General features: G+C 50.2%; 35 protein-coding genes, 2 long non-coding RNA genes, 6 other non-coding genes and 3 pseudogenes across 76 annotated transcripts; 29 read left to right on the forward strand and 17 right to left on the reverse strand.

Moving 5' to 3' along the window:
* Positions 1-2,883: 2,883 nt before the first annotated feature.
* NFIX (nuclear factor I X) lies at positions 2,884-3,968 on the reverse strand. The gene is made up of 2 exons (XM_075998384.1): positions 3,886-3,968; positions 2,884-3,510 (listed from the first exon to the last, which is right to left on the reverse strand). The coding sequence occupies exons 1-2, from the start codon at positions 3,934-3,936 to the stop codon at positions 2,884-2,886; spliced, it is 678 nt and encodes a 225-aa protein (XP_075854499.1). The 5' UTR covers positions 3,937-3,968.
* Positions 3,969-18,591: 14,623 nt separating this feature from the next.
* Positions 18,592-165,218, forward strand: PRDX2 (peroxiredoxin 2). Of its 2 annotated transcripts, none has more exons than XM_012790481.3 (7): positions 18,592-18,598; positions 162,234-162,295; positions 162,766-162,874; positions 162,967-163,120; positions 163,718-163,840; positions 163,934-164,064; positions 164,911-165,218. In XM_012790481.3, the coding sequence occupies exons 1-7, from the start codon at positions 18,592-18,594 to the stop codon at positions 164,994-164,996; spliced, it is 672 nt and encodes a 223-aa protein (XP_012645935.2). In that variant the 3' UTR covers positions 164,997-165,218. The 2 variants fall into 2 exon arrangements, with proteins under 2 accessions (XP_012645935.2, XP_075854208.1); XM_075998093.1 differs by having other exon boundaries at positions 18,592-18,595.
* DAND5 (DAN domain BMP antagonist family member 5) lies at positions 46,476-49,603 on the reverse strand. The gene is made up of 2 exons (XM_012790468.2): positions 49,292-49,603; positions 46,476-47,450 (listed from the first exon to the last, which is right to left on the reverse strand). Exons 1-2 carry the CDS (start codon positions 49,601-49,603, stop codon positions 47,199-47,201), a joined length of 564 nt encoding a protein of 187 aa, XP_012645922.2. The 3' UTR covers positions 46,476-47,198.
* GADD45GIP1 (GADD45G interacting protein 1) lies at positions 55,144-57,646 on the forward strand. The gene is made up of 2 exons (XM_012790479.2): positions 55,144-55,527; positions 57,272-57,646. The coding sequence occupies exons 1-2, from the start codon at positions 55,178-55,180 to the stop codon at positions 57,606-57,608; spliced, it is 687 nt and encodes a 228-aa protein (XP_012645933.1). The 5' UTR covers positions 55,144-55,177; the 3' UTR covers positions 57,609-57,646.
* Positions 58,652-63,970, reverse strand: RAD23A (RAD23 nucleotide excision repair protein A). Of its 2 annotated transcripts, none has more exons than XM_012790442.2 (9): positions 63,771-63,970; positions 61,636-61,797; positions 61,286-61,467; positions 61,092-61,147; positions 60,831-60,958; positions 60,488-60,566; positions 60,247-60,380; positions 58,939-59,103; positions 58,652-58,844 (listed from the first exon to the last, which is right to left on the reverse strand). In XM_012790442.2, the coding sequence occupies exons 1-9, from the start codon at positions 63,840-63,842 to the stop codon at positions 58,731-58,733; spliced, it is 1,092 nt and encodes a 363-aa protein (XP_012645896.1). In that variant the 5' UTR covers positions 63,843-63,970; the 3' UTR covers positions 58,652-58,730. The 2 variants fall into 2 exon arrangements, with proteins under 2 accessions (XP_012645896.1, XP_012645897.1); XM_012790443.2 differs by having other exon boundaries at positions 60,247-60,377; positions 63,771-63,968.
* CALR (calreticulin) lies at positions 66,698-70,880 on the reverse strand. The gene is made up of 9 exons (XM_012790438.2): positions 70,699-70,880; positions 70,235-70,336; positions 69,839-70,042; positions 69,301-69,395; positions 69,004-69,213; positions 68,810-68,923; positions 68,571-68,714; positions 67,539-67,631; positions 66,698-67,456 (listed from the first exon to the last, which is right to left on the reverse strand). Exons 1-9 carry the CDS (start codon positions 70,787-70,789, stop codon positions 67,256-67,258), a joined length of 1,254 nt encoding a protein of 417 aa, XP_012645892.1. The 5' UTR covers positions 70,790-70,880; the 3' UTR covers positions 66,698-67,255.
* FARSA (phenylalanyl-tRNA synthetase subunit alpha) lies at positions 74,181-81,585 on the forward strand. Its single transcript, XM_012790437.3, has 13 exons — positions 74,181-74,385; positions 76,537-76,674; positions 76,749-76,847; positions 76,922-77,040; positions 77,750-77,842; positions 77,937-78,065; positions 78,140-78,255; positions 79,634-79,718; positions 79,809-79,908; positions 80,007-80,175; positions 80,278-80,355; positions 80,495-80,609; positions 81,161-81,585. Exons 1-13 carry the CDS (start codon positions 74,239-74,241, stop codon positions 81,297-81,299), a joined length of 1,527 nt encoding a protein of 508 aa, XP_012645891.1. The 5' UTR covers positions 74,181-74,238; the 3' UTR covers positions 81,300-81,585.
* SYCE2 (synaptonemal complex central element protein 2) lies at positions 84,795-98,955 on the forward strand. Of its 3 annotated transcripts, none has more exons than XM_075998094.1 (5): positions 84,795-84,865; positions 85,468-85,583; positions 95,683-95,893; positions 97,448-97,636; positions 98,675-98,955. In XM_075998094.1, exons 1-5 carry the CDS (start codon positions 84,851-84,853, stop codon positions 98,717-98,719), a joined length of 576 nt encoding a protein of 191 aa, XP_075854209.1. In that variant the 5' UTR covers positions 84,795-84,850; the 3' UTR covers positions 98,720-98,955. The 3 variants fall into 3 exon arrangements, with proteins under 3 accessions (XP_075854209.1, XP_075854210.1, XP_075854211.1); XM_075998095.1 differs by having other exon boundaries at positions 95,686-95,893; XM_075998096.1 differs by lacking the exon at positions 84,795-84,865 and adding an exon at positions 84,878-85,373.
* Positions 96,958-97,061, forward strand: LOC142864975 (small nucleolar RNA U13). The gene has a single exon (XR_012915265.1). It is a non-coding gene; the product is annotated as a small nucleolar RNA U13 (small nucleolar RNA).
* GCDH (glutaryl-CoA dehydrogenase) lies at positions 97,893-115,501 on the reverse strand. Of its 2 annotated transcripts, none has more exons than XM_012790434.3 (12): positions 115,448-115,501; positions 104,025-104,153; positions 103,901-103,936; positions 103,469-103,612; positions 103,237-103,299; positions 102,808-102,978; positions 101,962-102,091; positions 101,661-101,877; positions 101,107-101,210; positions 100,731-100,856; positions 100,298-100,458; positions 97,893-98,590 (listed from the first exon to the last, which is right to left on the reverse strand). In XM_012790434.3, the coding sequence occupies exons 2-12, from the start codon at positions 104,113-104,115 to the stop codon at positions 98,517-98,519; spliced, it is 1,317 nt and encodes a 438-aa protein (XP_012645888.1). In that variant the 5' UTR covers positions 104,116-104,153; positions 115,448-115,501; the 3' UTR covers positions 97,893-98,516. The 2 variants fall into 2 exon arrangements, with proteins under 2 accessions (XP_012645888.1, XP_012645886.1); XM_012790432.3 differs by lacking the exon at positions 115,448-115,501 and adding an exon at positions 104,222-104,399.
* KLF1 (KLF transcription factor 1) lies at positions 108,911-112,278 on the forward strand. Its single transcript, XM_012790439.3, has 3 exons — positions 108,911-108,997; positions 109,679-110,510; positions 111,674-112,278. Exons 1-3 carry the CDS (start codon positions 108,911-108,913, stop codon positions 111,847-111,849), a joined length of 1,095 nt encoding a protein of 364 aa, XP_012645893.2. The 3' UTR covers positions 111,850-112,278.
* Positions 112,975-115,436, forward strand: DNASE2 (deoxyribonuclease 2, lysosomal). The gene is made up of 6 exons (XM_012790444.3): positions 112,975-113,256; positions 113,397-113,577; positions 113,655-113,733; positions 114,009-114,173; positions 114,288-114,485; positions 114,888-115,436. The coding sequence occupies exons 1-6, from the start codon at positions 113,171-113,173 to the stop codon at positions 115,265-115,267; spliced, it is 1,089 nt and encodes a 362-aa protein (XP_012645898.2). The 5' UTR covers positions 112,975-113,170; the 3' UTR covers positions 115,268-115,436.
* On the reverse strand, positions 115,729-144,921 carry MAST1 (microtubule associated serine/threonine kinase 1). 2 transcript variants are annotated; one of them, XM_075998085.1, is made up of 27 exons: positions 144,847-144,921; positions 141,027-141,058; positions 138,971-139,059; positions 138,539-138,614; positions 136,763-136,841; positions 133,996-134,156; positions 133,823-133,898; positions 133,466-133,675; positions 130,913-131,014; positions 130,682-130,814; positions 130,532-130,599; positions 126,821-126,903; positions 126,523-126,731; positions 122,859-122,997; positions 122,617-122,749; positions 122,314-122,479; positions 122,108-122,209; positions 121,867-121,989; positions 121,252-121,361; positions 120,432-120,610; positions 120,106-120,356; positions 119,553-119,759; positions 119,106-119,335; positions 118,685-118,807; positions 118,459-118,595; positions 117,133-117,320; positions 115,729-117,039 (listed from the first exon to the last, which is right to left on the reverse strand). In XM_075998085.1, the coding sequence occupies exons 1-27, from the start codon at positions 144,883-144,885 to the stop codon at positions 115,781-115,783; spliced, it is 4,704 nt and encodes a 1,567-aa protein (XP_075854200.1). In that variant the 5' UTR covers positions 144,886-144,921; the 3' UTR covers positions 115,729-115,780. The 2 variants fall into 2 exon arrangements, with proteins under 2 accessions (XP_075854200.1, XP_075854199.1); XM_075998084.1 differs by lacking the exons at positions 141,027-141,058; positions 144,847-144,921 and adding an exon at positions 140,682-140,821 and having other exon boundaries at positions 115,730-117,039.
* Positions 145,157-152,065, forward strand: RTBDN (retbindin). 5 transcript variants are annotated; one of them, XM_075998090.1, is made up of 7 exons: positions 145,157-145,206; positions 148,208-148,276; positions 148,893-149,067; positions 149,582-149,741; positions 149,838-149,948; positions 151,106-151,202; positions 151,634-152,065. In XM_075998090.1, exons 3-7 carry the CDS (start codon positions 148,899-148,901, stop codon positions 151,859-151,861), a joined length of 765 nt encoding a protein of 254 aa, XP_075854205.1. In that variant the 5' UTR covers positions 145,157-145,206; positions 148,208-148,276; positions 148,893-148,898; the 3' UTR covers positions 151,862-152,065. The 5 variants fall into 5 exon arrangements, with proteins under 5 accessions (XP_075854205.1, XP_075854207.1, XP_012645919.2 ...); XM_075998092.1 differs by lacking the exon at positions 145,157-145,206 and having other exon boundaries at positions 148,184-148,276; positions 149,657-149,741; XM_012790465.3 differs by lacking the exon at positions 145,157-145,206 and having other exon boundaries at positions 148,185-148,276.
* Positions 154,175-162,704, reverse strand: LOC105885513 (ribonuclease H2 subunit A). 7 transcript variants are annotated; one of them, XM_075998086.1, is made up of 10 exons: positions 162,544-162,691; positions 160,612-160,745; positions 159,025-159,174; positions 158,759-158,830; positions 158,500-158,626; positions 158,311-158,398; positions 155,974-156,111; positions 155,774-155,861; positions 155,236-155,359; positions 154,175-155,119 (listed from the first exon to the last, which is right to left on the reverse strand). In XM_075998086.1, exons 3-10 carry the CDS (start codon positions 159,149-159,151, stop codon positions 154,981-154,983), a joined length of 903 nt encoding a protein of 300 aa, XP_075854201.1. In that variant the 5' UTR covers positions 159,152-159,174; positions 160,612-160,745; positions 162,544-162,691; the 3' UTR covers positions 154,175-154,980. The 7 variants fall into 7 exon arrangements, with proteins under 7 accessions (XP_075854201.1, XP_020139622.2, XP_020139621.1 ...); XM_020284033.2 differs by having other exon boundaries at positions 160,540-160,745; positions 162,363-162,688; XM_020284032.2 differs by lacking the exon at positions 162,544-162,691 and adding an exon at positions 161,870-162,055 and having other exon boundaries at positions 155,236-155,300; positions 160,540-160,803.
* A 2,091-nt stretch (positions 165,219-167,309) lies between the features above and the next one.
* JUNB (JunB proto-oncogene, AP-1 transcription factor subunit) lies at positions 167,310-169,185 on the reverse strand. 2 transcript variants are annotated; one of them, XM_075998195.1, is made up of 2 exons: positions 167,974-169,185; positions 167,310-167,555 (listed from the first exon to the last, which is right to left on the reverse strand). In XM_075998195.1, the coding sequence occupies exons 1-2, from the start codon at positions 168,868-168,870 to the stop codon at positions 167,397-167,399; spliced, it is 1,056 nt and encodes a 351-aa protein (XP_075854310.1). In that variant the 5' UTR covers positions 168,871-169,185; the 3' UTR covers positions 167,310-167,396. The 2 variants fall into 2 exon arrangements, with proteins under 2 accessions (XP_075854310.1, XP_012645904.1); XM_012790450.3 differs by having other exon boundaries at positions 167,310-169,185.
* Positions 169,186-179,507: 10,322 nt separating this feature from the next.
* Positions 179,508-193,298, forward strand: HOOK2 (hook microtubule tethering protein 2). 3 transcript variants are annotated; one of them, XM_075998197.1, is made up of 24 exons: positions 179,508-179,781; positions 180,115-180,187; positions 180,817-180,883; positions 181,155-181,240; positions 181,316-181,388; positions 182,396-182,446; positions 182,536-182,668; positions 182,781-182,848; positions 183,223-183,285; positions 183,593-183,673; positions 183,780-183,940; positions 184,033-184,173; positions 184,962-185,163; positions 186,838-186,948; positions 187,033-187,120; positions 187,465-187,534; positions 188,214-188,351; positions 188,437-188,524; positions 188,719-188,753; positions 191,702-191,784; positions 191,869-191,969; positions 192,222-192,332; positions 192,401-192,472; positions 192,550-193,298. In XM_075998197.1, exons 2-24 carry the CDS (start codon positions 180,168-180,170, stop codon positions 192,697-192,699), a joined length of 2,193 nt encoding a protein of 730 aa, XP_075854312.1. In that variant the 5' UTR covers positions 179,508-179,781; positions 180,115-180,167; the 3' UTR covers positions 192,700-193,298. The 3 variants fall into 3 exon arrangements, with proteins under 3 accessions (XP_075854312.1, XP_075854311.1, XP_012645858.2); XM_075998196.1 differs by having other exon boundaries at positions 179,509-179,781; positions 191,866-191,969; XM_012790404.2 differs by lacking the exons at positions 179,508-179,781; positions 180,115-180,187; positions 180,817-180,883 and adding an exon at positions 180,496-180,649 and having other exon boundaries at positions 191,866-191,969.
* A 1,343-nt stretch (positions 193,299-194,641) lies between these two features.
* On the reverse strand, positions 194,642-199,326 carry BEST2 (bestrophin 2). The gene is made up of 9 exons (XM_012790436.2): positions 199,158-199,326; positions 198,647-198,741; positions 197,495-197,728; positions 197,270-197,424; positions 196,876-196,953; positions 196,217-196,369; positions 196,047-196,127; positions 195,694-195,848; positions 194,642-195,258 (listed from the first exon to the last, which is right to left on the reverse strand). The coding sequence occupies exons 1-9, from the start codon at positions 199,307-199,309 to the stop codon at positions 194,823-194,825; spliced, it is 1,539 nt and encodes a 512-aa protein (XP_012645890.2). The 5' UTR covers positions 199,310-199,326; the 3' UTR covers positions 194,642-194,822.
* A 3,653-nt stretch (positions 199,327-202,979) lies between these two features.
* GET3 (guided entry of tail-anchored proteins factor 3, ATPase) lies at positions 202,980-210,960 on the reverse strand. Its single transcript, XM_020284036.2, has 8 exons — positions 210,874-210,960; positions 209,330-209,537; positions 208,310-208,457; positions 205,047-205,195; positions 204,816-204,966; positions 203,946-204,053; positions 203,658-203,855; positions 202,980-203,335 (listed from the first exon to the last, which is right to left on the reverse strand). Exons 2-8 carry the CDS (start codon positions 209,488-209,490, stop codon positions 203,204-203,206), a joined length of 1,047 nt encoding a protein of 348 aa, XP_020139625.1. The 5' UTR covers positions 209,491-209,537; positions 210,874-210,960; the 3' UTR covers positions 202,980-203,203.
* On the forward strand, positions 210,953-214,067 carry TRIR (telomerase RNA component interacting RNase). The gene is made up of 3 exons (XM_012790487.2): positions 210,953-211,323; positions 213,279-213,356; positions 213,634-214,067. Exons 1-3 carry the CDS (start codon positions 210,976-210,978, stop codon positions 213,739-213,741), a joined length of 534 nt encoding a protein of 177 aa, XP_012645941.1. The 5' UTR covers positions 210,953-210,975; the 3' UTR covers positions 213,742-214,067.
* Positions 214,068-218,604: 4,537 nt separating this feature from the next.
* Positions 218,605-236,157, forward strand: TNPO2 (transportin 2). 6 transcript variants are annotated; one of them, XM_012790494.3, is made up of 25 exons: positions 218,605-218,721; positions 220,989-221,100; positions 221,999-222,074; positions 222,156-222,305; positions 224,052-224,158; positions 224,257-224,390; positions 224,478-224,559; positions 224,644-224,766; positions 224,870-224,988; positions 226,066-226,126; positions 226,218-226,383; positions 226,580-226,732; positions 229,655-229,880; positions 230,086-230,257; positions 230,668-230,754; positions 230,838-230,945; positions 231,050-231,208; positions 231,869-231,956; positions 232,145-232,243; positions 232,774-232,869; positions 233,193-233,268; positions 233,485-233,584; positions 233,664-233,738; positions 233,889-234,016; positions 234,103-236,157. In XM_012790494.3, exons 2-24 carry the CDS (start codon positions 221,002-221,004, stop codon positions 233,994-233,996), a joined length of 2,664 nt encoding a protein of 887 aa, XP_012645948.1. In that variant the 5' UTR covers positions 218,605-218,721; positions 220,989-221,001; the 3' UTR covers positions 233,997-234,016; positions 234,103-236,157. The 6 variants fall into 6 exon arrangements, with proteins under 6 accessions (XP_012645948.1, XP_012645946.1, XP_075854291.1 ...); XM_012790492.3 differs by lacking the exon at positions 218,605-218,721 and adding an exon at positions 219,411-219,494; XM_075998176.1 differs by lacking the exon at positions 218,605-218,721 and adding an exon at positions 219,412-219,494 and having other exon boundaries at positions 233,889-233,990.
* On the forward strand, positions 229,932-230,001 carry LOC142864973 (small nucleolar RNA SNORD41). The gene has a single exon (XR_012915263.1). It is a non-coding gene; the product is annotated as a small nucleolar RNA SNORD41 (small nucleolar RNA).
* LOC142864984 (small nucleolar RNA ZL2) lies at positions 231,998-232,072 on the forward strand. The gene has a single exon (XR_012915272.1). It is a non-coding gene; the product is annotated as a small nucleolar RNA ZL2 (small nucleolar RNA).
* Positions 236,158-236,716: 559 nt separating the features above from the next.
* Positions 236,717-236,820, reverse strand: LOC142864977 (small nucleolar RNA U13). Its single transcript, XR_012915267.1, has one exon. It is a non-coding gene; the product is annotated as a small nucleolar RNA U13 (small nucleolar RNA).
* An 892-nt stretch (positions 236,821-237,712) lies between these two features.
* On the forward strand, positions 237,713-243,596 carry FBXW9 (F-box and WD repeat domain containing 9). The gene is made up of 10 exons (XM_012790496.3): positions 237,713-238,206; positions 239,575-239,714; positions 239,792-239,920; positions 241,338-241,450; positions 241,529-241,620; positions 242,416-242,564; positions 242,650-242,763; positions 242,893-242,982; positions 243,080-243,145; positions 243,219-243,596. Exons 1-10 carry the CDS (start codon positions 237,798-237,800, stop codon positions 243,291-243,293), a joined length of 1,377 nt encoding a protein of 458 aa, XP_012645950.2. The 5' UTR covers positions 237,713-237,797; the 3' UTR covers positions 243,294-243,596.
* A 106-nt stretch (positions 243,597-243,702) lies between these two features.
* Positions 243,703-246,787, reverse strand: GNG14 (G protein subunit gamma 14). Its single transcript, XM_020284038.2, is given in 3 exon segments — positions 243,703-244,290; positions 244,293-244,389; positions 245,215-246,787. Coding segments are annotated over 2 exon segments (309 nt in total). The 5' UTR covers positions 245,215-246,787; the 3' UTR covers positions 243,703-244,078.
* Positions 246,788-248,015: 1,228 nt separating this feature from the next.
* On the forward strand, positions 248,016-252,029 carry DHPS (deoxyhypusine synthase). The gene is made up of 9 exons (XM_012790497.3): positions 248,016-248,390; positions 248,931-249,095; positions 249,647-249,768; positions 249,847-249,943; positions 250,028-250,114; positions 250,650-250,755; positions 250,840-250,943; positions 251,612-251,737; positions 251,816-252,029. Exons 1-9 carry the CDS (start codon positions 248,184-248,186, stop codon positions 251,909-251,911), a joined length of 1,110 nt encoding a protein of 369 aa, XP_012645951.1. The 5' UTR covers positions 248,016-248,183; the 3' UTR covers positions 251,912-252,029.
* On the reverse strand, positions 251,917-256,072 carry WDR83 (WD repeat domain 83). Its single transcript, XM_012790498.3, has 9 exons — positions 255,835-256,072; positions 255,631-255,751; positions 255,443-255,548; positions 255,090-255,138; positions 254,880-255,006; positions 253,729-253,796; positions 253,529-253,637; positions 253,323-253,437; positions 251,917-252,221 (listed from the first exon to the last, which is right to left on the reverse strand). Exons 1-9 carry the CDS (start codon positions 255,935-255,937, stop codon positions 252,072-252,074), a joined length of 948 nt encoding a protein of 315 aa, XP_012645952.1. The 5' UTR covers positions 255,938-256,072; the 3' UTR covers positions 251,917-252,071.
* Positions 256,073-256,163: 91 nt separating this feature from the next.
* WDR83OS (WD repeat domain 83 opposite strand) lies at positions 256,164-258,507 on the forward strand. The gene is made up of 4 exons (XM_012790499.3): positions 256,164-256,360; positions 256,448-256,553; positions 257,925-258,022; positions 258,116-258,507. Exons 1-4 carry the CDS (start codon positions 256,311-256,313, stop codon positions 258,180-258,182), a joined length of 321 nt encoding a protein of 106 aa, XP_012645953.1. The 5' UTR covers positions 256,164-256,310; the 3' UTR covers positions 258,183-258,507.
* A 2,002-nt stretch (positions 258,508-260,509) lies between these two features.
* On the forward strand, positions 260,510-276,273 carry MAN2B1 (mannosidase alpha class 2B member 1). The gene is made up of 24 exons (XM_012790488.3): positions 260,510-260,723; positions 261,839-261,941; positions 262,071-262,244; positions 263,081-263,274; positions 264,665-264,797; positions 265,045-265,190; positions 265,387-265,503; positions 267,674-267,756; positions 267,840-267,960; positions 268,042-268,120; positions 268,299-268,408; positions 268,737-268,844; positions 269,171-269,287; positions 270,220-270,402; positions 271,513-271,610; positions 271,687-271,804; positions 273,196-273,314; positions 273,408-273,509; positions 273,675-273,762; positions 273,882-273,962; positions 274,363-274,590; positions 275,212-275,367; positions 275,533-275,635; positions 276,059-276,273. The coding sequence occupies exons 1-24, from the start codon at positions 260,562-260,564 to the stop codon at positions 276,166-276,168; spliced, it is 3,033 nt and encodes a 1,010-aa protein (XP_012645942.2). The 5' UTR covers positions 260,510-260,561; the 3' UTR covers positions 276,169-276,273.
* Positions 276,274-278,853: 2,580 nt separating this feature from the next.
* Positions 278,854-282,144, forward strand: LOC105885433 (AP-4 complex subunit beta-1-like; annotated as a pseudogene).
* A 5,165-nt stretch (positions 282,145-287,309) lies between these two features.
* ZNF791 (zinc finger protein 791) lies at positions 287,310-297,232 on the reverse strand. Its single transcript, XM_075998004.1, has 4 exons — positions 297,089-297,232; positions 291,735-291,861; positions 291,125-291,185; positions 287,310-290,722 (listed from the first exon to the last, which is right to left on the reverse strand). Exons 1-4 carry the CDS (start codon positions 297,230-297,232, stop codon positions 289,183-289,185), a joined length of 1,872 nt encoding a protein of 623 aa, XP_075854119.1. The 3' UTR covers positions 287,310-289,182.
* A 6,595-nt stretch (positions 297,233-303,827) lies between these two features.
* On the forward strand, positions 303,828-315,185 carry ZNF490 (zinc finger protein 490). Its single transcript, XM_020283916.2, has 4 exons — positions 303,828-304,011; positions 308,713-308,839; positions 309,034-309,094; positions 309,694-315,185. The coding sequence occupies exons 1-4, from the start codon at positions 304,009-304,011 to the stop codon at positions 311,021-311,023; spliced, it is 1,521 nt and encodes a 506-aa protein (XP_020139505.1). The 5' UTR covers positions 303,828-304,008; the 3' UTR covers positions 311,024-315,185.
* Positions 315,186-326,631: 11,446 nt separating this feature from the next.
* ZNF564 (zinc finger protein 564) lies at positions 326,632-347,272 on the forward strand. 2 transcript variants are annotated; one of them, XM_012790510.3, is made up of 4 exons: positions 326,632-326,792; positions 344,294-344,420; positions 344,623-344,683; positions 345,131-347,272. In XM_012790510.3, the coding sequence occupies exons 1-4, from the start codon at positions 326,790-326,792 to the stop codon at positions 346,590-346,592; spliced, it is 1,653 nt and encodes a 550-aa protein (XP_012645964.1). In that variant the 5' UTR covers positions 326,632-326,789; the 3' UTR covers positions 346,593-347,272. The 2 variants fall into 2 exon arrangements, with proteins under 2 accessions (XP_012645964.1, XP_012645966.1); XM_012790512.3 differs by lacking the exon at positions 326,632-326,792 and adding an exon at positions 336,957-337,394.
* A 5,305-nt stretch (positions 347,273-352,577) lies between these two features.
* On the forward strand, positions 352,578-370,551 carry ZNF709 (zinc finger protein 709). Its single transcript, XM_020283912.2, is given in 4 exon segments — positions 352,578-352,733; positions 365,205-365,331; positions 365,536-365,596; positions 365,971-370,551. Coding segments are annotated over 4 exon segments (1,983 nt in total). The 5' UTR covers positions 352,578-352,730; the 3' UTR covers positions 367,763-370,551.
* A 2,378-nt stretch (positions 370,552-372,929) lies between these two features.
* LOC105885530 (uncharacterized) lies at positions 372,930-399,303 on the forward strand. The gene is made up of 4 exons (XM_012790508.3): positions 372,930-375,627; positions 393,140-393,266; positions 393,463-393,523; positions 394,241-399,303. The coding sequence occupies exons 1-4, from the start codon at positions 375,589-375,591 to the stop codon at positions 395,808-395,810; spliced, it is 1,797 nt and encodes a 598-aa protein (XP_012645962.2). The 5' UTR covers positions 372,930-375,588; the 3' UTR covers positions 395,811-399,303.
* Positions 399,304-405,515: 6,212 nt separating this feature from the next.
* Positions 405,516-411,579, forward strand: LOC105885546 (uncharacterized). Of its 3 annotated transcripts, none has more exons than XR_001160713.3 (5): positions 405,516-405,636; positions 408,783-408,843; positions 409,506-409,658; positions 409,905-409,996; positions 410,831-411,579. It is a non-coding gene; the product is annotated as an uncharacterized LOC105885546 (long non-coding RNA). The 3 variants fall into 3 exon arrangements; XR_012915172.1 differs by having other exon boundaries at positions 409,533-409,658; XR_012915173.1 differs by lacking the exon at positions 408,783-408,843.
* A 14,841-nt stretch (positions 411,580-426,420) lies between these two features.
* Positions 426,421-450,479, reverse strand: LOC105885534 (uncharacterized). 2 transcript variants are annotated; one of them, XM_075997991.1, is made up of 4 exons: positions 450,341-450,479; positions 429,828-429,954; positions 429,561-429,621; positions 426,421-429,165 (listed from the first exon to the last, which is right to left on the reverse strand). In XM_075997991.1, exons 1-4 carry the CDS (start codon positions 450,341-450,343, stop codon positions 427,764-427,766), a joined length of 1,593 nt encoding a protein of 530 aa, XP_075854106.1. In that variant the 5' UTR covers positions 450,344-450,479; the 3' UTR covers positions 426,421-427,763. The 2 variants fall into 2 exon arrangements, with proteins under 2 accessions (XP_075854106.1, XP_012645968.1); XM_012790514.3 differs by having other exon boundaries at positions 426,421-429,168.
* Positions 450,480-452,130: 1,651 nt separating this feature from the next.
* LOC105885537 (uncharacterized) lies at positions 452,131-475,257 on the reverse strand. 2 transcript variants are annotated; one of them, XM_012790526.3, is made up of 5 exons: positions 474,291-475,257; positions 470,346-470,409; positions 459,217-459,343; positions 458,968-459,028; positions 452,131-458,497 (listed from the first exon to the last, which is right to left on the reverse strand). In XM_012790526.3, the coding sequence occupies exons 3-5, from the start codon at positions 459,248-459,250 to the stop codon at positions 457,261-457,263; spliced, it is 1,332 nt and encodes a 443-aa protein (XP_012645980.2). In that variant the 5' UTR covers positions 459,251-459,343; positions 470,346-470,409; positions 474,291-475,257; the 3' UTR covers positions 452,131-457,260. The 2 variants fall into 2 exon arrangements, with proteins under 2 accessions (XP_012645980.2, XP_012645979.2); XM_012790525.3 differs by lacking the exon at positions 470,346-470,409.
* Positions 461,456-461,555, forward strand: LOC142864954 (uncharacterized; annotated as a pseudogene).
* On the forward strand, positions 463,521-472,180 carry LOC142864834 (uncharacterized). Its single transcript, XR_012915135.1, has 3 exons — positions 463,521-463,567; positions 468,702-468,791; positions 472,111-472,180. It is a non-coding gene; the product is annotated as an uncharacterized LOC142864834 (long non-coding RNA).
* Positions 474,491-476,806, forward strand: LOC142864877 (BAG family molecular chaperone regulator 1-like; annotated as a pseudogene).
* Positions 476,807-505,474: 28,668 nt separating this feature from the next.
* LOC105885538 (uncharacterized) lies at positions 505,475-532,197 on the reverse strand. Of its 3 annotated transcripts, XM_075998194.1 has the most exons (5): positions 531,944-532,197; positions 527,733-527,859; positions 527,418-527,478; positions 525,592-526,712; positions 505,475-507,405 (listed from the first exon to the last, which is right to left on the reverse strand). In XM_075998194.1, exons 1-5 carry the CDS (start codon positions 531,944-531,946, stop codon positions 506,621-506,623), a joined length of 2,097 nt encoding a protein of 698 aa, XP_075854309.1. In that variant the 5' UTR covers positions 531,947-532,197; the 3' UTR covers positions 505,475-506,620. The 3 variants fall into 3 exon arrangements, with proteins under 3 accessions (XP_075854309.1, XP_020139507.2, XP_075854308.1); XM_020283918.2 differs by lacking the exons at positions 525,592-526,712; positions 527,418-527,478; positions 527,733-527,859; positions 531,944-532,197 and adding exons at positions 508,171-508,231; positions 508,431-508,557; positions 516,739-516,944 and having other exon boundaries at positions 505,475-507,773; XM_075998193.1 differs by lacking the exons at positions 525,592-526,712; positions 527,418-527,478; positions 527,733-527,859; positions 531,944-532,197 and adding exons at positions 508,171-508,231; positions 508,431-508,686; positions 516,739-516,944 and having other exon boundaries at positions 505,475-507,773.
* LOC142864978 (small nucleolar RNA U13) lies at positions 509,114-509,217 on the forward strand. Its single transcript, XR_012915268.1, has one exon. It is a non-coding gene; the product is annotated as a small nucleolar RNA U13 (small nucleolar RNA).
* LOC142864976 (small nucleolar RNA U13) lies at positions 510,923-511,024 on the forward strand. The gene has a single exon (XR_012915266.1). It is a non-coding gene; the product is annotated as a small nucleolar RNA U13 (small nucleolar RNA).
* Positions 532,198-539,300: 7,103 nt separating the features above from the next.
* Positions 539,301-550,339, forward strand: LOC105885527 (uncharacterized). Of its 3 annotated transcripts, XM_012790502.3 has the most exons (4): positions 539,301-539,553; positions 546,590-546,716; positions 546,921-546,981; positions 547,719-550,339. In XM_012790502.3, the coding sequence occupies exons 1-4, from the start codon at positions 539,551-539,553 to the stop codon at positions 549,286-549,288; spliced, it is 1,761 nt and encodes a 586-aa protein (XP_012645956.2). In that variant the 5' UTR covers positions 539,301-539,550; the 3' UTR covers positions 549,289-550,339. The 3 variants fall into 3 exon arrangements, with proteins under 3 accessions (XP_012645956.2, XP_075854266.1, XP_075854267.1); XM_075998151.1 differs by lacking the exon at positions 539,301-539,553 and having other exon boundaries at positions 546,581-546,716; XM_075998152.1 differs by lacking the exons at positions 539,301-539,553; positions 546,921-546,981 and having other exon boundaries at positions 546,608-546,716.
* Positions 550,340-554,166: the final 3,827 nt, after the last annotated feature.

The following is a 554,166-nucleotide window of genomic DNA, read 5'->3' on the forward strand; positions in this document are numbered from 1 at the left end:
TTATTCCCTCTCAAACATGCCACCTCTTGATGCTTCATCTGGGGCATAACAAGGGCCCCTGAGGGCCATGGGTGACGATGGCACCTGAGACCAAAGCCACACCCCCCACACTTGACCTCAGATCAATTTTACTGTCATCAAACCTGGGGCTACTGGATCAGCCCAGATCTGACTCTTCAACCCAGTTTTAAGGGAAAGAAAACCATGTCTTTCAGAGTCCAAACAACTCTTATCTGAGCCCTTGCCACCTCGGCCCCTGCCTTCCCCTTATTATCCTGGGAGCAAGGAAAACCTGGCAACTCTGCTGCGTGTCACCAGGCAGGCATGGGGAAGGTGGTGCCCGTGGATTGATGCTGTTTGGTGGCTCAGCCACTGAAGACATTTTCTAGCAAACTGGGGCAGCTTGAGGAGGAAGCTGTGTCCACTCTGTGCCATCTCAGGACCACCAACCCAACTCCAAAGAGGAATAAGCAACGAGGCCACTGGTGGCCCAGGCCACACCAACTCGCCCAACTGTCTTCAGGAAGGCACGCTCAAACTAAAGCAATTCCAGCAAGAAAAATCCCACCTTCATTGAAACTATCTGGAGTCTAGGGCCTGAATGATAGAAAACACATCCTTAGTTCTCTATTCCACTTTTGCAGAGGAAATTCGGCCCTATCCCAGACAGAGGTGGCCTCAGCTACATGTGACGGGCTATGAATTCACTCATATTCCTGGGCAAATGATCTCACGAGCTGGGAGGGTTGGGGAGGAGGGGGGCCTTGCTTCTGGCCAGAAAACAGTCTCCTTACTCACACACTCCTCATCCTACCTTAGCCCCATGCTGGCAGCAGTCAAGAATTGGGTCTAAAATAAGAGGCCAGGGAAACAACTTGGCTGCAAGGATCCAGCCAGAGAGCAGCATTGAAGGAAGCCAGCTCAGGAGGAAGACTGAGTGTTGATTTTCTTCTTAGATGCTCTTAGGACCCTAGTTCTCAAATCGGAAGGTACAGAATCCTCTTGTGGAGGAGCCATCTGATGGCCACACGGGCAATCTCGAAGCTCCAAATCTCCTGCAGGCCACTAGCCACCTCCAATACCACCAGGTCATACCCTCCCCACTCTGGTGTGCTGTACAGATTGAAAAAGAAGGCATAACTTTTTTCCCTCTTAGTCTGTTTTCCAAAAAGAAAAACATAGAGGAGAAAAAAACTCAAGCTGAAGGGAAAAAGAAGGACTGGCGGCTGGCCACTCTGCATGAGGGGTTGTGATGGTCACACAGGGCTGGGTGCAGGCCTAGAAAGATCTATAGAGGTAGTGGGGCCTGACATGGGTGTGGGAGCGGTATGGTATCTACTGCCTCCAACCAGTTGCCAAAGACACCTCTCAGAACAAGAGAGAACTACCAAGAAGAGAGACCCCAAATACCACCTTCTCTTCCCCACAGTTCCCCAACATATAAACTCTCAGTACTCACTGAGGTTACGTTCCTGACGCAGTGCTGGAAGCGCCCCCACCCCGAATTTTATTTCGGGATCCAGTGTTATCATTCCTCCCAACTTCCCATGCAGGCAAGGGGGTGACCACAGCAGTTTCTGAGTAGCTTTTCAATTCTTTGTGAATGAACAGGAAGGAAGACACAGAGACACACACTTGCGGGGAGAAAGAACCTTCCCTAGAGTTGAAGTCAAGCCACATTCTCTCACATTCGCATAAAGAGAGGAAGAAGGGAAATGAAGGGGAAAAAAATACTGGAATGGTGGAAAGGAAAACACACACACACACACACACACACACACACACAGAGAAAGGTTTGGTAGCCCTCTCATTACAAGTTGGTTAGGCATAATGTAAACACACTTCTGCCTTGCTTAATCACAGAGTGCCGCCCGTTTAGGTTTCAAAGGCGGCAGTAAATTGGGCGTAGCTGAGTGGAGGCTAAAAATTAACCAGCCATCTCTGTTTCAATTTGTAAGAAAACAAAAGCGGAAAGAAATTATAAAAAGGGAAAGAGTAAGAGAAAAAAAAGAAAAAAAAAAGGACCAGGGGAGGAGAACTTAAACCACTCTGACCCAAAATGCAGGGTAAGACTGGAAAAGCGAAGAAGAAAACCAGAATTACTTGGAACACAAAAGGAAAAGGAGATTTTACAGAGTTTGTCTGGTTGTTGTTGTTTGTTTGTTTGTTTAAGACCTCTTCCACAGCAACACTGCTCCCTGCGTGCCTGAGCCCTGGGAAAGCCTCTCTGCCCACCCCCGGCAGAGGTGCCAGGGCTGCGGGCAGCCAGCCTGGGGCCTCGCCACTTCAACGGAAACAAGGTGAAGGCGAAGAGCTCAAGGAACCTCCTGCTAGTTTTCGCTCTCTATGAAATCAAATTACTTTCATACCCCCTGACAGCCAAATCCCAGCCAAAACAGCTCCCGCCTGGGCATCTAGGCCCCAGGATCTGCCCACCGAGCCTTCTTTCCTCTCTTCTATTCATTCGGTCTCATATCCAAGGCTTTCGCATGCCCCCTCTCTCCACCGAACTGCTGCCCACCCCGCTTGTGCCAAATCCAGCTTTTCCTGGGACTTGAAGTGAAGCAAAAGGAAGGCTAGCACCTGCCCCCCAATACTTCTTCTGACTCATTTTAATAAGAGCAACCGACTGATTGTGGTAGTTGTTATTCATCTTAAACTCTCACCATCATGGATAATTCCGGGGGCATCCTGGCCCCGGTCCTAAGACTTGTAGCATCTTTCTGACCCGTTGAGTCCTCACAAGGTGGCGAGGCACAGAGTCAGTAACACCGCCAGGGAGCAGAGGGGAAGAATGGAGCAGGTAGGGGGAAACAGAAAGAGGGGGAAAAGGAAAAGGACACATAGAATGTGATGCAGGCCGTGGCAGGACAGGCGTACCAGTTAGGCCTGTGGTGTGTTATCGATTGGAACAATAAACAGAACAAATGCCAGCAAATAAAATGAAATGGGGGGAAAAAAGGTTGATAGCAACCTACCCGGAGTGTGGACAAAGTAAGCCAGATAAAGATCCAGTTCTTTGATTGTGACTCCAATGTGATGTGGCTGGACGCACAGGCCGGGGTTCGAGCACTGAGGCGACTTGTAGAGCCGCTCCCCATCAGTACTTTCCAGGGGGATCCCCTTAAACAAAATCACCATGACCAGGTCCAGCCGCCACACCTTGTCAGCCTGGCGCAGGCAGTCAATCCGCCGGATCTTGCCCTTCTGGTCGGGGTTGGAGAGCACGCAGCAGGGCGGCTTCTTGCCCGTGATGGTCAGCACAAAGTCCTCGCGGAACTCGGGCCGGATGTCTTTGCGCAGCTTGGCCAGCAGCCGGGATGCCCACTTCTGCTTGATCTCGGGCTTCTCGCCCAGCAGCTCGTCCTTCACCGCCCGCTCCTCGTCCTTCGACATCCGCTTCTCGTGCTTCTTGAAGTACTTGCGCTTCCGCGCCTGCAGGTTGAACCAGGTGTAGGAGAAGGCGCGGACGTGAGGCAGCAGCGCCTCGATGAACGGGTGGAACTCATCCTGCAGGCGGCAAGCCGGGAGCATGCGGGGCGAGGGAGGACGGGAGGAGGGGAAGACGGGATGAGGGGGAAAGAGAGAAGGAGAAAAACAGTGTTAGAAGGGGGGGTGCAAGGAAAACCGCCTTCTCCTCCTCCTCCCTCCTCCCCTAACAATTTTCCTCTTGCGATTGTTCTACGAAAGTGTGGTTTGAAGCCACCACCAGCTTCGCCAGCCACTTGCTCCCATCTCAGCCTCAGCAGCCAGACAGAGGCACCGGGAGCCTGTGCACACACCTATTCTCTCTCTCTCTCTCTCTCTCTCTCTCTCTCTCTCTCTCTCTCTCTCCCGCACTCACTCACACACACGCGCGCACAGACAACGTTGCGGTCCACACACACACGCTGCTGGTATCCCCGCCAGGCTCTGTCGCGCCCATGACATCTCCATGTTCTCTCGCGGCCGCGAACTCCTGTCCGCTCGCCCCGGCGCGGGGTCCGTCTGCACAGGCGCCCGGGGACGCACGGGCGGGGGCGTGCGGGGCCGCCTCTCATTCCTGACACCGGTCGATTTTCCGGCCACCCCCGAGAAAAGAGAAAATGACAACCACGGAGCGAGCGAGTGAGGAAAACGGATCTGGCTTCCCTCTCCCCAGGCTGTTTTCATTTTCTTTTCTCCTGATCCAGTTGGAACATTCACCCCAGCATTTTTTTAATCAGATCTACATCCCAAATATGTGATTTCAGCTTTGTTATCCACACCGATACTAATGTTAATCACAGTAATAAGGAACAAAACACTCCTTGTTAGCACAAATAAGGTGGTTGTCTCGGCCACATTAGGGTTAAAAGCTACATGGGTCTTCTTGACCCCTTCCCGAGCCTCCCACGACCCCCTTCACCCTCTTTCCCACTCAGTCAGGTGACAGAGGGCTGGGCTCTCTCGGTTTTGTTTGGTTTTTTTTTTTTTTTTTTTTGCTTGTTTGCTTGTTTGAAGTTTAAATAATAATTGATTTCTGTTTACAAAAATAAAACTGGAAAAAATTAAATAATTACCATTGATCTGAAGCACCCGGCAAAGCCCAACGCCCGATTCTGAGATTCTGGACTCAACAGAGTTGTGAGTTGGGGGCGGGTGGGGGGAGGGGGGAGGAGGAGGAGCAGGGGAGGAAGGTAAATGTTTTAAAGGGGGTTATTATTGGTGTTCTGGGGAATAGGGGCCGGGCTTGGGTGGATTCTCAAACCCTTCCCCCTCCTCCCCCCCCATGCTCCATTGCACAGAAGGGGGAAATTAATATTTTTTTTGAAAAGGAGCAAAAAGAAAGAAAGGTCAGGGATAGCAAGCAGAGAGGAGGAGAGAGCTGGTTGCCACACTCGCCAGGTAAACAAAAGCCAACAAAAAAAATTTTTTTTTCAATTTCTCCCCCTGTGCATCCTCTCCCAATTAAAAAAAAAAAAAAAGAAAACAAAAATATGTAAAATTTAAAAATTAAAACCAGCCTTCCACCATTTCCCCCCCAACACACACAGCAACACACCCCACTCCACCCCCGTGCAAAACAAAAACAAAAACAAAAACCAGGAGGGAAAAAGCGGCAGTTGAAGAAAAAGGCTTTCAGCTTTGGCAGCGGCACAGGGGTGTAAACTTCAAGCTGCCTCCCTCCGCCTGATCGGAGGAAAAGGGGGAGCTCGCAGATTCCCGGGGAAGAGGACGAGTTCTGACCGGCTGCAGACCGTTGCTGGCAGACACGAGCAAAAGAGAGAGAGGGAGTGAGGGAGGGAGGGAAGGAAGAAAGGGGGAAGGGAGAGATCGAGGATCGAGGGAGGACGTGGATGGGATGGGGCGATGTGTGTGTGTGTGTGTGTGTGTGTGTGTGTGTGTGTGTGTGTGTGAACGCTGGTTGGGGTTTTTTTTTTTTGCTCCTTTTCTCCTCTCAACTCCCTCGTTCTCTCTCCTTTCATGCTCAATCCCCATCCATTTGCTTGTGCCAAGCCAGTAAAAAGCGGGGGGAAGAGAGAGAAGAGAGAGAGAAAGAGAGAGAGAGGGAGAGAGAGAAGGATCCACCTATTTGGCAAAGAGACATCCACGAGCAGCCAATGGCTGCATCCAAGGGGAGGAGGGAACCGGGCGAGTCGGGAGGGTGGGGAGAGCCCCCGGCAGTTGGAGACCAAAAACAATTTGCCCAATCGACAAGTTCACGTCTAATGAACAAGCAAAGTCCAGCAGTTATGAATTTTTCATTCCAGGCTCCCACTCGGGTCCATTTGGCAGCAGCTACCCAGCAAATTTGGGGGTGGGGTGGGGCGGTGGGGCGGGAGGGACTGGGATTGAGGAAGACGCGGAATTTTTTTTTTTTTTAGCCAGAAAAATAAATAAATAAAGGCCTGACTCGGGCGGGCTGGCGGGCCGGGAGCCCCAGAAGGCCTTGGGGAAGCAGCTGCGCCTTCTCTCTCTGTTTTGGTTTCAGTCTTTCTCTGGGGCCCACACACTCTCTCTTTTTCTGGTTCTATTTCTTTTTTTTTTTTCATTATTATTATTATTATTATTTATGGAGCACACAGGGGCGAGTGGAAGTTTTCCTCCTCTACCATACACACGAGCCTGCCTGCAGTGCTATGAATAGAAATACGAAGAAAGAGAGCTCGGAAAGTGTCCATGCCAGCAGCACTTCCAGGGCAGGGACCCGCTGTCCAGGGTGTAGCCACCCCGCAGGCCCTCAAGTCTGGCTGCTGCAGGAGCACGCCCAGAGGAGGCAGGGCCCCCAGAACCCCGTGCCTCCTCCCCTTCACCCCCAGCCCCCAGCGAGCTCAGAGCTCAGCCGCCTTCCTCGGCCCACACCCAGCCACGCACGCTCCATTAGCGGTGACGAGGGATGCCAACGCAACGCAGCTCGGCTTGAGAAACTGCAACAGTTTATTAAAATAGCCTCCTGTCACAGCACTCCGCTGACAAGCTCTACAAGCAGCCACAAACACAACAGCCAGCCCCAGGGAGAAGTGACAAAGGTGGAAAGATGGACACTACCTCTGAACAGAGGCCCTGAGTCTGACCAGTGCCCACCCACCACCCAGACGTTTAATTCTTCATTTTCTCCAGATCTGCTCTCTTCAGTTGGTCTAAGATTACTTTTCTTAATTGTTCCCCCAAATCAATTCAGACTAAAGGGCCCAAACCCTACAAGTACAAGGTACAAAAGCATAAAATGAGAAACTCAAATGAAAGGGAGAAACATAAGAAAAGACACAACAAGACACAAAGCAAAGGGCCCTATCAGGAAGAGTGGGCGCCTGGAGGAAATCAAGTCACAGAGAAAAGGAGAGACCCACCAGGGGAGCCCCTGTTTCTGGTCCCCTGCAGGCAGGGAGGCTGAGCACTGGGGAGAGGGAGTCCCACCTCTGCAGGGGGGCTTTCCAGTTAGGGCTATGGAGTAGCCATGCTGTAAGCCTCCCAAAAGCAGTAAGGAAAGGGAAATGAAGTGAGAGGAAAAGCAGAGGAGAAAGGATGAGGACACACAGGGAGAGAGTGCTCAGATTCTGCGGGAACCCCACACTACAGCCGCCCTCTCCCCAGACAAGGCTCAGCCCTCAGCTGGCAAGAGGGGGGGAAGGTCACTGCTCACTGGAGCCCTTTCTTCCCCAACTGAAACCCTGTGCTCTATGGCCTTTATGTGGCCTTTATGTTAGGCAAAAAGGTTCCCAGAAGAGCGCCTGGGGTGTGCCAAAACAAAATATCCAGGCCTGGGCTGGCACTGAACCCTGACAATGGGAGAGTGGCCGCCCAACACCTGGGACCCCAGTCTGTGCCCTGAATGGTCTTTTTCAAGTGAATCGAGCTCAAGGCTGACCCCCAAGAGAAACAGTTATAGGTGAGAGTGCAGCAGGCAGGTGCCACCAGGGACAGGCCTCTTAGGGTGGTTGTTCAATAATTCACATCATGTTAATAATCAGCTTCAGTGCATCTAATCAGCCAAAGATGTTAGTGACATAAGGTACCAAATGCAGCCTCTCCACCTTGAGGAAACAATTTTACTTTCTAAAGTCAAAATGAAGCCATAAAAACTACAAGCGAGTTTATAGTTGGCACGGAGATGTTTTTCTGGTAAGTCTGATTTATACTAAATATTAGATACTGAACAGAAAACGGCCAACACGAGCTTCCTGGAGAGTCCTGGCATGTTCCATTTCACAGACCGCATTGCTGGTGAAGAGCTGTGCATGGGCTGAATCTGAATCTGGTGGTACAACTGGGTCAGGGGTGGGGGTGGGGGAGCAGCAGTCCCACAGCCAGGAGATGAGATGGAAGGATCCCCATAGAGGTTAGGGAGACAGGCTGAGATAGATCCGTGATTCACTCCTGGAGGGAGGACGGTCCAAAGTTGATGGAGTGCCAGAGAGATTTGACAAAGAAGTGGCAAAGGAGGGACGACAGAGGAGTGAAGCCTCGGGTTCCCATGCAGAGCCCAAGTGCCCCCTCAAGGCTCTCCTAAGGAGAAGGAGAAGCAGTAGGCCCTTCCCAGGGGAGAAACTAGAAGGGAGAACAATCGTCAATTGTCCTTCTCTTGCCTGTGGCCATAACCTTGAAGGTGGGCAGAGGATTCTCAGCCAACTCTTTACTTTCTTCTCACCCTGTCCCCTGCAGGGGCTACTGGCTCCCAGCGGGGAGGCTGTGCAGGAAGAGTGGTCAGGGTATTCTGAATGCTTCCTAAGGGAGAGTGGAAGGTCTCAGTGTCTCTGTATCTCTCTTTGTCTTTCCCCCCCAATGGGTGCACACAGAGAAGAATTGCTAAGGTTCCATTAGAAACATTTCAGCACACCCCCCTCCCGCCCCCCACTCCCGCTTGCCACTGGTAGCAGTCCAGACACGCCCCTCAAGAGCCCCAGACAAAAGGAGACTGTCCCCCTTTTGTTAAGAGAGTTGAGGCTCCTGTTGGTAAGATTACCTGTCCCCAGCCCAGCCTCCTTCCCTTCTCCCCTCCAGTCCCTGGGGCGGGTGGGAGATCAGACCGCTCTGCGCCCTGCGCCAGGACCTGAGCCAAGACAAAAATCCCTCAATGATTCCAGGCTTCTCTAGGTCTGAGTCACTGGCAAGTGCAAGGGTTCAGGCAATGGAGGGAGCGGGCATGCAGGAGAGGGCAGGGGGAAAAAGGGAAAGGGGGAAAAAGGTAATGAGAGAGAAAAGAACCAAGGGAAAAAAGAAGTCAGTGATGATGCTGGTCAGAGTGAGCAAAAACAAAACAAACAAAAAACAAAATTAAAGACAACAAGGGGAAAAAATAAAAGAGAGGCAGGGAAAATTTTGGGAAAGGGTATTTTCCCCATTTGAGAATTAAATTAAGAAGATGGAAATGAGACTTTTAAAATTCACTTGGGTTTTGGTTGCTGGAAAGGAATTTGCTGCTTTGTGGAAGAAAGACCTCACTCTTACATTGCTGAATATATAGAATTTGGTAAAAACAGCAACAGTTTTCACTGAAACATTTCTAAAATAAATTCTCATGCCGGCTTCAGCCGTCACTGGGAAAAATGTCCCCCCAGAAGAGAAAGACTGAACAGGCCACAGAGAAAGAGACATAGAGAGAAAGGAAATAGTGAAAGGGAAAGAGAAAAAACAGCCAGACCTGGAGAGGGAGCACCAAGCTGGGCCCAAAACTGCAAAGACAGAGAAGGACAACAATGGAGAGGAAGAGGACAGAGCAGAGAAGGAAAAAATAAGCAAGGATAAAAGGCAGAAACGGGCCCTGAGACAGAGGCCGGAAAAGAAAAACTAGCTAAGGAAAAATTCCCGCTTTCACTAGAGAGACGATGAAATGCGTTTGCAAAAATTCTACACGACACAGTCCAGTCCACTGAGGCCTTGTGGATTATTTGAGGGAAAATAAGAAAACATGTACAGCACTTCATTCACGTATACGGTACTAAAAATTCTTCAAGGAAACACAATAATCTTCCCAGCCTGATAATAGGTTTTGCAACCAGCCCGCACCTACCAATGGTGAAACATCTAGAAGCACAAGAAGTTGTATCTTTTAAGACAGGGACACTGTTAGGAGGTATCTTTATCTTAAAAAAAAAAAAATCTTATTTGTCCCTGTCCTGCTGGCTTTAAGGCCCAGATTTAGTCTTTCACATCCTGGACACATAGGCCCATGCTGATTCGGATAACTATACGCAGTCAGTGCAACTAACGGACAAAACTTCATAGAAATTACCAGATATTTCAGTAACCATTTTACTACTGCATATCTACAGTCTGGGTGAGAAAGGACACAGGATATTAAAAAGGCCACAAATAGAGCCCCAATTAGTTTGCCCAATTGCTGGCATTTTATAATTCACTCTTGGTCTGAACCGAAAGAAGCTGACTTCATATCCCCAAGATCCCCCATCGTGTTCCACAGATCTCTGCTTCATGGAAGGCCACAAAAAGGCACTGGCCAGACTCATGGGCAGAGACAGGAAGGGAACTGCGGACAGGACCGCAGCAGCCCTGGCAGCCCCGGGCAGCGGGCAGCGGCAGACAGCCGGCAGAGAAGGGAAGGGGCCCTGCTGCTTATCCTAGAGGAGGGTAGGGCCTCACCGCTCCAGAGGGCCAGTGGGAAGGGGCTGTGCAGCCAGAGCAAAATCATCCAAGAGTCTCAAAACGCCAAGAATGGAAACCGGAAAATGCACTTTGCGAGGAAGCTCGGATAATTTGGACAAAGCGGGTTTTTGGCTGACTTGGGCCTGTTTTCCTCGGCTCGGGGAAAGGCGGCCGTGCTTCCTAGCGGTGTCTTTCCAGGGTCCTCACGCTGGCTGAATGGATCCGCCCCACACCCTGGTGCTGGATCTAGGACAGGGTCTGCCTCACAGCCAGGCCACACACTTCTCTCCTCTAAACCGTACCCCCCTTCCCTTCCTTTTCTCCTGACTACAAACCAGGAGCGGTGGCCTGGGACTGGGCCAACAGGCAGCCTCGTTCTGGCTGCAAACGCTCCCCTGCTCCAGGCACATCTCCCTCACCCTCTTGGCACCGAATAAAATAGGGTAGGAATGGGGATATTGGGGAAGACAATCTATTCTCTCTAGGGCAACTGGAAATTGTTTACTTTCAGCTCATCCTCTACGGGGAATGGGAAACAAAAACCCTAGTCTTTAATTCATTATTTAGCTCAAAAGTTCCTTGTGTCACCAAACAGAAGTAAAAAAAAAAAAAAACCTGGGAAGGCCAAAGCCCTCTCCTCCTGCCTGCAGGCTGCATGGGACGGGACCCTCTAAGTGTACAGGACAGATGACCACTGAGGACTCTGGGGGACAAAGGCAGTGCGGAGCCTCACTGGAAAGTGTCACTCCACAGTGGCCAAGGGACCAGAAAGAGGGAAGAACCACCCCACAGGCCAGCTTCACAACTTTCTCTAAAGAAGAGGTGAAAAACTGACAAAAGGCAAGGGAAGGAGAGACCAGCCTGGTGAAGATAAGGTCTGCCCTGCAGGCAGTGAAAATATCTGGAGGGCAAGAGACAAGGCCAGAGTAAACAGCAAAATGGTGAAAACACACCCTACCTCCCCGCCTCCAGCAAATCCCCTCCTTTGGGGGGCTCAGGACATAGAAAGGTGACAAACCCAAAAGCCTGTGACCTTCCCAGCCCCTCTGCAAGAGCTCCATCAGGATCATCCAGACACCCCCCTCATCTCACCGGTTAGTTTCCCCTGATATTGGAGACAGATGAAAACAGAAGGAGGAGAGGTTTCTCCTAGCCCCCTGCCCCAAGCCTGGCCTGCACTCCTGGCACCCTCAGCCCTGAAGGAGCCTCTTCCTTGCAGTTGCTGCAGCAACAGGCAGTGCCCTGAGCCCCAAAATGTACAATTTTTGGAGTTGGAAGGAGGTCATTTTTCAATCTCTCAAAATGCAGCAGGCAGTGCCCAGAGCCCCAAAATGTACAATTTTTGGAGTTGGAAGGAGGTAATTTTTCAATCTCTCAAAATGTTTTGCTCCCCCAACTATTTTATTATCAGGATCATTGCCAAGGAAACCCAAGAATCCTCATTTCCCCCGTGTCTGGCCTCCGCAGAGGCTGGCCATGGGGTGCCTGGAGGAGCTCGGACTGTGCCCACCCCTCAGCCAGCCATGCTCCATCCCTCCCCGGCTCCCTTTCTTTCTCACCCTCTCTCCCCCTCTGCGTCCTCCAGCTCCAACACAAACTGTTTGCACGGGAAGTCTCCCTCCATGACCCGATTCAGCATACACAAGAGAAAACTGTGGGCGACAGACCCAACGTCCTAACGAACTTGAGTTAATTAATGCTAAGGAAGAAAAGAGGCGCCCTCGCTCTGTTGAATCACGGTTCACTAGCCCTTTCAGTTTGCTGTGGGTGGAGGAAAAAAAAGAGAGGCTTTTTGGTTCAAATATTTTTGGGGGGCGAAGAGAAAACAAAAACACCGCAGAAGGGCCGTGCAGGGCGAAGCTGTCAGTACCTGCCCAGAGGAGCAGAGGCGAAAGGACTGAGCTGGCAGAGGCGGCCCAGAGTCCTCCCCCGAGCTCCTGGCTGAGCCGTTTGGGGAAGACAGACAGGGGGGAAGCAAATGGAAGGATTATCAATGGCTCCTGGGCCTGTTCAAATAAATCGCTCCAAAAAATATACTGTCAGACTGTAAGATACATTTAAAAAAATAAAAATAAAAAAGCCCAAACCCAACAACCCAATTTGAACAGAGCTGTGGAAAGGTTTCATCAGTGCAGAAAACTGAAGTATGGATGGCAGGCATACAAAAAATGTAAGTGTGCAGGAAAAAAAGAAGAGGTGGCAATGGTGGAGGGGCAGGGAAAACAGCTGCAATTTTGCTTTCCAGATGTTGACAGAAAAATGTTAATTGGCAAGTTAACTTACTCCTTACAATGTCTTATCCTTTGGTCCCAAGATGTTAAAATCCTACATCTATGCCTAAGTCTGCAGGTAGTTTCCAGACACTTCACACTTGTGACTAGACAGGTCAGGACACCTCATGGACTACCAGTCTGTAATCTTTTTTATCAGCCCACTAATTTTTATAAGCCCTCCCACTATTCCTAGCGGGAAAGACCAAGCAAAGCAGGCTGGAGGACACGTTCATTTAAATTTTTATTATTATTTTGTAACGCACGGCTTTTTCTTTACCTTTGAGGCTGGGGCTTCCTTTTTTTTTAAATAAACTTTTTAACTGCAGCCAGGCATGTATAAAAAGAAGAGTGCACACATTGTAAGTATGCTGCTTGATACATTTTCACAAAGTGAACACACCCATGTCACTCCACCCAGATTAAGAAATAAACATTTTCAGCACCACTGAACAGGCCTTAAAATTTTAAACTATAGGCCAGGCTAGGCTTGGTGGCTCACGCCTGTACTCCTAGCACTCTAGGAGGCCGAGGCAGGCGGATTGCTTGAGGTCAGGAGTTTGAAACCAGCCTGAGCAAGAGCGAGACCCCGTCTCTACTATAAATAGAAAGAAATTAATTGGCAAACTAATGTATATAGAAAAAATTAGCCAGGCATGGTGGCACATGCCTGTAGTCCGAGCTACTTGGGAGGGTGAGGCAGCAGGATTGCTTGAGCCCAGGAGTTCGAGGTTGCTGTAAGCTAGGCTGATGCCGCAGCACTCATTTTAACCTGGGCAACAAAGTGAGACTCTGTCTCAAAAACAAAATTTTTTTTAAACTATAGAGTTCTCATAATTGATAGGGCTCACATCAGTAGCATCAAATGCGAGAACACCTATATGCATACACGTGGTGTTAGAGAGCAGAGGGTACTATTCATGTAACCACAAAAATGTGTGGCAAATAGAAGCTCCACTCATCCTCACGCTACAGAGGGTTTCTGTGTATCTCTGTGTGTGCATCTGTCTCTCTTCTCTCTCTCTGTGCCGGCCCAACTCTGATCCCATCAACAGGGCAACCAACTGTGCAGCAGGTTTAGCAGACTAGCAGGGCATGTATGGGGGACAAACAGGACCCACCGAGTTGAAAGCCAAACAGCCTTAGTGACTAAGGGAAGCAGGGTCCCCTCCTCTTGCCCTGCCTGCCTGGCAGGGACTGGGGGACCATAGTATGCAGGTCATGAGGGAAAGTGACTCTGCAGAGCCAGAGGTTCCTGAAGGGAGAACTGGCACCCATCAGAGCAGGCTGCCCCCAGCCCTGTCCACAAGAGTCCCACAGGGAGGTGAGGGGAAGGAGATGGCATTGAGAGAGAGGAGCAGAGAGAGTGAGCGGGCAGCTGCAGGCTGGGCCTGGAGTCCTGGGGCGGGGGCTGGGACTGCCGCTGAGGGAAAGGAGGGAGAACCCTGCCTCTGTCTACCCCTTCCCTGGCTCTAGCCCCAGCTGGTTCCCCCTTCACTTTCACTAGCACTAAATTTACTTTATAATTTTAAAATTAAATTTTAAAAAAAGCAGGAAAGAGAAAGCACTGAAGGCAAAATACCTCCCACAATATCTCTCCAAGGGGGGGGGGAGTTTCTGCTTATGTAAAAAGACGAATGCAAGGGATTGCTGAAAAGTCTAAGCACCGAATAAAAAAGAAAATAAAGAGAAATGCATTTAATTAAAAACACCTGAAGCAAATAACTAACTCCCTCTGCAACTCAAAGGCACTGTGTAGCCACTGCTGCCTGTGGGCACAAGCCCCTGCCCTCATTCTTTGCCACTTTTTCCTTTCCTTTCTCACTGGGAGCTGAGTCTTCCTGGGTTTAGAAACCACTTTTCTATCCCAGTGATGCAGCCACACCTGGGGGAAGGCCCATGGTGGGGAAGGCCACTTCACCGACCACCAGCCCAGTGCAAGCCTCTGCAGCCTGAGCCCCTTTCCCAATTCTTGCATCTTTGCAGGCCATCCCCAGCCACTGGCCCTGGACCCTGGTCTTCCTCCCCAAACCCAGGCCCTGTGGGCAGTGGCACAGGCACTACCCTGGCACTGGATGCCAGGCCCAGCCCAAGTGGGCAGCTCTCTCCCCTACCAAGCGCATGGGGCTGCCAAGGCAGGCTCTCCAGGACCCAATTTTCTTTTCCTATTGCATATGGAGCTGGGAAAAAAGAACTGTTCAGCTTAATTTAAAATATGACAAGGGATCCGAGCCCTCTGAGCCGGCAATCTTTAGAATTACTTGATCCTTTTGGGGGCGAGAAGGATGCCAGAGAAAGCGGTGAAGCTGCTTCCCCACACCCGGGTTTGACTCTCCCACCAGCCGGCCGCCAGGGAAACGCGCCCTCGGCTGGCATCAGGGTACCAGAGCTCGGCTTCTTTCTTCTTTTCTTTCTTTTTTAAACAGCTCTAGCGCAAACCAGGCAGTGGGTCAGGGCCCAGGGGCGGTGGAGGGAAGAGGAGAGGGCTGTCTCCAACTCGGGAAGAAGAACGGCCGGCCAGCCGCAAGTTTCCCGGCTTGTGCCAGTTTGGGGATTTGCGAATCAGACCGGAGCGGAGGGAAAGGCGGGTGAGAAAAAAAGCCCACATTAAAACTAACCAGCTCTGCCGAAAAGCGAGCTTTCCGCCCTTAAACAAGACAATGCCGAATGGAGAGGAGAGAAGAGAGAGTTATTTCTCACTCTTTAATTATTCCAATGCTTAGCATTATTTAAAAAAAAAAAAACCACACACATTAGCCAATGATATATTCTAACCCTCAACAAAGCTGGTATTTTTCTCTGATTACAGACTTTGCCGTGGCAAACCCGGGCTCCGACGACAGAGGCAGGGCAGAAGCGCGCTCCTAAATGAGACAATTTTATTAAAATCATAATAATTCCTCGCATTTCTATAGCGCCTTTTCTGCAGCGGAGATCCCAGATGCCCCATGCCGGGGTCTACTAGGGAATCGGTGACTGCAAGCTGGGGCTCAGGGCAGGCGAGGCTAGCTAGTTCTACGGAGCGTCACGGGCACGTATTTTTCTTTCCTTTTTTAACAGCCTGTTTCTACAGTTCAGCCACTGCCTCACACGCTTAAAAGAAAAGTAATAAAACTCCTTTAAATTAAAAGAATATATATTTTTAGAAAAGAAGGAAAAGACCCGAAGAGTAAGGGGGGAAAAAAGGAGATAAGTGCTGGTCTGGGAGCTTGGGGAGGGGAGTGATGCTGGGATAGGCTGCCTCTGGGTCCAGGGTGCAGAGCTCAGGGTCAAGCTGCCGCCCCGGGGTCATTTCCCCAGCGGGGCAGCTGGGACGGGCTGAGTCATGTGCACGTGGAAAAGGGAAAGGACCTAACACCATCAGAGCGCATTTAAGTAATTCAGGTGGTGAGGAGTCGGGTTTATGACCTGCTTCCGAGGGAACGGGAGGGCCCCTGGGCGCTTTTTCTGAGTGCCCGGGGGCTGCTCTGGTTCCTGGAGTGGGTTGGAGGACTTCAGCCTGACACCAGCTTCCTCCTCCAACAGGTTAAATCGGCCCGCTTGCTTGGGGCACACTTTAATTTTCCCACTTTTCCATCCTCTCCCCCAGCCAGACAAGGAAGTGCTGCAAGAGGGCTGGTAGCAATGGGTGTTAGAGGCCTTAACGCCCCAAATTCAAAAAACGTCAGCCTCGAGAGCGAAAGCCGTGTTGATCTAAGGGACCTGGGAGAAATTTTAAAAAAAGACTTTTAGAGGCTGCGCAACTCTTGCGGCCTGAAGGCAGAAGAGAGGGAAAGAGAAAACGCATTTTCTAACACTTAGTCACATTTCTTCCCCTTGCTCGGTAGAGGCCAAACGCCCCCAAACTCGGCCAACCCTGGAAACAAACAAAAAATCTCCCCTAGTAAATTTCCCTGTCCCTACTCCCCAAAAAGAGGCGGCTTGGGGATAGATACGGAGGCTCCTCGGAGGCTTCGGGGCTAGAGGTGGCTGTGCGGAGAAGAGACTCTCTCCGGAGTGACGCCCCAAAAGCTGCCAAAGTTAAGCCCCAAACTCTCCCAAACAGCCAAAGAACAACCGCAGTCGTCAACATCGCGCTCATATCCAAAGCCCTGGCGCGCATTATCCCCTCTCCGATCTTCGGACGGGTGCAGGAGAAGGGAAACTGAGGCAAAGGTGGCCCTGAGCACCACTCCCCACGCGCGCGCTCCCGCTCCCAGGACCGGAGCAGCCTTGAGGCAAAAATGCCCACATCTGCGCTCCTTCTGGTGGCAGCCTTTGAAGCTCCAAATGGTAGCCGCCCAGAGTGCGAACCCGGCACGGGGTCACTTTTTGGGGGGCCACTGTGAGGGGTTAGGCCGCGCCCTGTCAGGACCGAGCCGCGCCTGAGGAATGCAGGGCCTCAGGGAGGCACCAGGGACCCCCACGCACAAGAGGGCCTACTGTTGCCAACAAGGATTATTCTGGGACCTCGCGTGGCACAAAGGGTCGAAGGCCTCACCTGGGCTCCCAGTTTCGGCTCACCTGTCCACAGTTCCCACTCCCCATTCAACAGACAGCGCGGTTCGGGTCTGAGCCACCCCGACGCGCACCACAGGCGCTTTCCACATCCGGGCCTCGAAGCACGGTTTCCCGCCTTTTCATCCCCGCGCACGCGCGCAAGGCACGCCGCCGGGCTTTGCGCTCACGTCCCGCGCGCGTGGCCCTGAGGATCCCCAGCGCTCCAGGGTCAGGGACTTCTGAGCGAGCTTCCGTGAGGTATGCCGTCCTCCCCTCCCACCCCGCGGGGCGCAGTGCCCGGGACCGCGACGGTCAGCACCCATTTAACGTGGCGCGGAAAGCACATGGCCTTCCTCTCGCCTGGGCCCGCGGGAGGCCTCCCCACCCACCCGCAGGTGCCCCTCCCCCCAGCAGCCTCGAGCCGGTGGCGGCCGGTCCGGGAAACGCCGCGAGCTAAGAGAACCCCTGGGCATGGGGGAGGGGAGAGAGAGAGAAAATAAAAGAGAACCCCTGGGGTGCTGCAATGAAAGAAGTCTGTGGGTGGCAGCCGGCACTAGTTGAGGGGTCCACCCTGGGGCTAGGGTAGGCACAGGCACTCCACAGAGTGCGCAGCACCGGGACTTGGGGTGGGGTTCGCCCGATTTAGATTCAGGGAACGGACCAGCTCCTCCCCTGGGGGACCCGGAGGGAGGTGAAGCGATAGCCCCGTCTAACATTCTTCAGAGGGGTGGGGACATCGAGGCCCTGTGGTTGGGCACTGGGGTGTCTGGGGAGTCTTGGGACACCCCTCTGCGTGTGCGTCTATTTTAAGACATCTCCCCCTCCTCCAAAACCCCATGCGCATTCACTCCTGCGGTGCGGTCCGCGGCGCGCAGGGAGCCCACGCCCACGCCCGGGCGCACCTGAAGGGAAGGCCGGGAGGGCTGTAGCGCACTGCGCGGCCCCCGCGGCCACGCTGGACTCCAGACAAGTGGAGGTTTTGCCCGAGGTTGGGGGACAGTAAATGGCCTCTTTGTGGAGAATTGCGGGCCGTCACTCAGGGTTAATTTAAGCAGCAACAGCAAACACACACCAAAAAGCAACGTCTCGCCGCCGCCGCCAGCACCCACCCCCGCGATTGTGTGTCTTGTGTTTCGGGGGCTGCGGGGATTCGGGCGACGCAGTCCTTCCAGCCCTTCCTTCGGGGGAGGGGGTCCCTAGTCTTTAGGAACGTGGGACGTCCGCAATGGAAAGGGGGAGGGCTGCCGCTGCCTCGCCCCACGTCCCTGCCTGGCGAAATGGTTTTTTCAGGTCTGGGACGAAGCCTAGTGGGGGTGGTAAAATCCAAGTACAAACGTGGAGCGGGAAGAGGGGGGAGCGGTTCTTACATATAAAAAGTATATATAAAGGTACAAATTTTAAATGTAAATATAGCACATGCAGGGGCGCCACTGGGCAGCAGCAGTTCTGGGGCGTCTCACCTGTGCCCCCCAGGGACATTTGGGGAGGCGGGTGTTCTGAGAGAGGTGGGGGAGATGCGAATTAGGCCTCTTTTCCCAGCCCCCTCCCCCAACAGCCTGAATGCGGTTTTGGAGCCAGGTGCCCTGGGCGGCCTGGCAGGTGTGTGGCTCACGTGAAACTCGCGTGTGCAGGCTGGGAAGGTGTGGGCCTGGAGGCACGTGCGTGGGCACCAAGGACTCCAGCAGGCTCACGGACCCACTGGAGCCCCAGGACCCTCATGGGGGCGCTGGGCAGTACGTGTGCTCAGAATCCCCATCCAGCAAGAGCAGGGGAGTACATGGGTGTGTTCGAGACTCCCACCTGGTGCCGGAAGCTTCGTTTATGCGGCCGGGCAGTCTCGTTGGGGTGTCAGGCCTGGGAGTACATATAACCTTTCAGTGTGTCGGATCCCGGTTGGACTCGGGGCAATGACGAGCTCCGGACCCTACCCGGGTCAGAGCAATAGTGAGGGAGCGCGCTTATGTGCGTGTGCTTGCCTGAGCGCCCTGCTGGGGTGTCTGACATGGGAGTGTGAGAGTCAGGGTTCCCCCACGGAGCCTCAGGGAAGGGGTATGTGTTGGTGCTTGCAGCCTGCGCCCTAGGAGTGGCCACGTGCACGGGGCCGCCGTCTGGACTCCCCAGAGCCAGAATCTGGCCCCTGAGTGGACAATGGGGCAGGGCCTGCTGCCCTGCGGGGCCAAGGCGGGATATCGTTGGAGCCCTGTTGGTTTTGGCCCAGGCAACTCTAATGGGGGAAGCCCCGAGAATCATGGAGAATTGGCCAGGGGTAGAACAAAGAAGGGGAAAGCAAGGGGAGGCTAGCTGGAGAGGAGGAAGCGCCTGGGAGCACAGAGGGCCCCAGGGAATAGGAGTGCAAGATGCCTCCCTCCCCCATCCCACACTGGATCCTGGCCTGGGCCAAGGTGCTTTTGGAAGACCCGGAGTCCACAGTGGCCACTCTACCAGTGTGGACAGGGACAGGAGGTTTGAAGTCCTAGGTCTTCTCTTTTCTGTCTTCCAAGACCCCTGGCCTCATCCAACCACACTGAATCACCTGCAGGACCACAGGCTGCTGCCCGTCCCCAGCTCTCCCCACCAGACATCCGCACAGCAGACATTCAAACCTGGTGCCCACCGCACATGTATCACCCCTCGGATAGCGCTGCACTGCCCAGTGGGTTTGTAGTGCCCACGAGCGCCCACTTAGAGCCAGGTAGCTTTGCAGGGCATGGCTTGAATTTCCCCCAGCCAAACGCAGAGGGTTTGAGCACCCTTAATAGCAGGGCCAGCAGGCCCCTTCCTGTTTCTTGGCCTGGGCTTCAGTTTTCCCCACCTAGGGAATGGGAAGGGAATTCCCAGGGAAAGGGTGGGAAGGAGGAGCCTCAGGTGGGCTGGAGGGGGTTGAAAAGGTGGAGTGACCTGTTTTAAGTCTTGCTTGCCCCTGGGGACCTGGCTGAGTAATTCCCACTACTCCACTTCTAGCCCCATGACCTTGGCACTTGACCTTGTGGCCTTTGTTTCCTCATCTGTAAAACAGGTTACTCATCCCCGCCTCTCATCGGGAGGGTCACAGGAGGTCACACGCATGCCCGCCCTCCCACTCCCCACCCACCCGCTGCCCGGGCATAATTGCTCTGGAGTCGGTAGCTGTTATTTTTATTGTGAGGAATCTATGGCTGTGACAAGCTGTGACGCTTGGTGTGATCGCGTGAGGCTGGCTGTGTGTGCGACTGTGCCGCTGTGTGTGTGTGCGTGTGTGTGACAGGTTGTGTGTGAGACTGTGCGTGGACGACAGATTGTGCCGGTGTGCGGCGGTGCTTGTGACAGGCTGTCACTGCGCGACAGACTGCGGGTGGCGGGGTGTTGCGGGCGTTGACTGTGAGTGGAGATGAGGCAGTGTGTGGGACTGGGTTGGGGGGACCCCGCAAACCTACCTCGGTGGGGATCTGGCTGAACAGGATGGGGAGGCTCTTCTCTAGTGTCCCCTTGGGCCTTGGTTTTTCCTTTGAGTTCATTGAGGCCCCAGTTGTTTGCAAACCTCAGAGGTGACAGGTTAGAGGACCATGTGACAGAGCCTGCTCTGCACCCATTGTGTCAGCTCAAGTGCCCAGCTCCCAGCTTCTTGCTAGGGTTTGGGGGACCCTAGGCAGGTTTTCAGGGAGCTCGGGGTATAAGGGACCGTAGGCCTGGCTGGCTTCAGGGAGGAATGCACACCTGCCCTGTTTCCCACATTTTCCCTGAGCTCCAGGCCAGGGCAAGGCTGGTGGAGATGGGAGAAGGAAGAAGAGGGGTTTGGGGAAAGATCAAGAAAAGCTGGGAGGCCGGGTGTGGCTTGTAATCCTAGCACTTTGGGAGGCCAAGGTGGGAGGATCACTTGAGGCCAGGAGTTCCAGACCAGCCTGAGCAAGAGCGAGACCCCGTCTCTACTAAGAATAGAAAAATTAGCCAGGCGTCATGGCATGTGTCTGTAGTCCCAGCTACTCAGGAGGCTGAGGCAGGAGGATCGCTTGAGCCCAAGAGTCTGAGGTTGCTGTGAGCTGTGATGATGCCACTGCACTCTACCCGCGGCGACAGAGTGAGACTCTGTCCCAGAAAAAAAAAAAAAAAAAAAAACCTGGGAGAAAAAGGGAGGAAGAAACTAAGAGAACCAGAGAGAAGAAAAAGCAGAGGGAGAGAGGGATGAGGAAGAGAAGTCAGCGTGGGCTCTTCCCAGGACATGGAGAACCTGGAGCTGCCTGGGGTCAGGGCCTCCAGTCAGGGTTGACACGTACCGGGTTTACAGGGTAATTGCCCGCAGACACTTACGAGCATCGCTTGTACGCCAGGCCCTATTCTCAGAGCACACTTTTAGGGACGCAATGCTGCCAGAGGGACGAGAAAACCCAGGCTTAGCCAAAAAGCAGTCGGGCCACAGTTCCAACCCAGGCGTTCTCACCAGCATGGGAGGACCCATCCAAGCATCCCCTAGAGACTCGAGAATACAGGACCCCGACAATCAAAGTCGTATGCTTTCTCCAACGTGGCAACAGAATCCAGCTGAAAGAATCCTGCGGCTCGTGGGGGCGGGCAGCACCCTGTGACACCCCTCCTGCCTTCTTGGCGTGTCAGTATGCGTGTGTTATATGTGTTCTGTATGCCACGCTCCATGGCTGTCCCGCAGCCGTCTCTGGTGTGCAGGCCTTCGCATGACATGCGTGTCTTTCCGTGCATGCAGGCCTGTGTGTGTCTGCCCTGTGTGTCCATGTGTCCGTTCGGGGCCAGTCCCTGCCACAAAGAGGGGAAAGGCGTCGAAGCACCCCCACCCCACTCCCCCGAAAGTGTGTCTTTGATACTTGCAGCCTCGGCAGCGAAAAACAAGTTTCCACAGGGCCGCCTTGGGTTGAGGCCAGGCCGTCCTCAAATAACATTTGAAGTTACTTAGCAAACTTTGTTTAGTGCCGAGAGAGGCGCGGGCAGCGGGCTTGGTGGGGGAGGAGGGCAGTAAACCGGTTCCTCCGAAGTCCCTTGCCCCTCTGGGGGCACAAGTGCCCAAGGTGGGGCTTGGCTCCCCCACCTGAGGTCTGGAAAGGGGAAATAGGAATCTTGGAGCCCTGCGGGGGGACTTAGGGGAGGAAGGTTCCGGGCACCCCATGGATAAAGCCTTGCTTTTGCCAATCTAGGGCCTGGGCTTGGGCACAGATGCCCACCCTGGTTTCCCGGTGGCCTAGAGGCCAACCCCAGGCCTGGGGGATCGTCAGAAACGGGAGGGTCCCCACTTTTGCTGCAATCCAGCTCTAACAACCTTGAGGCAGAACGAAAAGAGGCAGGTTGAGCTAGCTGGCTTAGAGCTTGTGCCCCCCCCCCCGGCCCCAGACACACACATAAGCACCCAGAAGGGCCCTGGTACCCATGTACCCCGCACCCACCCTCCCCAAACTCCCATTTCCAGGTCCCAGCCCCAGGAAGGCCCAAGAGCCAGCAATGGTGGCGGGTTTGGAAGTGAGGTTGGCGCCTATGGGAGGGGGAGGGGGAGGAGATGCCAAAAATGGTGCGCCATTACAGGCACGCAGGCGAGAGGGAGGAGGGGAGGGAACAGTGGAGAAGATGGAAGCCAGGCGGGCGGGCATCCTCGCCGAGCTCCAGGCTGGGAAGGGGCAGCAGTGGGAAACGCACGCAGGCCGGACCCTTCCAGGGCACGGGCATGGGGGATGAGCCCCAGGTGGCATGGGACAGGCAGAGGGCCCTGAGGCGCCCAGCACTCCTCCACCCCCACCCCCAGCTTCGAAATGGAGATTGGCAGCAGCAGCCGCTCGGCTCTGCCCGGGCACGGGGTGGGGGTGGCGGGCAGGCAGGGCGCCAAACCAAATGCCACCAGGCTGGGCACAGTGGTTGCCAGCCTGAGGTGCCGACCCCACCAGCTCCCCGACCCAGAGCCCCGAAGCCTGGAGCTTTGGAGGCAGAGAGAGTCTGGAGCCCAGTAGGAGTTGGGGGACCCAGCGGGCAAAGCCAGGTCTCCCCCAAGCTGTGGGCAGGTCCCCAAGACCCTGCAAAGATGGCGCAGCCTGGTACTGCCAGGGTGACAGGCTGGGGTAAAAATAAACTGGGCCCGCCCCGGGAAAGCTAAATCGAGGGGCCCAGGTGGAAGTGCCACTCTGGGCCACCAGCTGCCCCCGCCCCATCCCCCAGCTCAGAGTGGCAGGGTTGAGAATACCCAGTGCCCATCAAGACCTGGTTTCTCTATGGGAAAGGCCTCGGCCATCTTGTCCCCAGGTCTTGGGCGGGCACCACATGGCGTATCCACAAGTGGATAATGGGCAAGCTCAGACTGAAGCAACGGCGGGCCCCGTGTTCCGGGCAAATGGTGGGCAAGACCATGCTAAACCACCTGCCCTTGACCTCCGGATGGTGCCTGTGAGAGGGCACGGGGCCCACAGGCTGCGCTGGAGCTGTAGCAGGGCACCACTAGCCCCAGCACCTCACTGTGATGCCCCCTGACCACCTCCGATAAAAGCACAGCTGCCCGGCACCTCCAAGGTCCCCGCCCGCTCCCTTTCCCCCACAGCACCTAGCGCTGTCCCGGGGACGGGACCCTCCCTTGTTTATCAGGTTCAGTGTCTGCCCTCCCACCAGGGCTGGCACCTTTGCCGGTTTTGCTCCCTGCCGAGCCCCCAGGGCCTAAAACAGGGCCTGGCACCCAGGAGGTGCTTGGTAAATATTTGCCGAAAGAATGCACAGGCCCCTGGCTGCACCCCCAGCATGTGGGCTCCGGCTGGGTGCCCAGCAAGGTGTGGGAGAGGGCACCCAGCCCTGCTGGGGTGAGGGCACAAAGCCTGGCCACTGGGAGTGCAGAGGGGGTGAGACCACCATCCACCCTTATTCTGAGCCCTGGACAGAAGAAGATCCAAAGGTCAGAGTGGTAAGGAGGATTCGAGGGCTGACAGCTGGGTCACACTTCAAGTGGGGGCATTAGAGTATGCAGGCCAGCTCCAAAATTTGGTAAAGGCCACAGAACAAGCTGCAATTCTGTTCCATCAGCAGGATTTAGGGTGGTGTCGATCAGAGAAGGGGCTCAGGCTCCACCTAGCCCTTGACCCTCTAGCACTGGGTCTAGGTTGTTCGTCTATAAAACCAAGCACTTACTTGACATCAAGCACAGTTTTCAAAACACTTTCTGTGAACCAGCTCCTCAGATCCTTATCAAAATCCTGCTTGCTAGATGCAGAAATTGAGACCCAGAGAGGTTAAGTGACTTGCCCAAAATCACACAGCTAGTGAGTGGTGGAGCCGGGACTTGAACCCAGGAAGCTGGCCCCAGAGGCCCTACTCTCCTAATGACAGCATCTGCCTCACGAAGAAGGAGTCAAGGAGACAAGCTGGGGAGGTGCTTTGCAGAGGGCATGACACAGCAAACACGCAGTACCAGTTAGCCACGAAGAATTTTAGGACAAACATTCATTTCGCCATTATCCCGTCTCCTTCTACTGTTCTGCCAACCACTTTTCTTCTTCCTTTCTCCTTTTTCTCCAGAGTCAGAAATGGGGAGTTGCAGCCCGGTGTAGTGGCTCACACCTGTAATCCTAGCACCCTAGGAGGCTGAGGCAGGAGGGTGGCTTGAGCTCAGGAGTTTGAGACCAGTCTGAGCAAGAGCGAGACCCTGTCTCTACTAAAAATAGAAAAAAACAACTGAGCATGGCGGTGCACACCTGTAGTCCCAGCTACTCTGGACACTGAGGCAGGAGGATCGCTTGAGCCCAGGAGTTGGAGGCTGCAGTGAGCTATGATGACACCATTGCACTCTAGCCAGGGCAACAGAGCAAGACCCTATCTCAAAAACAAAAAAAGAAGAAAGAAGAAATGGGGAGCTAACGGCCAAAGGGTCAGTGAGGCAGCCCACAGAGGACACGAGTCTCAGAGTTTAACGTCATCACCGCCCTTCTCTCCGTGGCTGCCAGGGGCAGGCCAGTGAGAGTGGGGCCCTCGGCCACTGGGTGCAGAAGGCCAGGGGTGTCCTGGGCAGGGGTGGGCATGTGGCATCCCAGGCTCGCCTCCACCCTAGGCTTCTACAAACCAGGGCAGGGATTTGGGGCTCCCAATTCTATCCGGAGAGGTTAGGGTGGCTGCCGCTGCTGCTCAGAGACAGCCGGCGGGCTGGCAGGCAGAGAGGAGGTGCCATCGGGCAGGTCTCATCCATCTCTCGGGTGCCATTTCCAACCAGGGCCAGGTGTGGCCCAGGTGCGAATGCATGTGTGGGTGTGACTCTCGTCCCCACGTGGTGGGGAAACACGGGACTGTGTGCATGCCACGCCACTTATCCCTGGGTTTGTTGGGGGAGAGTTGCCTGTGAGACAATGCCTGGGTCCTGGGGAGCAGAACCGTATGTGACGTGTCAGCTGGCCTCTTGTCCGAGAGTGATACGTGCGTGTGTGTATGACAGGTGTCAAGGGTTAGCTGTGCTCCTGTGTTACTGTGTGTCTGAGTGTGCAGGACAGGCTTTCCACGAGAGTATTTTGTATGTTTTTGAGACAGGCTCTCACTCTGTCACCCAGGCTGGAGTGCAGTGGTGTCATCATAGCTCACTGCAACCTGGAATTCATGGGCTCAGGCGATCCTCCTGCCTCAGCCTCCTGAGTAGCTGGGACTACAGATGCACCACCACACTCGGCTAATTTTTTAAATTTTTTTGTAGAGATGGGGTCTTGCTATGTTGCCCAGGCTGGTCTCCAACTCCTGGCCTCAAGACAATTCTCCTGTCTCGGCCTCCTAAAGCATTGGGATTACAGGCATGAGCCACTGTGTCCAGCCCCAAGCTGGGCACTACTGACATTTGGGGCTGGATTGTTTTCTGTGGCAGGCGGGGGGGTTCCTGTGCATTGTAGGACACTGAGCAGCATCCCTGGCCACCCCCCCACCTCCGATGTGACAGCAAAAATGTTTCCAGACCTTCCCCAACAGGCAAAATCACCACTGGTGGCACAGGGCTAGGGTGCGTATGTGTCTGGGTGTGTTATCACGCATGTGCTCGCGTGTGTTCCGTGTGTCTGGTGGTGTGTGCAGGCGTATTGGTGCTCCATGAGCCTTTGGGTGTCTGACACTGTCACCCCGTGCGCACCCTGTGTGTTTCCCGCTGTCTGTGGGTTCCACATACTCCCCTGAGTTTGACGGTGGCGGCGGTGCCTGTGTGCTGTGTGTTTCACGGCATGTGACCGTGTGACTGTGTGTCTCCCGTGTCTCTGCTCTGCGTGTGTAATGCTGCGTGGTCGCTGTGCTTGGGTGTGGCCAAGCGCCTCTAGGTGTCTGTGTGTGAGGGCAGCCTTCTTTGTGTGGGGACGCCTGTGTCTGTGTGACTGAGGGAGGTGCAGTGTGCCCGTGTGTGGCAGCGTGATTCTTTGTACCCGAATGTGCCAGTGAGAGTGTGTGACTGTGTGTGAGATGGACCTGGAATAAACCCCCCACCCCCCAGATGATTCAGCCGAGGCTGATACTGGGACGGAACCACCTGGATGTTTTGGCCCCGGCCCCAGCCCCCAGCTCCTGCTTGCTGTGGACAAAGGTTGGGGGGTGTATGGGTGCACCTCTGTGCCGCCCCTGCCTCCAGCCTGGCTCCTGCAGATTCAGGTGGGGACAGACAGACTCCCGCTCTCGTCCGATCTGTGCCAGGAAGGTTGGCACCAGGCTTCGGCTGAGGGGGCAGGGTCCTCGGTGGTGGCGGTGGGCACTGCCCCCTGCCTGTGCTGGCCACCACCCCGGCTCCCCTCAGGGTGGGGCCCAGTGGGGGGAGAGCTCCCCAGCGCAACTCTGGCTTCTGATTGGCTGCAGAGCGCCGCAGTGCCCGCTACCCGCCTCCCCTCCCCGGCTGGCGCAGCCACATCGGTAGTGGTGGCAAACGCAACTCAGAGTTCTGGGCACAGCTGCGCCTCACAGAGGCCTGCCAGCCCCACCAGAAGCCAGACACCCCAGCTCTGTGCCCCCGACCCCTCCCTGCCCACACGCCCGCCCAGCTGGGCAGCATGGTCACCCTGCCCACCACCCCCCTCCGGCCGCCAGGCCCTGTCCACACTGCCCCCTCGCCCACCAGGCCTGTGCCCCCCTGGCCAAGCCTGCTCGGGGGCCCAGGCCCCTGCACGAGGCCACTCCCGCCCTCAGAGGGGCTCCTCGGGAGGGGGAGGCGGTGAGGAAGGGGGTAGGGGGTGGGGAGCTAGCCCTTCTTCCTTTAGTGAACGCGCCCAGAGCTGGAGCCAAAAATCGAGGAGGAGAGATATTCAGACAGAGCCAAGACGCGTTTGGCAGGAGGAGAGAGGGAGAGAGGGAGCGGGAGGAGGGAGGAGGGGAGGAGAGAGGGAGGAAAGAGAGAGAGAAAGGGGGAGAGAAAGGGGGGCCTCAGTTTCCAAACTGGCGCCCTCAGAGGCTTGGAGGGACAGCGGGTGGCTCAGGGGTGTGGGACCCAGGACAGGCGGGACTGTGGGGGCGGTGGGGACGGCAGGGATGGTGGGCTCAGGCCTACAGAGACAGCCGGACACCCAGCTGGCCAGGCTAGAACGGACACAGGCAGAAGCCAAGATCAATGTGCGCCGGGCAGACAGAGGGAGGCCTGTGGGCGGCCCAAACACACACACCCGCACCTTGCCGCGCACAACGGGCTTCTGTCCGGGCCGGGCTGGGGGCACGGGTGGGGCCCCGGCAAGGCCACAGTGCAGCCTGCGCCCAGCCGCTCGCCCGGCCGCCATAGCGGGCATCACGCATGCTGCCAGGGAGAGGGGCCCGTGAGGTGAGACACACAATGACAGTGACAGGGACAGGCCTAGCACACAATGATATGGGGGCAGGCTACACCTGGAGACGTGCATTGACACACACACGGACACAGGGTGACATGGAAAGGTGAACACATGTGTGAGGCACACCAATACACTCCTTGCCGTGACATGTGGACGCCCAGAAAAACACACTGCCACAGATGTGACGCATGTCACTGGGACACTGTCACCCCAGAGACAAAGCGCAGAGACAAAGATGGCGACAGGTACACCGACACGCATTGCCGCACACAGTGACATGCCGCATTGGCGCCATGACACAAAGACCGCATCAGGCACACTGAGACTCGTGGTGACACACTCCCCAGCACCCCCACCACCGAACACACAAGAGACGGCGCGTGCAATGATCTTTGGAGTCACATGCAGGTAGTGCCCGGTGACAGACACTCGGAGACATGTGGAAAGGGCCACACGGCCACCCGGATACCTGCGGGAATACGGTGGCTCTGAGGCCAGACGAGACAACTAACACGCAGGCAGATCTGGGAGAACCCAGATAGCCGCTCACAGCGGTCCCCCTGCGTCCCGTCCCCACATCCAGGGCTTTAGTGGCAGGAAAGCGAATATACCCCCTCCTTCCCCTACCCCAGCTGAGGGGGACGGACAGAAGCCTGGTCCTCTGCACCGTGTTGGAGGAAGGGGCAGGTGCCCCCCCCTCGCCTTCCTTGGTCCGGCTGGTGGAATAAGCTAGACCCCAAATTCAAGCATCACGAGCAGGGGACAGGATCCCCACGGGTTGGATGCATAGGCTGGCGGTCAGACACTGACCACCAGGAGATTTCACCGGCAGCCACGGCACCACAGCTGCACGCCCGGCCCCTGCACCCACCCCACACTGCCCCTTGATCCATCTGGCCCACACGTGCATCCTGTCCCCATGGTGTATCCAGGTGACAATGCCCAGGTGCAGATGCAGAAGCAGCTCCAGAGCTTTGGGAACATCCCTGAAGCCACCATCGGCACATAGCTGGTCTCCAGGCTCTGCCCCACTCATATTTGGATACGTGTGTGCACACGTACTCCTGTACCAACACTCAGAGCCCCCAAGAAGGACCCCTGATCCCCACGGGACAGTGAAGACCTTGTCTCTCCCCTCCTGTCCCCTGCCCCACCCCACCATCACCTTTCTCTACCCTCTGCTTGGCCCACAGGACCCCACGTAAGAGAAAGAAGCCCAGCCATCAGTTAGCCCACATCGTTCCAGACTCTTCTCTTGCCTCCTCCTTTAGGCGCTCCGTTTGGATTTCTAGGGTTAGGAGGTGCTCGAACCTGTCTTCTACCCCTCAGAAGCATCCTTCTAAAAAAAAAAAAAAACAAAACAAAAAAGAAGAAGAAGCATCCTTCTTCCAGTTGGGAGGGGCTGAGAGGATGACAATACAAACAAAATGACAATAACTACCATTTCTCGAGCACACACTATGCCCTGTGCCAGGCACTATTCGGAGCCTAATCATGGCCCAAGAGATAGACACCGTTGGTGCCCATTTTACGGACCAGGAAAACCCTGTGCTGCAAGTCATGGGGTTAGAAGATGCGCGGCTGCAGCTCAAACCCGGTGCTGCCTTGCGGCAGAGCCTAGTCCTTGACCTCAGCTCGCACAGCCTGTGTCTGGGAGCCCTCGAGGCTACACAAGACGTCCCAGCCCCCAGCAGAGCCCTGGGCTCCCAACTCTGCCTGGCCCCGCATCCAGACGTCTCCTGGAGTCCCAACCCAGCCCCAACTGTGGCCTACCCCATCCCGGCTCACGCCCACGCAACCCCCAGCGCAGCGGTGTGCACCGGGTGGGCAGGGCCAGAGCTGGAGAGAAAATGCGCCATTAAAAGGGGGCACCAACCAGGCTGGCGCAGGGACAGAGGGGTGACCACAGTGACCCAGAGAGAAAGCGGGCAACCGAGAGGCCCTGGCCATGCTCCTCCCCTGGAAGGAGTTTGGGCAGGGGACCGTGCACAAACAAGAGTACACAAACATCCCGCTGTTTGTGCGGCAGGGTCGGCGTGGGTAGGTGTGTGTCTGAGGGTGAGTGTATCTGCATACGTGCCCATGTATGTCTTTGCATGTGGCAGCACAGGTCCGCATGTTTGTGTGTCGATGAGGGGGGAACATGCATTGGTGTGCCGTGTGTGTGTGTGTGTGTGTGCTGAGAAGGTATCTGCACACACACCTGGACAAACCAACAGCACTGCATCTCTTCTGTGTCCACCCCTCTGCCCGTCCTTGAGCGTGTGTTTTGGGGTGAACCCACGTTTGAGTCTGCCTGTGTCCGAGTGTGCGTTGAGGGCTCTGCTGTCTGGGAGTTGTCGCTGTCTCCATAAGCCTACATCAATGTTTGTGTCCTGTTGTGTGTGTCTATGTGTGTGTCGGGGGTGGTTGTGAACATGGGTCCACCGTTTCCTGTGCTCAAATATGTGTCCGTAGCCGTGTGTCTGGGAGGTATTGCGGTGTCTCTGAGTCTACATCGGTACGCACGTCCCATCGCAAGGCGTGCGTATATGTTAAGGGTGTGTGTGTTGTCTCGGGTGAACAAAATTCCATGGTTTCCTGTGTCCGCAGGTCCATAGGCTCGTCGATGGTCCTGTGTCTGGACATCTGTATGAGCAACACCTTTTTGTCCCCATCTTGGTACTGGCGGTGGTGTGTGCATGTGTCCACATCCTAGCGTGTGTCTGTTTGTTGGGGGGTCCCCTCCATCCACCTTTCTTTCTCTCTGCCTAGGACCCAGGCCTGTGGCTGCAATGGGCTCGAGTAGCTCCAGCAACCACCCCGCCCGGACGCCCTGGATTTCGATGCTTTTTCTAGAAGGAGATTTTCCCCCCACCCTTCCCCCTCGCCCACAGTGCCTTTCCCCGCCAGGGCCCCGCTGCTCCAAGCTCGTTCCTGCTCAATCATTTATTGACTTTAAAATCGAAGCCAATTCTGGTTTGAAAAAAAAGAAAAGGGAGAGAGAGGGAGAGAGCGCCAGGCCAGAGAGAGAGAGAGTCCGAGACGCCAGGGGAGGGGGGAGCAGCGACGGGGCAGAACCAGAGAGAGATAGAAGCCCAGAGATGGAGAAAGAGAGACCGAAAAGGGTCAACAACGAGCCAGAGATGGAGAGAAACAGAGAAAAAGACAGTGAACGAAAGAGGTTGTCAGAAAAACAGAGACCAGCCGGGCAAGCTATGGAAGCAGAAAGATTTGTAAAAACAGAGATATGGCTGTCGGGAAGGGGCAAGCCAGACCCTGCTGACCGGCTGACAGCAGCCGCCTGCCCAGAGCCGAGGGGTTTCCCTGCCCACCGCGCAGGGCTGGCAGCCTGGCGAGACTGTGCCCACTCCTCTCCGCAGCCACCCTGGCACACTCGAGCTGTCGTAGCCTGGATCTGCGGCGCACACAGATCCGAGCCCTTACTCCCTTTTGGGGTGTCACATAGCCAAGCCCCGCAGCCATCACCCTGGTCTAGGGACCACCTTGGCCTCTTCCTAGCCTTGTCACCAGTGTATTGGCTGGCTGTATTCTCTCCCAGGGTGCTGCGAAATCCAAGGGGCGGTTGTCTCGCCCAAGCCACGGGAGAGCAGGCCCAGATGTCTGGCGTGGTTGCCTGGGGAGCCAGGCTGGCAGCCTGGTGGGCAAGGCGCTGCTCGAGCACGGGGTCTAGGCCCCAAACGCTGGCCGTGCAGGCCAGCCCGGGCTAGCCCCAAAGGCAGCTGCAGCTCAAACCCAGTTGAGTGGACAGGGTCATCATGGGGGGGCCCAACACAGTCATGGAGCTGGAGGCACAGCTATGGGGTTCTCCCACACTATGCCATGCGGTCATAGTGCCTGCTCACACCTGCATGCACACTGCGACACGGCACGCATCTGCGCCCTCACCAACACACACTCAGGGCCGCTTTCTACAGGAAAACCCACTCCCTGGGCCACACACACAGCCATGCCGCGCGGGCCTGCCCACGGCTGACCCGCAGGGGCCACATGCAGACTCCAGACTGACTCACACGCACATACATTCACACCTGTGCGTACGAGAGTGTGGTGTGGCCACAGCTGACACACACTGGACAAACCCTCCGGCGCCTTGACACCCATGCGTGCTTCAGGCCCACCGCAGCCTGAGCAGCAGCCGTTTCCATGTGGACTTCCACTCTGAGCTGCGGGCACAGTTGGCACATGGCTGGCAGGGCTCGGGTTGGGCAGAGGGGACAGTTAGGTCCTGCCCTGGAGAACCTCCACATGCAGGCCTGGCTGGCATGAGGGTTAAGCAAACCCCAGGTGTCCCCTCTATGGAAACTGTGTTACCAGCTGTGGCGTGGCCCTGCGGGCAGCACTGCCAGGGCCACTATGGGATTCTGGGCAGCTACTGTGCCCTCTAAGATCCTCAGACCGTGGCCCACAGAGAGTGGGGTGGCAGGACAGGCATCCTCCCGGCTTTTGCCGCCGCTGCGCGCAGCGCAGGGAACTTCGCTGGAGGCGGGACGCGCTCTAGCAGCGCGCCAAGGTCGGCGCTGTTGTGCCCGCGGCTGACCCGACGGCGTGGCCGAAGCAAGATCGGCAGTGTCCACAGCTGCCTCCTGCCCCTCCCGCCTCTGGGCGGCGGGACGGGATTCCCCAGGCCTGCTGGGTCCACTCTGCAGCAGCCCGGGTCGCTGGGGCCAGAAAGTTTGCGCCGAGAAAAGTTTGTTGGGGGGCTACCCACAGCTAGGACGTCCAGGGTCGGAGAGGCGCGGCCAGGCTGGCAGCGCGCCCGCCCCTCTCTCCCCTCCCCTGCCCCTCCGAAATTTGGGAGCCCCGCCATTTTCTTAGCCCCGCTCCCATGCGAGGCCTGAACAAAGACTTTGGGGAGACGCCCGGGCCGCTCGGCCCGCCCCAGGTACCCCAGTCGCACGCAAGGATCGCCGCCAGGCACGCTGGCCACTGCCACCCTTAGGAACTGCTGCGCCCGCCACAGGGAGCGCCGCGGGACCCAGTGTCCCCTCTGTGCCCTCGGGACCACCCTCCTGCCACTCTGTCACCCTCGCAAACACTGCCAGCGGCCACACTGCTCGGGTGCATGCTACAGTCGCCCACTGGTCGACCGGAGTCCCCGCTGCCCACCGCACCCCAGTCAAGCGCTCACACACACACACACACACACAGTCGCACTGGCAATCGCACTCCCGCCTGCGCTCCAGGGGCAGCGCCACGACGCAGCTGGCCACCCCCGGATCCCCCACCAGGAGTCCGCCCGGTGACCAGGGTCGCACGCGCATGGTGACGCCCGCACGCGTGCCCGGACTCCCTGCCGCACAGCTTGCACCCCTCGGTGGCCCACGGGCTCACTCCCCCGGGCGCAGCGCGCCCCCTCCGCCCGCCCGCGCCACCGGCCGGCCTCCCGCGCCCGCTCCCCTCCCCCGATCGCGCGGGGGCGGCGGCCGGTACCTGGGTGAGGCAGTACGGGGAGTACATAGCTGGGCGCCCGGGCGGGAGCGCGGCGGCCGGCCGCGGCGAGGGGAGGCCCGGCAGGCGGCGGCCGCGCTGGGGCTCCGGCTCCGGCTCGGCTGCTCCGGCCTCCGCCGCGCTGCGCCCGCCCGGCCCGCGGCCCCGCGCTCGGCCCGGCGCCGCTCCGCGCTCGCCGCTCGCAGGCTAGGCCCCGCGGGCTCCGGGGCCGCTGCAGCCGCCGCCGCCGCCGCGCTCGCCGCTGCCTCTCGCGTCCGCCGCCGCCGCCGCCGCCGCCGCCGCTGCCGCCGCGCGTCTACTCCATGCCGCCGCCGCTCGGCCGGTCACCCTCGCCCGCCGCCGCCGCCGCAGCCGCCGCGCTGTGAAAGTGAAAGTTTAGACAAAGTTTGGAAGCGGCGCACTCCGGGGAGAGGGAGCGGGCGGGCGGCGCGGGCGGGAGGAGGGGCGCGGGGAGGGGCGGGCAGGGCGGGGGAGCAGCGGCCGGCGCACACACGCACACACATGCACACACACACGAACGCATGCACACGCGCGCGCGGGGGCGCACACCGACGCGGCCGCCCCGACACGTGCTGGCCCGCGTTCCAACGCAGACACACGCTGACACGCGGCGGGGCTCAGACCCCGCCACACATGTCACGTACAGAACGCATGGCCACGCGTTCCACGCTCGACAACAAAGCACACTCAGACAACGCACACAAAGCACAAGACACACGTCCTGACACCCAACCCCTACACACACGTGCTGACATACACACCAAGTCTGGGAAGCCACCCATGACCCACACACCGACATGCACCATCACATGATGGTGCCCACGCACACGACAACGAGCTGCATATAGACACACAGAGACCCACTGACACACGACAACACAGACCTCACATACACACACTGATACACCAAGACACACCAGTGCATGATGACACATACAGATTCACACTGAAGCACATACACTGACTGACACGTGCTCCTACGGGACACTGACACACACGATCACACAACCACACCCTGACACATTCCAGACACACAACTCCTACACACAGACACACATATGGAGTCACACCAAAATATATTGGCAGTTGTGGCAATATATCCCGACACACACAATGACACTGATAAAAGGAAGATGCATTGTCACACACACACACCATCAAACACCTTGGATGTACTTGCCAAACAACATAGGGAGGACCGTGATACAAAGAGATGTGAAGTGTCACGGATACAAACCAACATGGGCTGTCACAGCGCAACACACAAGCACATCCATCACACACTGTGTTGCCCGGATGTACCCCCAGGCCTTGGGCACACTGACCAACTGTGCTGATACCCAGGTAGCTGACAGCCCCCTGGGAGAATCACCCCACCATGCACACAACTAACACACACACCCAGGCCCCTTGCGTGCCCCCCCAACACACACACTTGTAACATGGCCCTGGTCATGGGCATACACAAATACAGCAGGGGACACAGCTTTGCTCTCAGGGACGGAAATGGGCAGGGGGGTCCCAGGTACATGCATACCACTGTGGTGAGCTTCCCACCCCTCTTGCAGGCCCCTGACTCCTATTTCCAGAGCGGAAAGGAGTGGGGGGAGAAGTAGTGCTGGGGACCCCGGAGGGGTACAGGGGAGCCCTTGGGTGACCCCCTGGGTAGGCAAAAAGGCAGTGCCCTCAGCCCCAGGCAGCTCCTAAGACACAACTCCTGCCTGCTGCCAGGTGCAGCCAGCGCCTTCTTTGCCTTCCCAGCTACACATTATCTGTTGGACGGAGTGTCGGTGCCCAGGAGTGTGTGTGTGCGTGTGTGTGTGTGCGGTAACCACTGTGGCAATGCCCACTGGGCTCCTGCAAGCCGGCACAGAAGTGTGTGTGTGTGTGTCCCTAAGAGGGTGCACTCCCGCTCACAATACCTCACTGAGGCAGAGCAGCAGGCACTGTGCCCATGGGTGTCTGGGTGGGTCTGGACTTCCTCTGGGGACACCCAGTAGATGCAGATCAGCGTGCTTGCAGGAGTCCTTCTGTGCCTGTGTGTTGTGGTGGTGACTGGGGCTGGCTGTGTACCTGGGGGTGTCTGTGAGGCAGACAAGGTGTCTGCCAGGCCCTGTGCCAGGCACTGGGGACATGGCAGGGAAGAAGACAAAAGACCATGCCCTTGAGGGCTGACATTCCAGGGGTGTCAGGTGTAGAGAGGTCAGTTGATGGCAGTCTGGGCCCAATGGGAAGTGCTGGAGGTGGGGTACCAGGGTGGTGTGTGCGTCAGCCCCGAGGGGCTTGTTGTCATGAGGTGGCACTGTGTGTGCTGTGTCTGCTCGGTGGCAGGCAGACAGGTGTCTCCATGTGTCTCAGGGTGGGTGTGATCATGGGGTGAGTGTTCGAGGGTCCCAGTGGGTCTGTCTGTGATCAGGGTCTATGGGGCAGAAAGTGCCAATGGGTGTCGCCAGTTGTGTGCTTCTCTCGGTGGGTCTGGGGCAGTGACGAGGGCCTGTCTGTACCAGAGTGTGTGTACGCAGGTGTGTGCTGTGGTGTCGGGAGGGGGCTCTGCATCTGTGTTGGGGGTGCGTGCCTTTGTGTTTCAGGCCGTGTGTGTGTGACCAAATGTGTGTGTGTATATGGGTGTCAGGAAGGGGCCTCTGTGTGTGTGTGTGTGTGTGTGTGTGTGTGTGTGTGTGTGTGTGTGTCAGGCCTCGTCAGTCTGCCTGTGCCTGGGTGTGTGTGACACTCAGGGAGGGGGTCTCTGCGTGCCTGAGGCTGTGCCTTGGGACACGTGTGTCTGTCATTCCGCGCTTGGGGGCCTCTGTGCCTGGGATCCCACCGGTCCAACCGCGCCCCTCCCCTGCGCCCCTCTCCGCCCCCCCTCCCCCGTGCCTGCAGCCGCCGCCGCCACCGAGGCAAGGCCGCGGCAGAGGGAATCGATACGTCCTTAAAAATTCAAGGGCTTCTCGTAAACAGAAACTTTTAACACCGTTTAAAGTTTCAGGGCTGCTGCTGCGGCCGCCTCCACGCCACCGCTGCCCCAGAAGGGGGAGGGGGCTCCCGGGGAGGGGCACGGGAGGGCTTGGAAGGGGAGGGGCACAAGGGAGGGGGCGGGGTCACATGCGGGCTGGGGGCGGGGCTGCAGGAAGGGGCCAGAAAGGGGCTGGGGCTGGCGCTGGAGGGGGCTGGGGGCCTGGCTGGCTCCCGGGAAGGTGGCGGTAGGTTGGGTCCAGGGCGGGGGGCGGACACTGGAAGAGGCAGGGGGATGTGTGTCAAAGGGTCTGGGGGCCTTCGAGGTGCCGAGAGAGGCTGAGACGTCTGGGAGAAGGAGCTGGGGACCTGTGAGCCCAGGAGGGGACTGGGGGGTGGAGGGGTTGGGGGCCTTGGATGGCTGGGGGAGGGACAAAGAATGTTTTTGGGGGGCCTGTGGGGCCTGGGTGAAGGGGGTCGATAGGGGGCTTACCAGGGAGCTGTGGGAAAAGGCTGGAAGGGGAAGAAATGATGGAGGGCCTCAGGGATGTCTGGGACGTCTGGAGCTGGGAGCTTGGGGGATCCTGCTTCTCTGCAAGGGGCTGTGAGGGGGACAGTGCTCAGAAAGCCCCAACCCTGGCGGTCCCCCAGACCTGAGCACCCCACCAGCCAGGCCCAGTCCTGGCTGGGGTGCTCCCTCCCCACACTCCTGTCCTGTCTCCCCCCTCCTGTCCTATCTCCCCCCTCCTGTCCTGTCTCCCCCCTCCTGCCCTGTCTCCCCCCTCCTGTCCTGTCTCCCCCCTCCTGTCCTGTCTCCCCCCTCCTGCCCTGTCTCCCCCCTCCTGTCCTGTCTCCCCCCTCCTGTCCTGTCTCCCCCCTCCTGCCCTGTCTCCCCCCTCCTGCCCTGTCTCCCCCCTCCTGTCCTGTCTCCCCCCTCCTGCCCTGTCTCCCCCCTCCTGCCCTGTCTCCCCCCTCCTGTCCTGTCTCCCCCCTCCTGTCCTGTCTCCCCCTCCTATCCCGTCTCCCCCCTCCTGTCCTGTCTTCCCCCTCCTGTCCTGTTTCCCCCCTCCTGTCCTGTCTCCCCCTCCTGTCCTGTCTTCCCCCTCCTGTCCTGTCTCCTCCCTCCTGTCCTGTCTTCTCCCTCCTGTCCTGTCTCCTCCCTCCTGTCCTGTCTCCCCACATTCCTGTCCTGTCTCCCCCCTCCTGTCCTGTCTTTTCCCTCCTGTCCTGTCTTTTCCCTCCTGTCCTGTCTCCCCCCTCCTGTCCTGTCTCCCCCCTCCTGTCTTGTCTCCCCCCTCCTATCCTGTCTCCCCCCTCCTGTCCTGTCTCTTCCCTCCTGTCCTGTCTCCCCCCTCCTGTCCTGTCTCCCCCCTCCTGTCCTGTCTCCTCCCCCCTGTCCTGTCTCCCCTCTCCTGTCCTGTCTCCCCCCTCCTGTCCTGTCTCCCCCCTCCTGTCCTGTCTCTCCCCCTTCCTGTCCTGTCTCCCCCCTCCTGTCCTGTCTCCTCCCCCCTGTCCTGTCTCCCCTCTCCTGTCCTGTCTCCCCCCTCCTGTCCTGTCTCCCCCCTCCTGTCTCTCCCCCCTCCTGTCCTGTCTCCCCCCTCCTGTCCTGTCTCCCCCTCCTGTCCTGTCTCTCCCCTCCTGTCCTGTCTCCCCCCTCCTGTCCTGTCTCCCCCGCTCCTGTCCCATCTGCCCCTCCTGTCCTGTCTCTCCCCCTCCTGTCCTGTCTCCCCCCTCCTGTCCTGTCTCCCCCTCCTGTCCTGTCTCCCCCTCCTGTCCTGTCTCCCCCCATCCTGTCCTGTTTCCCCCGCTCCTGTCCCATCTGCCCCTCCTGTCCTGTCTCTCCCCCTCCTGTCCTGTCTCCCCCCTCCTGTCCTGTCTCCCCCTCCTGTCCTGTCTCCCCTCTCCTGTCCTGTCTCCCCCCTCCTGTCCTGTCTCCCCCCTCCTGTCCTGTCTCCCCCCTCCTGTCCTGTTTCTCCCCCCTCCTGTCCTGTCTCCCCCTCTCCTGTCCTGGTTGGGTCGGACCGGGCTCTGCTGGAACCAGCATCCCAGACCCACTCACATGGGACACCCAGCCTTCATTTATACACACACACACACACACACACACACACACACGACACCCAGCCTTCGTGTATACACACACACACAATACGCAGCCTTCATGTATACACACACACACACAATACCCAGCCTTCGTGTACACACACAGACAGACACACACACACACACACAGCACCCAGCCTTCATTTATACACACATACACACACACACACATGACACCCAGCCTTCGTGTACACACACACACACACAATATGCAGCCTTCATGTATACACACACACACACAATACCCAGCCTTCGTGTACACACACACACACACACACACACGGCACCCAGCCTTCATTTATACACACATACACAACACACAGCCTCAGGCACACACACAACACCCATCCTTCATGTGCACATGCAACACCCAGCCTCTCGTTTATACACACACAACGCTGCCCTTCACTCACACACACAGCCACGTCACACCTGTTCTTGTTTTTATTCACATGCACGGCAGCACTCATGCCCCCTTTCTCTGTCACACTCACACTTCCACTCAACACGTGCTCACACTCTTCCTTACATCCGCACACACTCACGGGCCACATCCACCCCCGCGCGCAGACAGGACACTGGCCCTCTAGTCACACACGTCCACACTCCACTCCTTCCCCACACCAGACCCCCTCCTCTGCGCCCCTGCACGCGCACACACACGCACACATGCACACACACATGCACTCTGCTCCCCCTCCACAGCTGCCAGCTGGGAAGAATTTATGGGGAGCGGAGGGGCTGCTCTGGAGGACACCCCAGCCACTCCCTGTCTCCCCCAGAGCCCAGGTCTTGGGGCACACCGGGCCTTCCACAGATCTCAAGGGAGGAGGGTGCTGCCAGGGGGCTGGGCACAGCTGGAATGCCACAGCTGGAATCCCCACATTCCTCCCTGCCGGGCTGCCCACCTGGCTGCAGCTGGCAGCAGGTGTGTTCTTCCCTCGCAGGTGTGTGGGGGGAGGGGGAGGAGGAGGGACGGGAACCAGGCCCATGGCACTACCTGGCCAGGATGCGGGGGGAGCGGGGTGGAGGGTGAAGACTGAAACATCTGGGCTCTGGCAGCCACATCCTGGGCCACAGAAGGTGGGGCCAGGCAATGCCGGGCTCCAGGGCTGCTTGGCAGCCTAGCAGGCCTCTCGGGGGAGGTGGGCAAACATCTGGCACATAGGATAGGCAGGGAGCCAGGCCATGGGTGCTGCCAGGCTGGGAGAAGAGGGTGCTCTAAGCCCTCCTGATAGGACTGGGATCCCCACACCCCAAGAGAGTCTGGTGCCTCCCTGCCCAGCCTGGTGGGCACAGTGTGTGCCCCGGGCTGGGAACCCCCAGTAGGGACCGAGCCTGGGAGTTACAGGTCCTCGCTCCTAAGGCACACCTGGTGGGACACCCATGACCATATGCAGATGCAGGCACCAGACTCCCACTATCACAGTAACACAGGGTCACCAAAACACACACGCACAGAGACCCTCCTCCCCCTCTTGCCTTCCCCTCCTCCCTCCTCCCTCCTCCCTCCTCTTCTTTCTTCTCCCCTTCTCCCTCCTCCTCCTCTGTGAGGCCATACAAAACCCCGAATCACACACAGTCACCCGGATGCCATCACACACCCTTCGCCCTTCCAGACCATCACACAGACACACACAGCACACAGGACATCCCACATTGCCCCTCCTAGAGCCACCCGCAGAGTGACACAAATGTCGCCAGGTCACACACACAGAGACTGAGCTTCAGCATCACACAGATCCCCTGAGAGACGCGGATCATACGCCCAGTCGCAAGGACACACACAGACACGGTGACACAGAGTCCCAGAACCACACACCAAACCCAGCCACACGGATACACACAGAGTCACACAGGACACAACTGTCTCACACAGGACTACACAAGATGCTCCCAGAAATCATCCAAAAAGTCACACAAAGACATCCAGAACACGCACGCCCACAAGGAAGCACAGGCACGCACGCACACTTGCCCGGGCCGCACAGCCGGCCAGGCCCCCGCGGCCATCGCTCGTGGGCAGGCGCAGACGGAGGGGAAGGAGTTGGGGAAACGTTTCATTTGCAGCCGGCGGGGACCCACCCGCCCTGGAAACCTGGCCCCGGCTCCTGAATGGGGCCTCTGTGCACGGCCGCTGGGGCCGCCAGCATTGCGGAGCCGTCCCAGGGTGTGGGTATCTGAGGCGGTGAGGCTGGCCACACCGAGTTCCTGGGCAGGCCACATATGCTGGGGCCTGGGGCCTCGGGGCCACCCAGCCACAGGCCAGAGTCCCCCAGGCTGGAGGAGCAAACCCTGCCCCATCCCCCACTGGCCCCTGCTGCAGCTGGAGGCTACTCCCCAGAGCCAGCCAGGGAGGGGAGGCAGAGGGGTGAGGCTCTGTGCCCCAGCTGGAGTTGGGTCTCCAAGTGTCCCCGTCTCAGGCTGATGTGCGTCCCCCCGCTGGGTGGCTGCCAGTCCCACGCCAAGAGGCACCCAGCTCCCTGGGCAGCCTGGGGGTGGGGATGGGGCAGTCCTGGCCTTTCTCCTCCTGTCCTCAGACATAACCACTGTCACACCTTCAGCCACACACAGAGCCACACAGTCACTGCCGCAGTGTCACCTGCACAGTGACACCGTCACACCCTGGGCCATGCTGTCACTCACAAAAACACCATCACACCCTTGACAATTCTGGTGATGTGCCTTCAGCTGCACAGTCGCCCTGACACTCCGACCCTCACACGGCACCCGCGTCACACCGGCCGGCAGAGGCACACCGACATTCTAGCTCTGTGTGCCCCTGCAGCTGTGCCAGCCACATGGCCACACAGAGTCACTGTCCCACTTGGTCACAAGGAAGAGAAGCAGCTCCGACCATTGCGTCCCCAGGGTGTGGCCCACAGCTGCCCTTCCATCAGGGCTCCGACCAGCCCGGCGGCTCCAATAGCACAGCGACACGCTCTCGCTGTCACAGCGTCACAGAGCAGGCAGCCGGCAGGTACAGCGCCCTGCTCATAGTCACTCCGGCAGCACACACTCACAACCCCCCTGTTGCAGGTGACAGGTACGCATCTCACTCGCAGTGACACACAACGCCCACAGTCCCCAGACTGCGCTTCAACGCAACAGTGGGTGACATCCGCACCACGGTTATAGGGACAACCTGTCACACAACAGTCGCTCTCCCAGTGCCTGTCACAACATTGAGACAGCCCCTTAGCTGTCCACACAAGCAGCCAGGCATGCTGATTCGGCCCCCACAATTGTCCCTAGGACACACCCATCTTTGAGTTTTGGAGACAGGGACAGACAGGGACAGACCCACAGCGACACCCCCTCCCCTCCAAGTGGAGCAGAGAGGGGGACTAATGGACTCGCAGCTGTTGGCAGTGGGTGCCAGCCCCCCCACCTCATGAATATTCATCAGCTGGGGCTCTCCTGAACCTATGGGGAGTCGGAGGTCCCAGGCAGCTGGGCACCCCCTTCTGTGCCAGGAGGCCGGGGGAGGGGCGGGGAGGCTTGGCCGGGCCCCTGCAGTCCTCATAATCCACACCCACGTCCACGATAAGCTCACATGGGTTTGTGAACGTGGGCCCCAGACACACAAACAACATTCAAACAAACTCACAATCACACCTAACGACACAGCCAGCCAGCCACCATCACGCATCCACACACAGCCACACACAGCCACGTGAACTCACAGCCACGCGACCACACCCAAACCAGACACCCACCACACACACACACACACACACAGAGTCTCCAGACTTGCAGACATGGGACACACACTCGGTCTCAGCCACAAACACACAGACACACCATCACACCCAAATGACACGGACTGCCTGCCGCCATCACACACACACATGCAAATACCAACAGACACACCTTTCCAAACACACGGGGATGCCATCACCCCCAAAGTACAAGCAGCTCCTCGTAAAGCACCCACACAAGCGTGTGAACACGGACCCACAAATTCACACACGTATGCAGCCCCACTGACTCGCAAAGGCAAACTCACAGACACACAACGACCCCCAACGACATTTTACAGATGGGGAAACTGAGGCACTGAGCCACTCCACTGAAGGCCCCTTGCAGGAAGACCCCGCAGTCCTGACTCCGGGCAGGCGCTGCAGCCAGGCGCCCCCTGCTGGCCCGGGCCCTGCAAGCGCGTGCGGGGCGGCGGCGCGCGGGGCGGGCACGCGCCTGACGTAACCATGGCATCCTCTTGGCACGCGCGGCCCGCGCGCGGGGAGGGCGGGGCGGGCGCGTTGCCATGGCGCCGGCGGGCCGCGTGAATGGGGCATTGTTCGCTCCGGCGCCCGGGCCGGGCTGTCCCGGACACACCCGGACCCACCCGGGCCGGCAGAGACGGAGATGGGAGAGACAGAGAGAGACGGGGAGAAAAGAAGCCATGAGAGACAGGGAGAGACCAGAGACGGGGAGAGACAGAGATCTGAGATGCGGGGAGACAGAGATGGCGAGGGACAGGGAGAGCCGGGGAGACTGAGAGATGAGAAAAGGAACAGATGGCAGAAACTAGAGATGAAGAGACTGAGGGAGACAGGGAGACTGGGTGGGGAGAGACAGAGATGGAGGAGAGAGACAGAGAGACGAGGAGAGACAGAGATAAAGGGAGAGATGGGGAGAGATGAGAAGATGGAGAAAAGGGGAGAGAGAGATGGAGAGAGACTGGGAGAGATAGGAAGAGACAGAGATAAAGAGAGACATGGGGAGAGACTGGGAGAGATGGGGAGAGACTGGGAGAGATGGAGAGAGACTGGGAGAGACAGGGAGACTGGGTGGGGAGAGACAGATGAAGGAGAGAGACTGAGAGAGATGAGGAGAGACAGAAATAAAGGGAGATATGGGGAGAGACTGGGAGAGATGGAGAGAGACAGAGATGGAGATATATGGAGAGAGACACAAGTAGGAAGAGTCTGGCCAGCGAGTCAGGGGCGAGAGGAGACGGAGGGGGAGAACTGAGACACAGACCGGCAAAAAGGCAGAGAGACACAGCAGAGACAGAGACAGAGACAGAGGAGGGCAAAGACAGACATGGGGAATCCAAGAGGGAGAAACAGCGACACGGCAGGGAGCTGCAACTCGGACACAGACAACCGAGGAAGGGCAGGCCGAGGAAGAGGACCAGAGAGAGGCAGAGCCGGGGCCGAGGCGGAAGAGGGTGCGCTGCGGCGGGAGACCTGGGCAGGACCAGTCAGCAAGACCCACGGAGCCCACTGCGCCTGGCAGTGGACAAGGACCCCCTGACAGAGAAAACCAGAGTGGTGGGAGGGGACTGGGCCATGGAGAGACACAGCGGGATGGAATGAAGGAGAGAAACGTGGAGACAGGACCCCAGCTCCCTGCTCTGAGGGTCTTTGGTCCCACCCGCCTCTGGCTTGACACTCCCAGAAGGCAAATCCTCTGTCCTACGATTTTTTTTTTTTTTTTTTTTTGAGACAAGGTCTCACTCTGTTGTCAGCCAGGCTAGAGTACAGGGGTGCCATCATAGCTCACAGCAACCTCAAACTCCTGGGCTCAAGTGATCCTCCTGCCTCAGCCTCCCAAGTAGCTGGGACTACAGGCCTGCGCCACCACACCCGGCTAATTTTTATTTATTTATTTATTTTTGCAGAGACAGGGTCTTGCTCTTGCTCAGGCTGGTCTCAGACTTCTGGGTTCCAGCGATCTTCCTGCCTCGGCCTCCCAGAGTGCTACGGTTACAGGCATGAGCCACCACGCCCAGCCTGTTCTAGACATCTTCACACACGTGCTGAGAAGATGCCATCGCCATAGAGACCCAGCCTTTGGGGACACCTTCACCCAGAGACTCACACTGTCATGGAAGACACAGTGACAGCTCACCCATACAGTCACAGTCACAGCTATAGACACACCCCTAGACGCCCAGTGACATAACCGTGGACACAGACACATGCCTATGAGAGGGACTCATACAGGGACTCTTACCCCGCACCAGAGTGACACTACTACAGGTGCAGTCTCAGGAGGACTGGGTCACAGTCAGCTGTGGCCACACGCCATCACACAGGCTCACGCTGCCCCAGAGTGCTGTCATATGCAGCCACCCCAGAGCACGGGGCGCCCGCACCCTTGCACCGGGGCACATGTTTTCGGACACACGTTGACAACCTCACAGACACATGCACCTTCAACCCTGCATCTGACACGCTGACTGGGCAGGCGCCACATGCCACGGTCCTGCTCGGGGCTCGGCCGGGACGCTGGGTCCAGGTCTCCACATCCGAGTCAGCGCGGGCTGACAGACACCAGTCCCCAGCAGAGACTGGGATGCCCAAGGAGATGGGTGAAGCCCCACCCCTAGTCCCCTTCAAAGCCCTGGGTCAGGCTGGGCCAGGTGGTCCCCTGGCTCCGCCTGGTCTAGGACCAAACCTAGGCCAAGGGTGGCCTCTGGTGGCCATATGTGGTCTCTGCACCCATCCGTTGGGGGAATGACAGGCAAGCTAAGTTGCAGAGCCAGAAAGTGGTGGGGCAGAGTTGACAGGCCCTTCTGGGCGCACAGAGCCCAGAGACTGGAATCCAGAAGTGGGAGTCAGACCCAGAATCCAGAGCCGGTAATCCAGATTCCAGGATCCAGCATCACAACCTAGATCCCCACGGGACCAAGATCTAGAGTCCAGATCCAGGAAATCAGAACCCGGAGTCTAAAATCCAGGTGCAACGACCCATAATCCAGACCCAAGACCCCATATGCCAGAGTCCAGAAATCTAGATCCTGTTATTCAGAACTAGAGTCCGGACCCGGAATCCAGTTCCAAGAACCCCGAATGTAGAATCTAGGCCACCCTACAAAGCCCAGAGCCCTGAGCCCTCCTCGGAGACCTGCAGATGAGAGCTGGCAGCAGGGTTGGGGAGGTCTGGGACAAATCAGAGGAGCAGGACGGGAGCCTGGGAATGACCACACACAGCCCTGCCCTGCTGCTGTCCTTGTCCTGGGTCCCTTTACCCACACACACAAGGACACAGACACCCCAAAAGGAAACCACACAGAGATCCAGCCCCAGACACACAGCCTGTGACTGTCAGATGTACAGCGTCGCTCACTCTCAGATATACACACACACAATTACACACACAGGGTCACCCATACGCACACTTACAGCCTTACACACCATCACCCGAAGACACACCACCGCACGCTCCTCAGATGCAGAGGCGCACATCTGTGCACCCGCGTAATCTCAGAGCCCCGTCCCCGGCCGTCCCGCCAAACTTGGAGACGCACAACCACCCCACACAGACACACAAAACCCACAACTTGCAGCCCCAGACACAACACTGTGGAGGCTGAGATGAGCGTGCGCGCACACACACACACACACACACACACACACTCCCCCAAGCACGGAGAAGCCCCATGCCTTGGCAGCCACACAGCCTCTGGGAACGGGACCCCAGGGACGGGGCTCGCTGTGCACCTCCTTGCCCACCCCAGCCCTCCCCCGCCTGGCCGGCGGGCGGGCTTTAATACAGATGCCAAACTCATAATTGTAACTGAGGGTGACAGGGTCACCTTGAGCCCCAGATGCTCGCGCGGTGACAGATGGCGTTGGCAAACCTGATTAGCGGCCCCCGTGCCAGCGCCTGTGGCACCTGCATCCCCGCCCCTCCCCCGCTCCCCAGCGCTCATTACCCACCCATTACTGGGCCTGGAGGGCGGGGGTGGGGGCCGGCTGGCACTGCCCGGGAGGGGGCAGGGACTCCGGGGCCCCCCTGGCATTTAGGTTCCCAGCTGGCTCCCCCGGCTGGCAGGAGGTGGGCACAGCTGAGGGGGGGAGCAGACGCCTCGTGCCCGCCAGAGAGGAGGGGTGCCCGCGGTGCCAGGGCCGGGCTGCCCACTCGGACGCTGCCTGGGGTTTGGCAAAGAACCCTGGAGGCAGTAGGGAGGGGTGCCCCCAGGGCCCTTCGTGGCCCTCCCTTCCAGGGCCCTGCTCGTGGGGCCTTGGGAGCTGCCCGCCTGGCCCGTTCCCACCCCCTGGTGCCGGTCGTCGGGGTCAGGGGTCTCAGGCTCCCACGCCCAGCCGGGCCATCTGTTTCCTCGGGTCCCTCCGGCTCCCCTCACCTGGGGCCTTCCTTCCTGAAGCAGGAAGAGGGCTGAGAAGGGCCCGGCCGCCCCCCCCCACGCTCCGGGGGGCATTTGGAGGCAACACTGACAGCGCCACATGTCCCTGCGTCTCTGCCAGACGGGCCCATCTGCCAGGGCCCTGGTTCCAGCCGCCCCAAGCCAGGCCGCCCTCGCCTGCCGCAGACCCTGCACCCCAGCTGGGGAGGGAGCCCCCAGTGCCCCCGCACCCCATCCTGGGGCCACCCACTTCCAGAGAGCCCCAGTTGGAGGCGCACACACACACGCGCACGCGCAGAGCTGGGCTGGGCCAACGTTTATGGTTCCCGTGGCATGCCGTGCTGCGCGCAGGCCGGGGGGCGCCGGGGTGGGCTGGGAGCGTGGCAGCCGCCACTGCCAAGGCCAGAGGCAGCTGGGAACACGCGGGGCCTGCCTCCGTCTCGGGGACCCCAGGTTTTCCCCGGCAGCTGCGTCTGCCTGCCTGCTTTGGGCTTTTGGTGTCCCTAGGACGGGGTCATCGCTGCATGTCCTGGTCCGGGCAGGGCCATCTGTCCTCCCTGTGGCTGGGAGTGTGTCTGTGCCTCGTTACCTGGGAGGCAGTTCAGCCTGGTGGTCAAGACTGGGTGCCGCCCTGCCTCGGACCTGAATCCTCGGGGGTGCCACTGACTGCTGTGTGACCCCGGGTGGGTGACCCTGCCTCTCTGGGCCTCGGTTTCCTCATCTGTAAAATGGGGCGGCGTTACCTACTGTCTCCTTGGGCTGCTGCGAGGATTACACAAGTTAGTACCCACCCAAGGCTCAGCACAGGGCCTGGCAAACAGGAGGCGGCTAATAAGAGAGCGCTATAACTATCAGTGGTCCAACCCCGTGACTGGGGCTGTGTCTACTGTGCCTGGGAGCAGGGTGGGGACTCTGGGGACTGTCCTGTCCACTTATCCCTGCATCCCTGGTCTGTTGGCCCACGGAGGGCACTCGGGCGTCTTTCTTGGTGCGTCTCCCGCCGCCCCTCCCCAGCCCTCCCGCGCGGCGTCTCGGTGCCCGCGCTCAGGCCTCCGGGCCGCACCGGCACCCCTCGACCAGCTCCGCGGAGATCTTCACCCGCCGCCCGGCGGCCGGGCTGCCGCTGCGACACCACAGGAGCACGGGGGCCCGGCGCCGGCGGGAGGGCCCACAGCGGCTGCAGAGGACTGTGGGCGCGGGCGCGGCGACCGAGCTGGGGACGTACAGGGAGGAGCAGCGGCCGAAGCACAGGTGGTTGCGGACGCGGGCGGCCGTGCAGCCTGGTCGGGAGAGGACCTGCGGCCAGAGGGGGGGACACCGGTCAGGGCAGCGGAGTCTGGGGCCTCCCACTTCCATCCACCCCACCGCGGGAGGCGCAGGTGCTGGAGCTGGGCTGCTTGAGTTCGGGTCCCGACTCTGCCCTCTCTCTTGGCTGTGTGGCCTGGGGCAAATTACTCAACCTCTCTGGACCTCTGTTTCCTCACCTGTAAAAATCACTGAAGTTCAACTAGGAAAAGAACAAATCACTCTCCGGGCGTCCTCAAACTACCGCCCTGGCCCGCCAAGGACATTTATCTGGGTATTTTCGCCGCCACTGCCTGTCCTGCTTAGCAGCCGGCTCGTCCGGGGCCCACAGTGCGCATGTGCGGAATGTGCGCTGCACCATCCAACGGCCAGTGGTCTGAGGGACAGTGAACTGGCCCCTGTTTAAAAAGTTTGAGGACCCCTGCTCTAGGCCTTTCATCGGAGAGGATTCATTCAGGGACTTTGCAACCCAGGGGAGAGAAAGGCTGAAACACCAAGCAAGAGGTGGTGACAAGGTGGGCTAAGGGTTGGCACCAGTAGGAACCCGCTACCACCCCTAAGGCTGAGGGATAGCAGTATCGCAGGAGCCCACTGCCTGGCACACAGTTGGTGCTCAATAAATGTTCTCTCTGTCTAGACATGATGGCTCACTCCTGTAATCCCAGCACTTTGCAAGTCCTAAGACAGGAGGCTCACTTGGAGTCAGGAGTTCGAGACCAGCCTGGGCAACATAGCAAGACCCCATCTCTGCAAAAATATTTTAAAAATTAGCTGGGCATGGCGGTGTGTACCTGTAGTCCCAGCTACTTGGGAGGGAGGCTGAGGCAGGAGGATCCCTTGAGTCCAGAGTTGGAGGCTGCAGTGACCTATGATATGATTGCAACCCTGGGTGGCAGAGCAAGACTCTGTCTCTAGAAAAACCAAAACCAAAACCGGATTCAGTGAAGGTTTGCTGAGCAAGGATTGAGCCAGGGGGTCTTAGGGACTGATGCCGTGGCCCTGCCGGGCAGGGTCTCAAGCACTTTGCATGAATCTTCCACTATTATTAACTCCTTTTGAGACCCAGAGAAGGGAAGGTGACTGGCCCACCCTGAGTCACCCAGAAATCAGCCATGAAGGCAGGATTTGAACTCAGATACACCTGGTCTTGAACCCCTGGCCTCAAGCGATCCTCCCGCCTCCACCTCCCAAAGTGCTAGGATTACAGGCATGCGCCATCATGCCCGGCCCACATTTTGAAACAGATGACATTTGAGTAAAAATCTGCAGGAAATGAGAGAAGGGGCCATGCGCTGTCTGGCTGGAAGAAGAGCGCTGAGGCATAAGGCACAGCCAGTGCAAATGTCCTGGGGTGGATAGAAAGTTGGCATGTCTGAGGAAAGGGAGGCTGGTGTGTTAGGGGTGAAGGAAGTGAGGGAGAGAAGGGGGAAGAGGTGAAATCAGTGGGGAAACAGAGTCTGAGAGGGCAGGACCTTGTGGGCTATGAGGAGGACTTGGGCTTTTATTCTGAGTCAGATGGGAGCCATGGAGGGTTCTGAGGGGAGGAGAGGTGTGGCCCAACTCGGGTGTTCAAGGCGCCCTCTGGCGGCAGAATGGAAAAATAGACTTGAGGGGGGGGAGGTGATGGCAGAAGCCAGAGGCTAGCATGGAGGCAACGGCACCCACCCCAATGGGAGAGGCTTGTGCCCTACTTCACAAGGGAGGAAACTGAGGCTCAGAGACATTTAGGAGGCAGATACAGAACTTGACCTCTAATCTGTCCGGGCACACAGCCTGTGCCCTCTGCCAAGGCTGAGCCCCAGCCCTGTCCTTTGCCCCATGCCACTGCTCACCTGAATGAAGGGCACAGCCTTACACGTCTCCTGGGTGGCTTCCTGCGGGTCCAGCGGCAGAGACAGGGCAGTGGCCACCTCCTGCCTGCGCTGCAGGGCGTCTGTCTCCTGCCGCCTGGTTTTCTGCAGCCCCAAGAAGGCCTTCCAGCTGCCAAGGGCAGGGGCCGGCACCTGGGGGGCCGGGGCCCCTCGGTCCAGAGCCGGGGTCTCATTGGCTGCAGCCCAGGGCTGGAATCCAGGCCCCCCGGAGCCCCTGGGCAGCGGGACCCCACTAAGCAGGCTCAGGAGAGCGGCTAGCCAGCCAAGGGGCATCTGCCTGTCCGTGCGTCCGTCTGTCAGTCTGGGCCTGGGCTCAGGGTCCTGGGCAGTTGACCCTGCTGTCTGGAGAGTGGAGTCTGGGTGCTCCGACCAGCTTTTAATCACTTCCCCCATCCGGGCAGCCTGGGCGGTGGCTCTGTGAACCCACAGCAGGGGAGAAAAGAGTAAACCCAAACCTGCTGGGTTCCCACACCTCCTCCCAGGCCGGTGGGGGACACGGGGGCTGGGCCTGCGGTGTGTGAGCTGTGGGGACCAGGAAACACAGGTCTGGGGACAGGGGCACAATGCCTGAAGCCTTGGGTGGCTGCTCTTCCAGCCCTGGGCCCCCATTCAGCTGTTTAGCAAAATCACACTGTGCAGCTGGGCTTCCTGGATTTCCAACCCAGCGCTGCGACTTCCTGGCTGTGCAACCTCAGGCAAGTCCCTTAACTACTCCGGGCCTCGGCTTCCTCAGTTCTTATCTTATAGGGCTGCTCTGAGGACTCAAGGACATAATTTATATAAGGAGCTTAAAACAGACTGATGCACAGTAGCACCATGAATCACTATGATTAACATTACAGGTGGGGTGGCTCACGCCTGTAATCCTAGCACTTTGGGGGTCCCAGGTGGAAAGATCACTTGAGCCCAGGAGTTCAAGACCAGCCTTGGTGACATAGCGAGACCCTGTAGTCCCAGCTACTTGGGAGGCTGAGGCAGGAGGATCACTTGAGCCCAGGAGTTGGAGGCTGCAGCCAGCTATGCTTACACTCCAGCCCGGGCGACAGAGCAAGACCCTGTCTCAATTAAAACAAAGAAACAAAGTTATTGCTGCCGTTGTTTTTTTTTTTTTTCTTTAACACCTAATATAGACCAAAAGTAAGTCCTCCCCTTGGATTTTGCATTGTGCAGAAACAGACAATAAAAGACAATTAAGTTGATTTCACAGCCTTGTGTTAACAAGATATTAAAATGGGGTGTGCCTCACGTGGGGGGCGGGGCGGGGGCTCCTGTGTCCAGGGTGGTCAGGGAAGGCCTCCGGGAGGAAGTGACATATTTGCAGGCACCTGAGATGGTGGGAACAGCCAGGTGGGGGGTGGAGGTTGGAGGGCTGGAAGTACATAAAGTGGGTGGGAGCCGCGTCCCAGCCTTTGGGGCCCCCCGAGGAGCCGCCCGGGGGTGGGGGGTCCTGGCACCTCGGCGACCCCCATCTCACACCCAGGTGAGGAGCCGCGAGGCGGCCGCGGGCCGTGAGAAGCGGCGGGGCCGGCCCTTCCCGCGCCCTCCCCTCGCGGAGCGGCGGGCCGCGCTCGCCCTCTGGCGGCGCCTCCCGGGACTGCGCGGCGGCGGGGCCCGAGCACCTGCCGCGCGGCCGCCCCACCTGGAGGCGCGTGGGTGGCTCCCTCTCGGCGCCCGCGCCCCGCCCGAGCTGCTGGCTGTCCCCCAGCGTGTCCTTCCGCTGCCCTCCAGTCCCAGCTAACGGCAGCCCCGTCCCGCCAGGTGCTCAGGTCTCAAACTTTGGAGTATCCTTGACCCCTCTCTTCCTGACTCCTCCCCTCCGCCCCCAATCTTAATGTGACCGCAAGTTTGGTCCACTTCAGAACCTACCCGCAATCCGCCCGCTTCTCCCCGTCCCCTGGATCAGTGCAGTCTCCTCCCGGGTCTGCCGGCGCCCGCCCTCGCCCCCCACATTCTATTCCTCCAGCAGCGGCCAGAGGGCGCCGGGAGCCCCTGAGTGCGGTCACGTCCCTCCTGTGCTCAGAACCCTCCAGGGCTCCCATCTCCGTGGAGACAGACGCCAAAGTCCTTCTCCAGGCCCACCAAGCCCTGCACGACCAGCCCCCATCACCGCCCCAATCCTCATCGCCCCACACCCTCTCCCCTTTTCACACTCCCTCCACCTGCACTCCTTTATTCTTATTTTCTATACTCCCTAGGCACAATCTCATAATACTATGCAGCTATGCAAGACTGAAGAAGCTCTTTAAGCTTGAGCATGGAAAGATGTTTTTTAAAAAAAAAAAAAAAAGATACACAGAATTGTTCTGTGTGTTTTAAACTTAATAGACATGGTATCATCATGTATGCATCTTTATAACTATCATCTCTCCTCCATGTCATGTTCCTTTTCACTGCTGAAGACTATTCCTCTGTACGTACATACCGAAGTTTATTTCTCCATAACCAATTTCTTTCTTTTCTGAGACGAAGTCTCATACTATGTTGTTCAGGTTGGTCACGAACTCCTGGGCTCAAGCGATCCTCCTACCTCAGCCTCCCAAGTAGCTGGGACTATAGGCACTTGCCACCATGCCTGGCTAAATTAGTTAATTTTATCTTGTGTGAAATTTACTTTAATTTAAGGCCTGCCCTCAGAAATCCCCTTTTCCAGCACCAGTTGGTACCTGCTGTATGCAGAGCCCTGGGCAATAGCTGAAACTCAACCCAGGCTGGTTTGACATCAGAATGCCGCCAGGGGTGGGGGAACCTGCAGCCTTCTGATTTCAAGATTGTTCTTTCTTAAGCACCAAAGGAGGCAAGAAAAATTTCATCTTTCTCTGCTGCACCCCTTTTAATAAAAGGATTTGTGGCATTTTATTTTGCTCTATTTATTTATTTGAAGACAGCGTCTCGCTCTATTGTCTGGGCTACAGTGCAGTGGTGTTATTATAGCCCACTGCAACCTCAAACTCCTGGGCTCAAGTGATCCTCCTGCCTCAGCCTCCCAAGTAGCTTGGACTATAGGTGTGCACCACCACACCCAGCTAATTTTTCTATTTTTGGTAGAGACAGGGTCTTGCTCTTGCTTTTGACCTCAAGTGATCCTCAGCCTCCCAGAATATTAGGATTACACGAGTGAATCACCTCGCCTGGCCCCCTTCCACTTCTTTTTTTTTTTTTTTGAGACAGAGTCTCGCTTTGTTGCCCAGGCTAGAGTGAGTGCCGTGGCGTCAGCCTCGCTCACAGCAACCTCAAACTCCTGGGCTCAGGCAATCCTCCTGCCTCAGCCTCCAGAGTAGCTGGGACTACAGGCATGCGCCACCATGCCCGGCTAATGTTTTCTATATATATATTAGTTTGCCAATTAATTTCTTTCTATTTATAGTAGAAACAGGGTTCTTGCTCTTGCTCAGGCTGGTTTCGAACTCCTGATCTCGAGCAATCCGCCGGCCTCGGGCTCCCAGAGTGCTAGGATTACAGGCGTGAACCACCGCCCCCGGCCGCCCTTCCACTTTGTTGCCCAGGCTAGAGTGAGTGCCGTGGCATCAGCCTAGATCACAGCAACCTCAATCTCCTGGGCTCAAGCAATCCTTCTGCCTCAGCCTCCCGAGTAGCTGGGACTACAGGCATGTGCCACCATGCCCAGCTAATTTTTTTCTATATATATTAGTTGGCCAATTAATTTTTTTCTATTTATAGTAGAGACGGGGTCTTGCTCTTGCTCAGGCTGGTTTCGAACTCCTGATCTCGAGCAATTCGCCCGCCTCGGCCTCCCAGAGAGCTAGGATTACAGGCGTGAGCTACCTCGCCAGGCCTCCTTGCACTTCTTAATGGTTTTTCCTGCCTCTACATATAGACCCACTCAATGTCTTTCCCGTTCAGCAGCCAGAGAAGAATTGTAAACCACATCCATCTGTCCTCACTCAAAGACCTCCTATGGCTCTCTACTGCCTTAGAATAAAACTGAAACCCCTCACCATGGCCTATAAGGCCTGCATGGGTGGCCCCTGCCTAAAGCTCTTCATTTCACCTCCCCCCCTCAATCCCCTCCATTCATTGGCCCTTACATACACTGGCTATCTGGGCCTCAGCAAACCCTGGGAAGAGACTTGCATTTATTGAGCATGCGCCCCAGGGAAACCTCCTCATACCCACATTGAGACAGGGAGATTCACTGCAGCATCATTTCTGCAATCAAGAAAAACTGGAAACAACTTAAATGCCTATTAAGACAGCCTGATGGAATAATTATAGTTTATTCATACCATGGGCAATATCAAGCAGAGATTTTTTTTCAATTTTTTTCCCCACTACTAAATACAATAAGAAAATATATTTTACACTGTGGACCAGTGACAGCAGATTGTATTTTCCAAAGAGGCTTCAGGCCGGGCGCTGTGGCTCACGCCTGTAATCCTAGCTCTTGGGAGGCCGAGGCGGGCGGATTGCTCGAGGTCAGGAGTTCAAAACCAGCCTGAGCAAGAGCGAGACCCCGTCTCTACTATAAATAGAAAGAAATTAATTGGCCAACTGATATATATATAAAAAATTAGCCGGGCATGGTGGCGCATGCCTGTAGTCCCAGCTACTCGGGGGGCTGAGGCAGAAGGATCACTCAAGCCCAGGAGTTTGAGGTTGCTGTGAGCTAGGCTGACGCCACGGCACTCACTCTAGCCTGGACAACAAAGTGAGACTCTGTCTCAAAAAAAAAAATAAATAAATAAATAAAATAAAATAAAATAAAAATAAAAACAAAGAGGCTTCAGCTATGTCTCTTCAGTGGTGAGTGGTGGCCCATGCCTGTAATCCCAGCACTTTAGGAGGCCAAAGCAGGAGGATCACTTGAGGCCAGGTGTTTGAGATCAGCCTGGGCAACATGGCAAGACTCCATCTCTAAAAAAAAATTTTTTTAAATGCGCTGGGTGTGCTGGTGTACATCTGTAGTCCCAGCTACTGGGGAGGCTGAGGCAGGAGGATCACTTGAGCACAGGAGTTCAAGGGTGAAAGTGAACTATGATCATGCCACTGCACTCCAACCTGGGCAACAGAGTGAGACCCTTTCTCAAAAAAAATTAAAAAAAAAAAAAGTTCTGGAGATGAATGGTGGTGCTGATTGCACAATAATGTGAATGAAATTAATGCCATGAAATTCTACACTTAAAAATGTGTAAGATATTAGGTGAATGTGGTGGTGGCTCACACCAGTAATCCCAGCTGCTTGGGGAGGCTGAGGCAGGAGGATCACTTTGAGCTCAGGAGTCTGAGGCTGCAGCGAGCTACGATGATGATGCGACCGCACTCCAGCCCGGGCAACAGAGTGAGACCCTGTGTCAAAAAAAAAAGAAAAAAAAGAGGAAAAGTAATAAAATATGAATGTTCTAACAAACATCTATAATGGATTTTATTTTATTTTTGCTGCCTCAGCCTCCCGAGTAGCTGGGACTACAGGCATGCGCCACCATGCCCGGCTCATTTTTTTCTATATACGTTTTTAGCTGTCCAGGTCATTTCTTTCTATATTTTTTAGTAGAAACGAGGAGGTCTCGCTCTTGCTCAGGCTGCTCTCGAACTCCTGAGCTGAAATGATCCTCCCGCCTCGGCCTCCGCGGGTCCTGGGATTGCAGGCGGGAGCCACCGCGCCTGGCCCTAAATGCTATTTTAGATGTCTAAAATTAAACTTACGTGTTTAATAAACACCTGCGTAAAGGAAATGTGAAGCTACACTCGAAGACGCCTGAGCTGTCCCCGGTCCCCGCGTCCCCGCGCCCCCAGGCGGCAGGGACGCCCTCGCCCAGCCCGGCCCGCACGGCGCGCTCAGGCGCTGCCGCGGGCAGCCCGGCCGGCCCGCGAGGACCCCGCACGGCCAAGATGGCGGCGCCCGCGAGGCCAGCGCGCGGCCTGCTCCGGCTGGCGGCGGCCCTGCGCCCGGGCCCCCGCGGCTACCGGGCGCCGCCGCCCCCGCGCCGCTCGCCGGGGCCCTGGTGGCCAGACCCGGAGGACATGCTGACTCCGCGCTGGCAGCGGGGGCCGCGCTACGCGGCCAAGCAGTTCGGGCGTCACGGCGACGCCTCCGGGGTGGCCCCCGGTTCGCTGTGGCCGTCGCGGGAGCAGCTGCGCGAGCTGGAGGCCGAGGAGCGCGAGTGGCACCCGAGCCTGGCGGCCATGCAGGAGTCGCTGCGAGCGAAGCAGCTGGCCGAGGAACAGAAGCGTCGGGACAGGTGCGTGTGCGCGGGCAGCCGTGGGGGCTGCGCTCTGCCGGCTTTCGTGCGCACTCCCCCGGCCGCAAAACAGACTCTGAATGAGTCCACTTAATCGTTCACTAGCAGGTCTTTTTTTTTTTTTGAGGTAGAGTCTCGCTTTGTTGCCCAGGCTAGAGTGAGTGCCGTGGCGTCAGCCTCGCTCACAGCAACCTCAAACTCCGGGCTCAGGCGATCCTGCTGCCTCAGCCTCCCAAGTAGCTGGGACTACAGGCATGCGCCACCACGCCCGGCTCATTTTTTACATATATATTAGTTGGCCAATTAATTTCTTTCTATTTATAGTAGAGACGGGGTCTCGCTCTTGCTCAGGCTGGTTTCGAACTCCTGACCTCGAGCAATTCGCCTGCCTCGGCCTCCCAGAGAGCTAGGATGACAGGCGTGAGCCGCCGTGCCCCGCCCACCAGCAGATCTTTGCTGAGGCTTACAGTATGCAATGCCTTGTCCCAGAAGGGAACGAAAACAGGCAAGATAATTTCAGAGGGCGACAGAGGACCACCAGGAAGATATTAATAAAACAGGGTGAGGAGTGCGTGCTTGAGGGCAACTTGCAGTTCTCAGGCCTCTCTGAGGAGGTGATGAGTAAGCAGAGAACTGAGTAACCCAGACATAGCCTCGGGGAGATCCTGAGGAGAACTTTGCTGGTAGAGGGAACTGCCAGTGCAGGGGCCCTAAGTAGGACGTGCCTTAAGGAACAGCCAGGAGACCTGTGTGGCTGGGAAAAGTGGGAAGTGAGGGCAGGGAGGTGATGGGGCCTGGAACTGAGCAGAGAGCTTGGATTTGGAGGCAGATCTGAAGGATTACATTGGGGGAAGAAGACCAAGGTCATCTAGAGGGTGCCACTTTTGCGGAGAGAGAGCAGCCCAAGTATGTTCCTGGTGTTTAAACTTCTTGTCTTTCCAACGCCTTAAAAGGAAGAGGGATTGCCCTCATTTTATTTTTTATTTCAGCATATTGCCAGGGTTTAGGTTACATATATTGCCTTTGCCCCAGGCAAGTCAGAGCTTCAAGTATGTCCATCCCCCAGATGGTATGCACTGTACCCAATGAGTGCCCTCATTTTAGACCTGAGAAAACAGGCCTGGGGAGGTGGAATCACTCAGGCAGTGCAAGGTGAAGCAGGATTTCTCATCTACCCTTCCCCAGCTGGGTGACCCTGTCATAGGGTTTAATTCTTCCACCTTCATTTTTTTTTTCCCATTCACACCTGAGAGCTTCACTTTTCTCATCCTTAAAAATGGGGCTGTGACTGGTACCTACCAACTCATAGGGTTGGAGGGAAATGTCTATTTCTTGCTTTCATTCCTGTACCTAGAATTGGACGTGGCATACAGTAGGTGCTCAGTGAGGTTATCTATAGGTTATCTCAGGTTATCTCTAGGAGTGGCCCAGCATGGTGTGTGGCATTCAGGTGGCTCAGTAAAATGTTGAATTGACTTGGCCTTGGCCTCTGAGAACTTAACCCACCCTGTGATGAAGTTTATGCACAAGTAACTTTATCTCTGCGTCTTTTCCTGTTTCTTTACTTGTCAGAGACCTTTCCTGACAGTGAGTGGCAATGATTAGTCTTCTTCCACCTCCCCCCCTCCTTTTTTTAATCTCCTCGGGGGAGTTGGGAGAGGTGGCTGCGGGCAGGATGCTGGTGGATGCGCTCTGCCCCGGCTGAATGTGGCTGTCCTCAGGGCCCACCTTCCTTCCCCTGCAGGGAGCAGCGCATTGCAGAGAGCATGGCCAAGATGCCACAGATGATTGAGAACTGGCGGCAGCAGCAGCGGGAGCGCTGGGAGAAGGCGCAGGCGGACAAGGAGAGGAGGGCCCGGCTGCAGGCTGAGGCCCAGGAGCGCCTGGGCTACCACGTGGACACAAGGAGCGCCCGCTTCCAGGAGCTGTTACAGGACCTAGAGAAGCAGCAACGCAAGCGCCTCAAGGAGGAAAAACAAAGAAAGAAGAAGGAGGCAAGAGCTGCTGCGATGGAAGCTGCTGCGGCCCAGGAAGCCACTGAGGCCCAGGACCCAGCAGCCTCTGGGGCACCCAGCTCCTGAGCTCTGTCCTTCCCAATAAAGGCTGCCGCCTGACCATCTCTGGAAGCACTCTGCTTCCTGCCCCAGCACCTGGGGCTGCGCAGCCCCACTCAGCTCTGCTCACACGGGGACTCTAGGCCATGGGGACTGACTGGGGCTTTCTGGGGAGAAAAAGGGGATACGATGGGCAAATAATGGAGGAGCAGATGGCAGAAGAGAAGAAGGCTTCTGTTTACCAACATTAATCTCCAGTAATTAGCCAATTACCAGGGGGGAAGTGTAGCCAAAACAGACTGTGGTGAGGATGGTGGAGGTGGGGAAAAGCAGCCCTTGCAAGGCTGAACTAGGGCTGGGGCACACTGCCTGGGAATGTGACAGCTTCCAGGGGGGAGGCGGCACTGGGAGCCCCAATCTGCAGGGGCTAACAGACCCCTCTCCCCCTTCTCTGCATTCCCATATTGCCTGTGCCCAACTAGCCCCCAGACCCAGGCAAGCTGGCGTGGGACGCCCCAGCAGGCATAGATCATAGGGCTGGTTTTTAAAACTTTATTCATTTTAAAACCTTTATCAGAGACACGGTTCTGTTCTAGGGTGCAGGTGGCCTTGACACTGAACTGATGTTACCCCTTCTCCAGGCTGGAGGCCAAGGCAAAAGTGGGGAGGAGGCCTTGGGACTTTCAGGGCTCACCCCAGATGGAAAGATTTGGGCCACTCCAATGGAGGATTGAAGTTTGGGGCTCCAGCTTTCCCTCATCCTGGAAGGGGGCGGGCCAGGGGGTCCTCAGGGGCTCGTCCAGGATGGAGAAGCAAGCAGCCGCCTCTCCATCTGGCTGCAGGGAGCTGGGACAGAGGCCAAGAGGGGCCCATCTGTCGCCTCCTGGTCCTGCCAGCTCCTTTGAGTAGGCTGGGCTGGGGAGGAGGACAGGGACAGCTGTCTGGCCCAGGTCTTCTTAGACTGAGATGGGAATGAAGGCCACTCTAGGAGGGTGGGAAGCTGGGGTGTTTGGTTTTTTTTTTTTTAAGGTTTTTGATTTTTTTCCATTTCTTAAATAAACATGAATATATATATATATTTTTTCTTTTATAAAACTTTCATGGAGTGGGGGTGGGGTGGAGGGCAGTGGGCGGCCTGGCCTCCCGGCATCACTCATCATCAAAGTTCTGACTCAGGAGAAAGTTGGCAGCCAAGTTCTCGTTTTTTTCACACGCGAAGTAGGCCTGGATCACCAGGCTCTCCGGGAAGCCCAGGGCCTTCAACTGTGGGAAGACACGGCGGGCAGGTATGAGCGGGTGGGGTGGGGTGGGCGTACCGCACCCACCCGTGCAGTCACCCCTTGGCCAGGCCTCTTACCCTCTCTATAGCTTCTTTCTCCTGCGGCGTCACCTGGATGTAGTTCATCTGTGGAGCCTCCTCGCCTATGGCGCCCACCTCACCCTCCACGTCTGAGACGTCCGCCAGCTCCCCGGGGGGTTCATTCAGCATCTGGATGAACTGCTCCTGGTGCCGGCTAATTTGCTGTGGGAGAAAAAGGGGAAGGGATGGCGACCCATAGCCCTTGCCGCCTCTCCCCAGGTCGCCGTCGCAGCCCTATTTTCATTCAGTCAGCAAATATTCAGAGGTGCCACCAACCCCGGCCGGAGCTGATGGGCTCTAAGTGAGCAAATAGACGGACCAGACAACTGCAGGAGCTGGGCCAGAAAGACGCTGAGGGCCATGGAGAGGAACGGTTCCTCCAGGTAGCACAAACAGCAAGTGCAAAGGCTGGGAGCGGATGCATTTGGCAAATCCCAAAAACAGAAGACTCAGGCGGCAAGAACAAACAAGGGGGGAGGGGCCGAAGATGAGACCAGAGAAGAAGGCCAGAGCCAGACCCACTCTGCCCTGGTGCAACGGGAAGCCATGGTGGGGACAGTTAAGTGCGGAAAAGACACGATCTGTGTATCTTTTCGGGAGGTTGACGTATCCAGGTGTTGGGTATCTGGAGGCTGTACTACAACCCTGTCTACTTTCATCTGCATCAAGCAAGAAAGTGCTTTTTCAGTCACCTGGTCCTATGTCTGGCCTAAAAGGCACTTTCACAGAGATGTGAAGTTGGCTACAGGTGAGCGTGGCATCCAGAGAGGCCCAGGCTGCTCGCACAGGTCTGGGAGTCACTGCACGGACTGAGGCCCCAGGAGGAGCACCGAGCGCAGATGAAGAGGAGAGGTGGGCAGGAGACAGCACGAGGAACTGAGACTCGAGGGGAGGGGGAACGTGCTACACTTCTCTGGTCAAGGGCAGGATGGAACCTCGCTGAGCACAGTGGTCCTGGAGCCAACTGGGACACAGCGGTCCTGGTGCTGCCACGGAACCTTACAGACATCTACGCAGTGCCAGCTGTATGTGGAGCTGGAGCCAGAGCCCTGGCCCAGGACCCGGACACACTCCACCAGCTGCACGACCCTGGGCATGACAGGCTGCCCGGAGCCTCTGGTGCCCTCTGCGGTGCATGCTAGTGACAGCACCCACACCTCACGGGGGTGGGTTGCAAACAGGTCACGAGAAGCATGGGCGGTGGGAGTCTGTCCTGCCATAGCACTGTATGTACACTGCGGGCTGTGGCGCCTGCAGGGTGGGGAATCGGTGCCCGCCCTGGCCCCTCTGCCCCTGGAACCACACCTGCAAAAGCTGAGGGTTCTCCTGGCCCAGCTGCTGGAGCAGAGCAGGCAGCAGCGCCGGGTTCTGCTGGATCACTTGCCGCATGTTCTGGAACTGAGGCTGGTCACGCAGGAACTCCAGGGGGTTCTCTCCTGCTAGCAGCAGGAAGGGGTGTGGTCAGACACCATGCTAGGCTCCCAGGGGCTGGGGAGTTGGGTGCCTTCAGAGCAGACACCCCCATGCACGGCTCCAGCTCGCTCACCTGCTTCTGTAGCCGGCTGCTCGGACACCTGGCTCTCCTGGACAGAAGCGTGTTCTGGCTCGGGGCTTCCAGGAATTCCCTGTCGGGAGTCGTATTCAGCTCTAATGCACAGACTTCCCACTACCTCCCTCCACGCTCTAGCAGGAGACAGGGGAAGCCTTGGCCTTGCCCTTCATCGGCCCACCCCCCACGCATGGCCAGCCTCCTGCAGGAAGCCTTTAGTGGCTGGAGCCACCACCCAAAGGCTTTTCAGGGCAGCTTTTGCCTCCCCGAGTGCCCAGCAGGGCAGTGAGGCCCATGGACTCCCTCAAGGCCTCCCCAGGAGGCAGCGGCCCCACCTCACCGTGAGTAGGTACTCCACGGCTCGGTGGGGGTTGTTGTAGCTGGCTCTCAGGGCGGCCACGACCCGCTCCCGCTCGTAGCCCATGGACATGATCTCCGTCAGCATCGTCTCATACTCTGAGCCAGTCACTGTGGAAGGAGCAGCAAGACCTGGGTCACCAGGAAGAGGGAAGGGCAGCTCCCAGGCCCTCCCGCACACAGACAAGGCCCAGCTGATGGCTGGAGCACCCAGTTGCCTCTGCCCTGGGGACCACCCACCCACCTAGCGTGGAGGCCGCGTCTTCCTCTCGCCCGCTGCTACCTGAAGAGGGAACAGAGCTGCAAATTCAAGAGAGAGAAATCGGACCCTGGCTTCTGGTGGCTTGCCCTCCCTCCAGGTGTGTGGGACCACGTGTGTGGGCGCTGGAATGTGCTGGGACGCCAGGGCCCAAGCTGAGGCTGCTGCCCTTGCCTTACCCTGACACAGACTCTGGGGACGTCGTAGGAGCTGATTCCTCTGATGGACTCTTGTCCTCTCTTGCGGTAGGTGAGGGATGGGACATGCCTGAGGCAGGGGCCGGCGGGAAGGAAGTGGAGGTCTCCAAGGTAGCAGTTGGTGAAGCCTCTGGGGGTGCTGAGGTACCCTGGCCAGCTTTGGCCTGTGACACCAAGGAAAATGGAGCTGGTGTCAATACCCCTATCAGACCCCAACATCCCGCCTTGCTGAGGCCCCGCCTTGCTCATAGCTAATCTTTCCTGGGCACGCAGGCTCTCTGCCAGCTGCCCGGCTAATCCGCCCACCCTCCCAGCCAGCACATGTCACCCACCTTGGTCACCATGACAACCACAAAGTTCTTCTCATCGATGCGATAGTCCCTAATGGGGACATCATCGCTAAGGATCTTGCCGGCATAGATGAGCTTCTGTCCAGCCACAGGGAAAGCATCACGACCCTTCTCAGCTTCTATCTTCTCCTTTAACACCTTCACCTGAATGGAGGGGGACACACAATCATTGCAAACCCCAAATTCTCTTCCCTTCTAGTTTAGGGGACAGAGCCTGCAAGCCCCAATGGCAAGGAGGCAAAGCGTCGTAGTCAAACAGGCTAGATTTGAATTTGTTCAATTATCGTGCCATTCACTAGAGTATTTTCTGAGCATTTATTAAGTGCCAGGTGCTGTTTAAAGCACTGAGACTGTTTTAGAGATGGAGGCCACAGCAAGGAACAAAATATAAGTCTATGTTCTCAGAGAGAGAACACTAATGTGAGAAGAAAAGCAAGTAAGTAACTTAGGTGGTGTAAAGTATGATGAGAAATAAAGGGGAGAAAGGAGGGCCCACCCATTTCTACATTGGTGACCTTGGACAGTAATGATAATCAATATTTACTAAGGGCATTCTAAATTGATAGTTAGCTACAGTAAATGTATATATATACTTCTTAAGCTTCATAATACTATAAAATAGATATCATTGGCCCCATTTTATATTTGAGAAAACTGAGAAACAGAGAGGTTAGATAACTTATTCAAAGTCAAACAGTTGAGCTGATCAAAAAATGTTTCCTTTTCTACAAAGAGTGCACTTAAAGGCCAGGCACGGTGGCTTATGCCTGTAATCAACACTTTGGGAGGCCACCAAGAGTTTGAGACCAGAATGAACGGCATGGCCGGACCTCATCTCTATGAAAAATAGAAAAATTAGCCAGGCACGGTGGTGTGCACCTGTAGTCCCACCTACTCCAGAGGCTGAGACAGTAGGACTGCTTGAGCCCAGTAATTTTTTTTTTTTTAGAGACAGTCTCACTCTGTTGCCTGGGCTAGAGTGCAGTGGCATCATCATAGCTCCCTGCAACCTCAAACTCCTGGGCTCAAGTGATCCTCCTGCCTCAGTCTTACAAGTAGCTGGAACTACAGGCACGTGCCACCATGCCCGACTAACTTTTCTCTGTTTTGTAAAGACAGAGTCTCACACTTGCCCAGGCTGGTTTCAAACTCCTGACCTCAAGCGATCCTCCCAGCCTAAGCTTCCCAAAGTGCTAGGATTACAGGTGTGAGCCACTGCACCCAGCCTAAGCCCAAGAATTTGAGGTTATAGTGAGCTATGATCAGAGCACAGCACTCCAGCCTGAACAACAGAGGGACACTGTCTCAAAAAAAAAGTAGACTTCAATGTCTTTCTCATGGGGTAGGTGTGCAAAAAGTGCCAAGTATACAAACTGATATTCAATATGGTTGAATTAAGTCCTAATTCTCCTCTCAGCTAAAAAGCTGCACAATGTTTAGACTTCGGGCTCTCACATGAGGCAGAACCGAATTTGAATACCAGCTCTGCCATTCCATGTTTTATGTGACCGTGGCAAAGTTCTTTAACCCCTAGGTTTCCATATCTGTAAAATTCGAAGAGTCAGAGTTCCCAAATGACAACCCCATTTTGCACATCAGCAAAACACTAACACGCTCAGTGACTGATAAGGAATAAACGGCCAACAAACACAGACCACCAAAACTATTAAGACTGAGACCGTTTATTATCACTATTATCGCCGTTGCCGTCACCGTTCAGCATCTCCCGGTCATTACTCCCAGATACGCCCACCAACGGGAGACGCCTGCAAAGCTGGGAACGCGGAGCCCCAGTCCCGGAGAGCTTGGCCTGGCCGGGAATCTGAGCCTGTGGCTCCCGCGTCCCGCGAGAGCGCTGACATCGGAGCCGGGGCCTGGCGGGCGCCCCAGGGGTGGGGCCTCGCCCGGAGAGCTGCCCAAGAGCGCCGCCCGAGCCGCCGGGGGCTGGGCCAGGGACCAGGGTGGGGGGTCCAGGAAAGTCCCACAGGCTGGGGGGACGGGCAGGGCTGGGCCCGAGCCATCCTCCCTACCCCTCCCGTTGGGATTCCGGCCTCCCCGCCCCCACCCCACCCCCGGCACCCGTCGCTCCCGCCCCCGGGCTCCGGCCCGGCCCGCACCGTCTCGTCAGGCTCCATGCGGATCTTGAAGGTCTGCTGCTGCAGCGTTTTGAGCGTGATGGTGACGGCCATGGCGGGGCCCGAGCGACGCGGCGGCCCCAAGAACCTCTCACAACATGCAACTCACGCCGCCGCCATCTTAGCGCTCAGCCGCGCTGCGCGCCGACCGCTTCCGGGGCAGGCGATGCGCGCGCTGACCACCGACGCACGTGACCTGCGCGAGCCCTCTTGGCATTTTTGGACATGCGCACGAGAGCCCGCTGTGGCCACGCATGCGCAGACCAAACTCTGCTTTGCAGGAGGGGAGGGGCCTCTTGCTCGGCCCGCATATGTCACGTCCTGGGTGACGCCATGCCGGTTGCGGTGACGTCATGTGGCCGCAAAATGGTTCCAGTGTCTCCACTTCCACGCCCAAATGAGTTTTTTAATTGACGGTGAACAAAATTTTTCATGTACCTGTATTTGTTATATAGACGTTTGTGTTTCTTCCATAAAGATCTTTTCCCATGACTTTTACCTTTTCAAATGATTTTTATTCTGGACTGACCACCCTGGCTGTAACCTGCTAGAACACTGAAAGTGAAAGTTACTCAGGACTAGAAAGGATCCCGGAAAGGTCACCAAAAATTACTGAAAAAATGTTTTTAGTGTTTGTTTGTTTTTTAAAGAAGTAGGGGTCTCTGTTGCCCAGGCTGGAGTGCAAGAGGGAGCACTTTGTAGCTTCCTTCATTCTTGATCCAGATTTTTGAAATGAACCTACAGTTCTAGTTCTCAACTCCTACTGATTTGTTAACCCCCTATCCACAGTCCGACCCCAAAAGTAGTTAATGAAGATGTTCAGTTTCAATGTCTCCTTATGTTGAATACATAATTCCCATGAATCCACCCTAGATGCACCAATACTTCCCAGTATTGGTGGGAAGCCTCCCAATACTTCTGAGGCTTCCCAGAGGGGTTGGGCTGGGCCACAGGAACAGTCTAAGCCAGGGGTCCTCAAACTTTTTAAACAGGGGGCTAGTTCACTGTCCCTCAGACCGTTGGAGGGCTGGGCTACAGTTTAAAAAAAAACTGAACAAATTTCTATGCACACTCCACATATCTTATTTTGAAGTAAAAAAACAAACAGGCAAAAACGCCCACATGTAGCCTGTGGGCCATAGTTTGAGGGCGCCTGGTCTAAGTGGAATAGGGAGAGTTGGAGGGGAGGGCTAGTTTGCCTGAACTGAAAGGCGCTTTAGGGCAGCAGTCCCCAACCTTTTTGGGACCAAGGACTGGTTTCATGGAAGACAATTTTTCCACAGATGGGGAGGCCACAGGGGTTGGGGACTGCAGCTTTAGACAACTGGATGGAGGTGAGGCTTGGCTTGTTCTCCCAGTAAGGAGCTGGTGTGTGGAGGTGGCGATTGGTTGCAGAGACCAGAGAGGCTGGGGCAACATTCCCATGTTCTGAACTGGCCATTACCCTCCAGACATGCTCTTTTCAGCACACTCCTCCACTCCCCCAAGCCAGGCAGTCACCTGACACCTCACCCATTGCCCAATTGTAACTCCTGCTGTTTTTCCCCTCCACTGCATGCCCAAGCTTCCACGAGTCAGCCAGGGCCAACGGAGAGCTTCTTAACTCTCTGCTGCAACAAGGGACAGATAATTCCCCTCATTCTCCTACTCATTCAATGGACTTTAAGTAGCAGCCTCGAGAACCCCAACAGAGGTGGGCCTGGTAGTCCAGTAGTCTATTAATCCAGGCCCTCAAACTCTGCTCCCTTCCTTGGGTCCGCCTCTTTCCCAACTTGTCCTTAAAGACCATGAGTCCCTGGGCAAGTTACATACCATCTCTGAATCTATTTCCTTGATTATAAAAAGAATATCTTTGAACACCCCTGGCTGGCATAAAAATGTTTGAAATTGTACAATTATGCTATGTAATCTTGCTTTAAGAGACAGGCGTCTGGCCAGGCGCGGTGGCTCACGCCTGTAATCCTAGCACTCTGGGAGGCCGAGGCGGGTGGATTGCTCCAGGTCAGGAGTTTGAAACTAGCCTGAACAAGAGCAAGACCCAGTCTCTACTATAAATAGAAATTAATTGGCCAACTAATATATATAGAAAAAATTAGCCAGCCATGGTGGTGCATGCCTGTAGTCCCAACTACTCGGGAGGCTGAGGCAGGAGGATCGCTTGAGCCCAGGAGTTTGAGGTTGCTGTGAGCTAGGCTGACGCCATGGCACTCACTCTAGCCTGGGCAACAAAGTGAGACTGTCTCCAAAAAAAAAAAAAAAAAAAGACGGGCGTCTTTGATGTCACCCAGGGTGGAGTGTGGTGGGGTAATCATAGCTCACACGGAGCCTTGAATTCCTGGGCTCCAGCGATCCTCCCGCTTTAACCTACCAAGTAGCTGGGACTACAGATGCACACTGGCTAAACTATTTTTTGTAGGGACAGGGTGTTGCTATGTTGCAGAGGCGTGTGTTGATCTGCAGTCCTCAAGGTAATCCTCCTGCCGGGCCTCCCAAAGTGCTGGGACTGCAGGCATGAGCCACTGTGCCCAGCCAGTCTTGATCTTTAATATGCAAGAGGTACATATGGCTCTGTAAAGTGTACAAGTATGCAATGGTGGCCAAGATGTGAGTTCGAATCCCAGCCCCCAACCCCTAAGTTGAGGACCTTAGTCGTCTTAATCAAACTGGTACAAGAACTAAAACTTACCAGCTAGATGCAAGGACTCAGTAAGTTATACATGGAGTATTTACAGCAGCAGTCATTCTCTCATTGCTTTTGGGGTTACCGGGTAAATAAAGGCCCCTATAATCTTGTAGAACACTCAGCCATCCTTTTAGCAGCAATTGGGAAATGAGCCTTACTCAGGAGTCATCCCTGAGCCACCAGGATCCCTGGACATCTGCCCTCCCCCAGAAGGAGACGCAGGGAGGGAGACACAAAACTTAATTTAATAGAAATTTTGTTTGTAATTCTTACATTCTCAGTGTGAGCCCAGCTGGAACCTGCTGCCCCACCTAGAAGTGGCCCAGTCCTGGGGGCAGCGGAAGATAAAGGGAGGGGAGGAATGGGAAGAGCCCCAATTCTTTCTCAGTGCTGGGGGACTGGAGATGCCACCCCCTTCTCCTGCCCCCCTCTGGGCTCCAGGAAGGAGAGAAGGTGGAATCTCAGGCCTGTGGCTTCTCCTCCACACCGCTGCCCCCCGGGTTGGAGAGAGGCTAAAGGATCCGGGGAGAGACGGGCACAGAGGCAGGAAAAGATGTCACTCAAGAAAGAAGAAAGAAGGAAGTAAGGGGTGAAAGAGAATCCAAGACAAAACACTAGTTTAAAAAAAAAGGGAGGGACAGAACCAAAAATTCACCCCAAAGCTGAACCCGCCTGGAAAAAATGAAAGTTCTCGAGTCTCATAGAGACATTATTTGGCGCGGCCGGCTCTGCGGCGGGGAGCGCTCGGGCCTCAGTCCAGCCCCGGAGGCGGGTGGCGCGGCCTCTACAGCTCGTCCTTGGCCTGGCCGAGGGCGTCTTCATCTTCGTCGTCTTCCTTGTCGTCTTCATCTTCTTCATCCTCGTCTTTGTCCTCATCGTCTTCCTTGTCCTCGGCCTCCTCTTCCTCCTTGCGCTTTTTGTCCTCCTCCTCCTCTTTGAGCCTCTGCTCCTCGTCCTGTTTGTCCTTCATTTGCTTCTCTGCTGCCTGCACGGATAGACCACACCCCTCAGTGCCTGGTGCCCCTGCCAGCCCTGCCCGCCCCCCAAAAATCGGGAGCAGGCCCCACCTTTGTGACACCCCATGTCTCGTTGCCAAACTCCTCGGCATATGCCTCGTCGTTGGTGATGAGGAAGTTGTCAAAGATGGTGCCAGACTTGACCTGGGAGGGACGAATGGAGGTGGTCAGAGGTGACACCCCCTAGCCCTGGCTTTGGACAAGGCTACCACCCACGTTCCTATAACCACTACACACTGCTGCCTGCCATCTGCTTCTGCCAAGAAGGGTGTTAACATCCCCAGCATTGAAGCCAGAAAGATGGAGGTTGTGGGGCCACACTGCCTGGGTTCAAACCCCAGCTCTGCTGTTTCCTGCCTATGTGACCTTGTGACTTCATTTCTCTGCAGCCCAGTTTCCTTATCTGGGACTCCATACCGCTTAGTCAATTACTATTCAAGTACCTGCTACCTGCCAGGATCTGTCCTAGGCACAGAAGGTACTGCAGTGCCCAAAACAGACAAAACAATTCAGTCCCAGCCAATTTTATGCCTTTTTTCTGTTTGTTTAAGAGGCAGGGTCTTGCTCTGTCGCCCAGGCTGGAGTGCAGTGGCATGATCATAGCTTGAAGCTTAGAACTCCTGGGCTCAAATGATCTTCCTGAGTAGCTGGGACTACCAATGGGTGTCACCATGGCACAGCTAATTTTTGTATTTTTTGTAAAGACGCAGTCTGGCTATGTCACAGAGGCTAGTCTCCTACCCCTGGCCTCCAGCAATCCTCCCACCTCAACCTCCCAAAATGCTAGGATTACAGGTGTGAGCCACCATGCCCAGCCCCAGCTAACTTTCTAACTGAGTTACCTGACCACCTTCTAGATCATTAAGGGTAATTAAATAAATTCATTTGCAGGAACATTCCAGGAATTACTTGACACATAATAAGAACTCAAAAGGGAACAGATCTGAAAATACTTCCAAAAAAACCCCACCATTTTTGAGTCAGATCTATCTGGGGTTGAATCCTACCTTGTGTCCCTTCCTCTCGGGTGACTCTGAGCACTTAAGGTCCCCTAAGGATCCTCCTCTTCCCTCCGTGTCTCACCTGCCAGAGATCGAGGCCCAGCACAGCAAAACTGTCATAGGCGTAAATGTTGTCATCAGGGGAGTACTCAGGGTTGTCGATTTCTGGGTGGATCCAAGTGCCCTTGTAATCTGGGTTGTCGATCTGCCGGGGCTTCCACTCGCCCTGTGGAAGGAAAAGGGAATCAGAGGGCGAATGGATGAGTGAGGTGCACCCCTCCCCACCGTGAGCCCAGCCCTGCTGACAGCCCCCAGGCCCACCTTGTACTCGGGGTTCTGAATGACTGGTGGCTCCCATTCTCCATCCATCTCTTCATCCCAGTCCTCAGGCTTCTTAGCATCGGGGTCAGGAATGTGCTCAGGTTTGTCCCAGTCCTGGGGAGACATGAAGAGGTCAGACATGGCCCAGTTGTCTTCCACACTCTCTAAGGGAGAGACCCTACCCAAGCACCAACCTCGGGCTTAGAGTCTGTGGGGTCATCGATCTTGGCCCGCTCATCCCAGTCTTCCGGTTTGGAAGCATCAGGATCCTTTATCTTCTTGGGTGGCAGGAAGTCCCAATCGTCCTCCAAGGAGCCGGACTCCACCTGGCTGTTATCGATCTTCACCACATACGTGTTGTCTGGCCGCACGATCAGCGTGTACAGGTGTGTAAACTCATCGTCCTGAGGAGGGCAGGAGGTGAGTGGCCCACCTCACCAAGCTGGCCTCGGAGCCTCCCAACAGCCACTTGCAACCACCCCCAGGCACACCTTGCAACGGATGTCCTTGTTGATCAACACGTTCTTGCCCTTGTAGTTGAAGATGACATGAACCTTCTTGGTGCCAGGGCCACAGATGTCGGGGCCTAGGCGAGCAGCAGATCAAGTTAAAAAAAAAAAAAAAAAAAGACTGCCCACCATTTCCAGGCCCTTACAAAAGGAAAACTCAGTTCTTAAACTCAGGTCTGTCAAGGTGAAAAGATGAGGTTTAGAACCTAACTCTGCCCTGATGGGGCTGTGGGCAGAGCCTTAAGTAAAATTTAAAAAAAGCAGTGCTCTAGAACTCAACATCCTCATTTTTATATTTGGGAGATACCTATTTATAATCACACAAACAGAACAGATCCACAATCACAATGCATTAAATGGCTAACTGTGACCTGTCCCTTTAGCTCCTCCAGAGGAAAAAAACTAATTATTCAAGTGCTTTCTATGCTCACATCACCTTCCTGGGTTGTAAGAAATTCACAGGTCCCAGTTTCCCTCCAACTAAAGGAACAGAGGCCAGCACCAGGGCACAACCCCTCACCAAACATGATGTTGTATTCCGAATCTCCGTGCATGTCCGTCTGGTCCAAACCATCCGGAAACAGTTTCACGTAACCGCCCCCACAGTCGATGTTCTGCTCGTGTTTCACAGTGAACTGCACCACCAGCGTCTGGCCCTTGTTGCTGAAGGGTTCAAATCTGGCCGACAGAGCGTAAAAGCGGGCATCCTGGCTAGTCTGCAACCCTGAGATGAGACGACAGTGAGGTCACTGTTGGACCCTGAACCCCCAAGGACCCTAACACCTCGTAGGTACAGACGACACCCTCCTTCTTCCACCTGCCCTGCTCCTGGGAGATTGTCCTGACTTGCGTGCTGACTACAGCTTCTGCTGAGAAGTCCTCCAGGATCTGAGTACCCATTCCCAGGCTCTCTTACCTTTATCTTTCTCCTGGTCACCGTAGAACTTGCCAGAATTGAGGACGAATTTGCCAAAATCTGACTTGTGTTTGGATTCAATCCAGCGGTGGGTCCACGAATCTAGGGGGTCAGAGGGTTAAGTCAGCTCTGCCGGGCCAGTACGCCCCCCCCAACCAAACATCTGCGGGGAGCCACAAGCTGCTGGGGGCAGGGAAGGAGATCCCCCGACTCTCCCCAGCCCAGTGTCTAGTTTCACAACTCCAGTGGCTTAAGAGATCATCAGGCGAACCCCAACTCCCGCCGCGGAAGGCCGCCGCGCCCTCCGCGCTCCCCCGGGACACAGAAGAGGGATCGCCCGCGGCTGGAGTCCCCAGGGGCCACCGTGTTGGCCCTCTGAGTGGTAATTACAGACGACAACGCAGATCCAGGCTGGGGGGCCAGCCGCGTCGTCTGGGCGGCTTCGGCGCGGGACCAGGCGTTACCTCCGTCCAAAAACTGCTCCTTGAAATAGACTGAGGGCTTGGCGGCGGCCAGGCCGAGGAGGCCGAGCAGCAGCGGCACGGATAGCAGCATGGCGGGCCGAGGGGGCGGCGGCACGTGGGCCCTTTAAAACGATCCTCCAGCAGCGGCTCTGCGGTACAGACCGACGCCGCCGCCCGCCTGGCGCCTTTATACACGCCCGCCTCTCAAACCAACCTGACCCGGCCCTTGAGCCCGCCCCCTACGCCTTATCATTGGTCCGAGGCTACGGCCCTTCCTTTCCATTGGACCCTCCTTGGCTCAGCAGGTTCGGCTGTGCCTCGGAACGCTGGGTTCCCAGATGGCCGATTTCTATTGGCCGCACGACCGGCCAATGAGGGTCGACCACGCGTTGTGGGGGACACCCACTGGTGGGGTGGGGGCCGTCAGCCGCTCAGTGCAGGTCATGTGACCAGACTGGAGCCCAACCCCGCCCTCGGCCGCGCGCGTCGCCCCGCTTCTGGGCGTTTAAAGAACCGCGCGAGCGCAGGTGTGTCCGCGCGGGGCCGGGACCCTTCCCCAGCTTCGCCCTCTCCCATTCCCTCTTCGTGGAAGGGGCGGGCGAGGCTTTCCTGGCCACTTCTTCCCCTGCACTTGGGGAACCCCCGCCTCAACGCTCCCGCTCTCTCCACCTAGGATGGGGCAGAGTCAGGGAGGGGCTGGGGCTGTGGGGCTTGGCTGCCCCCCACAGCTGCCACCGCCGTGCGGGCCGGGGGAGGGGCGGGGGCCCTTGCCGGCCCTTGCCGGGTCTCTCTTACTTCCGCCCCCTAGCGCCCCGGCAGCCTGCTGGACTCCTGCTGTGTGACCTGGGGCAAGTCATTTAGCCTCCCTGAAGGGGCAGGCGCGTCTGAGTGGCCAGGAGGGGCTACCCTGGCCAGATGCCACCCGGCAGAAATGCTTTTAAAGTTTTTAGAGCTGTCTCAGGACAGAGGGGAAGCAGCGTAGAAGGCTCAGGGATGTGATCGTAGGCTGTGGCTCCTAGGGTGGGGGTAGGGTTATTACCCTGTCGCGGCCGCCCCTTTACTGTCCTCTCAGCGGTAAATGAAAGGGGTCGCTACCTTGTGGTCTCCCACAAACTGCCTGGCTTTTGCAATTAAACGGCTATAGGCCAGAGAGTAGGGGGTTCCGTTTAGGGAGGAAAAGAAAACACAGATGGCCCAGAAGATAACGTCGTAGGAGAGGTGGGCAGGACCCCTGGGTCTGGAGTCGTCTTCTGAATCCAGAGGCACGTGACTGACGCCAGCACCCTGCCCTCCTGCTATGAAAGGAGGAAGGAGAGCTTGGGGGTTTCCAAACTCTGAGCAAATGGGCGCTGGGCTTGGGGACCCTGGAGTGGATTGTGGAAGGGGGTAAGGGAGGAATCCCAACAAAAGAGTGGGGAGGGGGTGTGCCTCGCTAGTGGTGGCGACTCAGAAAGGGAAAGAATTAAAAAAAATTACTTGGAAAGGGCCTTTGGTTAAAAATAGAAGAAAAGGGAGAAATGTAGAGTAATGAGGAAGTTGGGTTCTGTCCCTTCTCCCAGGCAGTATCCAGTATTGCCTAGCCTGCCCCCACCCCCGCAAGAGGCTGCCAGAATCTTTGGTGACCACCCTTAGGCTTGCCACTGACCCTCCCACCTTCCCTCCAGTCCTGTGTAATAATGCACACCTGGGCTTGGTGCTTCCTGCCCAGGGCTAGACACTGCCTGTCCTGTTCCCCTCACTACCCCCCCCCAAGTGTCTCCTGCAGCACCTGGCACAGAACAGGCTTAAAAACTAATTGCTGGGTGACTTGAGGGACACATCCTGAATATAGGACCTTACTGTACCGTCAGAAATGGGGGATATCAGTAACCTCATATTACAGGCTCAAATAACAATTGTGATGTTAAACGAATAAATGTTTTGTGCCTAACACATGGTCCATGCACAATTTAGTATTAACAAGTGCTGGGTGTATGTGTGGGCACTGTATCACTTCATTCTCACAATAACCTGGGCTCATATCTACCAGCCGGGCAAGAAGCTGAGGCACAGAAAGATTCCATGATTTGGCTGAATGACATAAATGGCAGCTCTGGGATTAGAATCTACCTGTAATGTCTAACATGGTTGCCACTGGCCACATGTGACCGCTGACTATTTGAAATGTGGCCGGTCTGAACTGAGATGTGCTGTAAGTGTAAAATACACATCACATTCTGAAGGCTTCATATGAAAAAAAAGCATAAAATATTTCACTAGTAATCTTTTTTTAAAATTTCAGCATATTATGGGGGTACAAATGTTAAGGTTACGTATATTGTATATTGCCCATTCCCCCACCCACCCCCCTTTTTTTTTGAGACAGGGGTCTCGTTGTTCTGTTAGCCTGGGCTAAAGTGCATCACAGTTCACTGCAATCTCAAACTCCTGGGCTCAAGCTATCCTCTTGCCTCAGCCTCCCGAGTAGCTAGGACCACAGGCACAAAACACCACAGCCTTCCTTTGTAAGTTACCTGCTGCTTTCGCCAAAAAAAGAGAAGAGAAAAATTTAAAATTAAGAAAAGAAAAAAAAAAAGACACCACACCTGGGTAATTTTTTAGTCTTTTTTTTTGAGACAGCGTCTCACTATGTTGCTCAGGCCGGTCTTGAACTCCTAGCCTTAAGCAATCCTCCCACTTTGGCCTCCCAAAGTGCTAGGATTATAGGTGTGAGCCACTGTGCCCGGCCAGGAAATTTAAAATTACATTTGTGTCTCAGGTTATATTTCTATAGGACAGCACTAATATAGACTATAAGTTATTGCCCTGACATACATGGGAGTGGACCTGGAGGGTTATAATTCTGACCCAATTTCTGCCAAGTCCCTGTAGAACCTTGGGCAAATCATTATTACCCTCTGAGCCTCAGTTTCTTCATCTGTGAAATGGGGGGTTATATCAGTATCGACATCATAAAGTTTTGGGGAGAAATGAAATAATATACCTGAAGTACTTAACACTGGGCTGGGCACATAGGAGTAGTCCATACAAGTTAGCTGCCACCTTACTATTAATATTACTAAGTGAGTCCTTTTCCCCCCTATAAATGGGGAATGGTCCCTACCCAGCCTCCCATTGAAAATTTCAAAGCAGTTTACATGGAAAATGACCATCTTCAGAGCCTACCAGCTACTGCCCTCTCCCAGGGCAAAGGAGAATCTCAGAAAAGCAGAGGGCTCCCAGGCTCAGAGAGGGTGAAGTACAAGGTCACACAGCCCGCTGGAGGTGAGGCTAGTTGAAATTCAAAAGAGAACTGTGCTTCTGACCTTGAGGTCACCTATTTTACCTCTTTGGTCAACCAGAAGCCAGTGGCTGAGCCAGGGTGGAGGTGGGCACCGAGTTCTTTGCACGTCTTGCAGCTCTTTAGCCACACCCAAGATGGCGACACACTAAGTCCAACAGTTGCGTTGGCCACACTCAAGATGGCGGAACCAACCCCCGGGTTCCGGTTCCGGTTGCTCAGGCTGAGGCCCGTACACGCCGCGCGCGCTGGGAGCAGCCATGGCGGATGGTCCGGTGGCGGAGCTGCTGCTGCGGCGGCTGGAGGCGGCCGATGGCGGCCTGGACAGCGCGGAGCTGGCGGCCGAACTCGGCGTGGAGCACCAAGCGGTGGTGGGGGCCGTGAAGAGCCTGCAGGCGCTGGGCGAGGTGAGCCGGGCCCCTGATGCCGGGCACCTGGCTTTTGCACCTACAGTCCTTTTGCCGCACGGGCTCTACTTCCAGGCCAGACTCGCTCAGGCTTGGTTGGGGGTGGGGGTATTGTACGTGTTTCCGCGCCGGGATACGCTGGAGGAGAGTCTGGAACGAGCGAGGGCCCGGACGTACGGGTGTTCCTAATGCAGTAAACATCCATTGAGGAATGAATGATCAGCCTGGGGGTGGCGGCGTACGATGGTGGATAAGGAAGACGCGGTTGCTGCCCCGATGTAGGTGGTGATCTCATAGGGAGGTGCTCAAGTGACCAGAGTAATGCTAGAAGCACAGGGAACCCAGCGGTGACAGCTGACCCAGCCTTGGGGGTCAGGGAGGGCGCCCTGATGGAAGTGACAGCTGAGTCAGGTCTCTGAACCGTGGAGGAAAGCCATGGCACTTGAGGAATCAAGGGCTGGAAGTTTGGGGGGGGGGTGACGGATGGTGAGAGAGAACAGCACAGCCAGAATTGCAAGGCCCTGTAGGTCTTTACGTCACAGGGGTATTGGGGAAGCCATTGCAGGAATTAGAGCTGGTGGGATGTGCCATCTACACCACCTTGGAAAGAATCGGCAGGTGCAAGACTGGAATCAGATTGGATGAGAGCAAAAGCTGACACATACCCAAGCTAGAGGGCATCATGTCTGGCTGTGGGTAGGGAGCTGAAATAGGGAGTGGGCACTGCCTGAGATTCAGGACAAGGCTTGGCGGGGGAACAAGGATGAAGCCCAGCCTTCCAACTTGGGCAGATGGAGGGTGATGGAGTCACAGGAGGAGCGTGCTAAGGGGCCAATGGGCCACCCAGGAGGATATTAGATCCATGAGGCCAGGATCTGAGCTGTTGATTCATCAAACTCATGTTGTGTGCCCCACTGTGGTCTCAGCTTGTCCAATCCTTGCCATAATCCTAAGCTGATGGCACTGTTATCCCGTTTTGCAGATGAGACAACTGATGTTCAACATTGGTCAGTAACTTGATCGGTGTCACTAAAAAGGGCTGGCAAATCCAGATTTGAAATTAGGCACTCAGGCTGTAGAGCCCAAGGTCCTCAGTGCAGAGGCGAGGTTGCAGCTATGGTGCGTGGGGTGACAATACCTCCATCAATATGACATTGCCATGTGGGTAGATCACAGAAGGTTAAATAATGCCAATTTAATGTGGTTCAACCTAATGACGATAATGGCAATAACAGCAACAATAATATATTAGTTAGAATTCATGCAATACTTGACACACATTAAGAACTCTGCATTCAGCATGAGCAACAGCAAGACCCCGTCTCTACAAAAAAATAGAAAAATTACCTGGGTGTGGTGGTGCGTGCCTATAATCCTAGCTCCTTGGGAGGCTGAGGCAGGAGGATCGCTTGAGCCCTGCAGTGTGAGGTTGTAGTGAGCTATGATGATACCACTGCACTATAGCCTGGGCAACACAGCAAGACCCTGTCTCCAGGGCGGGGGAGAAAAACTCTACATTCTTTCAATGTATTATGTTAATTCATTTACATTGAAATCCTCTGAAGTAGAGCCCAGCACACACTTATCTTGTGGATGAGAAAAGTCACTCAGAGAGGTAAAGCAACTTCCCCGAGGTCACACAGTGAGTGAGGAGCAAAGCTGAGATTAGAACAAAGGGTCTAAAGGGTCCCACCTAGCCTTGTTCCTGTCTGTGTGACCATGGACCTGTCCTCATCCGGGCTCCTCAGGCTTCTGTTTGTAATGTGGGCCTCCGGGGCCCTTCTCTGATACTCCCGGCACTAGGATGCAAACACGAACACATACACGTGGACACAAATCTGTTTACTAGAGACCTTAAAATCTGTCACAAGTTCAAAAGGGATAGTAAGAGTTTGTCCTCTGCCAGGTGGCATGGGTAGTACTTTACCTCGCCCTGGGAGGGGCGGTGAATCTTTATGAAGTACCTGTGTACGTAACGGAAGTAGGCTCAGCAAGAGGAACTCCTCTTAATGTCACTTGCCTGAAGAGTGGCACGGGTGGGGTCTGAAGTCAGGTTCAGAGGCTGTGACTTGAACCTCAGCCCCAGTGCTATGGTGAGGGGGTACCTGGCTCTGAACTGTCCCCCTGCCTGGGCCCCCCATTTCCCTGCAGGTCATCGAAGCTGAACTTCGCTCCACCAAGCGCTGGGAGCTTACTGCCGAGGGCGAGGACATCGCCCGGGAGGGCAGCCACGAGGCCCGAGTGTTTCGCAGTGTCCCTCCCGAAGGCCTGGCCCAGAGCGAGCTCATGGTAGGGACTTGAGGGGCAGCAGATAGGGTGGAGGTGGCTCTTGTGCCCCACTGACAGCATCCTGTTTCCTCCAGCGACTGCCCAGTGGCAAAGTGGGCTTCAGCAAGGCCATGTCCAACAAGTGGATCCGTGTGGACAAGAGCGCGGCCGACGGGCCCCGGGTGTTCCGAGTGGTGCGTCCCTGCGGGCGGGCGGGCGGGTGGATGGGCAGGTGGGCCCCTGGCCCTCACACCTGCTGTCGCTGCAGGTGGACAGCATGGAGGACGAGGTGCAGCGGCGGCTCCAGCTGGTCCAGGGGGGACAGGCCGAGAAGCTGGGCGAGAAGGAGAAGAGCGAGCTGAGGAAGAGGAAGCTGCTGACTGAAGTGTGCGTGGGCGCTGCCCCGGCTCACCTGCGTGGCCCCGAGGGGCCACAGGAGCCATCAGCCTCCTCCCAGCTCCCTTGGCACCCTGGTTGTCCAGCCCAGGCTCATGCCACCATGCGGCCTTTGCCCATGCGGCACCTTCTGCCGAGAATCGAAGTCAACCCGGTGCCCACTGGCCAGGCTCCTGGGACCTGGCCAGGCTGGCGGCTCTGCTGTCACAGGGCAGACGTCCCCTGTGAGCAGACACAGTGGCAGAGAGGACACAGACTGGAGCTGGGCAACCTGATTGAAGTCTGGCCTCTGCCACTTACTAGTTTGTGACTTTGGCCAAGTCACCTGGGGGTTCCCGGCCTTGGTTTCCTTATCTGTAAAGCAGCCCCTTCTCACGGGACTGTGGGGGGCTTCCGTGCAACAGGATAACCCTGCTAGACTTTGCCTAAATTGTTGCCCCCAGCTGTGTGTGCTTAGCACCTTTAAGAGGACCCTGGCGCACGTTCTTTTCTCCATAAGTGTTTGTTGAATGAATAAGTGAGTGAACACAGGGAGATAATCGGTGGCCACATTGGAGGATTTCAGGTGACAATAAATGTCAGGAAGAAAATAAAGCAGAGTGACTTGGTGGGTAGCATCGGGATTCACATCAGATGGGAGATCAAGGAAAGCCTCTTGGAGGAGGTGACGGCAGCGTCCCCTTCCCTCCTCTGGCTGCAGGACCCTGAAGACCTACTGGGTGAGCAAAGGCAGCGCCTTCAGCACCAGCATCTCCAAGCAGGAGACGGAGCTGAGCCCAGAGATGATCTCCAGGTGCGGGTGGCCCCTTGTGAGGGGTAGGTGCGGCCGTGGCAGGGGGTGGGGACAGGCAGCCCTCACCAGCCCGTGCACCCACATCCCCCCACAGCGGCTCCTGGCGGGACCGGCCCTTCAAGTCCTATAACTTCGCGGCCCGAGGCGTCCTCCCTGACAGCGGCCACCTGCACCCCCTGCTCAAGGTCCGCTCCCAGTTCCGCCAGATCTTCCTGGAGATGGGGTGAGCACCGGGCCGGGGGCGGGCTGCTCAGCCGCCGCGCACGGGCGGTGCAGTGAGGCCCCGTCTCCCGCCAGGTTCACCGAGATGCCCACCGACAACTTCATCGAGAGCTCCTTCTGGAACTTTGATGCCCTCTTCCAGCCCCAGCAGCACCCAGCGCGTGACCAGCACGACACCTTCTTCCTTCAAGGTGGGTCGGCCCCACCTTTTCCAGTCAGAGGCTTGCTCTGTTGCCTGGGCTAGAGTGCAGCGGCGTCAGCCCAGCTCACGCAACCTCAGACTCCTGGGCTCTAGCGATCCTCCTTCCTCAGCCTCCCAAGTAGCTGGGACTATTGCCATGTGCCACCACGCCCGGCTACTTTTTGTATTTTTAATAGAGATGGGGTCTCACTCTTGCTTAGTCTGATCTAGAACTCCTGACCTCAAGCGATCCTCCCACTTTGGCCTCCCAAAGAACTGGGATTACAGGCGTGAGCCACCATGCCAGCCTCACATTTCACCGTCTCTATACTGTCTAAAATAGAATGACTTCCCACAACGGGTAGTTATCTCTCCCCAGGAGGGCAGGCCAGGTCACTGGGTGCCGATTACCTGACTAGGAGTAGCAATGCCGTGTTATTGTCATTGTCATGCATCCCCAAACTTACTAAGCACTCTTTACACACTAGTCACTGTGCACATCTTCCTACCAACTACAGGAAGTACTACTGTCAGCCCCCTTTTACAAATGAGGCGACTGAGGCCCAGAGAGGGAACACCACTTGCCTGGGGTCACACAGCTCATAAATGCTGGAGCCAGGATTCGATTTCAGGCTTTTCAAGAGCACCAAAATTGTGTCCCCGGAAGGGGATCTGAAGAATTTTCACGTCCACGCAACACATGTTGTCTGAGGCCCTCTTGTGTGCCACCGTCTCTTTAACCTGTGGGTCGCAGCTGTGAATGAGACAGAAATCCCTGCTCCGGGAGACCTGCGAGCTACTGTAGGAGACGTGGGTTAAGTCCCAAGCAGGCTATGTGATGGGACAGGTGACGGTGAAAGCAGCAGGGGAAACTGGCGTGTGTTTGTGCGCACACATACGTGCACACACGTGCACGTGTGGCAGACAGTGAAGGGGTGGCTGTCAGATTATTTTTTATTTTCGCTGTTGTTATTCTTCTGTGGCTATTTAAATTAAAATCTTTGCTCAGGCGAAGATACCTAAGCAGGTGAGCCACAGTTGGGGAAGGAAAGTTCTAGGCAGAGGGAATGGCCAGTGCAAAGGCCCTGAGGCCGGAGCGTGCCTGGTGAGCTCACAGGTCAGCTGCAGGGGATGATCAAGTACAAGTAGGAGCAGAAGGAGACGAGGGCAGGGAGGTGACCAGGCAGAGCCCGGGGAAGACCTGGGTTTTCTCTGGGTGAGTGGGAGCCATGGAGGGTTCTGGGTAGAGGAGGCACGTGACTGACTCAGGTGTCCCAGGCTGTGGCGGGGGCAGGGGCGGGAGCTGTACGTGTCACCCTCTGTCTCCTGTGCCGTGGCTATTTGACAAACGCTGGTTGACTGACCGGATGCCCCTCTGCTCTGCCTAGACCCAGCTGAGGCCCTGCAGCTCCCCATGGACTACGTCCAGCGGGTCAAGCGGACCCACTCTCAGGGCGGCTATGGCTCACAGGGGTGAGGCACGACCCGGACTTTGAGGCTGTGGAGGGGAAGGAGGCTGGAGTCCCGAGGGCACACGTGGACTTCCGGCCTTTCATCCCGAAGGTACAAGTACAACTGGAAGCTGGACGAGGCCCGGAAAAACCTGCTGCGCACGCACACCACCTCGGCCAGCGCGCGCGCCCTCTACCGCCTTGCCCAGAAGGTGCGGCGCGCGCCAGGCTGCCGCCGGGGTGGGAAAAGGGTGCCGTCTTGGGGACCTTCTGACCCATGCCTGGGCCTGGCCCGGCTGTCACCCCCTAGAAGCCCTTCACGCCAGCCAAGTACTTCTCCATCGACCGCGTATTCCGGAATGAGACCCTGGATGCCACGCACCTGGCGGAGTTCCACCAGATCGAGGGCGTCGTGGCTGACCATGGCCTCACCCTGGGCCACCTCATGGGTGTGCTTCGGGAGTTCTTCACCAAGCTGGGTGAGCGGGCGGGCGGGGTGGGCAGTGCTGGCGGTGCAGTGGGCGGCTGCCTTGGTCACCAACCTTATCCTGCCCCCTGCTGCCTGCCACCACCCCCTCCAGGTATCACTCAACTGCGCTTTAAGCCGGCCTACAACCCATACACGGAGCCCAGCATGGAGGTGTTCAGCTACCACCAAGGTCAGGGGGCGCCTGGTGCTGGGGCGAGGGAGGTCTCAGGCTGCCCACAGCCGGCCCGGGTCCCCCAGCTCCCAAGCTCACCACCAGGCCCAGAACTACCCCCACACACTGTCCCGTCCTCCCCTTCCTGCCCCCACAGGCCTGAAGAAGTGGGTGGAGGTCGGGAACTCTGGGATCTTCCGCCCGGAGATGCTTTTGCCCATGGGGCTTCCTGAGAATGTGTCCGTCATTGCCTGGGGCCTCTCGCTGGAGCGGTAAGTGCCCAGGCAGGAACTCAGGGCGTCTGGCTGCCTGGATCAGGTATGGCTTCGGCACCATCCATCCGCTGGGGGCCCAGTGGGGCGAGAAGGATGATGAAGAGCAAGATAAATAGGTGCATTTAACAAATAAAGTCTAGAGCACGTCCAAGAGCAGTAAGTAAGGAGACCAGGTGATCAGGGAAGGCCTCACGGGGGAGGTGGCAGCTGAGCAAAGACTGGAGGTGGATGAAAGGGCGAGCATGAGAATATCTTGGGAAGGGTGTTCTAGGCAGTGGCCACAGCCAGTGCAAAGGCCCTGCGGTAGGCACGAGGCTTGTGTGTTTGGGGAACAGCGAGGAGGCCACTGTGGCTGGAGAGAGTGATCGAGGTGGGACAGAATAGCAGGATGTGTAAGGGGAGGGAGGTGACAGGGCAAATGGTGCCGGGCCTTGTGAGTCATACGAATAACTTTGGCTTTTCCCCTAAGGAAGGTGGAACCCATGGAAAAGTGAGCAGGGGAGAGCATGACCCGACCTAATGTTAAACTCTCTTCCCTCTCCCCAAAGCCCAACAATGATCAAATACGGCATCAACAACATCCGGGAGCTGGTGGGCCACAAGGTGAACCTGCAGATGGTGTATGACAGTCCCCTGTGCCGCCTGGATACTGAGCCGAGGCCCGCTCAGACACAGGTGGCTGCGTGACATGGGCTGCCCCAGGATAGCCTCGCCGCCACCCTCCCCAAGTCCCTGCTGCTGAGCTCCTCTGCATCCCCCGCAGTGACCCCTCGTATTTATGAGGCCTCCGTGAGGCCAGCCCCCGCCTCCCCTTGATGTCTGCTCTTGCCCACCATCCCAGCACCAGGATCCCAGGGGCAGACTGGTGGTGGCAGGTTCCCTCTGTCGTCCTGTGGGCTGTCCGATGATGCGTGTGAGTCACGGGGAGCCCTGTGGGCCAGCTTTTGTCTAATAAAGTGGGCAGTTGCCCTCATATGGTGCCTTTTGTTAGGGATGAGGGGGTCCTGTCAGGTCCCCGCAGCTCAACGTGCAGCCTGATGGGGAAAAACTGGGTGCTGGAGCCCCGGGTACAAGAGGTGGTGAGTTCAGGGTCTTGGATACTCAGAGATGGTGGCCAGCCTCAGCCAGACCACCTGGGGACGACTAACTCCATCAAGCATTTACTAATCACCTACTGGTGCCAGGCTCTGTTTAGGCAAATGTAACCGAAACCCCTCCCTCCCCCTGTAGAGGGGACATTTGGGAGTCAGAAGCCAAGGTGGCTACTGGGGCCTCAGAAGCCAGGATTCCCCCTAACTGGTGGGAGCAAGTATGTGTGTGGTGGGGGTAGCTGCTCTCTTTTTTTTGTTTGTTTTTTTCCTTGGAGATAGGGTCTTGCAGTCTCACCCAGGTAGGAGTGCAGTGTTGTCATCACAGGTCACAGCAGCCTCAAACTCCTGGGCTCAAGCAATCCTCTTGCCCCAGCCTCCTGACTAGCTGGGACTACAGGCATGTGCCACCATCCCTGGCTAATTTTTCTATTTTTAGTAGAGATGGGGTCTCGAACTCCTTACCTCAAGCGATCCCCCTGCCTTGGCCTCCCACAGTGTTAGGATTACAGGTGTGAGCCACCACGCCCAGCCTAGATGATTTCTTTATGGCCAGTTTTTACATAGAAAGGCGGGGTCAAGGAACGTGGGAAGTTAGAATAACATTTTTAGTTCTTTTTGGCTGACTTTGGGGAAAAGAGATTCTGGTTTCTATGTCCTGCCTTGGAGAAGAGGGATTCTAGTTTCTGTGGCTATCCTCAGGAAGAGAATGGAGGGCAGGAGATCAGAGAGACCTGCTTCTGAAGCCTTCGTTTTGAGGTATTGTTCTCTGAGACCCTACAGCTGTATTTGCTTTGGACATTTCACTTTTTAGGTCTATGTGACTGAAAAACTTAAGCAAACTTGCCACTTGATGGGTGCCAAAACTGTTGTGCCCAGATCAGCTGTAGAGAAGACCAGAGGTTTCAATGGAAATTTTAAACAAATACAATTGGGATCCTGAAGCATTACTTTAAGGAATTGTAACTGGAGTGGAACCATGGCTTTAACAGTACAATCCTGAAGACAAGGCACAATCAAAGCAATGGCTACCAAGAGGTGGGCGTGGTCCAGTAGAGGACTGGTCTAGAGCAAAGGTCATGGCAACAGTTTTTTGAATGCTCAAGGCATTTTGATTGTTGACTTTCTAGAAGACCAAACAATGAAAACATCTGCTTATTATGAGAGTGTTTTGAGAAAGTTAGCCAAAGCTTTAGCAGAAAAATGCAGGAAAGTTTCAGCAGAGTGATGTCCACCTACTTGGCTCTGTGACTTCCTTTTGTTTCTTAATCTTAAAACATCTTTAGAGGGCATCCATTTTTCTTTAGTTAATAATGTAAAAAAGACTTCACTGACATGGTTAAATTCCCAGAACCCTCAGTTCTTTAGGGTTGGAATAAATAGCTGGTATCATCACTTAACAAACATGTCTTGCATTTGATGGAGTTTATGTTGACAGTTTATATATATATATTTTTTATTTTTATTTTTATTTTTTTGAGACAGAGTCTTGCTTTGTTGCCTAGGCTAGAGTGAGTGCCATGGCATCAGCCTAGCTCACAGCAACCTCAAACTCCTGGGCTCAAGTGATCCTACTGCCTCAGCCTCCCAAGTAGCTACGACTACAGGCATGCACCACCATGCCCGGCTAATTTTTTCTATATATGTTTTAGTTGGCCAATTAATTTCTTTCTATTTTCAGTAGAGACAGGTCTTGCTCTTGCTCAGGCTGGTTTCAAACTGCTGACCTTGAGCGGTCTTCCCACCTCAGCCTCCCAGAGTGCTAGGATTATAGGCATGAGCCACTGAGCCCAGCCAGTTTTTATTTTTTCATTTCATTTTTCCATGTGCTTTTCGAAGTCCCCTTGCATGTTACTTTAACAAGACATGATTTCATTTTGCATGTTTTCAAAAATTATGCAAAATGCCAAATACTAATGTTACTATTTATTGTACCATTGTTATGTGCTTATCCCTGAAACCCTTATAACAGCTTGATATTTTAGATTTTTATCACCTGGGTAATAGATGAGGCTGGGTTTTGAGTATGAGTGGCCATTTATGATTGCCCCTGCTGGTAAGAGGCAGAATGCAGATTCAAACCCACCTATGTTCTCCAGAATGTGTTAAGATGTGTGTCCTAGTTAAGTGTGTGGCTGGGGACAGAGCCTGGCACAGAAGGGTTGAGCAACGTGAGTGGATTCCTGTTACCTCCCTCCCTCACATGGACACTGGGACAGGTGTCTCAGAGAGGAGTTCCACCCCCTTCCTAGTCATTTGGAATAAAATCTGAAACCATCACCTTGGTCCTGGGCTGAGCAGCCCAGGCCTTGTTCATCTATACATCCCCCACCCTCAGCCTATCCTCTCCTGCTGTTCTGCCACAGAAGGCCTCCTGGCTGGTCCTGACACTGAGCTGCTCCCACCGCAGGGCCTTTGCACATCCCTACTCAGATCTTATGCCCATTTTGTAATTGGATTGTTTGCCTTCTTATTGAGTTGCAAAAGTTCCCAGTAAATGTAGCACACACGTTCTTAGATATATATTTTGCAAGTATTTTCTCCCTGTCTGGCTCTTCTTGTGCCAATTATTGTTGTTACTATTCTATGAAGTGATTATTGTTATCACTACGATTAATGTAATTATTAAGGGACACTACTCTGTAAGGACCTATCTGTAAGGGCAGACCTCGCCACGTTTTCAAGGAGCTTCTAGTGCTGGACTGCACAGGTGACTGAGTCGAGATGGTAAATGCATAAACTTTTATATAAGGACGACAGAAAGCCATAGGTCGTAATCAGGGTCACAATTTCTTGTTGGAAGGATTTCCCAAGGCAGAGCGGATGAACTGAGACGTCCAGAGTGTACACAGAACTCTTCCGGATCGCCCCAACCAGGACGCGGTGCTGGACCCTGGAGCCTCACACATGCGCACACGCGCGCTCCGAGCCCTCGCGCTTATTCCCCCGGCGGTGCCGGCTGCGCGCGCAGCCCCGGGACTCCCAAACCGCCGCTTAACGGCCGGCCCCGCCCCGCTGCGCGCGCAAGTTCTCAGAGAAGGCGGGGCCAGCAGCGCGCGCGGCCCGCACGTGCGCGGAGGCGGGGGGCGGGGCCGGGGCGGGGCCTACGCGTGCGCGGAGATCGCGTGGCTGAAGGCGGGAAAAGACCGGATGGAGCGACAGGGAGTAAGCGGCTCCTCTTTCCTTCGCGCGGGCGGCGGGCGGACGGGCAGGGAACGACGGCCATCCCGGGCCTCCCCAGCGGACCCGAGTCGGGCCACTTGTCTCCTCCCCTCGGGGCCTCCTCTCACACCAGCCCCGGCCCCAATTTCCTGACTGACCGACCGGGCCCTGACTGACCCGCTGACGGTCTGGGCGGGAAGGACAGACTTCCAGGCGTGGCGCGTGGCAGGAGCCGGGCAGAGAGAGCCACAGACGCCCACGCGCCACACCTGTTCCTCGTCGTCTTCCACCGCTCCCCTTTCCTGGAATGACTGCAGCCGGCACTCACACCACTGAGGAGCCCAGGCCCTCTCCCAGAGCCCGGCCCTCTCCTTGGCCCCTCACATCTCTGCGCCCGGCGTCCCTCCGGGACAGGGAGTCCTCCCACCGCGCGCCCCCGTCCCGGTGGCGCCCACCCGAGCTGCGCCGGTCTCGGCAGTAGGTCCCCACCACGCCGCTGGGCCACATCCAGGTGCCCGGGGTCGAAGGGGTGGGAGCAGAGCGATCCGACCGACCGCTCCTCGCCCTCCATCCTGCGGCCTCTCAAGCGCTGGCTGTGCTCGCAGGTGGACATGCCCCACGTCGAGTGCAAGGACCAGGAGCTGCTGCCGGTGGGGGAGAGCAAGGAGCATCAGCAGTGTGAGGAGAACCGCGAGGAGGAAGCTGGCGGAGGGCCTGCGAGGTGAGGAAGAACCCCGCCCAGCAGGGCCACGCAGGCCCCTGAGTCCCTCTCGTTCACCCTGTCCTTCCACAAGGCTCCGTCCAGTGTCTGCTCCTGGTTCACCTGTTGCAAAACTGATGGCGCATCTCCATGTGCCAGGCACGGGTTCTAGGTGCTGGGGACACACAGCAAGGGAGCTGACGCTATGGAGGAGGAGACAGAAAGTAAAGTCCTAGGGATGCTTCATGCTAGAGAGGAAAATGGGGAGTGATGGGTGGCAGGTTTGCTTTATTATTTTTTTAATTTTTGTGAGACAGGGTCTCACTCTGTTACCCAAGCTAGAGTGCAGTGGCAGGATCATAGCTCACTGCAGCCTTGAACTCCTGGGCTCAAGTGATCCTCCTGCCTCAGCCTCCTGAGTAGCTGGGACTACAGTGCACACCACCACAGCTGGCTAATTTTTTTGTTTCTTGTAGAGACGGGATCTTGCTATGTTGTCTAGGCCGGTCTGAAACTCAAGCAATCCTCACACTTCAGCCTCCCAAAGCACTGGGATTATAGGTGTGAGCCACCTTGCCTGCCCTGAGTGGTTAGTTTGTTTATTTATTAATTAGAGAGTCTCGCTCTATTGCCCGGGCTATGGTGCCATGGCATCAGCCTAGCTCACAGCAACCTCAAACTCCTGGGCTTGAGAGATCCTCCTGCCTCAGTCTCCTGAGTAGCTGGGACTACAGGCATGCACCACCCCACCCAGCTAATTTTTTTTCTATTTTTAGTAGAGACTGGGTCTCACTCTTGCTGAGGCTGGTCTCGAACTCCTGACCTCAAGAAGTCCTCCTGCCTTGGCCTCCCAGAGTGTTAGGATTGCAGGTGTGAGCCACCATGCTCAGCCTGAGTGGCTAGTTTAGATTAGAGGTCAGGGATAGCTTCACAGAGGAGGTGACAAGTGAGCCATATGGGTAGGGAACTCCAAGCAGAGGAACAGCAGCTGCAAGGGCCCAGAGGGAGAATGTGCTGGAGCAGTGTGAGTAGGAGGGAGATAATGAAAGATGTACTCAGGAAATGGGACTTTGGATGTTAATTACCCACAAGAGGGTTTGGAATAAAGGAGCGACATGATGCCATTACAATAGGACTTGTTAGATTATTGTTAATAAAGTTTTATTGGAGCACAGCCATGATCATTCCTTTGCATATCAGCTGTGGCCACTTCCACAAAGTTGAGTTTTTGCAACATGACCGGCAAAACTCCTTTATGGGAGTTTACCATCCTATAAAGATTCAAGTATCAATAAGCTCCCTCTGCCTGCCTCGTTAGAAAATAGATTGTAGAAGCAGGGAGACCAGTGGGGAGGCAATTGGAATAGTCTAGATGACTGTGACTTAGCCCATGGCGGATCTCCAGAGGTGTGAGAAGTGGTCAGATTCTGGATATACTTAAAGAAGATAGAACTGACAGAAATTGTTAAGGGAATAGATGTTGGGTTGAGAAAGAGACATCAGGAATGACTTTTTAAAAAAATTTTGGGCTGGGCAAGGTTGCTCATGCCAATAATCCCAGCACATTGGGAGGCCAAGGTAGGAGAAGCACTTGACCCAGGAGTTCGAGACCACCCTGGGCAACATAGCAAGACTTTGGCTCTATAAAAAAATTTTAAAATTAGCTGTGTGTGGTGGCAGTTGCCTGTTGTCCCAGCTACTCAGAAGGCTGAGACAGGAGGATCATTGCTTGAGCCCAGGAGTTTGAAGTTACAGTGAGGTATGATCATGCCACCTCACTCCAGCCTGGGTGACATAGTAAGACCCTGTGGTCTGCCAGACAGACATGCTTGTAACCCTCCTGGTGTTTCCATCTGACTGGGGAGTCAGATACTGAACAAATGCCATCACAGGGTACTGGGAGACCCTTTCCCTGTGGGCAGCCAGCCTGGAGCAGGGAGCCAGGGAAGGTGTCCTTGAAGAGGCAGTTCTGAAGCAGAAGGTAAGGGCAAGTTGGTGCCAAGTGGGCAAAGGGGTGGAAGGTTGAACTGAGAGAGAAGAGCTTGTGCAAAGTCCCTGCACGTGGCATTCAGGGACTGAAGGAAGGCCAGAGCAGCTGGGTGGGGGCAGGGGAGAGTGAGAGGGCCCAGTAGGGGCCAGGTCAGGGGGCATTTTCTAGGCTATGAACTTTATCCTGAAGATTTTGGGGGGGTAACAACTTTATTGAAATATTATTCCTGTACCATACAATTCACCTTCTTGAAGTGTACAGTTAAATTGCTTTTAGTGTATTCACAGAGCTGGACAATCTTCTCCACAGTTAACTGTAAACCATGTTTATCACTCCAAAAAGAAACCTCACATCCCTTAGCTGTCTGCCACCCCTAGTCCCTGCATCCTCTTCAGCCCCTGGCAGCCACTAATCTGCTTTTAGCCTCCATGGATTTGCCTATTCTGAACATTTCATGTAAATGGAATTATACACTATGTAGTCCTTTGTAATGGACTTTTTTCACTGAGCATGTTTTCTTTTCTTTTTTTAAAAAAAAAGATAGGGGCTGGGCGCGGTGGCTCACGCCTGTAATCCTAGCACTCTGGGAGGCCGAGGCGGGCGGATTGCTCAAGGTCAGGAGTTCAAAACCAGCCTGAGCGAGACCCCGTCTCTACCATAAAAATAGAAAGAAATTAATTGGCCAACCAATATATATATATAAAAATCAGCCGAGCATGGTGGCTCGTGCCTGTAGTCCCAGCTACTTGGGAGGCTGAGGCAGGAGGATTGCTTGAGCCCAGGAGTTTGAGGTTGCTGTGAGCTAGGCTGACGCCACGGCACTCACTCTAGCCTAGGCAAGAAAGCGAGACTCTGTCTCAAAAAAAAAAAAAGATAGGGAGATGTGTCACCCAGGCCGAAGCACAGTGGCATCATCACAGCTCACTGCAGACTCAAACTCCCAGGCTCAAATGATCTTCCAGCCTCAGCCTCCTGAGTGGCTGGGACTGCGTACCACCATGTGAGGCTAATTTTTAAATTTTTGTAGAGATGGGGTCTGTTGCCCCGGCTGGTCTTGAACTCCTGGGCTCAAGTGATCCTCCCATTTCGGCCTCCCAAAGCTTAGATTACAGGTGTGAGCCACTGCCCCCAGCCCTTAGCATGTTTTCAAGGTTCGTCCATGTTATAGCATGGATCAGAACTTGATTTCTTTTTATGGTTCATTAATATTCCATACAAATCTACCACATTTTATTTACCAAATGATGGAACAAATGTTTGCCAGTTGATGGACCTTTGTGTGGTTTCTACTTTTGGGCTATTATGAGTAACACTGCTGCAGGCGTCCATGTACAAGTTTTTGTGTGGACAGATGTTTTCATTGCTCCTGGGTAGACGTATACCTTGGCAGGAGAAGTACCAGCTCAAAGAAATGACATGCTCAGGTTCCTGTTATAAAAAGATACAGGCTACTTTGTGCCGAATGGTGGGAGATCAGATGGGAGGCTCCTGTGGGGGCAGCATCTAGCAGGGCAGATGGAGAGAAGCTCTTTGTGCCCTGCAGCACGAGGATAGGGATGAACGAGGGTGTCTCCTGGCCATGGTGTGCTGGAGCCAGCTTCTGACAGCTTGCAAGAGCCGATTCTACACATCTCTTCCTGACTTGGCATTTAGTGGCTTCATGTTGGTAGCTTGAAACCGGCTATGGTGGGGGATTCTTTGCACCATGGAAATTGGCAAACGCTACCAATCAGGGCTTCCTTCTCCTCCCCCAACCCCAGAGCCAGTTGCTAAGCGCTTACCAGCACACCACTGCTCCCTACCTTCCTGCAGGCGCTGGCTTCTCTGGCCAAGGCAAGAACACCAGTTCCATGTTCCTTGGCTTTTTTTCAGGCATTTGAGGTGGCCAGGGACATCCACATGAACATGGCCTGGATACAATTGGACTTCCTGACCCGGAACTCAGGGTGGGATAAAGGGCTGGAGCCCGCTCCATGGGAGTCACTATTTCAGCAGCAGCTGTGAAATGAATGAGCTCACCTGGGGAAAGAGTGAAAGAGGCCCAGGACAGCACCCTGAGGACTGCAGGCATAAAGCCAGCTTCCCTTTGCTTCCCACATTCTTTGGTTTTAAAAAGCAGGCCGCAGGGTGGAATGGTCTTTAGGTGTGTGCTGTCCACTGGAGACCAGAAAAAGGGAGGCAACAGCTGAAGTCGTTTGTTTGATAATATCTCACTGCAGCACAGCATGTTTAGACCAGGGTCTATATGGTGAAGAGACACAGGCCATTGCAAATCATTTAGAGACTTCAAGGAGCTCCACAAGAGCATTTGGCAAAAAAATATGTATTAAAACCAGTGCAGGAGCCAGTGAATAGATCCAGCAGCAGATATGCAGAAACATGATTAAAATATTAACATGTTTCCAGGAGAGAAAAGGTAGAGGTTGAGGAACCGGCTCATCAGCTTCCATTCAAACCTTCCCCCTTCCTGGCTATACTTCAGCAAAACATCGTTTTGCCCAAGCGCCAGAGCTTCTGCTGTGTTCCCCGCTGAATGTTTGATTAGCTTGCTTCCCCTCCTGGGACCACCGCCTGCGGTGGTCTTAAGTGGCTGGCGGATTGTTTACTTGTATATCTGTTAGAGGCCATGGAGGGAGGGCCCCACCAGCAGGGGGGCTCTGGCTCACTCGCCTGCCAATCACAGCTTTACCTGGAGCGAACAGATGGTCTCTGAGCTTAGACCATTTCCTCTGCAGTTCCCGGGCCCCCTGCCAGCCTGGGCCCTGTTTGGGAACTATGTCCTAATCCTCCCAGCCAAATTAGGGACTCCTTAGAAGGACAGACCATAATAGATGAGCTCAGTGATGTGTTCACAGCCCCCACCCCACTGCCCAAGCCCAGCGCAGGCCATGCACACCCGGCGTACTGCGCTGGGCCAACTTCCACCGCCTGGCCTCTGTCCAGGGTTCGGCAACAGAAGCTGGCCCAGGAACGGGGCAAGCCAGTGGAGAGGACACTGCACATTTTGTTTATTAAAGTTAATTGGTGAATCCAGGCCCAGGGAAGCCTATGATTCATTAGTATCCTGATTAATATGCAGCTGCTGAGTATTAAGAAAAATGAAATAGAAAGGAATAAATCCCCAAAGGAGAGGTTGGAAAAATAAAGAAGCTCTCAGCAGACATCTGATGCAGGCCTTTGTCCCACGGCAAAATTTGCATTTGCTGAATTTGAGTGATTTTTTACCATTTGCTCAGCTGCCATGAAAACCCGTGGGCCTCATCCATGGAGCCTTAGAAAGGAGCAACTCTGTGTATTGTTATAAAAAAAAAAAAAAAAAAAAAAAAAAAAAAAAAGAAAGGAGCAACTCTGAACCATCAGCAGCTGAAGCAGGTTGTGAACAAGTCCGCAAAAAGAAACACCTGGTGATACCATTGGTTTTAATGTCAGGGTCCTGAAACTTTAGATGATCCAGTAGAGGTTGAGAGAACATGGCGAGCTGTGGGTACATGGAGGTGTGAGGGCGGAGTGTAGAACCACCTCCATCAGTGGTGCATTTATTTAGGTATTCAGCAAGCATTTATGAAGGCTTTGAGGCCTGGCGTGGCTCACGCCTGTAATCCTAGCAGTCTGGGAGGCTGAGGCGGGTGGATTGCTCAAGGTCAGGAGTTCAAAACCAGCCTGAGCAAGAGCAAGACGGTGTCTCTACTATAAATAGAAAGAAATTAATTGGTCAACTAATATATATATATAGGAAAAACAAATTAGCCAGTCATGGTGGCGCATGCCTGTAGTCCCAGCTACTCGGGAGACTGAGGCAGTAGGATTGCTTGAGCCCAGTAGTTTGAGGCTGCTGTGAGCTAGGCTGACGCCATGGCACTCACTCTAGCCTGGGCAACAAAGTGAGATTCTGTCTCAAAAATAAATAAATAAATGAAGGCTTTGAGGTACTGAAAAACACAGATGAGTAGAATGCAGTCCCCGGCCTCAGGCACTGGAGGGGACCCATGTGCATAAACTATGGTGCCTTTGTGACCAGTAGCACCAAGGTGCAGTGGGAGCGGAATCTCTGAATGTAGCTTCAAGAAGGAAGCAGATAGGGAAAGTCATTCCAAGCAAAGACTGGTGGGGTCAGGTAAATCATGGAAGGTCCCAGATTGCTGCAAATGGAGGGCATAGTACAAAGCAGGCTAGACAGGCCAGGTGCGGTGGCTCACACCTGTAATCCTAGCATGGTGGGAGGATTGCTTGAGCTCAGGAGTTTGAGATCAGCCTGAGTAAGAGCCAGAGCCTGTACCTACTAAAAATAGAAAAAAATAGCCAGGCATGGTGGTGCACACCTACAGTCTCAGCTACGTGGTAGGCTGAGGCAGGAGGATCACTTGAGCCCAGGAGTTTGAGTTTTCACTGAGCTGTGATGATGCCACTGCACCCTATCCAGGGCAATAGAGTGAGACTATCTCAAAAAACAAAAACAGGCTAGACAGAGGGTAGAGGCCACGACCCTGGAAGCCCTTGTATGCTGTGCTAAGGAATTTAGACTTGATCCTGTGGTTGGGGGTGGGTGGCTGTTGTAGGCTGTGAAGCAGGGATAGGAAATTGGATTGCAGTATAGAAGGTCACTAGGGCCAGGTGAGAAATGACAGTTACAGGGCTGCACATGATGATAGATTTGAGAGAGATTAGGAGGTGGAAATGAGGATTTTGAAATAGGATTATAGAGGGGCAGAGAGAAACTGGACTCCAGGCTGACTGCTAAGTTTCCAGCTTGGGGACCAGGTGGCCTTTTGTGTCATTCAGAGGGAGGATGCAGTCGGGTTGATGCTCTTGGTATACAGGTACAGAGTCTGAGATGCCTTTGGGGCAGCCAAGTGGGGAGGCCTCGAAGTTGTCGAGTACATTGTTGGGAGCTCAAGAAGGAGGCATGGGTTGGGGTGATAAAAGTTGGGGGTCACTGAAGTGCAGATGGTAGTTAAAGTACTCTTGAGTCCTTCATTTATTTGAAGCACATTTATTGCTTCTCCCATGAGAGAGAGGATTTGAAGATGAATGAGACAATGTCCTGGCCCTCCAGGAGACTAGAGGGGGAGGCCGAGGTACAGGCAGTGACACCGTAGGTGCTGTGTGCACATAACCCAGCCAAGGAGAACCTTCTTGAGGAGGCAGTACTTAGGTGGGCAAGAGGACTGTCCAGGCACCCCAGGCTGCAAGGACACCTTCAGAGAATGACAGGCCACTGAAGGCCACGCATTGTAGAGTGGAGAGCGGGAGAGCAGCTGCAGAGGCCAACAGGGAAGAGGCGTGGAGAGCCTCACTGCAGCACAGGATGTGAAGGAGGGTGCGTCAGGTTTCACTGTGCTTGTATTCTGAGCCCAAATGTAGAGCCACGGTGGTCAGGAGACTAAAACCTCAAAAAGAGTATAATGGAGAAAACATCCAAAATCAATGTGCATTTTTCTAAGTAATCAGTGTCTGGCTTGCAGGCAGGGCCGGCTTTATGGTTTTGTGTGGCCTACTGTGTTCAGGAACTGCTCTGTTCTCACTGCCAAAGCTTAGCCAACAGCTGAAAGGACCTCAGAGGGCAGTGCGGAAACTGAGGGTCCAGGAGTGGCAACCCAGCATCTCAGTGGGCAGAGGACACTGGCTGGGGAGTCAGGCCCACTGACTGTCACACCCAGCTCTGCCACAGACTGGCCGCCACCTTGAGAGGATGGCGTAAGCACGCTAACTCAGCCAGTGTCCCCAGCCATAAGGTACAGATGACAAATGGATGACCCCAGAGCTTGGTCATGAGGAAGCAGCAAGAGGTGTGGCTTAACTTGGTGCCTGGCACACGGAAAGTGCTGAAGAAATGTTAGCTGTGGCTCTTACAGTGGCAGGTCTACTTGGCCAGAAACTGTAACTGATCAGATATCAAAGAGATCAGATACAGCAGAAAATCAGAAGAAAAAAATATACATATATGTCTTAGTTTAAAGTACCAGTGAGTTAGCTGATCAGATCACAACTTTTTTTCATAAACTCATCACAGTGTATTATAATTTGTAATTTTGTTTTTAACCACGTCTGTACGGTGCTCACCGGCTGCGAAACCTCACCCACAGCCAGCACTCGTAGTCCACACGATAGTTTGCGCTGTGCATTGACAACGAATCAGTTTTGCTCCTGTGTGATGAGGAAACCTTTAAAGCACTGAAAGCTTGTTTTACTTTACAGGCAGCTTTACCTGTAAATCAGAATAGGTAACATATACATATATGTTTTCATTACGTTATTTTTAAATGTTCACAATTTTATTTTGATAAATGAAAAATTAGAAAAGTCATATATCACGGCTGTCGCTAAAGTCGCTGTGTGCGTTTATCTGTGGCTGTTGACTATAGTCGACGCTGGTACCGAAGTGGTTAAAGCACAGTGCAAACTTACAGGTCCTAACAAATGAAGATCTATGCAGAATCCTTCCAGATTTTTTTTTTTTTTAAGATGAGGTCTCGATATGCTGCCCAGGCTGGATTCAGAGGCTTGATCATAGCCCACTACAGCACCAAACTCCTAGCCTCAGGTGATCCTCCCAAATAGTTGGGATCACAGGGACACACCACCATGCCAAGCTAGATTTTTTTTTTTTTTTAGCATTGCAGACAGCTGTCACTTTTATGCCCCGATTTCACTGGCTAACAATATATAATTGAATTACATAATTACAGTCATGAGTACAGTGTGGGACAAACATCACTTTGAGTATGTGTGTGTGTGTGTGTGAAAACTTTTGGCCAGGCGCTGTGGCTCACACCTGTAATCCTAGCACTCTGGGAGGCCGAGGCTGGTGGATTGCTCGAGGTCAGGAGATCAAAATCAGCCTGAGCAGGAGCGAGACCCCATCTCCACTATAAATAGAAAGAAATTAATTGGCCAACTAATATATGTAGAAAAAATTAGCTGGGCATGGTGGTGCATGCCTGTAGTCCCAGCTACTCGGGAGGCTGAGGCAGGAGGATCGCTTGAGCCCAGAAGTTTGAGGTTGCTGTGAGCTAGGCTGACACCACAGCACTCACTCTAGCATGGGCAACAGAGTGAGACTCTGCCTCAAAAAAAAAAAAAAAAAGTTTTTAAAGCCAGGTAAGGTGGCTCATACCTATAATCCTAGCACTCTGGAAGGCCAAGGCGGGAGGATTGCTCAAGGTCAGGAGTTGCAAACCAGCCTCAGAGCAAGACCCCGTCTCTACTAAAAAATAGAAAGAAATTAATTGGCCAACTAAAAATATATAGAAAAACTTAGCCGGGCACAGTGTCGCATGCCTGTAGTCCCAGCTACTTGGGAGGCTGAGTTAGGAGGATCACTTGAGCCCAGGAGTTTGAGGTTGCTGTGAGCCGGGCTGATGCCACGATACGCTAGCCCGGGCAACAGAGTGAGACTCTCTCAAAAAAAAAAGTTTTTAAGTATAACTTTTTTTTTTTTTTTTTTTTTACTACTTCTTAGAACTTAGAAAAAGTATAACTTTTTTTTGAGAGAGAGTGTCTTGCTCTGTCACCTGAGCTAGAGTGCCATGGTGTCAGCCTAGCTCACAGCAACCTCAAACTCCTGGGCTCAAGTGATCCTCCTGCCTCAGCCTCCCGAGTAGCTGGGACTACAGGCATGCACATCCGGCTAATTTTTCCATTTTTAGTAGAGAGGGCATCTCATGCTTGCTCAGGCTGGTCTTGAACTCCTGACCTCAAGCAATCCTCCTGCTTTTACCTTCCAGAGTGCTAGGATTTACAGGTGTGAGCCACTGAGCCTGGCCTAAGTATAACTCTTGATAGGCAGTTCCCTCACCTGGTGGGAGCAGGGAGGTGCAGGTATACGAGCCCCAGATGGTCCGTGCACTGTGGACATCAGCCAGCAGGCTGGGAAATGGATATGGCATGTTAGTGACACAGAAGTCATTTAAGAAAGCATCTATGGGCCGGGCACGGTGGCTCAGGCCTGTAATCCTAGCACTTTGGGAGGTCCAGGCGGGAGGATCACTTGAGTGTGTGAATGAAAAAGCCTAGGAAACGTGCCAAGAGTCACCCATGGGAGGCAAGCACACAGGTCCCCTCCCACCACACAGCTCATTCATACTGGCTGCTCTGGGGAGGCTGGTGCTGATCTGTTTCCTGTGCTTTCAGAAGTCAGGGTTCCAGCCCTTGTACTGCCACCTCCGGTGCCAGTCGCCAGCTGACGGTGCTGGAAGGGAAGTCAGTCCCCTACTTCTCCTCCCTGGATTCCAGCATCGACACCCTGAAGAAGAGAGCCCAGGAACTGATCGAGAACATCAATGAGAGCAGGCAGAAGGACCATGCGTTCATGACCAACTTCAGGGACAGCCTCAAGATCAAGGTGACAGATTCCCCCCAGCAGGCACAGGTGGTATTCCTTATGTAAAAGGGGAGGGAGTGAACTGCTGATGGGCATCTGTTATATTCCAGGCATAGTGCTAGACAATTCACACACAGTACATGTGCTGCTCAACTCATAATGGGGTTAAATCCTGATAAACTCATTGTGTAAGCCAAAACTATCTACTTTCTTCCTGAGACAACATCTGGCTTATGCCTGTAATCCTAGCACTCTGGGAGGCTGAAGCGGGGGGGTCACTTGAAGCCAGGAGTTTGAGACTAGCCTGAGCAAGAGCAAGACCCCATCTCTACAAAAAATAGAAAAATTAGCCAGGCATTTTGGCACACACCTGTAGTTCCAGCTACTTGGGAGGCTGAGGCAGGAGGATTGCTTGAGCCCAGGAGTTTGAGGCCGCAGTGAACCATGATGATGTCACTGTACTTCAGCCTGGGCAACAGAGCAAGTCTCTGTCTCAAAAAAAAAAAAAAACCTATTCCTTTGATACCACCACCCAGAGGCCACTTTGTTGCATGTTTCTTCTAGTCCCCAGTCTGCATAATTTCTTCCTAACCTGGTTGAGCATATTCTATATACAGTCATGCATCACTTAACTGGGATAGTCCTGAGAAATGTGTCCTTAGGTGATTTTGTCATCATGTGGACATCCATAGAGTGTGCTATAGACTGTTGCTCCTAGGCTACAAATCCATACAGCATATTACGGTACTAAACACAATCATAGGCCGGGCATGGTGGCTCAGGCCTGTAATCCTAGCACTCTGGGAGGCCAAGGCGGGCGGATTGCTTGAGGTCAGGAGTTCGAGACCAGCCTGAGCAAGAGCAAGACCCCCCCGTCTCTACTATAAATAGAAAGAAATTAATTGGCCAACTAATATATATATAGAAAAAATTAGCCGGGCATGGTGGCGCATGCCTGTAATCCCAGCTACTCAGGAGGCTGAGGCAGCAGGATTGCTTGAGCCCAGGAGTTTGAGGTTGCTGTGAGCTAGGCTGATGCCACGGCACTCACTCTAGCCTGGGCAACAAAGCAAGACTCTGTCTCGATCCTTTTGTAGTTCATAAGCGTGATGATTGGGTTTTCACGCGCATGCGTGAGATGTGCCTCCCTCAAACCTTGTTACGACATCGGCACATTACCCGTCTGACGTGAAAAAAAAAAAGACTCTGTCTCAAAAAAAACCCACAATTGTCAGCCATTGTAACACAACAGTAAGTATTTGTGTATCTAAACATATCTGAACATAGCGAAGGAATACTAAAAATATAGTATTATAATCTTACAGGACCACTGTTGTATATATATGGTCTGTCACTGACCTAAATGTTGTTATGTAGCACATGACTGTATATAGTTTTGCCTCTTGCTTTAAAAAAATAAATAAAATTTAACAGATAGGCCATTTCATCCCCAGTCACTGCACTGGGGTTGTTTTTACTGTTTTTATAAGATCAATTGCAGACATCTAAGAGATCCCCTTAGAACAAATGTCTGCTAATGCCTCTTCTTTGGTTTTCCATCGTATTCTTGAAAAGGTTTCGGATCTGGCAGAGAAGTTAGAGGAGAGGATGTACCAAATTTATAATCACCACAACAAGATCATTCAGGAAAAGCTCCAACAATTCACCCAGAAGATGGCAAAAATCAGCCATTTGGAGACAGAGCTCAAACAAGTCTGCCACACCGTGGAGACCGTGTACAAAGACCTGTACGTCCAGCCTGAGGTATGACAAACTCTCTCGGGGGTGGTTCTGGAGGGCGGGGGTCGTGATGGCCCAGCTGAGAGTAGGCGTGAACAGAACCCCGGCACCCAGCCCGCAGCCACAGGGCCACAATCACCGCAAAGCCCTCGGCACTCTTGCCAAGAAGCAGGGCTGTTGTCATTCCCTGATGTTGTGTGGTCAGAAAAGACACAGTGCCCTGCACCCCTGCCAGTCAGTTTCCCGCCAACAGCCCTAGGATGTGCCCCCCAGGCCTGGGCAGTGCCTAATCCAGGTTTATTTATTATGGCAGAGTTTAAGACTCAGACATGGCCAGACCTCTGTAGGGGGAGCTCCCCACCACGTCCAAACATGCTCGCTGCTCCTGTGGCTGTGACACTACTTCTCAGGTCGTTACCAGTAAATGTGGCCCGACACCGTGGGGTCAGACGTGCAGATTCTTTATTTTCCTCTCCTGTGTCCTGCCAACGTCCAGCATAAGGCACTGCCCCCAGATGGGAGGGTCAGAGGGCACACAATGAACCCTTGGCGTGACAGGAGACTGGTCGGTCAGACACCAGGGTGGTCTTGAGGAAGCTGCTGCAGGGTCACTCTCCTTTCCTCGAGAGAAGCTGCTGTGTTCCAGGTTAAATGGAGTTTGTTCCCATCCATGGTTAAAAGTGGGATTAAGAAACTTTCCAGAGAATTCCATCTTCTTTTTAAAGAGCACACCGCAACAACTTCAGAAGGGAATTGATATTTTAAAATCTGTCTCTCACTTCCCGTCATAAATGTTGGCTCCATCCGCCACCTCCCTTAAGCTCAGAGCACAGCATTCCCAGGGGCCAGCCAGGCGTCCCTCTGAGAAGGGGCCTCAGAGCATCGGGCCCCTGGTGAAGCAGGTTCACTTGCCAGCCTTGAACGCCTGAATTCCCGTGATAGCTCTGCCGAGGATCAGAGCATGAATGTCATGTGTACCTGGACAAGATTCATACGGTCAGTGTAGAGTCTTAACAGATCACAAATTCCCCGTAACATCAGTCTTCATGTCCCCCCCCCCAGGCCACTACTTCAGAAGAACAGGCCCACAGAGATAGTGAATGCTGACAGCTGCTCGGAGACCCACGCCTTAGTGACAGCCACCAAGAGAAGGCTCAGAGGCCACCGTTTGGGCCATGCTGAAAAAATTTCTTTTCATAGTTTTGTAATACATCTTGGCAAAAGAAAAAGAGAAAAAAAAACAACCCAAAATGCAGTAAGTCTGGCCCCTGTGTGGCCCCAGCCTGAGCGCTCCCCACACTTGGCAAGTCCCCCACTCCCACCCTGCTCAGTTGATTAAATGTTTGACTTTCCAACCCAGCCAAGCTTCCTTCCCACAGAGGCCGAGGGCCCGTTAGCTAGGTGGAAACGTGGCAAGTCCTTTCTTACCCACGGGAGGGACGGGAAAGCAAACACATCACAGAAACGATCACTTGTACGGCTGATCTCCCCCCACCTGAAGCTGCACATCCCAGAGCCCCCACAGCCCATCCCTCGCGCCCGCCCTTGCTCTTCCCAGGGTCCAGGGACAGGAGGCAGGTCATGGCTTCCCTTTCAGAGAGGAAAATAGTTGTTTACTTTCTAAAGTGCAAATCTGACCTGTCCCCCCTTCTGCTTGTCCTAAGGGCCATTCCCATGCCTGTAGGATCACTCAGTTCTCCAGCCCTCCCTCATGCTGTTTCTGGAATGTCCCGGCCAAATGCCTGATGGAAGCAGGATTTGGGGCTGTGGGACCCCCTCCTTGGTTCAGTTCTCTTGTTGCTGGAAGAGTGTAGGGAAGGCACTTCTGCAAATGCTGTCTTCTCTATCTAGAAGCTTCTCTGCCCAGGGAGCTCCTATCTCCCTCTTTCTGCACAGCTCATACTGGTTTCCCCTTTTTTTCTTAATTATATTTTTCCACATCTGTCTTCTCACCAAGCAAGGGGCTCCCTCAGCCCCCATGTGAGTCACCACTAGTTTTAGGGTGCATACACCACAGTCTGCAGATAACTTTTTTCTTTTTCTCTTTTTAATTTTTAAAAATTTTCTTAGAGATATAGTGTCTTACTCTGTTACCCAGGCTGGTGTGTAGTGACATGATCCTAGCTCACTGTAACCTTGAACTTCTGGGCTCAAGCGATACTCAGCCACCCAAGTAGCTGGGACTATAGGCATGCACTACCACACCTGGCTAATTTTAAAATTTTTTGTAGAGATGGGGTCTTACTATGTTGCCCAGGCTGGTCCTGACCTCCTAGGCTCAAATGATCTTCCCGCCTCAAAGGCCTTCCCTTTTCTCTTAACAAAATCAAGTGGTGATTCCTGTGTGTAGCTTCACTCTCACCCCCTTCCGTCCACCAGCTCGCTGGGGAGTGTGCCTCACTCCAGGGATGCCCTTGGAGGCTGCCCCTCAGCCTTAGGAATGTCCCTCCTTCCGAACATCTGGGACAAAGGGCTGGGAGGTCCTCGCATGGCCTGATCGTGGCCTTTGTTTGGTGCATGAAGCACTTTACTTCCACAGTCCCATGTGAGCAACTCCAGATGAGGGACACCCAGCTGTGACTTGCCCCAGGTCACACTGTCACTTGGTGGAGTAGGACTCGGGCCTATCCCTGCCCCAGACACTGAGGCCACTGTGACCCCCACCACCACGGGTCTAGCTCCTACCTTCATAGGTGTTCACGGCCTCCAGGTTCATGGCGTGCCGGATCACGTGAAACTCGTCAGAAATCCCGTTCCCGCCCAGCATGTCCCGGGCCTGGCGAGCGATGTCCAGGGCTTTCCCACAGTTATTCCTCTTCAGCAGGGAGACCATTTCTGGGGTGGCCCTGGGAGTGGCACATGCACATAACAAGCATTGGGCGTCCAGGCGTCCCAATGCTGGGGGGGGGGGCAAACCTAATAGGGGGCGGGAATTCCCCTAATGCAGCCACTGAGCTCCCAGTGACAGACCAGTGGGGCTGTCCCTGGCCAGGCCCATCAAGGCCAAGAGGCAGGAGAGAAAGGACAGGTTCCCCGGGCCACCATGTGGAAGGACCTTTTTCCCCGGGAAGAGCACAAAGGCTCTGGCCGCAGCTGCCCCCCCATGTGCAGCCCCTACTTGTCCTGATCCTTCAAGCGGCCGAGCTGCAGACAGGCATGGAGGCCCAGCGTGATCTCAGTGAGCATGTCAGCCAGCTTCTTCTGAATCAGCTGGTTCCTGGCCAGTGGGACACCAAACTGGATCCTAGACGGGCAAGGGCAGGTAAGGGCAGTCACCGTCCTAGGGCTCCTGCTCCAGGAAGCCTCCCCAGGGCTCACCCTGGCCCTGTTGTTCACTCAGCCCTTCCCTGCTCAGGAGGACTCCACTGGCCACTTCACAGAGCAGGGAACTTAGGCGTGGTGGGCAGGGTCTGGCGAGTCATTGCTGGGTAGGGTAGTGGATGGAACCCAAGCCACCCCATACCCCGTGACATCTCATGGCAGCCCCCACACACCTGTCCAGGGCATACTGCCGGGCCGTGTGCAAACAGAACTCGGCGGCTCCAAGCACGCCCCAGGTGATGCCATACCGGGCGTTGTTCAGGCAGCCAAAGGGACCCTGTAGGGTTGAGAAGGGGCCTCAGCCCCACCCAGGGGACACTGAGAGGGCCTGTGCAGAACTGACTCTGAAGCAGGGGAAAGCTCCCTCCCCAGACACCCCAGAAAAGGGGGCCTGGCACCGAAGCGCCGTGCCTGCTCACTCTTGGTTTGCACACCACTCTGCCCAGCCCCCCATCTGGGTTCCGTGCTCAGGACACAGGAAGGTGCACGTGAGTCAAAGATTAAGGCGGTCCAGGCCCATGTGTGTCCCGGGCAAAGCCAGCATGAGCAAGATGGTCACTAAACGGGCATCTTTTAGTACATCTGTGAGTTGGGCAGAGCCTCCCAGAATCACTGTGTGAGCTCCACAGGCAGAGGGAGCTTGTCAGTGTGGTCCCCAGCACGCCTGCCTGAGAAAGCTGACCCGGCAAGTGACCCTACACCATTTCCCAAGGTGGCCGCTGCTCACCCCCAGGCCGGACGCGTTGGGCAGCACGTTCTCCTCGGGCACCTCCACGCCATCCATGATGATCATGCCCGTGGCCGAGGCCCGCAGGGAGAACTTGCCCTCGATCTTGGGGGCTGAGAGGCCCCGCATCCCCTTCTCCAGCAGGAAGCCCCGGATGCAGCCATCTTCACACCGAGCCCACACTACAAACAGGTCGGCCACAGGCGAATTGGTGATCCTGGCGGTGGGACAGTATGTGAAGGGTCTGGCCACCACCCACCTGCTCCTGTCCACTCACCCACTTGCTGCCCAGACCCCTCACCAGGTCTTGGTCCCATTGAGGGTGTAGCTCTTGTTGGATGGGTTGTGGTGGGCTCTGGTCTCCATGCTGCTGGGATCACTCCCACAGTTGGGCTCCGTGAGCCCGAAGCAACCCAGCAGCTCCCCCTTGGCTGCAGACACAAGACATGGTCATGGGGCCACCTGGCCTCTTAATCCATTCCAATAACCAAAAACTGTCACCCCTGCCAATGAGCCAGGCCTCATAACCAAGGCCCTACTTTCACAGCATTCCCAGGGGTGTGGGAGACAGGTGCCTCCCGGCCAGAATCTCAATGCCATAATGTGGAAGACGCCCCAGGGAGTCAGGAAGGAGCTGGCCAAACTGTTTGGAAGGGCAGGAGTTGTTAGGCAGAAAGGTGTGGGAGAAGCGGTCCTGGCAGAGGGAACAGAACATGCAAAGGCCTGACGGTACATTTGGGGAATTTCAAGTAGCTGAGTCTGGGAGCTGGGGAGGACCAGTCCAGAGTGGCCAGAGACGAGGTGGAAAGGCCAGTAGAGGCCTGGTCACGTGGGGCCTTGTGGACCTGGTTAAGAAGTTCAGACTTTGAACTTCGGGCTCGGATGGGGGGGGGGGCAAAGAAAGTGAACCAGGAGGGAAATGATAGTGGTGACAGAGGAGTAGAGTTGAGAGACACCTAGGAGTGGACAGTTAGGGCTGGCATGGGATCAGATGTGCAGGTGAGGACCAGGACCTGGCAGAGGGTCTGAGTGACCACTGGTGCTATGTTTGAGATAGGGACAGAGGATGGGCTCAGGGGACAGTCCCACCCTTGAGCTCCAGACCTTGGGGACTACCTTCCACCAGGCCCCACAGGCAGCTGCTCACCCAGCCGGGGCAGGTACTTCTGCCGTTGCTCCTCACTGCCGTAGGCATAGATAGGATGCATGACGAGGGATGACTGGACACTCATTGCTGACCTGTAGCCGCTGTCCACCCGCTCCAGCTCTCGGGCCAAAAGCCCGTAGGCCACAGATGAGACCCCAGCACAGCCATACCCTGGTGGTAGAGGAGGAGAAGGTAGGACAACAGAGGACAAAGCCCTGCCCACACTGGGACCAGGGACCCCTGGGGTCCAAGAGACAGGGGCACACAAGGAGGCAGGCATCGAGCCGAAGGTTATGCATCTCCTCACAGCCACTGTCAGAAGGATAATAGCCCCACTCTACAGACTAGGAAACCATGGCTCAGGGAAAGAAGGGGGCTTTTCAGGACACTGGGGGGGGGCACAGAATGCAAAGAGAAACTTATCCCTACCTTTAATGGTAGGGCCCAGCACACCCAGCTCCCCCATCTCCGAGATGATCTCCCGATGAAAAACTGCAAAGGGACACATGCCAAGTTCAGGTCCAACCCTAGCCTGCTGCAGGCTCCAGCCCCAGGGACAGAGGGGCCCCGAGGCTAGGACAGGCAGAGCTGGTGTGAATGACGGAGGGTGAGGCTCCAGTGGGATGAGCAGCCCCAAAGCACCCACCGCCCACCCGGGCACCTTCGTTGCGATTGGCCAGCAGGATGCGAGGCATGAGTCGCTCCTGGCAGTAGCTGCGGAAGGTGTCCCTGATGAGGGTCTCATCTGCCGTCAGCTGCTGCTCCAGCAGCAGCGGGTCCTGCCAGTCAAACTGGGGATGCGAGGCTGGGGAGGGGACCAGAGGTGGCCTAAGTCCGCCCGCCCGCCCACCCACCACGCCCTCCTCTCCACCCCTCCACCCTGATCTGGCTCCCTGCTGAAGCGGGCTGCAAACAGGACCGGAAAGGTGACCTTTCTCTGACCCCACAGGGACAAGACACTCATACCTCAGCGCCTCTGACCCTGCGCACGACCCTGCCACCCCGCCCGGGCAGCTCTCGGATTCTGGGACACAGTCCGCCCGGGGCAGGCAGACAGGGGCTGAAGACGCACGGCGCGACCAGGGGTCCTTACACTTGGCCAGTCGGCTCTGAGTCCTCCCGCCTTTCTCTACAAACACAGGACGGGAAAGTCACCCCAGGGAAGTCCCCGAGCCCCCAGCCCTCCCTCTGCACCCCATCCCCGGGCCGGCACTGACCGGTCTGCGCCGCCGTAGAGACCCACGCGCGCAGGACGCGCAGGCCGGGCCCGCGGCTCAGCAGCCGCGCGGAGACGCCTCTCAGGGCCATGCGGGCAGCGGACGGGCGAGCGGAGCAACGACGGCGACCTGCGAGAGCGGGGCCGTCAGCGCCGAGCGGTTCCCGGCTGCGGCCCCGGCTCCCGCGCCCTCCTCACCTGCGGCCTCCCAGCCCACGGAGCGCAACTGCCGGAGGCCTTTGACCTCCGCCGGGCCGGTGGAGCGGAGGCCGAGCGAAGCTTCTCGTTGGTTCCGCCTAAGACCCGGTTCCCCCGCAGCTCTGCCTTTTAAAGGCACCGAGGCAGACCTGCCCGTGAAGAAGCCAGGCGCGCCAAGCCCGGGCATATTAGCCCCTTTAAGAAGCAGAAGCGGGAAGGGGCGGAAATCGAGTGCCCCGACCTGATTGGCCAGCTGTATTTCCGCTCTCATTGGCCATAGGAGGGGGCTCGGCCCAGTCCTGATTGGTTATTTGCAGGAGGCGTATGCTGAGGGATCCAAGAATTAAATAAGGAAACTGAGGCATGAGAAAAAAATGAGTCCTGGAACCCGAGAGGCCAGACTTCTAAGTCTCCTCTAATGGGGTGCTGGTGGGGGGAAAGATGGGCTCCGAGTGGGCGATTTTATAATAGCAAACCTGCCTGACAGTCGGTCCCAGGAAGCACGTGTAGCTGTGTGTGTGTGTGTGTGTGTGATTCTGTGGGTCTATGCTGTGATTGTGCCTGAGTGTGCATCTGTGTGGGGGCGGGACTGTGTGCCTGTGACTTCGTGGGGCTGTTATGGGGCATCTTTGTGGTTGTATTTGTTGAATTTTACCTGATTGTGTGTTTCTGTGGGGCTGTGTTTCTCTGGAATGTGTGATACTGAAACCCTGTGTGTGTGTGTGTGTGTGTGTGTGTGTGATTATTTCTACGTAGGTGTATGTCCTGTTTTGTGGTGGTTTTTTTGTTTGTTTTTGTTTTTGAGATGGAGTCTCACTTTGTTGTCCAGGCTAGAGTGAGTGCCGTGGCGTCAGCCTAGCTCACAGCAACCTCAGACTCCTGGGCTCAAGCGATCCTCCTGCCTCAGCCTCCCAAGTAGCTGGGACTACAGGCATGTGCCACCATGCCCGGCTAATTTTTTCTATATATCAGTTGGCCAATTAATTTCTATTTATAGGAGAGACGGGATCTGTCTCTTGCTCAGGCTGGTTTTGAACTCCGGACCTCGAGCAATCCGCCCGCCTCAGCCTCCCAGAGTGCTAGGATTACAGGCGTGAGCCACCACGCCCCGCCTGTTTTGTGGTGTTGATTGTGTGTTTCTATGATGTTATATGACTCTGATTGTGTTCTGTAGTTGTGATTGGAACTGTGTATTTATTTAAGGCTGTTAATAGTTTTAAGTGTTGCCCTGGCTGGGCGTTCATGCCTGTAACCCCAGCAGCTTTGTGATTCGAGGCGGGAGGATCTCTTGAGGACGGGGGTTCGAGACCTGCTTGGGCAACATGGCGACCTTGTTTCTATAAAAATAGAACAGCCAGCTTGGTGTGGTGGTGCCTGCTTGTAGCCCTAGCTACTGCAGAGGCAGAAGGGAGCTATGATCACACCACTGCACCCTAGCTTGAGTGACAGAGGCAGACCCTGTCTCTAAAATAATAAAAAGTTATGTCTTTATGAGTATGTCTGTAGTAATGTTCTATATTTGCATAAAATTGTGTCTGTGCACATGTGCTTCTTAGATGATTAGTATCTGTGTATGATTGTGTCTGTGGTGGCAGGAGTGCTTGTGTTGTGGCTATTTGTTTTTCTTTTTCCTTGCTTTTTTCTTTGAGACAAAGTCTTGCTCTGTCGCCCCAGCTAGAGTGCCGTGGCATCAGCCTAGCTCACATCAACCTCAAACTCCTGGGCACAAGCGATCCTCCTCCCTCAGCCTCCCAAATTGCTGGGACTACAGGTGTGTGCCACAACGCCCGGCTAATTTTTTTATTTTTCATAAAGACAGGTTCTCACTCTTGCTCAGGCTGGTCTCGAACTCCTGACCTCAAGTGATCCTCCCGCCTTGACCTCCCAGTGTGCTAGTATTACAGGCATGAACCACTGTGCCCAGCGTCATGCCCAGATATTTTTTAAAATTCTTTTGTAGAGATGGGGGTCTCAACATGTTGTCCAGGTCAACAGTTCTTGCCACGTCAACCCTCTGTGTAGTTTTAGATGTAACATGCTCTGCTCCCATCCCTAAATGCTTGGGACCTGGGTGTCCCTGGACCCTCCCACCTTCTGGGCCCTTCTTACCATTAATCTCCAAACAAAATGGTTTGAACCCTCCTCCTCACACAGAGGGAGTTCGTCGATACCCAGAAATGTCTGGGATTCTACATAGTACTTGTTCTGGTTACCTCTGTCCTGCAGACAGTGGCCTCTCTCCTTCCTTCCTTCCTTTCCCCAAAGCTTTCTGCCCTGGAGCTGCTGTGGGTGTAGCAGCTCTCCAATTCTCAGGTGATATCAGAGGGACATGACAATTTACACACTTAAAAACCCAAATTGTGTGGCCGGGCACAGTGGCTCACGCCTGTAATCCTAGCACTCTGGGAGGCTGAGGCGGGAAGATCGCTCGAGGTGGGGAGTTCAAAACCAGCCTGAGCAAGAGCGAGACCCCGTCTCTACTATAAATAGAAAGAAATTAATTGGCCAACTAACATATAGAAAAAATTAGCCGGGCATGGTGGCGCATGCCTGTAGTCCCAGCTACTCGGGAGGCTGAGGCAGGAGGATCGCTTGAGCCCAGGAGTTTGAGGTTGCTGTGAGCGAGGCTGACGCCACGGCAGTCGCTCTAGCCTGGGCAACAAAGCGAGACTCTGTCTCAAAAATAAATAAATAACCCAAATTGTGGCTCAGACCTTACTACCCTGGGAAGTGCATCAACCCTCCTGGCCATACTTCTGGGGCCCTTGTCCCCAGCCAAATGCCTCCCTCTTCTCTCTTGGGACTCTTGTCCTCTTGCCTCACCTTTCAGAGCCAGACATGCCTGTGTAGTGCTTGATCCTAAACCAGGGAGATCTTTCCCCAAGAGAAACTCTTGTTTTCCTTGCTGGAAAACCACTCCAATTCCAGCCATTCTGTTTAATTGAGGTGAAATTCACACACATAAAATGAACCTTTTTTTTTCTTTTTTTTTTGAGACAGAGTCTCACTCTGTTGCCCAAGCTGGAGTGCCGTGGCGTCAGCCTAGCTCACAGCAAGCTCCAATTCCTGGGCTTAAGCAATCCTCCTGCCTCAGCCTCCCGAGTAGCTGGGACTACAGGCATGTGCCACCATGCGCTGCTAATTTTTTATATAAATGTTTTTAGTTGGCCAATTAATTTCTTTCTATTTATAGTAGAGAGAGGTCTCGCTCTTGCTCAGGCTGGTTTTGATCTCCTGACCTCAAGCAATCCTCCCGCCTCGGCCTCCCAGAGTGCTAGGATTGCAGGCGTGAGCCACCGCGCCCGGCCTAACCATTTTTTTTAACGAGATGAGATCTCACTCTGTCACCCAAGGTGGAGTGCATTGCTGTGATCACTGCAGCCTTCAACTCCTGGGCTCAAGTGATCCTCCTGCCTCAGCCTCCCCAAATGCTGGGATTACAGGTGTGAACCATGACACCCAGCTCACGTTTTGTGTGTTAGTGTCTGAGGTTACATCTGTGTTTTATCAGCTTGTGGGACTGCGTTCTCCAATATTTCTGTACAACACCTTCAGGAATCCCTGTGTGTCTGGTGGCTTGTGACTAAATTGTGTCAGTGGGATTGTGGAATTTTGCCTGATTGGTCTATATGCATGCACAGACACACAACTACATGTGCAGGTATGACCAAGGGACCAGGAGATTGTGTCACTATGTAATTGCATGGCTGTATGACTATACATGATGTGTCTGTGATGTGTGTCCATGTCCCCTACCCAGGCTCCCAGGGCACCGGAGTGGAGGTCTCTGTTGTGGAACCTCAGATCTTGGCCCCATGTTTGGCAAAAATCAAGCAGCAGCTAGGGGCAGAGCCACCGTATGGGTCTGCTGCAGTTCAGGTACAGCCTGTGGCATGATCCAGCAGTCCCAGCCTCCCTCCCGGCCCGCGTTGCACTGGAGCAGCTGTAACTGCACCGGCCTCAGCTGCCTCCACGGTCCTATGCAGTGACAACTGAGGGCCCATGGCAGACACTGGCGGGCTGCTTGGCAAGGGGCTCCCTCCTGCCACAGTGCTCAGATGCTAGGAGCTCCCAACCCAGGCGATTTAAGCCATGTTTATTTGAAGACCCAATCCCCCAACCCCCCCATTCACCAGGGGACAGAGCTCTGGCTGGTCTGGGCCCCCACCTGATAGCAGCCTCCAGCATCTGGGGTGTCTGATAATGCTTGGCAGGGAGTTCGTGCCAAGTCCCGCCATCAGCATGGCTGTTGCTGTTTATTGGGGAGGGGGACGGTTGCAGAGCCCTGCTTGGGGGACAGGGGGTCCCACAGACTGTTCCCAGCATACCTATGCTACCTGTCACCCCTTCTCCAGGAAGGTAAACAGAGACCAGGCCCCCAAGTCTCTCCTTCTTTGGGGATCCAGTGCCTTTCTTTGTACCTGAACCCCCAACCACTGAGCCCCCAGCCCCTGATGTCTGACGTGGCCTTGGATGCAGGGTCAGTATTCAAGGCCCAGCCACAAACAGGCTGAAGCGAGATCTGTTCCCCAGAAACAGTGACCCCCCGCCTTGTCTGCCCCTTATCAGGGGCTGCAGCCAATCAGCTGAGGGCAGAGAGGAGCCCTCCAAGAGGCCATCAGAGCCTCAGAGCCCACGAGGCAGCCAAGGGAGAGGAGGCCTGAGGCCCAGGGTGGGCGCCAGCCAGCCATGGCCGCAGCAGAGACCGCCTTGCCCTCTATCGGCACACTCACCGCCCTGGGCCCTTTCCCGGAGGCGCAGGAGGACTTCCTCAAGGTAGGGCCAGGCGAGGTCTGGGTGGGGTGGCTGGGACCCAGGGCCACAGCCACAGAGCATGGGGGCCAGGCCTGTACCTTGTCCTGGAATCAAGAGACCTGGCCAGGACTGAGGTCCCTGCGGCCCGGGGCAGGGATCTAAGCTTGGTCTGGGGGAGGGTGGTCTAGGGGGCTGAGGCTCTGGGTAGGGCTTGTTTCTGTATTAGCAAACTGAGGCTCTGAGCCGAACACCCACATGGGTCTAGGCTGAGAGAGACAACCCCTGCACGTTGGTGGAGAACGGTGAATATGCCTGGGGACACCCAACATTTGGTAATTAATCTTGCTGGGAGACAGGGAAGGAGAGAGAGGTTCAGGGGGGGAAACTGAGTCAACAACTGGGGCCCTCCCAGCCTTTCATCTCTAGCTCTGCTACCCCTTCCCCCATCTCTGAGTGTGGTTCCAGATAATGGAAGTCTTATCTTCTGTCCCCAGCCAGACCTGATCCTCCTCTGTCCCTGGGGCTGAGGGGCTTGGGGGGGGGCAGCGTGGGGGAGTGGGATAGACTGACAACGGACAGGAAAAGACCCTTTTCCAAAGCCTCTGGCCAGGCTGTCCCCATCAGGGCGCCCAGCCCTTGCTGTCCCCACTTGGGGTCCCTTCGTGTCCACCGAAGCCTCAAACCGCCCGCTCCCTCCTGCAGTGGTGGCGCTCTGAAGAGGAGCAGGATATGGGCCCGGGTCCCCCCGCCCCCATGGGGCAGCCCCCCCACGTGAAGCTGGAGTTGGAGGACCCGCCCAGGGAGGACGAAGACAATGACAGGGACGCAGATGTCACCTGGGACCTGGATCTCCTGCTCACCAACTTCTCCGTCCCGGAGCAGGGTGGCGTGCCCCGAACCTGCGCTCTGGCGCCCGGCGAGGGGCCTGGGGCGCAATACCCGCCGCCGCCGCCGCCCGAGACTCGGGGCGCGTATGCGGCCGGCCCGGGGTCGGTGGCTGGGCTCTTGGGTCCCGAGGAGCCCCTGGGCTGGGCGCGCCCTGTCCTGCGAGCCCCGACCCCGGACGCCTTCGTGGGCCCAGCCCTGGCCCCGGCCCCCGAGCCCAAGGCGCTGCAGCTGCAGACGGTGTACCCCGCGCCGGGCGCCGGCTCCTCCGGTAGCTACTTCCCCAGGACCGGGTTTTCAGTGCCCACGGCGCCGGGCGCCCCCTACGGGCTGCTGTCCGGGTACCCCGCGCTGTACCCGACGCCGCAGTACCAAGGGCACTTCCAGCTCTTCCGCGGGCTCCCAGCGCCCGCGCCCGGCCCCGCCACGCGCCCCTCTTTCCTGAGTTGCCTGGGACCCGGGACGGCGGGCGCCGGACTCGGAGGGACCGCAGGAGACCCAGGCGCGACCGCCGAAGCCGCACAGTCCAAGCGCAGCCGGCGCTCGTGGGCGCGCAAGAGGCAGGCGGCGCACACGTGCGCGCACCCGGGCTGCGGCAAGAGCTACACCAAGAGCTCGCACCTGAAGGCGCATCTGCGCACGCACACCGGTGAGTGGGCGGGGCCCGGGCCTGGGGGCGGGGCTGGAGGCGGGGCCCGGGAGTCCAGCGCGACCGGGAAGCCGAAATCCAGGAGCAAGGGGTGGAGCTAGAGGCAGAGACCCGGCGCAAGTGGCGGGACTGGAAGGCCGGAGGCGGGGCTAAAGGCAGGGTCCTGGAGCAAGGGCGGGGCAGAGGCGGCAGGGGGCGGGCCCGGAAGTTCAGGCAGGGGCAGAGGACCCAGGCAGCGGTCTAGAAAACGGGTAGGGGCAAAGAGAGGGTGGGGAGCTGACGGCTAAGACCTGGGCCACAGATGAGCGGAGGAGCGGAAAGCAGGACGGGGCTAGAGTGGGGAAGCTTCTGAGAGTGGACAAGCTTGGAATGCCAGGGTCTCAGGAGCCATGGTATTCCCAGGCACGTGGCTGCTTGGCAAGGAGGCGCCACCAGACGTGTACGCAGTGTGGCTGGGGCCCCGGGGTGAGACAGGGGCAGAATCAGTTTCAGGGGCGGCTCACAAAGGAAGGGCCCAGATGTGGAGGCAGGTCTAGGACAGTGGAAACAGCTGGGAAACAGAAGAGGGGCGTAGGCATAGGAGGTGAAGCTGGATCCCAAGGAGTGGAAGACAGGGGCGGGGCCATGGAACAGAGGAGGGGGGAGGCCTATGCCTAAGGGGGTCCAGACAACTGTACAGACCTGTCCCTGGGGAGCAGGAGGGCAGGGCCATGTCTAGCAGGGACAGAGAGTAATCACTGGGGACAGGGCCTGGAACGCGAGTAGATTTCAGGGCTCAAGAGACCAAGATCTAGGGCAAGGTTGGGCAGCAGCTGCAAGGTCCCGTGGTGCATGGAAGCTGGAACACAAGCAGCAGGACCAAAGGATGGCAGTGAGACAGTATTGTGCAGGGACAGGGTGCCAGAGCACAAGAAGTGGAGCCAGTGGAGTAGGGGACGGGCTTGGGCCCAGGAAATGAGAAAGGGCGTGGTGCTAGCCACTGGTGCAGAGGAAGGTTCAGGGTTGCAGAGGGTGAGACCTGGGTGCAGATGCTGGATGGCCCCTAAATTTTGCCGCGTAGGTGCTTCCCTTGCCTCGCCCTAGTCCCAGCCAGACTGAGTAAAGGGCAGGGGACCAGGGGGTGGACAACGGCGCTCACAGTTTCCTCGCACCCCCGCCCCCAGGAGAGAAGCCATACGCCTGCACTTGGGACGGCTGCGGGTGGAGGTTTGCACGCTCGGACGAGCTGACCCGCCACTACCGGAAGCACACAGGACAGCGCCCCTTCCGCTGCCAGCTCTGCTCGCGCGCTTTTTCGCGCTCCGACCACCTGGCCTTGCACATGAAGCGCCACCTTTGAGCCCTGCCCCGGCACAGGGCAGGGCCTGTGGGACTGGGGATGGAAGAACAGGAGTGGATCCACACAGGGCGGTTTTCCCAAAGACGGACCCTCGCTGGATTGGCGGCCCCACAGACCCACTGAGGCATCAAGGACTGACCCGTAGACCTGGGGGAGCCTCCAGCGGAAGTTCTCGCATGTCCAGAGTCACACAGAGAGAGACGAGAAACGGTCACGCAGACCCAGCGAGACAGACCAAATACACGGACTCAGACGGACACTCAGATCAGCTCACAGGAGGCCCTGGACAGCGGGAAGAGGAGGGGGTGAGGCTTCCCAGAGACCCTGGGTCTGGAGGGGGCTTCACTCCGCGACTCTTCCTGACGCCCACGTGGTGGCTGGCATGAGCTGTGAATGGTTCTGGGTCTATAAAAATGTTCCCCCCATAAAGCTTCAGTGTTGGCTTGAGTCTGTGGGTTTTGGGGGGCTGGAAGGTGGGAGGAGGCTGTACCTCCAGAGGTGATCGTAAGGAGCCATACACACCCGCATCTCCCAAACCTCAGTGACACCCGTCACCTCTGACAACCCCCCCTTGGGCCCTGCAGGCCTTGCTGCCCTCTCATCTCCCCCAAGATCAGGCTACACTGTCCCGTCTCGTGCCTGGAACCCCGGGAACACTCACAGCAACCGTCCCCCTCCACTTAAGAGCCCTCAGCCGGGCCCCAGAGCCCTACCACCCTGCCGCCATCCAAAGTGACCCCTTGGCTAGCATGGGAAGCCCCCTCCCCCCGGCCTCCCGCAGGGGAAAACGTGCAGAACGAAAAGGGGGTTGGATCCGGAGCACAAACTCCCTCCCCTTAAGAGAGCAAAAGTTGTAGGGCTGGAAAGGAAAAAAATCCAAACCTGCGCCTGATCAGGAAGCCAGGGCGGGAGCGGGGTGGGACGGAAGAACGCGGGCTGAGATTGGCCACCAGGGGCAGAGCGGAGGCGGGGCTCGGGGAGGTGCAATCGGACGCGGGACCTCCGGGCCCGCCGTGGGCGTGGCCTGAGCAGAGCCGGGGGCGGAGCCTATCGGGGATCGAGTCCGCGGGAGGCAGGACGCGGCCTCCGCCCCGCCCCGTCGGGGGCGGGGCCTGCAGGGAGGGACGGCCCAGAGAAAGCCGGCCCCCAGAGGACCCATCTGGTCTCCGGGCGGAATCTCGGTTCTCGTGACCGCCCCGAGGCCGAGTTCCCGGGCGAGTTTGGGCAAGTCAGAGGCTCGAGGAGCTGCCCCTGGCCCTGCGCGTGACCCAGGGCCCCACAGTCCCGACACAGATTTCTCGATCCCAGCCACAGAGCTGCGATGAGCCCGCTGCTGCTGGCCGCGCTGCTGTGGGTCCCAGCCGGGGCCCTGACCTGCTACGGGGACTCGGGGCAGCCCGTGGACTGGTGAGTGCGCGGGCGCCGGCCATCCCCCCGAGGTTAAGCGTGGGCGCCGCGCCGGGGGACACCCCTCGGGATGGCTTCGCTCCTCGGTGATCCTTCTCTCCCCCCTCCTCCTCCGTCTCTGTGAACTCCCCGCCCTCCAGGTTCGTGGTGTACAAGCTGCCGATCAATAGCGGGTCCCAGGATGCGTCGCAGAGCGGGCTGCGGTACAAGTACTTGGACCCGGACTCAGGGGGCTGGCGCGACGGCGCTGGGCTCATCGACAGCTCGGCGGGGGCGGTGGGCCGCAGCCTGCAGCCGCTGTACCGGAGCAACGCCAGCCAGGTGAGGGGGCGCCCGCTGACCCTGGGCTGCGAGTCCGTGCCGGGAACTTCAGGTTGCCTTTGCCCACCCCTTTGCAGCTCGCCTTCCTTCTCTACAATGACCAGCCGCCTAAGGCCAGCAGGGATCAGCACTCTTCCAGGCGTGGACACACGAAGGGTGACACCTGGATTGGGGGCTGGGGGGAGTGGGGATATGCTTTCCCTACACCTTTTCCCAAGCTAAGCTCTGACCTTTGTGGGGGGTGGGGTGCCTGCCCAATCGGACTCTGGGCTTGTTTCCTCGTCCTAGCATTGCTCTGGACTAAGAGAATTTACACTTGACCCTGCTGCACGGTCTCCAAGCCCCCCTGCCAACTGAGTGTGTTCCAGGTTGCAGGTGGGCTTGCTGGGATGCCCTGAGCAGGCCCCACTGACTGCCTTCTTCTGGTCTAGGTGTCTTGCTCATGGGCCAAGATGGGGGCTTGTGGCTGGTCCACAGTGTGCCACGCTTCCCTCCACACCCCTCCCCTGCTGGATACAGATGGCCTTACAATGCCCGTGTCAACGGGCAGACCCTGCTCTGTGTGTCCTTCCCCCTTACCCAGTTCCTGAAGATTGGTGAGTAGAGGAAGAGCAGAGCCAGGGCTGGGGGCGGGGTGAGGCAGGACAATTCCCAGATTCCAAGGCAGAACCTGGAAAGTTCTCACATCTCCTCCTCCCCTTGTCCTCCAGGCAAGCAGCTCACCTACACCTACCCCCTGGTCTACGACCACCAGCTGGAAGGGGTCTTCGCCCAGAAATTCCCTGACCTGGAGGAGGTGATCAAGGGCCACCACATTCGCGACAAACCCTGGAACAGCAGTGTGACGCTCACGTCACAGGCAGGAGCTACTTTCCAGAGCTTTGTCAAATCTGCACAATTCGGAGATGGTGAGCCCTGAGGCAGGGGGCGGGGAGAGCTCGTTCTCTGCAGAGGGGTGTCTCCTGTGCCCATGGCCCAGGACAAGCCAGGGATGGAGACCGATCTCTCTGGGAAACTTAATCACACGAGAGGTAAACAGTTCCCAGTTTGAATATTGGTTTCTGGCTGTCTGATGTGTATTTAACCTAAGCCTCAGTTTACTCATCTGAAAAGTGAGGATAACGGTGCCCACCTTAAAAAATTGATGTGAATGCATACGAGACATTTGGGAATGGCTAGTAATGTTACTGTTGTCCTTCTTGGAGTTGTTGAAAATTGACAACTGAGCTCAGGAAAGAGAAAGACTGAGTTCAGAATGGGGAAGTGGCCTAGCCATGACCCTGACCCTGACCCCTTTCCTTCCTCTGCAGACCTGTACTCCGGCTGGTTGGCGGGAGCCCTTGGTAGCAACCTGCAGGTCCAGTTCTGGCCAAACTCTCGAGGCATCCTGCCCTCCAACTGCTCGGGGACCTGGAAAGTTCTGGATGTGACCCGGACAGCATTCCCTGGGCCAGCTGGGCCAACCTTCAGTGCCACAGAGGACCATTCCAAATGGTGTGTGGCCCCGGAAGGGCCCTGGGCCTGTGTGGGAGACATGAATCGGAACCAAGGAGAGGAGCACCGGGGTGGGGGCATGCTGTGTGCCCAGCTGCCAGCTCTCTGGAAGGCCTTCCAGCCCCTGGTGAAGGCCTGGGAGCCCTGTAGGGACGAAAGCTGGGCCAGGAAGCCCCACAGAGCCCATGAGAGCTGAGGCTCAGGAACCCATTTGGACTCGACTCTGAATCCCAGTTCAGCCGCCTAACTGTATGATCTTAATTGTGTGCCTTAACCTCCCTGTGACTCAGTCTGATCACCTGCAAAATGAGAACCATAACACATACCACTCAGGGTTGTTGAGGAATAAAAGGAAATGGGCAGATGAGGCTGTTACCTTTTCTTCAGGTGGGCACCGGGTCACAGAACAACGTTGCAGCACCTCTTCTAAGGGTTTGGGGGCAGATGGTGCGTAGGTGAGACCGGAAGTGGCAACACCGGAAGTAGGAACACCGGAAGGGTCCATCCAAATCTACCTCCTCTCTCCAAGGTAACAGGACTGGAGTTCCGGCCCCCACAAGCACCCGGTCATGGGGGTGAAGACACATGTCTCCCCTTGCCAGGGGAGAAGGGGTGACCCCAGAAAACTCACGCAGCACGGACGCGTTTTATTTATATGTGTACATATGTATACAGGCGGCTGTACAGCGCAGGGCCACGGCCCCCTCGGCTATGGGCCTGAGGGTGCGGGGCTGGATGCCCCTTTTTTGGTCAGGCCTGTTGGGGGCACAGCTTCAGCAGGACACCGGGAGGTCAGCCCGACTTCAGGCTTGGTGCCTGGGACCAGGAGGGAGGCGGGCGGGGCTGGGGTTGCTGCGCTGCCTGGCGCACTCTTCGCCAGGGCTGGGGACGGGGCCTGGGGGTCTGGGGAGAGCTTGGGGGAGGCGGGCTTGGAGCGAGGCCCGCTCAGCGTGGTCCGCTCCTCCACCACCTCCAGCACCCAGCGCTCTCGGCCCCGGGGGGCCTCGGCCCCGGGAGGGACCAGGGGCGCGGATTCCTGCAACCCCTTGGAGTCCACGGCCGGAGGCTCGGGCGCCTCAGCCTTAGCCCCGGGCCGCGCAGGCTCTACGACAATGGGCACCGGGGGCGTGCCCGCCTCGCCGGAGCTGCTGCGCCGGCCTGTCTCGTGTTCCTGCACGGGGCTCAGCGCCGCCTTGGCCACAGCCCTGGCCACCCCGCCTGTGCCTTCCTCCGTCTGCACGCTCTGGTGCCGCGTGCAGCTGGAGTCCCGCTCCAGAGTCCGGCCCCCAGGGGTGGTGGCGCGGGGCGGGGTGCAGGCCTCGGCGCCCCCCGGGGACTCCTTCTCCCTGCTGGACGCTGGCGGCCTGGGGGCGCCCTCCGGCACCAATGGGTCCGCGCCCAGGCTCAGGGGCGACTCCTGGCGGCCCAGGCGGCGGACGGCGACCTGCCTGGGTGCGCCAGGGCCCTCCACAGGGGGTGTCTCGCCGTCGGACTCGGCAAGGCTGTGCAGGGCCAGTTCGCCATGGAAGTCCTTGCGGAAATCCGGGTGGCCCACCTCGAGGCTGTGTTTGCGCAGCGCGCCCTTCTTGTCGGCGCCCAGCGAGGCGCCCAGCTTCTCTGCCGACTGCACGCGCTTCAGGAGCGGCGAGCGCGGGGGCTCAGCACTCTTGGGGCGCGGGCGCACGACGGGTGGCGAGGAATGCAGCTTGGCCGGGAAGCTCTGCGTCGTGTGCGAGCTGCCCACCGTGTGACCCGGCAGGGGCGGGGGCGACGCCTGCGTAGGGGACGGCGTGTGTGCCAGCGGCGACAGGGGGATGTTTCCTGCCGACTTGCAGCGCGCAGAGCGGTACTGGCGGTGGAGCTTTGGCGACAGGCCGTGCAGCGTGCTGGGCCGGATGTGGTGAGACGCCGACGACGCTGGCGAGTTGGGCGTGCTCGAGGCTGGGGAGCTGCTCTGGGACGAGGCGCCTGCGGGCGAGAGGAGGTGCAGCCGGCAATGAGTCCCGCCCGGCACCAGCCAGGCCACCCCGTCTGCTCCACCAGGCCCAGGCCCAGGTGTACCTAGGTAGGCGGAGTCGGGCGTGGAGCGGTAGCTGTGCGTGGGTGAGCGGGCCGGCAGCCCGTGCGTGGGCGAGCCCGGGAGACTGTCGCTGGACGACAGTGAGCGGTTCAGCGATGACAGCGAGCGACTAGTGTGCAGAAGGTTCGACTGCTTCGTGATCTTCCGGAAGAGAGAGCTGCGCTTCTTGCTGCAGGACAGAGAGGGGCCACCTAGCCTGGATCCAGATGCCCGAGCTCCTGGCCCCTCCCACTTCAGGACACCTGTAACCGCCCAGCCCTTCTGGACCCGCCCTCTCCAGCTATAATCCACCTATCAAGACAAAGAACTTCCAGTCCAAGCTAGAAACATCCAAACAAAACCAATCTCTTCTGGCCCCGCCCACCTCTCTAACCCCGCCCTCTCCCACTGCAATCCGCCTATCAGGACGGGAAGAAATTCACTCACTCAGCCTGTCTGGCTCCCCTGACTCACTCAAATCCCATCCCAGCTCCTTGTCTGGGCCAAACCCATTAATCAAAACAACACTCTTGGCCGGGCGCGGTGGCTCACGCCTGTAATCCTAGCACTCTGGGAGGCCGAGGCGGGCGGATTGCTCCAGGTCAGGAGTTTGAAACCAGCCTGAGCAAGAGCGAGACCCCGTCTCCACTATAAATAGAAAGAAATTAATTGGCCAACTAATATATATAGAAAAAATTAGCCAGGCATGGTGGTGCATGCCTGTAGTGCCAGCTACTAGGGAGGCTGAGGCAGGAGGATCGCTTGAGCCCAGGAGTTTGAGGTTGCTGTGAGCTAGGCTGACGCCACGGCACTCACTCTAGCCTGGGCAACAAAGTGAGACTCTGTCTCAAAAAAAAAACATTCTTCTCTGGCCCCACCCACCTCTCTCCTAGGTCTTCCCATCTCTATAAGGGAAAAAATTATTTTAGTTGTCACAGTCTTGCCTGGCATGCTCATTCCAGATAGAAATTTTAACCTAGCCTCTTCTAGTGCAGTTTAAACACATCTAACAGGACAGAACCATCTCCTGGACCATCTCCTAGACCCTTCCTTCTCCAAACAGTGCCCTCTCCAGGTCACATCCGCTGGCACTGCCCATCTGCCCAAGACCCTCCCACGGTGCTTCTCCTCCAGCCTAGAAACCTGGTACAGCTTCCTTTCCCGGCCCCTCCAATTTTCCCAGCCCCTCTTAACTTGTATGTCCTCTTGTCTGCTCTTCTGTCATTGGTTCCAGCCGCCTTTCCTGTGCACTTCGGTCCTCACCTCCGCCCCGCCAGCCTCAGCCCCGCCCACTGCTCAAAAACTGCGCAGTCTATAGCTCCGCCCACCTCTCCTGGCCCTCCTTGGCAGAGGGCCGCTTGTTCCTCCGAGCCATTTTGGCCTTGTAGCTGCTGCGTCTTGCGGGGCCAATGCGGATAGAGGTATTTTCGAAGGGCGTTGTGGTCACTGCCACCTTGTTGCCACTCTGGAGGAAGAATGGAGGAGGAGAGCCCTGTTGGCGGCCGCTCGGGCCTCCCCTACCCTCCACCAGCGCACCCCCTCCCCTGCACTCACCTTAAGGATCAGCTCCACGACCTCAGGATGCACCATGCCATGCACCGGCTCCCCATTCACGTGGGTGATAAGATCCCCTGCACAGAGCCCTGCCTCTTGGGCTGGGCCCCCTTCTTCCACATGCTAGGGGCAGAGCAGCACACGGGGGCAGCATTAATGAAATTGGTAACAAGGAAGGCTCCTAAGCTTATGTGCCAGACACCTAGCTCTGCATGCACCATAATCCTCATAACACCACGTGAAACAGTGCATTTTGCAGATGAAGAAACTGAGGCTTGGAGAGGGAAGTGACACAGGGGGTCACGGAGGACTCTCGCCCAGACGAACTGGCTGCAGAGTTCCAAAGGTCCATCATTTCTGGGGGCCCATGTCTCCCCTCAGCCCCCTCCCTTGGATACAGATCGCACACGTGAGTGCTCACCCAGACAATGTGGTGCACGCTGTAGACATCTGAATCACCCATGTAGACGCGGATGGCTCGTAGTGTGAAGCCATACTTCTTGCCTGAGCGTTGGATAGTGATGGGGGAGCGGAGCCCAGTGACAGCTGGTGAGTAGTCCCGGCTGGGTGAGGAGTCCCGTGAGGATGGGTTGGAGGAGAGAGATCGTGGGGACATGGGGCTGGCAAGGGGTGAGCTTCCATGTGGGTCCACTGCAGACACAGAACCATGGTCAGAGGTCAGAGCCAACAAGACATAGATCTCCCTGTATCTGCTCCTCCCTCCGCCCAAGTCAAAGTCCCAGAGCAGCCTCTCATTGGTCCATCTTGGAGCCAATCACTGTGGACAGGGAAAATGCAGTATTTTCATTGGTCTGTCCCAGCTGGAATGCTGACAGCCCCTCCCCTGGCAGGCGGGGCCCGGCATTACCTGCAGGAATCATGACAGACAAAGCAGTGGCCGAGGCTGACTTGATGACTTTGCCCCCAGTACGAGAAGGCCTTTTCTCTACCACCGGATCCCCTGACAGCTGCTGGTGCCGTGCCCGGCGCAGAACCAGGTCGCTCGTGGCCCTAGCACCTGATGGGTCCCCATCCTTCAAGGGTGGGCAGAGGTCACCTGGGCGTGGACGGTCAGCTGCAATAGAAAGCATGCTGGTTAGGGGTCAGTCCAAGGCCAGGGGCTTTCTCACATGCTGTTTCCTCTGCCCTGAATGCTCTTCCCACTTTTCTCCCGTTGCCCGATTGTGAGTGTTATCAGAGCAGTAACATGCGTCCGGCACTGCCCCTAATGAAGAAGAGTACCCTGTGTCAGTCTGTATCACTGACTGGGCATGGCAGCGGGGTATTCTTGATGTTAAGAATCTCAGGTTGCAGAGTGAATAAATAGTACATGAGATCTTGCATAAGCAGTACCAGGCTCATCGAATGCTCAATATATGGCCACTGGGGAATTGGGAAAGGTAGCAGAAGAGGGCACTCACTGGCCTCGGGGTCCCCGGCGCTCGGGGTACCTTCCCCTTGAACCGCCTCTTTGGGGGCCCGTGCATCCAGCGAGCCTGGAGGGTCGGAGCTGGGCCGGGGAGGCCTGCGCAGCCGGACTTCATCCTCGTCCTCTTGGGGGGCGCTGAAGCGGCTCGGCTCCAGCAGTGCCGAAAAACGGCGACGCGCGCCCAACGGGGGACTGGCCTCCCCTTCCAGGAAACTGGCCTCCGAGGCGGAGAAACGCTTGCTACTGCAAGAAGGGGGCGTGGTCAGAGGAGACACGCCCCTCGATCCCGCCCCCAAACCCAGTAGTTCCTCTGCTCACATCTCCGGGGAGCCCCCTCTCCAGGTCTTCTCACGGAGGGTCAGGCCGCCCAGCCCCTCCCGCTTGCCGGCCACCTTCTCCTCCGGACCCTTGGCACTCGGCTCCCGCTTGCTGCCTCCTGCTGACGCTACGGGGGTCTTGGGCTCATGCTGCGACAGCTGCTCCATGCTGCTGTACACCTGCAAGGGGGTAGGATGTGGTGGGAGGCAAGTAAAGTCCTCCCAACGCCCCCACCTCCGGTGCCAGCTTCGCTCCCGAGCTAATCAGCTTCCTGCCACTGAATCCGCCCAAACTGCGCTCCATTCTCCGCGGCCAGGGCCCCCCAGCAACCTACAATTCCTCAGCTCGGGCCCCGCCCCATAAAATTAGGGCCTCGATTCTCTGCTAGGCTCCGTCCCTACAATGCCCTGATCAATCAGGTCTCCACCCAGCCCCATCTTCCCAGGGCACCCGTCAGAATTTGTCTACCCTCGCCAGGGCTGGGTGCCGCTCACCAATGCAAATCGTTACTCAAAGCAAGACCTTGTTTGACTTAGGCCCGCCCCCGCGGTCACGTCATCTGCACGCTGACCCCGCCCCCAGGCCTAGCCCCGCCCCACTGTGGGCCTCATCTGCACGACCCTAACAGTTCGCGTTACATTCTGCTCAACGCCAAAGACGCGTCCCTCCTGCCTTCCCGCTGCCCTTGCCACTCCCAGACCCCCCCAGTAACTCCCAGCTCCTGAGACCTCGGGCACCTGGGGCCTTGCCCCCTCCCACAGCCTCTCAAGGCCCCGCCCCCCAGGGGGTCTTGCCTGTCCCAAGCCAGGCCTCGGCCCACCTTGCTGAAGCGCGGCGAGCAGGAGGAGAACTGGCGGATCTCCACGGGCTCCTCCTCGGTGGTGTCATCCTCGTCGTAGGAGTTTACGTGGTGATACCTGTCTGAGCGGGCTGGAGAGGGGCCGGGGCGTGACTGCGGGCACAGGTCCGCTCAGGTCACATCCCCGCGGGAGCCCAGTCCCGGCTCAAGCCAGGCCAGCCGGTCAGGCCACGCCTCTGCCTTATTCTCCAATCGGATTCAGGCCCCGCCCCCAGGCTGGGGCCTGCCCCATTCTCAGAGGCTCCGTGTAGCCCCGCCTCCAGAGTGGCCACGCCCCCAGTCCCGCCCACAGCGCGCTGCGCCTCCGGCCAGCCCAAGTCCCGCCTCTTCTCAGCCCTGGCACCGCCCCCCGGCCCGGACCCAGGCCCAGCCCCTGTCGCCGCCGCACGTCTATCCCAACCCCAGTTTCTTACCTAGCGCTTGGCCTGAGCCCCGCCCCCATGCCAGCCCCGCCCCAGGCTGCCACGCCCCCGAGCGGCCCCCGCCCGGTCCACCACTCCAGCCCTGGCATACCTGGTCCAGCCCCAGCCCGGGATGCCACCCTCCACCCAGGCCCTGCCTCGTGTCCCCGCTCACTGTCGAAGTAGCTAGTGTCATCTTCCGACTCTAGGTGGGGGATGAACTCGGCCTTCTGCCTCAGCAGCCCTGTCCAGTCTAGGTCTCGAAAGAAACTGTGCTGCTTCACCTCAAAGGCACCGCCTGCAAGAGGAGGCATTGCAGCGACAGCCGGCGGCCAGCCCAGCAGCCCAGCCCCCCACGCTCTGCCTTCCGCCCCGGGTCTGCCTCCCGCCAGCCGGCTGCTCGGCGCACCCCTTACCTGCCCCAAGTCGGACGAGGGGATTGGTCTGCAGCAGACTGGATATCAGGAGTTGGGCGTCTGTGGGCAGGGCCTCATCCCCCTCGGGCCACAGGATGTCATCTGCAAAGCAAAGCGGGCCCAGGGGTCGCTTTTGGAGTCCAGGGGGCCCTGGGCTGGCTCCCCATGCACCCCGCCTCCTGCCCGTCCGCTGCAGAGACGCGTACCGCTGATGACCTGTCCAAAGAGCTCTTCCGGCGTGTCCCCGAAGAAAGGCACGCAGCCCACCAGGAACTCGTAGAGGATGATGCCCATGGCCCACCAGTCCACCGGCTTGCCGTAGCCCTGGCGCAGGATGACCTCGGGTGCGATGTACTCTGGGGTCCCACACACCTGGGGGCAGGCTGTCAGCCCGCGCCCTGGCCACAGGAGGGGCCTCGGGGGAGAGCGGCGCCCCCCCCCAGGCCCTGGGACCCCGAGGGCCTGCCGGGTCACTCCACCCGCAGCGACCCCCATGCCCGCACACACACCTGTTTGTCCAGGAACTCCCGGGCGTCCTTCTCGATGTGGCCTTCGTACAAGTTGGTGGTTAGGCTCATGAGTCCCATCTTGGAGAGGCCGAAATCCGTGAGCTTGATGTGACCCATGGAGGTGATGAGGAGGCTGCAGACACGTCGAGGAGGGGTCTCAGAGGCGAGCCCCCCACCCCCCGATTTACCCCTGGGTCTCCCAAGGGGGCAGGGACGCAGTGATGGGAAAGGCGAAAGCTCACTTGTCGGGCTTGAGGTCGCGGTGCACGATGCCGTAGTTGTGCAGGTACTCGAGCGCCAGCACCGTCTCGGCGAAGTACATGCGGGCCATCTCCACAGGCAGCGCCCCGATGTTCTTCAGCAGGGTTGCACAGTCGCCACCTGCAGGCAGGGGAGCCGACCCGCGAGAAGAGGGTGGTAGGTAACCCCAGGCCAGAGCCGAGCACTTGGAGGCGCACCATAGCACCAAGCCCTCACGTTACATTGCACCCATTTTTCAGATAAGGAACACTGAGGCCCAGAGAGGGGCCTCCCTCTCCCCAGGTCACATAAGGAATTGTCTTCTACTAGATTTTTCTTGTCCTCTTAGCTGATCTCCAAAGTTGGTATAATTAGCCTTTTTTTTTTTTTTTTTTAGACGGTGTCTTTGTTTGTCTCTCAGGCTGGAGTGCAGTGGTGCAATCATAGCTCACTGCAGCCCTGAACTCCTAGGTTCAAGTTACCCTTCTGCCTCAGCCTCCAGAGTAGCTGGGACGACAGGTGCATGCCACTATGCCCAACTAATGTTTGTTTGTTTTTTAGAGATGGGGTCTTGCTATGTTGCCTAGGCTGGTCTCAATCTCCTGGCCTCAAGCGAGCCTCCCAAAGTGCTGGGATTAGAGACATGAGCCACCGTTTGAGAGCTGATGAGCCCATGTTGTACACGAAGGGATGGAGCCTCAGAGACAGGTTGGGTCATGCAGGGAGCTGCTGCTGAAGGTGAGGTGTGGTTGGGACCAAAGTCTGTCTGCTTATCCACCCCATCTGGGGGCCACAGCCCTTGGTCTCCTGGCATCTGAACTTTGAGGGTCAAGGGGCCTGAAAATGCAGATTTTTTGGCCTCCACCAGATTTAACATAACTAACGTTGGTATTTTAGGTTTCCCGATATCCATTCCCCATTTTTCTTATGAAGGCTAGATTTCCTTCTGGGTGCAGGGACTGGGTCGGTGTGTAACCCAAGTTGCTCCAGTGACTCAACCCTCCGAATTTTCCCTTTATCTGTAAGGACTACTAAGCCCGTAGGATGTAAGCTGAGCTCTGCCAGATGGCAACCTTTCTATATCAGGGCTTGTCTGGAGGGAAGCCCACACATGGAAGAGCAGAGCCAAGAGATGGAGCAATCCCTGATGATATGGTGTGAGCACCTTGATACAGCCATTCCTGAAGGTGACCTTGATTTTTCAATCACGTGAGCCAATTCATTTATTTCTTTCCTTTTCCCGTGCCCTTTTCCACCAGGTTTAGGTGGGTTTTGGAAGGTGACAAACCAGACTCTCTGAGGATGGGGCCTGGGTATCTGCATTTGAGCACACCTATTGTGTACTTGACTTCCCACAGAGATCTTGATTCTGTTCCCTTCTCTCTTCCTTCACCATGACCCTGGACTAGAGCAGTCACCTCCCCTCTGGTATCCCTTCTTCTGCCTTGCCCACAGCAACAAAACGGAATTTCTTAAAACATAAATCAAACCATGTCAACCCTCCTTAAAGTGGCCCAGTGGCTTCCGATTGCACTGAGAATGGAATCTGCCATGCCAGGCTCTGGAAGGCCCTGCACGCCCAGCCCCACCAGCCTCCTCCCTTCTCGCCTCCTCTCCCTTGCTCACTGGGCACCGGCTCCACTGGTCTCCTTGCAGTCCCTCCAAATCCAAACACATTGTCACCTAAGACACTCTGCACTAAGGAGTCACTTTTCGTGGTATATTGCAGGCCTCAGAGAAGCCCCCTGCCCGCCTGCATCTGCACGGCTTCCTCTAGCCTGATGGTCCTCGCAGCCTTACTATGTGAAATGTCTTCGTCTCCTTCGGCTTGCTTTCCTTGCTGTCTGTCAATGCAGACTAGAATGTAACCCCCATGAAACAGAGGTGAGTCTGTCTAGGCCCCCACTATGCCACCAGTGCCCAGCACGGCACGTGGCATCAGGGAGATGATGACGGGACATTTGCTGAGTGACGAGAAGGATTGCAGGTGGCATAACTGTGGCCCTCTGAGATCACCTGTGTGTTCTAATAACCCAGAATGTCTGTGTTTGGCCAATGGATGCAGTAATCTTTGGGTGGCTACACATGCAAGGACGGATGAGTGAAAACTAATACATACATGATTGACAGTTGGATAGATGGATAAACCGATGGTTAAATTGTAGACAAATTGATAGAGCTAGCTGTCTAGCTGACTAGAGATAGATAAGGTGACTGCTGGAATGAAGATTTAGATAAATGAATAAAATAGTAATGGATGGACGGATGATGAATTAATAAATAGATAAATAGGGCCAGAGTGGTGGCTCATGCCTGTAATCCCAGCACTTTGAGAGGCTACGATGGGAGGATTGCTTGAGCTCAGGAATTCAAGACTCTGTATCTACAAAAATAAAAATAAAAATGAATTAGCCAGGCATGGTGGCATGCAACTGTAGTCCCAGCTACTTGGGAGGCTGAGGCAGGAGGATCGCTTGAGCCAAAGAGTTTGAGGCTGCAGTGAGCTATGATTGTGCCACTGCACTCCAGCCTGGGGAACAGAGTGAGACCCCATCTAAAAAAAAAAAAGAAACATAAATATTAATAGATGCTGGCAGACTGGTGGTGGATCATGAATGAATGGATGGAGAAGTAGATGAATGAATGAAGGGATACATATATAAAAATATGGATGAATGGAAAATAGGTGTATAATACAAAGAATGAACCCTAATGTAAACTATGCACTTCGGTTAGGAATAATGTATCAGGATTGGTTTATCAATTGTAACAAATTTACCACACTAACACAAGATGGCAATAATAGGGAAAGAAGGGAGGGGTAGGTGGGAATTCTCTGTACTTTCTGATCAATTTTCCTGTAAACCTAAAACTCCTCTTAAAAAAGGGAAGTCCGAGCCGGGCGCGGTGGCTCACGCCTGTAATCCTAGCTCTTGGGAGGCTGAGGCGGGCGGATTGCTCAAGGTCAGGAGTTCAAAACCAGCCTGAGCAAGAGTGAGACCCCGTCTCTACTATAAATACAAAGAAATTAATTGGCCAACTGATATGTATATAAAAAATTAATCTAGCAATCCTCTTGAATATAAAAAAAAAAAAAAAATTAGCCGGGCATGGTGGCGCATGCCTGTAGTCCCAGCCACTCGGGAGGCTGAGGCAGGAGGATCGCTTGAGCCCAGGAGTCTGAGGTTGCTGTGAGCGAGGCTGACGCCACGGCACTCACTCTAGCCTGGGCAACAAACCGAGACTCTGTCTCAAAAAAAAAAAAAAAAAAAGGGAAGTCCGTTAATTTTAAAAAATAGACAATGGATATATGGGTGGACGAATGGATGGATAATCACAAAGACAAATAAATGGATGGAGAGATGGACTTATAAACAGGTGCACGGGTGTGTGGATGGAAAACCAGACTGATTAGCAAATGAATAGATGGAAGGACGGATGGGTGAATAATGGGGGGATAATAGATGGCTGAACGGATGTCTCTGTATTGAATGGAATGAAAAACAGGCAGACACAGCGATAGATGGCTGGAAACGTGCAGAGGTGAGATGGAGAAGGAGGCGGGTAAGCACACAGGCAGAGAGCCGGCACGCGCCGGTGGCCCTGGCCGCAGCCCTGGCCGGCGTGCGTCTCCCCGTCCCCCTGCAGCCCCGCAGGCGGCCGCACCTTCCACGTACTCCATGACCATGCAGAGGTGGCGGCGCGTCTCGAAGGAGCAGAACATGCCCACCACGAAGGGGTTCTCGGCGAAGGTGAGGATGTCGCGCTCCACGAAGGCCTGCTGGATCTGGTTGCGAAGGATCAGGTTCTGCTTGTTGATCTTCTTCATGGCGAAGCGCTGTCGCGTGTCGCGGTGCCGCACCAGGTAGACGGCCCTGCAGGGGGAGAGAGCGAGGACCGGCCATCACCTCCGAGACACCCGGCCTCCGCCACCCTCCCCCCGCCAGAGCCCCGGGTGGCTCACCCGTAGGCGCCATTGCTTATGAGCTTGATGGTGTCAAAGTCATTCTCCCCCGGTGGCTTCTTGGCCTTGGTGCTGCTGCGGCCCTTCAGGGGAAACATGGAGACCATTGCCATCGTCGTCATGAAAGTGGGACTCTCGTTACTCTACCTTACACGTGGGGAAACTGAGGCACAGATAGGGTGAGTGCCACAATGAGGGAGAAACAAAGTCAAGCCTTGAATCCAAGACTGACTCTGAAGACATATTCCCTGACTTCTTCCATTAGGGAAGATAGCAGAAAACCTACAAAATGGATCCTAACATGTAAATATATAAAGAGTTGCTAGAAATCAATAACAAGACCTAATAATCGAAGAGAAGAAAAGTGGACAAATGTATGTGAACTAGAGTTAGATTACTCAATCTCACACATAATGACAGGAAGGCAAGTTATCATTACCACAAAGTACCATTTTTTACCTAGTAGGTGGGCAAAAAAAAAAATCCAAAAGGCTAACACACTCTGTAGGCAAAGATGTTGGGGAAACAGGCACTTTTATACCCTGCTGTTGGGAGCATAAATTAGTACAACTCCCATAGAAGGTACTTTGGTATATATCAGAATTACAATTACAAATGCATGTTCCCTTTGGCTCGGCAATTTCGTTTCTGAATTTATGCTACCCTATGCTTGCACATGTGAACAATAACATATGTGTGATCTTGCTCATTGCAAGACTGGAAACACCGTATGCCCATCTACAGGAAATTGGTTAAATAAACACATGAGCACATGAGGGGCATCTATATAAAGAAATATTGTGCTACTGATTTTTAAAAAATGAGAAATCTTTCTGTACACGGATTCAGAAAGTTCTCCAAAGTGGAGTGAACTTTGGACTGGAAAAACACAATGAACAATATGTACTGTATGTTTTTGTCTAAAAAAAAAAGTGGCAAAACAGAACTCAGAAGTATGTGATGTAATTAAACAAATTATTGGATAACCTCTACAACTAAAGATAGGGGAACTCTGAACAAAAAAAGTGGCCAAATGAAACTATATAATCATATTTTGGAGATATAAGGCAATGGAGGACAAAGGTGGAAGTAAGATTTTTCATGGTATATCTTCCTTGATAATTATTTTGATTTTTCTTAGGGACAAAGAGATTTATTATATAGATGTTACACAAAAATATCTATGCTGAATAAAAATATTGAGCTTATATGCTCCTAGGTGTGTAGCCTTAAAAAAATCTGACACACAAAAAAATTGACATAATTACAAGGCGAATTTGCTTAAAAGAAGGGTTTAACACATATCTCTCAGAAACTATTAATCAGGCAAAAAATATGAATAGGGAGATGGAAGATTTGAATCACTCAATTAACAAATTTGATTGAATGGAATAATGTAGAATCCTACAAACAACAATTAGAGATAAATACCTTTTTTAGAGTTTTAGACTTTTGAGTGATGTCATTCCATTACCTATTCGAAAAATTAAACAAATGGCATGCACAGTGAGATTCTTTTAAAATATATATATAAAAGAAAGATGTGTGTGTATATGTGTGTGAATGCGTAGACACGATTTATTTTATTTTATTTTATTTGAGACAGAGTCTCGCTTTGTTGCCCAGGCTAGAGTGAGTGCCATGGCGTCAGCCTAGCTCACAGCAACCTCAGACTCCTGGGCTCAAGCCATCCTCCTGCCTCAGCCTCCCGAGTAGCTGGGAATACAGGCATGCACCACCATGCCTGGCTAATTTTTTCCATATATATTAGTTGGCCAATTAATTTCTTTCTATTTATAGTAGAGACGGGGGTCTTGCTCTTGCTCAGGCTGTTTTCAAACTCCTGACCTCGAGCAATCCTCCCGCCTCAGCCTCCCAGAGTGCTAGGATTACAGGCGTGAGCCACCGCGCCTGGCCTGTAGACACGATTTAAAACACAGGTCACAGCCACAGGCCCCTGCAGGGCCAGGTAGGCCAGGGGGAGGCCATGGGTGCCAGGGAAGCAGGTTCTCAGTATCACAGAGCAGCCTCCACTTGGTGACAGCGGGCTCCACCACCGTGCTGTCAAACTCCTGATTTTCCAAGAGAAGGCCCAAACCCAGATTTTGAGGCAAAATCTTCTGATTTTTATATTTTGCTTCAAATTTTTTAAAAACACTAGGCCGTTCAGAGAAAATACACATGTGGCCACCAGGGCAGGCACAGAGTCTTGCTCTGTTGTCCAGGCTAGAATGCCATGGTGTCAGCCCAGCTCACAGCAGCCTCCAACTCCTGGGCTCAAGCCATCCTCCTGCCTCAGCCTCCCAAGTAGCTGGGGCTACAGGCATGCACCAGTACACTCGGCTACTTTTTCTTCTATTTTTAGTTGCCCAGCTAATTTCTATTTTTTTTTTTTTATCAGCCTCGCTCTTGCTGAGGCTGGTCTTGAACTCCTGACCTCAAGCGATACTACCACCTCGGCCTTCCAGAGTGCTAGGATTACAGGTGTGAGCCACCATGCCCAGCCCCTCAATAAGTTAAACATAGTGTCATCATATGACCCAGCAATTCCATTCCTAGGCATATACCCAAAATAATTGAAAACAGTTGTTTAAACAAATACTTGTACACAAATGTTCATGGCAGCACTATTCACAATAGACAAAAGATGGACAAACCAATGTCTACCGATGGATGAATGGATAAACAAAGATTTTTCATGGCATATCTTTCTTGAAAATTATTTTGATTTTTCTTAGGGACAAAGAGATGTATTACGTAGATATTGACACAAACATATCTATGCTGAATAAATGTGGTCTATCCACACCATGGAATAATATTCATCCATAAAAAGGAATTTAGCTCTAGCCCATGCCGCAATGTGCGTGAACCTCAAAAACTTTATGCTGGGCGAAATGAGCTAGACACAAAAATCCACGGAGTGAATAATTCCCTTTATATCAAATGTCCGGAATAGGCAAATCCATCAAGAGAGAAAGTAGATCGGTGCTGGCCAGGGGCTGGGGAGGGGGGGGAGTGGGGAGTGACTGTTTAATGGGTGTGAGATTTCTTTGTGGGGGATTTTTAAAAAGTCCTGGGACTAGACAGTTGTCACGGTCGTAAAACATTGTGAATGCACTAAATGCCACTGAATTGTTAATTTTTAAATGGTTCAAACGGTGAATTAAACTTTACATTGTGAGTATTTTATCATGAAAAGGAAAAAGGCCATAGAACAAGAGCTATTATTATTATTATTTTTTTTTTGAGATACAGTCTTACTTTGTTGCCCAGGCTAGAGTGAGTGCCATGGCGTCAGCCTAGCTCACAGCAACCTCCAACTCCTGGGCTCAAGCGATCCTCCTGCCTCAGCCTCCCGAGTAGCTGGGACTACAGGCATGTGCCACCATGCCCGGCTAATTTTTTCTATATATCTATTAGCTGGCCAATTAATTTCTTTCTATTTATAGTAGAGACGGGGTCTCGCTCTTGCTCAGGCTGGTTTCGAACTCCTGACCTCGAGCGATCCTCCCGCCTCGGCCTCCCAGAGTGCTGGGATTACAGGCGTGAGCCACCGCGCCCGGCCAAGAGCTCTTATGAATCCCATTTTACAGACGGGGAAACCGAGGCTCAGAGTGCAGGACCGAGAGATCCACAGGGCCTGAGGGCAAAGCCCTGGCCTGCCCACCCACGGACCGGGGTGCCGACTTCAGGGCCACGGGGCCTTACCTCCGAGAGGTCGTCCTGCTCAGGGGTGTTGGAGCCGCCGCTGTCTTGCTCCTCCAGGTGCACCACGTCTGGGGAGGGACGGAGAGTGAGCGCGCGCCGGGGCCGGGCCCCCTGCGCGCGCCTGGCCACCCTGCGCCCGCCAGCTGGCACCTGGGAAGGGGTCGCGCGTGAGGCCGAGCTGGCGGATGATGTAGCGCGGGATGTCCGTTTTCACGAGGTGGCCCTCCTTGGCGTGGCCCTCGGCCGCCTCCAGCAGGTGGTAGAACTCCTCGGGGTTGAATTCCTGAGCGAGGGCAGGAACCGGCTCGGCTCTCTGCAGGCTCGGAGGGGACCCCACCCCCGCGCTGTCCCCACCCACCCACCCACACCCAGCCCCCTCACCAGGCACTCCAGCAGCCTCGCGGGCCGGGAGATGATAATGAGCAACTTCTTCACCAGCTGGGTGACAAAGGCCACCTCCAGGCTCTCGGAGCGTTCATAGGCCTAGGGGAGAAGGGCACAGGGGGTGGCTGTTCACAGGCACCCCGGCCTCAGCCAGGCCCCTGTCCCGGACCCACGGGCCAGGCGCAGCTGCTGTTGTCCCATTTTACAGGTGAGAAAACCGATGCCCAGGCCACACATTAAACATAATGATAAAGAGCAGTTAAACATTTGAAGCTGTTGAGAAAAAAAATAATAATGAAATAAAATAATAATTAAATTAAAAAGTTAAAAAAATTTAAAAAAATAATGAGGATAATTATTATGATAATGATGACCAATTATAATGATTAGAGCAAACAGAGTCCTAAAACCTTCACTCATTCAATTTATCTTCAGAATAGCACTAGTCCTTGCCATAGTCCCAACCCTGATGCCTAATGTTTATCCAGGCTGAGTTAGAATCTGTCTGCCTGGCATGCTCTCCCTCTGAATCCCTGCATGGCTCCTCCTTTCTCCTCCTTCAAGTCTCTGCTCAGCTGTTACCTCCTCAGGGAGGCCTACCGTAAGCACTCCCTCATCTGATCTAAAAATCTCCCTATGCCTCTTGGCAGCATCCTCAGACAACATTAAGCTGCTTTTATTTTATTTTTATTTTTTTAAGGGACAGGGTCTTGGGCCAGGCATAGTGACTCGCTCCTGTAATCCTAGCACTTTGGGAGACCAAGGCAGGAGGATCGCTTGAGGCCAGAAGTTTGAGACCAGCCTGGGCAACATAGCAAGACTCTATCTCTGCAAAAAATAGAAAAATTAGCTAGATATGTTGGTGCTTACCTGTAGTCCCAGCTACTCAGGAGGCTGAGGCAGGAGGATCTCTCGAGCCCATGAGTTTAACTCAGGTAGCTGGGACTACAGGTGCATGCCACCACATCCAGCATGAATCCCATGGCTGTAGCAGAACTGAGGCACAGAAGGGTTGAGTGTTGTAGCAAAGGCTGCACAGCAAGGAAGTGATGAGCTAGCTGGGAGCCTAGCCTGCCTGGAGTGTGTGCTCTCAACTCCTAGGGACCTAGCAGCAAAATCCAGACTCAAACCCAGATGTGGAGCCAGCCGTGGTGGCAGAAATGCACCTCTAGTCTCTGCTGCTTGGGAGCCTGAGGCAGGAGGATCCTTTGAGCCCAGGAGTTCAAGCCCAACTTGGGCAACATAGCAAAACCCTGTCTCTTAAAAAAGTAAATTTTGTTTGTTTTAGTCCAGCAAAAAAAAATAAATAAATAAATAATAAAAGTAAAAAAAAAGTAAATAAATAAACCACCAGACCTGACACCAAAGCCCATAGTGACACTAACATGCTGCCTGTCAGGTCTGGGCTGGGGGTCTGGAGCCCAGCGCCCCATATTCCGGTCCCTGTGCCCTTCTCCAACCTCATCTCACAACACTAGTGTCCCTTGGCTTCTGTGCTCCCGAAATTTCCCCAGACTCCTTTCCCACCTCAGGGCCTTTGCACATGCTCCTCCCTCTGCTCAACACACGTTGCCCGGCTCTTCTCCTGGCTGCCACCTACTTATTATTCTTGTCCCGATAGCAATGCCACATCCTCCAGGGAGGCCTCCCTGGTCTTTACAAGGGAGCTTTGACACTCCATCCTGTTGCCCGTTGTATTGCTTCATGGCCCTGAGTGTCCCCAGAAATCATCACAGCCCCTGATTGGCTGGTTTCTCGTGTCTCTCACACTAGAACATCAGCCCCATAGGGCCCAGAATATCTGTCTGGTTTGTTCACTGCCATGTCCCCAGTGCCCAGCACATGGTAGTTGCTCAACAAATCATATCCGTCACCATTAAGTTGAATGGGGACATTCTCTTGCTTACTTTCATTCATTCATTCATTTTTTTCTTTTTAGAGAAGGGTCTCATCTGTAACCCAGGCTGGAGTGCAGTGGCAGGACCACAGCTCACCGCAGCCTTGAACTCCTGGGCTCCAGCGATCCTCCAGCCTCAGCCTCAGCAGTTGCTGGGACTGCAGGCAGGTGCCACCGTGCCCGGCCACGCATCTAGTCGTTTAACCAACATTCACCGGGCACGGACGGTGCTCTGGGCACTGTGCCAGACACCAGGGACACAGCAGTGAACGGGACGAGTCCCCCTCCCCCACGTGTGGGGCTGACATTGGACAAAGGGGAGACAAGAAATAAAATAAGCAAAAATCTGCAGTTTGGTGCTAAGCGTTCAGGAGAAATTACAGAGCAAGTGGGTGGGGGGTGTGAGCGGAGTTTAAATTTTTTAATGGGCGGGGGCGGGTCTAGGAAGCCCCCCCACCCCCCAAGAAGGTGACATCTGAGTAAGGACCCGAAGGAAGTAAGGGAGGTTAACCCCCTGCCTCCGCCGTCCGACCTCCAAGCGCTCCCCGCAGCGCCGTGGGGGGAGGGAGGGGGTGGGGGGCACTGGGCGTGATTGGGGGTGCGGAGCCTGAGGCCCGGCCGGGCCCCGCGTGCACGCGCGCGCGCGCACTCACGTCCTGCAGCAGCTTCTCCAGGTTTTCCTGCAGCTCGTAGAAGTACACGGTGGTGATGAGGCCGTCGCGGGACTTGGTGAGGCAGTCCCTGGCCAGCTCGATGATCTGGTGGTGGATGAAGCTGAGCACGCCGTCGGCCAGCGGCAGCACGCTGTCGGGCTCGTAGGCGCGGGTGAAGTCGCGCAGCTTCTCCTCCATCTGCGCCGTGGCCTGCGGGAGGCGGAGGCGGGAGGCTGGGCCGGGAGGCTGAGCGGGGAGGCTGTCGCCGCCGGGGGGAGCCCGCGCTGCGCGCGCCGGCCGCCAGGGGGCGCGCGGGGGCTCCGACGGCGACGGTGCCCCGGGCCACCCCGGGCTCACCTTGGGGAACCTCTCCTTGTAGACGTGGTTCATCATCACGATCTCGTTGTCGCAGGAGGAGGGCGAGCGCCCGGGGCTGCGGGGAGAGAAGCCCGGCCTGCGTCCAGCGCCCGCCGCCGGCCCTGTCCCCGCCCCGTCCCCGCCCTGTCCCCGTCCCCGCCGCGCCCGCACACCTGAGGCTCCGCGAGCGCGGCCGCACGGCGGGGGAGCGGCGGCCGCCATCCTCGTCCGTGATGCTCTCGGTGCTGCCGAAGTGCTTGGACAGGAAGCGGAGCTCGTCCACCGTGGGCTGGTAGGGCAGCTGGTGCAGGCGCTCCTGGGAGGAGCAGGACGACTGCGGGCAGGGCGGCCGCGTCAGCGCCACCGCGCGGCGGCGTGGGGTCCCCCGCGCCCGCAGTTCGAGGGGACTCCGGGGGCGGGTGGGCCGGTCGGCACAACGAGGATCGGGACCTGACTTAAGATCCCCAGGTCCCCGGGGCCCTGGTTGGAAGTCCTGGCTGGGAGTCACGGTCGCCGACAGGTGGGTAGCGACAGACACGGATGGGGACGCGGATGCAGCCGAGGATGTGTGTTAAAACTTCAGGCAAGTCGTGGCCCTCCTCTGTATAGAACCCTCCATGGCTCCCACCTTGCTCAGGGTGAACAGCCCAGTCCTCCCACCCCAAGGTCCTGCTCCATCTGGCCCTGCCTCCCCGGACCCTCTTTCCCCCCACCTCGACCGCGCTGCTCTGGCTGCACCGGCCTCCTTGGGGGGCCCTTCAACAAGCCGGGCAAGCTCCTGCCTCAGGGCCTTTGCACTGGCTTTCCCCTCTGCTTGCAACACATCTACTAGACATTATTTCTTCTCCTCCTTCAGATTTTTGCTTACATGTCACCCCTCAGAGAAGCCACCTCTGAACACACCCTCATCATTCCTTATCCTTACCCTATATTGTTCCCTCCTGCTTTATTTATCTCTTGACTGACGTACATCTTTTTTTTTTTTTTTTGAGACAGAGTCTCGCTTTGTTGTCCAGGCTAGAGTGAGTGCCGTGGCGTCAGCCTAGCTCACAGCAACCTCAAACTCCTGGGCTCAAGCGATCCTCCTGCCTCAGCCTCCCGAGTAGCTGGGACTACAGGCATGCACCACCATGCCCGGCTAATTTTTTTTTTATATATATATAGATATCAGTTGGCCAATTAATTTCTTTCTATTTATAGTAGAGACGGGGTCTCGCTCTTGCTCAGGCTGGTTTTGAACTCCTGACCTTGAGCAATCCGCCCACCTCGGCCTCCCAGAGAGCTAGGATTACAGGCGTGAGCCACCGCGCCCGGCCTTTTTTTTTTTTTTTTTTAAGTGGCAGGGTCCCCCTCTGTCACCCAGGCTGAAGAGCAGTGATTTGGTCACAGCTCACTGCAGCCTCAAAATCCTGCACTCAAGCAATCCCTCTGCCTCAGCCTCCAGAGCAGATGGGACTACAGGGTTGTGGCACCATACCTGGCTACATTTTTTAAAAAATATTTTTAGAGATGGGGTCTTGCTATGTTGCCCAGGCAGGTCTCTTTTATTTTTCCAATTCTTTTGGAGCTGGGGGAGGTGCTGCAATCCACTCTGACATTGCAGCGCCCAGGCTGGTCTCAAACTCCTAGCTTCAAGCAATCCTCCTGCCTCCACGCCTGGCCCATTCTTAAATTTTATTTTAATGAACATTGTATGTGGCCCATAGAATCACAGTTTCAAATAGTTCAAAAGTGTTTTTTTTTTTCAAAAGTTTTAACATAATTTAACGTAAGGCAATGAAGCCATTCTCTGGCTCCCCTCCCTGCCTCGGCCGATAACCCCGAGATGATCAGGGTCGCTGCCTGCATCGCCTCTCCTCCTCCCCAACCAACCCAAAGCTCCAGCTGCACAGGGCTCCTGTCAGCTTTTCAAATGCAGCGAGTTCTCTGTAGCCTCTGGGAGTTTGCTTATGCTGTTCCCCTTTCCTGGAACACCTTCTCTGCCTCTTCCACCTGCCAAACTCCTACTGATCCTTTGTCATGGCTGAAATGTCGCCTCCTCCGGGAAGCCTTCCTTGATTTCTCCCAGCTGAGTCACGTGCCTCTCCTCTGCCGCCACCTCGCCTTGTGCTACTCCCACCAAAACTCTGACCACCCTATGTTGTAAATGCCTTCTTAATGGCCTGTCATCCCCCACGAGGGCTGCGGGAATCGCTGGACGTTGACTCAGGCTATAGAGTCCAGCCACCACATGGCAGTCTCATCATAAATGGCTGCTGAACGTCATCCCAGGGGACGAATGAATGTGCTAAGGACATGGGTAGAAAAGAAGGCAGATGGAGGGGGACTTTGGGCATTGCATCGGGTAAGCAAGTGAGCTCTGGGTGAAAGCCGGGGCCTGTCCCTGGCCAGCTGCTGACACCTGGACAAATGGTTTAACTCGCTGAGCCTTAATGTCGTCACGTGTAAATGAGTCGCACACGTGTAGGACCCTACAAATGTGTGTTGAGGGCAGAGAACAGGGCGTGGGGGGGCGGGGGCTGTAACTCACCCTCGAATGGCAGAGGGACCCAATCGGTCGTTAAGTCCAGCCTGGACTGCTGGCTTGGGTGCGGGCCTTCCAGTGGGGGGGTCCCCTGCAGCTCCACCCGCCTGCCCGCCCCCTGCCCGCCCCCTGTCCCCCCCCCCCGCCCGCCTGCCCGCCCCCTGCCCGCCCCCTGCCCGCCCCCTGTCCCCCCCTGCCCGCCCCCTGTCCCCCCGCCCCCTGCCCGCCCCCTGTCCCCCCCCTGCCCGCCCCCTGCCCCCCCTGCCCGCCCCCTGCCCACCCCCTGTCCCCCCCCCGCCCCCTGCCCGCCCCCTGCCCACCCCCTGCCCGCCCCCTGCCCCCCCCCGCCCGCCCCCTGCCCACCCCCTGCCCGCCCCCTGTCCCCCCCCCCCCCCCCGCCCGCCTGCCACACTCACCGAGACGGTGGAGCTGGGCGTGTTGGTGCCATAGCCAGACGAAGGGAGCGAGGCCAGAGACCAACGGCGTCCGTCCGCCCTGGAACCCAGCCAAGGTGCTCAGAGGCCACCATGTCCCCAGCCGCCCCACTCCTCGGGGTGTGGGAGAAGCCAGTGGGCATGGCCAGGGCGCGGCTGGGGGAGTTTGTCTGTCCTCTGAGACTCCTCTATGCCCTCAGAGTCAAGGGGGGAAAGGAAGTCTTCCAGCCGGGCACAGGGGACTTGGAGGAAGGATCCCACTCCCTTGTCATCCCACGCCGAACGAGCCCTCCAGAGTGGACACCCCCCCCCCGAGAAAGCTCTCAGACTGAGACCCCTTGGGACTTCTCAGGGAACAAATGTCCCTCCCTCCAACACACACACACGCTGACACACGCTCCAGTGGCCTTACAGCCTCGGGCACACGGGCACACTCTGTCTCGCAGCCACGCCCACTAGTGCTGGTGTGACTGCGGGAGTCAGGCTCACACCCTGACGTGCACACGTCCACACCTCACACAACCCCCCAGCACACTCGCTCGCACTCACTGTCCCCTCTGCGGACCCGAACATCACACTCTCACAGCAGCGAACAGTCGCACGCACAAAAGCAGACCCACACTCACGTGCAGACCATACACTTAACTGAGACCCAATATTCGCACTGTGACACGCGCACATACTCGCCCGCACAAGCTGTCACGTCGCACGGATGCGCATTCCAGACACCCTCACTCGTAGCCGTACGCTCACCGACGCCCGCGCGGGTGCACAGGTGTGTCCGCACACATGTGCCACACACGTTCACACTCCTGCAGACACGCGCGTCCGCACGCACACACTGACGCGCATTCCCGTGCGTGGCTGTGCAGGCACGGGCCCCTCGCGCGCTCGCAGGCTCGCACACTCACATCTGTCCGCACCCGCACGCAGACTGCACCGTCACGTGGCCCACCGCACACCCAGGCAGTGTGCTAGCCCAGCCCTCCCTCCGTGCAGATGAACGCTTCGGCCCGAGCCCAGAGCCCTGTCCTGGCTTGCCCTTGCCCTCGGCTAAATTCCACGGTCGAGGGGAGCTTCCCTCCCCTCCCCAGGAGTCAGCCTTTGTCCCCACAGTGCCCCGTGACTCCCACCCCCCACCCACCCTCAGCCTTTGCAATGATGCCCATTCTCTGCCCTGCCTGTCCCAGAAAGTTTCTCCAAAAATCATCAGAGGAACCCCTCTGCTTCCCCCAGTTTCGCCAAAGACCTCCAGGAAATTCATTTAAGGACACTCCAGAAACCCTCAGAGACCCTAGGAAGAAAACCTGAGATTCCTCCTCTTGGACCATTGAGAAATAGCCCTGGCCGCCCTCCCCCACCTCGGGGACCAAGAGTCAGTCCCGAGATGGGCATCGCGCAGTCTGCGCTTGCGCACCTCATCTTGGCTACCCTGTCCTGTTGCTATGGAAACAGCCGGCCAGGAGCGCAAGGCTCCGGGAGACCTAGACCCTGGGCCCAGAGCGCACGCGCTCTCGCGCCTCCTCAAAGGAAGCCCCGCCCCTTCCCCATTCCAGGTCAGCGATTGGCCCCGCCTTCTTATAGGCTCCTCCCCAATGGCTGGGCGCTTTTCCCCGCTGGGACCTTGGGGCACTAGCGGTCCCCTCAGGCCCCAGCTCGAGTGCAATTAGGAGGAGAACAGATGGCGGCCCAGACGGTGGGTGGGGAGGGTCTGGCCAGGGTTCTGGGGCCCTGGGGCCCTGGGGGACAGGGACTCACCTTCTGGAGGAGGCAAACGAGAAGTGGGCGGGGGTGTTGGGGGAGAAGTTGCGGGGACTGTCCAGGGGACTGCTACCTGTGGCGGAAAGGGGGGGCGCTTTAGACCTAGGGTGGGGAGCAGTCTCATCAGACCTCGTGATCCCTAAAGTGGGTTGCAAACAGAAGCTCGCCCTGTCTTCAGCCTACGTCTGCTCTTGTAGAGTAGGCCACGCCCCCTTGCCTGTGGCCACGCCTCTCCAAACTTTCTGGTCCCCGCCCACCAATACGCATCAGTGTGTGGTCCGACCACGCCCTCACAAGGATGGTCCCGCCTCTTATCCATTCAGGGCCCGCCTCTACCCAGACTCCGCCCCCTTCCTGCGGCAAGACCACGCCCCTCGCTCGTGGCGCCCGCCTCCCGCGGTCTCATCCGCACCCATCAGCTGGTCTCACCTAGGTGGCCCGGCAGCGGGGAGTGGGGTCTCGGCAGTGTGGGCGAAGTGCTGGTCAGGATGAGGCTTTTCCGGTTACTGGTGCGGCAGCTGCAAGGAAGGCGAGGCAGGGGGGCCGGGCCAGGCCGCAGCCCAGTGAGTGCTTGAGCCCAGCTCCCATCTCAGATCCCCCCCCCCCTCCCCATCCCAGTGTGCTTGGAGGCGCCCCCCGGAGGACTTCTCGGAGGAGGAGGTGGTGGAAGGCGTGGCAGGACTGTGTTTAGCAGGTCTAAACACACGTGCGACATGTGTGTGAGAGACTACCGCGTGGATCGTGTGTGGGCACAGAGTCAGTCATAGTGTGACAGTCTCAGTGTCTAGGCGACAGCATCGGTAACAACGAGCGTCCGCGTGTCCGTCCTTTGGTGTATGCTGACATTCACTGCATGCATCCACCTGTGGCATCCGCTGCGTGAATTCAACACTGTGGGACACTAAGTGCATCCCAGTGTGATGTCACTTGGGACACTTCCTGGGTTTGCCTTACATAACGCAGCGTGTGCATTTGTGTGTCTATGTGACACAGTGTGAAACGCCACTGGTCCAGGACTCTGTGTCCTGTAACGTGTGCATGATGTGTATGATATCTGCAACAGGTATCTATGTGAAGCATTCCGAGTCTGTGTGAGATGCTGTCCTTGTGCCTGTGTGTGACACCCACCATGTGCGTCCATGTGTGGCATGTACTGTGTGAATTTAACACCCGGTGGCACTGGGCATGTCCGAGCTTGCCACCATGTATGCCGTTCCCTTGCAGGTGATGACGTGTGGTTCTGTGTGTTTCTCTGTCTCTGCAAAATTCCCTGTGTCTGACACAATATGTGACATGCCTAGATAAGACATCATACGTTTGTCACACAGATGTGTCATTGCCACACAGGGCGTCTGTGTGCATCTCAGATGGCATGATTGTGCGTGTGTATCCCCGCGCATGTGACACCTCACCAGGAGTACACGACGCCGTGCCTGTGGGTGTACGTGTCTGTGTGGCACTGGGGGTGCCCCTGCGCGCCCGTGCGTGGCTCTGACCCGTGGCGGCTGCATGGCTGGGTATGCGCGGCGCCTCCCAGTGTATCTGGGCCACTAGGGCTGTTGTGTGTGTATGTGTGTGACATCATGTCCTGCGTGACGCTGCGTGTCACTATTTTCAGTGTGGGGCTGTGTTCTTGAGGGGGGGTCTTAGCTATGATAAAAAGCGCCCCCCTTTTTCTGACCCTCAGGTTGCCAGTCTCCCTCCCAAAGAGGGAGCCCCCAGCCACTCTGTCTGTCCCCTCGCCCTTAGCCGCAGTGACTGAGCATATTGGCGCTTCCAGGAGCACGAGGCATGGGGGTGGGGGAGCCCAGGCTGCGGCTATTGTTCTGAGGGTGCCAGGCCCCCCACCGTCCCCTTCTTCCCCTACCCCCACCAGGCTGCCAGGGCCCGCAGCGCCAGCAGACAAAGGCGCCCTGACCCCCACCCGGCGCGGCCCCCTCCCCCCGCGTCTGTCCTTTCCGGCACCCCCGACTCGGCCCGCACGGCCCCCCATTCAGCCCTGTCCGCGGCGGGAAGGCTCAGCGCGGGCACCTCTGGCGCAGCTGGACCGGACGCAGCATCCCGGCCCCGCCCTGCGGCGGCACCCGGAGGGGCGGCATTGGGGGCAGGGCCGGGACAGGGTCGGGGCATGGGGGTCTACCTCTTGGTGCGGCGGAACATACTGCCGCCGGGGAAGGAGGGCATCGAGAAATTGGAAAGCGCGGTCCAGAGGGAGTCAGACATGACCCGGCGGCGGCGACATGGTGGCAGGTGCCGCAGCGGCGGCAGCAGCGGCGCGAGGAGCAAGCGCGCGGGGCGGAGGCTGGAGCCGCAGCGGGCAGGGGAGGGGCGGGGAGGGGAGGGCCCTGCGGCTGCAGTCCCGGCCCGCCGGGAGGGGGCGCTGCGGCGTGCCCGCGCGCCAGACCCCGCCCGCGCGCGCGCCTGGCGCCCCCACCCGGGCCCGAGCAGGGGCGGCCAGCCCCGCGCGTCTCTCCCCGAGGCTCACCTGCTGCTTTTCCGGGGCAGGGGCAGATCCTTCTGGAAGGCAAAGGGGCAAAAGGACGGAGGTCAGCGTGGAGCTGCAGCCGCTGCCGCAAGCCCGCTCAGTGCCCTGCAGGAGCAGAAGCAGGGCGGACAGACCTCTCTTTCGCATCATCACCTTCACCCTTGGCCACCACTGAGGGCCGAGCTCCTCCTCGCAGGAGAGGGTCTCAGGGGGATTCCTCTCCCCACCCCAGAGACCAGCGCACGGCCAAGTGCGCAGGAGGGACCCGGTAGAGGGCACGTGAGTTGGCATCTCAGTGTTCCGTGCAAGTGAAACAGGAGTCTGTATTTGAAAAATATTTCTTGAGCACCTACTGTATACCAGGCTCTAAACTAGGCCCTGGGGACACAGCAGGGAATAAAATAAAAGTTCCTGCCCTTTTGGGGACTAGCATTAGAGGGAGAAGCAGACACTAAACACAATTAATGTAGAAGTTAATGAGATCAACTTAGACGGTAATATGTGTTATGAATAAACTTAAACAGGGTGATGTAATGGACAGTGGCTGGGACAGGGAAACATGGTCAGAGAGGGTGACCTGTGGAGGTGACTTTTAAGTTGGTTGCTGAAAGATAAGAGCCAGCCATGGGAGGGTCTGTGGGGAGAGCATTCTATGTAGTGAGAGCCGCAAAGGCAAAGGTCTGGAGGCAGGAATGAGCTTAGCATGTTCAAGCACAAAAGGTTGAATGAATGAATGAGTGAATGAATGAATGACTACTCTACACCCCAACGGATCTGCTCCACTCCCAGCCAGATTCACAGAGTCCGGGAGTGGTAGGTAGTTAGGCCAAACTGACAGGTGGTCAGGTGGCCTTTTTCATTAATGGCAACGCTAATAACTGGTGGCTATTAACTTTACTTATATCCACATTTGAAGAAGATCGTGTTCCATTTGTCAAGCACTCAGGAAGTCATTACAGGGCTCAGGAGTTAGAGGGTCTTGGCCGAGGACTTGTCCTTCTCCGAGGACAGCAATGAGGACAAAAGGCACCACCTTCCAGCCAGTTGTGTATCCACAGGCTGAGGTTGGGTGCGGCTGCAGGTGGAAAGATTTATTTATTTATTTATTTATTCATTTTTAATATTTTTTTCTTATTTTTAATATAGAGATGGGGGCCTCGCTCTTGCTCAGGCTGGTCTTGAACTCCTGACCTCAAGTGATCCTCCCGCCTCGGCCTCCCAGAGTGCTAGGATTACAGAGGTGAGCCACCGCACCTGCCCAAGTGGAAAGATTTAGGGGAGAGTTTCAAAAGGTCTTTGGAGGGGACTCCAAACAGGGAAACAGGATGTTCTAGATCCTTTCCAGGATCTCCGAAAGCCCTGGGTTCAAATCTCAATTTTGCCTTTTACGACCTTGGCAAATGCCCTTCCAATAGTCCCGGGTCTCCTAGAGGATTCTGTGACATGATGCAGGTGCCCAGCACCTTAGCGTGGTGCCTAGCATACAGTAAGCACTCAGTAAATACTAAATCATGGGAACAGGAATTATTATGGAGGGACATGCTGTATGGAAGAGAATGGGCCAGAGTGTCCTCCCACTCCCATGTGCAAAGGACAGACGTATGGGTGGGGCCAAAGGGCAGCCTTGTCATCCCGAGCCACGGGTGACCGGAAATCCACGCCAGGTTTTCCCTCTGTCTTTGCAGGATCGCGGTGAATGAGCTGCAGCTCGGGCCGGCTAACCGCGCGGCGCGTCCGCAATGGCCCAAGAGAAACCAAGACCTGGATTTCCGGGCACAGAACCCGGGAGCCCCAGTCCCGGGTAACCCAGCCTTCGAGGGTAAGTCCCTGGGAGACATTTAAGCACCACCCAGAGAAGTCCTCGAACCCAGCCCCATCCGCTGGCGCCTCCAAACATTCTAGGGTCGAACAAAGGGACAAATTGGAGCGGCAGAAGTTCGGATCCTGGGCGGCAGTGTAGACAGACGCCACTTTCAGCCCCAGCTGCAGAGCCGCTCTGCGGAGATGCTCCTTCTCCCTCCCCGGATTAATGGATGGCACTGCGGACAGGGCATTCGAACCAGGGAGGCTGTCTGTGTCTAGGATCCCAACTGCACACAGGGGATCCTCAGGCGCGCAAGGGTGATGGGACAGTTCCTAAGGGGGTCGCGCCGGAGGTTGTGGGCGTATCCGGGCAGCGAAGTGGTTAACCCTGCCAGAAGGGAAGAGGTGGGGACAGGACTGCTACCGGGGTCTCCAGCCTAGAGCTCGCCCCCCGCGTTGGGTAAGTCGGGTGGGTGGAAGCCTCCTTGGTTGGGGGTGGGGCCTTCAACCGGAATCTGAAGTCCCGCGTGGCGCTAAGCCAATGGGAGTCGACGCTGGCCCGGAGGGCGGGGACACACCTCAAGCAGGCCACGCCCCTTTCCCCGTTTCCCAGGGACCCGATGGCGCGGACCCTGTCTGCCTGCTACAGGACTTGTTCTAGCTTTGCCAAAGAAGCTTCCTCCCTTTTCTCGGAACCCGACCCTGGGAGGGGGAGAGAACCCGTGGAGAGGCCTAAATTCCTAGATCCGGCCGTGTGGACTCTGTTTGGAAGCAAATCAGCTTTCCAACCTATGTCTGGCTCCAGGATTATCCATGTGCCTGGGAAGTCCTTCCTGCGTCTGACCACCGTTTTTCCTGCTGCACTGACCAATCGCCTCTCCCCCTGGTCTCCAACCTCGGGAATGGGGGATTGGGGGACTCCAGAAACGCACCAGGCCCTACGTGAGGGTTTGTGTTCTCTTTTCCCACGCTCCAGGCTGGGGAGGTAGCCTGAGGCTGGGAGCACTCTTAGTTTTACCTAAACTCCAGATTACCAAGCCCAGGGCTGAGCTCCAAGGAAGCTCAGAAGGGCCAGACCCCAGGCAGGCCTTGGGGCAAAGCCTTCATCACTTTCCCCTCTGGGGTCCGTTTGGGGACAACACCGAACCTCCAGATTAACGCCTCAGAAGCGCAGCCAAAGACGCGAGCAGGCGACCCTCATCAGCTCCGGAGTCCTTCCCTCACCCCTGAGAGGTGGGAGCTCCTGACGCCTGGGTTTGTCCCCGCCTTCCCCACACTGGACAACAGTCCTCAGTGTCCCACTCCGTGCAGTGGACCCACGCCTCCTGCGCCTGCGCAGCCTCGCGACCAGCATCTTCTGAGGCTGCAAGGAGCTAAAAATCGCTCCCGCCCACCCACAAGCTGGGCTGGACTTGGGGATCGCGGCGGGGAAGGGGGGTGCGTTGTAGTGGAGGGGGCAGAATGAAGAGGGAGGAGGCTGTCTAGGTGCCTGTCCAATTGGGGCAGTAGGAAGAATCCCGGTGCCCGGGCGGGTGCATGGAGGGAGCAGGGCACCCCATGCTCGCTAAGGGGCTCCTGGGTGGTGAGTGGCGAGGCTGCCGCACAAACATGTTTACTGCCGCGGCGGCGCCGGCGGCCCCGAGGGGCGCGAGCCCTGGGGCAATAACTTTGCTCCGCGCCCCCTCGCCCCCAGCTTGGCCGGGCGCCAGGACGATGACTTCGGCCTCAGCCCTCTGCCCTGGGGCGGGCCAGGCGCCCCTCAGGCTGCCCTCGAGGGGCAGCGCTGGGCTGCACCCCCTCCCTCCATCAGCTCCGGGATCGCCGGGCGGAGGCGCCGGAGGGGCGGGGTCCCTAGCGCCGCGGGACGCGCGGCCACCGCGTTCCCCGCAGGGAGCGTCCCGAGGCCGTGGGAGGGGCGCCCGCGCCGACCCCAGCGCAAGTTCTCCCGCCTCCTGCCCAGCCCCGCCCCGGGGCGCCGACTCCGTCCCCTCCGCCCGGGGCCCCGGCTGCCGGGTACCTGCAGCCTCCGGCGGCGGATCAGGCCCGAATCGTCCATGGCGGCGGCGGCGGCGGCGGCGGCTTCGGCCCCGGGGAGGGAGGAGGGAGGCGGCGGCGGCAGCGGCGGCGGGAGGAGGGAGAAGGGAGGGAGGGAGAAGCCGCGGGGACCGCGGCGGCGGCGGCGGCTGGGGGGGGTGGCGGGGGCGGAGCGAAGTGGGGCGGGCCCCGCGCCGTCACTGCGTCTGGGCGCCCGCCCGGCCTCGGCCACCGCGGCCCGCGCTGGGGGGGAGGGGGAGGGGCGGGCGGGGGTGGGGCCTCCAGGTGCCCCCGTGGGAGCCGGGCTACCGAGGGACCCCTATGAAGAGAGACATGCTCACGGGTAGGCCCCCAACTCCAGCAACACCCCAAGGGAGACATTCTCCCTGAGATACACCCCTATGCAGACGCCGCCCTGGAGACCCCCTGGAGGAGACACATTCCCAGGGGAGACAGCTTCAGCAGCTCCAATCAAGAACCCCTACCCTGAAAATCATTCCTGAGAGAGATGATCTCTGGGAGGTGACATTTATTCTCAAACGCCCTTCCCCTATGGGAAGAGGCATTCTCCCAGAGAAAGATCCCATGGGTGACATTTCACATGGAGACCCCAGGGGAGATACCCCCAATGAGAGACCTCTAAGAAACATAGTCTCTGTGGGGAATTGTCCCCACCCACAAGACCTCCACATGCCAAGAGGAACATTTTTACAGAGGGACATTTTCACTGAGGACACCCATCCTTCGGGTCTCCTGAGGGACACGCGCCCTCAGAAAATCATCTACATGAGTATACATGCATATCACACACACACGCGCACACACACACACACACACTGTCCCCGCCTCCCCCCAGAAATCAGCCTCCTTTGGGAACCCTGCAGCCCCTCTAGCGACCCCTCCTTCACGGTCAGGATTAAGGAGCCAGGCCAGGCCGGCTGTATTTATAGGAGCGATTAGTTGGTGGTTAGAGAGGGGGGCAGTCGAAGCGATTTTCAGGCCCCCCCTCGCCCCCCAGCGTCTACACAGGTAAGGCCAAACCGACCAAACTTCCCGGAGTTGGAGAGGAGAGTGTCCGAGGCCCCCCCACTCCAAGTCTGGGGGGGGGAGGGGAGGGGCTGGAAACAGCGCAGGACTTCCCAAGGGTCGCGGCCCCAAGGCCCTGGAGGGCGCGGTCGCTGGGCGAGAGCGACCCCTGCTGGGCGATGGGACTGCAGAGACCGAGTCTGGGTTTTCCCTGAGAGCTTGTCGCCTCATCTCTGCACCTTTGCCAGTCATCTCCTCGGTCTCTGTCTCTCTATACACGTTTGTCTGTATGCTTCCGTGGCCATCTCGCTCAGCGACTTGCTCGAACTTCTCGCGGTCCGTGGTCGGACTCCGCTCGCGTAGACCGGTCTGGCGTCGACTCCGCGGGAGCTCTCCGTGGTGCTGGTCTCGTGCGCTCCTGTCCGCGGTGCTGAAATCCAAGCGCAGGGTTGGGGGCTGAGGTCAGGGGAGGAGAGGAAGGGGTGTGCAGGGTCTGGCGGGAGGCACAGCCCAGAGGTTGAACAGATCTGACCCACAAACACCCTGGAGCACCTCAAGATGGACCAGGAGAAGGCTAGGTCCAACAGGTTTTGTTTACTGTCACCGCCAAGGACATGGCTGGGTGTCCACAGAGGGACCCAGAGACAGTATCTACTGATTCATTCACTTACTCACCACTTATTGAGGAACTACAGTGTGCAGTGTAGTGCTTTGGAATCTTGGGGCACAGCAAAGAAAGAGATAGACAAAACCCTGCCATATCCTGAGATGAGAGGGAGACAGATTTGTGGTCCTGGTCACTGCTCACAAAATCACATATGCACACTCTACAAGCACAGCCACGTGCACACATTGCAAACACATGAACACAGACACACAAACATATATATACTCAGCAGACACACAATATCACATATTCAAACACATTCGGCATACACATACTCCCAAAACATGGACCCACACATTCTGCAAATACACACACATACAAACACATACTCAACACAGACTCACCCAAAAACCTATGTACACATTTGCAAATACTTGGCAAACACAGACACACACAAACACATATGTACATAAACTCACGCTCTGCAAAGCTCATACTTAGGAAACACATACATACATTCATACACACACAAACACATACATTCAACTATCCTAGGCACACCTACATGACCCAAAACCAAGGGATGCCTAGTTGCACACAAATTCTGACCCAACACACAGACACATTATTCTCTCAACACAACACATGGACTCACACCCACATACCCACGGCAGGAGTATTTTTCTCATCTGATTCTCTCCCTAGAATGTCAGCTGTCTGAAGGTTGAGATTTCCGCATCTTGTTCACCACTGCATCCCCAGAACCCAGCACACAGTAGGTGCTCAATAAATGTTTGTTAAATGAATGGATGAATTGAGGGACTGTTCACAAGGGGTACATATTCCAGAAAATGAGGAAGGACACAGAAGCGTGCACATGCACATACACACTCTGTTCAGCACATGACAACACCCCTTGTTCACTCATGGTCAACACTCATGGTCAACTACCTTTTTTTTTGTTTTTTGAGACAGAGTCTCACTCTGTTCCTGGGCTAGAGTGATGTGGCGTCAGCCTAATTCACAGCAACCTCAAACTCCTGGGCTCAAGCGATCCTCCTGCATCAGCCTCCCGAGTAGCTGGGACTACACGCATGCACCACCATGCCTGGCTAATTTTTTCTACATATTTTTAGTTGGCCAATTGATTTCTTTCTATTTTCAGTAGAGACGGGGTCTCACTCTTGCTCAGGCTGGTTTCAAACTCCTGACCTTGAGTGATCCTCCCGCCTCGGCCTTCCAGAGTGCTAGGTCAACTATCTTTGATCACTAACTTCCCCGCTGCATTTTCTCAGGGACAGCTACCCAGATCATACATCCCCCCCCCCACATTTATTATGACTCTTAGTTTTACTCAATTGCACACACGTAGCATCGTTCTCCTTATCCAGATGTGAACACACACACAAACACACACACCCAACCGAGAGCACATAAACATACCCTCAAACAACACACATACATAGCCACAAAAACAAAAGACGCACAGGTGCACCTAACACACACAGGCCACACAAACACACCCTGGTGTGTACACACACGCACACTTCCCACACATACAGACACAGAGCTTAAGCCACAAGCTCAACAAACACAAGAGCAAGCACCTGGATATATGCACCACAGCCCCACTTCCACCGGCCTTTGATCAGCAGGAGTGTGGGCGGGACGGTGGAAGTCCCGCCCCTACATCAAACCACGCCCCTTTCAGCTGCCACCGTATCCTGAACTTGATCCTGAGGAGTTTCTGCAGCCCCTAGACGCCCAGTTCAGCAAACAGGTGAGGGGCAGGGGGCAGGTGGGAAGCGGATAGTTTTGTCTCCACAAATCCCAAGCTTCCCCTGCCCTGGGGCTTTTGGACCCCGGGTGACAGAACCTGAATCCTGCCATACCAAGCTTGGTCCCACAGGCCCAGCTCTGGGTAGCAGTCCCTAAGCCGATTGTGGGCAGAGAGAAGGTGACCGTGAGAGGGGCCAGCAGGGATCGTGAGGGAGGGAGGAGACTGGGTAGAAGAGAGGGAGGAATTACTGCACAGGAGAGGGGGACTGGAAGGGACCAGGCGGTCCCCTTGTTTCCGAGGAAAGAAGTCCCTTGAAGGCTAACAAGGTGGGAGATCCTGCGGGATGGGAGACGGGAGGGCCACCAGGGTCTCAGCTAAGGGGGTGGCACCTGAGCCTGAAGGGATGGAGGGGCATGGGTCTGAAGGGAGGAGGGCTCCTGGGTCAGAGGCAGGCCCTGGTGGCCCCCTGGGATTTGAAAGTCCTTGGCCATTGCTGCCCCACCCCTACTCTGTCTGGCACTGCTTCCTGGGGATGCATCAGGGAAGGTGCCACCCTGAGCTCCCAGAAAGGTACAGCTGAGCCTCACCACCACACTCCAGCTGGCTCTCATCTCAGGTGGACATGGCCTGCCGGGGCCACATTCAACCCAATGGCTTGGCCTGGGCCTTGCAACTGACTGTGGCATGGACGCTACTGGAAGCCTGTGTAGGAAGCCACCCACTCCAAGCTAAGTCCTGGGGACACCATGGGCTGGCAGCTGATCTGGGCACAGGCCAGCTGCACCTGGCAGGTGAGCACCTCAGACCCTGTCTAACCCCGAAGACACAGGAACTCCCGCCCTACCATGGCAATGCCAGAAATTCCTTATGAGAGGGACTTAGTGTGGCCACCAAGGTAGGGAGTCAGGGCTAGTGCTCAAGAATAGTGATTTACAGTCAGACTACCTGGGTTTGAATCCCAACTCTGCCACTTCGTAGTTGTGTGACTCTGGGCAAGTCACTTAACCTCTCTGGGACTCATGTAGGCCACTGAAAAAGGGAGATATAACAGACATATCTCACAAAGGAGGGAAGATTAAGCACATGAACACTTACACCACTACCAGGCACATGACAAATAATAAGCTGATTACTGATATATGATTATTGTGTGTGTGTGTATATATATACACAATATATATATAATGTATTGACACATGCTATATGATTATTATTACTTAAAGCTGCATTTGCATCTCAAGTGAATGTCTTTACTTAAATTTTATATTTGGGAGGAGAGATGTAACCAGAGTCTCCCTTGTTCAGGGGACCCCCAGGCCTCGGTTCCCAAACCGTACCTGAGGATCCAAGACCCCGGCTTACAGGAGGCCCCTTTGCCAGGAACTTGTTGTCCTTCAGAGATGAACACGCCAGAGGCAACGGGCCCTGGGATCTTTCCAGAGCGCTGTGGGGCTTCCAGCCCCGGGTGAGTACAGCATACCCTGCCAGCCCAGTGTTTTCTGCGTACATTGTCCCAGTTGCAGATCCTGACTCATCTGGCCCTGTTTCTCCCAATGTCCAGGTGTGAATCCTTCCTGGGACACCTCCAACTTGCCCTCCGCAGTCGCTTCCGCCTGCTGCTATTGGGGGTTCGCCAGGCACAGCCGCTCTGCGCGGAGCTCTGCGAGGCCTGGTAGGAGAGGCGGGACGCGAGGGGCGGGGCCTATTCTTTGGGCGGGGCCGAGGGCGGGGCCTGAGGCTTTGCTTGGCCTTGCGTGAAGGGGCGTGGCCTCCAACAGGGCCTCATCTAAGGGATGAGGCCTAGCATTTAGAGGCCAGCCAGAAAGGGACGGGGCCTGCTGAGACTCCAGCTTTTAAGACAGGGGTCCTCAAACAGGGGGCCAGTTCACTGTCCCTCAGACCGTTGGAGGGCTGGACTATAGTTTTAAAAAAACTATGAACAAATTCCTATGCACACTGCACATATCTTATTTTGAAGTAAAAAATTAAATCCGCAAAAATACCCGCATGTGGCCTGCTGGCAGTAGTTGGAGGACGTCTGTTTTCAGATCTCAGTATGGGGGTGTGGCCTTTCGTGGTCAGGGTTTTAAAGGGGCGGGGTCTGGCCAGCTCGGTGGCTCACACCTGTAATCCTAGCACTCTGGGAGCAAGAGCCAGAAACCAGCCTGAGCAAGTGAGACCCCGTCTCTACTAGAAATAGAAAGAAATTTGGGAGGCTGAGGCGGGAGGATTGCTCAAGGTCAGGAGTTCAAAATCACCCTGAGCAAGAGCGAGACCCCGTCTCTACTAAAGATAGAAAGAAATTAATTGGCCAACTGATATATATAGAAAAAATTAGCCGGGCATGGTGGTGCATGCCTGTAGTCCCACCTACTCGGGAGGCTGGGGCAGAAGGATTGCTTGAGGCCAGGAGTTTGAAGTTGTTGTGAGCTAGGCTGATGCCACGGCACTCACTCTAGCCTGGACAACAAAGTGAGACTCTGTCTCAAAAATAAATAAATAAATAAATAAATAAAGGGGCGGGGTCTTTTCATTGAAAAACAGGAGCCAACAGGGTGGGAAAATGTAAGGGGCTGGCCTGGAACAGATGGTCTGACATCTGCAGGGTTGAGGCCAGTTGTGATGACACCGCCAGAGTTTAGCTGGAAAGATCTGATGGCATATGGGGCAGGTGAAATCTGGAGGAACGGCGTTTGTAGGGGAATGGTCCTAAGAGGCAGGGTCTGGACCTAAGGGCAGGGCTTATATGGAATCGGGCCTTGTAGAGCCAGAGACCCACTAGAATGCTGCTGCAGAGCCTTTACTCACCTCTCGACACACCACGCCCAGGTTTGCCGCCTGCGAAAATGATGTCACCTGCGGCCCGACTTGGCTCCCACTCCCAGAAAAAAGAAGCTGTGAACCCAGCTGCCATACCTATGGGCAGGTGAGTGTGGAGCAGAGGGCGAGACAGTCCGGACTGGCTCTCCCAAGGTCCCTGCTCTCACTTTCTCCCCTTCCGGAGTCCAACCTGCATACCAAAATATGCCCACGTGGCCTCCCGAAGGCCCATTGAGCCCAGATTTGCCCTTCTCTGCTCTGGGCCCGTCCACAGTTCACCCTGGAGGACCCAAAGGCCCAATTATCTTCTTCAAGGCCCTAGCCTCGATCTGGCCTTCCCCTGCACCGTCCCCCTCCCCCGTCTAGCCTCTGGGATCAAGTACAGGCGCCCTCCCCAAGGCCCTGTCCCCGTCCTCAGAGGAACTCTCAGACCCTCCCTTCCGGAGGCCACGCCCCTAGCCACGCCCCCGGCCAGAAGGCCCGCCCCCAGCGTGTGTGACTGCGCCGGCTCCGCCCCTAACTCCACCCCTTTCCCAGACCTTCGCCGACGGGGCGGACCTTTGTCGCTCGGTTCTGGGCCACACTCTGCCAGTGGCCGCTCCCGGCGCCCGTCACTGCCTCAACATTTCCACCTCGGCCCTGCCGCGCCCCAGACCGCGACGGCGGGCCCGCGAACCTACCTCCCCGCGCTCCCGCCGCTCTCCCACTTCCATCCTGGACGCAGCGGGCAGCGGCAGCGGCAGCGGGAGCGGCAGCGGCCCCTAGCGGGCGTCCGCGGCAGACGCAGCCCTTCCCCGGCCCCGCCCCGCGGGGCACCCAGAGCCCCGCCCCTCCCCCTCTGCAGTTGCTAGTTTCCAGCCCCTCCCTGGGCTCCTCACACTCGCCCCTCTCCGGGTTGTCAGAGATACCATCCGACTCTCTCGCTGATTTTTCCCTCTCGCCCCTGAATAAAGTCGCCAGCTAAGAGCACGTGATGTCGCTGCTTCTTGGGGAAATGGGTAAGGAAAACTGCAAGAAAGTGACAGGTGTCTCACTTCTAATCCTCAGGTCTTAGGGTTAGCGACTGATTCATACTAGAGTGTACATGACGGATTGCCCATACCACCCTGGAGCATTCATCATAACTCAGAATACCCAGGTGTCAGAAATGGGGGAGGGGTGTGCCCTCCTACTGAGCCACCAGGCCTGCCAAGAAGCTGCCTGACTTATATACACTTCAAGACACACTCATGGCGTTCCCTTCTGAGTAAGCAGGTCCAAAGACGTCTGACAGAAGGTACCCCCTTCCTTCCTTCCTCCCTCTCTTCCTCTTCTCCCACACCCCACTCCAAGACCTAACGCACCTAATGCAAAGAACTGGACTCAGATTCAGGACTTGTTATGCACACTGCTCTTAATCCTTCTTCTGTCCACAGGCCCCAGGAGGGTCTCAGTTTCCCCACCTGTAAAACAGAACCAATGTCCCTTTCAGTTCTGTTCAATAGAGCAAGGTGTCTCCTGTGTCTCATGCATGACATGGAGATAAACAGATCAGGCCCATTCCCTGTCCTCAGGGAAGATGGAACTGCGTAAGAAGTGCTGCACTGGGGGAGTCACAGTCTTCTCTTAGCTGCCAGAGAAAAGCCCAGTTCAAAGTGCCTTTAGCCAGAACAGTGACCAAGCTTCAGGAATGGCTGTATCTAGGTGCTTGTATGATGTTAGAAATCCGTTTCTTTTTATTGCTATACTCTGGGATAGTATATCCCCACAGTAGCAAAGATAGACTAGTAAATCCATGATTCCAGCAGTTAAAATGTGCCCATTTACCCCCAAAGGCAGCAAAGGTTCCAGGTTGGCCTGGTGGGAGTCCCTCACCCCCACCCCAGGAAAGTTAGGTGTTGAAACCAGTGGAGGGGTATGAGTACCAGGCAGGAAATCAAAGATAAACAGAGATGTGGCCTGGGAATGGTGGCTCATGCTTGTAATCCTGGCACTCTGGGAGGCTGTCTCACTTTGTCTCCCTGGGTAGAGTGCAGTGGCATCATCACAGCTCATTGCAACCTCAAACTCCTGGGCTCAAGTGATCCCCCTGCCTCAGTCTTCCAAGTAGCCAGGACTACAAGCACATGCCACCACACCTGGCTTATTTTCCTATTTTTATTAGAGATTGCGTCTCGCACTTGCTTAAGCTGGTCTAGAACTCCTGAGCTCAAGCAATCCTCCTGCCTCGGCCTCCCAGAATGCCAGGATTACAGGCATGAGCCACGGTGCTCAGCTGGCACTAGTTGTTACCTTGAACTTCAGCTAGGGCTACTGGCCAGAATGACTAATGTGGCCTCTCCTTCCTCACAATATAGCAGCTGGCTTCCAAAGGAAGTATCCTAAGAGAGCAGGCCAGGTTTAAGTTCTCTCACCTCTGATGACTTAACCTTGGCAGTCAGTGTCACATCTCTGCTTTCTATGCACTACAGTGAGTCACCAAAGCCAGCTCACATTCAAGGGGAGAAACTGTAGACTCCTCTTCATGGGAGGGATGTCAGATAAAATGCTTAGAGAGCATGGCACATCATTAACACTCACTGATCATTAATACGCGTAGACACCATCCATTGTTTGTTGTGGACGATGTTACGTTCTGTATTACTGATGTCATAGACTGTGTTGTTGTGACAAGGAGAAGCAGTCAAGGAAGAAAAGTGAGGCAAGTTATTTGAAGGCTCTCCAGACAGATGATCAAGTTGTGGCCAAGTAGAGATTTTCATGTTTGGGGAACTCCAAGCTGCCCAGCAAGCCTGGGGCTGAGCTTGGGAAATGGGGTCTGATCATGGAAGACCTTGGACCCCCAGGTGAAGGCACCTGAACTTGGGGATAAGGAGTGTGAGAGCCACGGAGGGGTATAAGCGAGGAGAGGTCCATCCCCCTGACACTCTTGCCTGCCTCTTGGGAACAGGACTCGGAACGCGAGATTGGAGGTAAGGTGCTCCCGGGAGACAGGACCAGCAGGTGGGCAGAGAGGAATGAATCAGAGACATTTGGAAGAATCGCCCCTCTCCAGGGCTGTTCTGAGAGCAGAAGTGAACGTTTGAAACCCTCAATAAGCAGGTTTTATTTATTTTATTTTATTTTTTTGAGACAGAGTCTCACTTTGTTGCCCAGGCTAGAGTGAGCGTCGTGGCGTCAGCCTGGCTCACAGCAACCTCAAACTCCTGGTCTCAAGCGATCCTCCTGCCTCAGCCTCCCGGGTAGTTGGGACTACAGGCATGCGCCACCATGCCTGGCTAATTTTTTCTATATATATTTTAGTTGGCCAATTAATTTCTTTTTTTTTAATTTATAGTAGAGACAGGGTCTCGCTCTTGCTCAGGCTGGTTTCAAACTCCTGACCTTGAGCGACCCGCCTGCCTCGGCCTCCCAGAGTGCTGGTTTTATTTATTTTAGAAAGGAGTCTCCCTCTGTCGCCCAGGCTGGAGTGCAGTGATGCGATCATAGCTCACTGTAGCCTCAAACTCCTGGGCTCAAGTGATCCTCCTACCTCAGCCTCCGAAGTAGCTGGGACTACACTCTCATGCCACCATGCCCGGCTAATGTTTAAAAATTTTTTGTACGAGACAGGGTAAGGGTCTCACTATGTTGCCCAGCTGGTCTTGAACTTCTAGCCTCAACTGATCCTCCCATCTCTCTAATGTTGTGCCATATAAATATGTCACATATTTCAAAAAGCAAACCAAATCAAATCACTTAACCAATGCCCACTCTGTTTAGGTTCCAAAAGGCAGTAGCTGGGTCCAGGTGCAGAGCGTGCTCCCATCCCACCTCTGCCCCCAAGTACAGCTTCTATTTTTGGTTCTCCTGAAACACCTTTAATCACCTGCAGGGGGGCAGGTGGAGGGAGTACAGGCTGGCTCCTAGAGGGTGGTGGCTGGCTCCAGGCCACGCTCCAGGAAATATCGGTGGGGAGCATGGTGGCGGGTTCTGGGACCTTCACTGAGGAAGTAGGAGGTGATCCTCCCAGTGCCCTCCTGATCCCCTGCTGTGGAGTCCTCCCTGTGGAAAAGAACCGACATTGACCAGGACACTGCCACTTCCGGTGGGTGAGGCCCTCCCAGGCAGGGCGGAGCCCCGGCCTCCCTCCCTCCCCACGGCACCCTCGGGACACCTACCACGTAACACTTTCTGCCTCCTTCTCCAGGATGGCCTGGGCTGTGCGCCAACTGAACCGGACAAACTGCGGGAAGCCGAAGACAGGTTCCACGTGTTTCCTCAACCACGCTTTTGTCTTGGGATCTGGGGTGGGGTGGGCAATGGTGACAGCCCCTGAACCACACCATAACCCCCAAGCTCCTCACCACACTTCTCCTGAGTACTCGAGATACTTCCTGCTGTCTGAGGCACCTTCCTGCCCCAGGACCTTTGCACAAGCAGGTCCCTCCCACTCTTCACCTGGCCAACAGTTGCTCAAAGTGCAGCTGAAGGAGACTGCCTCTGAGCTGAGGCCACCAGATGCCAGTGAGTGCCTTTCATTCCTGCCCCCTTCCCCTTAACAAATGGACAGATGCCCGCCTTGGCTTTCAGTCCCTTGCTGTGACCAGAACAAGTCTGAAAACCTCAGAAGTGAGCTCAGCCCTGGCCACGTCAATGTTATCACCACGGTCTGTCTCAGGGCAGCTCCCCAGGCAGGCGGGACTGCCCGCCGCTCACCATTGGGGTAGCCTGAGCCATAATCCGCATCGAAGTCCTGCAGTGTTTCCAGAAACTGCCAGTTCCTCACGGCCTGGTCTCGGGCCACCTGGGGGCAGGATGGGCACTTGGAGTCTCCCTCCTCCACGGCAGCCACGTCTGTCCCCTGCCCAGGGGGATGCAGGGAGCTGGCGGTGGCCAGAGGGAAGAAAAGGGCTGACCTTGGCACAGATGCTGGCGGCACTGACCACGGGGTAGAGGGCGTCTGCTTTGGCCTTGACTGTCACCGTGATTCCAGGAAAGCGCTGCTGCAGCCGGTCCTGGTATGTTTCTGGCATCCCCACGGTGTCCACAAACACCTGCCACAGGGACAAACATATCCATTCAACAAACATCTAGAGAAACAACTGTGCCACGCTCTGGGAGGCCGAGGCGGGCAGATTGCTCGAGGTCAGGAGTTCAAAACCAGCCTGAGCAAGAGCGAGACCCCGTCTCTACTATAAATAGAAAGAAATTAATTGGCCAACTAATACATATAGGAAAATTAGCCGGGCGTGGTGGCGCATGCCTGTAGTCCCAGCTACTCGGGAGGCTGAGGCAGGAGGATCGCTTGAGCCCAGGAGTTTGAGGTTGCTGTGAGCTAGGCTGACGCCATGGCACTCTAACCTGGGCAACAAAGTGAGAATCTGTCTCAAAAAAAAAGAGAGAGAGAGAGAGAGAGAGAAACAACTGTGCCAATGATCTGGGCTCACAGGTTTGGCACTTGTTACCTGGAATGCTCTTCCCACAGCTCGGGCCCAGGCTGGATCCTTCTATCAAAGGTCTCAGCTCATATGTCACCTCCCACAGAGGCTTTCCCTGGTCATCCTGCATCCATTCTACACTTATTCAGCACGTCCTGCATGCCAGATGCCACTCTAGGTGCCAAGGACAAGACAGCAAACACACCAGACAAAAATGCCTGCCATCATGCGTGGAGTGGAAACCTTGGTGAGGTCCCAGCCAAGAAAAAGGATCAGAAAGAATAGGGTGGAACTGGGAGGCGTTCTAATTTTATTTCATTTTATTTATTTATATCAAGAGACAGGGTCTCCCCTCTGTCACCCAGGCTGGAGTGCAGTGGCATGATCATAGCTCACTGCAGCCTTGAACTCCTGGGTTGAAGCAATCCTCCCGCTTCAGTCTCCTGGTAGCTGGGACTACAGATGTGAGCCACAGTGCCTGGCTCCTAATTTTAAACAGTGCTGACGAAGGTTCAGGTAAGGTCTCTGTGAGGTGGTGACATTTGAATAAAGGCTTGAAAGAGGTGAGGAAATGAACCGTATGGAGGAGAGCTGGGATAGGGTGCTCCATGCAGGGGGGACAGCCAGTACAAAGCCCCTGAGTGGGGACTACAGTGACGATGCTGGACAGAAGTACAAAGGCCCAAGGCTGGAGCAGAGAAATGAGGTCAAGGAACTGCTGGGGCCAAGTGGTGTCTCTACAACAGTTACTGTTTTCAGAAATCACCTTTTTTGGCTGGGCACGGTGGCTCACGCCTGTAATCCTAGCACTCTGGGAGGCCCAGGTGGGCGGATTGATTGAGGTCAGGAGTTCGAAACCAGCCTGAGCAAGAGCCAGACCCCATCTCTACTATAAATAGAAAGAAATTAATTGGCCAACTAATATATTTAGAAAAAATGAGCCGGGTATGGTGGCGCATGCTTGTAGTCCCAGCTACTTGGGAGGCTGAGGCAGAAGGATTGCTTGAGCCCAGGAGTTTGAGGTTGCTGTGAGCTAGGCTGATGCCACGCCACTCACTCTAGCCTAGGCAACAAAGTGAGACCCTGTCTCAAAAAAAAAAAAAAAAAAAGAAATCACCTTTTTGTTTACCAGCAAGGTGGGGGCCCTTGTCTGTCTGCTCCAGTTACCATGTCACCAACTCTACATCCAAGCCTGGGCCTCGGCCACCTCCTCAAAAAGGCCGCCTCTGCTGCAATCCTATCTCAAGTTTATGTCTCCTCCTCTCTCAATACGTCCTGTTCTTTGCCTCTGAGCACAGGATGCAACATGGATTTATGTTTTCCTCTGGTAATTTAATCTCGTTCTCACCCATCTAACTGCGAATCTTCCCAATTTAATTTCCACTGTGAAAATCTGCCGTGATTGGAAAATTAAATGTCAAGATTTACATTTCAAAAAGACGACTGTCTGCTGCTGAGTGTGGAACAGATTGAGGGGAGGGGACTGGAGGTGGGGGACAAGCCAGGAAGCTGAGAAGGCATCCAGGGAGGGGCAGGAGGGGGCCCTGGGCTAGGACAGAGGTTGTGGTCAAGTGGACAGATGAGAGATTTGTTCACGACACTGAGCTTTAGGATAAGGAGATTAGATGGAGATGGGGCTGGGGGCTGCACCATAGTCCTGGGTGGGCCTCATATTCAGGACAAGAACAGGAGTTGGAAGTCAACAGCAGCAATGAATATGTGTCCAGAGGAATCTCAGTCTGAATCTGCTCATTACATATTTTGGCCATTTTATCCTGAGGTGATCAAATGGGGGCAACCCAACAGTAAGCTCACCTGGGAGATTTTCACGCCCTGGTCCAACGCATACTGTATCAGCCCTGTGGCTGTATCATGGGACAGGGAGTTTAGGTTGTATTTGACCCTGTGGTGGGGAACAAAGCCCAGTTAACCCCATTGGAAGCACAGAGCCTGACAAGCCCATGCTGGCTGCCCCTCCCCCCAGCCCCTTCAGGGACCCCTCACCGCCCAAGCATGCTGGTAGAGATGAGGTTCGGAGACAGCACGTCCAGTGCCCAGCCCACAAAGTCCCCGTCCTCCTCCATTTTCGCAAAGAGCCTGTCCCGCTCGCTCTCCGACAGGGTCTTTGAGTCTGGGAGGAGGGTTGGGAGAGAAGGAAGGGGTGCAAGCTAGTTCTCCCGACTCCTGCCCTGCCCCCTCCAGCTCTCACCGGCCCATGCACATGCCCAGGAACCCCTTGCCCAGACGTACACCCCGGGCTCACCTGCCACCTTCAGGGCCTCCAGATCTGCCAGGCGGGACAGGGGGCAGTAACAGATGGCGTAGACCATGGGTCCTGGAGAGGAGGGGTGTCAAATTTCCGGGGGTGGGGGTTTAACCAGGTAAGCTCATAACAGCTGCCATCCCTGAAGCCATGGCCATCACCACTAACTCCCCGCCCCCCGGGTCCGGTGCAATCCTGCCTCTCCCGCCAGTGCAGCCTGCATCCCCCTTACCACGCCCCGCCCCCTCCCCGGCCGGGGGACGCACCCAGCACCGGGCCCCGGCCCGCTTCGTCGACGCCCAGGACGCAAGGCTCCTTGCGGCACACCGCGGGCACAGGCGAGCTCAGGCGACACCGGCCTGTATTGTCTCTCTCCAGCTCGCTGAGATCCATGCCTCCTCCGCCGCCGCCACCAGCTGCAGGAACAAGGGCCGCAAGAGCAGGACGCCGGACGCGTTTTCCGCGGGCCCCGCGGCGGCGCCCGCTCCCAACCAATCAGCGGGCGGGACACGCCCCCGACGCTCCCGGCGCCCTCGTCGTTTGCGCAGCCGACGCCGACGCTGCTGCCGCGCGGCCTCCTGGGACCTGTAGTCCGTAGGGGCTGCCGCCGAAGGCCGCCTCTGCGCAACCGGGTGGGCGGGGTCGTCCTGCAAGCTCCACCCCGGGGCCTCTGGGGCCCCGCCCGCCGAGGCTGGTGGGAAGAGAGGATATTAAAGGGGAAACTGAGGGTTAGCCCTCCAAGATCCAGCAGCTCTAGGGGGAGCCTAGAAGGTCAAATATCACTACACTCCCAGAACACTGGTCCCCGCATCACTGGGTCCCCGTTGGCCACCTGGATTTCAGGCCCTTTACTCGCGGTCCCTGTCCCTCCACACATTCCAAGCCCCCTGGACTAGGTATCCCCGCTTCCACTGGGCTCAGGGCCCCAACTCCCTCCCCTGGCCGCTCCCTGGGAGCCCCCAGCCCCACCAGGATCACCGCTTCCTACCCTCTCTCTCATTTGGGCCAAGCCTCCCCCACCCCCAGTGGTCTTCACTCACCACGCAGCTCATTCCTGTCATCTCAAGTTTCATGTCCCCATCCCCACCCCTACGCCCTTCTCCCACTGTCCCCTATCTTCCCGGTGCTCACGCCTCCTAGGCGCTTCCACTACTCTGTCGCACCTCTCCTATTCCCTGGATTCAGAGGGGCCCAAGTTCCAGCCTTTGGGTTCCAGCCACTCACCAGACTCATGCCCCCTCCCTCAGGGTCCCGGTTCTTCTCATTTCCTCCTCCCTCCTTCTCGCTTTGTTGCCAGGACTAGAGTGCCGAGGCGTCAGCCTAGCTCACAGCAACCTCAAACTCCTGGGCTTAAGCAATCTTTCTGCCTCAGCCTCCCCAGTAGCTGGGACTACAGGCATGCACCAGCACCATGCCCAGCTAGTATTTTTCTATATTTTAGTTGTCCAGCTAATTTCTTTCTATTTTTAGTAGAGATGGGGTCTCGCTCTTGTTCAGGCTGGTCTTGAACTCCTGACCTCGAGCGATCCTCCGGCCTCGGTCTCCCAGAGTGCTGGGATTACAGGCGTGAGCCACCAAACCCAGCCACCTGCCCCCTCCTTTATCCCCAGATATCAGAGGGGCTCACCTCTCCTGACTCAGTCTCCCCCACCAACACCAGTCTCAACTCCTAGACTTAGAGCCCCAGTTCTCCCTTTCCCATACCTACCCCATACCCATCCCCACCCCTTGGCCCCAGAGGTGCCAGCCTGCCCGGCCCTGCCTACTCTGCACCCCCTCACCTGGCCTCAGAGCCTCCAGCCGCAGTCGACTGGCTTGCAGGATGGACAGTCTCGTTGCCGACAGGGCCGTACCTGGACCAGGTTCTCGTGCTCCATGAACACCGGGTCCGGCGCTGTGCCCAGCACCTCCCGGCTGCGCTCCTGCTTGCCCAGGTAACAGAGACAGCGCCACTTTCCCCACGGGCCAAGGATGGATTCCTCCACGTCTAGGAATAGAGAGCCTAGAGGAAGATCCACATGGAGGGGACCCTACCTCCCCTTCCTCTAAGGGAGAGAAAAAGACAAAGTTACTAACAAATAACCGCAGCTCATATTGGCTCAACTTTGCCTCTGTACCAAGCACACTGCCATAAATTATCCCATTTAATCTTTTCCTTACTCTCAGGTGGGGAAACCGATCTAGAGAAAGCAAGGCACCCTTCCACCGCCACACGTCTGGTGCGTGGCCCAGAGGGACTGCAAACTGACACTTCTAATCTATGCCAGCCTGCCCAGTCGGGAGTGGGGTACAGCACCCTTGGTGCCCACCATCCGAAGTAGTCTCCTGCCTTCGGGGGCGTGGCCATGGGCCTATCCGGCAGACACGGAGCCATCTGACCAGCAGGGCCAAATGACAAGATTAACATAATGAAGGTACTGAAATCCTCTAGCGCAGTGCTAGCATGTAGAACAAAAGCAATTATTAGGATCACTTTTGAAGCAGCTACAACTTATTGAGCGCTTATTGGAGGCCCTACCCAGAGCTCTTTTGAATCTCTCCTATTTCCCGATGGGACAAGTCTTATCCTAACTCCGTGGTCCTCATAAATCACTGACACCTGACACCCTACTTCTTCAGGTGTCCACCACACCTCACTGGTTTTATTCCATTCCTCTGTCGAGCCTTTTGGCCTTGGCACTTGCTGTTCTCTCTCCCTGGGACGCTGTCTCCCCAGATCTTTTCATTTGGGCATTTTGCTTGTCATTCCTGCTGCACCGGTTACCTATCTTCTCTGGCCTGGCCTCTCCCACTTTGCAAGCTCACCTCTCCCCTTCTTGCTGTCTCTGCCCTTCCTAGCATCTGTTCGTGAGTTTATGGATATGTCCCCTGCGGTGTTTATTGCGGGCCCACGCCCCCTGTCCCCCCAACCCCCGTGAGCAGCTTAAAGGCAGAGTGTTTTTCAGTTTATAGATGAGTAATAAATTGAGCCTAAGAGAAAAGGAACCAGCCCAAGGGGGGGCCGCGCAGTGCGGAGCTGGGCGGAGATTTGAAGTCCCCCTAGAGGAGGATCTGTTTCCAGCCAGCTGGGGAAGCCAGGCACCGAGCGCCTTCCCCGCCACTTGCGGTTACCCTTTTGATGCTGCTGCCCCAGCTGCTCCCAGGTGTCGCCCTCGCCCCGCGGGCCGAAGTACTGGTAGTCCGTGGAGACCTGGGCTGCGGTCTCCAGCAGCAGGAGCAACGGAGGCAGCAGCAGCCCCGCCGCCTGGCCCCGGGCCATGCCCGACTCCAACCGCCCCCAACGCGCTCCAGGGCAAAGTCGCGCGGCGCCCGCGCAACACCCCCGGGCCGGTGCCGTGGTCGCGGCCCGCAGCTGTGCGTCTCCCCCCGCCGCCCGCAGACGCATGGACCCGGCCGCTCCGCTTCCCCTCCCCCCCGCGCCCTGCGCGTCTTGGTTCGGGCCGCGCATAAAAGCCTGGGCGGCCCAGGGCGCACTGGGCGCTGAGAACGCGGGTCCACGCGTCTGGTCGTCCGTGCGTCAGGCCTTTACCCACGCAGGTATGGACACCCCCGGTGCACTTGGCTGGGGGGACCGCCCTTCGAGCAGTTCCAGCCCTATCCTGACCTCATCGCTGGCCGCCTTTGTTTTCCATCCGCCGCAGTGGCCTCCTTTGTCCTTCAGGGGGAAACCGAGGCCAGCGCCTGAGCGCACAGGCCTGATCGCCCGGCTCCCCGCCCCCTGCTCGCGGGGGCCCTCGCTCTCTCCCGGACTGGGGGCTTGCGCCACCACGCTCCCGCCGACTCACTAATGGGATGCCGGTGGCAGCGGCTGGGTCACTGGTGCTCTGTGCAGGAGGGCGGGTCTCTGGCGGCCTCTGGGCCGCGCAGACCTGGTACCCGGGAGGGTGAGGGTTAGTGGTGTCGCCTCCGCCATTCTGCCTCAGTAACCAGGCCCGTTACGCAGCGTGACCTTGGGAAGGGAGAACAAAAGGTCTTTGCTCCCCGCACTGACCGGGCGGGGGTCTCAGCTTCCAGTTATGACCTGCAAAGCGCAAATCGGCAAGCGCGCCCCTGACTTCAAAGCCACCGCCGTGGTGGATGGCGCCTTTAAGGAGGTGAAGCTCTCGGACTACGAAGGTGAGGGCGGCCCGGAGGGGGCCCAGGTGAGGGCGGGGCCCACGAGCCAGAGGGGCTGGGTCCTACCTACTGCTCCATTCCCCTCTCCCCAGGGAAGTACGTGGTCCTCTTTTTCTACCCGCTGGACTTCACTTTTGTGTGCCCCACGGAGATCATCGCTTTCAGCGATCACGCTGAGGACTTCCACAAGCTGGGCTGCGAAGTGCTGGGGGTCTCTGTGGACTCCCAGTTCACCCACCTGGCTTGGTATGAGGAGGGCCCAGGGAGGGAGGGAATTAGGGAAGGAGCAGCTAAGTCCTCCTCCGTGGGGTCTGAGCTGTGTGGCCTGGAGGCCAGCCACTGCTCCACCTCTGGGCCTCCCTCCCTCGGCTCGAAAATAATGGAAACACTGACACCCGAGTCCCAACCATAATGACAGTAATTAGCATTTGGTAACTATGTTGCTTGGCCATAGAGTTGCAGTTGCTTTATCTTACTTGGTTCCCAGGGCAGTGTCGCCCTACTTGACAGAGGCAGAAACTCTGGTTCGTGGTCATGAAGGGCTGGGCCCCAGGAGGCAGCTAGATGAGGATGGGGAGCCTAACGCAGCCGCCTCCTGAGTGATCCTGGTGGTCACCAGCGCCTGTGAAGCTCCTTACTTAGCTGGAGCGTTAGCTCTCAAGATTAGCCTTCCCAGCTGCGGGGAAACAGCCCCTGCACCCACCCCAGGGTGGGGCTTCCAGAGCCCTACTAGGAAGAGCCTATCTCTCGCCTCCAGTCCTTATCATACTCGGGCCTGCAAGGGGAAAAACCCTGCGGAGCCAGGCATCTCTGAAGTCCCAACCCAGTCTCCCCCACCACCAGGATCAACACCCCCCGGAAGGAGGGAGGCCTGGGCCCCCTGAACATCCCCCTGCTTGCTGATGTGTCTAGAAGCTTGTCTCACGACTACGGCGTACTGAAAGATGATGAAGGCATTGCCTACAGGTACTGTGGGGCCCCGGCCCTGTGGCTGGCGGTGGGTGGTTGGTGCTCCCTTGCCTGGCTCCCAGCTCCTCATGCGAATGCTCACCTCTTCAGGGGTCTCTTCATTATCGACGGCAAGGGTGTCCTTCGTCAGATCACTATTAACGATCTGCCTGTGGGGCGCTCCGTGGACGAGGCCCTGCGGCTGGTCCAGGCCTTCCAATACACCGACGAGCATGGGGAAGGTGAGCAGATCCATGCGTTCACGAGGGTTCACACAGACACACACTCTGTTGCTAATGGGGACAGTCACTGCCTGCCACTACTACCCGGGGTGGGTGTCAGGGCCCCAAGGAAGACTCAGCTCAGAGCCTTGACTGCAGGAAGTTTCTGGTCTGGTGGGGGGAGATACCCCAACGCAAGGGTTGGGGAGCTGGGAGGGAACAAGAGATCCAAAGAAGCCATCTGAGATGTCATGTCCCAAGTCAGGCTTGAATAATGTTAGTCTGGTCAGGATATGTTCTCATGTTGGGGAGAGAGCCTAACCGCGCTCTCAGAGTCCAGCAGGGCTGGGGGTGAGGGAGAAAGGCAGGATTAAAGGATCCAAAAAGAAACTGAAGGATCGTGGGGCACAGTGGCTCACACCTGTAGTCTCAGCACTTTGGGAGACCAAGGAAGGAGGATCACTTGAAGCCAGGAGTTCAAGTCCAAGCCTGGACAATATAGGGAGACCCCATTTCTACAAAAATGAGAAAAATTAGCTGGGCGTGGTGGCATGAACCTGTAGTCCCAGCTACGCAGGAGGCTGAGGCAGGAGGATCCAGGGGTTTGAGGTTGCAGTGAGCTATGATGACACCACTGCACAGTAGCCCAGGCAAAAGAGAGATAGATCCTGTCTCAAAAATAAATAAATAAATAAAAGAAGAAAGAAAAAATTGAAGGAATACTACAGCTAGGCTTAGAAGCTTCTTTCAATATGCAAGTTCTTGGGCCTGGACCACTTGCTCGCAGCTTTCTCTTCTGCAACTCAGGCTCTTGTTTTCCCTCTGTTCATCCCCTCACCTTGACTTTGGGGCTGTGTCTTCCCACAGTCTGTCCCGCTGGCTGGAAGCCTGGCAGCGACACGATCAAGCCCAACGTGGATGACAGCAAGGAGTACTTCTCCAAACACAACTAGGCTGGTAGACGGATAGTGGTCTTGTGCTCTCGGCCCCCAGGTGTGCCCCTACCTGGGTGCCCTGTGCTGACCCAGGAAAGGCCAGACCTGACCCTCCAAATTCCACAATCCCTGGAGGGCTAGGCCAAGGTCTTCTCATGCCCCTACCTAGGAGCAGGGGAATAGTGACTCCACCCAGCCTGGCACAGACCTAAAGGTAACCAATAAAGTATTAGGAACAAATGTGAGTCTGTGTCTGCGTGCTCTGTCCTGGCATCCTCCCCGACTCCTAGCTCCGGCTTGGGAAACTGATCCTGTTAGTTACATATCTTCGCCACAAGGTGGCGGCCTTGCCCCGTGCTCACTGCTTCCTCTTCTCATGCCTGAGCGAGGTTTCCAAGGGAAGGGGTGCTGTTTGCCCCTTGCAGGGAGCAAGTCCCAGGATGTCTTACATCTTGAAGCCTGGCCGTGCAAGGTAGCGCCCACATCTTGCCATCGGCCAGCCCGGGTTCCAGTGCCATTTAAGACCTGTGGATCATCCACGGATCTCTGCAACGGTAAAATGGGAATAGATTACAAACCCTCAAGATCACCATGCAAGTTAAAGGAGATAAAGTATGCGAGGTTCGGGGCCCAGCCCCTGTAGGTCCGCAGTTACTAGGATGGCTTCCTGGGGCTGGAAGGAACCCAGCTGAGTCCAGTCTTACAGGGAAGAGGGTGGAAACCCAGCCCCTAAGCAGGATCAGAGGGGGTGTGAGCTACGTGCATAGTCCCTGTTGTGAGCACTGCCCCACCCCAGGCTGGAAGGGCCGCCTGTCTGCCCCTGGGGTGCGAGGGTTAGGCTGGGAGGCAGGTGTCCAGAGCAAGGCAGGGGTCCCAGGGGTGCAGTTTGATACTATATCTGTCCAGGCAAGTGGCTTTGCCACTCTGAATCCTACTTCCTTCCCCAGTCGGGGCTCCTATGCTCATTTAATCCACAAGACCCCTCCCCCCATTAATACTCCCACCCAACCTAATACCCCCTAACCTCACTCATCTCCCTCGGAATTTAATGTACACTCCTCCCCGAGGCCCCCGCGTGGTCTCTGGTGACCTCATCCACCCGGGTGTGGTTCACTCCCTTTCCAGGCACACTGGCTCCTTGCTGTTCTTTCCCAGGTAGATCTTGTTCTGGCCACAGGAACCCTGCAGGTGCCCTTCCCGCAGCCAGAACGCGGCTACCAGGATTTTCTTAAGGCCCCGCTCCTCCAAGGCTGTCGGAAAGCCAGCGGCCTCCGTCGCAGACGTAGGTCCCAGGCCGCTCTGCAGGGCAGCCTGCCCCCCGCCCCGTCACTACCACCTCCGCTTGCTTGAGAGTCACGTCTGCTGCTCAGCGTCTGTCCGCCTGGCCGGGGCTGCGTCTCCAGGGCCTGGGAGCTCAGTATCTTATAAGTGTCTGTTCCACCCGCCGCCGCGGCCTGGCATCCCCGCCTGCTTTTCCCCGCCGCTCCCTCCGAGGGCTCCCCGCGCCCCAGCTCCGGGGAGGGGGCCCGCGCGAGGGCGGCGGCGGCGCCCGGCGGCTGCCCCAGCAGGACCAGACCTGGCAGCCGCCCCGCTCTCGGCCTGGCCTGGCACCCGGGAGGGAAACTTGGCAGGCGGGCGCCGCCCTTCCTGGCGGGGGCTGGGGGGACGGCGTCGCCGGCAACGACGCGGAGGCAGCCGCCACCCTCCTCCCCGGCCGGGCAGACGGAGGGGGCGTGGGCGCGGCGGGCCCGGGCGCCAGCCCGTTGGGGGCGGCAGGGGGTGGCTCCCGGGGCCCAGGAGCGCGGCCCGCCCACCTCGGGCGCTCTGGACCCAGGCCTGGGGCTTTCCGGGCCCGGGCAGCCGCCCGCCCGGGAAAATCCCAACCCCCTTCCCGGCGCCGCGGCCCTGCCCGGCAGAGCGGGGGAGGGGATTCCCGGAATCTGCCCAGAGACCGCGGGCGCGTCACTGGGCAGAATCGGCCCATATAAGGGCAGCGCTTCCGCTGCGTCAGCGGGGAAAGCCCCTGCGCGCGCGGCGGGGCGGGGCCGCGCCTGCGCACTCGCGCCTCGCCCCGGGCACCCTGCTCGCCCCTCGCCCCCGGTTACTGAGCGGCTGGACCCGGTCCCGCGCGGGGACCTTCCAACCCGGGAGACCGGGGGACACGGGGAGGGTTGGACTCCCGGGCTGGGGCCAGGAGATGCCTAGGCAGAGCTGGCGAGGGTGGGGGACAGGGGACACGCACAGGAGGGAGCCACCAACAGCAGTGAGGTGGGGGTAGCCTGGGGCTCTCCTCCCTCCGCCCTCCCGGCTTGGAAAAAAAGACAACAGAAATTAATAAAGAACCATTTTTTTTTTTTTACTTAAATAGATTCAATAAAAAGTCAGAACAACAAACACACACACACACACAAACACATCTTAAAATAAACTCTTTAGAGACCAAGTGCGTGTTTCTTCTCCACAGTACGGTGCAGAGGGGGAGGGCAGGGGGCGGGGGTCCCCTCCCCAATGTCCCCGCGGGCTTGAGTACCAGGGCGGCGGGGCCAGCTCCGCCGCGATCGCCCCCTCCTCCTCTCCCTGTTAAATACACAAATATATTATATTCAATATGAATCTAGTCTGTTTCCAGCAGAAAAAAAAAAAAAACATACAAAAAAACGTGGGACGGGGGACTTGTAAACGTCGAGGTGGAAGGACTGGGCGCAGAGCGGACGGGCCGGAGTCCAGTGTGGTTTGCGGCGCCCCCAGGCCCCGGGGCGGGTGCCCGCCGCCTGCCCCCTCGCCCCCAGTGGGAGGCGTGCGCCCAGCCGTCCAGGCTGGGGGTGTCCGTCAGGGCGGGGGTAGGCGCTCAGAAGGCATGTCCCTTGACCGCGAGCAGCAGCTGGCAGCCGTTGCTGACGTGGGTCATGACCTTCTGTTTGAGCTGGGCCACCTGCTCCCGGAGGAGGCCGGCAGTACTCGACAGCCCGGCGTTCTCGGCCTTGAGCGTCTTCACCTTGTCCTCCAGGCGCGCGATGCGCTCCAGCTTCCGCTTCCGGCACTTAGTGGCCGCCAGCCGGTTCCGCAGCCGCTTGCGCTCCACTTTGATGCGCTCCTGGTCTTCCATGTTGATGGGGGACACGGGCGGCGTGGCGTCGCGACTGCGCGCCTCTGGCACCGTCTGCGGTTCCTCCTTGAAGGCGGAGGCGCTGCGGCCCAAGCCCAGCTGCGCCGGGTGGCCGCCGGCGAAGGGCGGTGCGTGCGGGAGGTAGCTGATGGTGGCCGTCGGGTACGAGCTCCCGGTCCCGACGGCAGCTCCGGCGCCTCCGGAGGACGCAGAGGCTGAGGAGTAGCTGCTGAGGTTGGTGTAGACGGGAGGCGGCTCCGGGCCGGCGTAGACGCCCCCGGGCCCGGCCGGGGGTCCCCCGCTGGCGCCCAGGGACACGTTGGGGGGTGTCACGTGGTTCATCTTGTGCAGGTCGTCCAGGGCTTTGACAAAGCCGTCAGCAAAGCCCTCCTGCTCCTCGGTGACGCCGCCCCCTGCGCCCCCTGCGCCTCCGCCGCTGCCGCCCCCGCGAGGGTAAAAGTACTGTCCCGGGGGTGTGGGCGTCGTGGTGATCACGCCGTTGCTGTTGGGGACGATCAGGCGCTCCAGCTCCGAGGAGGCGAGCTTGAGAGACGCGCCGGTGTCCGAGCCCTGACCGGAAAAGTAGCTGCTGCCACCGGTGCCCTCCGGGCCGGGGCCCCGCGCCCCGGGCGCCTTGAGACTCCGGTAGGGGTCGGCCAGGTTGAGCGCCAGGCTCGGTTTCAGGAGTTTGTAGTCGTGTAGAGAGAGGCCGCCAGGGGCCCGGCCGTATCCCGCCGCTGGGTATGAGTCGTCGTGGTAGAAGGGCTGTTCCATTTTAGTGCACATCCGGGCGGCCCAGGCGGTCCGGGGAGAGTCCCTGCGAGGCCGCCCCGGGCCTCGCTGCGGCGAGTGGCGCGCTGTCCCCGGCGGTGGCGGGACTGGGTGTCTGGTCGCGCGTTCCCGGGGGCTGGCACCGGCTGGGAGCAGCCAGTCGGCGGCTGTGCGCGAAGGATGTGTCCGGCTTCCTGAGCCCCTTTCGCCCTCTCTGGCGCGCTCGTTTCTCGGTGTCGCTTCCCCCTGCTCCCCACTCCCAGCTGGCTCCGATGCTGGCCTGGCCGCCCTCAAGGTCCCTGCCGCTCAGCCCGAGCCACACGCCTTTATACGGCGCTTGTCAGCTGCGGAAGTGCGCTCCTATTGGCCGTCGCCGGAGCCGGGCCCCCGCGCCCCCCTCCTCGAGCGTGGGGAAGGGGAGGAGGCGGCTCGCGTCACTGTCAGGAAGCGCGTGTCCTTGTAAACAGCGGCCACGGGCCCAGTAGCTCGGCAGGGCTGCAGGGGGAGGGGCACCGGAGACCCCGGGGTACGCGTGGAATGAGGTTCTGGGGGTCCCGAGGCACAAGGGTTAGGGGTTTCCGGGAGGGTGATGAGTCCCCTAGAGTACACTAGGATGGATTCCAGGACCTGGCACAGAGCGAGTGAGGAAATAAATGATCCCAGGGTGTCCACGGAAGGGCCTGAGGACCCTGCGTGTGCGAGAGGGGCAGACGGACTGACAGGACACCGGAAGACCCCCAAAAGCAGGAAATAGATTCTTAAGCAGGGTAAACAGGGAGGGGGTAAGGAGACACCTGACCCATGGATTGACTGGGGGTCCCGGGCACACGGGGGTTGAGGGACCAGAATTTTCAAAGGAGGGAGGAGGGGAGAGATCAAAAGGGTTCAGGGGGCGGGGCTACGGGACCATTATGCAAGAAATAAACAGGGCGCCAGAGTCCATGGGAGTCTGAGCGTTCCCCCCTAAGTGGGAAGAGGGAGTTGGAGAGATCTAGATGTGCACAAAGTGCGTGTCCCGGGGGGCATTGGTCACACTAAATATGTGGGGTAGAAGATGGGGACATCTGTCAGAGGTTGGGGATCACCAGGGTCATCTGCGAAGCCCGGATGAAGGAGAGTTAGAAGGGTCGGGTCGGAGCACACAGAGCTGAGGACAATGACAGGAGGGGACCCGGTTGAGACACGTGAGGAGGGGGCTTTGAAGACCCCGGGGACCCGGACGACAGTGTCCTCTGTGACTAGAGCTCACCCTCGAGAGTGACTCCCTAGGCACCTGTATACTCTGTCCCCCATCTCAGAACCGCCTCCTAGTGACCCTGGGCTTGCTCTCCTGGAGTCTGGACCCAGCCCGACGGCCGGCCGGGGTGCGGTCGCCCAACTCCACTCCCTTCCTTAGAAACAGGCTGAGGAAAGAGCACCGAGGCAGGAAGTGTGGCAACAGCCCCGGGGGAAGGAGCCCGGCCCTGTCTCCGTCACTTGGATCCTATAGGACCGCGCGCCCCGCCCTGGGCCCGGCTGCATCCTGCGCCTCTAAAGAGGAACCTGACGGTGCGACCCCGCGGAGGCGCGGGCGCGTCCAGCCAGCCCAGCGACAGAGGCCTCCAGCCACCTCCCCAGCAGTGGTTCCGCCCGCCGCGCCCGCAGGGGACCACAAAAGCAGGGAGCACGGGGACTGTTCCATTGGCCGAACTGAGGGGGACGCAGCCGCCGGTCGCCATGGCGACAGGCGGGAGCCCGCAGGCAGGACTGGGGGCGGGGCGGCCCCTGGAGTCTCTCCCCGACGCCCATATTAGGGCACAGGAAGGGGTGGGCCCAGCGCTGCCCTGGGGCCAGGAGCCAGGAGCCGGGAGCAGGAGTATCTGCCAGGTCCCTGGGCGCGCCCGGGCCCCCGGACGGCTAGTCCCGACCAGCCCCGGCGGCCGCCGCCCCTGAGGCCCCCAGGGCCCCCACGGCCTCCTGGCCCGGCCCCACCCTGCTGCGCTGGGGCTGCGTCCTGCCAGGCCCGGCCCGGCCCGACCCAGCCTGGCAGGTCCCCGCCTGCCCGCGGGCCTGGGTCGGACTTCGCCCCTGGCCCGACGGGGTGCGGAGAGGGCGGGCCGATGCCTCCAGGCACCCCCGGCGCCTGAGCGGGCTGGCACGGCGCTGCCTCCTCCCTGGGGCGGGGTGCCCTTCCCTCTACCAGGAGGTCTGGGGCTCCTTCCCCCACACCCCTGGGGACTGGGGGCACCTCTCCCTCACTCTTGTAGATCAGGGGCCACACTCCCCTGTTAGTCTGAGGGTCCCGTGGACCATACCTAGAAGGGACTCCTCCTCCCTTCCCAGAGCGTCTCCCCGTCTGAGGGCTTCCCTCCCCCCAGTCAGAGGGACCTGAAAGTCCAAGAGGAGAATATGAGGGAACCCAGATCCCCTTCCCCAGGAAGGGCTAGATGGAGATTTACATGGTGAGGTTTCCAGTTAGACTTAAGGTGGGACTTCCAAGCAGTTTGGGTATGAGCCACTAGAGCCAAAGGTGAGAAGCCCAGTCTCTGTCTCTCTCATGCAGCTTCCCAGGCCTCTGTCTTCTCGGAAGATGGACGTTTCTTTAGGGTAGAGAAAGGCTGAGGGCCAGGCTCTGTGAGGCAGCACAGAGCTCACCAAGTGTGGAGGAGAGAAAGAAAACGAAACAGTCAAGAAAGAAACCGAGCTATGTGGGGGCAGGGGGAAGTCCAGCACAGCAGTGGGCTAGTGGAGGAAGATCCCAGGAGAAGCTGGGGGTGTCCCGCCTTTGGAGGGTCCTTGTGACCCCTAAATGCCCCCTCCCCTCTTCCCCTTGCTTGAGTGGCTCTCCTCCCCCGCCCGAGGCTCAAGGGAGATTCCGGAGGCCGCTGAGTCTGGCGGGCACGCTGCCAGGCCTGTGTCTCCCGCCCAGGCTAATAACTGCAGCTGACATCTGGCTGGGCCCCGCGGGGGCGCAGCGGGCAGCGTTGGGGGGCTGGGCAGGACAGGCCTGAGGGCAGCACCTTGGGTCGACAACTTGCAGGTCCCAAGGGCCAGGAGGCCACAGTGACTCAGCCCTGGCCAGTGCCCAGGCTGGCCGTGCCACAGGGGAGGCCCAGAGAGGGTCGAGGACAGACTAAAGAAGAGTGGGTGTGTGGTGGCAAGGGGTCACGGCAGGGAGAGATGCCCAGAGAGACAAATGGGTGCAGGGTTAGCGTCATGCAGACAGTGAGACTCAGAGACACTTAAGATAGGCAGACAGGCTGAGAAATAATAATTATTATTTTAATAGCTAACACTTACAGGGCGCCCACCGTTGGCCTCTCTTCTAAGTGCTTTACATAAAATAGGTCATTGGCTGCTTTGAACAATCTGGCAAAATGCATGCTATTTAGATACCCATTTTTTAGGGGGGTAGAGACAGGGGCTTGCTATGTTGCTCAGGCTGATCCTGATCTCTGGCCTCAAGTGATCCTCCTGTCTCAGCCTCCCAGAGTGCTGGGATTACAGGCATGCATGGGCCACTGTGCCCAGCTTGGATACCCATTTAACAGATGAGAAACTGAAGCAGAGGAGATTAAGGAACTTGCCTGGTGTCCCAAAGCTACAAGTGCTAGAATCAAGGTATAACCCCAGCTGCCTGGCTCCAGAGCTTTGGCCACGATGTTGTGGGTAATCACAACCAGACAGGCATTTATGTGGTACCAACTGCATGCCAAGTTCTGCAGGCCCTTTCACGAAGGGTCTCTAATGGGGGGAGGATGGAGTTGGGCACAGGGAGAGGGCGCTGGTCTTTGTGGGCAGGCCAGCATGTCAGAGTGGGGGCCATCCATGCACTCTGCATGGGTGTTTGAGCAGGGGGTGGGGATTGGGCCAGCCAGGGAGGGCGGGGGCCCAGCCAAGCTGGTACAGCCGGTTCCAGGCCCCTGCCAGTCTCACCCTTGTGGCCTGGGCACCACCCCCTCACGCAGCCCCACTGGCGCCAGGCCTGCCAGGTGAGGAGAGTGTGAAGGTAGCCCCCTCCCCTGCCTGGCCTGAGCACAAGGACTGGCACCTGAGTACTGCCCAGGCTTCCCCGACACCCCAGGGCCAGAGCCTAGGGGCAGGCTAAGGAGGAAGTTCACCCACCCCCACCGGCAGGTCTATTTGGGGCTTTTGGCCTTGGCATGAGGGACTTCTCCTTCTTATAAATAGCCTGGTGGCCCCCCTCTCCCTGCTAGCCCCACTGACCGGTGGGGCCCTCACTAGGAAATTGGGCCGGGGGCTGCCCATGAGTCAGCCAGTGGGCAGGCCGGGGCGAGAACCCACAAGTCCCAGCACCCAGCCTCCTGCGTCCCTGCCCCTGGGTGTGGACTGGCGGCTGGGCAGGAAGAGGCTGAGAGTCACAGGAGCCCTCCCCCCAGGAACTCCTGGCCTGCCCGCCACCTCCCTCCCCCACCTCTGTGGTTTGGGGGTCCCTCACCCCCTCTCCTGGAGAGGAAGCTGTTGGGTTTTCTTGGAAGCAGGAAGGAGAGATTCTTTCTCTGTCCAGGCTGACTCAGCTGGGCATGGGGGGAGTTTCCCAGGAAGCTGCTCTGTCCCTGCCACTGCTGGTGCAGGCTTGGGGGGCCTGAGCATCACGGGGGACCCTGGGGAACCCAATGAGAAAGCAGGCCCACACCCCAGCAGGAGCTGAGGCTGCTGAGCTGGGCCTCCTAGGGGAAGTGACAAAGACCAGGGAGGGAGGGAGGGAGGGAAGTGGGGATGATGTTTGGGGAAGCGCCTGGATCTAGGGGGGGTGGCAGAGACAGGCTGCAGAGCCCACTGCCCCACAGAACCTCAGCAAGGGCCAGGGAGCAAGTGTGCGGCTGGCCTGTCAGGGTGTGTCGTTGTGCATGAGGCCTGTCACCGGCCCTATGTCCATGTGTTGGCCCAACCGTGCAGGGGGTATAGGGCCTGTCTGTGGAAGGTTCTGTTATGTTGTGTGTGTGTGACCTATGGGACTGGTTGCATGTGTCACCTACATGCATGTGCACGAAGGTTGTTTTGGAGTTCACGCGGCTACCCTATTTGTGTCTAGTGTGCATGTATGTTTGCACGTGTGCCAGATCTGTGGCTGGTCTGCATGTATGTGTGTATATAATCTGTGACTGGTCTCTGTGTGTGTGTGTGAGAGAGAGAGAGAGAGAGAAAGAGAGAGATCTGTGTCTCGTTTGGTGTGTGTGTGCGTGTGTGTGTGCGCGTGTGTGAGACAGAGAGATTTGTGGCTGACCTCTGTGTGTGTGTGTGGTCTGTGGCTGGTCCCCGTGTATATGCGTGCAAGTGTCAACAGGTTCTCGGCGTCTGCGCCGATGTGTTTATGAATACCCCACTGTGGCCTGTCCGTGCCTTTCTGTGCTGGGTGTGACTGTCTGGCCAGGTCCCGTCTGTGACTGTGTCAGTCTGTCTGCTCGCATCTGCCCAGTCTGTTGGCAGGTCCGGCAGGTCCGTGTTCCTGGGGAGGTAGCCCATCTTGGTGTCCCCTGGAACATCTCCGATGTGCGTGCAGCAGTGGTGGGGGAGTGCCTGGGCTGTCGTGGTATGGACCTGTCTTCTCTGTGCATGGGTTTATGTTTGTCTCGTGCCTCAAGTGTCTTCTTTTCTTTTTTTTTTTGAGACAGAGTCTCGCTTTGTTGCCCAGGCTAGAGTGAGTGCCATGGCATCAGCCTAGCTCACAGCAACCTCCAACCTCCTGGGCTCAAGCGATCCTCCTGCCTCAGCCTCCCAAGTAGCTGGGACTTACAGGCATGCACCACCATGCCAGGCTAATTTTTTTAATATATTTTTAGTCGGCCAATTAATTTCTTTCTATTTATAGTAGAGACAGGGGGTCTCGTTTTTGCTCAGGCTGGTTTCGAACTCCTGACCTCGAGCAATCCGCCGGCCTCGGCCTCCCAGAGTGCTAGGATTACAGGAGTGAGCCACCGTGCCTGGCCTTGAGTATCTTCTTGAATTGAGGATCTTGTGTGTGTGTGTGTGTGTGTGTGTGTGTGTGTGTGTGTGTGTATGTATGTTGTCTTCTCTCGTGTGGCCCTCAGGGTGCCCATGCCAAAAGTGACTGTACCTCCTCTCTGAGTCTGTCTGCCTGTGTTGTCTGCTTGTGTCTGACACATAGTTCTCTGTGTCTGTCTTGCCCGTGTGTTCCTGGCCTGTCATGCTTGTCTTGGTGTGAGCCTCCCATTGTTTCTGCCTCCTCACCTGAATGTCAATTTCACTGTTTGTCAGTGTGACTGTTTGCCTGTGTACTGAGTTAATTTATCCCTGCCACACACATCCTGCATGTAGTTGACCTGTTGATGTCTTCATACGTTGGACAGTGTGGGTCTCTCTCTCATTTTTGAGTCTGCTCTGTCACTGTGTCTATGTGTTGGCAGCCATTTCTGGGTCACCGTGCACAGATGTATGTCTGACCCTGTCTGCATGTCCCTGCCTGGCAGTCTCTCTGTGGCCAGGGTGACAGGAGTTTGTGTGTCTGACTGGCTCTCTTGGGGTGACTGTGTGTGTGTGTGTGTACATTCCTACAGCCCCCCCTCCCCGCCCCCGCCCCCAGTCTGGCCACCCTGAGCCATGTTTACTCTGCCCCCAGCCGATGTCTGCCCTGCCCCGGGAGGGGCTGACCCTCCGCCTGTCCAGCCGGCAGTCCACAGGATGTTCCCGAGACGCCGTCTCCAGCCGACATCCCCTCCCTCGGGCCACCCTCGGGTCAGGACCCAGGCGTCCAGGGCAGCAGGGGTGGGGCTGAAGCGTTAGGGGGGTACCCTGTCAGGGCACGGGAATGAGGGTGGGGGGGCAGGGAGGCGACGGGCCCAACAGGTTCCGCCTCATTCCTGCCCCGCCTCCCACTTCCTGGGTGCCCGCCCCGGGCAGCGGGTGGACGGGATGAACCCCACGGCCTCAGAGCGCCTGGGTGGGGCACGGCCTGCCCAGCAAGGACTCGCTTCTACCCGGCGCCCTGACACCCTGGCCTGAGAGGAGGAGCCCGACGCCACCCCTGTGCCCAGCCCTGGATGCAGAACACCCCGTCTGTCACCTAATACCCACAGCAACCCCACGAGCAGGCCGTGATTATCCCACATTTTCACATGGGGAAACTGAGGCCCAGACACCAAGAGGGCGAGGCAGGATTCGAACTCAGCTCTGTGTGCTACCCAAGACCCCAGGCAGCTCACCCACCGCTTCCCCCCCCTCCTCCAAAACTGGTACATGCGGCCTGGGGAGTATGAACTCAGGCCCCCATGAGGCCCGGCTCAAGGGGGCGCCCGGCGCCGCGCTTGCTCTGAGTCAAAATGGGCCCCTGGATGAAATGAATAAGAAAACGGCTTTAACCGTTTCGTCGCCACGACGGGCTCTGCCAAAACTTCCTGTGGGCTGGGGGGGAGGGGCTGGGTTCCCAGAGGCCTGCGGGGTGCAGGGGGGCAGCTTTGCCAATTCTGGGCACGGGGTGGGGGCAGAAAGCGCCCCTAGTGACCTTAGCGAGGGTCCGCTAGGGAGGCGGCAGCCTCACCGCCCGCCTTCCCCCAGTGCACCAGGTCCCCAGAACTTGGTTCTCAGCCCCCACGGCCTGGAGGGGGGTCCCAGAGTCCGCAGCCCCCTCCCCAGGGGCCTGAGTCACACGCGGGGAAAGCCGAGCGAGGGGTGAGTCACGGGGGCGGAGAAGGCGGAGCGAGGCCAGCTGCGGCCAGGGGACCCCTGGCTGGCCTGAGTCACTCACGCCCCGGCCTCGCTGACCCCAGCCCCCTTCTCCGGGGGGACCAGGAGCGGGAAGCGCATTGTCGCCGGGCTAAGGAGCGGGAGGAAGAGCAGGAGGTTGGGAGGAAACAGGCATCTGGCAGCGCGGGAAAGCTCTGGTTCTCATGGCAACAGGGGGGGGGTCGCATCTCCGTGGGGGGTTCCTCCCCCAGCAGGGACTGCCCCCCGCGCCCTGGGGAAGCCCCCGCGCTCAGTCTAGGGGCCGCAAGTTTCAGGTCGGGCAGGAAGGGGTTAACGGCGGTCCCCCTCTCTGGGGTTTCACCCGCGCCCCCCTCCCCCGCTCCGAAGTCTCCGGCCGGGCGGGACTGCGCCCCGCGCGCCCCACGCACCCAGCCCCCACAGCCACCCACGCACGCACGCACGCATGCACGCACGCAGCCAGCCTATCCCCCTCCCTCCCCGCCCCGCGCTCGCACGCACGACCGCGTCGAGCTCCACGCACGCAGCGAACCCCGTCGTGTCTCACGTCACGCACGACGCACGCGCCCCCGCAGCTCGGGGAGGGGCCCTCCTGGCTGAGAGCGGAGGGATGCTGCGCGCCTGACGCCCCCTGCGCACATCGCCGCCTCCGCACAGCCGGGCTGCCTGATGTGACTTTGTCACCCCTCCCCTCCACACACAAGGTCACAGGCAAACTCCCGCGGACCCACAGTGATACACAGGATCACAGGATACACCTGCCACGCGTTGGCACGAACCCTCACTAGTCCAGGCAGCCCCGCAGCCGACACAGACAGGGCCACACTGTCACACACCAACAGAGACGCAGACAGTCACCCAGGCACATAGGTCACATAGCATTCAATAGGGACACAAACGGAGCCATATTCAGACGCAGGCAGGTGGCAGTTACAGACACTCTAACAAACACCTTCAAGACAGACAAAGTGGAACGCAAACAGGTACAAAGTCTTGGACACTGGGCCTTGTTTTGTCACACAGCCACACCTCTCACATGGAGATCGGGGTGGCACAGAGACACATGGTAGGAGACAAACACGCGACAGTCACACGGATATCACAAATAGAGCTGACAAAGTAGGATACAGTCACAGAAACAAATGCACAACGACAACCACAGGGACACCCAGAGTGTCACGGGGACATGGACAAATGTGACAGGGTCACACTATCTTCACAGAGAGACGCAGGATTAAGACAAAGTAGTAAACAGTCACAGGTACAGTCATACAACCTAAAGCCACGTTGAGACACTGATTGTCACACACTCGCTTCTCACACAAAGGACAACACAGATGGAGACCCAAAGCGAGTCCCATATAGCGGAGCCGGGTAGTAGACCCACGACACATGAAGATTGGACGGAGACAACCACTCGTATGCTGCGTGGACCACACAGAGATACAGGAGGCTGCCGGTCACCCTAACCCCGGATCTTATACACAGGCAGGGATATATTATAGTCCCCACACCCCCGAACCTCCTCCTCAATCACATCACACACAGCCTGTCGCACAAACTCCGGGGCCCCAAGCCATAGATGGACGCAGACACACGCCCATGCGCACGCAACCACAGACCCACCGTGGCACACCTACACACAGATGAGCACACTTCACACGGACTCCGAGACACACACCGACACCGGGAGGGGGGCAGGATAGGAGGTGCTGGCAGGACATGAACATCTGGGGTGCAGGGGGCCTTCCGGGGTCCTCCACGGCAATGGCGCATGGGGTCCACCCAGTGGTTGTGGGCAGTCAGTGGGATGACATAAAGATGCTGTCCTCCAGTCGTGGGACCCAGGGTCCCCATCCCAGCCCTGATGTCTGGGTCTCTGCCCAGATGTGAAGCCTGGAGGGGGCGGGCCGGGGTCCAGCTGTGGCCGCAGGGAGGGGTTGAGTCAGCCGCTTCCCAGCAGTACAACCCAGACTGGGCCCAGCTGTTCCTGGAAACAGGCAGGAGAGGGGGTGGGGTCCCCAAACCAGCTGGGGGCTGCTGGCCCAGACCTGCAAACTGGGGCTCTCTGTCTCTTGACACACGAAGGCTTCTAGAACATACCCCAAACTTTGGGGCTCTCTTTTGCATCCTTCACCCAAATATGGGTTGCCTGCCAAAAATCGGTTTATGGACCCTTTTGCTGAATTGAAAGTACCTGGATCCCCCCAGAGTGGGGTTCCCTGCGTTTCAAAACCGGGATTGCTGCTCTTCCCAGCCAACCTGGAAGGTCCCTTCCTTTCCCACAAACGTGGGACTCCTTGCTGCCCCCAAATGGAGGGTTGTTGCTCCTCCCCCAAATTGAGGGCACCCTGATCTTTTTTCAATCTGGGACTCTTGGGTCTTTGAACAGCTGGGGGGGGGGGGCATAACATCAGGCCAACATTAGAACAATTTAAGTCTGTTCCTTAAATATTTGGGTTTTCCCAGATTTTCCCCTAAACATCAAGGGCCCTTCTACCCCTACCCGAAATATTTGGCGATCCCAGCATGTCAAGCCCCCTATCCTCTTAACAGTCCTGGTTCCTGGCTCACCTCCCAGCGCTACCTGGGGACAGGGTGGCCCTGTCTCCCCCCTGTTGGCAGCACCTTCTCCTCCGGTGGGTGCAGCATGCGGGAGCCAGCAGCAGCTGTTCCCACGACCGCCGGAAGCCGGCCCAGTCCGGAAGCCGGCGCTGCCGGCCCGTGTCCCCTTCCCCGCTACCCTCCCCACCCGCTCCCAGGGACTGAAGTCTGGAAAACAACGCGGAGGGAGGGGGCTGGGGACGTGTGGACGAGCCTGCGACGCCCCCGGGTGCGTGAGGCTGCGTGACCGGGCGTCTGGTGGCGACTGTGTGGTTCCCGCGAGGCAGGCAGGGGGCTGCCGTCACCTGCCCACCCCGCTCCAGAGCAGGGTCCCCCCGAGCCAAAGTCTCGGGGCGGGGGGGGGATGGGAACGGCGCCCCACCCTCCAACCTGGACCCGCCCCCAAAGCCGAGCCCGCCCCTCCCTCGGGGTGCAGCTAATGACCTGTAATTACTGCACGTTGCCTCGCCCGCCTGCTGGGCAGGGGCTGCCGAGGGACCCCGGGGTCAAAGGGCGCGGGCCTGGGCCTTAAAGCCCAGCCCACCCGGGGCGTCGGCTTCCCCGCCGGCAAAACCGAGAATTACACCGGCACTTGCCACCCGGAGCCGTGGGGCGGCTTCAATAGCCTATTTAAACCGCTCAGCACAGGTACTGCACACGGTAAGCACTCCATACACGGTGACCGCGATTGTATCATTAGTTATAACCGTTACCGATTTCCTTTGAGCACCCCCTCCTCCACCGCCCCCCAGGGGGGACTCGGGGTGCGCGCGCTCTCTCCCCGGCGGGCGGCGTTGCTGCGGGCTGTGCGCCCCCTGGCGGGCGGCGGGCGCCGCGCAGCTTGGGCCTGGCGCTCGGTCTGAGGCAGGGGGATGCCGGGCGCGCCCCTGGGGCGGCGAGGGCGCAGGGGAAGGTCTTTGGAAGACGGGTCCGGGCTGGGCATGCCTGTCCATCACCCAGGGTACGTGTCTGGCTGACCCCTCCTGCCCTCAGCTTGCCCCTCCCAGTGCATAGGAAGTGATGCGGCTCGCCCCTCCCCCGCACAGATGAAGGCTCGGAGCATAAGGTAATTAAACAGGAGGAATTCTTGCAGTTGTAGGAATAGGACGCGAATGCGCCTGCATAACAGGGTGGGGCAGCACCGCCTCAGAAGGATCGGGAGGACCTCACCCGCAAAAGAGCGAGGGGAAGACGGGAGGCGGGGCCACCCTCCCGGTGCGCAAAGCGGGGCCACACTGACCCCTAGCGGCAGGGCGGGCGCCCGATCGCTGCCCGGATCCAAGATGGCGGGGCTGGAGACAAGAGCGGGCGTCGGCCGGAGATCATGTGCCCGGGGCGGGGCCTGAGCCTAGGGGGCGGGGCGGGGCGGGGCGGCGCTCTAGGCCGAGCGGGAGGTCGGGGCTGCGGGCGCTCGCTGGTGGCGGACCCGGAGGCTGCTGCGGCGCCCGGGCTCAGTGGCCGAGGTCGAATCCAATCGGGAGCCATGAGTGTGGACAAGGCCAAGCTATGCGGGTCTCTGCTCACCTGGGTAGGTCGGGGGCGGGGCTGGGGACAGGTGTGCGCCTGCTCCTCTCGCCCAGGATCACTCGTCCCGGTTAGGTCCGCCCTTTCGTCCTCGGGCTGGGAGGTGAAGGGGTCTTTGGCCTGCTGGGCCGTTGGACTCTAGCCTGAGCACCTGCCCCCGTCACGTGGCAGGTCTACGTGGAAAGAACAGGTGAAGCCACGCCCCTCTGTGGCTGGCTCACGTGGGGCGAGGGCACAGGTGAGTCGTCTGGTCACGTGGTGCCTGTGGGGACCTGGTGACTCGTAGTATTGCCTTGGCCTGGTCGCGCGGGGTTTGTCGGGCAGAGGTGAAGGGAGGCCACGCCCCCTCCGGTCCCAGGTGAGCAGAAGCCACTCCCTCGCAGACCAGGCATGGTGGAGCAACAGGTCAGCACCTGCCCAATCATGCTGGCTAGAAAAGTCTGCAAAAGGGGAGTGGTTCGCTGGTCCCAGGCCCTCACTGTCCTGTTGTCCCTTCCATTGCCTCTCAGTTGCAGACGTTCCACGTTTCGCCCCCCTGTGCCAGCCCCCAGGACCTGAGCAGCGGCCTCGCCATAGCCTATGTGCTGAACCAGATGTGAGTGGGGCTTAGGGGGAGGGTCCCAGAAGGGTCTCACAGCCAGCTCATCCCACCTTCTTGTCCCGTCCCCAGAGATCCCTCCTGGTTCAACGAGGCATGGCTCCAGGGCATCTCAGACGACCCAGGTCCCAACTGGAAGCTGAAGGTGACAGGCGGACTCACGACTAGGGGTCAGACTGGTGAAGAGATAACCAGAGAAGGGTCAGCTAGACACATGACTTGGGTGATGGACAGACAGACCTGGCCAGGAAGAGGGACAGATGCCTGATGATCAGCCAACTATTTGTTCTTTCATTCATTTATTGAGCACTCACTGTGTGCCAGGCATGGGCATTCAGCAAAAAGTAGCACACACCAAAACCTGCCCTCACATACCCATCATTCTAGTGACAACACTCACACAGCCACCAAAATTAACTTCCGATGCCAGTAGTTCTATGGAGACAATAAAAGTAGTGCCATGAGAGACACTGAGGAGGGAGTGGGTGGGTGGTTACTGGGCATGGGCTGATTTCCATGTGACATTTGGAGGAATGGTGTTCCAGGCACAGGGAACAGCAAATGCAAAAGCCCCGAGTTGGGAATAAGCTTGGTGGGGCCGAGGGATGGCAGGGAGTACAGAAGACCGAGCAAGAGGGCAAGCACTGTAGCAGATGAGGTCAGCAGAGGCCTGGCAGGCGGTGGGGGGGGGGAGTGTGGATTCTATTTTAAGTACAGAGTCAAGGAAGGGCTTTAGCTAAGGAAAGATACAACCTGGCTGGGCCTTTAAAAAGCTCCCCCTGGCTGCATGGAGAGGAATGGAGTGTAGGCAGCAAGAATGAAAGCTAAGAGGTGGCTGGTACAGTAATTCAGGTGAGAGATGAAGCTGGCTGGATGGATAGAGCCAAAGGGTGGCAGGGCAGGTGGTGAGGAATGACTAGATTTGGGGGACACATGGACAAAGATGGTCAGGCAGACAAAGATGGTCAGACGGCAGATGACTAGATTGTGGGGACACATGGACAAAGATGGTCAGGCAGACAACCAGACTGGGCGCCCCTAGGGCAGGTCACACTCAGACAGAATAGGGCCAAACAGGATGAGATGAGCAGGGAATGAGATTCTAGGTGGGGACCTCGGGACTCCTGTCCATGGCTTTTCGCTTCTCCCTAGGTCAACAATTTGAAGACGATCTTACGCAGCCTGGTGGAATACTCCCAGGATGTGAGTGACTGTAAAGGGATTTAGGGGGTTGCTGGGAAAAGGGGGAGGGGCTGTGAGCCCCTGACACCCTCTCCTCCCTTTGCCCTCAGGTCCTGGCGCACCCTGTGTCAGAACAGCACCTCCCAGATGTAAGCCTCATCGGCGAGTTCTCAGACCCTGCTGAGCTCGGCAAGCTGCTTCAGCTAGTGCTGGGCTGTGCTATCAGCTGCGAGAAAAAGCAGGGTATGCATGCTGGGTGGGGGGAGGTCAGGAGGTCCCTGGGGATGGTCTGAGGAAGCCCCCCTTCCTCCCCCACCCACCTCTGGGTCTCAGCCTCCCCCGCCTTGATCTTCAGAGCACATCCAGAGAATCATGACCCTGGAGGAATCGGTTCAGCATGTGGTGATGGAAGCCATCCAGGAGGTGGGTGGGGGTGCCCAGTGTGACAATTGAGGAGCATCAGTCAGGGGAGGGGACATCTCCAGGGCAGAGGCAAGTGGGCACGGGTCCTGTCCTGGTAAGATCTGGGCTCTGCCTGGAACTCAGTTGGCCAGACATCTCTGTCTCATGTGTCTGCCAGCTCTGTGCAGCGCAAGTCACGATCTAGCAGGCTCCAGAGTCAGAAGACCCGGCCTCCCTCTGTGCTGGAGGCAGGAGGGCAGCCTCGGGGATGGGGTTATTGGGCCGAGCTGGCCGTGAGGACAGGGGGATGGAGAGGTTCACAGGCTGGATGGCAGATGCCTTGAAGGCCACCCGCAGAGAGCCAGCTCATCATGATGCCCCTACCCACCCTACAGCTCATGACCAAAGACACCCCCGACTCCCTGTCGCCAGAGACATATGGCAACTTCGACAACCAGGTAAGGGGCGGGGCAACCTTGTTAAAGGTCTCAAGCCCATTACTAGTTCTCAGGGCTGCCTAAGGGGGAGGGGCTTATCTTTAAGCCTGTAAATCACCCCCAGCTCCAATTCCCTTGCCAGGTCCCCAGGGTTAGGGGAAGATTGCCTTTCCCCAGTCCCCTGGGGGTCCCAGCCCTCTCTTAGATCCTGAGTCTCCTCAGCTCCTTCCTCTCTGTCTCCAGAGATCCCAGCCTTGCCCCTGCCTCCCCCCACTCTTGTCCTTGTGGATCCCTCAGTTCCTCACCCCTGCCCTCCCCGCCTCCGCAGTCCCGCAGGTACTATTTCCTAAGTGAGGAGGCCGAGGAGGGGGACGAGCTTCGGCAGCGCTGTCTGGACCTGGAGCGGCAGGTGGGGCCGCTGTGGGGTGGGGGCGCACAGGTGCTCCTGGGGCAGGGTCACCTGCGTAGCAGCCCCCCCTCCCAGCCCCCAGCTCATCCACCTGCACCGCCCACAGCTGGTGCTGCTGTCGGAGGAGAAGCATAGCCTGGCGCAGGAGAACGCGGCGCTGCGCGAGCAGGTGGGCCGGCCGGAGGGCGAGGGCGCCGCGGGTCTCACTGCCAAGAAGCTGCTGCTGCTGCAGTCCCAGCTAGAGCAGTTGCAGGAGGAGAACTTCAGGTGTGGCCAGCCGGGGACGGGGCCTGGCAGGCCAGGGGGCTGGGGCGAGGGCAGCCCCTTCATAGGCCCCTTCCCCACCCCGCGCGGCTCAGGCTGGAGAGTGGCCGGGAGGACGAGCGCCTGCGCTGCGCAGAGCTGGAGCGGGAGGTCGCCGAGCTGCAGCAGCGGAACCAAGCGCTGACCAGCCTGGCCCAGGAGGCGCAGGCCCTGAAGGACGAGATGGACGAGCTGCGGTGAGTTGGAGGGGTGCTCTCTGGGTGGCCACCGCACCCCCCACCACTGCCAAAGTTCTCTTCTGCCGCCACAGTACTTCTGTACCCCCAAAATGCCCAGTGAACCTCTACAAGGCTTCCCTTCGACTTCACACATCCATCCTGAACCCCACCATACCCTCCAGGCCTCGCTGCACTACCTTGAGCCCCACCACATTCCCTGGACCCCACTAGACCCTCTGGACCCATCGTGTCCCCCTGAACCCCACAGTGTCCCTGTCATCCCACATTACGCTTCGCAGACCCCACAGCATCTCTGTGCCCCCCCCCCAGACTCCACCGCACCATTTCGGGTCCCATCATGCCCCTGGATCCCACGGTACCCGCCAGGACTCCACAGTGCAATGACCTTGCAGTCCCTTGTGACCCCACTTTGCCTTCTGTAACCCCAGAGGCTCTGCTGTGACCCCACCTTCCCCCACTGCACTTCCAAGGACCCCAGAGTGCTCTCGTCTCTCAGCATAGCACAAGGTGTCCTTGGGGATACTCGGTCCCCTCTGGGCCCCCATCACTCTGCTGTAACCCCACGGACCTTCCGTGCCCCCACAGTCCACCCCAGAGGATCCCTGATTATAACCCTGGGCTAACCACTAGCCTAACGACCCCCAGCAGCACCAGGTCTGGCCTGATCCCTGATCCTTGAACCCAGACGCCCCAGGCTGACGCCCTCCCCTGCCTGGAGAGCCCCGAATCCCAGCGGATCCCTGACCACAGACCCCAGCCGACCCCCTTCCTGTCGCCTCCCCTAGGCAGTCCTCAGAGCGCGCCGGGCAGCTGGAGGCCACGCTAACCAGTTGCCAGCGCCGCCTGGGCGAACTGAGGGAGCTGCGGCGGCAGGTGCGGCAGCTGGAGGAGCGCAACGCGAGCCACGCCGAGCGCACGCGGCAGCTGGAGGACGAGCTGCGCAGGGCCGGCTCCCTCCGCGCCCAGCTAGAGGCGCAGCGGCGGCAGGTGCGGGGGCGGGACTAGGGTAGGGCCCCGCCCCCCGCAGCGCCCCCCTCTTACTTTGGCCCGCCCTCCACGCTGCTCTGAACCCCTCCCTCCCTCATGTAGGCCACGCCCTCTGGGTCTAGTACCTCCATCCAGGCTGCTCCCTTCTGGTTTTTTTTTTTTTTTGGAGACAGAGTCTCGCTTTCTTGCCTAGGCTAGAGTGAGTGCCGTGGCATCAGCCTAGCTCACAGCAACCTCAAACTCCTGGGCTCAAGCGATCCTCCTGCCTCAGCCTCCCGAGTAGCTGGGACTACAGGCACGAGCCACCATGCCCGGCTGATTTTTATATTATATATATTAGTTGGCCAATTAATTTCTTTCTATTTTTATGGTAGAGACGAGGTCTCGCTCAGGCTGGTTTTGAACTCCTGACCTTGAGCAATCCGCCCGCCTCGGCCTCCCAGAGTGCTAGGATTACAGGCGTGAGCCACCGCGCCCGACCCTTCTGGTTTTTTTGTTTTGTTTTGTTTGTTTTGTTTTTTAAGACAGTGTCGCTCTGTCGCCTAGGCTAGAGTGCAGCCTGGGCTAGAGTGCAGTGGCATCTTCGTAGCTCACAACAACCTCAAACTCCTGGGCTCAAGCCATCCTCCTGCCTCAGCCTCCCGAGTAGCCCGGACTACAGGCACTCATCCCTCCTGGGTTTGTAAGCCCAACACTTCCCTGCCCTTAAGCTGCAACCCTCCAAGTTCTTTGAGCCGAGTCCCCCCAGCCCCACTCCTTCACTTTGTACAGATGCTCTTCGACTTACATGGGGTTACCTCTGGATAGACCCATCGTAAGTTGAAACTATCATGTCGAAAATGTATTTAAGGCCAGGCGAGGTGGCTCACGCCTGTAATCCTAGCTCTCTGGGAGGCCGAGGCGGGTGGATCGTTGGAGCTCAGAAGTTCAAGACCAGCCTGAGCAAGAGCCCAGACCCTGTCTCTACTAAAAATAAAATAAAATAAAAAAACGTTAATTGGCCAACTGAAAATGAAAAAAAAAAATAAAGGAATAAAAAAAATTAAAAAAAAAAAAATGTATTTAAGGCCAGGCGAGGTGGCTCACGCCTGTAATCCTAGTACTTTGGGAGGCCGAGGCAGGCGGATTGATTGTGCTCAGGAGTTTGAGACCAGCCTGAACAAGAGGGAGGCCCCATCTCTACTAAAAATAGAAAAATTAGCGGGGTACCTTGGCACAGACCTGTAGCCCCAGCTACTCAAGAGGCTGAGGCAGTAGGATCCCTTTAGCCCAGGAGTTTGAGGTTGCAGTGAGCTATGATGACGCCACTCTACTGCACTCTACCCAGGACGACAAACGAAGACTCTGTCTCAAAAAAAACAAACAAACAAAAAAACGCATTGAATACACCTAACCTGAACATCATGGCTTAGCCTAGCCTACCTTAAATGTGCTCAGAACACTTCCCTTAGCCTACAGATGGGCAAAATCATCTAACATAAAGCCTACTTTATAATAAAGTACTGAATAGCTTATGTAATTGATTGGAGATTGTAATTTATTGAAAGCGAAAACCAGAATGATTGTGTGGGCTCTCACCGTTAATATACACAGCGGAAAGCACCATCATAAAATGGAAAAATTACAGTCTGTACTCAGTCCCTGCCCCTCCTTCCAACCCTCCCCTCTGTGCAGGTGCAAGAACTGCAAGGCCAGCGGCAAGAAGAGGCCATGAAGGCCGAGAAATGGCTATTTGAGTGTCGCAACCTGGAGGAAAAGTATGAGTCAGTGGCAAAGGAGAAGGAGGTGAGGTCCCATGGCCCAAGCCTGCCCTGCCTATCCTGGGGGTAGCCTATTTCCCATGTGGCATCTTGCACCCTGTTCCTGCAGAGGCTGTTGGCAGAAAGGGACTCCCTGCGGGAGGCCAATGAGGAGCTGCGCTGTGCCCAGCTGCAGCCGCGGGGGTTGACCCAGGCTGGTGAGCTGGAGCCCCATCCCAGGGCCTGGAGGAGGGGTGGCCTGGAGCCTTACCTGGCCTGGGGTGCCGTTCAGGCAGGCAGAATATACTGTGTCCCAGGGCTTGTCTAGCCCGCGGGCAGAGCTAGGCCAGGCTAGAGGTGGCCAGAAAGAGGTAACAAGATCAGAGAGAAGGGTGGGGCAGAAGCATACCCTGGACACGCAGTTCCCTACCAAGCTTGGGGTACAGCTGGCGTCAAGCCAGGCTTTTGGAGGAACTGGAGCCCCCAAAGATGATCCTTGGAAAGTGGACTAGGGGCAGGGACAAGGGTGCACAGAGGCCTGAAGACTTCTCACATTCTCCAGACCCCTCGCTTGATCCCACCTCACCTGCCGTGGAGAACTTAGCAGCGGAGATTCTACCTGCAGAACTCAGGTATATTGTGGGGTCGCTCAAAGCTCTGGGCCTAGCCAGGCCTGCCAAGGCCCTCAGCCCCGCCCCAGTGCTCTCACGATCACTACCACGGGTCGCTTGGTCTCAGCTCCAGGTCCTAGTCAGGCTCGTGGGCCTGCCCACTCCCAACTCTGCTCTTACCTGCCTGGGCCCTAGCTCTACCAGGTGGGGTAGGATCGACCCTCAATACACAAATTAGGTCCAACCCACCTGGCTCCACTCCCTGTGGAAAAAAAACCCTACACCCTAGCCCCGCCCATTTTGCTCTTGGGCCCCCCCCCCAGGATCCAGCCGTGTCCTCTGTGTAGCCAGCCCCTGCTAAATTCAATCCCCTGTGCCCTGCCGGGATTACTCTCCCACCCCAGCTCTTCTCGTTCCTGCGGCCCCGTCACGCGCGTTCTAACCCACCCCTGTGGCCCCGCCCCTGCATGGCTCCACCCTCCGGCCCAGCCTAGAGCCCCGCCCACTTTGGCCGCGGCCCCGCAGGCTGGTGCGCTCCTAGGTCCTCGAGCGCTGCCCCATGGTCCGGCTGGGCTCTTCCCCAGGGCTCCGCCCCACCCCTCGCTCCCCTCGCCGGTCCCCCTGCCGAGCCGCCCCGGACCCCGAGCTGGCGTGCCGGGTGACCCGTCCCCGGGCCCGCTCACTGCTCCCGGGTCGGCAGGGAGACGCTCCTGCGGCTGGAGCTGGAGAACAAGCGGCTGTGCCGGCAGGAGGCGGCCGACCGGGAGCGGCAGGAGGAGCTGCAGCGCCACCTGGAGGAGGCCAACCGCGCGCGCCACGGGCTGGAGACTCAGCACCGGTGAGCGCCGGGCGGCGGGGGGCGCGCAGGGGTTCCCGCGTGCGCGCAGGGGGCGCAGGCACTCAGTCGCCCCCCACCCACGCAGGCTGAACCAGCAGCAGCTGTCGGAGCTGCGGGCCCAGGTGGAGGACCTGCAGAAAGCCCTGCAGGAGCAGGGGGGCAAGACCGAGGACGTGAGTGCCCACCTCCTCCCTGCCTGGCCCTCTCTCGCGCCCCCCAGTAACCCCCCTCTCTCTCTCCCCTGCTGCCCGGTGCCCCATACAGGCCATTGTAAGTACCATGGCGCCCCCTCCCCTCACCCTGGGAAGGGGTTCGGACCTCTGGACCTGCCCCCCCTCATCTGTGTCTTCTCTCCCCCCCCCCCCAGCCCATCCTGCTGAAGCGGAAGCTGGAGGAACACCTGTGAGTAGCAGAGAGCGGGCATCCTGGTGGGGGAGATGGTTAGTGAGGACAGAGTCAGCTGAAATACAGACTGAGGGCCCAGGTCAAGTGGGGCTTTATAGGCCAAGAGAAGGAGTATGGACCACTGCGGGGAACAATGTCAAACCACGGAGAGACTTTCAGGAAGGTAGTATGATAAAGTAATAGTCGCCCTTTTACGTTTTTTTAAAAAGAATTTTTTTTTTTTTTTTTTTTAGAGACAGGGTCTACCTCTGTTGTCCAGGCTGGAGTGCAGTGGCATGATCATAGTTTGCTGCAACCTCAAACTCCTGGCCTCAAATGATCCTCCCACCGCAGCCTACCGAGTAGCTGGGACTACAGGGGACTATAGGCCCATGCCACCACACCTGGCTAATTTCTAAAAATGTTTTTGTAGAGATAGGGTCTTGCTATGTTGCCGAGGCTGGTCTTGAACTTACGGCCTCGAGCGATCCTCCTGCATCAGCTTCCCAAAGTGCTGGGATTACAGGCATGAGCTACTGCACCTGGCCAGAAACTATTTTTAAATAGCTCTCACATTTATGGTTCAAAACCCCAAACAGTTGGGCCCATGAATGCCCACAGTCCCAGCTACTCAGAAGGCTAAGGTGGTAGGATCACTTGAGTCCAGGAGTCCAGACCAGCCTGGGCAACATGGTGAGACCTCGAGTCTCATTAGAACAAATGAACGAACAAAAAGTCGTAAACAGATTTATACAGCTTTGCTCTCCCAGATTTGGGGGGGTAATGGGAAGAAGCATACCTCCCAGTGGGCCCCTATTGACTCAGTTTCCACTCCATCCCCATTCCTATTAGTTTATTATGGAAATCTTCCAGAGTTTTTAAAAGAAATTCAAGAAATATTAATATAGATTTTTTATTTCTAGTCTTCATTTACACAAAAAGGTAGCATATAATATGTGCTAGCATGCACTTTGCTTGTCCTACTTAATGAGACGACTGGGAAATTTCTCCAAACACATGAGAGAGTCCTTATTAATATTTTTTTTTTTTTTTTTTGAGACAGAGTCTCGCTTGTTGCCCAGGCTAGAGTGAGTGCCGTGGCGTCAGCCTAGCTCACAGCAACCTCAAACTCCTGGGCTCAAGTGATCCTCCTGCCTCAGCCTCCCAAGTAGCTGGGACTACAGGCATTCGCCACCATGCCCGGCTAATTTTTTGTATATATTAGTTGGCCAATTAATTTCTTTCTATTTATAGTGGAGACGGGGTCTCGCTCTTGCTCAGGCTGGTTTTGAACTCCTGACCCCGAGCAATCCGCCCGCCTCGGCCTCCCAGAGAGCTAGGATTACAGGCGTGAGCCACCGCGCCCGGCCCTTATTAATATTTTTTATAAGTGCAGCAGCCTCTGTCAACTGGGATTCCATAGGAAAATTAGGCCCTACAAAAAATGATTCATGTGACTATTTTCTCACATCTGCCAGGGATAGAATGCTGAGTCAGAGAACAGGAGAAATGACGGTTGTCCCTCGATATCCATGGGAGATTGGGTCCAGGACTCCCTTGGACACCAAAATCCTCAGATGCCTAAGTCCCTTATATGAAGTGTGTAGTATTTGCATATACCGTATGCACACGCTCCTGCATATTTTAAATCATCTTTTGATTACTTATAATGCCTAATACAGTGTAAATGCTAATAGTTGTTATACCAAATTTGTTATAAGAAATAGTTGTTATACCATATTGTTTGGGGAATAATGACAAGGAAAAATGTTGGTTCATGTTCAATTCCCAATATTTTCCATCCTAGTTGAGTTAAACCCACAGATGTAAAAGTCATGGAAACCCCCCACCACACACACACACACACACACACACACACACACACACACACACAGGGCCAGCTGTATTTTCTTACAGAGAACGGATGCCTGGGAGTATTAGGGTATAATTCCTTTGTGGAATTCAGGTCAAGAAGGGCTGGTCAGCCAGGCGAGCACGGTGGCTCACACCTATAATCCTAGCACTCTAAGAGGCTGAGGAGGGAGGATTGCTTAAGTTTAGGAGTTCAAGACCAGCCTGAGCAAGAGTTAAGACCCCGTTTCTACAAAAAATAGACAAATTAAGTGGGCACTGTGGCTGGCGCGCACCTGTAATATCCCAGCTACTCATGAGGCTGAGGCAGGAGGATCATTTGAGCCCAGGAGTTTGAGGTTGCAGTGAGCTACCATGATGCCACTGTCCTCTATCAGGGGTGACAGAGCGAGACTCTGTCTAGGAGAAAGAAGAAGACAACTGGTCTGTAGCATTTTGGTACTGGATATCATAATGTATTTAACTCATCCTTTCTAGATATTTGTAATTTCAAACAATGCAACAAAGTATAACCTTGTACATTCATTATCTGCACGCAGATCTATCACAAAAGTGGAATTGGTGGCTAAAAGGACACGTGCCTTTGTCATTTTTGTAGACATAGCTGATGGCGAAAGTTCACTATTAGATATTCCACCGTGTTCTTTCTCCATGCAGTGCACAGTAGTTTCATCTAGGGAGAACGGATGCCTGGTGTTTTGCCACACATGGAGAACTATAAAGTTTTAGCTTGCATTTCTTTTTGTTGTAAGAGATTTGCATTCTAGAAAGATCCCTGGTGTCTAGGTAGAGAATGGAACTGAGAGATTGAGAGTGTAAGAGGCTGTCCAAGGGTGATGGTGGCTGGTCCTGCTTGGGGGCTGTGGGGTGGGGAGAAGTGGACAGAGAGGGGCTGGTCCAGGGGCCACCTGGCTCAGGGATGGATGGCTGTGGCTCCAATGGCCGAAGAGGTGGTGTGACCAGGACACACAGGCCCCAGGCACAGGGAACAGGCAGAGGGGTCTCTGCAGCTATGCAGAGGCACTTTTAGCTGTCGAGGGGGTGGGGTGGGGCTGGCCTGGAGGTCAGCCCAATGCACCCACCCCTGCCCACAGGCAGAAGCTGCATGAGGCGGATCTGGAGCTGCAGCGGAAGCGTGAGTACATTGAAGAGCTGGAGCCGCCCGCCGACAGCAGCAGTAAGTAGGAGCCAGTGGCCAGAGGGCAGGGGGAGCCCCGAGCTTGGTGGCGTGGAGCTGCGGGGCCACCTGTCTCCCCAGCAGCCCGGCGGATCGAGGAGCTGCAGCACAGCCTGCAGAAGAAGGACGCGGACTTGCGGGCCATGGAGGAGCGCTATCGCCACTACGTGGACAAGGCGCGCACGGTGAGGACACTGGGTGTCCCCATGGGCCTCCTGCCAAGGCTCACGCCTCTCTGTGGCCCCCATTGATTCACACTTCCTGCCAGCTTGCATGGCTCTGCCCCCCCACACACACACACACCTGTCACACTCCACCATGGCACAGATGTCTGCAAGCTTCCCCACTGCCACAGGCTGCCACGTTTAACGCACCCCAGTGGGTTCAAGGGGCCTTGGAGGCCAAGGTCACCTGGCTGTGACTGCCCCAACCCATAGGTCATACAGACCCTGGAACCCAAGCAGCTGCCACCCAAGGGGCCACCCCTGGAACTCCAGTCCCTGAGGACGCAGCTCCGGGAGCGAGATGTCCGCATCCGACACCTGGAGGTGGGTGTCCTTGTCCCTTTGTGCTGCCCCCAGCACACCCAGGCCCCTGACACTTGCCTCCTTGGCAGATGGACTTTGAGAAAAGTCGAAGTCAGCGGGAACAGGAAGAAAGGCTGCTCATCAGTGCCTGGTATAATATGGTGAGTGTGCCGTCGCCACGGGTAGAGTATCAGGAGGGCCCGTGTGCTCACCTGACCCCAACCGCGCCTCCCTTTAGGGCATGGCCTTGCAGCAGCGAGCTGGGGAAGAGCGGGCACCTGCCCACGCCCAGTCATTCCTGGCGCAGCAGCGGCTGGCCACCAACGCTCGCCGTGGACCCCTGGGACGCCTGGCATCTCTGAACCTCCGCCCTGTCGACAAGCACTGACACACCTCAGGGTCCTGCCGCCTTCCCCCGCCAGCCGGGGCTTCATCCACCCTGGAGTCTTCCAAGTCACTTGACATCTAGAATCGGGGCCCAGCCAGCTGCTTGAGAGTCTTGAGGCCATGACCTCTGGCCTGTGCTCTCCCAGACTGGGGAGTGGGGAGGGCAGGTGGCAGGTACAGGCCCTGTCCTTTTTAGCAATGTGATTTTTATCCTTGATTTTCTCCCCGGAGTTAATGTGCTATCTGGGGAGAGTCTGATTTTATATTTGAGAAGAAGAATAAAGACTTTCAATCTGCCCTGGCTGGATTCTGGGCGCACAAAAATGAGGAAGAGAAGGTGGGCCAGGGGCTCAGACCATTGCTCGGAAGAAAAGCCTGGCTGTGTTCTTACTAAAGTGTGAGTGACTGATAGCACCCAGTGAGAGGTAAGAATCATGCTTGCATGTACGTGTGTTGTGGTTTTTGAAGAAGCATCAGACAAAAATGCCTGCCTTTGTGAAGCTGACATTTCCCACTAGGGGAGGCAGAGAACAAAAAGAGATAAAATAAAAGTTGGATGTGAGAAGTGCCACAGAAAAAAATAAAGCAGGCCGCAGTGTTGGGGGTACGTGTGGTGGATATGGATGGGAGGTGGCAATTTGGAATAAAAGGCAAGGCAAGGAGGCCTCACCAAAGAAGTGACATCATTTAAGGGAAGACTGGAAGGAGGGGGGGGAGGAGCTATGTATGTATCTAGAGCAAAGTGATCCAGGCAGAGGAGCAGCATGTGCAAAGGCCCTGAGCTGAGACCTTGCTTGGTGGGTAAGAGGGACAGTGAGGAGGCCAGAGTGGCTAGAGGAGAGTGAGTGACAGAGTGAGAGCAGATGAGGGCGGATTGTTCAGGGCCTTGTGGGGCTGCAGGCGGTACTGTAGCTTCTATTCTAACTAAAGTAGGAGCCATGCAGCGGTTAAGCAAAGGAGAGACTTGACTTGACTCAGATGTTCATTGCTGCCCTCTGGTGGCCACTGTGGGAGGAACAGACTAGGGGAGGTGACAGCCCCAAGCTGGACCAGGGAAGAGGGTAGCTGGTCCAGGTGGGTGATAGGAGGGGCTCTGGCCAGGTTGCATTCTGGATACAGTTTGTTCCAGAATGATCCAAACTGATAGGCCTTGCTGCTGGGTTCACGTGTAGGCTTGGTTAGAGAAAGAGGAGTCCACATAACTCCAAGGTTTTGGCCTCTACCAGGAAGGACAAAGCTAACAGGCAAGGCCGGGCAGGTAGGGAGCCGCCTGGGAGCTGGTTGTCACGGGCGTTCTGTTCCAAGTGCTGGTAAGATCTCTGTCGGTGGAGGGGGCGGTTGGCTCTCTGAATCTGCAGTCAGGGTAGGAATGCTGGTTGCATTTCTAGATTCAGGAGTCATCATCCTATATTTAAATTAAGACCTGGAGTCCTGAGGGGATATTTGAGAATGCCAAGCATTGGGGCAAGAGGGAGCTGTGGTTCTGGGACAGTGGGTGGTCCATTCATGAATGCACCAAGCCAGGGGCACTGATGTGGGTATTTCAGAAAGCAGAATTTGGGAATCTGGAAGAAGAAGGGCGTGTTTGGTGGCTCACTCCGCTATGGTGGGGCCACTGTGGGGCCACTCTAGCTTGGGTGACAGAGCACGAGACCCTGTCTCTTTAAAAAAAAAAAAAAAGAATTCACAAATCTTAGCATAATGCCTTGCAGGAGAAGTCATGCTAACAACATTTAAGTAAAAACCACTAACAATTTATTGAGCACCTACTGTATACCAGATGCTTTAAAGCCATCCTTTCATTTCATCCTCACAGCCACTCCCTGAGGTAGGCACTCACATTTCCATTTGCAGGAAACCATAAAGGCAAGACACACTGGTAGAGGCCTCACAGGCCGTGGGGACGTGGGAAATGGAGCCGGTGACAAGGGCAGGCTGTTCAAAGCTGAGGAATCCCCGGTCCTTAGCACAGCGCCAGACCCACGCGGGCAGCGGGAGCCGGTCTAAACGGGCAGGTGGGCTTTCTGCAGGCGCACGAGGCTGGCGCAGGTCCAGGCCGCTGCGCGTGTGCTGCGCGCGCGGGGCCCCGGCGCCCTGTCCTTCCAGGTCCTGGGGCCGAAGATCTCAAGCCATGTTCTCCTCCTCCTCGCCGATAGGGCTGGGCAGCCAGGGCGGCGCGGGCCCCCGGGGCGCGGGCATGGGCACGGCGGTGAAGGGCTCAGCGGCGGGCCCGGGGAGGGGCGCAGGCGGCTCGGGACCCGCGGGGGGCGGGGGCTCAGGCTCCGGGTCTCGCAGGCCGGGGTCGAGCAGCGGGTCCCCGCAGCTGCACTCCGGGGCCGTGCCGTCGGGGGCGCCCGCGCACGCGCAGCTGGCGGCGGTGGACGCCTCGGACACGCAGCTGTTCTTGCGGCGCAGCAGCGACAGGCGCCGGCCCAGCAGGCCTGCTCCGGCCATGCCCGCGCCCGCCGGCAGGAAGCGCTGCAGGAAGTCGCCCTGCGAGTCGCCCAGGGGCCCGTCCAAGCCCTCCATTCGCTGGAACTGCATGTCCTCTTTGGGCAGCCTGCGGGACCGACAGTGGGTCGGCGCTTTGGCCTCGCCGCTCTCGTTGATTGACAGAACCGAGTTCAAGGCACGCCGATCTCCCTGGCTCCGCCCCCCCCCTTTGTCTCACTTATCCCCAAAGACCTTGTCCCCTCCACCCAGAGCCTGGTCTCATTCTCGGGCTCTGCGCAAAGTTCGAAGGAGTCAGTCGTGGCTCCGCCCGGGCTCCGTGGGTACCACCTCTGGCCCTTCCAATCCTCTCCGACCCCTTAGCTGTGTCTCCAATGAGTGTCCCAGTCTCAGACCTTGGCCCCGCCCCTGACCCCTAGCTCACCCTCTGCCCTCACAATCCTCAGGGACTTTCTCTCTCATTCCCAAATCTCCAGAATTTAGCCCCTCTCAACCAGACACGCCCTCCGAGCCCCAAGCCCCGCCCCCGCCGCCCCCTGCTCACGTGATGTCGAAGGTGGAGCCCTGGAAAGAGGGTTGCTGCAGCAGAAAGGCGGTGGCCGCCGTGTAGGGGGCGCGAGCCTCGGTGGCGTCCCAGTACAGATCCTTCTCCAGCATGGCCAGGTCGTCGTACATCTCGTCCACCGCCAGCATCGACACCTGCGGGTGCGGACGCGCAGGGCGGGGTCGGGGCTGGGCAGCGCGCCAGGACCCAGGGGTGGACCCCTCGGGGTGCGTGGGAGCGTGGGGACCAAAGGGTGACGGATGGCTTGGGGCGAGGCCTGGGCAAGTCTTGGCAAGGGCGTGGGGCCAGGATCGCTTTGGGCGCTCAGGGATTGTCGCTACGCGGAGTCTCACCTGGAAGTTGCGGTCGATCAGAAAGTTGGTCTCAAAGTCGTCGTCGTCCTCTCCGAAGGGGTTGATGAGCTGCTCGGCTACCTGAGTGGAGAGGGGGGAGTTCCGGGGAAACTTGACTACCCCCCGCCTGCCCCAGCCCCGGAACCCCCTGTCTCGGAGGCCTCACTCGCCTTGAGCCAGCCAGCGTAGAAGAAGAACTGCAAGAGGGTAAAGATGGGCACGCACAGGTCCAGGTTGTGGTCCTTGTAGCCCTGCGCCGGGTCCAGGAACTGGCGGCCGATGAGGCAAGCCAGGAAGTAGCTGTACACTGCAATGGTCACCACCTGGGGCCAGGGTGGGGCAGGCCTGCAGGTCAGGGTTTACTCCAGGCCTCAGGGGGGCGTTGAGAGACCCGGACCAAGATTGGGCATCACTGAGATGGGGTCTCTCCTCTCTTTCTCTCTCTTTTTTTTTTTTTTTTGAGACAAGATCTCACTCTGTCATCCAGGCTGGAGTGCAGTGGCACGATCATAGCTCAGGGCAGCCTCGAACTCCTGAATTCAAGCAATCCTCCCACCTCACTCTCCCCAGTACCAGGGACTACAGGTCCGCACCACCACGCCTGGCTAATTTTTCTTATTTGTTGTAGAGACGGTTTCTCGCTATATTGCTAAGGCTGGTCTTGAACTCCTGGCCTCAAGCAACCCTCCCGCGTGGACCTCCCAAAGTGCTGGGATTACAGGCATGCGCCTGGCCTGGGATGGGGTCTTAGCTGGCCCTCAGTTTCCCCTTGAGACCACTGCATCAGGATCTCTGACACCAAATATAAACAGAGGCATGTCGGGGTTACCTGGGTGTAGACGAGGGGTACGCTAATCCAGTCGTAGTGGAAGAGCATCCCACACTTGCCCCGAAACACATTCAGCTCCTGGGGGGGGGGTGCGGATACAGGTCATGAGAGGGCCTGAACACATGAAGGTTGTGGGTACCTGGGATGCAGGTGGGTGGTCACCTGGTGGGAGGTGGAATTGCGCCTCTGGGGGCTCCAGGGAAGGCATTTGGTGGTGAGTGTACACCTGGGGTGACAGCATTGTGTACCTAGGGGCTGCCCTCCACGGTGCTGGAATCTGCCCTGGGGCACACCGGGTAGGGGTGTTGGGATCTGCCTCGTGGCCCGCTATTGACGCAACTGCGGGGTACCATATCCCCGTTATTCTCTACGAATGACCTCCTGGCGGGCCCACCTCAAGCAGCAGCTTCAGGGCACTGTTGTCACGGATGCGGCCCTCGCGCCGGGCCTGCGCCGCCAGGTTGGAGAACCAGACGCAGGGCACCCAGTACTTGTTGTAGGACGAATTCAGGTTTTCGAACTTCTTGCGTTCCTCGCGGGTCATAAACCCTGCAGGGGCGAGGTCGGACGTTACTCGCCCCGCCCTCCGTCCTGGCCCCGCCCCCGGCCGGGGACTCACCCGCCTCCACCACGTGGTCTATGGTGGGGAAGCGCTTGAAGACCGCCGTGCTGACCGAGCGCAGGATGAGCACCGCCGAGAGCCCGGCGTAGCGCATGAGCGTGCGCCGGTACAGACGGCCACGCTCGTCGCGCCCGTGCACCGTGCCCACCACGACGCACATGAGCGCGTCGGGCAGCGGCATGCAGAGGTACTGGTTCCACCAGCGGTGCACCACCAGCGTCACGTAGAACCCTGCAGGAGAGCCGGGAATAGGGGATCAGCGGGGACGCCGAGGCCTGGGGTTTGGGGGCCCAGGTCGCGGGAGGAGGGGCGACACAGGGTCTCCGTCAGAGGTACCCGAGCAGGCTGGTCACGCTGACCACCCGGGGCCTCCTTGGCTGGGCACTTGAGGATCCAGCCCCAAGGTCAGAAAGGTCGGAGCAGGTTGAATCACTGGCTACTTGGGAGTCACCTGGGAGGGGATTGGGACCGCAGTATGGGGATGGAGCCACGTTAGGGACAAACGGACAGGTTGTCATCCTAGTCATAGGGAGCCATTCGCTGGGGACACAGGGACTTGAAACTTGAGGAGGGTGCACCTGGTTCGGGGAGTTACATCAGGGACACCTGGGCAGGCTTGTGACAACAGCCACACCAGCCCCCCCAAGCCAGGAACTCCTGAAGGGGTTGGGCACAGGGTCTCCATCAGGGAGCATTGGATAGTTGGATAGGCTGGTCACCCCATTCATGCGGTGAGAGGGAGGCTGGGGTCACAGGAGGTTACTGGGGTGTGGGGGCCAGGACTTGGCAGGGAAATGCCTCAGTATGGAGTCATATGGGGTCCCTAGCGCGGGTCCCTGGCGCTCAGCATGTGTGTGGGGGGGCACTAGTAATCACATGCAGACACAGGTGGAAATCCCCGAGGTGACTAGGAATAAATTTATGGGTGAGATAGAGCTCTCAGAGGGCTCAGTGACCAGGTGACATCCGAGGTCTTGGAGTGCAGGGCCACACCTGGCCTCTTCATGGTGTAGCTCCAACAATGGGGCGGAGGGGGGGAACAGGAGGGGCCTATGGGGGTCGGATTTGAGGGCGGAGTCTCAGCGGAGCAGGAAAGGACAGGGGTTTCTCAGGGGCTTGAGAACGTGGGACTCAGGGGCTCGACCGCACCGAGTACGAAGGAGACGGGGATGAGGCTGGCGTACTGGTCGCAGTAAATGACAAGCTTCTCGAAGTAGCGCTTCTGCTCTTCGGTCAGCACGAAGCTGCGGGGCAGGGATCGCGGGGTCACGAGCGAGACCCGTGTGCCGGGTCCCCTCTGCCGGCCGCGCCCCTCCGCGGGCGGCCCCGCACCCGGCACCCAGCACCCCTCCGCGGGCGGCCCCGCACCCGGCACCCCGGACCCCGCACCCGGCACCCAGCACCCCTCCGCGGGGGGCCCTTCACCTGGCACCCCGCATCCCGCCGCGGGCGGCCCCGCACCCGGCACCCCACACCCCGGACCCCTGCATCCCGCCGCGGGCGGCCCCGCACCCGGCACCCCGGACCCCGCACCCGGCACCCCGCACTCCTCCACGGGCGGCCCTGCACCTGGCACCCCGCACCCCGGACCCTGCACCCCTCCGCGGGCAGCCCTGCACCCGGCACCCCGCACCCGGCACCCCTCCGCGGGCGGCCTCACCGGTAGGCGGCGCTCAGCGCCATGTAGAACCCGAGGAAGCACAGCAGCTCGCGCCACAGGAGCTTGTAGATGCTCCCGCGCCACAGCAGCAGCAGCTGTGAGAAGCCACCAAAGCGGGCGTTCGCCACCCGGGCAGTGTAGGTGACGGTCATCGCGGCGCCGGGCAGGTGGGGCCAAGGGCCAGGCGGACGGCTGGGGTGCGGGCCGCGCGGGGAGAGACGTGGGTGAGACGTGCGCGGCTGACTGAGCGCAGCGGCCCCACCGGTGCCCCCCCCGCCCCCCCTCGGTCCCGGCTCTTGCCCACGCTCCTTCTTCCTCCCAGCCCCGCTCAGCCCCCAGCCTCCGTCCCCAAGCCCCGTCTTTCAGGTTGTCCCCCTCCCCTGGACACCTGGCCTCAACCTCCTGCATCTACTTTGCCCAGGCTGTCTCCCTCGATCCGCCTCCCCCTCCCCACAAGACCCCTGGGTCCATGCAGTCAGCTCCTGAGTCGCCCTCTACCCCGTCCCATACTCCTCACCTGGTTGTCACCTAGTCTCAGGGCCACAAACTTCCCTCTCCCCCTCCCTCAGCCTCTGGCTCCCCCTCTCCCCACCAGCTCCCAGTCTTGGCCCTTTCTTCCCGGCGACACTCCGTCTGAAGTCCTGTGCCTGAGCCTCCCGCCCCAGGCCCTCTCCCCCAGCAGGCCGGCCACAGCCTGTCCACCTCCCACCTAATGGCCCCTGGCTAGGCTCTCCGGCTCTCCCTCTTCTCCCTTCTCCCGATCCACCTTGACCAAGTCCATTCCTTCCAAGCCCTCCACTCCCACTCCAGGAGGACTCCGGATGGATTCCTGCCCACAGGTCTCCTGTTCCCCCAGAGTCCCCTATTCCCCCCAGGCCTGGGCCTGTCTCACCTTGTGTTGAAGGTGGCGAATGCAGGGACACACAGGGACAGGGACAGAATGGGCGGATGGCTTCAGTGTTGGGTGGGGCTGAAGCCAGACCCTAGGTGGGAGGGGGCTGGGGAGTGGGCGTGGGAAGTCCCTCCCTGTCCCTCCCACCTTGGCTGGGCTGTGGCCTCAGAACTTTGTTTGAAGAAGTCCCGCCAGTTTGTTACCTGGTGTGTGTCCGCCCTACCCTCCCTTTCTCTTCCCTGCCCCCTCTGCCAGTCACTGGCCAGTCCAATGGATCGGAACCTAGAGCTTGGGGAGGGGACAGGGACTATTTCCTTCGCAGCCCCAGATACAAACACACACACGGCTCAGGGAGGCTGGGGCACTCCGTAGTCACTTGCAACCAACCACATACTGTCACATCGTAGATCCAGACACAAATTCAGCTTCCCCTAACACAGCCTCATATAACCACGGTGACCCAGATGGCAGTACTCACTGTCACAACGACTTTGGCATCACACGAAGCACACCCAGCTCTACCCCAGCTGCCACTATGCAGATACAAGGCAGATGGACCCTGACACACCAGGCTCTTGGCTCTTGGGCACAATGCTCCCAGTGGCCACATAGGAGGGACCCAGGGGCTGGCATTCCCTCATGATCACACCATGTAGCAAAGACACACAACCAGCCAAGCGCAGACTCCACTCAGACCCCAGAATGCCTTCACACGCACGGCCATACACCATGGCGTGGAGTTTTGAGTCCCGGTTTCCCCTGCACAAAAACACACTCATGATCATTCGCCAAACGCGGGAACACCTCCCCTCAATGCAGTGGCACACAGTGCGGGGGCAGAGTGGGGCCCTGGTCTTCCCTTAGATTCACCAGTGTTGCAAAGACATACCCAGCAGCTATCACCTCAAAAGTCCCACCGACTTTAACCCCTTGGGAAACTCGCCTGCATTTGCACATCGACACATAAGACAGCCCCTCACCGCTGTGTACGTGCGCGCGCACGCTCATACACACAGGTATGAACACACAAGCTTGGGGACACAAAACCTTGTCCCCACATTTGGCATGGATTCAGGACAGATGTTCCTTCTTCATAGATACACCTATAAAGCGGGCACTCCCAGCCTGGTACAAACAGAACTCCCCCCCTTCCCCTTCCCAGCCTGGGGTACATCAATATGGAGACTGGTGTGGGAGGGGCGGAGGATCAGGGTTCCAGCTCCCGGAAGGGCTACCTGGAGTGCTCAGGAATCCCGCTTGCGCTAGGACTGCGGAGGCCTCCGCTGGAACGCCGTGTTCCCAACCTGGCAGATGTCCGCCCCACCCGGGGTAATTAGGAACCGGCCCGGGCTGGCCACCCTTGGACCGCTTCTCCGCTGTCCAGCTGCCAGACAGCCCGTAAAAGGGGACCAGCGGGTGACTGGGGGTGGTGCCACCAGCTGCGAGACCTGGGGAGGGGGCAGGCATCTTGCTGAGGGTCAGCCACCCCGTCTCCATAGGACATGTCCTGGCTCTCATTTTGCTGCTAGCTCCCCCCGCTCAAATCCCCTCCCCCAGCTCTCAGGCGCCCCTATACACTTCCGACTGCCTGCCGGACTCCCGCAGGGGCCAGAGGCAGGTTGCCGGGCTGGTTCACATGCCTCATAATTGTAACAGTGAAAAATAACAAACGCTCCTTGGCGGATTCTTGCCTGGTGGTGCCGCAAAGGCGCTGCATGTTTCATCTCATCGAATCCTCCCTTACAAGCCGGCATATAAAGTCATCGCTATTGTGATTCCCATTATCCAAGTAGGGAAACTGAGGCTCAGGTGACTCATGCATCTCCTTTGTGGCATGGCTGGGATGCTGGGATATGAACCCAGACAGTTTGGCGCGGAGCCTGGGGTGTTTGCTATGGGCTGTGCCACCATGCTTGTTGATATGCGCCGCCCCAACGTGCCCACACTCGCTTGCATACACCCAGGGCAGTTGTGTGTGGGGGGAACACGCCTAGGCTCGTGGCGAGGTTCCCCCTACACACACACACACCCGGGAACGCCCAGATCCGGGATGTGCGCACTCTGAACACCACGTTCTGACTTACGCGTGTCCTCAGGAATACTCCTTGTTCCCCCCAACCTCAACCAGCTCTGACTCGGAACTTGCAAACTCTAAAGGTCGTTGCTCCATCTGGAGTCTCTAGAGTGGGGATGGCAGTGGCTGCCCTGGCAGTGGCAGAGGGAGGAGTGAAGGGCAGGGGACAAGGGGGCCCATTGGGTGTCTGTCAGGCCTGCACGTCACCAGTCTGGTGAGTTTGTGTCATGGCTCTTTGAATGGCTACACTTAGGTTCTCATTTTGGGAACTGAAGTTCAAAGGCAGTTAGTGTGCTGAGCCACTCAGACCACTCTTCAGGGGCCGCTCCAGCCTGAGTCCTCTGCCATCCTGCCCACTCATCAGTCCCCGTGTTGCAGCCCTTTGCTGGGAAGGGCTGATGCCATCCCATGGGGGCAGGAATTGGGGGGTGGAGACTGTTAATCCCTGGTCTGGCAGGCCCAACCTCTGCCCAGGGCGCCCACTAATTCCCAAACCAAACAGCAGGCAGTGCTGGGCCCGCTGCCGGCCTAATCCGCTCCCCACCAGCCTGGGGCTGGCCAAGGGGCCTGCTGGTTCCCACGCTCTGAGCCTCCAAGGGAGTGGGCAGATGCCCCTCTCTTCCATTCCAGACTTCACAGCCCCAGCAGGGACCCCTAGGGACATCTCTAACCACACAGAACTAGAAAAAGGTACTCCCTTACTGAAGACACCCTCTTTCCAAAGTTGCCACAATAAACATGCAACTCTATTAGGTCTCTGTCGTGAATGTGACCCTCTAGATGTGATACTTTTGTGCAGTGCACAACCTGTGTAACTGTACGTTAAGGTGCCCCACCTCCCTGTATCCACAAATACTGCAATTTTAAGATCATTTTATTGAAGAGTGAGAGGCGGGGAGAGGTGGGGGACAAGTACAGCCCCCTAGCCCCACCAGGGGGAATAGACCTCCTCCCTGCCTCCCGCCCCCCAAGTGGCTCCCCCTGTACTATGGGGGGGCTTTGTGCAAACTCTGCCCCAGGGGGTGGTAGAAAGGGTGAAGGGTAGGTGTGAAATGGCAGCAGCTACGGCTGGTGGCGATGCTACTGGGCACCGGGGGGCTTGTAGGGCTCCAGGAGGAGGGCTGAGAAGGTGTTGACCTTGTCTGCCCCCCGCACTTCATGGGGTAACAGCGGCAGCTTCACGATGTGGAAGTCTTCGTACAGGTCCTCCATCTGTAGCCAGGGCAGAGGGCAGAAGGCAGAGGTCAGGGGGCAGGAGGGCAGGGAGAGTGTAGGTCAGTAGATAGGGTTGGGCGAGGGGCCTCCCAGGGTCAGGGAGAGAATATGGGGCAAAGGCTTTAAGGTGTCAAAAGGCTAGTAAGATCAGAGGCCACTGGGCTGGACCTCCCACTCTCTGGGGTCACAGGTACCCAGGCCAAACCAGCCACAGTCCTTCAAGGCCAAAATGAGGGAAAAGGATCTGAAGTGGGGGGAAAGGGCAGAAGGTCGGGGCAGAGGTGCCTTGGCTGGGCCGGTGCTGGGTAGGTGGGCACACCTGGTCCAGATACTTGGCCTGGATCTTGTGGCGGGCCTCGCACATCTTGCAGGGCTTCTCGGGGTCGGGGAAGACGAGCTGGTTGACGATGATGTTGTGCGTGTCGATCTTGCACTTGGCCAGCTCCTGGATCAACCGTTCCGTTTCATACAGGGACAGGAACTCAGCGATGCATACGCAGATGAAGGTCGTCTGCTCCTGGAGGGCATAAGAGAGAACAGTGAGGGGCAGGCTCCAGCTTTGTCCCCGACCCCCAAGCCTCTCACCACCTGCCAGGCCGTGACTCACAGGGTCCTTGAACTGTTCGCTGACGGAGCGGATGACGGGTAGCGTCTCCTCCAGCTTGGAAGCCAGCTGGTCCGCGTTCATGTCCCCTAAGCCCAGCATGTTGCACATCTGTGGGGAGGACGTGGGAGGGCTCTCAGCTTACCTGGAGCTCAATAAATTCCCTGGCTTGGGGGCCTACTAAACACCCGAGGCGCCTCCTGACATCTCCCAGGGGTTAAAGGTGTGGGCCTCTGAGCACACTCCCCAAATCCCGGCTCTGCCATTTCTCGGGAACTGTGGCCAAGGGGCTTGACCTCCCTGGAGCCTCAGTTTCCCTATCTGTAAACCTTGCTGCTTGTGCTAGACACGCTGTCATATGTAACGTGCTCAGAACAGTGCCGGGCACACAGTTAAGTGCTCAACAACTGTTACCACCTGAGGCACAGGTCCCCGAGAGGGGCACACGTGTGTGCCGTGGGGGGTGGTGCTGGTGGTGTGCAGAGTGTGGTGGCTTTGGGGTTGTCAAGGTCTTAATAACCCAAGGGGACATTCTCATGGTATCCATTTGCCAGACAAGGAAGGTGAGGTCCAGAGAGGTGAAGGGGCTTGCTTGCGGTCACACAGCGAGGTCACATCCAGCGGGTGCAGAGGATTTGATCTAGGGCCACCTGGCTCTATGCTTCCAAGCTCTGTCTGGGGCACTCAGTGGGCAGGGGCAGGGACACTGAGTCTGACCTGTGGGGTGGGGGAGACAGTTTCCTCCCATCCCCCAGTGAAAATATGTCCCATCCACTGAGCAGCACTGATAGAAAGGGGTGGGGGGAGGGCACATCTGGTGGTGTGGGGGCCACCCCCGCTCCAGGACACCGGATGCCCAGGGCCCCCGCCTGCCTGTGAGATGAAGGGGCTGATCTGGTTCTTGATTTGCATCAAGCGGCCCAGACCCCGCTCCACGATGGTGGGGAAGTTGAGCAGCCTCAGCGTGTGGCCCGTGGGCGCCGTGTCAAACACCACCACCGAGAAGTTCATGCCTTTCACCAGCCTGAGGGGAGGAGGGGGGTCAGGCCTGCTCCGCTGCCCCTCTCCCCTGGGCAGCCCCCATCCCCGCTGGCTGGGCCTGACCTCATGACCTCGGCATAGCTCATGGCCTCGTCGATGCCTGGGAAGGCGCTCATGGCCTCCTGCATCATCTTCTTCCCCATGCTCAGCATGTTGTCCTCCTCGAAGAACTCGTCCGGCAGCTCTGCCACACCCAGGCTGGGGTCGATCTCCTGGGGGCCGAGGGGACGAGACTCAGGCCGCTGCTACTGCCGGGGACCTTCCCACCTGGGCACAGGGCCAGAGGGAGCCTGTGGCAGGCTCCAACCACAGGCCCCTAATTAGGTCATGGCTATGGGGACCCCAACGTAGCACTGCCCTCCCTTGGGGACTTACAGTCTTACATAATTGCAAGCTGTGACCAGGGCCCCCAAAGGGAAGCTGAAATCCACCCACCACAGGGCATTTGCACTGCTAATCTTCACCTGGAACTTGCCTCCCCAAGATACTCTCACCACTGGTCTCCTGACCTCTTCCAGATCATTCCCCTGTGGGGAGCTTGGCCAACCATCCCCCCACACAAGGACCCTCTTATATTCACACCCTTGATGGGTTATTCCTAGTCACTGGGCCACCTCTGACCTCCCACATTCCTCTCTCTTACCTTAGCCTCTTCTGCCTCAGTATTCTCAACCTCTCTGGGTCACCTCATCCCCTCGCTGCTGACCCCTGTTCACTGCCAGTGTCCCTCTTGGCTGGCACCCTCATCTGGGCCAGACTGCATAGGCTGCCTTCGCAAACACTCTCTTTTCCCTCTGTGGTTGGCAAAATCCTACCTTAGTTATTCCCGGCTCTCTGGTATCACTGCACCCAAGGGCCTGAACTTTGTCCCCATTCCTGGTCCTGATCACAAATCTTCAACAAGTACTCGACAAACCAGCCAGTCCTGGGTCCCCCTTCTCCCCTGAGAAGTGGTTTTTTTTTTCCTTTTTTTTTGAGATAGAGTCTCACTTTGTTGTCTGGGCTAGAGTGCCATGGCATCAGCTTAGCTCACAGCAACCTCAAACTCCTGGGCTCAAGCGATCCTCCCGCCTCAGCCTCCTAAGTAGCTGGGACTATAGGCATGCGCCACTGCACCCAGCTCATGAGAAGTGTTTATGTGGCATCTTCTCCCTTCTCAAACTTCTTCTGGGGCCCTCACCTGTGCCTTGGTGACAAAGAGAAACCACAGGCTTCCAACATCCTCATCTCCCCCCAGGAAGTGCCCCAGTTCCTTCTGCTTCCCTTAGTCCCTGACCCTGGCAAAGCCACGTCATGGGTGTGCAGGCTGGCTAGAGCTCATCCTGCCTGAGGACCACCCGGGGCCAGCATCCTTGCTTCCTCTGCCCCAGCTCTTTTCTGTCCTGTTGGCACGTTCATATCGGCAAACAAGCATATTCTAATGTCCCCTTTCTCAAAACAGCCCTTTGCCCCCCACTCCCTCCAGTGACAGCTCTGTCATCATGGCCATCACCGTGTCCTCACCTCCTCACCTCACCCACTCGAAGCAGGTTTTTGCTCTTGCTCCCAGGGGGCTCTCTCCAAAACCGAGGTACCTGCCAGAGGCCACAACTTCTTCCTGCCCAAGACCCTTTGTTTTCCTGGAGCTCCAGACCCCACACCCTCTGTCTTTCCTCCCATATCACCGGTGCCTCCTTCTTGTCCTTCTCTGCTGGTCCCTAAATGCTGATGTGCCCCCAAGCTTGTTTCTGGGCTTCTCTGTTCTCTCACACTCTCCTCCACTCATACAGCTTTAAATACCACCCTTGGGACAATGACTTCCAAACCAACACCAACCTCCTCTTAGCTGCAGACTCACATAACTAAGCTATTGTCATGATGTCGCCAATTGAATGTCCAGTGGGTACCTCAGATTCACTGTGGACAATACACAATTCTTTTTTTTTTTTTTTTGAGACTGTCAGATCCTCCCACCTCAGCCTCCCAGAGTGCTAGGATTACAGGCTTGAGCCACCATGCCTGGCCAAAATGGAATTCTTGATTTGTCCCTTCTAAACCTTCTTTCCTAGTCTTCCCCATCCCGAAGGCTTAGAGAGACAAATAAGAGAGATATTTAATTCATTTCTTTTCCTCACCCATTATAAACAAGTGATATCATTGCTTTATTTCCAAAATACATTTCAAATCTGACTTCTCCCCCAGATTTCTGTCCCCACCTGAGTCCAGGCTGCTGTCATCTCATGCCTGGTCACAGCTGCAACCTCCTTTTTAGTACTCCTGCTTCCACCCTTGACTTACAATCCAACCTCCACATGGCAGCCAGAGGGAACTTTTCTTTTTCTTTTTTTTTTTTGGGACAGTCTTACTCTGTTCCCTGGACTAGAATACCGTGGCATCAGCCTAGCTCACAGCAACCTCAAATTCTTGGGCTCAAGAGATCCTACTGCCTCAGCCTCCGAGTAGCTGGGACTACAGGCATGCGCCACCACGCCCGGCTAATTTATTTTTATTTTTATTTTTTTTGAGACAGAGTCTCACTTTGTTGCCTAGGCTAGAGTTAGTGCCATGGTATCAGCCTAGCTCACAGCAACCTCAAACTCCTGGGCTCAAGTGATCCTTCTGCCTCAGCCTCCCGAGTAGCTGGGACTACAGGCAGGCACCACCATGCCCGGCTAATTTTTTCTATATATATTAGTTGGCCAATTAATTTATTTCTATTTATAGTAGAGATGGGGTCTCACTCTTGCTCAGGCTGGTTTTGAACTCCTTACCTCAAGCAATCTGCCTGCCTTGGCCTCCCAGAGTGCTATGATTACAGGCGTGAGCCACCGCCCCCAGCCCAGCTAGTTTTTTCTATATATTTTTAGTTGTCCAATTAATTCTTTTCTATTTTTAGTAGAGACAGGGTCTCACTCTTGCTCAGGCTGGTTTTGAACTCCTGACCTTGAGCGATCTGCCTGCCTTGGCCTCCCAGAGTGCTAGGATAACAGGCGTGAGCCACCACGCCCAGCCAGAACTTTTCAAAACATGAATTTGCCTATGATTTTGCCTTGCTTCAAATGAACAGCTTTCTATTAAACTTAGAGTCAAAGTCAAACTGCTTTCCATGCCCTGCAAGGTTCAAAGCCATGTTGCTCTCCTTGGCCTCTCTGGCTTCTCTTTCCCCTTCTCTGGCTCACTAAGCTCCAGGTACTTCCTGCTCCTCACTCATTCTCCTTTGGGTATGTTGAGGAAAGAGTGAAACTGGATGTAGAGTGGGTAGGACATGGTGGCTGCTGGTGGGTCTGTACAAGAAAGGCCTGAAAGAGCCTTTGCCAGAAGTGGGAGCTGAGCCCTGCTCCACTCACCATAGCGAAGAGGTTGTCATAGCCTTTGACCTTGGTAGGCACCTTTGAGAACTTCTGGTCAAAAGCATCTGAGATGTTGTGGGCTGGGTCGGTGGAGATGATCAGAACGCTTTCTCGCCCCTTGGATAGCTGGACTGCCAGGCTGCAGCTGGGCAAAAGAAAGGTCGAATGGTGGGGGAGTGAGGGGTTGGGCTCTGTTCCCTGGGTCGGCAAGGAGAGAGGTACCATCCCAAGAGCAGGTGACCCAGATCAACAAGGGCCTATAGAGGAGAGTATGGATCACTGTGGGATTAAGCCTCAATCCCTGCAGAAGAATCCCTTCAGACCTCACCTACTGATCCCTCCTATGTGGACTAGAGTGGTAAGGTTTAGCTCATTGAGTCCATTTGGCCTGGTCCCTGTTTCTTCTTTATTGGGCACAGGTTGCCCAATAAAGGCACAGCTTGACTCTATGCCCCTCTTCCTCAACTCACAGCTTGACTCTTTGCCTTCTCCCTCAACTCTAAGCTAAGGGGTCCCTTGCACTCCCTGTTAAGCTCAGAATGGTTCAGTCTACTTGTCCAGGACAATTTGCCCAAAGGACCCCTCCTCCCCACTGCTGACAAAGGCAGTCTGATCTGCCATCCATCACCAACGTCGCCCTGGGCATAACATGGCAAAGTTCACCTGACTAGGATAGCTTGCTCCGGTGCCCTTCCCCCTATTCTGAATGCACTCGAGAACAGTCCAGCTGATTGGGACATCTAAGTGCTCCTCCGCATCCCCTACCTTCTGCACTGGGTTAACTGTGGTTCAGCACTGCACTTGCGCTCCAATGGGGATGGTCCAACTCAGAAGATGCAAGGCTTGCACTGAGGCGGTACCTTCCATTTGCTCCATGTAACTTCCAGGGAGTACAACCCGAAAGACCCCATCTCAGCCCCCTTGCCCCGGTCGGAGTGGAAAAGCCGGTCCTTGGCGTCCCCTTCGCACAGTGGTACATCCCACCCGCCTTCCTGGCCCACGCCGCCGTCTCCTCACCTGCAGGTGGTCTTGCCCACGCCACCTTTGCCCCCGACGAAGATCCACTTAAGGCTGCGCTGTTCGATAATGTTGCTAAGCGTAGGCTCCAGCGGCTCCACATCAGGCGCATCCTCGAACTCCTCCGCCTCAACCCCCCACCCGGCCACCCCTGCCGCCATCTTGGAACCGGGTCACGTGATCAAGCGGGGCGCACCATGCAACACACCTGCAGGGGAAATCCTCTATCACATCCCCATTGAGGTTAGGAGACTGAATTAATTTCCTCATGGGTTGCCTTTTAGGAGCAAACGGAAACTATATTTTCACTGTTATCTGCTTCCAGCGTTCACTTTGTCGACCTTTGGTCTATATTTTTCCAAGGACCTCCCCTTGCCTAATGAAAATATTGGTACAGTCCAGGCTACTCCCCTTCACTGATTGGAAGGGGAGTCTTGCAGCACTTCTTTCATTGGCTACATCTTTTCTTACTTCCACCAGTCACTCTCACGTCTCGGTAGCCGCCAACCTCTCCTTAGCAACCGGCCAAACACCCTGTCCATGCTCTTTCGGTGAAGTTAGGACCGAGGTCCGCCCTGGCCTGATTTCATAGGCTTAGACTCCTGTCAGTCATTTCCTTCTATTCTCCAAATTGGGGCCCAACCTTGCCTCGGGTCCGCCCCCTCTGCTATTCAATTGGCTGTGACGCAAACCAATCATAGATGGATTAATGGGCCGGAGACGGGTCCCGGCGCTTGAGTGAGGGTTAACCCGACCACAACTCCAGTTCTGGGCAGAGTCCGCAAATCCTGTCTACACTCCCTGAGCCCCCATGCTGGGCAGGCACCATACCTGCAACTGCTCTCCTTGTCGTAGAAGGGATCCTAATTCCTGGAAACCTCCTCGCGTATTTCCTATTTTAACCTCTAACCTGGGGCAGGAATACAAGCTGGGTCCCAAGCCCTTGGTGCAGACCCCCATTCTAGAACACTCTTAACCGTAGAGGGGGGAGACTTGAGCCTAGAAATACCCCCGGATTCATTTGAACACTCTAGCCCGTGTAATAACCTTGTTCTCAGACGGGGACGCTAGTTCCACACAGCCAGCTGTGTCCCCCATTTTCTCAAGTGAGCTTCATCCCAGAGACAGGTGCCCAACTCAGAGATACCCCTATTTCTAGTCGGGGCTAGATATGCCCTCTAGACCTGGGTAGGGACCCAAATTCGGCGGTGTCAGGTGAGAATACAGCCCCAAACGGAATTTTTCCTTTCCCAGAGATTATTCCTGGTGCCAGACAGGGATTCTAGCCCTGGAAAGCTAATGCCAATGAGCCACCAGTCCCAAGCAGGAACCCCAGTCCGGAAAGTCAGCTACAGCCCCAGTCCCAGAGGATGGTCCCATCCCTGGGGAACCCCTGACAGCAAAAAGCCACCTCCAGGCTCCCTGGATTATAAAGACACGCGGGGTGGGGGTGGGGGCCTCCCCACTGTCCCGCCCCGTCCGGGTTGTGCCCCCTTCGCCCCGCCCTCGGCCCCGCCCCCACTGCGGACGCCTGAGGGCCTGACCGCTCTTCCCGGCATGCATTGTTCCAGACCAGGCAAGTCGGGCGCCAAGCGCGGGGCCGGAGCGGCCTTCCCGGAGTCCTTTGCGCGGCACCTGGCGACAAAATGGCTGCCCGAGGGAGACGGGCGGAGCCTCCGGGCCGGGAGGCGCCGGGCCCCGCGGGCGGTGGCGGCGGCGGGAGCCGATGGGCTGAGTCTGGGCCGGGGACGTCGCCCGAGAGCGGGGACGAGGAGGTGTCGGGCGCGGGTTCGAGCCCGGTCTCGGGCGGTGTGAACTTGTTCGCTAACGATGGCAGCTTCCTGGAGCTTTTCAAGCGGAAGATGGAGGAGGAGCAGCGGCAGCGGCAGGAAGAGCCGCCCCCGGGCCCGCAGCGACCGGACCAGTCGGCCTCCGCCGCCGCGGGCCCAGGGGATCCGAAGAGGAAGGGCGGCCCGGGCCCCACACTTAGCTTCGTAAGGAGCCGCGGGGGTGGGGGCGGGCGCCAAGGCCCGCCTTGGCAGGGGGAATTGGGGCCTGAGCGGGGGGATCGGGATTCAGGTTCACTTTCTGCCCCATGAGGGGGCCGTCCGAGCGGGCCACACCCGCTGAGGATGTGGAACCTGGATTTCCTCGACGAGGGTTCGGGGGCAGGGGAGGGGACCCCCGAGGCCTGCCCGTGGGAACTGGGAGCTAAGGAATTGCACTGGAATCAGCACTCTGGGGATAGGATTCCTGTTTAAGTGGTACGTGGACTTGGATGGTGGGACCACCGCCTATTGTGGGGAAGGAGGGCAAATTCAAGTCTTGGAGTTTGAGCTGTATGCATTAGACTCAGACTGCATATTGTGTAGGACAATTACTTACTTAGGACAACTACTTGACTTTCCTGAATTTCATTCGAACAGGGTTTATTTACTGAGCACCTTACCTTGTGCTGGGCATTGTGCTAGGTGCTGGGTATGCAGTGGTGAACTTGACAGAAAAGACCGCTGCTTTCCTGGAGCCTCTGGGCTGGCCTACCCTCATTTTCCCTAGTTGCAAGAATGGACATCATCGCTTCTTCCGATGTGAGGGTCCTGTGAGGTCATTATGGAAAAGTGGTTAGCACAGGGCCTGTCTTATATAGGAAGGGCTAAACCAGTGGTTCTCAGTTGGGGACGAGTCGCTCCACCCCCACATTTTGCAAAGTCTGGAGACATTTTTGGTTGTCAGAACTGCGGGAGGGGGTGCTAGTGACATCTATGGGTAGAGGCCAGGGATGCTGCTCAACATCCTACAATGGGTAGGACAGCACCCCACCCCACCCCCAACAAAGAATGATCCAGCTCGAAATGTCATTAGTGCCAGGTTGAGAAACTTCGGGCTAAATAAATAGGGCATATATCGATTGTCACCTCTGAGCTTGCTTTGTCTTTGGTGTTGAGATCTGCTCTGTGTAGTGTGGAGGGAAAAGTGTTTACTTGAGAATTAATGGACTGGGGGTTGAGTCCTGGAGCCAGTCATGTGATTTGGGATAAGTGATCCACTTTTTTGAGCCTAGTGACTTGCATCTGTTAAAAATGGGTGTGAGAATAGTGCCATCTTCATGCCTGGTGGAGGGGTGAAGATGGGATGTCTGTGAAGGCTGTTGCAGCCCCTGGAGCACAAGAAGCCCTTGATCGATGGGAGAAGATGAGATACCAGGGTGGAAGTCCAGAGAAAGACTTCCGTTTGAGGCAGGGGAAAGCAGGGTAAAGTGGTAGGACTTGGGTTGGTGTGAAAGTTGAGGGTGGAGGCTTAGTGCCCCTTTACAAATGGGAATAGCAGTAATTGTCACTTTTTCATTTGTTTATGGAAGGGCCATTCCATTGCAGTTGAACCCTCAAAGAGGCCAGGCCAAGTTAGATGTAGGGGAGACAATGTTGCTTGGTAACTAAGGATGCTGCTGACCCACCTGACCCTGAAGCCAGCTCACTTGTTTGTTGCCAGCATGACCTCTCCTTCTCAAAGACTGTTTCCTCATCTATAAAATGTGGGTGGTTATAACCTTCACCTTAAGGTAGCTGTGAAAGTGAAAGGAGAGAACACATCCACAGCAGTCAGCACAGGGCTTAGCATACAGTAAGGGCTCAATAAAGGGAGCTGTTGCCACCTATATAGTTCCTGCTAGGGGAGTGTGATGCCTTGGCATGGAGAGTGAGGGCAGAGCTGGTCCCCACCATGGTGGGAGCGCTGCTTTCTCCCTGGGAGGGCAGCCCGGGGCCCAGGACAGGTGCTAAGAGTCGCGTGTGCTCCTCTCTGATTGCTGCGCAGGTTGGCCGGCTGGCGGAGCTGGGCGCGGCGTCGGGACGGGCCACCGGGCCGGGCTAGGAAGGTGTAGTGGGCCTCAGCACCGCCAAGGGCGGGCCCGGCTCCTGTAACCGTTGCAGTCTTCTGTCCCTTCACCCAGGTGGGCAAACGCAGAGGCGGGAACAAACTAGCCCTCAAGACGGGAATAGTAGCCAAGAAGCAGAAGACGGAGGATGAGGTGAGCAGGGTGGATGTGGGGGGCCACCTGGGTTGTCTTTCCCTGGCAGCCTTTGCGCCCCCTCGATGGAGCCTCCTCCCCCCCTGTCCAGCAGCTGGGCCTTGGATGGGCATGCGGGGAGGGATTTCAAGTGTCCACAGATAACTTGACTCTGCATCTTTACCTCAAACCCAGGGCCTTGGGGGTGACACTGGGTTTGGGTCAGCTGTCTCAGGACAGTCCTGACCCTGGTTCCCGGCATCCCCCTCCCAACCCCCGTCCCTCCTGCCCCCAACAGGTATTAACAAGTAAAGGTGATGCTTGGGCCAAGTACATGGCAGAAGTGAAAAAGTACAAAGCCCACCAGTGTGGCGACGATGATAAAACTCGGCCCCTGGTGAAATGACCCCCTCCCCTGCCTGCCCACGGCCTGGGACTCTCTGCGATGTACATAACTATTTAATGCAGCGGCAGCGGCGGCAGCCTTCCCCCCGAGGACTTAAATGCAGAAGGAAACAGAGATGCTTCCCGCAGCTGCGGACGATTCTCCAGGACTCTTTTTTTACCTTGAGCACTTGCCTCATGAGACTTAATAGAACAGTGGTTTACTGTCCCTTCTCTTCCCACCTCCTTCCACTCTCTGACTCTTTCTGTCTTCCTCTTCTCACCTTCCTCTTTCTTCCTCCTCTTAGCATCACTTCTGGGAAGTAAAGAACTTGACTTAGTGCCGGAGCTGTGTGCTTGGTTTGTCTTTGTGTTCTGGAACCTACACCCTCCCCATGAGCTGACACTGTAACTGTCAAAGCCCGGGTCTAGCCTGATGGGGGCGGGGGTAGGAAGGACAGGGACACATCCCCTTCTGTGGGCCTAGACTCTCCTCAAGACCCATGTCCTCTCACCCCTGACTGCAGCCCCAAGTGTGGCACCTTAGGTTCCGTTTCTCTTCACTGTCCCCTTTCGGCTGGGCCAAGGATGTTATGTTGTTCATTCTGCAGACACTCCAGAGCACGTGTGATATGCCAGGCCTGTTCTAGGTCCCTGGGTTACAGCTGTGAGCAGAACGAAGCCCTTTGGGTGGTGACTGCTAACAAGTACAGGCTAGATGTTAGAGAGGAAGGGGATGTGTCTTTTAGGTGACATTTGATCATAGTCCCGAGGAGTTGAAACCGCATGTCCAAGGTAGAGGGAACAGCCAGGGGAAAGAGGTGGGAGTGCGCCTGGCCCTGACGGGAGCCTCATATGACATACAGATCCTTGTGTGTGAGGCAGGGTGGGAATTCAGGATTTTATTTCAAGTGAGGATGAGGCTTTGAGGGTGTTAAAGGTAGGGAGCAACATGATACATTTATATCTTCCTGGGCTGTCTCTGACCCCTGTGGGAAATAGACTAAAAGGGGCTGCGGGTCTGGTTTCCAGCAGGGCTGTTCCACACATGCTCTGGGTGGGGAGAGGCCGCTCAGTCCTCCCAGCTGTTTACAGCCCTTCCAGGGAGGCCCAAGTCTGTCCCCACCTGGATGTGTACACCATCAGGAGGAGAACAACGGGGCTTGATTCGTCCCTCCTTGCAGATCATAATTGTTGACATGTCAAAGGAATGAAACAGGATAATTTTGTTTTTGAGATGGGGTCTCACTGTGTTGCCCAGGCTGATCTCGAACTCTTGGGCTCAAGCAATCCTCCAGCCTCAACTTCTGAGTAGCTGGGACTACAGGCGTGCCACCATGCTCTGCTAGAAAGGGGTGTCTTAAAGGAAGTCTGACTCCTCTGGTGCTCCTTGCCCTTCTGTGCCCTCCTCCTGGCCTCGCTGCATCCTGGTGGACCCGGAAGTTGTCTGGCTCCACCTGTTCTCCACCAAACCCACATGTTTTAAAAGGCCCTTGTCTCTCAACCCCTCTCAAACCTGCTAGACCTACGGCAACATCGGGGGCCCCCAGCTGTGGGCCTACCTTCCCAGTCTAACCTCTGCTGGAATGCTGAGCACCCTTGTCGTTCCTCCCCAGCCAAGGGCTGGATACCCTTCTGCTTTCAGTCTAGCGGACCAAGAGGCAGAGAAACAGACTCTGTCACCACGTGCCTGGGACCTGTGGAGGCAGAGGGAGGAAGGGCAGATGGCTGTGGTCCTGGGAGTGGGCTGAGGGGCTGAGGTGGTGTCCCCCCTGGCTCCCCAGACTGCTAGATGCAGTCTGTGGAGGTTGGGGTGGGGCGTTCACTCGTGACAAATTGTGAGCACCTGCTATGTGAAGATACAGCAGCTACCAAAACATGAGAGTAGGAGAGATGGCAATTTTAAGTAGGGTGGATAGGGATGACCTCCCTGAGAAGGTGGAACAGGCAGTAAGGATGGTTCTTGGAAGAGTGTTGCAGGCAGAAGAAAGAGGGTACAAAGACCCTGAGCTGAAACTGTGCCTTGTCCAAATCTGGCTTGTCCAGGAAGAAAGAGCAAGCAGGCTTTCGAAGCGGATACCTTTCCCTTGTCACTTCTTGCTAACACACAATAAAGGCTTGTCTGGCTTATTTTCCACGTTGGCTCAAAGGTATCTCCCTGGCCGGGTGTGGTTGCGTGTGTCTATAGTCCAACTACTCTGGAGGCTGAGTTCCAGGCAGCAGTGAGCTATGATTGAGCCACTCCATTCTGGGCAACAGAGGGAGACCCCGGCTCCTTAAAAAAAAAAAAGCATCTCTCTCTTACTTTGGGGATTGGGGATGCTGAGCTGGCCCAGGTGTGCCTTTGGACTTGGGAATGGAGTGTGGGGATGAAAAACATAGAAAGCCAATGGAGCTATCCCTACCTCCTCCTCCCCCAAAGCCACCAGCAGCGGCTGGATCTTTAAAAAGAAACACAAGTGGGAGAAGTAGGTCGTCCCTGCAGGTGCTCAGCCTCTATTCTAGTGTCAAGAGGCAGGAGGAGCTGAAAGTCCAGGCACCTCCCTTCACTCATGGTACCTACCAGCTCTGACCTAGGAAAAGTCTGGAGGGGGAGGAGCATCAAATGCAGGTTTTGGTGACTCACACTTCAAACTATTCTGGTGCCTGTTGGCTGTGTAATCTTGGATAAGTCACTTAGCCTTTCTTGGTTCAGGTTCTTTATCTATAAAATAGAGGTAAAATACCAAAGCATCTCTAAAGCCCAATTCTAAAGTAAGGACAATATTCATATAGTCTACTTTAACCCTGATATTTTTTTTTTTTTTTTTTTTTGAGACAGAGTCTCACTTTGTTGCCCAGGCTAGAGTGAGTGCCCGTGGCGTCAGCCTAGCTCACAGCAACCTCAATCTCCTGGGCTAAGCGATCCTACTGCCTCAGCCTCCCGAGTAGCTGGGACTACAGGCATGCGCCACCATGCCCGGCTAATTTTTTGTATATATATTTTTAGTTGGTCAATTAATTTATTTCTATTTTTGGTAGAGACGGGGTCTCACTCAGGCTGGTTTCGAACTCCTGACCTTGAGCAATCCGCCCGCCTCGGCCTCCCAAAGTGCTAGGATTACAGGCGTGAGCCACCACGCCCGGCAACCCTGATATTTTTTAAAACAGCTTTCAGTGCTTCTCTGAGTGAGGACGTTGGCTTGCATTTGGGGGCTGTATTTGAAAAATCCTGACCTGTTAGCTCAGGGTGTGGGGGGCTGCAGTGTGATGAGATGCTCAGGCAGGGTGGCTGTAGAAAATTGAGAGCCCGTTTGTCTCTCATCTTAGATTCGCGGTTGGGCACAAGTTCCAGGAGTTTCTTTTTGCACTGAGCGCTGCTAGTTGAACTGAAGTAAGTTTGCCAGGCATAAAGCTGTTGTGAGAATAGCATGAGAAAACATTTGGGAACCACTTGACATGCAGAAGGTACTTAAGAAATAGGAAAACAGAAAACAAAACCCAAAAACTTGTCCTGATTCAGCACTGGAATCCACCAGCTTGGGAATGGAAGAAAAGACTTCTGTGACCACACGAGGGCAAACAATGTGAACCATACACGCGGCAGGGGCCACTTCGTTCTGCAACAACTCTCTCCAAGGCGTGTGCAGGGTCGCTGGAAAACTGCCGTGTTAAAAGCAGAGGGTGGGCCGGGCGCGGTGGCTCACGCCTGTAATCCTAGCTCTCTGGGAGGCCAAGGCGGGCGGATTGCTCAAGGTCAGGAGTTCGAAACCAGCCTGATCAAGAGCGAGACCCCGTCTCTACTATAAATAGAAAGAAATTAATTGGCCAACTGATATATATAGAAAAAATTAGCCGGGCATGGTGGCGCATGCCTGTAGTCCCAGCTACCCGGGAGGCTGAGGCAGAAGGATCACTCGAGCCCAGGAGTTTGAGGTTGCTGTGAGCTAGGCTGATGCCACGGCACTCACTCTAGCCTGGGCAACAAAGCGAGACTCTGTCTCAAAAAAAAAAAAAAAAAAAAAAAAAAAGCAGAGGGTGAATATTAAAACTGTCTCCTGCATTCCAAACTCGCTCCCCATCTTACCCTTATCTGGGGCAGCCCCCAAGCTTGACCAGAAACTCCTACCTCCACGCCTCCCCAGGAATCCTTCCAAAGCCAGCCCGTCTCACTGTTCCTTATGCTCAACATGCACCTCGGTGGGTATCCAGACCCTCCCCCCATTTGATTCCCAGCGGGAGCCCCAAAGCGCCCCGACCCGGGCGCGTGGCAGGACGGGATTTGTAGTTCCAGGGCTCACGGAGAGGCGAAGGGGGAGGCTTTTGCGCATGCGTAGGTGGCGGCTGTCCGCACGTGTCTCTCAACTCAGGTTTCTGTCCTGCGGAGCAGGCTGCAGCGGGAATCCCAGCTTGTCTTGCGCGACTCTCAGAGTGGAGTTAGGCGCCAGCCGACCCTACCGTAGCTTGGGAAGTCCCAGTACTTGCTTTTCATGAATGAACGGAGCCAGGACTGGCTTTACATATGGCAAATGGGCTGAGGAAAAGGTGTCCTCCTCCTTTAGGCAGGAGCGAAAATTGACCTGCGCCTCTCCAGAGGGTCAGCAAGTTCGTCAGGGCAGGACTGGGTTGTCCTTTGGGATTAGAGCCCCAGTAAATATTGGTTTAGGGAGGGGCTGGATACAGTGAAAGGATGGCCTTGAGTCTCGCAGGATAAAAGCCAGGTTTTTGAAAAACAATTTAGGGCTGGCCAGGTGTTGCTTAACTGGGATTATCTCTAACCGAAAAACTATTCTTACACCCAAATTGAGGCTCTGAGTGGCAGGCAGTCGCCTACCTTGTTATCGGCAGGGCCAGGAGGGGAAACTGGGACGTTCCAGGTCTTTCCTAGCCGCTGTGTTTTTTCAAGAGAAGGAAAAACGGTGCCCTCCTGTCTTCAGACCACGCCAGGATCACGAAGATTTCTTTCTTCACGACCCTGCCCTTGCTTAAGTTTCCCGCGCTGTTCCACCTCATTCAGTTTAAGGTAGGGAAGGGGATTGGATCTGCTCCGAAGTTCATTTTATTTAAAATTTTATATCCCTTTGATGCTTTAGAATGAGGAAGGAAAAAAGCTTTCTCTTTGTGGGTTTTTTTTTGATCTGCTTGTAAAAATGGTCAGTACCGGAAGATAACGCAAAACGTGGCGGAGGCTTCTGTAGGAACCCAGCCCATCTCAGGCACTCCCTTTGTGCTGCTTTCTTTCCTTTGTGTCTGGGGTAAAAATCCACCCAGGCTCAGTCCCTCAGCTCTTTCCTTGGTATTCCTACCAAGTACCTCTGGAGGGGGAAGGGAGACAGTTCGATTTTTAGAGGAGGGGGTGACAAGGGCACCGGTAGCTCTGGCCGAGAGGTTCCCGCGTGCATCACACACGCGAGAGGCGTGGGGCCTACGCGATACAAACTCCACGCTCCAGCGAAGAGCTGCGATCCGGACAGCTTGAGATGCTAAGGAAACGAGTTGATGGGAGGACCGCCAGGCTAGAGAGGCCAAGCGGTAGTGCGACTCTTTCGTCACGTGACTCGGCCTAGGTTGGGTCTGGGTTTCCCCAGTGCCGGGCCACGTGCCACGGCAGAACCTTCCGATTGGCTCGGCGGGGCCAGTTTGAACAGAGTACGGAAGCCGCCGAGGCTCATCTACGGCCGCGTGTTTTTTTTTTTTTTTTTTTTTTTTTTAATTCCCTCTCTTTGGCTCCCTCCTTCCGCGTGAGTCTCTGGAGAAGCCTCAGCGCGAGGCGCCGCCGCTGCTGCCCGGGGCCCGGTAAGTGGGCCTCACTCAGAGCCCGACCTGCTCGGTCCCGGCTTGCATCGACCCCCGCCGGGCACCGGGCCTGCGCCGCGCGCGGCCCAGACGTCGGGGCCGCGCCCGACCGGGAAAGGCCGGGAACCCGGTTGGGCCCGATCGGCGAGGCAGCGAGAACGGGCCGGGCGGGGGAGGGGGAGAACCGAGCCGAGCTTAGGGGGTGGGGCCTCGGAGCTAGGCCAGGTTGGGGTGCCGCGAGAAGAGGGCCAGTGGGGCGGCTAGGGTCGGACTGGAGGGGATCTGATTGGGGGAAGTGTCTGGGGACTGCTTGGGGCCTGATTGGGGGACGTCGTGAGGATCGGGTGTGTGTGGGAACCTGTTTCGGCGGGGCTTGGTTGGGTCTGATTGGGGAGGCCACATTGAAAAGTTGGGGGGGGAGAGCTTGTTGGGCCCTGGTAGGGAGGGGCGTCAGACTTCTGCCTAGAGGGCTTTGCTGGGTCTGACGGCGAGGCGTCGCTGGGATCCGTTGAGGGGAGTGCTCCTGGGGGTGTTCGGCCAGGCCTAATTGGGGGAAGCTGCAGGGATCGGACCAAGGGGGTTTCCGACTCGAGGTGGTGGGGGGCTTGGCCGAACTTGATTGGGGGAGGCAGCAGAGATCTGTCAGCAGGAGTTACTGCTGACTGGGGCGGAGGCTGGCGGGGGGGGGGGGAACGTTTGGTCAGACCTGATTGGGGAAGGCGACAGGGACCCGTCCAGGGGGTTTCTGTCGCAGGTTGGGCGGGCTTGACTGGTTCTCATTCGAAGAGGCAGTGGAGATCCATTTGGGGACCGCTTCGGGCCTGATTAAGGGGAATCGCTGGACAGGGTCTGGCTAGGCCAGAAAGGGGGGGCGTCTGGCAACCGCTGAGCTCCAAGGGCCGGATTAGGGAAGGCGAGAGGGATCGGGACAATCGGAGCGTCTTGGGACCGTGCACCCGGGGAAGCTCAAGAACCGAACCAGGGCAGGAGGCCTCTGGGATCTGGCGGAGCTTGAGGGCCGGATTTCGGGAGAAGGGGAATCTTCAGGGACCGTGCCTTCACCGGGGAGACCACGGGGGCCGGGGCGCTATCGCGGTCTGGGGCGGGGCCCCTGGACGTGGAGGAGGCTGAGCCCTCGCCCAGTCGCTGCGAGGGAGGTGGAAACCTTAGGGCTCGCAGCCGGGGGCGGCAGCATGGGCCATCCTGGGACGAGGCCTCTGGGGTGGGCCCGATGAGGATCCGCCGGGCCCCGCCGCCGCCGCCGGTGGCCCGCTTCCACATCCCTCCTCCTGCGCTCCCGTGCCCGCGACTGCGCGGCCGAGGATGGCGCAGCTGGCGGGGACCCCGCACTTGGGCAGGGGTGGACCGGCGACCGCCGCCTGTCCGCCGAGGGCGCTCCCGTCGTCATGCGGCTACTGCGGCCTCAGGGGCTCAACCCGGGTCTCACACGGAGCCCCAGAGACCCAGCGCTGACCCTGGCCCCTACCCCCGCAGCTCGCCTTGCGCCATGGACTGGCAGCCAGACGAGCAGGGCCTGCAGCAGGTCCTGCAGCTGCTCAAAGACTCGCAGTCGCCCAACACAGCCACGCAGCGCATCGTGCAGGATGTATCCTTCCTTCCTTCCGGGGCTAGGGGAGCCAGGAAGACATCTACAGCCCTTGAAGGCCAGAGTGGGGGACGGGGCGACTTTTTCTGTGTAGTGAGGACTTGAAGACAGAGAATTAAGGATTAGAATTTCTGGGTCCCACTCCCAGAGCTACAAGGATGGATCATTATGGAAAATAATGAAAATACCTAATGTTCATTGAGCATTTTACTCCATTAAACTGTGAATTATAGTAGGTACTCTTGCTCTTTCCATTTTACAGATGGGTAAATCAAGGCTTAGAGAGGCAAAATGACTTGCCCACGGTCGCAGCTAGGAAGCAGTGGAGCTAGGATGGGAAGGTCAGCCCTGTCAGATTGGAGTCCAGTCTGTCCTGTCCAAGTGGAGGAAAGTGTGGCCCTGGGTGAGGGGCGCGCATTTAGTTGCCACATGGGTTTTTATTGGGCTTTGTGGTTAAAATTTCTTCTTTCTAATTGGTTGTTTAAAATATTAGAAGTTAAAAATGTTTAATCTTTAAAACATTAGCAACTTTCACTTGAAAGTTTGAATACCTTTCCTTTTTTGGTGTTTAAAATAAAGCAGTCACCATTGGACTGCTAGTGAGCAGGGCTGAGTAGTGGCTGCCACCTTCAAAGGAGCAGGGTTCTCCAGCCCTCTCCTGCTCTGGCCGGGTCTTCAGGAGTGGGTGGGGAGCTCAGGCATTCCACCTTGCTCCTTGTCTGAACTTGGTGTGTCTGGAATGTTCTGTGTTGTTGTGGGCATAGGGATTGATGAGGGGGACCGCAGGAGGTGGCTGCCTGGTCCCAGTATTGAGAGGTGCTCTCAGCGACTTTGACAGTGAGGGGGGGTCCTGCATGGGGAAGGCCCCTGTCTCCCAAGTCCCTTAACAGCCTGGCAGAAACTCAAACAACTCAACCAGTTTCCTGATTTCAACAACTACCTGATCTTCGTCCTGACCAGACTCAAGTCAGAAGGTACGCCCATGCGCCCCTGCAGGTGGGCTGGACACTGCCTTCTCCCCCGTGGCCCCCTGAACCTCGGCACTCTCCCCCTAGATGAGCCAACTCGCTCTCTCAGTGGCCTCATTCTCAAGAACAACGTGAAGGCCCATTACCAGAGCTTCCCGCCGCCCGTGGCCGACTTCATCAAACAGGAGTGTCTCAACAACATTGGCGACGCATCCTCGCTCATCCGAGCCACCATCGGTGAGAGGGGCAGCAGGGGTCAGCCTCTGAGGAACCTGCCTAACTCCCAGAAGGCTGCCCGAGGAAGTTACAGGATGACTAAGGATTAACTGAAGCAGTTTCACCTGAAAGCTTTTCACTGCTGATAAATACTAATGCTACTATTTGTTAGCGATTTAGGCTTTTCCCTCTAAGTCTATGTCAATTTAAAAAAATTGCTTTCAAGCTGGTCTTGGTGGTGCATGCCTGTAGTTGCAGCTGCTCAGGAGGCTGAGGCAGGAGGATCACTTGAGCCCAGGGGTTCAAGGCTGCAGTGAGCTATGATCGTACCACTGCACTCTAGCCCTGAGTAACAGAGTGAGACCTTGTCTCGAAAAAATCCTTTTAAAAGTAAATGGTATGTGCATAACTTTTAAATGAAAAGACAAAGTTGCTTCAGTAAAGAGAAGTTAACATTGAAATTAAATGCAGTGGACAGAAAGGTAGTATTAAATTTCAGCTAGATGCTGGGTCCTGCTAGAAGTGCTCATCTGGTGGTCTGCTGCCTCTGTTAAAAGTGACTTTTAGCAAGAGGATCGCTTGAGTGGAGGAGTTTGAGACCAGCCTGGGCAATGTAGCAAGATTCCGTCTCTACAAAAAAAAAAATTAAATAAAAGTGACTCTTAGCCCCAACCACACCCCCTCCCAGGCCAGCCGAAGGCTCTAGGCTCACTGAGCTCATTCTGGGTACCAGACTCTGCTCTAAGTCTTGGATTAAGTCATTGAAACCTGCCAGTGGCCATAGGTGGCTGATATTCTTTATCCCCATTGAGGGCTAAGAGCACTGAGGGCGCAGAGAGGTAGGTCCTGTGCCCAACACTACAGAGACCGGTTGGGATGGGGAGTGCACCTTGGTGTCCTCAGCCTGTACCCAACCACTGCAGGGAGCACCTTCCTCCCAGTGGCAGCTTCCACCCCTGGGAAACACTGCCATCTCGTGGCAGTCGATGTCACCTCTGCGCTGACAGTTCCCGCATTCAGCTCTGTTGCCAGACGCTTCCTCTGTGCCCTCAGATGCCAGCTGCATATGGCACCTGCATTTCTAACAGACAGACTCAATCGTTCCCACGGTTGCAGGCCAGCACGACTTGCCCCCGTCACCTCTCTGCCCCTACCCTCCCAGTCTGCTCAGCCCCACGGGCTTCTGGCCCATCTATGTGCACTGCACGCCTGTCCCACCCTCGGGCCTTTGTAGGGCCCCATCCCTGTGTGTGGGATACTCTTTCCCCAGGTACCTGGGTGGATCCTTCCCTAGTGCCTTCCTCTCCTTCCAGGTCTTTGCTCAGATGTTACGATGTCACTGCCATGTGGCCTACCCTGGCCACCCAATTTAAAGTCACTATTCTCACCTGCAGCCATTTCCAACAGCCTTTTCTGCCCACCCCCCAGCTTAGTCCTTGGCATGTGGCCTCCTGGTCTTGTTGCCTATTTAGCTATACCTCATGGCCTCCCTCCAGCTCCCCCAGGCCAGGGACTTTGTGTTTTGTTCCGTGCTATATCCCAGGCCCTGGAACAGAGGTGGCCCATAGTAAGGCTCAGAGGATGCTTGCAGAATCAATGAGTACCCTCTCTCTGTGCCCACCTCAGAAGGGGTGTGGAGTGCGTGTGTGGGCTAGTGGGCAGAGAGGGAGCGCCGTGGGTTCCTGGTGGGGAGGGTGAGGTGCCCCACAGCCCTTGCCCAGCCCAAGGCAGCGTCCTTTCCTCTTTTCCCCTTCCCCACCATCCCAGGCATCCTCATCACCACCATCGCTTCCAAAGGCGAGCTGCAGATGTGGCCCGAGCTGCTGCCCCAGCTGTGCAACCTGCTCAACTCAGAGGATTACAACACCTGTGAGGTAGGCAACAAGCAGTGGCTGGGCCCCAATGGGTGCCAGGGCCGTGACCAGGGCTGGTCCCCGCAGCCACACCCATCTCTCTGCCCCTGTCCACTCAGGGAGCCTTCGGAGCCCTGCAGAAAATCTGCGAAGACTCGTCGGAGCTTCTAGACAGCGATGCCCTCAACAGGCCCCTCAATATCATGATCCCCAAGTTCCTGCAGTTCTTCAAGCACTGCAGCCCCAAGATCCGGTGTGTGTGGCTCCCTGGGGGCTTCCAGAAAGGAAGGCTGGTGGGTGGGTGGGGTCAGGGGTGACCTACGTGCCTGCAACCTGCCAGGTCCCACGCCATCGCCTGTGTGAACCAGTTCATCATGGACCGGGCCCAGGCGCTGATGGACAACATTGACACCTTCATCGAGGTGGGCCGCCGGGCCAGGGCTGGGGGCGGGGCCGGGGGTGAGGACTGAGGGCCTGCCAGAGCTGACCGCCCCGCCTCCCCGCAGCACCTGTTTGCCCTGGCCGTGGATGACGACCCCGAGGTGCGGAAGAACGTGTGCCGCGCCCTGGTGATGCTCCTGGAAGTTCGCATCGACAGGCTCATCCCTCACATGCACAGCATCATCCAGGTGCGCCTGACCCCAGCCAACCCTGGGGGGGTTGTGGGGGGGGGTCAGGGAGCCTCCCCCAGCTGGGCTGGGCCTAAGCCCCTGCCTCTCCCTCTTGCTGCAGTACATGCTGCAGAGGACCCAGGACCACGACGAAAATGTGGCCCTCGAGGCCTGTGAGTTCTGGCTGACGCTGGCCGAGCAGCCCATCTGCAAGGAAGTCCTGGCCTCCCATCTGGTCCAGTGAGTGCCACTCCCGCCTCTGTCCCGCCACTGCCTCAACCCCTCGCTGCGCCTCTGCCTTCCCTTCTGGTCCCCTCTTGTGCCTGCCCCACTCCGTGTCCTCCTTGTCAGTTTCTCTTCAATCTGTGTGCATTAAATTGTGCATGATAAGAATGTAGCCAGATGTGGGGGGGCGGGGCACATCTATAATCCCAGCACTTTGGGAGGCTGAAGCAGGAGGATAACTTGAGGCCAGGAGTCCCAGACCAATCTAGGCAACATAGTGAGACCCTGTTTCTATAAAAAATTTTAAAGATTAGCCAGGCATGCTGGTACGCACCTGTAGTCCCAGCTACTCCAAAGGCTGGGGCAGGAGGATCACTTGAGCCCAGGAGTTTGAGGCTGCTGTGAGATATGATCCATCCTGAGTGACAGAGTGAGACCCCATACCTTAAAAAAAAATAGCTTTAATGACATAAAAGTTTAGTAATTGATAGGCATAGATGAGCAATCAACAAAGGTTTCAGGCACGGCTGGATCCAGGTGTTCAAAGGATGTGAGAAGCATCTGTGTAGCTTCAGATCTGCTTCCTTTGTGTTGGCTTCATCCTCAGACATGACCTTCCTTCTTGGTAGTGCCTTGGCCTTCAGCACCCTTTCAGCTCAGCAGCCTCAGAGTAAAGAAATTCTCCCTGGACCAGTCTCTCCAGGAGTTCTAGAGTTCACTCTCCTCGACTAACCTGGATCACTGGCCTGTCTCTGAATCACTGTTGATCACGTCTGGGAGTCTGGGGCTGGCCACATGGGCCCTGGGGAGTGATGAGGCCGTTGCCAAGCAGGTCGGGGTTTTCAGTGTCTTCAGGGAGTGGCCAGGTCTGGGGAAAGAGCATTCCTGTGGAGCCAGGCGTGGTGGCTGAGACTGGGTTGGAATCGTCCTCCAAAGGAAAATGAATGGATGGCAACAAGTGGTGTGGGCATGTGGGGCACAGTGTGCTCTGTGGCTTGTTGGTGGCTCTGCTTGCACCTCTGCTGTCCCCCCCCACTCCCCGCCATAGCTGGGGTCCCCCCGCATCCCGACAAACAGCCTCTCTCCCGACAGGTTGATCCCAATCCTGGTAAATGGGATGAAGTACTCGGAAATTGACATCATCCTGCTCAAGGTCAGGCGGGGTGGCAACCAGACATGCGTGGGTGCGGGTGGGGGTGCTGGGGCTGGATGTGGTGGTACTTAGCAGTCTGCCTGGCCCCCAGGGGGACGTGGAGGAAGACGAGGCAGTCCCTGACAGCGAGCAGGACATCAAGCCACGCTTCCACAAGTCTCGCACGGTGACGCTGCCGCACGAGGCTGAGCGGCCCGACGGCTCTGAGGATGCAGAGGATGACGATGACGACGATGCCCTGTCGGACTGGAATCTGAGTGTGTGGCCGGTCCGGGGATGGGGGTGGCAGCCCCTGGGCTCTCTGTTGGGAGGTGACCAGAAGTTGATGCAGAGCAGATCTCGAAGATTCTGATTCTGATCTCTCTGATCCTGGGGGTGCAGTGAAGGAGGGCCAGCCGTCTAGCCTACGGGCTTCCCTGAGCCTGTCCCTCAATGTGTCCCCCCGCTCCCCAGGGAAGTGCTCAGCGGCTGCACTGGATGTCCTTGCCAACGTCTTCCGGGAGGAACTGCTGCCCCACCTCCTCCCGCTACTCAAGGGCCTCCTCTTCCACCCCGAGTGGGTGGTCAAGGAGTCCGGCATCCTGGTGTTGGGCGCCATCGCCGAGGGTGAGTGCCACCTGGCCTGACTGTGCCTGACCTCTGACCCCGTGCTGACATGAGGCCATGGATGCAGCCCCGCAGCACTGGCCACGCCATGTTTGAGTTCTCCCTGGTGCCCTAGTTACCGCCTTCCAGACAACTCTGAGGTCCCTGCCCTCCCCTTGGCCCCTGGGCCTGAAAGGAACCCCCAAAACCGCAAAATGCAAGCCCTCACCTTCATTCTCAGGGGCAGGCAATTCTTGGATGTTATAAGTATAGTTACAACCTCAGTAACAACAGGTTCTGGTGCACGCCTGCCCTGTGGGCTTAGGTACACGAACGTGTTGAGTCCTCACTGCCATTTGATGAGTTGGTTGCGATATCCCAGTGTCATAGACGGGGAAACTGAAATGCAGAGAAATTGGTGCCACTTCCACAGTCCCCCCGGGTGCAGCTCGTCCTCAGACCTGTTGCTGGCTGTGAGACTGGCCTGCTAGAGTGGGTAGTGCCCAGGGGCGGTGGTGGTTCCAAAACTCAACCCGGCGTCCAGTCATTGGCATGGTTTTCATGCTTTCTTTGTCTTGATGGGACATAAAACTTGGACTACAGGAGGGCTTTGCGAGTTTGTTACAAGTGTCACAAGGGACTGCTTCTGCACCCAGACCTGCCCTAAAAGTCTCAGGCAAGGCAAGGGGAGCCTTCCACCCATAAAACTTTTAAAATTTGGCTAAGGAAAGGTTTCCACATACAATAGATGATTAATATATCTTATATTGATAGAGGATATAATATGTTACGTGATTTGTGGGCATATATTAACAGATGATGTTAGGTTTATTGGGGTTTTTTTGAGACAGAGTCTCACTGTGTTGCCCAGACTAGACTGCCATGGCGTCAGCCTAGCTCACAGCAACTTCAAACTCCTGGGCTCAAGCGATCCTCCTGCCTCAGCCTTCCTAGTAGCTGGGACTACATGCATGCGCCACCATGCCCCACTAATTTTTTCTATATATTTTTAGTTGGCCGATTCATTTCCTTCTACTTTTAGTGGAGATGGGGTCTCGCTCTTGCTCAGGCTGGTTTCGAACTCCTGACCTTGAGTGATCCACCCACATTGGCCTCCCAGAGTGCTTTATTGGGTTTTTTTTTTTTTTGAGACAGAGTCTCACTTTGTTGCCCAGGGTAGAGTGAGTGCTGTGGCGTCAGCCTGGCTCACAGCAGCCTCAATCTCCGGGGCTCAGCGATCCTACTGCCTCAGCCTCCTGAGTAGCTGGGACTACAGGCATGTGCCACCATGCCCGGCTAATTTTTTGTATATATATTTTTAGTTGGTCAATTAATTTATTTCTATTTTTGGTAGAGACAGGGTCTCGCTCAGGCTGGTTTCGAACTCCTGACCTTGAGCAATCCGCCCGCCTCGGCCTCCCAAAGTGCTAGGATTACAGGCGTGAGCCACCACGCCCGGCACTTTATTGGGTTTTGATGGGAAAATAGCGAGTTAACCTCACACTGGTAAAAATAGATCTTAGTTTCTTGGATTACTGGGGGTATATGATTATCTGGGTCCTCTAAAGTGATGTTTATGATTTAAGAAAGCTGAGTGCAGTGGCTCACACCTGGAATACCAGCACTTTGGGAGGCTGAGGTGGGAGGATGGCTTGAGCCCAGGAGTTCAAGACCAGCTTGGGAAACATAATGAGACCCCATCTCAACAAAAAGAAGTTTTTAAAAATTAGCCGAGCATGGTGGCTTGTGACTGTAGTCCCAGCTACTCAGGAGGCTGAGGTTGGAGGAATGCTTGAGCCCAGGAGTTTGGAGTTACAGTGAGCTATAACTGTGCCACTGTTCGCCAGCCTGGGTGGAGACCTAATCTTTAAAAAAAAAAAAAAGGCCGGGCGTGGTGGCTCACATCTATAATCCTAGCCCTCTGGGAGGCCAAGGCAGGCTGATCGCTCAAGGTCAGGAGTTTGAAACCAGCCTAAGCAAGAGTGAGACCCCATCTCTTCTAAAAATAGAAACAAATTAATTGGCCAACTAAAAACATAGATAGGGCGGGGCGCGGTGGCTCACGCCTGTAATCCTAGCCCTCTGGGAGGCCCAGGCAGGCGGATTGCTTGAGGTCAGGAATTCAAAACCAGCTGAGCAAGAGCGAGACCCCGTCTCTACTATAAATAGAAAGAAATTAATTGGCCAATTAAGATATATATAGAAAAAATTAGCTGGGCATGGTGGCACATGCCTGTAGTCCCAGCTACTCAGGAGGCTGAGGCAGCAGGATTGCTTGAGCCCAGGAGTTTGAGGTTGCTGTGAGCTAGGCTAATGCCATGGCACTCAGTCTAGCCTGGGCAATAAAGCGACACTCTGTCTCAAAATAAATAAATAAATAAATACATACATACATACATAGCTAGCACATAGATAAAATTAGCCAGGCATCGTGGCACATGCTTATAGTCGCAGCTACTGGGCAGGCTAAGACAGAAGGATCACTTGAGCCCAGGAGTTTGAGGTAGCTGTGAACTAGGCTGACGCCACGGCACTTTAGCCCAGGCAACAAAGTGTGACTCTGTCTCCAAAAAATAAAAAATAAAAAAAATTTTAAAAAGCTAATGAAGAGAAAAAGAAAAATCACACACATCTAAGAAGGGGTTCAGATGTAAAGTGGCTTCCATCCATCTGGGTCACTGCTGTCCCTGAAATCCGGTACACTGTGCATGGTGGCAAATTTCTCATTGACCAGTGGCGGCGTAAGACAACATACCCTCTGTGATGAGATCTAGCTGTTTTTCCTCTCCTGCCCCTGCCTTTCCTTGGCTCTGTGAAATGACTGTTATTTAACTTCTGGGCCTCAGTTTCCCCATCTGTCAGGTGGGGTTCCTGCTTTGACTCCTTAGAGTGGCTGTGGCTGGGCCCTGCTGACCTGTCCCTCTTGTTTCCCGGTTGCTGCAGGCTGCATGCAGGGCATGGTGCCCTACCTGCCGGAGCTGATCCCACACCTCATCCAGTGCCTGTCGGACAAGAAGGCCCTGGTGCGCTCCATTGCCTGCTGGACGTTGAGCCGCTACGCCCACTGGGTGGTCAGCCAGCCACCTGACATGCACCTCAAGCCTCTCATGACGGAGCTGCTCAAACGCATCCTAGATGGCAACAAGAGGGTACAGGAGGCAGCCTGCAGGTGACCCTTGACCCCTGACCCTACAGTCCCCACTGTCTGCTTGCCCACCTCTGGGAAGTGATGACACCCGTGACTGCTGATGTGGCACTGATTTCTCTCGTATTCGTACTGGCTGATCCCGAGCACGGCCTCCCCAGCTGCCCAGGGACTGGTGCCCCTTGCTGGGGTCCACTGAGACCCCCTGCCCTGCCCTCCCTCCCACTAGTGCCTTTGCCACCCTGGAGGAGGAGGCCTGCACGGAGCTGGTGCCCTACCTCAGCTACATCCTGGACACCCTTGTCTTCGCCTTCGGCAAGTACCAGCACAAGAACCTGCTCATCCTCTACGATGCCATCGGCACCCTGGCCGACTCTGTGGGCCACCACCTTAACCAGCCGGTGAGACCCCAGAGCAGCTCCTGTCTCCCTATCCCCGTGCTCCTCGGCATCCAGTGACCTGGCGGCGACCCTATGTCGCATGCCAGGGATGTGGCCGTGACCTGGACAGGCAGACAGACAGACCTGGCCCCCTGCCCTGGCCCTGCTCCCAGTCTAGCAGGGAAGACAGTTATGAGACAGCGTGGTAAGTGCTGCGCTGCGGGGGCTCAGGGGCCCCTGGGGACCAGGAGGCAGTGACCCAGGCTCCTGGGGGGGGGAGGGTGGCACTTGGCCGAACGTAAAGAAGGGTCTGGAAGTCTGGCCATATGGCAGGCCACTGCGAGGAATCCAGGTCTCACTACTGAAGTGACAGGTGCCTCTGAGTCTCCTCAACCCCGACCCAGGGAGCCCCAACTTCCTGCCCCCTCCAGGAATACATCCAGAAGCTGATGCCTCCGCTGATCCAGAAGTGGAATGAGCTCAAGGACGAGGACAAGGACCTCTTCCCACTGCTGGAGGTGAGTGGGCTCCAGGCCCCGTCCTGCCTCCCTGCTCGCCCCACCCCACCTGAGTTCCCCTCTCCTGCTGTCCTCCCTGCCAGTGCCTGTCATCAGTGGCCACCGCCCTGCAGAGTGGCTTCCTGCCCTACTGCGAGCCTGTCTACCAACGCTGTGTCACCTTGGTGCAGAAGACGCTGGCCCAGGCTATGGTGAGCACGGCCCGCCCCCTGAGGCCCACCCACCTGCCCTGCTGCTGCCGCCTGGGCCCCGAGCCACTCCCCTCACCCACCTCCCCACCCCCTTCTGTGCCCAGATGTACACCCAGCACCCCGAGCAGTACGAGGCCCCTGATAAGGACTTCATGATTGTGGCACTAGACCTGCTTAGCGGCCTGGCCGAGGGCCTGGGCGGCCACGTGGAGCAGCTGGTGGCCCGAAGCAACATCATGACGCTGCTCTTCCAGTGCATGCAGGTGAGTGGGTGCCCCATGCAGGCTGTGCCCAAGGCATGCCCAGGGACACTTGCTGTCACCTGCATAGTGACAACATCCAGCAGCCTGTGTGGGCTGCCCCAGGGGGACTCACAGCCCTGCTTGTGCCCAAAGGATGTCAGGGAAAAGGAACCCTTTAAAAAAAGTTTCTGGTTATTGTGATTATTCCCTAAACAAGTATGACAACTATTTATACAGTGTACATTTACATTGTATTAGATATTATAAGTAATCTAGAGGTGATTTGATCGCACCCAGGAGGATACGCATAGGTTATATGCAAATACTATGCCACTCTATCGCAGGGATTTGAGCATCTGTGGATTTTGGTATGAGCTGGGTCCTGGAACCGATCCCCCACAGATCCTGAGGGACAAGTGTATGTCAGGATGGGCAGCAGCAATGCCTGCTCTCCTTTGTTGTAGCGCCCTGAGCAAAGCATTCTCTGGGTCCTGTGGCTTCTAAGTTCCCAGGGTGGGGCACTGCCAGCCCCATTCACAGATAAGGGCTGGAGGCTAGAGAGGTCAAGAAATAACTGAGAAGTGGCAGGGTCAAGACAGGCACAAGAGACTGTGCCCCATCGGCTGCCCTGGGGGAAGGAGTAGGGGAACCCTGCCACATTGACCCTTCCTGGACCCCCAGGACTCGATGCCTGAAGTCCGGCAGAGCTCCTTCGCCCTCCTGGGGGACCTCACCAAAGCCTGCTTCATCCATGTCAAGCCCTGTATTGGTATGACACTCCCCTTGTCCCTCATCCATGATCCCAGTCCTGGCCTCAAGTGATGCACAAATGCCCTGGGGAGAACTGTGACCTACTGGGATGTATTCGTACTGTCTGATGGGGCCTGCCGGGCTGGGTGCTGGAGCTCACCCTGGCTGGCCTTCCTGAAGCTCAGCACCCCTCTATCTCCCCACCAGCTGAGTTCATGCCCATCCTGGGCACCAACCTGAACCCCGAGTTCATTTCTGTCTGCAACAATGCCACCTGGGCCATTGGAGAGATCTGCATGCAAATGGGTGAGTGAACACTGTGTGAACACTGAGGCCCCATTGGCCTGTTCCTAGCCCGGGGGCAGGAGACTCTCTGACTGACAGCGCCCCTAAGGGATGCCTCCCATTGGCCAGGGGCAGGAGGATGTGTCTGTGTGTTTTCCTTAGGGGAGGAGCTAAATGGCTACAAGGCCATTTCTGATTGGTTTATTCAAAGATGAGGACCAGGAGGGGTGTTCTGATTGGACTATTTCATGCAGTTGCCTGCAAGACCCATTGGGATTGGTTGGGTAGCTTTGGCATTTTTCCCAGGGAGATTAGGCAGTGTGGTCTCATCCTAGTGTCTGAAGGGGCCTTCAGAGAAAACTCTGGTGTTTGGAGGGCATGGATGTGTCTCTGGTTGGGGATAAGCTGGAGAAGATCCTTTAATCCCTCACAGGTCGTGGTTGGCCAGTCTCTGGATGGCACTGGGGTCATTGAGTGAGGGGGCTGTACCCCTGGCTGGCCCACTGTGGGTGGCATGGGCTGTGCAGGGCTCTGATCGGGTGCTCCCCCAGGCGCAGAGATGCAGCCCTACGTGCAGATGGTCCTGAACAACCTGGTGGAGATCATTAACCGACCCAACACGCCCAAGACGCTGCTGGAAAACACAGGTGGGCACCAGGCCTTGGCCTGCTTCCTGGCCCTCTTCTTGAAGGTGGGGTTCTGGGCTGGGAGTGGGAGCTGGCCGTACCTGGAAGGGGGCTCTGAAAGCCCCAAGAAAGACGCTGGCCTTGGGGTGCCCTGGGGAGATGCCAGATGGGGTGGGGAGGAGACCCTGCTGGGGCCAAACTCAGGGGCCCAGGCTGGCGAGAGGAGCCATTCTCTTGGGGCCCGTGGGGCGGGGCTCGGTGCCTCGTGCCAGAGGCCCCGCCACGTACCGTCCTGGGGCCGCTCAGGGTTGCAGGTCGCCTGACGAGTCCCTCTGCCATTCCAGCCATCACCATCGGCCGCCTGGGCTACGTGTGCCCACAGGAGGTGGCACCCATGCTGCAGCAGTTCATCCGGCCTTGGTACATGCCCATCTGTGTCAGGCCTGCTGGGTGGTGGGTGGGACAGGCCTGATCCCTTCCCTCACCTCTGCTCTCCCAGCCCTACTCATATCCCCATAGACGGGTGTCCCAGACCCACTCCCTGACCTTCCGTGCCCTCCACACCCCAGCCCCCAAAGAGAGTTGTCCTTCCCAGAGTGGATCTCCCCCTGACCCGCTGCTCCCTGACCCTCACAGGTGCACGTCACTCAGGAACATCAGGGACAATGAGGAGAAGGACTCTGCCTTCCGGGGCATCTGCATGATGATCGGTGTCAACCCCGGGGGTGTCGTGCAGGTTGGGGCAGCTGGGTTCTGAGGGAAGGTGCGGGAGCTGGGCTCGGGCGGCCCCTCACATGGGATCCGTCACGTTTCAGGACTTTATTTTCTTCTGCGATGCTGTAGCCTCCTGGGTGAGCCCGAAGGATGACCTTCGGGACATGTTTTATAAGGTGGGGCTCCCACTGGGCCCTGATCAAGTCCTGGGAGGGGGCAGGGAGGACACCCTCTGGCAGGGAGCAGGGTAGGGGAACAGGAGCGAGGGACAAGCGAGCTCATCTCATCCCACTGTGGCCCATCTGTCACCCACTGCCTTCCCACAGATTCTCCATGGCTTCAAAGACCAAGTCGGGGAGGACAACTGGCAGCAGTTCTCAGAGCAGTTCCCGCCGCTGCTAAAGGAGAGGCTGGCGGCCTTCTACGGGGTCTAGGCGAACGTGGAGACTGCCAGGTGAGGGGCTGGTGCCCGGCTCAGCGGTCAGCGCTGTGTCTGGGGCTGAAGGTGCCCAGGCCCTGACTCTCTTCGTCCCCCTGCAGGTTTCTGTCTGCGTCGTCGTTGGAGGGATTGCTGGGGAGCGCGCTGCGTCCAGAAGTCGCTGTGCCCTGGTCGAGGGGGGTTAGGGAGGAGTGAGTGGGACCCAAATCCAGACGCCTTCCCCGTCCGTCCGTCCGTCCGTCCGTCCGTCTGTCCATCCACCTGCCTTGCTGGGCTTGTCTGGCTGGCAGGCGGGCAGGTGGGTGGGGCCTCCACGCTCATCCTACAAACAGGGAGGGGGGGTGGGACTTCGTGGGGGGCAAGGGTCCCTGGGCGCTCACTGGGGTCCTCTGTGGCAGTCCCCTGGGCCAGCCGAGTGGGAGGGAGGAATCAACACGGCCAACCGAGTCCAGCTTGAGGCAAGGGGCAAGCAGGCGGGGCGGGGGGGTCCTTGTAGGGACGCGTACACTCATGGACACACACGTGGCCACACGCATGTGCGGGTGCTGCAGCCAGCGAGGCTGGGCCAGCCGCCCCACCATTTCCCCGACTGCATGGAGACAGTAGAGTTAGTGAACCCCTGAGTTAACCCGTAAGGCCTTCCGTGTAACCTGCATCTAGAGTTTAAGAAGCTTCTGCTGTTTTGCCGGAATTGGCGGTGACTGGGGAGGGCTGGGTGGGTGGGGGGCCTCAGCCGGGACCCCGGGGCGGGGGGAGGAGGACGGCTTACCTTGGGGCCGCCCTGTCAGCACGTGCACGCTTAGGACCTGCTCCGCACACTTCCTGCCAGCTTTGTGGCAGCCTCAGCCAGTGTGTCCCTGTCCTTGTCCTAGCCCAGCCAGCAGGGTGAGGACCACCAGGGCAGCTGGGGCTGGCCAGAGGTCGCCCTTTCTCCCTCTCCTGTGCTCCAGCAGCTTTGGAAGACGCTGGGCTAGGACCTTTTCCTGAAGAGAGCTGGGGGTGGCCAAGACTGCTGGCACCTACCCACTGCAACTCTGTCAGCAGCCTGAAGGGCAGTCCGTTCCTCTGTTCTTCTGAGAGCTCCTTTTTCACACGTCAGGCACGAGTTTTAACTCAACGGCCAGGGTAGGGCCATTTAATTGATGACAGAGGACAAAGGCTTATGCCTTGCCACCAAGAAGGAAACCCAAGGGCTTGGAGGAAGGGAAGGTGGTGCCCCCATTGTCCCCTACTCCATCACCCTGGGACTTCCTGCTCATTACGGCACCCAGTGGGCCCAGACTGGGGCAGGGATTCTAGAGAACCTTCTGGGATTGGTTGGGATATGGTCAGGGTGGGAGGGGCTCCCGCAGAGGGGGAAGGGGCATAGTCACTTCCAAGTTGACCAGGAAGCCGGGCCCTGCAGTCCCCTTTACATTCACTGTTTTCCCTTTTTTCCTTCCCTGCTTCCTGCTTTTTTTTGGGGGGGGGGGCCCTTTTTGGGGTTTGACTGGAGTCCCACATCCCTGGGGCCTGGATCCCACCCCCATCCTAGCCCTGTGTCTTCTCATGGTCAGGGTCAGGCGCCGCCTCTATTCCAAGGGGCACTTAGTGCACATTCCATAACTCAGCTGTTTCCCCCTCCCTGTGAAACTCGAGCAGGTCTCTGGAAGCCATTTGTAAAAAAAGAAAAAAAAGAAAGAAAGTTTTTTAATACCTTTTCATTTTCTGGTAATTCCAGTTCTTTGGAGCATCCTCCACAGGGTCTGGGGTGTGTGGATGGATTGGCCGTCTGATGGGATTGGTGACCCCCTCTCCACCCAAGATGGGGGGCTCCAAACACCTTCAGGGAAGGGGAGACTGGTTCTTTTTTTTTTCTTTTTTTTTTTTTTTAAGAAAGCTATTTAATTTTTTAATTTATTTTTGGTTGGTTTTTGCACAACGAAGTTTCAGCTTCTCAACCTTCTCCCCTGCCCATGGCTGTGGACCCAGACTGGCCTTGATCCGCAGTCCTCTCTCCATGTTTCCCATGTCCCTCCTTCCCTCCTCACCCTCTTCCCCCTGCGGGCTCCCGGATCTGTCCATTTGTTACCGTGCTGTGCTGGGGACTGGCGCCGAGGCGGCGTGAGATTCCACTTGTGTAGAACTTTGTTGAGTAAAGATCAGTTTCTTGTGAACTCCTCAGTCTCTGGCCTCTTGTGTCCTTGGCTTTGGTAGTGGAGAAGGAAATAGGGAGAGCCTCTTAAGGAATGGGGGCAAACAGAACTCTGGTCAGGAGATAACTGAGGGAGTGGGAAACAAGCATGAAGTTGGCACCCCAAGCCTCTCACTTTTCTTCCCTGTAAAATGGGAGGGTGAATATGAAAGATGGAAGATTAAGTGTGTAACAAAAGGAGTGGGGAATCTTCGGCCTTCTGATTTCAAGATTGTTCCTTTTTAAACACCAGAGGAGACAAGACAAGTTTCATCTTTCTCTGCTGCACCCCTTTTAATAAAAGGATTTGTTCTGTAAAACTTGGATTCAGAGGCTACACTTAGGGATGTAGAAGGTCACATGTGGCTTAATTGCACAACAGGGCAGGTTACAAGGTTTTGTAGAAGGCTCAACCCAGCACCAGGCCTGAGGGAGACATGGCAATAAGAACTCCAGTTACTGAGGCAAATGAGAAAAAGCTCCAGCTCTGAGCGAACACACAGTCTTCCAAATAGAATCTGCTTGTTTTTTCTTTTTTCTCACGTCAGATGGGTAATGTGCAGATGTCCTAACAAGGTATGAGGGAGGCATATCTCACCCATGAGCATGAAAACCCAATCATTCCGCCTATGAATTAGAAAAGGATCTGAGAAAAAAATATTGTTGCAACCGTGGCATGGCCCAAGGATCACCTGCGTCAACTTGGAAACCAATTAAAAAATGCTGACATACCCCCAAGGTTCATTCAACAAACGATACCTACATCTAATGAGAGGAACTAGACCAAGTAGCAGAACAGTGGTAAGTCCCATAGAGAGAAATACAGCAGGAAGGCAGAGAAGATGTTGGGGACAATGGTCGAAATTTTATGTAAGGTACCCTGGGAAGGCTTCTCTGAGAAAGTGATGTTTGAACAAACGCACGTGGAAGTGTCAAGCAGGGAACAGGCAAGTGCTGCTCAGATGTGATTTATGTGGATAGGTTAACTGCCTGGGTCTAAGCTGAGTCACCTGTAACAGGCGCCTTCAGTAAGAGCCTTTTTTTTTTTTTGGTGGGGGCTGCAGTGTCTTGCTCTGTCGCCCAGGCTGGAGTGCGTGTCGCCTGCATAGCTCACTGCTATCTTAAGCTCCTGGGCTAAAGCGGTCCTGTCTCAGCCTCCCGAGTAGCTGGGACTGCAGGCATATGCCACCACACGCCGCTAATTTTATTTTTCGTAGAGACGGGGTCTGGCTCTTGCTGAGGCTGATCTCTGGTCTCAAGCGATCCTCCCCGCCTTGGCCTCCCAAAGTGCTAGGATTACAGGCTTGAGCCACCCTGCCCGGCCAGAGTTGCGTTTCAAACTAAAGTCGGCTGGCCCTCTGCATCAACAGCACTACAGATGCTTCTTTTAAAAACCACGAACTCAAACGTGCATTTCCCAGGCTAAGGCCAAAGCAGTTGCAGCAGGAGACCCCTCGAGTGAGCGCGTCTCCGATACTCAACTAGTCTTCCCGCGGGCGAGTCGCTTCCGGTTGGCAAGGTTGCGTCATCAGGCAACGCCGGAAGTGCCCTCGCGCTGCCTAGGAGACAGGACGCGGGGCTAGTAGCTGACAGGGCCGCGCCGGCCGCGCCCACCCGGTCGCCATGGAGCTGCCCGCAGAGCTGTACGAAGATCCCCGCGCCTGGGACGATGACTCGGAGCCGGAGCCGGAGCCTGACCCCGACGCGCAGGCCGAGGCCTACGTGGCCCGCGTGCTCAATCCGCCAAAACCCCGTCTGGCTCCCCCGCGCGCCTCGCCGCTGTCCACGCCCGCCGCGTCCCCGAGCGCGCTGGAGCCGCGAGCCGCATCCAAGGTCTCGGCAGTTCGTGTGCCGGGCTTGCTGAGCCTTCCCCCGGAGCTGCTGCTCGAGATCTGCGCCTACCTGGACGCGCGCCTCGTGCTTCACGTCCTGCCGCGCGTGTGCCACGCGCTGCGCGACCTCGTGCGTGACCGTGTCACCTGGAGGTTACGCGCGCAACGCCGCGTACGCGCGCCCTACCCAGTGGTGGAAGGTGCGCGCATCCGGGGGCCAGGGACGCCCGCCCAGGTCAGGCTTGGGGCGGGGGAGGGGGTACCTGACGTGCTCTGGGCATAGCCTCTGGAGCAGGCTTTGTGGCTGCCCTGGCTCTGGCCGGAGCTGAGGTCGCTACAGGTGGTGGTGCCAAAACCCCTGAGGACCTCTGGGTAGACATGAGGCAGATACTTGGGGTTCCGAGGTTGTGAAAACCCACCCTGGGGGCTGGTGTCCCTGAACCCAGGATTCCAAGGATCCTCAGGCTTCGGGTCTGTTGGTACCAAGCCCGTAATCCCAGGCTGGGAGACGGACACAGGCACGTGAAGTCTCAGGCTGTGTAATCTATGCTTGGGACTCAAAGGCTTGCCCAAGAATTCTCAGGCTCTGAGTCTAGCCTAAAGGCTGAGGCAGCAACTGGTGTTGCCAAAGCCTCTAACCCCCTAGAGCCTTGATCTACTTGGGGGTGAGGCAGGGGCTCAGGTTCCAGAGCCTGCAACCCTTGAAGCATATTAGGGTTTAGGTGTTGGGATCCTTGGCACCAGAAACCACAAATCCTCAAGCCCTGGGTCTAGCCCCACATCTTAGGCAGGGCTTGGTGTTCACTCCTGTCCCTGAGTTGATTGGTCCTGGGGGGAGAAGGCAGCTTGGGGACCTTGAATTAATATTGATGATCCTGAAATTGTTGGATGTACAGGTCCTTGAGCCAACATGAGTAACAAGTTCGGTGGTTGATTACGCTAACCTGGAAGCTTTGATTCTGCAGAGAGCCAGGGGTTCCTGGATCAGTGATTTTCAGAGTGTTGCCGTCCGACACCCTGGTTATACTCTCCCAAACAGCTTGATAAACATAGAAGCTTCAGACTCACCTGCACCTGGAGCTTGGATTCTGCATCCTGAAAAAGCTCCCTGGTTTACGGAGATTAGCTTGGGAAACACTCTCCTTGGTCTGGTTCAGACTCTCTTTGGTCTGATGGCTGAGGCAAGAAGGGTTAGTCATGAGACCCCAGCTCCTATGAGGGGCTGAGGCCGCATCTCAGCCAGAGGTAAAATAGGACCTCAACATCCCAAGGCTACTGTCTCCCAGGCTTAGACTGGGGGATGTGGCCTGGAAAGGTGTTCCTGAGGCCCCTGGTTTCTGGAAATTGGAGTGAGGAGTAGTCAATCCTAGACCTGCCTAGGAGATGGTTGGGCAGGTGGTCCCAGGGCTAGATTCTGGGCCTGCTTGGGGTTGGGTGAGGAATCCAGGTGGGGTTCTGTCCAAGTCTGGTGTATGGCGGGTTCCCCGGAAGCCAGGGTTGGGCTCAGACAGCTGGCTGCGTGGTAGGGTCCCTGCCCACTTGGGGACCCTACTCATGGTGCCCCACAGAGGAGGAATTTGACTGGCCGGCAGCCTGCATTGAGCTGGAACAGCACCTGGCCCACTGGGCAGAGGATGGGCGCTGGGCCGAGTACTTCTGCCTGGCCGATGGGCACTTTGCTTCCATTGACTCAGTGCTGCTGCTCCAGGTGAGGCAAGGTCTGGTGGGGGCCAGGCAGGGGTGGGCCATGGTGGCCCGGACAACATCACCTCCCTCCCTTCCCAGGGCGGGACACTATGTCTGTCAGGCTCCCGGGACCGCAACGTCAACCTGTGGGACCTGCGGCAGCTGGGGGCGGATCCCAGCCAGGTTCTGGTCAAAGCCCTGGGCACCCAACCAAACAGCACCCACAAGGTGAGGGGTCAGGCAGGGGTAGGGGATAAGAGGCCTGGGTAGGGTGCTTTTCCTAAAGGCCCAGGTTTTGCCACCAGTCTTCAGATTTGAATCTTGCTCTGCTATTGTTAGTGTGACTTTGGGTGAGATGTGTTATTTCTCTGTGCCTCAGTTTGTACTTCTGCCCAGTGAGCAGTTAGGATGAGGATGAATTATGCGTGAATGTGGATATGTGTTAAGCTCAACCTTTGACACTTAATTGGTGCTCAAAAGATGTCAGGCAGGCCGGCCGCGGTGGCTCACGCCTGTAATCCTCAAGGTCAGGAGTTCGAAACCAGCCTGGGGAAGAGTGAGACCCCGTCTCTACTATAAATAGAAAGAAATTAATTGACCAACTAAAAATATATCTATAGAAAAAATTAGCCGGGCATGGTGGTGCATGCCTGTAGTCCCAGCTACTCGGGAGGCTGAGGCAGGAGGATCACTTCAGCCCAGGAGTTTGAGGTTACTGTGAGCTAGGCTGGCACCACGGCACTCTAGCCCGGGCAACAGAGTGAGACTCTGTCTCAAAATAAAAATGTCAGGCACACCTTGAGAGGCCCAGCACAGGGCACTTAGGAGGCTGCCCTGTCGATCAGCCAGCTCTGAGCATGACTGTGGTCCCTAGAGAAGTGTATGTGTAGGGACACCTCCGCCAGTCATGAAGGTGGTCCAGGCTGAGAGCTCGTGCTTGGGGACAGGTTGCTGGGTTTAAATCCCCACTCTGCTACATCCTGGCTGTGTGACCTTGGGTGAGAGACTCAAGCTCTCTGGGCCCCAGTTTCCTCATTTGTAAAACGAGATATGTGACAGTGCCCTTCTGAGAGGGTTTGGTGAGGGATAAGCCAGTCTGCACCCAGCACTCTGCATATTAGCTGCTGAGGCGTGGGCTGCTTTTCTGCCCATTTTGCTAATGAAGAAACTGAGGGAGATGATGTGGTTTGCCCAGGTCATGCAGTGCAGGCTGCACTCTTGATCACATTGTCATGTGATTGAGACAGACCACCACTGGTGCCGAGTGTCTGAAGTGAAGAACTTGAGTTAGAAACGTTATTGGGTGTGGCATCCCTTCCTGGGCTCTCGTGTCAGACTGACCCACAGACCCAGAGTCTAATGTCACCTGGGTTCGGGCTTGCTCTGGGTTCTGGTGTCGGTTGTCTCCCTCTCTCCCCTGCCCCTTGATTTTGTTATCTGTTAAATGGGGACGATCCCGTGGAGCCAGAGTTGTGTGTTGTCCTGCAGTGTCTGTCACAGTGGGCATTAGGGAGGAAAAGCTGTGTGGCTTCAGGTGAGTGTACTGACCTCTCTGAGCCACATCTGCAAAAACAGGAAGGTCACAGCTTTGCCCCTATGGGCCGTGGTGGGGAGCCCTGTGTGACTGCTGCACCTGGTCCTGCAGGGCTGGGTGTGGTCGCTGGCGGCGCAGGACCACCGCGTGTGCTCCGGCTCCTGGGACAGCACGGTGAAGCTCTGGGACATGGCGGCTGATGGGCAGCAGTTTGGCGAGATAAAGTGTGAGGGGTCCGGGGGCCTGGCGGGGTGGGGCCCTGCCTGGCCACAGCCTGAGCCCTGTGGTCTGTGTGTCCCCAGGGCTAAGGCAGCCGTGCTGTGTCTGTCCTACCGGCCTGACATCCTGGTGACCGGCACCTATGACAAGAAGGTGACCGTCTACGACCCCAGAGGTGGGCCAGGGACCCTGGGACCCGGGTTGGGAGAGCAGGGCTGCCTGGGGTCTCTAGAGCTCGGCTGGGGAAGGAGGCACTGAGACCTGCGGCCTGGCTTGAGTGACAGTCCCATAAGCAGATGCTAACCACTGAGCGGCTGGTGCGGTGCTGGGGAACAGAGACAACTGGGGCAGGGGGTTCAGAGGAAGCCTAGTAGCCTCCAGGGTTGGGTTAGAATCCTGCCTCCCCCACTTCCAAGCTGTGCAGCCCCAGGCCAGGTTGAACCTCAGTTTCCCCATCTGTGAAATCCAAATAACACTTCAGCCCCACGGGCTTAATGGGAGGAAATGACAGTAACATGCCGGTGGATAAGTTAGTTTACATAAAACTCCTAGAATGAACACTGCCTGGCACAGAAGTCTTTTCTGTTTGTTTACTTTTGTTATTTTGTTTAATTGAAGGGCCAGTGCGCCTTGTCCAGGCCGAGCCAGGGTGGGGCTGCAGGCTGCGGGCTGGGGGCGCATCTCAGGCCCACCTGCAGGCAGAGGGGGTTGGCACTGAGGCTGCCCTGGTCGGCCCTGTGCTGAGCAGGGTAGATGGGATTGGAGGATGGGGAGGGGCAGAGGACGGGGTCCTGGGACGGTCCAGATTTAGCTGGAAGGGGAGAGGCGAGATGGTCACTTGCAGGGTAGGGGACAGAGCAGACTGAGGGCTTTGCCAGGGAGAAGAGAGGCCCGGGATGCTTGGGCGGGCTGGGGAGGGCCTCTGAGGGGCTCTGATGAGCCCCCTCCTCCCGGCCCGCTGCCCACGAAGCCGGCCCCGCCCTGCTGAAGAGCCGGCGGCTGCACTCCAGCGCTGTGCTGGCACTGCTGGCGGACGACCGGCACATCATCTCGGGCAGCGAGGACCACACCCTCGTGGTGTTCGACCGCCGAGCCAACAGCGTCCTGCAGCGGCTGCAGGTGGGCCCCCCAGGGGCCTGGAGGGACCGGGGCTGCAGCTGGCCTGGCCTGGCCTGAGCTGCCCTGTCCCTCGTCCCTCCCACAGCTGGACTCCTACCTGCTCTGCATGTCCTACCAGGAGCCCCAGCTGTGGGCTGGTGACAACCAGGGCCTGCTGCACGTCTTCGCCAACCGCAATGGCTGCTTCCAGCTAGTCCGGGTCTGCAGCGCCCTTGCCCGTGCCTGTCCCTCCCCCCAGGCCTCCTTCCTTCCCCCTAAACCCCAGTGGTGTGGAGGGCTGGCCTTGGGCAAGCCTCACCTGCGTGTCATCCCTCCTGCCTTCCCGCAGTCCTTCGACGTGGGCCACAGGTCTCATATCACGGGGATCAAACACTCGCTGGGGACCTTGTACACCACATCCACTGACAAGACCATCCGGGTGAGGCTCCTGCCCAGCTTGTGCTCAGGCGAGGGGTGGGGGACAGTCCCCACCCCCACAGGCCAAGGTCATGCCCCTTGACCTTTGCCCCCACCAGGTGCACCTGCCCACAGACCCACCAAGGACCATCTGCATCCGAAACCACCACAACGTGCTGAATGGGGTAAGGCCTGGCCCGCGTGCCCAGCCCTGCCCGCCTAGAGCGCTGCCCTCCCGACTCCGTATGTCCCTCCCAGGTCTGTGCCGAGGGCAACTTGGTGGTGGCCGCCTCTGGGGGCCTGTCGCTGGAGGTGTGGAGACTGCAGGCCTGAGCAGTGGATGTGGACGTGGATGTGGACACTGCCAGCCAGCAGGCTGGGCCTCGGCCACCGTTCTTGGGGGACCTTCCCCGTGCTGGTGCTGCCTCGGCCCCCGCCCCACAGGCCCAGGACACAAAGAGTCCGGGCCATGGTCGGGCGTGGGTCCCTGGGCTGGGCCCCGTGCCCATGGAGGTGAAGTTGGGGTTCTGGCCCATCTAGGGAGCTGCTCCCCACCCTTGGGCCCTGGTTTTATGATTTGGACGCCCCGCTCTCTGTGGGGAGCAAGGGAGAAATAAACCTGACTGACGTGTTGGTGCTCAGGCCTGGAGTGTGGCGTGGCCGCTGGGGGCTGGGACGCTGCGGTCGGATATGGGGGTGAGCGCAGAGGCGGTGGCAGGGCTGGGTGCACGTGTCAGTCACTGATGTGCATGTGTGTGTGTGTTTGAGGTAGAGTCCTGCGGACCATGGCCACCTGTGTCTGTGACGTTGCCTCTGTGTGTGTGTGACACGTGGGTGTAGATTATAACTCGAACCTTGGACGCGAGTCCATGCACTGCGAGTGGGCATCTGCTCAGGAGACCCTGTGGGTGTGGGGGAGGGGGGAGGGCTCCAGGGTGTATGTGCTGCTGTGGCTGTGACCCTGGAGGTAGACCCTGTCCCCTGCAAGCCCTCAGTGCCACCCCCTGGCACCCATGTCCCCATCTCAGCCTGGCCCAGCCACACCCTGGAGAGCATTCACTTCATGTTTATTGAGGGCTCCTGGTTTGTGGAGGCCACAGGGTGACACTGTCTTGGGGTCACAGGATGGCACAGGGCTTCTTCTCCTTGAAGGGGTTGGTGGCGGCCGGGATGCCCACGAGGAAGGGGTCACTCTTGGCCTGCTCCGTGCAGAACTGCAGCAGGTCAGCGGCTGCCTTGGACACCTGTGGACCAAGCCAGTCAGCCAGACCTGGGTGTGCGCCTGTCCCCGGCCACGCTGCCTGCCTCCTCTCCCCACCACCTGCGCTGCCCTGACCTTCACGCGGTCGATGCCTGCCTCCATCCGCAGCTGCTCCACTGTCCGGCGGGCCTGCCCAATGTCGCTGCCAACAGCCACTTTGCTGGACATCTGGGGAGGAGCGGGTAGGGTTGTGGGCAGTGGGCCCAACCCCAGATCCCTAGGGGAGCCCAGGGCTGCCTCAGGGTCCCTGCACCTCCCCCCGTATCCCCTGGGGGCTGCAGGATGGGGGTGGCTGTCCCCAGCCCTCTGTCAGGCCCACATACCTTGGCTGGGGACTCTGGCAGAAGCCGCCTGGCTGCCTGATCCTCTGGCGGCCGTCCTGCTCTGGCTCCCTCCTCTACGCCTCAGGCCTCCCCAACCCCCTCTTCCCCCTCCCCAGTCCCGTGGAGACTTTGAAGCCAGGATGCTCATGGACTGAAATGTCACCAGTGGTGGCAGCAGCAGCTGCCTTAGCCAAGGGGGTCCCTGCCCCAGCAGGCCCGGCGGGCTCGCAGTCCTGCTCACATGTCACCTGGGTCCTCATGGGCTAGGCAGCATGTCTGGGGAAATGAAGGGGCTCTGGCCTCTCTCTGACCTGCTGGGTCCCCTGCTGACTGGCCCATCACCCCTCCTTTGCCAGCCTCTGTCACTCCTGACATGCAGTGTGTGCCCGTGCTCGGGCACAGCTGGCCTCTCCTCCTCTCTGTCTGCACTGCCTGGAATCTCACCTGCAGAAGAGACTCGATCCACTCGCTGATGCTGATGGCTTCCTCTGCCCCAAGACCTTCGGCCCCCAGATAAAGTTCGACACTCTGCACCAAGTGCTCACGCCCAAATCTCCAACTCCATTCTATCTCAAGTGGCATCAGATCAGCCTTCAAATTAGATTCTCTATCTCTTCTGTCACCATTCATACCCCCATCTTGGCCCACCTAGACCAATGCAGTCACCTACCTATGCCCTGGTCACCAGCTTCTCTCTTGGATCACCATGATGCCTTTGTGTTCATTCATTCATTCACTTTTATTCATTCAGCGTTGTATGAATCAGCTTAGGCCACTGCAGTAAGATACCACCAACTGAGTGGCTTAAACAACATAAATTTATTTCCTCACAGTTCTGGAGGCTGGAAATCCAAGATTGAGGTGTTGGCAGGTTTGGTTTCTTCTGAGGCTTCTCTTCTTGGCTTGTAAATGGTGGCCTTATTGCCGCGTCCTCACATGGCCTTTCCTCTGTGTATGGGCATCCCTGTTGTCTCTTTGTGTCCAAATTTCTTCTTCTTATAAGGACACCAGTCAGATTGGATTAGGACCTACCCTGATGACCGTGCTTTTACTTTATATTTCTTTAAAGACCCTGTCTCGAAATACAATCACATTCTGAGGTCCTGGGAGTTAGGGCTTCAAGATATGAATTTTAGTGGGGAACAAATGTTATTTCCTGAGATTCTAATGTGGGCCCAGCACTATGCAAAACCCTGTTCTCACAGAGCTGCCATTCTATCAGGGAGGGACAGACAACATCCAACAAAATATACACCAGTGGGAGAATACGTTTGAAAGAGACTATTACAAAAGAAGAATAAAATCTAGGTAAACGAGAAGGGTGGTCAGAGCAGGCCTGTCAGAGGAGGTGACATTTGAGCTGAGGCCCAAAGGAAGAGAAGGAACTGGGGAAGGGGGTACCCCAGGCAGAGGGAGCAGCAGATACATGGACCATTGGTGGGGAGAGAGCTTGGTGGGTTCCAAGAACAGCAAAACGGTCCACATAGCTGGAGAGGAGTGAGGGAGGTCAGCAGGTACCCTTACAGGCTTTTACTCCAAAGGGAAAGCCACCATTAGGGGATTTTTAGAATCAATATGTTGATGTAGGTTTACAGAGCTCTTTGGCCTGAGCTAGAAGGTGAATTGGAGGGGAGGGAGCCCAGGTGGAGACCATGGGATTGAAGAAAACACCTGGATTTGGGACCCATTTTATACATAGAGGTTGGTGAACATGCTGATAGATGGACATGGAGTGTGAGAGAAGGGGAGATGTCAAGTTCAACTCCCCAGGTTTTAGCCTAGTAGATGAGTGGAGGATGGGGCCATTTGCTGAGATGCAGAGGGATCAGGGTTAGGTGGAGAGGGAACGGAACGGGTCACTGTGAGATCCAAGTGGGAACATCAAGGATGTCAGAGGATATTCCCTTTCTCCAATAACTTAGGTTCATTTCCAGTGAAAGGCCCATTTCTCAGGGCCTTTGCACTGGCTGTTCTCTCTCCCTCTGCGCTGGAAGTGGCCTCCCTCCCCCATCTTCACATACGGGGACTTTCTCAGTCTTCTGGCTTTGGCTCAAATCTCACCTCCCCAGTCACCTGTTCCTCCAACTAAAGCCACCAACTCCTCTACCCCACCCCCACCCCAGACTCTCGAATCATCCTGTTTAAATCCTGAATAGCACTTACCACTGTTAACTTTCTATCTTCCCAATCAGACTGTCGGCTCCAGGACAGGGTCCACGTCTTAGTCTTTTTTTTTTTTTTTTTTTTTTGAGACAGAGTCTCACTTTGTTGCCCAGGCTAGAGTGAGTGCTGTGGCGTCAGCCTAGCTCACAGCAACCTCAAACTCCTGGGCTCAAGCAATTCTTTGCCTCAGCCTCTCGAGTAGCTGGGACTACAGGCATGCGCCACCATGCCCAGCTAATTTTTTCTATATACATTAGTTGGCCAATTAATTCCTCTCTATTTATATAGTAGAGACAGGTCTCGCTCTTGGTCAGGCTGGTTTTGAACTCACGTCTTGGTCTTAATTATCGCTAAGTCCTCAGCACCTAGCAGAGCCCAATATACAGTAGAGACTCCTTAAGTTGTAGAGACAGTGCACAAAGGAGTCCCCACTGAACTCTGTCCACTGTTGGGAGGATGCTTCTGAGATACAGATGCCACCGAGGATCTTAAAGTCTTGCTGGGGGAAAAGACATGTCAGCCCAGGATCCCAGAGGAGGCCCCTGACCCAGTGGAAGGTCAGGAAAAGCTTCCCAGAGGAGGTGGCAGCTGCAGCTGCCAGAGAAAGGAAGAACAGAGGCTTATGCAGCCTGTGGAGGCTCTGGAGACTGGCGAGGGCACGAATGGGGCTCACCATGCCATTACACAAGAGAGGCTCAGAGAGGCTGGAACTGTGACTCTACCTGGTGACTTAAATCCTGTCAAGGGCAACGCCTAAGAAACCATCCTCTCGTCCGGAGGGGACAGAAACGAATTGGCAAGCGCCATGCAAGGCAGTAGGTCTCTAGCAGGCGGCATTAAAATAGGAATCTTGGCCGGGCCCAGTGGCTCACGCCTGTAATCCTAGCACTCTGGGAAGCCAAGGCAGGCAGATTGCTCAAGGTCAGGAGTTCGAAACCAGCCTGAGCAAGAGCGAGACCCATCTCTACTATAAATACAAAAAAATTAACTGGCCAACTAATATATATAGAAAAAAATTAGCTAGGCATGGTGGCGCATGCCTGTAGTCCCAGCTACTCGGGAGGCTGAGGCAGTAGGATTGCTTGAGCCAGGAGTTTGAGGTTGCTGTGAGCTAGGCTGACGCCACCGCACTCACTCTAGCCTGGGCAACATAGTGAGACTCTGTCTCAAAACAAACTAACAAACAAACAAAAATAGGAATCTTCATTCTTGTGAAGTTGAGAACACGCAAAAAGGACTAGCGGCTTTTCGCGGCTTCCGTAGTACGGAACACATGCGCAAAGATGGCCGCGCCCTGGGCTAGGCGCTCCAAATAGTCATGTGACTAAGCCACTTCCGGCCCTTTCTTCAAGGCGTTTTCTCAGGCCCTGAGTCCTGTGCTCTAGCGGAGACCCGTGTGCTGGGGGCTTCACACGTTTCAAGGCCGCCGTAGGCCCGGCCTAGGGCGGCTCTGACTTGAGAGCCAGCCCCAGGCGCATGGAGGGTTCCCCAGAGGGGGAGGCGCCCGCGGCGGCGCTGGCCGCCGTACTGAAGCACAGCTCGGCGTTGCCGCCTGAGAGCGCCCAAGTCCGGGGCTACGACTTCAACCGCGGCGTGGATTACCGCGCACTGCTGGAAGCCTTCGGCACCACCGGCTTTCAAGCAACCAACTTCGGGCGCGCGGTGCAGCAAGTCAACGCCATGGTGAGGCCTGGCGCAGGACTTCCTGGGCCAAGGAGGGGCGGGGCCTCGAGAAAGTCCAGTTCAGCACTTGGAGAGGGCGTGGCTTCCCGTGGGCGGAGGAGGCGTGTCCTTTGTCGAGGCGGCCCAATAGTTGGGGAGAGGCGGGGCCTAGCCTGAGCGGGAGTATCCCTGCAGAGAGACTTTGCACTCCAGTAGTTAAATCCTGGTACAACGGGAGGGGGTGGGGCCTGATTCTAGGCAAGTGGCGGGGTCTAGGTAAAGTATTTAGTGTTTTCTGGAATGGGCGCAGCCTGGGCTTGGATTTGCTTTTCCCAGCGAGGAAGGGAACCGGGCCAGAAAAGGAGATACACTCAGATTCCTATAGGGGCGAAGCTTGAACGTGTGCCCTGAGATCTGGTCTGCACATATTCCGTGGTCCCTAGCAGAAGTGGTCCTGAGTGGGCAAGGCCTGGGGGTGGAATCTGACTCTGGAACCTACCTGGGGTCCTTGGGCTGGGGTTTGGGGGCCTGTGCTTAACTCGACCCGGCATTTACACCCAGATCGAGAAGAAGCTGGAGCCGTTGTCACAGGATGAAGACCAGCATGCAGACCTGACCCAGAGTCGCCGCCCACTCACCGGATGCACCATTTTCCTGGGATATACATCCAACCTCATCAGTTCAGGCATCCGTGAGACCATTCGCTACCTCGTGCAGCACAACATGGTGGGGACCTAGTGGGGGTGTGGCCTTGGCCTCTTTGGGTCAATGCAGTTATTGATCATTTAAGTGAGATGGGTCTTTTTTTTTTTTTTTTTTTTGAGACAGAGTCTTACTCTGTTGCCTGGGCTAGAGTGCCGTGGTGTCAGCCTAGCTCACAGCAACCTTAAACTCCTAGGCTCAATCGATCCTTCTGCCTCAGCCTCCCAAGTAGCTGGGACTACAGGCACATGTCACCATGTCCTGCTAATTTTTTTTTTCTGGCTAATTTCTTTCTATTTATAGTAGAGACGGGTCTCGCTCTTTCTCAGGCTGGTCTCAAACTCCTGAGCTCAAGCAATCCTCTTGCCTCAGACTCCCAGAGTGCTAGGATTATAGGCGTCAGTCACTGCACCCAGTCAAGATGGGTCTGTTTTAAGCAGAGAGACAGAATTGAGTTTTGTTTTGCAGCAGAACAACCCCCCAGGGTCAATGAATGAGGCTAAAATTAGAAGTGCTGCCCAGGATGAGAACAGGGCTTCCCTTCTTGGGCCAACCTTGCTGCCTTGTGGCTGCAGGTGGACGTACTGGTGACCACAGCTGGAGGTGTGGAGGAGGATCTCATCAAGTGCCTGGCACCCACATACCTGGGCGAGTTCAGCCTCAGGGGGAAGGAGCTCCGGGAGAATGGGATCAACAGGTGAGAACCCTGAGTACTAGGCAGGGGAGCTGGGCCCAGGGTCTTGGATCCTAATGCCCACATGCCTACTTTCTGCAGGATTGGGAACCTCCTGGTGCCCAATGACAATTACTGCAAGTTTGAGGACTGGCTGATGCCCATTCTGGACCAGATGGTGCTGGAGCAGAACACAGAGGTGGGGCTGGAGTGACCCGGAGGGGCCAGCGTGGTGGGAGTTGGGATGGGGGGGGCTCTGGCTGAAGCTGATGCCTCCTTCTAGGGCATGAAGTGGACACCTTCCAAGATGATCGCCCGGCTCGGCAAGGAGATCAACAACCCAGAGTCGGTATATTACTGGGCCCAGAAGGTAAGGGGCTGGGTGGGGGCAAAGTTGCCAGGCTCTGGCATGTGTTACCCTGTTTCATCTGCTCAGCCACCTGGAGTCACTCCTGTCATTCTTAGCATCCCCACTCTTAAGACGGGAAACCTTGAACAGTAAGTAATCTGTCTGAGGTCACACAGAGACTGGGGGAAGGTCTTGGTATGCTAGTGCTTGCTACTCCTGGACCAGGAGCAGTGGGTGGCACTTAGCAACTCCCCTGGGGCTTGGCTCAGAGTGTCATGCTTCCCAGAGGCTGTGAAGTCCAACAATCTGAAAAATAACAGCTACCACCCTTTATGTGCCAGGCTACATCTTAAGTATTGTGTGTGAGTCTCCTCACATACGCCTCCCCGTCTGTGAGAGTGTTACTGTTATCCTTATTTTACAGTGGAGCAAACAGGCCTAGAGAAATGAAAAGGCCCACAATCAGAGAGGGAGGAAGGGGTGCAACTGGGATGGGGACCAGGCCATCCCCAGCAGGCTCTGAGCTCCAGCCGCTGTCCCGTCCTGTCATCTCCAGAACCACATCCCCGTGTTGAGCCCAGCACTGACAGATGGCTCACTGGGCGACATGATCTTCTTCCATTCCTATAAGAACCCGGGCCTGGTCCTGGACATCGTTGAGGGTGAGGTGCTGGGGGCCACAGAGGAGCGGGGACAGAGGGCTGGCTGACCCCAAGGCCTAAGCACAGCCCTTTCTCCTCCCCCAGACCTGAGGCTCATCAATACCCAGGCCATCTTCGCGAAGCGCTCGGGGATGATCATCCTGGGCGGGGGTGTGGTCAAGCACCACATTGCCAACGCCAACCTCATGGTGAGTTGGTGGCACGTGGTGGCTAGGCCCGTGCCACACACTGGGGAGACAGCCAGCAGACAAGTGACATGCATGTCCGGTGGCAGTAGTTGCTATGGAGAAAAGTGAGGCTGGATGAGGGTGTTCAGGGAGGCTTCTGGGAAATGGGACCTGTGAGCAGAGGCTTTTGGGAGGTGCCTTGTCTGAGCCATGATGGCTGTCGTTGGGGAGAGTTCTTGGGGAAGAGAACAGCCAGTGCAAAGTCAAGGGACAGCTGGGAGCTTGGTGAGGGGGATGAGTGGGAGTGCTGAGGGCCAGGAGGTGACACAGCACAGCCTTGCCAGGCCGCAGGGCGGGCTTTGGCTTTTGCTCCGAGGGAATTGGGAGAGGACCTGCACCAGGGCTTTGCAGAAGCGGGCAGGTGGGTGGCTTTGGAGGCGTCTGAAGATAAGAGCTGGTGACGGCTCCTGCTGGGCAGGAGGGGGAGGGTCGCTGAGACCTAGCAGGTGGGTCTAGGGAAGTTTGCCTGGCAATCCCTGTGACCCCGGGCATAGGGCATCTCCCTGGAGTATGAGACTTCCAGGGGCTACCTGCATATGGGACACACCCCTTAGCCTCTTTGGCTATGGTGTCCTGTGTCCCTGTCTCCTGTGACCAGCTGACCAGGTCTACCCTGCCCCTCTCAACAGCGCAATGGAGCCGACTATGCTGTCTACATCAACACGGCCCAGGAGTTTGATGGCTCTGACTCAGGCGCCCGGCCAGATGAGGCTGTCTCCTGGGGCAAGATCCGGATGGACGCACAGCCTGTGAAGGTAAAGGCTGGCCAGGTGGGAGCAGGTCTCCCCTGCCGTGGCCATCAGTCCCACAGCTCACCCAGGTCCCCTCTGCAGGTCTATGCCGATGCCTCCCTGGTCTTCCCCCTGCTCGTGGCTGAAACCTTTGCCCAGAAGGTAGACGCCTTCATGCCCGAGAAGAATGAGGACTGATTAGCTGTGGCCTCAGGAGGCCTCGTCCCCGCCTCTATTTATTAGTTTTCAGACCAAACCCCCATGTCCCCCTTGGACAGCAGCGTATCTACAATAAATGGTGTTGTGGTCCTTCTGAGTCTGTGCCTTGGTCCTTGGTGCTGGTGGTGGGTCCCTGGCTTCAGCCTGCTCCTCCCTCTGTCTCATAAGCCTCCTCCCGCCAGCAGTGGACGCTGCCCCCCACGGCAGTGAGCAGGCAGGGCTCCGTGGGGTGGTAGGCCAGCGACTGCACCACACCTCGGCCCACAGGCAGGGCCAGTGCCAGGGAACCCTGCGGAGCGAGGGGTAGGGAGTGGTCACTGGTGGCCTGGCTGTCCCCAGCTCCCAAGGTCCCTAGGCATCCTCCTGCCCTAGTTCATCTCTCCTCGGACCTTCAAAGGCCACCTACCTCTAATTGCCTCGTGGATACTGCAAACCTAATCTGCCCCAAACTGAGCCCCTTGGGAAATTCATCCTTCCGGGTGCTCAGGCCAAATGTCTTGGAAGTTTTTCTCTTGAAACTCCCATCCCTTTATCAGTAAATCCTCTTGGCTCTGCCTCTGGATGGTGTCTAGAGACTGCCAATTCTCCACCTTCTCAGTCGCCACCCTGCTCTGAGCATGTCTTGCTCCCAGCTTCCCTGTTCCTGGCCACTGGCTGGGCGCCACCCTGCCTACTCAGCACCCCCCAGTCATAGCACAGCGTATGCAGTTCCCCTCCAGCAAACCATGTTCCCTCTTTCCACGCTGAAAATGTTCCTTCACATGTCCTCCCTCCAGGGCAACTCCCAGTCTGTCTTAGTTCCCAGAGTGACAGCTTGTCCCTGAAGTCTCAGAGCATACCAGTTCCCTCCATCCTCTTAGGGGGCTTAGTTGCCCTGGCCAAGTGCCAATGTCTCTCCTTCCCTGAGGCTCCCCAGCCCCGACCCCACTAAGCCAGGACAGTCTGTTCCCAGCCTCACTCCACTGCCAGATGGGCACACGTTAGGACATGAGGACATAGGACATGAGGGCTCAGTGGGGCTTGAAATCACGCATGGGATGCTCCGATGCAGCTCAGGTTTCCTGAACAACCTCATTTCACCCAAGGTCAGAAACCACCATCAGTTACCCCTCAACCCAGGGTCAGTGCCAGTGGCCCTGCCTGGCTTCTGCGGCCCTCCTGCTGCTGCTGCTGCCAGTCTGAATGTTTGCATGGGCCACACTTCTACACCTTAGCACATGCTGTTCCCTTTGCCTGGAATGGCCTTCCTGCCTTGTCCTCTTACTCCGCCAAGATCCCGTCTCAAATAGCTAACATCACTCTCCTCTTCAGGCCCCCCAGTGACTGAGATGAGGATGAGACTGGGACGGGGTAGGTGCCCAGGTATCTGGTGGGGTTGGGGGTGACTCACCTCCACCAGGTCCCAGAAGAACACCTTCCCGTCCTCGGAGCAGCTGACCACGTGCGTGTCGCGCTCGCTCAGGCAGCAGTCCAGCTTGTACTCCTGGTTCTTATGGCCTGTGTACCTGGGGGTGGGTGGGATCACGGGGCTTGGTCCTCATGGTAAGGGGGGTGCTGGGATGGGGGGAGTGGGGAAGCATGACCTCAAGGACTCACTCGCCCAGCAGCTCCCCCGTGTCTTTGTCTAGAAGCCGCAACGTGGAGTCCAGGCTGGACACCAGGGTGCACTGCCCATCCCGGCTGAAGCAGGTGCAGGTGATGGGACCTGGGGAGGGGCAGGTAGGCGGGTGAGGCTGGAGTGTCCCTGGGAGCACCGCCATCTTCCCTGCCTGCCCCACAGTCGCAGCCACACTCACTGCCCACGTAGTCTGAGAAGAGCTGTCCCATCCTCAGGTCATAGCGCCTCACTCGGCCATCCACAGAGCTGCAGGAGAGGAGGGTGGATGGAGCCAAAACCTTGACTGGGGCCAGTAGCTCCATGGCTTCAGGTGGCTTCAGTGTCCCTGTGACCTCCCATCCTGCTGGGCCTGTTCTTCCTGTGCACACGAGTGGACTTCTGAGGCACTAGCTTTGAGACTCAGGCCCAGGGTACAATCTCCACATCATTTCCAGGATCCACAGCTCCTGTTCCGAACCCTTGCAGTCCTTCTGCAGTCCCTTTTTTCCTGCACTCTCCGGCTCTTCCTCCCGGCAATCCCGAAATCCCACCACTTACCCACACCAGCACCACCACCTGCCCTGCCCCCCGCATAGCCACCAGGAGGAGCACTTTTCAAAGTACAGCTCCCCCTTGAACAACAGGGTTTGAACTGCATGGGTCCACTTTTACACAGATTTTCTTCTACCTCTGCCAGCCCGGGGAGCAAAACCAACCCCTTTTCTTCCTTCTCCTACTCAACGTGAAGATGAGGATGGAGACCTTTACTGTGATCCACTTCCACTTAATGAGTAGCAAACATACTTTCTTTCTGATGATTTTCTTCATAACATTTTTTTCTCTAGCTTTTTATTCTTTGTTCACTGTTGGATGCCTACTGACAAGAAAAGTATCTCGCATGCAGTAGGTGCTCAAACACACTTTTTATAAGTAACAGAAGGGCAGCCTCCAACTCCTGGGCTCAAGTGATCTTGCCTCAGCCTCCTGAGTAGGTGGGATTAGCTCACAGCAACCTTAAACTCCTGGGCTCAAGCAATCCTGCCTCAGCCTCCCAAGTAGCTGAGACTACAAGCATGTGCCACTATGCCTGGCTAATTTTTTTCTATATAGTTTTAGTTGGTCAATTAATTTCTTTCTATTTTTAGTAGAGACGGGGGGGGGGTCTCACTCTTGCTCAGGCTGGTCTTGAACTCCTGACCTTAAGCAATCTGCCCGCCTAGGCCTCCCAGAGTGCTAGGATTACAGGCTTGAGCCACCACACCCGGCCTGAGAGTAGGTTTTAATAGGAGCACAGAGGCAGCCATATCCTTGGTGGCACCTGGGGAGGGGCAAGGTCCTGGCTCTACTCACCCTGCCAGTACCTCATGGTCTGACACCTTCACACTGGATATACCATCCTTGGCCTCATCCAGTGTCTGCACTGGCTCAGGTCTCCGAGAGCGGCAGTCCCAACAGCGGATGCTGGAATCGATAGAGCCTGTGAGGTCAGCATAAAGATGAGGTCAGGTTTGGGTGGTGGGGGTACCACCCTGGGCCCCTCTGCCTAGGCTCCAGACTCACCGGACAGGATGACTGTGGCCTCTTCATTAAACTGCACCGTGTTCACCTTCTAAGAAACAATTACTGCCACTCAGAGGAGGCTGGACTTTGGAGGACTGGGATAAAAGCAGGATTGCCAGTGCAGGTTAAAGCGAAGACAAAGGCTAGGGGTAGGGGAGGCGAAAGATTTTTGGGGTAACTGCAAGGACAGGGCTTGGTGACTGACTGCATGGTCTGGCCATGAGGGGGTGAGATAGTCCCGTCGTCTGGAGAAGGATCCTTACGCTATAACGCGGAGGGGAGCGGTCCCTGTCACCACCTAGGCGTTAATACGGTCCCGTCCGCTACCCACGGGTCTTGAGGCTTGCACTCACCCCTGCATGGCCCCGGAATTTGCGTACGACCTGCCCTGATGCCACATCCCACAGCACCACCGCCTTGTCCCCGCCGCCAGAGCAAAGATTGCTGTTGTCAAAGGAGCTGGAGGGCAGGAGAGGGAATGTCAGCGACGATCTCCGATCCCAGCCTCGACGCTCCAGTCCCGGCCCAGCCCCCGGCTCACCCGGCCGCGTCCAGCACCTCGTAGCCGTGGCCGCTATATGTCCGCAGCAGCGTCCCCCGAAGCGGGTTCCACAGCTTCAGGGTCTTGTCGCTGCCACACGTCAGGCAGTAATTGCCATCCACTGGGGAATAGCAGGCTGGGGTTACTGGGCCGCCGACCTCAGGAGGCGGGAAGAGGACGCGGAATAAAGATGAGGGCGCTCACCATTAAATCGCACGGCCCGCACTGCCCCTTGCCCGCAGTCCAGCGTCTTTAACCGTTTTTGCGGCAGCTCCGGGCCCCGCGGCTTCGGCTCAGGGAAAGCCATGGCTCCGGTATCTCTTCCACGCCGTCCGATATCTGTCTGAGCCTTCGAAACCCACGCTTGGGTGTAACCTTATTATTGTCCTCCATGATCCACGTCCTGTTCCTCACTTCCGGGTGAGAAACGTCAGCATTTCGGTGACAGTGTTGGGAATAGTGAAGCCCGCTTTCAAATGTTTTCCCTCACTTCCTGTCATCAAGGAACTTTCTTGGCCTCTTCTAATTCTCTGTCCTCTGCCTGAGGGTCGTCCTGGCCTCCGCCGTAAGGAACGGAAGTGCGAGAGCTTCGGGTGTTACTCCATAAGCCACCCTCCACTTGCCCGCCGGAAGCTGCAACTGCCGCAGCGGAAGAGGCCCGCCCTGGCCCTCAACTCGCTATGTCCGCGAATAATATGTCGGACCCACGGAGACCGAACAAAGTGCTAAGGTGAGGACCCCAGCGTCACGGCAGCGGGGCTCGGGTTGAGTGTGTGGGTCGGGACTTGAGTGCCCCTGACCCTTGACCTTGTCGCAGGTACAAGCCCCCGCCGAGCGAGTGTAACCCGGCTTTGGACGACCCGACGCCAGACTACATGAACCTGTTGGGCATGATCTTCAGCATGTGCGGCCTCATGCTTAAGGTGGGTGGGGTTGAGCGTCCACGGGTGTAGATCGGCGGGCGAACTAGGCCCGGGGGCGGGTTCCGAATAAAGCGGCGCATCGGGCCAGCGCCGAGGGGGCGGGGCCGATCTGGGCCGAGGAAGCCCCAGAGGCCGGGGAAGCGGTGCGGGGGTGGATCTGGGAGGGTACATGGCAGGGTGGTCTGCCATGTACTTTGAAGTTGCTTTGAAGCAACTTGAAGGGGACTTGTAGGAAAAGGGCAGGGTCCTTAGCAGGTGCAATGTCAAAGGCCAGTCTTGGCCTGAGGGGATGTGGTGCGGTCAGAGACAGGCCCTGGGCAACATAACAAGAGAGAATCCCCCCACTCCGTCTCTACAAAAAAAAAAAAAAAAAATTAAAAATTAGCTGAGGCCGGAGGCAGTGACTCACGCCTGTACTCTTAGCATTCTGGGAGTACAAGGCTGGAGGATTGCTTGAGCTCAGAAGTTTGAGACCACATCTCTACCAAAAATAAAAGAATTAGTGGGGCGTGTTGGCGCATGCCTGTAGTCCTACCTACTCGGGAAGCCCAGGCAGGACGATAGCTTAAGCCGCACAGTTTGAGTTTGCAGTGAGCTATAATGACGTCACTGCACTCTACCCAGGGCAACGAAGCAAGACTCTGCCTCAAACAAACAAACAAACAAAAAACAGCTGCGGCTGATGGTGCACACCTGTAGTCCCAACTACTTAGGAGGCTGAGGCAGGAAGGTCGCTTGAGCCCAGGAGTCTGTAGTGGGCTGTGATCGTGCCATTGCACTCCTGCCTGGATGACAAAGTGGGACCCATGTCTTTAAAAATTTTTTTTAAAAAGGAGGGAGAGTAAGACCAGAAGCCAGGTTTCTGGAATATGCTATGAGGTGGGACTGAGGGATTCCTGGGGTGCAAGGTCTGAGCTGCACAGGTGGAATCAGTGGACAGGAAGCCTGGGAATGTGGCTTTTTTTTTTTTTTTTTTTTGAGACAGAGTCTCGCTTTCTTGCCTAGGCTAGAATGAGTGCCGTGGTGTCAGCCTAGCTCACAGCAACCTCAAACTCCTGGGCTCAAGCGATCCTCCTGCCTCAGCCTCCCGAGTAGCTGGGACTACAGGCACGAGCCACATGCCCGGCTGATTTTTATATTATATATATTAGTTGGCCAATTAATTTCTTTCTATTTTTTATGGTAGAGACGGGGTCTCGCTCAGGCTGGTTTTGAACTCCTGACCTTGAACAATCCGCCCGCCTCGGCCTCCCAGAGTGCTAGGATTACAGGCGTGAGCCACCGCGCCCTGCCTGGGAATGTGGCTTTTGGGGAGGTCATTGGTGTGCCTCTCACTGACCTAACCTGCCCATCCACCCTACCTCTCCGCAGCTGAAGTGGTGTGCTTGGGTCGCTGTCTACTGCTCCTTCATCAGCTTTGCCAACTCCCGGAGCTCAGAGGACACGAAGCAGATGATGAGTAGCTTCATGTGAGGCTTGGCCTAGAGAGCGAGGGGCTCTTGAGTTGGGGGGAGGGGGCGCAAGCCAACTCATCCTAAACTGACACCTCTATCCGGTCTCAGGTTGTCCATTTCTGCCGTGGTGATGTCCTATCTACAGAATCCGCAGCCCATGACACCTCCCTGGTGATGTCAGCCTAGAGGGGTCACATCCTGGACCTGCTCTATCCACCTTCCCCCAGGCCTGGTCTTTGGTGGCTCAGCCTCCTGCCCTCAGCTGCTGTCCTGGACTTCCCTGAATGAGGTGGTCACAGAGCCTCCAGCTAGATGGAAAGAAAATGGCCCTTTCCCTGGGGTCTGATTTCTGGTGGGGCATAGAGAGGAATACCCTACCCTGCTGCCCTGCCTCTCCCTCCCTCCCCATCTGCTGCTGGGGGAGATACTGTCCATGTTTTTAGGTGTGTTCATTTGTTTTCTTGTTGAAATGTGTTAATAATAAGGTTTTCCACTCTGGCTTTCAGTCTCCCTCTTCTGTTCATTGGGGGTGCTCCTTCTAGTGGGGGAAGTTCTCCAGCTCCTTAGGCCTGGGGTGGGGCCCTGCTCTGGAACCTTCTGGTGCTTCACTTGCTCATTTCACAAACCTCGTGTGCCTTAAGTGCCAAGGACTGGACAGTGACCTTTGCCCTCTGGCAACTCAGCAGATAGCTCTTCTGATCTAAGGAATCAGGGCGTTGGCTTTCTTATTAGAGGAATGTAGTAATGTCTATAAACTGGATCGTTTAGGAAAAACTATAACCATTTGCCCTTGCTCTCACACCACAATAGTCACCAATACAGAAGAAGACTTCCGTGACCAAATTTCAGGGGAATTTCTCTCCACTACCAAGCGAGCACTCAATTCTGCTTTGAAAACCATCTGGGTGTCCTCTAATTCACTTCTGACACTACCTAGAGATAGTATCAGATCCCACGGGTTGAAAGCTCAGTCCTTGACTTCCTCTCTCCTTTAGGTACTAGAGTCCAGGCTTCCAGAACTTCTGCTTCAAGTTGGGGTTCCCATGACCCCCTCTTTGGGTTTGATTAATTTGCTGGAGCAGCTCACAGAACTCTGGGAAACATGTTTACTAGTTTATTATAAAGATGCTACAAAGGATACAGATAAGATGTGTAGGGTGTGGGATGGGGGAAGGGGCGTGGAGCTTCCATACCATCTCCAGGTGTGCCACCCTCCAAGAACATCCATGTGTCCAGGCATCGGGAAGCTCCCTAAACCCTGTCCTTTTGGCTTTTTATGGAGGCTTCATTACATAGACATGATTGACAAGCGTGTGGAAATATGACTGGATGGAAAAGAAGATGACCTCATATAACTGATTAGGGAGACTCCACAAGGCCTGTCCAGATTCTTGGCCTCTCTGTGCAGCAGTTCTTCCCCCGGGGTAGGAAACAAGACCCTTTCTGGAATGAGCATTTTAAGACCCACAATCAGATTAGAGTCTTGCTGTAGGCAGGTGAAAGAAGGGCAGGAGAAGATCAGAGAGGCAATCTGTTTCCTGAAGCCTACTTCTTACTTCTGAAGCCTGAAGTGCTTGAACATTAAACCAAAGGACTGTAACAAGGGTTGCAAGAATCAGAAGCCCAGAACTGTGGAGGAAAACCCAGATAGAGAGACACGTGGCATATACATACATACCCATACATGTATATACACATGTAAATTAATATCACAAGGCTGGACTGGTAGGAATTGGGAAAGGTATAAAAGATTCTGGGTCCTTCCCCCCCTGTCAGCAGCCCCCTCCTCTCAGCTAGACACCAGCTAGACACCTCCTTTTAGCTTCGAAACCCTTCTCTGTCTATTACTAGATATAAGGCAAAGTTGAATATCTGGCCCTAATACACAAGTGAAAGGAGAGGAACCATTATCTGTTTTCTTTCAGTGGATGGAAGTATTTGAGATGGAAACTTAACATTATGAACTAACACTCTTTCGAAAGACTTGTTTCTTTGCCTATTGGGAGCCCAAAGATGAATTCAAATATCTGGCTCTAAGATACACATAGAAGAACAGTTGTCAAAAGAGGTCCCCAGCCCTGAAGGTCAAGGGGACACCCTAGGATCCCATGCACGCACCCTATTCCCTAGGAAAACCCGGCACCCTCAAGAAAAACAGACCTCGGCTCCCACCGGGACAAAGAGGCCAAAGTTGGCTAGGAGCAGGCAGGGTTGGATGAGGGTCCCGTTCTATCCTGCGGGGACTGGGAAGTGGCAAAACGAACTCCCCTTGCAGTGCAGGGGAAGGGAGGCACTCTAAGGCCCCACAAAGCAGGAGAAAAGCCAAATGCGCTTCTAGCTAACCAATTGCCCGGAGGGTGGAACACGCCGGGGGGCTTTCTTGCATTTCCTAGCGACACTAGGTCTGCCTAGGGATACAGCAGGTCCCATGACCCGGCAGGCTGCGGCCTAGCCGCGCCCCCGCCGGCGCCGATTGGCCAGGCCGTCTCTGGGGGCGGGGCGTCTGTCCTTCTTTACGGGGGCCGGGGAAGCCTCAGGAAGCCACCACTGAGCCATGGTCACCGTCGCGCGGGCTTTGTTGGTCCGCTCTGGTGGCTGCCCACGTGCGGCGAGGCCCTGGACCAGCTCCCGGGCCCTGCGGCCACCGCTCCCGCCTCTGCCCTGTTTGTTTTTGGTGTTGCTGGCAGCGCCCGGCGCTCGGGCTGCGGGATACGAGGTGAGCTAGGCCGGGGGGTGGGGTGGGGGGGTGGAAACTTACAGGAACCGGCCCCAAGGTGTGAGTGGTCTGTTCTGTGGGTGCCGAGAATGGTTGCTGATATGACAGGGTGGTCTGAGTGCGTGCTTTGTGTCATTGCGAGCTCTGGTTGTGTGCACCTGAGAATGGGGCTGATTGTACCTGCGTCCACATGTCGCTTGCCTGGACGTTTCATGCACTTAACCATGCGTTTGGAGGGGCCGGGAGTGAGCAGCGGGGTGTGTGTGTGGAGAGGGGGTACTGGTTGAAAGCCGGGACTCTGGAGTCAGCCCGTCTGGAGTTCCAGCCTAGCTCCTCCACTTCCTGGCTGTGGGACCTTGGGTAAGTCACCACCCCTCTCAGAGCCTCAGTCCCCTCTTTTTTTTTTTTTTTTTTTGAGACAGAGTCTCGCTTTGTTGCCCAGGCTAGAGTGAGTGCTGTGGCGTCAGCCTAGCTCACAGCAACCTCAAACTCCTGGGCTCAAGCGATCCTCCTGCCTCAGCTTCCTGAGTAGCTGGGACTACAGGCATGCACCACCATGCCCGGCTATTTTTTTCTATATATATTAGTTGGCCAATTAATTTCTTTCTATTTATAGTAGAGACGGGGTCTCGCTCTTGCTCAGGCTGGTTTCGAACTCCTTAGCTCGAGCAATCCTCCCGCCTCGGCCTCCCAGAGTGCTAGGATTACAGGCGTGAGCCACCGAACCCGGCCAGTCCCCTCATTTGAAAACTGAGGATAATACCGCCCCATCCTCCAGGGTGACTGTCTGCCTTTTGCAAATGCTTAACCAACATCAACTACTACTATTATTATTTTCTCCGGGTGAAACCATGAGAGCTGGTTTGTGGGGTCGTGCAAAGTGGGAGTTAAATCTGTGAGCACAGCTATGTGTGTGTCCCACCTGGGAGGGCCTGGCCTCTGCACATAGGCAAGGTCAGGGCTCCTCTCTACTTCCTGAGTCACTCACTTCTAGATCAAGACTAGCTTTGCACTCTCCCTCCACCTCCCCACCCCCACCCCACCCCCACCCCAGCCTGCCTCTGAACTCCGGGTTACTGATAGGGTATGTGTGTGTGTTTGGGGTCCCTATGCAGACATGCCACCCAGTGCAGCCAGACATGCTCAACGTGCACCTGGTGGCCCACACACATGACGACGTGGGCTGGCTCAAGACGGTGGACCAATACTATTATGGCAGTGAGTAGAAAGTAGGGACTGGCCCTTCTAGTCCCTTCTGGGGCAGTGCCTTGGGCTCTTGTGTCTGGGAATGTTCTGCTTAGCTCTGCTGGCCCCTGACAGCCTGTGTCCACACCCCTGTGTCCACAGCCAGGGAGCTCTACCAGCAGGGCGCTGTGCAGTACATCCTGGACTCAGTCATCTCAGCCCTCCAGGAGGACCCCACCCGCCGCTTCATCTACGTGGAGATGGCCTTCTTCTCTCGTTGGTGGAACCAGCAGACAAATGTGACACAGGAAATCGTGCGGGAACTGGTGGGCCAGGGTGAGCCTGCCCCAAGGAAGTGAAAACCCCAAGGAAGTGAAAAAAGGAAGCTTGGCCCAGCTTCTGCTTCTGCAATCCTGGTTTCTGAGATTTTATCATCACGCCACGTCAGTTGGACATGAGTGCCACTCCACCCGCATGGAATCTCCCTTTATTTGCAGACCCCATCTCTACAAAAAATAGAAACATTATCTGGGCATGGTGGCACATGCCTATAGCTGCTGTAGTCCCAGCTACTCGGGAGGCTGAGGCAGGAAGATCGCTTGAGCCCGGGCGATTAAGGCTGCAGTGAGCTATGATCCTGCCACTGCACTCTAGCCTGGGTGACAGAGCAAGACCCTGTCATTAGCTGTGCTCTGTCCCCATCCATCCTCAGGCTGCAGAAGGGGCCCTCCCTCCTGGAATCAGGCCTCCTTTGGGCTTTGACCATACTGGGGAGGTGGGGGTGGGTTCTGGCTTTCAATCTTCCAGCTCCCTGTTCTCTAGGGTGGTGTGTTCTGGTCCTTTCTCAAGCCTGGAAGGAAACTGGCCTCCCTCATTCAGCCCCGCTTTCTACATGGGCTCTGACTTGCCACCCCGGAGCTGAGGGGAGCTTTGGTGACAGTGCTGGGCACTGATTCACACTGTCTCCTTCTGTTATTTGCAGAACTCCTGTGCATCCGTCAAGGCCCCACCTCCAGGGGGTCCTCTGGGAAGTCTTTCCTTATCCAGCTACACTGGCCTGGGAGAGAACCCTCTTCTCCTTCCACCTGGCTTGAGCACACAGGCCGGCCTCCTTGTCCCCAGCACCTGGCCCCATCCTGGCTCTGACCCTGACCTTTTCTCTCCTGGAACAGGGTCCCTGCAGTTTGCCAACGGTGGCTGGGTGATGAACGATGAGGGGGCCACGCACTACGGCGCCATCGTGGACCAGATGACACTTGGGCTGCGCTTCCTGAAGGACACATTCGGCAACGACGGGCGCCCCCGTGTGGCCTGGCACATAGACCCCTTCGGCCACTCTCGGGAACAGGCCTCGCTGTTTTCCCAGGTGCTGTCCCGACTTCCCTTGGACCTGCCCCTTCACTCGCTCTGACTCCGCCCATGACCACTCAAGCCCCGCCTCCCCCCTGCAATCTCACAGAGATGTCCTGCTGGCGCGATGAGGCCCTGCCCCTGGAGCGACTCCGGCTCTGGCCTCACTCAGCCATCTAGATCTAGGTCCGGGACTGACCCAGCTGGGGCTGGCTCTGTCTCCTCTCCTGACCCGCCCTTCTCCGTGTTCTGGCCCCACCCACTTGCCACCATCCTGGCTTCTCCCCAAGCTGGGTTTCATATGGATGCCTACCCTGCTTGCAGAGACAGGAGTCTTACTATGTTGGCCAGGTTGGTATCGAACCCCTGGCCTCAAGCGATCCTCCTGCCTCGGCCTTTCAAAGGGCTGGGATTATGGATGTGAGCCACTCTGTCTGGCTGTACTGTGCTTCAAAACTGGCTTTGGGCTGGGCACAGTTGCTCACACCTGTAATGCTAGCCCTTTGGGAGGCTGAGAAGGGAAGATCAATTGAGGCCAGGAATTTGAGGCCAGCCTGGGTAACATAGCAAGACCCCGTCTCTACAAAAAATAGAAAAATCAGGCCGGGTGCGGTGGCTCACGCCTGTAATCCTAGCACTCTGGGAGGCCTATGTGGGTGGATCGCTCAAGTTCCGGAGTGCAAAACCAGCCTGAGCAAAAGCAAGATCCCATCTCTACTAAAAATAGAAAGAAATTAATTGGCCAACTAAAAATATATAGAAAAAAAATTAGCCGGGCATGGTGGCACATGCCTGTAGTACCAGCTACTTGGGAGGCTGAGGCAGGAGGATCGCTTGAGCCCAGGAGTTTGAGGTTGCTGTGAGCTAGGCCGATGCCACGGCATTCTAGCTCAGGCAACAGAGTGAGACTCTGTCTCAAAGAAAAAAAAAAAAAGGGAAAGAAAAATCATCTGGGCATGGTGGCACATGCTTATAGCTGCTGTAGTCCCAGCTACTTGGGAGGCCGAGGCAGGAGGATTTCTTGAGCCCAGGAGATTGAGGCTGCAGTGAGCTATGATCCTGCCACTGCACTTTAGCCTGAGTGACAGAGCAAGACCCTGTCATTAGCTGTGTTCTGTCCCTGTCCATCCTCAGGCTGCAGAAGGGGCCCTCCCTCCTGGAATCAGGCCTCCTTTGGGCTTTGACCATATTGGGGAGGTGGAGGTGGGTTCTGGCTTTCAATCTTCCAGCTCCCTGTTCTCTAGGGTGGTGTGTTCTGGTCCTTTCTCAATCCTGGAAGGAAACTGGAGGCCTCCCTCATTCAGCCCCACTTTCTATGTGGGCTCTGACTTGCCACCCCGGAGCTGAGGGGAGCTTTGGTGACAGTGCTGGGCACTGATTCACACTGTCTCCTGTCCCACTCCTAGATGGGCTTTGATGGCTTCTTCTTGGGGCGCCTTGATTATCAAGATAAAATGCAGCGTGAGTTGACGGAGGAGATGGAGCAGCTGTGGCGGGCCAGTGCCAGCCTGAGGCCCCCGATCGCTGACCTCTTCACTGGTGAGGGGCCCAGTGGGGCAGGGCTGGCCTACGGGGCCCTATGCTCCAAAGGGCCCTGGGCTTAGTCTAATGCTCTGTGGTCACTGTCCTAGTATTCCTAATAATCTGTGGACAAGGGTCCTGCATTTTCCTTGTGCACTGGGCCCTGCAAGTTGTGAAGCCCTTCCTGGGTGGGGCATGGCAAACTCTGACCCCAGGGTAGGTGTGGGGTGCTGGGACACCCCTTGAGCCTGGTGTGGTCCCACAGGTGTACTCCCTAATATTTACGAACCACCGAAGGGTCTATGCTGGGATGAGATGTGTAGTGACGAGCCTATCGTGGAGGACCCCAATAGCTCCGAGTACAACGCCAACCATGTGGTTCGACACTTCCTGGATGTGGCCAATTCGCAGGTAACCCTGGTGTCTAGAACCTGCAGGTCTCGTGTATACAAGGTACCGAGTCCTTTCCATGGCCTGTGTGCCCTAAAACCTTCTCATACCCCTTGGAGGAAAATTGTATTCCATTCACCATTGCTACACATATACCAAGCTATACACAGGGGTGGCTCGGGACACCCTGGCCTGAGGACTCCCCTCTGCCCTGCAGAGCCAGCACTACCGCACCAACCATATCGTGATGACCATGGGCTCGGACTTCCAATATGAGAATGCCCATATGTGGTTCAAGAATCTTGACAAACTCATCCAGCTGGTGAATGCCAAGGTCAGTGTGCCTACCTTGTGATGTCTGGGTGCATGTACGTGCTTGTGTTCCTGGGCCTTGGGTCATGTGCATAGCTCTGGGTGCTGTCTTAGTTTTTCTATTGCTTCCGTAACAAATTACTACAACCTTAGCAGCTCAAAGACAACAGAGATACATTGTCTTACAATCCTGTGGGTCAGAAGTCTGGTACAGGTGTCACGGACCTAGAATCAAGGAGTTGGAAGGGCTGGTTCCTTCTGGAGGCTCCAGGAGAGAATACTTTTCCTTGCTTTTCCTGGCTTCTAGAGGCCGTCTACATTCCTTGGCTTGTGGCTGCTTCCTCCAACTTCAAAGCCAGCCTCATAGCATCTCTCTGACCTGGTCCCATAATCACATCTCTTTCTTTCATTCTCACCTCTTCTAATTCTTAAGATCTTTGTGATTACATTGGGCCTGCTATATAATCCAAGATAATCTCCCTATTTTAAGATTAGTTCATAAACAAACTTAATTCCACCTGTAGCCTTCCTTTGCCACGTAACCTAACATAGTCATAGGTCCTGGCGATCAAAAGGACATGGACATCTTTGGTGCTTATTATTCTACCTACCACAGATGTGTTGCTGTGTTCCTATAAGTGGCCTGTGGTTGTAGCTGTGTGCACAGGCAGTCGCTACTTCCTGTCAGCACAGAAACTTGGTTTTTTCCCCCCTCTCCCATCTCAGACATGTCACTACCTGTGCAGTCTCTGTCCCCACCTCTCACTCGCTCCTCGAACAGCTGTTTCACAAAAACAACTCTCAATAACCAGTCGTCACCCAGGGTCTTCCAAAAGACATTTCTCAGTCCTCCCATGCCCCTGACCCCTGCTGAGGCTTCAACATCTTGACCACTTTCTTCTGCAAATACCATGTCCCTGGGCCACCATGATGTCATACGCTCTTGCTGTTTCTCCTGTCATTGACTCCATTTTATAAACTCTGGAAATGGAGTCCCTGGGTTCCAATCCTGGCTTTGCCACTTACTGGCTCTGTGATCTTAAGAAATGATTTTCAGCACTCAGTGCCTTAGTTTTCTCATCTACAAAATGGGCATAATGGTGGTCCCCATCTCACAGGCCTGTTAATGAGTTTATTGGCATAAACCAGGCGTCCTCAAACTACAGCCGCCTAGCACATTTATCCGGCCCTCTGGGTGTTTTTGCTGCCGCTGCCTGTCCTGCTTAACAGCCGACTTGTCCCGGGCCCACAGTGCGCACTCTCCAACGGTCTGAGGGACAGTGAACTGGCCCCCTGTTTAAAAAGTTTGAGGACCCCTGGCATTGACCAGTAGAACAGTGCCTGGCACATAATACATATTAGTGGTTGTTTATCATTATTTCTGGCTGAAAACTTCCTGCTCCTGCTTTAAGACACCAGCTGCAATGTCTCCTCCTCCAGGAAGCCCTCGCCTAACCCCAGGCAGAGCCCTGATCTTTCCTCTGTGCTTATACCAGCTTCAGTCAATAGCTAAGATGCCACATCCAGGTCAGTCGTAACCAACTGGCCATCTGTTCTATGTCTCTCTCCTCCACTTGGCTATGAATTCCATGAGGGTGGAGCCTGCAATCCTGAGCATATTGAAGAACTGAGTGACTGGTGAATGAACACAGCGTATGAATGTGTGTCTGTGTGTTTCACTGTGTGTGCACATAAAGCTTGTAGTCCCATGTACAGCCCTTTGCCCACTCACATGTTGATTGAGCACCTACTGTGTACACTGGGGACACAGCACCAGCAGAACAAACATCCTTTTCCTCCTCATGGAGGTCATCTTCTTCCTCCACCTCCCTCAGCTGGACTTCCATCCATTATAAAAATTGTGTCTTTTGGTAACAATCTGATGCTGGCTGCTGAAAAATGATTATTCCTGCCCTATAATGTCACACTTGGTTTGTCCGTGACAGTTTTTAATAATAAAATTGGAATTAATAAAAAGGAGTTTAGTAAAAGTTCAGGCTGCTGCTTGCATCTCTGAAATCCTTTCAAGGCTGGTAATACTGGCTTCAGCCCAAATTCACTTTCGCACTGGACCATTGGTTTGCACTCGAAATGTGTGTTCAGAGCCTCTGAACCTGCTGGATGCGTGAACCCCGGTGGGCCCCGGGAAGGTGTGACTCCCGCGGGCTCACACAGACACCTCCCCCCGGCAGCAGGCAAACGGGAGCCGAGTCAATGTTCTCTACTCCACCCCCGCTTGTTACCTCTGGGAGCTGAACAAGGCCAACCTCACCTGGTATTTGGGGGGACTGGGGAGATGGGGGGGCTGGCATGCCCCGGTGGGTCATGACCCTGCTGTCAATGTCCCTGGCACTGCAGGTCGGTGAAACAGGACGACTTCTTCCCTTATGCGGACGGCCCCTCCATGTTCTGGACCGGCTACTTCACCAGCCGGCCGGCCCTCAAACGCTACGAGCGCCTCAGCTACAACTTCCTGCAGGTGGGTGAGCGCCAGGCTCGAGGCGGCAGCCCAGGAGGCCCCTCAGGCCCGGTGCCCCAACATACTCCCTGCCCCCCCCAGGTGTGCAACCAGCTGGAGGCGCTGGTGGGTCCGGCGGCCAACGAGGGACCCTACGGCACAGGAAGCAGTGCACCCCTCAGTAGGTGTCTGGCAGAGGGGACAGGGCGGGGGCCGACGCTGGAGACCATCCCTAGGTCGCCCCCTCGAGTCCCCTCCTAAAGCCCCAAAGAACGCGGTCCACTGGAGACCTTTGGCTTCTCCTGGTGGCCGGGCCGGGAGTCCCGTGGAACCCCACCCGACTCTCCGTCGGCCTGCAGATGAGGCCATGGCGGTGCTCCAGCATCACGACGCGGTCAGCGGCACCTCCAAACAGCACGTGGCCTACGACTACGCGCGCCAGCTCGCGGGGGGCTGGGAGCCGTGCCAGGTGCGTGGGGCGGGGACTGGAAGGGGCGGGGCGAGGGCTTGAGACGGGGCGGAGACAGGTGTGGGGCGTGGTGGAGGGCCGCAGGGCCGGGGCCTGGGAGGGGCTTGGGGGCGGGGCTTCTCAGTGCGGGGACAGGATAGGGCGAAGACGCGTATGGGGCGTGGCCGAGGGCAGCGGGGTGGCGCCTAGAAGAGCTCGCGCTGGGGGCGGGGCCCGTGGGAGGCGGGGACAGGAACGGGGCGGGGCCTGGGAGGGTTCGGGAGGGGCGGCGGGAGGGATAGTCCCGAGCCGACCGTCCCGTGGTGGGACTCCTCCCCGTCCTCCCCAGGTTCTCCTGAGCAACGCGCTCGCGCGGCTCTCCCGCTCCAAGGCCGCCTTCACGTTCTGCCCCAACCTCAACATCAGCATCTGCCCGCTCAGCGAGACAGCGTCCAGCGTGAGCCAGGCGGGAGGGCCGGGGCCGGGAGGCAGGTCCCGTGGGTGCCACCAGAGCTGGGGAGACCTTGCAGATCGCCCGGTGGGGCGAACAGGGGGTCGATGGACTGTACAGGGGGTGGTTGCGAAAATTTTGTGGAGGACTGTACTGGGTGGGGTGAGATGACCTGGGGCGCAGTGAAGCTGGGACAGGACAGAGACCAATGCACCACGAAGGAGTTTGGCCTGGAGGGCCTTGAGCACACCGAGACCACTCAGGGACGTGGCTGTGCGAGGTGGGTGGGTTTGGAGAAGGCCTGCAAACCTTCAATGACCCTCTCACCCCAGTTCCAGGTCATCGTGTATAACCCCCTTGCACGAAAGGTGGATTGGATGGTGCGGCTGCCGGTCAGCAAAAGCCTTTTCGTCGTGAAGGACCCCAATGGCAAGGCTGTGCAGAGCTCTGTGAGCCCATATGACGAATATTCCCCCCTTGGACACTTCTTATGGACAGTTCACCCCTCCCCTCTTAGACACCTCCTTCTCTTGGGTACCACCCCTCATGAATAACAACTCTCTCCATGAACACTTCCTGCCCATGAATATCTTCCCCCTTTGCCCCTTAGCATCAGCCTGCCTTAGGGTCATCTGCCTCCCATGAGAGGTCCCCTTTTTAATATCCACCCCCCCCAGAAATTTTCTTCCTGTTTATGAGTATCCTCTACCCCAGAAAGCCTCCTTCCACAAACCTCTTCTCCCCAAAATCTTCCCATCTTTCCCTTGCCTCAAGTATCTCTTCCCCTACTTCTTCCCTCACTGCTCCCCAGGAGGTCTCTGCATCCTCCCAGTGGATTTCTACCACGTCGTGAATCTTCTGTGCAATTTTTTTTTTTTTTTTTTGAGACAGAGTCTCACTTTGTTGCCCAGGCTAGATTGAGTGCCATGGCGTCAGGCTAGCTCACAGCAACCTCAAACTCCTGGCTCAAGCAATCCTCCTGCCTCAGCCTCCCAAGTAGCTGGGACTATAGGCATGAGCCACCATGCCCGGCTAATTTTTTGTATATATATTAGTTGGCCAATTAATTTCTTTCTATTTATAGTAGAGACGGCGTCTCGCTCTTGCTCAGGCTGGTTTTGAACTCCTGACCTCGAGCAATCCGCCCGCCTCGGCCTCCCAGAGAGCTAGGATTACAGGCGTGAGCCACTGCGCCCGGCCTCTTCTATGCAGTTTTTTTCTGTGGAAACTGCTACCCCCATTGCCCCGTCCCCAACACCTAGAATTTTTTCCCCATCCCAGGGCTCCTTCCCCCAGCTTGAGTTTGATACCTCCATGTATATGTGGCTTTATATGTGTACTCATAATACCTTGACTCAGTTTCCTTTCTCTCTTACCCCAGGTGGTGGTAACTCCCAGCACAGAGCAGAGGGACCTTTCAGAGCTGCTGTTCTCAGCCTCGGTGCCTGCCCTGGGCTTCAGCGTGTATTCAGTAGCCATGTCAAACAGCCCAGCCCCCCGGGTCCACAAGCTAAAAACCAAATCCAAGAAGCCCTCAACCCACATCTTGACCATTGAGAATGAGGTGAGACCCCATTCAGATCCCCTTCCCGGCCCCCTGTGACAAATTTGCACTGTCATGGTGAACCACATGGACTCCGGGTCAGCAGATCCTGGGCTCATGGTCTGTTATCACCACTCCCCTGATTGTGTGTCCTTGAGGGAGTGACCTTTGTCTGAGCCTCAGTGTCCTTTCCTGGGGTTTGTATGAGGACCCACTGTGACCATGGGTCACACTTGATAGACAGGTCAGAGCTGATGGCAGGTGTTGGTTTGCAATTTTAGAGGGGATGTCAAGGAAGGCCTTATTGAGAAGGTGACATTTAAGCTGAGACCTGAGGAAGAAAGCTCTGTGGCTATTTGGGACAAGAGGAGTCTAGGTGGGGAGAGCACACACAGCACACTCAGCAGCCCTCAGGCAGGAGAGTGTGCCACATTCAAGTGACCACAAGGAACACTGGGTTCCTTGTGGACAACATAAGGAGGTGACAGGTCAGGCCTTGAGAACCAATAGGAAGACTTCGGCTTGTAATGCAAAAGAGCCACCGGCAGGACAGGGCTGCATTAAGACTGTCCTGGGCCCTAGCAGTTTTGTCTTTGGGGGCCATTTCTTTCATCAAAAAAAAAAAAAAGAAAAAAAATGAATTTTTATGATGGTGTTGTTAGGACAATAAATACCACCCAGGCAGGCTTCATTATAATATATTATTATTGTATTTATGTTTTCTTCTGATTCTAAACGAAGTCCAAACATTCCTGTGGGACCCTAAATGTCTCTTGAGTCCTGGCATTTTTGGTTCCTAGATCAGATGCCCAAGTTGTCCCTGGTTTGGAGAAGACAAGGGCTCTGATGAGACTTAGGGTGTCACAGGTGCCTTCTGGCTGTTGTGGGGGACAGATTGTGGGGGGGTCCTGCAGGGAAACGGGACCTGCACTAGCCCCGGAAGGCCCCAAAGTGGGGAGATGGAGGATAAAGTTGAAGCTGTTGGGCTGGGCTACTAGGATCAAGTATGAGGAGTTAGACAGTGGCAGGAGGTAAGGGTGACACCAGGGTTTTGTCCTGAGCCCCGGGACAGATGGGGTTGCTGTTGGCTGAGGCAGTGGTGATTAACATCTGTCAACCCTTTTCTCCCAGTTCATCCGTGCAACGTTCCACCCGAAAACGGGGCTCTTGATGCAGATTGAAAACCTGGAGAAGAACCTCCTGCTACCTGTTCAGCAGGGCTTCTACTGGTGAGGCAGGGCCACCAGGCACAGGGAGGCGGGCGGCGTGTGGAGCCTGGACCTGACTCACCCGCCTCGGCTGCAGGTACAATGCCAGCGTAGGCGACAACAGAAGCTCCCAGACCTCGGGTGCTTACATCTTTAGACCAACCCGACAGCAACCACTGCCTGTGAGCCGCTGGGCTCGAACCCAAGTGGTGAAGGTCTGTGACCAGGAATGACGAGTGGGCAGTGGGAGGGGGGAGCGTGTGGAGCCCGGGGGTGGTGGTGGGCTGTGCGCAGAGGATTGACATCTTCAGGTAAGGGAGCTGAGACCCGAGTCTTAGGAATACTTGAGGGTTCTCCCACAGGGTTGATGTTCAAGGCTGATTGTGTGAGAGCCTTTCTCGACACAGTCATTCACATCTGTGGGTGTCACGATCGTACTTAGCTTTGGAGATTAGGGTGGCGAGTTCCTACTCAGCCCTTGAATGGGGGGAGCCGATTGTAGCTGCTTCTGCTTCAGAAGTTCACCAAGCACCAGGTGCGGTGGCTCATGCCTGTAATCCCAGCACTTTGAGAGGCCAAGGTGGGAGGATAGCTTGAGATCAGCAGTTTGAGACCAGCCTGGGCAACACAGGAGACTACAAAAGATAGAAAAATCACCTGGGCGTGATGGCATGTGCCCGCAGTCTCAGCTACTTGGGAGGCAGAGGCAGGAGGATCCCTTGAGCCCAGGGGTCTGTAGTAAGAAGAGTTTATATCTGGGGTGGATATGTAAGAGTTCACACTTGGTTAGGCCTTGGGTGAGTCTCACTTAGGGTAGATATCTGAGGGTGCATCTGGTTGGAAACAGTGCTTTCCCAAGGCCTCTCACTGATGTTTCCTCTTATGGTGGGAACAGGGTAGGTAATGGCAACACTGACATTCACGCAGGTTCAAGAGCCTCACCTTTGATGTTACTTCCCTTTGAGGTGAACATCTGCACACTTGGGTCACTGTATTAAGATGTAGTTTTGCCTGTTTGAACACAGTTCCCCAAATTAACTGTGCCTAGAACAAGATAGAAGATTCTTTCCTTCTAACAGCAAGTCTGGCTGGGCCATCCAGTGAAGGTGGGGTCATTCCACAGCCACCCAGACCCCTTCTCTCTCATTGCTCTGCCTTCCTCAACAGTCTGCTTCTACATCATGGCCCAAGATGGCTGCCCAAGCTCCAGCCATCACATCTGCATTTGAGCCAGTGGCAGAGGGAAAGGGATAAGGAACATTGTTCATACCACTTTGATTACTTACCCTGGTGGTGGGGGGGCTAGCAAACCATGGTTACACAGCTACTGATGGTCTCAGGAAAGACTAGACAGTCTACCTTTGTTCCAGGTAGTCATGTGCCAAGCTAGAATCTTATTCTAAGGAGGGGACAAGGAGGAGTGGAGGGCAGCAAGCATGCATGCCACATTTACGAATTATGTGGCAGTGACTGAAGTAGAAAGTGCGGGCGTGCTGTTGGTGGGGTCTACCCTGATATAGGCATTTATGGGTGGGGGCACATTTGCAGGGCTCGCCTCTGCTCAGGTGTGGGCTGATACCTGCCCTGCATCCCTGTGTGCCCGCAGACGGCCTTGGTGCAGGAGGTGCACCAGAATTTCTCAGCCTGGTGTTCCCAGGTGGTTCGACTGTACCCAGGACAGAGGCACTTGGAGCTGGAGTGGACCGTGGGGCCCATCCCTGTGACGTGAGTGGTACAGGGCTGGGGCTGGAGTGTGGGGGGCAAGGACAGAGCCGGGTTTAGGGGAGGCTCACAACCTTGCCATCCCATCGGTTATAGCGATTCCTGGGGGAAGGAGGTCATCAGCCGCTTTGACACATTGCTGGAGACAGGCGAAGTCTTCTACACAGACAGCAATGGCCGCGAAATCCTGGAGAGGAGGTGGGATGGGCCGAGGGCGTGGCGCGGTGGTTTGTGGTGTGCCGGGGCCCATGGGCAGTGGGGGCATTTTCTGATCACGTGAGTGTGGGGTGGGGAGAAGGGGAAGGGGGTATGAGGAGTGGGGGACACAGACCCCAGACATGACCAAATCACACCCCACCCCAGGCGGGATTACCGACCCACCTGGACGTTGGAACAGACCGAGCCGGTGGCTGGAAACTACTATCCAGTGAACACTCGGATTTATATCACGGTACCCCTCCCCCACCCCGCCCCTACCGGGCCTCTGCAGAGTGGGAGCCGCTCCTCATCCCATCATGTCCCGACTGCCTGAGGCTGGGGCTGGCCCCTCACTCTGCCCCTCCCCCCCAGGATGGGCAAGTGCAGCTGACCGTGCTGACCGACCGCTCCCAGGGGGGCAGCAGCCTGCAGAAAGGCTCGCTGGAGCTCATGGTGAGTGCGTCAGGGCCCCATCCAGGCCGGGTCCCCCTGCTGGACCTGGAAGGCTGTTTCCGAAGGCTTGTGACCTCCACTAAGCTGAGAACTCCATTCTTATGTTTGACTTTTTCCCCAGCTTTTATCCGATTCCTACCCAGGCACCCCCTGCAGGCTCTGACGCTCCCTGCGTTAGGAACTTAGCTCCCTCTGCCCTGGTCCCCTCGCCAGGGAGGATCCCACCTCTGCTGGGGTCCCCCTACCAGATCCTCGCTTTCATCCTCATCTTGTCCCCCCCCTCCACCCTGCTTTTACTTTCTGTTGATGTTCCTACAAGCTCTTACCCAATTTCTGACCCAGGGACACCCGAAAGACCTACGACCCTCACCTCACCCTCTCCCGGCAACTCTCCTCCCAGGTGCACCGGAAGCTGGTGAGAGATGATGGTCGTGGAGTAGACGAGCCACTGATGGAGTTGGGGTCGGGGGCGTGGGTGCGAGGGCGTCACTTCGTGCTGCTGGACACCGTCAAGACTGCGGCCGCGGGGCACCGGCTGCTGGCAGAGAAGGTTGTCCTGGCCCCGCAGGTGGTGCTGTCCCAGGGTGACAGCGTCCTCTACAATCTCTGGGCTTCTCCACGCAAGCAGGTGAGGGGTGAGAGGGAGGCCCGAAAGGGAGGACCAGAATGAGGCCTCCAGGGGTTGGGGTTGAGTGAGGATACTCCTGGGCTCCTGGGGGACCCACCTGGCCCTCCGCCTCCCCTGATTTGCCCTGGGGAGGCCATAACTAGTCCGGCTCAGCCCCACGCCCAGCCACAGCCCACCTGGACTCTTCTCAGGGCACAGCCCCAGGTGGGTCCCCTTAACTGCCTACTCGCCTTGGCCCCGCCCATCTCACTGAAGCCACGCCCATTGCCCCATAAGCGCCCCCATCCCCTTTCTCCTCCGGGCTCTGTCCTGCCTTACCCACCACGCCTCGATTCAGCCCCGCCCTAACGCCACAAGGCCAGAATTTTGTCCCTTCCTGGCAGGGACTCCCAGGTCTGGGGCCCGCCCCCAGCTTCGGGCCGCCCTATCCCCTCATTGGGTCAGCTCTCCCGCCCCGACTGCCTAACTTGGCTGAGCCCCGCCCAACTTGGCTTAGCCCCGCCCATCCCTGGCTAAACCCCGCCCCCACACGCCCTGGCCCGCCTGACCGCCGCTCGGCCCCGCCCCTCTGCGTCCACGCCCCGCCCCTCCGCGACTCGCGCGCGCGTCTGTCTTCCGCAGTTCTCAGGGCTGCGCTGGGAGCTGCCGCCCTCGGTGCACCTGCTCACACTGGCCAGCTGGGGCCCGGGGGTGCTGCTGCTGCGCTTCGAGCACCAGTTCGCCATAAACGAGGATTCACTACGCAACCTGAGCTCCCCCGTCACCTTGGACTTGCGGGTGAGGAGGGCAGAATTGGGAAGGAGGCGAGAGAGAGAGAGAGAGAGAGAGAGAGAGAGAGAGAGAGAGAGAGAGAGAGAGAGAGAGAGAGAGAGAGAGAGAGGCGAGAGAGGGGAAACCGGGCCGTTTTGCCCGCACTCACCTGGACCCATCCACTGCCCACAGGACATGTTCTCCACCTTCACCATCACCCGCCTGCAGGAGACCACGCTGGCTGCCAACCAGCCCCGGGCCACCGCTTCCCGCCTCAAGTGGAGACCAAACACAGGTGGTGACCTGGCCAAGGGTCGGGAGGGGTTCCTGCCTGGGACGGGCAGCTGGGGGCCTCACGTGAGGCCTAGGATCCAGGTTAGAGGCTTAAGGATCTGCAATGGGGCAGCAAACTAGCAATGGGTCTTGAAGGTTTGGGGATGGAGTTTAGTCCCAAGAACAAGAATCTCTGCCCTTGTCTAGTTCTGGGAGGGTGTCCTTTACCAGTGGGATTGGCCAGAAAGTATGAGGGCTGTGGCCAGGCACTGGAGGGGTTTGGGGGGTGAGAGTCAGGCCCGGAGAAGCAGTTGAAGGGGTTTGGGAGGCTCTCTGGACAGATTTGGGGAGGGACTGTTGCGTGCAGGCCCAGGGGAGGGAGCACAGTGAGGTGAGGCAGAAGTCTGCGCCCCTCACTCCTCCTTTCCCCCTTGCACCTCCCCAGGCCCTAGTCCCCGCTCCACTCCCTACGTACTGGACCCGGCCGCTGTCACACTGCAGCCCATGGAAATCCGTACCTTCCTGGCCACAGTTAAATGGAAGAAGAATAATTAGACATGCTAGGATGCCCCCTCGGAGCCCCTGGGAGCAGGGCAGACTCTTCCTCTCCTCTTGCTGTTGCTGCCACCAACAAAAGCCATTAAAATGCCATCACTAAGACACATGTGGCAGTGTGAGTGAGTGTGGGTGTTTTTGTTTGGTTTTTAGAGGGGGATACAATGTATGACCCAGAAAAGTCAGCAAGCCCTCCGTGAGCCCTGGTCCTGGGCCTCGCAGGGAGGTCTCTTGCTGGCCGGAATCCTCACAGCAGACCCTCTACGGTCCTCACCTAGCCTCACTCTCCCCTCCGCCCTCTTCCTTCTTCTTTATTCCTTGTCCTCTCAGGCCATGGCACAGCTGTCTTGAGAAGTCGCTGAGGGTAGGCCTGTGCTGGACTTACGCCCAGAGAACAAGACACACCCTGGGACTTTCCTGACCTGGCCATGGGGGGACTGGGCTGCCAGGGCAAGGAATCTGGGAGGTCCTGGGGGGTGAGGTGACATCAGAAGCAGGTCCCAAAGTGAGGCCTTGGACAGGTGGGCTGGAGCAGAGAGCCTGGTGCACCCTGGGCTTTTGGTGTACTCTGGGGTCTGTTGCAGAGGACAGAGACATTGGGTTAAGCCTAAGGTTTATTGTTTTTAGTAGTAGTAGTATTTTTTAGAGAGAGAGAGTCTCACTTTATTGCTCAGGCTGGAGTGCAGTGGTGCAATCATGGCTCACTAAAAGTTTGAATTCCTGGACTCAAGAGATCCTCCTGCCTCAGCCTCCCAAATAGCTAGGACTACAAGCATGCACCACCACACCTGGCTAATTTTTAATTTTTTTTGTAGAGATGGGGTCTGGCTGTGTTGCCCAGGCTGGTCTCAAACTCCTGACCTCAAGCTATCCTCCCACCTTGGCCTCCCAAAGTGCTGTGATTACAGGCGTGAGCCACTGTGCCCAGCCGAACCCAAGGTTTAGATTCGAAAGGAACTGGCCCATGTGAAGACCAGTGTTTGGATGTGCCTCTCAGTTATTTATACACCTTCCAGAAGTGGGACAGATAGGGTCACTGGAGGAGGGTCTTGCCAGCCCCCGTTCCTGTGTGCCACTCAGTTGCTGGATGCGCCTCTCAAAAAGTTTCCTAAGTTTCCCTCTAGAGGAAGTAACTCACCTGGCCGTGGTCTGGCATACGGCCAGTCTTTGGAAGCACAAACTACAAGTGTTCCCTACCCTACTCTGATGATAAGGACAGGCTCAATGGTGGACAGGGAAGCCAAGGGACCGTGGTACCACGTTGGCCCTGTAATGTTTCCAAGTACCACTTCAATGGGCCTCATTGTCATGGGCCTGTTAGACATGCCAGAGTGGGGTGGCAGGGGACCCACGTGGGGCCTGATCACTAGATGTGGCTCCCTTTTCCTAAGTTTCCCTGTGAGGGAGAGACGGGCCAGATCAACCAGTGAGGCCTAAAGAGGGCTCCCTGCTCCCATCCACCACTTTGGGCCCATTACTGGAGATACCAGCCCCCAAAACATATTTTTCTTTTTTTTGAGATAGGGTCTCACTCTGTCGCCCAAGCTGGAGTGCAGTGGTGCGATCATAGCTCACTGCAACCTCAAACTCCTGGGCTCAAGCGATCCTCCCACCTCAGCCTCCCTGGTAGCTGGGGCCACAGGGGCACGCTACCACCATGCCTGTTAATTTTTAAAATTTTTTTGTAGGAATGGAGTCTTGCTATGTTGCTCAGGCTGGTCTTCAACTCCTGGGCTCAAGTGATCCTCCTGTTTGGCCTCCTAAAGTGCTAGGATTACAGACATGAGCCACCACATCTGGCCCCAAAACATTTTTAGGTCCCCCACCAGAAAGGGGGATTGGGCTTAGAGAGGGTGACCTGAGTCTGCCCACAGCCCCATGCGCGTGCCCTGTTTTAGGGGGCTCTGACTGAAAATGTTCCTAAGTCCCCTACCAGTGGTGGGTACTGGCTCCAGCCAGAGAGGGAGACAGAAGAGGGTACTCCAGGTCCAGCTGCCATTCTACCTGGGCCTCTGATTGAGGGATTTGCCTCCAGGAAATACCTGTAAGTTCTCAGAGGTAGGATGGGGGGGGGAGGAATGAAACCAGGCCAGCTAGGGACACCGGGGGAGGACAACCTGGGTGTGCTTTCAATCACACATGGGACCTGGTTGCCAGATGTGTCCCTCAAGAATTTCTAAAGAGAGGGATCCTCTAGACAGGCCAGAGAGGCCTGAGGAGGGGACCCTAAAAGTCTCCTTCTAGAAGGAGTAAGCAGGGGGGCCAGTGAGGGTGGTCTGGGGAATGTGTCCTCCTGCCTGGGCCCTCTCCATGGGAGCCCCCCACCAACATTGCTTCTAAGTATTCCTCTGGTGGCAGAGATTGGACTTGGCGAGACAGTGAGCCTCAGGGACATGGCTTCTTGGGACAATATATTCAAGTCCCCTTCCAAAGTTGGGCACAGGCACTGTCCCGGACTGGCCAAGGAGACCCTCGGAGGTTGCCCTGGGTCCTCCCTAAGTCCCACATGGGGGCTGATCACCGGATGTACCCCCATAAAGTTCTCTAAGTCATCCTTTGGTGATGGGGACAGGCACAGTCTAGCCAGGGAGCCTCCCGATGGATACCTGGGCCAGGCTGTTGCTCTGCCCGGGTCCTGGTACTGAGCCCACCTGGTGGTGCCTCCTGAAAACATACCCATGGAGACAAAAGTGACTCCATCTTGGAGAAAGCACGGTTGGGCTTATCTGTGATGGCGGAGGAGCTAGGAACACTGGAACTGCAGGGGGACAGTCTGGGCTTGGAAGTCGGGCGGAGGGCCCAGAGGCTCCCACATTGCGACTAGGAGCCCAGGAGTTTCGTGGGGGTCTGTGGGAACTGCTCCGTGGCTGTTAGAGAAGGTGCCTCACCTTGGCTCTGAGGACGTGGTGAAGGCTCCGTGCCACCCTCACATTCCAGCTGACAGGCCGCGCTACCGGAATGTCGTGCAACGAGTGATTAGGCTTGAACCATCACTGCTGACTCCTGGATCTGTAATATATACTAGTGCAGACCTCCTTTCTTAGCCTCAGACCCACATAGCCCACTGCCACCTGGATAATTTATCAAAGGCACATGACTCAGGGCCTGGACATGTCTGGTGTTTTCACGGAAATGGTGAAGGCCAGTGCCACTGTAGATAATCATTCAGAAGAAGTTGGTTTATCTGTACATGTGCACATATGCCCCTCTGAAACCAGATCTGGCCATTAATACAGTGTGCAAAGACTGCCCGGCCCCCAACCCAGTGGTGCGAGGGCTGGCACTACGGAGCAGGTAGCGTCAGGATGCCTGCTGTGCAAGAATACATCCAACAGCCTGTTCTCAATGGCTTACGGGATAAGGCTTCATACGTCAGGAGGGTAGCAGTCCTTGGCTGTGCCAAGATGCGTAATCTCCATGGAGACGCTGAAGTGGATGGTGCCCTGGTAAATGAGTTATACAGTTTGCCGTGTGATCAGGATCCAATTGTGGTTGTGAACTGCCTGAGGTCTCTAGAGGAAATTCTGAAACAGGAAGGAGGAGTTGCCATCAATAAGCCCATTGCCCATCATCTCTTAAATAGAATGTCAAAACTGGACCAATGGGGCCAGGCTGAAGTATTGAACTTTCTGTGATGGGAGCCACAAAACTCTTTCTGATCGTGGCAAAAAACGTTCCCCCATGTACAAACTGACGTGCTCGTGCGAGTCGAGGGAACTTTGCTAGCTGCCTGCTCTTCAGAGAGCCTCGAGCTCTGCTTTGCTGCCCTTTGTCACGTGCGCCAGATCTTGCGTAGTTTGCCAGGTCACTTTATTTATTTATTTTTTTGAGACAGAGTCTCGCTTTGTTGCCCAGGCTAGAGTGAGTGCCGTGGCGTCAGCCTAGCTCACAGCAACCTCAAACCCCTGGGCTCAAGCGATCCTCCTGCCTCAGCCTCCCCAGTAGCTGGGACTACAGGCAGGCGCCACCATGCCCGGCTAGTTTTTTCCTATATATATTAGTTGGCCAATTAATTTATTTCTATTTATAGTAGAGACAGGGTCTCGCTCTTGCCCAGGCTGGTTTCGAACTCCTGACCTCGAGCGATCCGCCCGCCTCGGCCTCCCAGAGTGCGAGGACTACAGGCGTGAGCCACCACGCCTGGCCTGCCAGGTCACTTTAGCAGCCACTGTGACAAGTTTTTCTGTTCCTACTCGGAGCTGCACTGAATCAAACCGCAGACGGCGGAAGTGCTGAGTGAGCTGGCGAATGACGAGAACGTGCAGCAGGTGCTAGAGGGGCTTCGAGGCCACTGCACGGATGTGTCTGCTGACTTTGCCCAGGCTGCCATCTTTGCCATAGGTGGCACTGCCAGGACTCACACAGATCAGTGTGTGCAGGTTCTAACAGGGTTACTGGGGCTTCGACAAGAAGCAGGCACTTATTTGGCAGCTTGGGGTCCATGGGGAAAGAATTCGCAATGCTCCTAATGTGTTAGAGGACTCTGTAGAGAATGTGACGTCAGAGACATTGCCAGCTGTTACGATGGAGCTACTGTCTGCTCCACTGCGCCTTGTCCTCTCACGACCTGCTGGGCGGCAGGACATGCTGGGGCGTTTGTTATATTACTGCATAGAAGGAGGAGAAGCGAATGGCTGTACGGGACCAAGGTCTCTTCCATTATTGCCTCCTCTTAGTTGGCATTGATGAAGTTAAGCGGATCTTGTGTGGCCCAAAATCTGACCCTTCTCTTGGACTTTTGGAGGATCCAGCAGAAAGGCCTGTGAACAGCTGGGCCTCAGACTTCAACACGCTGGTGCCAGTGTATGGCAGAGCCCGCTGGGCAACTGTTTCTAAATGCCAGGGGGCAAAGCATCATGGCCCAGGGCTTCCTAACACTGCATCTTGTGCCACATCAGGATCCCTGATTCCTGAAGAGAACAAGGAGACAATATAAGAACTCCCTGATTCTGGAGCCCTCATGCTAGTTCCCAATCTCCAGCTTGCTGCTGAGTATTTTGAGAAATCTTGGCTTAGCCTCAAGGTTGCTCATCAGCAAGTATTGCCTCGGCAGGGAGCAGTCCATGCTGATAGTCTCCAGATGGCTCTTCAAGTAGCGAACGTCCAGACCATCAATGAGCAGGGCTGGGGCTCGGCCTTGGAAAGCATACCTCAGTGCTCAGGATGATATTGGCTGCCTGTTCTTGACAGAGCTGCTGTTGGAGCTGAGAACTCAGATCTGTTTCACAGATCTCTGTGAAACAAAATGAGGCAAGGATAGAGACACTGAACAGTTTTATTTCCATATTAGAAACTGTGATTGGAACAATTGGAGACATAAAATCATAACAGATTCTTGTTGCTTGTCCTGAGTAAGATGAATAACTATCAGAGTTCCTTAGTTTTTCTTATTAGAGCTGCTTGTAAGTCCAGATAATATCAGATGCAAAGGAGAATGGGAAATCTAAGAATCAGGGTGCTTATGTCTTTGCCTAAAGACCATCAACTTACTCCTTTCATGCCTACTGCTGATTGACCCAAGTTTTCAATGCTGATGTTGTAAGGGTTAATGTTGGTAAGGGAATGGGAATAGGGTGAGGATGAGATTTAGATTATTTTCTAATCAATTTAAGGGATGGTGTTACTAATTAAAGATGTCTGACATGTGGGGGGAAAAAAAGTGACTCCATCTTGGATGCTAATCGGCCATATTAATTTTGGATTCATGCCAGTCTTGGGAATGTTCCGTGAGTTTTACTGTGTTTACTGTCTCTCATGGAAGAACGTGTACTGACCATAATTTCTGCACTAGATCACAGCTACCTTGATGCTATCATATAAATTACAGGCTACGACACACATAGTGTTCTTGTTTGTTCTGGAGGATTGACTTCAATGCTCTCATGGATACCCATTCCCTATCGTAGATAAGCCCTGGGTCTGGAGGATGACAGGTGTGGTATCTACCTGGGTTGTTGCCACCCAAGATCACGCTTCCGTCTCCAAGTTCCCCAGTAAATCACTCTTTACTGACACACTGGATTTGTCTGCATTGTTCTTTGGTTTCATGGCCTCTTTCTGCATTTGGGGGTCACTTGGTGTAGAAAGCCCTTTCATGGAACAGGGCCCGTGTCTCCATTGACATTGGTGAGGCATTGGGTTGGGCAGACCCTCAGAGTCATGGGATCACACCCTGAAAAGTTTTTATGACCTTTTATGGAAGCCAGGACAGGCCTGGGCCAGACATGGAGGCCTAAGAAACACACCTTCAGCCTCGTCACTGTCTCACCTAGGGCTCTGTCAACAGAAGTATCCCCCCTAAAACATTTCTATGTCCTGGTCAGTGTGGACAGGCCAGGGCCAGCCAAGGAGCTCTGGGGTGGGGGCCTTGGGGCCATGACAATGGTGTTGGGTGGGAACCTGTTTAATTAAGGAAGCATGAACCAAAAGCATTTCTTCCTTTTTGTTTGTGTGGCTTTTGTTTTTGTTTTCTGGTAATGCCAGAAAATGCCATGTAAAAAATCCTTTCTCATCCTCTCTGGTGATGTGGACAAGACCAGATGGACCAGTATGTCCTGGGGCTGTGACCGTGACCTGGATGCCATTCTGATGTGCCCTGGACATTGTATTCTTCCACCGTGTGAGGGGACGTGGGCTCAGGCTGGGTCGGGACGCACTGACCTGTCCCTGTCCTGCTTGGGTGGCGGTTTTTAAGATTCCTTCCTGAACCTAGCACTCTGGGAGGCCGAGGCGGGCGGATTGCTCAAGGTCAGGAGTTCAAAACCAGCCTGAGCGAGACCCCCTCTCTACTATAAGTAGAAAGAAATTAATTGGCCAACTATATATACATATAATTGGCCAACTATATATATATATAATTGGCCAAATATATATACAAAAAATTAGCCGGGCATGGTGGCGCATGCCTGTAGTCCCAGCTACTCGGGAGGCTGAGGCAGGAGGATTGCTGGAGCCCAGGAGTTTGAGGTTGCTGTGAGCTAGGCTGACGCCATGGCACTCACTCTAGCCTGGGCAACAAAGTGAGACTCTATCTAAAAAAAAAAAAAAAAAAAGATTCCTTCCTGAAAAGATTCTGAAATCCCTCTCACTAGGCCATGACTGGCCCAGGCTGGACATAAATGCCCATGGGGTGACTCAGAGCCTGGATCGAGGACGTGCGTCCCAATGGTTTCCAATATTTTCTAAGCCTCCTCTACAAGGAAAGATGGGCTCAGGCCACCCAGGGAGACCTGGGGGCAGGGTGCCCTGGGTCTTCTCAGTGACCTGCTTAGGGCCTGGTCATTGGATGCATCCCCCTAAAACATTTCTAAGTACCCCTCTGAATCCTGGACCAGCCCGAGTGGCCAGTGAGGCTGAGGAGACTGTCCCGAAGCCAGCTGTGGTCCTGTTTAGGGCACTGTCTTCTGAGGTGCCCACTTAAAAGGTGCTTAAGTCCCCCTTTTTTGGTGGGGACGAATCTGGGTCAGAAAGCTAGCCAAGGGAGGGGGCCCAGGCACAGCTGTGGTCCCATGTTTGCATCATGTCACTTGAAACATTTCTGGGTCCTCTTCCAGAGAGAGACAGTAGTGGGGCAGACCGGGACCACTTGGAGAGTGGTTGAGCCCAGTCATGATCCCGCGTGGGGCTCAGTTGCTAGGTGTGCTTCACGAAAATGTTTTTAAGCCTCTCCGGAGACTGACTCGGGATGGCCAGGGAGGCCTGGTCACAGTCCCACGTGGGGTTGGTCACTGGGGGCACCTCCTGAAAATTTTCTGAGCCCCCCTCTGGATGCTGGCATCAGCCTGGCGATTCAGGGAGCTCCGTGGAGGGTGCTGCAGGCCCACCAGGTCACCCTGTAACTGCTATTGGCCGAGATTCAAGTTGAAGTGTCACCTGGACGAGGTGGCTTCTGGGTGTCCAGGTCTGTCACGATCACACTCATTGTCGGGCGCCCCCTGGTGGCCACTTTTATAGCGTCCCTGGGGCTCAGCTGTCAAAAGCTGGGGGACAGGATCAGGCTGCGGGGCCCAGGATTAAATTCCAGGAGGCTGGTGGCGACAGCACGGTCATCTCGGAGGCGACATGCGCTGCCTCAGTACGGGCTCCGTGAGACCGATGCTTTAGAAGCGGGGCGAGCAGCATCTGGGAATTGTGCAGGCTGCCTGACTAGCTCACGGAGGTCCCCTCCGCCCGTGGGGACCAACTTGTGCTTTCGCAGGTGACGGGGCTAGAGCACCCCGGGCTCGGCCACTTGCCCGGCTATGGAGAGTGCCATCTGAAAATTTTTCTAGGTCCCCCTCCTGGGGCCAAGATCGTGGCCAGGGAGGTCCTGGGCTGACATGGAGCACCATAGCTGAAATTTTTTCTAAGTCCTCTTAAGGTGGGACACAGGCTCAGAAGGGCAGAGAGGCCGACGGATGGCACTCAGTGCCCAGCTGCAGTTCCTGTGGGGCCCATTCACTGGACACTGCCTTCCCCCCCCACACCTGAAAAAAACCCTTTTAAGGACAACCTGGGTCGAGCAGGAAGACCCAGGGTCCCAGGGTGGGCTCCTTGGACACGGCCACGGTCCTGCACTGGTGCTTGGTCATGTGAAGCACCTGGGGAAAGGTTTCCAATTCTGCACAGGAGCACCGGTCCTGGTGGTACAGGGAGGTTCCCAATTGGATACCCTGGGGACTTCAATCTCCTGTCGACTTTCCACAGGAGGCCAGTGGAGTGAAAATCAGTATCTTTGGGAAGATATTTAGATGTAAGAAAATTCTATGACGAGGACTGTTATTGCCAAGGTATGCCATGTTGTTAATTTAGGATTTAGCCGTCTAAGAACATACCGGAGCTCATAAAACTTAATACAAATATTTGCAAAGCTTCTACTTTTTGATATGTTTTGGGAGAATTAAATGTTACAATAGCTATCCACTTCTTAAAGGCTAAATACAACTTGCATGTAAGTTCAATCAGGCCTGTTGTGGCTTTGGGTTTCTCTACGTACGGACTGGGAAACACACCACGGCCTGGCAGTGAGACACACAGACAGACACACTCACATCAGGACACAGGGACCACCACTCAGACACGTGAACCTTCCCAGACATACACAAGGATGGAATTTGTCACTGGGACATATTGGTGGACTCACTCAGATAAACACAAGCTCACAGTCCCTCAGAGTTAGTGGCCCAAGCTCTGACAGAGGGCGACACCAACAGGTGTTCCCAGAGACACATACAGCCCAGGCCTCTGCTTTCCTTCCATGATGCAGCTTCCTTCAGCTTCCTCTCCCTCCTTAGGACTAAGCATCATCTGATACCGTGCATATTTTACTTGGAGCTCTTGTTTCTTGTCTCCTAGAATGTCAGCTTCAAGGGGACAGGAATATTTCTTCAGCCTGGTCCCCTGAAGCACTAGCAGGACTGTTGGAGATCAATACTTAATAATTGGAGGAAATCAGGAGATCAATACTTAATAACAAATCTCAGGGCGCAGGGTCACAGAGGGGCGTCATCATGGGCCCACCTCCATTTGATCTTCACGGAGTAAATTGTTCCCATCCCCTGTGGCGGGGGGGGGTGGTCTCCTGGCTCTCCAACTAATTCCCAAAGGAGGGACCTTCAGCAGGTCTGATAGGAAGGGGGCTTCACACTTGCTGAGCGCTCACAGTAAAATAACTCCAATGCTATAAAAACCGATAAAACTGGAAGCTAAGGAGATTGGGGCCCCAAATGGCTGGAGTTGTTTTGTTCCAGCCCCTCACGAGGCTATAAATGCTTCCAGAATGCATCCCTCACTACCTAACCCTGTTACTTCGCCTTCCCTTTGTAAGTGAACTGAGGGCAGGTGTCTACCTCCTCACTCAGCGCCATGTCCTTCCTCCACTGTGATCTCTTTTAAGTGCCCCAGCTTCTGCACGGTCAGCCCACTGCAGGGTCACCATCGTCTCCAGGGCCTTTCTTTGTATATTGTCACCACAAGCCAGAGGGCCACCACTGCCAAAGGCAGGAGCTCGCACCAAAGCTTGGGAAGGGGGGAGAAAAGGCCAGAAGCTATTGAGTTCTGGGTGTGGGCGAGGCTTCCCTTGCTTCTGCCCCACCCCTCCCTCGAGATGCTTTCGCAGCCCATCCTGCGCCTGCGCATTCGATCATCAGGATTGTTGCTCCTACCATAGGACCTAGGGGCAAGGGACAGTTCCTCCTCAGATTCAAAGGGTCGGGATTGCCTCTTTGGTTTCAGAAGGCCAGAATGCTCTCAAGTGTCTCAGGTGTGGGGCTCCACTCACAGAGAGCCAGGTGAGTAGGGTCGCCTCGTTCAATTGAAGAAGCAGGCAGCACCACCACTGGACATGGAAGGCAGAGCATTGAACCCAGAGGATCATTCTCAAGCCTTAAGATCTAATGGAATTTGCCTTGCTAGGTCAACATTCTATTTTGGAAGTACATAACTTGTCTGGTGTCACTGTGAGAGGAACTTTGTCTCAGGATGAATTGTATCTCAAGCCTTTCACCCAAATCAGGTATGGTATGGGTGAGACTTGAGGTATTATATATGCATTTAGATGAGATTTTGAACTTTATAGAGTTGATAATGGAATGAGTCCAGACTTTCAGGGATGTTGAGATGCAATGTATGTATTTTGCATGTGGGAAGGCACATGAATTTTGAGGGCCAGGGATGGAATGTTATGGAATAAATGTGTCCCCCCTACCAAATTCTTATGTTTAAGCTCTAACCCCTAGTGTGCTTCCATTTGCAGGTGGGGCCTCTAAGAGGCCCACAGATGTCTCTTCTTAATTCAAACTCTATTGTCCGAATCCAAGTCAGAAGGAATAATAAAGAACAAAGGTGAGTATAATTCACATGAGACTGTACTTTATGATAAACTTTGCATACTTATGAGTTTATGCCAGATATTTAAGAAAAAGGGAAATGGAATAAGGACATTCTGGCCAAAAAACTTAAAAGGTTTTTCTCAAAACAAAGGTGGAATATATATAATGGCTAAGATATATATCCATTACCTTCTGCACAAGGCCAACAGGAAAAATCCCATAATTACCAATGTGTCATTTTTCAATGAGCTCTTAGAGAATTGAAAAATGATATAAATATCAAACCTAGTTGTATATTAAAAATACACTTCAATTCACCCATGGATCCAGATGTCAAAATAGAGAAAAAAGTTTATTGATTTCATGAGAAAACACAACCTTTTAAACGCTTGGACTATTGCTTAATAGTATCTACAGAACTATCTCACTTCAAAGCTTCCTTGCAAAAGTAAGAAGTAGCAGTCCATAGTCCAGAGATGAACCTTAATAATGAGCAACTGATAAAAATATTTTTGACTTTCATAACATTTTCTTCAAGTCGTGATTTTTCTGGAGCATTATACAGTCATGCACTGCTTAACAATGGGGATATATTCTGAGAAATCCATCATTAGGCAATTTCGTCTTTGTGCAAACACCATGGGGTATACTTACACAGACCTAGATGGTATAACCTACTATAAACCTAGGCTGTATGGTAGAGCTGTTGCTAGCAGCATGTCACTGTACTGAATACTGCAGGCAATTGCAACACAGTATTTGTGTATCTAAACATACTTAAACATAGAAGAGGTACAGGAAAAATACAGCATAAAACATAAAAAAAAGGGTATACCTATATAGGGCATTTATCATGAATGGAGTTTGAGGACTGGAAGTTGCTCTGGGTGAATTAGTGAGGGATTGTGAAGGCCTAGAACATTACTGTACACTAATGTAGACTTTATAAACACTGTATACTTATGTTACACTACATTTATAAAAAAATAGTTTTCCTTCTGAAGTAGTAAAATTAAGCTTGGCTTACAGTAACTCCTTGATTAATACTTTATAAGCTTTAAGATTCCTTAAACTTTTTGACTGTTTTGTAATAACACTTAAAACATACATTGTATAGCTGTACAAAAATATTTTCCTATTTTACAGACTTATTATGTTTTCTACTAAATATTTTGCAACATATATAACTTTGTAAACTTTTCTGTTAAAATGAAGACACACACACGTAGCCTAAGCCTACATGGGGTGTGGGCCATTAATATCACCGTCTTCTACTTCCTTATCTTGTCCAACTGGAAGGTCTCCAGTTGGACAACTGGAGGGTTGTCTAGGGTCAGTAATACACATGGAACTGTCATCTCCTATGATAAGAATTCCTCCTGGATTATCTCCTGAAGGACCTGCCTGAGGCTGTTTTACAGTTAACTTTTTTGTTTTTAATAAATAGGTTATATTCTAAAATAACAAAGTATAGTAAATATATATGCCAGTAATATAGTAACTTATCACCATGTGTCATGTCTTGCACATAATATGTGGTATACTTTCACGCAACCGGAAATGCAGGTTTGTTTACAACAGCAACACCAAAGACTTGAGTAATGTCTTCTATTGTGATGTCACAACTGCTATATCACTAGGTGATAGAAAAATTTCAGCTCTATTATAATCTTATGGGACCAGTATCGTCTATGTAGTTTTCATTATGTGGCATCTGACTGTCCATGAATTACCTTTTTTTTTTTTTTTTTTTTTTGAGACAGAGTCTCGCTTTGTTGCCCAGGCTAGAGTGAGTGCCATGGCGTCAGCCTAGCTCACAGCAACCTCAAACTCCTGGGCTCGAGTGATCCTTCTGCCTCAGCCTCCCGGGTAGCTGGGACTACAGGCATGTGCCACCATGCCCGGCTAATTTTTTATATATATATCAGTTGGCCAATTAATTTCTTTCTATTTATAGTAGAGACGGGGTCTCGCTCTTGCTCAGGCTGGTTTCGAACTCCTGACCTTGAGCAATCCGCCCGCCTCGGCCTCCCAAGAGCTAGGATTACAGGCGTGAGCCACAGCGCCCGGCCTCATGAATTACCTTGCATCTAGCTTTCCACGTTAATTACACGTATAGGATTTCTCTATAGTGGGAATTTTCACAAATTTGACAGTGCTTATTAAAATTAAAAACTTTCCCCTTCTTCTCACATTTGTAGGGTTTCTATCCAATGTGCATTCTTGCATGTTTTTTTAAGGATGTGGACAAACTGAAGGCTTTTCCACATTGTTTACATTCAAGAGGTTTCTCTCCACTGTGAATTCTTTCATGTCTTTGAAAGGAACTGTGAAGACTAAATGCTTTCCCACATTCTTTACATTTATAGGGTTTCTCTCCTGTATGCATTCTTATGTGTCCTTGAAAGCTTGTAGGATAAATGAAGGCTTTCCCACACTCCTTACATTCATAGGGTTTCTCCCCAGTATGAGTTCTTTCATGTATTTGAACATAACCAGAACAACTAAAGGCTTTTCCACATTGTTTACATTCATAGGGTTTCTCTCCAGTATGAGTTCTTTCATGTGTTCGTAATGCACTAGGAAAAATGAATGCTTTCCCACATTCCATACATTTATAGGGTCCATCTCCAGTATGCGTTATCATATGTCTTCGAAAGTTTTCAAGAGAAATGAAGGCTTTTGTACATTCCTTACATTCATAGGGTTTTTCTCCAGTGTGATTTCTTTCATGTATTTGCAAATCTAGAGGATAATTAAAGGTTTTACCACATTTTTTACATTCATATGGTTTTTCTCCAGTGTGAGTCCTTTCATGTATTCGAAAGTAACTGGTACGACTAAAGGCTTTCCCACATTCTTTACATTGATAGGGTTTCTCTCCAGTATGCACTCTCAGGTGTACTCGAAAGGCCGGACGAGCACTGAAGCATTTCCCACATTCCTTACATTTATAAGGTTTCTCTCCTGTATGCGTTCTTTCATGAATCTGAACGGAAGTGGAACATCTGAAGGCTTTACCACATTGTTTACATTTGTAGGGTTTCTCTCCAGTGTGAATTCTTTCATGTACTCGTAAAAAACTGGGAAAAATGAATGCCTTCCCACATTCCTTACATTTATAAGGTCTATCTCCATTGTGTGTTATCATGTGTGTTTGAACACTTGTGTGGGAAATGAAGGCTTTGCCACATTCCTTACATTCATAGGGTTTCTCTCCAGTGTGAGTTCTTTCATGTATTCGAATAGAACTGGGACAACTGAATGCTTTCCCACATTTCTTACATTCATAGGGCTTTTCTCCAGTGTGAATTCTTTCATGAATTCGAAGAGAACTGGGACAACTGAGAGCTTTGCCACATTGCTTACATTGATAGGGTTTCTCTCCAGTGTGAGTCCGTACATGTGTTTGAAAGGGTTGGTGATATATGAAGGTTTTTCCACATTGTTTACATCTATAAGGTTTTTCTCCAGTGTGAGACTTTTCATGTCTTTGAAAAGATTTGAGATAACTAAAGGCTTTCCCACATTCCTTACATTTATATGGCTTCTCATCTAGTTTGAGTCCAGTGTGAGACCTCACATGTCTTGTAAGGGATGAACGACGCATGAATACTTTTCCACACACACTACATTCATATGGTTTTACTTCAGTAGTCTGCTTTGCCAAAGTGAGATTTGGACTGAAGGTTTCTCCACACTGATCACCTTCTTTACTTTCACAGAGTCTCTCAACCATATGGCTTCTGTAAAAAAATTAGAAGCATGTTAATAATGGTTGTCTCTTAATGCTTTTATATTTATTACTAGGTAGCAGAATTAGCTTTTTATCATTTTCAGGGAAACTGTATGTTTCCTGCCCTGCCTGAATTGTTTGAAAATGAATATATTCAATGTTCTGCAAGAGATTTCATCTATAGCTATTATCAATGCCATATTGATAATGTGGGGTTTTAAAACACTCTTTCCAAGGATGATATTTTTCAAACACTGAACATCTATGTCATTTAAGAAAACATTTTTGGTAACAATTTTCTGAGAATAAATACACGTGAAGCTGGGCTTGTTTTGTTTGCTTGTCTTAAAAATTTCACAGCAAACTAAGATTCTTTCGAGGGATACTGCTATCTCTTGTGAGTGCAACTCACCTTAGATTTCTCTCCTGATTTTTGTACTGATCTTCAGTGTTCTGGTCTTCCCATTTTTTCCCTAAAATGTAAATCCAGAATAATCATTATAAATGATGATGGCCGGGCATGGTGGCTCATGCCTGTAATCCTAGCACTCTGAGAGGCCTAGGCGGGAGGATCGCTCAAGGTCAGGAGTTCGAAACCAGCCTGAGCAAGAGTGAGACCCTGTCTTTACTAAAAATAGAAACAAATTAATTGGCCAACTAAAATATATAGAAAAATTTAGCCAGGCATGGTGGTGCATGCCTGTAGTCCCAGCTACTCGGGAGGCTGAGACAGAAGGATTGCTTGAGCCCAGGAGTTTGAGGTTGTTGTGAGCTAGGCTGACGCCATGGCACTCTAGCCCAGGCAAGAGAGTGAGACTTTGTCTCAAAACAAAAATAAAATAAAATAAATTATGAGAAATTATAGAGAAATTATTAGATTCTAGGTCCATTATAAGTTGTGACCATGTCTGGTTCATTTACCAAACTATTTCCTTTTCATATTCCAAATCTTGGAATAGTGATGATAAAGAAGAAACACTTCTTCCCTAATTGACTAGGTGAAGAAATGACATCATCCTTACCTATAGAGGCCAGGTTCTTGAATGTTTCCCGCATCACATCTTTGTAGAGTTTCCTCTGTGAAGGATCCAGCAAAGCCCACTCTTCCTGGGTGAAGTTCACAGACACATCCTCAAAGGCTACGGAGTCCTAAAACATCCCACATGTACAGGACAATGGGTGAGACTGACAGCACTAGAGATATATATTCAATTTACAAGTTCATGTATAATTCTGTGGTCTCCACTCAACTTGGTTTTCAGAACTTTAAGTCTTTATCCACAATCACTTCCTTATAAGCTTAACAGCACCTTGAACATGTAGATTTTGATCTATATTTTTACTCTAGTCACTACAAGTCTAATTGCTCTTTAATGGTGCGTCCAGTTCAACCTGGAGAAATAAGAGAAATCCTATACAAGTGAAATAAATTTTAAGATCATCAATTCATTATGAGAAACTCTTTTTTTGAGACAGAGTCTCACTTTGTTGCCCAGGCTAGAGTGAGTGCTGTGGCTTCAGCTTAGCTCACAGCAACCTCAATCTCCTGGGCTCAAGCGATCCTCCTGCCTCAGCCTCCCAAATAGCTGGGACTATGGGCATGTGCCACCATGCCCAGCTAATTTTTTGTAGATATATTTTTAGTTGATCAATTAATTTCTTTCTAGTTTTGGTAGAGACAGGGTCTTGCTCTTGCTCAGGCTGGTTTTGAACTCCTGACCTTGAGCGATCCGCCCGCCTCGGCCTCCCAGAGTGCTATGATTACAGGTGTGAACCACCGCGCCCGACCCATGAGAAACTCTTTTATCTCATTTCTTATTACCCAGATCACTCAGCACTCCATGAGGTACAGGATCAAACTGGGATGAGGTCTTAATGAATAATTACACATTGAAAACCAGTACATTTTTTCTTCTATTCCCTTCATTATACATAAGAGGCACAGGCCATAAGAGGCCTGTGCAAATCCAATATGTAACAAGGTTTATTTCACCATATTGTCCCGCAGTACTTGAGTCCATAGAAGTACTCAGATTCAGCCGGCCAAATGAAAATATTCTTTTAGAAGAGCATTAAATTCAACTTGTTTGTGTAATATTTATCAAACATTCAGTTTTTCCTTTTACTTCAAGGGAGTAGAAAATTACTGGGAAGATAGAGTTCAGGCACAAGGAAGAAGACCTGACATCTAGGACCTTCACAAAATCCGTGTAACTCATGAGCCTCAGCTGCTTCCAACCAATTTTTAGCCAACACAGACACTGACATAGATGTCAGAAGAGCACTTTCTGGTAGATCCATACAGTGTAATCTGGGCATTGCTGACCTTGAGAAACAGGTTAAGAATATCAATTTGCAAGGGACTTCCCCGGTATCCACAATGACTGATAGTGAATTTGCCCATGATTATAAAATTTAATTAAAGGGTTCAGGAGTGCTTTCCACTAAAGGAACATAAAATCTTCTTTTTCCAATTTCAGGAGGAAATGATACCCAAACACTACCCTAGAAGCTGTGTTCTAAGCTTCTCTCATTCCCATGCACTAAGTGCATCATACATGAAAAAAGGTCCATCTCCTTGCTAATTAGGAAATAAATAAAATGGCAAATAGATCCCATTTCATACCGATTAGAAAGATAAAAACTAGTCACTTAGATAACCCTAGGGTTGATGACTATAGAGAACTGTTATGCACAAATGGGGGAAGGGCCCATTGACACACTCCACTGCTTTTTCTTGTAAATTTAAACTTGACCAAGAGCCAGCAGTCTTTATCCAGTTTCTAGATAATTTATTGTGCATCTCCACTTGGAGACTGAAACAAAAGTGATAAAGGTGGTATTTTCTCAAAGCAAAAATAAACATGAAAAATCCTAAACATATGGCTAGGAAGGGTAGCTCACACCTGCAATCCTAGCACTTTGGGAGACCAAGGCAGGAGGATTGCTTGAGCCCAGGAGTGTGGGGTTGCAGTGAGCTATGATGGCACCACTGCACTCTAGCCTGGGTGGTAGAGCGAGACCCTAAGGACAAAAAAATCCTAAATACCAGAACCATTTTAACTGATGAGTGAATAGATGGCCTGCAGTCTCAGATATTGGCATGTGGAAAACATACAAAGGCAAAGAATAGGCAAAAAAACCCTTTTAAATGTAATTTCATTAATATTCAAAGTTCAAAGGAGGCAAAACACTATTTGTGAAAAACAATAGATGGTTAAGGTATGAAGAATCACCAAAGAATCAGGACAGTAGTCATCCATAGGGTGAGACGGAGAGGAGCCAGGGAGGTGAACATTAGGAGACCGTAAGGACTCCCCAATGCCTATTTTTAAATTTTCATGATATTTCCAAGGATGTTTTATAGTGTTAATAAGATGTGTCACAAAAATGTTAGAGACATGTTACTCTTCATTTATATTTTGGTACTCATGAGGTAAGAGGTTCCCAGAGTTCTGCTACCATAAAGGGACAATTCTTAGACAATTACCCAAGAGTCCTACTCTAAAGAGGGCCCCAGTTGAGAACTCTTGCTCCCAAATGCCAAAGAATTATGGAATCTTGAACCCCAGGATTGGTGGGGCTCAACGATGCAATAAAAAGCAGCACACTGAAGGCAACGCCCCAGAGAGCAGCAGCCCAAAGTACATTCCTGCCATCAGAGCCTAGATGGTTACCAACTCAGTGCAAGAGCAGGCAGACCCACAGAGTGGTGACAGTCTGGACAACGTGCTCACAATGCCAGCTGCTGTGGTCACCTGCAAAGGCAATGTTCTGATGTTGAAACTGATGAAAGTGTGGCACTCATACACTGAGAGGATATTCACAAGATTGTGGTCTCTGGGGAGAGCAGGGATGGCCTCTCCAGCAGGTGGCAAATGGCTTAAGAGGGCAAGAAAAGGAGCTTGAACTGGGTTTTGTGGTTGGGGTGGGGCAGCAGGAGTTTCCCCTCATGGGTAGGGGCTTCTAGGGTTTGAATCTCGAGCCCAGAGGGGAGCCCCCAGATTTTCTCAGCTTGTCCAGGTGTACAACACTAGGGGAACCTGGAGGAGGGGGTTGGAGTTGCCAGCAAATATCAAAAAATGTTGAGAATGATTATTCATTATAAGAACATACACGAGTGAGAAAAATATATATTTGCAATAATGTGTTTTTATATAAAAAATCACTAACATGATGCACAAGAAATTATCAAGACTAGCTATTTGGGCATGGCTGGAGCAAGAGCACTGAAGGGGACCAGTGCTAGCAGTGAGTATTCTCAAGTTCGACTTTCCTAGCTTATGGTTGTTTTTTTTTTTTTTTTAACTTTCATGTGCATTATTTATTTAAAATGAATGAATTTGCATAAAGCTTATTTCACTATTTAAGAATCTTTATTTTTAATTAAATTACTTTCCTTTAAAAAATTGATATTTATTCTTTATTTTTATTTTATTTTTTGTAGAGACTCGCTATTGTAGGGTCTCGCTATTGCTCAGGCTGCTCTTGAACTCCTGCCCTCAAGCGATCCTCCAGCCTCAGCCTCCTAGAGTGCTAGGATTACGGGTGTGAGCCACCATGCCTGGCTCCTTTTAAAAATTTAAGAGCTATAGGCATATGCCACTACACCCACTTGTCTCCTTTTAAGATTTCTACATATAAAATCATTCTAAGGGCTGGGCATGGTGGCTTACCCTGCAATCCCAGCACTCTGGGAAGTGGTACACCTGTAATCCCCGTGACTTGGGAGCTGGGGCAAGAGCATCACTTGAGGCCAGGAGTTGTTACAGTAAGCCACAATCGTGCCACTGCTCTCTACCTGGGGTGACAGAGTGTGACTGTCTCAAAAAAACAAAAACAAAAAAAATTAGAAAGGGCTTCATCCTTTCCCCTGGAAAACACCTCCAGTTCTGAGGTTCTCTCGGTATAAAAAGCTCCTCCAAGGTCAGTATGAGCAGCTGGGACATCTGCAGGGGAGGCTCCCCAGGAAGAATCATCTAGTCCTTCAGTGACCTCTCTCTGCAGGGTCAAGGGTGGCCTTAGCTTGGAATCGCTAACCTCAGGCCCCAGCTCCCCAGTCACCTGGCTCTGGACCACTACTGATCATTTTAAATGAGACAAACACAACCTTTAAGAATCCAGCAAAATTACTCAAAGCCAGTGTTTATGTGTAAAAGAAGCAAGGAAATTGTAAGGCACTTTTGCTAACTCAACAAGAAAACCCAGCAGTATCCACTGCTTTCAGAAAATGAATACACTAGTTAATTATTTCCATGGCAAGAAATGGTTTGCTAAAGTATTAGTCATATCTGAACACTCCTAGGTGTTGCAAATCTAAGTCTTGGAATGCCACTTGATGTCTGTGCACAGGAAAGATACTGGCAGGAGAAGCACAGGATTTTATACAAAGTAGTTCCAGTGATTATTATCCTTTGCTGTTCTCTCATGTAAAATATCCACAAGCAAAAAATAAATCTTTTAAAAAGAGTCTTCCAGGCCAGGCGCGTTGGCTCGTGCTTTGTAATCCTAGCACTCTGGGAGGCCGAGGCGGGAGGATTGCTCGAGGTCAGGAGTTTGAAACCAGCCTGAGCAAGAGCGAGACCCTGTCTCTACTATAAATAGAAAGAAATTAATTGGCCAACTAATATATAGAGAAAAAATTAGCTGGGCATGGTGGCACATGCCTGTAGTCCCAGCTACTCGGGAGGCTGAGGCAGGAGGATCGCTGGAGCCCAGGAGTTTGAGGTTGCTGTGAGCTAGGCTGACGCCAAGGCACTCCAGCCAGGGCAACAAAGTGAGACTCTGTCTCATAAATAAATAAACAAATAAATAAATAGAGTCTTCCATTGCTGTGTGGAAAAAATGAGTATTAAAATACTGCATGTGCCTGAAATGCACCACGGAGGACAAAGAGTTGATAATGGTGTTTTGAACCGGAGAGAAGTTGGCGTTTGGAAATGGGAGAGAGATCCGGAAATCTAGGGGGTGATGGCCTGCCCCAGGAAGAGCTAAGGTGGTAGATTTGAGACCCTGCTTCCCACATCTGTCAAAGACTCTGGAGGAAACCAGTCACTCTGGGGAGAAGGGAGGGACTCGGGACCCCACAGACCGCAGCCCCGTCCACGCACGACCCCCGCACACTGAGTCGGGACCCTCCCTCGATGACCCTCCCGCCGCCACCGCACAACGTGGGGACACGCGAGGCTGCGGGACACTGCCGGCCAGACAGGTTTCCGGAGCAGAGGTCGCCGCGCAAGGACCGGGCCGGACGGCCGGGGCCCGGCCCCACCCTGCGGGCCGGAGGGACCGAGGGCCGAGCTGCGCCAGCCGCCACTCCAGTCCGTAGACTCCGGAGCGGACCGCAGGGAGGCCCGGGTCCCAACCAGTCACTCACCATTTCTCGGTTTCCGGGGTCTCCCGGCTTCCTCCCCGCCGCTCCCGCAGCCTGGGCGAGGCACCGCGCGCCTGAGGTAGCGGCGGAGCCGCCTGAGACGTCCCGGGAGGACGACACCCCCAGCAGAGCGCCGCAGGCGTGCATGGTGACGTAAGACGCTGCCACGCCACCTGGCCACACCCTCCCGCCCGGCGGCGCCCCTGATTGGACAGTTGGTGGAGCCCCGCCCTCCTTTGTCTGAACCGGAGCCAGCGGGGAGCTCGCTTAGCTGAGCAGCCCCGCTCCCTCCCCTGGCTGGGCCTTGTCGCCTCGGTGGACGCTTGCGTTTGTACAGAGCTTGTTCGGGGTCTGGAGTCAGACGCTGAGGTCTTCCCGCGGCTCTTTCGGAACGTGGGGACACTGGCGTGCGCAGGGAATTACGATCTCCGTTTCCAGATGGAGCAAGCCACCGAGGAGCAAGTCCAGAGCAAGAGGTCCCCAGGCAAGGCCACACAGGAACAGGAGGGTCTGATGTCCTCCAGGATAGGGGCTTGGCGTACCGTTGAGAGGCCTCTGGTGGGACTGTGGCCGTTGTTTACAAACAAACCCTTAAAAGTGACCTCATTCTGTGTTATACAGAGTGTGGCTCTACTTTGATCTTTGACCATGACAGCGCTGAGACTTCCGCCTGTCCCTTCACCACCCCCAGACATTTGGTACTGGGTTTAGGGCAGAAGTGACTTACAGCCTCTTGTTGGGGTTATCTAGGAGAATGGCCTGATATTTTCCTAATCTCTTTGATGTCAGCCAGTAGCCTCCCTTTTGTTCCAGCAAAGAAAAGACATGGGGAGGTGCAAATACAGGTGGTGGGCTGCCCCGGGGTTAATTTCTCAGCTTCTCAAAATATGTCACAATTGGCTGCCAAATCTCAAAGACAAGGGGACTATCCTTTGGCAGTGTGGTCTAATTGTTTGGAGAAATAGGCAATCTATTGTGGACTCCTCCACAAGGTTTGGATCAGTACTCTGAGATATATGCCCTGTCTTTGGTGGGCATACAAACTGAAGGCCTTTTGTAAGTCTGGCAGCCCCCAAGGTGTGTGCTGAAATTAATTTTTCCTTAATGGTATCAAAAACCTTCTGATACTCTTTAGTCCAAAGGGGTGGGGAACGTGCAGCCTTGGGGCCACATGTGGGCTTCTGGATTCTTGAGTGCCTTTAGACTGAATCCAGATTTTACAGAACAAATCCTTTATTTTTTGAGACTGTCTCGCTCTGTTGCTGGGGCTAGAGTGCAGTGACGTCATTCATAGCTCACTGCAGCCTAAAACTTCTGGACTCAAGTGATCCTCTTGTCTGAGCCTCCCGAGTAGCTGGGACTACAGGTGTGAGCCACCATGCTCAGCTAATATTTCTATGTTTAGTAGAGACAGGGTCTCACTCTTGCTCAGGCTGCTTTCAAACTTCTGAGCTCTGGCCTCTGCCTCCCAGAGTTCTAGGATTACAGGCGTGAGCCACCACGCTAGGTGGGTGGGGGTGATTATTATTCTTTCAGTTGAATAAGTCTGAAGTTGAAAATGGGTTATGTAAATAAAGAAAACCACTTGGTAGATCCTGGGCAGTTAGCCTTACTACCGCATATTGGCATATTGGTAACTGCCCTGCTCCAGGAGCGCAGGGTAATCCCCTGCCAAATTGGGTTCCTTGCTGGGTTGGAGATGGGCAACACCAAACCAGGTCTTGGGGTCCCATATGTCCTTTGGGAGAATGCATCCCTTTGAGCCTTGTGTGGATAAATTCCCCGGGTCTGGGGCATATCCAGTTCCTCAGCCATGAGCATAGAGGCTGGAACAAAAGGCACCAATGATTCAGATTAATTGTAACCATAGAGCCTAGTCAATCAAAAACAAAAAACAAAAAAAAAAAACAAGCTGGGCACGGTGCCTCACACCTGTAATCCTGGCACTCTGGGAGGGCAAGGTGGGTGGATCGTTTGAGTTTAGGAGTTCAAGACCAGCCTGAGCAAGAGCAAAACCCCATCTCCACTAAAAAAAATGGAAAGACATTAGCTTGACAACTAAAAATATATAGAAAAAAAAAATTAGGCAGGCATGGTGGTGCATGCCTGTAGTCCCAGCTACTCGGGAGGCTGAGGCAGAAGGATCGCTTGAGCCCAGGAGTTTGAGGTTGCTGTGAGCTAGGCTGACACCACTGCACTGTAGCCAGGGCAACAGAGTGAGACTCTATCTCAAAAAAAAAAACAAAAAAAAAAAAACATAAAAAAAAACATTTCACAGCCATTATTCCTCTGACATATTGTGGCCCAACTGTGTTACCATAAGAAAAATCTTCTTAATCATAAGAAGAACCATCTTCAGTTAACATGAACTTTAGTCTCATTTTTATATAAAGGGAAGGGGAGGTTGCAAGTTGTAACCAAGGACCACATATATCTAGGTGTCAGCAAGGTTGTTAGGAGGTTTTAAAAATTCTTGTTCTTGGTCAGTTAACTTTGGAGGACATAGGTCAAGTCACATTGTTCCTCTAAATCTTTAGCATAGCATTGTTATTTATGTGCATACTTTCCTTACTTCCCTGGGAGTTAATTTTGGGAAAGATACAATTATGTTTCTTCTACAGTTGAACTACAAACTAGATTCTTCCTATAATTAGCTGGTCTATGTGCAGAGCTGAGCAGAAGCATTTTAATCTGAAGGATATTACTGCAGGGGGTCAAAAGCAAAATGGGACTAGTCATGTTAAGCCTCCCTTCCACTGTTATAGCTGTTCCAGAGTTATTTTAAGAACTGTTTTAAGAACAAAAGGACACATTTTAACAAAAGATACTCCTATTGCTCTTGTCACTTAGGAAATTATAAGGGTTTTAGGAGATGTGACCCAGGAGCTGGATAAAATACAAAATCTATATTTCAGAATATCACAACCTTCTTTTCCAGTAAACTGGGATGGTACTCAAAATGATACCCTATTTCTGCAGTTTGCTTCAATTATAACTTGGATATTTGTGCTCTAAATAGCCATAGTTCCTGGCAGAGTGTTAACTGGGAAATCACTTGGGATTTGGAGAGAAAAACCCATGATAGGCTGCGTAGTGAAGGTAACTATTACTGTTCTCCAAACTGGGAAGAACTCCCGTGGTTTTCTGATTTACAATTTGTGTCATTCCGTTTCTAGTAGCACCAAAATTGCAATGTCTAATACATAAGGCAATTTATTTTTATTTATTTGTTGATTGATTGATTGAGACCGAGTCTCACTCTGTTGCCTGGGCTAGAGTGCTGTGGCATCAGCCTAGCTCACAGCAACCTCAGACTCCTGGGCTCAAGCGATCCTCCTGCCTCAGCCTCCTGAGTAGCTGGGACTACAGGCAGGCGCCACCATGCCCGGCTAATATTTTCTATGTATTTTTAGTTGGCCAATTTCTTTCTTTCTTTTTTTTTTTAGTGGAGACAGGGTCTCGCTCTTGCTCAGGTTGGTCTTGAACTCCTAACCTTGAGCGGTCCTACCGCCTCGGCCTCTCAGAGTGCTAAGATTACAGGCATGAGCCACTGCGCCCAGCCCATAAGGCAATTTAGACGTAGAGATCAATGGCATAGAATTGAAATTGCAGAAATAAACCCATACATATATAGTCAATTGATTTTTAAAAACAGTGCCAGGAATAGAGAAATAATATTATTTTTCACAAATTGGTCCTGTGACAACTGGATAGCGACATAAAAAATAATAAGGTTTATGTCAAGCGCAGTGGCTCACGCCTGTAATCCTAGCACTCTGGGAGGCTGAGGTGGGCAGATTGCTCAAGGTCAGGAGTTCAAAACCAGCCTGAGCAAGAGCAAGACCCCATCTCTCCTAAAAATAGAAAGAAAATTAATATATTTAATTTAAACTAAATATATTAACAAAAATATATACACAAACAACTAAAATATATAGACAAAATTAGCTGGGCACGGTGGCCCATGCCTGTAGTCCCAGCTACTTGGGAGGCTGAGGCAGAAGGATTGCTTGAGCCCAGGAGTTTGAGGTTGTTGTGAGCTAGGCTGATGCCATGGCACTCTAGCCCGGGCAACAGAGTGAGATTCTGTCTCAAAAAAAAAAAAAAAAAAATAAGGTTTAATTCCAACCCCACATATCATAATTTACCAAAAGAGCTCAAAGACCAAAATGTAAGAGGTAAGACTATAACATGTTTAGAAAAAAACATAGGGGAAAATATTTATGCCTTTGTCTTTGGCAAAGAATTCTTGGTAGGGGCCGGGCGCTGTGGCTCACGCCTGTAATCCTAGCTCTTGGGAGGCCGAGGCGGGCGGATTGCTCAAGGTCAGGAGTTCAAAACCAGCCTGAGCAAGAGCGAGACCCCGTCTCTACTATAAACAGAAAGAAATTAATTGGCCAACTGATATATATATAAAAAAAATTAGCCGGGCATGGTGGCGCATGCCTGTAGTCCCAGCTACTCGGGAGGCTGAGGCAGAAGGATCACTCAAGCCCAGGAGTTTGAGGTTGCTGTGAGCTAGGCTGACGCCACGGCACTCATTCTAGCCTGGTCAACAAAGCGAGACTCTGTCTCAAAAAAAAAAAAAAAAAAAGAATTCTTGGTAGGCCATGGTGGTTCATGCCTGTAATCCCAGCACTTTGGGAGGCTGGGGCAGGAGGATCACTTGAGGCCAGGAGTTTAAGAACATCTTGGACAAGAGTGACACATCATCTCTACTAAAAACAGAAAAACTTATCTGGGCATGGTGGTGCATGCCTGTAGTCCCAGCTACTTAGGGGGCTGAGGCAGGAGGATCACTTGAGCCCAGGAGTTTGAGGTTGCAGTGAGCTATGGTGATGCCACTGCACTCTAGCCCAGGCAACAGAGTGACCCTGTCTCAGGAAAAAAATTTTTTTTACATATAACACCAATAGGAAATTCAGCAAAACAAAAATAGATTATTTGGTCTTCATCAACATTAATAACTTTTGTATTTCAAGGGACACCTTGAAGTAAGTGAAAGCACAAATTGATTTGAAGCAAGACTTGGCAGTGAAAAAAAGAACTAAAAAATATATATAAAGAAGAAGAAAAAAAAAAGCAAGCACAAATTGAGATCCTTGTGCACTGTTGGTAGGAATGAGAAATGATGCAGCCACTAGGGAAAAGAGTATGGCAGCTTCTCAAAACCTTAAAAATAAAGTAACTGTATGATCCATGTGAACTAAAATAAAATTTTAAGCTTAACCCCCATTGGCTGACTAAATCGACCCCCTCATGGCCAAAGGAATATCCTAAAACTAAATTGCCTACCAGGAGGAGGGAGGTCAGACATGCCTTATCATGCCCCTCTCCCTTCTTGGGGACATCCCTGGTAACCCATTAACAGGCCTAAGGGTATGCAAGACAAACCTAGTGGTCCTCAGTTTACACAACAAATATATGTCTGGTGGCTTATCCCTGATAAGCAGCTCTTTCCGTTAAAATACTCCAAGCCTTTAGACAAAGTTTCACATCTTTAACAAATTACAAGCCAAAGAATCTTTAAACCCATCTATAACCTGTAAGCCCCCACTTCGAGATGGCCCACCTTTTCGGGCCAAAGCAATGTATGCCTCCCATGTATTGATTTATGACTTTACCTGTAACCCCCGTCTCCCTGAAATATATAAAACCAAACTGTAACCCAACCACAGCACGTCTACTTGCTCAAGGCTTGTTGGATGTGACTCCGGGTCATAGTCCTAAAATTTGGCTCAAAGTAAATCTCTTTAAAATTACTTTACAGGGGCTGGGCACAGTGGCTGTAATCCTAGCACTCTGGGAGGCCGAGGTGGGCGAATTGTTTGAGCTCAAGAGTTTGAGACCAGCTGGAGCAAGAGTGAGATCCTCGTCTCTACCAAAAATAGAAAAAATTAGCCAGGCATGGTGGCACATGCCTGTAGTCCCAGTTACTCAGGACATTGTGGCAGGAGGATTGCTTGAGCCCAGGAGTTTGAGGTTGCTGTGACCTAGGCTGATGCCCTGGCACTCTAGCCCAGGCAACAGAGTGAGACTCTGTCTCAAAATTAAAAAAAAAAAAAAAAAAAAAAGAATTACTTTACAGAGTTTGGCTTTTTTTCCCCTGTTGATATCCAGCCCGACATCCACTTCTGAGTATACCCAAAAGAATTGAAAGCAGTAACTCAAACAGATATTTGTTCACTCTGGTTCTTATCGGCATAATTCACAGTAGCCAAAAGTTGAAGGCAACCCAAGTGTCTATGAAAGGGTGAACAGACCAACCACACGTGGTACATACATACAATGGAATAGTATTCGGCTTTAAAAAAAGTAAATTCTGACATATGCAGAGGACATTGTGCTAAGTGAAATAAGCCAGTCATAAAAGGACAAATGCTATATGATTCCACGTATGTGAGGCACCTACAATCAAATTAATACAGCCAAAAAGTAGAAGGATGGTGTCAGAGTGGGGAGAAGTGAACGGGGACTTATAGAGCTTTAAATTTGCAAGATGAACGCAGTTCTAGAGACTGGTTTCACAAGGCGAATGTACTTAACACTGCTGAATAGACACTCTTAAAAATAAACCTGGCGCACAGAACAAATTCTCCTTAAATGCAAATACCCGCGGAAGGAAAAGCCCTAGCCGAAGCCGCCTGGCTGAACCACGTGTCCCCCTGCTCGGCTGTCACTCAGGGACGAAGGGGCGGGACCGCGCCAGCTGCCCAATCAGTGCCGGCCTCGGAAAGGCGCGTGGGGTCACGCTCCGCTCGCGCGTGCGGACGTGGCGCGTCCTGTCAGCTCGCGCCGCCGCGTCCCACCTGCCTTTCGGGACTCTCGGTGGCGGCCGTGGCGCAGCCTTTGTCGCGCTGTGACTTGCAGGTACCGAGACATCCCGAGGGAGGACTTCGGGACGCGGCGGAAGCCGGTGAAATATGGTGAGTGTGCGGGGCCGGGCGTCCCCAGGCGGGGAGGAGGGGGTGATTGGAACCGGCTGGAACCGGCTGTGGCGGGACCCCGTCCTCCCCGCGGTCCGCTCGGGAGTCTGCGGACCCGAGTCGCCGCGGGGCGCAACGCGGCCCTCGGTGCCTGCCGCCCGCGGGGTGGGGCCGGGCCGGCAGCCGGGCGCCCCGGGCGTCCTGTCGGGTCCCTGCGCGGCGACCCCGGCCCGGCGCCCCGTCCGGGCGGCCCCGCGCGGCCCCGGGCTGTGCGGTGACGGCGGGAGGGTCCCGACTCGGCGTGTGGCGGCGGCCGCGCCTGTGAGAACTCGCGTGTGTCGTAACCTTGAGGCGGATGCACGGAGTTCCCTGACTTGGGAGAGCTGCAGCCCCGGGGGAGGGAGCATTTCTCCGCCGCCCGGGGACAGGAGGTCGCTCGGAGCTCGCACGCTGCCCAGACGCCCCGGCCCCGGTCACCAGGGACTGGCCCACTCCGGGGGCCTCTGCTCTCAAGCCGGCCAAAGTGTGTGACCTTCTGAATACGGGGTTTATTTATTTATTTATTTATTTTTTTGAGACAGGGTTTCACCCTGTGGCCCGGGCTAGAGCGCAGTGGTGTCTTCATAGCTCACTGCAGCCTCGAACTCGGGGGCTCCAGGAATCCTCCTGCCTCAGCCTCTGTAGCAGCTGGGACTACAGGCGCACGCCATCATGCCAGGCTCATTTTTTTTTTTTTTTCTATTTTTACTAGAGATGGGGGTCTCTCTCTTGCTCAGGTTGGTCTTGAAATTCTGACCTCATGCGATTCTCCCGCCTCCGCTTCCCAGAGTGCTAGGATTACAGGCGTGAGCCACCGCACCATTTTGGTAATCCTTTTTTTTTTTGAGACCTCTGTCGTGGGCTAGAGGGCACTGGCACTGGTGTATTCATAGCTCACTGCAACATTACTCTCCTGGGCTCCAGCGATCCTCTGCCTCAACCTCATGCTACCATGCCAAGCTCATTTTTGTATTTTTTGTAGAGATTAGGTCTTGCTATGTTGCTCAGCTTGGTCTCCAACTACCTCCAATTTGGCCTCAAGTGATCCTCCCATCTGGGCCTCCCAAAGTGCCCTGATTATAGGCAGGAGCCACCACGCCAGGCCTGCACCGAGTGGTCTTGTTCCCTTGTTTGAATATAGGATTTTTAGTTTCACAGGGGAAAATGTGAGTTGATAGTGAGGTAAGATGTCCATAAAACAAGAATATTCTGGAACAAACAGAATTTCTGTTCTTTTTAGGAAAGAGAACCTAAAGATGTGAAATCGGGGTATTTAAATTCTCATATATATATACATATATATCTTGGAAAAGATATATATATATATATATGCGCCTGGGTTTGGGTTGTTGGAAATTTATGCTGCTTGGTATTCTCTGAGATTCCTGGATATGTGCTTTGATTTCTATCATGGGGGAAATTCTCAGTCATTCTTCTTTAGTTATTCCCATTATGTGTGTTACAGCTTTTGCATTTTTTTCCACAGTTCTTAAATATTGTGTTTTGTCGTTTTTGTTCTTTTTTTCCCTTTGCATTTTTCTGTTTTAGAAGATTATATTGACATTTCCTCAAGATTGCTGATTGTTTCTTCAGATACTTCTACTGTATTGATACATCCTTAAGTGCATGCTTCATTTCTGTTGCAGTGTATTTTATTTCTTGCATTACCTTTTGATTCTTTGTTAGAATTATTATGTCTCTGGTTAAATTACCTATTAGTTCATGCATATTGTTCACTCTTTCTGTTAGAAACCTTAGCATAGTAATCAGGCTTCATTTAAATTTCTAGTCTGATTCCAGCATCTCCTTTATATCTGAATCTGATTATGGTGCTTGCATTTGCTTTTCAAACAGTTTTTTAAGTCTTTTAGTATGTCTTGTGATTTTTTTGTTAAAATCTGGACATAGTATACTGGAGAAAAGGAACTGAAGTAAATAGGCCTTTAAGTTTTAGATTTATCTTGCTGGTTTAAGCTGTTTATTTTTGGTAGATAGGTGTCAGAGGATAAAATTTCCTTGGTTTTATCTTTTCTATAATTTTGGGAATACTCTAGGGACTTCAAGTTTGAAATGTACAGAAACAAACAGTAGACAATTCTTTCATTGTAACTGTTTTTTTTTTTTTTTTTTTTTAAGAGACAGGATCTTGCTCTGTTGCCCAGGCTGGAGTGACATGGCATCCTCATTGCTCACTGCAATCTCAAACTCCTGGGCTCAAGTGATCCTCCCACCTCAGCCTACCAAGTAGCTGGGACTACAGGCACATACCACCATGCCCAACTAATTTAAAAATTTTTTTTTGTAGAGCCAGGGTCTTGATATGTTGCTCAGGCTGGTCTCAAACTCCTGGCTTCAATGGATCCTCCCACCTCAGCCTCCCCGAGTGCTGGCATTACAGGCATGAGCCACCACACCTGGCTATATCCAACTATTTTTAATCAGAAGCTCTAATGACGCACTGTTAAGCTGTGGGTGGAGGGGAAAAATGCTATGATCTTATAATTATGTCTTAGCTTTTTGGTGAGCTGTACCCCTGAACTGTGGTTTGATAAGGAAGACATTTGGTTTTTATGTGTGGTTCCTAGCAAAGAGCTCCTAAATCCCCTGGACTTTCATATGTGGTAAGGGTGATAGGATCTACATTTGTTGTAAAGAAGTAACTCCAAAATTCAGGGTGGGAATTGATGACCAGAAAGGTAGCCTGCCTTGAACTTTTGGCCATACCCCCAACTTTACTGGAGGGAAAAGGGGCTGGAGATTGAGCTAATCACAGATACTCAATGATTTAGTCAATCTTATCTACTTAATAAGACTTCCATGTAAGCCCATAAATATCGGGGTTCAGAGAACTTTCAGGTTGGTGATTGCATTGAGGTGCTAATAGGTTGGCAAACCCCGGGAATGCATGGGTATGCATGCATTAGCTCATACTTTGACCTATGCACCTTTTCTATGTGGCTGTTCTTGAGTTAAATTCTTTGTACTAAAATGGTAATATTAAGTTATAGGCTCTCCTGTGTTCTGAGAGATGTTCTAATGGATTATTAAACTACAAGGGGTATTGTGTGAATCCCCTTAATTCTATTTAGCTCAATAGAAGTATGACTAGGCTGGGCTGGTGTCCAGCATGTGGGCAGTCTTGTGGGACTGAGCCCTTAATCTGTGGATTCTGACACTAATACCTGGTATTTACTATTAGAATTCAATTGAATTTTAGAACATGTAGTTGGTGTCAGAGAGTTGGAGAAGTGGTTTTGGAAAAGATACAACGTATTTGGTTTTGGGAATTGAAAAAACTTTTGCCTTCACATCTGCTTCTCAGTCACACCTCCATGTCTGTTAGACTATGGTAAAATCCTAGTTACGCCTTGTTGAAATAGATTCTTGTGAGGACAGGCCTTCTTAAGAACAGCAGAATGATCTGAGCTTTTACAAAATAGTTACATTTTTTTGTCTGTCTCTCCAAGTTTGGGGGTAAAACTTTGCCCTATGGCTTCAATACTTTGATGGATCTAAGAAGAGTTATTCATTTTAAGTGTGCTTTTTACTTCCATGGATGGGGATGACAGCTTCTAAACTCCTAACTTGTCAGATCAGGCATTAGACGTCTCTGACTTCATTTTTTTGATGTTTGACACCTGACAGCTTTAAAACTTTATTCCTGCTTTCCACCCTTGTGTCCCACATCCAGATATGGAAAGGAGGAAATGCCAGGTCACCCTCATTTGGTGCTGGCAAGACATCTAATTCACATAAGCTCCTGCCTGTGTGCTTAAACTCTCACACCAGCCCATTCCCTAACCTCAACAAAATTCACTAGCCAGGCTCCTTTTCTTGCTCTTACAGGCATTTTACAACTACTTGAGTACTTGCCCTGCTTTCTCTGAGATCTCAAGGGTGTGAGTAATAAACTTTCTCATGAGTATAGGGATTTTGTAAAGGTCTAAGTTGCTGTGCTTTATCATGCCTGTTTTCTAACTTCTCAATAACTTCTAGAACCATGAAATGTGACAAAGAGAAAAAGAGAAAACTGAACTTGTGATAATTTTTACACAAATTAATACTCTGCAAAGGTATATATTAATTCAACCAGCTGAATGTGCATATTTCTAATGGCCTGGTGTCCTTCAGGACAACATGGCCAGTGGCTTCTTGTTACACTTTGGCTTTCCACAGACTCTTCGTGGTCTCTGATGTTTTTTTGATGGGATTAGAAGAATATCTTACATTTCTTATGGGTGTATTCATTTACTAAAACCTCATACAGATTTGACCCCATGTATCATGAAATGACACAGAGCTATGTGGTATGTTACAAGATGGGAAACGATAGAGGTTTTTCTCACACAGAATTGATGGTCTTAAAATTTATTTCATTTGTATAGTCTCCCTCTTTCCCTTTCATTTCTCTAAGGTGGTTTTGAGTCTGCCATTAGAGAATAATGAGGCTTCCAGTGATCAGTTAAAATATAGAAGTAATTTCTGTGTGTTTATGATAGTGTTGCATTTATCAGGAAGTGATTGTGGATACAGTTCTGAGAACCAAGCCATACACTAAATGTTTATAGATCACAGAATTGTATGTGAACTTCTTATGAATTGTGTATAGATCCTTAGTGCTGCCAGTCTCACCCATCTTCGTGTACACATGGGATGTTTTAGGACTCAGTCTCCTTTGAGGATGTGGCTGTGAACTTTACCCAGGAGGAGTGGACTTTGCTGGATTCTTCACAGAAAACACTCTACAGAGATGTAATGTGCGAAACCTTCAATAACCTCGCCTGTATAGGTAAGAATAACAACATTTCTCTGCTTAGTTAAGTAGAACATAAGTGTTGCTTGCTCATTAACTGTGTTTCAAGATTTGAAATTTGGAAGGAGAATACTTTGGTGGATAATCCATACTGGGTCACAATTAACCGTGGACCTAGAATGTTATAATTTTCTATATTTTATAATAAGTTTTCTGGGTCTGCATTTTAGGGAAAAAATGGAATGACCAGGACATTGAAGATGACCACAAAAACCAGAGGAGAAATCTAAGGTGAGTTGTATTCACCAGAGTACTTATGTGGCCCATGAGACAATCTTAGTATTGCATGAAATTATAAAAATAAGCAAATGGGCTGGACACTGTGGCTCATGTCTGTAATCCCAGGACTTTGGGAGGTGAAGGCTGGAGGACCCTTTGAGGCTAGGAGTTTGAGACCAGCCTGGGTAACACAGCAAGACCCTGTCTTTACGAAGGGAAAAAAAATTAGCTAGGTGTGGTGGTGGGAGGTGGAAGTGGGAGGATCAGTTGGACCTAGGAGTTGGAGATTGCAGTGATTGTGTTAGTATACTCTGGCCAGGACAACTGAGTAAGACCTTGTTTCTTAACAGCAACAAAAACAAGCAAAATAATAAGCACACCTTCAAATTTATTCATTCTTAGAAAATTTTCTCCAAAAATGTTTCATGAAAAATGTTTAGGGTATAAAAATAAATCACTTAGAATAGTAATAATAATTACAAATTATTATTATTAGAATAGTAATAATAATAGAATAATCACTTAGAATAATAAATAATTAGAATAATAATTCTAATTATAAAATTGTTAGTAAAAAAGCCACTAATAATGTGTCACTCATTTTTTTACAGAGGTCACATGGTTGCAAGACTTTGTAAAAGTAAAGAAGGTCATCAATATGGAAAAAGCACTAGCCAGATTCCAAATCTTATTATTATCAAGGAAACTTCTACTAAAGTAAAACCATGTGAATGCAGCATGTGTGGGAAGCTCTTCATGCATCATTCATTGCTTAATGAGCACATGAAATCTCACACTGAAAAGAAAACAAATGAATATCAGGAACAGGAACATGGAGAAAAGCCATATAAATGTAAAGAATGTGGGAAAACCTTCACTCGTTACCACAGCATTCGAATCCATGAAAGAATTCACACTGGAGAGAAACCGTATGAATGTAAGGAATGTGGGAAAGCATTCAGATTTCTCTTTTCCTTTAGAAGCCATGAAAGAATTCATACTGGAGAGACACCTTATGAATGTAAGGAATGTGGGAAAGCTTTCAAGTTTCTCAGTTCCTTACGAGATCACGAAAGAAATCACACTGGAGATAAACCCTACAAATGTAAACAATGTGGAAAAGCATTTAATCATATCCAGCCTTTTCAAAGACATGAAAGAACTCACACTGGGGAGAAACCTTATGAATGTAAGCAATGTGGTAAAGCTTTCAGCTGTCCTATGTACTTACGAAGTCACGAAAGAACTCATAGTGGAGAGAAACCCTATGAATGTAAAGAATGTGGGAAAGCCTTCTTTTTTCACTCAAACCATCGGAGACACATGATAACGCATACCAGAGTTCATCCTTATAAACTTAAGGAATGTGGGAAAGTCTTCAAGTCTGATAATTCCTATGCAGTGCAAGAAAGAACTCATCTTGGAGACAAACCCTATGAATGTAAACAATGTGGTAAAACCTTCATTTGTTCAAGTTACTTTCAAATACATGAAAGAACTCATACTGGAGAGAAAACTTATGAATGTAAACAGTGTGGTAAAGCCTTCCTTTATTCCAATCACTTTCGCATGCATGAAAGAACTCATGCTGGAGAGAAACCCTATGAATGTAAACAATGTGGTAAAACCTTCATTTTTTTCAGTCACCTTCAAAGGCATGAAAGAACTCACACTGGAGAGAAACCCTTTGAATGTAAGGAATGTGGTAAATACTTTACTTGTGCAAGTTCTGTTCAAGTACACAAAAGAATTCACACTGGAGAGAAACCCTATGAATGTAAGGAATGTGGTAAAGCCTTCAGTTTTTCCAGATCCCTTCAGGTTCATAAAAGATCTCACACTAGAGAGAAACCCTATCAATGTAAAGAATGTGGTAAAGCCTTCAGTTATTCAAGGTCTTTTCAGTTACATGAAAGCACTCATACTAGAGAGAAACCCTAAGAATGTAAGCAATGTTGGTAGGTTGTCAGTTGTTCTAGTTCCTATTAAATGTATGAGAGAACTCACACCAGAGAGAAATTATATGAATGTAAACAATGCGATTAAGCCTTCAGTTGTCCTAATTCACTTCAAAGATGTGACTTATGTTGCAGTAAAGTCTTTTTAAAATGTGGGAAAACCTTCCATTCTCCTAGGCTTGTAAATATATGAAAGGACTCTGGAGAGAAACCCTATGAATGTTAAGGAATGTGGGAAAGCCTTCAATTCACACAATCTTTTGAGGACACATGAGAATGTATGCTGGAGACAACCTCTGTAAACAATGTGGGTAATTATTCTTCCCATTTCATTGTGAAACCACAAAACCACTCATACTGGAGAGCAACTTCTTTAGTGTAATTGATATGGAAAGTCCTTCAATTATGTGTATAATATTTCTTCCACCTAGGGAGCCTGCTTAGGAAGAATTGAAGGACTTGGGCCCTAACAGGCCTTTCTTAGAACCTAGTCTGTAGTTAGGAAACAACTTCTAGCATGGTACCTGCTCTCAGCTCACACACATGGCTAGAAAGAAGTGATAGGGCTCCCAGAATCAGTATTTAAACCAGTTGCTTCTGGTCAGATCTGTGGGAATGCTGTGGTTCTGAAACAAAATTGCATCCCATAGTTTTCCCGAAGTGGGATCTGGGTGGAGACTTCTTAATTTATGGGCGTCAACAAGGCCGTTTCCAGCCTTCATTTTCCCATTTCAAGCCTACGCTGTGTATGCTTACTGGAAACATGTTTAAAAATTCAGTCTTGCCTCACACTGGAACCTTTCTCTGTGGCAACCTCAGATGGTTCTCAGGTGAGAGGGCTGAAGAAGCAATGGCTGAACACATGCCACAGGACACATACCCCTGGGCCACACAATATTCACTCTCCCATAATCACTAGCTCTGCGCCAGCCACCACAGAATAGTCTCAAAACCACTAATGATGTTGCAAAGACCCACCTTGCTATGTCTTAGCTGTAGAACACACTCAAAGTTCCTGGTTGCCCTAACTTGCCTACTCCAAACTTTCTGGCTCGTTCTACTCTGAGATGTTCAGTGGTGTATGCACTGACTGTGCTTTAGCCCTTCTCACCTCAATGCATGCTGAATGTGTACTGCTTGAGGGCTAGTTTTATATCCTCCCCACCAAAACCAGCATCTACTTTTGGGAACAGTACCCACCCTGCAGAGCTGCTGTGGTGCTCTGCTCCTGTGTGTGCAGCAGCCCTGTGGTGCATGGAAAATGCTAGTGTCAGTTATGCTTCATAGTCCAAGAGGTGACTCTTCACATCATCCCTGTCAGGCCAGGTAAGCTCCCAATCAACTGCCTTCTGGAGCCACTGATGATTTCTCTCTTGTGAATTGAGTAGGGGTAGTAGGTGTTGGGCCCTTTGTTTGTCAGAAGCAGTGCCCCCTGTTTCTTGCAGAACAAATCAGAGTGTCCTGGAAGGGAAGTGGCAATATGAAGGGAAAGAGGTCACTATCAGCCCTTGTGACAACCTCCATTCTTTCTCTGGGCCTTGAAAGTGATCTTTCTCTTACCTGGAGACCTATAGTCTGAGCTCTCTAGGCCTACACCCTCCCCCAACAGTAGGTATGGGTCAAGTGGCAGCATCCAAGGCCTCCGGGAATACCGTAGGGCCCCATGAGGGTAATTGGAGCAAGGTTTGCCAGCGGATGTGGCTTCTGGAGGTGATGGCTACCGATAAGTGTGCAATGGCGGGCATGTCTGATGAGCCGTGAGCAGCCCTTGCTGCTCTCACTGAGGTCTCAGTGGAAAAGCAAACTGAGTAAGGATCGGATCATGTGGGATATATTTCTGGAAACATTTAGAACATTTTGAGGGGCTGGGACGTTATTACTCAACCTATTGCAGGCCCACCTTTTTGTATTCTTGGGGTCCCATTTTGTGCTCTTATAGAGGTAATATTTTTGTACTCTGCTCCAGAAGTATGAAATCCCCTTACCATTAGAATCGGCTCAAGGAGCCACCTTTGTGATTGGTTTGGGGGCCAAGGACTACCTCTCTGGCACATGGGATGGCTGTGAGAACAGTTCAGTCTTTGAAGATCTGATATGTTTTGGTCTATGATGAGGATTGCATAAAACCCATTTATGTGTGGATCTGAACCCATTTATGTGTGTGTCTGAGTCCTGATACTCAGTAAATACTAGTCTCTTGTATGTGACAGGTTCTCTAATTGATTTGGAGAACAAAGATGTGCTAACATCTCTGTCCCTTGGTACTTACATTCCAGCACACAAGAAAAGGAGCAAAAATATACAATGTATCATTCCTAAGGAGCCAGAGAAGCACAGAGATGAGATCAGAACAGCCAGGGTCTGTGTGTCTTTGGGATCATCTTTCAGTGTCCGGGCTGTTTAGTCCGTGGGATTGTGAGTTTATGTGCCTGTGTCTGGGTTTGTTCATCTGAGTATAGTGACAAAATGTTTATAATTTTTGTTTGTCTATGGGATTTTGTGTATATGTGTTAATCTGGAATGCTTTTATTGTCTGATTTTCCTGGGACCAGCTTTCTTAACACTTTGAGTAGAACTGGTGAGAGAAGATATCCTTGTTTTGTCTTTTATCTTAGATATTAAAAATCTGTTTTTTCACCATCAAGAATGATGATGTGGGTTTTTCATATATGGCTTATAGCAATTTGAGGAAGTTCTATTCCAAGTTTATTGTGGGTTTTTATAGTGAATGGGTGTTGGATTTTGTCAAATGCTTTTTTGCATCCATTGGGATGATTGCTATTTTCCTATTGTGTTTTGCTAATGTGTATTATCACATGACTCAATTTCCATATCTTGAACCATCTTTTTATTCCAGGCGTAAATCTCACTTTGTTATGTTGCATAATGCTTTCGTTGTGTTGCCCACTATGGCTTGCTGCTACTTATTTGAATATTTTTGCATCAATATTCATAAGGGATATGAATGGTAATTGTTTTGCTCTCTCATGCCATTTCATGCCTGCTTTAGAGGATTTCCCTGCTCTCCCTGTGACCTCAATTATATGAGTAATAAGCCTTTCATACTCTCTCAGTTTGTGTGTGTCACATACTCACCCGTGTCAGCATTAGAACGACAGCTTTTCAGGTGACCATAACAGTTGGCACCTTTAGCAGGATATCTAGTGATCACCACCCTCTGGGTCTGTCTTTTGTTTTGTCATTAACCTCCCCTGTGGCCTGATGGCTGGCATGCACCTTCAGCTGCTGCTTGCTGCTCTGTGTTGTAGAGGCCTACCAAGCCCCAATTCTTAATTTAGATGACCAGAGTAGGCACTTTCCAGAAGTCCTTAGCACTGAGGAGCAGGAATGTGGAATTTGGGTCCTCCTTAAAGTGGTCTTGAGTCAGGCATTTTCACCTAGACCTGTCTGTGTTTTAGAATGAAGCTGTAGCTGATGGTGGGCTTTGGCCTTGACCTATAGGTCTAGGCTAGGGGTTGTTGGTGAGACTGTATCCCATGCATGTTGGGTGGTCATTCCTAAAAGAGCAGTCACTCTTAAAATTACCAGGACAATTACCAATCACACTCACCAGGACACTTATGTGCCTTGCTGCTGCTGCCGCTGCTGCCCCCTGCCTCTGGCTGAACAAAGACCCCGAGTGTAGCTTATCAGGGACAAAACCCATGGCATCCCTGGCGTTGAGCATAGGTGTTAGTTCAAACCTGAACCAAGCTTGATGTCCTTAAACTGTGAAGCTTCTATTGCCATACAGGAGGCCCTGCTATGGTTTGGATGTGGTCTGTCTCCACCAAAACTGCTGTTGAAATTTGATCCCCAATGTGTTGGTTTTAGGCCCAGTGGGAGGAGTTTGTGTGATGGGGCAGATCCCTCAGGAAAGACTTTGTTCTGTTCTCACAGTGGTAAGTAAGTTCTTGTTCTGGTAACACATGACTACTTCTCTCAGGAACAGATTGGTTCCCACTAGTGGGTTTTGAAGCAGAGTTCCTCCTCTTGTTTGGTCCCTCTTTGCATGTGCCTGCTGAGACCCTCCACCCTCTTTTGATGCAGCACCAAAGTCCTCACCAGAAAGCAACAAAAAGCTGGTGCCCTGCTTCTTGTACAGCCTGCAGAACTGTGAGCCAAATAAACTTCTTTTTAAAACTACCCAGTCTCAGGTATTCCTTTATAGCCACACTAAAGGGATTCAAGCAGCCCATAACCCTGATATTATTCTTTTGAGAATCTCTGGCGGAAAAAAATAACAATTATTACATTATGGAGGACCTTCTCCCTGAAGTTTTATCAGTAATGGAAAACAAAAAATAGAGTGGGAGGGAGGGACACAAAGCTGAAACAAAGGTTTGTAATTTGAACCAATTGGAAATTGAATACTAAAAGTACTTGACAAAATTGGACACCTTTACTTCATAATAAGCACTTAACTTGGAATAGAAACTTCCTGAACATAATAAGGCAAGGGTGCCCGCTCTTACCACTTATGTTCAAGATAGCATTACAAGTTTTAGCCAGAGAAATAAGAAAAAAAAGTCCAGATCGGGCGTGGTGGCTCACACCTATAATCCTAGCACTCTGGGAGGCTGAGGCGGGTGGATTGCTCGAGATCAGGGGTTCAAAACTAGCCTGAGCAAGAGAGAGACCCCCCGTCTCTACTAAAAATAGAAAGATGTTAATTGGCCAACTAAAAATATACAGAAAAAATTAGCTGGGCATGGTGGCACATGCCTGTAGTCCCAGCTACTCAGGAGGCTGAGGCAGGAGGATCACTTGGGTCCAGGAATTTGAGGTTGCTGTGAGCTAGGCTGATGCTACCGCACTCTAGCCAGGGCAACAGAGTGAGACTCTGTCTCAAAAAAAAAAAAAAAAGTCATCCATATTGGACAGGAAAAAATAAAATTACAGTTTTGCAGATGATGAAATTCCTATGTAGAAATCCCTACTGATTCTCTTAGGAAAAAAAAAAAAATACTACGCTAGGGAAGGTGTACTTTGCCCGTAATCCTAGCACATTGGGAGGCAGGAGCAGGAGGATCCCTTGAGGTCAGGAGTTCGATTAGCTGGGCATGGTGGTGCGTACCTGCAGTTGCAGCTACTTGGGAAACTGAGGCAGGAGGATCACTCAACCTCAGGAGTTTGAGGCTGCAGTGAGCTATGATACCACTATACTCTAGCCAGGGTGACAGAGCAAGATCCTGTCTCAAAGAAAAAAAGTCCGCTATTTACCCCAGATGAAACAAAAAATAAAAATGGTTGAGCATGGTGGCTTATGCCTGTAATGCCATTTCTTTGGGAGGCCAAGGCAGAAGGGTTGCTTGAACCCAGGAGTTTGTGGCTTCAGTGAGCCCAGATGATGCCACTGACCTCCAGCCTGGGCAACAGCAAGACATCATCTCTTAAAAAATAAAAAAATAATAAAAGTAAGGGCAAGCAACACAGGCTGTGTCACTTAGAAAGCTCTGTGACCTAGAGCAAATGACTTAAGGCAGGTGTCCTCAAACTACAGCCCGTGGGCCACATGCGGCCTGCCAAGGACATTTATCCGACCTGCCACTGGGTGTTTTTGCTGCCACTGCCTGTCCTGCTTAGCAGCTGACTTGTCCCAGGTGCACAGTGCGCATGTGTGGAATGTGCGCTGCACTCTCCAATGGCCCTCTAACGTTCTGAGGGACAGTGAACTGGCCCTCTGTTTAAAAAGTTTGAGGACCCCTGATTTAAGCTTTATGGGCCTCAGTGTCTCATCTCTAAAATGGGAATAAGAAGGGTACCTATCTGTCATCTCCTGAGTTGTTGTGGGCATTATCCACGTTATTTTACATAAAATACCAAGGAATGCCTGGCACCTAGGATGTGCCTTTAAAACATTTTTTATTAATATTTGACCCGGTTGTAACAGTCAAAGGAATTAAACAGTCTGTTGCCTGGGCTACAGTGCAGTGGTGTCAGCCTAGTTCACAGCCGCTTCAAACTCCTAGGCTCAAGCAAAGCGATCTTCTTGCCTCAGTTTCCAAGTAGCTGGTATTACAGGTGCACACCACCGTGCCTGGCTAATTTTTCTTTTTTTTTTTTTTTGAGACAGAGTCTCACTTTGTTGTCCAGGCTAGAGTGAGTGCCGTGGCATCAGCCTAGCTCACAGTAACCTCAAACTCCTGGGCTTGAGTGATCCTTCTGCCTCAGCCTCCCGAGTAGCTGGGACTACAGGCATGCGCCACCATGCCCGGCTAATTTTTTATATATATATCAGTTGGCCAATTAATTTCTTTCTATTTATAGTAGAGACGGGGTCTCGCTCTTGCTCAGGCTGGTTTTGAACTCCTGACCTTGAGCAATCCTCCCGCCTCGGCCTCCCAAGAGCTAGGATTACAGGCGTGAGCCACAGCGCCCGGCCAAATTTTTCTATTTTTTAGTAGAGATGTGTGGCTCACGCCTGTAGTCCCAAGTACTCAGGAAGCTGAAGCAGGAGGATCCCTTCAGCCCAGGAGTCTGAGGCTGCAGTGAGCTATGATGACGCTACTACACTCCAGCCTGGTCAGCAGAGCAACGCCCCGTCTCTAAACAAAAACTGAGGATCCACTTTTCTAGATGTATAAGAAATATAATCTCCGTAATTGTATCTAGAGGCTTAAGGGAAACTGTGTTTTAAAACCTAATTTGAAGCCGGGCGCGGTGGCTCACTCCTGTAATCCTAGCACTCTGGGAGGCTGAGGCGGGCGGATTGCTCAAGGTCAGGAGTTCGAAACCAGCCTGAGCAAGAGCAAGACCCCGTCTCTACTATAAATAGAAAGAAATTAATTGGCCAACTAATATATATATATATATATATATATATATATATATATATATATATATAAAATTAGCCGGGCATGGTGGTGAATGCCTGTAGTCCCAGCTACTCGGGAGGCTGAGGCAGAAGGATTGCTTGAGCCCAGGAGTTTGAGGTTGCTGTGAGCTAGGCTGACGCCACGGCACTCACTCTAGCCTGGTCAACAAGCGAGACTCTGTCTCAAAAAAAAAACAAAAAAAAAAAACCTAATTTGAATCGACTACACATTTGCAAAGGAACCACAAAGATGGAATTTTCTAGGCCTCAAAGCTTTGAAAACCCAAATCAATCATGAATTTGATTTGAGGAACCAGAAACGGCTTTCATGCCTGGAGCAGAGTGAGCAATGGAGAATGACGCTGAGGATGAAGACAGGTGAGAGGAGGATGGGGTTGGTGGCTCAGGTCTGTGGGGCTTTGGGGACAGCGGGGAAGGGGGCTTTTACCCTGGGTGAGGTGGGAGCCATGGAGGGTTCTGAGCAGAAGAGGGAATGATCTGACTTAGGCTTTGCATAATGTTCACCAGCTGTTGGGCTGTGGGGCATGGGCCGCTAGGTTGGTGAGTTAGGTGGGCACAGCTGGGTCATGGTGGCCCCCCCTTTAAAAAAGAAGGGGATGTCTTGGGAAGGGAAGCCCTGGGGATGCTGCGGTCCAGCGCCTGAGCGTCGTTTTCAGACGCTTTGACCTGTTCACTGCTGCCCCCGCGTGGCCACAGCCTGACCTGCAGCACCTTCCTGCAGATCCCGTTTCCTTTTTTTTTTTTTTTGAGACAGAGTCTCGCTTTGTTGCCCAGGCTGGAGTGAGTGCCATGGCGTCAGCCTCGCTCACACCAACCTCAAACTCCTGGGCTCAAGCAATCCTCCTGCCTCAGCCTCCCGAGTAGCTGGGACTACAGGCATGCGCCACCATGCCGGCTAATTTTTTCTATATATATTAGTTGGCCAATTAATTTGTTTCTATTTATAGTAGAGACGGGGTCTCGCTCTTGCTCAGGGTGGTTTCGAACTCCTGACCTTGAGCAATCCTCCCGCCTCGGCCTCCCAGAGTGCTAGGATTACAGGCGTGAGCCACCGCGCCTGGCCCCGTTTCCTTTTTAATGAACAAATATTAATAAATGTTCCCTCCAGGCCGCTAAGTACTGGGCCTGTGCGTGGCGCGGAGGATCCTGCGATGGATCTGGCCAGAGACTGCCCCAGGGAAAATCCCAGCGACAGGATGAGTGAGGTAAGCTGGGATTGAGATGTTTGGAGGCTGAGCAGCCGGCTTCCTGGGAAAATTGCAAACCGAGCCTGCTCCGGAGGGATTCTCAGAGGAGGGATCTTTGGGCAGCGTCTCCAAAGACTGGTAGGAATAGTTTAGGAAGACACAGTGATGAGAAAAGACATCCAACCTGAGCAAGAGCAAGACCCTATCTCTACTATAAATAGAAAGAAATTAATTGGCCAACTAATATATATAGAAAAAATTAGCCAGGCATGGTGGCGCATGCCTGTAGTCCCAGCTACTCGGGAGGCTGAGGCAGGAGGATCACTTGAGCCCAGGAGTTTGAGGTTGCTGTGAGCTAGGCTGACACCACGGCACTCACTGTAGCCTGGGCAGTAAAGCGAGACTCTGTCAAGAAAAAAGAGAAGAGAAGAGAAGAGAAAAAAGAAAAGACATCCTAAGCAAAGGCAATGACATATGCAAAGCCAAGTCAAAACTGAAATCCGTACCCCGACCCCACCCCCCTTTAACTGCTCCTCCCTACCTGGCTCATGGGGTCACCATTCAAGCTTGTACTCATCCTAAGTACTCTTACTCAGTACTCATCCTGAGCTACTGTCTTTTTCTCACACCCTCCATCCCAATGGCCACCGCTCAGGTCTAGAAACACATCTGGGTGCCTGTCCCAGTGTCATCCCTGGCGTCCCAAACTTCAATTCCTAGTCATTTGCTCCAGTCCCAAAGGGACCTTTCCTATTTCTCCCCTGCTCACACATCTCCCATGGCTCCCCAGTGCTTTCAAGTCCAGCCTGGCACCTGAAACCATGAAAGACCCTACCCTGCCTGTTCCACTGTATCTTATGAACAAATACAAAAAATACAGTAATATTAATAACAAGAACTGCACTTACCCTGTTTATTGAGGGCCTACATGGTGCTGGGCCATGTGTCTTGCAATTCAAAGGCAGGTTCACAACCACCTTATTTTCACTTTACAGAAGGGACTTCTGAGGTTCAGAGAGCTCAAAGGTGTTGTCCAAGTTCCCTGGGTGTGAACTCAGTTCCTTCCAACTTCAAAGCTCGGGCTTAATCCTAACACTCTGTTCCCTCCATGACAAACCTCTGGTGTGATGGCTGCAAATTCCTTGCTGTTCCCGTCTTTCACTCTGCTGTAACAATACAATAGACGGAGTGGCTTAAACAACAGACATTTATTTCTTACAGTTCTAGATGCCAGGAAGTCCAAGGTCAAAGTGTCAGCAAATTCTGTCCCTGGTGAGTGCTACCTTCTGTGTCTTCACGTGCCAGAAAGAGAGGGGAGAGAGGGCTCTCTTGTGTCTCTTCTTACAAGGGCACTAATCCTGTCAAGAGTGCCCCACCCTCTTGGCCTCACCTGACCCTAATTATCTCCCAAAGGCCCCATGTCCAAATACCATCACATTGGGGATTAGGAATTCAACATATGGGGTTTGTGTGTGTGTGTGTAAGGGACAAAAACATTCAGTCTCTTCAAATAGTGGAGTTTAATTCTTCTCCCCTTGAGTGTGAGCCATACTTCAGTGACTCACTTTTTTTTTTTTTGAGACAGAGTCTCACTCTGTTTCCTGGGCTAGAATCCCATGGCGTCAGCCTAGCTCACAGCAACCTCAAATTCCTGGGCTCAAGCAATCCTTCTACCTCAGCCTCCCAAGTAGCTGGGACTACAGGCATGTACCACCATGTCCGGCTGACTTTCTCTCTCTCTCTCTCTCTCTCTCTATATATATATATATATATATATTTTTTTTTTTTTTTGAAACAGAGTCTCGCTTTGTTGCCCAGGCTAGAGTGAGTGCCGTGGTGTCAGCCTAGCTCACAGCAACCTCAAACTCCTGGGCTCAAGCAATCCTGCTGCCTCAGCCTCTCAAGTAGCTGGGACTACAGGCACGCACCACCATGCCCGCGGCTAGTCTTTTCTATATATATTAGTTGGCCAATTAATTTCTTTCTGTTATAGTAGAGACGAGGTCTCGCTCTTGCTCAGGCTGGTTTCGAACTCCTGACCTCGAGCAATCCACCCACCTCGGCCTCCCAGAGTGCTAGGATTACAGGCGTGAGCCATCGTGCCCAGCCTAGTGATTCATTTTTCAACAAAACATTTTAAAAATTTTGAGATCATTGTAGATACACATGCAATTGTAGGAAATAACACACCCATTTCCTTCCAATACTAACATCTTGCATGACTATAGTACAATGTCCCAAGCAGGAAATTGATGTAATCCACTGATCTCAGATTTCACCAGATATTATGCACTCATGTGTATGTGTGTGTGTGTGTTATTTCTATGTAGTTTTATCGCACAGGTAGTTTCTTGTGATATCTACCACCGTGAAGATATATGATGATTCCATCACAGTGGGATTGTTCGTTCTTTTGCATGTAGATATCCAGTTTTCTCAACATTATTTGTTGAAGTGACTGTCTTTTCCCCATTAATGATCTTGATAGTGTAGAAAATCACTTGACCATATATTCAAGCATTTATTTCTCAGTTCTCTATTTTATTTCCTTGTTTTCTGTGTCTGTCCTTATGTCACTTCCATACTGTTTTCATTACTGTAGTTTTGTAGTAAGTTTTGAAATTAGTAAGTGTGAGCCCTACAACTTGGTTCCTATTTAAGATTATTTTGGGCTGGGCACCATGGCTCACACCAGTAATTCTGGCACTCTGGGAAGCAGAGGTGGGAGGATCACTTGTGGTCGGGAGTCCAAGACCAGCCTGAGCAAGAGTGAGACTCTGTCTTTACTAAAAATAGGAAAAATTAGCTGGGTATGGTGGTGCATGTCTGTAGTCCCAGCTCCTCAGGAGGCTGAGGCAGGAGGATTGCTTGAGCCCAGGAGTTTGAGGTTGCTGTGAACTAGGCTGACACCACGGCACTCTAGCCCAGGTGAAAGAGCAAGACTCTGTCAAAAAAAACCCCACAAAAAACTATATATATATATATATATATATATATATATATATATATATATATATATATATTTGGTATTCTGGATACTTTGAGATTTTATGTGAATTTCAGGATGGGTTTTTCTATTTCTGCAAGGAAAAAAAAGGCCATTACAACATAAATAGGAATCGCTTTGAATCTGTACATTGCTTTGGGTTGTATTGTCATCTTAACAATTGTAAGTCTTTCAATCCATGCACATTGGATGTTGGTTTAATTTAGGATCTTTAGGATGGAAAGCACTCCTTTGGTGATTAGGAGAGACACAAGATGGAAATAAGGATTTTTTTTTTTTTTTTTGAGACAGAGTCTCACTTTGTTGCCCAGGCTAGAGTGAGTGCCGTGGGGTCAGCCTAGCTCACAGCAACCTCAATCTCCGGGGCTCAGCGATCCTACTGCCTCAGCCTCCTGAGTAGCTGGGACTACAGGCATGCGCCACCACGCCTGGCTAATTTTTTGTATATATATTTTTAGTTGGTCAATTAATTTATTTCTATTTTTGGTAGAGACGGGGTCTTGCTCAGGCTGGTTTCGAACTCCTGACCTTGAGCAATCCGCCCGCCTCGGCCTCCCAAAGTGCTAGGATTACAGGCGTGAGCCACCACGCCCGGCCGGAAATAAGGATTTTATTACGACGTACAGGTCCTGTGGGGTACACATGCCTGGAGTCCACACACATGGAGGTGACGGAGGACAGGCCGGGAGAGAGAGATGGATGTGTGGGCAAAAGCCTTTCTTGGGGTCCAGCAGGCATTGTCCAAACAGGTTTCCCTCAGAGGGTTCTAATTGTGGGTTTGAAGCAAGCAGGCACAAGTTCCAAAAGGCTGCAGTGAGACTGAGAGGTGGTCACTGTGGGATAACTGCATAGTCCATGCCGGCGCGGGGGACAGTGGGGGGAGTCAGGTACTCTGTATGTAGCTGTCCCATCAGGAGGTGGACACCAGGAGGGGGTTGTATAAAGCAGATATCGGGATTGACCACACTGTGAAACTAGGAGGAGGCGGAGAACTTGAAACTGTGACAATAGTGACTAAATCCTGCTTCTGGTATGAGAAAATTAAACATATTTAAAATGGATGTTGAGTCAACATAAATTTATAAGAATTCAGTACCACTATACTTCTCAGGATCAATGAAATCCAATCAAATTTCACAGGGTTTATCATGTTATCAACAACCTAAGAAAACTTAAAGCGTGTAAATAAAACCAAAGTGAACGGTGTTACCTGTACTTCTGTCAATGGTATGTTCCTATGTCTCTAAAGTCCTCCAGGGTCCGGCGCAGTGGCTCACATCTGTAATCCTAGCACTCTGGGAGGCCAAGGCAGGCAGGATTGTTTGAGCTCAGGAGTTCAAGACCAGCCTGAGCAAGAGCAAGACCCCACCTCTACAATAAAATAGAAAAATAACCACGCATGGTGGTGCTCACTTGTAGTCCCAGCTACTTGGGAAGCTGAGGCAGGATGATCACTTGAGTCCGGGAGTTTGAGGTTGCAGTGAGCTACGATGACGCCAATGCAGTCTACCCAGGGAGACAAGAATGAGACTCTGCTTCGAAAAAAAAAATCTGTGCCCTCAATGAGCAGATGGGGTGACAGGTTCAGGAAAATAGAAGCAAATGAAACCAATGTGGTCTTCACCCTGGATATCACAATCTATCCTGGGAGACAATTTCAAATGAATAATTTATTTTTTATTTTTATTTTTGAGACAGAGTCTCGCTTTGTTGCCCAGGCTAGAGTGAGTGCTGTGGCGTCAACCTAGCTCACAGCAACCTCCAACTCCTGGGCTCAAGCGATCCTCCTGCCTCAGCCTCCCGAGTAGCTGGGACTACAGGCATGTGCCACCATGCCCGGCTAATTTTTTCTCTATATATTAGTTGGCCAATTCATTTCTTTCTATTTTATAGTAGTGACGGGGTCTCGCTCTTGCTCAGGCTGGTTTCGAACTCCTGACCTCGAGCAATCTGCCCACCTCGGCCTCCCAGAGTGCTAGGATTACAGGCGTGAGCCACCACGCCTGGCCCTTAAATGAATAATTTAAATGGAGAGATATAGGAGAGCCACAGGTGGATTCAGCCTCAAGACAGTCAGACTGCACACAGGGAAAGATATTTATACAAGGCTTAGAGTGTAGCTGAGAAAGGAATGTGGGTCAACAGTGTTGGTGTGGGGCTCGAGAGGGTTTCAAATGGGAAAGCTGCGCATGTACATCCCCAGGCACAGGGCACCTGGTGACAGCCATAAACTGTGACAGTCCTGGAGCCACTGAAGCACAGAAAAGAGGGGAGCATTCATGTTTGCTTAGATGTTTTACATAACAATTTGTTAATGTGAAAATGATAGTTTACTAGTGTTTGGAAAAACCCAAACCACATTTTCTTCTGCTCTCATGCCACCACAACAATGAACATCAAAGACTTCTGTGTCCCCCAAATGTGGGATTTTTCTCCCCACCAGCGAGCAAGCAATCTGGCAGCAGACACCAGCTGGGTGTCCTCCAATTCAATTTCGACATTACCTATAGATAGCATCAGCTCCCACGGGTCGAGGGCTCAGTACCGAAGACTACCTCCCTTCGGACACCAGTCACAAGTCCAGTCTCTGGAACTTCTCAATAATTGGCTTCAAAGTTGGGGTTCCCGCAATCCTCTCTTGGGGTTTGGTTAATTTTCTAGAGTGGCTCCCAGAACACAGGGAAACACATTTACTGATTGATTACAAGGGATATTTTTGAGAGTCACATAAACAGCCAGATGAAGAGATACACAGGGTGAGGTCTGGATGGGTCCCAAGTACAGGAACTTCTTCTGTCACCATGGAGTTGGGTTATGCTACCCTCCCAGGATGAATTTTTGTTTGCCTTCCTGTAACAAGCCTTGATATCTTCAGTTCTCTGGAAGTCCCCTGAGCCTGTCCTCTGGACCTTTTATGGAGGCTTCATTGGATAGGCATGCCCTGAAGCATGGACAACCATGTTGCAATGTGATTGGACAAAAATGGTATGATCTAAACCCAACAAGGCCAGGAGTGGTGGCTCAGGCCTGTAATCCTAACACTCTGGAAGGCCAAGCTAGGAGGATTGCTTGAGCTCAGGAGTTTGAGACCAGCTTGAGCAAGAGCGAGACACCGTTCCTACTAAAAATAGAAAAGTTATGGCATGAGTCTGTAGTCCCAGCTACTCTGGAGGCTGAGGCAGGAGGATCATTTGAGCCTAGGAGTCTGAGGTTGCAGTGAGCTATGATGATACCACTACACTCTATCCAGGGCAGCAGATCAAGACTCTGTCTCAAAAAAAAAAAAAAAAAAAAAAAAAAATTAAACCCAACAAAGCCTGTCTGTGCACATTCTTCATTGCCTCTCTGTGCAGTTTCCTCCAGGGTGTGGGCAGGAGTCTAATCTGATTGTGGGTCATAAGACCCTCATTCCAGAGAGGCAAGTGAAAGAAGGGTAGGAGGCTGGAGAGAGAGAGGTTCTGTTTACAGAATAGGGCTGTGGGCATTATGGGCTACAAACTGTGGATAAAAACCAACACACACACACACACATAATGAGATCACAGCTGGCATCTTTGTTTTCTCGGAGAAATAATCACTTGCCATTTTTTACATCCATATGAAGTAGTTTAGAATTTTCCTCCTCTACTTTATATACAAACACAGGAGGAAAGCAGGGCCCTGCTGGTGTCTTATTCTAACACTGGGATTGGGGGTCTTTGTCCCGTTTCACTGATCAGTGTTGGTGAGAAGCAGAACCCCTTGCAGTGGGCAGGAGAGCCTGAGGCCAGGGGCTCCAAGCTGAGGCCAGTCTGGAGGCTGCAAAGGGAGAGAAATGGGGCTCCCCTCGGGCTTCCCAGGCAGCCTGTCCTCCCTGCAGGGACCTCCACCGCTCAGGACAGACACAGCAGGAGGTGGATTCTGAGAAGCCCCAGAGCACTGGACAGCAGGGGACCCACGTGCAGATGGGAGTGGGGGGTTCTGTCTTTCTGAGGATGTACCTCTGGTTCCTGGGGCCATTTTCTGGACAGTGTTTTTGTTGTGGCATGCACGGGTCATGAGTCAAGACTATAATATCTTTTTTTTTTTTTTACAGAGTCTCACTCTGTTGCCCAGGCTAGAGTGCCATGGCGTCAGCCTGGCTCACAGCAACCTCAAACTCCTGGGCTCAAGCGATCCTCCTGCCTCAGGGTGGGCTGGCCTGGCCTGGGCACTCCTCCTGCCCTGTGGCTAGGGGATGGCTCCACTGGACACTGAGTCTGGAGTTCCGGGGGCACACACGTTTGACCCCGTGTCCAGGAGGGAGAAGCAGGAAGGGCACACTGAGTGCAGAAAGACGCCAGTGTCTGCTCTGCAGCATAGACAGTTACAGGCGCAGGGAGCGAGCCCGGCCTGCCAAGGGCTGTGGCCCAAGAACCTGTCAATCCGGCGGCCACTCAGCCACTTAGAGCATCGCCTCTCCTGTCACTCAGGCTGCAGGGGCGGGGCCTGAGGAACTATCCAATCAGAGGAGGCGGGGCGGGGCCGCGCGCACTGTCCAATCCGGAGCCCCGCAGGGGGGAGGGGGCAACGTTCAACAACTCCGCGGGGTCTTCCTTTCTTGCGTCCGCAGAGCTCGGGTTCCGTCTCCGCTTCGCCGAGAGGCCTCGGTGGCGCCACCACAGCCTCCGCCGCGCTGTGGCCTGCACAGGCCGCGGGAGCCGCAGGGAGGACGCCAGGTCACCCCGGAAGCCGGGAGATGGTGAGTGTGCGGGGCCCGGCGTCCCCAGGCGGGGAGGAGGGGCTGGTTGGAACCGGCCGGAACCGGCTGTGGCGGGACCCGGGCCTCCCCGCGGGCCGCTCTGGAGTCTGCGGACCCGAGTGGCCGCTGGCGCAGCTCGGCCTTCGGTCCCCGCGGCCCTCGGAGGGTGGGGCCGGGCCGGCAGCCGGGCCCCCGGGCGTCCTGTCCGGCCCCTGCGCGGCGACCTCGGTCCCGACCCCGCGTGTCCCCAGATTGTGCGGTGGCCGCGGGAGGGTCGCCGGGGAGGGTCCCCGCGCGGGGTGTGGAGGTCGCGCGTGGATGGAGCTGCGGCCTGCGGGGTCCCCAGTCCCTGCTTTCTTCCTGGGGGACCGGTTTCCTTTTGAGTGTTCTAAATGGATCGGAAACAGGGTCCCAAAGCCACGACTCTGTCCCCCAGCCTAGTTTTTTCTAGGGCTGGGAATAAATCCCTAAATTTCCGGTTCCCTCCCGGCATTCGCAGACGCGGACTTTCCCCTCTCCGATTCTCGACAACATTATCAACTATTTGTGTTTTTGTTCTATATTTCAGACAGACACAGTATTTTAAATGTTTATCGTTTTTTGTTTTTTCTTTCACAGAGCAATAGATGACTGTTTTGAAAGCATTTGTTTTCTGTTTGTGGCTGTTGAATCTGAGAGGAAAGGGGATAATAACCACCTGAAAATCTGTAAAGACATCTTTGTGCTTCTCCTCCTTTTATTTTTCCTAAGTACTGATGTCTTGTCAGAATGTCTTTTTGGGTAGTGGATATTCTTTGAAACTTTATAGGGTCATGTGTCCTCAGCCTACATGACCCTTTAAAGGTCATGGGTTTCAGAACTGCCTGGGCCTGACTCGAGATGCCCACAGCTGCCAAGTCTTTTGGAGGGTCTAGTGAATGTTAGCCCCTGGGTCACTCCTCCCAGAGGACAGCCTGGTTGTCACCTTGGCATTTGGGGGAGGGGATTCTGGGAGTGGGGGGGAGGCAGCAACTGGATGTCCCTGAGCTGGAAGGAGTCTCCTGATGTGCCCTTCATCTAAATAGCTTCCCGTGGGACACAGGAGGCTTTTTCTTCCCTAGCCCAGTTTCAATTCATTTCAGTATGAGTTCATATGCTGGTATTGAGGGGATAAGACAGAAATTTCTGCCCTCTGGATCCTTTTAGACTAATGAAGGGAGAAAAACTGTCTCAAAAGACAAGAAAAACCCACTTCTTTGAAGTGGTGCAAGAACCGGAAAAGCAAAATGCACTTGGGCAGACAGCGGGGCACAGCAATGTTGATTGGGAGGGCAGTCAGTGAGCCTGGGTGGTGGTGGTGGGGGTGTGGTCAGCACTGCCTCACCCTAGGCTTGTCAACTTGAAAAGATTTGTTTACTTGTTTTATCCTGTTTTTCGTGAAATGTAAAGTACTTTTATCTGTAGAGCTTGAATGATAAGATTGTTACAAAGACACAAAAAAGAGGTGGATTGGAGGGGAAAACATTAAATATCTTGTTTTATATTCATTCCGTTTGTTAAAAATTCTTATTTTCTTTTTCAGACATGTGTGGTAGGTTTCTCGGGTCTTTTTCTTTTTTTCTTTTTTCTTTTTGAGCCAGAGTCTCACTGGACTAGAGTGCCGTGGCATCAGGCTAGCTCACAGCAACCTCCAACTCCTGGGCTCAAGTGATCCTACTGCCTCAGCCTCCTGAGTAGCAGAGACTACAGGCATGCGCCACCATGCCCCACTAATTTTTTCTATTTTTGGTAGAGATGGGGTTTTGGTCTTGCTCAGGCTGGTCTCGAACTCCTGACCTGAAGTGATCCCCAGGCCTCCCAGAGTGCTAGGATTACAGGCATGAGCCACTATGCCTGGCTGAGAATCCTATTTTAAATAACTCAGAGAAATAGGGAAAATTACTCTTCCATTATGGCTGCAGAGAAATGAATACATTTCCACAAGAAAGTGTGGTAGATAAAATGGTGAGAGATTCACTAAAACATCAGTTTTCCCTTGCAGGGTGGAGGATTTGTGAGAGTGGATAATTCGGTTCTGTATCTTGTCATCTGGACATTTGAGATTAATCCTAAGTCCTATCAGATGGAACCTAGAAATATCCAAAAATATTTTTTTTAGTAAACAATCTGTCATGGAAATAATAAAATTACATCTTTATCATCTGAAAGGAATAGATACTTGAGCCTTTTCTGTTGAGGTGTAGAATGTAAATGCCTTACAATTTCCTTTCCTCCCCCTACATAAACAGTGAATTTCAGTGGTTTTGTTGGATTCTTCAAACACGGGGTATTTCCTTTTTTAAAAGTAAAGTAGCCTTGACTGGGGAACAGAGTGCTGAGGCCATTGACTCTAAGCTAAGGCCAGTTTTGAGCCTGCAAAGGGAGGTCATTGCAAGCTCAGTTGTGTCTTCCTGGGGAGCCTCCCCTGCAGGTGTCCCAGCTGCTCACAGTGACCTTGGGAGGAGCCCTTTGTACTGAGAGAAGCCCAGAGCTCTGGAAAGCTGGGCACCCAGAGGCAGATGTCCTCCCTGAGGTTATACTTGTCCTGGGGCTGTTTCTAGATGTTGTCTACTGAAACAGATCTGGATTTAGGTAAGAAATGACTTCATTTGAAAGGAGTATTGCAGTGGGGAAAGCACCGTGTATATTTGCAAGCATCTCAAAGGTTAGGCAGAAAAAGGCTCTTCTTTCCATAGGGAAGAGCAAACAATATTAGTAATAAAGTAGGAGGGGACAGGATGGTGGAGGATGGCAGATTCAGATGCTAGATCAGAGACTGTCTTACCCTGATTCCAGCCTGGCTTAGGCTGAGGATGGGTAAAGTTCAGAAGCCTGGAAGTGGAGAAACTTAACCAAAGTTTGGCTCACAAGTATTTTGTTTTGACTGATGAGTGAAGACATAACTGTGAGCTAATCACTCATGAGGCAAAGAATGGAGATTTGGAGAGTCTGTGTCTGGCCTTGTCATATGTACAAAGGGGACATCATCTAAGTTGTAGTGGGAAGGGCGTTTTTTTTTTGCAGTAGCCTGCGTCTCTGGAACACCAAGGATGGTTTTGGTGGGGGTTTCTTTAATCATAGTTGTTTACCAGGATTACAGAGCTTGGGTAAAATTCAACATTGTCAGCAGTTTGCTTTTCCATCCACAGAATTGCTTTAGTCAGAGTGTAATTTGTGCAAAATGAGAATGTCTGTGAGGGCCAAACTTACAGAAAATCACCTTTGAGTTCTGCCTCTTGGAGAAAATTTATGAATCTAAGAGTTTATTTGCTTCTGTGGTATAATAAAACATATATTTGGTGATTGTCTCCAGTTCCTGGTGCAGAAATCCTATCACCCTTGGAATTTCCTGAGGGAGAGGAAGAGTGTTTTTTGTTATTCCTAACAAAGCCCCTTCAGACCATACTTGAGTTTAGGCTAATTAACTGGGTTCTCTATTCTGTTTGTTCCATTGATCTGTGTGTCTACTTTTATACCAGACTGGGGGGAGGGGTTGGGGGGGTGGAGGGAGCCCTGAATAGCTTCAGAATGGGTATTAGAGACCAGAAAGACCAAACCCATGATTGGAGGGTTGTTGCTTTAAGCTCCAGCCCCCAACCTCAGGAAAGAGAGGGAGACTGGAGCCTGTGTTCCATAAAAATGGTGGAATAAACACAGAGAGCTTCCAGGTTGGTGAGAATAGTGATGTGCTGGGACAGTGGTGCACCCCAAGAGTGGGAGTTTTGTTCATCCTCCCCCCTTTCCTTGCCATATACATCTCTTGCATTGGCCATTCCTGGGTTGTGTCTTTTGTGATATACTGGTAAACTTAAGTAAGGTATTTTGCTGAGTTCTAGTTCTAGCGAATTATTGAACCTAAGGAGGGGGCAATGAGAGGCCATGATTTATAGGTGATTGTTTAGAAGTGTGAGTTGTCCCTGGGGCTTGTGACTGGCATGTGAAGTGGGGCAGTGTTGTGGGACTGAGCCCTGAACTTGTTGGGTCTTGTGCTAACCTGGGGTGGTGTCAGAAATGAATTGTTGGATATCCAGCTGGTGTTGGAGAATTGGTTGGTGTCACAAAAAAGACACTGGAGGTCAGAACCTTATACTGACTCCAGGTAAACGTTTGGCTGCTGGTGAGAATGGAGACACTGTGAGGAGGGGCGAGTAAGGTGTGTGGAGCTCCCAGAATTGAATTTCCCAGCTGTTCAGGTTTCCCTCCATCAACGTGCAGATGTGAGTTAACCTAGGGCTGCATCTTCACAGGAGTGGTCCTCAGGCTTGGGAATGTGTTTAACCTTCTGAATGTGGGTTTCCTTGTGGACTGTGGGTGAAACACACTTCTAGGGAAGAGATCCCGGAGCATGGCTTGCAGGCCAAAGGGGGTGGGGTAGCTGTTTGGAACATGCACACTCAACCAGCAGGTGGGGAGCAAGAGAGGGATCTGTGGGATCACTAGGACTCCCTGGGGAGTTCTAATTAGTGAGTTTAGAGTAAGTAGGTGGGAGATCCATGGCATCATGCTGTGGCTGAGAGGTGGTGGCTGCAGTCAGTCTGTGTAGTGCAGTCCATGTGGGGTTCGGGGCACAGTGGGGCCATTCTAGTAGGTTGTATGGAGCTGTCCCATAGGGAGGTGGTCACCAGGAGACGGTCGCATAAGGCAGATATCTGGATTGACTGCATTGGGGAACTGGTAGGAGGTAGAGAACTTGAAATTGTGTCAAGGTTGACTGAGCCCTGCTTCTGGTATGAGAAAGTTAAACCCGTGTTCAAAATGGATGCTGAGGTAACAAAATTATAAGAATTTGCTACAACAAGCAACTGTACACTTAATGGTTATTATATATGGAGATGATGTGTGCAAGATTGATTATTCTCCTATAGACAGCTTGTCACTGTCCCTCGTGTGGAACTGTCCATCATTAGTATCCTTGTCTGGCAGTATCCTCTCTGTCATAGGTTCACTTACCTTACATAGATGCCAGGGTTTCAGAATTTCTTATTTTTCATGGGTCTATCTGTTCAACTCTCTGTGATTGCCAAAATGTCCTGATTATTTCAAAGCCTTGATGTGTGGTAGAGAAAGTGCCCCACTATTTTAGTAACTTTGGGCTGCTGTAATAAATTACTGCTATTATTTTTTTGAGACAGGGTCTTGCTCTGTTGCCTGGGCTAGAGTGCACTGGTATCATAGCTCACTGCAACCCCCAGCATCTAGGCTCAAGTGATCCTTCCACCTTGGCCTCCCACAGTGCTGGGATTACAGGCACGAGCCACTGTGCCTGACCTAGAAATAGCTTTTCTTAAGTTCAGCAACATACCAAACAAATCTGGTTGTGAATTTCATGGAATTTAATAAAACACTATATATACTTGGGAGAAGTTATATCATGGTGATATTCACTCTGTTTCTGAGGACATATGTCATATCTCCATGTGTTTCTTTCTAAATTGATGTCTTTCAGTGTATACTTTCCCATTATAATAATTTTATACCCTCATTGGACATTTTTTAGGACTTAATTTTTTTGTGTATTGAGTTTGCATTGTGAAAACTTACTAAACATGTTGCATATGAGGAAATTATATAAAACAATTGCACAGTAACTGAAACATTGTAAAGGGAATGTCCTTCTAATGACAACTAGCCCAAGACTTTGGAGAAGACTTACTGCCACTTGTCCCTCTTAAAATGACTCCTAGAGGCCAGATCATCCCATTTCTCTCCAGATGGGGCCAGTTTATGGATTATAACATAATTTTCTTTTCTCAACTGTGTATTTAACCCCATGTTTTATTTTTGCATGAATCTTATACAAATGGTATCATACTGTGTATGTATTGTAAATGTCAGGTTTCTTTTTTTGCACAGTTTTGAATGTTGCATGGAATGGCAGTTTGCCTTCAAAAATTAAAAATTTCTTTTCTTTTTTTTCTTTTTTGAGACAGAGTCTTGTTCTCTCACCCAGGCTGGAGTGCAGTGACGCTCTTGGGCTCAAGTGATCCTTCCGCCTTAGCCTCTTAAGTAGCTAGGACTACAGGTGTGCGCCACCACCCATGCCTGGCTCATTTTTAATTTTTTGTAGAGTTGGAATCTTACAGTGTTGCCTAGGCTAGTCCAGAACTCCTGGCCTCAAGGAGTCCTCCCACCTTGGCCTCCCAAAATGCTGGGTTACAGGTGTGAGCCACTGCACTGTTTTATTTTTTTTAATTAATAGTTAACAGAATAATCGAGCAGATTATTACAGAGTTCCTGTAGACTTCTTTTCCGTAGTAGCATTTAGTTTCCTCTGTTTTTAACATCTTGCCTTAGGTATGGTGTATTTGTTACAATGATGAACCAACATATTACATCTGATGTTGAGAATTGAAAAACTGTTAACATTGTTATTAACTAAAGTTCATACTTTATGTTAGGGTTCATTCTGTTGTACAGTTCTGTGAGTTTTGATAAATGAATGTGTCATATACCCAGCACCACAGTGTCCACAGTGTCATATAGAATAGTTTCATGGTCCTAAAAATCCCTTGTACTCTACCTCCCCCCCCCCCGAAAAAGGGTCTCACTCTGTTGCCCAGGCTACAATGAATTGGCATCATTATAGCTCTCTGTAGCCTCAAACTCAAACTCCTGGGCTCAGGAGAGGCTCAGGTGATCCTCTTGCTTCAGCCTCCTAAGTATCTGAGACTATAGGTGAGGGCCACCACACTGGCTAATTTTTTTATTTTTGTAGAGATGGGGTCTCCCCATGCTGGTCTGGAAATCATGGCCTGAAGCAGTCCTCCTGCCTTGGCCTCCCAAAGTGCTGGGGTTACAGGCATGAGCCACTGCCTGGCCCTCTACCTATTCATCACTGTTCCTTTCCCCTAACCCCTGCCCCCCACTATTTCTTTATCCACTTTAAAAATGAGTAGAAGGACAGAGAAGCAGACAGAGTTCCATCAGGTAGATGCAGACGGTCACGCCCTCCCCAGACACCGAATGTCTGCAGTTCCTCTGGGGGGAGGCGGCTGAGGACAGGTCCTAGCCCCTGGATGTTTCTTGTGTCTCAGCATCCAGTGGTGATGATGAGGAAGCCCAGGGCGGTGGCCAAGGCCCCGTTATTCCCCACCTTGCACCACAGCAAATCCCAGCGAGAGCCTCTTCTCCACCATCCACCAGTGGCTTCATCCTGGGGAGACCCCAGGCACAGACAGATAAAGGGTGGTGACCCCACTCTCATCAACCCCGATGTCAGGAAGGTCCTGGAGATGCTCCTTACCTAGAGAGCGAACTGAAGCTGTGGAAGGAGGAAGAGAAGGAGGGGTCATTTCTGCAACACTTGAGCCCAGACTGCCCCCCGGGTTCTCTGGGGAATATGTTAAAGTCAGAGGTCTGGGAGCCAGACACCAAGACCCCACACTTCTTCTGGAATGTGGGAGACAACCCAGAGTAGCTGCCCAGGCCTCACCAGCTCCCCCATGCTGCATCGCTGCGTTTCCTTCCGTGAAGTCCCGGGCTTTTCCACTGGAAACTCAGGCTCATGCATCTTCACAGCCTCCCCAGGCCCAGCCCTGGCCCCGCCCCATGACCCAGCCCCAGCCCCGCTCTCAAACCAGTCAGGGTCAGGACTGATTCCTCTGTTGTCACCTCCTTTCCTGGACCTCTTCAAGAACGTTCTCCCAGGAAATTGTCAACCTCACCTATAGAGTCATACCCAAACTCACTGATGGCCCAGGAGGGAAAAGCAGAGTGTGGAAGGGGCCAGGGCCGAGCCTTGAGTTTTATGGGCTCCAGGGACTGGGGTTTGAGCCCCACCTGTGCCTTACCTGGAACCTTACAGTGTGAACTTCGAGCATTTGTTGAGTGCACGGATGGACGAAGAAAAGCTCCCAGGAGGTGTACACATAGCATTTTTTATCCCTCCAGGATGGTAGATTGTGGGTTTTGTGTGGGCATCAGACTTGGGAACAGCACGGCTGGCAGGAAGCCCAGGCCCCACATACCACAGTCACACGATCGGACAGTCACACAGTCGGACAACTCAAAAAGGCCCCAGGGTAAAATTTCCTCTGCTTTTATTGAGTTCTCTAAGTTTAGGTATATTGTGTTTTCATTTTCATTTCTGTCTATTTTTCTGGTTTCTCTTGTTATTTCTTTTTTTTTTTTTTTTTTTTGAGACAGAATCTCAGTTTGTTACCCAGGCTAGAGTGAGTGCCGTGGCGTCAGCCTAGCACACAGCAACCTCAAACTCCTGAACTCAAGCAATCCTTCTGCCTCAGCCTCCTGAGTAGCTGGGACTACAGGCATGCGCCACCATGCCTGGCTAATTTTTTCTATATATTTTTAGTTGGCCGATTAGTTTATTTCTATTTTTAGTAGAGATGGGGTCTCACTCTTGCTCAGGCTGGTTTCGAACTCCTGACCTTGAGTGATCCGCTGGCCTCGGCCTCCCAAAGTGCTAGGGTTACAGGCGTGAGCCACCACGGCCGGCCAGTTTCCACAGATTTGTGAATTCTTTAGTTTTCATTGTGTTCTAAGTTCATCTCATGTAGTTAGAGGAGATAATTTGTATATCTATATTTTTTATTTAATTTTTTGTATTTTATATTTTAGTTTATTATATGTAAACAGTGTAAAATTTATATTCATATTTAAATGTGTATTATAAAATCATATTTTTAATTTATAATATTTTTTATTATTTTTTTTAAATCTATTGAGACTTAATTCTTTCACCACTACTATACAACATAATACTGGATGTTCTAGCCAGAGTAATTAGGCAAGAAAAAGAAATTAAATATATCCAAATTTGACAGAAAAATAAGAAATTATTACTGTTTATAGATATTATGATCTTATATGTAGAAAAACCAAAGGATTCCATACCCCACAAGAAAAAAACATTTAGAAGTAATAAATGAATTTAGTAAATTAGCAGAATACGAAATGAACCTGCAAAAATCTGTCATATTTCTATATACTGTCACTGAACGATCCAAAATGGGGATTAGGAAAATATTTCCTCCCATATACTTTGAATCCTCTCTAGATCACTTGTAATACCTAATACCATATAAATCCTGTATAAATAGTTATTATACTATATTGTTTAGGGAATAATGACAAGAAAAAAAGTCTGTAGGTATTTAATACACACCTAACCATTGTAGACCTTACTAGATGATATACAATTGGCTCATTTGAAGGTTGGTTAAGTCCATGGATGAAGAATCAATCCCTGTGCACGGAGGACTGACTGTCATCCATCAGTGGATGAATGGATCAACAAAATGTGTAATATCCATACCATGGAATATAATTCCGCTATAGAAACAAAGTAGTGGCCGGGCGCGGTGGCTCACGCCTGTAATCCTAGCTCTCTGGGAGGCCGAGCCGGGCGGATCGTTTGAGTTCAGGAGTTCGAAACCAACCTGAGCAAGAGCGAGACCCCGTCTCTACTATAAATAGAAAAAAAAATTAATTGGCCAACTAATATATATAGAAAAAAAAAAAAAACAAAGTAGTGGAACCTGTTATGACATGGATGTCCCTTGAAAAACCTATACTACTTGAGAGAGGTCAGCCACACGCACCGCATGTGACATGATTCTGTTTATGTGAAAGTCCAGAATAGGGAAATCTACAGAAGAAGAAGAAGAATTACTGGTTTTCAAGGGCTAGGGATTTGGGGAGGAAGAAGGGAGGGTAGGAGAGACAGGTAAAGCAGACAGGGGTTTCCTTTTTTTTTTCTTCCTCATTTTTCATCATCAAAGGGATATAAAATTTTAAATAAAATGAAATGAATAAAGTAATCTGTGGAGCAGGCCTAATCCCTTTTCCTGCATTAAGTTGAATGAAGTGTAACAGCCTGGGAAACTTAGGCAAGGGCCTAAAGGTCATGAAGAACGAAATATTCACGACCCTGGTACCATCTGAAGATGAGGGGTTTCTTTTTGAGGAGATGAAAATTAACCATGGTGGTGATTACATGTATCTGAATATATTAATACTAAAATCTGTTAAAAATGTTAAATTTCCAAATTCATTCCACATTTATATAACCTGTTATTGTTTTTCTTATATTTACCAATGAGAATAAAAATTCAGTTGCCTTAGAGATATCGCAACTGTCACTCAGGCTAGAGGGGGCGGGGCCGCAGGAACTGTCCAATCAGACGCACCGTGGGGAGGGGGAGGGCGTCCCTATTGTGACGTCACTGAGCCTGTTTCATCTGCCCCTGGCAGTATCTACCTTGACTTCTGTTGTGCTGTGACCTGCAGTGGTCGCAGGCGCCGGAGGGAGGACACTGGGACACCCCTGAAGCCGGCAGATGGTGCGTGCGCAGGGCGGGCGACTGCACCATCAGGAGGACCTGATTGGAACTGGCTGGAACCAGCTGTGATGGGACCTAGGCTTCACAGCGGTCAGCTCCAGGGTCTGCAGTTTGGCCGTCGGCCCCCTCCAGCCCGCACGGTGGGGCTGGGCCAGCAGCCGGGACCCCAGGTGTCCTATTTCGTCCCTACACGTGGTAACCTGAGCCTTAGCCCGGCAGCCTTGCGTCTGCCCCAGATTGTGCTGTGACGACGGGAGAGTGATCAAGGGAGGATCCCCACTCGGTGTGTGGGGTTTGTGGTGAGGGCTGTGGTCCTTGGGGTCCCTAGTCTCTACTTTCACCCCACAGAGACCGATCTCCCTCCGTGTCTTCAAAAGGTCTTGGAAGCAGGGTCTCAAATCCACCACCCTGTCCCCCAGCCCACCTCGTCCTAAGGCTGGGAATCCCTAAATACCCAGATCCCATCCCATATTACCTAAGGCTTACTTCCCCTCTCCAGTTGACAGCATCATGTTCGACTATTTGTCTTTCATTCTGTGTTTCAAACGCATGTGGCATTTTAATTATAATTTTCCCACAGAACTATAGATGACTTTTTAAAAAAGATTTATCTTTGTTGTGGGTATTTTACATGAGTGTAAAGCAGAGAATAACCATCTGGAAGTGGTACCTTGTCTAAAATCTTTGTACTTCTCTTCCCGGTTTCTTTTTTTTTTCTTTTTTTTTTTTTTGAGACAGAGTCTCACTTTGTTGCCCAGGCTAGAGTGAGTGCCGTGGCGTCAGCCTGGCTCACAGCAACCTCAATCTCCGGGGCTCAGCGATCCTACTGCCTCAGCCTCCCGAGTAGCTGGGACTACAGGCATGCGCCACCATGCCCGGCTAATTTTTTGTATATATATTTTTAGTTGGTCAATTAATTTATTTCTATTTTTGGTAGAGACAGGGTCTCGCTCAGGCTGGTTTCGAACTCCTGACCTCGAGCAATCCGCCCGCCTCGGCCTCCCAAAGTGCTAGGATTACAGGCGTGAGCCACCGCGCCCGGCCTCTTCCGGTTTCTTTATGGCACCAAACATCCCATGAGAACTTCTTTTGTTACCTCCCAACAGAGGGGTTTGTTCACATGGCAGGATAAGGCCAGTAGACAGCCAACTTGGTTATAGCAAGGGGGCTTTATTACTTGGCACAAGTAAAGAGCACACCAGGAATAGTTCCCAAAGCAGTGTGTCCCCAAATAAGGGTTTTTTTTTTTTTTTTTTTTTTTTGAGACAGAGTCTCACTTTTGTTGCCCTGGCTAGAGTGAGTGCCGTGGCGTCAGCGTAGCTCACAGCAACCTCAAACTCCTGGGCTCAAGCAATCCTGCTGCCTCAGCCTCCCAAGTAGCTGGGACTACAGGCATGCGCCACCATGCCCGGCTAATTTTTTGTATATATATTTTTAGTTGGTCAATTAATTTCTTTCTATTTTTAGTAGAGACAGGGTCTCGCTCAGGATGGTTTCGAACTCCCAACCTCGAGCAATCCGCCCGCCTCGGCCTCCCAGAGTGCTAGGATTACAGGCGTGAGCCACCGCGCCCGGCCCCAAATAAGGGTTTTATAGTCAGAGGGTAATAAGGAGTGATCTGATTGGATCTTGCAATGAGGTGATGCTGGGAGACATGATCTGACTGGATCCTGGACGCTACCATGCAGTGTCTGTGTCTTAATTCAGTTCCTGCGCCTCAGTCCAACCACTTAAGTGTTTGTGGTTGCACGCTTGGTTCATCTGGGCATGCTCATGAGCTTCAACCCTTGCTGGAGGTCCATGGCAACTGAAAAACAACTCACAACTTTGTTATATAAGTTGAGCCAGATTGGTCTGGTGTGGATATAGTACCCCCTTGGTGTTTGTGTGTGACACACTAGCATCAGCATCAGGACCACACCTTTGCAGGTGATCACAGCATTCAGTGCTGTGAACAAGATATCTAGATGTTGACCATCACACAATTTTGTCTCCTCTTGCTCTGACTTGCTAGCCTGTTCTGCTGCCTGATGGCTGGCATGCAGTTGGAGCTGCTGCTGCTTGGGGAACTTCTGCTTTGAGCTGTGCTGCTCTGTTGCATTGTTGAAACCTAGCAAGTCTGGGTCATCCAGTTTTGATACCTCTTTGGCATTTAGAAACAGGAGTGTGGCATTGGGGCCCTTCTGAATGAGGTCCTGGGTTGTATGTCTTGGTCTGGACCTCTCTTTCTCTTTTAGAATGAAGCTGTGACTACTGCTAAGCTTTGGCCATATTCTTTGGCCAGTCCCCCTCAGGGTGCTGAGGGGGAAGACTGTACCTGAGGGAACAGTCAAGCAGGAAAGGCAGCCATTAGATGGAGAGTTGAAGCCAGGCCGCACTCCTAATAGCAGAGGGCTTACCAGGACCTTTAAGCACTGTGGCTGCCACAGCCTGTGTGTCTATCACCACAAAGATCCTGACTCTTGTTATATGAACAATATCTGGCACAGCAAAGCTTCAAACCCAAGTTAAGCCAAGAGTCCTTAAACCTTACAGAATAATCACTGATGTGGAGGAGGCCCATAGCCCTGATGATACTGATGCAGGGGGGAACATTTACAAATACTGGGGTAGACAAGACAGCCCCTTCTCCCCTCCCTGAAGTATATCTAGAGGCCAAAACACAAACCTAGTAGGGAGGGAACAAAAAATACATATATATATACTGAAACAGAGGTCCACAATTTGACCCAGCTGGAAATTCAAAATATATTAATAAAAGTATTTATACAACAAAAAAATAAAACTGCATGGTTCTTGTGCCTCTTACAGGATAGATTCCAAATTGATATCTGCGCTAATTGTCAATCCTTAGTGCAGTTAATTAACATAAGGCTCAAATTATACTTACACTAGGTGATCCCACTAAATTTAAGCAAGGTACGCCCTGTAATCTTAGGAGAGTAGTGAATAAAGTAGAGGATAAACAAATATGCCTTCTCCTATCCAAGTACTAACCAGGCCCGACCCTGCTTAGCTCCGAGATCAGATGAGATTGGGCGTGTTCAGGGTGGTATGGCCGTAGACAAATATGCCTTCTTAACCATCAGAACTATTATCTTGTCTGAATTCCTTATGGTTATAGCACCTATGGTCTTAAAATATCCCATACAGAGCAGGGTCACTTTTACATGTTAAGAAATAAATTAAGTCTTTGGTATTTGCAAAGTGGCAAAATGGAATCTCACAGACCTTCATCCCCAGTTAAATTAGTTAATATGGCCTAATATAAATTAAATAGGGCCTTGAAGGATTGGAAAGCATTATTATAATAGATTAACTGAGTGAACAACAGTGAGGAGTTTGTGAGGAGATTTCATGGACAACATTGCCACATGCGTACATGGTGGAGCTCAGTGGAGAGTTGCTGCTTTTCATGACTGACCTGGGACATCTATGATAAAGGATCCAAGAGTCAGCACAACTGACCAAGCATCAGGCTTTCATCTTAGCACTGGCCAGAAATGAGCCCCATTTGCACGTTTACAGATACTTGGGTGATTGTATAAGTGTTTCCCATCTGTAGTAAAATATCTGTTTCTTTTTTTTTTTGAGACAGAGTCTCGCTTTGTTGTCCAGGCTAGAGTGAGTGCCGTGGCGTCAGCCTAGCTCACAGCAACCTCAAACTCCTGGGCTTGAGTGATCCTTCTGCCTCAGCCTCCCGAGTAGCTGGGACTACAGGCATGCGCCACCATGCCCGGCTAATTTTTTATATATATATCAGTTGGCCAATTAATTTCTTTCTATTTATAGTAGAGATGGGGTCTCGCTCTTGCTCAGGCTGGTTTTGAACTCCTGACCTTGAGCAATCCGCCCGCCTCGGCCTCCCAAGAGCTAGGATTACAGGCGTGAGCCACAGCGCCCGGCCAAAATATCTGTTTCTTATGTCACAGATACCCAAAATATAAATCTAGGTAATATGTATCTCTACATATACTAAGTCTACAATGCAGGGATGCTCATCCACCTAGTTCCTGACAGTGCTGGGCTCCTGAACAAGGTGTTGGGTGGAACTTTCTCCTCCCTTCCCAGTCTTAGGCTGAAGACCTCATAATGGCTTACTAAAAAAGTTTAATTCAATTCCATGAAAGATCACATGGTGAGCGTCTAGTTATTCTTCAGGGGTGAATTTGTCATGAGTCTGTCTTCATTTTTTTCTTCCCTAATAGACGTTATGTTTTTAAAGAACGATTCTAAATTTACAGAAGAAATGATTAGTAAGTACAGGTGTTTTTCCACGTTACTTTTCTGTCTCCATTTAGTTTGCCCTATTTTTGGCATCTTGTATTACTGTGGTGCATTTGTTAAGATTGATGAATGAGTATTTATTCATTAACATCCACAATTTACTTTAGAGTTGACTTTCTGTGTTGCACATTCAGTGGGTTTTGACAGTCAAATATGTAATGATGTGTGTCTGTTGTTTCTGTATCATATAAAATAGTTTCACTGCCCTTAGGGTTCTGTCACTTAGCAGTATGCTTTTAAGATTCCTCTGTCTTATTATCATGGTTTGATATTAATACCTTATTGCTTTTTATCATTGAGCAATAATTTCATCATATGGATATATCACAGATTATTCATTTGCTTATGAAGGATATCTTTAATTTTTGGAAATTTGGATATCTCTAATTTTTAGAACTTATGCATAAATCTATAAACAGGTTTTTGTGCAAACAGAAGTTTTCAACTTAATATATTGGTAAATACCAAGGAGTGTGATTGGTAGGTCCTATGTTAAGATGATGTTTAGTTTTATAAGAAATTGACCATCTTCCAAAATAGGTGTACAGTTTTCCATTCCTACCAGTAACAAATGAGGGTTCCTGTTGCTCACATCTTTCCCATCATTTGGTACTTTCAGCATATTCAGTTTTAGCCATTCTAATAAGGGTCATGTTAGTCTTTCATTTTTTCATTTGTAATTCTGAAATGACAAAAATGTGCATGCTTTCATATGCTTATATGCTATCTGTATATCTTTCTATGCAATTATGTCTTACACAACAAAGACAATTTTATTTCTTCTTTTTTTTGAGACACAGTCTCACTCTGTTGCCTGGGCTAGAGTGCCATGGCATCAGCCTAGCTCACAGCAACCTGGGCTCAAGCGATCCTCCTGCTTCAGCCTCCCAAGTAGCTGGGACTACAGGCACGTGCCACCATGCCCAGCTAACTTTTTCTATATATTTTTAGATATATAGAATTCAATTAATTTCGTTCTATTTTTAGTAGAGATGGGGTCTTGCTCTTACTCAGGCTGGTTTCAAACTCCTGACCTTGAGCGATTCTCCCACCTGCTAGCCTCCCAGAGTGCTAGGATTACAGGTGTGAGCCACCAAGCCCGGCCCATAACTGTTACTTGTTCCCAGTGGTGCTCAACATTTGGGATTATCTAATGGTCTTTCTAATTAGTGTGAACTAGGGTCTACTTGGCATTTTATTTGGCTATTTTATCTTCTATTAAAAGAGGAATATGTTTTGGTTATATTGCATGTATTACTGATATTCGTCATCCACTTAGTTGTTTGTCTTTTAACTCCCTTAATTTTAATACATTTGATCTATCAATCTCTTCCTTTATGGGTTACAGTCTAGGTCAAGAAAAATTTACCTGTGACTTTGAAAGTGTTGTGGCTTTATCTTTCATATACAAATCTATAAATTTATTATTGCCCCTGGAATAGAAGGAAATACAGTATACTTTTCCAATTAGGTAGAAGTTTTTCCCTGCCCATGTATTTAGTCACTGCTCTACAATGCCTGTTCTGTCATTAACCAACTTTCCATATAAATGCCAGCACATTGGTTACACTCTCTTTCCCTTGGGCTATTTATTTATCCCTCTGCAATATTTTATTTTCAGAATTCTTGTTAAAGATTAGGCAAGCCATCATGATGTTCTTCAGAAGACTTTATTGTTAGACATTCATTATTCCTGTTAGGTTTAGAGAAGTACTTTTTATTGATTCTTAATCTTTTGGGGATTTATAGAATTTGGAAAATATTTTGAAAAAGGGGATATCTTGGGGATATTGAGTTCTTTCCATGAACTCATCTTTCTCCTTATTTCATTTTGCTTTGACGTTATACAATGGAATGTCACATAAGGATTGGTCATGAATCATTCCCCCCTGAAGTCAGAGAAAGAAGATGTTCTATTCTTTTGGGGGAAAGCCCTGCTAATCTCTTTATCATTATATAATCATGAGCAAATTCACCATTAAATCATATGGATTTAAAGGAAATCCCTTTGAAATTGCAGCTCTTAATCTGTTCCTCCAGGTCAGCAAGGCACAGGGTATATTGTTGGAGATCTACCAGAAAAAGTTCTGGTATTTGTCTTCTCAGTATATCTGTGCTAAAAATGGGTGGAAAACTGCCCCATGGCTCATGAGTATATGGATTTTTTTCAGGGGGTCTAAGTTACTGTCTTCCTCATGCCTGAGTTCTATCTTCTCAGTATCTTCCTAGCCTCATGAAATGAGACATAATGAAAGGAAACACTGAGTTTATAATAAATATTACATATGCAAGGTAAAATTAATACTTCTGCAGAGGAATATTTTTATTTAGCCAGCTTGATCTGACTACTTCTGATGGCCTGGAGTCCTTCAGGAAAGTATGGACAGCTGGACTTTTTCACAAGGTGGATTTCTACAGGCCACCTGGCCTCTCCTGTTTGGTGAAGGGAATAGAGGAAAATGCTTCTACTTCTTCAGTGTGTATTCATGGAAACTTCATTCAGGTTTCACTTTGTGTTTCATGGAATGCTGAGTGTTGGTGTGTGATCTGAAAGGAAATGGAAGAGTTTTTTGCACAAGGAATGATGGTCTTAAAATTTGTTTTCTTTGTATAGCATTTCCTTCATTTCTCCAAGGTGAACTGGATCCTGCCATTAGAGATCAATAAAACTTGTAGTGACCACAATAAAAACATGGACATCAGTTCCATGTTTTCATAGTGCTATTAAATTTATGAGGAAGTGAGTGTGGACAAAGTTCTCATAAATCATGTTCATTCATAATAAAATGAATCTTTGGGAAACACCAAATTCTTTCTGAACTTTTATGAATTTCGTATACATCCCTGTTCTGTTGTCTCACCCTTCCTCTATTAAACATGTGTGGAATGTTTTAGGACTCAGTGGCCTCTGAGGATGTGGCTGTGAACTTCACTCTGGAGGAGTGGGCTTTGCTGGACCCTTCCCAGAAGAAACTCTACAGAGATGTAATGCGAGAAACCTTTAGAAACCTGGCCTGTATAGGTAAGGATGACATCATTCCTACTCTTTGTCAATTAGAGAAGTGTTTATTGCTCATTAACACTGTTCCATGATGTTGAATATGGAAAAGGGAATACTTGTGTTAATAAATCAGGTTTGTTTGCAGCTCATCAAGAACCTAAAATGTAATCACTTTTTTGTAATTTCTATCAGTTCATAATAATTTTTTCTGACAATATTTTAGGAAAAAAATGGGAAGACCAGAACATTGAAGATTGGTACAAAAATCAGGGGAGACTTCTAAGGTAATTTGCGCTCCTAAGAGAAAGTAGTGTCTCATGAAAGAACACTTAGTATGCCATGAAAATTAACAAACAAAAGCAATAAGGCCAGCTTCAAATTTACTTATTCATAGAACTTTTTCGCCAGAAATATATACATAGATGACACAGATGTTCAGTGTTTGGAAAATAGTTAATGTAAAAATAGTATTAAGAAACTGTATGTTCAAGTGTTCTTGGCTTCCTAAAAAAAAAAAAAAAAAAGAAACTGTATGTATGAATGTCGTGGTTATGTTAATAGCTCCTCTTGAGCCCTCTTCTGGAGCATTTAATCCATTCACTTTCGAATAATTCAGACAGAGCTGAAAACCTACTGTTTCCTCTATTGTGGTAAAAATGGAAGTCTACTACCTATTAATAAATACAAAGTCATTAATAAACCATTAATATCATGTTTTCTATTTTTTACAGCAATCATATGGTAGAGAGACTCTGTGAACGTGATCAATATGGAGAAACCTTCAGCCAGATTCTAAATCTTAATCTGGACAAGAAAATTCCTAGTGTAGTAAAACCTTGGGAATGTAGCTTGTGTGGGAAAGTCTTCATGCATCATTCATCCCTTAGTAGACACATCAGATCTCATGCTGGACACAAACCATATGAGTACCAGGAATATGGAGAAAAACCATATAAATGTAAGCAATGTGGGAAAGCCTTTGGTTCTTGTCAGTCTTTTCGAAGACATGAAAGAACTCACACCGGTGAGAAACCCTATGAATGTAAGGAATGTGGAAAGGCCTTCATCTCTCTTCCAAGTGTTCGGAGACACATGATTAAGCACACTGGAGATGGACCTTATAAATGTCAAGAATGTGGGAAAGCCTTTGATCGTCCCAGTTTATTTCAAATACATGAAAGAACTCACACTGGAGAGAAACCTTACGAATGTAAGGAATGTGGGAAAGCCTTCATTTCTCTCCCAAGTTTTCAAAGACACATGATTAGGCACACTGGAGATGGACCTTACAAATGCCAGCAATGTGGGAAGGCCTTCGACCGTCCCAGTTTATTTAGAATACATGAAAGAACTCACACTGGAGAGAAACCCCATGAATGTACTCAATGTGGGAAAGCATTCATTTCTCTCACAAATTTTCAAAGTCACATGATTAGGCACACTGGAGATGGACCTTATAAATGTAAGGTATGTGGGAGAGCCTTCATTTTTCCCAGTTATGTTCGAAAACATGAAAGAACTCATACTGGGGAGAAACCTTATGAATGTAATAAATGTGGCAAAACCTTCAGTTCTTCCAGTAATGTTCGAACACATGAAAGGACTCACACTGGTGAGAAACCCTATGAATGTAAGGAATGTGGAAAAGCCTTCATTTCTCTCCCAAGTGTTCGAAGACACATGATCAGCCACACTGGAGATGGACCTTATAAATGTACGATATGTGGTAGAGCCTTTGACTGTCCTAGTTCATTTCAAATACATGAAAGAACACACACTGGAGAGAAACCGTACGTGTGTAAGGAATGTGGAAAAGCTTTCATTTCTCTCAAAAGGATTAGAAAGCATATGATACTGCACACTGGAGATGGACCTTATAAGTGTACGGTATGTGGTAAAGCCTTTGACTGTCCTAGTTCTGTTCGAACACATGAAAGAACTCATACTGGAGAGAAACCCTATGTGTGTAAAGAATGTGGGAAAGCATTCAATTATGCCAGTTCCATTCGAATACATGAAAGAACTCATACTGGAGAAAAGCCCTATGAATGTAAAATATGTGGGAAAACATTCAGTTACTCCAGTTCCTTTCAAAGACATGAAAGAGGTCATGGTGGAGATAAACCTTATGTTAGGGGTATAGGGAATCTTTCGTTTATCACACAAGCATCAAGTACACATGAGAATGCATAGTGAAGGAAAACTACAGTGTAAAAAATATGGAAAGTCTTAGTTTACCTTCTGAGTTTTAGACTTGCTTGGGAGCTGACCCCTTCTTCCTGTCCTGTTCTCCCTTTTGGAATGAGAACATCTATTCTATGCCTGTCTCTATTGTATTTTGGAAGTACACAACTAGTTCAGTTTCACAGGTTTGCAGCTGAAGAAGAATTTTGCCTCAGCATGAATCAGGTCTTGCCCATATCTGATTTATATGATACTGAGATGATACTTTGGAGTTTAGACTTTAGAGTTCCTGCATTAATTAAGACTTTTGAGGCCTTTGGGATGGGATGAATGTGTTTTACATGTGAGAAGGACATGAATTTTGGGGGGCCAGGGGTTGAATGTTGAGACTGAGTGTATATGTATCCCCAAATTTATATGCCTCCGTTAATGCAATTGTATTCAGAGGAAATGTCTCTGGTGGTTGTTAGGATGAGATCATAAGGGTGGAGGCCTCATAAATGGGGCTAGTCTCCTGATAGGAATCCCTAGAGAGTTAATTTTGCTCTCCACCATGAGAGGACACAGTGAAAGATAGCCTTCTTTTGAATAGGAGGCAGGCCTTCACCAGACACCGAATCTGCCAGTGCCTTTATATTGGACTTCCCGGCCTCTCAAACTGTGAGAAATAAATGTTTGTTATTCAAGCCATCTAGTGTATGGTATTTTGTTTTAGCAGCCCACACTAAGACACAACCCAATTTTATTACATTTTTATTTATTTATTTGGCCAATTAATTTCTTTTTAGTAGATACGGGGGTCTCACTCTTGCTCAGGCTGGTTTCGAACTCCTGACCTTGAATGATCCACCCGCCTTGGCCTCCCAGAGTGCTGGGATTACAGGTGTGAGCCACCACGCCTGGCCTCAGACCCCAATTTTAAAATGAAGAAAGGACTTTATATAGACATTTCTCCAAATATGTACAAATGACTAACAAAGCACATAGGTCAACATTAGTCATTAGAGAAATGAACATCAAACCCATGACATTCACACCCATTAGGATTAGTACTACCAAGAAACAAGAAATGCTATGAGGGTATGGAATGATTGAAACCCTTGTGCACGGTCAGTGGCAATGTAAAATGGTATGAGCACTGTTGAAAACAGTATGGCAGGTTGTCAGAAAATTAAACATAGCAATAACATATTAAGTATTTCTACTTCTGGGGAAATAAGATTGAAAGTGAGATATTTGTACACCCATGTACATAACAGCATCATTCACAATAGGTAAAATGTGGAAGCTACTCAAGTGTTTAGTGAAAGATGAATGAATAAACAAAAGGTTTTTTATTTATACACAAAATTTCCTTAAAAAGGAAGGAAATTCTCATATATGCTGCAACATGCATGAACCTTAAGAACATTATGGTAAGTGAAACAGGCCATTCATATGAAGACATACTATGTAATTCTACTCAGATCAGGTACCTGGAGTCGTCATATTCAGTAGTGCTATTCAGTATCATTTGCCAGGGGTTAGGGAAATAGAGCAATGGGTAGTTATTTAATGGGTGTAGAATTTCAGTTTTGCAAGATGAAAAAGGGTTCTAGAGATGGGTGGTGATAGCTGCACACCAGTATGAATGTTCATTATGTCACAACTTTACACTTAGAGTCAATTTTTAATTGAAGGTCAGTAAATTCACTCAATTTTTATTTGCAAATTAGGATGACTTATTTTCCTTGTGCTTGTTTGTGATTGCTCTAGTGTTCATCATTGAGTCATAACACCATCAGTATAGTATTCTGTCAGATGCAAGCTATAAGGCTACAAGGCCCACTTGGGCATCTCACAGGGGCAACACTATGTGTCATTTGTCAATATGATGCAACTTGGCCCAGAGGTTTCCAGGAGACAAGGCCACCTCAGCACAGATGCAACTTCCATAAACCTTAAAACAAAGCTTACCCTTACAAGAATAGCTTAAACAACGTTTATGAAGGAAACACATTGTGACTGACCCAGACTGAATACAGGTAAGAAACAGAGAAGACTCCCAGAAACTCAGAATGGTCTCTGGACAGAGATTCTCTCAATCAGTCAGCCATCTGACCCCTGACTGTGTCTTGCCTGTGACATGGATCTGCTTCCACTATCGGTCTTGTAATAGCCCTGCCAGAATGAACTGTGTGAGCGTTAGACGGTGTGTGAGGCTCATCTTTGACATGAATTGCACAGAAGGGGAGAAGTCCCTTCTGTGGAAGGTGTTTAGCTAGGACCACATGAAACCCCTGAACGTGACAGCTTCAGATGTCCAGTGATATATGGAAATACTACTTTTCCTGTGATTCCTCTGAGTTAGGAATCAGCTTAGATTCCAGCTGCCCCTTATCCGTGGCATGAAATTATGTTCATATAGTTCGACCTATCACATCACCCTTGTGTTTGGGTTGAGTAACATGGCAAATCAAGCACTAACTGGGGCTTTTAGTTTCCTGGGACAGACAGCAGTGGCAGTGCCTTTTGGCAGTTGACAGTTTATTTCCTGTCCCTATTCGATGGCTTGAGTTTCTGTGTCTTTCATTGGGCATCCTCCACACTGGTTCTTTTTTTTTTTTGAGACAGAGTCTCGCTTTGTTGCCCAGGCTAGAGTGAGTGCCATGGTGTCAGCCTAGCTCACAGCAACCTCAGACTCCTGGGCTCAAGCAATCCTCCTGCCTCAGCCTCCCGAGTAGCTGGGACTACAGGCATGTGCCACCATGCCCGGCTAACTTTTTCTATGTATGTATTAGTTGGCCAATTAATTTCTTTCTATTTATAGTAGAGACGGGGTCTTGCTCTTGCTCAGGCTGGTTTCGAACTCCTGATCCTGAGCAATCCGCCCGCCTTGGCCTCCCAGAGTGCTAGGATTACAGGCGTGAGCCACCTCGCCTGGCCCACACCTTTCTTATGATTGCGTTATTTCAACTTTACTGAGGCTTGTCAGAGAAAGTGTGTCTATATAAATGGTAATCACACTGGCAGGTGAATCAATAACAGGAGAGAAAAGTTTATTCTGACAATGGTTGGAATCACTTCCTGCCAGGCATCCTCTTTGTAAAGTATGCACAGATACCATTTTTGATCACTTCCTCTCTCAATTCCCAGAGGAATTGCTCATCTTTTTCAGTCCAATCAGCTGTGTAAAAAGGAAAAAAAAGAAAAAAGGAATTGCTCATCTTTGATATCATGAGACAAACAGCTCCATCTTAATCCACCCAAAATGCAGCAATAACTCCACCACTCCCAAGGGCAGAGAAGTGTCTCTAGAGCCCATCTGATACAGAGATGGAAGCTGAGGGAAGATCCAATCGAGTGATCTGAGTGGAAAGAGAAAGGGAGGGCCCATTGTTCAACCAGTGTGAATAATACAACAAAAACCACTGCTAGCAGTAGCATCCTCAATCAGAGGATGCTATAGGAAGAAAAGTTCTCTGGAGGTTCAGCAATGACAATAAAGAGATGGAGAAAATGTTTCCATTTTATTATCTGTGTTTCCTCTTCTTTTTAAGAAGTATGTGCAGGCTGGGCGTGGTGGCTAACACCTGTAATTGTAGCACTCTGGGAGGCTGAGGCGGGCAGATCATTTGAGCCCAGGAGTTCAAGACCAGCCTGAACAAAAGTGAAACCCCCTCTCTACTAAAAATATAGAAATCAGTTGGAGAATTAAAAAATAAAATAAATAATTAGCTTGGCATGGTACTCTCAGCTACTCAGGAGGCTGAGGCAGAAGGATTGCTTGAGCCTAGGAGTTTGAGGTTGCTGTGAGCTAGGCTGACAACACGGCACTCTAGCCCAGGCAACAGAATGACACTGTCTCAAAAAAAAAAGTTAAAAGTTGGAAAAAACTCAAATGTCCATTAATGGATGAATGGATAAACAAAATGTGCTATGTCCATACTGTGAAATATTGTTTTTCTATAAAAACAAATGAAGTATTGATGCATACGCCAACATGAATGTCCTTGAAACAATTATGCTAAGTGAATGAAGTTAATCACAACATATATTATATGATTCCATTTCAGGTCCAGAATGGAAAACCTATATAGCAACAGAAAGTAAATTAGTGTTTGCCTAGGGCTAGGACTTGGAGGAGGAAGATGAGAAGATAGGGGAATGATAGCTAAGGGGTCCAGGGGTTTCTTTTTTGAGGTAATGAAATGTTCTAAGAGTAACTGTGGTGATGTTTTCAGGTTATCTGTGAATATACTGAAAACCATTGAATTCTACACTTTAAAGGAGTGCATGGCATAGTATGTGCATATCTCAAGCCATTTAAATAAACAAATGCATTAGGAGGTTTTAATCTATTTATTTATGTATGTATTTATAGAAACGGGAATCTCACTATGTTGTTTAGGCTGATCTCTCTCCAACTCCTGACCTCAAGTGATCCTCCCTTCTGGGCCTCCCAGAGTGCTGGGATTACAGGTGTGAGCCACGGCACCTGGGTACATTAGCAGTTTTTTAATTTTTAAATTTTTTTTTACAGAGTCTTGTTCTGTTGCCCAGGCTAGAGTGCTGTGGCATCAGCCTAGCTCACAGCAACCTCAAACTCCTGGGCTCAAGCAATCCTCTGCCTCAGCCTCCCGAGTAGCTGGGACTACAGGCATGTGCCGCCATGCCTGGCTAATTTTTTCTATATATTTTTAGTTGGCCAGCTAATTTCTGTTTTTTTAGTACAGACGGAGTCTCACTCTTGCTCAGGCTGGTTTCAAACTCTGGAGCTAAAACGGTCTGCCCCCTCGGCCTCCCAGAGTGCTAGGATTATAGGTGTGAGCCACCGCGCCCGGCCACATTAGCAGTTTTGATGCAATTTCTTAAACGTATTGAGTTTCCATGAGCATTCCAAATTTACATGACCTTTTATTGTTTTTTTGTAAAGTCACTGAAAATAGGAATTAATTGCCTGATGGACAAGATAGCTGCTTACATTTCAAAGTTCTCCAGGAACACAGTCAAAAATAAATAAATTCAAAATAAATACCTTTCCAGTGCAAAATGTACACTTCATGGTTTTACTGAACACATTTCATGGCTTGAGGTTGGACTGAGACCTCCTCTGCTCAGGCTAGGTCTATGGGATTCAGGCTTCCCACTAGAAACTGGGAGCTGTGGCTCACACCTGTAATCCCAGTCCAGGTAGGAGGATGGCTTGAAGCCAGGGGTTCGAGACCAGGTTAGGCAATGTAGTGAGACTCTGGTCTCTACAAAAAATAAAATTGACCGAGGGCCACGGATACCTGTAGTCCCAGCTACTTGGAAGACTGAGGCAGGAGGATCTCTTGAGGCCAGGAGCTCCAGGCGGCAGTGAGCTATGATTTGGCCATTACACTCCATCCTGGGTGACAGAGAGAGACCCTGCCTCTAAAACAAAACAAAAAACCTAACTTCCTACTAGAGCTAAATGCTAAGGAGTTCTAGGGATTCCTTTTCTAAAGTGCCGGATGTGTTGGGGGTGAAGAAGGGATGGGTGTAAGCCTCAACCCTGTCAACTGTCAAAGATCAAAATGTAGCCAGATGCTTTGTTACAGATGATGAGGTCACTTTTGAGTGTCTGCATTTGTAAACAAGGGCCACAAGTCCATGAATGGCCTCACAGCCTTAAGCTAACCTTGGGAGGGCATCTGGCCCTCCCAGTCTGGGGTGACCTTCCCCCCTCCCCCCTGCACCTCCCCTTCCCCGTCTCCCCCCAGCTCTGGACAAAAGGCCTCGCTTTATCTGGAAACTGAGTCTAGAATACCCTGCGCACACTGGTGTCTGCGCGCTCAGCAGGAGCTGCTGGCAGACACCGGTGTCCGAGCAAATAGCCGCGGCAGTGACAGATGCCTGGCCCCGGGCGAACGCGGGGTGGGCTCAGCTACGCGACTTCCGGCCCGGCTGTCAATCAGGCCAAGGAGGCGGGGCTTGCGCTCTGACCATCCAATCAGAGGCGCCGCCGGGGAGGCGCGGCGCGGGTGGGGGGCGACGCTGCGCTGGCGGCGGGGACGTAGCGGGCGGCTCGGGCTGCGCGCGGCCTCGGGTCTGCCAGCCCCGGCAGGGCCTCGGGTGGCGCTGCGACCGGTACGCGCCGCGGGAGCCGCGGGGAGGACGCCGGGACACCCCGGGAGCCGGGAAATGGTGAGTGCGCGGGGCCGGGGTCCCCCAGGCCGCGAGGAGGGGCTGGTCGGAACCGGCCGTGGCGGGACCCGGGCCTCCCCGCGGTCCGCTCGGTAGTCTACGGACCCGCGTCGCCGCCGGTGCAGCTCCGGCCCGCGGGGTGGGGCCGGGCCGGCAGCCGGCCCCGGGCGCCCCGTCCCGTCCCTGCGCGGCGACCTCGGCCCCGGCCCTGTGCGTCCCCAGATTGTGCGGTGACGGCGGGAGGGTCGTGTGGGGGGCCCGACGCGGGGTGTGCGGCCTGCGGGGCCCCCAGTCCCTTCTGTCTCCCAGAGGAAGACCTGCTTACCCCTGAGTTTCCCAAGGTCTCAAATCCATGGCCGAGTCCCTCAGCCTAGCTCTTTTTAGGGCTGACCCTAAATCCCTCAATTTCCAGATCCCTCCCGAGTTCCCAAATGATGCCAGCTGCTTCTCTCCAATTCACAACGTCATTATCAACTGTTTGTCCTCCGTGGTGCATGTCAGCCATCGACGTATTCTAATTATCATTTTCCACAGAGGAATGAATGGTACTTTTTTTAAAAAAAAGATTTAATCGATGTTTTTGGATATTTGCATGAAAACAAAGTAGAATATAGGCACCTGGAGCTACGTTGTGTGAAATACTTGCGCTTTTCCTCCCGGCATCTCTCCTGGGACCTGACATCCTAGGGGAGCTCCTCTAGGTTGAGGTTCCTCTGGAAAATTTCCTGGGTAATCTAACCTTTCAGGCCAGGTTCCAGGTCAGCACTGCCCCTCGCAGGGTTTGTCACCTTGAAAAGATTTATGCACTTACCAGAGTCTCATTTTTTCAATAAACGTAGAATAAACGTAACCAAGAGATCTTGAGAGGGGATTTAAAAGAGGTGAGTTTCAGAAAAAATAAAATATCCAAGTATTATGTTGCATTTGTTAAAAATTCTTGTTTCTCTTTTTTCTTCTCCGGAGGATGTGTAGTAAGTTTCTGAGGTCTGTTTATTTCCTTTTGGGTGATTTCAAATGGAATTACAAGGCTTTGATTTACAACACACAGAATTGTTCAAATAGGATTGTTTACCAAACTATTTCTTACCATGGAAATAATGATTGACTGACAGCTTCATTTTCTTTCTTTCTTTCTTTTTTTTCCGAGACACAGTCTTGCTCTGTCATCCGGGCTAGAGTGCAGTGGCATCAACACAGCTCACAGCAATCTCAAACTCCTGGGCTCAAGTGATCCTCCTGTCTCAGCCTCCTGAGAAGCTGGGATTAGAGGCACCCGCCACCATGCTTGGCTAATTTTTTTCTTTATAGAGATGGGGTCTCTTGCTCAGGCTGGTTTCGAACTCCTGAGCTTAAGCAATCCTCCTGCCTCGGCCTCCAAGAGTGCTAGAATGACAGGCATGAGCCACTGCAAAGGGATAGTTACTTGTGGGTTTTCTTGTTGAGCTAGAAAGTGTCTTACAACTTTCTTCCCTTTTTTATAGGTACATAATGGGTTTGAGTGATTTTGTTGATTTCTTCAAACATTACTTTTGTTTCTTTTAAATGTCAGCACTGAAGGATCATTAGAGGTTAGGAGTTTAAGACTTACCTGGGCAACATAGCCAGACCCCCATCTCTACAAAAAATTAGAGCTGGCACCTCTGGTCCCATCTACTCTGGAGGCTGAGGTGTGAGGATGGCTTAAGCCTAGGAGTGTTTTTTTGTGTGTGTGTGACAAGAGGTCTTGTTGTGTTGACCAGGCTCGGCCTCAACTCCTGTCCTCAGCCTCCCAAAGTGCTGGGATTACATGAGCCACTGTGCCCAGCAGAGCCTGGGAGTTTGAAGCTGCAGTAAGCTGTGATCACACCACTGTACTTCAGTCTGAGTGACTGAGTGAGCACCCTGTCTCCACATATGTAAATGAATGAATGAAATGACAGTGAGACCCTGTCTCTAAATAAATGAGCGAATGAATGAATGAATGAACGTATGTGTATCAATCAGTGTTGGTCCAGGCGACTTGACTGGTGAACAGACGCTGAGGCCAGTGACTCTAAGCTAAAGCCACCCTTGAGCCTACAAAGGGAGGTTATTGGAGGCCCAGTTGGGTCTTCCTGGGGAGTCTCCCCCTGCAGGTGTCCCAGCTTCTCCCACCCACCATGGAAGGAGCCTTTTGCACTAAGAGAAGCTGCACAGCACAAGTGATAGAAGCTGAAGATCCACATGTACCTTGAGGGTTAGGGTGGGGGGAGCGAGCGATGCCCCTTCTGAGGTCGCCATTGTGGTTTCCCTGGGCCTATGTTTAGAACACCGGTTTGAGTTTTGCAGCTGTTGTGTAGGTGCACTCAGTGTAATTTTTCCACACTAAGAAATTTGTAAAGGTCAGGAGTTCTGTCTCCTGGACTCAGGGTTAATGAATTTGGGAGTTCATTTGGGTCAGAACTTTAATCTGAACCCAGCTGAGACTTTTCTTGCTTGTGAGAATTGAAGGGCCAATTCCCCTGTCACCTGGGAAGAGGAAGGCATGTGGGGCTCCCAGAGTCCATTCCTGTGGCTGCCTGGGTGTCCTTGTCCTCCTCCTCCAGGGACTGCCCCTCTCTAGGGGTTATACCCCAACAGGGAGAGTGTGGACCCCAAGCTTGTGTATGTGTTTAACGTCCTTAATGTAGTTTGTCCTTGTGAACTGTGGGGAAGCAGACTGCTTATCTGAGGCGATTAGAATATTTGTGGGTTTTTCCCTCTTTGGATTTCTTTATCTGTTGAATATTGCAACACTTTAATTCTAACTTGTGTTAAAACTTTGTAATTTTACTCTCTGTGTGAACATATAAGCTTTTTAGCTTCTTGGGCTTGAAATATAAGTTGATTGAAAGACATGATGTGATTAAGGCAAGAAAATTCTGGAACCAAACAGAGTATTTGTTTCTTTGGGCAAGAGAACTTCAAGATAACAGATGGATGTATTTATGTTCTCCAGTACACTTTTCATTTTTAGTTCAGTTTTCATATGTGCATGTCCTAGAGTACTTTGAAATTTAAAAGGCTATACTATTCCTATTGCAAGTGGATTCCATTTTTACTGAGAAGAGGAAGGTGCAATTGAATTTCTCTTTTATTTGATATAGGAAAACTACTCAAAGCTTATACATATCTTTGAAAATTCTAATATATTTAAGAAATTAGGCCCAAACCCTAATACATTATAATATGTTACTCATTCCTGATAATGCCTCCCCGTGTGACATAGTGGAAGGACACACTATGCTACGGCTTTTCATAGTTAGAAAGACATTTGGAAATTTTCATTTTTATGGTTTGCACTTGGGTAACTGTTAATATTTAAATGATTGGCCAGGCGCGATGGTTCACACCTGTAATCCTAGCACTCTGGGAGGCTGAGGCGGGAGGATCGCTCAAGGTCAGGAGTTGTAAAGCAGCCTGAGCAAGAGCGTGACCCCGTCTCTACTAAAAATAGAAAGAAATTAACTGGCCAACTTAAAATATATAGAAAAAATTAGCCAAGCATGGTGGCACATGCCTGTAGTCCCAGCTACTCGGGAGGCTGAGGCAGGAGGATCACTTGAGCCCAGGAGATTGAGGTTGCTGTGAACTAAGCTGACACCATGGTACTCTAGCCTGGACAACAGAGTGAGACAAAACAAACAAACAAATAAATATTTAAATGATTAAGTCTTAGAATGGTTTCCTATGTAGAAAGTTTTAAATTTCAAACAGCAAAAGTAAGTGAATGAAAAATATAGATTATTAAGTGGTGAAATATGATTTATATAAACTGATCTATTTGTTTTCAAGAATTAATGCATGCAGAGGTTCAAAAAAATCCACAGTGGTAAAGTCTAACTTGAGAAGACTCAATGCCAACATATCCTGGGCCAACTCCAGTGCTCTTGCTCCAGCCATGCCCAAATACCCACTTTTGGTAATTTTTTGAGCATCCTGTCAGTGTTTTTTTTTTTTTTTTTTGTAATAAAAACAAGCACTTGCAAGTGCGTGTTTTACTTACTCATGTTTGTTCTTATAATGGGTAGTCAGATCCACATTTTTTGCTTTTGGCTGTGGACATCATAAGGCTCACTCTTCCCCCTTCTTGTGCTGCACACCTGGACAAGCTGTGTCAACATTGGAACCACATGTCTGCTGGTGACCGTAGGAATTGGTGTTGTGAGCATATTGTCCAGACCTTGACTGCCACCACGTGGGCCTGTGTTCTCTTGTCCTGACTTGCCAACCTGCTCTGCTGCCAAGGGCCTGCACGCACTTTGAGCTGCTGCTTTGAGCTCTGTGTCTGCGTGTTGCACCTTACCAAATCTGGGTTCAGTGTTCAGCTCACTGGAGTCAGCAGTTTTCATAGTTCCTTGGCATTTAGGAACAAGAAGATAGGATTGGGACCCTCCGTACAGTGGACCTGGGTGGTGTGTCTTGGCCTGGACCTATCTGTGTGTTTTAGAGTGAAGCCGTGACTACTTACGTGCATGGCCCTGGTGTGCAAGGTACTCACAGGAAGACTACTGCAAGAGCAGTAATTTTTTTTTTAAAAACAGAGAAAGAAAAGAGAGAGGGAAACCAGCCGTTATATGGTGGGCTGAGTCTACACTCCTGACAGCACAGAGCTCATCAGGACCCTTAAGTGCTGCTGCTGTTGCTGCCCTGCCTCTATTGCAGCTGGGATGCTGACCCCCAGGATTATAGGGGATAATACCCATGGTTCCCCTGCAGCATTGCAAAGGGTTTATTCAAACCCAACTGAAGCCCAGAGTCCTTAAACCCTATAAAGCACCCATCTTAATGAGGGAAGCCCCTAAGCCTGATAACAGTGATTTGTGGCTCTCTAGAGGGAAAAATTTATAAATATCAGAGTAGAGAGGACACCTTCTCTCCTGAAATAGATCCAGGGACAAAACAAACAAACAAACAAAATCCAAGATATGAAGGAAGAGAGGAAGGCAATAAAAGAAAAAATGGTGGGTCAAAGGTTCATAATTTGGCCCAGTTGGAAATCTGAAATGTTCTAAAGGAATTTACACAACAAAAAATATAAAAAGTGTCTCTACATCATAGGGTCTGTCTTAATTTTAACATCTCATATGATGCATTAATTGACAAAACTTTATATAGGGTAAACCAATACTAGGGGCTCAAATTATAGTTATGCCAAGGAGACCTGCCAAATTTAAGCAAGCTCTCCCCTGATAATCTTAGGGGAGTTTCTGAATATAAAATAGAGGACAGTTAGGTGTGTCTCACCTTAACCATCATCATCTGTTGTCTTGCTAAATTCCTCATGTCATATCACCCATTGTCCTAAATATCTCATAGCAGGTAAGCTCTGAACCAGTGAGTCATAAATAAAATTTTAATTAAGTCTTTGCACTTACAAATTGGTTTGACACAATGGGACCCCACTGACCTTACTCCCCAGTTGAGTTAGTTACTATGGGCCAATGTCAATTCAACAGTGCCTTGAAAGATTGAAACCTATTTAGTAAAGGGGTAATTATTCCCGGTGCTTTTAAAAGCCTAGTTTGGCCTGTTCTTTCTTTCTTTCTTTCTTTTCTCTCTCTCTCTCTCTCTTTTTTTTTTTTTTTTTTTTTTTGAGACAGTGTCTTGCTCTGTTGCTTGGGCCAGAGTGCAGTGGCATCATCATTGCTCACTGCAACCTCAAACTCCTGCCTGGGCTCAAGCAATCCTCCTGCCTAAGCCTCCAGAGTATATGGGATGATAGGTGTACACCACCATGCCCAGCTAATTTTTATTTTTATTTTTATTTTATTTTATTTTATTTTTTTGAGACAGAGTCTCGCTTTGTTGCCCAGGCTAGAGTGAGTGCCGTGGCCTCAGCCTAGCTCACAGCAACCTCAAACTCCTGGGCTCGAGCGATCCTTCTGTCTCAGCCTCCCGAGTAGCTGGGACTACAGGCATGCGCCACCATGCCCGGCTAATTTTTTATATATATATCAGTTGGCCAATTAGTTTCTTTCTATTTATAGTAGAGACGGGGTCTCGCTCTTGCTCAGGCTGGTTTTGAACTCCTGACCTTGAGCAATCCGCCCGCCTCGGCCTCCCTATTTTTATTTTTTGTAGAGACAGGGTCTTGCTCTTGTTCAGGCTGTTCTCGAACTCCTGATCTCAAGCAGTCTTCCCGCCTTGACCTCCAAGAGTGCTAGGTTTACAGGCAGACATTTTCTAATTAAACAATCATGTCATATGCAGAGAAGACAGTTATATTTCTTCCTTCCCAATCTGTATATCGCATATTTTCTTGTTTTATTGCCTTAATTATTCTTTGAGTATAACGTTGATAGGAGTGGTAAGAGGGGACATCTTTGCCTAGTTCCTCATTTTACCAGGAAAGCATCTTAGTTTCTCACTATTAAGCATGATGTTGCTGGGTGCCATGGCCCACCCTGTAATCCCAGTACTTTGGGAGGCTGAGATGGGAGGGTTGGTTTAGGCCAGGAGTTCAAGACCAGCCTGGACAACACAGCAAGACCCCATCTCCACAACATTTTTTTTTCTTTTTAAAATATATGATGTTAGCTGCAGATTTCTTGAAGAGGAAGTTCTCTTTATTCCCAGTTTCTTATCATAAATATATGTTGGATTTTCTCTATAGCGTTTTCATTTTTATTTTTCCCCACTTTCATTTGTGATTATCAGTAATTTCTGTTCCCTCTTTTTTAGTTAGCTTGAATATACATTTGTCAAATATATTGATTTTTTTTTTTTTTTTTTTAAGACAGAGTCTCACTCTGTTGCTCGGGTTAGAGTGCCATGACGTCAGCCTAGCTCACAGCAACCTCAAACTCCTGGGTGCCTCAGTCTCCCGAGTAGTTGGGACTACAGGCATGTGCCACCATGCCTGGCTAATTTTTTCTATATATTTTTAGTTGTCCAGATAATTTCTTTCTATTTTTAGTAGAGATAGGGTTTTGCTCTTGCTCAGGCTGGTCTCAAACTTCTGAGCTCAAACAGTCCATACACTTCAGCCTCCCAGAGTGCTAGGATTACAGGTGTGAGCCATCGTGCCTGGCCTTAATTTGCTCTTTAATTTTTCATTGCTCTTGAAATTTCTTCTTTGAGCCATGTGTCATTGAGTAAAGTGTTAATCTCTAAGCATTTGTTGGGAGAGCTTTCCAGCTATCTGTTATTGATATCTAGATTAATGCCATTATGGTCTGAAGCATATTGTGTATGATTCCTATTCTCTCTGTTTTGTTGTGTTTTTTTCCCCACTGTGTAATTGTCTTGCCAAATGTTCCTTGTAAACTTCAGAAGAATGTATATACTGCTATAGTTGGATGAAGTATTCCATGGATTTCAATGAAATCCATTGGTTTGGTGGTGCTATTCAAGTCAACCTTGTCCCTCCTGATTTTCTGCCTGGAGGGTCTTGTAATTCCTGATAGAATGGTGTTAAAGTTTCCAGCTATACTAGTGGACTCATGTATTTCTCTTTGCAGTCCTATCAATTTTTGCCTTGTGCATTTTGCCACTCTGTGATTAAGCACACATACAATAAAGATTGCTACATCTTAGAGAACTGAGCCCTTTATCATTTTGTAATGCCCCCCCCTTTTTTTTTTATCTCTGTGAGTTTTCCCTGGTCTGAAGTCTGCCTTGTCTGAATTTTATAAAGCTATGCCAGTATTTTCTTGATTAATGTTAGCATGGTATATCTTTCTCTATCCTTTAACTTTTAATCTATGCCTTGTATTTAAACTATGTTTCTTAGAGACTACATATAATGAGGTGTAATTTTTAAATTCACTATATGACAGTTTCTTCTATTGTTGTATTTACACTATTGATGCTTAAATGATTATTGATATAATTGGATTAATATCTGCCATATATCTTCCTGGTTTCTATCTATTGCCCTTATTCTTTGTTTCTTTTTTGTCTTTGACCTTTTTTCTGACTTCTTTGGCCTTAACTGAGCATTTTACCTGAGTCCATTTTTTGTTCTCTTTGCATATCAATTAAATATATATATTTATTAATTTTAGTGGTTTCCTTAAGCAATATACTTGTACAACTAACCCAAGTCCTCTTTCAGTTAACACTATGCATGTTTATTTGCTGTGCAAGTACTTCACAACAGAGTATTCCAGATTCCTTCCTCTCTGTTACTTCTAATGTTGCTGGCATTCATTTCATGTATCCATAAGGTATAACTTTGTATACATTATTGTTGTTATTATTTTAAACAAACTCTTATCTGTCAGATTAATTTAAAAATGGCCAGTTGGGGTGGCTCACACTTCTAATTCCATCCAGCACGTTGGGAGGCCCTAGTAGGTAGGAGGATTGCTTGAGGCCGGGAGTTTGAGTCCAGTCTGGACAACATAGGAAGACCCTGTCTCTACAAAAAGTTTTTTAAAAAAATTCACCTGGTATGGTGATGTACACCTGTAGTCCTAGCTACTTAGGAGGCTACGGTGGGAGGATCTCTTGAGCCCAGGAATTTGAGGCTGCAGTGAGCTATGCTTGTGCTACTGCACTCCAGCCTCGGCAACAGAGTGAGACTCTGTCCCTAAAATAACAACAACAACAAAAACAAAAACAAAAAAGGAAAGAAAAGAAAACCAAGTACCAAATGATTTCATTTTACTTTCATCTTTTTTTTTTCAAATTCTCTACATGTCTTTATCATTTATCTTCTTGTAATGAATTAATTTTAACATTTTTTGCAAAGCAAGTGTACTGGGGACAAATTCCCTCAGTTTTTGTTTGTCTCAGAAAATCCTTCTTCCTTATTTTTGTAGGATAATTTTGCTTGATATAGAATTCTAAAAGGCAGTGTTCTTTCTTTAAATACTTTTAAGTATTTCATTCTACACTCTTCCTGCTTCCATGGTTTCTGAAAAGAAGTCTGAGTTTTAAATTTAGCTTTGTTCCTTACAACTATGTTTTTTTTTTTTGTTTTTTTTTTTTACCTACTGGCTTCTTTCAATATTTTCATTTTACGTTAGGTTTTCTATATTTTAAAATGATGTGCCCAGGTGTACATCTTTTTGGTTTTTATTTTGCTTAGTGTTCTCTGACCTTCCTGGATCTGTGATTTGGTGTCTTATGATTAATTTTGGGAAGATCTCAGTCATTGTTTCAATTATCCTCTTTCTTTTTTTGTCTCTTTTTTCTCTTTTATGCAGTCTTGTGTATATGTTACACTTTTGTAATTGTCCCATGGACTTTGCTATTCTGTTCTGTCTTTTTTTTTTGTTTTTTTCCTCTATGCATTTCAGTTTAGGAAGGTTCTATTTACTATTCTTTAGGCTCACTGATTTGTTTTTTCCTCAGATATTTCCACTGTATTGATGATTCCTAAAAGGCATTCTTCATTTCTATTGAAGTGTTTTTGTTTTGTTTTAATTCTTAACATTCCCTTGTGGTTCTTTCTTAGTGGTTCCATCTCCTGCTTACGTTATCTATCTGTTCCTGTGTGTTTTGTCCACTATTTCCATTAGGGCCTTTATTAGTCATGGTGGCTAAACATTTCTGTCTGGTAATTCTAACACCTCTGCTGTATCTGAATCTGGTTCTTTTGCTTTCCGTCTCTCTTCAAATTGTATTTTTAAAGCCTTTTAGTATGCCTTGTAATTTTTTGTTGCAAGATGGACTAGAAAGAAGGAACTGAGATAAACAGGTCTTTAGTGCGAAGTTTTAGGTTTATCCTTCTAGTGTTTAGGTAAATAATAAATTATGTTTACTACTTACTTTAGCTGTAGGTGTCAAAGGCTAAAATATCCTCTGGTATTTTTGTCTTCCCTATCATCTTCAGGGTTCTCTAAAGACTTCTTAAATAAGGTCTTAAACGTGCAATTCTTTCAGTGTATTCCACTGTTATTAAGCAGAGCTGCCTGAGAGGCCTGTCCAGCCCTCCTCAGAGACCTCACTTAAGGAACTGACTCATTCCCTCTTGGCGTGAATGTTGTATCATCATGCTAGACATCTGAACCAAACCTTGGGTACAGGTCAACTGACCTTTGCAGGTGATAATAAGAATTACAGAAAGGTCAGGTGTATATATTATAACAGTGGTCGGTCTCTAACCTTTTTGGCGCCAGGGACCCAGGGACCAGTTTCATGGAAGACAATTTTTCCACAGGCTGTGGGGACAGGAGGCAGAGCTCAGGCGATGATGCAAGCAATGGGGAGCGGCTGTAAATGCAAAGGAAGCTTCGCTCTCTTGCCTACTGCGCACCTCCTTCTATGGGGCTCAGTTCTTAAGTTTCATGGAAGACAATTTTTCCATGGAAAATTGAGAGGAGTGGAGGGTGTGTGTGTGGGGTAGGTGGAGCTCAGGTGGTTACACACAGCCTGGTTCCTAACAGGCTAAGGTCTGGTACTGGGCCACATACTAGGGGTTGGGGATTGCAGTATTATAATACCCTTACTTCGGGCTCAAGCAATCCTCCCATCTCAGCTTCCTGAGTAGCTAGTACTGTAGGTATGCATCACCATGCCAGCTTATTTTTCTATTTTTGTAGAGACAAGATCTTGCTATTTTGTCCAGGCTGGTCTCAAATTACTGGCCTCAAGTGATCCCTCTCCTTGGCTTCCAAAAGTCCTGGGATTACAGGCATGAGCCTCTGCACTTGGCCTCTTCTTTAGGCTTATTTAGTTGTATTTTTTCTGGAGGAAAGGAAGGAAAACCACCAAATGTTCTCTTCTAATGTAATCACATGGAACGGGCTCAATTCCCCAAGCAACAAGTATGACATGTATATATCATGCACCAGGGAAGATCTTTATCGACTCAGTGCTCAGAGTGCTTTTTGGGGGCTGATCAAATAGGAAACCTCTGGCATGTAAACAAATTCAGATTCTAAGAAGGAAAACAGGCTTTTGGTACATCCTATATTGTTTGTGTAAATAGTTTAGGTACCCTAAGGCACTCATGTCACTTAAGTTGGTGATGTCCTCACTTCCCAGATACCGGTGAAGGACAAACTTTGTGATTGGGCATTTCTAAGGATAAGAAGTCTAAGGCCTACTAATGTTAAACTCTCTTCTGTACACTAAGTAGTAGGACTTTCTTTTAGTAAGTGACACAGATCAGCCATACAAGGAACAATTAGAGCTAACCTGAGAAGCTCATTATACTCCCTGAACCCATCAACAAGAGAAGTATGGATAATCTCCTTTTACTTTACCAAATAGGTAAATTCTAATATCAGAATTGCTATTGAGAAGCTTATTCTCTGTCCCCTGTACATGGACATCAGTAGGTTAGTGATCTTTTTCAGAGACCATCATATAGAGGAATTATGCATCTGAAGGATTCCTATGCTCAGGTGTTGGGATCTCATGCTACTGTGAACCTTGTGGAGTACAAAATGAGAGACATTGGAAGGACAGCTTCTAGAATGGCTGGTTGGGAATCACTTCTTTATGAAACTGGAGAAAGGTGATTTCTTTTGGAGGGCAGGACTGCTGAACCCTTTATATATTTGTAATCATGGGCAAAAATCATAATGAAACCATCATGGACTTCAGTCAACTCCCTTGCAACTTGTAACTCTTAACCTGTTCCTCAAGGTCAGCAAGGCTCAGGATACTGAGGGAAAGAGCTGTTCTGGCATCTTATCAGTTCAATCCCTTTTTGATTTTTTTTCATTTTTCTTTTTATTTATTTACTTTTTTATGTTTTTATTTTTACACTTCTATGGTTGTAAAGCTCAATCCTATGAGGGCTAAAAATTGCTAAGAACCCACCTTGAGGTTTGTGAGCATAGCGATTTTGTGAAGATCCAAGTTGCTGTGCCTTCTTCCTTCTGCCTATGCTCTTACATTCCAGTAACCTCCTAGCCCTATCAAATGGGACAGGGAGAAAAAGGAAACACTGTGTCTGTGATAAATATTATACAAGAAATTAAAATTAATACTTCTCTAAAAGAATATTTTCATTCAGTCAGTTGGATCTGGCCCATAATACTTCAGTACAATGTTGCCAGTTGGATGTTAATACAAGGTGGATTTCCACAGCCCTCCTGGTCTCTCAGGCGTAACCATAGGAAATAGAAGAAAAAAATTACAGTTCTTCAGTATTATTTATTTATTAAAACCTCATACAGATTTGACTCTGTATTTCACTGGATGCTGAGTAATGTGGTGCATTATGAGGCAGGAGATAAAAACATTTTTCTTACAAGGAATTGCTGGTCTTAAAATATTATATTTGTATCATTCATATAGCATTTCTCCAACATGCTATGTATCCTGTCACTTGATAGCAGTAAGACTTGAAGTGATCATAGTAAAAATGTAGAAATAATTTCCACATATTCATGGTGTGTTAAATTTATGAGGAAGTGAGTGTGGACAGAGATTCACAGTACCAACCACCAAGATATAGAATAAATGTTTGGACACCACAGAATCATATGTGAACTTTTTATAAATAGGTTATATATTCCCGATGCTGTCAGTCTTACCCATTCTCCTGTACACGTATGTGGGATGTTTTAGGACTTGGTGGCATTTGAGGATGTGGCTGTGAACTTCACCCAGGAGGAGTGGGCTCTGCTGGATCATTCTCAGAAGAAACTCTACAGAGATGTGATGCAGGAAACCTTCATTAACTTGGCCTCTATAGGTAAGAATGAAATTTTCCCCTCACTTAGTCAATTAGAGAACAAGTAGTTCTGCTCATCAATAAATTTCCAAGATTTGGAATGTGGAAAGGGAATACTTTGGTAAATAAATCAAGCAGAATAGCAGCTCAGCTTGGACCTAGCATTTAATATTTTTTCTGTAATTTCTGATAATTTACAATAATTTTTCTGGGTTTGCATTTTAGGGAAAAAATGGGAGGACCAGAACATTGAAGATCAGTACAAAAACCAGGGGAGACATCTAAGGTGAGTTGTACTCACAAAAAAAGTACTGTCTCATGAGAGAATTTTAGTGTGTCATTAAAATTTAATAACAAACAAGTAAGCCCACTTTTATATTTGTTTATTTTTAGAAAATTTTCACCAAGAAAGGTTTCATAAATATGGCATAGATGTTCAGTATTTGAATAATAGTTCACCTGAAAACAGTATTAAGAAACTCCATATTATGAGTTTCACTGTTTTAGTAATCACTGTGGTCCTCTTCCAGAGCGTTAATTATATACACTTTCCCATAAAATAGTAAAAGATAGTTATTACTTATTAATGATTGTGACATCTTTAATAATTATTAGTTGTAAAATCATAATAAAATGTAATTATGTGCTTATTTTTTACAGAAGTCATACAGCAGAGAGACTTTGTAAGAGAAAAGAAGGTAATCAATTTGAAGAAACCTTCAGTCAGACTCCGAATCTTAAACTGAAAAAGAGAACTCTTACTGGGGTAAAACCGTATGAATGCAGTGTGTGTGAAAAAGTATATATGTGCCATTCATCTCTTAAGAGGCACATGAGATCTCATACTGAAAACAGACCATATGGATATCACAAATATGGAGAGAAGTCATATGAATGTAAGGAATGTGGGAAAAGATTCAACTTTCGAAGCTCATTTCGAATACATGAAAGAACTCACACTGGAGAGAAACCCTATGAATGTAAACAATGTGGTAAAGCTTTCAGTTGGCCCAGTTCCTTTCAAATACATGAAAGAACTCATACTGGAGAGAAACCCTATGAATGTAAGGAATGTGGAAAAGCCTTCATTTATCATACAACTTTTCGAGGACACATGAGGATGCACACAGGAGAGAAACCTTATAAATGTAAAGAATGTGGGAAAACCTTCAGTCATCCCAGTTCATTTCGAAACCATGAAAGAACTCACTCTGGAGAGAAACCCTATGAATGTAAACAATGTGGGAAAGCTTTCAGATATTACCAAACTTTTCAAATACATGAAAGGACACACACTGGAGAAAAACCTTATCAATGTAAGCAGTGTGGTAAAGCTCTCAGTTGTCCTACATCCTTTCGAAGTCATGAAAGGATTCACACTGGGGAAAAACCCTATAAATGTAAAAAATGTGGAAAAGCCTTTAGTTTTCCCAGTTCCTTTCGAAAACATGAGAGAATTCATACAGGAGAGAAACCCTATGATTGTAAGGAATGTGGGAAAGCATTCATTTCTCTTCCTAGCTTTCGAAGACATATGATAATGCACACTGGAAATGGACCTTATAAATGTAAGGAATGTGGGAAAGCCTTTGATTGTCCAAGTTCTTTTCAAATTCATGAAAGAACTCACACAGGGGAGAAACCCTATGAATGTAAACAGTGTGGTAAAGCCTTCAGTTGTTCTAGTTCCTTTAGAATGCATGAAAGGACTCACACTGGAGAGAAGCCCCATGAATGTAAACAATGTGGTAAAGCCTTCAGTTGTTCCAGTTCTGTTCGAATACATGAAAGGACTCACACTGGGGAGAAACCCTATGAGTGTAAGCAGTGTGGGAAAGCCTTCAGTTGTTCCAGTTCCTTTAGAATGCATGAAAGAATTCACACAGGGGAGAAACCGTATGAGTGTAAACAGTGTGGTAAGGCTTTCAGTTTTTCCAGTTCATTTCGAATGCATGAAAGGACTCACACAGGAGAGAAACCCTATGAATGTAAGCAATGTGGTAAGGCCTTCAGTTGTTCTAGTTCCTTTAGAATGCATGAAAGGACTCACACTGGAGAGAAACCATATGAGTGTAAACAATGTGGTAAGGCCTTCAGTTGTTCCAGTTCTATTCGAATACATGAAAGGACTCACACTGGAGAGAAACCTTATGAATGTAAACAATGTGGTAAAGCCTTCAGTTGTTCCAGTTCTGTTCGAATGCATGAAAGGACTCATAGTGGAGAGAAGCCCTATGAATGTAAACAGTGTGATAAAGCCTTCAGTTGTTCCCGCTCCTTTCGAATCCATGAAAGGACTCACACTGGAGAGAAACCCTATGAATGTCAGCAGTGCGGGAAAGCCTTTAAGTGTTCCCGTTCCTTTCGGATACACGAAAGAACTCATACTGGAGAGTAACACTACAAATGTAAACAATGTGGGAAAGCTTTAAATTGTCCCATTACCTTTTGAAGACATGAAAGGACTCATGCCACAGAGAAACTCTGTGAATACAAAATGTGGGAAAACTTTCAACTCTCTAGGTGTAAATACCAGAAAGAACTCATAGTGGACAGAAAACTTACAAATGTAAGCAATAGGGGAAAAGCCTTCAGTGGTCACCTAACCTTTCAAAGACCATGAGAAGGCACACTGGAGAAAAACCCTATACATGTAAAAAATGTGGAAAAACCTTTAGATATCTCAGTTTCTTTGGAAATGATGAACAGACTCACACTGGAGAGCAACTTCTTGAATATAGGCAGTGTGAGAAAGCCTTCAGTTGGTCCACATCCTTACAAAATATGTGAGAATGCACACTGGATGGCAATCCTTAAAAAGTGAGAAATAACAGAATGTTCTCAATTTTAACAAATGCTCATAAGATACCCTCCTCGTGTGAAACTTGAAACTTGTGAAAACTCCCCCTAGGGAGGGATCCTATAAATGTAGATAATATGGGAAAGCGTGATGCAAATTAATTCACATATGTTCCAGAAAATTCACAATATGAAAAAAGTTATAAAACTTGTAAACATATTGTTTTTATCAGTTTATCATTCTTAAAGGATATCTCTGGACTATGGATTTCTATTTATTACTTTTAATGATGAACACCAAGGCGAGAGAATTCTGTATGCCTTTGTTAAGCAGGAGTACTCAAGTTTAATTGATAGTGTTTTTCCATTAAATCAGTTACTGAAACTTTGTCTTTCTGTTTTGAAGTCTGTTGGACTCATGAGTAAATTGAAGTATACTTTTAGTATGGAAGTAGTTTTAATTTTTAAATTGTTCTATGAGTAAAGGACCATTGAAAAATGACAATTTGGTAATTGTCAGGCTTTTCCTACTGGCCTGGTGTGGCAGGTACTAGAGATCCCTTACCCACTATATATATTTCATCTTTCTTTCTGACTGAAGTTTTAGGGGCAGAGGGCCAGGAGCCTTATTCTGACCTCCATGCTAAAAATTGGTTGTAATGACTTTGTGAGTGTGCAAAGCTTATCATCATACAGTACATTCTCCATTTGACTTACTATTTTCGTTTTTTGCTTTCTGTTATATGACATTCCTTCTGGCTGTGATTTGGATGACTTTGCATTAAGAAGAGAGACCTTTGACAGAACAATATAATCTATTGATGGAAATGGCATTCTTCGACTTTAATTTAATATGTATATTGTGATCTATGTTTTCTACAATCTATCCTTCTGTGGTTCCATGTTATAAATTGCCAATAGCCTACTTACAGGAGATATGGAAGGCAGAAGTTAAGAAGGCATTTGCCAGGATTGCTAACCACAGATGGATGCATAGGGGCTTCAGGGACACCTGCTTCCATCCAGTTTTCCTGATGCTTTGCCCTGCCAATCAAAAGTATTCTTAGAACCACCACTAACTGCTGTACTGCCATGTTTTCAGAGATGTAGTTTTTCACAGATTAGGTTTCACTCAAAGATCCACTGCAGTTTGGATTTTCCTACAAACTCTAATGTGTCCACCAGGCAATTAATTTAGATTCTCAAGATTGGGAATATTCCCTGATGCTGTGACCCACCTCATCTCTAGATTGAATTTGTCTAAGGTCTTAATTTACATAGTAAACACATGTTTTTGTAATACTGCCAGTGACTATGTGTTTCTGATTCCAAGATGACAGCTGCAGTGGCAAGTCTAAAAGAACTACATGAGAGCTTGTTTCTCCACTGTGTTGTGCAGTCAATACACTGACCCAGTCCTACAATGTAAGAATAAGCACCTTCCTCATATCAAGCAGATTGTCAGTGTTTCCTATGACAGTTTAATGTAATTTCTCAGTATGTTTTAAAGTTCTGTTTCATTGTATGTGGTTAAAAATGATGTGCATGTTTTTGTTAAAAGCTTCTGTAGATGTTTCTTAGAAATATTTTATTAACTGCTTTTAAATAATGTGTACACTATCAGTTATTGTCTTTTTCCTTTCCTGTAAGGATATATTAAAATATTATATTATGATTATGGATTTTCAAATTAAGTTTGTAATTTTGTCAATCATTATTCTGAGTCAGTATTATCATGTGCATACAAGATCAAGTATTTCCCCCCAAGGAGAATTTTAAATTTTTATTCTTAATATAGCAATTTTTTTCATAAAACCACTTTCTTATGCCCTCATAATACCAAAAATGTAAATCATGATTGTCTCATTGACTTCTTGCTGAAGACCACAGGATAACACTTGTAGTCAAGAGTGGGGTGTTATTAATTGTAGTAGCAGAATGACCACAAACCATAAGTGACTTGGGAATATCAGTAAGGGGGTACTCAAAATGATTTGGGGATTTGGGCTTCTGTAAGGTGACTTCATCTGGTGTTTTTACTCAATAAAAATTAGGGAAAACCTTAATGTTTTCAATTTTAAAGTACAATCTCTGTCTTTGGATTGGAGAGTATAATCTATTTATATTTAAAGTAATTACTGGTAAGGGGAGACTTCAGGCCCCCCTTTTTCCCTGCATTATGGTTGTCTTTTGTGTTTAGTTGATTTTTTATATTGGAAGTTTACATACCTCTCTCATTTCGTTTTGTGTGTATTCTATAGCTGTTTACATTGTGACTACCACCATCCTAAAACTATTACAGAAATTGGAATTGATGCCAGCTTAGTTTTCATGACATATAACTACTCTGTTCCTTTATTTGTCCATCTCAATCCAATTAGTTATTATATCAAAAATTACATTTTTATATATTGTGGGTCCAAAAACATTAACTAATAATTATTACTGCATTAGTCTTTAAAATTATGTAAAAAACAAAATTAGAGTCTCAAACCAAAGTTAGAGTAATACTAGTTTTTAGATAATAATTGATTTTTAAAAATATTTTAGTCTTTTAAATCACACAAAAAACAAAGATAGTTTCACTTTGCGTTTCTTTGAGTTCATCCTCATTGGACTTTGTTCAGTCTTGAATGTTTATATTCATGTCTTTTATCAAATTTGGGGAGTTTTCAGACATTATTTTCTTCAAATATTCTTCTTCTTTCTCTCTTCTCCTGCTGAGAGTTTCAAAATGAGTATGTTGGCCTGACTGACAGGTCCCACAGGTCCCTTAAGTTTTGTTCACTTTCTTTAATCTTTTTTCCTTTTATTAGTTAAACATAATAATTTCAATTTTTCTATGGTCAAGTGATTGACTTTTTTGCTTGCTCAAGTGTACCTTTGTGTCCCTTTTGTGAATTTGTCTTTCCAGTTATTACATTTATCAATCACACAATTACTTTTTGGGTTTCTTTTTAGGTTATCTATCTGTAATGATTTTTAATTTTGTTCATACATCTTTTCCTTCACTTCCCATCTTCCTTTAATTGTTTGAACATGTGTAAGACAATTTTTTAAAAGTCTTTGTTTAGTAGATCCTCCATCAAATCTTTTCCACGTATTGTTTGTTGTTTTTTTTTCTTTAAATGGGCCATACTTTCCTGTTTCATTGTAAGCCTTATGATTTTTTGTTAAAAACTGGACATTGGAATCTAATATTGTGGCAACTGTGGAAATCAGATTGTCCCCATTCCCCAAGGTTTACTGTTTTTTTTTGTTTTGTTTTTTAATCATTGTTGACTGTTTCTGTGCTGAGGATCATCCTGAACTGTAAACTTAGAGGCTTTTCAGGTCTTTTCTGAGCCCTCACCTTTCCCTGGGCATGTTTAATGATATTTTAATTTCCTCTGTATATGTGTTTGCTTTTAAATAATCTAGTCTTCAATGTCTGGCTCCCCATGGAGGGGGGATGGGAAGAAAAATGAAGAGGAAGAAAAGGCACCAGCTTTTTAAATGTACTGGAGTAACTTCAGCTGGAGCTGAGGAGCTTGCAACAATGAGTGGTAGATACAACAAACACCATTCACCTTTTTGTCTCCATTTCTGTAATCAGAAGGAGCAATTAGCAAGCTGAGCATGAATCCCCAATATATGGAAAGTGGTCCTTTTTGCCCACTGTGGCTCTCATAAGCTGCAAGAACTGCCTGCCCCAACCTGGGAGTAGGGGATGGAGAGCTGTACTGTGCTAAGAGCTGATATTGACTGCAGTTAACCACAATTCTTCATCTAATTCTTTCCCTAGAAGTTGCAAATCCTTCAATACACTCCAGAGTCTCAAAATACCTACATAAGAGAGATGCCACCAATGTAATTGTGTAGTTAGGGAAACATTCCTCATGCTTCTGTATTGCTATATTCCCATAATTCTCTGCCCTTTTTAAAATTATTTATTTATTTATTTTTCATCATAGAAGATGGAATCAGGCCAGGCGTGGTGGCTTGTGCCTATAATCCTAGCACTCTGGGAGGCCATGGTGGGTGGATCCTTCAAGGTCAGGAGTTCAAAACCAGCCTGACCAAGAGTGAGACCCCCGTCTCTACTATAAATAGAAAGAAATTAAAAATAAATAAATAAATAAAAATAGAAAGAAATTAATTGGCCAACTAAAAATATATAGAAAAAATTAGCCAGGCATGGTGGCACATGCCTGTAGTTCCAGCTACTTGGGAGGCTGAGGCAGGAGGATCACTTAAGACCAGGAGTTGGAGGTTGCTGTGAGCTAGGCTGATGCCATGACACTCTAGTCCAGGCAACAGAGTGAGACTCTGTCTCAAAAAAAAAAAAAAAAAAAAAAATAAGATGGAATCAAAGCCCTAACTTTTTATACTAATATATTATTTCAGGTCTCACCCAAATGTCACCTCCTCATCAAGTGTCCTTCCTCTCATCTTTGTTACTCCTACTCCTTTCCAGGTGTAGAGTTTTTCACTGCAGTTTTCAGAATTTGGGAAATCCAGTTGAGGCTCACAGGGTTCATTGCTTTTTTAACAACCTATGAAAAGTTAAACCATGTAAGTGAAACCAAATTGAACAATGTTGCCTTTACTTGTATCAAATATATTCCTGGACAAAAGTCGTCCAGGAGGCCGGGCGCGGTGGCTCACGCCTGTAATCCTACCTCTCTGGGAGGCCGAGGCGGGCGGATTGCTCGAGGTCAGGAGTTCGAAACCAGCCTGAGCAAGAGCGAGACCCCGTCTCTACTATAAATAGAAAGAAATTAATTGGCCAACTAATATATATACAAAAAAATTAGCCGGGCATGGTGGCGCATGCCTGTAGTCCCAGCTACTTGGGAGGCTGAGGCAGGAGGATTGCTTGAGCCAGGAGTTTGAGGTTGCTGTGAGCTAGGCTGACGCCACGGCACTCACTCTAGCCTGGGCAACAAAACGAGACTCTGTCTCAAAAAAAAAAAAAAAAAAGTCGTCCAGGAAATTTCTTTAAGTCATTTTCCAGAAAGGGGAAGTCAGTCAAGCTTACGCTTGTGTTGAGGATAGTGTTAGCATCCTCACATCCTCTCTACGGTGTGGCTTTTTCATGGTTGATTTGAGACCTCCAGAGTTTACAGCAGGTGATGGTCAGTTTCAAATATGTTGTGTGTACTCTCAAGGAACAGGTGACAATTTAAAGAGAACAGAAACAAATAAAATGGATGAGGTACTTACCCAAGATACCACTGCCTGCCATGGAAGACAATTTCAAATGAATAATTTAAATTGAAGGACATGAGAGAGCCACAGGTGGATTTAACTTGTTCCCAGTTTAGTCTCCTCAAAAGGGAAAGCTATTTACAGAATCTTAAGATCTAGCTGCAAAAATGACCGGGTGCCTCAGTGGTGGTGAGGTGGGGTTGAGAGTGAGTTTCCGATGGGTCACCAGGACATGTAAATCCCCAGGCACAGAGCACCTGGTGACAAACATAAACCAATGAAAGCTGGAGAGCCACTGAAACAGAAGGAAAAGGAGAATGTTCAAATTTGATTTTACATAATAATTTGTTAATAGGAAAATAATAGTTTGGTGGCATTTTTGTTTCCTCGGAGGAATATATGCCAGGTTTTTAATTCATATAAAGTATCTCAGCGTTTTCTTCCTTTGCTTTATATATAAACACAGAAAGAGAGCAAGGACTCTGCTGGCTTTTTGTTTAAACAATAGAATTGAGCCTCTTTGACTCATTTAACTTCTTGATGTTGGTGGGAGGCAAGTGAATAACCTGGAGGTTTGTGGACAGTGGCTCCAGGCTAAGGCTGGTCTGGAGGCTGCAAAGGGAGAGAAATGGGGCTCCCCTTGGGCAGCCTGGCCTCCCCCCAGGTGACCTCCAACTGCTAAGGATGGACACAGCAGGAGTGTTGGACTCTGAGAAGCCCCAGAGCACTGGACAGCAGGGGACCCACGTGCAGATGCAGTTGGGGACTTCTGTGCTTTCTGAGGTTGTACCTTTGGTTCCTGGGACCATTTTGTGGACAGTGTTTTGGTTTTGGCATGCACAGGGTCGCTGAAATCTGACTGCAATGTGTGTATATGAAGGAAATCTGTGAAGCTTAGGCTCAGAAAGGCTCGTTTGGGTTGTCTCCTGGAGAAAGGGTTTATGAATTTGACAGTTTATTTAGGCCAGAAGCTTAACTGACTCCAGGGGAGAGTTTCCTGCTGGTGAAAGTGAAGGTTTCGAAGGAGGGAGGGTTTCCACACTGTGAGGAGGGAACAGGAGGGCATGTTGAGCTCCCCGAGTTAAATTCTTACGTTGTCCTCCCTGATCAACTGGTACTGATCGATTCTGGGGCTCCATTTCAGCAGCCAGAGTCTGACTTCTAAGCTTGGGAATATGTGTAAGCACTCAGTGGAGGTTTTCTTTGTGAACTGTGGGTGCGGCAGACTGCTTAAGTGAACTGGTTTGGATGTTTCCTTTTCTTCCTGATTCTTTTGTAGAATACTGATGCCATATAATTCTAGTTATTTTCCATGTATTTTTTTTTAGACAAGAATCTCACTCTGTTACCCAGGCTAGAGTGCCGTGGCGTAAACCTAGCTCACAGCAACCTCAAATTCGTGGGCTCAAGCGATCCTCCTGAGTAACTGGGACTACAGGCATGCACCACCATGTCTGGCTAATTTTTTGTTTCATTTTTAGTTGACTGGCTAATTTTTTCTATTTTTAGTAGAGACAGGGTCTTCTTGCTCTTGCTCAGGCTGGTCTCGAACTCTTGAGCTCAAGCAATCCTCCCGCCTCGGCCTCCCAGAGTGCTAGGATCCCAGGCGTGAGCCACCGCGCCTGCCTTATTTTCCATGTATTTAATAATTATATTCCCTCGTTGGTGTTTTTATTTTCTTGCCTGAAGATGAACAGACTTGAGAGAGAAAGTGTGAGGAAACCTTGGCCATGCCGCCAACAGCCTCATTCCAAATTCCCGACCCCTGGAGGACGTCAGGCCCTCTGTCCTGTTCCAGTGTGGCCTGGCCGGGTGTGGGCTCCCCTCCTGCTCTGAGGCAAGGTGATCGCTCCGCTGGACACCGTGTCCTGGAGGAAGAAGGAAATGCCTATTGGTACAGGAAGATGCCCACCCTGGAAAGCCAGGAGCAAGTTCTCCTTAAATGCCAGTGTCCCCAGACAAGGCCACGTCATGGAGAGGGAAAGATGCCCAAGCCGGCAAGGCAACCGGGGAGAACCTGTCATTGTGACGCCACTGGGACACGTGGTTGAACTCTTGCCCAGTTACTGAGGACCCCCATGGGGCGGGGCGTAGGACACTATCCAATCAGGGGCGCCGGGGCGGGGCCTAGCCAGCTGTCCAATCAGCGTGCTGTGGGGGGTTGGGTCGCGAAGGCGCTGGAGACGCTCTCGCGGTGGTGTTTTCGCGCCTTTTTCGAGGTCCGGTCTGGTCACTGCTTCTCCGGGAGGCCTCAGGTGTCTCCACCACAACTTGTGTGGTGTGAGGGACATGGCAAGGACGCCGGGACACCCCGGGAGCCGAGAAACAGTGAGTGTGCGGGGCAGGGCGTACCCTGATGGCGAGGAGGAGCCCGTTGGACCCGGCCGGAATCGGCTGTGGAGGGACCCCGTCCGCTCTGGAGTCTGCCGACCCTGGTCGCTGCCGTTGCAGCTCGGACCTCGGTCCCTCCGGCCGTGGGGTGGGGCCGGGCCGGCAGCCGGGCCCCCGGGCGTCCTGTCCTGTCCCTGCGCGGCGACCTCGGCCTGGTGCCCTCTCTGGGAGGCTCGGGGACCGCAGCCTCGTGTGTCCCCAGGTTGTGCGGTGGCGGCGGGAGGGTCGTCGTATGAGGGTCCCGACTCGGTGTGTGGGGTCGTGCGTGGGAGGGGCTGCCGTCTGGGGTCCCCGTCCCTCCCTGGACCAGTCTCGAATCTATGATTAACGGACGACGTTAAGTGAAGGCTTACTGTATTTTACTTGTTTAGTTTTTTTTTGTTTTTGTTTTTGTTTTTTGAGACAGAGTCTGGCTTTGTTGCCCACGTTATAGTGAGTGTCATGGCGTCAGCCTAGCTCATAGCAACCTCAAACTCCTGGGCTCAAGCGATCCTTCTGCCTCAGCCTCCCGAGTAGCTGGGACTACAGGCATGCACCGCCATGCCCCACTAATATTTTCTATATATATTAGTTGGCCAATTAATTTCTTTCTATTTATAGTAGAGATGGGGTCTTGCTCTTGCTCAGGCTGGTTTCGAACTCCTGACCTCGAGCAATCCATCCGCCTCCGCCTCCCAGAGTGCTAGGATTACAGGCGTGAGCCACCGCGCCCGGCCTAGTTTTTTATTTTTAAAATTTTATTTTGTTTGTTTGTTTTTTAAAATGAGACGGGGTCTCGTTCTTGCTCAGGCTGGTCTGGTACTCCTGAGCTCAGGCAATCCTCCTGCTTTGGCCTCCCAGAGTGCTAGGATTACACATGTGAATGACTGAACCCTCCTGTATCTTAATTGTTTGTTTTACACACAGCCAGGGATGAGTCTTTTAGATTTCTTTTTTTTTTTTGCTTGTTTGTTTGTGGGTGTTTTATGTGAAAGGAAAGCAGAAAATAACAACCTGAGAGTGAGTTGTATAAAATAAGTTCTCTCGCCCCTCTCAGGGTGTTTCCTGGGCACAGACATCCTATGGAACAAGGTTCCTCTTTGGAACCTTCCCAAAGTGAGCTTTCCTTCAGCAAAGTTGCAGGTCAGCATTGCCCCTCCCTGACTTTGTCACCTTGAAACCATTTATTCACTTTTTTGTGTCTCAGTATTTTAATAAATGTAACGTGCATTCAATCAACAGAGCTCCAAAGTGTAAAGTTGCCTCGAAAGAAACAGGGGTGGGGCAAACAACATGGCTTTATTGAGCGCTCCCGGGCTATGTTCTCTGATCCCAAGAGAGGGGACCTGAGAAGTCGCTTCCATTTGGAGGGGGTGCCGGCCTTTATACTGTTCGGGGCAGGCTAGGGACTTTTCGAGGGAAGAGCTGGGGATTTTCCAGTATGACCTTGCGTGGTTATTAAGAAATAGGAGGTGCTGGCGGTATTTGCAGAATCCAGGAACCGAAAACTTTCTTCTCTGGGTTGACATCTAGATGTTGTTGTTTTCAGCGGGGCCTGGCAGTTGTCCTTGGAGGGTCTGGTCTTGTGACCCTTTTCTTTTTGATCTAGGGAGGAGAAGAGGGTCTGCCACCAGCCTTACATTACGGCCTTTTAGTTATGATGGGTGCCACTCTTTCTGACTACTTCCTGCTAGGACGGGGTGTAGTTAGGGGCTGTAGGCCGGGGTCGGCTGGTGGAAGGGTGACTGGTAGAGGGAAGTATGGGTGAAGAAGTAGTTGGTTTACTGCCACTCGTAACAGCTCTTGTAGGCAGTGCTGGAGGAACTGTAAAAGACAGGGAGCAAAGAGAAAGATTAGGCAGATGATGACAACAGGTCCTATTAGTGGCAATAGCCAGGTAGCCAAAGGGGATTGTATCCAGCCTACGGGGGATACATCCTGGCAGTGGCGGTTGTATAGGTAGGTCTTCACTCAGGTTGGCGAGTTTATCTATGTTCTGTTCTAAAAGGCCTGATTCATTGACATAGTAGCAACATTCTTCACGAAGGAAAAGGCAGGTTCCTCCTTTTTTTGGCCGTCAGCAGATCTAATGTTCTTCGATTTTGGAGATAACTGAACCAGCGACATTAGTTGTCCTTGTAGTGTGGCCAGCGAGGAAGAAGTGGTTTCTAGGGTGACTTGTAGGTGATTTGCAAAATCTTGGGCAGAAATAACACTGTGGCCCAGGGCACCTCCGGTGAGCCCTGAGGCCACAATGGAAGAGGCCAAACTGAGACCCACCATGACAGGTAAAAAGATGGCTCGTCTCAGCTGGGGCCCTGGGAGAAGCCACCCGAATTCAGACTCACTGAATAGAGTTAATTGAGGGACCACCATGACAGGGAAGCAGGGACCCGGGGTGGATGTATTGACGCAACGGGTAAGTCTTCCGTTGCACCAGAAGAACTGTCCTGGAGCAGAGGAGGTGGTTGTGGTCACAGTATGGTTGGTAAGGCGGCGTCCGTGAAGTTGTAGGTTGGGGTGAGAAACCACACTTGATCTGCATAGGGTTGGCCCGGTAGGCTCAGGTTCCCAAAGGGGAACTCGAGTGAGCCGAGTGGAGCATGAGGGAGCTGATGAGGGAGTCATTTGAGGGTTAGAATAGTTTAGAGGGACAGCAGCCAGCAGGGGTTGTTTAAGGGAGGTGCAGAGGAAGCAGTGGGAAATATTAGGGATTATTTCAGAGGAATTTAGGAAGGTGAGGGTATGGTGAATGATATCTAGCCAGGAGGAGAGAGGAGAGTATTGAGGGCAGGGAGGAAGCGGTCCGGCTAGAGTTTGTTCTGCCTGAAGACTATTGGTAGATATTTGAATCTGAGTGTGAAGTGATGTTTGGGGAAGAAGGACATATTCTCAGCTCATATGGAGTGTGCCTTGAGGAATAGAATACCACTGATTCCTTGGTAGAGAGAAAGCCGTACTGTCTCCATATGGCAGCGTGGCAGTGGGCTATCGTACAGGTGTATTTGCAGTCAGTATAGATATTGACAGTTTTGTCTTTGGCTAGATGTAAGGGTCGAGTAAAGGCAATCAGTTCTGCCTTCTGGGAAGTAGTGGTGCCCTCAGGGAGGCGAGAAGCCACCATTAACCTGAGAGGCTGAGACAATGGCATGGGCTGCCCTGCACTTGCCGTCATCTCCCATGGACGGGCTGCCATCAACAAACAGTGTTAAGTCTGCATCTGAGAGGGGTTGGTCCGAGAGGTCGGGCCTAGAGGTGGTGGCAGCATTGACCATCTCAGGGCAGGAGTGAGAGGAAAGGGCTAAGGACGGGATGGGCAGCAAAGTAGCAGGGTTTAAAGTAGGAGACTGTGTTAGGGTAATGTTGGGATTTTCTATGAATAGGAGATGGGATTCCTGTAATTTAGAGGGAGTGAGGAGCGCCAACGAGCAGTGAGTTAGGAGATCTTGAAGGTGATGGGTAGAAAAGACATGAAGGTCCTGTCCTAGGGAAAGCTTCAGTGCTCCCCTGGTGAGAGAGGCTGCCGTGTCCAGTGCCCTAAGGCAAGGCGGCCAGCCATGGACTGTGGTGTCTGGTTGTTTGGATAAATAAGCCACTGGAGTACAGGTGGGTGGGCTCCAGGAGCCCAAAGGCTGGGCGAGGACACCAAAAGCCAGGCCCTGGTACTCGTCTGTGTAGAGGTAAAAGAGTTTTTCAGAATGAGGGAGTCTTAGAAGTAGTGCCTGGAGTAGAGTGTCACGAAGCTTCTGAAATGCACAGGGGACAGCTTGGGGGTTTAGTAAAGGGCCAGCGGAGACATCATGGGCTGCCTCATAGAGATGTCTAGCAAGGAGAGAGAAGCTAGGGATCCAGTGTCAGAAGAAACCAACAAATCCAAGGAAAGACAGAATCTGTTCAGCAGTTGTGGGTTGTTAGAGATCGTGAAGAGCCCGTTGGCGGTCAACAGTGAGATCCTGGGACATGGGGGTGAGACGAAGCCCAAGGTAAGTGACTGTGGGCTCGGACAGCTGGACCTTGGAGGGGGACACTCGATAGCCCTTGGAAGCAAGAAAGTTAAGTAGAGAGACAGTGTGGGTCTTAGAGTGCCATAAAGAGGGGATACAGAGCAGTAGATCATCAACATATTGGAGAACAGTGCTAGGCTGTAAGGGACATTGGAGTAGGTCTTGGGCCAGAGCCTGACCAAATAGGTGGGGCTGTCCCGAAACCCCTGGAGCAGGACGGTCCAAGTGAGTTGTCTAGATGTGTTTGTGTCAGGATCTTCCCACGTAAAGGCAAAGAGATTGTAACTGGCTGGGTCCAAGGGGATAGTAAAGAAGGCATCTTTGAGTTCCAGAACAGAAAAGTGGGTAGTGGAGGGCGAAATATGAGAAAGTAAAGTGCAGGGATTAGGCACCACAGGGTGTATGGGGATAACAGCCTCGATAATGAGCCTCAGGTCCTGGACCAGCTGGTAGGACCTGTTTGGCTTCTTTACCGGAAGAATGGGTGTGTTATAGGGGGAATTAGTTGGGATTAAAAGTTTTTCACGCAGAAGATGTTCTATGATGGGTTTTAGACCTTTGCGGTGGGTCAGTGAAATAGGAAACTGGGGATGGGAAGGGAAGGATGAAGGGTCTTTGAGTCGAATGAGGACGGGCGTGGTGTGTGGCCACTACTGGGGTGAAGGTGTCCCAAACCTGAGGGTCTACAAGTGCAGGCGGGAGAGGACAGGTCTCGGGAGAGGTGGAGGGTGGGGGTGAGGAATCTGAAGAGAGGGATAGAAGGAGAAAGTTGGATGTTCCTGAGGAAAAGTGGAGTGTGGTGCCTAATTTGGCTGATAAGTCTCTTCCTAAAAGTGGAGAGGGACAGGAGGGCATGATAAGGAAGGAATGGGTGATAGGATGGTCATCTATAAGACATGTCAGAGGACCAGTAGTAGGGGGCTGTGAAGGATTGCCATCAATACCCATAACCGACACCTGGGAAGGATAAGTAGGGCCTGAAAAAGAAGGTAGGACAGAGTAGGTAGCCCCCATGTCAACCAGAAAGGACACTGTCTTACCTGCTACCTTGATTGTTACCCTGGGCTTGGGGAGGGTGATCGGGGTCCCAGAGCCGGGGCTTGGTCAGTTTTCTGCAGCCAAGCCCAAAACCATCAACGGCAGGTCTGGGGGTGGAAGGACTGACCCTCTGGACGTTTGTCCCAAGGGGCAATCACTCTTCCAGTGTCCGTCTTCACCACAGGCTGGACAGGTTTAGTGGGCTGACATGGCTGCGGGCACTGGTTAGCTCAGCCGCCTTCCTTACCACACTTGAAGCAGGTGCCCAACAGAGTGCAACTGGTTGCTTTAGATGAGGTCGATGGCTTTTCTGGCCCTGCCAGCTGCAGGGCTGCAACTAAGGCTTGGGCTTGCAGGCATGCTTTTTGGTGGACCTGGGCCTCCCTTTGGGCCTCTACCTGTTCATCTCAGGAGTTAAAGATTTTAAATGCCATGTTCACCAGGTTTTGGATAGGGGTCTGAGGACCTTCTGCCTTTTTAAGTTTGCATCTAATGTCAGAGGAGGACTGGGTGATAAAGTGAGTTGCAAGGACGGTGGCCCCTGCTGGGGAAGTGGGGTCTAAGCGGGTATATTGGATGAGAGCATCCATAAGGCGGCTGAGGAAGGCCATGGGCTTTTCATCTGTCTTCTGAGTGATTTCTCTAAGCTTGTCATAATTTACTGCTTGGTGGGTGGCAGCCTGAAGCCCGGCGAGAACGCACTGTAACATGCAGTCTCAGCAATTTCTTCCATCTCACCCGGCCAGGGTATCAGGTTGATATACCCACCCTGGCTCCTGGCGGGGAACGGCCTCGGCCCCCACCGGCATTGTGGGGTCTGTAAGGTGAATTTGGTCAGTGTGTCCCTGAGCCGTAGCCCAGACATGCTCTTTTTTAAATTAGTAGTGAGAGTAGAAGACAGAATAATAAAAATGTCATGCCAGGTCAAATCATATGCTGTGTAAGATAGCGGAACTCTTTGGTATAGGCCGTGGGGTCATTAGAAAAGGAGCCCAAACGCTTTTCAATCTGAGAGAGATCAGAAAGGAAGAAGGGAACATGGACGCACACGATCCCTTCGGTGCCAGCTGCCTCTCACAGGGGACAGAGGAGGGTTTGATCTGAGGATCCCTTGTGGGATCAAGTGTGGTGACTGACAGGGGACATTGGCAGAGAGCCAGTGTGAGTGGTAGCAGAGGATGGTGGGGCACTAGGAGGAGGAGGACCCAGATATAGTGGCGGCCGAGCAGGGGGAGAAGTAAGGGAGTCAGGCAGGTCAGAGAATGCAGAAGAGGGTTTTAATGAGTCCTTCGACTGAGAAGTGGAAGAGGCCAAGGACGGCAGAGGACTCCACGCAAGGAGGATCTGTGACAGGTCACAGGTCTGACAGGGAAGGACGGGAGCACAGGTAGAAGAAATCCTGGACATAAGGGATATCCCCCCATTTGCCATTTTGGTGACAAAAGTTACCGAGATCTTGTAATATGTTGAAATTGAAAGCCCAATTTTTAGGCCACTGTGACCCATTGTCTAATTTGTACATTGGCCAGGCGGTGTTACAATAGAAAATGAGTCACTTGGGCTAAACATCAGGCTTGAGGCCCAGGGCTTTAAGATTGACTAAGAGACAGCCCAGAGGCATGCTAGATTTGATTTTGGAGGGTTGACTGCCTATGGTGTCCTAGTCCAATGAGGGGAGGATGATATCGGGGAGCCAGCATCCCAGGTCACCAATCAGGCCTTGGAGAGAAGGCTCTGAGCCTTGGGAAGGACCAACTGAGTGGATCAGGTGTCGTCTCTGAGGCACTCAGGGCGTTATGGATGGAAGGACTGACTGAGGGGCTCAGGTGTCCCCAAGACACTCAGGTCCTTATGGCGGAGGATCTCTGACTTGGGCCTAAGGTTTATGGACAGAGACCCTGGAATGGACAAATTGGGCTAGGACCGCAAGGGCAGAGGGACTTACCCAGGCCACTTAGCCAACTGCCATCTAGTGGAGGTCCTGGTCCAAGGTCAGGAAGATGTGAGAGGGGACCTCACGACCATGGCCCTGAGGCAGGCCGGCGTAGCCAAGGCACTCCTCCAAGATTTTGGCGACAAATGTAAAGTTTTCTGGCATCAAAAGAGAGAGAGAGAGAGACCAAACAACAGGGCTTTATTGAGTGCTCCTGGGTGAGGTTCGCAGGTCCCAAGCTGGGATAGGGGGCGCGAGAAGTTGCGTTTGGAAGGGGTACGGGCCTATATACTATTTGGGGAGGGCTAGGGACTTTTGGGGGGAAGAGCTGGGGATTTTCCACTGTGACCTTCGGTGGTTATTGAGAAACAGGAGGGGCTGGCAGTATTTGCGGAATCCAGGAACCGAAAACTTTCTTGTCTGGGTGGACATCCAGGTGTTGTTGTTTTCACCGGGGCCTGGCAGTTGTCCTTCACAGGTCTGGTCTTGTGAGCCTTTTCTTTTTGATCTAGGGAGGGAAGGGGGGCCTGCCATCAGCCTTACAAAAAGACAATATAGGCCGGGCGCGGTGGCTCACGCCTGTAATCCTAGCACTCTGGGAGGCCGAGGCGGGCGGATTGCTCAAGGTCAGGAGTTCAAAACCAGCCTGAGCGAGACCCCGTCTCTACCATAAAAATAGAAAGAAATTAATTGGCCAACTAATATATATAATATAAAATCAGCTGGGCATGGTGGCTCGTGCCTGTAGTCCCAGCTACTCGGGAGGCTGAGGCAGGAGGATTGCTTGAGCCCAGGAGTCTGAGGTTGCTGTGAGCGAGGCTGACGCCACGGCACTCACTCTAGCCTGGGCAAGAAAGCGAGACTCTGTCTCAAAAAAAAAAAAAAAAAAAAAGACAATATAGATTATTTGAAAAAGGCAAGAAAAATGAATTTCAGAAAAAATAAAGCATTCCAGCATTACCTTCCATTTGTTATACATACTTTTTTTTTTTTTTTTTGAGACAGAGTCTCACTTTGTTGCCCGGGCTAGAGTGAGTGCCGTGGCGTCAGCCTAGCTCACAGCAACCTCAATCTCTGGGGCTCAGCGATCCTACTGCCTCAGCCTCCCGAGTAGCTGGGACTACAGGCATGCACCACCATGCCCAGCTAATTTTTTGTATATATATCTTTAGTTGGTCAATTAACTTATTTCTATTTTTGGTAGAGACGGGGGTCTCGCTCAGGCTGGTTTCGAACTCCTGACCTTGAGCAATCCGCCCGCCTCGGCCTCCCAAAGTGCTAGGATTACAGGTGTGAGCCACCACGCCCGGCCTGTTATACATACTTTTTTTTTTTTTTTTTTTTTGAGACAGAGTCTCACTTTGTTGCCCAGGCTAGAGTGAGTGCCGTGGCGTCAGCCTAGCTCACAGCAACCTCAAACTCCTGGGCTCAAGCGATCCTCCTGCCTCAGCCTCCCGAGTAGCTGGGACTATAGGCATGCGCCACCATGCCCGGCTAATTTTTTCTATATATATTAGTTGGCCAATTAATTTCTTTCTATTTATAGTAGAGACGAGGTCTTGCTCTTGCTCAGGCTGGTTTCGAACTCCTGACCTTGAGCAATCCGCCCGCCTCGGCCTCCCAGAGAGCTAGGATTACAGGCGTGAGCCACCACGCCCGGCTGTTATGCATACTTTTTACCCCTTTTTCTTCTCCTAGGTTTCTGAGGCCTGCTTTTTTCTTTTGGGTAAAGGAATTCCAGGGCTTAGACTTGCAACTCCCAGATGTGTTAAAATATGATTGTCTATAAAACCATTTCTTGCTGTGGCATAATAATTAACTCACATCATCTTCATTTTCTGAAAGGAATAAATATTTGTGGGTTTGTTGTGAAACTAGGAAAAGTTCCTTACATTTTGTTTCCATACTTGACACATAAATACTTAGTTTGAGTGGTTTTGCTGGATTCTTCAAACACTAGCTTTGTCCATTTAAAATATGGTGTTCCAAAGCCACGTGAATGGTGAACAGAGGCCTGAGGCAGTCACTTAAAGCTAAGGCCACCCTTTAGCTTGCCAAGGGAAGTAGTGGAGGACACAGTTGGTTCTTCCTGGAGAGTCTCCCTGGCAGGTGTCCCAGCTGCTCACTCTGACCTTGGGAGGAGTCCTTTGTACTGAGAGAAGCTTGCAGCACTGGGAACCTGGGGACCCTCTTGACCTTAGGGGTTTAGGTAGGGAGAGTGACGCTCCTTCTGACATTGTAATTGTTATTTCCTGGGCTTCTTTTTAGATAATTAAGTTTGAGTTTTGCATCCACAATGTTGCTACATTTGGAGAGTAACTTTTACATATTGAGAGATTCTTTGAAGGTCTGGACTTTTGTCTACTGGATACGGGGTTAATAAATTTGGGAGTTCATTTGGGTCAGAACCTTCAGCTGTATCTAGGCGTTGTACCTCAATGGTGAGTGTGTGGCTCCCAAGCTTGTTAAGTTGTTTAACCTGCTGACTGTGGGTTTTTCTTCTGAATTATGAGGAAGCAGGTTGCTTATCTGTGCTGATGAGAATATTTGTGTTTCTTTCCTTTGGATTCTATAATGTGTTGAATATAGCGACCCTTCAACTCTAGTTTCTGTTGGTATTTTGTAATTTTATTACCTGTGTCAGTGTGTAAGACTTTAGTTTCTTTTTTTTTCTAAGCCAGTAAAATTTAGCAGTGGGGGGTTGAATACCAACTTTAGTGACACTAATATTAATAAGTTCTGATAACCCACCACCATCAAGATTTTAGTTTCTTCAACTTCGAAAATGGAAGTTGTGAGATATGATGTAAGGCAAGAAAATTCTGGAACCAAACAAAATTTGTGTTCCCTTTGTGCAAGAAAATCTCAAGATGCAAGATGGATGCATTTAAGTTCTCAGGTAGATTTTTCATTTTTAGTTCAGTTTTTGTGTGCATGTCACTAGAGAGCTTTGGCATATAACAGGTTTTTACTCATCCTAAGACAAATGAATTTGTATTTTAATTGATAATATGAAAATGCAATTGAATTCCTATTTTAATTGATAGGAAGAAAATGACTGAAAGCTTATATAACCTTTGAGGATGATTTATATTTAAGAAGTTAGGTTTAAATTTCTGATGCATTATTATAATAGGCTACTTATTCCTGAAGGCAACACCCAGTGTGGGATATAGTGGAAAGACAAAAAAAAAAAATGCAGCTTGTCATTTAGTTAGAGATTTTTATTTTGTTTATACTTTTATAACCATTAGTGTTTTAAGGAGGAGATCTTAGTTAATTTTAAAAAGTTAAAATTAGGCTGGGCACTGTGGCTCATTCCTGTAATCCTGGCACTCTGGGAGACCACGGTGGGAAGATTGCTTGAGGTCTACTCTTTCTTTGGGCTAGGACAATGGATAACCTCCATATATTGATTTACAATTTTGCCTGCCTGAAATGTATTCCTGCCTTTAAAAACCCTGGCTTGTAAGCCATTGAGACATTCAGGTTTTAAGTGTTAGCTACCTATATTCCTTATGTGGTGCCTTGCAATAAAGCTGCTTTCTTCCACTCCAGCTTCAAAGACTGGCTTTACTGCACTAGGTGAGCAAACCCCAGTTTGATTTGGTAGCAATTTATTGGCACCCCAGATGGGCAAAGATCCCAAGTGGCTGTCTTGCTCCTGAAAGATTGGCTCCTGGCCACAGCCACCCATAGGACCTGTCCAGAAGCTGCCTGAACAGTGTTTAGCAACTGACCAGGTATCATTGGCCCATGGTGTTTTCATCTTACAACCTCAGAAACAGGTACTTGGCTTAAAAGATATCTTAGGTAAATAATGGATTTGTGTGTGACAATACCAAGGTATTATCCCTTTAGAACCTTCATTCTGCCTCAAGAGGACATTTAGGTCTGCTTTGCCAGGGCACTTGACTCTGCTTCTGCTTCAGCAGAACACTTGGTTTGGTAGGAGATAGCCACTAAAGGGAATATGACCTTGAACAACTGCATTTGATTTGCTTACAACTTTATTTTTGGTTTTAAAATTCTGATTTGAGAGGACTTGTGTCCATCTTTGTTGTAAAATTCTTGGCAGCAGTGTAAAAAAAAGACAGAGAGTGGGACCAAACAACGTGGCTTTATTGAGCACTCCCAGGAGAGGTTCGTGGGTCCCAAGGGGGGGGGGGAGCCAAGAAGTTGCGCCTGTTTGAAAGGGGGGGGATGCTTTTATACCATTTTAAGTGGGCTGAGGACTTTTGGCAGGAAGAACTAGGGTTTTTCCACTGTGTCCTTTGGTGGTCATTGAGAAATAGGAGGGGCTGGTGGTATTTGTGGAGTCCAGGAGGCAAAACTTTCTTATCCAGGTGGACATCTAGGTGTGGTTGTTCTCAGTGGGGCCTGACAGTTGTCCTTGGTGGGTCTGGCCTCGTGAGCCTTTTATTTTTTTGATCTAGGGAGGGGAGGGGGGCCTGCCACCGGCCTTACATTTGTCTTGTCATATCTGTGTGAGGAACCCTGAAAAAATTGCTGGCAGAAGGTTAGTGGGCCTAACTCTCAGGTTGGAGGGGAACCATTTTGTCTGTTTTGTCAAGTTAAAACTCAGATACTGAGCAGAGTAACTGGCATTTTTGTGTCTTTCTTACATGTGTATTATAATTTTGTCTTGGCCGATATACATTTTTTTAAAGTTTCCTTTTATAAGTAGTGAGCAGGGTGATCAAAGGCTCTGTCCTTCTAGAAGCCACAGTAAAGAAAACCCAGGAACCTGATCTTCTGACAAAGGATGAGAATTTTTTACCAGCCGGGCTCCCAGCCCCTCCTTCCTTTTCTGTGAAATCTGGTTGAGCAGACGGTAAAAATCACTGTTTGTCTGCTCAATCCCCTTCCTCCCAGAAATTGTCTTTTTCTTTGCTTTGTCTTTCTGTGTGGCCCTATCATAAAGAGGGATACCAGATAAAATCCCCTGCCATCTTGCTTTATGTTCTTGAGAGCTTGACTTGTGACTAAGTGGGAATGCTCTCTTGGGCTCCACCATCTTACGTGGTGTGGGGGGATGCTGGGATTTTTTGGGTCATGTCAGGTGACCAGTCTGAAAATGACTGGAACCTTAGATTGTTTTGTTCCAAATATATCAAGCTCTTGAGGGTATTTGTCATTAAAAAGTACTGTTCATAAGGGCTTTTGTTGTCTTAACCCTTGTTATCTGGTTAATGTAGTGGCAACAAGAGTCTTTTGCTATCTTAGCCTATTTCTGGGAGTGTGAGAATATCTTTGAAATTGCTTCTTATAGGCCCTAAAATTACTTTTTTATTTTTTTTTTCAAAGTAGAGATGGAGTCTTGATCTTGTTCAGGTTGGTCTCGAACTCCTGAGCTCTAGTGATCCTCCCACCTTGGTCTCCTGGATGCTAGGATTACAGGGGTGAGCCACCACACCAGGCCTAGGCCCTAAAATTGCACCCTTGGGAGACTTTTAGATTGGGTTACTACTAAAATAAATATACTAGTAAAAATTCAAATTGTCAGTGGCCAGGAAAATGGATCCTTTAAATTAGACTTCTAAATTTAAATATAGACAGAGATTTAAAAAATCTCTTATTCTAAATAATTGATAGAGCCAACTTTTAAAGACACATAATAGTATCATGGCTATTTTTAAGGGTTTAAACCAGGGGTCCTCAAACTTTTTAAACAGGAGGCCAGTTCACTGTCCCTCAGACTGTTGGAGGGCCATTGGAAAGTGCAGCGCACATTCCACACATGCGCACTGTGGGCCCGGGACAAGTCGGCTGCTAAGCAGGACAGGCAGCGGTGGCAAAAATACCCGGCGGGCCAGAGGGGCCCGCATGTGGCCCACCGGCCATAGTTTGAGGATGCCTGGTTTAAACATTCACTTAAAAGGGTAAAAAAGCAAAAATCTGACTTAAAGTCAAAATCCTTGTACACTCAGACTGCCCACTTTGGATTCCACATGGGATTCACCATGAAGGCTACTTAAAATTTCGTGCTTTTGCTGTGGTAACCTGGCTTTGATTTTGGATTGGGCCTTTTAATTTGATATTTGTATGAATTTTGCCATTTATTAATTCTTTTTCCTTCCGTGGACAGTTTTTGATTTCATATATTCTTCCACCTGTGGGGCATGGGTGCTTTTGGGCCTTTGTGTATAGACAGTTAGCTAAGAAGTTGAGACCCTAAAAAATATGGCTGGATAGAAATATGAGTTGCACTCTATTTGTGACTAGCAAAACTTTCGTTTCTTTCAGCTTTCTTTGGGGTAGTGCTAGATCTTGTGAAGACTACCTTACACATCTTTAAAGATGTCCTTGATTAAGTCATAACCATGGTTAAGACTTAGTTTTACTTAAGAAAGTAGCTTTGACAAAGATTAGCTTTCTCTCTCTGTGCTTCCTTGCTTCTATTAAAAGAAAAAAGAAAAAAAAGTAAAAAAAAAAGATTATCTTTCACTTAAGAGAGTACCTCTGACCAAGATTAGCTTTCTCTCTCTGTGCTTCCTTGCTTCTATTAAAAGAAAAAAGAAAAAAAAAAAAGATCAGCTTTCACTTAAGAGAGTACCTCTAATAAAAAAAATTCAGAACCTAGAAATATCAGCAGCTTGTCCTGGCTAAAATCTGAATAGTAACAGATTTTAAACAATTTTTTAAAAACCTCTGTGGTTAGAAGTCAGGTTAATTAAAGACTGATATCCAACCTGTATTATTAAAAACAAAAACCTCTTATGTGTGTGATGGCCAGTGGGACACTGGCTGGGGATACATATTTACAGTACATAGTTATTACTATAAGGGCTGCTTTTTGTGGCTTTGATAAGCAACACAGTTTAAATATTTAGAAAAATGTCTTTATAACAAAATTCACTGTGAAAACATTGCATGGCCCAGTCCCATGGTGTCTCCCTTTTGGGGACCTGAGATTCAGTGTGAGCTCTACCAGAGCTTGCTGGGCCAGTTTTAAAACACACTAAATGTAAAAGCCACCTACCTAGCTAGATTGGCCTCCAAAATATAACATTCTGACATTGAGCAGGTTATTAAATTTCTGAATTTCTTCTAGACTCATCTGTGTGTCTCCTTATAAAATTCCATGGTAAATTCCTAAGATTTTGTGTTACTTTGACATCCATTTTTTTTTTTTTTTTTTTTTTTTTTTTTTTAAGAACATGTTCTGTAATATGACATCCATTTTAAATGTTCCCCTAACACACCCAAACCCTCCCCTTCCCTTTTCCTTTCCCTCCTCCGTCATCCCCTTCCCATTCTTCCCCTTTCTTTTCCTTTCTGTCTTGCTCTGTCATCTGAGCTATAGTGCCATGGCATCAGCCTAGCTCACAGCAACCTCAGACTCCTGGGCTCAAGTGATTTTCCTGCCTCAGCCTCCCAAGTAGCTGGGATTACAGGTGCATGACACCACACCTGGCCAATTTTTCTATTTTTAGTAGAGACAGGGTCTCACTCTTGCTCAGGCTGGTGGCTGGTCTTGAACTCCTGACCTCAAGCAGTCCTCCTGCCTTGGCCTCCCAGAATGCTAGGATTACAGGCATGAGCCACTTTGCCCAGCCCAAATGTTTTCTTTAAAAAAAATGTTAAATTTCCTCTCTGTATATTGAAATATAAATTTTCTACCTTGTTTCACCTGAGTTATTTTTTTAAAAATGCAAATTTAGATTTGTCTGTCAACAATTGTTTAGAAAAGTGGAACAGATGATCAAGAGTTGATAGTCTAGGCCGGGCGCTGTGGCTCACGCCTGTAATCCTAGCTCTTGGGAGGCCGAGGCGGGCGGATTGCTCAAGGTCAGGAGTTCAAAACCAGCCTGAGCAAGAGACAGACCCCGTCTCTCCTATAAATAGAAATTAATTGGCCAACTGATATATATATAAAAAAATTAGCCGGGTATGGTGGCGCATGCCTGTAGTCCCAGCTACCCGGGAGGCTGAGGCAGAAGGATCACTTGAGCCCAGGAGTTTGAGGTTGCTGTGAGCTAGGCTGACGCCACGGCACTCACTCTAGCCTGGGCAACAAAGCGAGACTCTGTCTCAAAAAAAAAAAAAAAAAAAAAAAAAAAAAAAAAAGAGTTGATAGTCTAAAGGAGAGAGAAACTATTTGAAAACTGGCAAATAAAAAATCTTATAAATCTATAAAATCTGCTTCTCCCTGTGTGTCTATATATCTTTGTGTTTTTATGTATCATGTCTTCTGTGACTTTTTGAATAATTATTTGACTTGTCCATGAACTTATGTCTTAGAGCCACTAGATTCTAGGCTCTAAACAAATGGCCATGGTAAGACCTGGAGACATTATGTAAAATTCTCCTTGGCCCAGCTGTGCCTCCTGGATATGCTGGGAAGAGTTGGGCATTATCTTCACAGCTTTGTCCTATGTTCTGGACTGTCTTTCATTTTACTTAATCCATAAGCTTTCCTTACCAAATATGTTGTAGCTATTATTATTTTAAACAAACTATTATCTATGCCTTCAAACTTCATTTATGCCTTCTCAAATGTGGTATCTTTCCTTGTCATTTACTATCTTTCTTATGAATTTTATGTAACATTTCTTACATAGCATGCATACTAGTGACAAATTCCCTCAAGTTTTGTCTTTAGAAAGTATAATGCACTCAGTTGAGGGATAATTTTGCTTGATTCAGATTTCTAAGTGGGTGTGTTTTTTTCTTTCAAAACTTTACATATTTTACTCTACTTTCTCCTTGTTTGCATTGTTTCTGAATAGAAGTCCAGATTAATTCTTATCCTCATTTTCTTTTTTTTTTTTTTAATTTTTATTATTTTTATTTTTTTTTGAGACAGAGTCTCACTTTGTTGCCCAGGCTAGAGTGAATGCCGTGGTGTCAGCCTAGCTCACAGCAACCTCAAACTCCTGGGTTCAAGCAATCCTTCTGCCTCAGCCTCCCGAGTAGCTGGGACTACAGGCATGCACCACCATGCCCGGCTGATTTTTTCTATGTATATTAGTTGGCCAATTAATTTCTTTCTATTTATAGTAGAGATGGGGTCTCGCTCTTGCTCAGGCTGTTTTGAACTCCTGACCTCGAACAATCCGCCCACCTCGGCCTCCCAGAGTGCTAGGATTACAGGTGTGAGCCACCGCGCCCGGCCCTTATCCTCATTTTCTAAAGTGGTTGGTTGGGAATCACTTCCTTCTGAAATGGAGAAAGGTTGTTTTATATTCTTTTGGGAGAAACTTCTGCTGAGAACCTTTTATATGTTTTATAATCATGGGTAAATCATATCATTGTGGACCTTTATGAATTCCCATGTAAGCTTGGAAGTCTTAACCTGTTCCTTAAGGTCAGCAAGGCCCAGGGTACACTGTAATGGTTCTGCTGGAAAGAACTCTTCTGGCATGTTATCATTTGAGGATGTACATTAAAAATTAGTGGGAGTTGGCACAGTGACTCACATCTGTAATCCTAGAACTCTGGGAGGCAGAGGTCAGGAGTTCAAGTCCAGCCTGAGCAAGAGCGAGATCCCATCTCTACAAAAAATAGAAAACTTAGCCAGGTGTGGTGGTACACACCTGTAGTCCCAGCTACTTGGGAGGCTGAGGCAGTAGGATTGCTTGAGTCCAGGAGTTTGAGGTGGCAATGAGGTTGATGATGATGCCACTGCACTCGGGTCGGGGGGGACAGAGCCAGACTTACTCTTGTCTCAAAAAAAAAAAAAAAAAATTGTGGGATGTAGCCCTGAAGCACAGAAGGGATTTTTAAAATTTAAGCTGTCATGCCTTTTTCCTCATGCCTAAGCTCTAACTTCCCAGAAACTTAATAGCTCCATGAAATGGAACAGAAAGAAGAACGAAGAACTGAGTCTTATAAATATTATATGAACAAGTTAAAATGAATACTTCTCCAAAAGAAATATTTTCATTGAACTAGCTGGATCTTACTACCTATAACATCCTAGAGTATTTCAGGACAGTGTGGTCAGCTGAATTTTGTTACAAGTTTGTTTTCCCCATCCCTCCTGGCCTCATGTTTGGTGATGGGAATAGTGTTGAAAAAGCTTCCAGTTCTTTAGTGTGCTTTTATTCATTTAAATGATATCCAGATTTGATATCTCATGGAATGTTGTGTCTTATGGAATATTGAGTGATATAATGCATAAGGAAGACAATTAAAGAGTTTTTCTGACAAGGAATTGATGGCATTAAAATTGATTTTGTGTGTGTGTGTGTGTGTGTGTGTGTGTGTGTGTGTGTATAGCATTTCTCTTCTCCAAAGTGCTATGGATCCTGCCATTGGAGAGCAATAAGACTTGAAGTGATCACAGTGAAGATGTAGAATTAACTGCCTTGTGTTCATAGTTCTGAGGAATTGAGAGTAGCCAAAGAGTTAGAGTTGAGTTTTTACAAGTAATTCATAGAATAAATCTTTAGAGGTCACAGAATCACAGGTGAAAATATTATGAATTGAGTATAGATCCCCAGTGCTGTCAGTCTCACTCATCTTCCTTTATACACGTGGAATGTTTCAGGACTTGGTCTCCTTTGAGGATGTGGCTGTGAACTTCACACTGGAGGAGTGGGCTTTGCTGGATCATTCACAGAGAGTACTCTACAGAGATGTTATGTGGGAAACCTTCAGGAACCTGCAGTCAATAGGTAAGAATGAGGTCATTCCATCACATTCTCTATTAAATTAGAGAACAAGTTTTTCTTGTCGTCAATGCTGTTCCAAGATTTGGAATGTGAAGAAGCAGTACTTTTTTAAATAAATCACATCTCATCATGGAAATAGAATCGAATAGTTTTTCTATAATTTCTGATAACTTGTGATTTTTCTGGTTCTGCATTTCAGGAAAAAAACAGAAAGACCAGAGCATTGAAGATCAGTACAAAAAACAGGGGAGAAATCTCAGGTAAGTCACACTGACAAGAGAAAACATATCCCAGGAGAAAATCTTAGTATGTACTGAAATTTTATCAATAAGGATACAAAACAAGTAAGCCTAACCTTAAATTTATCTAAGAAAACATTAACCAAGAGTGTCCTTTTGTTTTTTGAGAAAGATTTCTTGTTCTATTTTCCTGGATAGAATGCAGTGGCATCATTAGCTCACTGTAACCTCAAACTCCTGGGCTCAAGCCATCCTCTTGTCTCAGCCTCCTGAGTAGCTGGGACTACAGGCATACGCCACCACACCCAGATGATTTTTCTATTTTTAGTAGAGACAGGGTCTCGCTCTTGTTCAGGCTGGTCTCAAGCTCCTGAGCTCAAGGGATCCTCCCACCTTGGCCTCACAGAGTACTAGGATTACAGGCATGAGCCACTGCACCCAGCCTCAAAAGTGTTTTTTTATTTTTTTATTTTTTTTTGTTTTTTTAAATATGAAAGATATTCAGTGTTTGAAAAATAGTTCACCTGGAAATAGTATTCAGAAACCTATATATGAATATTACTATTTTCATAACAGCTATGATTGAGCCCTCTTGCAGAGCATTCAATATGTTCACCTTACAAGCATTTTGGGATGAAAAAATCTATACTTTCCCAGCATGTGAAAAAAAGTCATTCTAGTATCAATTAGTAAATAGAAAACCTTTAGTAAACATAAAGCACTTCTCATTTTTTACAGAAGTCATATGGTGGAGAAACTTGATGACAGTAAAGAAGGTAGCCAATGTGAACAAAGTTTCAGCCAGATTCCAAATCTCAGTCTGAACAAGAAAACTCATACTGAAGTAAAGCCATATAAATGCAGTGTGTGTGGAAAACTCTTCATTTGTAGTTCATCCCTTAATAGGCACATTATATCTCACAGCAGACACAAACCATATAAGTGTCGAGAATATGGAGAGAAGCCATATAAATGTAAGGAATGTGGCAAAGGCTTCAGTTATCTACAATCTTTTAAAAAACATAAAAGAACGCATAGTGCAGAAATATCCTACAAATGTAAGGACTGTGGGAAAGCCTTCAGTTGTAGATATTCTTTACAAATACATGGAAGAACTCATGTTGGAGGGAAACCGTATGAATGTAAAAAATGTGGAAAAGCATTCAGATATCTCCAGTCTGCTCAAGTACATGAAAAGTCTCATAGTGGAGAGAAACCATACAAATGTAAAGAATGTGGAAAAACCTTCAGTTATCGCCATAGTGTTCGCAAACATGAAAGGAATCACACTTCACAAAAATATTATGAATGTAAACAATGTGGGAAAACCTACATGTCTTCTCTAGGTTTTAGAGCACATGAAAGAACCCACACTGGAGAGAAACCCTATGAATGTAAAAAATGTGGAAAAGCATTCATGTATCACTACTCTGCTCAAAGACATGAAAAGACTCACACTGGAGAGAAACCCTACAAATGTAAGGAATGTGGGAAAGCTTTCAGTTATCACCATACTGCTCAAAAACATGAAAGGAATCACACTGATCAGAAACGCTATGAATGTGAACAATGTGGAAAAACTTACATGACTCCTCTAGGCTTTCGTGCACATGTAAGTACCCACACTGGAGAGAAACTCTATGAGTGCAAAAAATGTGGAAAAGTGTTCAAATATAGCCAGTCTATGAAAACACATGAAAGGACTCATACTGGAGATAAACCATACAAATGTAAGGAATGTGGAGAAGCCTTCAGTTGTCGCTATTATGCTCAAAAACATGAAAGGACTCACACTGCAGAGAAAGAGTATGAATGTAAAACATGTGGGAAAACCTACATTTCTCCTCTAGGTTTCCGAACACACGAAAGGACTCACACTGGAGAGAAACCCTATAAGTGTAAGGAATGCGGGAAAGCCTTCATGTACCTTACAAGTGTTCGAATACACATGATATCACATACAGGAGATGGGCCTTATAAATGTAAGGAATGTGGGAAAGCATTCAGTTGTTGCAGTTCCTTTCAAAAACATGAAAGAACTCACACTGGAGAAAAACCCTATGAATGTAAACAATGTGGTAAAGCCTTCAGTCATTCCAGTTATATTCACATGCATGAAAGAATTCATACTGGAGAGAAACCCTATGAATGTAGGGAATGTAGAAAATCCTTCAGCTTTCTTACAGCCTTTCAAGTACACATGAGAATGCATAATAGAAATGAACCTTACAAATGTCAGGAATGTGGCAAAACCTTCCGTTGGCGTGCATCCCTACAAAAACATGCAAGGAGAGTGCACACTGAATAGAAACACTAAAATGTAATAAATGTAGAAAGTTTTTCAATTTTAACTATTTTCAAAGTCATATGAAAATTAACATTGGAGAGAAGTTGTATGAATGTATGTAATATGGTAAATCCTGATACAAATTAATTCATGTATAATGCTCTAGAATATTCATGCCACGAAAGAAATGTTGTAAAATTATAAATGTATTATCTTCATCAGTGTCACGTTCTTTTTTGTTTGCCTGTTTTTGAGATGAGGTCTTACTTACTATGTTGCCCAGGCTAGCGTCCTGAGCTCACGAGATCCTCCTGCCTCAGCCTCCTGAGTGGCTGGGATTATAAGCATGCATGCTGCCATGCCTGCCTAATCAGTGCCACAGTCTTAAAGTGGATCTCTGGACTATGGACTTCTATGTCTTACTTTCATAAAAAAAAAAAAACCCTGAGATTATTCTGTTAGTACTCTTTAAACAATAGTGCAGAAGTTGTATAGATAGTGTTTTTTCCTCAGATCAGTTAATAAAATTTTTCTCTTAATAGCTGTGTAAGGAAGGGGCCATTGAAAAATGACAATTTGGTATTGGAAGTTTTCTACTGACATCCTATGCCAAATATTGGATATCCCTTATAATATATATATATTCATTCCACGTTGCTTTTGAGAAAACCTTTCTTTTTGGGCAGAATAGCCTTATTCATTTTCTTTGCTAATAAATAGTTATTATAAATTTGTAAGCATGTCAAGGTTGTCTTGCCCTTTGCCCTTTGTATTTCTTTCTGACTGGGTTGGAGATGATAGACTTTGAATTAAGGAGTAACATCTTTGGTAGGACAATAAAATCTAGACTGGAGATGGCCCTCTTGGATTGTATTATGTCAATTTGGATAGTGTTGTGAACTAAATTCTCTAGAATCTATTCTCTTTTTGTTTCCTTGTTACCAATTCACCATAGCCTAACTCATATGAAAGTTGGAAGGCAGAACTGAAGAAGGCATGAGTCAGGTTTTGGACTCATCAAACAGGGAGACAGCATAGACACTACATGGATACCTGCTTCCTGTCTGTTTTCCTGATAGGTTGCCCTGCCAATTAAGAGTTTCTTCAGAACATCCCATCTACTTGATCTCTCTTTTCTTAGAGGGGTAGGATTCCACAGATGTCTCCAGAAGCTCCATGTCAAAAGATCCTTTTGCAATCTGGATTTCCTGCAAACCCTCATTTGTCTACCAGGCAACTAATTCAAACTCATGGTTGGGGGATTGTCTTTTTCTCTGACTCACCTCTTGTTTACATTGTATTCCTGTATGGTTTAATTTGTATAGTAAACACCTTGTCCTGTTAATACTGGTAATGACTGTTTTCCTGACTCTACTAAGACAACTACAATGGTGCAATCACAAAGAGCCACATGGGTGGTTGTTCCTGAGCCACATTGTGTGGTGACTGCTCTCTCTGAGTCTTTCCATGTGAGAGCAAGGATCATACAGATTGTGAGTTTCCAGTTAGTCACAGATGAATGTCATCTCACAGTACATGCTCAGTTATGTTTTATATAATAAAAACAATGTGCATTTTTTTTGTCAGACAAAGGATTGTACAGGTATTTCTTAGAAATATTTTATTAGCTCTTTTCTAACAACTTGTATGCTAACAAATAGTATTGTACTTCCTATTACTTGAGAATATATATTAAAATATCCCATTGTAATTATTATTTTATTTATTTTGAAATGGTTACAATTTGTGTCATGAAATTAATTTCTTATTTTTTCATAATACCAAAAAAAGATGATTCATGTTTTTGTCAGTGCCACCTCCACAAAGATTTTCCAGGATCACACCTATAGTCAGAGTGTAGTGTAGGAGTGTAATGGATTGTGATACAAATGAACACAAAGCATAAATGGCTGTGGGTTATCAATAAGAGGGTGCTCAAAAGGACTTCTTATTGGACTTGTGTTTGTTTTAGGTGATTTCATTATTAATGAACAAAGTGATATGTGTTGGATGTAATTAGGTGAACTTAATTCTGTCCTTGGAAATCCTAATGGTTCTTATCTAGGAGGCGGAAAGAATAAAGTGGAGCTAAACCTTATTCATAAGAAGCATCCGTTATATTAGTTAAAGGAGGATGGTTTTGGTCATTTTGGAGTCTATTTTCTTTTAGATTTTTAGAGACATGACTAGAGAATGACTTTGTTTTTATTTTGATCCATCATGGTCACCTAGTAACTTTGAGAATGGAAGTGTGTTTCATTTTCTTCAACAGGATAAGACTTGGCCTATTGGTGAGTGGGTGGGAGACCACTTGTCAGTCACCTGGAATGGCTTTTTCTTTTGTTTTGTTTTGTTTTGTTTTTAAGACAGGGTCTCACTCTGTCACCCTGGGTAGAGTTCAGTGGCACCATCGTAGATCACTGCAACCTCCAACTTCCACCTCAAAGAGAGGCACCTCAAAGAGATACCTGCCACCCGTGTTCATTGCAGCATTATATACAATAAGCAAGACACAGAAACAACGTGAGTGTCCATCAATGGATGAATAAAGAAAATGTATATATTTAAACAACAGAATATTAATTCAGCCGTAAAAAAGGAAATCCTGCCATTTGTGGCAACATAGATGAGCCAGATATACAAGATTATAAGTAAAATAAGATGGACACAAAAAGATATCTATTACATGATCTCCCTTAAATGTGGAATCTGAAACAGTAGAATTCAGTGACAGTGAGCTATGATGATGCCACTGGACTGCAGCCTCAGGGAGACAGTGATACTTTGTCTCTAAAAAAAAGTTGAACTCCTAGATGCACAGTTCAGAAAAGTGGTTACCAGGGGCCAGAGGGTGGGGGAAATGGGAAGATGTTAGTCAAAGGATAAAAACTAAGTTATAAGATGAAAAGTTCTGGCCAGGCATGGTGGCTCAGGCCTGTAATGCTAGCACTCTGGGAGGCCGAGGTGGGTGGATCGTTTGAGCTCAGGAGTTCGAGACCAGCCTGAGCAAGAGCAAGACCCTGTCTCTACTAAAAATAGAAGAAATTACTTGGACAGCTAAAAATATATAGAAAAAAATTAGCCACATGCCTGTAGTCCCAGCTACTCGGGAGGCTGAGGGAGAAGGATCACTTGAGCCCAGGAGTTTGAGGTTGCTGTGAGCTAGGCTGACGCCATGGCACTGTAGCCTGGGCAACAAAGTGAGACTGTGTCTCAAAAAAAAAAAAAAAAAGATGAAAAGTTCTGGGGAATTAATGTATAGCATAGGTGGTCATTAATGTATTAATATACAATGTAATCATACAATGTATACACCTTGAATCACATTGTACACCTTGAGTATAGACAGTTGTCTTTTTCAACTAAGTATTTTAAAATAAAAAAATATGTTTATTGACTTTATGCCTGTTGGACTTTTTAACTATTGAGAAAGAAGTGTTGAAGTCTTCACTTACAATTGTGGATTTGTCTGTCATCTTGAACATTCATGTTTTTGCATCATATATTTTGACACTCTGTTAGGTACATATATTAATATTAAAAATTGTTATGTCTTTTCTGTTGCTAAGTCTTAAGTTTCATTAATCTTTTTTCCTGCTATATCTGGTCTTTTTTTCACCCAGTATATTGTTTATACCAGATGTTATTTTCAGCTCTAGTAGCTCGGATTATGTCTTTTCTTTAGTTTTTAATTTTTTCCAAAGTAAAATATACTAATACAAAGTTTGCCATTTTAGCTATTTTTAAGTGTGCCATTCAGTAGCATTAAATACATTTATAGTGTGTTGTAATTATTACAGTTCTCTCCAGAATTTTTCATCAATCCAAACAGAAACTCAATACTCATTAAACAAGTCCTCACTCTCCCCCTCCAGGTCTTGTTAATCTCTATTCTACTGTCTCATTCTATGAATTTGCCTGTTCTAGGTATGTCCCATAAGTGGAAACATACAATGTTTGTCCTGTGTCTGGCTTATTTCACTTAGCATTATATTTTCAAGGTTCATCCATATGTTAGCATGTATAATAATTCTGGTTTTTGTTTGTTTATTTGTTTGTTTTTGGAGACAGAGTCTTGCTGTGTTGCCCAGGCTAGAGTGCTGTGGCATCGGCCTACCTCACAGCAACCTCAAACTGCTGGGCTCAAGCAATCTTCTCGCCTCAGCCTCCCGAGTAGCTGGGACTATAGGCATGCAACATGACACCTGGCTAATTTTTCCATTTTTTGTAGAGATGGCGTCTCACCCTTGCCTAGGCTGGTCTCCAACTCCTAAGCTCAAGCAATCCTACCTCATCCTCCCAGAGTGCTAGAATTACAGGCATGAGCCACTGTGCCCAGCCAGTAATTCATTGTTTTTATGCCTAAATAATATTTCATTGTATGGATAAACCATACTTTATCCATCCATATGTTGATGAGCACTTGTGTTATTTCCATAAAAATCTTTTGACTAGTGTGAATAATGCTGCTATAAAATTGGTATTTATGTGCCCATGTGAGTCCCTGCTTTGCTTAACATTCTTTTGGATATACCTATGAGTGGAATCGATGGGTCACAGGATAATTTAGCTTTTTCAGGAATAGCCATCCTGCTTTTCATAGTAGCTACAATATTTTATATTCTTCCTAGCAACATACAAGGATTTCAGTTTCTCTGATCCTCACTGACACTGCTTGTATTCTGGTTTTTTTTTTTTTTTTTTTTTTTTTTTAACACAGGGTCTTACTCAGTCAATCAGTGACATAATCTTAGCTTACTATGAACTCAAACTCCTGTGCTCAAGCAATCCTCCCACCTCAGCCTCCCAGTTAGCTGGGACTACAGGTGTGCACTACCATGCCTAGTGAATTTTTTTCTTTTGAGGAAAAGGGTCTCACTTTGTTGCCCAGGCTGGTCTGTGACTCCTGGCCTGAAACAATCTTCCCACCCCAGCTTCCCAAAGTGTTGGGATTACATGCATGAGCAACAGGGATCAGCCTTTTTTAAAAAATAATAATCACTCTAATGGGTGTCAACTGGTATTTCACTATGGTTTTGATTTGTATTTCTCTAATGATCAATAGTGAGCATCATTTCATGTGCTTATTGGCCATTTATATATTTTGTTTAATTGTGTTTTCAAATCTTTTGCTGATTTTTCAATTGGGTCTTTTTGGTTTGTTTTGTTGTTGATTTGTAGGAGGTTTTTTGTTCGTTTGTTTATTTTGAGACAGGGTCTTGCTGTGTCTCCTGTGTCATCATAGCTCATTGCAGCCTCAAAGTCCAGAACTCAAGCAAACCTCCTGCCTCAGCCTCCTAAGTAGCTGGGACTACAGGTGTGTACCACTACATGTGACTAATTTTTGTATTTTTTGTAGAGATGGGGTCTCTTGCTCAGGCTGCTCAAACTCCTTACCTCCAGCAATCCTCCTTCCTTCGCCTCCCAAGAGTGCTAGGATTACAGGTGTGAGCCACCATGCCCAGCCTGTAGGAATTTCTTATACATTCTGGATATAAATCCCTTGTGAGATATGTAATATGCAAATACGTTCTTTCATTCTATATGTTGTCTTTTCATTCACTTGGGAGTGTCCTTTGGTGCAGAAAAGTTTTAAATTTTTTAATAGTTCATTTTATCTATTTTTCTTTGGTTGCCTGTATTTTAGATGTCATATCCAAGAAATCATTAGCAAATACAATGTCATGATATTTCCCCCTATGTTTTTAAATAAATCTTTTATAGTTTTCGTTTTTAAGTAAGGTGAGGGTACAACCTCATTCTTTTGAATCTAGATATCCAGTTTTCCCAACAACATATGTTGAAAGACTGCCCTTTCTACATTGAATGATCACAGTACTGTTGTTAAAAATCATTTGGCCATGCATGTGAGCATTTCTTTCTAGGCTCTCTATTCTATTCCACTGGGCTATATGCATGTTCTTAAGACAGTAACTCCATGTGTTTTTATTACCATAGTTTTATAGTATTAAGATCAGGAAGTATGACTCTCCCAATTTTGCTATTTTTCAAAATTGTTTTGATATTAGGTTTTGCTCTTGCTCAGGCTGGTCTTGAACTCCTGACCTCAAGTGATCCAAATAGATTCCAAATGAGTTTTAGGATCATTTTTCTATTCCTGTAAAAAAAACACCATTAGTATGTTGATAGGGATTGCATTGTGTGTGTAGATTGATTTGGGTGGTATTGTCTCTTAATAGTTAGATCTTGCAGTTCATGAACATGGGGTGTCTTGCCATTTATTTACATGTTCATTAGTTTGTTTCAGCAACATTTTGTAGTTTTCAGTGTATAAGCTGTAGGCCCCTTGGTTAAATTTATTACTATGTTTTATACTTTCTGATGCTTTTGTAAATGAAATTGTTTCATTAATTTGCTTTTTGTTTTTATTTATTTATTTTTTTTATAAAGAATTATATACTAATTTTCTCTTTTTTTTACACTTTCTTGAACAGCATGCTAGCATACTTTTTGGATTATTGGTTGTTAGTATATAAAAATGCCACTGATTTTTGTGTGTTGATTTTGTATTCAGCAACATTGCTGAATCCTTCTAAGGTTTTCTTTTTCCCATGTGGAGTCTTTAGGGTTTTCTACATTTAGTATCATACAATCTGTAAAAGAGATAATTTTTCTTCTTTTTTTTTTCCAATTGGGTGCCTTTTATTTCTTTCTTTTTTTTTTTTTTTTTTTGCCTAATTTGTCTGCACCTTTGTAATCAGAAGCAGCAATTAGTATGCAGACCACAGACCCCAAATGTATAGAGCACTGGGTCTTTTTTGCTAACTCTGCCTCCCATAAGCTGCATGTAAGCTCTTGCTAGTCCTGATGCACCTGTCTTCCATGGAGCTGGAAGCGAAGGATGGGTAGCTGCTACTGTGCTAAGGGTTGAATTTGACTGAAATTAACCACAATTTACCATACAATCCTTTCCCTAGAAATTGCAATGTTTCAGTAGACTCCAGAGTTCCAAACTACATCAGACAGACTCTGCCAGTGCAGTTGTTGTCTAGGCAGGAAGACAGATTTCATATGCTTCCTACTCTGCCATCCTTCCAGAATCCTCTGCTATGACATTTTTTTACTAATACATTACTTCGGGTTTCATCCCACATAGCACCTCCTCAGCAAGTCCCCTTCTTCTCACCTCAGTTATTTCTATTTATTTCCAAGTGTAGATTTTTTTCAGTGACCTTTTCGGAATCAGGGAAATCCAATCAAGGTTTACAAGCTTTATTGCTTTCTTAACAACCTATGAAAAGTCAAATCATATAAATGAAACCAAAGGGAATACTGTTGCTTTTACTTTTATCAAGTGTTATCACCTATATTTTTTTAAAAAGTCCTCCAGAAAACTGCTCTGAGCCATTTTCCAGAAAAGGGAAGTCAGTGTAGCTCCCTTTTAAGGTGGCATTAACAGCCACACACCCTCTCTGGGTTGTGAATGTCTCAGAGTTGTGCAAACACCTCTGGTATTTACAGCAGGTGATGGCCCAGTTTAGAATTTTACTTGTGTGCCCTCAACGAGCAGGTTGTGACATAAGGAAAACAGAAGCAAACACAATGAACGTGGTCCTCAAGATATCATAGTCTATCCAGGAAGATGGCTTCAAATGAATACACGAGGGACATGAGGGAGCCATGGGTGGATTCACCCTGAGACCATTTAGATTGCTTACACAATGCTTAGTATTTAGCTACAGAAATGACTGGGTGGGGCAGTGGTGGTGAGGTGAGGCTGAGAGATATTCAGATATTCAGGTCAATAGGACATGTACATCCCCAGGCACAGAGTGCCTGGTGACAACTGTCTGAGGACAAAATGACAAATTTCGTTTAAAGATCTCAGTTGGCTTTATTTGCCAATTTAGTTTCTCAAAGGAATAATGATTTGCCAGTCTTTTAATCTATATAAATTATTTTAGAAATTTCTTGATCTACTTTATGCCATACAAAAGAGGAAAGCAGGGGCTCTGCTAGTGTTATTCAGACACTGGGACTGCGGGTCTTTGTCCCATTTCACTGATCAGTGTTGGTGAGAAGCAGGTGAACCCCCTGCAGTGGGCAGCAGAGCCTGCGGCCAGGGGCTCCAAGCTGAGGCCAGGCTGGAGGCTGCAATGGATTCCCAGGCAGCCTGGCCTCCCTGCAGGGGCCTCCAGCTGCTCAGGACAGACACAGCAGGAGTGTGGACTTTGAGAAGCTGCAGAGCACTGGACAGCAGGGAACTCACGTGCAGATGTGGTTGTGGGGGTAATTCTGTGCTTTCTGAGATTGTACTCTGGGGCCATATTCTGTACAGTGTCTAGGTTTGGGCATGCACAGGGTCACTGCAGTCAGACTAATTTGCAGAAATTAAGAAAGTCTGAAAGTCAGGCTCAGAGAAAAAAATGTTTGACTTGTTGCCTTCAGAAAGTGTTTGTAAATTTGACGGTTTATTTAGGTCAAAACCTTAAACTGGTTCTAGGTGGGAGATACCGAAGGAGGGAGCATTTCCCCACAGTGCAGAGGGGACAGGTGGGTACGTTGAGCTCTCAGTGTTAAATCTTTAGGTTTCCCTGCCTCATCACGAGGGACTGATCTACTCTGGGGCTCCATTTCAGCAGTCAGAGTCTGGCTGCCAAGCTTGGAATGTGTTTAAGCTTGCAAATGGGGATTTCTTTGTGTATTGTAGGTGGAGCAGTTTGGTTAGTTCAAATGTTTGCTGTTCTTTCCTTTTTGTTTCCTTATAGAATATGGCTCCTATATAACTCTTCATGCGTTTAATGATTTTTTTTTTTTTTTTTTGAGACAGAATGTCACTGTGTTGCCCAGGCTAGAGTGAGTGCTGTGGCGTCAGAAGGCTCACAGCAACCTCAAACTCCTGGGCTCAAGCGATCCTCCTGCCTCAGCCTCTGAGTAGCTGGGACTACAGGCATGCACCACCATGCCCGGCTAATTTTTTGTGTATATATTTTTAGTCGGTCAATTTCTTTCTTTCTTTTTTTTTTTCTTTCTTTCTTCTTTTTTGTTTTTTAGTAGGGTCTTGCACAGGCAGGTTTCAAACCCCTGACCTCGAGCAATCCCCCCGCCTCGGCCTCCCAGAGTGCTAGGATTACAGGCGTGAGCCACCGCGCCCTGCCCATTTAATGATTTTTGTTCCCTTCTTGGCGTGTTTTTATTTCTTGGCTGAAAAATGAATAGACTGAGAGATAAGGTGTGAGAAAGCCTTGGTGAGGCTGCCAACATCCTATCCCAGATTCCTGAGCCACTGAAGACATTGAGCCCTCCCTCCAGTTCCACAGTGGCCTGGTGTAGCTAGCCTGGGCGCCCTTCCGACTCTAAGGCCAGGGATTGGTCCATGGCACGCCTGACGTGGAATTCTCCACACACACCTGGACCCCCTATCCACGAGGAAGAAACAGGAAGGGCCCACTGAGTATAGGAAGACGCCAGTGCCATCTGTGGAAAACCAGGAGAAAAGTACTGCTTAAATTCGACTGTTCCCCAGTTGGGGTCAGGACCAAGCGCCAGGAGGAAGCCTGGCGTCGGAGGGGCTGCAGCTAGAAACTGCCAGTCTGGCTCCATACGGGCACCTTTTCCATAGCTTCTCCTGCCCTTCCGGGGCTCGGGGGCGGGGCCTAGAGCGCTATCCAATCGGGGCGATGGGGCGGGCGATCAAACTGTCCAATCAGGTGCGCCCCTGGGAAGAGCGGGCGAAGCCCCACAATCCTCTGCGGCCTCTGAGTCTCCCGCGCGTCGCGGTCAGCTTCTGGTCTCGGCTGCTCTGACGCGCGGCGGGTCTCCACCTCGGCTTCCGGCTGCGGGAGCCGCAGGGAGGACGCCGGGTCACCCCGGAGGCCAAGAAATGGTGAGTGTGCGGGACTAGTTTTCCGGGACGTGGGAGGAGGGGCCGGTCGGAACGGGCTGTGGCGGGACCCGGGCCTCCCGGCGGTGCGCCCCCTCAGCTCGGGCCTGGCCCCTCGGGCCAGCGGGGTGGGGCTGGGCCGGCAGCCGGCCCCGGGCGTTGTGACCAGTCCGCGCGCGGTGACCTCGGCCCCGGCGCCCTCTCTGGGCAGCTCCGCAGCCCCGCGTGTCCCCAGATTGTGCGGAGACGGCGGAGGGTCATGGGGGAGGGTCCGGACTCGGTGTGGGGGGGTCGTGCGTGGGAGGGGCTGCGGCCTGCGAGGTCCCCAGTCCTTACCTGGACGCGTTTTCCCCTGAGTTTTCCACATCATGGCAGGGAAGGTCTCAAATCCATGACCCTGCGTCCCCCAGCCCAGCTCTTCTTAGGGTTGAGCATAAATCTCTAAATTTCCAGATCCCTCCCGCGTTCCCAATGCCGGCTTCCTCTCCCCAGTTCACACCGTCACTACCAGGTGTTTGTCCTCCGTGGCGTATTTCAACCAGCACCGTGTTTTAATTACCATTTTCCTGCTGGGTGTGTGGGATTCGTGCAGTGGGAGGCGCTGTGGTGTGTGTGGGTTCCTAGTCCCTTTTCATGTAGAAATTAAACTGAGGCACCGTTAAAATTTTAAAGAGTGATTTTGTTCTTTTGCAAACAGCGATTATTGAATCGGGAATAAACCAGCCATGGTTTGTGGTTTGTGGTTTGGAGGGGCCCATGGGAGAGGCTTGAAGGAAAGGTTATTTATTTACTTATTTATTTTGAGGAGACAGGATCTCGCTCTGTCGTCCAGGCTGGAGTGCAGTGGTGTCATCATACCGGTTTCCCCCAAATAAGACCTACCCATAAAATAGGCCCCAGCAGGATTTCTAAGCATTTGCACAATATAAGCCCTACCCCCAAAATAAGACCTAGTGATGGGCGTGGCTACGCAGCGTATCTGCACAACCCATGCATTTCCTGGCGCAGTGGTAAAGAAGATGAGCAGCCTTTCTCATCTGCCCCATCGTGACAGCTACTATCCCAGAGGTGACCGCAAAGTTGCGGGCAGCCCCACCAACAAGGTCGGCTCCCCCTGTCAGGTCCCCGCCATCCTGTGCATGCTGCAAACTGAGGCTTTGAGGGGAAAATAACACATCCCCTGAATATAAGCCCTAGGGTGTCTTCTTGAGGAAAAATAAATATAAGACCCTGTCTTATTTTCGGAGAAACACGGTAGCTCACTGCAGCCTTGAACTCCTGGGCTCAAGCGATCCTCCTGCCTCAGCCTCCCAGGTAGCTGGGACTACAGGTGCGCAGCACCATGCCGCTAAATTTTTATTGTAGATACGGGGTCCTGCCATGTTGCTTAGGCTGGTCTCCAACTCTTTGGCTCAAGTGATCCTCCCACCTCAGCTTCCCAAAGTTCTTGCATTACAGGTGTGAGCTACCATGCCCGCTGGAGAGGCTTTTTTATAAGGTGCATGAGAACGCAAACCAAGTTAAATAGTTGGTTTGTTATCATTGCCAACTAATTTGGTCTGTGGACTGCAAGGCTAAAACAACAGGCATTTAAGCTTAAATAAATTTAAAGTTAATTGTATTCCAAGCCAAATGTATAAGCCCAGGGACTTAAACTCAGCACCAACCAAGAGTGAGACCCAAAGTGGGCTACATGAGTGAGGCACCCTATTTATGCGTCTTGTTACATAGAACAATAGGAGAGAAGGGGGCAGTGAAGCAAAGGTGACAGACATTCTTGTAACTCTGGTTCTCAGGGACTTTATGCTTAAGATAAAGCAAATACCTGTATGGTTAACGTACATGGGGTAAATGGTTAATGAGTACGGTGGTGTCTTAGGGTTTGGAGAGGGATGATTCATTTTACCCAGGTTTTGCGCTTTATCTAATAGGCAAGGTTGAAATCAGTACATGTCAGTGAAATATATCGGACAAACTCCAGCCTTCTTGCAGGCTGTGAGTTCAGCTTCAGTGGTTTTTGTTAGTTGGAGTGATACACGAAGCCTCGTGTGTAGCAAAATGCTGTTTATTTTGAGCATCTGGGTGCAGATGGGTGGGGGCTGAAAAAGCGTCTATGAGAGAAAAGGGGAGAGCCTTTGGTTTTATAGAAGGTTTCTCCAGGGGAGTGGGAGGAGTAAGTGGGCCAGAACAGCTGCTTGTAATAAATTCTTTTTCAAACAACCAGCTCCTAGGACTCCTGTCCTAATTACATCCACCCTTCAGCTCCCTGTAGTCCTTATCAGGAGAGAGAGGGAGGGTAAACTTCAGTCTCTGTGAGGGAGGAAAGGAATGCTGGCTGCAGCTGGCTGTTAGATTTACAATGTCTCAGGATTCTCCAGACTCCTGCAGGTATTGTTTTATACTTTTTGGGTTCCCACATATAACAAACCTAACAGTTTTTTTGTTTGAGACACAGTCTCACTCTGTTGCCCAGGCTGGAGTGCAGTGATGTCATCATAGCTCACTGCAGCCTCCAATTACTGGGCTCAAGGGATCCTCCTGCCTCAGCTTTCCAAGTAGCTGGGACTACAGGTTTTCGACACAACACCCAGCTATTTTTTTTCTAGTTTTTGTAGAAAAAGGGGGTTTTGCTCCTGCTTGGGCTAGTTTTGAACTCCTGACCTCAAGTGATCCTCCCACCTTGGCCTTCCAGGTGCTAGGATTACAGGCATGAGCCACCACCCCAGCCTAGCTTTAGTTCTTAAGCCTAGTGTCTATTTGTATGTCCAGCCTGCAGCCATCTTAGGCCACTTTTATTTTTTTATTTATTTATTTATTTTTTCTGTGCAGGTGTAGCCTAGGATTAGGCCACTTTTAAATAAAAATTAAATTTTTCCATTTTCTGATAGGTCTAATGCTGCTCGAATCATACTGTAAGTTCCTATGCAAAATAAATTCTCCACACATTAGAGAAAGTTTGCTGGGTTGTAGATTTTGAGCAACTTCAAGGTTACCAGAAATTCCCAATGGAATGTGTGGATTGACCCTCCTACCATCTTTACATGTACCTTTAGTTGTTGCCATGATTGGCAGCATTGGAATTACCTAATGTATTACTTTTTGTCTATCTAGTTTGAATGAAATGGGATCATTTTGTGGTTTTCCCACAGAAATGACATCATTGGAAGCTTTTGGTGTTGTCAGTATTTTGGAGTTTGGCCATTCTGATAGGTATGTAGTGATATTCATTCACCAAATGTAGAAATGATAAGGGTCAATGTTTTCTGAAGAACAAGATGAGACCTTGCCTAACATACCTCAAAGATTTTATGCTATAGAAATTCATACAGTCTAGCATTAGCAGAGAAATTTAAAAATAAATAGGAGAGAAGCCTGATGTATATGGAAATTTGATTAAGCAGGCATGGCAGAGTAGTGGCAGAAATGAGGTACACATTATTATGTGGGCAGTGACAAGTTATCTAAATGAGAAAAACACACTGTATTCCCATCTATGCCAAGGAAATAATTTATTATAGATATAATATATATAAATGTGAAAGAAAAAAAAAAACTAGAACACATTCAGAAGCCCCAAGCAAATGTTTTTATTACATAAAGATATACAATATGACTTTGCACGTAATCATTACAGGCAACATAATAACTGTATGCAACTTGTTTTGGGAACTCAGGATGGGCATATGGATGACATTCTCCTGCAAGGAAACTCAAAGGATATGGAGTACAAACACTCATCATAATGGTCAGCCTAGGGATGATGCATGTATTATCTTTTATTGGCATCAACTACATTAATTAAAGCAAAACCAACATTTTTTGGATTCCGAGGCAAAATATGCATCATGTATAAATATTACCCTCTGTCCAAGCTCCTGAGCCTCCGCTTCCCCCAGCAGCTGACGTGCACCTGGTGAGGGGGACTGAAGTCTCCAGTCTTGATGGTGGGGCTGCTGCTGGACTGAAGGGGGCAATGAGACCTCAGTGGAAGTGACAGCTACCAAGGAGAGCACAGGAGAAGGAAGGTATGGCTGCTGGGTGAGGAGATGCACACATCTGCTGCCCTCAGTGAGCTCACAGTGGAAAAGCCAAGTGACAAAGGGGTCACCGTATGAGGGATGCATTTCTGGAAGTGATTATAGCAGCATAAGGGGCTGGAACATCATAACTCCAGCCATTTCAGACCCTGACTCAACTCTTCAGGCTCCCATTTTGTGTTTTTTGTAGAAATGGTCTCTCTCTAATGTACATTTTCTAATTTCCTTACTCAGGAAGTATGAAATCCCTTCTGTATCGGGCTGAGCTGAAGTCTCTGGGGATTGGTTTGGGGTCAGGACACAGCCCTCTGCCACAAGGGATGGAGGTGAGTGCAGTTCAATCTGTGAAGATCGTGTGGATGTGGGCCTATGATGTGATTCTGAGGCTTCCTGTAGTTCCACACCCTAATACCTTACTATGTAATGTCCTGCTGGTTCAAAATAGTACAAAATAGAATACTGAGCAAAGGTCTATTATTTTTTTTTTTTTTAGACAGTCTCGCTTTGTTGCCCAGGCTAGAGTGAGTGCCATGGCGTCAGCCTAGCTCACAGCAACCTCAGACTCCTGGGCTCAAGCAATCCTGGTGCCTCAGCCTCCCGAGTAGCTGGGACTACAGGCATGCGCCACCATGCCCGGCTAATTTTTTCTATATATATTAGTTGGCCGATTAATTTCTTTCTATTTTATAATAGAGACGGGGATCTCGCTCTTGCTCAGGCTGGTTTCAAACTCCTGACCTTGAGTAATCCGCCCGCCTCGGCCTCCCAGAGTGCTAGGATTTTGCAGCCAACCAGATCTCCCAGGAGTTCAGACAGGTAGAAGCCCTGCTCCAAAAGGTCGATTAGAACATAACATGTTCAACAAAAGCACTTAATGGGACATCACACAGCTTTAGATCTTGTCTTTGCCCATGTTAGAGGTTTGTATACAGTGCTAAACGAAACGGAATATTGTACTTAGTTTTGCTACTACAGAAAGCTGAATTTAAAAGGTGCCTGATACCATTGTTTCTTTAGACATCGGTACCAAGTACACCAAAGAAATCTGTCAAGGAAAAGGAACACATGATGTGTTTATAGAAGCAGCTAACAGTTGGCTTCTGGTAATCCTAAATGGTGGACAGTAAGCTTGGCTTTTCTAATCTTTATGTTTCTTCTAGTGGGTCACCAGGTTACTATGACTCCTGTTACCGGGCTAAAGACAAAATGGATACCTCTTTAAATCATACCATTCTACAATGAACCTTGGTCCTTAATCGCCATCACACCCCAAACAAAGATGATGCCCAACTGGACGCAGAGACTGTTGAACTGTCTACCTACGTTGCCTGGGCTTTTGGTGAGGTTCCTGTTAAAGAATACATTTCCATCTCTTGGTATTATCCTCCTGGTAGTCATCAGTCTCCCTGGTGCCTCCTGTCCTCTCGAGAGTCTTAAATGTTTGTATGCAGCCAATCATGTGTCAAATAGACTAGAACAGCAAAAACATCAAGAATCATTCAACTGACCTAACATTATAACATGTGAATTCCATACCAAGACCAAATCAGTCTGTTATGATGGAGACAGTGTGGTGCAATGCTGAAGGCTGACCAAAAGGGGGGGAATTGTTAAATAAACAGGAGCCCATTGGCCTGATGCTGTCTCTAGACTTTGAGTTGCCATGAAACAAACTGCAACCTAATTTAGAAGTGTTTTTATTGTAATAGATAACTAGGTCTTAGCCAATCACAGGCAGCCTAAGGCAACACCTATCTGTAACCAATCAAGCTATTTCTCTACTTCCATGTTTAGGCTATAAAAGCTCACTGCCTATGTTGCTGAGTAGAGCTCTACAAACCTTTTTTGGTACTGAATGCTGCCTAATTCATGAATTACATTTTGTTCAAATAAATTTAATTTGTCTAAAGTTTTTACATTTCTGAACTTGTTCTATGAGGCAAGAATGACTCTGACACCAAAGCCAGATCAAGACACCAGAAGAAAACCTGCAAATATCCCTTGTGAATATTGATGTAAAAATCCACAAATAAATTGCAAACCATATTCAGCAGCATATTAAAAAGTAAATTATACACCAAGACCTAGTGAGATTTCTCTCTGGAATGCTAAGAAAGTTCAACCTATGAAAAATCAGTATCATAGACCACATTAACAGAACGATGGGGTAAACCACCATCTCACTTGATGGAGAAAAAGCATTTAACAAAATTCAAGACCCATTCATGATAAAAACCCACAACAAACCAGGAATAAAAGGAAACTACCCAATATATTGTAATAAAGTCTGTATGTGAAGAATGCACAGAACCATCATACTCAATAGTGAAGCACAAAAGGCTTTTCCCCAAAGTCAGAAACAAGACAGGATACCTGCTTTCACCAATTTCACTCAACATAAGAAGTACGAGAAGATTAGTCAGAGCAATTAGGCAAGAAAAATAAATTCAAAAACATCCAAATGGGCAAGGAAGAAATGAAATTATCTCTGTTTGCAGGTGACATGATCTTATGTGTTGAAAATCCTAAAGATTATACACACACACACACAATGCATAAATGAATTCAGCAAAATTGCAGGATACAAAATCAACATTTAAAAAGTTACATTTCAGTACACTAACAATGAATAATCTGAAAAAGAAATTAAGAAAACAATTACATTAACAATAACATCAAAAAGAAAACATTTAGCAATTAACTGAGAAGGCAAAAAACAGGTACAGTGAAAATTACAAAACATTACTGAAAAATTTAAAAGATACCAATAAATGGAGGGACATTCTGTGTTCATGGCTGGGAAGACAATTTTGTTAAGATGTCAATACTATGCCCAAATGATTTACTAATTCAGCACAGTCCTTATCAAAATCCCAATGACATTTTTTCAGAAATACTAAAATCCCATCCTAAAATTCATAGGGAATCTCAAAGGACCCCAAATAGCCAAAGTAATCTTGAAAGAGGACAGCAAAGTTGGAAGTCTCATTATTCCTGATTTCAAAACTTACACAAAGGTAAAGGAATCAAAACAGCGTGGCACTGACATAATTGCAGATATAGAGAGCAATGGAACACAACAGTCAAGAGAGACCCTCATATACAAGGTGAAATGATTTTTGACAAGGGAGCCAAGATAATTCAATGAGGAAAGGGCAGTCGTTTTTAATAAATGGTGCTGTGAAAACTGTATATCCACATGTAAGACAAATTGGACCCTTACTGTACAGCAATATACAAAATTTAAATCTAAATGTACCAAAGACCTAAACATAAGAGCTAAAACTAAAAAACTCTAGAAGAAAACATAGGGCAAAAGCTTCCCGATGTTGGATTTGGCAATGATTTGTTGGATATGACACCACAAACACAGGCAACAAATGAAAAAGACAAATTGGACCTCATCAAATTTAAAACTGTTGTTCATCAGAGGGCACTATCAACAGAGGGAGAAAAAAAAAACATGGAATTTGAGGAAATATTTACAGATCATATATCTGATAAGATGTTAATATCCAGAACATATAAAGAATTCCTACATCTTAACCAAAAAAGTCAAAGACCCCAAACAGCAAGGGTTGGCAAGGATGTGGAGAAATGGAAACCACTGTGCATGGTTGGAGGGAATGTAAAATAGTGCAGCCCCTATGGAAAACAGTACAGAGGTTCCTCAAGAAATTAAAAATAGGATTAGCATATGCTTCAGCAATCCCAGTTCTGATCATATATATATTGGATTCAAAAGAAGTTGGCCAGGTACAGTGGCTCACACCTATAATCCTAGCACTTCGGGAGGCCAAGGTAGGAGAATTGCTTGAGGCCAGGAGTTCAAGACCAGCCTGAGCAAGAGTAAGACCTGTTTCTACAAAAAACAGAAAAGTTAGCCAGGTGTGGTGGTGCGTGCCTGTAGTCCCAGCAACTCAGGAGGTTGAGGCAGGAGGATTGCTTCAGCCCAAGAATTTGAAGTTATTGTGAGCTATGATGAGACCACTTCACTCAAGCCTAGGCAACAAAGCAAGACTGTCTCAAACAAAAAATTGGCATATATATACATATATATATATGCACACAATGTAATATTAATTAGCCTTTTAAAAGACATCCTCTCTGATGCTACAACATGGATGAACCTTGAGGAAATTATGAGGAAGTCAGTCACAAAAAGACAAATACTGTATGATTCCACCCACATGGTTCATGTAAAGTTGTCAAACTTACAGAAACAAAGTAGAATGGCACTTGCCAGCAGTTGGGGAGAAGGAAAATGGGAAGCTATGGTCAGTGGCTACAAGAGTATCAGTTTTGCAAGATGAAAAACTTTTGGAGGTCAGGTGCAAAGTGAGGTGAGTATATTTAATGCTATTGAACTGTGCACTAACACATTGCCACACTAGGAAAAAATATACTTTTTCTTGGGGCCACAGTGTTTTATTACAAAAATAGAATAAAAACTCCGAAAATAAAATGATCCTAATTTAATGAAAAAATTGTTATTACTTTTTTTTGAGAGAGTCTCACTCTGTTGCCTGGGCTAGAGTGCCATGGCATCAGCCTAGCTCACAGCAACCTCAAAACTCCTGGGCTCAAGCAATCCTCCTGCCTCTGCCTCCCAAGTAGCTGGGACTACAGGCATGTGCCACCATGCTCGGCTAATTTTTTCTATATATTTTTAGTTGGCCAGTTAATTTCTATTTTTAGTAGAGACAGGGTCTTGCTCTTGCTCAGACTGATCTCCAACTCCTGAGCTCAAATGATCCTCCCACCTCGGCCTCCCAGAGTGCTAGGATTATAGGTGTGAGCCACTGCACCCAGCCCTGAAAAAATTATTTTTTATTGTTTTCTGTTCACGAGTTATATGCAACTTGAAAAGTAGTTCACACAGGTTCCAAGATGAAAAGATGTTTGAGTTATATATGCTTCATGAGGCCCTGGGCTCAAAGCTAGTGTGAATTAAATACAACACACATGGCAGTTAATGTGTTAAAAATGGTTAAGACGGTAAGTTTTTAACCCTTTGCACTCGGATGTCAAGTGTGACTAGACAGTCAGCAAAAATTAAAGAGATTAAAATTACTCTTTGAATGTATCAATAATTTGAAATATTAAAAAATCCAAATAAATAAGTTTGTATGAAAAGAAACTCCAGTTTTTTATTCTACTGTTGTGTTTTGTAAAATCTGGGGTATTTAAAAAATTAAATCTCAGGCCGGGCGCAGTGACTCCCGCCTGTAATCCTAGCACTCTGGGAGGCTGAGGCGGGCGGATTGCTCAAGGTCAGGAGTTCGAAACCAGCCTGAGCAAGAGCAAGACCCCGTCTCTACTATAAATAGAAAGAAATTAATTGGCCAACTAATATATAGAGAAAAAAGTAGCTGGGCATGGTGGGGCATGCCTGTAGTCCCAGCTACTCAGGAGGCTGAGGCAGGAGGATCACTTGAGCCCAGGAATTTGAGGTTGCTGTGAGCTAGGCTGATGCCACAGCACTCATGCTAGCCTGGGCAACAAAGTGAGACTCTGTCTCAAAAAAAAAAAAAAATATATATATATATATATATATGTATATATAAATAAATAAAATGTATCAGATGGTGCTTAGTTAGCCTCAAGCAAGGAAGGAGAGCTGGGGAGGAGTACAGAGGGCCTGCTCTGTGTGTCACTGGGACAGTATTACACTGAGGGCTTGTGAGTTGGTGTGTGAAAAATAAAATAATAAAAAATTTTCAACTAATTAAAATGACAAGCTACATCATAGTTTCTCCTTCCACTATATCTCATATTGGGGGGTAGTTTTAGGAATGAGTAGCATTTTATAATGCATTATGGATTTGGTCCTGATCCCTTAAATATAGCAAGAATTTCAAAGATTATATAAGTTTTAAGTGGTTCTCATATTTAAACAGGAATTCAATTGTGTTTTCTTATTAATTGAATAAAGAATTCATTTGTCTTAGGAAGAGTATGGCTTCTTTTTTTTTGAGACAGAGCCTCACTCTGTTGTCCTGAGTAGAGTGCCGTGGCATCAGCCTCGCTCACAGCAACCTCAAACTCCTGGGCTCAAGCAATCCTCCTGCCTCAGCCTCCCATGTAGCTGGGACTACAGGCACATGCCACAATGCCTGGCTAATTTTTCTGTTTTTAGTAGAGATGGGTTCTCACTCTTGCTCAGGCTGGTCTCAAACTCCTGAGCTCAACTGATCCTCCCACCTCCGCCTTCCTGAGTGCTAGGATTACAGGTATGAGCCACTGCACCTGGCTAGTATACCCTTTTAAATTTCAAAGTTCTCTATGGACATTCACAAACAAAAACTGATCTAAAAATGAAAAAGTAACTGAGAATTTAAATACATCCATCTAATATCTTGATATACTCTTGACTAAAAGAAACAAAAATTCTGTATAGCTCCAGAATTTTCCTTTAGTGTTCCCATCGTATCTCTCAGAAAACTTCCATTTTCAAAGCTGAAGAAACTAAAATCTTACACAGGGAATAAAGTTACAAGTTGCTAAGGGGAACTAGATCTAACAGACTGCAATATTCAACACATAAAGGCATCCAGAGTAGAGAAAAACAAATATTCTAATCAGCTCGGGTAAGCAGCCTGCTGTCCCATAATTCAGAAAGAAAACCTACATTCAGAAAGTTAAACACCTTCACAGGCTTGGGGTTCACACTCTCCCTGATGACACACAACCTCTAAAGTGGCTCAGTCAGTCCCTGGAGATGAAAGGTAGGGGCAGGTGAGCAGCCACAAGAATGAACGAGCCCGCACACACCCTCCCCGCCTCTCCCCTGAAGTGTGGAAACATTCCCTCCCCCGGCTTCAACTCTCACTAGTGAGGAATACTCAGCTGGATTCAGTTTAAGGTTCTCACCCAAAATTAACTAAGCCTGTGTCCAGCATGCAGCACCCCTGACCTTCACAGACTTTCTCAATTTGTAAAAATTATCTTCTGAACACAGCAACCCTGGGAATGCAAAACTCAAACCTAATGTGTATTACAAACTCAGAAAGTAACCCCCACCCCAACCCTAGCATCTGCCTGTGGATCTCCAGTCTTCCAGTGCTCTGCGCTTCTCTCAGTACAGAAGGCTCCTTCGTGGTGGGTGGGAGCAGGCAGGACACCTGCAGGGGAAGCTCCCCAGAAGAACCAATTTTGGGCCTTCCATGAGTGTCCTCTGCAGGCTCAAGGGTGGCCTTAGCTTAGGCAATCTCATTGCTTTGGACCAGCACTGATACAAGAAAAAGCCAGTGTTGGAAGAATTCAGCAAGATCACTCAAACTATTTATGTGTAAATGACTTAAGAGAGTTCTAAGACACTTTAGCAGCCTCCCCCTGTATCCCCCAAATCCACAAGGATCTATGACTATCAGAAAATGATGAAATGTCAGTTATTATTTCCAAGGCAATAAGTGTTTTCATAAAAAATTAATCATCCTTGAACACTTCTAGGTGTCATAAGTCTACACCCGGAAATTCTATTTGAAATAATCACCCAAAAGAAAAGAACAGACCTCAAAAACTTACTACACACCCTCAGGGAAAGAAAAGGGGAAAAATGTTTAAAAAATGCAATGTAATACTGGAATATTTTTTATGCAATTCATCTCTTGACTCTAAGAAAGTTCATACTTTTAATCTCTACTAATAACATACACTTTACATTCATTGGAAAAAAATTACTTAAATAAGTGATTAAATCTATTCAAAATGACAAAGCCAGGGAGGGACAGTGCTGACCCAGAAGTGAGCTGAAAGGACATGACACCCAGGAAAGTTTCCACAGAGGAAACGAAACCCAAAGGAGTTCCAAGAAAGAGACTGTGAGGAGAGTCACAAGGATTTACACACGTAATTCCAGAGGGGTATTCTTTGCCTTTCTCGCATGTAAAATACTCTTTAAAAAATAAATCTTTTTAAAAACGGTCATCCCTGGCTATTTAGAAAAATGACAAATGCTGCGTCTGCATGAAATGCACCATAGACGACACAATTGATAATAACGCCGTGAACTGGAGAGGGGACGTCAGCCTTTGGGAATGCAGGAGGGGTCTCCAAATTAAGAATTTACTGCCAGCCCTAGGAACAGCTACGCTAGGCGACAGGGACCTGGACCTGACATCCCGCCTCCTACAAACTTGGAAAACTCAAGGGAAGACGGGTGCCTTTGTGGAAAAGGAAGTCCCGGAGACTCCACAGACCGCAGCCCCGCACACGCGCGACCCCACACACGGAGTCGGGACCCTCTCGCCGTCACCGCACAATCTGGGGAGACGCGGGGCTGCGGCCGCGGAGCTGCCCAGAGAGAGCTCCGGGACCCGGGCCGGGGTCGCCGCGCAGGGACGGGACGCCCGGGGGCCCGGCTGCCGGCCCGGCCCCACCCCGCTGGTTCCAACCAGTCCCCGCTCCCCGCCTGGGGACGCCCGGGGGCCCGGCTGCCGGCCCGGCCCCACCCCGCTGGTTCCAACCAGTCCCCGCTCCCCGCCTGGGGACGCCCGGCCCGGCACACTCACCATTCCCCGGTCTCCAGGGGTCCCGGCGTCCTCCCTCATCTCCCCGGTGCAGTGCAAGTCACAGAGCGCCAGACTCACCATGAAACACCCGAGGCCACTAAGGGAGAAGAGCGCCAAGGCAGAGCTCGACCGGCGCGCGTAGTGACGTATGACGTCCTTCCCGTTTGTAGAGCGTCTGCCCCACCCACCTTGCCAGCAGCGCCTCTGATTGGACAGTTCGTGAAGCCCCGCCCCCGTTGCCAGAGTGACAGAGTTGCGAACGGTAACAAGACTGACCCAACCCGACTTCCGTCCGGCGGCGAGACCCACACGTAGCTTTCATTGAGGGACTCTGACGTTTTACGGTAGCTGCTTCTAAACGCAGAGACACAGGTGTGCGTTGTGAATTCCGGGCTCAGTTTCCAGGTGGAGCGACCCTTTAAGGAGCAAGTTCACAGCAAGAGGGTCGCCCAGGCAAGCCCACACTGGGACAAAAGGGGCTGATGTTCTCCAGGAGTCAGGGGCTTGGCCCGAGCCTAGAGGACACTCGTGGGACTGTGACGTCTGTTTACGAACACAGGCACTTCAGAGTGACCTCACAATGTGGAATAAGAGTCTGGCTCTATTTAGTGACCAAGGACAGCCATCCCTTCTTCACCTCCCGTGGCGGGATGTTTGAACTTCACAGCCCCAGCGTGGGCGCAGGGACTCTTACCAGATGAACCAGAAACTGTGAGATGTGTTTAATAAAACCCTGAGGTGTACATTTCACACTAGCAATTGTATTTTAGTTGGTTATACAGTGTGTTCCCAGAGTACTCTGATATGTAAACGACTAAGATATACCTAAGGTAATTGAATTTCTATTTACACTGATACAAGAATAAAAAATGATGTAATTTCAGGATATACCTGGAAACTGTTAATATACTTAACAAATTGGGTCAGAATTCCTAAAGCATTTATTTATTTGAAAAGTTATATCAAGATAAAATACACAAATTACACAATGCAACCTTTAACTGATACAATTCAATAGTTAAAGCATATTCAAAGAGACAATCACCACCACAGTCAATTTTAGAACATTTTTATTATCTAGAGAGAAACTCCTGCACTCTGTAGCTATCACTTTTCTCATCTTCATCCTCCAAGTCCTAAGCAACTTCTAATCTACCTTCTGTCTCTATAGATTTTCACATTTTTTTACTTTCATATGAATGGAATTATATAATGTGAGGTCTTTCTCAGTGATTAACTTCATTCATTTAGCATAACTTTTCAAGAACATCCATGTTCAAGCATGTACCAATACTTCATTTTTTGGTGGAACAGTATTTCATTGTATGGATATCACACATTTCTTCTATCCGTTCATTCCTTAATAGACATTTGGCTTGGTTCCATTGTTTAACTCTTATGAATAACATTGCTGTAAACATTCATATACAGGTTTTTGTGTGAACATACGTATTTATTTCTCTTGGACACATACCTAGGAATGCAACTGATGGGAAGGATGGTAATTCTCTGTGTAATCTTTGAGGGACTGCCAGGTTTTCAAAGTGGCTGCACCATTTTATATTCTCGCCAGCATTGTATGAGCATTCCAAATTTTCCATCTGCTTAACAATATGTTATTTCACTTTTTCATTCTAGCCATCCTAGTGGATTTGAAGTGTTATTTCATTGCCTTTTTGTTTTGCATTTCCTTGAAGACTAATGATGTCTAGCATCTTATCATGTGCTCTTGCCCAGTTGTATATCTTCCTTAGAAAAATGTCTTCATATCCTTTCATAATTTTTAAATTGCAATATTTGACTTTACTATTGAGTTGTAAGAGTTATATAGATTTTCTCAATATAAGACACAAGGTAGGCATTTGATATAAATCAGATATATGATTTGCAAAATTTTCTCCCACATTGTGGGTTGTGTTTTCACTCTGTTTTATATTTTTTACTTTTAATTATGGTAATATACACAAACCATACACAATTTGCATCTTAACCATTTAAAGTGTACAATAAAGTACATTGACATTGTGAAATCAACTGTTTCCATCTCGCAAAACTGCAACTCTATCACCATTAAACAACAACTCCTCATTCCCCCTCCCTCTGCGTATGCAACCCACATTCTACTTTCTGTTTCTATGAATTTGACTACTCTATGTACCTCCTTTAAGTGGAACCATACAGTATTTGTCTTTTTTTGACTGGCTTGTTTCACTTAGCATAATGTCCTCAAGGTCCATCCATGTTGTAGCACATATCAGAATTTCCTTTCTTTCTAAAGCTGAAAAATAGTCCATTGTGTGGTATATGCCACATTTTGTTTATCCATCCGTTCATCTGTCAATAGACTCTTGAGTCGCTTCTGTAAACACAGATGCACAGATATCTGAGTCCCTCTTTAAATTCTGCTGGGTACATACATTCTGCTGGATTACTGGGAGCTGAGTGATTGGGGAAACAATCAGACAGACATGTGGCTGAGTGACTAGTTCTTGGCCACAGCCCCTCCATGCTTGGGCATCCTCCTCCAGCCAGGAGGGTTAGGGCTAGGGTTAGGGCAGCCCCGCCCCTCGTGCCCTGAGCTCCGCCCCCAGGCTCGGCCCCGCCCTGCGCCGACCTCAGCCCCGCCCCTCCTGTCCCGAGCTCCGCCTCCAGGCTCGGCCCCGCCCCTCCTGCCCCGAGCTCCGCCTCCAGGCTCAGCCCCGCCCCTTCTGCCCGGAGCTCCGCCTCCAGGCTCGGCCCCGCCCAGCGCCGTCCTCAGCCCCGCCCCTCTAGGGCTCAGCCCCGCTGGGTCAGCTCAGTCCCTCCCCGCTCTGGTTCAGCCCACACTCCATCCTCTGCCTTACTTGCACCGGGACCCCACAGTTCTCCTTGGATCAGGCCACTCGCCTGACAGAAGTCCCTGCCCACCCTGCTCAGCCCCGCCCCTCCTGCCGTTTTGGGGGCCGCCGGGGAGCTGCAGGCCTGGGCGCTTCTGCTCACCTGGACCGCAGGGTGCGCGGATGCTGCTGTTGTGCCTGAGCACCGATCTCACCAGCGGAGGCCTCGGACGTGCGATCTCCGCGACTTTGGGGTTGCAGTTGAGAGGGGCAGCGGGGAGGTGACAGGAGAGAGGCAGGAGAGAGGGGGACCGGCTTTACCCCCGCTCAGCGGGCCCGTCCGCTCCCGACCTGTCCTCCGCCTGCAGGGACCACACTGCACCCGCCAGCCCCGCCGCCACCTCCAGTGGGTGAACAGCGTGTGCGGGCGTCGGCGCGCGGAAGGAGTTGGGGGACACGACTCAGTTTTCGTGAAACGATGCGGGGGGCTTGGAGTATCTAGAGGCGGAGTTTGAGAATGGGGGGCATGCAAGCTCAAGCGAGGGCCTTGTGCGTCTTGGGGTGACTCCAGACATGGACAAAGGCCTTGAAGGTCTGGAATGATGTCGAGTGGCCCGGAGGGGGGACTGCAGGGTGGTGTCCCAGACTAGAGGATTGGATCTCATGGACCAAGTTGTCACCGTTCTTCCTGTGTACACCTGGGCTGGCTGTTTCTTATAGTAGTTCTTGAGTAACTTGTATTGTAGTGTTCAAAAGCTTTTTTTTGGCAACAGGGTCTCACTCTGTTGCCCAGGCTAGCGTGCAGTGGCATCATCATAGCTCACTGCACAGCCTTGAGCCTGGGCTCAAGACAGCCTCCTGCCTCAGCCTCCCAAAGTGCTAGGATTACAGGCATGAGCCACTGCACCCAGCTGGAAAATCACATTTAGAGCCATGTTGATGGTAGTGTTTCTACTCTTTGGGCAATATTATCATCATAGAATTGGCCTTCGAGGGAGGAGGATGAGGGACTGGTTGTATTAGGAACACCTGTCACTGGCATCTCCTCCCGGATCCAAGTGACTCTACAATCTGACAGAAAATGACTCCACCCTTCACTCATGTGGATACACAATCTCCATGTATAATCCCTCATCTATTGCTACTCTGCCCCCTAACACCTGAGACGTTTACTCTGGGGTGTTTCAACAAGGCTTTTCTGGCCAGGTGCTTACCTGACACCATCTATGAAGTGATGGGATTGTCCGATATCAGCACAGAGATATAAAAATAACTTCTGCATGTTGTCTTTCTCTCTCCTCCCACTTTACTGAATTTGTTCATTACTCCCACCGCCAACATGTACTGAAGTCTACGCATAAGAAAATGACACCTATGAACAGCGAGATAAACTTTGGGACTTTGTGGGTTATTAAAACACAATGTTCCCAGCTATTCCTCTCATAAAAAGACAGTAAAAATGTCACACTTTGAGTGTGTCAAATATATCTCTATTTCCACTAACAGATATTAGTGAGGATATCAAAACCTTTGCAGCTCACCTCAATTACTCCTCAGATAAGAAGACATACAATTTCCCTCTAAACACGTTGTTTCAAGCAGGAAATTACATTATGGTGGACTTGGACAGACAGCACTCATGGCAACTCCTGATGGGCCACGCTGTGCAAATGACCACAACCCTTCCAGGAGAAGGAAGCAACTGAGGCCCAAAGTATTGAGCAAACTCAAGTCCCAAAATCCCAAGGCCAAACTCAAGACAACATATTTTATAACCTGTAACTATTAACCAGTGGTAAATAAAAATGACCATTCCTCTGTCTTTACGGGGAATCATGGTTAGTGCCAAGAATGGACAACTGTCTATACTGTGTCCATGATCCACATCCACACCTGAACAGTCCTGAAAGAGTGTTGAAGACGTGGAAACAGAAGTGATCACAATGACATCTTCCCTCACTGACCTCCTGGCCCCAACAGAGAAGATCAACATATAGACCAGCTCATCTCACCTTGCGTTGCTTCGGAACCCCTACTTCCATCTTATAAACCAAAGTACTACCATTTCTTCACCACCTCTTTCCTCAAAAATATAAACACACGAGGATTACAAAAAGTTTATTTCATGTCTATTTCTAGAGCCCTCTGTGCTTGGATTATTTGTGCTGAATTCCGTATGTTTGGAGTCTACAATTCTGGCATCTGAGGGATGTTGGTGAGTCACTAACAAGACCACGAGCAATGCTATCTGACCAAAAAAAAGAGGGGGGGAGAGGCTTGAAACAGTGATGCTCTCTCTGTCCCTTCTTAAGTTTGTATTATGACAATTTATGTAAACATATTTGCCTAATTTACACATCACATAATTGTTGAGAAGTATATAAATTTATATACTTTAATTGAGGTACTTTATGGAAGACTGTGTCCATCATAGGAAACATTTTGGTGTTTAGATATTGAAAAAGGCAAAACCAGGTCCGCTCCATGAGCCTGGGAGCTGGCCTCACACTCACCTCAAGGCCAAGTCTTATGCTGCTGAAGAGACATATGACAAATGTCCAGCATCAGACAATGACCCTCAGTGACCAAGATGGATCAAGACAAAAACAAGGGCATTCTGTAACCATGTCTATAAAGATGGTAAAAGAGGCCGGGCGCGGTGGCTCACGCCTGTAATCCTAGCTCTCTGGGAGGCCGAGGCGGTTGGATTGCTCAAGGTCAGAAGTTCGAAACTAGCCTGAACAAGAGCGAGACCCCATCTCTACTATAAATAGAAAGAAATTAATTGGCCAACTAATATATATATATAGGAAAAATTAGCCGGGCATGATGGCGCATGCCTGTATTCCCAGCTACTCGGGAGGCTGAGGCAGGAGGATCGCTTGAGCCCAGGAGTTTGAGGTTGCTGTGAGCGAGGCTGATGCCATGGCACTCACTTTAGCCTGGGCAACAAAGCGAGACTCTGTCTCAAAAAAAAAAAAAATGGTAAAAGAGAAATACATCCTAAACCGTAAATATGGCCAAAATTTCCCCCTTCTCTACTAATCCCTTCACTACATCCAATACAGAGAAATGTCTTGCCTCCTTAACTGAAATCAATTAGCCTAAAACAAAGACAAACCCTATGAGAAATTCTTTTGAATACCATCTTACTGATACATTTTGCAGTAAACGGTTTGTGCTCATATTTATTACTATAACTTTATTATAATCTGTTTGACAACAGGTATTTTCCTAGTGATCTTTGGCAAAAAGTTACACACTAAAACATGATTTAACATTTGGTATTATGAGCAAATAAATTATCATAAAAACTGTACCTAAATATGCATGTAAACTAAAATTTATGTGAGGAAAAAAAAAGGCCTGAAGTTGTAAGAACATGGTAATATTGACTCACAATATTGAACTAATAACTTACCAACATTATAAAGTTTACCTTACTCAATAATCTTGATATATATATATATATACATAATAAAAATTTATCTGATGCATGATTGCAATGGAATATTTTAATATATCATTTCACTAAATGAAAAACTCATTTGATAGTATGCAAGTTGTCTGAACACTTCTACCGTGTTTCCTCGAAAATAAGACAGGGTCTTTCTTATATTTATTTTTCCTCAAGAAGACACCCTAGGGCTTATTTTCAGGGGATGTGTTATTTTTTTTTAAGTACGGTACAACAATCTACATTTACTCAAATATAGTTAAATTGTCTTCTTCTGGAACATTATCATAACTCTCCAAACCTCGAATTCCATCTTGAATTTCTTGTGACTCTATTTCCTTTAGAACCATTGGCCCCAATCTCTCATGTCGAGCAGTAGAGCTCTCATGGGACAAATGAGAAGGGCTGCTCGTCTTTACCACTCTGTAACGAAATGCATGGGTTGTGCAGATACGCTGCACAGCCACGCCTATCACTAGGTCTTATATTCGGGGTAGGGTTTATATTGTGCAAATGCTTAGAAATCCTGCTAGGGCTTATTTTATGGGTAGGTCTTATTTTCGGGGAAACACGGTACTATTTTTAAGGAACATGTAGAGAACTTTTGTTTGAGGGAGATATGCATATTATTATTAATCACATAATCAAATATAATTCAAAATAAACTAACAGATGGCTGGGTGTGGTGGCTCACATCTGGAATCCTAGCACTCTGAGAGGCCGAGGTGGAAGGATCACTTGAGCTCAGGAGTTCAAGACTAGCCTGAACAAGAGTGAGACCCTGTCTCTACTAAAAATAGAAAAAATTAACCGGGCATGGTGGTATGCGCCTGTAGTCCCAGCTACTCCCAGCTGAGGCAGGGGGATTGCTCGAGCCCAGGAGTTTGAGACTGCAGTGAGCTATGATGACACCCCTGCATTCTACCCAGGGTGACAGAGCAAGACTCTAAATAAATAAATTAATTAAATTAAATAAGAGATAACATTCAGCTTTGAGTTAAAACACCCACAGTCTTCCTGAGATGTATACGGTGCTTATTCTCACATAAAAGGATTGGATGAAACCATCACTGCACAGTGCATTAGGGGAACAAGCTCCATATAGCTGTTTTTCTTTCTTTTTTTGATGGTACCATTGTATCTCTCATCCTGAATCATTAACAGTTACTATCCATATGAGCAAAGGTGTTTATATACAAATTGGATGTTATATGAACATAATTAAGAGAAGAGCCATGTCAGATCATCAGGATATTCCCAACCATGAGAATCCAAATTGGTTACTTGGTGGACCCATTATAGCTTTCAAAAAAATCCAAATGGCAGTTGGAATTTTGATATGGACCTTGTAGAGACAACTATAGAAACCTACACCTGAGAACATGGAGAAGTAGATGGTGATTTAAAAGACACTCCTGATTGGCATAACAAAGAATCAGGAGAATGAGCTACATGACCATGTCCACACAGCCCATATGAATCTGTCTGCCTATATGATGCCTCCAAAATCTGACTAATACCTTCTTTACTTCTGCCTTCCAACTTTCCTGGAAGTTAGACTATTGATGCAGTCTAATGTAGAATCATAAAAGAAACGAATTCTGAAAAGTCTAGTTCCCAATATCACCCACATTGACATACCACAATCCATGAATGGCATCTCCCAATTCTAGATTTTATTGTCCTATCACAGCTCTCTCCTCATCCCAAAATCAGTTATACAAATAACAGCCAGAATAAATTACAAAGAGTAAACAGTAACAGATGAAAATAATACTTTTCATGAGACTACGGTCTATGATAAACTTTACATACATATAAATAGAAGCCAGCTCTTTATTAGGAAGGAAAATGGAATTAACTTCATTGTGCCAAAGGGTGGTGGTGGAAATAGTTGTTCCCATAAAACTGGAATATATATAATAGGTAAAAAAAAAAATCATGAACTTGCTAAATGAGGCCAGTAGGTATATGCCAACATTTATTAACAAGGACTTATTTTTCAATGGCCCTCAATCACAGAACAATTAAACAACCATGTAAAAATTCGATGTACCTGAATATCAGAAATAACATTAAATTCACACATGGATTAAACACACTTCAAAATGGAAAGACAAAAATTGTATTAACTGACCTAAAACAACACTTCCTATTAAACTCATGCACAATGCTTTAAGATTACTTACAGAATTATATGAACTAAATGTTTCTTTGTGAGAGTAAGAATTAAATATCCATAGTCCAGAACTATTTTAAGTATGAGCCACTAATGAACACCATCTATTACTTCTACATTTCTTTAAGGTTGTATAATTTCTAGAGTATTATAAATGAATTGGTGTGCATGAGGCTTTTCATATTATAAGATTTTGCTACATTAGGCGTTTTCAAATGACATTGAGAGTATTTGTTAAAATTGAAAACCTTCCTGCGTTCTTCACATTTAGAGGGTTTTGATCCAGTGTGCATTCTTACATACTGTTGTAAGCATGTGGGCTCACTAAAGACTTTGGGATGTTGCTTATATTCAAGAGCTTTTCCTCTTCTATGTGTTCTTTCATGGCTTCAAATTGAGCTAAAATGACTAAAGGCTTTCCCACACTCCTTACATTTACAGAGGTTCTCTCTGCTATGCAGTCTTATATGTGATAGAAAGACTACATGATGATAAAACCTTTCCCATATTCTTTACATAGGATTTCTCTTGAATATGAGTTCCTTTCACAAGTATTTGCTTTTTCTCCATGGTGAGTTCTTTCATGTACTTGAAAGGAACTAGAACAACTGAAGCTTTTACCACATTTCTTATATTTATAGTGTTTCTTTCTAGTGTGAGTTCTTTTACATGTTAGATATTAAGTGAAGCCAGTGAAGACTTTACCACATGTTGTCCACTCCAGGTTTTTTCCCCAGTGTGAGCTCTTTATGTCTTTGAAGGTAACTGCAACAGTAGAATACTTTCCCATAGTCCTTATAGTCCATAGGTTTTTCTCTCCAGTTGACTTCTTTCTTATATTCAAAATTAAAAGGACCTAAAAGATTTCCCACACTGTTTACATTTATATGGTTTCTCTCCAGTAAGTGCTGTCATGTATTCAAAAGCAGTGGCGATAACTGAAGGTTTTCCCACACTAATCACATTTAAATGGCTTCTTTCCAGTATGATTTTTTTCATGTATTCAAAAGGCACTGACACAATTTAATGCTTTCCCATACTGCTTACATTCAAAATGTTTTTTCTCTTTAGTGTAAGTACTTTTATGTATTTCCCATGAATTTGGAACATCAAATTTCCCACATACATTTATAAGGTCCACCTCCAGTGTGTCATCATATGTTTTTGAAAGCTTGCATGGCAAAAGTAGCCTTTTCCACATTCCTTACATTCATAGGGTTTCTGTCTAGTGTGAGTCCTTTCATGCATTCGAAAGGAACTGGAAGATCTAAAGGCTTTACCACACTGTTTACATTCAAAGGGCTTCTCACCAGTGTGAATCATTTCATGTGTTCGAAAGGAGTTGAGATAACTGAAGGCTTTCCCACACTGCTGACATTGATAGGGTTTCTCTCCAGTATGAATTCTTTCATGTATTCGAATAGACGTGGATGAAACAAAAGCTTTACCACAATGTTTACATTCATAGGGTTTCTCTCCAGTGTGACTTCTTTCGTGTATTCGAAATGGACTCACAGAATGAAATGGTTTCCCACATACCTTGCATTTATAAGGTCCCTCTCCCGTGTGCTTTATCATGTGTCTTCGAAAACTTGGGATACAACTGAAGGCTTCCCCACATTCCTTACATTCATAGGGTTTTTCTCCAGTGTGAGTCCTTTCATGTATTCGAAAGGTACTGATAGATCTAAAGGCTTTACCACACTGTTTGCATTCAAAGGGTTTCTCTCCAGTGTGAATCCTTTCATGTAATCGAAGGGAGGGGAGATAACTGAAGGCTTTCCCACACTGCTTACATGCATAAGGTTTTTCTCCAGTATGAGTTCTTTCATGTATTCGTAAAGATGGGGAAGAAACAAAAGCTTTATTACATTGCTTACATTTATACGGTTTCTCTCCAGTGTGGGTTCTTTCATGTACTTGAAATGAGCTCAGAGAATGAAAGGGTTTCCCACACACCTTACATTTATAAGGTCCATCTCCAGTATGCTTTACCATGTGTCTTCGAACACTGGTGATACAAGTGAAGGCTTTCCCGCATTCCTTACATTCATAGGGTTTCTCTCCAGTGTGACTTCGTTCATGTGTTCGAAATCTACTGGGATAATCAAAGGCTTTCCCACACACTTTACATTTATATGGTATATATCCACTGTGTGTTATCATGTGTCTTCTAATTCTTTTGAGAGAAAAGAAAGTTTTCCCACATTCCTTACAATCATAGAGTTTCTCTCCAGTGTGGATAATTTCAGGTGTTCGAAAGGAGTGGTGGGGGCCGAAGGCTTTCCAACGCTGGTCACGTGTATGTGGCTTCTCTCCATATTCCTGATATTCATTTGGTTCATGTTCAGGGTGATCTCTGATGTGCCTATTAAGGGATGACTGACCCATGCTGACTTCTCCACACACACTGCTTTCACATGGTTTTACTTTAGGAGATTTCTTGCTTGGTTTATGATTTGGAATCTGGCTAAAAATTCCTCCACACTGACTGTCTTCTTTACTTTGACACTGTCTCTCCACTGTATGACTTCTGTAAAGAATAAGAAGTACATTACTAAGTATTTGTTTATTAATGATTTTATATTAATAGCTATTAGACTTACATTTTTAACATTATCATGGAAAGTATAGACTTGATGGCATGTCTGATTTGTTTGAACATAATGGATTCAATGCTCTGCAAGAGGGCTCGACCACAGCTATTACACAGTGATATTTATATACAGAGTTTCTTAATTCTGTTTCCAAGTGAAATTTTTTTGCAAACACTATTTACATGTAAGTGTTATAATGTTTTTGGAGAAAATTTTCCTATAGATAATAAGTTTGAAGCTAGACTTATCCATTTTGTTTGCCTGTTTTTAAAATTTCAGGATATGCTAAAATACTGTCAAATGAATTTTCTATGTGAGGGCAAATTACCTTAGATTTCTCCCTTGGTGTTTGTAGTGATCTTCAATGTTCTGGTTTTTCCATTTTTTTCCTAAAACACAAACCCAGAAAAATCATTATGAATTAGTACAAAATTATATAAAAATTATTAGATTCTAGGTTCACGGCACATTGTGACTACACTTGGCTTATTTCTCAAAGTATTCTCTCTCCATGTTTCCAATTATGGAGCAGTGTCAATACATAAGAAACAATGGCTCCCTAATTCACTAAGTGATGAACTGAAATAGTCTTTACCTATAGAGGACAGGTTCCTGATGGTTTCCCGCATCACATCTCTGTAGAGATTCTTCTGGGAAGGCTCTAGCAAAGCCCACTCCTCCTGTGTGAAGCTCACAGCCACTTCCTCAAAGGCCACTGAGTCCTGAAACGTCCCAGATATGTGTAGAGAAGAACAGGTGAGACTGACAGCAATGCAGCTCTATACTCAATTAATAAAAACTTCACATTATACTGTAGCCTCCAAACATTCATTCCATGATTTGGTCATCAGACTCTTACTTTCTGTTCACGTGCACTTCCTCCTACACAGCAACTATGATACTAGAATTAACCTCTGGGTAAAGCAATAACAATATATGAACACGCCTTTCATTGGTGGTTCCAGGGAGTAATATGTGCTTTCTGGGTCACACCCTGCCACACACTGTCTCTACAGTGGACTTTGAAGCACCTGTCATAACAAAGTTGTACCATTTAATGTGCACAAGAAAGGTAATATTAGCGGTTCTAAGACTGCATATCCTTAAAAACACCTCCTCGAGATGCTCACCTATTGCTGGTATCTAGGAATTGGGGAGAGCATCCACCAATCCACATGATAAGAGTAGCTTGCTGATCCTAAACTGTTTATGAAAAAATATGGTAATTTTTGATCTCCTGTTTTCCTTCTCAGAGTTTTATAACTGGTTCTATAAGCAAAAAAGTATTTTCTCAATAATGTTTTTAGTTCTCTCATATCTCAAATGAGTTATCAGTGTTTACATTATGGCTAGGGCTGGCAGCTCTAAGTGGCTTTGACAGCAAGATTCATCTCAGCCTTGGTAACTTAACAGCTACAGTTTCAATTAGGCAGAAAATAGACAAAGAATTCTTTAGCAAAGTTTGCTCAGCAGAACTTTATAACTTTCTGTTGTACTGATACATTCCCTTCTGAGTTCCTTTCCCAGGAATAGTGAAACCTCCTACAAAGCCTCACACCACCTGCTTGTCTGGAAAAGTCCGGAAAAGACAAGATAAGCAATGCTTCACCACAAACCATGCTGGAAGACCCACTGAGCCTGGACACAAGGCTGAGAGAACAACGAATATTAACCCCTAGCTTATTATAATACTAAAATCTCCACACTGGGAGGGACTTACCTGCCACCTTTTGATCATGAGACATGTGTACTAGCGTGATTTCTCATTGCACTTGCGTGCCCTGCACTCTACCCCAAACATATAGTAATGCTCACACTTCTCATGCATTATTTATTTTGCCTACAAAAAAAAAGCCCTAACCCTGCTGGTAGGAGAGGCAGATTTAAGACAGTTCATACCTTCCCCTCCCTGTTGATACATGCACGGAAATAAATCCTTTCCTCCTGACAATCCTCGCTGTCTCAATAATTGGCTTTCTGAGCAGCTGGCAACATTGAACCCCCCTTTTAGGTTCAGTGACAGTTTGGGATTTTGTTACATACACAATACAGGGTGCCTACATGATGAACTCCCCCCAAAACACTCCAGGTACCCAATCTCTAATGAGCTTCTCTGGAAAAAAAAATATTTCACGTGTTGTCAGAACTTGTTAGTTGAGAAATTAAGCTCATCTTTTGTGACTACACTAACAGAGAACATTGTCAAGCTGCACTTTCAGTCTCCCTGTAATGTATCAAACCAAATTGTAATCCTACCTCAGGGGGACCCCTTACTCAAGGCTTCTTGGGTTTCTGTCACTCACAGTCTGCTCAGAATGAACCTATTTATTTTAGAGAGTTTGGGTTTTTTTCCGTTAACAAATCACAATGCCTCAGCCAGGAGCAGCGGCTCACGCCTGTAATCTTAGCACTCTGGGAGGCCAAGGCAGGAGGAACACTTGAGGTCAGGAGTTTGAGACCAGCCTGAGCAAGAGCAAGATCCCATCTCTACTAAAAATAGAAAAATTAGCCAGGGTAGTAAGCGCACCTGTAGTCCCAGCTACTCAGGAGGCTGAGGCAGGAGGATTGATTGAGCCCAGGAATTTGAGGTTACAGTGAGCTATAATTTTTAAAAGGAGAGGGAGGGACTGGGAACCCCACAGACCACAGCCCCTCCCATGCACGACCCCCACACACTGAGTGGGGATTCGCCCCCCAAGTGAGGCTGAGCATCAAAGGACTGGCTCCCAGTCACACCTGATTGGATAAGCTCAACCCGCCCCAGCCCCCTATTGTGATGCAGCTCCAGGCTCCGCCCCCTGAGGCTTGGGAAGAGCTAAGACACGTGACTAGAAGGAGCCAAACCCATTCTAGAACACGGTGCTAGGCAGGGGCTGAAAAAATACTCTTCCCTGTTTTGCTAATCCAATCAGAGTGAAAAACTAGCAGGAATTGCTTGAAAATACTGTAAAATAAATGAAAAGCCTGCCGCCAGCGGGGACAACAGATGATGGTTGAGGCATGCGACACAACACCTAAAGCCTGGGAGAAGCTGGAAAGAAAATTTCCTGCAGAAATCAGGGTATTCAAAAGCACCTAAATACACACCCAGGAATCGGAGAAAGCCCCATACACACCCCATGCTTGGGGGTGGGAGGTGTGGCCCAGTTCCACCCCGGGGATCCTTCCAGATTTCACTGTAATCTCTTTGTCTACATGTTTCTTTGTATCTTTTAAAATATTTTTCATAATAAACCAGTAAACCTGCATCTCTGAATTTTGTTTGCCACTCCAATAAATTAATCGAGCCTAAAGATGGGGCTGTGGGTACCCTGACTGGAAGTCAGCTGGTCGGAGTTCTGGAGGCCCAGACTGCCCAGTGCTGTTTGAAGGGGGGGGACATCTTGTGCGACTGAGCCCTCAACCTGTGGGATCTGCTGCTGTCTCCAGGTAGACAGCTTCAGAATTAGATTGGATTGGCAGACCCCCAGCTGGTGTCACCTGCGGAACTGATTACTTGTTGGTGGGGAGAAACCCCCACACATTTGGGCACAGAAGTCTGCTGTGTTGACTGTTGAGTGAGAGAATAAAAAAAAAGTGTGAGTTTTTCTCATACAATTGGTGCCAGCTGAGGGGTTTGCTAGAATGGCCCTGGGGCCCAGAAATGTGGTTTGGGAAGAGAAAGGATGAATGAGTGGGACATGAGGAACCTTTGATCCCTGGACAGCGGCCCCGTCACCCATGGTATAAAACAGCAACTACGCTGCATTCGGTTACTAACAGTAAAATTTACCAATGACATTTAGAGACAGTGGAAGACCCAGCTCCCAAGGAGTAGGCTCATTGGAGACACAAGAAAATACAAAATAAGAAGAAGCATGCTAAACACACAATCCCTTGCTCATTACCATCTGTAATAACTAAAATGAAAGTCTTTTAAATGAGAACGCTGGCTCAGGGCTTGACTCAGGCCATGACATGGGACCACACTCAGACGTTGATGTGTCTGGCCCCAGGACACCGGCCTCCAAGCCGTCCACAAGAGGGAAAATTGTGTCAACGCAAGCAAGAGTACCTCTAAGGCTACAAAAAGGCAGTCAATGTGGGGAAAGGGCAAAACCAAAAACTATTGAAACTAGAAGGTATAATCTGAAAAAAAAGTCTCATTTTCTGCGCTGGTATCATCAGCTCTCTGAAGAATCTTTATCAAAATAGATTATAAAAGTAACTAATTTTGGAGCAGTACCTTTGGTTTTAAATACTACAGAGTGGAAAAAAAACAAACCATGTTTACATTGATATAGGACCCACAGCTCACTATTAAACAATCACAAATGGGCCAGCCGCGGTGGGTCACACCTGAAATCCCAGCACTTTGGGAGGCGGAGGCAGGAGGATCGCCTCTGGTCAGGAGTTTGAGACCAGCCTGGGTAACATAGCAAGACCTCGTCTCTACAAAAAATAAAAAATTAGCCAGGCGTGCTGGCATGAGGCTGAGTCCTAGCTACTCAAAGAGGCTGAGGCAAGAGGATCACTTGAGCCCAGGAGTTCAAGGTTACAGTCAGCTAGGACTATATACCACTGTACTCCAGCCTGGGCAACACAGCAGGACCCTGCCTCTAAAATAAATAAATAAAACAAAGGGCAATAAATATGGTAGCTATCAAAAGTGCTGAAACAAAGTGTTGTATGGATGCAACACTACTGAAGGTTGGGTGGGCCAACAGGACCCCCCACTAGCTTCCAAACCTGAAAAGGTCCCCAACAATTCTACTACATTTATCCCACTTTGGAGGAATTTAAAAAGCCACAAGGTAAAGATTACAATGAAAACCCCCACCTTAAACACCTGGGACAATGGTTAGACTGGTTAATCAAGGTAACAGTGGACAGAGAGGCCAAGGTCTCCCAGCCCAACCCCTAGCTGGGGACCACAGGCCATATACATGTGTGGATAGAATGTGCAAGTGGAAGAAAAATAACCTTTGTGAGACTCCTTGACACGGGACCCCTATACACTGTGATTCCAAAGCCTACTGGCAAAATCTTACAGGGTCTAAGCCTGAATTGAGATGATATAGAAATACAACTGTGGATGGGACTAAGATAAAGGTTTCGATGAAAACTGGTACTTTTGGCTGGGCGCGGTGGCTCACGCCTGTAATCCTAGCACTCTGAGAGGCCGAGGCGGGAGGATCGCTCAAGGTCAGGAGTTCAAAACCAGCCTGAGCAAGAGCAAGACCCCATCTCTACTAAAAATAGAAAGAAATTAACTGGCCAACTTAAAATATATAGAAAAAATTAGCCAAGCATGGTGGCGCATGCCTGTAGTCCCAGCTACTCGGGAGGCTGAGGCAGGAGGATTGCTTGAGCCCAGGAGTTTGAGGTTGCTGTGAGCCAGGCTGACGTCCCCACACTCTAGCCAGGGCAACAGAGTGAGACTCTGTCTCAAAAAAAAAAAAAGAAAAAAGAAAAGAAAGAAAATTGGGACTTTTAAGCAAATTTTATGTAAGATAGTCACATCTCCTTTACCTGAATGTGTTATCAGGATGGATATCATGACTGAGGACTGCTTCCCATACCTAATGCTGTAAAACATAAAGCATGCAATACTAAATGGAAACCACTAAAACTGCCCAAACCCACAGAGATGGTTAAATGAAGACAAAACAGAATACCCGGCGGACAGAAAGAGATTACCACTTTCATCAATGACACACTAAACGCTACAGTGCTGGCACCAACAAATTCTCTGTTCACAGCCCTGTGTGGCCTGTGAAAAAAGTGGATGGCTCATGGAGACCAACAGTAGACTGCTGACACATAAATAAATAAAGTTATACAGCCTGTACCCTCAACAGTCCCAGACATGGTTTGCCATGGTTAAAAGGAGACTGGTACTCAGTGATTGATCTTACCAATACTTCTTCTCTATCTCAATTAAAAAAAAAAAAAAAACAACAAAAACAACTGCAGTTAACTTTCACGTGGGAAGGATCCCAATTTACATTTATTATACTGCCACAGGTTATCTAAATTCAACAGCTCACAGTCACAATTTGTTCAGCTGGGTTTTGAACTTGACACAGATCCTGTGTGTAATAATTCACTCTACTGATGATGTTATGATACTGTCGAAAACTAAAGAACAGGGTAGGACTAATTTAAAAACAATGGTTTTTATATAAGGTGAATGTTGGGGGAAAAAATATATATATATGTAAAATAAAAACAATGGTGACTCACAAGACCAAATGAGTCTGGTTAATGAATCAGACAAAGACGAGAGAGCCTGCCTAAATGATAAAATTCTAAGAAATAACCCAGGCAGGACACAACTGGGGTAGTCTACAAATGACTAAAAATAAAACTACTTTCACTGCCCATCCCTAACACCAAACCAAAGCCCAGCTCTTAGTTGGTTTATTTAGATTCTGGAAAACACACATTCCACATCAGGAAATATTAATATTACTAATTCTTATCTTTAAGATTACTCAAAAGAAAGCCATGTTTGAGTGGGGACCTGAATAAAAACCGACTATGTCTAAACCAACAAAACAGTGGCCAGGTATGGCAGTATGCCCCTGTAATCTCAGCTACTCAGGAGGCTGGGGACTGGCTGGGATGATTGCTTGAGCGCTGGAGTTCAAGACCAGCCTGGACAACTTAGTGGAACCCTGTTTACAAAAAGAACAAAACAAAAAAACCCAGAAGCCCTCTTGACATGTTTGGGTCCCTCTGATCTCCTCTCTAATATGATTTTATTTTTTTATTTTTATTTTTTTGAGACCGAGTCTCGCTTTGTTGCCCAGGATAAAATGAGTGCCGTGGCGTCAGCCTAGCTCACAGCAACCTCAAACTCCTGGGCTCAAGCAATCCTGCTGCCTCAGCCTCCCAAGTGGCTGGGACTACAGGCATGCGCCACCATGCCCGGCTAATTTTTTCTATATATATATATTAGTTGGCCAATTAATTTCTTTCTATTTTTAGTAGAGACAGGGTCTCGCTCTTGCTTAGGCTGGTTTCAAAGTCCTGACCTCGAGCATTCCACCCACCTCGGGCTCCCAGAGTGCTAGGATTACAGGCGTGAGCCACCGCACCCGGCCTCTAATATGATTTTACAAGTGCCACTCAAACTCATACCGACTGTGGCATTTGGCAAAAGTGCTTCCTAGTGGCAACCATTGGGATTTTAGACCAAAAAAATTTCCAAATGCTGCTGCCTGGGACATACCACTTGAGAGGCAATTACTAATTTATTATTGGACATTAACTGAAACTGCCTCGATGACTGAAGTATAAAACATAATCATAAAACCTGAGATGCACACATCTTAGGATAATGTCAAAAAAACATCTTTAGTAAGAATGCCAATACCCAGAAAAGTTCTGTAATAAAATGAACTTTACAGGAATGGGTGTGGGCTGAAGGGGGCACTGGCTAGACTAATGTCGCTGCCTGTAATCTGGACTAGCACGATGGCTGAACCTATGTCCCTTCCAGAGGTGGAAAAGTCTGGGTAAAAACAAATGACAAATGGAGAAAAGAAAGAATAGCTCAGGGCAAGGAAATGAATAATGGGGTTATGCAACACGGAAAATGCAACATTGAACTAATACTTTGAGAGAAGCTCAGAGCAAGAGAATGGCATTATCTCTTAACACGATCATACCAGTTGCCCAGAGGGGACATATTACATATGTTTGCCAAAACTGCCCTTGCTCTTGTAACCTCCTGACGAGGTCGAATGGCGGCCTGCAAACTTGAGTGACATCTCTCTGGAAGACATTCTGGTCATAAGACATGCTGATCAACTGGACCACATGTTAGTGACTAAATGGAACTCTAGTATTGTACCAATATCTTTTGACTCTTAAATTTTCAAGACACATCTAATTATAAAGGATAGCATTTGGAAAAAAATTTCCAAGGACTACAAACCACATGGCGTACAACTCCCAATAGATTGATCATTGTGTAGCTGTAGACCTTGACTGACCAGAAAGGTCTCTGGTTATAAAGGACAAAATATAATGGCAACACACCCCAACATGCTATCGTGTGCTATGCACAAACACACATCACCCTTGTTTGGCTGGATGAAAAGCTACTCAACAGAAATAGAGAAAGACAACGGGTTCCCGATGAGATCAAAGCAGCGGCCACCACCTGTCATGGTGTGAGAGCAGGGAAAACGCAGTTCGTGGTTTTTCACTTAGATGATGGGCAGGTATTGATTATTATCCTATAGATAACCATGTGTCCCCGTCTCTTATGTTGAAGTGTCTATCATTTCTGTCACTACCTGGCACTATCTGCTCTGTCCCAGGTTCATGTACCTTAAATAGATGTCCTTGTTTCAGATTTTGCTATTTTCCTGTGGTCTGTCTCCTGACTCGTGAGGCTCAAGGGGTATGGATATCTAACAACCTTCCAAAGTTATGGAACTTCTCAGGGACACTTGCAATTTACATCTATGGACCAGAACTGTCCCCACCCCTGGAATAGCACAAGCTAAAACATAGTCTACAGTGCAGTTAGCGGGGATAGCAACTATTCTGGAAACAACTCATGGCTTCCCTGTAGAGGGGGAAGGTGGGTCCTGCTATATAACAACCAGTGGAAACCAGTCTCAGTACAGGCCAGTAACATGAGACACGGTGATTGGCTTTGTCTCCAGGTAAGTTAGAATCCAGTAATAACCAAGTCATGGCTAATTGCAATGACACCTGTCCTTAACAATACCTGGTATATACGCAAGGGTAGATTCTGTTGAGAGGAAAAAATAATTCTTGCTGTTCTGACACTGAATTACACAACAATCATAATACAATACAGTGTTGTTGGTTGTGGGGCGCGGTGTCAACGCCATTACAAGTTGGCGCCTGTTTCCGGCTTTGCCTAGAGCAGCTAACAAGTTCAGCGCACGCATAATTGTCGGTTGCCCTGTGGCGCGAGAATGCAAACAAAGGGTCCTGATATGGGCTAATGCTTTGGTGGCTCGACAGTTGAGCGGCCTATCGCAGCTTAGGGATTGTACTTCTGGGGTATATAGCGGCCTGCACGCTGCCGGGCTGGGTCTTCCGCATCATGTGAGTCTAAAGGGAACCCCATTAAAGCACTGTCAGAAGAACTCCAGTTGCCGCGTCTTCCTTGCTGGCGAGGCGGGCGCGACAAGTGGTGCCGAAACCCGGGACCTCGTGCAACTTTGAAGCACCAGCGGAGACGACCTCGACAGAGGTGAGTTCAGAACTGACGTGTGGGACGGCCAAAACTCCCCTGCTTCCAAAAAATGGGTAATATTCTGCTGCGGCGCTTTTTGTGGCCTATTATCATAAAATGCCTGTATGATGAGACTTCAGGCCCGCGCGTAGCAGCTAGCCAAAGTGCACTGAGTGACTTGCAAGACGCAAGCTCAGAGAGAAGCAGTAAGGGAAGTACCGCGGTAAAAGGTGGAAAAAAGGAATATAGAGCTCAAAAAAGGAAAATGCAGGGAGGGAAAGCGCAGCCCGACCTGCAAAGGGAGAGAAAGAAGAAAAGGGAGAAAGAAAGAAGAAAGGGGAGAGAAAGAAAGAAGAAAGGGGAGAGAAAGAAAGGAGAAAAAGGGAGAGAAAGAAGGAGAAAAAGGGAGAGAAAGAAGGAGAAAAAGGGAGAGAAAGAAGAAAGGAAAAAAGGGAGAGAAAGAAGAAAGGAGAAAAGGGAGAGGTAGAAGAAAAGGGAGAGAAAGAAGAAAAGGGAGAGAAAGAAATGTAAAAGTACCAGGAATAAAAATAACAAAGGAAAGGACAGGACAGTAGACAGAGGAGATAGCCTTTTTCTGTCAGAATTTAAGAAATTAAATATTTCTGAGGATGATTCCTCTTCTTCCTCTTCTCTTACTTCCTCAAGTTCAGGGGAGGAGGCGGGGGAGGAACTAGAAGAGAAAGAGGAACCGGTTTTTCAGGAAGCGGCAGGTTGTGAGCGGTACCGCCCACCTCCGCATGCCCCGCCTTGGGAAGGGCTGGTTTTTTTTCTTAGGGGCCGCTTGCCGCTGGGGATCCTCTGCCCATACCCTGGAATACAGAGGAGCCAGTGTGGGTGCCTCAGTGGCCCTTACCCTCTGAAAAGTTACTCGCGGCCCATAATCTAGTGCAAGAGCAGCTTACTCTTGGGCATCTTGAACCCTCTCAATCTCCTTGGAATACTCCTATTTTTGTGATTAAGAAAAGGTCTGGTAAATGGAGACTGTTGCATGACCTTAGAGCGATTAATGCCCAGATGCAGCTTATGGGGCCTATTCAAAGAGGACTGCCCCTTCTCTCAGCTTTGCCTAAACATTGGAGTCTAATTATCTTGGACATTAAAGACTGTTTTTTCTCTATTCCCTTGCACCCTCAAGATAAAAGCAGATTTGCATTCACGCTTCCTTCCATAAACCATGAGCAGCCTGATGCAAGATATCAATGGCAGGTTTTGCCTCAGGGCATGGCTAACAGTCCCACTATGTGCCAACTTTATGTGGCCTCAGCTATCCAGCCAGTTAGGCAGAAGTTTTCAAAGGTAAAAATTATACATTATATGGATGATATTCTCTTGTGTCATTGTGATAATGGCGTACTTCGCCAAGCTTATGCGTCCCTTCAGGCTCACTTAAAGGAAAAAGGCTTGCTGGTCGCTCCAGAAAAGGTGCAAGAGGGAGAAGTAGGTGCGTTTCTTGGTAGTAGCATTCTCCCTGACAAAATTGTGCCTCAAAGACTGTCCATCCGAAGAGATGCCTTAAAAACATTAAACGATTTTCAAAAACTGCTAGGGGATATTAATTGGCTTCGACCTTTTTTATGTCTTACCACAGCAGAACTGAAGCCATTATTTCAGATTCTAGAGGGAGACTCACACATCACGTCTCCTAAAAATTTGACTCCTGAGGCCCTAAAGGCTCTTCATAAGGTAAAAAAAGCCATTCAAAAGGCGCAACTAGTGCGCATTCAACATCATGATCCTTTCTCCCTCTGTGTACTCCCTACTCCCAGGCTCCCTACGGCAGTGCTTTGGCAGGATGGTCCACTTTTATGGGTGCATCCTCAAGCCTCTCCAGGAAAGGTGATTGGCCATTATCCTACCTGTGTGGCCAAGATAGCTTTAAAGGGTATTAGTTTGGCTGTGTCCCATTTTGGGCGTCACCCTGATAGCCTGATTTGTCCATATACTGCCAATCAGGTAAACACCTTATGTGCCAATCTTGATGCATGGGCCATATTGAGATGCACCTTCCCAGAGAGCATTGACAACCATTATCCCAGACATGCCTTATTGCAGTTTGCAATGAAAAACGAGCTTATTTTCCCAAGAGTAACTTCACTGTTACCTTTGGTTAATGCCTTAGATGTGTATACCGATGGCTCTAAGACGGGTATTGGGAGCTATGTCATTCAGGACAAGGTGTATACAAAACAGTTTAACTATTCTTCTCCTCAGCTAGTAGAGTGTGCCGTAGTCGGTCTGGTTCTCAGTACCATCACTGAACCTATCAACATCATCTCAGACTCCTTTTATGTGGTCAACGCAATTAAACAGTTAGAAAACTCCTTTCACATTCTTGCCAAGAGTACAGTCTTTTCTGTATTTACAGAAATTAGAAATACTATTCAAAATAAAAAAAACCCATTTTCCATTCAGCATATCAGAGCTCATTCCTTGTTACCTGGACCTATGGCTGCAGGAAATGCTATGGCAAATCGCGCCACTCGCGCCCTCTGGGTGTCTGATGGCTACGCCGCCGCCATAGACTTTCATAAACTTTATCATGTGCCAGCTAAAACCTTACGACTTAAGTTCAACATCACACGTGCAGATGCTCGTGAGATTGTACTGCAATGTCCAAGTTGTGCTCCTTATCGCACTGTTGTTCATACGGGCGTGAATCCTAGGGGTTTGCGTCCTCTACATATGTGGCAAATAGATGTAACTCATGTCCCATCCTTTGGAAAGCTTCAGTATGTTCACGTGTCTGTTGACACGTGCTCAGGCGTCCTTCATGCCACGCCTCTGGCTGGAGAAAAGGCAAGTTACGTTATCATTCACTGCCTAGAAGCCTGGGCAGCCTGGGGCAAGCCCCGGGTTATTAAGACAAATAATGGCCCGGCTTATACCTCAAAATCTTTTCAGCAGTTTTGCACTCGCTTGGGTGTGGAGCACCGTACCGGTCTTCCCTACAACCCTCAAGCGCAAGGCATCGTGGAACGTGCTCACGGCATGCTCAAAATGTACTTACAAAAACAAAAAGGGGGAGATGCCATACAGTCCTCACCTAAAGGACGCATCTCCTTTGCTCTCTTTACTTTAAATTTTTTAAATTTAGATGTCAAAGGACGTTCGGCAGCAGACAGGCATGTCATGCCTGCTCCGCCACAGAAAGAATTAGTGAAGTGGAAAGATGTGTTGTCTAACCTATGGAAAGGCCCGGATCCAGTGTTAATGAGATCCAGGGGAGCTATTTGTATTTTTCCACAGGACCAGGACAATCCCATCTGGGTGCCCACGCGGCTGACCAGAACGGTGCAGCAGCCTCCAGAGCAGCATGGGGACCCAGTGGCTACTCCTCCTGACGACAGCATAGATGATCGCGAGGATGGCAGCGGAGCCACGCTGGAGGATCCTGTCAGTGCCTCCTCTGCCGATGCCTGTGACACATAACTCACCAATTTTCCCTCGCTTCTCTTCTACTAATGTTTCCTTGGACACTGCGTACATGCCGTTGGACACACAGAGTAGTAATCTGGAGGGAAATAGATCCTTCTCCTTGAAGGGGACTTTGTGTTTTGTGTGGGGTTAACAGAAGCTGCACAGACTTGGCCCCCCTGTCCATTGGTGGCTGGGGGTATGGCAGGGAATGCTAGTTTCGCATGGAATCTTAGCGACTCTTTTGAAGGTTCTGTGAGGGTGATTGCGGGAGGGCGAAACTCGACCTTTGCCCCTACACCTGTCTGTGTTTGGCCCCCGTTTATCTGGGTGGTATCCACGGAAAAACCCTCTGGTACACATGTGAACTGTTCCTCTAATACGTGCAATTATACATTGTGTTAGAATGCCATGTCTCACCCCTCTGCCATTGTTACCTACTTGCCTAGATACATTCCTGTTCCTGTTGAAGCTCCTAGCTCTATGACTTTGTTTCGGTCTTGCAGCCACGGACCATGTGGTATTGGCACAGACATTTGCTGCGCTTGAACTGAGACAGTCTGCACAGGTGTGGTTGACCATGCTAAAAGGTTAGCCTAGTTTTGGGTTGCACCCGCTCCTACCCCCAGGTATTTAAGTAGACATGGCCTTTGCACTCTGAGGGGTCTCTCCCATTGCACCAAATAAGGCATGTCTCCAATCCCACAGCCAGCCTTTGCACACCTCCGAGTTGTGCTCATTGCACGAGGATAGGTGGTTGCTGGTGAAAGTGAGGCTCTGCAACCTTGATCGCACGGTCGAAGGATGGTGCTGAACGGTTGCTCAGCTCTCATTAAATTAATAAAACAGGGGGAGATGTGGGGCGCGGTGTCAACGCCATTACAAGTTGGCGCCTGTTTCCGGCTTTGCCTAGAGCAGCTAACAAGTTCAGCGCACGCATAATTGTCGGTTGCCCTGTGGCGCGAGAATGCAAACAAAGGGTCCTGATATGGGCTAATGCTTTGGTGGCTCGACAGTTGAGCGGCCTATCGCAGCTTAGGGGTTGTACTTCTGGGGTATATAGCGGCCTGCACGCTGCCGGGCTGGGTCTTCCGCATCATGTGAGTCTAAAGGGAACCCCATTAAAGCACTGTCAGAAGAACTCCAGTTGCCGCGTCTTCCTTGCTGGCGAGGCGGGCGCGACAGTTGGTAAGATTCAACTCACTCATGGTAAGTCTTATGATAATACTGATTTTGATTTTTAATCAATTAAAAAACTGAGTTAAAGCCTCCTCAGAATCCAACACCTAAGAAGATGACTGGCCTGAGGAGGAATCGGATACAACCAACCATCAACTGATTTCTGTGTGAAACAGATCTGCACGAGTTTATCACAGGTGCAAATAGCAGTAGAGCAAAGGGAAGAAAGAATAATAAAACTAATAAAAATATATATTAATATATAAAAATGTTTGCAGGCAGGGTACAGTGGCTCATGCCTGTAATCCCAGGCCTCTGGGAGGCTGAGGCAGGAGGATCATTTCAGGTAGGAGTTCAAGACCAGCCTGGGCAACATGGTGAGACCACCGTCTGTACCAAAAAAAAAAAAAAAATTAGCTAGGCATTATGGCTCGCGCCTATAGTCCCAGCTACAGGCTGAGGCAAGAGAATTGTTTGAGCCCAGGAGTTCAAGGCTGCAGTGAGCTATGATCACACCACTGTACTCCAGCCTGGGTGACAGAGCGAGATCCCGTCTCTTAAAAAAAAAAAGAGAGAGAGAAAAAGTTTGTAATGACTTCATAGGACAAATTAGTTGTTTCTTTAAATCTATCCTTACCCAAATGTTACATATATTTGCTTTGGTACTATAGGCTTATTTGTTCTACAGATGCTATAACAAATGTAAATATGTTGACAGATATTGTTTTAAGTGATCTCTGTTCACAAAACAGGGTAAGAGATATATACATAAATATATATATATTTTTGTCTCTCCACGGCTCCTGGGTCATAACGCCTACAACCCTTGTTATTTCCTAAGTGACTAAAACAATAAGCCTGTCTTTTACCCTTTGCACTCGGATGTCGAGTGTGACTCAACACGATCAGCAAAAATTATAGAGATTAAAATTACTCTTTGAATGTATCAATAATTTGAAATATAAAAAAATCCAAATAAGTAAGTTTGTATAAAAAGAAACTCCAGTTTTTATTCTGCTGTTACGCTTTGTAAAATCTGGGATATTTAAAAAATTAAATCCCAAGTAGAATAAAGGAATCGAGAAAAAAGCAAGCGAGTGCAAAGGGTTAAAAAGGTATTTGGCCTTTCATCCTTGGTTCCCGAAACAGCTTCAGAACAGCTTTAGAGAAATAAAAGTGAAAGACAGTCCTCTGTTACTATGGTGAAGTGCTTCGGGCCTCGGAAAACAGAATCTCTTCTCTCTCCGACAGTCTGCTGACCTGGTTGACCAGAACCTCTTTCTCCCCCAAGGCAGGCCACAGAAACTAGAAATATACTCTAATCCTCCCTGGCCTTTCTCTTTTGGAATTGGCCAAAAGAAATTCTCTAGACCTTTGAGAAACGACTTCTTGTTGTTTGAGGTACCCGGTCTATGGTTCTTTGTCACAGCAGCCAAAAGTGACTAAGACATGGAGGCTCTTTCTCTAACACACATCAAGGACTTGAAACCTATAGTAGTCAGGACAATATGATATTAACAGAGAGAGAGACAGACAGACCAAAGGAACACGGCAAAATGTGAAACAAGGATATGTATTGGGTACATGAACCTGTGACAGAGCAGGTATTGCCAGGTGGTGACGGACAGTAATGACAGACACTTCAACACAAGGGGCAGCGACACATGGTTAGCTACAGGAGAATCATCAATTTTCTGCCAATCATCGAAGTGGAAAAAAAAAAAAAAAGCACTAACTGTTTTTCCCCTGCTCTTACCCCACAACAATCAACACAAAAGGCTTCTGTGACCAGATGTGGGGGGGGGTCTGTCCCCACCACCAAGTGAGTAATCAAGTCCGCAGCAGACGTCAGCTGCGTGCTCGGCAATCCGACTCACGTCTGCAGCTGCCTACTTGGAGACAGCGGCAGATCCCACAAGACTGACCCCCACGCTGGCCCACAGTGGCAAGCCTGGGCCTTTGGAACTTCTGACCGATCTGCTTCAAGTTGGGGTTCCTACAAGCCCCTCTTTCGGCTTATTTAATTTGCTAAAGAGGCTCACAAAAGTCAGGGAAACATTTACTTATATTTACCGGTTTATTATCAAGGATTTCTAAAAGACACAGGCAGACGAAGAGATACACAGGGGGAGGTCTAGAGGGCTCCCAAGCACAGGAGCGTCCCCTCCCGTGGCGTTGGGGTGCACCATTCTCCTGGCACGTGGCTGGGTTCTTGGTCACCTTCCTGTGAGCCTCTGAAAATCCAGCTGACCGGAAGCGCTCTGTACCTCATCCTCTTGGGCCTTTTATGGAGCCGTCAGTGGACAGCGTGATTAAAGCGTGGGAAACCGTGTGGAAATAGGATTGGACAGAAAGGGCATGATCTAATACTAACAGACCGCGTGGAAAAACCCTACAAGGCCTGTTTGTTCAGATCATCCTTGCCCTCTGTGTACAACATTCCTTCCTCTTAGGTATGGGGCAGGACCCCTTCCGAAATGGGGTCTTAGGACCTGCAATCAGACAAGACAGGTCAGAGAATTTCTTTATGGCCAACTCTAAGACAAAAAGGCAGGGGAAGATTAGGGTATATTTTATATATGCAATATACAATAATCGATTAATGTAGACTTCCTTATTATCCCGAATTCTTATCATTTTATGTACCTTGGACACCCATTCTAAATATAGGTTTTTCATAACAGAAGCAGGGCGCAGTCACCCCTCACACAGCTTCTAGGTTTCTCTGCCTCTTCCCAGTTCTTCAATGTGGTCAGACCAGACACCTGCCTTATACAACCATCTTGTCGCCACCTCCCTAGGGGACAGCTAGATACCACCCACTTGACTTGCCCCACTGACCCCCACAACTCACACGCACAGACATGCGGCGGTGACCACCTCGTAGTCCCTGCGTGACTCCACGCAACTCCCGCCTGCTTGCTCTGAACACGCCAATTGGAATAGCCTGAGGGAAACCAGCTTAGGGAATGCCTGGACCTCCAGAAATGCTTTGGCCCACGGGTCACTCTCTCTCTCAGAGCATGTGTGTCATGGACGGCTCCCCTTCCTACTGGTCTACAAGGCATGCTGCTCTCTTCTCTGGGATCTCTTACTTGGTTTCTATATTTTGCATGTTTTGTTGAGTTGCCTTCTCTGTCACCTGCCAGATACACCCAAATTTAACTTCTATCGTGGTCAGAACTCTCTTGGTAGGAATACTGTCGTGGTGGCTGTCTTGGCTGGAATAAACTGGACAACAGTCCCATAAGAGCTACGGGGCACCTGCCGGTATAGACAAGTGTCCTGTGAGAAGGACACCTGGCCATGGGTCTGGCATTTAGGCATTAGGCCCCTCGCAAGGATAAAGAAGTATCCCTTGAAAGGAACATTGTAACCATACACAGCCAAACTCCTAGAGGCCCACCAGGGCAGAGGCAGAGTTCATAGCCAGTCTCCAGACAGAGATCTCAGGATCAAATTAGAGAAACAAGCCAGTTGCAGTGGCTCACACTTGTAATCCTAGCAATTTGGGAGGCCAAAGTGGGAGGATCACTTGAGGCCAGGAGTTTGAGAACAGCCTGAGCAACACAGTGAAACCCCATCTCTACAAAACATAGAAAATTAGCCAGGTGTGGTGGCACATGCCTGTAGTCCCAGCTACTCAGGAGGCTGAGGCAGGAGGATCGCTTGAGCCCAGGAATTTGAGGTTGTACTGAGCTAGGATGATGACACTGCCCTCTAGCCAGGGAAACAGAGCCACTGTCTCAAAAACAAGAAAAGAAAAATATACAACACAGGTAAAAATTAGCTGGGCATGGTTGTCGGTGCCTATAGTCCCAGCTATTTGGGAGGCTGAGGCAGGAGGATTGTGGGAGCCCAGCAGTTCGAGGCTGTAGTGGGCCATGATCATGCCACTGCACTCTAGCCCAGAGCGACACACACCAGAGCAAGCGACACACACCAACAAAAAAGATCACATTGCCCGCAAGATCAAAAAATAAACTTGAGGGGGGCTTGGGCAATATACATAACCTTAACACTTGTACCCACATAATACGCTAAAATAAATAAAAATAAACTTGAAACAAATCAAGCAGTGGAATAAATGACTATACTAGGTGACCCACAGCCTTAGCAGCACGTGTGCAACAGGCAGGCAAAGAAACCATCAAAGAAAAGACCTTTTCTGCATTTACTATTAATAGTACAGTAGGCCGGGCGCGGTGGCTCACGCCTGTAGCCTGTAATCCTAGCTCTCTGGGAGGCCGAGGCGGGTGGATTGCTCGAGGTCAGGAGTTCAAAACCAGCCTGAGCAAGAGCGAGACCCCGTCTCTACTATACATAGAAAGAAATTAATTGGCCAACTGATATATATATATAAAAAAAAAAAATTAGCGGGGCATGGTGGCGCATGCCTGTAGTCCCAGCTACTCGGGAGGCTGAGGCAGGAGGATCGCCTGGGTCCAGGAGTTTGAGGTTGCTGTGAGCTAGGCTGACGCCACGGCACTCACTCTAGCCTGGACAACAAAGCGAGACTCTGTCTCAAAAAAGAAAAATAGTATAGTAATGGTAATATTAAATTACTTAAAATTCAAAAGAGGCAAAACTGTGCTACTGGATGAATACTTTGCTTAAGTTTCTCTCCTTCCTCCAGGCTCCTGAACTCTGACCCACCCTCAGCCTGAGCCAGCAGGGAACCCCTCCTTCATGACCCCTCTGAAGAACAGCTGACCTCAGGGTAAAACAGTCTCTGATCTAGGATAAGATTTTGCACCTTCCATCCTGCCGTCTCCCTCCCACTTTCTCTCTAATCTTGTTTGTTCTTCCCTTTAAAAGAAAGGCACTGCTCTCCCTAAACTTTGAGATGCCTGCAGATCTTCTACTTGATGCTTTCCCCCTTTTGCAGTACTCCTTTAGAATAGTCACTTCTTACCTAAATCCAGATTTATTTTACTTAAGAATGTCTAGTAGTGGCCCCCCAACAATAAACTACTACAACCTCAGACAGAGCATCACCCCAACCCCATCTGCCCTTGGGTCCCCAACTTCCCAGAGCTCTGAGCTTCTCAGGACCAAGGGCTCCTCCCAAGGGCAGTGTGAGCACCGGTGACACCTGCAGGGGAGGCTCCCCAGGAAGAACCAACTGGGCCTGCAATGACCTCCCTTTGCAGGAACAAGACTGGCCTTAGCTTGGAGTCACTGGCCCCAGATCTCTGCTTCCCAGTCAAGGGGACTCACTTCCCCTTTCATACCTTACATGGATATTTAAAGAAAATACCCATGTTTGAAGAATACAGCAAAATCATTCAAACTCAGTGTTTACATTTGTAGGAGGGAAGGAAACTGTGCGGCACTTATAGCTCAACAGGAAAAGTATGAGTGTCTATCCCCTCAGAGGACAAAGATATCATTTAATTATTATTTCAATGATAATAAATCACTTAGTAAACAAATAGTCATAGAAAAGTACTTCTGGGTGTAGCTAATTCCTGTCTCATAAAATTTAGTATTAATCTACCAAGTCCAGATAGCAGGAAACAGAGCAGTTATTGAATTCTCTACCTTGTGAAAAAAAAAAAAGAGACAGAAACTAATGTTTTGGTGAATCTTTGTAATTTAGCAATTTCTCTACCACAGTTTCTTGTCACAATGTATTTAAAATGCCCCCCCCCAAGTGCATTTCCTTTTTCAGGTCCTGGGCTACCTCAACGGGGTAGATTTTTCTCATCCTTTGGGATGGTTTTTCTCCCTTCACAAGGCTGAGAAAATCCAAAGGACAGGAGGAATCATTTCTGGATTTTTCTCCCGTTGAGCTTAAAGATAGAAACTGAAGCACAAAATATGACCCAAAGTGCCCCAAAAAGGAGGATGGGGAGTGGGCCCATACAAAGTTATTAGGAATTACCATTAGTTCGCAAAAATAACATTGGACTGTTAAGCTATAGGGTTTAAGTTGTGACAACAGCAAGCAGTGTGAAGAGATGACTACATAACTCGAGGCAGGTGAGGGAGGAGAACAAGATTGCTGTCTCATTTTAATGTCTCTAGGGGCAAGATCGTTTAATAGGACTTTCATTTCTCTAATGAAAGTTCTTTTCTTTTCTCACCCCTCAATAATAGTAACGCAATTGACCACCAAAGTGTTCCCAAAGAATGGAAACTAGGGTTGGGGGGAGGAAAAGCTGAGTGTCCCCAGAGGGTGGCTATTTAGAGGAAGGGTAAACCAGGAGATTTCCCCAAGCCCCAGGGCACACAGCTGCAAACTCTGACCGGTTCCTCCCCACCACTTCAGGCTGTCCTCTGGGAGGAGTGACCTAGGGGCTGATATTTACTAGACTTGCCAAGAGATCTAGTTGCTACCAGCACCCTGGGTAAGCCCCAGGCAGTTCTGAAACCTTCCAGGAAGGAGAAAAAGATAGGAGAGTCCACAGAAGACACAGCACCCAGTAAAGTTTCCAAAGGGGAACCTCAACTCAAAGACATTCTGATAAAGGATCTGTGCCTAGGAAAGATAAAAGGAGGTGAGAGACACAAAGGGTTTGTTTTTTTTTTGTTGTTGTTGTTGTTGTTTTTTTACAGCGGAGTGTCTGGCGGCTATTCTCTGCCTTCCTCTCAAGTGAAAAGGCCACAAAGAGAAAACAAAGCTTTATAAAAAGAGCCATCCGTCGCTTTGTGGAAAAGTGATAACCAAAACACGATGTCTGTTTGGAATGTAGAACGAAGGAGAAATACTTCATAATGTCGCGAACCGGAGGCGAGAGGTTGACGTTTCGGAATGCCAGGAGGGAATCAGAAATTTCGGGATTTACTGCCCGCCCTAGAGAGAGCCAGGATGGGGGCCAGGGCCGTGGACTGAAGACCCTGCTTCCTGTACACTCGGAAAACTCAGGGGGCCGGGGGCCTCCCGGAGGAAAAGGGGGTACTGGGGAACCCTACCGATCACATCTCCCACCACAAAGGGAGCCCACAGACCGCGTCGCGACTTTCTCCTGACGACCCCGTCGTCGCCACGGCACGACCTGGGACAGGCGCGGGGCCGCGGGCGCGGAGCTGCACAGGGAGGCCTTCGGGGCCGGGCCGAGGTCGCCGCGCGCAGGGACGAGACAGGACGAGACGGGACGCCGGGGCCCGGCCCCACCCCGCGGGCCGGCGGCGCGCCGAGGGCCGAGCTGCGCCCGCGGCGACTCGGGGCCGCGGACTCCGCCGCTGACCGCAGGGAGGCCCGGGTCCCGCGGCCACAGCCCGGCTCCGGCGGTCCCGACCAGCCCCTCCTCCCCGGATCCGGACGCCCGGCCCCGCACACTCACCATTTCCCGGCTCCCGGGGTGTCTCGGCGTCCCTCCCACGGAGCCCGCGGCCGGAGCAGGGAACAGCGCCACACAGGTCGCAGCGGAGACACTTGCGGCCTCTGGGAGCAGTAAAGCCAAACCGAGAACTGCGTACGCGAGAAATGAAAGTCCCGCGAGAAGATTGAACGTCCGCAGCCAGGGCGTCGGTTGCGCGACTGATTGGACAGTGCGCGGGGCCCCGCCCCAGCGCCCCTGATTGGATAGCACGTCAGGCTCCGCCCCCTACGCCTTAAATGACAGGGGAAGCGATGAGCCTGAGACACATTGCAGACTGGAGTGGGAACGAGAAGATTCTTGGCCACAGCCCTGGCACACAAGGCTTCTTCTGCCCCGCCAGTGGATTTGGCCCGCTGGAGGGAGGTGAGAGGACCCGAGAATATTTGCATTTGTGCAGAACTTCCTTGAGCCTCACCATAGCAGATACTTCTTGTATTCAATGGGCTATTTCCTTCTTAACAAGTGTGCGCAGGGAATTCCAGGTTCAGTATGCAAAGGAGCTATCATCTTTCCTGAGACCAGAAGGGGAGCCCAGACAAGACTGGAACAGAAGGGAGGGCATGATGTTCTCAGGGATCAGGAATTTGGGATGAGGCTAATGGAAGGCATGGCAAGGCTTTCTCATATCATAATCTCTCAAACTACTCATTTTCAGCTAAGAAAATTAAAAATCACCAACAAGAAAATTAAAACATTAAATGTATGGGAAAACTGGAGTTATATGGCGCAATATTATATAAAGGAATCAAAAGGGAAGAAAAGCAAACATTTGAACTAGCTTAGATAAACATCGTGCTTTATGACATTTCACAAGGAGAACCCGAATTCAGAAAGTAACACATATTTCCAAGCTTGAGAGCCAGAATCTGACTGGTGAAGTGGAGCCCCAGAGTAGATCAGACTCTGGTGATGAGGCCAGGAAACAGGGATTTAAATCTTTGAGATTAACATACCCTTCTGTGCTATCCTCACAGAGTAGAAACATCTTTATTTTCGTAACATCCTCCTTCAATATCTTTATTTTTGCCAGCAGCAAACTCTCACCTGAAATCAATTTAAAATTCTGACCTAAATAACCCGTCAAATTCATAAACCCTTTCTCTGGAATACTACCTTAATGAGTCTCTAAATCTGACCTTCACATATTTTGTTCATATACAGAAATGACAGTCTGATTCCAGCAACTCTATAAATACAAAAATCAAAACACTGTGCAGGGCCGAGCGTGGTGGCTCACGCCTGTATATCTAGCACTCTGGGAGGCTGAGGCAGGCGGATTGTTGAGCTCAGGAGTTGGAGACCAGCCTGAGCAACAGTGAGACCCCATCTCTACTAAAAAAATAGAAAGAAATTAGCTGGACAACTGAAAATATATAGAAAACATTAGCTGGGCATGGTGGTGCATGCCTGTAGTCCCAGTTACTCCAGACACTGAGGCAGAAGGATCACTTGAGCCCAGGAGTTTGAGGTTGCAGTGAGCTATGATGACACCACTGCAGTCTAGCCCAGCCAACAGAGTGGGACTCTGCCTCAAAAAACAAAAATAAACATTATGCAAATTATTTCCTGTGATCACAATGGGCTCATCCAAGAGATGCTTTGTATAAACTTAGCCTTATTAATAAACAACAGAAGGAAAACTTGAAAATTCAAATTTTTGGAAACTAAGCATTAGGTTATACAATGAATGTATCAAACAACAGTCAAAATTAGGAAATTTTTAGAGATAAATCACAATGAGTTCTGCCACTGCTTCCTCCATCATTTCACAGCACAGCATCCTGGACTTGCTGCAGATAAATTTTCCAAAGAATGGGGTGAGGGTGGATTCCTAAAGATATTTCTCAGTAAAAAGGCAGAAAGTGAGATTAAGAGGGAAAAGTTAACATGTAGAAATGGCCACAAGGACTAATCCAGGAAAGACATGACGCTGATGCCTGAGGATTAGGATGCTTCCCAGGAGATCCTACTTGGACAAAACCATTGAGGAATGTCTTTATATCTCAGAAGTGCAAAAATCCCAAAGATCTTACTTGAAACACCTGGTGTAAACTCAAAGACAAATTGTGGCAAACCCCTCACTTCTATTCAACTGTTTGTGATATGTAGGCAGGTGTGGCCACAAAGAATGATTCCTATCATCACAAAGGGTTTCAAGACATCACAAAGGGCTGTTGGAGCCCTACGTCCTTTTTCTTGTAACACTTCCCAAGAAGAATCTCATGGTACCATTAATAGAAAGAAACATGGCACACCTAAAAATCAAGGCTCAAGAGAGTTTTAACATTCTCTTCTTGCACATGAAAGCATTTTTGTTTTTTTTCTATTATGTTCAATATACACATGTACGATTTTAAGTGTAGCTGTGAATTTTCACTGGTGTGTAGTTATGCCACCATCCAGATGCAGAACTCTCGATCATGTGAAGTCTCCTGTGATTTCCATTTGCACACAACTTCTCCATCCTTAGCCACTGATCTGGCTTATTATGAGGTATGTGAGTTTGGGTAAGGCCCTGTGCTTTCTTGCACTTAACTTTCTTCCTTTGTTAGATGGAAGGAATGATACGGGCAAGAGGAGAAATAAAATAAAATAAAATAAAATCATGAAATTGCATAATCTGAACAGTTTGAAGAAAAAATAAGGTAGACCTGAAAAAAATAGGACAAAGACTGGATTGCCTTTATTCTTTAATAAAACACAAAATGGTTACACTTCTCCTTCCCCTTCCATAATGTGTGCTGACGTCTAAGATATGAAAATGATACCTGTGAATAGTAAACTTTGGAATGTTGTGGATCATTGAAACACAATGCATTCAGCTACTCTTCTTATATTAAGACATTAAACATTTCTCCCTGTGAGGACCTCAAATATACTTCCATTTCCACTAAATTAGGATATTGCTCAAAATGATAAGCTCTGTCAATTATTACCTTCTTAATTGACTTGCACACATCTGTAGATCTTTTTAGTGTTTCAACCAGGCAATTACCGTAGACTTGCATAGATATCACTCTACTCATAGGAAAAACTCATAATGGACTAGTACTTAACTCCAGATTTTATTGTCCATTTGAAGGTTTCTCATACTCAATGTTTCAAATAATGGCAAACAATAATGACTGAGTAAAGAACAAAAGATGAAAATAATACTTCCCATGAGACGGTACTCTGTGGTAAACCCTACACATTTAAAAAGTGATGCCAACTATTATCAAGGAAAATGAAATAGACAACTTTGTTCTTTCCCCCAAAAGTAGCATTTCCGATAGGAAAGAAAGGTAGAACATATATAGGGTATATGATATCTAAAACCTGTCACATGACACCAGTAGGAAAACCCCCACAATTAACAGACTCATTTTTCAATGATGATGAATCACCTCGGCTGGGCGCGGTGACTCACGCCTGTAATCCTAGCACTCTGGGAGGCCAAGGCAGGCAGATTGCTCAAGGTCAGGAGTTTGAAACCAGCCTGAGCAAGAACAAGACCCCGTCTCTACTATAAATAGAAAGAAATTAATTGGCCAACTTATATAGAAAAAATGAGCCGGGCATGGTGGCACATGCCTGTAGTCCCAGCTACTTGGGAGGCTGAGGCAGGAGGATGGCTTGAGCCCAGGAGTTTGAGGTTGCAGTGAGTTAGGTTGACGCCATGGCACTCACTCTAGCCTGGGCAACAAAGTGAGACTCTGTCTCAAAAAAAAAAAAAAAAAATCACAGAACTATTGAAAAACCACATAAAAATGAAACCTACCTACATATTTAGAAGACATTTTGATTACCCCATGGAAACAACACACTTCAAAATGGAAGGAGAGAAATTCTACTGATTTAGGAAAAAAAATTGTCTATTAAACAAACACACTTGCTTAAATAGTACTTACAGAATTATGTTCCCTCAAGGTTACTTTTCCAGGGTAAGAACTAGAAATTCTTAGCCCAGAGATCCACTTTAAGCATGAGCTACTGATAAAGGCAATATATTTATAACTTTTATATTTTCTTCACTTTGTGTATATTCTGCAACATTTTACATAAACTACTTTGCATCAAGCTCTTCAACTTACTTACATTTATAAGATTTCTCTACAAAGGGGGTTTTCAAGACTTTCAAAGTATTTGTTGTCCAGGCACAGCGGCTCATGCCTGTAATCCTAGCACTCTGGGACTGCCAAGGAAGGATTACTTGAGGTCAGGAGTTCGAGACCAGCCCAAGAGCGAGACCTTGTCTCTACCAAAAATAGAAAAAATTATCCAGGCATGGTGGTGCACGCCTGCAGTTCCAGATACTTGGGAGGCTGAGGCAGGAGGATCACTTGAGCCCAGGTGTTGGGGGCTGATTCTGGTGTTATGCCTTATACTAATCATTCACTACAGCCTGTAATGTACGTGTGCTGCCTGACGCAGCAGTAGTCAGCATTTCCTTCAGACACGGTTGCTGCCTTGTGACTTGATAAGAGGCCTGAGTTGTTGCACATAAGCAAATGCTCCCAACTCCCACACAGAGGTCCCCCGTGGTTGGAGTCTGGAGGCCATGAGAACAAGAATAAGAAGAACTCTCCCAAGAACTGGCCCCAGATTGATGGTTGGTAGTCAATGACGGGTATGACTCCCCATGGAGGGGGGTGACCTAAAACAGGCACAACCATGGGGGCCAGGAAGGAGCCACCGCCTGGGACTGAGACCAAGAAGCACTTCAAATGGCTGCATTGTTTTATGTTGCCTATCTCGGCCGGGCTTTTGAGCTCTGTCCGGCACCTTAACTTAGTAACCGTTTTGAGGTCTGAGACCATGTTCCCTTTTGAAACAACTCCAGAATTGGCTGATATCGCTGCTATGCTCAGATGCTCACTACAAGGAACTAACCTTGGGTCTGGGGGATATAAAAATAAAGCGACCGAGGCCCGGCGCGGTGGCTCATGCCTGTAATCCTAGCTCTCTGGGAAGCCGAGGCGGGTGGATTGCTCAAGGTCAGGAGTTCGAAACTAGCCTGAACAAGAGCGAGACCCCGTCTCTACTATGAATAGAAAGAAATTAATTGGCCAACTAATATATACACAAAAAATTAGCCGGGCATGATGGCGCATGCCTGTAGTCCCAGCTACTCAGGAGGCTGAGGCAGGAGGATTGCTTGAGCCCCGGAGTTTGAGGTTGCTGTGAGCTAGGCTGACACCACGGCACTCATTCTACCCTAGGCAACAAAGTGAGACTCTGTCTCAAAAAATAAATAAATAATAAATTAAAAAAATAAAGCGACCAGTACATTGGCCACTTGAGTCATTGTCATGTCCATGTGTGTCTGTGTCGTTATTTTATGTTCTGTGTCATCCCCCGTCCTGTAATCGGGCCACGACATCCAGGAATTTGAAGTTGTGCTGAGCTATGATGGCACCACTGCACTCTAACTGGGGCGACAGAACAAGACTGTGTCTCAAAAAAAAAAAAAAAAGTATGTGCTAAAACTGAGCAATTTCTTGTATTTTTCACATTTATAGCTTTATATCCAGTTTGCATTCATATGTGCAGAACATTTGAAGACTTCTGCATATGGCTTATACTCAAGAGGGTTTGTGTTCCTTGTTGACTATCAGTGGACCAGAATTATCAAAGGATTTCTCACACTTTTTACAATTACAGTTCTCTGCACCATGCATTCCCATGTGTGCTAGAAGAGCTGTGTGATAGGAAAAAAGCTTTTCCACATTCTTTTTTTTTTTTTGAAACAGAGTCTTACTCTGTCACCTGAGTAGCTGGGACTATAGGTGTGTGCCATGCAGCCTGGCTAACTTTTTATTTTTAGTAGAGACAGGGTCTCACTCTTGCTGGTCTCAAACTCCTGAGCTCAAGCGATCCTCCTGCCTCGGCCTCCCAGAGTGCATGAGCCACCATGCCCAGACGTTCCCAGTTTTTTGTTTGTTTGGAGACAGAATCTTGCTCTGTTGCCGGGGCTACAGTGCCATGGCATCAGCCTAGCTCACAGCAGCCTCAAACTCCTGGGCTCAAGCGATCCTACTGCCTCAACCTTCCAAGTAGCTGGGACTACAGGAATGTGCCACCATGCCCAGCTAATTTTTTCTTTATATGTTTTCAGTTGTCGTTAATTTCTATTTTTTTAGTAGAGACAGGGTCTCATTCTTGCTCAGGCTGGTCTCGAACTCCTGAGCTCAACCGATCCACCCACCTCAGCCTCCCCGAGTGCTAGGATTACAGGTGTGAGCTACCGAGTCCAGCCTCACCCAGTTCTTTATTTAGGATTTCTCTCCAATGAGTTATTTCATGCTTTGGAGGAGAATAAATGAGGACTTTCCCACACTCCTTATATGATTCTTCAACAGTATGATTTCTTCCATGTATTTAAAAATAACAGGAGGAAAGGTTTTTACATTTATAGGATTTTTCTGCATGTCAGTCTTTTTCCATGTTTTAGAAAGTACCTGATGCATATGAATGCCTTCCACATTCCTAACGACCATAGGGTTTCTACCCAGTAAGAGTTCTTCTATGTATTCTGCAGTAACTACAAAAGCCTGAAGCCTTTACTGTAGTTTTTACACCCATAGGGTCTTTCTCCATTGTATTTCCTGAGTTTAAAAGGAACTGGGGTCCAGGTGTGGTGGCTCATGCCTATAATCCTAGCACTCTGGGAGGCCAAGCTGGGAGGATTGATTGAACTCAGGAGATTGAGACTAGTCTGAGCAAAAGAGACCCTCTTTCTACTAAATAAATAAATAAATTAGGTTAAAAGAAAAAATAAAATAAAGGGAACTTGGAAAATGGAATGCTTTCCCACTGTCCTTAGGTTCATAGAATTTCTCTCCAGTGTGAGTTCTTTTATATATTCCAGTGTACTTGGGCTACATGAAGGCATTACCACGTTATTTACATGACTCCAGCTTCTCTCCAGTATGCTTTCTTTTATGTATTCGAAAGGAACCGGAACGACGGAAGGTTTTACCACATTGCTTGCATTCATAGGCTTTCTCTCCTGTGTGAATTCTTTCATGTCTATGAAATGAACTGGGAAAAGCAAAGGCCTTCCCACATACCTTACACTTATAAGCTCCATTTCCAGTGTGCATTATCACGTGTCTTCGAAGGCTTGTGGCACAAATAAATGTTTTCCCACATTCCTCGCATTCATAGGGTTTCTTTCCAGTGTGAGTCATTTCATGATTTCTAACAGAACTGCGAGATCTAAAGGCTTTCTCACATTTTGTACATTTATAGGGTCTCTCTCCAGTGTGGATTTGTTCATGTTTTCGAAAGGTACTGGAACAACTGAAGGCCTTCCCACATTGCTTACACTGATAGGGCTTCTCTCCAGTGTGTATTCTTTCATGTATTCGAACTTCACTGGGGTAATCAAAGGCTTTCCCACACACCTTACATTTGTAACGTCCCTCTCCAGTGTGCATTATCATGTGTCTTCGCAAACTTGTAAGAGAGAATGCTTTCCCACACTGCTTACATTCATACAGATTCTCTCTATTGTGAGTCTTTTCATGGCTTTGAACAGGATAAATAAAGGCTTTACCACATATTTTACATTTATAGGGTTTCTCTCCAGTGTGAATTCTTTTATGTATTTCAATGTAATAGGAATATTTGAAGGCTTTACCACATTGCTTGCATTCATAGGGTTTCTCCCCAGTGTGACTTCTTTCATGAATACGTAACAAACTGGGATAAGCAAAGCCTTTCCTACAAACCTTACATTTATGAGGTCCATCTCCAGTGTGTGTTACCATGTGTGTTCGAAGAGTTTTGGGAGAAGTAAAGGTTTTCCCACATTCCTTACAATCATAGGGCTTCTGTCTAGCATGTGTGTGAGGACTTTGATGTGTTGGGAAAGAGTGGTGATCACCGAAGGCTTTCTCACATCGGCTATGTGTATATGGCTTCTCTGTGAATTCCTGATACTCATTTGGTTCATGGTTAGCATGATCTCTCATGTGAAATGAATGACCCATGACGACCTCTCCACACACACTGCTTTCACATGCTTTTACTGCAGGAGTTTTCTTGTGCAGAACATGTTTTGGAATTTGGCTCAAGGTTTCTCCACCTTGACGCTCTGCTTTACTTTCACGGAGTCTCTCTGCCATATAATGTCTGTAAAAAATGTGAAACACATTATTGAGGATTTATTTATAAAGGACTATACATGTGTTAATAGGTTTTAAACTTAAATTTTTAACAGTATCAGGGAAAGTGTAGGCTTTGTGCCCTGTCTCGAGTTGTTTGCTATGAAAGGACTGAACGCTATTATCAAAACAGTGGCGTTTCATATGGGATTTCTTTTTTTATTTTATTTTTATAAATTTAAAAATGTTATTTTTCTTTTTTCCACACTCAAGTCATCTCTGATGTATATGTGATTTCTTAATACTGTTTCCAAGGGAACCATTTTGCCAAAAATAAACATCTATATCACTTTTATGTGTATATTTTGATGACAACTTTCTAAGAACAAATAAATTCGAAGCTGGGCTTTACTTGTTTTGTTTGCTTGATTTTGACACTTTCTGATATTCTAAGATTCTCTCTCAAGGAAATCGCCTTCTCTCCTGAGTGCAAATTACCTTAGATTTCTCCTTGGATTTCTGTATCGATCTTCAATGTCCTGGTCTTCCCATTTTATTCCTAAATGTAAACCCAGAAAAATTACAAAATTATAGAGAATTATTAGATTTTCTGTTTGTGGCACACTTCAGCCATGCTTTATTTATTCACTAAAGCATTCTCCTTCCATATTGCCAATCATGAACAGTGTTGATGAGCAAGAAACACTTGTTTTCTAAATCAATGAAGTGAAGGAATAATACCCTTACCTACAAAGGACAGGTTCCTCAAGGTTTCCCGCATCACATCTTTGTACAGATTCTTCTGGGAAGGATTCAATAAAGCCCATTCCCCTTGAGTGAAGTTCACAGCCACATCCTCAAAGGTCACCGACTCCTGAAATATCCCACATGTACAGAGGAGGCTGGGTAAAACTGGACAGCCCTGATGTATACTCAATTCATAAGAGGTTCATATGATGCCATGGTCCCGAAACATTTATTCTATGACTTGGTTATCAGACTCTAATTCTCTTGTCTATACTCACCTCCTCCCCCACATAGCAATTCTGATGCTAAAATTGAATAATTTAGTAAAGTAAGAAATGAACAAGAACATTCCTCTTCAGGAATGCCTGGGACATGCCTAATGTCTCTCTGTACAGTGGGTCTGTAACACTAGTCATTATAAAGTCATACTACATAGTTTGCAGAAGAAGAGAGATAACATTAGCAGTCCCGAGACTGCTTATCCTTACAAATGCTTTTTCACAAAGTTTGACTTTTTCTTTTGAACTCCTGACCTTGAGTGACCCACCCACCTCGGCCTCCCAGAGTGCTAAGATTACAGGCGCCCAAGTTTGACTTTTGATGGTATCTGGGAACTGGACTTTTAGAGGGACCACATCAGCTTACTTTTTTTTTTTTTTTTTTTGAGACAGAGTCTCGTTTTGTTGCCCAGGCTAGAGTGAGTGCCATGGTGTCAGCGTAGCTCACAGCAACCTCAAATTCCTGGGCTCAAGCAATCCTTCTGCCTCAGCCTCCCAAGTAGCTGGGACTACAGACATACGCCACCATGCCCGGCTAATTTTTTCTATATATATTAGTTGGCCAATTAATTTCTTTCTATTTATAGTAGAGATGAGGTCTCACTCTTGCTCAGGCTGGTTTCGAACTCCTGACCTCGAGCAATCCACTCGCGTCGGCCTCCCAGAGTGCTAGGATTACAGGCGTGAGCCACCGCGCCCGGCCCAGCTTACCTTTTAAGAAGGCTTAGTATGCCCAAACTGTTGTGAAAACAATATAGTATTTGTGTAACTCTTGTCTTCCCTCTGAGAGTTTGGAATTTTCTTCTTTTGTTGTTTTTCTTGAGACAGGGCCTTGCTCTGTCTCCTGGGCTAGAGTGCAGTAGTGTCATCCTAGCTCACTACAACCTCAAACTCCTGGACTCAAGCAATCCTCCTGCCTCAACTTGCCAAGTAGCTGGGACTATAAGCCTGTGCTACCACACCTTGGCTAATTTTTTTGTGTGTATTTTTTTGTAGAGACAGGATCTTGCTACATTGCTCAGGCTGGTCTTGAATTCCTGGCCTCAAGTGATCCTCCCACCTGAGCCTACCAAAATGCTAGGATTACAGGTGTGAGCCACCACACTTGGCTGAGTTAGAATTTTGTTGGCAGATGGTGTAACAAAAAACCACTCTGGGCATGGAGTGTCTAATGAGCTTCCCTGGTATACTATATAATATTTCACAGGTTTTTCACAACTTTTTCTTGGGGAATTAAGTCCATCCTATGTAATTAGACTAAGAGAGAACATTTGGAAGCTGGAACCTGGTTTCCTATAGGCCAAATTTAATTAAGTGTGACAAAAGGCTACTGAAATATCTCAACATCCTAGTGGAGAAATTTTAAGCATTGTATTGGATAGTGACAATGCAAAAGGACATGGAGAAAAGATGACACATGTTATTGTAAGGAACTCAATGTCACCAAGCTGATACCTCTCACATATATTTATAGAGTTCCTTGAATCCCACAGATATTTAAGTAGTCAACAAAAACTACTTCACCAAACCTAATAGAAGTATCAATGTCTAACAACAGTAAAAATCTTCTGAACAAGGAAATGACAACTTGCATAATACAAATAAAAGGTTGTAAAACTATAATATTCAGGACACCATACTATTAACAGACAGATAAACAAATAGACCAAGGGAAAGGAAAAGAGTCTTCAATAAGTCACCATATATATGAAAAGCTGATTACTGGCAGAGCAAGGTTTGTGGAATACTGGCAGAATTCATAAGCACCTTAATACATGAGGCAGGGACAAACTGATACTTAACTGGATAAATGCACTGTATTTCCCTCTATTCCATGGACAATAATCAATTTACTGTGCAGGTAAATATGAAAGATAAAATTAGAATGCTTTGCAAAGTCCCAGGCAAATGTCTTTTTGATGCAAGAACAGAATTTTCTCATATAAAGAAAAGGAAAATGTTTGCTTCAGCAGCATGTACACTGAAATTGGAATGATATAGAGATTAGCATGGCCTCTGTGCAAGGATGACATGCAAATTCATGAAGCATTCCATATTTTTCTAGAATATATAAAAGCTGCAACAATTCAATAGGAAAAACCAAATAATCTGAATAAAAAATGGGCAAAGGGTCTGAATAGACATTTCTCAAAAGAAGGCATGCAAATGGCCAACAAAAAAATGCTCAATGTCATTAGTCATCAGAGAAATGCAAATCAAAACTACAATGAGAAAAAAAATAAACTACAATGAAATATCATCTCACCCCAGTTAAAATTGCTCTTTATCAAAAAGACAATAACAAATACTAGCAAGGATATGGAGAAAGGGGAACCCTTATACACTGTTGCTGGGAATGTAAATTAGTGCAACCACTATGGAGAACAGTATAGAGGTTCCTCAAAAAACTAAAAATAGAACTACTGTATGACCCAGCAATCCCACTGTTGGCATATAGCCAAGGGAGGGGAATTCAGTATACTGAAAAAATATCTGTACTCCGCATGTACTCAGGAGGCTAAAGCAGGAGGATCACCTGAGCCCAGAAGTTGGAGGCTGCAGTAAGCTATGATGCCATCATTGTACTTTAGTCTGGGTGACAAACTGAGATCCTGTCTTTAAACAAAAGAAAAAAGAAGCAAAATAAAGAGTTCATTTAAAAAAATAACTAAGAAAGAAAGAAAAAGCCATAAAGATGTGAACAGAAATATTTAGATACATGAAAATTAAAGAAGGTAAAATACAAAGTAGGAGAAATATATCTGTAATACATGTCAATATAAAAGGATTAGTGTGCAGCACAAAAGTGAATAAACACACTATTAATTTACGGAAAAATAACTAAAACATATTTAAGAGAAGATAAAAGACCATATATGACAAATGGACCATCTCCTGGGTAATAAGGAAAGGGCCACATAAAATGTCAAGCAGATCCATTTCACCATAGTGATCAGAAGGACAAAATTAGCCAATCAGATAATGCCAAGTGTTGATGACAACATCAAACAAATAAATAGTTATGCATGAATGAAGGAAGGATCAGTGCTATTTCTAGTAAATTAAAGAGTGAAAAGTGCACCTGAAAAAGCTCAAACACCATAACCAATAGAATGGATGACTAAATTGGATGTCCAAAAGCCTCAGACACTTGAGTGTGTGAAACATAGTGGTGCAGAGGAACCACAGATAAACCTTTTTACTATAATAAATACTTACTTATACAAAGTTTAAAAGAGGCAAAATGAAAAGAACACTGCTTGGTGAAAAACAACAAATGTTAAAGATTTTTTTTTTTTTTTTTGAGACAGAGTCTCACTCTGTTGCCCAGGCTAGAGTGCCATGGTGTCAGTCTAGCTCACAGCAACCTCCAACTCCTGGGCTCAAGCAATCCTCCTGCCTCAGCCTCCCGAGTAGCTGGGACTACAGGCATGTGCCACCATGCCCAGCTAATTTTTTTTTTGGTATATATATTTTTAGTTGGTCAATTTATTAATTTCTTTCTATTAATTTCTTTCTATTTTTAGTAGAGACGGGGTCTCACTCAGGCTGGTTTCGAACTCCTGACCTTGAGCAATCCGCCTGCCTTGGCCTCCCAGAGTGCTAGGATTACAGGGATGAGCCACCGTGCCCAGCCAAGATTTTTTTTTTTTAAATAACCAAAGAATCAGGAGAGTGGTCACCTGCAGGGCAAAGCAGAGATGACTCATACAGAGAACTCTTAGGAGACCCTATGACTACCCAAGGCCCAAGTATGAATCTTGATAAGGATTTCTATGATATTTATATTGTTATTATGATGAAGTCTTACCACATCCCTTTTATTCATTTCTTTGTGAATATATTTCATGATAAAAATGTAAAGAAAGAAATTTTTCCCCCCGCCCCTCCCCAAGAAATAAATTTTTAAAAGGATGTAATTTGTACATGTTTGTCTGCTATAGAATGTAGAATTCTAGCTTTAATTCAGAGATTTGACATCATAAAACACACACAAAACAGCACAACTCACAGCATGAGCTCCCCAGCAACAGCAGGCCATAGAGCATGACAGCCATGAGGCAGCAGAGCTGGTAAGTGAGTCAGAACAAAATAAGACAGACATGGGGAGGTGGGCAATGTCCACACATTGGCCAATGGGGCCTATTTTTAGGGTCACAACTGAGGTGTGGTTCTGATATTGAGAGTGATGGTTATATGGTACACTGTGGGAAAACCCGCTCAATGTATTCTTTCTAGTCTCTCACTCATAACCAACAATCAATACAGAAGACTTCTATGGCCACATATGTCAGGGGTTCCCTGCCCTCCCACCAGGCAAGCCATGAATTCTACAGCGCACATCAAGTCAACTCGATTTCAACACCATCTTCCTGGAGATAGTATCAGATCCCACAGGTTGAGGGCTTAGTCCCACAAGACTGTGTCCCCTTCAGACATCAGTCACAAATCTGGGCTTCTGAAATTTCTGGCCTTTTCAACAAATGAAAGCCCAGGACCAAATAGTTTCACTGCTAAAATTCTGCCAAACATTTAAGAAAGAATTAACACCAATCGTCTTCAAACTCCTTCAGAAAATTAAAGACAAGGGTATAGATCCAAATTCATTCTTTCAGGCCAAAATTATGCTAAGAAAGATAGACAACAACAGGAACTACAGCTACAGACAAATGTCTGTAATGAATACAGTCGTTTCTCAAAATCCATAGAGGATTGGCCCCAGGATCTCCTGCAGATACCATAATGCAAGAATGCTTAAGTGCCTTATATAAAATGCAAGGCGTGGTGGTGAATGCCTGCCATCTCAGCTACTTGGGAGGTGGAAGAAGGAGAAGAGCTTCAGCCCAGCAGTTTGAGATCAGTGTAGACAATATAGTCTCAAAAAATACACATTAAAAAAAAAAAAAGGCCAGGTGTGGTGGCTCACACCTGTAATCCTAACACTCTGGGAGGCCAAGGCGGGCAGATCGTTTGAGCTCAGGAGTTCAAGGCAAGCCAGAGCAAGAGTGAGACCCCGTCTCTACTAAAAACAGAAAAATTAATAGAGCATCATGGCAGGAACTTGTAGTCCCAGCTACTCGGGAGGCTTAGGCAGGAGGATGGCTTGAGCCCAGGAGTTTGAGGTTGCAGTGAGCTACAATGGCACCGCTGCACTCTACCCAGGGTGAGAGAGAGAGACTCTGTCTCAAAAAAAAAAAAAAAAGCACTAAAAAAAACTGAGAAACTTTCTATAGTTTCTGAATAAATCTCACTTTTACTTTATTTTGTCGACTCACTCCTGAATTCTTTCTTGCATGAAGCCAAGGCCCCACTTGGACTTCAAGGGGCTCCCTGCATTGGAAGTCACTTTTCTGTCATCTTCCTGGTGACTCAGAGGGGATCAAGGGAGACCCCCACCCGGACCCCTAATTAAGACAGTACGGCACTATTTGGACCTGAAGGATGGGTAAGTCTCCCTTTGTCTGGTTTGGTTTCTTTTCATTTTCTTTTTTTTTGCTTTCTAAAGTGTTAGACTCTGCTATTCCATCTCTCTTTCTGACTGCCTCCCAGTTGCCTCAGGGTTTTTGGCGTTTGGGAAGGGACTCTCTTCTTTGGTGATACCAAGTTAAAGGGCTGAAACAGGCCTCTTGGGAATGATTGTTTTATTTTTCTGAAAGCCGGGCCACCTAGTGCCCTCTGCCAGTGTTTTATTTGTCCCAATTTATCTTATTTTTTTTGAAAGCCAGGCTGCCTAGTGCTCTCTGCCAGTGTTTAACATTTTTTTACCCCCTTATGACCTGCCTTTGCTTGCCTCAACACAAAGACTTACCATTTTCCCTGCAACTGGCTGACTGTTGCTCCTTAGGTTATTTCCAAAACCCTTACACTCTAGACTTATCCTTGGTATCTTAAGTGAGCTGGCTTTATAATTTCTCTAGGCTGCCTGTGATCATGAAAACCTATTTTTCTGTCTGAGGCTTCTTCTTGCTGGCAGTTAGGCTGCTACTCTTGCTGTTAACTCTCTTTTTTTCTCCCTTTGCCCAAACCCCAAGTGATTTCTTCAAGTCAAACTATAATGCTACATTGGAATCTTACATGTGTTCTCAGACTGAAGCTTGTTCTGTACTTTGTATGTTGTAACAGTGTTTTGCTGTGTTCTATCTTTTCTCCTCTAGCCTTTGTGCCCTCTCAGCTGTACCAGCCTTGACTCTGCAAGGTTTGGCCACCATTGCCTTGTTGACTTTCTTTTTTTTCTTTTTTTGAGACAGAGTTTCGCTTTCTTGCTTAGGCTAGAGTGAGTGCCGTGGCATCAGCCTAGCTCACAGCAACCTCAAACTTCTGGGTTCAAGCGATCCTGCCTCAGCCTCCTGAGTAGCTGGGACTACAGGCACAAGCCACCATGCCCGGCTAATTTATATATATATATATTAGTTGGCCAATTAATTTCTTTCTATTTTTATAGTAGAGATAGGGTCTCACTCAGGCTGGCTTTGAACTCCTGACCTTGAGCAATCCGCCCACCTCGGCCTCCCAGAGTGCTAGGATTACAAGCATGAGCCACCGCGCCCGGCCCCTTGTTGACTTTCTTAAAAGAAAAGAGAAGGTGGAAACCTTGTACTTATTAGTTCCTCCAACAGGCCTGAAAAAGCCCCCTAGTCTAGCAGAAAGTCTGTTCAGGATGGGGAGGACAACAATTATCCCAAAGGTCTCCCCACTAGGATGCCTCCTCGATAACTGGAATAAATTTAAGTCAGAAAGTCTACAAATAAAAAAAAAGTTTATTTATTTATTTTGTAACACTTCATGGCCACAATACACACATTGCAGGATCAGGAGGCATGGCCGGTAAAGGCTCCCTGAAGTATAATAATACCACTGCAGCTAGATTTGCTTTCCAAAAGAAAGGGAAGATGGGGGAGGGGGAGGTCCCATATATTCGAGCTTTCACAGCCCTTTATCAGGATCCTGACTTGAGGGATAGGTTCGGGATGTGCCCAGCCCACATAACCTCCGGGCACCAGGTAGTCCCACCAGATATTCTGGATGACCCTCTCCTGGCTCTCCATGACACCTTTAGGGACCTCCCACCCTCACCCCTCCCAACTCTGCCACAAAGGGTTCCACCCCGGGGTCACTCACTGGATATACCGCCTCCCTATACAACTAACTTGTACCCCCCTATGACAGATGAAGTAAGCCCAACCGGTAACACCAGGGGTGGGGCCCCATATGAGCCTCCAAAGTCCAATCTGTGTCTGCTATGAGAAGTGGCTAATGGGGATGGAGGAACAATTAGGGTACATGTTCTCTTTTCTGTCAGGTTTGGCTATATGCAAGAAGTTTGGCCGGTTTTCTGAAGATCCTGGGAGATTTACTGAGGAATTTGCTAAACTGGCTATGACTTTTGACCTAACATGGCAGGACCTGCAGATACTATTGTCCCTCTGTAGAAGAAAAGCAGAGAATCCTGAGCAGGGCCTGAGAGTACGCAGACAGGGTGGCAGCTGGAAATCAAGGCTATGCCGTAGACTGTGTAGGGGAGACCCTGTTCCAGACCGGGATCCCCAGTGGGATTACCAGAAGGGATCCATAGATCGAGAGCATAGAAATAACATGGTAACTTGCCTGAGAGTATGAAAAACTGTGTGATAAAGCCGGTAAATTATGACACAGTCAGAGGGGTGACTCAGGGAAAAGATGAGAACCCTGCCTTATTTCAGGGTTGCCTAGTTGAAGCCCTGAGAGAGTATACTAACATAGACCCACATTCCCCAGAAGGACAGTCCCTTTTGGAAATGCATTTCATTTCCCAGTCTGCTCTCAATATCAAGAAAAAACTACAAAAGGGAGCAATGAAGCCCCAAGCCACTATGAATCAGCTTTTGGATATGGCCTTTGGAGCGTTCCAGATCTTGGTCTTGGGATCCCAATCAGAGCTTCCTCTGCAAACAAAAGGGCCAATGGATTTGAACTCCTGACCTTGAGCGGCCTCAGCCTCCCAAGTGCTAGGATTACAGACGTGAGCCACCACGCCCCGCCAAAAGGGCCAATGGAAAAAGGATTGCCCAGTGCTCCCAAGTGAACCTGGGCCACCCAAGCCCTCCCAAGTGAGCCTGGGCCGCCCAAGCCCATGACGATAGAGAAAACAAAGGATTGACGGGACCCGAGGTCTCTCAGGGCTTCTGTAGAACATCTCAATATTGGCCTTTGGCAGTCTCCATGTAATACCCCTATCTTGCCAATAAAAAAAACCCAAATGTAGGTGTGTTCAAGATTTAAGGACAATAAATGAAGCTGTGATTTCAGTCCATCCAATAGTTCCTAACCCCTATACCATACTAACCCAGGTAACAGAGGATGCGAAATGGTTTACAGTGTTGGATTTGAAGGATGCTTTCTTCCGTATACCCTTGCATCCAAATTCTCAATACATTTTTGCTTTTCAATGGACAGACCCAAATACTTATATGACCTCCCAATTTACATGGGCAGTTTTATCCCAGCAGTTTAGAGACAGTCCCCATTTGTTTGGAAATGCCTTGGCAAAAGAGTTGAGGGAATTCCAATTCAATAGGGGAACTCTCTTACAGTATGTAGATGAGTTATTAATATCCAGTCCCACTAAGGAAGACTCTGATGAAAATACCATTCAGGTCCTAAATTTCCTGGGAAAGCAAGGACACTGAGTATCCCCTGATAAAGCTGTTCAAAAGGTCAAATATCTGGGGTATGTTCTCACTCCTGGAACCAGGACTATCAGAAGAAGGCAATATTTGCACTTCAGCCCTCTCACAGTAACAAGCGGCTGAGAACTTTTCTAGGAACGGCAGAGTTCTGCCGGATCTGGATTCCTGGGTTTGGACTTATATCAAAACCTCTGTATGAGGCTTTAAAAGGACCAAATCATGAGCCTTCAGAGTGGAACAAAACTTGCCAACAAGTCTTTCTAACCTTAAAGGAAAATCAGGGACTGCCTTGGCTTTGGGATTGCTGAATTAGAAAAACCATTCACCCTTTATGTGGCTGAAAGGCAAGGGCTAGCCTTGGGGGACTTTACTCAAAAGCTTGGAAATAATCCTAAGCTTGTGGCTTACTTTTCTAAACAATTAGACCAGGTGGCGACTGGATGGCCTGTATGCTTGTGAGCCATAGCCACCACTGCCCTATTGGTAGAGGAGGCTGGAGTTCACCATGGGACAACAACTGGAAGTAATGACTCCTCCTCAGGTACAGGCAGTATCAGAAGCTAAGGGACACCAATGGCTGACAGGAGGACATCTGCTTAGGTATGAAGCCCTTTTGCTTGACACCCTTAAGGTATGCCAGCTTTTAAACCCTGCTACCCTGTTCTGTGATTCTGCCTCTCAAGAAGCTAGCCATTCTTGTACTGAAGTTATAGACCAGACTTAATCTAGTGGGCCAGACCTTAAAGATGAACCCCTGCCAAACCCTGATGTGGAATGGTTTCTGGATGGAAGCAGCTTCATCTCTGAAGGAAAGAGAACAGCTGGGTATGCTATAGTTAATCAACAAGAGGGTATTGAAGCTAATGCTCCGCCTCCCCAGACTTCTGCACAAGCAGCAGAGCTAACTGCTCTGATTAGAGCCCTCCACTTAGCACAAGGCTTAAGAGTCAATATATATATAGACTCCAAATATGGATTCTTAGTACTCCATGCTCTTGTTGCTATATAGAAAGAGCAGGAATTGTTAGCAGCAAAAAGCTCCCCTATAAAACAGCACTCTGAGATCCTAGAGCTTTTGGAAGCAGTCCAACTCCCCAAGGAAATAGCCGTCATTCATCGCAGAGGACACCACAAGGGAGAAACCTCCATTATTACAGGAAATGCTTTGGCAGATAGGACAGCTAAGGCTGTAGTGAAGAGGGGGTCAATATCACAGGCTCCGGTATTAAGACTGGAGAAGCCACGCCTGCCAGCACCACCTCACTATACAGCCAATGGAGTCAAACGGGCTGAATGGAGGGACCTACAAAAGGACCCCTCCCCTCTGGGTGACTCCCAGAAGCAGAACAATGGAAGGTATTTAACCCTTTGCACTCACTTGCTTTTTTCCCCTTATCCACTCAACATTATCCACACTCGACATCCAAGTGCAAAGGGTTAAACACTTCTAAGACTCATCACACCTGGGATGAAACTCTATTTAGCTTCTCTTGCACGCCTCTTTTAGTAGGGGTTAGTTCCAAACTATAAAGATCATCACTGAGGCCTGTGAACTTTGTGCCTCTAACTGTCCTGGAAGCCACCACAGGCCTCCATCTTTACTCCAACCCGTACAATACCGAGGCACATACCGAGGAGAAGACTGGCAAATAGATTTTACCCAGATGCCACCCTTCAGGGGATTAAGATATTTGTTAGGCCGAGGCGGGCGGATTGCTCAAGGTCAGGAGTTCGAAACCAGCCTGAGCGAGACCCCATCTCTACCAAAAATAGAAATAAATTAATTGACCAACTAAAAATATATATACAAAAAATTAGCCGGGCATGGTGGCGCATGCCTGTAGTCCCAGCTACTCGGGAGGCTGAGGCAGTAGGATCGCTGAGCCCCGGAGATTGAGGTTGCTGTGAGCCAGGCTGACGCCACGGCACTCACTCTAGCCTGGGCAACAAAGTGAGACTCTGTCTCAAAAAAAAAAAAAAAAAAAAAGATATTTGTTAGTGTTTATAGACACTTTCATGGGCTAGACAGAGGCTTTTCCTACCAGGATGAAGAAAGCGTTGGAAGTGTCCAAATGCTTAAAGAAATCATCCCACGATTTGGACTACCAAGAAGTTTACAAAGTCATAATGGGCCTTCCTTCACTGCCGAAGTGACTCAGCAGGTCTTCTCGGCCTTAGGCATTACCTATCATCTTCTCTCCTCCTGGAGGCCTCCATCATCAGGTAAGGTGGAGAAAGCCAATCATATCCTGAAAAGGACATTAGCAAAACTTTGTCAGGAGACCTCTGAAAAATGGGTCTCAGTCTCTCTCCTATGAATTAGGATAGCCACTCAAAGAACCTTAAAGCTTAGTCCATTTGAAATGACTTATGGGAGGCTCTTTCTAACCTCAGACTTATTTGATTAAAAAAAACAAAAAAACAAAAAAAAAAACCTCACGGAACCCTAACCCATATTAACCTAAGTCAAGTCCAAACAGCCCTGCAAAGATACAGAAATAAAATATTACCCTCCCCCTTGAAGGAAGAGGTTAATTCCTCTATACGACTAGGAGACCAAGTCTTATTAAAATCTTAGAAAGAGGGATCTTCTGATGACCAATTGCACCCAAAGGGGAATGGCCCTTTTCCTGTATTACTAAGAGCCCCCACTGTTGTTAAATTTCAAGGAATTGCCAGTTGGGCACACTTATCTAGACTTAAACCTTTTTCTCCTGAGCCATTTCAGGCAGACCTAGAAGAAAGTTCACTCGAGCCTGCCTAGGAAAGCCAACCTCTTGACGGGTTTAGGGTCCTATTCAAGAGAAAGAGAAACCATCATTTAGCTTTAGATAAGTAAATATTTAGATTTGGGTTTTAATTGTTGAATTCTTGTCTTCGGTTGTGAGTAATCCATAGTATCCCCTAATATCTTAATTATGGTAGTTGCCATCATAATGCTCTCAGTTGTCCTTGTCCACCAATTTCTTTTTTTTTTTTTTGAGACAGAGTCTCGCTTTGTTGCCCAGGCTAGAGTGAGTGCCGTGGCGTCAGCCTAGCTCACAGCAACCTCAAACTCCTGGGCTCAAGGGATCCTCCTGCCTCAGCCTCCCAAGTAGCTGGGACTACAGGTATGTGCCACCATGCCCGGCTAATTTTTTGTATATATTAGTTGGCCAATTAATTTCTTTCTATTTATAGTAGAGACGGGGTCTCGCTCTTGCTCAGGCTGGTTTCGAACTCCTGACCTCGAGCAATCCGCCCGCCTCGGCCTCCCAGAGAGCTAGGATTACAGGCGTGAGCCACCTCGCCCGGCCACACCAATTTCTTTTTTTGACTGAACTCTCACATACCGTGGCTGAGGGTCAAAACTTAAGTGATTGTTGGATATGCCATGCTTCATAATTTCGCAAACATTCTGAGCCTCCCCCCCTCCCACTGGAGGGGTCAGTGACAAAATTTGCATTGCTTCTTCTTACTCTTTCACTCCTCACATAATCTATATATACTCTAAAAACATAGATGGAAAACAACCCCAGTCTATTTTCATACACCACTAGTGGCTTAACATGTCTGTCCTCGTAGAAAGGAATGTTGAAAATGAAAGTCAAGGTCTCAAGACCCTCCAAACTTCTCTAAATTCCCTTGCCAACCACAGGATAGATCACTGAATAGCCTGAGACCACCTATGTGGCAGAACAAAGGGGAGTTTGCCTTCACCAACACTTCTTGTTGCTTTTATATTAACTCCTCTGGTAAGGTTGAAACCAGGGTTAACACCCTTTTGCAAGGAGCCAAATGCCTTCCAAATACCAGAACCTCATTGCCAGGGGATATATGGTCCTCCATCAAAAAACATCTCCCATTCATTACCTGGTTTCTCCCATTATTGGGCCTGTCATTGCCATCTTTTTGCTTCTCCTTTTCCACCCTTGATTGTTTAACCTTCTTATTAACTTGGTCTCTTCAAGGTTACAAGAATTTCATGCTAAGAGGATGCCAATGCAAGGCTTCCAACCCATGCTACTAGCCAATTCAGAACATGGAGGCATCCTGCCACTGAGCCCTAAAACCAGATTTCCAAAGATTTTTACTCCCCCAATGCTAGGCACAGCCTACGCCTGTAACATCAGCAGGAAGAAGCTACAGAAGATGGACCTTTGTCTTTCTACAACCCCTTGAGATTGAGGGGGAGTATTATCTCTGAGGGGAGAATGAGACAGGGAACTAGCAGGTACTGCTTTGGGCACGGCATCACTTTGGGCATTGCTGCAGCATTGCCTCACTGAGTCAGAAAATTTTGAAACAAAGTTTTAGTTGCCCTGATCAAAACAAGATGAAGGCAGGGCAAGCTCTAAGGGGTTAGAACCAAGATGGTGGAGAAATGCCACCCCTGCCATGAATATTCCTCCCCTTATTTAGCCTGTTGCTTAAACATAAAGGCAACAGGAACCAGGGGACTGGTCCTTGTCTGCAAGGAGCTGGTTGTCTTCTGCAGGAAGGGCCAGCCTCTAGTCTGTGGGATAGACTTTGTAACTATAGTTTCTGAATAAATCTGGCTTTCACTTTATTTTGTTGGCTTGCTCCTGAATTCTTTCTTGCATGAATCCAAGGAATCACTTTCCTGTGTCACCAGCATCTGATTGGCTGACCTCCAATGTGTCTGTCTCCAAAGAATAGAAACTGGGTTGGGGGGGGGGAATGCTAAATGTCCCAAAGGAATACCTTTTTAGATGAAGGATATCATAGGAAACTCCTCCCACCCCAGGCATCCAGCTACTCCCCAGAGATGACATACTCCCCTACTTCAGACCATCCTCTGGGACGAATGACCCAGGGACTGATGTTCACTAGACCTTCCAAGACACGTGGCATCTGTGGTCATACTGGGTCATCCCAAGGCAATTCTGAAACCCAGAACCAGGAAAAGATAACATGTGGGCTGAAGACACATCATCATCCTGTAGAGTTTCTTTTTTTTTTTCCCTTTTTTTCTTTTCTTTTTTTTTTTTTTTTTGAGACAGAGTCTCACTTTGTTGCCCAGGCTAGAGTGGGTGCCGTGGTGTCAGCCTAGCTCACAGCAACCTCAAATTCCTGCGCTCAAGCGATCCTTCTGTCTCAGCCTCCCGAGTAGCTGGGACTACAGGCATGTGCCACCATGCCCGGCTAATTTTTTCTATATATATATTAGTTGGCCAATTAATTTCTTTCTATTTATAGTAGAGACGGGGTCTCACTCTTGCTCAGGCTGGTTTCGAACTCCTGACTTCGAGCAATCCGCCCGTCTCCGCCTCAGAGTGCTAGGATTACAGGCGTGAGGCACCCTGCCCGGCCTCTTGTGGAGTTTCGAAAGGGGAACCTCAACCCAAAGACATTCTGATAAGGTGTCTGTGCCTACAAATTAAAAAAAAAAAAAAAAAAAAGAGGAGAGGCACACCGATTTTTTACAGCAGACTGTCAGGTGGTTATTCTCTGCTTTCCTCTCATCTGAAATGTTCGCAAACAAAATAAGTCTTTTTGAAAAGACCACTATTAATCTGTGGGAAAATGATAAACAATATACCCCAGCTGAATGAAATGTAGTATGGAGGACAAATAGTTGATGATAATGTTGTGTTCTAGAGAGAAGTGGATGTTTGCGAATGCAGGGAAGAATCTGGAAATTTAAGGATTTATTCCCAGCGCTAGGAAGAGCTAGGCTGGGGGACAAGGCTGTGGGTTTGCGACCCTGCCTAATATACGTTTGGAAGCCTGTGGAAAAAGGTCTCCCTCCAGGAGAACAGAGGGGATGGGAATGCCCCCCATACCACACCCCTTTCCACCCACGACCCCACACACCGAGTGGGGACCCTCCCGCCGTCACCGCACAGTCTGGGGACACGCGGGTCTGTGGCTGTGAAGCTGCCCAGAGAGGGCGCCAGGCCGAGGTCACCACGCAGGGACGGGACAGGACACCGGGGGACCCAGAGTGGCCCAGCCCCACCCCGCTAGCCGGAGGGACCGAGAGGCGACCTTCCCCAGCGGCAGCGGCGACTGGGGTCGCCCGCCCTGGAGTGGATGGCTGGGAGGCCCGGGTACCGCCACAGCCGGTTCCAGCCGGTTCCAACCAGCCCCTCTCCACAGTCTCGGGACCCCTGCCCCACACACTCACCATTTTTCGGCTTCCGGGTTGTCCCTGGGTCTCCCTGCTTTTGCAGTCAGTCAGGTCTCAGCTCGTAAGCGGCCGCGGCGCAGCCACACCTCCCAGAACAGCACAGGTGCGACGCCGAGTGCACACGGCGGGGGCAGATCCCGCGGTTTCGTGGAGCTTCCCGCCCTCTCAGCGGCGCTCCTGATTGGACAGGTGGCAGAATGTCGCTGTTGATTGGGTAGCGCTCCAGGCTCCGCCCCCTAGCGGCGGAGGGCGAGAAAAACAGGCGGCGAGGCGGAGCCAATCCACCGAGGTTAAGGCCCTTGAGGGGCGGGGCTTCCTTCTCCCGTGGGGACAGACAGGGTCCTCACCGAGGGGATGTTGGCGTTTCAGCAGAATTTGCTTCAGGAGGCCGGGCGCGGTGGCTCACGCCTGTAATCCTAGCACTCTGGGAGGCCGAGGTGGGAGGACTGCTTGAGGTCAGGAGCTGGAGACCAAATTAGCCGGGCATGGTGGCGCATGCCCGTAGTCCCAGCTACTCGGGAGGCTGAGGCAGGAGGATCGCTTGAGCCCAAGAGTCTGAGGTTGCTGTGAGCTGGGCTGACGCCACGGCACTCACTCTAGCCTGGGCAATGAGTGAGACTCTGTCTCAAAAAAACAAACAACAACAACATAAAAAAAAAAGGGAGAGAGAGAGAAAATTTGCTTCAGGCTCTCCAGAGCCCACCCTGGCGTCTTCTTGTCCTCAGAGCCGTTCCTTCCTCCTCCTTCCTCTTGGACGCGGGGGTCACGAGTGTGCGGGAATTGCAGGCTCACTGTCCAGTAGGGCGGTCACCTGGCCTCAGAGCAGGAGGGCCACCGGGCCGGCCAGGCCGCCCTGCAACGGGAGGGAGGACCCGGTGTGCTCGGGGAGTCGGGCATTGAGGATGCGCCCGGCCAAGCCTTTTCCACACCTCATCCCCAATCTACCCGTTTCCAGAGAAAAACAAACAGATAAAAGCACGCCCACAGGCCGGGCGGGGTTGCAAGCCGCGGGCCTGGCGGGGCGCGGGGACGGCGAGGGGCCCGGGCGCGGCTGGGCCCCGGGAGCCGCGCCGGTCAGAGCCCGCGGCGGCGCAGCGCGGCCCGCCTCTGGGCGCCCAGCGGTCCCGAGTGCGGCCCCGGGCGCGGCCGGCGGGCATGACCGACCCGCCGGGGCACCGCCGCCGGCACCCGCACGCCGCGGGCGGAGAAGGAAGCCCGGCCCCGCTCGGCCCCGCGCCAGGAGGTGAGTCGGAGCGAGGAGGTGAGCGGGGAGGAAATGGCGGCAGCCGGGCTCCCGGCGACTGTCACCCACAGCGGTGGGAAGCACGCCCTTCATGTCACCCCGCAGCCCGGCAGCAGTGAGCCAGTCGTCCAGGACCCGGCCCAGGCAGTTGCAGAGGCCACAGGGGTCCCACTGCCTTTTTTCAGAAACTCACATTTAAAGGAAAATCTCTAAAGGAAATGGAGACACCATTGTCAGCACTTGGAATACAGAACGGTTGCCGGGACAACAAAAGATCTGATATATTTATTCTGTGTTCCCCAGGGGCCACCATCTAAATTAAAATGCAGAGATGTGGCTAAAGGTGTTTTTGTTGCAGGCATTTTCATGGATCATGATGGGAAGATCAAGCAATGTCTTTCAATGTTGATAAATTTCTGCAAACTAAAAAAAAAATTATAGTGGTTGCTGGGTCATGTTAATAAAGAAGATAAAAGAACAGTCCAGAGGAAGAGGTTGACCTAAAGAAACTTTTTCTAAATTTTTTTATTTCTTTATTTTTTTTTTCCATTTTCAGTTGGCCAATTAACTTTTTATTTTACTTTATTTTATTTTTATTAGAGACGGGGTCTCACTCTTGCTCAGGCTGGTCTTGAACTTCTGAGCTCAAACGATCCACCCGCCTCGGCCTCCCAGAGAGCTAGGATTACAGGCGTGAGCCACCGCGCCCAGCCCCTGACCTAAAGAAATTGAAAGATTTGGAGAAGTCTGTGGACAAGATAGCAGACCAACTATTAATAAAAGTTGAATAAAGAATTTACTGGAATCCAGCAGGGGTTTCTCGCCAAGGATTTGCAAGCTGAAGCCCCCCACAAACTTGATAGGAGAGTAAAAGCTGCAACAGAGCAGTTTATGAAGATCTTGGAGGAGACTGACATACTAATCTTGCCAGAAAATTTCAAAGACAGTAGACTGAAAAGGAAGGGTTTGGTGAAAAAGGTTCAGGCATTGGTAGCTAAGGGTGAGTGACACAGTGTAACAGAACATCTGGCGGGAGAGGGGGCTGTTTGCAGTCTGCAAATTTGGCAGTTGCCAAGGGAGGTGCAGCAGAGAAAGGCGGTGCTGCCCTAAATTACGGCACCACCAGCTCTGCCCTCTCTGGAACAGAAATTTCCTGATTTCTCCAAGGCTGCCTGCCAGAAGCAATTGGCCAATTGCAAATTTTCCTACTCTTTCACTGGTTCTCAATGAAAAAGTATTGTCTTTGTGATCTTAAAAAGAAAACAAAAACAGGCCGGGCATGGTGGCTCACACATGTAATCCTAGCACTCTGGGAGGCTGAGGTGGGAGGATCGCTTGAGGTCAGGAGTTTGAGACCAGCCTGAGTGAGAGTGAGACACCCTCCCTCTCTCTATTTAAATAAACAAATAAATCAGAAAACTTAAAAAAAAAATAGAAAAAAATTAGCCAGACAACTAAAATGAGAAAACATTAGCTGGGGGGTGGTGGTCCCACCACAAGATGCAGGGAGTAGGCTGCTCTGAGGGTCCTTGGTGCCTTCTCTGAACAGGTCATGTGAGCCTTTGTAGTTACTTTATGGCTGCAAGGAGGTTCCCCCATTTCTGGGAATGAAACTGAAAAGAATGCATTCATGCAATAGAAACTTACAAAGTTCTGGTCAGCAAATCTTACTAGCCTAGGAACTTGAAACACAAGATAACTACAAAAAATAAAAATAAACCTATAAAAATGTTTTCTTGCTTATGGAGCCAGTTACACATGGTGGCCTGTTCCTGCAGTCCAAGCTACTCCAGAGTCTGTGGCGGGAGGATCCTTTGAGTCGAGGAATTTGAGATTGCAGTGAGCTGTGATCGTGCCCCTGCACTCTAGCCTGGGTGACAGAGTGAGACCCTGTCTCAAAAGAAAAAAGAAAGAAGGTGAAATATTCCCAAGCTAGAGAGCCAGACTCTGAGACAGAATGGAGCCCCAGAGTGCATCAGTCCCAGGTGACAAGGGAGGGAAATCTAGGTTTAACACTGGGAGCTCAACATGCCCTCCTGTCCTGTCCCCCCAGTGTGGGAAGGCTCCCTCCTTCAAGACCAAACCCCCCAACCACATCTTCCCCTGGGTGCTCTGCTGTCCAGTGCTCTGGGACTTCTGAGAATCCACACTCCCTGTGTCTGCCCTGAGCAGCTGGAGGCTCGTGCAGGGAGGGGAGCCCCATGTCACCCCCTTTGCAGCCTCCAGACTGGCCTCAGCTTGCAGCCATTGGCCTCAGCTTGCAGCCATTGGCCTCAGCTTGCAGCCATTGGCCTCAGGCTCTGCTGCCCACTGCAGTGTGTTCACCTGCTTCTCACCAACATGGACCAGTTAAACGGGACAAAGACCTGCAATCCCAGTGTCTGAATATGACACCAGCAGGGCCCTGCTTTCCTCCTGTGTTTGTGTATAAAGTGGAGGAAGATGATTCTAAGATGCTCTGCATGAATTTAAAAACTAGCACATAGGCCGGGTGCGGTGGCTCAAGCCTGTAATCCTAGCACTCTGGGAGGCCGAGGTGGGCGGATTGCTCGAGGCCAGGAGTTCAAAACCAGCCTGAACAAGAGTGAGACCCCCATCTCTACTATAAATAGAAAGAAATTAATTGGCCAACTAATATATATAGAAAAAATCAGCCGGGCATGGTGGCGCATGCCTGTAGTCCCAGCTACTCAGGAGGCTGAGGCAGCAGGAGCGCTTGAGCCCAGGAGTTTGAGGTTGCTGTGAGCTAGGCTGACGCCACGGCACTCACTCTAGCCTGGGAAACAGAATGAGATTCTGTCTCAAAAAAAAAAAAAATACATATATATATATATACACACACAAAAAAAAACCTAGCACATAATTTTTCCTTTAAGAAAACAAAGATGGCAGCAAAATTTTAATTTTCACGTTAACGAAATGTTTCGAACCACTAATCAAATGCGAACCCTCCCCTTTTTCCTGTTTCAGCAGTTCCCTGACCTTCATCAGGTCATGGCTATCACCGGGTGCTCTGTGCCTGGGGATGTCTATGTTCAATTTACCTGTTTGCAACACTCTCTCAATCCACCCCTCCCAATCACTTCTGTAGATAAATCTTAATTAAGCTTTGCATACATAGCATTTCCTTTCAAGGAGTCTAACTGGCCCCAAACTGAATCCACCTGTGGTTCTCTGGTGTCCCTCAATTTAAATTATTCATTTGAAATTGTCTTCCAGGGTAGACTATGATACCTCAGGTAAGTACATTATCCGTTTTATTTGCCTCTCATTGAGAGAAAACACAGAATATTCTAAACTAGCCATCAAACATAGGGCTGTCTCAATACAACTCTGAGAAATCCACACCACAGATGGGGTGTGTAGATGTGCATGCTGCCACCACAAGGAAGAGCTTTCTGGAAAATGGCTCAATGTAGTTTCTTGGAAGACTTTTATATAGGGACATAGTTGATATCAGTTGTCATAGATGTCACAGTTGATAGGTGACACTGTACAATCTGTTTTCATTTGCATGATTTAACTTTTCATAGGTTGATAAGAAAGCGATAAATCGTGCGGACCATGATTGCATTTCCCTGTTTCTGAAAAATGCAGTGAAAAAAATCTGCACATGGAAAGTAGGAGTAACTGAGGTGGGAGGGAGATGACTTGCTGAGGTGACATTTGGGATGAAGACCTGAAATAATATCTTTTTTTTTTTTTTTTTGAGACAGGGTCTTGCTCTGTTGCCTAGGCTAGAGTGTAGTAGTATCATCCTAGCTCACTGCAGCCTCAAACTCCTGATCCTCCCACCTCAGCCTCCTGAGTAGCTGGGACTACAGAAGCATGCCACCACTCTTGGCTAATTTTTCTATTTTTAGTAGAGACAGGGTCTCACTCTTGCTCAGGCTGGTCTTGAGTTCCAGAGCTCAAGCGATCGTCTGCCTTGGCTTCTTAGAGTGTTAGGATCATAGGTGTGAACCACCACACCTGGCCAGAATAAGCTACGTTCTAACTATCACAAGGTTTTTCCTGTTCTCTAGCAGCTAAAGAAGCACTACCCTAGAGGTAGGCAATATTGAAACAAACTCCTGGGCTCAAGCAATCCTCCTGCCTCAGCTTCCCAAGTAGCTGGGACTATAGGCATGTGCCACTATGCCCGGCTAATTTTTTCTCTATATATTTTTAGTTGGCCAATTAATTTCTATTTATAGTAGAGATGGGGTCTCGCTCTTGCTCAGGCTGGTCTCGAACTCCTGACCTCAAACAATCCACCTACCTCGCCTCAGGCTCCCAGAGTGCTAGGATTATAGGCGTGAGCCACCGCGCCCGGCCTGCAACCTCCCTTAATAAAAAATAAAGCTCTCCTTTTCAAATGGCAACTTTGGGATTTTTTTGATAACAGAAGGGTAGGCAAACAGAAGGGTAGGAAGGAGATGACACACCTATAGCCCACAAAGGTGACCTGCAAGTACCACAGCAGTCAGGCTCCCATAGCCTCTGGCTTCTGCTTGGTTCAGGTCATGGAAAATTCCATCAGGAAAGTAGCAAATAGGACGAAAAAGTGAAGGTCTTCATTCTCCTGGCTGGCAGTCCTGCTTTCCCCTGGGAAAGGCCACAGCGCCTGCTGAACTGCCCTCTGCTAAAGCTCAGGGTCTCCATAATATTTCTGCCTGTTGCTCTTTCATCGTGCGAATGCCGCATGGTCTTCCTATAACACTGCCGGCACTTTTGTAAAATATCTTCATCATTCTCACCATAGTTTTGAATGTGTTACCCATTTTCTGCCTGGACCCTGTCGAAAAGCAAGGCTATTCAAATCAGAATCAACATCGTGTGTGGGGACATTAAATGATGACAAGTGATTCAGAGACGTTTCAGGTAGATCCATGTGCAACAATCATACGACAGTGTATGGTTAGCATGGGGAAATGAAGCTAAAGGGGTGTCTTAACTCAAGTTGCTAGAACAAAATACCACGGCTGAGTGTCTCACACAGAGGACATTTATTTCTCACACCTCTGCAACCTGCAAAGTCCAAGATCTAGCTGAGGGCCAATGTGATTCGTGGTGAAGAACATCTCCCTGGTTTGTAGATAGATGCATTCTTGCCGTGTCCTCATATGATGGAGAGAGGAAAAGAGTGATCTTTTTCTATTCTTCTTAAGAGGCCACTGATGCCGTAAGAGCTCATCTTCATGACCTTGCATTTAACTCTAATTACCTCCTAGATGCCATATCCCCAAATGCCATCGCATTGGGGTATTGAGACACAAGTATGAGTTTGGGGGGACTAAACTCAGTACACAGCAAGGAGTAAATAGAAGAAAGCTCATAAAAGGGGCTTTTGGTCTGTGTACACAGATTGGATTTTATCCATTAGCAATGATAGGCAAGGTTCAGCAGAGAGGTATAACTTCAGAATACCACAGAGAAAAGACACTGCGGTACCTGGATATTTGCATAAAGGAACAAAAACTGATGCCAGGAACAGTGCATGGAAAATTATAATTATCCAAGAAAAGTGACAGTGAAAGTGGAAAACAGAATGCTTTTTAGTAAGTACGGACTCAGCGGAAGTCATAAAAAAGAAATTCTGTCATGACAAACTATGTCTTGGGCATGTTTATTGCACCAATATACAAAATATGCTCAGTGAACACTGGCTGGAGATATGAGCACAGCCCAAACTTTTGATAAGTGCTGAGATGTGAACTTTCCTAAAAAACGTCATTTAATTGAAAATAACCTACTTTAGCTTAAGTGTAAGGATACCATATTTTTGGTGTTTAAATATTAACATCTATGACAAGGAGAGTGGCTATGAAAAATTATGCTGGCATAAAGGAATACAGAGAACTTGTTCTTGGCAAACCAAGATGTAGGACTATTCTTTTTTTTTTTTTTTTTTAGCTGAAGGTGTGGCTAGTTGCACAGGCTAGTCTCTACCCATGGGCTCAAGCTGTCCTCATCCCTAAACCTCCTGACTAGCTGGGTCTACAGGTGCATGCCACCAGGCTCAGCTTAGTCACATGATCTCTGAGACAATTTCATATCTAAGAAGCTACTTAGATGGCTTGTGCTTCTCTACCAATAGTGTCATGACAGTAACCATAATTTGATCTTCTTTGCCATTCAAATGTTCACAAGTTACCACAGTTCTTTCCGTGTACACCTGAGTTGCTTGTTACAGGTCAAGAATGAAACTTCTATTATGGTGTTCAAAAGATATTTGTATATACCATTTCTCTGTTACTTTTGACCATGGTCTGACATACACAGTGTGAAAAGATTTAAAAGGTCTATATAAACTCAGGGTGACAGAGAGTAAATGAGGAAGAATATAACTTATGTTCACATTTGAAATTAGTAAGTCTTTTTTTTTTTAATACAGAGTCTCACTGCCACCCCCAGAAGAGTGCATTGGAATCATCACAGCTCACTGCAAATTCAAACTCCTGCCTCAGCCTCCTGAGCAGCTGGGACAGGTGTCCCACCACCACACTAATTTTTTCTATTTTTTGTAGGTCTCACTCTTACTCAGGCTGGTCTCAAACTCCTGAGCTCAAGTGATCCTCCTCCCTTCAAAGCATTCTGATTTTATTTGTCACACTTACCTGTACTATAAATTGCTTATTGTCCATGGAATAGAAGGGAGTACAATGCATTTATCCACTTAGATATCAGTTCGTCTGTGCCTCATGTATTAAAAAGGTCGTGATTTCTGCCAGTATTTCACAATATCTGCTCTGTCCATGATCAACTTTTAATTGAAGACTCTTTTTCTTTCCCTTGGTCTGTTTATCTCTCTGCTAATAGTATGATGCCCTGAATATTACAGTCTCAAAAAATTTTTTTTCTGAGACAGAGTCTTGCTCTGTCACCCAGGCTACAGTGCAGTGGTATCATCATAGCTCACAGCAACCTCAAACTCCTAGGTTCAAGTGACTCTACTGCCTCAGCCTCCTGAGTAGCTGGGACTACAGGCACATGCTACTATGCTTGACTAAGTTTTCTACTTTTTTGTACAGATGGGGTCTTGCTGTTGCCCAGGCTGGTCTCGAACTCCTGGCCTCAAGCAATACTCCCACCTTGGCCTCTCAGAGTGCTAGGATTACATGCATGAGCTACTGTGCCCGGCTAAAATTACTCTTTTAAATAAAATTTCATAATATTGAAAATGAACTTGGTGAAAATTTGTTAGATGAGGAATAAATTGCAAGACTTTGCTGGCAAAAAATCATATTTTCAACTTAAGTTTATATATCCTAAAAAGGATTTTTCATTTTTTCAACATTGCTTTATGAAAAACTGCAAATATAAAACACACATATCTACAAATGAGTGTTTATATCTCAATAATGAAGGTATTTACCATATATAACTAGGAGATCATATTCTCACCTAATAATTCCCTAGTATCAATTGAGTGATATTAAAAACTACATTAATTATAAAAAACTTAAGCATAACAGGTAAGAGACTCCTTTCCATCTGGAAGACACAAGGTAGAAATACATTTTCTTCTGTTCAATAGATGTAGAAATGACAGTGTAACCTTGAAAATATTCATGATATACCCTATCATGATATACCCTATCAGCTTTGTGCCTGAAGGCGGTTCCAGAATGAATATTGAGTCCTAGATTGCTAAAATAATGTTTACTTATAAATTGCAGAAAATCAGAAATTGGATCATTCCTTTTAAAATCAGATGCAGAAAAGCACATGACCTAGTCAAGCATTAGGATTAAAAAATAAAGCAACATCAATCATTGTCTTCCAAAAGCAGTAGCCTTCCTGGCATATATATACCCTTTGGGCCTAGACAACTAGATTTTCTGTGGTAGTTCTTGAGCTCTTTGTGAAGCATCAAGAAACACCCACAGTCAAAGCCAATAACCTGGTTCTCAGGTAGGTCCCCTTGATCTCCCTCACCATGTGCTTCCATTGTCCCTTACCTTCACTGGCCATGCCAACACAACTGTTGGAAAGTCACATTTGGAATCACGTCAATGGTGGTGTTTCTACACTCTGGCCAAAACTATCGCTTTGAATTTGGCCTTCAAGGGAGAAGGATGAGGTAGTGGTTAGATTTGGGAGTATCTAACTCTGTCATTGCCATCTCTTCCTTGATCCATGACTCTGTACAATCTGACAGGCAATGACTGCATACCATCATTCATGTGGATATATTGTCTGCAGCTGGATATGTCATCTCCCCATACAGTGAGGGTTTGGTCACTGATTGCTGCTTGTCCTGTGGTACCTGGGTTTTGACTCTAAGTTGCAAATAGGCTTTTTTTTTTTTTTTTTTTTTTGAGACAGAGTCTCACTCTGCTGCCTGGGCTAGAGTGCTGTGGCATCAGCTTAGTTCACGGCAACCTCAAACTCCTGGGCTCAAGCAATCCTGCTGCCTTAGCGTCCCAAGTAGCCGGGACTACAGGCATGCACCACCATGCCCGGCTAATTTTTTCTATATATATACATATTAGTTGGCCAATTAATTTCTTTCTATTTTTAGTAGAGATGGGGTCTCACTCTTGCTCAGGCTGGTTTCAAACTCCTGACCTCCAGCAATCCTCCCGCCTCGGCATCCCAGAGTGCTGGGATTACAGGTGCGAGCCACCATGCCGGACCAACAAATAGGCTTTTCTGAACAGAAGCTTGGCTGGCACCTTCGAGGAAGTGATTGGCTTGTTGCATGCCACTGCATGACATATAAAACTAAATAACTTTTCTATATTGCCTTTTACTCTACAATGCTGGAATATGAGGACCATTGATAAATTCACATCAAGAGCATATTATCTGAGCAAGAAACGCCTGATTGGAATAATGACCTGATTTTGCTCCCTCCTTGGGTTCTACTTGGACAATTTACATAAACATATTGGCCTCATTTGGCACAATATGGGAAATTGTAAGAAAGGATTGTATACCATCTTAAGGAGTAAGTAAATGTATGTACTTTAACTGAGGTACTACATAGAAAGCAGTGTTGAATACAGGATAGGAAGTATTTTAGCCCTTAGAGAATAAGGGAAGAAAAAACAAATCCCAAAATCTAAGAGCTGGCCGTCCTTCAGACCAAGTCTTATGCTCTTGAAGAGAAACTTGCTGTATACCTGCAATACGTGACACTGCTCCTCAGTGATCATATGGATCAAGACAAAAACAAGGCCGGGCACGGTGGCTCATGTCTGTAATCCTAGCACTCTGGGAGGCCCAGGCAGGTGGATTGCTCCAGGTCAGGAGTTCGAAACCAGCCTGAGCAAGAGCGAGACCCCGTCTCTACTATAAATATTAATTGGCCAACTAATATATATAGAAAAAATTAGCCGGGCATGGTGACGCATGCCTGTAGTCCCAGCTACTCGGGAGGCTGAGGCAGGATTGCTTGAGCCCAGGAGTCTGAGGTTGCTGTGAGCTAGGCTGACGCCGCGGCACTCACTCTAGCCTGGGCAACAAAGCGAGACTGTGTCTCAAAAAAACCCACAAAAAACAAACAAATAAAAAGACAAAACCAATGCTATTGTGTAACCATGTCTTTAAATTTAATAGAAGAGTACATATTCCAAATCAAAAGAATTACCAAAACTCCCTTCTTCTTATGACTGGCAGGCAATTGTCATGAATTAAGTTGACCTCCACACCATTTTTAAGGCTTCTAGGTTAGGACTAGTATGATTAGCAAGGGTAGAATTAAGTTCACATCCTAACAGCATTTAATACATAGATTTGAACAGCAATCAGTACAACTAAACGAACACAGATTATATAAAGAATTCTATTGAGAAACCCTCATACCTTATACCAATTCAATCTATAGGTTATAGGAGTCAAAGTGTCAGAGATATTCCCATCTATGACACTCAACCTTAGCCTGATAAACATATTATAATACCTGAAGTTAAAGCAAACTGTAGATGGATCCTTAACGCGGAGCTTTTGGAGACATCTTTGGAAATCTATACCTCTGAGAAAATGACAATCAGGTGATTTTGAGGATCCTCTTGATTGGCAATGCAAAGAAATAAAAAATGGGCTGGGAGCAGGTGTCAGAAAAGCCTGTATTAATCTGTGTCCCTGCATGGTGTCTCCAAAATGTAACCAATGCATTCTTCATGTCTGATATGCTATTGGTGAATTCTATCATGGAATCATAAATAGAATGGATTCGGGGAAATCTACTTCCAAAAATTACCAACACTGACATAACAATCCAGAGATCCAACTCTAACTATAGATGTTATTATCCTATCATAGGTCTCTCTTCTTAACTCAAAGTCAATTAACTCATAGGTTCTTTCTTCTCTTTTCCTGTGTTTGAAAGGAAATGAACAATAGACTGCTTTCTAAATTTCTTACAGTAACAGCATTTCTCTCGCAAATTAATAGCATGAGTTCTTTCCAGTCTTTGACAGCAAATGGAACCAATGAAAACTTTCCCATATTCTTTACATACATACGGTTTCTGTCCACTGGGAGTCCTTTCACCTATTGCAATATACTTTGAACAACAGAAGGCTCTGCCACCATGCTGACACTTATAGGGTTTCTCTACAGTGTAAAACATTTTATATATTCAAGAGTTGGAAAAATGGAAAACTTTACTACATTACTCACATTCACACGGTTTCTCTCCTGTGTGAGTTCTGTCATGCATGTGAAATACACTGGGAACAACAAAGACTTTCTCACATATCTTATATGTATAAATTCCATTTCCAGCATGATCATGTGTCTTCAAAGGCTTGCAGGACAGGTAAAGGCTTTCCAACATTCAAGGCTTTCCTTGAATTCATAGGGTTTCTCTCCAGTGTGACTCTTTTCTTGATTTTAAACAGCATTGAGATGTCTAAAGAGAAACCACATAGTTTACATTCATAGTGGTTCTCTGTAGTTTGACTTTTCCTCCATTTGAAAGTAACTGTAACTGCTGAAGCCTTTCCCACATTGCTTACATTCATGGGGTTTCTCTGTAGTATGTGTTCCTTCATGCATTTGAACTGCATGGGAAAATCAAAGGCTTTCCCTTTGTATGTAAGGTATTCCCAAACACATATCTTATATTTGTAAGGTCCTACTCCAGTATGCATCATCATGTCTGTAAACCTTTATGAGACAAGTGAATGACTTCCCACATTTCTTACATTGATAAGGTTTCCCTCCAGTGTAGTTTCTTTTCATGACTTCGAAAAGAACTTTGATAAATAAAGGCTTTACCACACAATTTGCATTCATAAGGTTTCTCACCAGTGTGAATTCTTTCATGCTCTCGCAAGACACTGGGATGAGTGAAGCCTTTTCCACATTGCTTGCATACATAGGGCTTCTCTCCAGTGTGAATCCTGTCATGTATAAACAATGAACTGGGATAATCAAAGGCTTTCCCACAATGCTCACATTTATAAGGTCCACCTCCCATGTGTTTTACTACATGTTTTCGAATACCTCTCGATGAAATGAAGGTTTTTCCACATTTCTTACACTCATAGGGTTGCTCTCCATTGTGAGACCTTTCAGATGTTAAAAGAGAGCAATAATCACTGAAGAATTTCTCATATTGGTTACGTATACATGGCTTCTCTCCAAGTTTCTTAAAATCATCTGTTTCATATCCATTGTGATCTCTGATGTGCCTATTGTGAAATGAATGACTCATGGCGACTCCTCCACGCGCTTTTACTCTCGAAGCAGTTTTCTTGTTCAAAACACACTCTGGAATCTGGCTCAAGGTTTCTTTACCTTGACACCTTTCCTTACTTTCACCGAGTCTCTCTGCCACGTAACGTCTGTAAAAAATGTGAAGCACATTGTTGAGGATTTATTTCTAAAGGATTTTATATGTGTTAATAGGTTTTAACCTTAAATTTTTAACAGTATCAGGGAAAGTGTAGGCTTTGTGCCTTATGTTGAGTTCTTTGATGTGAATGAATGAACTGAATGCTCTGCAAATGGGTTAAGTACAGCTATTATCAAAACAGTAGTATTTATATGGGGTTTCTTAATACCGTTTACAAAGGAAGCATTTTGCAAATAATGAGCATTTATGTCATATTTATGTGTACATTTTGATGAAAACTTTCTAAGAATAAATAAATTTGAAGTTCAGCTTAACTTGTTTTTTTGTTTTGTTTCTGATATTCTATGATTCTCTCTCAGGGAAATTACCTTCTCTCCTGAGTGCAAATTACCTTAAATTTCTCCTTGGCCTTTTGTACTGATCTTCCATGTCCTGGTCTTTCCATTTTATTCCTAAATGTAAACCCAGAAAAATTATAAAATTATAGAGAATTTTTACATTGTCTGTTGATTGCACACATCAGTCATGCTTTATTTATTCACCAAAGCATTCCCCTTCCATATTGAGCAAGAAACACTTGTTTTCTAAATTGCTTAAGTGAAGGAATAATATCCTTACCTACAAAGGACAGGTTCCTAAAGGTTTCCCGCATCACATCTCTGTAGAGACTCTTCTGGGAAGCATTCATTAAAGCCCATTCCCCTTCTGTAAAGGTCACGGCCACATCCTCAAAGGTCACTGAGTCCTGAAACATTCCACATGTTCAGAGGAGATGGATGACTCTGAATAGCAGTGGGGATATATGCTCAATTCATAAGAGGTTCACATGATGCTGTGGTCTCCAAACATTTATTCTATGACCTGGTCATCAGACTCTTACTCATTGTCTACACTCACTCCCCCAACACAATAATTCTGATGCTAGAATGGAACAATTTAGTGAAGTAATAACTGAATAGGAACATGCCTCTTGTTGGTGAGTTCAGGAAGATAGGTCACCTCTAATGTCTCTCAGTACAGTGGGTCTGTAATGCCTGTCATAATAAAGTCCTACTACCTAGTCTTCAGAAGAAATAGAACATTAACAGTCCTGAGACTGTTTATCTTTAGAAACTGCACCCAGCTTTCACATGTTTTGTCACAAATTTTTGCCTTTGGGATATGGTTACACTAACAGAACATTTGGAAGCTGTAACCGGGTTTCCTATAGACCAAATTTAAGTAAGTATAATGAAAGATTAATGAAAGGCATCCCACCATTGTAATGGAGAAATTTTAAACTCTTTATTGGACAGTATCAACGAAGCAGCAGACGAGAAAAGATGGAACACGTTCTTGAAATGAATTCAATGTCACCAAGATGATACCTCTCACAAATGTCTAAAGTTCCCTAACTTCCACAGACAGACTTTTAAGTAGTCAACAAAAACTACATCAAACCTAAGTATCAAATGTCTAACAATGGTAAAAATCTTTTGAACAAAGGAGTGACAGCATGCCTAACCTTCATAAGGAATTTTAAGGCTGGGCAAGGTGGCTCACACCTGTAATCCTAACACTCTGGGAGGCCAAGTGGGAGGACTGCTTGAAGCCAGGAGTTCAAGACAAGCCTGAGCAAGAACAAGACACCATCTCTACAAAAAAAAAAAAAAAATTGGAAAATTAGCTGGGCATAGTGGTTCATGTCTGTAATCCCAGCTACTCAGGAGGCTGAGTCAGTAGAGTCACTTAGCAATTTGCAGCTGCAGTGAGCTATGATGACACCACTGCACTCTAGTCCAGGTGACAGAGCGAGACTTTGTCTCAAAAAAAAATTTATTTTAAAACTGTAGTATTCAGGGCACCATACTATTAGCAGAGAGATAAACAAACCAAGGGAAAGAAAAAGTGTCTTCAGTGAAAAGTTGATCATGAATAGAATAGATATTGTGAAATACTGGAAGAAATCATAACCTTTTAATACAGGAGGCAGAGACAAACTGATATCTAACTGGATAAATGCTTTGTATTCCCTTTTATTCCATGGACAATAAGCAATTTATAGTGCAGCAGGTAAATGTGAAAGATAAAATTAGAATGCTTTGATGAGTCACAGGTAAATGTCTTTTTGATGCAATGATAGAGAATTTTCTCACAAAAGAGTTTTTAGCCATTGTAACAACAACAAAAAAAGAGTAAGCCATAAACAAGTCAATTGGAATATTTAAATGTTATAATTAATGAAGGTAAAAGACAAAGTAGGAGAAAATATCTGCAATACATGCATATTTAAAATGATTAGTGTACAAGTGCAAAAATGAATGAACACAGAATTTCTGGGAAAATGACCAAAACATATTTAAGAGAAGATAAAAGACCATATCTGAAAAAGGGTCCATCTCCTTGGTAATAAGGAAATGGCCAAATAAAACGTCAAGTAGGTCCTATTTCATAGTGATCAGAAAAGCAGAAATTAGCCCATTGGATAATGCTGAGTGTTGATGACCACAGCAAACAACTAACTCCTTATGCATGAGTGGAGCAAGGATGAGCTGACACATTCAATTACTTACTATTTCTAGTAAACAGAACAGTAAAAAGCACACTTGAAAAAGCCCAAACACTATAATCAGTGGAATATATGAGTAAATTGGATGGCCAGAAGCCTCAGACACTTGAATATTGAAACACAGTGATGCAAAGGAACCACTGATAAACCTTTTTACTATAATAAACTCACTTACTGCAAATTTAGAGCAGGCAAAAAGAACAGAACATAGCTAGGTAAAAAATAATAAACAAATAACAGATGTTAAAGATTTTTACTAAATAACCAAAGAGGCAACACTTGGGAGACCCTACCGACTACCCAAGGCCAGTTGTATGAATCTTTTTTTTTTTTTTTAGTTTTATGAATCTTGATGAGGATTGCAAAGATATTTATATTGTTATTATAAGTCTTACAACAACCTTTTTATTTACCCTTGTGTGAATATAGTTCACAATAAAAATGTAAATTAAGAATTAAATTTGGAAAAGAACATAATTTGTGTATGTTCATCTGGTATATAGCATGGCAATATGAGTTTTAATTCACATATTTGGCACTGAAAAACAAGCACCAGATAGCACAGTTCACAGTGTGAGCTCCCCAGCAAACAGCAGGCCACCATGCATGATGAGGAAGCAGAGCTGGTGAGTCAGAACAACGTAAGACAGACACTGGGAGGTGGGCAATGTCCAGACATCCTGCTTATGGCAACTATTTTTATGGTTGCCTTCAGAGATGTGGTTCTGATGTGGAGAGAGATGGTCATGTGGCACATCGCGTGGGAAAACGTCTTCAATGTGTTCTTTCCAATCTCTCACTCAAAACCAACAGTCAACACAGAAGACTTCCATGATCGAATGTGTGCAAGTTTTCCCCACACACCGTGAAAGCAATCAATTCTACAGTGTATGTCGGCTGGGTGTTCTCCAATTTGAGTCAATGTTGCTACTATCTACTAGAGACAGTGTCAGATCCATCAGGTTGAGGACTCAGTGTCACAAGACTGCCTCCCCTTCAGAACACCTGTTGAAATCAAGGCCTCTGAAACTTCTGACCCACTGGCTTCAAGTTGTGTTTCCATGATCTCCTTTGGGTTCCATTAATATGCTAGAGTGGCTCATAGAACTCAAAAGAAACACTTACATTTACTAGTTTATTAAAAAGGGGGTCTTAGGACCAACAATCAATGTAGGTCACAGAATTTTTTGATAGCCAGAACCAACACAGGTAGAGGATGGTACATTAGAGTCTTCACATGGGAAGAAAGAGGAACAGGTGAACAGAGGCAGAAGGAAGTCAGAGAGAGATTCTGTTTTCTGAGGCTTCCTTCTGAGGCCTAAAGGACTCCAATCTTATAACAAAAGACTATAACAAGGGCTATGGGAATTACAAGCCAGGAATCGTGGAGGGAAAACTGTGTATAAATATGTCATAATCTCTCACACATGCATGTACGCAACTGATGTCTTTGGGGAGAATAGAACAGGCCTCTCAACCAGGTGTGAAATGTCCTGAGAGAACAAGGGGAGCAGCCTGGCTGGGGTGTTTCATTAAGACGAGGTGGGGAGCTGGGTGAGAATTCACTCTCACGTGCAGAGGTTTGCGTGGTTTGAGTCTCCTGCCAGTGCCAAAGGAGGGAGGGAGAATCAGACTTGCTCATCCAGGCACAAGACGAAGACACAGGGTTGAGGCTTAAAGCTGTCAGCAAACATCAAAAAATGGACTCAGACACTTCTGGTTTCCATACTGGCATGAAAGGACATGAGGGAACAATCATGTCTAACAAGAAAAATGCAAACAAAATCAACAATCTTCTTACATCTTCTGAGAACTGAGGTCATAGGGCAAACTGCTGTCTCCACAGAGAGGCAGAACCAGAGAATCATACGCACCCATAGCAGAGACCTTTGTACATCGCAGTATGAGGTTAGGAAAACCTGAACTACACTTGATGAATTGTTGAATGCTGAGTATGGATTAGTCTGAGACATGAACAATCCAGGAAAATTCATGTGGGGTCCACACAAATATGTGAGATTTACCTCTAGAAACCCTACTATGTCTCACATTCACCATCAGAGAAAAATCTCTTCCAGCTTGTGGAAGGAGGAGGGGAAGAGTCGCCATTTTGAAATATGCTCATAGAATTTTCTTCTATTATCTTCTTAACCAGTTCTGCCTTCAAAAGAAACCATTTCAAAATGCCTAACCAACTAAGATTTTATTAGAGCCAAACCTCCCATAGCAAGGGAAATAACCAGTTCCACCCCCTCTAATCTCCTGCCTCAGACAATGGAAGGGTGAGGATGATAAGTACTTAGGAAAGTCACAATGCATGAACATAGGCTTCCTAAAAATGAGGACAAATCACAGGTCAATAGAACTATTAACTGTCCACAAAAGAAAAGGACTAGGCCTAGATGGAATCACTGGTTTATTCTGCCAAACAGTGAAGGAAGAAACAACACCAATTCTCTATAATCTTTATGAGAAAATAGAAGCAGAGGGAACTCTTCTTAATCCATGCTAGAAGGCCAGCATTTGCCTAATACCAAAACTAGACAGACATTACAAGGAAGGAAAATCACAGAACAAGATCTCTTATGAACGCAGATTCAAAAATATTCAACAAATGTTAGGAAATAGAAGCTAACAATATATAAAAAGCATTGTACAGCACAACCAAGTGGCAATTATTACAGTTGTGTCAAATTGATTCAACATCTCTTAAATGTAACCAATCTCGTCAACAGGTTAAAAAACAAAAATCTTAAGATCATAGCAATAGATGTAGGGACTTAAAGAGAGCTAATACAGAGATGTTATTTAATGATAGATGGACAAAAAATAAATAAAGCAGATAATTTTGAGTGTAGGCAAATCACAATAAATAAATAAGTGCATATGCAGGAATGCTCAAATGTCTAATCTAAATGCTCCATAGACATTTCCTAGTAAGTTTGAATTTATTGATGATCCACAAACCCAGCAACTTTTTTTCCATTGTGTAAACAATTGATGATGCATTAGCAGGTAGGGACAAGAATAACATTGTCAACAAGATCAAAAAATAAACTTCAAATAACCCAAGTCCCATAAGCAGTAGAAAGAATGAGTAAATCAAGTGATCCACATGCTCAGACAGCAGCAAGTATGCCTAAGACTGAAAAAAAAAAAATAAACACACACACAAAATCCCTTTTCAGCATAGTTTTTTTTTTTTTTTGAGAGACAGAGTCTCACTTTGTTGCCCAGGCTAGAGTGAGTGCCGTGGCGTCAGCCTAGCTCACAGCAACCTCAAACTCCTGGGCTCAAGCAATCCTCCTGCCTCAGCCTCCCGAGTAGCTGGGACTACAGGCATGCGCCACCATGCCCGGCTAATTTTTTCTATATATATATTAGTTGGCCAATTAATTTCTTTCTATTTATAGTAGAGACGGGGTCTCGCTCTTGCTCAGGCTGGTTTCGAACTCCTGACCTTGAGCAATCCGCCCGTCTCGGCCTCCCAGAGAGCTAGGATTACAGGCGTGAGCCACCGCGCCCGGCCAGCATAGTTTTAATAGTAATATTAACTTATTGAAATTTCCAAACAAGGCAAACTTAGCATAACTCAGGTTCATAATAAATAGATGAGAAAGTAATAATATCCAAAAGATAGCTGGGTGTGGTGCTGTAATCCTAGCACCGTGAGAGGCCAAGGTGGGAGGATTGCTTGACACCAGGAGTTCCAGAACAACCTGAGCAAGTTGGAGACCAACTTGAGCAGGAGGGAGACTCCGTCTTTACAAAACAACAGAAATATAAACTGGGTGTGGCGTCATGCACCTGTAGTCCTAGCTACTGGGGAGGCTGAGGCAGAAGGATCACTCGAGCCCAGGAGTCTGAGATTGCAGTGAGCTATGATGACACACATCAAAACTTAAGCCTCTGCCTCACACACACACACAAAAAAATATATATATATAAAACAATCAGGACTCTGGTTTGTGTACAGAAGATGAGATCAGGGAGACACCCCCGAATTGAACTGTTTATTTACCTGGGTGGTGTATCCATAGGTGTTTACATTTTTATTATTGAAACTTACCATAAAACATAATTCAAGAACTTCCTTTGCTTCTTGAGACCTTATCATTTGATCCACTCAGGTTCCAACCAAGAAAAATGAAAAAGTTAACACTCATATTATGGATTAAAATTATTAAATGTGTAGACAAAGTATAATTATATGGAGCTATATTCTAGAAAGAAAACAGAAGGGAAGCAGCTCAGGTAAACAGCCTGCATGACCCACAGTTCACAAGGACACCCACAGTCTGAAGGTCCAACATTCCCCAAGACAGTAACAATGCAACCTCCCAAATAGTATTACCCCAGCTTCCAACCACACGGGCTGGTGGGTCCTCAAGCTTTTCAGTGCTCAGCACCAACGCCTCCTTCCTTGCTAGGTGTGAGCAGCTGAAATACCTGCTCCCGCTCCCTACTCCCCACAGGAAGAACCAACTAGGCCTTCAATTACCTCCCTTTGTAGGCCCAGAATTAGCCTATGTTTGCAGTCTATGGCCTCAGAATTCTGATCTCCAGTAAAGGCTATTATTCACTTATATATATTATAAGAGAAAAGGGGAATGTATATTCAAGGCAACAAAAATCTTTGCTCCCTGGTGGCAGGGAATAAATAAATAAAAGATATGGTTCCCAAGCTTGGGGACCACTCTCACTCTCCCAAGATGGCTCACTCCCAGGCAGTGCAAGATGGAAACCTGAGCAGCTAGGAAATTTACTTCTGGGAGCTCGACACGCCCTACTCTCCCCTCCTCACAGTGTGGAAAGGCTCCTTTCTCCAGAAACTCAGTTCTCACCAGAGACCAAACAGCCAGAATCAGTTTAGGTTTTTACCTGTGATGTCTTTCTTACACCAAATGTACGGTGTTTCCTGATCACTGACCAATTCTCCAACATCAATTGGGTGTCCAACAATTCAATGCTGACACCACCCAGGGACAGCAGAGACTCCACAAGTTCAAGGCTCAGTCCCACTAATCTACCCCCACCTCAGATGCCAGTGTACAGTATGTGTTTGCTATTTCTGGTCAGAAGTCCCCATCCTGAAGCTACCTGGAGGAGCCACCCGGAGTGACCCAGTTAGTGCAAATTCAGGTACTATCTGCAAAGGCTTGTTATGAACAAGAAGATACTCCTATCACTCAAGAAATTCCCACCAAGAGCTTTACGACCTCTTGCAGAAACTGGAGACAAAGATCAAATATATTTTTTTTATTATACCACAGAAGCAACTAAACTCTTAAACCCATTAACTTTTTCTCCAGGAGGCAGAACTGAGAGGTGTCTTTTTCTGAGTCAGACCCTCAAAGACTTTCTCAACTAGCACAAATACATTCTGACCATACCAACTCTGGGCATGTAAAACCAAACTGGGAACAGTTTTGAATTTTATTCAAACCCTATAATCCTGGTAAATACCTACAATCAATCTTTTGTGTTCTGGAGCAGTAGTCTAGTACAAAAAAAAAAAAAAAAAAACCTTCCCATTTATTTTATTTTATTTTTTGAGAGAGAGTCTCACTTTGTTGCCCAGGCTAGAGTGAGTGCCGTGGCGTCAGCCTAGCTCACAGCAATCTCAAACTCCTGGGCTCAAGCAATCTTGCTGCCTCAGCCTCCCGAGTAGCTGGGACTACAGGCATGTGCCACCATGCCCGGCTGATTTTTTCTATATATATTAGTTGGCCAATTAATTTATTTCTATTTATAGTAGAGATGGGTCTCCCTCCTCCCTCCTTTCGAACTCCCAAAGAGCTAGGATTACAGGCATGAACCACCCCACCCGGCCTACCCTTCCCATTTAAACTTAGATAATGTCCTCCCTCCCCACCTGTTTTTTTAACCTATGACAAGGCTAGACACACAATTTCCAAATTCATATTCTTTGCTTCATCAACTATTAGCTGAACTGAACAGGTGGAAGAAAACACTTGTCAATCAAACTTTCCTTTAGTTTCTCTCTTTCCTAAGGGCCCCGAACCTGCCTACAACCCCCATTTCATTGCCCTCCTCCCAAGAACGGGATAAATTCAGGGTGAGGACTGAACTCTGATCTTTTTCTTTTGCTAAAAACTCCTCCCTAAGGAGGCTAGCTGGGTCAGGCTGACAAACGTAAATTGCGGTGGTTTACTTCCCAACCTGATTTTGGTATGGCATTAAAAGATAAGAAGCCCCTGTCTTAACTCAAGCATCCTAGCAGATGCCTATTTGTAAATTTAAAGCATCTTAAAGCATCCTAGCAGGCGCCTATTGTAAATTTAAAACGTCCTCCTGTCTAGACCTCCCAGAGTGCTCACACCCTATCTTAAAATAAGCATATCCTTTCTGGTCTTCTAGATGAAGTCTAACTCTCTCAGCCATGTATTGATTTGTGACTTTGCCTGTAACCCGTCTCTCTGAAAATGTATAAAACTGAACTGTAACCCAGCCACAGCGAGTCCACTTGCCCAAGGCCTCTTGGCAGTGGCTCCGGGTCATTGTCCTCAAATTTGGCTCAGAATAAATCTCTTTAAAATTATTTTACAGAGTTTGGCTTTTTTCCGTTGACAAGGGTAAAACATTCTCTGATTTGCTATCTGATTTTGCCATCCTCCAGGATTCTCTCTCTTCCAATCTTCCTTTTAATCCTGTTTGCTCCATCCTATAAATGAAAAGTCTAACCCTAGGAATGCTAGCAGATCTTATAATTGGGGTTTTACCCTATCCCAGTAGTCCTTTCAAAGGAAGTCACTTCCTACCCCAAACAGGATGTCATTTGCAAAACAATGTCTAGAACCCCCCCAAGACAATTAACAATTACAACCTCCCAAGTAGCATTAACCCCACTTCCACCCCACCCCCAACCACAGGTGCTTGTGGACCCCCCAGCTTTCTGGGGCTCAGCACCAAGGCCTCCTTCTTGCAGGTGAGCAGCTGGAATACCTGCAGGGGAGCCCCCCAAACCTGCACCACAGGAAGAACCAATCAGGCCTTCAATTACCTACCTTGGCAGGCCACAAATTGGTCTTTGTTTGCAGCCACCTGCCTTAGGATTCCAATCCCCAGTAAAGGCACTTATTTTACAAGAGAAAAGGGGAGCATAGATTCAAGGCGCCTTGAATTTATGCTCTCTGGTGGCAGGAAATAAATAACTAAAAGATAAAATTCCCAGTGTCTGAAGAATCCAGTAAAGTCACTCAAACTATATGTACATGGGAGGGAAGGTCAAATTGTAAGGTACTTATATTTTATAGCTCAACAGGAAAAGCAATTGTATCTAACCCTTTCAGACAATAAAGAGGTCATTTAATTATTTCCATGATGAACAAGGCTCCGGGTTCCCAAATCCCAACTCCTAGCTTTCATCTCTGAAGTTCACAGACCAGAGTTATCCGCAGCCAGTTTTCCACCATGGAAAGGAGAGCAAGTGATGTTTTGGTGCATCTGTACAACTCACCAATTTATCTACCACACTTTCTTGGGGAAATGTATTCATTTCTCTGTAACCGTAATGGAAGAGTGACTTTCCTTTTTTTTTTCTTTTTTGTTGACACTGAGTCTCACTCTGTTGTCCTGGCTAGAGTGCCCTGGCTTCAGCCTCGCTCACAGCAACCTCAAACTCTTGGGCTCAAAGCAATCCTCTTGCCTCAGCCTCCCAAGTAGCTGGGACTACAGGAATGTGCCACCATGCCTGGCTAATTATTTATATATATATATATATATATATTTTTTTTTTTTTAGTTGTCCAGCTAATTTCTTTCTATTTTTTTAGTAGAGACAGGGTCTCACTCTTGCTCAGGCTGGTTTCCAACTCCTGACCTTGAGCAATCTGTCTGTCTTGGCTTCACAGAGTGCTAGGATTACAGGCGTGAGCCACCGCGGCCCGGCCCAAAATAATCTTTATCAAACAAACAAACATTATTAGTTGGAGACCAGCCAGGGCAACACAGCAAGACTGGGTGTGGTGGTATGTACCAGTGAGTGGTCCCAGCTACTTAGGGGGCTGAGGCAGGAGGATCGCTTGAGCCCAGGAGTTCAAGGTTGCAGTCAGCTATGATGACTACCACTGCACTGCAGCCTGGACAACAGAGTGAGACTCCGTCTCAAAAACAAAAAACAAAAACAACGAAAACAAAAAAGAACTCCTTATTAGTCTGTGGGAAAATGATAAACAATTAATACACTGCAGCTGAATGTAATGTAGCATAAGGGGCAAATAGTTGATAAAGTTGTTGTGAGTGGAGAGTAGTTGGTGTTTGGAAAGGCGGGGAAGGATCTGGAAATTTAGGGATTTATTCCCAGCGCTAGGAAGAGCTAGGCTGGGGTTTAAAGCCGTAGGTTTGAGACCCAGCTTCATAAATGTTTAGAACACTCTGAAAAAGAGGAGAGAAGGGAGGGACTGGGGGCCCCCAGACGGCAGGCCCTCACACGCACGACCCCACACGCCCTCCCGCCGCCACCGCACAATCCGGGGACGCGCGGGGCTGCCCAGAGAGGGGCCTGGGCCTGGGCCGGGGTCGCCGCGCAGGGACCGGACGGGACGCCCGGGGGCCCGGCCCCACCCCGCGGGCCGAGGGACCGAGGGTCCAGCAGCGCCAGCGGCGACTCGGGCCCGCAGACTCCGGAGCGCAGCGCGGGGAGGCCCGGGTCCCGCCACAGCCGGTTCCGAACGGTTCCAACCGGCCCCTCCTCCAGTCTCGGGACCCCACTCCGCACTCACCATCTCTCAGCTTCTGGGTCGTCCCCAGGTCTCCCTACGCCTTTCGCGGTCAGGTCACGGCTCGAAGTGGGACGCAGCGCAGACCCGACGCCAGGGCTAAAGCCCTGAGATTTTGTGGAGCTTCCCGCGCTCGCCTCAGAGGCGCCTGATTGGACAGCTTGCAAAATGCCGCTGCTGATTGGATAGCCCTACAGGCCCCACCCACTAAGGGCGGAGTGAGAGGATGGGGCGTGGCGGAGCCACAATGGAACCAGAGGGAGGACCCGATGTCCTCCTGAATTTTGGACTAGTCGTGGCCAAAGCTCTTTGACACCTTATCTCTTAATCTATTTCCACCAAGAAAATAAAAACGTGCCAACAACGAAATACGATTATTAAGTGCGTGAATAAACTGGAGTTATGTGGCAGCGATATTTCATAAAGGAATCACAAGGGAAGTAAAGCAAACATTTCAGCTAGTTTTTAGATAACCAGCCTGGCTCACCCACAGTTCACAAGGAAAACATGCATTCAAGAGATTAAACAAATTCCCAAGCTTGGGAGCCAGGCTGTGACCGCTGACATGGAGCCCCAGGGTGGATCAGTCCCTGGTGATGTGACAGAGACACCTAAGGATTTAAGTCTGGGAGCTCAACAAGCCCTCCCGTTCCCTCCTCAGTGTGGAAACGCTCCCTCCTTCAAAACCTTTATTTTCACCAGCAGGAAACTCTCACCTGGAGTCAGTCTTAGGTTCTGGCTTAAATAAACTGTCAAATTCATAAACTCTCTCTCCAGGAGACAACCCAAAAGAGTCTTTCTCTGAGTCTGACCTTTCCGGATTTTCTCCATATATACAAATTAAAATCTGACTCCATCAACCTTATGCATGCCAACCCAAGACATTGTCCAGGAAATGACCCAAAGGCACCAGAGGTACAACCTCAGAAAGCACACAAACCCCCAACTGAATGTCGTAGGTCGCCTGCTTGCCAATGCTCAGCAGCGTCTCAGAATGTATGCTCCATCGGTGTCTGTCCTGAGCAGCGGGGAACCATCTACAGGAAGGGCAGGCTGCCCTGGAAGCCCTGCAGGGAGCTCCATTTTTGTTTTCTCTTTGTTGTAGGTTGTCTCTGTGTGGAGGATCATCCACTGTTGTACATACAAGGTCTTCTCTGCTGTCTTCTGAGGCTGGTCCATTCCCTGGTCATGCGTGGTAACTTTGTCATATTTCCTGTTAATGTAGTTGGTTTCAAATAACCTAATCTTTAATGTCTGTTCCCAAAATAGGAAAAAGAGAAAAATGGAAGGTAAAAAAAAAAAGTGTCAGCCCCTACCTCTTTTTTTTTTTTTTTTAACATACAATACAAATGCTTTAACAAGTCCCAGATCATTACCATGGGCCAAGTGGTCCATGCCAACATCCAGGACCCAGCAGCCAAGTTTAGAGCAGCCTCCAAGCCTCTCCCTCTGACTCCAATGGGGTGAGCACATGGCCCTCTCCCATGGGGTCTTTCATGTTGCAGATGATGGACTGGCTCATGTCACATCCATTAATCCACACTCACCTGCATGCACTGTCCCTACAGGCTGGTCCTGCCCAGCACCTTGATGACCCTAGCTGTACAGGACTCCTGTCCAAGATGGAAGCAATAGAGCTTTAGGTGTTAGCCCTTTAAAAGTCCTTGAATAACTTCAGCTAGAAGGGGAGGGACTTGCAAAATTGGGAAGGGGGATGTAAGAACAAGGGCTGGCCAACTTTTTCTTTTCACTTTTGTGACAAGAAGTAGCCATTAGGAAGCAGAACATAGATCTGCAATCTTTGAAGAACTCTGTTCTTGTCCACTGGCTTTCATAAGCTTCCTACACAATTGCAAGCCTTAGGGATGGGGGTAGGGATGGATAGCTTCTACTGTGCTAAGAGCTAAGATTGCAAGAAATTAACCTTACTTTACCATTCAATCCTTTCCTTGGAAGTCACAAACCTTTAATAGATTCCAGAGTTCCAAAATAGTTATATCAGACATCAGACAGATTCCTCATGCTTCTTACTCTCACATCGTCTCAGCATCCTCTGCCTTGAATTTTTTTTTTTTTTTTTTTTTTTTTTTGAGACAGAGTCTCACTTTTGTTGCCCTGGCTAGAGTGAGTGCCGTGGCGTCAGCGTAGCTCACAGCAACCTCAAACTCCTGGGCTCAAGCAATCCTGCTGCCTCAGCCTCCCAAGTAGCTGGGACTACAGGCATGCGCCACAATGCCCGGCTAATTTTTTTGTATATATATTTTTAGTTGGTCAATTAATTTCTTTCTATTTTTAGTAGAGACGGGGTCTCGCTCAGGATGGTTTTGAACTCCCAACCTCGAGCAATCCGCCCGCCTCGGCTTCCCAGAGTGCTAGGATTACAGGCGTGAGCCACCGCGCCCGGCCTGCCTTGAATTTTTTACTGAGCTATGTCGGGCCTCACCCCCAAATGTCACCTCCTCAGCAAGTCTTCTTCTTCCCACCTCACTTATTCCTAATCCCTTCCACGTGTAGATTTTTTTTCACTGCAATTTTCAGAAACACATTAGTGCAATCAAGGTTCATAGAGTTTTGTGCTTTGTTTTATCAACCTATGAAAAGTTAAATCATGTAAATGAAACTAGATTGTACAGTGTTACCTTTACTTTTACGAACTGTATGTCCTTATATAAAAGTCTTCTAAGAAACTGTTTTGAGGCCAGGCACGGTGGCCCATGCCTGTAATCCTAGCACACTGGGAGGCCGAGGTGGAAGGATCGCTTGAGCTCAGGACTTCAAGATAGCTTGAGCAAGAGTGAGATCCCATCTCTCTACTAAAATAGAAAAAATTAGCCCGGCAGTGGTGCTGCACACTGGGGGCTGAGGCAGGAGGATCCATTGAGCCTGGCAGTTTGAAGTTGCTGTAATCTAGGCTGACACCACAGCACTCTAGCCTGGGCAATAGAGTGAGACTCTATATAAAAAAGAATGGAAAAAAAGAAGAAAGAAAGAAAAGAAACTGCTTTGAGCCATTGTCCAGAAAGGGAGAGTCGGTGAAGCTCCCTCTTGTGGTTAGGGTGGCATCAACATCTACACGTTCTGTCTGGGGTGTGGATTTTTCAGGGTTGAGATGTCCAGTGTTTACAGCAGGTGATAGTTTAGGACAGTCTGTGTTTTCCCTCAATGAGCAGAAGACAGCACAGGGAGAATTGGACTAAATATGATGGAGAAGGTACTTACCCAAGATATCACAGTCTGTCCTGGAAGACAATTTAAATTGAGGAAAATGAGAGAGCCACAGGTAGATTCAAACTAAGGCCAGTTAGACTTCTTGAAAGGAAATGCTGTGGATGCAATACTTAGGATCTAGTGGCAGAAATGATCGGGTGAGTCAGTGGTGGTGGGTGGGTTTGGTCGAGAGTTTGAAATGGGAAAACTGAACATGTACATCCTCGACACAGAGCACATGATGACAACCATGAACTGATGAAGGTCAGGGAGAAAGGAGAAGAAAAATGGAAAAGATCACACTTGATTAGTTGTTTTATGTAACAATTTGTTGTTGTGAAAATCATATGTTGCTGGCATTTTTGTTTTCTGAAAGGAATAATGATTTGCTAGTTTTTAAATTAATACAAATTATCTCGGAATTTTCCTCCTCTATGTTATATACAAACAGAAAGAAAGCGGGGGTCCTGCTGGTTTTTTTATTCAAACAGTGGGATTGTAGGTCTTTGTCCCATTTCACTGATCAATGTTGGTGAGAAGCAGGTGAGCACCCTGCAATGGGCAGCAGAGCCTGAGGCCAGTGGCTGCAAGCTGAGGCCAGTCTGGAGGCTGCAAAGAGAGGGACATGGGGCTCCCTGGGCAGCCTGCCCTCCCTGCAGGGGGCCTCCAGCTACTCAAGACAGACAGCAGTGTGGACTCTGAGAAGCCCCAGAGCAATGGACAGCAGGGGACCCAGGTGCACATGCAATTGGAGAATTCCGTACTTTCTAAGGTTGTACCTCCAGTGCCTGGAGTAGTATCTCGACAGATGTGCATTGTATAGCTTTCCCTTTCAAGCAGTGTAACTGGTCCCAGGTGAACCCATCTGTGGCTCTTTAAATCCCAGATTTAAATTATTCATTAGAAACTATCTTCCAGGACAGATGGTGATATCTTGGGAAAGCCCACAGGGTGTAGAGTAAAACCGGGAGTACTGGCAGGGACAAATCCTCTGTGTGACAGCCTCGTGTGGAATATCGACTAGGGCTTATGGCAAAAGCCATGAGCGCCTCCCAGTGACAACTAGAGAGACTTTGGACTAGAGAATTTCCACTTGAGGGGGCATTTACTACCTTGTTATGGGACATTACTCCCATGACTAAAGGACACAAAATAGATCTTTATTTTTCTCGTGTTGGTAATTTATATTGAAAAAAATAACACCCCAGTTATTACAGTTTCTTCTTTGTCCATTATTTTCCTTAACAGAAGTCACCAAAAAGTTGCAGACTGACTCTTGCAGAGGAACTATGAATAATGATTCAAAAGTTCCTAGTTTACTTCTTGAATCAAGAAAAAATTAAATGACAACATAAATTTACTTAATAGCAATATCATAATACATTAAATTATTATAGTGGAGTGGCTGAAGTTTACGTTCATAATATTAATAGAACATTCTCAGCCCAAACACCGGACAAACTAAAATTATCCAACTGCTTATAAACCAGAATAATCAGTGGAAGTAGTTGTGTCAATAGTGAAAACTAAAATCAATAAGGCTTTTCAGGCAGTGAGTCTCTGACATGAACAGCTCCGGTGCTCTCACTTTGAGTCTGAGCCTTTCTTTTCATCTAAAAGGGCAGAATGGTTGGCCAGGCATGAGGGAAAAACACCTGTGGTCCTAGCTACTTGGATGGCTGACGCATGAGGATGGCTTGAGCCAGGAGTTGGAGGCTGTAGTGAGCTATGATAACACCATACGAAATTCTATAAGAACCCTCTTCAGTGGCTCACACCTGTAATCCTAACACACTGGGAGGCCGAGGTGGGTGGATTGCTCGAGGTCAGGAGTTCGAAACCAGCCTGAGCAAAAGCAAGACCCCTACTATAAATAGAAAGAAATTAATTGGCCAACTAATATATATAGAAAAAATTAGCTGGGTGTGGTGGCGCATGCCTGTAGTCCCAGCTACTCGGGAGGCTGAGGCAGCAGGATTGCTTGAGCCAGGAGTTTGGGGTTGCTATGAACTAGGCTGACGCCACGGCAATCACTCTAGCCTGGGCAACAAAGTGAGACTCTGTCTCAAATAAAAATAAAGAACCCTCTTATTAGGCCCGGCTCGGTGGCTCGCACCTATAATCCTAGCACTCTGGGGGCCTAGGCAGGTGGATCACTCAAGGTCAGGAGTTTGAAACCAGGCTGAGCAAGAACAAGAGGGGTCTCTACTAAAAATAGAAAGAAATTATCTGGACAACTAAAAATACATAGAAAAAAAAATTAGCAGGGCATGGTGGCAAATGCCTGTAGTCCCAGCTACTTGGGAGGCTAAGAGAGTAGGATCGCTTGAGCCCAGGAGTTTGTGGTTGCTGTGAGCTAGGCTGACCCACGGCACTCTAGCCCAGGCAACAGAGTGAAACTCTGTCTCAAAAAAAGAACCCTCTTACTGATGAATTCCATAGTCGTTTATAGTTTGCAGTCACATGTTTAACTACAATTTATTACACCCTCTTTTTCTTTTGTTTTTGAGACAGAGTCTTGCTTTTTTTTTTTTTTTGAGACAGAGTCTCGCTTGTTGCCCAGGCTAGAGTGAGTGCCATGGCGTCAGCCTAGCTCACAGCAACCTCAAACTCCTGGGCTCAAGCAATCCTGCTGCCTCAGCCTCCCGAGTAGCTGGGACTATAGGCATGCGCCACCATGCCCGGCTAATTATATATATATTAGTTGGCCAATTAATTTCTTTCTATTTATAGTAGAGATGGGGTCTCGCTCTTGCTCAGGCTGCTTTCGAACTCCTGACCTTGAGCAATCCGCCCGCCTCAGCCTCCCAGAGTGCTAGGATTACAGGCGTGAGCCACCGCGCCCGGCTCAGAGTCTTGCTTTGTTGCCCAGGGTAGAGTGAGTGCCGTGGCGTCAGCCTAGCTCACAGCAACCTCAGACTCCTATATGCCCTCTTTAATAAGAGGTATAGTACTGGTCATCCTTGGCAAGAGGATACTCATAGCAGCTTGACTTACCTTTTGGAATTATATGAGTAAAGGAAAAATTAGGATGAAGATAAAGATTGTAAGTATATAAGCATGAAAAGTAAAATTTCCAGGACAAAGATGCCTAAAGTTATGTATGTACATGATAATATTGACTCACAATGTTGAATGAACAATTCGGCAGCATAAACTTGATCTGATCCATGATGACAATAGAACATTTTAATATGTATTCTCAGTAAATTAAAAAGACAATAACACATGTTAGTATACCAGTTGTTAAAAACAGTTAATAAGGCCAGGAGCAGTGGCTCGTGCCCGTAATCCTAGCACTCTGGGGGCTGAGGCAGGGGGACTGCTTTCCAAGCTAGCCTATGTAAGAGCAAGACACTGTCTCTACTAAAAAATAGAAAAATTAGGCAGGTGTGGTGGCTTGTGCCTGTCATCCCAGCTACTAGGGAGGCTGAGGCAGGAGGATCACTTGAGCCCAGGAGTTTGAAGTTGCAATGAGCTATGATGACACCACTACACTTTAAAAACAGGGATGACAGAAAACGACTATCTCAAAAAAAAAAAAAATTAGTAAACAATTTCAAGGAAACATGCACAGAAACCTTCTTTGTAAACAAAATATTGTTTTTAATCACATACAATCAAACACAACTGAAAATGAACTGAGGTGTTATGTCTAGCTGTGAATAATAGGTAACACATGAAATATCCTGACAGGAAGAAGGTACTTATTCTCACATGAAATTACTGAGTGAGAGCAGTCACTTCACAACACAGCAGAAGAACAAGCTCCCACCTACGTGGTTTTGATCGTGGCATTATAGCTATCATCCGGACTCAAGAACAAAGTCACTACTAGTGGGCACAAAAGTATGTGTGAAATACAAAGTAGACCTTATGCTAATTCCATCTATACATAAGGGGAGTCAGAGCATCTGAGAACACTACGACCCATAACAGTCTGAATTAATTGCCTGGTTAAACACATTACAGTGGCTGAAAAAAGCCAAACTGTGGATAGATCTTTAATGTGAAACTTCTCAGGACATCTTTGGAAATACCAAAGAAAAAATTAAAGTCAAGTGATTTTGAGGATGCTCTTGATTGGCAAGTCAAAGAATCAGAAAAATGGGCTGGAATCAGATATTTGCACAACCCATGTGAATCTGTCTGTCTCTCTGCCTGGTGCCTCTGAAATGGAACTAATGCCTTCTTTGTGTTTGTTTTCAAAATCTTATGTAAAGGCTGGGCGTGGTAGCACACGCCTATAATCCTAGCACTCTGGGAGGCTGAGGCAGGCAGATTGTTTTGAGCTCAGGAGTTTGTGACCAGCCTGAGCAAGAGTGAGACCCCGTCTCTACTAAAAATAAAGAAATTAATTGGCCAACTAAAAATATATAGAAAAAAAATTAGCCGGGCATGGTGGTGCATGCCTGTAGTCCCAGCTACTGCGGAGGCTGAGGCAGAAGGATTGCTTGAGCCTAGGAGTTTGAGGTTGCTGTGAGCTAGGCTGATGCCACAACACTCTAGCCTGGGCAACAGAGTGAGACTCTATCTCAAAAAAAAATCTCATGTAAAACAGGCTACTGGTGAATTGTACCATGGAATCATAAATGGAATAAATTCTGAGAAATCTAGTTCCCAACATATAATCCTGAGATCCAATTCCAACTGTAGAGTTTATTGTCCTATTACAAGGCTCTCTTCTTTATTCAAAGTCAATTATCTCATTGAGTTTTCTCTACTCTCTTCCTGTGTTTGAGAGGAACTGGGGACAGCTGAATGCATTCCAAATTCCTTAACAAAATAACATTTTTTCTCACACATTAATAGTATGAGTTCTTTCATGTCTTTGACAGGTACTAGAATGAATGAAGATTTTGCCACACACCTTACATTCATAGGATTTGTCTATAGTATGAGTCCTTTGATGTCTTCGAAAGTACTTGGAACAAGTGAAGGCTTTACCACATTGCTTACATTCATAAGGCTTCTCTCCAGTGTGTGTCCTTTCATGATATCGAAAGGAACTGGAACAACGGAAGCTTTTCCCACATTGTTTACATTGATAGGGCTTCTCACCAGTGTGACTTCTTTCATGTCTTTGAAATGAACTAGAAGTATAAAAGGCTTTTCCACATATCTTACATTTATGAGGTCCATCTCCAGTGTGCATTATCGTGTGTCTTTGAAAGCTTAGAAGATGAGAGAATGCTTTCCCACATTGCTTACATTCATATGGTTTTTCTCCAGTGTGAGTTCTTTTATGTCTATGAAAGGAACCAGAACAAATGAAGGCTTTACCACAGTCTTTACATTTATAGGGCTTCTCTCCAGTGTGAGTCCTTTTATGTCTAAGAAAGGAACTGGGACTATTGAATGCTTTTCCACATTCCTTACATTTATATGGCTTCTCTCCAGTGTGAGTTCTTTCATGTATTTGAAGGGTAGCATTATTACTAAAGGCTTTACCACATTGTTTACATTCATATGGTTTCTCTCCAGTGTGAGTTCTCTCATGTATGAGACATAAACTGAGACAATCCAAGGCTTTCCCACAAAACTTGCAATTATAACGACCCTCTCCAGTGTGCATTACCATGTGTCTTCGAACATTTGCAAGAGAAATAAAGGATTTTCCACATTCCTTACAATCATAGGGTTTCTCTCCAGTCTGAGGCTTTTCATGTGTTTTAAAGGAATCACGATAACTGAAGGTTTTCTCAGATTGCTTACGTGTGTATGGCTTCTTTCTAAATTCCTTATACTCAGATGGTTTGTGTCCACTGTCAGCTCTGATGTGCCTATTAAGGGATGAATGACTAATGGAGACTTTTCTATGCACACTGCTTTCACCTGGCTTTCCTCCAGGAGGCGTTTTCTTGTTCAGCATATCATCTGGAACCTGGCTGAAGGTTGTTCCACAGTGACTACCTTCTTTACTTTCACAGAGTCTCTCTTCCAGAAGACTACTGTGGAAAAGAACACATTTATAAACAAACTGCTTATTTATAAATGATTTTATATTGATAAATACTAGACTTGTGTTTGTAACATTATCAAAGAAAATGTAAGCTTTCTGCCCTGTGTGAATTGTTTGAATATGAATGAACCACAAGCTGGCAAAACAGCTTGGCCATATATATTATCAAAAAATAATATTTGTAGGGTTTCTTAATACTATTTCAAGTAAACTATTTTATAGTCACTAAACATCTATGTCACATTTAGGTATATGTTTTCAGAAAAAATTTTCTAAGAAATAAATTGATTCGAGGCTTATTTATTTTGTTTGCTTGTTTTTAACATTTTCTGACATTCTAAGATTCTCTCTCAAGGAAATTGCCTTCTCTCCTGAGTGCAAATTACCTTCGATTTCTCCTGGGATTTTTGTACTGATCTTCAATATTCTGGTATTTCCATTTTTTTCCTAAAATACACACCAGGAAAAAAATTATTATAAAATTATAAAAAAAATTATTAGATTCTATGTTCATGGTACACTGCAGATGTGTCTGATCTATTCATCAAAGTATTCCGTGTCCATATTCCAAATTACGAAACAGCACTGATAGGTAAGAAACACCTGTTCTCTAATTCACTGAGTGAAGGAACGTTGCCATTCTTACCTATAGAGGCCAGGTTCCTCAAGGTTTCCCACATCACATCTCTGTAGAGATTCTTCTGGGAAGGATCCAGCAAAGCCCACTCCTCCACAGTGAAGTTGACAGCCACATCCTCAAAGGCCACTGAGTCCTGAAACATCCCACATATGTAGAGGAGGATGGGTGAAACTGACAGCATTAGGGACCTCTGCTCTATTCAAAGATGTCCACATGATGCTGTGGTCTCCAAATATTTCTTCCATGACATGGTCATCAGACTCTATGTTGTCAATTTAAAAAACATGATTTATACATTCGCAAAGGAGTGTTTTATTAGTAATAAATGGTTACAGTTTGCAAGGTGACCATTGCAGAGCCCAGAAACAGACACTTTGCAAGGGGTAAGACAGGAATTTATGTTGAATGGGTTGGCCAAGTACATATATTCAAAAGGTTATAAGGCGGGGTAAACGTTCATGACAGGGGATTCCATGCATGCGTAATAAGTAAACATGCATATTCCATGTGTCCCATGTCGCTCTGGGGTGGAGACTTAACATTTATATGTATTATAATTGGTCCCTATACTTCAAAAGGTGAAGCAGGGACACCAAAGCACTCAAGTGCACAGCCTCTGTAATCTGGCCAGAACCAATCCATGGTTGGTGGTGTCTTATCAGAACAAAGTTACTTAAATCAATCTCTTGATCCTTTTGTAGTTCATAAGAATGAAGATTGGGTTTTTACACTTATATGTGAGATGTGCCTCCTTCAAACATTGTTATGACATCACCATATTACCCATCTAACAAGAAAAGGAAAAAAAATCAGTCTCTTATCTAATTAAAGCTGTAAGTATGGCTTGTGGGATAGGGGGTCAGTTAGTCAGGGTCTGCTGGCGGATGAGATGCAATTGTTTTAATATCACTTATGTCAAGGCCAATGTTTGTTTAGCTACTAGAGAAAAAGAAATATCTTGTGGCAGTTAGAACATAGCTTATTCCTTAAGTGTAAGGGTGCATAACTTAACCTTTGCTTATAATTTGGTATCCTATTGCCACAAAGAGTCCATTCCATGAGTCTTACAATCTCTTTTTTAATATAAACGCTGGTCAGTAGTTGTATCTAAACTGAAAAAGAGGGTATAAGAGGTATAAGGGTATAAGGCAGATCTGACCTACCATCCTGTGATGGCCAGAAACTCAGTTTTAAGGTTTTTCTGGGGTCCCTTGATTTCTGTCTATACTCACCTCCTCCCACACAGCAATTCTTATGCTAGGATTAAATTATCGAGTAAAGCAATAGCAGAATAGGAAAACATGTCTACGTGAATCCAGGGAGAAAGATGTACTGCCTGGGACACCCCTAATGCTTCTTTGTTCGGTGGATTTGTAGCACCTGTCACAACAAAGTCCTACCAATTAGTGTATGGAACAAAGTTAACATTAGCAGTCCTCGGAGTGTGCATCCTTGGAAATACTTGTCCACACAGTTTAATCTTTGATGGTATCTGGACACTAGATTTTACTCGGACTCCACCAACCCAACTGATAAAAGAGTCATAACTTACTGGAACAGGAACCCATGAACAGAAACCTCAGTAAGAGGCAGTAGGGGTAGGAAAACCTAAACTGAAATTGATGAATTGCTGAAGGCTAAGTAGGGACAAAGTTGAGAAGCAAATAATCCAAGAGCCCAGTCTTATGGGGTCCACAAAAATTTGGGAGATTTACCTCCAGAAACTCTACCAGTTCTCACATTTAACATTGAGAAAAATCCCTTCCTGATTCTAGGAGAAGAGTAGCCATTTTGAAAGCTGCCCAGAGAACTCTGTTGTTCTTAACAAATACCGCCTTGAAAACAAACTATTTCCCAAAAGTCTAACCAGCTGGGATGTTAGCAGAGCTAAAACTCCTGGGAAAAGGAAATATACAATTCTATCCACTTCTAACCCTTGCTTTAACCAAGGATGGGTGAGGATGAGAAGCCCTTATAAAAGTTGTGATTTTCATAATTCAGGGATATAAGCTTCCTAAAAATGGCACCAAATCATAAGTCAATGAAATGTACACCCCCCCCACACACACCCCTTATGGCCACATCAGTAGGGCTCTAGCATAATAACAGTGAAATACAACTGATAGAATTGCACGCCTCTTACCTTTTTCAAGAAGTCTCTGAGGTACACCAACAAATTGCGTAACACTGATTAAGTGGACAAATGCCTAGACACATACAATGTACCAAAGCAAAGTCATGAAGAAGCAGAAAATCTGAAAAGACCTACAACTAATAAAGAGATTGATTACATAATAAAAAAAACCCTAACAACTGAAATCACAGGATGAAATATTTTAACTGGTGAAATATGCCACCAAACATTTAAAGAAAAATTAACACCAATACTCCTCAAACTTTTTCAAAACACTGAAGAGGGAGGAAAGAGTGATGATTAGATGGAGCCCAGCAGGATTTTAGGACAGTAAAATTCTTCTGTATAAGGCTGTGATGGTGCCATCCTTTTGTAGTTCATAAGCGTGATGACTGGGTGTTCACGCACATGTGTGAAATGCGCCTCCCTCAAACTTTGTTATGATAGCCATGTTGCCCATCTGACGTGAACTTAGAAAAAAGAAGATGATGATGATGGTGGCTACATGATACATGGACTTGTCAAAACCCATAAAACTACAGATCATGACTTTCCAGCTTAAAATTTAAAAAAAAAAAAAAAACTACAGATCACAAAGAGAGAACCCTAATGTAAAATATGGACTTTAGTTAGTAATAATGAACTGGTTCATCAATTCTCATAATCATCAAATGTTATATATTGCTTCATCAATTGTTAGCATGCCCTACATACAGTCAGAATGTTAAAAATAGGGGAAACTATGAGCCAGGAAGGAAAATGTGGAACTCTTTGGACTCTCTGCTCAATTTTTCTGTCAAATAACCACTGCTCTAAATAATAAGGTCTATAAGATTTTAAAAAAATGAATAAACTACCATTCCAGGGAAGATTCATTACTGAGTGAAAAAGAAACCCGACATATAGTATCACATACAGCTGCAGTTCCCAATCACTGTCCATGGAAAAATTGTCTTCCATGAAACTTAAGAGATGGGGCATGGGGTGAGAAGTGGGGGGGACATGGGGGGCACAAACAGCAGGAGGTGAGCAATGGACAAGCAAGCAAAGCTTCTGCTCCCATGGCTGGCATCACTGTTCCCTATCACTGGCATCATCGCCTGAAGCTCCACCTCTCCTCCCCACCCAGTAGAAAAATTGTCTTCCATGAAACCAGTCCCTGGTGCCAAAAAGGTTGGGGACTGTTGACGTATAGTATATCATTTGCATAAAAACATCCAAAAGTAAAATACAAGACATAGGCATGCATATGCAGGTTATAAAACTAAGAAGAAAAGGAAATTAATGTATAATTCAAAATACTGGTACCATCCATGTTTTGTGAGGGGTCGAGACATTGCATACCTGCAAGGCCCACACCCCCAGTGAAGCCGGAACTAACATCCGGCTTCTGGAAACTGTTGCTTACTTGCCATGGAAACCGTTGCTTGCTTGCTTGTTTGCGCCAGCTTTGCATTGTTTGAACCCCTGTATAGTGGGGCTACCAGCCAACCAATCATGTTAAAGGTCAATGCATGATCCACGCGTGATCAGCCACTACATAGCGTATGCACCATAGGGATAAAAGGCACGCTGCAACCCCAGTCGGGGTCCTTGCCTGCAAGAGTGGCCACTGCGTTGGTGCTCTAGGGCTTGGACCCTGGCTAGCCAGAAAATAAACCTCCTCTTGTGTAATTACATCCTCGATGTCTCTGCTTTTCTGTCCGGTGGGGCTGTGGAAGGTCGGTCCCTAACAGTTTAGGTTCACTGTGTACAATTGTTTTTATGTATTTTCTGCATATGTTATATGTTTAGTAAGTTTCTAGAAGGCAAACTCTATACACAAATGTAGCTCAGTATATTTTGAGCAAAATACTAGCAAAAACTCATTTGAATATAATTTTTTAGACAATAACATAGTCTGTTAAAACTACTTTCTATTAATTTTCTTGAAATCCCAAAAAGTCTAATGAAGGATAAAAAATGATTATAATGCAAAAAGTATACACTGAAAGACATCGATATTAAACGCTATAAATGGAAAGACATCATAGGTCCTTAGAAAGGAGACTGAGTATCACCATGATGTAACTTCTCTGAAGTAGATCAAATGTTTTCTTATATTCCATGAGATTCAAAACCAGGTTTGTCACTGAAATTTTAAAACATGAACTCTAATAACTGAAATAGAAGACAAATGACTAAGACTAGCCAAGATACTGTACAGATCATCCTGGTGTTCCAAGGCGTATTATGAACTGAAAGTTTCCCTGCCCCCCAAATTCATACATTGAAATTCTAATCCCCCATATCATGGTAATAAGAGGTGGCATCTCTGAGAGGTAATCAGGATTAGAAGATGTTCTGTGGTGGGCGGTCCTATGCAATTCTACTCCTAAAGTCTGAGGAAACTGAGAGCTCAAAGAGAGAGGGTGACAGTTTCTAAAAAAAAAAAAAAAAAAAAATTGTTTTTAATAGGGACTTATGAACAACAGCCGTGTCTGGAGCACGGGTAAGACAAGAGGTGAGCCTCAAACTCCTGAGCTCAAATGATCCTCCAAATAACTAGGACTACAGATGCACACCCCTATGCCCAGCTAATTCTTTTTTATTTTCCAGCATATTATAGGGGTAGAAATGTTAAGGTTACGTATATTGCCCATGCCCCACCTCAAGTCAGAGCTTCAAGTGTGACCATCCCCCAATAATTCTTAAAATTATTGTTAGAGGTTGGGCATGGTGGCTCACGTCTGTAATCCTAGCACTTTGGGAGGCCGAGGTGGGTGGATGGCTCAAGGTCAGGAGTTTGAAACCAGCCTGAGCAAGAGTGAGACCCCGTCTCTACTATAAATAGAAAGAAATTAATTGGCTAACTAACACATCTAGAAAAAAAATTAGCTGGGCATGGTGGCACATGCCTGTAGTCCCAGCTACTCGGGAGGCTGAGGCAGGAGGATTGCCTGAGCCCAAGAGTTTGAGGTTGCTGTGAGCTGGGCTGACACCACGGCACTATCGCCTGGGCAACAAAGCAAGACTGTGTCTCAAAAAAGAGGGAGGGAGGGAGGGAGGGAGGGAGGGAGGGAGGGAGGGAGGGAGGGAGGGAGGGAGGGAGGGAGGGAGGGAGGGAGGGAGGGAGGGAGGGAGGGAGGGAGGGAGGGAGGGAGGGAGGGAGGGAGGGAGGGAGGGAGGGAGGGAGGGAGGGAGGAAGGAAGGAAGGAAGGAAGGAAGGAAGGAAGGAAGGAAGGAAGGAAGGAAGGAAGGAAGGAAGGAAGGAAGGAAGGAAGGAAGGAAGGAAGGAATTAGCCAACTAAAAATATATACAAAAAATTAGCCGGGCATGGTGGTGCATGCCTGTAGTCCCAGCTACTCGGGAGGCTGAGGCAGCAGGATTGCTTGAGCCCAGGAGTTTGAGGTTACTGTGAGCTAGGATGATACCATGGCACTCTAGCCTGGGCAACACAGTAACACTCTGTCTCAAAAAAAAAATTGTTGTTAGAGATAAGGTCTCACCATGTTGCTCAGGCTGGTCTCAAACTCCTTAAAGTGCTGAGATTACAGGTGTGACCCATCATGTCCAGCCCTGTAAAAAATTTATGTTGCATTTTCACTTGGGGACAAAAACAAGAATCACATTGTCAAAAAGATCAAAAGTAAAGTTGACACAACCCAAGTCCTATAGGCTGTGCAATGGGTGAGTAAATTGGGTGACCAACAACTTCAGACCGCAGCATGTTTGCAACAGACTGAGGCAAAGAAACCACAAAAAAACAAAAACCTTTTCAGCTTAACAATAATGGTACATTTCTTTTTCTTTTTTCTTTTTTTTTTTTTTGAGGCAAAGTCTTACACTGTTGCCAGGCTAGACTGCCATGGCATCAGCCTAGCTCACAGCAACCTCAAACTCCTGGGCTTAAGGGATCCTCCCGCCTCAGCCTCCCAGAGTGTTAGGATTACAGGTGGAGTTGGCTATTTAGATGAAGGGTATACTAGGAGACTCCTCCCAACCACAGGACATCCAGCTGACCCCTCACTGCCACCCCATCAAAGCTGTCCTCTGGGAAGAATGATATTCACTAGACCCTTCAAGAGATTCAGCAGCTGTGGGCATCTTGGGGCAGCCCCAGGCGGTTCTAAAATCCAGGACTGGGAAAAGATAGAGTGGGCTAGGGACACATCACCCTGTAAAGTTTCCAAAGGGGAACCTCAACCCAAAGACATTCTGATAAAGGCGTGTGTGCCTAGGACTGATAAAAGGAGGAGAGGCACAAAGATTTTTTACAGCAGTGTCAGGTGGTTATTCTCTGCTTTCCTGTCATCCAAAATGTTCACAAGCAATATTCAGAAACAAAAGACAAATATTTTTAAAAGAGTTATCCATTGATCTGTGAAAAAAAAAATAATAAAATACCGCATCTGTTCGAGACAGACAAGGGACAAATAAATAAAGGACAACAGATAAATAAAACATTGTACAAAAAAGGACAAATAATTGATAATGCTGTGAATTGGAGAGGGGAAGTTGGCCTTTGGGAATGTAGGGAAGGAAATGGAAATTTAGGATTTTACTGCAAGCCCTAAGCTGTGGGAGCAGGGTCCATGATTCGAGATCATGCTTCCTGCACACATGGAAAATGCAGGGGAAAACCAGTCCCCCTGGGGAGTGTTAAAATAACTAAATAGGAGGCTATTAGACTGAACTGGCTATAGTGCCCTAGGTTCCTAGGCAAGGACACAGAAATCTAACTCAAATGCAATTCATGGATTTCCTGAGCTCAGGAGTTCGAGGCTGCAGTGAGCTATGATCACACCACTGCACTCCTGCCTGAGTGACAGAGTAAGACCCAGTCTCTTAAATAAATAAATTTCTAAAATGGAAAAAAAAAAACCACAATTGATATAAAATACTAAATTAGAGAGAAAAGAAATTTAACTTTAATCAACCACAATTAATCTCTCCAATTAGCCTCTGATTACATAACCTGGAAATTTCCTCATCTGGATAGAACGAATAAGGCAACTACATCACAGTAACCAATAAAGCATTTAATTTAGTTTGCTTGCTCCTGTACCTACTGAAGGAAATTAAAATATTTTACCCCAAAATATATTTTGACATACTTGGGAATGGCTTTTTAGAGAGTCAGCAAACAGAAGTAGCTCTGTAAAGCTGTCTATTGTGGGGGGGGGGGGGTGACACCTTCCCTTGTCCAAATCTAAGAAAGGTTAACTGAGTCTGAAACCTTTAAAGTTCTAAAAGAAATCGGTTACCGTCAGTTCTCTCTGAGAAGTGTTACCAGTAAGGACATCAGGGCCTCCTCCTTCCTGTTCCAGTCTTTCTGGCCTGGTCTGGGGCAAAGGAACCGCTGCACTGGACACCGAGTCTGGAATTCCCTGCACACACTTGTGACCCCGTGCAGGAGGAAGAAGCAGGCGCAACCCATGGAGTGAGGAAGAGGTCAGTGCTCCCTCTGGCAAGCCAGGAAGGAGCAAATCCCGCTGAAGTGGAAATGTCCCCTTGACTCGGGCCTGGCAAGGAACTCAGCCCGACGGGGGCTGTGGCTGGAACCTTTCAGTCTGGCTCCACAGCCGGGTTGCCCATCAAAGACCACCTTTGCTAGCCGAGCCCTGTCTTCTCTCGTCATCTGTTTCTCTACAATGCAAGCCCCAGTTCTTTCTGTGACCTCAAAAACCTTTCCTTCAAGGCGCTCCAAAGGGCCCCCAAACCACAAAGCGTGTCTGGGTGTTTCTCCTGCAAGAACCGCTGTGTGCTGAAACAAACTCTTTAATGTTTAACACCGGCTCAGTGGAATATTTAACAGGAGAATGGAGGGGACTGGGGACCCCGCAGGCCGCAGCCCCGCCCACGCACGACCCCCACACCGAGTCGGGCCCTCCCCCAGCGACCCTCCCGCCGCCTCCGCACACCCTGGGGACACACGAGGCCGCGGCCGCGGGGCTGCCCGGTCAGGGCTCCGGGGTCCGGGCCGGGGTCGCCGCGTAGGGACAGGACGGGACGCCCGGGGGCCCGGCCCCACCCCGCTGGCCGCAGGGACCGAGGGCCGAGCTGCGCCAGCGGCCACTCGGGTCCGCAGACTCGGGAGCTGACCGCGGGGAGGCCCGGGTCCCTCCACAACCGGTTCCAGCCGGTTCCAGCCAGCCCCGGCTCCCCACCTGTGGAGACGCCCGGCCCCGCACACTCACCATTCCCCGGCTCCCGGGTGTCCCGGCGTCCTCCCTGCGGCTCCTGCTGCCAGGACAGGTCACCGCGCGACAGAAGCTGTGGCGGAGGCACCGTGGGAGCAGGAACGACGGGACCCGGAGCGCGGCCGGCGTGACCCAAGCGGGACCGGACAGAGGTCGGAGGTCGCCTCTTCCTTCCCGCGGCGCGTTCGAACCGCCGGCCTGCAGGCCCCGCCCCGCGCCGCTGATTGGCTAGGGCTCGAGGCCCCGCCCCGCTGATTGGCTAGGGCTCGAGGCCCCGCCCCCCTGCGGGCTGAGTGACAGGCGAAGCGAAGGGAAGCGTGGACCAGCGGAGCCGGACAGACAGGTTCCATACGCGCCTCTCGGGCCGACCTCCCTCCCTCCCTGCGCGCGGCCTAGGACAAATTTGCATTTCGGCGAAACTTGCTCCTGGCGTGCCAGAGAGTCTTCCTCACTCAGAAGACTGTCCCTGCTTCTTCCTCGGTGTCAGGGTCACAAGTGTGTGCAGGGAATTCCAGACTCGGTGTCCAGGGCAGCGATCCTGTCCCCTCAGGGCAGGAGGGGAGCCCAGACCCGGCCAGGCCAGACTGCAACAGGACAGGGGGCCTGATGTCCTCCAGGGGTCGGGAATGTGGGATGGGGCATGGCCCAGGCTTCCCCACAGGCCCCTCCTCGCCCTCCTCACAGTGAGGAAGCGCTCCCTCCTCCAAGTCCTTCATTTTCACCAGCAGGAAACTCTCACCTGGAGTCAGTTTCAGCTTCAGACCTAAATAAACTATCAATTTCATAAACCGTTTCTCCAGGAGACAGCCCAGACACGTCAAACAAGCCTGACCGTCACGAAGTTTCTTCATATTTACAAATTATGACCCAAAGTCTGACCCCAGAGACCCTGTGCATGCCAAAACCAAAAACACTGTCCAGGAAATGGCTTCAGGCACCAGAGGTACAACCTCAGAAAGCACAGAACCCCCCAACCGCACCTGCACGGGGGTCCCCTGCTGTCCAGTGCCCTGGGCCTTCTCAGAGTCCCACTCCTGCTGGGTCTGTCCTGGGCAGCTGGAAGCCCCCCGCAGGGAGGACAGGCTGCACCAGGAGCCTGAGAGGAGCCCCGTGTCCCTCCCTTTGCAGGACCAAGACTTGCCTAAGCTTAGAGTCACTGTCCTCAGACCTCCAGTTTATTCATTTACCTCACACCAACATGGACACCTTTAAAAAGTCAAGTCCCTCAATCCCATTGTTTAAGTAAGAAACCAACAGAGTCCTCGCTTCCCTTCAGTGTTTAATTATAAGGTAGAGGAAGAACATGCTAAAATAAATATGGATTTAAAAGCTGGCAAATAATTATTCCTGTGAGAAAAACAAAATATGCCATCAAACTATTATTGTCCCTTAACACAAAGGAGAATCACCTCCTGAGAATGCCACAGAGCAACCGACTCAGCCACCGCACTTTCTACATTCCTGATTTGACCTCCAAACCAGTCAGCAATGCCAATTCCCTCCCTCCCCCTTATGGGGTACAATAATTTAATTCATTACAGTTTGTTTTCTTATCTGTGATGTTTTCTTTTCTTTATACCTGGTTTCATTTCCTTTCCAATTTAAGTGTGTATTTAACATTTCATCTTAAGACAACGTGAGAGCCATGAGTCTGTGTGTGAGAAAGGTAACAGTGAAATTAATCTATGATGAACATCAACAATAAACATAGAAGGGGTCTTCCCTAGCTCCCTTAGTCATTTACAACATTTTACCAAACAACATAGGTGAGGAAGAAGGCTCTCTAATCAGAGATGCAAAGATTACAATTGCCTTGGGAATCAGTTCCCAAGTCCCATTGCTTTAAGACTCAAAATAATTCAGAGTTCCACCAGCTTAGATTTTTGTTTATTTATTTTGAGACGCAGTCTTGCTCTGTCGCCCACGTAGACTGCAGTGGCATCATCATAGCTCACTGCAACTCCAAACTCCTGGGATCAAGAGATCCTCCTGCCTCCGTCTCCCATCTCCCCAGCAGCTGAGACTACAGGCGGTCATAACACCTAGCTAATTTCCGTCCTCCCGCCCCGCCCCTCAGGCTGGTCTCAAACTCCTGCCCTCAACCAATCCCACATCAGCCTTCCAGAGTGCTAGGATTACAGGCTCCTGCACCTCACTAGCTTAGATTTCGGAAAAACTCACTTTCACAGCCCCTAACAGTCTTCAGGCCACATTTCCTCCTGTCCTTTTCAAGATGGAGGGCTCCTAGTGCCTGGACCTGAACTACTATCCTTGTACCCCTGGGAGGGTGTGTGACCCTGTCCTATTTGGAAAACCCATCCTGCTCTTTCCCTTTTACCTGTAATTAGTGTCCGATCATCTCTGTGCTTTGCTCAGATTCCCTTCCCTCCGGGGTTGAGGAAAAGGAGACACGTCTGACCCATCTATGTGTGTCTGCGAAACAAGCAACGGCAAATACCATGTTTCCCCATAAATAAGACAGGGTCTTATATTTATTTTTCCTCAAGAAGACACTCTAGGGCTTATTTTCAGGGGATGTGTTATTTTTTTTAAGTACAGCACAACAATCTACATTTATTCAAATATAGTTAAGTTGTCTTCTTCTGGAACATCATCATAACTCTCCAAACTCTGAATTCCATCCTGAATTTCTCGCGACTCTATTTCCTTTAGAACCATTGGCCCCAATCTCTCATGTCGAGCAATAGAGCTCTCATGGGGCAGATGAGAAGGGCTGCTCATCTTCCTTACCACTCGTGACGAAATGCATGGGTTGTGCAGATACGCTGCATAGCCACACCCATCACTAGGTCTTTTTTTCCGAGGTAGGGCTTATACTGTGCAAATGCTTAGAAATCCTGCTAGAGCTTATTTTATGGGTAGGTCTTATTTTTGGGGAAACACGGTAGTCATTTCAGTTCCTAGGCATTGGGCTCACACGGGGTGGAGAGATCAAAACCCTTTAGGGGGAATATTTCTGAATAGGTCACAGATGATTAAATTCCCTAAAAGTAACAGCTTTCCTACTCAAGAAAATTTAAAATGTTTCTAGTTAAATCATTCCCTTGGCCAGGAGCAGTGGCTCACGCCTATAATCCTAGCACTCTGGGAAGCCAAGGTGGGTGGATCCCTTGAGTTTAGGAGTTCGAGCCCAGCCTGAGCAAGAGCAAGACCCTGTCTCTACTAAAAATAGAAAGATATTACTTGGACAGCTAAAAATATATCGAAAAAATTAGCCGGGCATGGTGGTGCATGCCTGTAGTCCCAGCTACTTGGGAGGCTGAGGCAGGAGGATTGCTTGAGCCCAGTAGTTGGAGGTTGCTGTGAGCTAGGCTGATGCCACGGCACTCTAGCCCAGGCAACAGAGTGAGACTCTGTCTAAAAAAAAAAATCGTTCCTTTATCAAGATATCCACTGTTTTCTTGTAATATTGATGGTCCTATTAATTATTTAACTACCCTGATGTTCTTTAATTAGTGCATACCAAGTAGTGTGGCACTTTAGCTTTTGTAGCCTTGAATTCCTGGGATCAAGTGATCCTCCCGCCTTAGCCTCTCCCAAGTAGCTGGCTCCCCACTTACACTTAATTTTTTTTAATGTTTTATTTAAAAACCAAAGAACACTTTTCCACCTAAACAGCCTGAGTTGATCCATGAAAATTTTTCACTATTTATTTGAAAAACTCCACAAAGTCATGCAAATTAAGAGGCTGAAATCTTCCTGTTCATCAAGAACACTCCTGAAGCTGCCCAAGTCCTCAAGGGTATGCAGATAAAAAAAGCCACCAAGTATCCAGAAGATGTCCCTTGATTGAAACAGTGTGTACCATTTCATTGTTAGTAGGGTGGAGTTGGTAGATGTGCCCAGGTCCAACATTGGGGCTGGACACAGGGTCTGTGGCCGACAAGAGCACTGAATTTTTCCTGCACATGCTTAAAAATGCAGAAAGTAATGCTGACCTTAAGAGATTAGATGTAGATTCTCAGGTCGTCGAGCACATGCAGGTGAACAAAGCACCGAGATTCAACAGACATGCAAAGGTCATGGTCAGATTGACCCATCCATGAGCTGCCCCTGCCACATTAAGATGGTCATTACTGAAAAGGAACAAATTGTTCCTAACCCAGAAGAGGAGGCTGCACAGATATCCCAGGGCCGGTGAGGTGGCTCAAGCCTGTAATCCTAGCTCTCTGGGAGGCCGAGGCGGGCAGATCATTTGAGCTCAGGAGTTCAAAACCAACCTGAGCAAGAGTGAGACCCCGTCTCTACTATAAATAGAAAGAAATTAATTGGCCAACAAATATATATAGAAAAAATTAGCCGGGCATGGTGGCGCATGCCTGTAGTTCCAGCTACTTGGGAGGCTGAGGCAGTAGGATCGCGTGAGCCCAGGAGTTTGAGGTTGCTGTGAGCGAGGCTGACACCACGGCACTCACTCTAGCCTGGGCAATAGAGTGAGACTCTGTCTCAAAAAAAAAGAAGTTCCAGACTAGTCTGGGCAACAGGGAGACCCCATCTCTACTAAAACTAGAAAAATTAGCCCAGCGTGATGGCACTCACATGCAGTCCCAGCTACCAGGGAGACTGAGGCAGGAGGATCACTAGAGCCCTGGAGTTTGAGGTTGCTGTGAGCTACGCTGAAGCCACAGCACTCTAGTCTGGGCAACAGATGAGACTCTGTCTCAAAAACAAATAAATAAATAAAAGAATTAATAAATTAATTAAAAAATAAATAATTTTTAAAAATCAAAAAAAGAAAGAAAGAAAAAGACATCTGAGAAGAAAACAAAATTTATGGTATGGGAATAAACTCAGCATAAAATAAATGTAAAAAAAAAAAAACAAAACAGAGCAACCAAAAACACCCTAAAATAAAAATAGCATATTGTACTAAATAAATAAGCATTTATGATACCTCTCTCATAAAAGTTGGCTGTGAAAAACAAAATGAAAATAAGTGTTGCTGATTGGCAGGTTCTGTGTTCACCACATGTAGGGACGGACTCTTGTCACTAGGGCGCAAGTAATTCACCAGGGCAACGCCAGACTGGACTTGTGGAATTGGCAGCACTCATGCAGCTACAGCAGAATTCTTGAGCAAGGTAGTTGCAGGATCACATGCCACAGTGACAAGAAAATACTTGGTCTTTAGTGGTTTATGTTCCGTTCATATATGTGAAATTGCACTTTGTTTCACATTTCTCAATGTCTGGTGTTGACTCCTTAGTGAGATGATCACAGAGACAAGAAATTTCTTTCAGATTACTGATATTGACTGAAGAAAAAATTAAACTTTTTAAAGAACTAAAGTTACATTTATTTAGATGTGTCACTGAGAACTATAGACCAAGGAGGCCTAGAACCTGGGAGCACTTGAATTCTGTTAGACCCCTCCAACACAGTATTTCTGTTCAGGTTATATTGTGACCGAAAATAAAATCCTAAGCTCCCTGCCAACTAAATGGATCCCCTCTTGGCCAAGGGGACACCAGAAGAACCTTAAAACTGAGTTTTCGGCCAAGAAGGGAAGGGAGGTTGGAAACGCCTTGTTATGGCCTCTGCCCCTTTGGAGTTTAGATTAATTGCAAACAGGACCTAACACCATGCAAGGCAAAGGTTCAGTCATATCTAGCAATCCCTAAAATTTCATTAAATGGGTTTTTTATTAACCCAGAATAATGTGGCTTACTTTGCAACCAGACGTGGCAGATAGTAGACCCTTTATCTTAACTCAAGCATTCCTATCTATCTATGGCTCCAAATCTTTCGACAAAGCTTCATTTCCTTAACTAATTACAAATCAATGAATCTCTGAACTCTCCTATAAGCTATAAGCCTCCACTTTGAGATGTCCCACTTTTTAGGCCAAACCAGTGTATACTTTCCATGTATTGATTTATGATTTTTTCCTACAATTCCTGCTTCCTTAAAATGTATAAAATCAAACTGTAATCTGTCCGCCTCGGGTGCATTTTTCTCAGGACCTCCTGAGATATGTTCCCTGAGCCAAGGTCACTCATATTGACCTTAGAATAAATTTTTTTTTACATTATTTTACAGAGTTTGAGTTTTTTCTGTTAACCATGTATAGGCAGTGAAGACTAAGTATGTGCAAACTCACATATAAGTTTGGGTGCAAGAGTAGATCGTGTTATACTTTACAGAGGCATAATCACTAACACAGTCAGACTTTATCTTATGTATAGAAAAAGGCCAGGATACGGTTATTTATTTATTTATTGAAACAAGGTCTTACCCTGTTGCCCAGACTGGAGTGCAGTGGTGTCATCATAGCTCACTGCAACCTCGAACTCCTGACCCCAAGTGATCCTCTTGCCTCAGCCTCCCAGAGTGCTAGAATTACAGGCATGAGCCACCGTGCCTACATGGGGTATTTATCTTTTAAAGAATATAGCAACTCAGGCAAAAGATGTGGGATGTGGTATGCTCTATTCTATTTTCTTTCCTTTTTTTTGAGACAAGAATCCCACTCTATAACCCTGGGTAGAGTGTAATGGCGTTACCATAGCTCACTGCAACCTCAAACTCCTGGACTCAAGTGATCCTCCTACCTCAGCCTCCCGAGGAGCTGGGACCACAGGCATGCGCCACCATGCCTGGCTAATTTTTTCTATATATATTTTTAGTTGAATAATTAATTTCTTTCTATTTTTTGTAGAGACAGTGTCTCACTCCTGCTCAGGCTGATCTGGAACTCCTGAGCTCAAGCAATCCTCCTGCCTCAGCCTCCAAGAGTGCTAGGATGATAGGCGTGAGCCACCGTGCCCAGCCTATACTATATTCTTTTCAAAGCATCTTTCTAGAGAGCTGCACATTGTCACAGAGTCAGGGGGTTTGTGAAATTATGCTTGTAAGGAAAAATAAGCAAACATGGCCTCTTGCATTTTATCACTGTTTCATACTTAGTAGCATGCCCTAACCATGGTCCTACACGACTCCATTCTATTTCTGGGAATTCTGGCTTTATACCCTATGAATGGGAAGGAAATAGCAGTAATTCAGTGCTTCTAGTACTTATAAACTAGTTGTTGTAGGAAAACAGCCTGAATGAGACTTAACAGGGTCAAAATACCCTGTAATCAAACCATAACAAAACTGAAATAACCAATCTCTCAGATCAAATCCCCAGTTTGAATGATTAGCTTCATAGCTGATGTAGGTCCTAGGGTGATTGGTGGCAGAATGTGCTTCTTGGGGTAGGTATTATCTTCATATATTGTTTACTATCCTGTTTTTGCCTTTGGTGTTACTGCACCATCTGCCTCCAATGGAGCCAGTGCACTGTGCCTGTAGCTATACAGTATCAACAACCCTCCCTCTAGGCCCAGGGACTGTGGAGTAAGAGGCAGGCATGTGAGATTTGGAAGGGCTGGTTTCCAGGCATGGAGTGTAGGAAAACAGCCTGTTGCATGTCAAAGTGATATTAATATCTTAAAGTGAAACTGCCATGATGATTGATGTTTGACTCCTGCATATCAAAGTGTTCTACAGCAAAATAACCAGTATCTATAGCATAGCTCATGACTCATAAAGATGTTTACGTAACCTCACCAGTGGTCACAAGTTTTGGTAAGAAAGCCTGCAGATATGACCAGCTGTACATGTCTGTACCATAAAAGCTTGCTATATAAAGGATACTTTCTGGAAGATGGGTGCAGGGACCCACCATGTCACGTGATCACCCAAGACATCCCTTCTCTTTGTAATTCCCTATTAAATATTTCTTTCTGAGAAACTAGAATTGCCATTCTCTTTCTTTGGTCCCTTACCTACCAAAGTAGGTTAGGTTTGCATACACTTGCTCTAAGTTGGTTCAACTCATGGTACCAGGAGGAAACCAACATATAGGAAGAGAGAAAAGTGAGGGTCTTCATTCGCCTGGCTGCCACCCTGCTGTCCTGGGGGACTGGCAATCTTGTTTTCCTCTGCTACAGGCCACAGCTCCTGAATTGGCATCCGTTGAAGTTCAGGGTCTTACTGGAGTCTGGTGATGGCTCCACCCTCTTTTTCCTTGAGGCCTAGGGATGATGCTGTTTGTTCCTTGCTTTGCCACCTTGGTCATTTTCCATGGGAGTTGAGCATGAAAGAACATTCCCACCCATTACAGTATGAATTCACTCTCTGGTAGTAAAGACATTACAATGTCTGAAGGTCAAGCAAACGGTAGATTATTGGGTTTTTTTTCTTTTAATCTTCTTAAAAATATTTTTTGTCTTATTTTTTCTCCATTTCTTTCTACCACATAAACATCTTTGAAAGCCTATACCTCTGATAAAATGAATGTCAGATGACTTTGAGGATATTCTTGATTGTCAAGCCGAGGAGTCAAGGCTGGAAGTAAGTTGAGTTGAAAGCAAGTGTCCACACAGCCTAGGTGAATCTGGTTGTCTCCCTGTATGCTGCCTCTAAAACATAACTCACACTTCTCCCATGTCTGCCTTCTGAATCTCATGTAAAATGGGCTACTGGTGAATTGTATCATGGAATCATCCAACTCTAGATTTTATTCTCCTATCACAGTTCTCTTCTTAAAAGTCAGTTATCTCACAAGGTTGTTTCCACTCTATTTTCCTGTGTTTGAAAGTTCTGGGACAACTGAATGCTTTCCAAATTCTTTACATTAATAGGATTTCTCTCATATATTCATCGGATGAGTTCTTTCACATCTTTGACAGGAAGTGGGATAAATAAAGGCTTTCCTACATTCCTTACCTTCTTAAGATTTCTCTCCAGTGTGAGTCTTTTCATGTTTTCGAACGTACTTGGGACAACGGAAGGTTTTACCACAATGCTTACACTCATAGAGTGTGTTAGTGTGACTCCTTTCATGATATCGAAATGAACTGGGACAATTGAAGGCTTTCCCACATTGCTTACATTCATAGGGCTTCTCTCCAGTGTGAATTCTTTCATGTCTTTGAAGTGCACTCGGAGTATAAGTGCCTTTCCCACACATCTTACATTTATAAGGTTCATCTCCAGTGTGTGCCTTTATGTGCCTTTGAGCACTTTTCAGATGAGAAAATGCCTTCCCACATTGCTTACATTCATAGGGTTTTTCTCCAGCATGAGTTTTTTTATGAGTATGAAGGGAACCAGAACAGTTGAACGCTTTCCCACACTCCTTGCATTTATACGGCTTCTCTCCTGTGTGAGTTCTTTTATGTCTACGAAAGGTACTGGGCAAATTGAAGGCTTTCCCACATTCTATACATTGATACGGCTTCTCACCAGTGTGAGTGCTTTTATGTCTATGAAAGGAACTGAAATAAATGAAGGCTTTCCCACATTCCTTACATTCATATGGTTTCTCTCCTGTGTGACTCCTTTTATGTCTGTGAAAGGAACTGTAATGAATGAAGGCTTTCCCACATTCCTTACATTGATAACGCTTCTCTCCAGTGTGAGTTCTTTCATGTGCTCGAACAGAACCGGAGATACGGAAAGCTTTACCACATTGTTCACATTTATATGGTTTCTCTCCAGTGTGAATCCTTGCATGTATAAGATATAAACTGAGATAAGCAAAGACTTTTCCACATAATTTACATATATAAGGTCCATGTCCATTGTGCCTTACCATGTGTCTTCGAAGACTTGTGAGAGAATTGAAGGTTCTTCCACATTCCTTACATTCACACGGTTTGTCCCCAGTGAGAGGCGTTTCATGTGTTTGAAAAGAGTGGCGATGACTGAAGACTTTCTCATGTTGCTTACGCATGTACAGCTTTCTTTCATGTTCCTTATATGCATATGGTTTGTGTTCAGTGTCAGCTCTGATATGCCTATGAAAGGATGAATGACCAATAGAGACTTCTCGACACACACTGCTTTCACATGGTTTTACTCCTGGAGTTTTCTTGGTCAGCATATGATCTGGAATCTGGCTGAAGTTTGCTCCAAACTCACTATCTCCTTTCCCTACAAAGAGTCTCTCTCCCATAAGACTTCTGTAGAGAATGAGAAGCACAATATTAAGGGTTTATTTGTAAATAATTCTGTACTTATTAATAAGTATTATACTAACATTTTTAACATTAGAAAGAAAAGCACGGATTTTATGCCCTGTCTGAAGTGTTTGAACATGAACAGACCACATGCTCTGCAAGATGGCCCAGGCACATCAAAAAGTAATATTCATATGGGATTTCATAACACTATGTCCAAGTAAACTATCTCACAAACATTAAATATCTTTCTCGAATTTAAGGTTTTTGTTATTGTTGTTGTTGAGACAGAGTCTTGCTTTCTTGCCCTAGCTAGAGTACAGTGGCCTCATCACAGCTTACTGCAACCTCAAACTCTTGGGTGCCAGTAATTCTCCTGCCTCAGCCTCTTGAGTAGCTGGGACTACAGGCTCTGCCACTATGCCCAGATAATTTTTTTCTATTTTTTGCAGAGATGGGGTCTTGCCCTTGCTCAGGATGATCTTGAACTCCTGGTCTCAAGCAATTCTCCTGCCTTGACCTCCTAGAGTGCCAGGATTACAGATGTGTGCAATCATGTCTGGCCTAAGTATGTATTTTTAGAGAAAATTTTCTAAGAATAGATACATTTGACACCAGGTGTATTTGTTTTGTTTACATGTTTGGAATATCTTTGACATTCTAAAATTCTCTTTAAAGACATTGCTATATCTTATAAATACAAATTACCTTAGATTTCTCCTGGGATTTTGGTACTGTTCCTCAATGTTCTGGTCTTTCCATTTTTCCCCTAAAATACAGACCCAAAAGGAAGGGGGGGATAAAATGATATAAAATAGTCAGAATAGACCCAGAAAAATAGTCATGAATTATTATAAAATTATGAAAAAATTCTTAGTTTCTATGTTCATGGTACAATGCAGCCATGCTTGATTTATTCACCAACATATTACCTATCCGTATTCCAAATCACCGAACAGCACTTATGAATAAGAAACAATTGTTGTCTGAATCACTGAGGGAAAGGAATGTTGTCATCCTTACCTATACAGGACAGGTTCCTCAAGGTTTCCCGCATCACATCTCTGTAGAGATTCTTCTCGGATGGTTCCAGCAAAACCCACTCATCCAGAGTGAAGTTCACAGCCACATCCTCAAATGCCACTGAGTCCTGAAACATCGCACATGTATAGAGGAAGATGGGTGAGACTCATAGACCTGGAGACCTATACTGCATGCTAAGAAGTTCACATGATGCTGCGAACTCCAAACATTTATTCCAAGACTTGGTCATCAGATTCTTACTCTCTGTTCACACTCACTTCCTTCCACACAGGAATCCTGATGCTAGAATGGAACTATCGGGTAAAGCAACAAGAGAATAGGAAATTCTGTCTTCCTGGTGAATCCAGAAAGATGTGCTGCCAGGGTCTCCCCTAATGCCTCTTTGTGCAGTGGATCTGTAGCACCAATCACAACAACGTTCTACTGATTACTATGCAGAAAAATGTTAGCATTAGTAATCCTGAGATGGCATATTTTTGAAAACACTTGTTTGCAAATTTAATTTTTTTTTTTTTTTTTTTTTTTTTTTAGACAGAGTCTCACTTTGTTGCCCAGGCTAGAGTGAGTGCCGTGGCGTCAGCCTAGCTCACAGCAACCTCAAACTCCTGGGCACGAGTGATCCTCCTGCCTCAGCCTCCCGAGTAGCTGAGACTACAGGCATGCGCCACCATGCCCAGCTAATTTTTTATATATATATCAGTTGGCCAATTAATTTCTTTCTATTTATAGTAGAGACGGGGTCTCGCTCTTGCTCAGGCTGGTTTTGAACTCCTGACCTTGAGCAATCCGCCCGCCTCGGCCTCCCAAGAGCTAGGATTACAGGCGTGAGCCACAGCGCCCGGCCGCAAATTTAATTTTTGATGGTATTTTGGATGGGACACAATCACCCAACTGATAACAGAGTCATAACTTAAGTGAAACAGAAACCCACAAATTTTGATAAATTTTGATTTATCAAAATTAAAAATGTTTGTGCATCAGATGACATTATCAACATAGAAAAAAGGCAACCCAGTAAATTGCAGAAAATACTGGCAAATCATGTTTCTGGTAAGGTATAAATATCGGGAACACATAAAGAAATCCTATGACTCTGCCGGGTGAGGTGGCTCACGCCTGTAATCCTAGCACTCTGGGAGGCTGAGGTGAGAGGATTGCTTGAGGTCAGGAGTTTGAAACCAGCCTGAGCAAGAGTGAGACCCCATCTCTACTAAAAATAGAAATTAGTTGGACAACTAAAAATATATAGAAAAAAATTAGCCAGGCATAGTGGCACATGCCTGTAGTCCCAGCTACTCAGGAGGCTGAGGCAGAAGGATCGCTTGAGCCCAGGAGTTTGAGGTTGCTGTGAGCTAGGCTGACACCACAGCACTCTAGCCCAGGCAATAGAGTGAGACTCTGTCTCAAAACAAAAAAAAAAAGAAAGAAAGAAAGATAAGAAAGAAAGAAAGAAAGAAAGAAAGAAAGAAAGAAAGAAAGAAAGAAAGAAAGAAAGAAAGAAAGAAAGAGAGAGAGAGAAAATAACCAACCAACAAAAAAAATAAGCAAAAGCTCTGGAAATACACATCATCTCAGAACAGAAGACATATATAATAGCCACCAAACGTAGGACAGGATGTTTAACATCAGATGTCATCCGAGAACAGCAAATTAAAACAACAATGAAGTAGCACCAAATACCTGGAAGGGTAGTTGAAATTCAAAACACTGACACCACCAAAGGCAGGTCGGTCTCTAACTCCTGGCCTCAAGCAATCCTCCTACTTCAACCTCTCAAATAGCTGGATGTGACACCAGTCGCCAGACATGACACCAAGCTCAAGATAAGGCTTTCAACAGATGAATGGATAAACAAATTGTGGGACACCCATACAATGAAATATCATCAATAATAAAAAGAAATGAGCTTTAAAGCCATGGAAAGACCTTAAATGCATATTGTTACATGAAAGGAGCAATTCGGAAATGGCTACTTACAATATGATTTCACCTATGTGATATTTTAGAAAATGCAAAACTCTAGGGGCACTAAAATCATCACACCTTGCCAGGGATTACGGGGGCTGGGGAAATGGAGAGGAGAGTAATGATTCAGTGGAAATGAGTTAAACTCCAAGTGTTAAATCACAAGAATAAATACATATGCATAAAAGTGAGACGATTAATTCATACACACTTTATTGCATTTCCTACTCAATTTCAAAGTATTGATTATTTACAGCCCAGCAACTGTCTCCCAATGGATAAAAAAAATCCGTGCTTCATTTTCACTTGGGGACAAAACCAAGAATAACATTCTTGACAAGATCAAAAAATAAACTTGACGCAACCCAAGTCCCATAAGCAGGGCAATGGGTGAGTTGATTGGGTGTCTGTGACTTTCAATAGCTGCGTGTGTACAACTGAGGCAAGGAGAGAGACAGAGACAACAGAAACAAACCATTTCAGTATACCACATCAGTGGTATGTTAATGGTAATATTAAGTTACTGAAAACTCAAAAGTGGCAAAACTCTGCTTTGTGAGAAAGAGACAATAAAGCTGTAAAGAGTAACGAAAAGACTCACCTCTAGGTGCTAAAGGGAGGTAAGATCAGAGAGGCACACCAGAACCACCCAAGGTCTTTTGGTTTCTCTGGGTGGTGTGTCCCTGGGTTCTTACTATTCCCGCTTAACACCAGACAATTTATTGCAAGAACTCTATCTGGTTCTTCAGACCTGATCACACAATCCACTCAGGTTCCAACAAAGTGAATAAAATTACTGCACACAAATCTTGAAAGAAAATTCTCAAATCCGAAAGAACGAACAGATGGCAGCGAAGGAAAGCAAAGGGAAGCAGCTCAGGCAGGCAGCTGGCATCACCCCCAGTTCACAAGGGAGTTCACACTCCCACAGGTCAGCACAGTCCCAAGCTTGGGACCCACCCTGACCCTGCAGATGGAGCCCAGGGTGGCTCACTCCAAGGCAATTCGGGAGGGAAACCCGAGCAGCCAGAAAACTGAATTCCATGGGAAAACACACAAACTGCAGTTAATGAAACTCTTGCACCCCATAAACCAGCCCTGGATACAAAACGTTGCGATCCTGTTACATTTCTTTGTTCATCGCCTGTACGAAGCGAGAACTTCACTTTTAACTTCCGAGCACTGAACCTATTTCTCTGGAGTATGTACTTTCCAGAATGGCCGTTCTGAGCTTTTCGCTTGAATAAAATCTTTAACTTATTTCAGGTTGACAGATTCAAATAGGGCGACAACATAACTGTAACCAGTCAAGTACTCAACCTGGGCTGCCCCTCCCCCCAGCACCTTATAAAAAGCCTCTCCTTGCACCGCAAACCACTGGCGTTTTTCTCGTTCATGAACCGCTGTTTGCCCAAATAAACTCCTTCATTTTTAACCGTGCTTCAGCTGAATTTTTAACAGGATTAAGGAGGGACTGGGGACCCCACAGACCACAGTCCCCCCCCCCGCCCGCCACTCAGGAGCCCCACACATCTGTAACCGGCTCTAAGAACAAATTTCAACGACCCATGTATGGTCTTTTTGCAGTCTTCCCCCTTAACTAACCACTGGACCTTTGGGGGTCGTTTTCCAGAAATGGCGGAATTTCTGCAAAACAAAGGAGTTGCGTCTCCGAAGGTCCCCGCGCAGACGTCTTGGCGCCAAGACTCATCCTCCCCGGCAACCTGCCCCGCGTCGCGTCGCCCCCACCCCACTTTCGGAGACAGAGATTGGGGGCTGCTTGTCCTGTCTCCGTTAAGGACGTCTTTCCTATTCAAAATTCCTTTCTTCCTCGGCAATTCTCCTTGTCTTAACAACTGGCCGGAAAAGCTCTCGCGGTTTCCATAACAACCAATCGGGACCCTCCCGCGATGACCCTCCCGTTGTCACCGCACAATCTGGGGACGCGCGGGGCTGCCCGGAGACGGCTCCAGGGCGGGGGCCGGGGTCGGCGCGCGGGGACCGGACGGGACGCCCGGGGACACGACTGCCGGCCCGGCCCCACCCCGCGGTCCGGAGGGACCGAGGGCCGAGCTGCGCCAGCTGCCACTCGGGTCCGCAGACTCGGGAGCGGACCGCGGTGAGGCCCGGGTCCCTCCACGGCCGGTTCCAGCCGGTTCCAGCCAGCCCCTCCTCCTGATCTGGGGACCCCCTCCCCCGCCCCCCCCCCGGCCCCGCACACTCACCATTCCCGGCTTCCCGGTGTCCCGGCGTCCTCCCTGCGGCTCCTGAAATCAGCGCAGGTCACGGGGTAGGTGGGGGCGCGACAGGGTCGGTGGCGGAGGCACCTGCAGCCTCTCGAAGGGTGAAGATGGGACCCGGATGGCCGCGGGCGCGACACGCACCGGGCTGGGGGGAGCTCGCGGGGCGCCGCCTCCTTCCCGCGGCGCCTTCGAACCGACCGCGCGCAGGCCCCGCCCCGCGCCCCTGATTGGACGGCGCCTTCGAACGGACCGCGCGCAGGCCCCGCCCCGCGCTTCTGATTGGACGGCGCCTTCGAACGGACCGCGCGCAGGCCCCGCCCCGCGCCCCTGATTGGACGGTGCCCCGGGACTCAGTGTCCAGCGCCGGGACTGTAGCCTCAGAGCGCCAGGGGACCCCACACCAGGCCAGGCAGGACTGGGGCAGGACAGAGACCTGATGTCCTCCTGGAAATAGGGAATTGGGATGAGGCATGGCCATTCCTCACATATCCCTCTGTCCCCTTGTCGCAGAGTGGAGACGCTCCCTCCTTCAAATCTCCCATTTTCACAAGCAAGAAACTCTCCCACTTGGAGTCAATTCAAGGTTCTAACCTACATAAACTGTCAAATTCACAAACCCTTTCTCCAGGAGACAGCCCAAACGACTGACCTGGACAGATTTTGTTAATATAGAGGATTTAAAGGCCCAGCGTGGTGTCACACTCCTGCAATCCTAGCGCTTTGGGAGGCCGAAGGGAGAGGATCGCTTGAGCCCAGGAGTTTAGGACCAGCCCGGGCAACATAGGGAGAGCCCGTGTCTACACAAAGGGAAAAAAAGTAGTGGAGCATGGGGCCCTGTGCCTGTGGTCCCAGCTACTCGGGAGGCTGAGGCAGGAGGATCGCTTGAGCCCAGGAGTTTGAGGTTGCTGTGAGCTATGATGACACCACTGCACTCTAGCCAAGGCAACAAAGCAAGATCTAGTTGAAAAGAAAAGAAAAAGAAATTACAGCCTGCCTGCAGCGACCCTATGCATACCAAAACCACCTTCCAGTTTTGGTAGTAAAATCCACCCCAGGCACCAGAAGTAACCCCACCCCTGGTGTCAGGGGTTCAGTCCATGGCTGGACTGGTTCAAGGCTGGTTCAAGGCTGGACCTTGAAGCGTTGCCCCCAGTTCTTGGGCTCTAGGCTTGGAAGAATCACAAGCCATGCGCGACAGAGAGATGACAGACACTCAGCAAGTATGCAGGAAAATTTTATCGTAAGTAAAGTTTAAGGTGCAAAGCGAAAGTACATTTCCTAAGAGGAAATGGGTCCCTCTCCACGAGGGGAGAAGACACTGTCTACTTCTGTGTTTTCCCTTTTATACGTCAGAAGCTAAGGTAAGGGATAGTTATAATTATTCATAACTATATGTCACTGGGGGACTCAGTTCTTTCCAGGTATGCAAATGACTTAAAGGTTAAGTTTCAGTGATTCTTTCCAATATACCTTTGGTGGGGAAAGTGGCATAACCTGTTTATGGTGTTTTTGCCATTCCCTGACTGGTGGTCAGTGTTCCTAACTACCCCATTCTTTTTTTTTTTTTTTTTTTTTGAGACAGAGTCTCACTTTGTTGCCCAGGCTAGAGTGAGTGTCGTGGCATCAGCCTAGCTCACAGCAAGCTCAATCCTGCCTCCGCCTCCTGAGTAGCTGAGACTACAGGCATGCGCCACCATGCCCGGCTAATTATTTTCTATATATATTATTGGTCAATTAATTTCTTTCTATTTATAGTAGAGATGGGGTCTCACTCTTGCTCAGGCTGGTTTCGAACTCCTGACCTTGAGCAATCCGCTTGCCTCGGCCTCCCAGAGTGCTAGGATTACAGGTGTGAGCCACCACGCCCGGCCTACCCCATTCTTTAAGACTGAAATAATCATTCCCTCTTTATTTTTCTGCAACCATTTCCTCCTTATTGTTTTTCTACAACTGCTTTCTCCTTTCTGTTTTTCTGATTTCCATTACCTCTCACTTTTTTTTTCGGTCCCTAATGCCAGGCACCAGAGGTACAATCTCAGAAAGATCAGAAACCCCAACTGCACCTGCATAGGTCCCCTGCTGTCCAGTGCTCTGGGGCTTCTCAGAGTCACACTCCTGCTGTGTCTGTCCTGGGCAGCTGGAGACCCCCCGCAGGGAGGACAGGCTGCTCTGGGAGCCCGAGGGGAGCCCCATGTCCCTCCCTTTGCAGCCTCCAGACTGGCCTCAGCTTGCAGCCACTGGCCTCAGGCTCTGCTGGCCACTGCAGGGTGTTCACCTGCTTCTCACCAACATGGACCAGTCAAATGGCACAAAGACCTGCAATCCCAGTGTTAGACACCAACAGAGCCCCTGCTTTCCTCCTGTGTTTGTGTACAAAGCAGAAGAGATAATTTTTAAGATAATTTAACTGTATTAAAAGACTTCCAGGCCGGGCCCAGTGGCTCATGCCTGAGATCCTAACACTTTGGGAGGCCAAGGCGGGAGGATCACTTGAGGCCAGGTGTCCCAGACAAAACTGAGCCAGAGTGAGACCCCGTCTCTACTATAAATAGAAAGAAATTAGCTGGACAACTAAAAATATATGTAGAAAAAATTAGCCGGGCATGGTGGCGCATGCCTGTAGTCTCAGCTACTTGGGAGGCTGAGGCAGGATTGCTTGAGCCCAGGAGTTTGAGGTTGCTGTGAGCTAGACTGACGCCATGGCACTGTAGCCCAGACAATAGAGGGAGACTCTGCAAAAAAAAACCAAACAAACAAACAAACAACAACAACAACAAACCCTTCCAGATCGCTCTAGCTAGGGACCCTTGGAGGGGACAAAGCCACACCTGAGGGAGGGAGGGGGCGGGTAGCAGAGCCTGAAGGGGGAAAGGAAGGACAGGAAGAAAGAACGGTGGCCTGGGTCCCGCAGCAGAACTGGCTCTAAGATAGAGCCCTGGCGAGCAGAGGTGGGAGCTCGGGGACAACGGGGGTGGGGGTAGAGGGGTGGGGGGGGCGGGGGGGGCGGCTCGGTGAGTGCAGAGCTCCCTGGCTGGGGGAGGGGCGGGGCTGCTGTGGTCCTGGAGCCCGGGCTGGGGAAGTGGACGCTGGACACCTGCGAGGCGCCAGACCTAGGCAGTGGGGGTTGGGGGGGGACGGTCCAGGCGGAGCGAGGGGAAGGAGCCTCTGGGGGAGGGGCGGCGTTGTGTGTCCAGGAGGGGACCTGGCAGAGGGCGGAGTGAAGTTCAACGCCTGCCAGAGCTGGGTGGGTCAGAGTGTGAGCACGCCCTGGAGGGGCTAGGGTTTTGCCAGGCGCTAGAGGGTTTCTGGGTGTGTTTAGAGGGCTTCGGTCGACTGGGGCTAGTCCGGGACTTAGGGGGGTTCAGAGGGAAGACTTGGAGGCAGGACGTGCCTGGCCCTAGAGGGCAAGGAAGGAGTTTGGGGCAGGCAGCAGGCAGATTGTGGGTGTGTGCAGCCCCTGTCAGCCTGAAATATTGAAAAGGATCAGCATCTCGATTAAAAGAGTTTATTCAACCGGAAAAATATGGGAAGGCCATTCCGGAAAACACAGATTTGAGAGAAGTGGGATATGTCCTCCCAAGTTAAAAGTGAAGTTCTTGCTTATCTAAGCAGAAAACAAAGGAATTTAGGGGGATTACCATAGCTGTAAACAAACAGCCTTTATACAGGGCTGGTTTATGAGTTAGAATAATTTAATTGGTTATAGTTTCTTTTCTGTTCCCTGCTGCTAGTAACCAGCTCTATAAGCAAGAAAAAAAAAATTTTTTTAATTTCTTTTTTTTTTATTTTGGCATATTATGGGGGTACAGATTTTAAGGTTTCAATAAATGCCCATTCCCCTCTCCCCCCAAGAAAAAAAATTAATAGTGTTTTTAGTTCCCTTATGTTTCAAATAAGTTATCAGTGTTCACATTGTGGCGACAGCTGGCTGCTCTAAGTGGGCTTGAATTGGTGGTACCTTAGACACTGAATTTTATCTCAACACCAGTAACTTACCAACTGCAGTTTCAAATTGGACAGCAAGGAAAATAGACAGAAAGCTCTTAGTAAGATCTGATGACCAAAACAATTGGCCCATAGACTTCAGTAAAGAAAAGTAAAAAAGAAAAATAAATTTAATTAAATAAAAAAAATTAAAACTTTGTAACTTTCTGTTGCACTGATGCGTTCTTTTTGAGTTTCTTTCCCAGAAACAGCAAATCTTGCAGCCACCAGATACATACAAAGCCTTACACCACCTGTTTGTCCAGATAAGACAAGATAAGCGACACCCACCACAGATCACACCCAAGCAAAGGCTGGGCAGCCTCCTCCTCGCATCCCACCTGCACACAAAGCTGAGAGAATGACCAATATCAGCCCCTAGTTCATTACACTACAGAAAGCCCCACCCTGGGAGGGACTTATCTCCCATTTTTTTGATCATGGGATGTATGTACTAGCATGATTTTTCACTACACTTGCGTGTCCTGCACTCCGCCCTAAACATGTAATGATGCTTGCTCCCCTCACGCTTTATTCATTTCACCTCCAGAAAAACCCTTGACCCTGTTGGTCTGGCATGTCTGATTTGAGGCAGTCCATACCTGCCACCTCCTAGTTGAATATCTCCTGCAATAATTCCTTTTTTTTCTTTGACAATCCTCCTTTGTCTCAGTAATTGGCTTTCTGTGTGCAACAGTAAAACCCCATGTGGGTTTGTTAATATTTGTTTCCTTTACAACTGATTTTCATCTCCTTTGAAATATAAGAGAGTGTATTTAACATTCCATTTTAAGACAACGTGATTGCCATGAAGTCTTCCTGTGAGAAAGTTAAGCTATAGTGAAGGGCATCAGTAAAGAGGGAATTGGTCTTTCCTGACCACACCTAGTCCTTTACATTTTACCAAACAATGTAGGTAAGGAGGAAGGCTGATCTCTAATCAGAGAAGCCCAGGTTAGAGCACCATAGAGGGGGAAAGAAAGCAAGATGAGTTTTCTAAAGAGGACAGGGTCAGGAACCCTCCCAGGTGATACAAAGATAGCAGTTAAGGTCCTGGTCCAGGGATCCTTCCATCTGGAAGAAAAAGGCAGGAGGAAAAGTGAACTGAAGACTGTTAATGGCCGTGCAAATGAGTAATTCAAATTCTAAACTGTTGGAGTCCTAAATTATTTTGAGCCTTAAAGCAATGGGATTAGGGAGTCTGAGTCAGTGACGGGCACCTGTAACTCAAAGGGCCCTAACCTTGGTTTCCATGATTAGAGATTAGCCTTCTTCCTGCCTACATTGTTTTGTAAAATGTTGTAAATAACTAAAGTAAGTCATTAAAGATTAACTTCCTTCTTCCCTTCCTCACACAAAGACTGTGTACTCTTAAAATGGTATGTTAAACATACTCTTTTAAATTGGAAAGGAAACAAAACCAGCTTTAAAGAAAATAAGCAGCAGGGAGAAGAAAACAAATTGTAACTAAATTGTTGTAACTTATACATCAGCCTTGTGTAGAAAATGTTGGCCTGGCCCGGTGGCTCACGCCTGTAAGCCTTCTGGGAGGCCAAGGTGGGAGGACCCTTTGAGTTCAGGAGTTCGAAACCAACCTGAGCAAGAGCGAGACCCGTCTCTACTATAAATAGAAATAAATTAATTGGCCAACTAATATATATATATAGAAAAAATTAGCCGGGCATGGTGGCTCATGCCTGTAGTCCCAGCTACTCGAGAGGCTGAGGCAGTAGGCTCGCTTGAGCCCAGGAGTTTGAGGTTGCTGTGAGCTCTACCCTGGGCAACAAAGTGAGACTCCGAAGACTCTGTCTCAAAAAAAGAAAAAGAAAAAAAGAAAATGTTGTCCCAAACCAGACCGGCTGGGCTTTGAACTTCACTCCGTGCCTGGTCCGCGTCTGGCCTGGCTCCTCCCCCCCCCCACACACATCCACTCCCACCCCCCAAAACACACCTTCCTTCCCTCTCACCGACCCCCTCCAACCCCTGCTTTCTCACTCCTGAGCCCTGAGCCGCCGGCCCGGGCTGCATCAGCTCCCCAGCCTGGGCCCTCCGCACCGCCGCCCTTCCCGGCCCCCGCCCGGCCCCACTCCGGACTCACCGCGCGGCGGGGCACGGGAGCCCCACTCCGCCCGCTGCAGGCTGGGAAGTGGAACCGGTTCTGCCGAGAGACCCAGGTCGCCTTCAGACCCCACCGCCCCTCCCCCGCCCGCCCCGCCCGAGGTGCCACTGTGTCCGACCCCAGGTCTCCTCCCCCCCCTTCCTCGCTTGCCGCAATCTTTTATTATACTCCACTTAAATTATCGTAGAATCTTCTTTCTCCGCTTTATACATAGACACAGGAGGATAGCAGGGCCCTGCTGGTGTCTTCTTCTAGCAGTAGGATTGCGGGCCTTTGTCCTATTTAACTGGTCCATGTTGGTGAGAAGCAGGTGAGCACCCTGCAGTGGGCAGCAGGGCCTGAGGCCAGGGGCTGCAAGCCGAGGCCAGTCTGGAGGCTGCAAAGGCAGGGACACGGGGCTCCCGGGCAGCCTGCCCTCCCCGCCGGGGCCACCAGCTGCCCAGGACAGACACAGCAGGAGTGGGACTCTGAGAAGCCCCAGAGCACGGGACAGCAGGGGCCCTCCGTGCAGGTGCGGTTGGGGGGTTCCGTGTTTCTGAGGTTGGACATCAGGACCGGGGGCCGTTTTCTGGACAGTGTCGTGGCTGTGGCATGCACAGGGTCGCTGCAGTCAGGCTGTAATTTCTATGTATGGAGAAAATCTGGGAAGGTCTCGCGCAGAGAAAGAACAGTCTGGGCTGTCCCCTGGAGAAAGCGTTTGTGAATTGGACAGTGTGTTTAGGTCAGAAGCTGAAACTGACTCCAGGTGAGAGTTTCCTGCTGGCGACAAAGAAGGACTTGGATGGAGGGAGCGCTTCCTCACCGTGAGTAGGGGACAGGGGACCAGGTGAGGAAGCCTTGGCCGTGCCTCATCCCAAATTCCCGGCGTCTGGACCGCATCAGCCCCCCTGTCCTGTTGCAGTCTGGCCTGGCCGGGTCTGGGCTCCCCTCCTGCCCTGAGGGGACAGGGTCGCTGCCCTGGACACCGAGTCTGGAATTCCCTGCACACACTTGGGATCCCGTCCGGGAGGAAGAACAGGGACAAATCCGCTAAGTGGGGAAGACGACAGAGCCCCTTTCAGCAATGCGGAGAAGTTGGGCTGAAATGGAAACATCCTCTGAGCAGCGCGCAGGGAGGGAGCTGGGCTTGAGAGAGAGGCTGCAGGCGGGACCTGCCAGCCTGGCTCCGCGGGGCCACGGCTCCCTTCGCTTCCCCTGTCACTCAGGCCGCAGGGGGCGGGGCCTGGCGCAGCACCCAATCAGGGGCGCCGGGGCGGGGCCTGCGCGCCGTCCGTTCAAACGCGCCGCGGGAAGGAGGCGGCGACCTCCAGCCTCTGCCCAGTCGCGGGTGCGTCGTCGCGGCCGCCGCGCTCCGGCTGTGCGCGGCGCTGCTCCGGGAGCCGCCGGGTTCCTCCGCCTCGGCTTCTGTCGCCCTGTCATCCGCCCTGTGACCGGCACTCGTCACAACAGCCGTGGAGAGGACGCCGCGATCCCTGGGGGCCGGGAAATGGTGAGTGTGCGGGGCCGGGCGTCCCCAGACCGTGAGGAAGGGTTGGTTGGAACCGGCCGGAACCGGCTGTGGCGGGACCGGAGTTGCGGACAAGGGCGCGGCGCGGCCCTCGGTCCCCGCGGCCGGCGGGGTGGGGCGGGGCCGGCAGCCGGAACCCCGGGCGTCCCGTCCGGTCCCCGCGCGGCGACCCCGGCCCCGGCGGCCCCAGGCTGTGCGGCGGCGGCGGAGGGTCGCCTGGCCGGGTCCCGACGTGGCCTGTGTGGGTCGTGCGTGGGCGGCGCTGCGGCCCGTGGCGTCCCCGTCCCTCCTCCCGTTAAAAACTAAGTTAAGGTCTGTGGTTTGTTAACAAAAACCCAAGTTTCTAAAATAAATATGTTTATTCTGAGCAGAAAACAAAAGACAGAGACACCCAAGAACCGTTGAATAAATGTTTTTCAGGCGGTGTGATTACAGTTTGGTTTTATACATTTCAGGGAGACAGAAAGTGGCAATTAAAATCATAAACCAGGCCGGGCGCGGTGGCTCACGCCTGTAATCCCGGCACTCTGGGAGCCCGAGGCGGGAGGATCGCTCCAGGTCAGGAGTTCGAAACCAGCCTGAGCAAGAGCGAGACCCCGTCTCTACTATAAATAGAAAGAAATTAATTGGCCAACTAATATATATAGAAAAAAGTAGCCGGGCGTGGTGTCGCATGCCTGTAGTCCCAGCCACTCGGGAGGCTGAGGCAGGAGGATCGCTTGAGCCCAGGAGTTTGAGGTTGCTGTGAGCGAGGCTGACGCCACGGCACTCACTCTAGCCTGGGCAACAAAGCGAGGCTCTGTCTCAAAAAAAAAAAAAAATCATAAACCAATACGTGGATAGTAATTCAAAAGGCAGGACATCTTGAAGCGGGGGCTTACAAGCTCTAAGTGGGTTTGGGGATTCTTTAGTGGCAGTTGGTGGAGAGTGTTAATCTTTAGTCTAAAAGTTTCCAGTCAATAGGAAGGAATGATTAAATTAAGATATGGGGAGCTGTTGTCTGTCACGTGACACCATACCAGCAAAAAAAAAAAAAAAGACCTGTTTAACAAAGTTTTATGGCCAGTGAGACTGACTTAACCCTTGCCTTGTATCCCCTTGGGTCTTGTTTATAATTTGGTATCTTATTGCCACACAGAGCCTTGTGATCTCTATTTTAACATTGCTGTTGGTTAGTTGTGTCTAAACTAGGAATGGGAGGTGTTATAACAAAGCGCGTCCATCCTACCTTCCCATCAGGGCCTAGAACTCAGATTTAAGATTTTTCTTGAGTCCCCTTGGCAAAAAGGGGGTCTGTTCAGTCAGTGGGGAGTTTTAGGATTTTATTTTGTCTCTACAGTTTGAAAGAGAGGGCTTATCAAGTGCATGAAGAGCCAATCCAGATTAAATACTTGGTTGGTGACAGTTGTGTAGTAGTCTCCTTATTTGGACTTGTCAACCTGAAATAATCAAAAGATCAGATTCTACTTTTAAAGAGATTATTCAAGTGCAAAGCTGGGAATGACCATGTGGGAATACGAAGCATCAGAGAATTGGACTCAGTGCTCCAAAGTTAAAGTTCTTCCTTATATAGATCAAAAAACCCCCAAAACCCAACACTAAAAAACAACAACAGAAAAAAACAACAACAAAGAAATGTAACAGGATTACAACATTTTTGATACAAGTGTGATTAATGAGGTACACGAGTTGAATTAGTTACAGTTGTGTGTTTTCCCATAGCATACAGTTTTTTGGCTGCTCGGGTTTCCCTCAGGCGCTGCCTTGGAGTGAGCCACCCTGGGCTCCACCTGCACAGGCAGGGTGGGTCCCAAGCTTGGGAATGTGCTGACCTGTGGGAGTGTGGGGTCCCTTGTGAACTGGGGGTGATGCTGGCTCCCTGCCTGAGCTGCTTCCCTTTGGTTTCCTTTGCAGAATCTTGCTGCCATATAATTTGCTCTTTACCTGAGGATTTAAGAATTTTCTTCCATGATTTGTGTGTAAGGATTTTATTCACTTGGTTGGAACCTGAGTGGATTGTGCAATAAGGTCTGAAGAACAAACGAGTTATTGCCATAAATAGTTTGATGCTAAGTTGAAATTATAATAATATAAGTACTGAGGGACATGCCACCCAGGGAAATCAATAGACTGTTGGGGATTCTGGTGTGCATCCCTGATCTCACCTCCCTTTGGCACCCAGAAGTGACCAAAGATTCTTTTTGTTATTCTTTATAGCTTTATCATCTCTTTATCAGGATGCAAAGTTTACCTCTTTTGAATTTTCAGTATTTTAATATTACCATTTATATGCCATTAATATTATGCTGATACAGTTTATTTCTGGTTTTCTTGCATCAGTTTATTGCAAACATGCTATAGTCTGAAGTGCTCATGGAACTCACCCATTGCAGTGCTCATGGAACTTTGGTTGTTTTAAGATTTTTTTTTTTAATCTTGTTGACATCATTCATGTTTCTTTCCCCAAGTAGAAATACAAAATGAATTTATTATTCATTGAGAAAAATATGCTGTGTTATAGATGATGGGTAAATTTAAATTTACTAGGAAATGCCAATAAAGTGTATGTATGAATTAACCACCTTCACCTTTAATGCATGTGTGTTCATTCTTGTGATTTGCCAACACTTGAAATGATCTGACTCATTTCCTTTTGCCCATCTATCCTTAAACAGAATCTTTGTGAATATTTTTATTTTATTTCATTTTATTTATTTATTTATTTATTTGAGACAGAGTTTCACTCTGTTGCCCCTGCTAGAGTGCCGTGGCATCAGCCTAGCTCACAGCAACCTCAAACTTCTGGGCTGAGGCGATCCTCCTACTTCAGCCTCCCAAGTAGCTGGGACTACAGGCATGCACCACCATGCCTGGCTAATTTTTTCTATATATTTTTAGTTGCCCAGCTAATTTCTTTCTATTATTTTTAGTAGAGATGGGGGTCTTGCTCTTTCTCAGGCTGATTTTGAAGCATGAGCCACTGCACCTGGTCTTTCTAGAAGTTTTGAATTTTGCATTTTCCCTATAGGTTAATGATGCACTTTGAGTTAATTTTGTGAAAGTTTTTGGCCAGGCTTGGTGGCTCACACTTATAATCCCAGTACTTTGGGAGTCTGGGACAGGAGGATTGCTTGAGGCCAGGAGTTTGAGACCAACCTAAGCAACATAGCAAGACTCTTTCTATGAGAAATAGAAAAAAACTAACCAAGTTGTGGTGGTGTGTGCTTATAGTTTGAGCTACTTGGGAGGCAGAGGTAGGAGGATCACCTGAGCCTGGGAGTTGAAGGTTGCAGTGATGTATGATGATAGCACTACACTCCAGCCTGGGCCACAGAGCAAGAATCTATCTTTTAAAAAAAGTTATATGTTTTGTGTTTAATTCATGTTTTTTCATATTGTGTTCCAGATATTCCAGCATAATTTGTTCAAAAGACTGACACAGAGCAAATACTGGCTTTATTCAAAAATTTTATATTTAGTTTATATGAATATTTTTCATAAGAGGAAAGCACCAAATAACTACCTGAAACTATATTGTGTAAAATATTTCTGCCTAGGCCGGGCGCGGTGGCTCACGCCTGTAATCCTAGCACTCTGGGAGGCTGTGGTGGGCAGATTGCTCCAGGTCAGGAGTTCGAAACCAGCCTGAGCAATAGCAAGACCCCATCTCTACTATAGATAGAAAGAAATTAATTGGTCATCTAATATATATAGAAAAAATTAGCTGGGCATGGTGGCGCATGCCTGTAGTCTCAGCTACTTGGGAGGCTGAGGCAGGAGGATTGCTTGAGCCCAGGAGTTTGAGGTTGCTGTGAGCTAGGGTGATGCCATGGCACTCACTCTAGCCTGGGTAACAAAGCAAGACTCTGTCTCAAAAAAAAATAAATAAATAAAAATAAAAAAAATATATATATTTCTGCCTACTGATTGGTGGTGTTGAGCATCTTTTTATATGTCTTTTGACCATTTGTATGTATCTCAGAGGAATGCCATTCAAATTTTTATCCTTTAATTTGTTTCAATAATTTATCATTAATTGTTGTAAAAAAAGCACTGATAAATTTACCAGCTTATGCATTTTCAAGTGTACAGTTAAGTCATGTTAATTATATTTATTTTTGTTTTGTGTTCCATCTGTAGCAATTTTTCATCTTGTAATGCTCATATTTTATAGCCATTGAATACCACTCCCCATTTCCCCTTCCTCTCAGCCATTGGCAACTACCATTCCACTTCCTGTTTTTTGAGATTAACAACTTTTCATAGTTATCTGAGATGAATGATACTGTATTTTTCTTTTTGTCAATAGTTATTTGTAGTTAGCATCCATCCTGGTTTCATACATGTTGAAACATGTACAGGACAGAATGTTATTTTGTAAGATTCAATAATTTCTTGTGTGTATATGCATGCCACATTTTGTTTATCCATTCTTCGATTAATGGACATTTGTGTTGATCCACTTCTTGGTTATTATGACAATGGTCTTCAAATATTTTTCTTCATGATTGTGCTTTCAGTTGTTTTGAATTGTATATATATATGTACTGGGAAGTGGGTTGCTAGAATACATGGAATTTTATCATTAATTTCTTTTTTTTTTTTTTTTGAGACAGTCTCACACTGTTGCCCAGTCTAGAGTGCTGTGGCGTCAGCCTGGCTCACAGTAACCTCAAACTCCTGGGCTCAAGTGATCCTCCTGCCTCAGCCTCCTGAGTGGCTGGGACTACAGACATGCGCCACCATGCCCGGCTAATTTTTTTGTATAATATTTTTAGTTGGCCAATTAATTTTTTTCTATTTATAGTAGAGACGGAGTCTTGCTCTTGCTCAGGCTGGTTTTGAACTCCTGATCTTGAGCAGTCCACCTATCTCGGCCTCCCAGAGTGCTAGGATTACAGGCGCAAGCCACCACGCCTGGCCAATTTTTTTTTTTTTTGAGACAAAGTCTTGCTCTTTTGCTTGGACTAGAATGCAGTCGCGTCATCATAGCTCACTGAAACCTCAAACTCCTGGGCTGAAGTGATCCTCCTGCCTCAACCTGCCGAGTAGCTAGGACTACAGGCTCATGTCACCAAGCCCACCTAATTTTTCTATTTTTTGTAGAGATGGGGTCTGTGCTATGTTGCCTAGGCTGGTCCCAGACTCCAGGCCTCCAGCAATGCTCCCACCTTGGCTTCCCAAACTGCTAGGATTATAGGCATGAGCCACTGAACCCAGCCTATTATTAATTTTTGAGGAGCTGACCATAAGAGCTGAGCCATTTTACTTTCTTTGGATGGTGACATGGGTTCTAATTTCTCCACATCCTCAACAAAAGTTTATTTGGGGTGTATGATTTTTTTTTTTTTTTTTTTTTTGAAGTTGAGGCTTAAGGTCGGGAGCAGTTGCTCATGCCTGCAATCCTAGCACTCCGGGAGGCTGAGGCAGGAGGATTACTTGAGGTCAGGAGTTCAAGACCAGCCTAAGCAAGTGAGATCCTGTCTCTAATAAAAACAGAAAAATTAGCCAGGTGTGATGGCAAATGCCTGTAGTCCCAGCTACTTGGGAGGTTGAGGCAGGATTGCTAAACCCAGGAGTTTGAGGTTGCTGTGAGCTAGGCTGACGCCACGGTACTCATTCTAGCCTAGGCAACAAAGTAAGACTCTGTCTCAAAAAAAAAAAAAAAAAAAACAAGTTGTTGAGGCTTAGGAGTTCTTTAATATTAAGAGCTTGCCAGACATATGATTTGTAAATATTTTCTGCAGTTTCATGGATTGCCTTTTCCATCTGTTTATTTTTTTTTTTTTATTTTATTTTATTTTAGGGGACATAGTGTCATTCTGTTGCCCGGCCTCCGTCTGTTGTTAATGTGTTCTAAGGCACAAATATTGTTAATTTCAATAAATCATACTTGCTTTTTTGTTAAGACTGGCCCTATGGGGCCAGGCGTGGTGGCTCACGCCTGTAATCCTAGCACTCTGGGAGGCCTAGGCGGGCGGATTGCTCGAGGTCGGGAGTTCGAAACCAGCCTGAGCAAGACCCTGTCTCTACTAAAAATAGAAAGAAATTAATTGACCAACTAAAATATATATATACAAAAAAAAATTAGCTGGACATGGTGGCATATGCCTGTAGTCCCAGCTACTTGGCAGGCTCAGGCAGTAGGATCGCTTGAGCCCAGGAGATTGAGGTTGCTGTGAGCTAGGCTGACGCCACGGCACTCACTCTAGCCTGGGCAATAAAGTGAGGCTCTGTCTCAAAAAAAAAAAAAAAGACTGGCCCTCTGGAATTTTTACCTCTCAATTTGTCTGGGCCTGGTGTGGTGGCTCACGCCTATAATCCTAGCACTCTGGGAAGCCAAGGCAGGCAGATCGTTCGAGCTCAGGAGTTCAAGACCACCCTAAGCAAGAACAAGACCTTATTTCTAGTAAAAATACAATGAAATAAATTGGCCAACTAAAAATATATAGAAAAAATTAGCCAGGCATGGTGGCTCATGCCTGTAGTCCTAGCTACTCAGGAGGCTGAGGCAGCAGGATCACTTGAGCCTAGGAGTTTGAGGTTGCTGTGAGCTAGGCTGATGCTATGGCACTCTAGCAAGGGCATCAGAGTGAGACTCTGTCTCAAAAAAAAAAACCCAAAAAATTTCCAAAATACCTTGAGGATATGCATTCTCACAATTGATAATACTAACTCTGTTCTACACATTCATTAGTAGGATTTCGTTATGACAGGTGTTACAGACTCAATGTACAAAGAGATATTAAGGGCAACTCAGGCAGTATATCTTTCTCCCTGGATTCGCCAATAAGACACATTTTCCTATTCTGCTCTTGCGTTACCCAATAGTTCTATTTTACCGTCAGAATTATTTTGTGGAAGAAAGTGAGTGTGAACAGAGAGTAAGAATCTGATGACCAAGTCTTGGAATAAATGTTTGGAGTCCGCAGCATCTTGAGAACTTCTTAGCATACAATATAGGTCCCCAGGGCTGTGAGTCTCACCCATCCTCCTCTACACATGTGGGATGTTTCAGGACTCCGTGACCTTTGAGGATGTGGCTGTGAACTTCACCCTGGAGGAGTGGGCTTTGCTGGATCCTTTCCAGAAGAATCTCTACAGAGATGTGATGTGGGAAACCTTGAGGAACCTGGCTGCTATAGGTAAGGGTGACAATATTCCTTCACTTAGTGAATTAGAGAAAAAGTGTTTCTTGTTCATCAATGCTGTTTTGTGATTTGGAATATGGACAGGGCATACTTTGGTGCATAAATCAGGAATGACTCCAGTGCACAATGAACATAGAATCTAATAGTTTTTTCATAATTGTAATAATTCAGGACTATATTTCTGGGTCTGTATTTTAGGGAAAAAATGGAAAGACCAGAACATTGAAGATCAGTGTAAAAATCCCAGGAGAAAACTAAGGTAATTTATATTAACATGACAAAGCAATGTCTCTCAAAAAAATCTTAGCATGTTAGAGACAGGGAAACAAAACAAATAAGCCCAACATCAAATTTGTTTATCCTTAGAAAATTTTCTCTGAGAACATGTTCTTAAATTTGACACAGATGTTTGTTGTTTGTGAATAGTTTACCTTGAGATAGTATTAAGAAACTGTATATAGGCCGGACGCAGTGGCTCACGCCTTTAATCCTAGCACTCTGGGAGGCTGAGGTAGGAGGATTGCTTGAGGTCAGGAGTTTTAAACCAGCCTGAGCAAGAGTGAGACCCCATCTCTCTAAAAATAGAAAGAAATTAGCTGGACAACTAAAAATATATAGAAAAAATTAGCCAGGCATGGTGGCACATGCCTATAGTCCCAGCTACTCGGGAGGCTAAGGCAGAAGGATTGCTTGAGCCCAGGAGTTTTAGGTTGCTGTGAGCTAGTCTGATTCCATGGCACTCTAGCCTGGGCAACAGAGTGAGACTCTGTCTCAAAAATCAATCAATCAACAAACTGTATATAAATATTATTTTTTCATAGTTGGTATAGACTAGCTATCTTGCAGAGCATTTGGTCCATTCATGTTGGACAATTCATACAGTACAGAAGCCTCACCTTTCCTTGAGAATTTTAAAGATGCAAGTATAATACTTACTAAAAAATAAGAAATCATTTATAAACAAAGCCTTAATAATGTGCTTCTCATTTTCTACAGAAATCTTAATGAGGAGAGAGTCTGTGAAAGTAAAGAAGGTAATCAATGTGGAGAAACTTTCAACCAGGTTGGAGATGATGTAGTGAACAAGAAAACTCCACCTAGAGTAAAACTATGTGAAAGCAGTATGTTTGGAAAAGTCTCCATTGATCATTCTTTTAATGGGCTCATTAGAGCTGACACTGCACACAAACCATCTATGTATAAGGGATGTGGACAAAAGCCATACACACATAAGCAGCGTGAGAAAGCCTTCAGTTATCCCCACTCCTTTGGAATATATGAAAGGTCTCCTGCTGGAAAGAAACCCTATGAGTGTAAAGAATGTGGCAAAACCTTCAATTCTCTCACAGGCTTTCGAAATCACATGATAATGCACAGTGGAGATGGACCTCATAAATGTATGCTTTGTGGAAGAGCGTTTGCTTTTCTCAGTTTATATCGTAAACATGAAAGAACTCACACTGGAGAGAAACCATATAAATGTAAACAATGTGGTAAAGCTTTCCGTACCTCTGGTTCTGTACGAGTACATGAAATAACTCACACAGGAGAGAAGCCATATGAATGTAAGGAGTGTGGGAAAGCATTCATTCATTTCAGTTCCATGCTTATACATGAAAGGACACACACTGGAGAAAAACCCTATGAATGTGAGCAATGCGGGAAAGCATTTGCTCAGCGGAGGAGCATTCAGTGGCACATGAGAATGCACAGTGGAGACAGACCTCATGAATGTAAGATATGTGGGAAAGCCTTTTATTCTCCCAAGTCATTTCAAACACATGAAAGAAGTCACAATGGAAAGAAACCCTATGAATGTAAACAATGTGGTAAAGCCTTCAGTTCTTCCACTTCTTTGCGATATCATGAAAGAATTCACACCGGAGAGAAACCCTATAAATGTAAGTTCTGTGGTAAGGCTTTCAGGTCTGCCAAGAATGTTCAATTACATGAAAGAACACACACTGGAGAGAAGCCATATGAATGTAAGGAATGTGGGAAGGCATTTAATTTTCCCAGTTCCCTTCATATTCATGAAAGGACTCATACTGGACAAAAACCCTATGAATGTAAGCAATGTGGGAAAGCATTTCATTGTGTCCCTTCCTTTCGTAAACATGAAAGGACTCACACTGGAGAGAAACCCTATGAATGTAAACAATGTGGTAAGGCCTTTAGTTGTTCCACTTCCTTTAAATATCATGAAAGGACCCACACTGGAGAGAAACCCTATGAATGTAAGCACTGTGGTAAAGCCTTCAGGTCTTCCAAGTGGATTCGAATACATGAAAGGACTCACACTGGAGAGAAACCCTATGAATGTAAACAATGTGGTAAAGCCTTCAGGTCTTCCACTTCCTTTCGAAATCATGAAAGGACTCACACTGGAGAGAAACCCTATAAATGTAAGCATTGTGATAAAGCCTTCATGTCTGCAAAGTGTGTTCGAATACATGAAAGGATTCATACTGGAGAGAAACCCTATGAATGTCAGACATGTGGGAAAGCCTTTATTCGTTCTAGTGTCTGTCGGAGACATGAAAAAACTCATGCTGTTAATGTATAAGAGAAATCCTATTACTGTAAGGAATTTGGAAAGCATTCAGTTTTCCCAGTTTCTTTCAAACACCAAATAATAGAATGGAGAAACACTGTATGAGATAATTGACTTTTGAGAAGAGAGATCTGTGATAGGATAATAAAGTCTAGAGTTGGAGTTGAATAATCCCATGATACAATTCACCAATAGCTGATTTATGTGAGATTTTGTAGGCAGGCATTAGTCACATTTTAGACAGGGAAACAGCCAGATTCATACGGGTTGTACAGACACCTGCTTCAAGCCCATTTTACTGAATCCTTGGCTTGCCCATCAAAGAGTATCCTCAGATCACATTACTTTCATTTTCTCAGATGTATAGTTTTCTATACCGGAATTTCCACATTAAAGATCCATCTGTGGTAGTATGGAAATTGAAGAGAATTGAAAGAAGAGTTAAAATAATTTGAAAAAAAAAAAAAAAAAGATTTTGCAGTTGGCTTTTTTTCAGTCATTATAATGTCTTTACCAGAGAGCTGATTCCAACTGTCATGATTGGGAATACTCTCACGCTGTACTCCCCTACTCTGTGGATTGAATTGTTATAAGGGATAATTTGTTATGCAGACTTCATTGTTCCCACTGATTCCCATTGTTCCCACTGACTGTGTTCTTGAATCAGCATGACACCTACAATGCTGCCATCAAAAACAGCTGGATGGAAGCTGCTTCTACTGCAACATGCAGGGACTGCCCTCACCCAGAACTTTCATGTGAGAATGAGTACCTTCCTCTTATCAGGAAATTTTGTGTTTTTACGATTATCCACAGTGAAATGTAATGCCTCTGTACATTTTCAATTATGTTTGATTTTATGTCATGAAACATATATGTGTGTGTGTGGGGGGTTGCCACCAAGATTTCTGTACGTTTCCTAGAAATATCAATTGTCTTTAAAAACTTTGATACTAACAAATGTTATGCTTTTTTTCAATTACCGAGGCAATATATTAAAATGTCTTATTGCCATCATGGGTTAGATCAAATTATAATAATACCAAATTATCCCTTTGACATAGTACTGTGTGTGTAAACTTCATTTTTTTGACTGGTAAATTTTACTTTTCATGTTATATGCTTACTATTTTTATCTTATCCAAAACTTTCCTTCACTTATAATCTGAGAATTTAAATCTGAGAATCTAAATCATGCTGTTATGAATGCTCTATTGTCAAAGATCACCAGTACCATACCTGATGCCAAAGAGGGTATAATAAATTGTAGTAATAAATATGACTGTGAGCCATAAATGATTGTGGAATAGATCAGTAAGAGGGTTTTCAATAGAATTTCTTGTAAGATTTGTGTTTTAAGTGCATTGATTGCTATTCAAGGGATTGAGTCATTTCTGTGTATTAAATGCTCTCAGGATGTGAACTTCTACCCTAGCATAATAATTGTCGCCTAGAAGGCAGAAAAATGGAATGGAGGTATCCCTAAATGATTAGAATTGCCAGTCAGTCACAATATCAGAAGAGGGGAATTTTGGTCACATGTTTGATTTGGAATGTACTCTTCTATTAAATTTAGAGACCTATTTGCAGAATGTCCTTATTTTTGTCTTGATCCATCATGGTCACTGAGGAGCTCTGTCTCATGTTGCAGGTGTCTGATGTCTTCTTCTCCAACAGCATAAGACTTGTCCTTGTGGTGAGGGAGGCCAGCTCCCAGACTTCCAGGCATGTTTTTACCCTACTTATTCTCTAAACCCAAAAATACTTGTGACAATGAATAGACCCTGTTTTCCTTGAAATACACAAATTCACTCATTCCTTAGTAAGCTATGTAATTGTTTTTAGAAATCTTAATTGAGTTAAGTGAGACCAACATGTTACATAGTTGTCTTAATACAAGCCTAGGTAGGAACAAAACCAGCATCACTCTTCCAAGTAACCCTTTCCCGTTCAGTTAATACGTTCTAGATGCGAATTTGTACTTAGCCCTCTTATACCAGGACTATATTGTAAAAGGCAACATGGTAAAGTTAATTTTATATATTATACAGTGGCATGGAACAATCCAATCACTTCTTTTTTTTCTTTCTTTCTTTCTTTCTTTTTTTTTTTTTTTTTTGAGACAGGGTTTGCCTGTCTGCCACCCAGGCTAGAGTGCAATCGTGCCATCATAGCTCACTGCAACCTTAAACTCCTGGGCTCAAGCGATCCTCCTGCCTCAGCCTCCTGAGTAGCTGGGACTACAGGCATGCACATGGCTAATTCTTCTATTTTTAGTAGAGAACAGGGTCTTGCTCTTGCTCAGGCTGGTCTAGAGCGCCTGCCCTCAAGCGATTCTCTTGCCTGGGCCTCCCAAAGTGCTGGGATTACAGGCATGAGCCACTGTGCCCAGCCCACTTATTTATTTAGAAGACAGAATTGTCTTAAGGCCTTACTGGAGGAATTGTCTGTTCTTAGATTATCTCCAATTCTACGTCCTGCGTCTCTGAGTGAGGCTTCAGCTAAACCAAGTCCAAAACTTTTTGCTCTTGGGCTGTTGGCATGTATTTCTGAATGTTGTCGTGTGACAGTAGAGGCAGAAGCCTCAGATTAAAATTCCCCTGTCTGATAGAGTGGTTTCAGAGTAGGACGCTCGCCACAAGGAATCTTATGAGAATTAAGCTGTTGAAAAAGAAACTTGCCACACAGCATAAGGCTGCCTTGTCTCAGTGTGGCCTCACAGCCCTGCAGTGTTCCCATCTCTGTTCAGTTTTCATAATGGAGATAACTACTGCTTGGCTATTTTGGAGAAGGAGAAGGTAGAATTGCCTGGCAGAGAAGTTACTAAAGAGAGGAAGCCGAGCGGGAACTTCAGGAGAACACATAGCATTTGCTATACTTGGTCTGCATGGCTGAGCTCAGATGATAGTGTTCCCAGTCAAATGATTAAGGAGTGGCTCTTCCACCTGACCAAGCAAACAGTAAACCCAACTTTTTGAAGGGTCTTCCTATATTGCTCAGGCTGCTCTCAAACTTTTGGGCTCCAGCCATCTTCCTGCCTTGGCCTCCCAAAGTGTTGGGATTGTAGGCATGAGCCACTTTGTCTGGTCCTAAATGATTTTTTTTTAATGTTCATATCTTTTTGGCAAATTTTACACTAATACAGAGGTAGATTTGGATTTTCTGTGAAATTAGTAAATCATCTCTTTTCATTAGAGTGAAAACAAATATTAAAAGGAAAGTTCTTTTGTTCCTACAGCCCATTTCCCAGTTAGGCAAGTTCTGTGGCTTTTTCTTTTACAAGATTATTGAGCTAGAAGTCACCATTAAACAGGTACTTGGTATTTGCTTCCCTATCTTAACCCTGTGCAGGTTTTTAGTGGTATTCTTTTTATTTTTCAAGACGCAGTCTCACTCTGTTGCCTGGGCTAGAGTGCCATGGCCTCAGCCTAGCTGACAGCAACCTCAAACTCCTGGGCTCAAGCGATCCTCCTGCCTCAGCCTCCCAAGTAGTTGGGACTACAGGCATGTGTCACAATGCCCCGATAATTTTTTCTATATATTTTTAGTCATCCAGCTAATTTCTTTCTATTTTTAGTAGAGACGGGGTCTCACTCTTGCTCAGGCTGGTCTCGAACTCCTGACCTCAAACAATCCACCCGCCTCGGCCTCCCAGAGTGCTAGGATTACAGGCATGAGCCACTGCACCCAGCCAAATGGTATTCTTAAACACATAAAAATCACTGCACGCGTGTCCCATCTCTACAAAAAGAATTAAAAATGATGGTTAAGGAAGAGTCGAAACCTCCCCTTGGACTTTCCTTAATGTGACACAAACATCATGGCTGAGTCTCCCAGACATGATTCCTCCACAACGCAGTACAGGCTACCCAGAGAGGCAGGCACAACACTGCTGGCATCCCCAGCTCTCCTGAAATATGTGCCAGTGAGCTCTGCAGTGTTCCTCACTCGAAAAAGAGCTTTTTTTTGTTTGTCCTCCTCCTATGATAGCCCCAGTGTGGAAAGACAAGAAAATGACACTGAGGACTGGGAGGCTGAGGCGGGCAGATTGCTCGAGGTCAGGAGTTCAAAACCAGCCTAAGCAAGAGTGAGACCCCATCTCTACTATAAATAGAAAGAAATTAATTGGCCAACTAATATATATAGAAAAAATTAGCAGGGCGTTGTGGCGCATGCCTGTAGTCCCAGCTACTTGGGAGGCTCAGGCTGGAGGATCGCTTGAGCCCAGGAGTTTGAGGTTGCTGTGAGCTAGGCTGACACCAGGGTACTCTCTCTAGCCTGGGCAACAAAGCAAGACTCTGTCTCAAAGAAAAAAGAAAATGACAGAGGAGCCTGGGGGAGGGAGGGAATTCACAGCTCTCAGGCAAGACTTAACAAGACTTAAACCTGTGCCTTCACTGTGTACACACCAGATGGGGGAGAGGGACAGGTTTATCTCTGCTGCAGGGGCTCTCAGCCCAGGGGCAGCAGTCCTGATGTGGTAGTTGGAGAACAGTCAGGTCACAATGGCCTAAACCATCACTCCCTCCCCCAAGACAAAACAGCAGGGCTGAAATTAACTGAAATTAAGGCTGCAGAGCAAAGCCCGGTGCAGAAAGGAGAGGCCTCCCCAGGCCCTGGGACTCTCCCTAACCCCTTAGGCTCTGGACAATTGGTTACAAACTGACTGGCTTCCTCCCCTTTCCTACTCTTCTTTAGGCAGAAGCTGTTTTTCTGAAAATTTAATCACCTGTGATTTGTTCAGAAATATTCCCCCTGAAGGCCTCTGATCTCTCAACCATGTGCGAGCCTAATTCTAGAAGGTGAAATGGCTATTTGCTGCTGCCTGTTTCACAAACACACAGGAATCACTTAAATGTGCCTCTTTTTCCTCAACACCAGTGAGAGGAA

Source organism: Microcebus murinus, chromosome 27 (genome assembly GCF_040939455.1).
Source record: "Microcebus murinus isolate Inina chromosome 27, M.murinus_Inina_mat1.0, whole genome shotgun sequence".
NCBI lineage: Eukaryota > Metazoa > Chordata > Mammalia > Primates > Cheirogaleidae > Microcebus > Microcebus murinus.

Excerpts from the sequence above, each read along its gene's own strand:
- NFIX (XM_075998384.1), bottom strand. The coding sequence starts at position 3,936 with ATGGAGATGTCATGGGCGCGACAGAGCCTGGCGGGGATACCAGCAGCG. Across the intron at positions 3,511-3,885 it reads CGGGGATACCAGCAGCGTGT|GATGAGTTCCACCCGTTCAT; the intron begins GTGTGTGGACCG and ends TGCCGCCTGCAG.
- PRDX2 (XM_012790481.3), top strand. Across the intron at positions 162,875-162,966 it reads GAAGCTCTCGGACTACGAAG|GGAAGTACGTGGTCCTCTTT; the intron begins GTGAGGGCGGCC and ends CCCTCTCCCCAG. Across the intron at positions 163,841-163,933 it reads GATGAAGGCATTGCCTACAG|GGGTCTCTTCATTATCGACG; the intron begins GTACTGTGGGGC and ends TCACCTCTTCAG.
- DAND5 (XM_012790468.2), bottom strand. The coding sequence starts at position 49,603 with ATGCCCCTTGGCTGGCTAGCCGCTCTCCTGAGCCTGCTTAGTGGGGTC. Across the intron at positions 47,451-49,291 it reads AGGCTGTGCCCTTCATTCAG|GTCCTCTCCCGACCAGGCTG; the intron begins GTGAGCAGTGGC and ends CTCTGGCCGCAG.
- GADD45GIP1 (XM_012790479.2), top strand. The coding sequence starts at position 55,178 with ATGGCGGCGCCCGCGAGGCCAGCGCGCGGCCTGCTCCGGCTGGCGGCG. Across the intron at positions 55,528-57,271 it reads GAACAGAAGCGTCGGGACAG|GGAGCAGCGCATTGCAGAGA; the intron begins GTGCGTGTGCGC and ends CTTCCCCTGCAG.
- RAD23A (XM_012790442.2), bottom strand. The coding sequence starts at position 63,842 with ATGGCCGTCACCATCACGCTCAAAACGCTGCAGCAGCAGACCTTCAAG. Across the intron at positions 60,959-61,091 it reads AGACGCGGCCTCCACGCTAG|TGACTGGCTCAGAGTATGAG; the intron begins GTGGGTGGGTGG and ends CTCCTTCCACAG. Across the intron at positions 59,104-60,246 it reads AGAACCCTCAGCTTTTGCAG|CAAATTAGCCGGCACCAGGA; the intron begins GTGTGGTTCCAG and ends TTTCTCCCACAG.
- CALR (XM_012790438.2), bottom strand. The coding sequence starts at position 70,789 with ATGCTGCTATCCGTGCCGCTGCTGCTCGGCCTCCTCGGCCTGGCCGCC. Across the intron at positions 69,214-69,300 it reads ACAAGGACATCCGTTGCAAG|GACGATGAGTTTACACACCT; the intron begins GTGTGCCTGGGG and ends TGCCCTCCTCAG. Across the intron at positions 67,457-67,538 it reads AGACATGGGGTGTCACAAAG|GCAGCAGAGAAGCAAATGAA; the intron begins GTGGGGCCTGCT and ends CTATCCGTGCAG.
- FARSA (XM_012790437.3), top strand. The coding sequence starts at position 74,239 with ATGGCGGATGGTCCGGTGGCGGAGCTGCTGCTGCGGCGGCTGGAGGCG. Across the intron at positions 74,386-76,536 it reads GCCTGCAGGCGCTGGGCGAG|GTCATCGAAGCTGAACTTCG; the intron begins GTGAGCCGGGCC and ends ATTTCCCTGCAG. Across the intron at positions 80,610-81,160 it reads TGGGGCCTCTCGCTGGAGCG|CCCAACAATGATCAAATACG; the intron begins GTAAGTGCCCAG and ends CTCTCCCCAAAG.
- SYCE2 (XM_075998094.1), top strand. Across the intron at positions 95,894-97,447 it reads GGGACAGCCTCAAGATCAAG|GTTTCGGATCTGGCAGAGAA; the intron begins GTGACAGATTCC and ends ATTCTTGAAAAG. Across the intron at positions 97,637-98,674 it reads ACCTGTACGTCCAGCCTGAG|GCCACTACTTCAGAAGAACA; the intron begins GTATGACAAACT and ends CCCCCCCCCCAG.
- GCDH (XM_012790434.3), bottom strand. The coding sequence starts at position 104,115 with ATGGCCCTGAGAGGCGTCTCCGCGCGGCTGCTGAGCCGCGGGCCCGGC. Across the intron at positions 103,613-103,900 it reads TCAGAGCCGACTGGCCAAGT|CCTCGCATCCCCAGTTTGAC; the intron begins GTAAGGACCCCT and ends TCCCCTCCCCAG. Across the intron at positions 98,591-100,297 it reads GGCCGTGAACACCTATGAAG|GTACACATGACATTCATGCT; the intron begins GTAGGAGCTAGA and ends AATCTTGTCCAG.
- KLF1 (XM_012790439.3), top strand. The coding sequence starts at position 108,911 with ATGGCCGCAGCAGAGACCGCCTTGCCCTCTATCGGCACACTCACCGCC. Across the intron at positions 108,998-109,678 it reads CGCAGGAGGACTTCCTCAAG|TGGTGGCGCTCTGAAGAGGA; the intron begins GTAGGGCCAGGC and ends TCCCTCCTGCAG. Across the intron at positions 110,511-111,673 it reads GCATCTGCGCACGCACACCG|GAGAGAAGCCATACGCCTGC; the intron begins GTGAGTGGGCGG and ends CCCCGCCCCCAG.
- DNASE2 (XM_012790444.3), top strand. The coding sequence starts at position 113,171 with ATGAGCCCGCTGCTGCTGGCCGCGCTGCTGTGGGTCCCAGCCGGGGCC. Across the intron at positions 113,734-114,008 it reads CAGGCGTGGACACACGAAGG|GTGTCTTGCTCATGGGCCAA; the intron begins GTGACACCTGGA and ends CTTCTGGTCTAG. Across the intron at positions 114,486-114,887 it reads ATCTGCACAATTCGGAGATG|ACCTGTACTCCGGCTGGTTG; the intron begins GTGAGCCCTGAG and ends CTTCCTCTGCAG.
- MAST1 (XM_075998084.1), bottom strand. The coding sequence starts at position 140,764 with ATGTCTGACTCCCTCTGGACCGCGCTTTCCAATTTCTCGATGCCCTCC. Across the intron at positions 130,600-130,681 it reads CACGCGCGACCCCTTCCCAG|ACGTGGTGCACCTGGAGGAG; the intron begins GTGCCAGCTGGC and ends GTCCCTCCCCAG. Across the intron at positions 121,362-121,866 it reads TGACACTAGCTACTTCGACA|CCCGCTCAGACAGGTATCAC; the intron begins GTGAGCGGGGAC and ends GCCCCTCTCCAG.
- RTBDN (XM_075998090.1), top strand. The coding sequence starts at position 148,899 with ATGGCCTGCCGGGGCCACATTCAACCCAATGGCTTGGCCTGGGCCTTG. Across the intron at positions 149,068-149,581 it reads AGGCCAGCTGCACCTGGCAG|GGGACCCCCAGGCCTCGGTT; the intron begins GTGAGCACCTCA and ends TCCCTTGTTCAG. Across the intron at positions 149,742-149,837 it reads TGTGGGGCTTCCAGCCCCGG|GTGTGAATCCTTCCTGGGAC; the intron begins GTGAGTACAGCA and ends CCCAATGTCCAG.
- LOC105885513 (XM_020284029.2), bottom strand. The coding sequence starts at position 162,017 with ATGGCCCGGGGCCAGGCGGCGGGGCTGCTGCTGCCTCCGTTGCTCCTG. Across the intron at positions 158,627-158,758 it reads GGAGGCCCTGAAGGTGGCAG|ACTCAAAGACCCTGTCGGAG; the intron begins GTGAGCCCGGGG and ends CCCTCCTCCCAG. Across the intron at positions 155,862-155,973 it reads CCGCCAGCATCTGTGCCAAG|GTGGCCCGAGACCAGGCCGT; the intron begins GTCAGCCCTTTT and ends TCCTGCCCCCAG.
- JUNB (XM_075998195.1), bottom strand. The coding sequence starts at position 168,870 with ATGTGCACTAAAATGGAACAGCCCTTCTACCACGACGACTCATACCCA. Across the intron at positions 167,556-167,973 it reads TCGCGCGCCTGGAGGACAAG|GGAGAGGAGGAGGGGGCGAT; the intron begins GTGAAGACGCTC and ends TGTATTTAACAG.
- HOOK2 (XM_075998196.1), top strand. The coding sequence starts at position 180,168 with ATGAAGGCTCGGAGCATAAG. Across the intron at positions 187,121-187,464 it reads GCGGGGGTTGACCCAGGCTG|ACCCCTCGCTTGATCCCACC; the intron begins GTGAGCTGGAGC and ends CACATTCTCCAG. Across the intron at positions 188,352-188,436 it reads GGGCTGGAGACTCAGCACCG|GCTGAACCAGCAGCAGCTGT; the intron begins GTGAGCGCCGGG and ends CCACCCACGCAG.
- BEST2 (XM_012790436.2), bottom strand. The coding sequence starts at position 199,309 with ATGACCGTCACCTACACTGCCCGGGTGGCGAACGCCCGCTTTGGTGGC. Across the intron at positions 196,370-196,875 it reads TACCCCTCGTCTACACCCAG|GTGGTGACCATTGCAGTGTA; the intron begins GTAACCCCGACA and ends CCCTGGCCCCAG. Across the intron at positions 195,849-196,046 it reads TGATCGACCGCAACTTCCAG|GTGTCGATGCTGGCGGTGGA; the intron begins GTGAGACTCCGC and ends CCGCACCCGCAG.
- GET3 (XM_020284036.2), bottom strand. The coding sequence starts at position 209,490 with ATGGCGGCAGGGGTGGCCGGGTGGGGGGTTGAGGCGGAGGAGTTCGAG. Across the intron at positions 205,196-208,309 it reads ATGACAACCTCTTCGCTATG|GAGATCGACCCCAGCCTGGG; the intron begins GTGAGTGGAGCA and ends CTCGGCCCCCAG. Across the intron at positions 203,336-203,657 it reads AGGCCAAGTATCTGGACCAG|ATGGAGGACCTGTACGAAGA; the intron begins GTGTGCCCACCT and ends CCCTGGCTACAG.
- TRIR (XM_012790487.2), top strand. The coding sequence starts at position 210,976 with ATGGCTGCCCGAGGGAGACGGGCGGAGCCTCCGGGCCGGGAGGCGCCG. Across the intron at positions 211,324-213,278 it reads CGGGCCCCACACTTAGCTTC|GTGGGCAAACGCAGAGGCGG; the intron begins GTAAGGAGCCGC and ends CCCTTCACCCAG. Across the intron at positions 213,357-213,633 it reads AGCAGAAGACGGAGGATGAG|GTATTAACAAGTAAAGGTGA; the intron begins GTGAGCAGGGTG and ends TGCCCCCAACAG.
- TNPO2 (XM_012790491.2), top strand. The coding sequence starts at position 220,726 with ATGAGGATCCGCCGGGCCCCGCCGCCGCCGCCGGTGGCCCGCTTCCAC. Across the intron at positions 224,391-224,477 it reads CACTGCAGCCCCAAGATCCG|GTCCCACGCCATCGCCTGTG; the intron begins GTGTGTGTGGCT and ends GCAACCTGCCAG. Across the intron at positions 233,269-233,484 it reads CAGCAGTTCATCCGGCCTTG|GTGCACGTCACTCAGGAACA; the intron begins GTACATGCCCAT and ends TGACCCTCACAG.
- FBXW9 (XM_012790496.3), top strand. The coding sequence starts at position 237,798 with ATGGAGCTGCCCGCAGAGCTGTACGAAGATCCCCGCGCCTGGGACGAT. Across the intron at positions 241,451-241,528 it reads CAGCAGTTTGGCGAGATAAA|GGCTAAGGCAGCCGTGCTGT; the intron begins GTGTGAGGGGTC and ends GTGTGTCCCCAG. Across the intron at positions 242,565-242,649 it reads GCGTCCTGCAGCGGCTGCAG|CTGGACTCCTACCTGCTCTG; the intron begins GTGGGCCCCCCA and ends TCCCTCCCACAG.
- DHPS (XM_012790497.3), top strand. The coding sequence starts at position 248,184 with ATGGAGGGTTCCCCAGAGGGGGAGGCGCCCGCGGCGGCGCTGGCCGCC. Across the intron at positions 249,944-250,027 it reads TGCTGGAGCAGAACACAGAG|GGCATGAAGTGGACACCTTC; the intron begins GTGGGGCTGGAG and ends GCCTCCTTCTAG. Across the intron at positions 250,756-250,839 it reads GGTCCTGGACATCGTTGAGG|ACCTGAGGCTCATCAATACC; the intron begins GTGAGGTGCTGG and ends CTCCTCCCCCAG.
- WDR83 (XM_012790498.3), bottom strand. The coding sequence starts at position 255,937 with ATGGCTTTCCCTGAGCCGAAGCCGCGGGGCCCGGAGCTGCCGCAAAAA. Across the intron at positions 255,549-255,630 it reads GAGGTGCTGGACGCGGCCGG|CTCCTTTGACAACAGCAATC; the intron begins GTGAGCCGGGGG and ends CCTGCCCTCCAG. Across the intron at positions 253,797-254,879 it reads GACCATGAGGTACTGGCAGG|CTCTGTGGATGGCCGAGTGA; the intron begins GTGAGTAGAGCC and ends CCTCTCCTGCAG.
- WDR83OS (XM_012790499.3), top strand. The coding sequence starts at position 256,311 with ATGTCCGCGAATAATATGTCGGACCCACGGAGACCGAACAAAGTGCTA. Across the intron at positions 256,361-256,447 it reads AGACCGAACAAAGTGCTAAG|GTACAAGCCCCCGCCGAGCG; the intron begins GTGAGGACCCCA and ends ACCTTGTCGCAG. Across the intron at positions 258,023-258,115 it reads CAGATGATGAGTAGCTTCAT|GTTGTCCATTTCTGCCGTGG; the intron begins GTGAGGCTTGGC and ends ATCCGGTCTCAG.
- MAN2B1 (XM_012790488.3), top strand. The coding sequence starts at position 260,562 with ATGGTCACCGTCGCGCGGGCTTTGTTGGTCCGCTCTGGTGGCTGCCCA. Across the intron at positions 268,845-269,170 it reads TCAGCGAGACAGCGTCCAGC|TTCCAGGTCATCGTGTATAA; the intron begins GTGAGCCAGGCG and ends CTCTCACCCCAG. Across the intron at positions 274,591-275,211 it reads GGGCTTCTCCACGCAAGCAG|TTCTCAGGGCTGCGCTGGGA; the intron begins GTGAGGGGTGAG and ends TGTCTTCCGCAG.
- ZNF791 (XM_075998004.1), bottom strand. The coding sequence starts at position 297,232 with ATGCACGCCTGCGGCGCTCTGCTGGGGGTGTCGTCCTCCCGGGACGTC. Across the intron at positions 291,862-297,088 it reads ACCCCGGAAACCGAGAAATG|GACTCCGTAGCCTTTGAGGA; the intron begins GTGAGTGACTGG and ends GGGATGTTTTAG. Across the intron at positions 291,186-291,734 it reads CAAGAACCTGGCCTCTATAG|GGAAAAAATGGGAAGACCAG; the intron begins GTAAGGATGATG and ends TTTACATTTTAG.
- ZNF490 (XM_020283916.2), top strand. Across the intron at positions 308,840-309,033 it reads CAATAACCTCGCCTGTATAG|GGAAAAAATGGAATGACCAG; the intron begins GTAAGAATAACA and ends TCTGCATTTTAG. Across the intron at positions 309,095-309,693 it reads AACCAGAGGAGAAATCTAAG|AGGTCACATGGTTGCAAGAC; the intron begins GTGAGTTGTATT and ends ATTTTTTTACAG.
- ZNF564 (XM_012790510.3), top strand. Across the intron at positions 344,421-344,622 it reads TAGAAACCTGGCCTGTATAG|GAAAAAAATGGGAAGACCAG; the intron begins GTAAGGATGACA and ends ACAATATTTTAG. Across the intron at positions 344,684-345,130 it reads AATCAGGGGAGACTTCTAAG|CAATCATATGGTAGAGAGAC; the intron begins GTAATTTGCGCT and ends TATTTTTTACAG.
- LOC105885530 (XM_012790508.3), top strand. The coding sequence starts at position 375,589 with ATGGCAAGGACGCCGGGACACCCCGGGAGCCGAGAAACA. Across the intron at positions 393,267-393,462 it reads CAGGAACCTGCAGTCAATAG|GAAAAAAACAGAAAGACCAG; the intron begins GTAAGAATGAGG and ends TCTGCATTTCAG. Across the intron at positions 393,524-394,240 it reads AAACAGGGGAGAAATCTCAG|AAGTCATATGGTGGAGAAAC; the intron begins GTAAGTCACACT and ends CATTTTTTACAG.
- LOC105885534 (XM_012790514.3), bottom strand. Across the intron at positions 429,622-429,827 it reads CAGGAACCTGTCCTCTATAG|GAAAAAAATGGAAAAACCAG; the intron begins GTAAAGACTATT and ends TTTGTGTTTTAG. Across the intron at positions 429,169-429,560 it reads CACCAAGGGAGAAATCTAAG|AAGTCATACAGTGGAGAGAC; the intron begins GTAATTTGCCCT and ends TATTCTTTACAG.
- LOC105885537 (XM_012790525.3), bottom strand. Across the intron at positions 459,029-459,216 it reads GAGGAACCTGTCCTTTGTAG|GAATAAAATGGGAAGACCAG; the intron begins GTAAGGGTATTA and ends GTTTACATTTAG. Across the intron at positions 458,498-458,967 it reads AATCCAAGGAGAAATCTAAG|ACATTATATGGCAGAGAGAC; the intron begins GTAATTTGCACT and ends CATTTTTTACAG.
- LOC105885538 (XM_075998194.1), bottom strand. Across the intron at positions 527,479-527,732 it reads GAGGAACCTGTCCTGTATAG|GGGAAAAATGGAAAGACCAG; the intron begins GTAAGGATGACA and ends TCTGTATTTTAG. Across the intron at positions 507,406-525,591 it reads TCCCAGTTCATTTCGATATC|ACATGGTAATGCACACTGGA; the intron begins ATGAAAGGAGTC and ends ATGTTCGAAGAC.
- LOC105885527 (XM_075998151.1), top strand. The coding sequence starts at position 546,581 with ATGTTTCAGGACTCCGTGACCTTTGAGGATGTGGCTGTGAACTTCACC. Across the intron at positions 546,717-546,920 it reads GAGGAACCTGGCTGCTATAG|GGAAAAAATGGAAAGACCAG; the intron begins GTAAGGGTGACA and ends TCTGTATTTTAG. Across the intron at positions 546,982-547,718 it reads AATCCCAGGAGAAAACTAAG|AAATCTTAATGAGGAGAGAG; the intron begins GTAATTTATATT and ends CATTTTCTACAG.